The sequence below is a fragment of the Scatophagus argus genome, chromosome 4, assembly GCF_020382885.2.
Source record: "Scatophagus argus isolate fScaArg1 chromosome 4, fScaArg1.pri, whole genome shotgun sequence".
Classification (NCBI taxonomy): domain Eukaryota; kingdom Metazoa; phylum Chordata; class Actinopteri; family Scatophagidae; genus Scatophagus; species Scatophagus argus.
In genome coordinates this window covers 23,613,641-24,037,088 of record NC_058496.1, presented here as the reverse complement: position 1 = coordinate 24,037,088, position 423,448 = coordinate 23,613,641, and the positions used below count along the sequence as shown (strand labels likewise).

The 423,448-nt window shown below is 39.8% G+C and overlaps 8 protein-coding genes and 1 non-coding gene across 14 annotated transcripts; 4 read left to right on the top strand and 5 right to left on the bottom strand.

Moving 5' to 3' along the window:
• The first annotated feature begins 21,114 nt into the window (after window positions 1–21,114).
• Window positions 21,115–131,853, top strand: rasgef1ba (RasGEF domain family, member 1Ba). Of its 2 annotated transcripts, XM_046385912.1 has the most exons (16): window positions 21,115–21,597; window positions 43,264–43,305; window positions 52,466–52,519; window positions 109,057–109,239; window positions 109,635–109,757; window positions 109,932–110,069; window positions 115,583–115,798; window positions 116,618–116,692; window positions 117,630–117,725; window positions 118,029–118,131; window positions 120,921–121,000; window positions 122,874–122,969; window positions 126,152–126,247; window positions 126,843–126,966; window positions 128,129–128,201; window positions 130,234–131,853. In XM_046385912.1, exons 1-16 carry the CDS (start codon window positions 21,529–21,531, stop codon window positions 130,256–130,258), a joined length of 1,593 nt encoding a protein of 530 aa, XP_046241868.1. In that variant the 5' UTR covers window positions 21,115–21,528; the 3' UTR covers window positions 130,259–131,853. The 2 variants fall into 2 exon arrangements, with proteins under 2 accessions (XP_046241868.1, XP_046241869.1); XM_046385913.1 differs by lacking the exons at window positions 21,115–21,597; window positions 43,264–43,305; window positions 52,466–52,519 and adding an exon at window positions 101,679–102,005.
• On the top strand, window positions 94,645–97,873 carry LOC124057543. The gene is made up of 3 exons (XM_046385914.1): window positions 94,645–94,796; window positions 95,699–96,349; window positions 96,988–97,873. The coding sequence occupies exons 1-3, from the start codon at window positions 94,748–94,750 to the stop codon at window positions 97,479–97,481; spliced, it is 1,194 nt and encodes a 397-aa protein (XP_046241870.1). The 5' UTR covers window positions 94,645–94,747; the 3' UTR covers window positions 97,482–97,873.
• A 3,580-nt stretch (window positions 131,854–135,433) lies between the features above and the next one.
• On the top strand, window positions 135,434–163,642 carry prkg2 (protein kinase cGMP-dependent 2). Its single transcript, XM_046385909.1, has 19 exons — window positions 135,434–135,649; window positions 136,482–137,013; window positions 140,930–141,096; window positions 143,380–143,493; window positions 144,986–145,091; window positions 146,102–146,165; window positions 151,139–151,216; window positions 153,416–153,510; window positions 153,976–154,044; window positions 156,843–156,941; window positions 157,142–157,295; window positions 158,126–158,262; window positions 159,219–159,308; window positions 159,489–159,630; window positions 160,042–160,205; window positions 160,435–160,557; window positions 160,963–161,025; window positions 161,408–161,474; window positions 161,592–163,642. The coding sequence occupies exons 2-19, from the start codon at window positions 136,490–136,492 to the stop codon at window positions 161,685–161,687; spliced, it is 2,352 nt and encodes a 783-aa protein (XP_046241865.1). The 5' UTR covers window positions 135,434–135,649; window positions 136,482–136,489; the 3' UTR covers window positions 161,688–163,642.
• Window positions 163,643–165,007: 1,365 nt separating this feature from the next.
• bmp3 (bone morphogenetic protein 3) lies at window positions 165,008–173,004 on the bottom strand. The gene is made up of 3 exons (XM_046385910.1): window positions 172,223–173,004; window positions 170,183–171,108; window positions 165,008–168,048 (listed from the first exon to the last, which is right to left on the bottom strand). Exons 1-3 carry the CDS (start codon window positions 172,497–172,499, stop codon window positions 167,857–167,859), a joined length of 1,395 nt encoding a protein of 464 aa, XP_046241866.1. The 5' UTR covers window positions 172,500–173,004; the 3' UTR covers window positions 165,008–167,856.
• A 3,648-nt stretch (window positions 173,005–176,652) lies between these two features.
• cfap299 (cilia and flagella associated protein 299) lies at window positions 176,653–243,976 on the bottom strand. 5 transcript variants are annotated; one of them, XM_046385904.1, is made up of 8 exons: window positions 243,797–243,976; window positions 240,870–241,012; window positions 228,567–228,657; window positions 201,088–201,207; window positions 191,736–191,878; window positions 180,762–180,891; window positions 176,856–176,994; window positions 176,653–176,778 (listed from the first exon to the last, which is right to left on the bottom strand). In XM_046385904.1, the coding sequence occupies exons 1-7, from the start codon at window positions 243,965–243,967 to the stop codon at window positions 176,902–176,904; spliced, it is 891 nt and encodes a 296-aa protein (XP_046241860.1). In that variant the 5' UTR covers window positions 243,968–243,976; the 3' UTR covers window positions 176,653–176,778; window positions 176,856–176,901. The 5 variants fall into 5 exon arrangements, with proteins under 5 accessions (XP_046241860.1, XP_046241861.1, XP_046241862.1 ...); XM_046385905.1 differs by lacking the exon at window positions 180,762–180,891; XM_046385906.1 differs by lacking the exon at window positions 201,088–201,207 and having other exon boundaries at window positions 243,797–243,973.
• A 6,459-nt stretch (window positions 243,977–250,435) lies between these two features.
• Window positions 250,436–262,684, bottom strand: fgf5 (fibroblast growth factor 5). Its single transcript, XM_046386381.1, has 3 exons — window positions 262,165–262,684; window positions 259,570–259,673; window positions 250,436–251,702 (listed from the first exon to the last, which is right to left on the bottom strand). Exons 1-3 carry the CDS (start codon window positions 262,373–262,375, stop codon window positions 251,331–251,333), a joined length of 687 nt encoding a protein of 228 aa, XP_046242337.1. The 5' UTR covers window positions 262,376–262,684; the 3' UTR covers window positions 250,436–251,330.
• A 16,271-nt stretch (window positions 262,685–278,955) lies between these two features.
• prdm8b (PR domain containing 8b) lies at window positions 278,956–285,101 on the bottom strand. The gene is made up of 4 exons (XM_046385903.1): window positions 284,741–285,101; window positions 282,061–282,285; window positions 281,212–281,443; window positions 278,956–280,829 (listed from the first exon to the last, which is right to left on the bottom strand). Exons 2-4 carry the CDS (start codon window positions 282,277–282,279, stop codon window positions 279,568–279,570), a joined length of 1,713 nt encoding a protein of 570 aa, XP_046241859.1. The 5' UTR covers window positions 282,280–282,285; window positions 284,741–285,101; the 3' UTR covers window positions 278,956–279,567.
• Window positions 285,102–296,417: 11,316 nt separating this feature from the next.
• Window positions 296,418–296,488, bottom strand: trnar-acg. Its single transcript has one exon. It is a non-coding gene; the product is annotated as a tRNA-Arg (tRNA).
• Window positions 296,489–316,685: 20,197 nt separating this feature from the next.
• antxr2a (ANTXR cell adhesion molecule 2a) lies at window positions 316,686–388,169 on the top strand. The gene is made up of 17 exons (XM_046385898.1): window positions 316,686–317,240; window positions 321,074–321,145; window positions 324,545–324,616; window positions 325,736–325,817; window positions 325,932–326,036; window positions 326,277–326,345; window positions 327,887–327,967; window positions 331,255–331,315; window positions 332,086–332,181; window positions 335,073–335,142; window positions 342,979–343,057; window positions 343,555–343,650; window positions 348,759–348,809; window positions 349,754–349,843; window positions 351,690–351,863; window positions 352,591–352,671; window positions 387,657–388,169. Exons 1-17 carry the CDS (start codon window positions 317,068–317,070, stop codon window positions 387,693–387,695), a joined length of 1,491 nt encoding a protein of 496 aa, XP_046241854.1. The 5' UTR covers window positions 316,686–317,067; the 3' UTR covers window positions 387,696–388,169.
• The last annotated feature ends 35,279 nt before the right edge of the window (window positions 388,170–423,448 follow it).

Genomic DNA, 423,448 nt, shown 5'->3' with positions numbered 1-423,448 from the left:
CCTTCTAAAAGGCAGTTTTTCCTCGCCACTGTCGCCAAGTGCTTGCTCAAGGGGGAATGTTGGGCTCTGTCTATTAACAGTTTAATTAAAGGGTTTGGTCTAGACCTGCTCTAATTGGAAAGTGTCATGAGATAAGTTTTGTTGTCAGTTGGCACTATATAACTGAACTGAATTGAATTAGATGAGTTTTATTTATCCCACAGCGGGGAAATTCACTTGTCATGGCAGCTCACAAGAATAGAGTGCAGAAACCAAAAGTTATTGTCTGTTGTTGGTTGAGTAAACCGAGTGGTAGTTTTTTTTTTTTCTGCAAGACCAATTTTTTATTAGCTGCACTGTGGATGACAATGTTGGTCTATTTGTCCACTGCTTTGGATCAGACAGAAATATTTAAACGACTACAGGATGAAGAGACGCTCCTCCATTCAATCTAGTGCCATCATAGTTTGCATCTAGTTGGAAGAAAGCTGGTATTGCTGAGTTTTTATTATCATTTTTAAAAATCCTATGAAAACACAAAAACAATGAAAGCTATTAACAAATATTGCTTGTGCGAGTGCAGTAATTAATTCTTACAGCTCTTTCACTAAAGTAAAACATCTCAGTATATGTTCTACCACCGCAGACTTGAAGACCAAAGGAGGACACTGGAAACCAAAAGGAGAAAAGCTATTTCTTTGATGTAATAATGCCAACACTGTGGCAGAAGCTTTAGACCAGATCACACATGATACTGTACGTTTATATAAATGCGTTTTCCATGCTTTCAAATGTGTTCCTTTCAATGTTCAAAATATCAGGTTAGTGACATCAATGAAGACATCAAAAGCAGATCAAATCTGCTATGTGTGTTACTGTGTTAGGATGGCCATGTAGCAGATGAACTTAAAAGCAAGAGGCTTGAGGAAGAGTTTAGGTGCAGATCAACCAGGTGTTTATTTCACCCACAAAGAAGACATACCAGTAGACAACACTGGGGACCACAGGCAGCACATAATCCTGACAGCAGGCCCTCCTACTAAATACTGGCAGCCTTTTATTGTCTGCCACTGATTAATACCTCAGTCACTACCAAGCACAGGGAAATATACCCCTCCCCTAACATCAAACATTACGACAATATCCAAACAAATTAAAATACATATCCCCTATATTTGCCACCCACAGCCAGTATGCTCTCAATTTGTATTATACAGTACAATAAAGTGACAGAAACCTGGAAAGAAAACATACACTACACTTTCACCCCCTCCCCTATTAACCATATGGTATTTCCCAGAACCTTAAATAGGCATTCTGTTTTCCCAGGGACTCTTTTAGACTGAACACCCTGGAAAGGAGATAACAGGTGAGTGACATTCCACCCAATAGTGCACAATTAATTCACACATTTAAGGTATCACTGTAGAAGTAGTAATATTACTAAGACCACATGTTTAATTAGCCACAATTTGTCTTGTCTCTTATCTTTGCAAGTTAGGGATCAATTCTACCCCAACTGAGAAGCACCTACCACATTGCTAAAACAAACCTTTTTTTAGTACATACCATTGCAATAGTATATTTTATGCTTCTGTTTCCTGTTTCATTTCTTCCACATTTGGTCCAATACCACAAAATGAGAAGAAATGCTAGGAACATTAGTAATGAAGAGGACCTTCTTTACATACTGACCTGGAGACAGTATTCAAATCAGTGGCAGAGAAGCTTTTATGAACCAAATAAAATCCTGTATACTGGCAACAAGTCATCCTCAAGTTGTTCAAGTTTTAAGGAACAGAGAAGCTGATTATTCTGCAGTTTCTTTTAACGTTTAATATTTAGAGTCAAAATACCTCCATTCCCTGTGAAGTAAATATAAGGGCAATGCAGGAGAAGAATAAATGATTATAATAATAGTTGAAGAATATATGAGAGTACTGTTGGAACCCCAGAACAGAAGCTCCTTGTATCAACATTTAAATGTCACTTGAGGACCACAAATGCTTCAGTTTGTCTTTCACTGGCAACAGTTCAGCTGTGAGGTGATGAGATGAGAGGTGACACATACTAATACAGATGTATTACCCAGGGTCCTATCATCATTAGCACCATTAGTGACTGGAATGATGATGAACTGAGTTGTTACCTGGGATGTTAAAGTAACATTTCCCTTTTGGTGCCAAATACTTTCTAACAAATGCTTTCACAACAGTTCAGTTCGCCTGTGACTGAACTGCCTCACGGCTCTGTTTTCTCTTGCACTCGAGCCTTGTTTGCTTCCCACTCCCAGTGTTGGCAATGACAAAAAACAAAAATAATCTCTTCAGATATGTAACCCTGCAGAAAGAAAGAAAATAAGATTAATTACTATTTTACTATGCAATGTTTGTGTGTGTTGTGAAATAACTGTTAGACATTGCTGAAATGAAAAAAAAATGCTGAGATTATGAGCCCTCTTAGCAGCATTTTAATGCAGCAGCACATCCAATTTATTCAAAAAAGCTTTGGGATAAGTGTTAAATATTCACAATCTAACGTCCGAGAAAAGGAAACAGGCATCATTCTGAGACAGGTAAAATGGAGTCATCATCACCCAATTACATGCTGAACTGACCAACCAAGTACATGCAAACACATTTTCCCTAAAATATGACCTTGTAGCTCAAACGGTGGTTTGCTTTGTGATTATTTCTATGGAGGGGAAATCATAACTGCCACTCTTTCAAATCTTGAGTTATTAACCACTGTGGTGGGTATTGCCATCTGGTAAATTAACTTAATGTCTTACTCACAATCAAAATTCAGATCTGCAAAAGAGCTGTTTTAAATGTATGTATGAATGTACGCATGTATAAATATATTACATTTATTGTTTTCTTTAATCAAACAGAAAAAAATGTTGCTGAAAGTGTCGTGGACTGGTAAAAATATTTGCACAGCACAAAGCTGTTATAAAAGTCATTTATAAACTGTACTATAAAACTCATGAATACTCACCTCAAATAAGCCAAAATATTTTTTCTTAGATAATAAATGTTGTGCTTGCATTAGTAAACTGACATCACTGTTTTATCCATGGCTCACAATCACCACTTGTTTGGCTAATGGTTGGAAACATCCAGCCTCTGGAGTTCCCCCAGCAGAATCCTCACTGGTCCAAAGCTGAGAGCTCCTCAAAGAGCAGAGCCTCTTCTGTAACTGTCCAACCATTTACTACAAACCTCCTGACATATCTGACTGAAGTAACTAACTGTCAATAATTTATATACAATTTAGATTAAGTGAGAGAATCCGTTTCCTTTTCTCTACAACTGCTGCTAAAGCTCATTTAAGCAATTTTACCCTCATTTGCTTCAGAAAATCTTCAGCGAAAAGGACCCTTTATGCATATGATGTCCTCCTGGGGCAAAGAAAGTTTAAAAAAAAAAATCATTCAATTATGACTAATATTAAAGCGTCATTTCCCACTAAATGACACCTTTGACTGACTTCTAAATCACTGCTCTATATTTCTGCCCTGGCCTCACTTATGTTCTGGTTGCGTGTTAGTGTCCAGTAGTGATCTGAAGAGGCAGACCTTTCAGTCCTTGTTATGTCACTTTGTAATATGAAATGTCAGAGCTGTCCTGGTGTAATTATAAACCCGTCATTAATCAGAGACTGAAGGTGAGAAACAGAATGGAAGACATTGTTGCAGGAAGAATAATGACCATTCATTAATGACACCAATGAGCACAACTCAACTGAGTGTTATGATATATATAGTGTCATAAAAGTTTTATAGGATATTGTATCTGACTGAATCAACTGATCACCATGTGAGCATTAGATATCTCTGATCTTTTTGATTTCAGATAATTCTGCAAAAATGCAGGATATGAAGAAGTCCACTTTACTGATGATATGTGCTTTGCAAATCATTTTCCAGGGTACTATATGGCATTTAGTACTGCTGAGCCACATCACCACAGAATGAAAATCATCTGGCTCAGACTTGGAATTTATTTTACTGAGACATTATGATATAGTTTCTGCTCTTATTTCTGTATGGTTGTGTGGTAAAGCATGTGTAAAGTGAACCATAATGTTGTCATTTCCCAGTTATGGGACTAATAAAGGATTATCTCATTTTAACAACAGGATTATCTTATCTTATCTTAACAGTGTTTCGCTGCCCTCTCTTGTTTAAAGTTTCAACAACACAGCCAGAATTCCCAGATAGGTGTAGTTTGGTTGTTGACAGAAATGTGCTCTGTAAAGACACCCAACAGAGCTGTCATGGCGTCCTGATTTATTTATTTATTTACTATCTGCTGAGTCTACAGTCTGTGCTGCAGAGGCCCAGTGCAGTGGATATTATTGATGTGTCTATTCGCAATACGGGAGCAGATTGGCAGTGGAGGTCAATTCCATTACACCTGGCTTGTGTAGTGTCAACATGCCTCAGCCTAAGGCAGCTCTGGGAGATTGTTGTGATGTGATGTGTGTTGGGATGAGAAAGACTTGCTCTTTTCATCAGAGCTTGCTGGACAGCAGAGAAATTGAGCTTTGACTTGCATCCAGCTTGATGGAAGAATGGGCACCGCTCCGATATTAGGTTGGAATTCAGTGACACATGAGCTTGCAATACTTTATATTCACATGGCATGTAGTCCCACCTGGGTGCTGCCAGTACAATCACAGGCCCGACTATCCTTTTCTCTACAAGTGTGAGTGGAATCATTGTGTTTTACATGTATCTGATATGCATTTGATTGGCCAAACCAACTTTGAGTTGTTGCACAAAGGTGTTTTTGACATAGTTTAATATGCTAACCTCTTTCTCCTTTCTGTAGAATAAGAGCATAAAAGTTGACTTCAGCTCATCTGAGCCCACACACATCTGTGTTTCAGATTTGCCCAGAAGGCCTGCAATGTGTTTTAGCCGGTCAGAAGGAAATAGAGGAGGTAATGAGCCTTTACTTCAAACCCTATTACCCAGGAGTCTTTGCTGCGACCCAGCCCAACCACGCTTGGCTGCTGTACAGCTCGGTCAAATGGAGAATGAGATGGATGAGATATCACCCCCACCCACCCCTTCTCCTCTCTGGCTGTTTAAAACAACTTCTCTCAGAGGAAAGAAGCGATTCATTTGGCAAGAAAATAGGCTTAATGAGATAAAATTTTCACTATCCCGAGACTATTTTATGATCTGTGTAGGACAGATTTAATGATTTTGTTCTGTGATGTGTGAGTGAAAGATAGGACGGACAGAGGACAAAATGCTCTTCAATAGTATGTTGATCTGTGAGGGTAGAATAGAGTATCAGTGTACACATTAATTCTGAATACTTTTTCTGTCATGGTTGGGGTTTTTTGGTCTCTCAGCTGAGGATCTTTTGTGTGGCATTTGTAAGATGTTAGCACTGCTGCCATTCCCTGTTGTTAACTTTCAGTGCACTGGCTTATGGGCTGTTTATGTGATTGGAGCTAAAGCTTTGTGTGCCCTAGATAGTCTATGTTTATGCAGAGGTAGTCAGTGCAGAAGTCCCTCTTCATGCATTTATTCTGAATTAATGCTGCAGACACTTGAGTATTACACAGTCAGACCGTCTTTTGTTTGAGAAAGGTGAAAAATCAAGATTTCCTTGAGGCGAAAGGAGCTCATGTTATGCAAACAATCTAATTTTAATTTTCTGCTATAATAATATGAATGTATAATTCTAAAAAAATGTAAATTGTAAAAATTGTAAATCTTTGAGGTTTTGAAAATCCTCCTCAACACCAATAATTAATAACAAAGCCACATTTTCTTACCTCACAAAAATATGATACAGTAGGTTATGTTATGGTGTGATTATGTCTATTATATCTATTTTCAATATTGTGTGATATAATATGCAGGTTCTGCAGCAGTTTATATCTGAGGTTTGCCAGAGTGGCTTGCAATCGTTGAAGCATAAAATACACCTCCACAGAAATGCATTCAAAAAAAGAAAAGCTAAAAAGCTAAAGATGCAGAATAACAGTTACAACTGAAAAATGATGCTGTGTCAGCAGTGCCCATGTCCACCCTAACTCCCCTTCCCACCTCTATGCAACACATACTACTCCACAGTAACATTACTATCACTACAGGACAGTAGGTTTTCATCCTACAATGAAAGAACTACAGACCAACAAATGGGAAACGTGGGATTACAAGTTACAGACTCTACAGATACAGACCCTTCCTACATGTTATCTCATAGAGGTTTCTGAGCTAATAGAGGCTTGACCCACACAGTCCACATGCAAGGTCACACCCATTTCTATGTTTAGAACTTAACACCACCATAAAGCCATCAAAGGCGCTCCAATGACATTCACAGGCATCACTTCTCTCATCAGCATGGACTGAGTTTCATTGTTCATCAAAGGGATGAAATGATCGTGCCCGAAGGCTGTGAAAGCTTATCGGGTATATTGTGTGTGCATGCACATTTACTGTGCATCAGTTCACCACAATCAAATGGGATTTGTAGGCAAGTCAACACTGCTGCACGTCTGCTTTATAAAACAGAATGAACTACTAAAACAGTGATCAAGAATGAGAGCAATTAAGAGAGGATGAATTAGATTCAGTTAGCTTTGTATCTGGCAACTTGAGTTAATGCTTTTTGCATATCCCAGTGTTTATGAATATGCAATTTATAAAAAATACAGAGACAAGAGTAAAAAGAAAATTGGACGGGAGAAAAATAACAGAACTTGAGTTTCTAATCAGGTCTGAGTTGAGTCAGAGGCTGAAACAAAGGCTGGCACACAGCACGTGTGCCATCATTTGTGTAGTGCAAATGACGACAGCAATTTGCTTCGCTTTCAGTCTGAACATAGCTAAACTCCTGACTTATTATTATCATCACATGACAAATTTTATTTTAATGATTAAGTATTTCTCAAAGGACTGTACAGAAATCAAAATAATAATGAAAAACATTAAGCAAAATATATAAAAACTGAAACACTGAGATGAATTAGACAACCTATTTAATATTTCAAACAAAATATTTGAAATATTTAGAAACATAAAAGGTGAGTTTAAAAAAACCGCAATACAATGTATAGAAGACATAAACGCACTCCTGTACATTCATACCTAAAAAAACAGATATATACAAAAATAAATGTAAACATAAAACTAAATACTAGTGATGAATGTTTTTATTCTATGTGTACTTGTGAACCACTTCAAAGACAAGTTTAATTTCCGAAAAATTTGTTTCTGTTTCTGATTTTGACTTCCTCATTTCTTCTCTTCTTCTTGTGTCCTCTCCTATCCTCTTTCCTCTCTTCCTCTCCACATTTCCTCTTCTCTCCCAGAAGTGGGTCACCATCACATTGACTCCTCTACCAATCTATCACTAGAGTAGCTTGTAATTGCTCTTTAATCTTGACACCACTCCAGTAGCTTTTTGAAAAGTAGCTCTGTGTGTGTGTGTGTGTGTGTGTGTGTGTGTGTGTGTGTGTGTGTGTGTGTGTCTGTGTCTGTGTTGTATGTAAAGGCCAAGCCATCTGAGACAGCCACCATTAATGGAAGGTAAATCCCCCCCAATACTCAGGCCTTTCACTTTCTTCTGATGGATAAGATGCAATCATCTGGAGGGCAGGGCCAATCGGAGAACAGGCCACCGACAGGGCAGCGACAGTAGGGTAAGACAGGATCAGCGCAGAGGATGTTATCATTAAAGGGCATCAGGGTAAGGGTTTTAGTGTTGCAAAGACTGACCGTCTGCCTACATCTGATGACTGGGTTTAAGATATGATTACTGCTGCTGTGTGTGGAGAGAGGTGTGACCTTAAAAAAAAAAAGAAAACCTCAATCAGTCAGATCAGAAGTATCAGGTATGGGGATCCAGACATGAGCAAGACTAAATTTAGGACTGGCTTTATGTCATGTACAGCCTGGGTCTTGACATCCTTTTCATTACTGCAGTCCCCTCTTGTATTTGCCCATGTAGGTAGGTAAGAGCATTTCACAACTTAGTTCACTTAGTTCAAAGTTCTGATAGAGTAAGTGTCATACAGACAGGAGTGATGAGAGAACGGACAGAGAGAGCTGGGCATTCACTACAGAGTGAGCAAATCCAGCATCAAAACACTCTGAGATGAGTAAATGTAAGACCGGTGTGCAGAACCACAGATTTGCTGAGACACCAACAGATTAATTGATTAAGGATAGTAGCCTACATTCAGCCATTGTCAATTCTGTGCTACTGGGGGGAAAATCACTAAAGTAAATTAGACGTGGAGAGAGTTGTCAAGCCTGACCTGTATTTTATTTTGAATTTCTACATAAAGCCACTGATCCTGACTACATAATTGTTTCAGTTTAACTATTCCTTTAAACTTGGTATATTGGAGATATTAGACCTTTATTTCTAATTGAGTGTTGATGGTTATACTGGTCTGCGATGTGCCATGTATGCATTTATCTATTAAGTGCATATTTATTGTTTGTTTTGTGTTTTTTAATCTGAAAATGCTTTTTAATCCCATACAGTATAGAGAATCAATGCCCAAAGCTGACTTGTGCCCACAGTGTTTTATCTGTTGTGGGAAAAATCGCAGATGTGTCACGCCTCATTTCGCTGCACGGTCTAACGCTATTGACCCTCTTGCCGCTTGAAAACTCCCTTTCTTAGCAGAGGAAGGAACGAGACAAAGCCATGATGGGAAGTAATTATGTACAAGACAGCTCGCTACATCTTTGTTTACCCTTTTTAATTTGATTCTGTCTCTTTCCATTGCTCTCTCTCATTTATCTACTTCTGGGATTTTGTGTGTGTGTGCGCATATGTGTGTTAAACAGTGATTGATACCGGATGGGAAGTTGACGATAAAGAGGCTTAGAAAGAGACGAAGGGTAACAAATAGAAAGATAGAAAGAATGAAAGATTTGTGATTTTTCTTCCTCAATTACATTGTTGGCTATTTTAAATAAGGAATAATTATCCGCCATGTCCTCTCTTCTCTATACCTTCTAATACGCAACCTATAAAAGAATTAAAAACACTGTTAGAATCAATTTGACAACTTCAAAATGTTTTTGATGCATTGGTTCATTTGTACGAGCTCTAATCACTGTTACTGTTTCAAAATGTAAGCCCATTACAGTTGAGAAAAACCTTTAATTGATTTAACTGTAGACAATGTCTGTCTAAAGTGAAAGGCTTGGGAGTGAAACACCACAAGTCTGTCTATGGACTTGACCTTTTATTATTATTTCTGACCTCACTGTGTTGTATGTTACCTTAACTAGAGAATTTATGTTTTGCTCTTTTTAATTGTGAAGTTATTATTATGTTCGGAAAAGCGCATAATTAATTAATCATTAGTCTCATGGTTTCTATGTTTAGGTTGTTTTTTGGACATGTGGCCAAAGTAGGACAAGACTGAATGAATGCATGGGTGAATCTGTTTACTGCAGAAATATCAAACTAAACAATTTATAAATAACAACGACACAAACAAGACAATGCATTAAAAACAGAACTGACTGGACATCTGTTCCTACTGCCTCCTTGTTTGGCTTACAGCACAGAAAATGGATTTATTGACAGGTATTTGTTGCAGAGGTTTTCTTAGGTCTGTTCAGTAGCTTTACTTTTTCAGTATTTATCATATTTATTCACAAATGTATCAATGTATTTCTTCATTTGAAAACTTATTCTTCAGCCATCAGGAGATACAAATAACAGTGTGGTGATTTATTGACACATTTGAAGTTTGTGCTACAGTTCACTAACATGTGTAGACTGAAGGCTCAGGGATATGAAGGAAAACAAAACATTCAGTGTCTACATCTTTGTCTGACATTTTCATTTCCCATGAGATTTTCTTTTTGACATGAGATAACTGAAAACAGAAATCCCACATCAGATGTGTGTGTTGGTGGACAAACCTTGTGTGTGTGATCTCTATAATAATAGACCTCTTACATCCAGATAAACATTTGGTTTGCTCCCCCCCCCCCCCTTTTTTTATTCTTGTGTGTGTGCGTGTGTAAGCTTGCCCGTCACTCGGCACTCAGCAGGCCAGTGGGGAATAGGATGGAGTGGAGGATCCATCTGGTTTCAGTTGATGTATGGGATGAATCAAAATTCACATCATTACCTCAAAAATTGCCTGTATCGCACTTACAGGGGGGCACCCTCCCAGGATTGAATTTTTTAATCAGTGTGTGTGTGTGTGTGTGTGTGTGTGTGCGCACGCACTGGAGTGTTTGTCAGCTCAGGTGCTTGTTTGATGTTGGAATGATTTCACCTCTCGCATCTGAGGTCTCAGTCAGCCTCCGTCTTTTTTCTACTCTTTTGTCACATGCAGAAGTCAAAAGACAACTAGCTGTACACGACAAACAATATGAATGAAAGAAGATAAAATTGTAAGCGTTGCTTCCCTCTGAATTTAACAATTTTATACATTTTCAAACAGATTTAATGTCTGAGGTAAAAGATCTTTTAAAGATTGCCTCAGGCTTCACTGAAATATCTTGTAATCTTGTTTTTGGATGGTGGCAGGCTGTGAGCCTGTTCTATGGATGAAACTTTAAAGGTTTATCTGGCCCTTGATTTTGGTTTGAAGTTTTGTTTTGGGTGACCTGTTCTCGCAGAATTTTTGTATAGCAAAGTCTGATATTGTTGCATTTAAGTTACATGAAATGGAAATGCTGTGGTATTTGGCATTCTGACAGCACAACCTGAGATTGAAAGTACAGAGCAGTTAAAATACATTAAAAAAAAGTGGATGGGGCAGCTGGCGGTGTATGTACTGTTCAGACTACATTATTAATAGCGAGGAGCTTCCAGCATGCTACCTCTCTTTCCTCATAAATGATTTACCAAAGAGAAGCACTTTGCTGTAGTTGCAGAAAGAAAACAGCAACATAATAGCAGTTTAGTGCTGATGTTTGTCTTAGTTCAATTTAAAGTGTTTAATGAACTCTTGGCTTGTAGTAACTGTCAGAAACCCCAACTGCAAAGGCACATCAGAGACCTTTCATAGTTTATGAAGGTTATGTAGGTGTGTGTGTGTGCGTGTGTGCTTTGGGTTTCATGAATATATGGTGCTGTGTTCATACTCCTGCTGTGCCCAGGTGATGGCTGATGCTCCTGAACATGATGCACACATATAGGACATTAGTGTTATTTAATCATAAATGACCGCTTTGGATAAATGTGGTCACCTTTCACAAAAACAGGTATTTTTGGGTTTGTTTTCTAGGCTTCAAAAGGTAGCAAATCGGCACCTTAGGGTCAGAATTTAGTGAGTCCTGAGAAAGTCACTGCTGATGCATTATTCGACTAACATTGAATTTGTTAATGGACTTTCAGGGTTATAGATCCAAGCATGTAGGCACAGCATATTGACAAAATTATTGGGCCAATTGACCATTACAACAACATGGACTTTAATGACATCACATTCTAAACACACAGGCAGCTTTGCAGCTATAACGACTTCCACTCTTCTGGCAAGGTTTTCCACAAGATTTTGGAGTGTTTCTGTGGGAATATTTGTCCATTCATGCAGTAGAGCAATAGTGAGGTCAGACACTGATGATGAATGAAAAGGCCTGGTTTGCAACCTCCTTTCCAGTTCATCTCAAAGGTCTTGGACGGTGTTGAGGTCAGGGCTCTGTGCAGGCCAGTCAAACACCAAACCTCCACACCAAACTCATCTGTCCATGTCTTTATGGACTTTGTGCACTGGGACACAGTCATGCTGGAATAGAAAAGGACCTTCCCCAAACTGTTGCTGCAAAGTTGGAAGCATAGCATTGTCCAAAATGTCTTGGTATGTTGATGCATTAAGATTTCCCCTTACTGGAAGAAAGGAGCTGAGCTCAGCCCCTGAAGAACAGCCCATCCCAATACTTTTGTTTATATAATCTTAAGGTGCTTCCTATATTTGCAGTCCAATGAGGCAGTCAACAATTTTTGTATTGACTGTATGTGTACCAACATATTACTAAGCCCAGTGGGTATCAAGGGGAAAGGTTCAAACAAACTGCTATCTCAATATAGAAATTAGCAAGGAGGAATAAATCTGTGAATTTGTGTATTTCCCTGTCAACCTTTCCTGGTGGGACTGTTTTGTGTGGATCTGTGATAAAACCGGGACTGGAATTTTGAATCGTCTTTCTTTCTGTGGTTGTGAACTGGATTTTGGATGGACCAGTTTTCGGGTTAAGGGGAGAATAATATGGAATATTTACTAAGTGGAGTTCTATACACCGATATTGCTTTGCTTGTTTGATTTGATACACCTGCTGAAAACTTATTTGATCAATCTGTTCTGCCGTACCGGTATTTGGTGGCCTATATTTCATTGCTACCTGCTATTTCTTTTCCTGTTTTGTGGTTTGACTGAGCTGTTTTATTTTTATTGAATCTGACTGAATGCACTCTTCATTTAAAAGTGTGATACCCACTAAACAAGAGTTCTACAATGATTAATCCCATTCTTATGAGCTTTGTTACCAAGGGTAATATGAGCTTAACATGTAATAACTTACAATGAATCCCGGAGTCTTCTAATGCAACAACGCCTCTCTTTACGCTCAGGTCTATAGGGAATTAAACTACAGGCTCTGAACTGAGCCTCAGAGAGAAGGAGCTTCCTGACCAGCATTGGCAATTGGCCTTGGACTGTGAGTCAAGAACTGAAAGGTTAGAGGAAGTGTGTACTTTGCTTTCTGCGTGAATTAAGGCTCATTTGCTAATGGTGAAGCCCGGTTCTCCCTTGCAAATTCACGGATAAATCACACCCTCTGCACCCTGTGCTGCAGTGCAGATAGGGTGCAGAAGGCCGTGGCTGGTCTCCCCTCTTATTTATTGCTTCTTTTATTTGTTCTGTCTTGTACTCTCTTCTTCTCACATTCTCAGGAGCTGCGCGATAGTTTATGTTGTTTGATGATGAGGAGTGGCAGCTTGGCACATGGCACTAACTCTGTGAGGATCCATCAGATTCAGAGAGGGTGATTAAGAGAAAAAAACCCTCTCCATCACAGGCTTCGATGTTAACGGTTCTGTCTTTGATGGAACATTAGGCAGCTGCTGCAGTACAGGGAGGGAGAGTTGTGTGAGAGAGCAGAGGCAGTGTCAGTGTGTCACTTTATGTAGATCTGAGAACATGTGTGTTCGGTTATGTGATTGTTAGACCTATACTGGATTTTTTATATATTTTTTCACTTTACAATATTTTATATATTTGTAATGCATACACACACACACACAGGATCAATAAAGTATCTATCTATCTATATGTATGTATGTATATTTACAATTCATGACTAAGTGTAATATAAAAACAATTGCTCATTGTGTAGTTGTAATCATCCCCACACAAAACTCTCATAAAGATAGTACATAGATGTCTCAGATTCTCACAATACAAAATTTTTGCTTGAGTTTTCAGTTTGGTTTATGTCACTTCTGCTACTGTGGTGGGGGATTTATTGCAATTATTGATCCTTTAAACTCTAACTTTTTTTTTAATTTAATTGTTCACAAACTGGCAGTAAGGTAGGAGAGTTTTGCTGAGAGTTTATGAATTAGTTAAGTGTTTTGGATCTTATTCATTGTACATTAAAGAGTTAAGAGTTAAAACCCTGAATTCAGGCCCTTTCTTTGACTGTTTCAGATGTTGAATACTGGCACATGTATACACGTAAATGATTTTATCCATATATTCACATGAGGTTCTGGTAAAGATGAGCATGTCTTTGTTCTTATTTGCAGAGTGTGGGCACTGCAAGGCTATTAAACCATAGGCAATGCAATGTCAACACATTTCACAAAGGATAATTAGCACACGTGCATATTAAAAGACATCTCATACACATGCACCGGCTGACTCAGCAGGCTACTCCCCAGTGAAAAATACAACTCCTCAGACTGGCATGAAGGAGAATTTGTGTGGGAAAATTATCTCATTATTCATGTTGACGGATCAAACCTGATTCTGAAATACTCAGTTAGTCAACAAAGCTCATTCATGTTTTATCTCATTTTATTTAACTAAGAATATAAGAATTTATATTTAAATTAATGCTAGTTGCCCCATGAGACTGTAATGATTACAGTAATTCTGTTTCTCCACAAATCCAAACAAACCTGTGGATTTGCCCACATAGGCAAACTGAATTCATATGAGCCTTTTGTGCAGTTGAACAAATGTGCACTGCTGACCAAGTGCATGTACAGACCTTTGAAGGGATGGAGATAGCTATCATTTCACATCATGAAAATTTCTAACCATCCTCTGCCAGGATATACACTGCTCCACAAGATACAGCATGGTTTATAGGTTGAAGCAAGAATGGAAGGTACAAATGAGTTCCCTTGAATTAATTGCATTAATTATTAACTTAATAATGCAGAAACAAAATTTGCTGCAATGTGCTCTGGCAGCATCTGATTTAGCTGTACTTTGATTCAGTGCTGATTTGATTGTAGTTGGGTGCTTAAGTAAGCATGCTAACAATATCATCATGGTAATATCTAGTATGCAGAATTGTTAGCTAATGTATCTTTAGATCTTTACATCTGGTTTAGAAGAAGTGATGTGCCTTTATATATCAATGTTTTAAGCTGATTAACAAACAGAAATAAAATATTCAGGAATCTTTCAAGTTAATTACTATAGCTGGCTAATGAACACAAGAATTTTAAGCAAAGAATAAAACCATCCTCCTGAATATGTACATGTTTGCATACTGGTGCTCACTGCCAAAAATTTAAAGTGGCAAACTTTTTCCATTTTAACATTTTAAATTTATATTTGTTTTCTTGGAATCTAAACATGAATTCAACACCCAATTTGGTCTCTGAATCTGGGTGTGGTCTGAGTATGAGAGCTGCAAAGATGGATAAAGGAAAAGAAAAGATTCTTTACTACATGAAATTGTGTGAAATAAATCAATACTAGTATGAAAATGTGAGGCAGAGAAAAGAGAAACACTTTTAAGTGAATTCAGAATATATCTGTACATGTACATGCATTTTTATTTGAGCATAGAAGCACACATGAGCAAGTAAAGGAGGAAAAATCATCAAAGAAATCTCTGGGGGGCAAGTGTATTTCCAGGCTACACACACACACACACACACACGCACATGCACACACATATAAATCCATCTATCTCAGCATGGGGGCATGCTCTGAAGCTCATGCAAATCATGTAGATTCTTGCTCTCCACAGCTGTAACAACATATGGAGCTGCATTTGGCAGCTAACATGAAGCATGTCATTAAACAGCATTATTAAAATCTATTACAACAGCGGGGTGTCAGTGAGAGGCTGGTCTGGCACTGGTGGACTGCTTCATTAATTATCTTTGTTCTATCTTTGTTTTTTTTGTCAACAGTTTGTTTCATGAGAAGTGCGTGCTGTCAGTTTGGCATTTTTGTGCTAAAGGTTAGACAATGAATATAATTTGTTAATGTCAAAATAGACTAATTAGGTTTTGGGTGTTGGAGGGTGGTATGTATGTCTGTGTGTACTGTAATGTGGTACAATCGAGACAGCAGGTGGAACAGCAGGTAGTCACATCAAGTTATTTGTGTCGAACACTAATGTAAACATGCCAAACCTAATGCTGAACTGAAAAGGTTTGCTCCAGCTACATTACCTGTCCATGCTGATGTGTTCTTGAGCAAGACAAAGTACTTGTAGCTGTACACGTTATAAGGCTAAAACTGCGCTAGCAAGGAAAAAAAAAATCTTTTTTGGATAGCTTTAGCTAACTCTGCAATCTGCAGGTGGTCTAGATGAGATTCCTGGCAGTGTTACAATAGAGCGGCTTCACTCTTTGATTTTGTCAAAATGACAGATGGCCTTCAGATTTTTCCATCATGTTAAAAAAAAAAAAAATCAGTCAAAGATGGAAAATATATAATGCGACCCATGGGCCCCACTTGCAGCAACCTAAATTCAAGAATTTATCTAGACTTTACCCAGCTCATTATACATGGGTATCCTAAGGCAAAAGTAGAAGTATAGCAAAACATAACCGGATTCCTTTAGTCAACCATCAGCAGCACATGGATTGAGTTGAATTTAGCATGTAGCGGTTGACCATGTAGGTGTGGCAATTTGTTAGATCCAGGAAGTATCCAGGAACATTGAGACAATTTTTGCATAATTACTATTGCATTGAAGTATTGCATATCAGATCCCAACTCAAAGAGATCCATATGCCATGCATCCACTACAGGGTACGGCTCTGTGCAACTCGACCCAACTCGCCAGGTACTTTCCTCAGTTTCTTTTTCCACTGCAACTGGTACACTGACTGAATTGACACCAAAAATGTACCAGGGTACCAGGTGCTATGCAAAATTTTGCCACTGGAAAATGGAGGCGGTGAGTCAAGTGAAGGGCAGCACGGTGGTGCAGTGGTTAGCACTGTCGCCTCATAGCAAGAGGGTTCCAGGTTCGAATCCCGGTCTGGGCCCTTCTATGTGGAGTTTGCATGTTCTCCCTGTGCCTGCGTGGGTTTTCTCCGGGTACTCCGGCTTCCTCCCACAATACCAAAAACATGCACATTAGGTTAATTGGCTACTCTAAATTGCCCCTAGGTGTGAGTGTGAGAGTGTGTGGTTGTCTGTCTTTGTGTGTTGGCCCTGCGATTGACTGGCGACCAGTCCAGGGTGTACCCTGGACTATCCCGCAGTCAGCTGGGATAGGCTCCAGCTCCCCCGCGACCCTGACGGATAAGCGGTATAGAAAATGGATGGATGGAGTCAAGTCAAGAGTTTTCCTGGTATTAGGGCTTACTGCCCAGTTAGCTCTAAGATGCCCTATGTTATCCCTATACTAATAGCATACACTTCCCCATACTAAACTAATAAAACAAAGAAAGAACACAACTAAATGCTAAACAGACTTTTTTGTGCAGCTTTGAGACATGTTCAAAGTTCTGTTCTAACTTGCAGTTGATAGGAAGGACGCTTCCTATTCAACAATTACACCTCGTATTATAGTGTACAATCAAATCCCAGCAAAGGGGGCCAAAAACATGCACCAACCAAAAGTATTGGTTATGTTGAGGTAAAATAACAAAGGATAATATCAGTCTAGGTCCAAGCAATAAAGCTGAGATGATGATACTTCACACAACAACATTAATGGGAAAGAGGGTGGAAGTTGTAGTAAAGGCAGGAATGAAGAGGTAATTGTAGCACAAATGGCAGAGTGGGTCAACATTTAATAGTATAGCTGTTTATTTCAGTCTCTGCCTCCTGTCTGTCCTTAACACAGAGTCCCCAAGAACAGTCCACATGTGCAAGTACCAGACTGCTAGTATTTTATATCAAGGAAAATGTATTTTTACTGCAGGTTTGCTTTAGAATTTGACATGATCTCTATTTCCACTACTGGATGTTTACCAAACAGCTGTTTCTTACTATGATAAGCTTGAAGGATGAAAAAGGTAAAATGGTGCTGCTTTATGTTCCACAGTACTGAAAAGATTTATATGTTGCACAAATTAAATCAGCATGGAGTGGGTGGCAATCTGTGTTGAAATGTCTGTTGGAGTCATTTGGCTCAGTAACCACAGTAATTTAACAGGTCAAAGAGATTCCCTCTAGATAGATGTGATAGATGGAAGCCATTAGGTCTACCAATTATGGCATGGTTATGGAGATGGAAACAGTAACACAATGCAGAAGATGTTAAGAACACGTGCATGAAGTGAAACAGAAAACTCCCAATTAAATTGGAAACAGCATTTGCATTGATTGTCCTGCAATTTGTCTTGGTGACGAGGATATTTTGATAAGTAATACCCAGGTACAAGGAGAACAAGACCTCATTACACCTACAAAGACTCACTATTTTTTAATTTTTTTCCTTCTGTCTGATTCCTTTCAATCATATAAGTTCTACTTTGTTGATTCTTAACATAGCTTATGTTTTCAGTGAAATTTTTAGTAGAAAGTGTAGGTTGATGTGATTGAAAAAATAAATGTCCTCGATATAAAATGTTTAGCGTTGCTGTCTTAGGGTTTCTAATGTGGCATGTCAGAATCAGAAACAGCATCTGAAGTCTAAAGTAGGCAATCAAATTTGTGCATTTACTATGTCTTTTAATGTTACTGATATTGTCACATAACCCATTGCTGCTGCTCATGGAGCATAACATTCACATAGTTTCACATGTGAATCTACAATCCACACGGTTTTCCTTTCACTAAGAGCTTAGACCTTGTTCAAGCCCAGTATAGACAAACACGTTTCTGCCTTTCTTTCTGTCCCTCCCACTTTGCCTCTTCAGACTTCATGATCTCTCATCTACCTCCTCTGTCCCTGTCAAAGCAGTTACATCTACTGTCATTTGTGGTGCAGAGGTGTCAGTCTTTTATTCACTTAGATCTACTCAGTTTGACAACATCATGCAACCTGAGCTTTGACCTCTCTCACTCTGACAAGAAACGTGTATGAAACCCACACTGCAGATGGGAAAAACTGAAAATACTTGACAGATATGAGAAAGAGAGAAAGAGAGAGAGAGAGGGTAAAGGAAAGATGCTTGACAGAATTAGAGCATACCTGGGGAGCATTTCTGCATTTCATAGTTGTGTTGAATGCTGAAAGATCAGGACTAAATTTGAGTTTAGACAAGGTCAAATAAGCTTTATAAGCTTTATGCCCAGTTGCTGCTGGATATACTCTATTACAAATACCACCATTTTGATAAATGTAACACATATAATGCTTTTGCTCTGAAATAAGGTGAGGAATAAATGAAACTGATACAATGTCCTGTCTGGGGTTTAATTTCCCTGACAATGACACACTGTTCACTCCGTTTCAGCAGTTCACTAAGAGGAAAATAGCAAGGCATTAAATAAGATATAATATGGAACTTAAATCAAAGAAGACTGTTTCTGATTACATTTGTTTCATTCTTATACCTCAAAAACACTTCAATTACAGTAAATTTAACAATCAATTAAATTCTGAACATAAAATGTTGATAATATCATATGGAGAAATACATTTTAATTGGTCAATGCTCTTAAGGCAGCAACCCTGAGAAAGAGCAATAAGCAATGAGGAACTTGCCAGTGTTGCTTCTTGTTGCAGTTTGCAGTCTTGCTCATTAATATCTTGTACTGTACTGTGTAGATTGAAGGTCTTGTCAGGTAATCAGAATATGAGCTTAAATATATCATCATATTTGTCCTTTTTCTTAACTAAACATTGCACAACTTATTTTGAAATAAAAATCTTTGTGTGTGTCTCCCCAACAATCATCTGAAGCGGTTCTGCCATTAATCCTTGGACTTGTGAAACTATTTCAGAACGGTTCTTGTACTAAAATTTAACCAGCCTCTTTCATTCAGTGGTCTTTTCACTTGGCTGTTTATCATTTGCTCTTAACATTTTCAGTTTGCAGCCTCCTGACTTACTGCAGTGCTCTCATGCTGACTGTGACAGTTTGTAAAATTTGAACCAAATGAGTTGCAGGCTTTTAGATTAATTTTTGCAAGGATCACAGAGGCTGTAAACATTAATTCCAAAAAGGATGTTTCTACATTTCATGAATCCCAACCAAAATCACCTCTCGCATCCTGAGGCATCCTGGCCCAGAGACAAAACAGAGTCTGTAAATCAGATTAATATATATATAAACAACAAAACTACCGGTAAATTTATGAAAAATCACGGTGTAACAAGATGCAAACATGGAAGAGAATATTAACAACCCACCAGTGCTCACAGCGAAACCTCCTGATCCTGATTGAGAATCCAGCCAGGTGTCCTGTGAGCACATACATATTCAATAAATATAACCCCCAAACCTCTGGTGACAGTATAGTTTGCTCATTGTGTATGCTGGAAAAACACAGACATAAAAATTAGAATTTTAAAATTGTTTTGACTCTGTTATAGTTTGACTTTGCTGCTGCTCATAAAATAAAAAGTCTGTGAAATGTTTCCCTGCTAGATATTCCACAGCGATATTGATGAAGTGGCAGCATTTAGCAACTGAGACTGTGACTGAGGTGCATGGTGTGTAAAAGTTGCCAATGCTCTGCTGGTTCCACAGCTGAACTGTTCCCAATTTCCACAAAAACTGTGCAGCGGTAGCTTCGTGGAACGGGTTTCCATGGGCGAGCAGCTGCACGCAAGCTTCGCATCGCCATCACACAAGGCTTAGTGCCAGACTGAGTTGTGCAAAGCGTGTCACCATTGCACTCTGGAGCAGTGGAAACGTGCTTTGTGGAGTGACGACTCACGCTTCTCTGTTTGGCAGTCTGATGGGTGAGTTTTGGTTTGGTGGATACCAGGAGAACTTACTTCCCCTACTTCCAGTGAAGGGAAATGTTAATTCTTCAACATACCAAGACATTTTGAACAATGCTGTGCTTCCAACTTTGTGACAACAGTTTGTGGAAGGTCCTTTTCTATTCCAGCATGACTGTGACCCAGTGCACAAAGCAAAGTCCACGGAGACATGGCCAAACAAATCCATATTAATGTATAAGTATTTTAGAATGCAATATCATTTAAATCCCTGTTGGTGTAATGGTCAGGTGTCACAGTGCTTTTGTTCATATAGTGTATATTTATACACTCAGCAACGTGGACTCAACAAACCCACAGGCTTTGATTAGTGAAGATATCATGTCCTGCTGCAACACACAGATTTATTCAACTCAGTTAAACTTATTCATATATAGTGCCAAACCACAAGAAAAGATATCTCATGACAATTTCAAATGAGAGCAGCTCTAGACCAAACTCTTTAACTGAGTTGGAACAGAAACAAAAGCTGCAGTAATAGATCTAAAGTAATACTGGAATCAACAGTGACATTGATGTGTTACGTGTAGTTATGACTATGATTACATTTGCTAATAATTATTCCTCTTGGAACATAGCATATTTGAATTTTTTTTCAAGCCTGTTATAATTACTGCCTTGCTGAGCGCAAAATGTCTCAGCTTTTTTCAAAAGCCAATTAATACTATTAGGGTAACAAAAATATCAAAATATGTATTTATAATGGTCTATTTGGTAGTCCAACTTTAAAATATGAACTCTATAAATACAGTCTCTCAAAAGTATGAGCGATAATACCTTTGATCTATCTGAAGTGACTGCAGGTACTATTTCTGAATGAGAGGAACCCCGTCGAGAAGAACCACCTGACAGCTCGTTGGACCGCCCACTCCCCCCTCCGCCCAGCCCCACCTGCATGCGTCCACACCGCGGCTGCTTCACCGACCCTGACTGTTTCTCAGCGTTGAAGGCTATAAGCCCCACACCCTGCGGCTGCCCTGCACTGATTTAGACGTTTTTGCACGTCTCTCCCAGCGTCACATCTCCGCCTCATGTTCGGGGTTTCTTCGGACGGATCAGGGAGAATAAAGGAGGGATGCGCGCAGGGTCCTTGAACGTCACAAAGAAGTTCACGAGGCTGACAGACTGAGGGATCTCCTGTTGATTCAACGCGTCTGTTCACCCCACACGTTTCAGGAATATTTCGGGAGCACACTTCTCACCTCTATATGGCAAAGTTCCTGGCTGAATTACTGGGATGCACACTTCCAGACAAGGGCAATCCACCTTTGTTCGAGGTAAGGATGCTTTAAAATGCAGTTAATCAATGCAGTCTTATATTTCATCACTGCACGATCTCATACACAAATCTAAAACTGAGTTCTTCTTCCTGAATCAAGAACAGGACTGCCTGTTCACCCAGTGCATTCTCTATGGCAACAGGAGGCTGAGGCTTTGTTCATCAGTTTGACTGGCAGTTGCTCAGCTGTAAAGCACTTCATTAAGAGTGATCCCTGCGGGTTCAGGTCTTAAAATGCGGTTTTTGCTGTCACAGTGCTCTGCTCTGTGCACACTCACCGTTTCATGCGGTATCAAGATGTTTATCCAGCATGCTGCAGGCTGCGGATTAATGCGCATTATTTGTGTCTTTACGCTCACAGGAAATCACTGTAATGATGCTAAAATTTCAGTTTGGGGTTTATCTCTGGTGCTCATAATGAGTTTGTTGTCTCACTTGGTGATGTTTTTCTATATCCTGTCTGCTGTGATTATTTCCCCGTGATTTTTGAAGAGCAGAGCATCCTGCCAAAACATAATTTAGGATGATTATAGACAGTGATTTTTCATCTGTAAATCGAACTGCATGTGGCCAGTAAGCAGTGAGACCCGTAAGAAATGACTGAGACTCAAATGCTGTTCTTATTTGGGTCAGTGTGCCACACACACACACACACACACACACACACACACACACACACTCACTGGGTTTTACTAGAAACTGAACTTTGTTTGTCCTCTTTCAAATGGTTCTCTGTAGTGTTTCTTTGGAATTTGGTGTCACTGTTCTGAACCACCACTGAAAGAGTTGGTTAATTACTTAAAAGCACTATTGCATCAAAAATATCAGATAGGTTCGGTGTTACTCATAGTACTATAGTTAGAGTTGTAAATCAAAATTTTCAACACTATATGATCTTATATCGTATTATTGTTCTTCGGAAAGTGATATAATATTTGCTGATCTGACAAAGTCTGCCACAATCCGTTTTCGACTTAAATTCACGGTCTTGCGATCGATATGATCATCATACAGTATGCTCACTGACTGCTTTTAGCCATAAAAAACAAAACAACAACAGCAACAAAAAAACTATAACTGATTAAGTGCAGTAATAGTACATAATAATGTGCAGTAATAATATGATATAAGTGTTACCTTTAAATGAACTCCATTAACACACATAAATGGCTTAACAGCAAGAACATTTAATAGAAGCATAAAATTCAGCTCTATAATACTTCTACTTAGTTGCATTAGAAATTTAAGCCCTGTGGCATTTTACATCACATAAGTTAGCGTAGCAGCGAGCTATTAACAAATTATATGTTGTTGTTTTTTTTACTCTTTCTTGCTCACTGGTGGGTTTAAGTCACTGAATCTCCTGTCTGAACAGCTTAGTTGAATTTTAGCTTGCCAGCACATTCTTTCAGCATAAGACTGTTGAAACAGTTAGCAGACTGCGGAGTAAGATGCCTAGGAAGGTTAGTCTTGTTTTCTGAGTATTTTATCTCATGTTGAATCATTGAGGAGGAAAACATTACTATACAGCACTGGGTCTATGGTTTGGGTGAACAGCTACACATTAAAACTGTATATGCCCAATTTTAAGCACAAGAAATAACTACGCATTGAGAACACTGGTGTCTTTGTCATCGGACAAATGTTGTATAAGACAGATACACAGAAAAAGTATCCTTTAAACAGTCAAACTTATTTTCAGCTTTTATTCCTCTGGATAGAGGAGGTCTGACATGTGAGAATAAACATTGTGATGTTTTAGATAACTAACATTTCAGCAATTAATGTCAAGTCAACAAAGGCATTCACTGAATTATTTATTCATTTTATAAACGTAAAGGTCACAGTCAGAGATTGTTGTTACCAAAGAAGAAGGTAACATGCATAAATGTGGATGATGGGACACAGAAAAATAAACAGATTAGGAGTGTTGCATGGGGTTGTGTAACAATGTGACATTTAAGTCTGACTCCACTGATGAAAATATTCCAAAATGGAAATACACTTCCTCTTTGTATCTGTGACTTTGTCATTGTTTAAAATGGGACCTGTCAGGCATTGCATAACACCAGCTGTAAATGAAAAAACCTTTTAGATTTATTCTCATCACATACAGACACACACACACACACACCAGCTGTAATCCACCATCACCACAGAATAGTTAATCCATCAGACATCATCTCAATCTGCCTAACACACACTGCGTGAGTCACATATTAAAATCATCTCAGAAATGTGTCAGAGAGGATCATCATAGTAACTTCTGGGAAAATGAAATGATGACCTGCTCTGTTCAGCTTTACGGGGGACATTACATGGGAAGATTAGATCCAGAGACTGTTATATAAAACCTTATTTCCAATTCCACCTTAAAACACCAATCTGTCAAAGAGATGCCCTGCTGACTGTAGACAGGGCACAGCAGGCAGTAGAAGTAACAGAGTGTCCTTGAGACAGAGATGTTTTTGGAGACAGAATTTATATAATTACAAATAAAGAAATATGAACGTTGCAGTATTGGTGATCATTGGATATGCATAAGGTAAATTTATCTGATTAAAGGGCTGTACTCGGAGGTCTAAAATTTGCTTATTAAAACATGACATGTCTTACAAAGTCATGTTAACACATTTTAATCCCTTTTTTGTTTGATACATCAGAGTAGCGTCTCAGGTACTGTTGTGCTGTCAATGTTGTTGGTCTATAGGACATGTACCCCAAAGGGCTTGCAAATTATGTTTATTTTTTGAAGGGCTAAATCTCATAACATTTGCTTTCTCCTTTAAGTCAATGAATTTCAGGTCCACTCATCGAGGTTTCGCTAAACCATTGCTTTTTGACCTTTGAGAAACTTCGGTATAAATTAAACTCTGACTTGAGCTTTAAATGCCAGCTTACCAAGAGGAACAGGGGCTATTTCCATGAGTACGGCACTAGTTCCAGGCTGGTGGCATGGAAAGGGCCAGAGTCTGAATGTAGACTACTCAACTATAAACAGTATAAACAGTATACAGTATAAAAGTACAAACACTAGCAATTTTACTTCTTGTAATAAGATGGTTGAAGCTCAGAATAATTGTGTGAGGGAGGGAAAACAAACCTACACAGCAGTTTTGGTGACCATCCAGTGGTCCCCCTTCTGCGAACTTGCGGACATTGACTTTAGCTGTGTGTGAATAAACTTAAGATTCAGTTCTCTGGCAGACCTCAACCTGACTTGGCTCTAGCAAGTTCTATAAGAAAGAGCACATTTCTGGAAACATGGAGAGCACATTTCCAATGTGTACCTCTCACTTATTGTGACAACAGGTACAGTGGTATGAAAAAGTTTGGGCACCCCTGATCATTTTCAGGATTTTCCTTTATAAATCATTGGTTGTTCGGATCAGCAATTTCAGTTAAATATATCATATAGCAGACAAACACAGTGATATTTCAGAAGTGAAATGAAGTTTATAGGATTAACAGAAAGTGTGCAATAATTACTTAAACAACATTAGGCAGGTGCATAAATTTGGGCACCCCAACAGAAAAATGACATCAATATTTCGTAGATCCTCCTTTTGCAGAAATAACAGCCTCTAAACGCTTCCTATAGCTTCCAATGAGGGTCTGGAGTCTGGTTGAAGGTATTTTTGACCATTCTTCTTTACAAAAAATCTCCAGTTCAGTCAGGTTTGATGGTTTCCGAGCATGGACAGCCCGCTTTAAATCACACCACAGATTTTCAATAATGTTCAGGTCTGGGGACTGAGATGGCCATTCCAGAACGTTGTAGTTGTTCCTCTGCATGAATGCCTTTGTAGAGTTTGAGCAGTGTTTGGGGTCGTTGTCTTGTTGAAGTATCCAGCCCCGGCGCAACTTCAACTTTGTCACTGATTCTTGAACATTGTTGGCAAGAATCTGCTGATACTGACTGGAATCCATGCGACCATCAACTTTTACAAGATTGCCAGTACCTGCACTGGCCACACAGCCCCACAGCATGATGGAACCACCACCAAATTTTACTGTGGGTAGCAAGTGTTTGTCTTGGAATGCTGTGTTCTTCTTCCGCCATGCATACTGCCCCTTGTTATGTCCAAATAACTCAATTTTACATTCATCAGTCCACAGCACCTTATTCCAAAAGGAAGCTGGCTTGTCCAAATGTGCTTTAGCATACCTCAAGCGACTCTGTTTGTGGCATGTGCGTAGAAAAGGCTTCCGCCGCATTACTCTCCCATACAGCATCTCCTTGTGCAAAGTGCGCTGAATAGTTGAACGATGCACAGTGACACCATCTGCAGCAAGATCATGTTGTAGGTCTTTGGAGCTGGTCTGTGGGTTGAGTTTGACCGTTCTCACCATTCCTCGCCTCTGCTTATCAGAGATTTTTCTTGGCCTGCCACTCCGGGCCTTAACTAGGACTGTGCCTGTGGTCTTCCATTTCCTCACTATGTTCCTCACAGTGGAAACTGACAGCTTAAATCTCTGAGCCAGCTTTTTGTATCCTTCCCCTAAACCATGATGTTGGACAATCTTTGTTTTCAGGTCATTTGAGAGTTGTTTTGAGGCTCCCATGTTGCCACTCCTCAGAGAAGATGCAAAAGGGAGAACAACTTGCTACTGGCCACCTGAAATACCCTTTCTCATGATCGGATTCACCTGTGTATGTAGGTCAAGGGTCAATGAGCTTACCAAACAAACTTTGTGTTCCAATAATTAGTGCTAAAGGTACTCAAATCAATAAAACAACAAGGGTGCCCAAATTTATGCACCTGCCTAATGTTGTTTAAGTAATTGTTGCACACTTTCTGTTAATACTATAAACTTCATTTCACTTCTGAAATATCACTGTGTTTGTCTGCTATATGATATATTTAACTGAAATTGCTGATCCGAACAACCAATGATTTATAAAGGAAAATCCTGAAAATGATCAGGGGTGCCCAAACTTTTTCATACCACTGTAAAATAATTGCAGCAGAGTTTAAGATTCTTGTGTACAGCATCTCTTGAGTGTTAGAACACTTGAAGAAGAGGGTCTCACAGTCTGGGGGCTAAAACAACGAAGGCCTTGTCACCTTTATTGACAAGCCGGGATCCAGGTACAACCAGTTTATATAATGGGCCAAGATAATTTGATGGTTTAAAAGTTGATGATACCAGCAACAGTAACTAGACAAGAAAAGATAAACACATGTATAACCTAATGTAAATTGATCAGATCTGTGTCAGATCTTGCACCTAGACTTCTAGCAGTCAGCTTAATATTTTGAGAGAGGGAATTGAGCTTGCTGTGAGCCAGACTGGTAATGTTTGCTGACCCATCCATCCATCCATTCATTTTCTATTCCTGCTTTATCCATGCAGGGTTGTGGGGATGCTGGAGCCTATCCTAGCTGACAATCACACACTCTCACTCACACCTAGGGACAATGTACAGTAGCCAGTTAACCTAACATGCATGTTTTTGGGAGTGTGGGAGGAAGCCGGAGAGAAAATCCGTGGAGGCACAGGGAGAACATGCTAAGTGTGCAGAGAAGGGCCCGGACGTGGAACCCTCTTGCTGTGAGCCAACAGTGCTAACCACTGCAACACTATGTCGCCTAGTTAGCTGAACATATGACTAAGATAATAATCACTGGAAGTAGTTTAAGAAAATAATCTTGACAGTGTCACCAGGGTTATTTCAGATTGAACTTTTTTTCTTTAGAGAAAGCCGTTTTGAACTGTGGACATGGAGACTGAAAGAGATCTGATACATCCGACTTGTGCCTGGAAACAAATGGCCAAAGGCCATCTTTTGATGTAGTTAAATCAAACTGAATGACTACATGGTACATACACTGCCTATTTCCATAAGGTAATGTCAATCAATTAAAAATATATAATGTAAAATAAGTGATTTCATAAATATTCACCCCGTTTAAAGTGTCTTACCTGAGCAACCCGCCAGCTGTTAGTGAAATGGAGATCAACTGAGTTCAGTGAATGTGTCTCAAGTGATTGTGGTGTAAAGACATATGTGTTGGGAAGGTCCAGTCACTGCTTAATCAGCATCCCTGAGTACAGTTACTCCATGAAGGCAAAAGAACACTCCAGGCAGCTCCACGAAAAGCTGATTGAAAAGTATAAGTGAGGGGATGGATACAAAACAAGTTCCAAATCACTGAACGTCTCCAGGTTCTTTTTTTTAAATCTTGTACAGAAACAGCACAGGTGTTTTATGTAACATTTCCTTTCCTCGCCTCAAAGTCATCTCAAATTGTAAGCTTGAATTTGTGTTTATAAAAGTAAATCCCAAATTTACTTTCATTTTATATTAACTAAGAGAATCCAGTTGTAGTTGTTGCAGGATAAACATATGTTGTTTAATGGCTGACTGTGCAATTTAGCTGCTAAAATATAATTGAACTGTGCTAGCTGTGCATCAGCAAATCTGTCCCTTGGGTGGCACTTTCTGAAGTCTATGAGAAAGGAGTCGCAGTCTTTTATGGGAAGTAAAACATCAGTAACAAAGTATTTTCTTTCCACTTTATTATTTTTGAATCAAAATGTCACTTTGAGGTTGACCAAATTTTTGTTCTCATGACAACACTCAAGCAGAAGCTTTTACTTTAAAATGGATTACGCGGTGCAAAGTGGAAGCTTTAGTTTTATCAAACACAGTCTTATTTAATTCATTTTGTTTCAACCAATTTTTCCCCTGTATCTCTCTTCCTCTGCATTTATTTGTATTGTGCTCACTTTCTTCGTTGAACTTTGCCACATTTCTTCTTTCATGTTCTTTCTCTCTCAGCTGTGAACTCGTCATTCACTCGTACTGTCTGTTTCTGCTGCGAGGACTCCTCTCCCTCCCCTCTCTCTCTTTATTCTCTGCAGCCTTTAAGCAAAGCTTTATTCAACAGGTTGTTTTTTAAGCGGTATGCGGTTTTCAAAGGGCAAAGAAAAGATTAACATCACTGTACTGTCAAGTGCTGTCTGTGCATTGGAAAAGAAAAGAAAAGAAATTTCAGAAAAATCCAAAGTAGGGTTAGGGTTGGTTTTCAGGGGAGTAAGGTTTGAGAACAATACATGCATGTATTGTTGACTGTGTTGCCATGAAAAGGTTGTTGAGTCCATAACAAATATATACAGCTCTTCGATTCTTATTCATTCAGGAGAAAAAAACATAAAGTAACTTGAACAAATACCTGTTTTTGTTCACTTACTTTTGTGCAAGCATACATATATATATATGTGTGTGTATATATATATGTGTGTATATATATATATATATATAGTTCAAAATCTAAGTTAAAGTTGAATGATTAAAAATTTCATGAACAGATTGGATATACTGTAATTTAATCATCTTTCTCCACCACTTTTTCATGATGCACATTCGGAGTTGACCTTGATTGCAGCAGAAAACACACAGCTCAACTGATCTGTCATTTCAAACAACAACAAGCCGTCACAGAACACACTGACACAAAATATATCTCTGCAGCTTTACTAGACAATAAAAATTGTGTTATTGTCTGTGAAGCCACAAATATCTCACTGCAGCTAAAGTTTGTATGTCAAGGTGACACATGTCAGAGTTAGAGTCTTTTGGTGCGTCGGTTCCCCTGATGCTGCAGCTTTTTCCGTGCTTCCCATGTTCTCTAGTAGCTTGAAATGATGGCAATCTGGTATTTTAATTTTTTATTGTTGTACTGGATTTATGTGTTAAGTGTTTCCACATAATGTATGAAAAAACAAATCTGATCCATACACCACAAACTACAGAATCAAATCGAATTTTTAGAATTTTTTAGCACAAAAATTAGCATCTATATGCGGTTTTTTAAATGTGGTCAAACCTGCTAAAAATGGGATGGACTCTTTTCACATCACCAGTTTGTCTTTTTTTGGTGTGTCACATTTAGCATCATAAATGGAAAACATAGAAAACAAATGTTTGAGTTTGTGTGTATCTGCACAGTATGTGCATGATGAGATGTGAGCATACATCTGCAGTTTATACAATAACTGTGTATGTGTATCTGTGCAAGGGCTCAGACAAGTGTCAACAGCCCTTTTGTGTCAAGTGCATTTGAGAAAAAAGAAGGCTGAAACACTCTGTTATGGGCAAATGCTTACAGGCAGGCATTCAAGCTTTTGTTTGTCATTGCAAACCATTTTTTTGTGTGTGTGTGTGTTTGTGGGTGTGAACAGTGGAAAGGATAGTATTTTGTGAACAGAAAAGAAAGCCAAAGAATAAAGAGAGTCAAGGTAATCTAAAAAACAAAAATTTTAAAACCTGCCAAAAAGCTTCCACTGCTATGGCAACCACAGAAACCACTGAATAAAGCAGAGATAACTTTGAGTTGGTGTTTCCTCATCAGTAGAATGGGTTGACTTTTCACATTTTAACCGTTTAGCTGGTATATATTTAATTGGCTACCTACAATAGCCTCTTAATTTGACAAAAATTTAGAAATAATTCAATTAGTGGTAATGTCCTGGTGCAGAAATATCATTTTGACACCCAACATGCTTTTCATTTGTGCTACTTTCATTTCAGTCTGTGTTCTGTGTTGACCTTCAAAGAAAACTTTAGTAATTGGTAAATGAATTGTTTTGGAAAAGGGAATGATCCAGAGAATTTGAATTAAGTTGACTAAAAGGAGCAGAAGCTAAATATCTGTCTGACATCAGTCCAGAGCTTTCTGCAGTTGTGCTGTGTCATAATATCACATTTGCAGAAATGTCATGCTCATTTGGGTTCAGAGTGAACTTTGCCTCCTCCTGAATGTCGCTGTCTGTCAAACACAGATGTAGTAAGAGTGTCTTCATATTGAGAGGAAACTAAAGCCGTGTGAATACCTGTCGGGTTTTATAGTTTGGATCAGATCATCTTACATCAGGTGCTTCCTGGTCCAAGAAAAATCCTCAGGATCAAATGTCTTGTCATGGACACAGATCGTCTTTACATCAAGGCATGTTCAGCATACCGCTTTGAACCAACACATTAATGATTGCGAGGTGGTTATACAGTATGATTTATTTATCATGGACAGTGCACAATATTGATCATTACTGGAAATTTAGCTGAGAAGGCTATATTCTGTGTCACAGGTGAACAGATGTGATATGAAGTCACCCTAATAACATGGAAGAACAAAATGGCTATTTAATGTGAGCATGCCAAGCTAACACAGTGAAAGGTTAAAGACTAAATGTAGTGAACAAGATAACATTGCACCATATGATAATGAATTAATTAAAGCCTGCGACTCAGAGGCATAATATACTGCATATCAAACCCAGTGTATTTAAGTTTGAATCACAAGTGTATCTCAAAGAGCTTTTAACTGTGTACCAAATTCCTCATCCTCAGGTCCTCGATGTGGATGAACAGTAGTAGAAAAAAAATCACAGGATTATAGCACCAAAAACAAACAGAAATCACGTAAAGCTGTGTAAACTCAACACGGCTGAAACACAACTTCAGGGTCACAAGCTGAGTTTGTTTTATTTTCAGGTGTTGGAGCGTAAAAAGAGTTGAGCTTCTCAACTATAAATCATCAACATAGACGCTCTGATGTGAGGCACAGCTCATGTTTTACTGCATATCCTCTATGTTACTGAGAGGGAGATCATCCCAGTAAGTCAATCCATCACACTGACAGCTTCGTCTATACGAAGCTGATGCAGGGATGAAGGAGAACAGAGCGGTGTGTAGTTGCTGTCAGTCTGTCAGGTGGTAGAGGTCAAGACAGAAAGTGATTTTATCAGCAAACACTTTTGAAATTAAGTGTGAGAAAATAATTACTTCATGGTGTCCAGAATTTGTACCTGAGTCGAATAAACAAGCGTGAGTGTTGAACTTGGAATGGGCTGGAAATGTGAAAACCTCATTCTTTAAAGGATATTACTGCATAGGCTCGGGAAGACAGTGGAGGATGCATTACTGGTAGTTGCTCTTTTTCTGAAGTAACTGGCCACAGAAACTTGTGGAGAGGAACTGCTACCTGCGGATGTGGTAGGAAGAGGAGGTCTAGACAGTTGTTTGTGTCATTTGCTGTGTGTGTGTGTGTGTGAGATGTCTCCTTACCTATAGTGTATATCATAGCAGCAGCTGTCTCACCTGTCATGAAATGTGTCATAAGAAAAGAGATCTGGTCAGGAGATCTGAGTGAGGAAGAGAATCCAAAAGAACACCAAGAGGTACCGTGTAATGACAGAGGCAGGCATCCACATGCACGCCGCAGAATTAAATACGGAAACACACACATAGGCACCAGAGTTATTATCAGAAGCTGAAACTAAAATAAACCCTTCGGGAAAACTAAACAAAAATTAGCACATGTACTCTGAAAGTTACCTAAAGCTAAAGTGGAATCTAAAAGCTAAACTTAAAATAAAATAAAAACTCAGTGAAAATTCCAAACTGTTTTATTTAACTGACACGTGTCATTGCCTAATGATATTTTTTTCCCTTAATATTATGAGGGCACACATGTAGGAAACGGTGACTTGATTTTTTTTTTTTCCTGTGTCAAATCAAACCAATTAGAATAATAAACTATATTATCAGTGATAATATACCATAAACAAATTAGCTTGTGACTGTGTGGTTGCCAGTTTAAAACCACAAGCCTGGAAATATCTGGCCAGGAAATTGTCCTCACAGGAAATTGGCAGATGAGTGTCCATGAGCAACACAGCTGGACTTCACATGGCCAAACAGTAGAGCCTGGACAGGAGTTTTTCTGCAGATGTACGTGTGTAGGTGGACATGTGGTTTCCCTATATGTGAGTCTGCAAAGCGCAGAGGGGAGGGGAGTTCTTCAGCGAAAGGTCCCTTTTAAAGGGAACTGTCTGTCAAACTAAACTTCTAATCAGGGAGGTTTTTCCCTTCCTGGCAAAGGAGTGACTTTGCTGATGAAGACTGTTATCAGAGCCTGCTTTTCCCTTCATGACAAACAGCTGTGCTTCCTCTAAATGTGCCAAACACAAGAGCGACCAGCTTTCCCATTATCCACAGCTATTTGTGATCAATTATCAACCACCACGGCTGAATGGTGAAGCCCATCCGGAAGTCCCTGAAGATACATTTTCACTGAAAGCTGCTAGATACCAGCACAAGAAAGCTGTAAGGAAATCAATGAAAGCCCAACTTTCCTAGAAGAAGTAACTCTTCTTTCAAAGGGTAATTGCACTTCTTTTACTGGGAGTCCTGGAAACAATTTTGAAAATTATTGTTCCATTAAGGGGATACTGAAAGCTTAAAGAAAACTGTATTTTGGGATATGATCGCCTTGTCTGGCAGGTCTCGCAGGCTGCTGCACTGGCCAGCCTCAGCTTCAGAGAAGATTCATCATCTTACCCAGGCTTGTTTTTCTTCTGGCTGGAGAAACTGACGGAGATACTAGCATGTGTAAGGAACAAAGTTGTGACATTTCTTTGATTGACTCCAGATTGACTCTTATTTTCAGTATTATCTCGGAGTGTATTATTGCACTTGTTAATACATGTGTTCACATAGTATTAAAAAGACACCTGACACTAGTAATTAATCATAAATTAGCTTTTTTTGTGGCCAAGAGATATGAGAAAGTCATTAATACTGTATGAAAAAGCTTCTTTCAAATGTGACATACTGGTAATCTCTCATGAGAAACAAGATACTGGATCAAAATTCATGTCAGTAATTCAGGATCTTCTCATAATGTGGTCACAATAAGTCAAAATTGTGAGAAACACACACACTTGTGGTAATGGACTTCCGCATAGTCTCCGATTGTATGTTATTTATACATGGTGAGAGGTTGCTGGTGCTCGTTGTTGGTATGAATGTTCAGCTCCAGGCACTCGTTCTATTAAACGTAATGCAAGTTGGCCTCGTCAGTGTATTTACCCTGATAATTTGACCACAAGGGGGCAGTGTGCAACGTATAACCAAGTACAGCTCACGGGTAACAGATGTCAGCATGAGGTCCAGAGAGTGAGAGGATAATGGACTGATTTGTCCACTGACACAAATGGCTTAAAACTGCTAGTGTGTTAACATAATAATCCTGTAAACAATACAGGAAAAGTGCAACAAACTCTTCATATGACGACATGCAGTGAACTGTTCTCTCCTTGTTGAAGCATCAGCAGCGAGAGTATACTTTACTGTGTACACCCGCAGTATATTAGGTCTCTGTAGTCCTTTGACATTTAGCTTGTGCATTAAGTAATTATGAACCTCTTGAAACTTCACAAAATTCAAAATGACACAAAGAGTAACATCTAGGATACATGCAAGGTTCTAATACAAGGAAGTTTACCTCCCTCCACTCCTTTTTCTTTGCTTTTATCCGTACATGACATACTGCAGGTGATGCTAGCTATTTAACATGTATACATACAGGAAGTAAATCCATATGTTTGTCTTTTATTGATAAAAAGACAGGAAAAAAAAATACTTTGAACAAGGCTTACACTGGCTGTGTTTTTGATCAAAACTGTTATTTTATTTTTATGAATAATTATAGACAAAATAACCATTTGGGATGAAACAGTAGCATCACACCACCCTACAGTGTTGCAGAAATCAGCTTATAACATACTATCTTGTGTTAGAATTCTGTTTTTGATGTGGTTGTTTAGAAACTGCAGAAAGGTGTAAAAAGTGATATATATACTGCTGCAATGAGAGTATGTGGTGCTGTCAGACATTTGTTGGCTCGCCTGGCAGAACATGCACAAAAACAGCCCCCTTATCATATAGAAGAGTATATAGGAGACGAGGAAAGGAAGGGAAGGGCAGAGGAAACACCAGGAGTCGGTCCTTGCATGGCTCTCCAGGGAACAGAGCGATGAGGCTTTTCACACGGCAGTTTGAGGCGTCACCAGCTGCCAGTCATTGTGTAAGCAGTCTGTTACTGCTGCTGCTCACTCGGCAGCTGAAGGTTCAGTGCTTTGCTCAACAGCATGTGGGTTTCATTTACTTGACCATCCTGCACTGGACTTTGAAAAGTGAGGACATTTTGTCTGATTTTTTTCTTCTCCAAAGGATGGAGACTTGGTTTAGGGATTAAGATCAGTATTTCATTTAGGCATGGCCTCTTTTTGGTTATGACGTGTACCATGTAGTCGCAATGTCTCCAGTTTGATTCTGGCCAGGAACTTTTGTTTATGTCATACACAATCTAAAAACTAATATTGAAAGGTTGGGTATTTCCTGGGGGTAATGCTACAGAACACAGAAAAGGATATGTTTCAGCATTTCTTTGAATAAACTGAAAAGTTACTGGCTAATTAGCATTAGCAGCCATAGGTGCCACAGAAAAGACAACAAAAAGACATGCGCTGAAAATGTCATCATGTCTCTGTACACAATGCAATCTGCAAAGTGGTCTTCACACTAAAATATCCTCCAGAATCAAAGAAGAAAATGTATGTAAATTTATCATTATATGCTCACATGAAGCAGTTTTGACCTCGTTAGCTAAATTATCTGTCAGCAGGATCTTATCATATTTTAATAAAATCCTTGAGTTACTTTTGTTGGAGTTATTGTAAAAGACTTGGCTCCAAGACATCGGCGTAGGTTTGCAGAATCAATAAATCAACTTACAGTAACTTGACAGCAACTTTTAGGGTTTCTCTCAGAGTTGGTGGAGACTTGTGCTTTGAGTTTGCTTTGATGTTTTTAATCAGTTCTGTAGCTCGAGTTCAAAAGAGAAAAGTAAAGCTGGTGGAATGAAAAAGCCAGATGGATGATGTGCTCAGCTATATGCTAAAATGACTATGTAAAGGCGGCAGGAACGTGTTCCCATTGGTCAATAGTTACACTATAAACATTAGGCGACTTGATGGAGTGAGACATATTTCATTCAGGAGGAAACTCTGTTAGATTTCTTCTCCAGTACAACATGCATTTTAACTCTGTGCAAATATGCTTTTGGCTACTGTTTGATTCGTTCACATGAATAGCAATGAGATATTCTGGATGCGCTCTGCATTCTGGAGGAGGATACCCCCTGCCATTCATATGCACACAACACTGTGTCATATACACAGGCTCATTGGAAGTCACAGACAAACACACACACATAAACAGCATTTGGCAATACAACTACTGCTTATGTATGTACATAAACATTTGTACATGCACATAGAAACAAAGGGGGTCTGTTGTCCATATGTCCATATTAATAGCAGCTCGAGTCCCGATGCAGATGGTCAGAAGGTTCACACACAGTGGATGTTGCACGGAATAAGATTCAAGGTTAAGAGGTGTGTAAAAATAACAAAAAACACATGTTTGACACACACACTCTGCAACCAGCTATAGCAGATCGTTAATCCTCTTACCGGTGTACATGCAGGAGATTAGGTCATATTCGATTTTTGGTCTTTATTTGCCCTAACAAACACCGGCCAAACAATGCGAACTTATCCAAACGCGTCTTTCTCGTGTGCATGAGAGGGTTTTAGTTACTGGTCGGCACTGCAAGTAACTCACACAGGAAGCAGGTTACATCACAGTTATTCCATTTGTGCTGAGAAGCGGTCACTTACCTAAAGAAACCCATTTAAATAGAGACCAGATAAGAATAGGTCACAGCCGAGACGGAGAAGCTACCGTTTGTAAGAAAGAAAAACAAAGTCATGGTCAACAACGCATCTTTTTGTGACTGTAGACTGTCTTTAAATTCAGAGAAAACTATTTCTTCCAAATGACAGAAAACTTTCTGGAATAAATAAATTGTGTGAGCCTGAACTTAACCTACTCTGTAATAAAACAACCCATTAGTTTTGTTCCAGATGATTTGTTTTTCCAGACAGTATGACCTCAGCAGTGGCTACATCTGTATAAATTCACACGCACAACAACACTGTTATCCACTTTGTCTAGTTGTGGCGGTCAATCCATGTGACCAAACTGCATCAGCACTGACATTAATGCTCATAGTCAACACAGTTAAGAGGTCACTGAGTTGACCTTGACTCCCGAACAGGACCGCTGTGACCCTGCTGACACCTCATACCCCGTTAATACAGGACCATTCAGGTCCCATGTGACCTTTATACACACACACACATACATACACATGTACACACACAGACACTCACTTTCACACTCTCACACACACATTTCTGCACCTGACCTTCCACAGTGGGCGAGCACATTTCCTGATGAGTTTGTGTGACCCAGTGATCCGGTTCACCTGCAGGGGTGAGGAGGTTCAGTGGCAAGGGGTCACCAGGGACCTACTGGGACGAGTTTAGCAGATTAGATTGGGTGATTCAGTATGATGGATGTTAACTTAATTTCATCAGTTGCAGGTTCCCAGACACACTGCTGAAGTGGGTCAAATGTGTTTGTTCATTTAGTTCAAATTAATGAAAAAAGACAGAAAATTGTTAACAGTATACATCCATTTTCTATACCGCTTATCCGTCAGGGTCGCGGGGGAGCTGGAGCCTAGTTAACAGTATACAGTATATACATAATTATAAAGAGGACTCAGTTGTAAACCCAAACTCGGTGGTGGTCACACTACAAATCATGTGAGAAACCAAATTATGCAAAGTGATCTTGTTATAGATGCCACAAGGTTAAAAGTTCAAGGTTCATCTAAAACATTGCATCCATTCTAATCAACTGCTGCTCATTACCAAACAAAAATACCCATAAGATTTAAAATAGAATAATGTCATAAACTTAGACATCCATAGAATGTATTTGTCAAAGATTTAAAAGATGTGGGAAAAGGAGCCTTTAAAATAACACAAAGGTTTCCTTACATACCTCTTGTTGTTCTGTCTAATTCCCTAAAAGAAAAACAGTGGATGTTTTCACCTCTGTCAGCTGATATTTTTTTTTTGTTGTTGTTGTCTGTGACCAATCTCGAAAAACTGAGTACACATTCACGCTCCCAAGAGGAAGAAACCAATTGATTTCAGTGATGCTGTGACCTTCCCTCTATTTCTCGCTTTCGTAATGAGCGTTTCTCCTGACCTGCCTGTCAAAAATTGGTGGGCACATTCACACGGCCCTCAGGAAGAAATGCATTGGTTTTTGTGATGTTTTGTGATGACATTTCATATAGAGCCTCCATCAGGTCAAACTATATGTGTCTATCCAGACTTTGGCTACCCCGATGGTCTCATCCATGCACTGGTGATGCTGATTATTAATTTTTAAGCCTCGATGAACTTCACTCTTTTGAGGGTTTTCTTCTGTCTTCGTGTTGCCTCGACATTAGTCACATTCTCATGGGAACAAAACCACCATTTTCACAAATAAATTTGCCTTTTTATTTTGTTTATGTTGTGGTTTTATTTACGCAAAATTTAGCCATATAACTGAAAAGCAGTGCTTTGCTGGCCGCCTCTGACCCTACTTAGCATTACACAAGGATGATGTCAGAGCAAGCTATCACTTGTGAGGCTTGTTTGCTAACGGGACATTAAGATCATACAAGTTACTCAGCAGACTTTTTGTACCACTGACTCCTTTCTCAAATGTCTGCAGACCATTGCTCTGTAGCAGAGCAGGCTGGTGAAACACAGTTTATACGATAATTTCCTCAAAGGTCAACAAGTCAAAATGACTTGCTGTTTGTCAACTGGGCTAATACACTGGTGAAAGGTTATCAAAGTTTATCTAGAAAACACCCAAAAAAAATTTCCTGGATTTATTTTTCTCAGAGAACCAATCCCTTAATCACTGCATTTGCATGTGAATGGACAGATTTTACAGCCGCAACATGAAAACGATCTTGTAGATTGTGCCCTTGTGCCTGTCCCCCCTTAGTATCCAATCAGCATCAAGGATGTCTCTAGTCAACATCAAGTGTCTTTTTATAATATCATTAGGAAACACTTCCATAAGCTTTTATTTTTCTCTCAGTAACTTGCATCTCCTGTTTTTCTTTTGTCTTTTTATTGGTTTATGTCTGTGCACATGGTGATCAGACTTTGCGAGATATTTTACCTCTCATTTGACTCAAATCCTCCAAAACCGACAGCCTCAGACAGATGACAAAAATCCGAAAGATGGATGAGATGTCTGAACTGAAAATGTCAGAAAATGTCCCGCTGTGCTTGTGATCAGACGGAAAAGACACAAGGTAATTCTGTCTCTGTCTCATCCCCCAGTTCTCATTTTCCTCGCCCTGCCATCTCTTCACCTCGTCCCTCTCCTCCAATCAAAGATGCATTCAGTCATAGCCACCGTGACTCTCTCCTCTCCGCACTGTAATATTCCTCTAAAGGTCACAGCAATTGTCAGCCAGAGTAGAACAAAGAAAAAAAGGTGTCAGGCATTGAAAACCCGAGGATGCAACAGTTTTCTTTTGTTTTGAGCACAGAACAATCTGATTCTCCTACCTGAGCTATCTAGTTCATATCTGTAGCCCCTGACTGCAGACAAAATATTTCTCTCTGAGCAAAAGGCTGATCTGCTCGTTGACATAAAGTGAGTAAAGTAAAGCCGTGGAGTAGAGCTCCTGAGCGCTTTGACTGAGCTTCAGACAGCAGTAGAACTTGTGGATGATATGTTTTGAATTTCAGAAGATTAACAAGATAATTAAACATGGAGGTGAGCAGAGGGTTGACCTTCATTCCCGACATGAAGGTCAACGATTTAAACAATATACAAAGGCTGAAAACAAAGACGTAAATCTATATTTGCAGGATTCTTAAGCCATAAAAGGTCTGTTTGTCCACTACTGTATTCCCTGCTATTACATCACTTGTCACACTGACGCCAAATCTTTTTCTTTTCTCTGATCTCACTGCTGATCAAACCCTACAGCTAAGTGTGTGTGACTGTGGGAGCACTGGGTTCAGAACTTCCCAGGAAGTCCAGTTGTTGCACTTATTTCCCACCAGTTTCTCTCCTTTTTGCTTATGTTTCTGTTCATTACATCACCAGCCACGCGAGTTGTTAACACCAATTTTTTGCTCCATCTGAAACCTTTTCAGCTTGAGTAGACACATTTTTACCGTTGCAATTTGTGCTACCCAGAGCAAACTGGCATGAGTTTTACAAGATACAAGATATAAGATAGGTTTATTCGTCACACACACAATCATACACGGTACAATGTGCAGTGAAATTCCTTAATTTCGTTTATTTCAGTTATTTTGTGTGAATTTTTGTGCACATAGATATAAAAATAGTGAAGGGGGATTGTTTCCATGTTTGAGAAATATTCAGGTGCTGAGGATGTGGTTTGAGTGAATTTGAACTGTGCCTGTGCCTACATGAATAAGAATAGACTGAGGCACTGTGTGTGTGTGTGTGTGTGTGTGTGTGTGTGTGTGTGTAGACAGCACACTGCTGCTGAAAAAGATGTGGTTGACTTCCTTCACATCACAAGTGGATGAGTTTGTCTCATTATTTTTTTCTGATGTATCCCATATGAGATCACAAACGGGGGAAAGTAAGCAGCACTGAGGCCAGTTGCAATGCAATGGTGGTTAATTTTTTAATATATATGTTTTTTTTTACTTGCGCTGATTGAACGGAAACAGATGGAAAATGTTTCATAGGGAACGTTCAGAAAACATCGACTCATATCATAGCATTGCATCAGAAAACGGGTGAAAATGAACATGTCCACCTGTCTGTCATGTTTCCATCACTGCTGATTAGTCGGACCTAGGTGATAAATACTCATGACTACGGCTGAGTCCTTTGACCCAGGAATGAATGCAGATTATTGCCCTTCCCACTGAATATAAAAGCCAGATGTTAGTGTATTTTTTGTCCATAACATACACTACAAACCCCTCTGGGCAAGTCAGTATTTTATGTGTCACAATATATTTCACAGATTTTTTTGAGCCATTATTTAATGGGTTTAGTTTAACTTGCTCACATGCAAACAGAGGGTGATGCATCAAACAAATGGCATGGTTACTCATTAATTCCATCACATTTCCTTCAGTGACGGAACGATTAAGCATAATAGTGTAGCCTCTAACAGCATGTATTTAGGCAATCAATTCAAGTTAATTATTTGTAGATTAACACTTAAAAGATAATAGAAGCTTTGAATAAAACAACACCTCAACTCTCCCAAGCCTCATAGGGGCTATAGTTGCTGAATGCTTACAAAATACTCATTTGAATATCCTTGTTAAAATAAGCTGTTGATTTTTTTTTCTATTTAGTACAACTAGATAGAAAGGATATCCTTAAAAACTCTGGGAACATGAAACCACCTACAAGAAAATCCACTGAGTTCCAGACAGCCAGTAGAAAAGATGCTATGGATCTGTGTGTCAAAGGAAAATAGATTTTTTTCCCCGGTTTTGACCAGTCACCGCTGGGATAAATAAACCACCTCCAGCCAGCCATCGACCCATCGACTGAAACCTGCTGCATTTGTGTACAGCAGAAATGTTGGCAGCATATGACCACCTGCTCAACTCTCTCTCTCTCTCTCTCTCTCTCTCTCTCTCTCTCTCTCTCTCTCTCTCTCTCTCACACACACACACACACACACACACACACACACACACACACACACACACACTCACCCCACTCTCACACCTATGCTCCATCATACCTCCAAAAATCTCCAGATAGAGTAGCTCGTAAAATAAAAGCCTGCTTCCTCCAGGAGGTTTCCTGCTGCTTCCTGGTGTCTTTTTTCTGGATCAAGTAATCTTTGTTGGGATTGAACATGTCTGTGTGTGTGTGTGTGTTCGTGGTTATGTGTGTGTGCTGTGTGTGAGAAAAATCTTTAAATGATATCATCAAAGTACGAATGCGTGAGTGTGTTTTTCTCTCTCTGTGTGTGTGTGTGTAAAATCTACATCAAACACTATCTTTTGTGCACTGGAAGATGTGCTACATGTGTTTATGCGCACACATGTGGTGTTTGCATGTGTGTACTTTTAGTGTATGCCAAAATGTGTGTATGTGTGTGTGTGTGTGTGTGCTGCATGTAAAAATCTTAGAATGTCTATATCAAATAATGTCTTTGTTCAAAGTGTGTGTTAGTTAGAGTGTGTGTGTGATTCTCCCCATGTGGGAATTCATTACCATTCTGCTGAGGTTCTTTCTCTGAGCTTCATGTTGAGCCTTTGAAAGACTCATTAGGATTTGTTGTTCTGTATTCTCCTCTGAAAAACACTCAGCTTGTTCCTCCTTAAATACCACTAATGGCTCCATTCTTAAGTCTTATTGCTCGCAGTTTACGTCCATTTACATTTTGCATTTGCAGCGTTTAGGTGAAGTTAATGCAACAAAACAATTTAGAGTGACGGCAGCCTGCAGGGAATCAAGTTCAAGTATCTGTTGTTATAGTGGGGAGAATAGTCTTTATAATTTTATTTGCTTAATTTTTTCTATCCCGAATTCAAAATCATTTTTTTAGACCTCTTGTCACCATAATGAGAGCCTGGCCTCATTATGATTGAGGGCCTCCATGTGGTCACCAGCATGCATGAACAATGCAGCCAGTGTATGAAGTTGCAGTGTCACCAATGTTCACGAATTGTAAATCATAATAAAAGCTGTTACAAGAGGGTCCATCAGCACAACTGTCTGGGCCAACGTTATAAACCTTCATAGCATGTCTCTAATTAATGCAGCATAATGAGGTGTAAGATGTCCATTCTGCATCACCCAGAGAGTGAACTTTAGACATCAAGAACAAGCCTCGATCTTGTTAAGCTGCCTGCCGAGTGAGGAGCCACAGATGGCTTCACACTGTGACACTATGACCAGGCCATCGATAGGGTGGTATGTAAAGGCACATTTCAAACTAGTGTCAAAAATCTCCTTATCAAGACAAAATTCTGATCTAATTTGTGTTCTTCATCTATACAACATAGAGATGTCTTTAATTTATTTTTACAAAGATTGACTGTTACATATGCAACTAATTTATGGTTAAAGTTTCCCATTTACAGCAATAGTTTACATGTTGACAGAATTTAAAATATTTTTAAATAATTCATTTTTTGAGATTCTGAATTCTGAAAATTACCACACTTCACTTACCATGACATCAAAAAGAGATTTATTCAGCGAGAATTTGCAGTATCTGTTTAGAATCAAACATTTTGATTTGCTGTGGGTTCAGTTTTTGATCACTGAAAAATCTATCTGGATTGTTTGTGGAAGAAGGTCTTAAGATGCAGTGAGGCAAGTCTGGTGTCAGTGGAGGAAAAAGTGTTGGAGAGAAGTTTAGTGTGACAGTTTTGAAGAAAAACTCATGGTCATGGTCTTCATAATCTCTGCATAAGTGGGGCTACATTTTGGTAAAAGTTGAAACATGGCGGCAACGGCCATTGCGGCAGATTTGTTATAAATTGTAAAAGTTTAGGAAGTTTGGTGTAGGACTGGACAAAGTTTATTTTTATGGCTGCAAAAAAACAAAACAACAATAATAAATAATAATAATAATAATGATAGGCAACTCCAAGAGGGCCTGGCTGCAGAGAAACAGAAGTCCAAAGAAAAGTCTAGATAATCCATCCCCTCACTTATATTTTTATGCAGTGAAATGTTGTAAATGTATAAAATATGAATTGTTTTCGAGTTTTAAATTGTAATGGTAGTAGTTTGAAATCGTGCCGAATTATGTGGGTTTATTCTCTATACATAATCACATCTAGTTTTTTCAGTAGCATGTTGCAACTTGTTGTTCTCCATAAAAGTTTTGTCTCCCCTCTCTCCCTGCAGTGTCAGAGCCAACCCGGACTGAGGCCTTCCTCCAAACAGCGGGTGGGTAAACACTTAAAAACATAAATGACTTATTCTCTCTGTTGTGGGTCTCAGTGTCCTCAAAGCTGAAGGAACAGGACGTTCACACACAAACAACATAGAGGCATGTGGCTCACTGCATCCTGACAAACACTGCGTGCTGAGGACTTGGCTCAGAACATCACATGATAACTGTGATCGAGCATACTGGATCTCTGTGTTGCTGCAACATCAGAGAGGTGCAGCTAATGCTGTGTATTCAGATGTGGTGTAATGCTGCAGTGCACATAATTTTCACACATCTCAAGTCAGTCTGTATCCACCCACAGAGTCTAATCAGACAGCGTAAGTGAAAACACCTGTGGGCTTTAATCTGTTCATTGCCGTAAAGCGATTAAAAGAGCAACATCAAATTAATCAGCTCACTTTCCTTCATTTGATGGGTTCGTTTGACGCACGGCAAGTAGCAAAACATTAATTATTTTAGCTAACCATATATTGGTCACACTGACTTACAAATAAACTGAGAGCTATAAGCATAAAGTTATATGGACTGTCACACATCTCACTGACACTTTTAGTGGTTGGCATCCTGCATCATCAGCAACTCCACGTGGGTACATGGGGGGAAGTCAAATTCAGATGACTGGCATCAGATCATGCAGTACATTACACTACCTGATGTGTGTATCTTCTCTGATGTGACAAAGCACTCAAGAACAAATAAATTAATTGCAAACAATAGTAGATGAGACCAAGCCTACAAAGTTTATATCCAAGAGATTGATCCACAAAAATGAAGCTTTCTATACTGCATACTATATACTGCATTCTCGTAATCTACGATCATACAGTCTTTTGGTTGTCTGTATGCTTTCATACCACCAACAAACCACAACAGGGTTCATTTAAGCAGACCAAAACCCACCTTTTCAGGTGGTCTCAGCTTGGTTGTTTGGGCCCCACCAGAGTAGCTTTCACGCCAGCCTAAATGAACCAAACTAAACAAGTTTGGTATGAAAGCAGCTTTAGTAGTTTCCAACCAATTATTGGCTATGCTGCAGACTAACAAGTTAGCATAATGTGTGTTGCGTAATAGCAGAAGGGTCGGAAATTAACACCTGCCAAGCGTCAAATGCAGATTTTCCACTTGGTCAGTAGATCTTGCAAGGCCAAAACTGGCAGGTAAATGGTTGTACCAAAATAGGCATGCAGCAGAAAGCCTCTACTATCTTTTGGTGTTGCTAATGGGTACCTTCTATGTCTGAGTTTGACATACACAACTGCATTTGAATGCACCTCATAAACTCAGAAATCAATACTTGAACAACCAGGAGGATGGATGAAAATGGGAAGGATTCTATTTTGTTCTTATTTTCCATTCTTGAAACAGATAAAGCCATATATGCCATGTGACCAAACAGAAGAATGTTAGCAAAGAGATACCTGATATGTATGATAGCTCTCTACTTCAACCGAAGTGTGAATCAGAGAGAGAAAGAGAGTGTGTGTGTGAGTGTGAGGGGGGGGGGGGGACAGAACAGGCTGAACGTATTTGAAGATAGTAGAACGCATATTTACACACACGCACACACACACACACACACACACACACATTGTTTCCATTCAGAAGTGAACACTGGAGGCCATTACTTTGATCTTTTATCTGTCTTTACCCTTTCTCTATCAATGTTATCCTCATCATGTCATATAAGTACATTTAGAAAACCTTCATTAGCCCAATTATACAAATCATTTCTAAATAAAGCTGACGTAAATACATATTTACGTCAGCTTTGAGCAGATTAACCAGACTAATTACTTATGTGATTTATACAAATGCCACTTTTAGTAATATTACTGGCCACTCTAGTACATTAATGGGTTAATTCCCCCTTCGTTCTTCTTTCTATGTTTCCAAGCTGATCACAGGCTGTCTGAGAATGCAGCCAAACACATCTTTCATCTCACACTCTCCCCTAATTCCTTTTGTCAGTCTAGTGAGTATTAATCAAACCTGAATGAGTCTGTAATCCTGTGGCTTGTGTTTCAGCGAGCAGCCCTGTGAGGTCGCTGGGCATTGAGGGTTCGGAGGTGTTCACTTGCAGTTACTTCATCCAGGATCAAAGTAGAGGAAAGACACCCTGTGTTGATCATTTGAGAAGCATGAGGTCAGCATTAGGCTTGTTTATTCTCTGGCCAGGTCTGCTGAAACCCCAGGAGGGCTACTGACACAGGGAGGCAGGAGATGATTCTCTAATGCCGCTTTTTCTGTGTAAGTAAACAATCTGAATAGATGCATCTTGAACGGGCTTGTATGTAGTACCTACACTGAATTATCTTCTTATGAGATCTTATGCTATTCTTCATTTTTCTTATTGTCAGCAAACCAGTAAAATGACTGTAACCAAATATGAGCTGATCCCATTTGATTAAAAGTGACGTCAATTCCCAGCTGCTGTAGGAAATTATTTAGTCTTTCTAAGACATTAAAGCTGTCTCATGGATTTAAATTGTTACAGCATACTTACACTATACTTCATATATACAAAAGCATAAATGACAAGTCTGGCTTTCAGCACAGTTGTATGTAAAAGATTATTCTAAAACTGAAGAGTCAGTGTGACCTCAAGGTAGCAATACATAAGGCTCACCCTTTTCAGGTTTTGCTGGTTTAACAAAATTACTTGCATTTTCAAGAGAACTGGATTGATTTAAACTGATTTTCACTCAGATTTTACACAACGTGAATCCAAAAGTTGTTGAAAGTATGTTACTTAAAATAAACATGAATAAATTTCTCCATCTTGCAAGAAATTGGCTGGACAGCTACAGCAGTCAAAGACTATATGAAGGCACAGATCAAAGAAGATATCTTTTGCCTATCTGTATGCATGAAATTGACTTTGCATGGCTTTAATGTCTGCATTTGCATATATATATATGTAGGGTATGTTATTCTACAGGCCTTAGGTTAGGTTCATAAACAGTACACCTATAATTGAATTGAAATATGAACTTCAAAAGAGACAAATATGATATATATAATATAATGCAAAACTGAAAACAAATTATGTCAGGTCTCAACATGGAGACCACTTACAAATAACCAAACGGACAAATAAAAAGTAAAGACAGAGAAAGAAATAGCCCAATAAAAGTAAACAATTAAATAAACAAAATATAAATATAGATTGTTTAGATTTTCCTTATCCTCACTAATGTTACAGTAAGCTATTTTTTGACTGTCTGCTTAGATAAAATGCTTAGAAACATATATTTGTGTCTTTCCCACATGCTTACAGCAGACAACCAGATGCCTGGAATATCATCACCAGTTTGTGTGTTAGTGGGTCACAAGAGGGAAATACTTCATTTCTGGAGTTTGTGATCTAAATAAAAAACACCAGAATAGTGATCACCACACACGTAAGCCGTCAGCTGGGTACAAAGCAAAAAACAAGTGCTCGTGAGTTTCTTTGGGAAAAAGGATTACATGCAGGTTTGCCATTTCAAGCTGTTATATAATATTCAGAACTTAACATTTCCATGATAGATGAAGACATGCAAAGTGGATACAGAACTGCCTTTGTTCAACTCCAATGGCTTCATGGCTGTTAGGTACTAAGTACAAACCAGTGGGCCAGGTCAAATCGTAACAAAACCACAGACTTCAAGTCTGCAAAGAGTCTGGAAAATATTTCATGGGAAAAAGCATTTTTCACACCAGTGTCCTGGGTCAGTAACAAAAGACGTCTCCTCTCGTTCAGGCAGTGTCCATTAGAAAGGGACACATGGAATATATACTGTATTATTATAAAGACACTTAGTGTTGTTGGGATACTTTGTCTCCACAGGGACTAATTTGGCAAAAGTGTGCGAATTTGCTCACTGTTTATGTCAGTAAAGGGCAGAGTGAGAAACATTTCTCAAAAATTGATTGTACCTGCTGAGGTTTGGGCAGAAGTCAATCTACGTGACCTGCAAAATTGCAAGATTTTTCATTCACTGACGTTCAAATTTGAAAGAAGGATGAGATTTACTTGTCATTCAGACAGCTCTTGATTATTTATCTTCTGGTTGACACAATGATTCTGGTTGGCAGTGCTTTTAAGGACATTGATAGAGTGATGAAGTGACAAAGTGCTAGATATGCGCCTAATGTGTACAACCTCTCCCACCTGCATTATCATTGTAATCTTCTCAGTACCTACAGCAACCCCTCCAACTTATTCATAGACATGGATGTATACTGCAGCTCGACCAGTGCATGGAGGAAGTGATTCCAGTTGTTTTTCTTAACACAGGGCTGGTTGTCCTTGTTTTTTCCAGAGCATCTCAACTGGGCAGTAACTCCACTAAGTGACCCCTTCTCCCTTTCCACTGACAGATCTGCTTCCTACAGTCTCTCCGCAGAGGAATAATTCCATTTTAATTTCCTCTCAGCCCTACAATATGTGTGCTATCTCTGCATTAAAGCCCTCAAGATTATTTTCTAATTTAAATATTGTGTAGTCAGCTTTGTTTTCATTTTATAGCACAAGGTAAATACTTTCTGCTGTGATTGTTTCCTCTGAAAGAGCTGATCTTCAGACTGCTGCAGGTTATTTCAAGTTCCGACTGTTAAAGGGAAACCTTTATTAATTATAGATTGTAAACTAAGAGGTTTTGCACAATGGAATAGTGAGACATAATGAATTTTCTTGTTGCATTTTGATTAAATTGTGTCTCTCAATATTTCATTTAGCGCAGTTTACACTTGCATGCTTATTTTACTGCCATTTTAGCCCTCTACAATAATCGGATTAAGCACTTGGAGAACCAGCCTACATGGCAATTTAAACAAACAGTTGTCAATCCCTGACCGATATCAAAACACAACTGGCTATAAATACATGATCGCTCAGCAGTAGTGTGACCTGATTCACTCATGACCTAGTTCATGGTGAGTGACGGACCGAGTCACATGCTCCAAAAGTCTTCAGAAACTAGGGCAAGGGTGTCCAGAAATTACATAAACTTGCTGGTTTTGTAACATCATATGACCTCTCAAGGCTTGTGGTCAGCACATTGTACAGCCAGAGTGAGAGTTATTAGACATCTCAAGCTTTCATGCACAAAAGCAAAGAAAAAAATATCAATCCCAACAGGTTCAGTATGTTGACAAAAATTATATTTGGGAATTTTAAGATGGTGGGGTTTTTTTTTCCAGCGTGTGCTCTTGACCTAATCTGTCGCAGGCTGTTTCTTTTTGGTCTTGTTTAAATCTGTACTGAACTGCACGGCTTTTAAACTTTCTTCACCTGTCTTATAACGGCAGATTTTCTAGGTGTCATAAAGCTATTGAAGCAGCTTATCACAGTTCAGCTCAGGTTTAAAAATACACACAGTTGTGGCCTGATTATGTTAAATCAGAACAAACTGATTTCATGAAAATCTCACATTTCTTACACCAGGGTCTTAGTTAAGCAAGCATTAGTGAGGGGAAACAATGAAAAAAGGCTAAATAAAGTTTCTCATGCTAGCGTTGGTGAATTCAGTCAAAACACAATGGGGCTTTGGTTGGAGACCTCTAGGCTCCTGTTAAAATTGGACTGAGTTACAGTATGTTGAAATTTAAGATGGCTTATATAACCATTGTGTTAACAGAATTTTGACTAAACCTCAATATGTAGAAGGCACTACAGGGCCTCCTTGATGGAGTTGTCGGCAAAAGCTGTACAAAAGCAATTCAAAAGTCATAATTACACTACAGGATTAGTATGCTGAAGAAACACAGATTACTAACTAGTAACTAGTACTAACTAACACTTTTCTGTGTATAAAAGAATGTAGCTTAATGCTGAGCTCCATTTGGTTAATTCACTGAGAAGTTGGAGGTGTTTGGCCTCTCATCTGACAGATCACCATTGTCTTGTTTTGTAAGAACATTTTTGATGAATGATAGCAGTAAGTGCTCATCTCACTCATCACCACATTGTATTTCCTGTGATTACTTCGTGATAAAAGTCAGTGTGTTTCTCGACAGTTAAATGTGAAACCCAGTCAATATGAAGCTGCAGCAGGAGGAAATGTCTGGTCTGCAGTGGTCACTTAATATTTTATTATTTTTCGCTGCAGACACCCAGTGCAAAATACTGTAAACGCAAAGACGCTTTCATTGTGACATGACTTAATGGCATTTATTAATGAAAACCTTCAGAATTCTAACTTTAATCCTGTGCCAACTTTTTCATGCAGGCACCACTAGAGATGCATTTTATGTCAGCCAGTGGGGTTTGTGAGCGGGAATTCATACTAGAAACAGCCCTCTGTTAATACAATGTAGGGGGGTATCTATGAGACAATGAAATATGACCTAGGATGTCCAGCAGAGTAATAAATTATATTAAAAGGCTTATCAGACGCCAAAAAGCTGAAATGGTTTATAGGACTCACAGTCAAAACTTTGCAAATCTGCAAAGTTATCACAGCAGCAAATAATGTGTCTTTTATCATGACAGTCACAAGGTGGAAGTACATTAACTTTGCTAATTACTGCATGCAGTTTGATGTGATGTTCTGAATGAAAACATTGTAATTGGCACTAAAAAACTGTCTTAATGGATTTAGCACTCAAACGGTATTACTTCACATGCAGGCTTTTGGGTTTGTCCTGGCAGTAGCTGCAACAAAATAACCCTGTGACTTTTCTTGCAACAGCCATCACTGCTTCCCGCTAATAATTCCTAAAAAGCACACTGAACCGATGACCTTTACAGCAATCTGTTCTTTCTTTTCAATTAGTTTCTGCACTACCCCATAAATGATTTACAGAACTCTGCCCAAGCCTGCATTAATAACTAATAGAGATAAGTGATATTAGGGAACAGTATGTAGTATGCTGCCACAGCAGAGGGCCAAAAAGGTCTGAGATTACACTGGTCACGCCGAGACAGAATGTCCACTGCCGCAGTGGGAGGCAATCTGATCAAGACCAAAATGGACCAGTTCTGCTGGTATTCTCTAAGCAGCTTGTAAATTATATCGGTCATTATGTGCCTTTTGCTTTTGGGATTTATTCTTACCAATGTGGTCTGCTACAGTGATGTATAATGGCTGCCTTTAAAATTGAAAGAAGGCTGTGTTCAGAATTTGAGAAATATGAGTTGATCTCTTGATCCTCTGGCCAGATAATGCAAACGGCTCTCAACCTCCAGGATTTAATCGGTTAAAGCCCTCTTTTCGCTAATATGGTTTAAGAGGATTTCCTCTATACGTTATCATGGCATCAGACAAGTCATTTCCTTAGAAGAGATAATTTCCTTTTTTTATCTTGGCATCAAATGTTTGACTCTATTATTCAGTAAAAATATCTTCAACGTCTCTTTTTCTGCAGAAGCGTGATTAGACACAAACAAATACATAAAAGCATGCACACACCTACACTAAATCAAACCCACCAATTACATGCTACCTCTACCAAAAGGAGAATAAATACAGCATCTAGCATGGCTGCATCAAAGTGGCCTTTCCCATCGATTTTCTGTTTCTGTGTCACAGAGAAACAGGTTGGCTAATAGGGCTGAGTTATGCAACAGCATGCAGCTGTAGGCTTTTACCCATAAATCCTTGCCAGTGCTCAACTTGAGGAGATTAAAGTTGAGCAAATGCCCACCCTGACAGCAGCACATGGAGGTGGGCGCTGCAGGGTCATTTTCAGTTATTTTTTACTCAGCTGGAAAAGAGAGAGGAGATTTGAAACTTTACTTTTGAGTTCTGACTTTTTTATTTCTACTCAGAGAAAGCAGGTTTAGGATTTTTTTTTTAAGGTGTACAAAAAATCAGGACTAACTTCTAGAAGACACTAGCACCTTTTGCTGCAGTTTTCTCAGAGATTCATTTGTAAAACTCAAGAGTTGTGGAGGCTGATCACAACAGAGCTGAATCAAGAGTCTGTGAAATGACTTCTGTTTGCACTCCACTATTCCTCTGTGCAAACAGAAAGTAAATATTTGTGGATTGTCTTGTCTCCTTGCCTCTGAATTCCAAGAAAAATTACGTTTTATACGCTTGGTTCAGAGAGCTTGACTTGATTTTTTTTTAAATCCAGTTCTTTCTCTGCATGTGCAGACTACATGGCCGTGTGGAGGAACACCATGAGGTCTGACTCCTGTATGTTTCTTTGTTCAGTGTTGGTTCATCATCTGACTTGCAAAGGGAAGCACTTATTTCTGCTCTGTCGGCTCTTTCTGTATTTAAAACTTTAATTAGCCTGGTTGTGCTGCCCACATTCAGGTCCACATTAAATGCAGACAACTACCATTACTCGCAGCTAAGGCACCTGTCCCGCCGTAATAAATTTAGATTTTTTATTAGCGTCATTATTTTCCCCCGTGTCGTCAGTCTGTTCCGGTGCCCACAGCTCAGCAGGTTTCTGCTTTTTCACTGCTTTGTGCCAAAAGATTTGTTTTACCTTGTTGGATTGGTTGTGTCTAACATACTTTGCTGAGATGGAAGCAACTGTTGCTCAGTGGAGGTACAATAATATGGCTTTGTAGTGCTGAAGAGTCACAGCGGACCGATCATATGGTGTTCTCATTATCAATCACAGGCTCGTGTTTTTCTTAAACAAGTTCCAGGCAGCAGCAGGGACTGTAAAAACACAGAGCTTATACATTTCCACACAACCCCACTCACCAAAAACATTTGTTTTTTAGTATTTAATTTTTCCAACCTAATTTCAAGAGAAAAAAAAAAAAAGTTACTGCTGGTGCGCCAATGAGCAAGGCATTTACTCTCCACTTTCGCAGCCAAGCTGCTCTGTAACAGGTAACAAATGCTCAGTGTTTGAGTTAATATCATATTTCATATGCTGTTTTTCAGATGGCCACTTAATGGTGATTTTCAGAAATCTTGCTGTATCAGGGCTTCCTGACAGTTTAGATGTTTAAGATGCTGACCACATAATTACTACATATGTATGTCATCGTGTGTCTCATCTCTTTCCCCTAATTTCTTGTCAGGCTGTCTAGTGTCTCTAGCTAATAAGTCGTAGAGAAAATATGCACAAAATGACCACAGTATACTCGATATGTGATCTGTTGAAAGTAGTCCTTATCAATAGCAATTATTTATGATTTCTTACCCTGTTTTGGTATGTGCATGAATGTAACAGAGTCTTCTTTCTTTCTCTCTTCAGCCAACCATTTTTTTGACATTAGCCAATGAGAGCACACTGTTTGACAACAGACTGGTGAGTCACCCCAGTATTATTTTACCTGAGTGATGATGCTTGCTATGTCAGGACGTTTGGGTTTTGAGGGTGGAAAGGCTCCTACACATGATAAGTGATAAAAACGCTCCGCACTGGCCGCCCCATGGCTATAATCATATCGCATCACAAGCACAGCTATATAAATATTTGGTGATCAGAGAACATCAGCTTAGCAACAATAAATCCAATCATGCTGTTGTGCATAAATACTGATTTGTTGTGGCAGAAGAATGTAAGAAATGAAGAAGACACATACCTGTGTTGCGCTTGGCCTCTGCAACTGTCTGCACTATGTTCTGTGATCTACTCCACAATGAGTGAAGAGCAAGTTTCTTATCATGTGAAGGGAGCTTAAGGGTGAATTGGTTTTAATTGAAAAATGGCAAGTAATAATAGTCTTAATTAACCTACAATTCCTGACGATTAAAAATTCCCAAAAGCAGCAACAGATGTGTGTATTACTGTGTGTGTGTATGTTGGTGTGTGTTTTGTTTTCAGAACTTGATTTACCCAGTAAATATGGTGGAATCTGAGTTTTTGTTCATATTAACACATTTTTAAAATAATTTCCTTGTCACCATTCAAGCAATTCCCCTGCTTGACAGATGGCAAAATCTTGTCTTTTTGTTGATGATTCCATGTTTTCATGGAACACAAAGTCTTCCTTGGTCCTTGGTTGCTGTGTAATGCAAATGCCGATGGCAGACGCCACAGAAAGCCAATTAACCAGCAGCAAAGGAAATTATAAGTCGCCCGGTTGTTTGCCTGGCTGGATCTATCGAAGTAGGGGAGTCTGTCATGAGCCTGTGCCAACTGGCACATGACTTATTTAATTACTTAGCCCTGCAGCACTGAATGAATCTGGCAGATTTATGGATTTGTCCACTACCCATTTATCAGAAAACAATAAAAATGTTCCTTTATGCTCAGTCTCCAAAGCACTCTTGGGCCTCATGACCATTAAGCAGGATCTCCCTTCTCTGTCTGTAGGACTCTGCCTTTTTTCAGTCTGGTTTAAGTAATGGACTGCAGCAGGTGGATGGGCGGCCCTGTGTTGATTCACAGGTACAATATGTATTGAGAACCTTATCATGAAAGGCTGTTGAAACCCTTTGAGAGCGTGAAGAGCCAAAGCTGGTCCAAAGCCAGTCTGGATTATGGACATTTGGTAGCATTTGATGGAATGTGTCCAAGTATTTCAGCTGCTTTGAGGAATAGAGTCACTTTGAGGCACTTCAGTCTTAAGATTTTCATGGAGCGCATAATTGAAGAGTTGACATATTGTCTTGATCAGAAATTAGCATTTTATGTTTCTCAATGTAATCTAAACTGAAAAATACCTTCTGTTTTTTCTGTGTTTAGAGACATCACTGATATTAATGAGTGTATTTCAACACTCTTTGAGAGAAGCAGCTGCCACTCCAGTGTTTTGGGAATTGACCCTCAAATTGTGCATTTAACTCTACATTAAGCTGCTGTTGTACTTTCTAACCTGCAGAAACTGCACAGCAATCACTACATTTGTATTTTGAGAACCTAATCAATTTACACTCCTGGTGCACATGCATTTAAAAAATGAATCCAAATATAGACTCTAATCCCACTGCAGTAATAGTTTCTGATGCCAAATTTCAAATCTGTAATTTGTTGGTTGGTACCTATGTAGCCTATCCTGGTGATTTTGTTTGACCTTGAACAAACTGAACTTTAAGGTCATTCATTTAAGAAGGGATAGCAATTTTATGTTGTTCATAATCTTTTCAAGTATGTCCACTCTTATCATGTGAAGTTGTAAAAGAAAATACAAATGGATGTATTAAACAGAGTGGTTTACAAAGAGGCTAAAAAAATCCCTTTCACTCATCACCACACTGTACACCCATTGCTCAGACTTTTTTGGGTCCATGGGCTAAACTACCCTTGAAACCACCACATTAGATAATGCCAAGCTTTTGCTGGTTTAAGTCTTGCAGATAATCCACTCAGGGTTCATTTTCCTTTTCCTGAAGAACTGAGGTTTGGTGAGTTTTTTTCTTCTGCTCCGACTGAAATCTCCTCAGGATTTTGCACTGGGCTCAAAAGTGTGAATGCACAGGTGGAAAGGGGGGCAGGCACTGGTGGAGGATTATGCATACTGAAGAATAGCACTCCCCAGGGGACAGGCAGCTAGAGAAGACAGCCGCCATGATATCACCACAGACAGCTTAACTATCATGCATCAGGAAGCTTTGTGGGATTAATCGAATAATAAAGCCAGAGCTGTGTCTAAATCCTAATTGATTTTCTTTTTCACCTTTATGGACACCGTACTCATCATTGTATAGTGGATAAATTCAACATGCAGCTACGTCTCTGACCATGACCATCTATCAATGAACTGAGAAGTTTACATTGTAAAGTAGAACAGGAAGAAACAGCCTTAATGTCAAGATTTCCTCAGTGCATTCAGACTTAAAGGGTAACTAAACCCCTAAACCACTTTTTTCTGTTGAAAAGTTTCAGATCATAGTTTAACTTTGTGTGTTTTAGAGAGTTGTTTGATTTAGCATTAGTTAATTTTAGTATTCATTATCTAGTGGCAAGATAGGTGAACACTGTCGCTTCCTCATCTGCAATAACACCACCGGATTGCCGGATTGTGCATTGCAGTTATTTGTTGACAGCTGTGTAGTTCTTTCATTTTAATTCATGTTAAATAAGCACATACGTAAAACATCACCAACAGGTTTGTAATGGGTTTCTCATGAGTGCTAACATTTTGTCAAAAGCTGCTGCGCATTGTGTTGAAGACATTTCTAATGATGTTAGCATGCTAACCAGTGAATCTTGGCCTGTCCTGTGTCATAATACCACGTTGTATCTGTGGAGGCAGTAGTAAGATAGCCCGCACACTTTCAGCTAGGAGATCTATGTGAACAGTACTATTGTTTCTTCACTTTCTGTTGATAATGTTAGTTCATTTTTTAAATATCGTAAACTAATATTGGGGCCATACCTTACAATTTGCACCCTTAAAGAGAAATGAATTTGAGTTCTCTCATTTACAGGATTGATGATCTGATTGTGAGGCCACCTCTGTTCTCACTCAGAGTTAGTTTTAATATTTGGTCTTTTTATTCATCCTATAACTCTAACAATAACTGTAGACCATTTTGATAATTGCATGGCACATGAAGGATGTGTATTTAACTCTAAAATCCAGGGTACTTGCATAAGCCAGATATAAGGGTGCTGGTTATGTAAACATGTTTCTCAGAGAAACCAGAAGCTCGGCCAAGTGTGTTCTTGCAGAAGCCTGATCTTCCTCCAACATCAGCAGCCCACTAGTGGGAACATGGATGTGGGCCAAAACCATAGAGCTACAGTTTTCTTTGTTATTCAAATGTGAATGTACGCCTGAAACGGTGGACAGAATACAAACATTTCTTAAAACACTGCATCGTGATTTTTTTTTATAATGAAACTGCTTTCATTATCTACATGTCTCTGTTGGTCTGAAAGCTGATGAGCAGCATGTAGGAAGGCAGCTGTCAACAAAATATTAGTGACAATGAAAACTTTTGACAAGTCACTGACATTTTAGTTACATTGGACATGTAATCCCGTTAGATCCCACATGTGACAAGTGCCATTTGGAGAACAGCTTAATCCAAAGCACCATACAGTACCATAAATTGTGACATGGGGTGGCCCGAGTGAGAATTTAATTCCTGACCCAGGCTGTGTTGGTGTCAGGGCTCCACATGGCTCTGTTGAATTAATTATATTAAAGGCAGATGTTCATAAACACAGACTGATATCATCTGGTTTGGAATCTCCAGTGTGAGTAGCCACGTTATCGTTCACTCTTGTCACTTAATTCAGTATTAGAAAGAACTGTGGTACCTATAATGATGTTTCCTGCTTAGACATACACAGTCGAACATCAGCTGCATGTATGTGAAGTAAATTTTAAATCAATGTTAAAAAAAAAGACAACAAAAGACTATTCAGTCTTCTTTTAAACCAGTGCTTCAACTAATAATTTTCAATCAGCACTGTAAACTTTTACTCACCATACTCTTTTCCTTTCTCAGCTGTTTTTTTGTCTGTCTGTTGTCTGTTTTTGTCTTTTTTGTAGTGAGTTGTAGTCAGTCCCTGCATATATTGTATGAGTTGAGACAAACATGGATCTTACTTGACAGGAGTGGAGCCATTCAACTGTGAGGTGGTAATTCTTGTTTGTGTTGGGCTACAAGTCTGAGATCATGCTTTATGAAAGACTTTGTTTCTAGTTTCTGTTTTCTGACAGTCTGTCATCAATTAAGTCAAGACTAACTGCTGAGCGCTTGCACCACCACCTTCTGCTGCCTCTGAGTATGTGTATGTGTGTGTCAGTGTGTGATCTCTGGTAACCTTATGTTGGCATCAGCCCAGACAGTGTCTCACACACGCACACACACATGCCTTTTGATGTTATGTAACCTTGTCATGGCAGGCTGCTTGTCTCTTCACACGGACATAGACACATTGATGACCTCTGAGCTGCATGGATGAAATTAGCTGTCTGGCTTCCAGTGGGAATATTGTGTGGAAGTGTTTGGATGTGTTTATGTTGAACAGCAAGCTACTTGCAAGCACATCTCAGGGCCTGCTGGTCTTGTGATTCACAGTCATGGCCTGAACATTGGCCTTGGGCCCTGCTTGTGTTTGTGTGTGTGTGTGTGTGTGTGTGTGTGTGTGTGTGTGTGTGTGTGTGTGTGTGTGTGTGTGCTCCTGCTGTTCTCATTTAATACCTGGTACTCAATAACATGCGGTATTATCCTCCTCATGCTTGTGCTTTGAACTGCAGGAAGGAAGTGTCTGGCCTACCTACAACCTCACACACACACACACACACACACACACACACACACACACACACACACACACACACTCAGAGGCCCTGCTTTACATGCTGACTGTTCCCTCTATAAACAGAATGATGACCTGCTGATGCCAAAATAGTGTCAGCTCTTCCTTGAAATGTCAGCTTGTCCAGCTGAATGTGATTATGCCTCATTCAAAAGACTTTCATTATCTCTGATTTATTCCAGCTAGCTGATGACACTTATTAGCTATTAGTTCATGAGGACATATCTCAATGTCTGCCAAAATGTGTCGGTGTACTTCATAAACAGCAAACATGAACATCATTTCTGAGTTGTTTAAAAGGGGTTCACCCAAAAAAAGAAAAAAAAAAGCTTTTCCAACTTTTCCAATAAATGTCCATATTACCATAGTCCATAATTCTCCTTAGCTGGCTGTCTCACTTCATATTGCCAGTAATAAACCAGGGGCCCAACTTGTTCAAGACCTTATTTCAGATATGTGTTGTACATATTTGTGTGTTTCCAAAAAAAAAAAAAAGAAAGAAATCCCCTGGGAATATTTGTCTCATGACTTGACGACTTGTTTGCTTTGGGTGTCATTGATAGGTGTGTATATATTATATATATATATATAATATATACAGTATACACACACACACACATATATACATACATATATACAGTGTATGTAGCTACACCAGGACCAACCTCACGTCAATAATGATTCAACATTTCACATTGAAACTTTGATAACACATAGGTTTCCTCTTCAGTTTCACAGAGCGGTGATCACAGCAAAGGAGTTCCTACAGGATTCACCATAAAGGCTGAATAACACATTCAGTCAGTCATAACTTGCCTCCCCCTGTTGTTGACTTCTGTGTGACAGAGGGTCCAAATTTCTGCACTGGCTGATATTCAGTTTTGCACCTCCATGTCTCCCCCAACCCTTCTCCAAATCCAGTAATCCAAGAGGAAATGAAATTGGCTCAGCGACTTTCCGACCTGTCAGGGGACGAAACGCCACATAGGACTGCCGTGAACAGTTTTAAGCTGCTTAACCCCAATAAAGAGGGTTATCTTATTAAAGCATGACTGTTGAGGCTATATACAGGTTAGCTTCATGAATATGAGTGAATATAAGGCGTTCATTAATGAATGATACCTCAAAAAAGCCCATGAAACTTGTGTTTTCACCTTGGGCTACGTTTTTGCAATATCTAAAAAAGATTTTATGATTATTTTATTGTAGACATTTATTTATGCTGGACAGTTAAACATTTATTTACACACATTTGTTAAAAAGCCGCAACACAGTTTTAAGAAATACTGATATTTTTGAGAGTTTCGTTTTTTTTGCAAAAATCAACCTGTGTTTTAACAGATCATGAAGTGACAACAGACTCCCTACAAACTGAAATAGACTTGTTATGTTTTGCACAAATAAAATGTAGATTATTGTGGTGTTCTACATGAAATTATAAAGTGAATACTTATAGCAACAAAAGGGGTGAAATAGACTCCTGTGTGAGGGTTCTACATTCACTAGACACATCTGTCTCATGCAGCAAGATCACAAAGTTATCTCGATAAATCAAGACATCTTGGGGTGGCTATGGTTCAGGAGGTTGAGCAGGTCATCCATTAATTGGAGGGTCGGTGGTTCGATCCCTGGCTCTGACTGCATGTTGAAGTCACTTTGGATAAGACACTGAACCTTCATATACCATCACTTTGTCATACGCCCCTCAAGTCTCACCCTGACAACATGGTACCCTTTAGTATCTGGATGAACCGCAGAGGGTGGCATTTGATTCCCTAGGAATGACTTCAGGCTTCTATTCGTGATGTGTGAGTGTGTGTGTGTGTATGAATAGAAAGCGCTGCATCACTCCTTGTTGAGCAGCCAGCAGCTTGCATGTGTGTACGAATGGATGAAAGTGGCGTGTGTTGTCAAGTGCTTTGAGTAGCTACAAAAGCTCCATTTGCCATTTAGTATAAACTCGCTCAGTAAAGCACTCAACTAATTTGTCTGTTTGACCAGATTATAGTTGATTAGTGTTTTGCTCACTAACCTGAAATCAGCCTATGTGATGTTTTCTGACAATAAAATCTATGGCATGTGTTTGTAAATAGATTTAGGAATAAATACATTTAATGCTTGAATAGGGTATAAAACCCAGTATCAGTCATGGTTCATGGTATACTTCTTTTTCACCAACACATATGTAGACAAACAGAAAAATATATATCTTTATACTTTTAGGTTTGTGTCCATATGTTAGGTGTGAGCCTCTATCAGCTTCAGTCACTTCTTAGTGACCTTCTGGTATCCTAAAATGTTTTTTTTGTTTGTTTGTTTTGTTTTTTGAAGGTCCTGGTCCTGTACCTTGGACATACATCATTTGCTTCAATAGTAGACTTGTGTATTTTAATAATCACTGAAATTGATGCTGCACCAGACACTAATTATGAGCAGTCACAGCATCTCATATTAGTCAAATGTCCTTATGGGAGGAAATGGCAAGCTTAACCTCCTGGTTATGTTACTGGAATGGAAAAGCAATCAAAGCAGTGTTTTTTTTTTCTAAATCCTGGCTGTATGTGATATTACTGTAGAAGAAAATAACAGTAAACAGAATTGCAGCTTTACATGTACTTGTTTTTTTTTTTTATTATTATTATTGAATTTCCTTAGTGGGCGGCACGGTGGTGCAGTGGTTAGCACTGTCGCCTCATAGCAAGAGGGTTTCAGGTTCGAATCCCGGTCTGGGCCCTTCTGTGTGGAGTTTGCATGTTCTCCCTGTGCCTGCGTGGATTTTCTCCGGGTACTCCGGCTTCCTCCCACAATACCAAAAACATGCACATTAGGTTAATTGGCTACTCTACATTGCCCCTAGGTGTGAGTGTGAGAGTGTGTGGTTGTCTGTCTTTGTGTGTTGGCCTTGTGATTGGCTGGCGACCAGTCCAGGGTGAACCCCGCCTCTCGCCCGTAGTCAGCTGGGATAGGCTCCAGCTCCCCCGCGACCCTGACGGATAAGCGGTATAGAAAATGGATGGATGGAAGGTTGCAGTTAACATCCATTCCTGTCCTGTTCATGATTTATGTATTGACTGATAGAGAGCTTTGTCACATGGTGCAACAACAACAACCTACAGCTCAATATAATATAAAACCAATACGAGCTTGTGGTGGGCTGCAGTGCTTCAGATATGGATGTTGCCTCAAAGAAGCTACAGATTCCGAAGCATGGATGCTTCACACACATCTTCAACCTGACAGCACGGAAGTTCTAAGCAATCAGCACAGTTTAATGGTGAGCATCATTAGAACATGAACATCTTGATGAAGGACAAAATAAAATAAAATTAAAATTAAAATGTATTCAACAAAAATAAGACTAACATACGATGTACTTTATTTGGCTAAATTTGAGCTTTTTTCAAATAGTGCATCAAACCCCAATAGCCCTTTTCAGGATTTTGTGTACTGCTGTATTTATGGCAAATGATATTTAATATTAAAGGACAGTGTAGAATGTAAAAATAAAAAAAGAAATTACTGCCATCTCTTCTGGTTTGCTATCAGAATATTTTTATTTCTTTGTCCAAATCGTCCTTTAATATCAAAAGAAGTAAAAGTCTCGGACTGAATGTGACAATATGCCCGGAGTGAACAAGAGAAAAACAGCTTTTCTTATCATGTCTGAACACAAAGCCTCAGAGAACATTTATGTGTTTTTAATTTATGCATTAAAGATGCTCTAGGCTGCACTATGCATACATCAGCTATTAAACAAATGGGATTTCAGATCAAATAATGAGCAGTTTGCTGTACTGTAGGGATACACCAGTCATCATGCTGGCCTTAAAGGAGGGTATTTTCTCTCTTAATATTAAGGGGCTGGAGGGTTTGGTTCATGTTTGATTCATGATAAATCCTGGCCTGTGGCAAGCACAGGCTTTTTATTCAGTTAAGTGAGATTACATTTGTTAAGTCATTTGTTAAATTGCACAATAGAATAAGGCTGTGAAAATATCCACACACTGTCTGGCACATCTGCCATGGATGTTGACTAAACTAACATTTTAATCTGTTTGCCAAACAAAAAATGTAGCTTTTGAACACCAACACCCCTGCACACATTGTCACTGTATTGGAGTTGGTACTACAGTCATTGTGTTTCCATGACATTATGCCACTCAACCGTTTTATTTTGACATTTAAACACTAGTGTTTCTCAGCCATTTGATGTTTGATGGAATCAAAATATCTTTTACACTAGATGCACTGTATGTGCACATATCATCTGAAACTTGTAGCCTGTTTTATTTTAACTGACTATCCTAACAGGCTTTAATGATTTCACAGATACCAAATTGTTCTTATAGAGAAGAGTTTTTTCCTCGTTTTTTAAGCTGTTGCTTGTATTATTATATTTTATTTATTTATTGTTGGCAGCTCTGCAACATGCCAACTGTGGGCTCCTTTCACTGATTTCAAAAGGTTAAGTACGTAGTTGTTTTTTTCTGTTCTCTGATCCAAAGGACCACCTTGTAACGCAGCCAGATAATTAATGACTTAGTAATTAGCAGCTTTATTGTTTGTGTTCATCCATTATGTCACTGCAGGTTGACTGGTCCTTTTTCACTGTGTTTTGATTGATAGGAAATTTTACAGTGGGTGGGAGAGCATAATTTGCAAAGCAAATCTGCAAACCTAGTGTTAATGAGAAGGAGGCGCTGCAGAGGAATTTCTGCATTCATTATGGTGCAAAACACAATGTGTAATTCAAATATAAAGAAAAGAGGCCTTTATAGCATGGGTAAAACAAAAAAAAAGACATATAAGGTTTAGAGGACCTCAACAAATTGCAAAGAGATGGAATTTACCTTGATGACATGTCAAAGTTGGGCTCATTCTCGGCCTGCAGCTGTTTGGCTCACTGCGGCTGTTCTCTCTGGGGCAAAAATCAAATGTCACCTGCTGTTCAAAATGACCATAGGCCTCATTTATAAAATCTAAATTTATACTTGAAGCTAAGATAATTTCTGACAGTGTGTTTACAATGCTGAGCATAAAACAACTTGTTTAAGGTCAGTTCTAAGAATCCAGTTTCTAAGCTGTGATCTATAAGTTCCAAGTCAACTTAAAATGACGACATCTGACTGGTGATTTCCCATTATTTAATGCCAGCACAAATGATGGCCATCTTGTTTTGTAAACAAACACATTTAGTGTACTGTGGTTGCTCCACAATAAAAGCCATAGTGTTTTATCAGTTGAACGTAGGCCTGCTACTAACAGCAAGAACAACCTGATGTCACAGAATTACATATTATACGCACAGATTGTTGACACTGCATTATGTGGTACCAACACGAAAATTACGAGTGTGCACCACAGAATAAGGGCATAGTCGCACATATGATGTAATGGTCACCAAACCAACTCTACCAGAGCTAAACAAATCTCTTTTTCTACATCTACAGCTCTCAACATGATCAGATTCAATAATTCTCCTGGTTTTGTGATCAGATATTACATGTGGCGAGTTGATTAGTCATGTCGCCTAAATCAGCGATTCCCAACCGGATCTCCTCCTCCACCTGTTGAAGCAGAGCATCCTCCTCAGCTCTCAGCTGCTTTATGATGATCAGCTTCTCTGACATCCTTTCAGCCTGAGACTGAATCCCTGTCTCAAGCTGTTTCTCAAGGTTTTGCTCTTTTCTCTTTCAGCCTTTGGCTCAGTTTTGTACTTCAAGTTGATCTGCTCTGAAATTTTAAGCTGGTCGAGTTCTTGCTGAAGGGCTTTATTTTTGTTGATTTCAGCGTGGAGCTCTTTGGACAAGTTCTCTTGGATGATGATGTGAGCCACTTTGAGCTCCTCAAAGTGGAAGTGGAAGCTCTTTCTTCTTCTTTATTTCATTTCCAACCTCAGTGGCAGTCCTCAAGGTTTTCATGGTCTCTCCATCACTGAGCCTCTTCAGCCTCTCCAGTTAATTGCGAGTTTCCTTCTCTTTTTTAATGAACACTTCTTTTAGGTTGTTCTGATGAGCTAGTTGTGTTTTAGTCTCTTCTAGATCCTTGCTGAGCTGTAGCCTTATACGCTCCTGATGGGCACTTTGGTTTTCAGCACTCAACAGCCGAGCCTTTAGCTCCTCCACTTGCTTTTCAAGAGCCTTCTTTGTCTGTTCACAGTTTTTCAAATGTTGCGCTAACCTGTAGGGGGCCAGGGGCTTGCTGTTGTTCTCCATTTTTGGCAGATCCTCCAAAATTCCTTGTATAGCTGCAGTCTGTCACTGATCACACACTGGATTATCATGTTGTCAAGATATAAAGTTTCAATATCTGCTGTTATAACAAACAATAAATGGAACTCCTCTCCTGAGCCTTGCGCCGTTTTAAATGTTTGCATTCATTCCATACACTGACCAACTTTTTGGTTTTCCTGAACCTTTTCTTTTAGTTGATGTCTGTACATCTCCACACAATATAGTAAGTGTTTCAATTATGAATAAATACTTTTTTTTTTACTGCAACACCAGCACTGCATCAGCATTGGTTATTGGTGAATACTCTTGACATGCAGGTATGTTTTCATGATAAATGTGGTTGGCAGATCTCAGCAAAGTCTCAGCATCAGCAACATTTAGGATTCTTGTTTTCATTTGAGGTTGCCAGGCAACCAGTGGAGGTTCCAGGAAGTCACTCCAGCCAGTTGCTGCTCTCCAAGAAATAGTTGCAGCATTGCTCAACATTAAACTCATTGTTGTTTTTGTAGTAAGCTTTAGATGCTAAGCTAATTGCCTGCTGGTTCTAGCTCCAAACATAGCACACAGCTGTGCGAGTGGTTATCCATCCTATCATTTTTATTTAATCATGACCAAAAACTTTCCTTAATCTTTGCTAAATAGTTTTTGTTGACTAAACTAAATGCAAACCTTAACCAAAGAGCTGACAGGTTTTATTTGAGAGTTTTTTCAGTTATGTTTGGCCATTTTCATATGAATAAAGTACAGAAAATTAGGGGATTTAGTGTTTCCTCCTTAATTGTATTGTTTATTTTTAGTGGATCTTGTATATTATTTATTTGGACAGTAGTATGGACTTTGAGCACAAGCAAGCTCTGCTCTTTTATTAAGTCTCTGATAAACATCTGATGATTACGCCAACAGGGACCGAATGTGATGACATTAAAGTCCCTGTTGGTGTGACATGACTGAAGTGTTTCTGTGGGAATTTTTGCCCATTCCTGCAGTAGAGCATTTTTGAGATCAGTCACTGATGTTGGATGGGGTTGAGGTCAGGACAGTCAAGTTCTTCCACACCAAACTCATCCAACCATGTCTTTATGGTTCTATCCAGTCATGCTGGAATAGAAAAGGGCCGTCCCCAAACTGTTGCCACAAAGTTTGAAGCATAGCATTATCCAGAATGTCTTGGTATGCTAGAGAGTTAAGATTTCCCTTCACTGGAATTAAGGGGCCGAGCCCAACCCCTGAAAAACAGCCCCATAAAGAGCTCTGTCTGGATACTTTTGTCTGTGGCGTTCCTGTTTATGGTGACCCATATGTTTTCGGCATCCAGCATTTCAATATTTTTATGACCTCTAGCTGAACTCTATTTGTTAAGATATTCCAGAGCAAGTGAAAGTTATTTGTGGCTTTGGAGGGAAACTGCACATCTTCAATGACATAAAAGGCAGCTCTCCGTCTGCTAGTCGTGTGGTTCTTCTTACTGCAATTGCTCAAAAGGAGCTTAATGTTTTGGCTGACAGTTAAAAGAGTGGAAGCCACAGAGATGAAGCGAAAGTCAAACCTGTGAGAACACACTGAAGATGAAATGGTGAACTTTTGTGTGATTCCCATCTCAGTTTTGTGATCTAACAGAGTTAATCAATCAAATCTTTCATCAAAGATGTTTAAAAAAAACCCCATATGACCAGCAGCTGCAAAATATAAATAGAGACTTAAGATGGTAACACAAGTTGAATAATAACGCCTAGCTCCCCAATTAACACAAAAATTGGTACTCATGTTCAGAGAATAATATTACTAGATGAAATGTGTTTTTAGCCACATCCACGTAGAATTTTTATCTATTGGGAAAGTGAGAATACACACAGTTTTTTGAAGTACCGTAATTGATCATGTTTTGGATGGAGAGAGTTCCACTGATGATACTCATCTCTTTTAGCGGCAGCTTTTTTTTTTTTTTTTACTTTTGTAAACTTACAGTTTATTCTTATCTGTTATGTCTTGTCTTGGTGTAAATTAAACATACAAATAAAATGTAGGTATCAAAAGGGGGAGTGATAAATGAATTAATATAACATTCTCTTATAGGGACCTTTAACAGGTCTGAAATCACGCGGTTGTTCACTTATTCATAGTTTAAGAGGTTAAGGACATTTATGAATCTTCAGCATCTGTAGTATTGCAAAAACACAACAGCATCTCCCTCAGGTTTCTGGTTCACTGGGGGGTACTTTCTTGAAGTCTTCGTAGAGGCTCCATTAGTGTATTGTAAAATAATATCTTTACTCATGTGATTATAAGGGCCCCGTAATACACAAGTACAAACATAGAAATGAGTCTGACATATTTTGTTCAAGCAAATCTGTTGGTACTGGAAGAAAAAGACATCACCACCCTCACTCTGTCAGACGTGATGTTACAAAATCCTTCTGTCATGTCGCTGTGCAGAGCAGTTGGCAGCAGCTGAAGCTTACATGCCAGTGGATGCTTACATACCACCGATAATTGTACTTTGGCCTCAGGATTACATGAGCATCCTTTATGCTGTGCGCCTAGTCTGCCCTCACATGCCATCAGTGAAAGTGGAGACTTGTGATGTGCTAAGGCTATAAATACATAGAAAGCGAGTGGGCCTTTTCACAGTTGTTTTTTGATTTTTATGGAGTCTTCAAGCACACAATCAAGCACACTTTATCAAGTAAAATAGCTAAAATTAATATCCAAGGTTAAATTCACCAAAGATTATTTGCTTCTCAATGTTTGTCAGTAGGAAACAGGCCTGAGGTTACCCTCTAGACACCCTGCAGTTTCTCATTTGTGTCACATTGTGTGTGTCTTAGTCAATAATTGGCAACTAATTTGTATTAACTTGATGAAGCACCAATTTATTTGTGAGAATGAGCCTTGTAAACATGAGATAAGATGAAATAATAACAGCATATTAAATAATAATGCAGGTGTCACCTTAAGTAATCTTTAACATCTCTATACACTTAAAATGTGCAAACATTGTCACCTCAGTAGAATAATTTTGTTCTTGGACACTGAGCACCAAACAGTTAAAAAAAAACAACAACACTAGTTTCATATTTGTCACATTCTATCAAATGGATAAGAAATGTTCAAATATGAAAGGAAGTCTTGTGCAGCACATACACCAGTAATATCTTGTTGTTAATGCTCAGTGACTTAACAAAATTTGGATTGAGGAGCTGCTGATGTCTTTTAGAGGACTGAAGGTTAAACATCTGAGAAATTCCATTCAGTGAGGACATGGAGTATCGCTAAAAATATTTAGACAGTAAAGAATTTTGGATTTGATGTTTGTTTTTATTTTTTCAAGGAGGAGGTAATATCCTGAGGTCTCCTTACGGTTAGATATTAGCTTATATTCTCAGTTAACATCAGGGACAGCTGAGGAATCAGACACATTTAGAGGAATGATGGCAATGTTAAGGACCGTCGTCTGAGACTGTCCTCAATAATTTCATAAACAAAAGATAACTGAAGCACAGTTATTCAATGGAATATGTTCAGAAAATTTCTTCAATGTAGAGACTGTGTGTGTGTGTGTGACTGGCTTAGGTTGATTCATGATAACTTGACTTTATTGTGATAATTACATGAAGTACTGCATGTATTCTTTTTATTAATACACACAAGGTAGAAAGTTAGTCTTCGGATTTACTCTTTATTTCTTCTCCTGTAAAATAAGGATATTTTCTTGTCTTGACCATGACTAGAGAGAGGTAAGGAGAAAAACACAGATAGTGCAGCAAGAGATTTAGTCATTTCCCAAACCTCTAATAACTCCCTTAGGTGGACTGTGGTGAGAAAAGTGCCCTGTCTGTCTCCACAGTAGAATGAATAATTGAGGGGTTGGTATTTATGTGTGTGTGTGTAAGTTTGTGTGTCTGCAGCCCTCCACACAATAATGATAATTGACCAATTAGGTGGTATGGAGAAGCGCAAACACCTGGGGCTCATCCAGAAAGGTGAAACATTTTGGAATATTGCCAGCAGTCTCAAAATATGGACATGAATTGTTTCAGAAAGCAAAGGGGTTCATAGGAAATGTATCCCTGCTTTGACAGAAATTAACACCAAAAAAATTACGCTAGGGGTTTTGTAGTAGCATCCAGTCGTGCTTGGAATACTTACTGACTTAATTCACTGAAGCTATTGGTGAAATGCCTTGCTCAGAGGCACCAGGGCAGCAATAGTTAGTGACAGAGAATTATTCACTCTCTCGCTCCATGTTTTCAGGGATTCAAATTGGTGACCTTTCTGCCTTCGGTCCTGAGTGGCAGCCTCTCAGTGCTGTGCTGACACCACTATTGTCAGGCTGTGCTTTGATCCCACCGGACGAACAATACATTCATGAATAAAGCAAAAGCTGCCTTCCAATACCAAAATGTCTGTGGCACTTCTGCCCAAGTGTTTTCATTAATACTCTGGAGCAGGTACTGTATGTTTTCTATCTTTTCTCTGGATCGTGCTTCTTTCATTTTCATATCTTGTACTGACTTATGTTCAGCCTCACAGGTTTTTGATATTCTGTGTTTCATTCGTATATCACTTGTATGTATTTTGTTTAAGTATTCCACTATTCCAGTTGTTGGAGGCACAGCAGGATAAATCTTGGTGAGGAAAGTACCCCTCCTTCTTTACCACCACTGAGGTGCCCTTGAGCAAAGCCCTTAACCCCAACCACACCAGCATAGCTTCTCACACTCTGGGGAATGTGGGGACCTTGACAAGTTAAGACATCAAGGTTGTACTATGGAATAATAAATGGAGGAAAAATGTCCATTGTCAGTTACAAGCCAGAAAATAAATCCAAATTCCCTTTTACAGAGCCTGTTCAAGATGGGAACGTTGCACTGTTATTCCATTTTGCTGTTCTGTAAAAAATGTACAATCATGTAGAAGTATGATGATGTATTAACAGAGTGGACTCAGTGTCTGCATAGAAAGGGTGAGGGTGTCATGCCTTTTTTGCTTCATCTCAGCATATTATATATGTTTGGTTTGGTGTTTAAATAAACGAACAAACAAAAAAAACCAAAAGCATAGCTCACACTCGTGCTGCTTTTTTATTTTTTATTTTTTAACAGCATTATTGTTGAATCTCTGTTTAAAAAGGGCTCAAGACATCAGAGAAGAGCTTTGAAGAACAGACTTAAACTGAAACTGTACAGTATTTGCCTGCTAAGCTGCATGCTGTGCACTCTTCACTGTTACAGAACTAAACAATGAGACGGATATCTACCATCCATCATGCAGTGATCCACTCTGAAATGCAAACATGCCACTTAGATGTCAAGTCCTGCTTCATGACTCTGGCCTGGAAAAAGGGTTACATAAGCCGTTCTGGGTCACACTGTCCAGGTTCAAGACATTTGTTATGTAACGGGCCTTTGATGGCAACCATGGATGACCGACAGCCCGAGGCTCTTCCTCCAGAGACCTTCAGAAACTTGCTCCTCACATCTTCAGATAGTGTTTGATTCAGGATATGATGTCAAAAGAATATTACTGATAGTGAGTGCAGTCACGCGATGAGAAGAATCGGAAGAGAGCATTGAGGAGGATAAGTAAAGGTCACTATATATGAGTAAAAAAACTGTGAACAAATGTGAACAAATGTATATGCATTCTCTGTGAGTTGAAGAATGTCACCCAGATGGTGTACATACTGTGATGTCTGATGTTTTGTGAAGTAGAGGACACATAGTGTATGGTACACTAGATCCTACTGAGTGGAGACACTGACAGACCATTGTCCTACCTAATTTGCTATTTATGAGAAATAAAGGCACATGATTTAAATTGTAACACCAACAACGTGGCAACACCATGATTTCTAACATAAAAGTCATCACACAGCAATTGGAAACAATTTTATAAACTGGCTTTAGTTTGCATCTGTGTCAGCAATGAATAGTGGCAAAACAGATCTTTGCTTTTATGGCATTATCATCATTGTAATTAGGCTCAGGGGGCTGCGTGAGTGTATCTGCTTTTTTCAACATCCATCCTCACATTAAATGTTTGCTACAGCACTCAGAGCTGGAAACTGCTGAGTACACTTACCAAAGCTGCAGTAGGCCAATAGAGGATTTAGTACCTTGCTCAAGGGCAACATAACAGCCATGCTGAGGGAGAACAGAGCATTTCATAATTTTCTCTACCCAGTTAGATTTTCCTGGCCGCTCCGGCCTTCCACTCACCAGCCTGCTTCTCTAACTTAAGGCTACCATTGCACCTTCTGCCATCCTCATCCCATTTTATTTTTCCAGCTCTGGAAGTCGAGTACATTTTTATTAGAAACTCACGTCTGCATATTCATGCTTTACTGTGCGAGCTCAAAATGCCACGGTTCAGTGTGCCTGGCCTCGGATGCCCAGAGGCGACATTAGCCGTTTGATCTGCAAAGGCCACATTTGAACCTCCTGCTGTCAGTTTTAAGCACAACCATTCCATGATGCTGCTTCTGAAGGGCTGACCACAGCTGCTGCCCTGCCAGAGGATCATCCCTGCACTGTATGTGATGTTTAGTATGCATAAAATTCAGTGTGGATCAGGGATGAGGGTGGAAATATTGATCCTGCCTTTATGCTAAATGAAGGTTCCTAACTTCTAATTTAAAGGAATAAGAGTCAACAAAGGGAAACTTCATCAAAGCTAAACCTGGTTTAATAGAGTCTGATTTTCTTTAAAATTGGAAATATGCAAACCAGTTGGAGTTAGCAGTGGTTTTGGGTAGGTGAAAATGAGTAAAACCCATTTTTGGATGGGAGGAATGAGGGCAACATCAATCTTCTAGGTTTGACACTGTTTATTAATAATATTGCAGTAGTTTAAATAATATGTGCCAGGAGATCTGCTGCTGTAAATTTTTCTGATGCAAATGGTTAGGAAAATAACCCCATTCTGTCTGTCTGTCTGTTTGGAGAGATTTTTTGACTTGTAGCTGAAATATAATTGTCTGCTGTTTGATTTTTAACCTTTAGAACTTTTTCTAACTGCAAAAATGATATAAAAATGAAAAATGAAATAAACAATCTATGAGGGGAAAAAGAGAGTCTTCACAAAGATTTGTGAGCAAAAAAGTCTAAGCTCATAAACTAAAGAATTGAATGTCAAAAATAAATTGGACTTGCAGTCTTGTGCTGTGCAAGTATCACCTCAGTGCTGTTATTTTTGTTAGTTTAAAGTTGATACAAGCTTTTATTTTCCTGATTGCACAATTATATTAACACATAAAAATGGCATGCTGGCTTGACAACCATCTTTCCTCAGATATCAACCTGCACTAACTGTTTGTAAAACACACCATTGTTTACCTCTATCACTCCAGGTAATGTTGACTGATCATGTTTGCTTTTCTCAGCAACAGCATGCTTCACTTTCAGACAGGAAGTGTTCAGTCCTCCAACAAGCAGCTCCACAGGTGAAATGTGCCACTGAAGGACAACTTCACTGTGCCATACCTTAGAGTAATGATACGTCATGACGCCAAATTTTTTGATTGAAAAGATTTGTGTCACTGAGCTGAAAAAGGTGTCAAAAGACAGGGATCAGCTGGCTCCCCAAACGTGCAAACCAGTGACTCAAAGCTGTTGGAGATAAAATGATGTGGCAAACTGTGTTTGGTTTTGATTTTATTAATCTGCTTTAGGGCTGAAACTAATGACTAATCAGTTGATTATTTTGGGAAAAATGAAACCAAACATTATTTCTTCAAGTCCAACCTGCAAATGTCATGTTTTGTCAAACTAAAAATCTTAAATTCAGAGATATTCAGTTTAGTGGCAGAGCAGGAAAACTTCACAGTCGAGAAGCTGAGACTCAGTGATGTTTGGTAGTTTTGCTTGAATATGCCTGAGAATGATTGATCAGATTCATGTACTTTTGATTAATTAAGGGAACTGTGGGTGGATTGGGGTTTTTTGACCTTTCAGTTCTCAGTTGCTCTTCATGCTTCTTCTCTGCACGGCTCAACTGATTTCAAAGCTTACCAGAAACTGCAGTTTCTGTTATTCCCCACCAGAGCCTCCATTTCAGCCTCTCATGCAATAGAGAGATAGATAGATACTTTATTCATCCCCAAGAGAAATTCATGCTGTCTACACTTGACCACTGGCATTGTAGACAACATGAGGTTCCAGGTCTTCTATAGCGACAGCTTGAGTCATTGTTTCCCCTCAGAGAGTGGTGATGATGAACCTTGTGATGGTACTTCCTCAGGTGTTGTGCACAGCTCATGTGCTTTGATTTTCTGTTTTCTCAAACACCCTGACTCCTGTTCTTAAATTCTGAGAGAAGAACTGACACTTAGGTGCTCAGTAAATATTTAAATGTGATCCCATGTTGTCTTTTGAATCACACAATGTAAGTTATTCTGTTCATTGCTATATTTTAAAATAATGTTAGCAGATTTTTAAATATGCAAATACTGGATTTTTTCAAGCAGTATTTGGACTGCCAGCCCAGTCGCCTCCGACTTCCTGGCTACTTTCACATTCTTGATTACATCTAAGAATTACTGGTTTTCTTTGAGGATGGCATTGAGGAGGAAGGGAAAGTGGGACACGTTGACTTGTGACTCCCCTTTGGAGCAAAAGTTGAACTCTTCGTTATGCAGGCAAGGTAATGTGTAAGCTTTCTAGCAGAGGAGAAATGTAAGGTAGAAAGCAGCTCATTTACAAGCATTGCCACAGGCATGAGAGAGGGTATGGAGAAGACGGAGGAAGATGAGGCTAATTATTCTCCCTGCAGAGAAGCCTGTCGGGATATGATTCCCTGGTGAGCAAAGAAGAAATGCTGAGAAGATGAGGAGAGAGAGAAAGTATATGACAAATAGAAACAAGAACACAGATTCCCAATTACAGGCCTGTCACTGCATGCGCGGATACTGCTATCCAGTGTTTGTGTGTGTCATGCACCACCATGTAGGTGACAGTGAAATAAAAAATGTTTGTTATGCCTCCTATCTGATCTGAACTCTTTTCTCATTTTGTTCTGTTAATTTGACCTGTGAATTAAGTCTTCAGAGGCAGATTATTCAATTTTGTTTACATAGTCTAATAGCACACATTGCAATTTTCTGCAAGGGGCTTCCCGAGTGAGGGGGGGGGCACATCAGAAATCACAGTATGTACAAATTATGGTGACAAAAATAGAGATGTATACACTGTAAAAACTGAGTGAAGGGTATGGACCTAGGACAATATTGAGCAACTCCAGATGTCATACAAGCGAGTCTCAAGTCAGTCATTCACACATTTTCAGTCCTCAGAGTCCCTGTGGCTCTCTGTACTGCCAGTCAGCCACCGACCAGTGAGGCTGGCTTTAGTCATGTATCATCCAGACTGCTCAGTTTTAGCTGTAGAGGATTATATTTTTCTCTTTTTGATCCACTATCTAATAAGAACCAGGACTGAGAACTAGATACCAAAACATATTCTTCAATGTTCTCAGATCAGTTAGCTCTTGTTCCATTTTTAATAGTAGAAATTGTAAAATCAATGTTAAATTGTTCCACAAATTAATAATTACAAGTGCTTTGTCATTATTCAGCTACAGAGTTCAAATTTGTTGCAACAACTTTTGCTCACTTGACAGCACAGCTTGTTTATTTGATAAAATCGTACACATTTTACATAATGTCTCAACTCAGAACCATGATGTTAAGAGGAAAGAAGTCTGTACATGAAAGAAAAAGATCATAGAGGTTTATTTGCCAGACCAATACAGACGGTATGGAGAGTGATAATGAATGGGAAGCTCAAGGTTCACGTTGACAACAATGTATCATCATGTCTGAGCGGAGCTGCAGTCTGCAGCAGAGAGCACATTAAAACAGCCAGGAAGAACAACAACTTAATTGATGGGCACATCAGTCCCTCTCAGCCTGCAGAGCAGCTTCTCTTTGCTCCCTTTCATGAGAAGTTTGTTCTCTTTGAGACAACTTCAGACAGACTTTCCCCACAAGGGCCCAAGTATTGACTTGGCTTTCTTGGATGTGATAATCAGTCTGGAAGTTCACTTGGACAAACGCATTGAACCTCTGAGTTGAAGAGGATGGATGTTTTTCTTCACTGCTGTCCCACTTCTTGTTTTAGGTTCATTTTCTACATTAAAATCTTGTCTAACAGAGACACACATAGTTATACATGTGGACAGACAAACAGATTGTAGTCTCTGAGTGGGGAGTAATCCACAACGATCATCCTCTCTGGTCTTTCTTTGTGCTCCAGTTGACGATTATATAATTTACCAGAGATTAACCTACTGCAGGGAACATCTCCTCATATTTCCATCGACCTCTGTAACATTCTGTCATGCGTCACGTTCTGCACAATGTGTCTATTGCAGTGTGCCGTGATGAAAGTAGTCGATTAATGAAAAACTGGACTGAAAATGATACACAAGTAAAATCACAGTCTTGTTAAATTGTTATTGATGTCAGAAATGTACACAAAACTGTTAATGTAAGTGTAAGTGAAGCGTACAACACTGCTTCTGTTCAGTTTTATGATTTCCAGCTACAGTCTTTTTGTTTGTTTGCTTGCTTGAGGAGAACCTCATCCTCCTGAGACAGCTGATTCAATGCATGTTTATTTTGTATGAGGCGTGTGGTTGTAATAAGGCTCCTTTCACCTGTTTTTATGTGCATCTTCAAAACCTGAATTATCACCAAAAAAAGTATGCACCTGAAAACAATTTCTTGACAACAACTTAATGTTGTATTACTTCTTTCTGCTTCTTCTGTTGCAGACACAACATATACGTGTGTGTGTGTGTATGTGTGTGTGTTTATATATGTATGCATGTTGTATGTATAAGAAGAAAATGTGCTTGCATTTTGACAACTGCAAATATGTGCTCCTCCACTGGCTTTTAAAATGATGCATGCATGCAAATTTGTTTTAACTTAGCTCTTGTGTTTTGGCATTCTTGTTGATTTTTTAAAACTGGTTATCACAGCTTGCAGTTGCCTCCCACAGTCTTTTGTTGGTTGAAAATAACCATCTGTGGTGAGCCTGTTTTTAAAGTGGAACTTTTATGGCCGCGTTTGTTGCTTGGTAGGTTGGATGTGTGCCAGTGTGCAGAGTGGATACGATGAATCCAGATCTAAAGCCATGTTCAACGAGGTTTGTTTTTTTGTTGTGAGCAATAAAAATACTTAACTGCCAAATTTCAGTGTGCATTTTGGCATGAAAAAGTCTTTCCTATAAAGTGGCAAAAACAGGAGAACAGGAAAAAAAACAAACTTGTTTTGCATAAAGCACAATTACTAGATGACTGATGGTGTTTGCACGTTTTTGTGTTGTTTATTTTGTGTGTTTTTCATATATATCCAGTAGCTTAATTCACACTTGTCACATATTAAAAACCTATTGTGTGAGCGTGTGAATGTACATGTAACATAAGTGAATATAGGAAGTTATGCAGGCCAGGCTTCCTTTTCACTCCACACAGGGCAAAAAAATAACACTGACCCATGTAGGCTGGGAACACCTAAAGTACATATGCATTTACACACACACACATACTTGAAAAGGGGATAAAACAGGATGCAGAGGAAGAAGAGAAGACAGCACGTTTCAGTACAGTTGGATACATTATGCTACAGTACAGTGTGTTCTGCTGAGACAGACTACACATTCCACCTTAAAACCCCTATCAGCCCTCAGTCTCAGTGCTGGAATGTACCCTAGTTATGCTTCATCTGCAAGGAATACTACTGTAACTTAATAATTCATGGCTTATTCCATGTGGTCTACTTTCTGAACATGTTCAGCACTCTTCAGAATCCAGTACCACAGGAGGGAGTGTGATACCTTCAAGATGTGCAAATCTCAAGCACCTGCAATGGAAGAAAATAATCCTGCGATTTTACCTTTAATTTGTAAGTTATAGTCTGCAGATATAGCAGGTTTATTATATCAAATTATATTGTACTCTAATTGTATTCCCATTTTCCAAAACAAAGTTACCATTAATCCGATGACCACAAACCAAGGCTTGACCCGCCTTTGGAGGCCCAGGGACAGTTGCCTGCTTTGCTCAATTGATTATTCAGCCTTCTAGCCACTACAGTAATTACAGTAACATCATGCTTCCTTCTTTTCTGCTTGTTGAGGACAATTATTTGTCCTATCAATCGTAAGAGGTCAGAAGTCTGGAAAATTTAAACATATCAACATGTAGACAAACAATCAGCCCATTGGGGCAGCAGTGGCCTAGAGGTTGGAGAAGCAGCTTGTGATTGGAAAGTCGCTGGTTCGATTCCCCCACCGGACGGGCAGGAAAAAATTTGAGTGTGGTGGAGTGATAATGTCCCCACCCCTCCATTAGCCGGCTGATGTGCCCTTGAGCAAGGCACTTCACCCCCAATATGCTCCCCGGGCGCTTGATGCAGCCCACTGCTCCTGTGTGTGTTTCACTACATGTTGCATGTGTGTGTGTTTCAATCAGTGATGGGTTAAATGCAGAGAAGTAATTTTCCACTTTGGGATTAATAAAAAAATATTGGTATCTGAAAAAGTAATCCATCTGTCAGTTATCTTCAGTAGACAGTGGCGCTAACCTCAGGGAATAAAACTGGTTTCCAAAATGGTTGCATTGCATATGGGAATACACTCAAAATTGTGCAGAGACAAAAGATAACCTCACAAAATTGAATGAAAACTATAAGTTAAACATTGTGTTTGTGGTTGAGTTGTACTTTCCCACTCATTTTGCGGTTAGTTCTCTGCTACGTTTCAAAATCCATCCATCCATCTGTTTTCTATACCGCTTATCCATCAGGGTCGCGGGGGAGCTGGAGCCTATCCCAGCTGACTACGGGCGAGAGGCGGGGTACACCCTGGACTGGTCGCCAGTCAATCACAGGGCCAACACACAAAGGCAGACAACCATACACTCTCACACTCACACCTAGGGGCAATTTAGAGTAGCCAGTTAACCTAATGTGCATGTTTTTGGTATTGTGGGAGGAAGCCAGAGAACCCGGAGAAAACCCACGCAGGCACAGGGAGAACATGCAAACTCCACATAGAAGGGTCCAGAGCGGGATTCGAACCTGGAACCCTCTTGCTATGAGGCGACAGTGCTAACCACTTCACCACCGTGCTGCCCACGTTTCAAAATCAGAATCAGAAATACTTTATTGATCCCTGGGGGAAAATTGGGTATTTTTCAGCTTTTCATGGTAAAGAAACACTGTCTAATCCAGAGAGTCACCCTTTGCTGCTGTCGGTATAGGCGTTCAGTTGTAATTATACCAGTGAGATAATGTGAGTCTGCACTGGTGATGCCAATTGCTAGGGAATGGATTATGTAAGAATAGAATAAGCTGTGCAATATTTTTCCCCACAGGGATTGTGAAGTAATGTGTGAATGGTCATTGGGGAGCAGTGGGTTTCCCTTCTCAAATGAATGGAGCAAAGTTACCTTTAAAAAACAGAGCTATTTTTCAGAGGTTGCACAACACCAGATGTCAACACGGGAAAAACGTCCCTCAGAGTGATTCTGTTCAGAGGTACTCTGACGAAAGACAAGCCAATATTTTGTGTTCCCTGCTGTTATCGTTTGGAATTCCTGCTGAAAATCATAATATCCTCAGATTTCATGTTGCCCTCGACACATGCTGAAAAGGTCGTCAGAGGTTAAGTTCAGGGCTGTGAAATATTTGGGGTTTTCCTGTGGGCTTTAATTTTAAGGACACCTGACTCGTGTTAGACTTCTCTTGTCAGAAATGTGGCTTACTCAGGACTAATTTCCTGCAGGAGAAAACAGGGTTTTTTTTTAGCAGATTGAAAGCCTCTATCCCCTGGCTGCTGCCTTGAAGGCTGATCTGCAAAATAGTCACTCACAGCCTCACAGGACTATTATATTTTATCATAAGCGTGGGACGAACTTGCTTTCATTTTCTCAAAGGAGTAATTTTTCCTCTCACACTCTTTAAATGCTGCTGGTTTCCTCAGATTGAACTACAGTTATCAGAGGTCTTATCTGGGTGCAATAGAAATTAATCTTATAAACATGTGAGTGAGTGATACTGTTTCTGGGAGCTGAAGTTAATTTGACAGAACAATTTCCTTATATGATTGTTTTTGTTTTTTACACATAAAGCTATTTTTGTACTGGTCACCTCATGATACTAGAGAAAAATGGTGTTTACCAGTTAAGCAGTCCTAATGTGGGATGTAAAATTATGCAGTCCGGGTTCCTACAATTACTGTTTTTAGTTCTGTTACATTCACAGCTGACCCTTCCTCTCCAACCTTTCTGATTATGGGCCATGCTAACTTTGCACTGGCCACCTCTTGTACAGAATCCTGACAAAGTGGCTAGTTTGGTTAGCAAGTTGTCCCAGATGTATGTAAATGCAGCTGCAGCAGCTAGCTCAGGAGGCACCTGTATTTTGGTTGGAATTACTAACCAAACAATCCTTGAATCCTTGAATCAGAAATATGTGTTTGACATGTTATGTCTTCTATGAGTTTATTGGGGCAGCATTGCAAACTTCCTGTGTTTTTTCAACCGAATTTCAATTTGACATCCATGTAACTCAATGTCACTGAAACTGAAATTCAGCTCCTGAGTTAGCAAATATAGCTAGCTGCATACTTCTTGAACAACTTGCCAATCTCTGCATCGAAGGTAGTGAGTGCAAAGTTAGCATGACCTTTATTCAGAATAGCCACAGTGAGGATGAGTTTTAAAAATGCAGACACTTGATTTTAATTGCTGCTGTATCATGCTGTATCTATTGTTGGTGTCCTCTCTGTGTGAATGATTTATCAGATATCATAAATAATTCTCATGTCTATTAGGAGTGAGTCAGATAATGTTCAGGTCCCTTTTACGTTTGGTCTTTTGTTCTTTTTTGAATTTGATATATATAAATGTCAAATTTGAGTAGGTTTTCTACAGGTCTGTTTCAATCTAAAGTTTTGGAAACCATTCGTCTTCATCAATGACATCTGCAAACACCTCTGACCCAGATGATATTGCGCTTCTTGCAAGATATATTTGTTAATGAAGATTAGTAATACCTATATAAATGAATGTTTGGTGAAGATAGGATTGAAAACACAATTCTAACATTAGTCTCTGTAAATTTCAGATTTAGATCTTCAGGTACTCAACAAGAAAGAACAAGAAGAGAGAAAAACAAAAACTTGAAAAGAATAAATAAAGTAAAAAAGTTAGTGTCTTTATCAGTAACATCACCACAATTCTTGCCTCTTGTTTTGCATTTATGCTGTCTGATATATTTCCTTTACATGGATTCAGTGGAATCAGATAATTGTGCATCAGGCATCATTTTTGTGATTCAGTCCTGAAGCTCAGAGGTTGGTTTCCATTGAGAGGTGCAGCTGGTGGATTTCTTTTAGAGTAAAACATGAAAAGTGGCAGACAGAAGCTAGCTTGAGTTTTATTTTTTTTATCTTGTTTTGTTTTTCACACCCACTTTTCCTGCACATCTCTCTTTCTTTTTAAACTTTTCTCACATTGTAGGCAGACTATTGTCTCTCTGCCTTATGCCTCACTGTTTTCCTGTTATTTCTTTACTACTCTTTCTTATTGTTTATCTGCCATCTATTCACAGACAAAAATAAAACTGAAAGCCTGAGTCCATCTGGACCTGTTGTGGCATGCCATTTGGTGCCCTGAACGCCAGCCAGCCCTGGGCAGCCATCTGTGCCATTCTTTGTCATAGAGGTACTGCTCTGGGGCATTGCCATGGGGCACACAACCATCCATCTATCCATCCTTTCATCCGTCTTCTCGTGAAAGGAAATAGCGAGACAGCCAGAAAGAGAAGAGAGCCCTAAAAAGGCCTGTTCCAACTGACTGACTCGCCCTTGCTGTTACATAAAGCCTCCCAAATTATGTAATCTTGGACATCTTGTCCAAACTTACATTTTCTGTGTGTGGGTGGTTTCATCTCTCCGGGCTGGATGGTGGGATGAAAGGAGGTGTGGAGCATGTGTATCTGTCCAGCATGGACTGAGGCAGATTAGTGGGCACTTGTTCCTCAGACAGTAGTGTTCCTCTGCAGCTGTAGCTGACAATGGCAGCCTCAAGTCTCAGTGTGGCACTTGCTGAAGAGCCTTGACCACAGGCTCTCCTACAGATCCGTGAATGAGTGCCAGTGGGTGATGCAGTGGCAGGGATGAATGCGTATGTGTGTGTAAGAGAAAATTCACGCATGGAAGTTTGTGTGTTTGTTGGAACGTGTGCTGGAATTGCAGCCCGCTGGGCCTGAGACTCATTAGTTGCAATGCTGATACTTACTAGGACTGAACACACACACACACACACACACACACACACACGCTCAGACTGGAGACGTAACCATGCTGAGAATCCCGGGTTCTCACTGTTTACCCATTGTTTCCTTCTGTGCATCACCAGATTAGTGATTCAAAGAGGAGGGAGGCTCCACCCAGGAGGCCTCTGAGAACTCTAGATGTGTTTTGCAGTTTACATCATGACATTTATCAGTCTGGTAGAGTACAGTAGAGGGGAAGGGGTTTGTTTTTCTCACTTTTTTTCCATTAATTCCCCTAAAGTATGTATGTAAAGAATGCAAAACACCTGAATCACATTTGACCAGCAATAAATACTCATTGAACTTTGTGTCCACCTTGACCACAATGCCATTTTTCAAGGGGTACTCTAAAGATTTAGTACTGCAGCCACAGAGCCTCAACTTTGGAAAAGAATTGTTTAAAATCAATGTTGCAGGGGCAAAAATGTATATAGTTTCCTGGTAAATGATAATAAAGTCAACACATTTTGACTTGTGCTTCAAGTCACTGTTGGCGTTTTAAAAGACCACATTATTAAACCAACTTACACCACAGACAACAGCTTATAGTAGCTTATAGCATCACGTCACTTGGTTCACATTAGTCGCTGCCCCTGAAAAAGTAGTCAGGATACAGTAGCAGTGTTGTATGTTTTTAAGTTCATCAGTTAATTCATGTTTTGATGCATGTCACATATTGTTGATATGTGTACTTTACTCAGCAGCATCTTTCATTTGACACTCCCTGCCTAGTAAATACCTAAGTCTTTCAAACTCCATGCCCTCAATTTATAAAGCAGCCTTTCTGTCACATAACTCTCCATACTCTCCAAGCCCAGAGTTGGCCTGATCACATCATCAAGGAAAGCTCCTCCGGGGATTATTAATCCAAAGTGAAAATGTAAACATCTGTTCATAAATACAAATATTGTTAGATTGTTAGATTTTATTGGTCTGCGTGTTAAAACTGTCGTTTCACACTGAGGTCAGAGAGCAGGGTCAGCTTCATGATGGAGCCTTTGTGCCATTCATTCCATCTCCGAGAAAAATGCAGCCTTCAAAAACTGTCTCTCTGATAAACTGGATGACTTCAGATTCATTTAAGAAGAAAATTGAAAAAGCCATTCTTCTAATACCTCGATTGACCTTCAGTCAGCACTGACCGAATGTCTGGGTAATGGAACCGAAGCACTGCCATCATCTGTCATTCTGTTCTAAAAACATATTTTTCTCAAAATAACTGCAACTGGATCACCTTTAAGTGTTCCTCCAATACTCTGCTTTCTATTTTCTTTCTTTGTGTTTTGCTTTGTCACCACTTCTTTCTTCGATGATCACTTCAGTGTCATAAGACTGGAGTCAGGTCACTGTGAAACTGACTCTGGAGCTACGTGACCTGTTACTTCTAAGTTAGCCAACATGGCTTGGTCCAAACAGTCCCCCAAATCACAGCAGGTTAGCACACATTAATGCCAAACCCATAATGAATGCTATGCCTGAACCAACTCAAGCACTGCTGGCTAATGGTTGATTATTAGGCCTCAAAATCTACCACATCTGGCAGACATACTGGCCAGCCAGAGTTGGCTGAAATTTTGTCTTCCAGTGCCAGAACACAGCACAGTGTGCCAGTACTCACCGGGGATTGACCTAACTCTCCTGGCGACCCATTCATAATCCTGGAAGCCTGAGAAGGTATTGTAACGTTTCTTATGTGCCCAGAATTGCTTAGCCTAACAACTACCTAAATCCAACACACCTGGTTACCAGATTTATACAAGACTGTAGTTAAAGCATGCTGGTCCACTTGTGGATGCTGATGTTGGCCTGAGTAATGCTAACATTTGATTATGAGCCTGAAGTAGTCCACTCCCAAATTCAAACCAAAACCCAAAACAAATCTGGCCATATGGGCCATCCAGATTCAGCTCACATTTTATCCCCTGGTGCAAGAACACAAGAAAGGTGTGCCAGATGATGAGGTGAGCCAGAAATTAAGCCACCCCTGATCTGGCTCGCAACTTTTGGTTGCTTGTTATGTTGGTTACTAGCAAACAGTTTTTTTTCTGAGCTTTTTTTTCCTCAAAAATGTCAAGTTGATGTATCGTTATGTAAACTGTTGACAGGTTGAGGGGTCAAACAGTGGGTGACTTAACATTTCTAATAACTGAACAGCTGCTAGTGAACACAGATTTCACATTAGTCACGTTGTCGCGATGCTTTGGAACATGTTCTTCCCATGTTCTTCTTATGACCTCCCAAAGTCCTTTTGTGCATGCACACATACTGTGAGGTTTTTGGTTTTTTTTATTGATCCAGGGTGGGACATGCTCTTTCTCATGCTGTTGTTGTCAAGGAGGAGGGCAGTAGGGAAGTAAAGGAAAAGGGGGGAGGTGGGTTCATGTTGGGTGGGGCGGTTTGCTTTGGTGGTGGCTCATTGTTTCCCTGGTTTCCTCTAGTCACTTCCCCCATAATGCAAACATATGAAATAAACAGAGAGAGATACACAGACAGAGACAGAATAGGAGTCAGATATTCTTTAACGTCTTCATGAATGTCAGTTCAAAATATTTGTACTGTTGCCTAGATTACATAGAAGCTGATATTTCAAGACTGAAGCTGCTCACAGGCTGTAGTTTTTTTTTTTTGTTCAAATCTGGCTTTTCAAATCTGGCATTTTACATTTAATGTTTCTTGGTTTTGACTCTTACAGGATGTAAATAAAGAAAAACTCTATTTAAGTGGTAACCCTTTACATCTATGGTGTGCTAGAAACAACTGCTTAAGAAATAACATGCACAGTGACATTAGGATTTTAATTTCTGTATCCACTTTGGCTTATTTTTCTGGCTGGGGAGATTTGTTGATCCAACCAAAACTGACTGAAACTGACTCGCTGATAATCACAATAGTAATTTTGAAAAAATGTTTGAGTAGATATCTAAACAATATTGTTTTGTAAATAACAAAAGCCTTTAGTGAATAATTCATTTGAGACCCTCTGTTCTGACATCATATAGTATCTGTTTGTCAAACTAATGAAGTCATTGCTGAATTAAACTGAACTCAAATGAGTTAAAATGACATAAAGGGAGACGGCACACATACATATGAGTGCACACCCTCCTCAGCCTCCCAGCTGCTCAGGATAATTATAATCGCTCCCAGACCAGTAACCCCCGTCCCTCCAGCCGAGCCCCTGTGTGTTTTTATGCATTTAATGATATTATTGTTTGGCGACGCTGCTGGGTCTTCACCGCTCGTCCTAATGCCACTGCACCTGCTTCCTCTAACAATGCTGACGGTAGGTCAAAAAATTAGTCTGGCAATCATTTATTGTTGTCAGAGCAATTGGAAACTGGGCTGAATGTATCTTATTCCTGTCCAGACAATGAGAGGCAGGAGGTGTTTTACTAAAGGAAACTGCAAATGCTTCATCCTTTACAAACGAACCACATGTGACAATCACAAAATACCAAAATGCTCAGACACCTCATGTGGCTTTGCACGAATTTAACACATGTAACAAAAAAACAAGTGTAGATATACTGTATATCTTTGCAAAGTGTGTCACTAGAATTTTAAATGAAGTTCTGTGCATCTGAACATTGATTATTTGGCCAGCATCAGAACCATTACATTCATATTCAGTTATTCTGGAGTACCAATTCACATTTAGCACAGGTTGTCTTGGGATGACACACCACTATATACATTTTAAAATTTTCATTACTTAAATGTGATTACATTCTCTTTCTGATGGTGACCACCTGGTTTTTGTGGCACTAACCTTAATCACAACTTTAGCATATGTTAGTCATCAGCTGTAGACGTTGTAGAAATAGCAAAAAAAAAAACAAACAAACATAAATTTGTATAGCACAGACATTTGTTGAAGGCAAACCTACTAAATTAAAGACAAACTAAAGACAAAGACATGTACAGTAATCCTAACTAAACCCCAAGCAGCTGTAGCCAAAGTATTAACTAACAGTACTCCAGTTTTAAAAAATATACAAAATTAATAGTCTGATCCTCTCAGTTTGACTAAGAGTGTAGCTTTGAGGCCTGATTTCCCCATTGCTAACTAACTCAAAGATAATTCACACAGAGCAGATTTGGAGCAGAACTAAAAGTGTTTACTCTTAACTTAAAGAGTGTTTAGTCTTCACTTTGTCTAGACAGCTGAGAACAATGTCATTCAATGTTCCTGACTCAGTCTGAGGCTGATCTGTACAACTGAGTGCTTGTGTGTGTGTGTGGGGGGGGGGGGATAGACATTGTTTATAACACTTCAGATGGACAGTCTGTGAGTCCAGATGGGAGTGAGGGCACCTGGAGAAACACCAAAAGAGAGCCTGGAAACAGATTTTGGTTTACAGACTCTCTCACTCATTTTTTAAATCAACTTGTAATTCTCACTTTGTACTACTAGAGACAAAATAGTGTGCTCCCTGTGATCTCATTAACCATAAAAACACAAGACTGTTGCACAAGGAGACAGAAAAATAACAACAATATTTTGAGAATTTAAATGCAGATGTGATTTTTCAGGCATATTTAAAGAAGTACATTTTAGAAACTCTGAGCTTACAGGGCTCACTGAGAGACATCAAACTCAAAACACTTTGATAACGGACAATTTGCTCAATTAAGGGTTCCTATAGGTTTGGTACAAGTCAAGCTGTCATAATGACAGCCACACGGGCCACACTCCATGTATGTGTTGGCTCTAGCTAAAGCCAGCTATAGCAGTTTGTAATGAATAAGCGTTAACTGTAAAAACATTCCAGCTTTCAGAATTACACACACTGAAGAAGCTGTTCAGATTTTTGCCACTAGAGGAACAACAATGTAAAAACTTTCTCTGAGAGTGGCACCAATCAGCTAAATCAAAAAGATGTGTCTTCTGCAGCTATTGATCATTGTTATAGGGCACATCACATTTTTACGTTGAATGTTTCAGTGATCACTTGGGAGCCCAGCAATTAAAATGTTTGCTGTGACTGTTATTTAACTAAACACCCTGACAAATTACAGATAAAGTTACATTCTTTTGTAGATCCTCCCTGATCTGATCTAAGATAACGCTGCTGGAAAAATGTGGAAACATCGGGGGAGTGATCAGTTTTAAGCCAATGAGCCAGAAAGATAAAGCCAATTTGAATAGCAGTTTATGCTGATTACCACCAAACCACCAAAATTGTGTGTCACATTTTATTTCACAGTATGCCCTGTTTGCAGGGACTGCTGACTGATATTTAAAAATAACTGAGCAGTGAAGAAAGCTTTGATCCTTATATTACAGAAATACATACAGTCTGGTGCACCTGTGTGCTTGGCAAGTGAGCTATTGAGCCCCATTATCAAACAGATTCTTTAATAAATTACATTGTGTATTGAGGGTCACTTTCGGCATCACAGAATCAGTATCAGCTTCTTCATTCTCATATAAGACTAGATCCAACATTTCATCTCATATTATTCAAAATATATATTTCTTCTTCCAGATTGTTTTCACATCCTCCTCATCCCATTTTTCAGCTCAGCTACAGTGTTATGTGACACATTCAAACAGTCTAATTTTGTGCATCGCTGAAATTGTGTTGCAGGGAGGTCAGGGGTCAATCAAGGGGGCCATGATCGTATTCAGATGGGTTTTAAGATGACTTATTGTTAAAATTGAAATATGCTGACATGTTATCTTATTTTTTAAATCTCTGAATAAATACTTTATCTTGTACAAATTAAACATTTTTTTGCATGTAGGCCTCCTCCATGGAATGTTCAAATAAAGCTGGCTCTAAGAGGAACACCTATATGATTAGAAATAGTTTATCATTCGGCGTGTTAACGTTGGCAGGATTTTCAAGGGATTGCACATTGCAAGAGTTGAGCGCTGTTGCTCTGGTTTTACTTAGAGCTTCATATTACTTGATGCTTTCAGTTAACTTTTGCCCTCGTCTCTTGGTCTTTGATCTGTACAACTGTCTGCTTCTGCTATGTTCAAAGCCATAGGAATAGCACTCCCACAGCCATGGAAATTGCCCAGTTTTTACTGTTATATAAGCACATTCTTGGCTCAATTGAAACCAGAGGTTCCTCCACGTGGTTTCGATCAGCTGTGCTTGGAGTATTAGGTGTTGATTGACAGTAGTGGGGGCTTGGATGTGGGAGAGGCGGCTGTACTGGGAGGTGGGGAGGAGAGGGGCTCCTCTTGTGTGGCCAGGATCAGTTTACCAGAAGAAATGTGGACGCTTGTTTGCACTGTGAAAACAGTCCGAGCAGTGAAATGCCAGGCATTCCTCGGCCACCAAAAGGGGGTCACCTCGGTGACTTAGGTGGGACACATTCCTCGCAATCCCAGGGATCCAAAAGCAGGGGGGATGGGGGTATGAATGGCTGAATTCAAGGACTTTGAGGTTCCCGCAATAGAATATCTGGATCTGGATATCAGAACATCAAATGATGTGTTATTTGATTAAAACTGAGCCAAAAGTAATTGAAGTTTTGTAGGTATCAGTTATTTTAATTGCATATATTTGTTTGGCAGATGCTTGCAAAATGACTTGCACCATAATTTTACTGTCCGCATCTGTTTTGCCACAAGGGTCTGTGAGGGTCCAAGTGACAGAAATGTAGTTATGTGGCCCTCTTCACAAGGTGTGGACAGGAGGAGCCACGGATTGAGCCACCAACCCCAACTGACTGTAATTCGGTGTGAAGCAGTTCTTATCTACGTAAATGTCCAGATTTTGAAAAATCTTTTCCATTGGATTAAGTATTCAGGTGTTTTAAGAATCAGTGGGCCTGCCACAATATTTAAATAAGATTCCAATAAAGATTTCAATAAAGGCAATAATAATTCTTAATTTCTTTATCAGCAATATGAATTTTCAGAGTGTTATAATATTATGTTTTATTTTGCAGGTGTAATTTTACCAATGCGCCGCTATGTCAGTATTTTAATGTTGTAACTAGTGGACCTAATTTTAACTACTTCATATGCTTTCAGGTAATTTGACCTGTAACAATGCATCACATTTTACAACATGATCATAGGTTTTGTATGGAAAATATTGATCTGTAAATGAACTAGTTCTATCAGATAAATGTCATGCAGTGGAGTAGAGGTATAAACATGCATTAATAGGAAACGTAAACATAGATGCTGTACTTATACACAGATACAGTATTTGGGAAAATGTTACAATACCACTGCTAGATACAGATATCTAAGACAGTGTACTCTTTCAAACTTAGTCTTGCAGCCAGTGACCGAGAGTCTATTGTGAAATGCAGGTCACAGTTCTTGATTAAGGACACTTCAAATATCATTAACCACAGTGGATGTTCTCTATCCGCTGCAGATAACCATGGCGGATTGACAGTGTGGATGCATGACAGGAGAATCATTCACTCAGCTGTTTACATGTCCAGTCCTTTAGTCTTCCTCATCTACATGATCACTCTGACCCTGTGATGTAACCAGCACATTCTCACTCTCAGGCTTATGGACAGACATTGTGCAGCTCCTCATAGCACTGACTGACGTTTTCCATTTATATCAGCTGGCACAGTGTTCCCTTACATAAAAATTTCCTACCCTTTGTCATAAAAAACAACTTTGAGGAATGTGACTGTCTACAAATACAAATATGTGTGAGGTATTTTTGGAGTCTTTTAATTGTTTGTTCCACTTTTTGCTCTTCACTTCCTGTTTGAAGCTGCTGCCCATGCAAACAAAAGAAGAAGGAGTTCAAGGTGGAAATGCCCGTAGAGTTACACAGATTTGTGACTCACGTACGACGTATGGGAAGTGTGCTGTGTGACAGAAGATAATTTTAGATTGGACAGGCTGATAAACAGAAAAGCGAACTGATGCCTGTGTCCTGTATGTGGTTGAACTGGATCTTAACAGTGTAGTTCTGAAGAACTCTATGTTCACAGTAAGTTTAAGCCAAACCTCTACCACACACTTCCCCAGATGGTCTCTTGCACTTCATCTCATATTGATCTGTGTTGTTGAATACATTAGAGTAGATGTGATGTTTTTTTTTTCATATGCGCATCTGGTGCTCATATGAAATGTTTTGAAGCACAGATGCTCTGCCATAAGTTCAGTGTTGGTCAAAGTGGCCTCTGCAAATTGGTGGCTACTATAAAAATGCAAGCAAATTAGAGGGCATCCAGGCAAGGGACCAAGAGCTCTGTAATTCATTTGAGAGACTGGAGTGAGGCTTTGAAAAGAGAGGGGCTCCCAGCTCCACATCACAACAGCTCTGAAGCCCACTTTTATGGCTGATAAATGACCTTCCATGGTTCTTCCATGTGTATTTTGATATTCTGTGGTTCAGCATCCCACCATGGTGCAGAGGCATGTGCTTTGCAGCTGCAAATCACAGCTATAAGGGAATATTTTCTGCATGGATTGCTGTAATATCAACAGGTGAGGATGCGCTTATGATTGCCATCCAAACACATGACATTTCCTCTCTTGTGTAGAAAATATCTGCAACTGAGAGCACACATATAGCTGTCAGTATGGACTGCACTGAACACCAAAGGCCTTTTTCTGTTTTGTCTCTGCAGGGTTGGAAATGAACCTTATGATTTTTCACCAGAAGGGCCTTGAGTAGAGTCTTAGTCTATCTAACTGAGCCAAAGCAGAGGCTAAATTAAAATTAATGAGGATGACGCTAATGCTTGTATAAAAATAATACATATCCAAATGATTCTGCACAGACAGTATCAGTATTTATGTGTTGCATTTGTGGCAGACTCAAACAGTTTGTAACTTCTGTTTAATAAGCCGTTTATACATAACTTTCAGTGATTTTGGCTTTACAGCTTTTTTATGTCTAGTTTACTGGCACTTTTATACCTACTGACAAGTAGGCGACATCGTCTGAAGTTCTTGATACCTCCAAATATAAATTACACCTTCTTGGCTCCTTAAAGGACCTTCTTTCCTCTTCTAAGTTGACATTTTTCTCACCAAATATGATGCAAAAAAGTCCAAAAAATATTCTCTTACAAAATCTACCTGAAAAGCTGGTGTGGATGGAAGATGATTTCATGTCTAAAGTGTTTTCATATTTACCCACCTACAAGAAACTTAGGGACCTTCAAGAAGTGTCATGAATGCAACTCAACAAAACACAGATCAAACTGTAGGACTGTTCTATTTTCAATCACAAATAACTACAACAGTCAAAATCATTGAACTTACAAGGTATAAGTTTGTTTTTTCATGGGGCTCAGTCAGAGTACTTGCAACAACAGTTCCAGCTGACATCACTCTGATTCTCAGAGGGTCACAAGCTTGGAAAAAATGCAGAGGTTCCACAAACTGCTGCTCCCTTGTTGAGTCTTTTGTGTCTGGTGTGAAAGTTTGCGAGCCACTGATCTAAACAACACGGCTGCCGCTGGTTGTCAGGAGACATGAAAAGGGGGAAAATGGAGCCACGCCAAAGAGCAGCATGCAGGCAGGGACGCTGAGCTTCCACAGTGGGATGCTTCAGTTCCCTTCCAGCCTCAGCTGACGTAACCATCTCCAGCGTGTGAGCCGTCTGTACCTCGTCTTACCTCGCTGTGTGCTCACTGACCTGGTTTTCTGCACTACAAATCACACTGGGACAAAATCTACAGCCTGTCTCTCCCTTTCAAGGATGGGAAGGAAGGCAATCCAGAAGAGGAGATCGTGCATGCTCTGCAGTTATTCATTGTGACCATATATTAAAAGCTTGCGTCTTTCTAAATGGGCTCTTTGGCAAATTGTGGATAGACTAGTAATTAGAGCTTCCCTCGTATCAGACAGGTCACAGTTTTGAACCTTGTGGCACCAAAATCCTCCTGCAAATCTGATATGTCGATATGTCCGCCAGGAATCCTCCCTTTATTCTTTTCCTGTTTAGACTTTGAAGGTTGCTAAGGGGCCAACTAATGTTTTAATTAGTAAAAATTTGCAAACATCCCAGACGTAATTCCCAATCAGAACGTCCCATATGTCTGTCTATAAACAAGTATTAATGAGTAATAGCAAGGCATTACTGTAATTAGGAAAGATGGATCAAACTCTTGACCATGAGTGTCCAGGTGTGCATCCAGAGTATTTTAAAAAGGATTTGCAAGTTTTTGTTTGTCTGTGAGAGAACAGTGTGTGTGTGATGTTCCTCAGCAGGCCAGCAGGGGAAAGCATGAGTAATGAGATGAATGTCCAGTCAACTGTCTCTGCTCCCCTCTTCCTCTGTAATTACCTTTCCTGTGGTGGGCCCATCATTTGTATGTGTTAGTGTGTGTGTTCTACCAACCAGTAAGAGCTGTGAGTTCTTCTGTGAAGAGCAACCTTTATGTCAGCCTGCAGTTCCAGGGCCTGTAGCGATTTCCAAGATTCAGACTACAAAATGAGGCTTTGTCCAGGCCTGTTAAACAAATTCAAATTTGCCCAACTGACATTTATCTTACTATTGGGAATTTTCTAACCACAAATAGTCCCAAGATCTCAGGAGCTGCAGGAACTACTAAAAGTCCCTTTGGTGGATTCATATTTTGTTTCCATTGTAACTGAATTAGCTGTGAACATGAGAACAACATTGTCATTTTATTGTTCCTTGTAATTTCCTAGAAATGAAACATACAGAGATAGAAAGGTAGACTGAAAAAAACAAAAAAAAAAGTCCAAACCTTGTGCTGGTTATTTTTGTGGTTTTGTACGTAACATTTTTCTTTGTCGCTCGGTTTTTCACTTCTCTCTTTCTAGCTTACTCTGCAGATGGGAAGTTGGTTGATGGTGTTTTAATGGGTCAGTGTGAATGAAAGTAATCCCTTTCCCCAGACCTAATACCCGACTCCAGTGACAAATGATACAACATCCACTCCACCCTAATAGTTCCTGGGACAGTACAGACTTTCTGAGAGCACGAACTGTGTCTCTAGAAACAAAACTAAATCTTGGGTCCTGTGGTTGACAGTTCCTGGTCGAAGTTCCTGTCTTCCAAAGGGTTCCTGGAAAAGTTCCTGAGGTGGAATGATTGGTTGGTGGAATGAACTTTCTACTCTACACTGGACCTCCCCCCATCTTCTATTAAAACAGGACTTTTTCTCTTAAATTCCCCTCTTCCTCTAGGTAAAATACTTTGTAGTACTGCTTCAGGCTAAAAAAATCCCAGTTGTCTTTTCATTCAAGCTCTTAATTCCTCATTGCCTGATCATACGGGAATACTGAACTTGTTAATTCAGAGTTTTGGTTTTGTTATAGCAATATATATATATATCTGACATTTTATATTTTATTTTATATTTGACTTTATTTTATATTTTTTTCTATTTTGTTACTATCTTTCATTTTCATTTTCTTGGTCGGGAAAATCGCAAATTGCAATGTAAGTAAAACGATTTTCCCCTCGATGATAAGTAAAGGAATTCTGATTCTGATAAATCTCAGATCAACTTAAATTAACAACGTCTGCCTTGTGATTTCCTCTTATATAATGCTAGCACAGAGGCAGAGGAGGACAGGTCATGTTTTTACCATCCCGGGAAAAAAAAAATATCTAGTGTTCCATCTACTTCTGAGCTGAAGTTTTGATTCTTCATCAGTTTGACCGGCCTTCTCACTGGTTGAATGCAGTCTCATCTTTTTGAAGAGAAAATTATGCAAAATGTGTACTCTTCAAAGCAAACTATTAGTGAGCAGTTCATAATGGCCCTAAAACTTCTACAAACTTATAGCAGTTGTTTGTTTGTTTTCTCATACCACCTTGTGATTCACTTCTCTTACAAATGCACACTCAGAATTTCCTGCTTTCTTGTTGGGTGCTGTCAATTACGATATGCACTCTTCTCATTAGCTGGACACATTTATCCAGTAGCACAGTGATAGACCTACATTGTTAACTTATCACCTTGCTGCAGTCTTTTTTTAAGATGATTCTCTCTCTCTACCTTTAATATGTTTAGGGTGCTGTCATGCACACCCTCTACCTCCCCTTTAGCACCCAGTCTTTGCAGGTTCATCAGCCTGATCAGTTATTAGCCACTACCAGTGTCTGGAATCTAGAGGATTTTTCTTGCAGGTGTTCAGGGCAGACGCCCCTCTATCACACAATCTCCCTGTAGAGTATAAGCACAACACTTTCTGACAAGACTGAATTATCACATTCTAATAAACAATCATTCATTGTAATTTCCCAGTTATGGGACTAATAAAGGATTATCTTATTTTTCCCTTCATTTAGTCGTCTCTCCTGATTGAAAACAAATTCATGTTGTGAATATCAGCAGTATCTCAAGTATCTTCTATTAAAAATTCACTGGACATAGTAGCTATACTGAATATCACATTACCACGCAGGGACTTATTTGGCTATTCTGCTAAAGTTTAAGCACACTGCGCTTTCATCAGCTTTATACATTCTAAAAAATGCGAACAAATAAGTCAACTGACTCAAAAAATTGTAAATCACTACAAACTGACACAGGGTGCAAACCCCTTTCTGCCAAATGAAAGTTTTACTCCCACTAAGTGATTTTTTTTATACTATCTCATCACCTGTCTTTTTTCTGTCTCTGTGTTGTCATAAACAGCTTGGGTAAAGACTTAGTGCTATTACAAACACATAACATACAGAACATAATTTGCATGTAGACATCCATTAACAACATGTTTTTATATTAAACATATTAAGGACACATATTATTTTTTATGGAAAAAGAAAATGAATGCATGTTCTTTTTCGTGTCACTGTCCACTGTTTGCTGGGTGCTAACACGGTCACTGCAGGAATGACACTGCAATGCAACTGATGTTAACATTTTAAGTGTAAATGGATGACTCATTTGCTTGTGTCATAGCATCATCTGTAAGAGGTCTAGGAATGGGCAATTACAATTCAAATCCTGTTTCTCATTAAACCACATAAATAAATCAACTTTTAACTGTAAATGTTTAGTCTAGTCCAAATGTCTACAAATAGATAACCTGTTAAATTATGACATTTTAACAGACCTTGAACAAAGACTTATAACACTTTGCAAATAGTTATGTTTTAACTGCATTGCTGCAATGTCATTATATAGAGTACAGAAAACGTCATGCAGAGGACATTGACCACACGTTGTAAAGTACTGCAGAATACCTGATGAGTTGTAACCTCTCAACAGTGTAGCAGCAATGTAACTGGTGGCAATTTTGGAAGTGTAATATTGTACTTCATTGCTGGCACTTTAAGTACTGTGTTGCAACACAATAAGGGGATGCAGACAGAAGAAAATGGACTTTAACTGTAAATGACACCAGCCTTTTCTGTTAAGATTGCTGTTTAGTTCATTCCAAGTCACTGTATATTAGAACAAAGGCTGAAAGCTCAAAATGCAAATGTAACTGCAGGAGAGCAGACTGGATCTGCATTAGCAACCCTTTTGGACTCCCCCCTGCTAATTGCTGTGTTTGTGGATGAAAGACTGAGGAGGTGAACCAGTGAAATAGAAGGAGGGACGCCAGAGATCTTAATGCTCTCCACAGACACGCAGAGAATGCACAAGACGACCCATTAGCACCTCACAGCCTCTCTAGGAGCAGTTTCCTCTGGATGGTTGCCTCTTGTTATTCAAAGCTGAGATTAATTTGTGGTCTCAGGAGACACGTTCACACTTACCAGTTGAAATGTGTCTTGGGTGATATGATCTTCTTGTGGAAAGCTGTAAATACTGGTGTGACTTAGACCAAAAAAGCATGTTCTGTGGTTGTCATGGGCATGTGATCAATGGCTACTTATTTAATGTAATAGAGACTGCATAGACAAGTTGTTGTGGTTCTACTCTATTATTTGTTTTATTCAGTATGTATCAGGGTGTATGGTGTTCATTTTCTCAATTAAGGTTTTCTTTTATTTTAAAGCCATTCTGGTGCCACTTGTGAACTGCAGTGTGTCTCAGCTTTACAACACTGCATTGTTTGCTTGAGGCTTCTCGCATTGACATGCTGACAACCAACCGCTGTCTCACTGAAATGAATGGGTTGGCTCCATTTATTCTCGCAGAGCTGTTTGTCGGTCTGAACACAGCCTTACTAGTATGCCATATATGACATTCGTATACCTTAACATCAACTCACAAACCCAGCACCCCCACCCCTGCCCAATGCTGTGTATGTCATTCTCAAGTTCCATTTTTTCTTGTATCATCTTCCAGTCTAGAGATTCTCTATGTATTATGCTGATGCTCAGCTCATCATGTGTCAACACCTGATCATAAGCCATTGGAGAAATAAATAAGATAGCAGGAAACTTAAAACCACATGAAAGTAGCATACCACAGCTTGGTCAAAGGTTGCACAATGTTAACAAAAACTCGTGGTGCTCCCGGTTAGATGGATATTGTACAACATATTAAAACATAATCCGTAAAAATACATCTGTACTGATAAAATATAGGGTAGCCTATATGGAAACATTTCAGATTGGGACAATATATAAGAATCTGGAATACATTTTTAGTACGTGAATGAGTATTGCCTGCAGGATTAATTGCGTATGCAAAATAATATTAGAAGGGTTTACAGAGATAAACAAAAATAGTGCAGAATATAATAAATACACAATTTAGTTATTGTTCCTAGTTGTCATCGATTGTTTTCATTTTCCGTATCCATTGTTTAATATCGTAAGATGACGTTGTACGTGACACCACGCGCTGACCTAGACGTCACCCGGAAGAGGAGTGTGTGAGGAGTGTTTACAATACCTGCAGACCGTTAAAATGAATCCTCCGATGATCAACTCGACCAACTCCGTGTCAACGACCAAAAGTAAGAATCATTTAAACACCCCGCATGTTTTATATGTTGGCAGCAGAGTGTCCGGATGAGAGAAGCAGCCCTGTAGCTAGGTCAGCTAACTGTTAGCCGCTAACCTTAGCTGTATTTGTTGAATGGTTTCTAGTTTGATTTCACACATATATTAAGCTGTTGAATCATTCGGTGCTGTTCGTCATGTATGCACGACGACACCAGTGAGCCATTTGAATGTCGGACAGTGTTGTTAGGCTACTCATTTTCAGTATGCATCTGAATTAGCTTCTCGGCTAAATTTAAACTTTTACGTGGTAGCTGCCATGTAACATCTAGAGACAACTAATCGATTTCTAATCTGGTTAATAATCTGGAGTATTTCGCCTCTGATACATATGGACAAGACTGTGCGACAGTAATAGCACAGTCCATGACTGCAACAAGGTTATTGAAGTCAGTTGATGAGTTTGTTAGTGCTGCAAGACACACGCAGTACTCCTAAAACCAAGATTCTAAAAACTGATTCATTGCTGGACTGCTTGGTTTGGTTAAAGCTGTGAGTGTAGTTTTGTGCTAACAATAAAGGAACACCTGCTCAGTTACAATTTTTCAAAACTGATTAACAGACCTCATTTAATCCTGAATGGATTAAATTTGTGGATTGAAGTCAGTGTATAGGTGTTACTTTTCATTGATGTTGTTCTCCAATATCACTTATAATGTGCACTGAATTATAGTTTTGTCGTAGTTCTGTACGACAAAACTGTAAAGTTTTCTGTAGTTTTGTGCAAATCAGATCAAGGATCCATGGTCTGGCACATGTCCATTTGATGTCACTTATCATAAAAATGTTTATAAACCATAACTCTATGGTTGTCCACCAGCATTCACTGGATTCATCTGTGTTTCTGTATGTGCAGGAAAACGAGAAGCTGAGCGCTCCGTTAACTGGACAGTAGAAGAAACTCAGGTGCTGCTGTGCGCCTGGAGTGACGAGCGTGTCCAGAAGAGTTTGGCAGAAAACCTACGCAACCGCCATGTCTTCAAGCACCTCTCGGCCCGTATGAGTGAAATGGGTTTCTCTCGGAGTCCACACCAGTGCCGGCTTCGGGTCAAAACCCTGAAGGCTAATTATGTGAGAGCCAAACTGCAGAGGAGTGTCGACAGTTTGCAGCCTTGCACTTTTAAATACTTTACAGAAATGGATGCTGTGTTGGGCCGGAGATCATCGAGAGGGGAAGGAGAACCCTGTTTCGTTTCTCCGGAACAGATGTTCGAGCAGCATCTTGACTCCATAGACAGTATAGGAAATAGGCTACCAGATTTAAATTCTAATACAGAGATTAGTGGACACCATCTCAGTTCTTTGGGGAAGACAGGAAGACAACATCTGAGCTCCTTAGAGGAGATAGAAGGCCGTCAATCTTGGAAGCTGGACTCTGAAGTCAAGCTGGAGGATGGAGAAGATACAACAGGGAAGTTTGATGTCAGGAATACAGAATTCCCACGGTGTCCGAGAGACAGACGTTATGAAGTTAATCAGGAATCATCCATTCATCGAGAAATTAATGGTATTTACTTTAATTATTTAATGAGATTTGACACACTGTCACCTGCTACATGACAGGTGACAGTGCTTGCTTTGCTTTGTTGCTATTTATGATTAATTACAAGCTTCCTTCAAATGCATAGTACTTATTTCTTTACACCAAACAGCATTAAACACCTGCAAAGTGACATGTTTGTCAAGTATAAACAAATTTGTTACTGACTTTCACTAAATGTTTTCATGACGGATGTTCATATTCTCTCTTAGCTTAGCTCATCTTAGCTTCATAAATTCTTTGTTTGTAGGTAAAATATCTTTAGAATTAGGAACTCTACAAATCACCAGAGACAAATTTTAGCATATGATTTTTAAATTACAGATCTGATATTTTGAATCATTTTTATCACTTGTGCAGTGTGTCACGTTTGGCGTGTATATGACCTCTGTTTATCAGCTTAAATTCCATTGTAACTTTTTATGCTCGCTGGTTTGGTCTAGATGTTCAGTTTACTATCACATAAGATAAAGTAAAGCAGCAAGTACTCCCATTTTAGTAACTGGAACCAGAGAATGTTTGGCATTTTTCCTTTTCAGCTAGTCAGGTAATTGACTGATCGTTTCAGCTCCAAAGACTGTACTGTTTTATATCCTGTGTCACAGGTACATTTGTGGAAAACAGCTTGAGCACTCCATCCCCACATGTAGTACCAACTCCACCTGCTCCTTCTCCGCCCCCTTTTACCCAGCCCACTGCCTCTCCTCTCCCTGAGCCACCAGATCCAAGACCCAACACCCTTCCGCCCTTTGGCCACCACCACCCTGAGTCCACCTGCCTGGAACCCATCCTCAAACGCCTGTCAGAACGCTTCCAGCAGCTGGTTTCGGAGACCCGGGGCCTTCTGGTGCAGCTTGAGAGTCAGCGGCAGGAACAGGCCCGCTGGCATCAGGAGCTCTTAGCAGAGTGGCTGCAGAGAGAGGAGCGTCGGCAGAGGGAGACGGCAGAGAGGGAGGAGAGGAGGGAGAAAGCCCGCATGGAGCATGAAATCAGAGTCCTGGAACTCCTCATCAGTTTAGCCAGAGAACACGGGTGTAAATGTGGAGGCAGTCAGACAGTAGCAGAGGCACCAGCTGGTCCAAATCAGGCTATGAACTAAGAAATTAGGGTGCAGTCACACCAAGGACTTTAACAGTTGTTAACTCAGTGTGCAATTGTATTCAAGCTCAGATGGAACCAAATAATGGCACTGATAATGAAAGCAATCACATTCAGGGGGAGCTTGGGTTTTTTGGCCTTAACCCTGAGTGATATGGAGTGGAATTTTAATTGAACCAAATGCAAGAAAAGACCCTCAAAATCTGAAAGTTTGTGAGTATAAGAAGATGACTTCTGATTGCAGTCATGCTTAGAAAACTCGCAAGAAAATATACAGTAGTTGATGTGTCGATCTTTGAGGGGACTTTTTAGTTGTCAGTTAATTGTACCAAATGTAATTAAATTGTTTGATGCTCTTTTATATAAATTAATAAATAGATATTTTCAACACTATTTCTCTTTTCCACTGGAATCTGTTTGCCAACACGCTGGCTCTGAGGGGAAAGTCTTCTGTACAGTCTGTGCTGATGGTTGGCAGTATTAGCAAGCTGCTAAAGTCTCATCCACACTAGTCCCTTTTAGTTTGCATCCGAAACATGTTGTTATGTTTGGGCTTCTTGTCCAAACTACTTCTGCGTTTTCAAGTCCCTCGGAAACTTTTTGGATTTGATGACGTAAAAACCGATGGTCCCTTCCTGATTGGACCTTGTCAGTCTGATTTTGCCTTCCCTGATTGGTTGTGCTCTTGTCACGTGATAACGACAGAGTGAATGGCCGTGTGATCTGCATATCGGTCTAGTGTGGACGCAGAACGTTTTGGTTCCGCAATTAAAAATGTGTGTCTGGAAGGAGATTGTATCTGTTCTAAAACGCTGTATTAAAACGAAAACATATTAGTGGGGATGTAGCCTCATTATCCCATGACTTCATCACTGCTGCTGGAGTGTCACTGCAAGCTAACTGTAAGGGACAGTTCCTATGGGGACGCAGTGATGTCCGAGGAACAAAAGCTACATTTAACTTGAAGAGGAATGAATATCTTTGAATATATTGGAGGACTCATTATTTGAATGTCATTTGTTTTTGCAGTGGTGTTTTTCCACAGTGCCTTACAACTGTCACTACATTGGTTCTACATAGGACAAATGTATTTGTGTTGCATAAAGACGTATGGACACATGAAATATAAGCACAATGTAAAAAAAAAAACAAAAAAAAAAAAAACGATACAAGTATTAATGTAGTGTGCATGATGTTTGATCAACGTGTCCATGAGTGAGACATGAGCTGTGACCTGGCTGCTGCAGTGGTGGCACAAATGGCAGTCAACATCTTACTGTAAATCCCTCCTGTCTGTCTTCACTGCTCGGTGTTGGAGCTATATGGGGAATGTAGCACAAACAGAAAGTTGGTGTTTATTTATTTCCCTGCAGGAACATCTAAATCCACCATATCAGACTGGATGCCTCGCTTGCATAACAGACCTTTAGCACAGTTCCGATATGACAGTCAGGATCTTTGTCCATGAGGATAAACATCAGATGTCTTGAGTCATACAGCATGTTAATGAAGCAGTAGACACATTATAACCTTCCACGGGACGGTATGTCTTAACTGTTAAAGGTGCCACCCTGAGTGCTATAAGATTTATCAAATTAGCTGCACAACAACATGTCTTTTCTGTAACAGGATTTCTTTTTCCCCTCGAAGCGCCCTGCTTTGCATTCAGACTTAACAGGAATCTTATTTATTAAACCTTCAGGCTGTAGTTGCCCCAATCTGATTGTTACCTGAATAGAGGGACTGGAAATCTTTCACTCATTCATTCACCAAGCTGCCCTGAAGGGACAGAGTGTGAACAAGCTCAATTAGAAGAGCCCCACTTCCTTAACCTTTAGAAATGCTGAAACCAGACTGTAATCAATACTGGTCAAGCTGGTATTCTATATCACTGACATGTTTGAAACCAGACACAGGAGTACCGGTACCTAATGGCTGGAGATATTCTGTTTTCTTATCAACAACAAATCCCACAAAAAACCAACTCCACCAATAAAGCCTGTTATCTCTTATTCCTCTGTGCCATCTGATTACTTGACAAGTATTTATATAGAATAGAGAATAACAGGCCTTTTCTTGCTTTTGCTTTTCTTAATGTGTTTGCTTTTCATGGGAATTTGTGGATTAAAAGAGGAGAGGAGGCTCTCTCACATTCAGTGTCTGAAGCCAAAAATGAGGGTGACCACAAAGACCCATAAGGAAAATAACAAAGATATTTGTTTCAAGGCCTTGATAACTCTTTCCAAACATACATAATTATACTGTTTATTATTAAAATTTACCCTTGAAATGACCATTGTTTAGAGTGTTTGACAACATATATGATGTTTGTGTCCCATCATGTCCAACATAATGACTGCTGTGCTGATCTTTGTGGTTAAACTCCGTGCAGTCATTTAGGCGAAAGAAAAGCTGGATTAGTGCATATACGTAAATCTGTGCTAATACCAGATTACGTAATACCTCTGAATGTTGATAAGATTTGGGGTGATTTGCTGTTATTTTACCGTGGCTTATTACTCTGCTCAGAAATGGGGAGAAAGTCAGCTGAGCACTGAGGATTCTACGGCCGAACAAACATCCAGGATGCAGTCTTTCATATTTCATATTTCATATTTCATGTTTTTTTACTACTTAGAGTAACTGGACTACAGTGAAGTTTGGCTTTAAAGAAGAGTTATTGAAAGATAAACTGAATAGTTATTGTACACAAATTAAAAACAGACTTTTGAGATAGAATCAGGTGTTTTTTGCAGATATGAAAGAATAAAAGAACAATTTTGAGTTTTTTCTGTCTTGTAAACCCATTTTCTCCTCTTTCCAGGTTGTCATTGTAGATAGGAATTCATTCTTAATTGACGTGCCTTTTTAGATAAAAGCTAAATAAATAAAAATTACTGAACTAATAAAAACATAATGGACCTCTATAACTCTGCAGACTAAGATGAGGGTTTGACATTTAAATGTGATTCTCATTTGCATGTTTATTTCATTTAATCTGTGCACATTTATCATTTCCAGTGATTCAGCCCCGTTCTACACTTTTCATTTAATTTGAGTCAACAAAGGGCAGCCAGAGACAGTTATCATCTTGTATGATTTGGACAATGAACATCATTGCTGGCTTGAAGGACAAAACAAGGCTTTTGTTGTGTTGGGGACATAGAAAGAGACTGAGCTGTTCAGTTTTCATTTTGTTCAACAGGTTTTATTTATTTATTTTAAAAGAATACAATTACAGTTAGCTTCTCTTGTTGGTTGTGAAACTTCTACTTGTATGACCTGAGCTTAGAATGAGGCTGACAGACAGAGAAGAGAGAAAGGGTGGGGGGAGGGATGGAGATGAAGAGAGGAGAGAGAAACAGAATAGCCTTGTCATAGCTTAGAGTTTCCCTCTGTAGTTCCTTAACAGATCACAATATACAACACGAAATACACAGGACAGGAAACACACAGCCTGTCCTGATCTTAGTGATTATTGTATGATCATTTCTGTAGTTATTAATGTCATGTGATTTGACTGGATAAGTAGTTGCTCTGGACCCTGATGGTCAGTCTGTTGGTCCAGACTGAATCAACTATCGGAGGCGTTGCCATAAATATTTGACATTGATGGTCCCCACAGGAAGAATCCCACTGACTTGATTCTCCTGTGATTCTTCCTCTTATGCCACCATGAGGATGACTGTTTTGTTTTCAGAACTATGGAATGAACTGCTATTATATTCATGTCCCCCTCAGGATGAATTTAATAACATCCAGGCAATTTCTAGGTCATGCAAGTCACTTTTGTTTATATTGCACATTTTATGATTACTATCACTTAGTGTGCTTTGCATTAAAATGAATACATGAAATACAAATTAAAATATAAAAAGAAGCCCATATATATAGAGACATGATACATTTACGCATACACTGACACAGAAACTAATCTTACACCTGATCCAAGTCTTCACACTTCCTCTGGCATTCCTGCGGTCTAAATAAAGTAAATTGAGGGGAGAAACGCAAGAGGAAGGGCTGGAAAAATACTGATGGAAAAAACGTCAGAGTTTAAGGGAAAGAGAGCGTATAGATAGAGAAGAAGAAATGAAATTGAAATTGTGTGTGTCTGTGTGTGTGCGCGGGGGTGGGGGTGTTCTGTCCTCTGATTGGCTGCTGCCTCTCCCTCACATTAAAGTCTTGAGGCTGGTCTCGACTCAGGCGCTCACATACAAGAGGAGGCGGCGGCGGAGCGCGGAGCGACACAGCCGGAGCTGTCATTCATTCATACGGATTCTTCTTCTCTGAACAGACTCGCTGCTACTGCTCTAAAAACGAGCGTACATACATATTTACTTTCCTGCATTTACAACTGAATAATGCTGCGTTGACTGGCCGGAGCAGGGAGGGACTGCTGGGTTTCACCGCCTCGCTTTATTCACATGTAAAAGGAGGGGAAAGTCTCGGCTGCTGAAACGCTGCTTCGCACATTTTGTGAAAGGATACGAGAGAGTTCACACCTGGATTACTGCTTGTTGAGGTGAGCTATGGAGATTAGTTGTTGGAATATTTATTGAAGGTTGTGTTGTTTGTGCGGCTCGGAGACAGGGTTGTCCAAAATGCGCGCAGGTGCTGGAAAGAGCGCACTTCGTTTGTAAATGAACCGAACACTGACTTAATGCTCTGTGACTCTTCCCTTCTCCCTGCTCTATGCTTGACTGAATATATTAAGATTAAGATTGAGATTGTGATGTTTAAATTGAACCATTGCTGCTGTTCTGGCAGCGCGCCTTTATTGACTTTATCCAAATCCCTTTCCTCCAGAGTCACAGCCAAATTAGATGGTTCTAGCAAGTAGCTGTTTGTTTTCATTTTCCACCAGAAGTGACCTCTAAAATGTAACCCAATAATGGGATTTTTGAAATCGGTGTCAATGGCGGACTATTCTTAACTGCCACTACCTTCTGGCTAAGAGGATTCCACTCTTCTCCGTCTTTCCTCCCCTGAAAGACAGTGAGGGATCAGTGAAGTTAATCCCACATCTTCTCTGAATAACTGGCCTGTTCTCCTCGGCTTTCCGTGCCACTGCTCTGTATTACAAGCATGCATTTGGGTTTTCCTTAATGTGCTGACAAGTTAAATCCGTTTACTGGTAATTTGGCAGGTCTCTGACAATGCGAGGCTGCCTCCTCTGGAAACACTTGAATGAGTTATTGTTGCTGTGGATTACATGCTTGCTACTGTACTCTGGTGATGTGTAGTTGTGGTTGTGGCTGTCTTTGTCTTTACAAAGGCAGACAAATAGAGAGACTCTGAGAAGTTTGTGGCATGATAAATGGGTTTTTGAAGCGACGGGAGCTTGATATTTGGTGCAAATGGCGATGTAGGTAAATGGTTTTGTAAATGCACCTGAATGTTTATACCTGTCGCTTAAGCTTGGGCCAGCACTCATTGATCTGCAGGTCAGAAACATCAAAGCACTAAATACTGGGCTGAATTTGACAAAATCATGTCTCCACAATGTTTTGGTGACTTCTGTCATGTCACATAGTGTAGTCTGTTCTAAATTTGATCGAAAACAACGTTTCCTTCCACCACCTTTCAACTAAATTTAGGTCAGTTTCAGCATAGATACCCTGATGTCTTCTGACATGTACATTGTCAGATCGGTGCTCACAGAAGAGCCTTTGAGGTCAGGCATTTCCCAGTCAAGACGCAACTTGAATTAAGCCTCAGCACTCAAAATGAAAGTATCCCACCTCAATACACAGGTTGAAATTGTTTTCGTATTTTGACTTGTTGTGGAGTCTTTGCTTGCTGTCTGCGGGGGGAGGGGGGTTCATGTGGTTATCAGGGACTGATGATGCCAGGTGACAGAATCCTATATGAGAGCTGTGATTTTTACCACTCAGTGCAACAGCTGCAAACATTGTCCTGAGTCAGAACACTGATGGCAACTCTCATTACTGGTGTGGATGTAGTCGTGAAGGGTGGATGAGGTGCAAGTGGCTACACTTCCTCCTGCTGGATGGTGCATTGCAATGAGAAGGTGCTTGGAAAAAGGTCTTCTGTTTTCACCGGTCAAAAGGTGTAAAGTTTCAGAATAGTGTTTGTTCCTTCATTTCAGTCCGCCACGTTTTACAGAAAATTTGGTAGACTGGATGCAACAGAGGTGATGATGAGTGTTTTTTTTCTGTCCGATTGCTACCATTGCATGTGCCAAAGCTCACAGAGCCACCAGAGGCTCTTGCTCCGCTGGCTCTGTGAGTTTGCACTGGCTCATCTACTGGCAGGTCAGAGTGTTTGGAATAAAGGTTAAAAGGTTGAGAGAGAATTATTTTTCTTACCTCTTCCCTTTCTGTGCATGTTTTTGCTGCCATTTGAGTTCATTTCCCCGCTCTGCTGTAATATGTCACGTCTTTAATGTTAGAGCTGTATTTAGTTAATAGGCTGGCTAGGAGGATATTGTGGTGTTTTTTCATGTCCCAGACCCACTTAGACAGGTGTATTTTTACTCAGTACCTCTCAGCCTAGTTTAGTACCACTGACCACACACCAGCTTCAAACAACACAAGTAACCAGCCTCCTTTATTTAGACTACTTCCACTATTCCGCTGTGGTCTCTTTGCCCTCTTGTGCAGCCACTCGGCTATCTCTCACCCTCATTTCCTCAAGCCATGGATGAGTGAGATTCCTCATGCCTTTCAGTGTTTATGCAGGGGTGTGTGTGTGTGTTGGGGGGAGGGCGGCGGGGAGTGCTGGTGATTTACAACTGGTCCCTCAAAGAGTCTCACAGCATTCCCCCACTGCTGTAGCCTCCATCTCCAGCCCCAATAAAGCAAAAACAAAACGCTGTTCTACTTTTTCTCACCAGCTTTCATTTCTGTGGGTACCACTCTCATGCACACTGCTGTTCAGGCTGCAGAGGATGCTTTATTGTGTCACAAATCTTAGAGCTTTACTGCTTTGACCTGTGTGCTCCTCTGTGGTTGCAGGAAGATCTTAGAAATGTCACAGTAAAACGGCATCGGGGAAGTGCTTGAACAGTAAGTGTGAGTGTCTGGCTGCTCTGGAACGTTTTGTGGACCACGGGAATGGTTTCTCTCTGTGTTTGGACTTTTTTCTTTACAGCCTCTGAACTGCTGATGGGTGCTCATCACAGGCGGCCGTTAAACTGCTGGCGGGGCGGGAAGAGCCTCTGTCGGCTCTTTGATAGCTTGTATTTTGAGCAAGCGAGAGACCAGGCTCCATCTTTCTCCCTGTGGGGAGGCAGCCCCACCCATACGTTTAGAGAAAAAATTACCTGCAAGCTTGTGGCACTGATGGCTTTGCAGCCTGAAGGTAATTTCACGTAAACGACAGGGTTTTTACTCCTAATATGACATTTGCCTGGGGATGTTTGGTGCTTGTAAGCTGCTGCTCTTCTGTTTCAAAATGTCCCTACAGGGCAAAAAGGGGAAATATTTTGACATTTCGATAACCTTTCAGCAAATCATGGCCTGAAACTAAAAATTCCCTTTATCCATTCCCTTCGTGTCAACCATTCACTTTCAAATGCTATAACACATGATTAGCGTAACATTAATCTCTTTCAGTTTCATTTCAAGTAGCCTGAGTACTATTGTTTCCAGTTTAAATACTAGAAGGATGGAAGAACAGCCCCTCCAGACTACCACGAGACATGCCTGAGTCAGCTCTTGAGATAGGCAGTCTTCTGAGAGATTCACTGCCATGTGATAATCAGCGGTTAAGTCTTTAGCCAATAAAAAAAGTGAGCCGTGTCTGTAAAACAGATTTGAGTCTGAATATTTATAATATATTTGGATTTAAAGGTGAATTGTTTCCATTTGATTTTGATATCACCCAAAAAAAGTCCTTCAGCAACAATTTGTATGTCAGTTTCCATCTTGATGCTTTTTGACTGAGTACAAAAACATGTTTTCATGAATGAACAGAAACACACAGAAATTTGAATATCCTCTCTTTTTACATCCAATTTAAGTCTAAACTAGACTCCTTTTCTTCTTTTTACACACTGAAGCAGATGGCTACACACACGCACACACACACACACACACACACACACACACACACACTACCACTAACGCTATAATTAAAACAATCCATTCAATGTAAACACCCCCCCCCCCAAACAGGCCAGCTCTGGCATTTTGTTTGTTTACCTTCAGCTGCCACCCAGCAAGCAGCCACGCTAAACCAATAGCACCGCACTAAGAGTTGGCTTTTGTCAGACCTGAAGACTTAACCCCCACCACCACACACACACACACACACACACATCCTTAACCACAACTACTACTGCTACTATGCAGACACCTGGACACCATATGTAAATCAGCGTGTCTCAGTTGTTACTGCTTGTAAGCATGCTGCACTTTGTTTTTAGGATTATGGTGAAGGCTACAGCTGGCATGTGTGGAGCAAAGCAGATGAGAATAGATGTTCTTGGTTTCAGTGCAGCAATAGTGGTGGTGTTGGTGTTGATGATGGTGGTATCTTGTTGCTTTAGCATTTTAGGCCTGACTATCTCTTCTTCTTTTTTTTTTTTTTAATGAAATTTACTGACCATGCCATGTGTGCCATGAAATTAAATTGCATGTAAAAAAAGTTTTAAAAGGCCTTAAATTAATAAGAACAAGAAGCGTGTGTCTTAAACACCATAAAAATACAAATGCATCCTAAGGTTAGGCTAAAAACACTGAATACAGACCTGCGTATGCTTGTGAGCAAAAAGGCTGCTCTGATACAAGAGACAGAGAGGACAAAGTGCAACATCTGATCTCATGGTGTCCTCTGTCTAAGGATTTTTTTTGGTATTCGAGACACAGCGTCTATCTTCAAAGAGGCCCACCTGCCCCTGGCAGGATGAGATTAATCCAAATTATTCACCCGTTCAGAGACATCAGAGAGGGAGAGTGATGTCACAGTACTGAAGATTCAGTACAACTGCAGTATTAGATTTTCTAAACTTCATTTGTTCTCTGATCTGAAGTGCATGTCAGTTTCATATGTATGTATGTGTGTGTGTGTGTGTGTTTGTGTGGATCTAGGTGAGGGTTGTACAGCCTAAACAATTCTCCTCATGTTAAATTCGCTAATATATCTGGGTAAATAAATCAATATACCACGCATTAGAATTGCTGTTGTCTAATTTTTTGGTTGCTTGACTAATCGCTAGAGCTCTACATCCAACCAAAACAAACTCCCCCTTTGTAGTAAGACAAGCAAGCATGGGATCAGGGAGTTTGTGGTTTGGATCCCAGCTGGGAAAAGTGAAAGAGACATGTTCTCAGTCCTCGATCACCTGCTGCTGTTGTGATCCTCATGTTAACCCTGGTGGTGTGTTTAGAGCTGCTCTGTGCACGGTAGATGGCTGTGGTTGTACATGGATGTCAGAAACTGACATGAGTGTGTAACTAAGTGAGTCTGTGGTACAGTAGCTACTGCAAAGAAAACAGCGTTTAAGTTCAGCTCAAACCTTCAGTGAAGTAAACAAAGATTGCAAAACAGTTGACTTTTATCAGGGTGTCCCCCCCTCTCCCTCCATCACACTCGTGATCTCCCTGTCTCCCTCTCTGTGGGCAAGCCACATGGTGCAGCAGATGCTCAGGCTGCTGTTCTCTGACTCCTCACACTTGCCTTTCTCATGGAAATGGCCATGTTGTCTGGCTGAATAATAGCGATGGTCTGTGTGTGCACGTGTGCATTATGGAGCGGCATGCGTGTGAAAGTGGAAGGGTGGATGGTTTGCCTCATGAGGGTGGAGGCTTTGGGTTAACATATGAATAAATGGGGTTTGTTTTTGTATCTATACTGAGCTGTGCATTCCTGCAAACTCAAACAGAACCATATCTCTTAGATCATTCAATTTTGTTAAATAATATCTGTTAATTCTCTCTATGGTCTAATGTTTGTATCTGTGATTTTCTTTTTTTTTAAGCCTCCTTTGCAGACCAAAATTACATCACAGGGCAATGAAACCCCACCTTTATTTGAACTTCTTGTGCCAGTGTGTGGGCAGGTGCACTTTATACCTACTGGCATCCTCTTATGCGTCCCTGGCAGCACTGCAGTGAATCAGCCTTAAATGCTTCCTGACTCGGCAGGCAGCATATTGTCAAAGAGGTGGGGGTGTGGAGGGTTGTGACGGTGTGTTTGGGGGCGGGGTTGTTGCACCCTGGGTAGACCCCCCTAGAGTGAAAAGGCCCTTTGTTTCCCCCAGCCATAAGTCTGCCTGGCATGGGATTGAGCCAGAGTGCCAGGATCAGAGGTCAGGAGGCTGGCAGAGGAAAGTCTGTGTGAGCTTGTTCTATATTTATGAGGCAGCTTGAGTTTTAGACCTGAGAACAAGTATTTTGTGATGGTCCACTGTTCTTTAAAGGGATGGTTGAGACTATTATATCTTGTATTTAAACTGCATCAAGGGATCGTCCAATATGTTTTTCATTTTAGGACTGATTATTAGTTATTAAAGAGACAGATAACCGGTATTTGGAGCAGATATACATTTGAAGTAATCCTCATAGCTTTGAAATCCTGGATCTGACAAAGCCATGGTTGTTTGGAACATGTGGATCAGTAAGAAGTGCATTATGTGGCAGGAGTAGTTTGGAAAGACATTGTTTTAATAAATGTTAGTTGTAGCGCTTAGCACGCGACTGCACACTTGTTCTTCCGCTTCCACTCATATTCTATCCTGCATCATGATCTGTCCTGACACACACACTTTTCCTCACTTTGCTTCATGCACACACGGCAACAAAGGAAATAAACAGGCAATGTGATCGAACAGTGTGCTTTCTGAGTAAAGCACACCCCGCAGCGCTACAGTTTGGCCGAGAAAGTCTCACAAGTTCTTACATGTTTTTCTACTTTCATTTTGATGTCTGCATGTTTAAACACAGAACTTTGTGTTATTAGTCATTAAATACCGCTTTAGTGAATGAACTGACCTGTTGAATATTTACGGGAAAGTAGCAAATTTGAAAACTGAAACCTTCAACAGTTTTGTTTTCGGAGAATTGTTGCTTTCAACAGTTGTTGCTTAAGAGATGATACACACTATTAGCCTGCTAAAGGTGTGTATTAGCTATAATTTGGCCATGTTGTAGAGCTGTCTGTAGAGCAAGGCATCAGTACTGCTTGGGTCAAGGGTTCAATTCCCTGTGAAGCTCAGTGGGGCCAAAACTGGAAAAACCATCTGTGAGATGTCTATTCTAGAGTTTTTCATTGTAGTGCAGATGACTCATGAACCTCCTGCTTTTCTTTTCTCTTTTCTTGTGTCTCAACCATAGTTTTCTTTTCACAGCTTTTCAACTTTTCCAGTCAACCATTTGTAGATCAAAATAAACTAAACCCAAACCCAGAAGCTTAAAATGGACAACAGGGATCTAGGAGGAAGGGAGTTGACCACGTCCAAACCATTTCCCAAACAAACCTTCGCTGTCTGTGTTTGTGTCTGAGAGCTATTTTGGATTTGTTTGGCCACCCTGCATCAGCATCTGCATGAAATATCTATCAGAGAAGACGTTGACTGACCTTTCACTTGTTTGTCTTCTTTCTCTTTGCAGGACAACATGCCTCAGACACCACCATTCACGGGGCAGCTGAACACTAGCAGCTACAACAAGAACCTGTACCAGACCAAGGAAGAAAGCTACCCGGGCCTCTTTTATCATGACAACAACCTGGTGTCCGGGTCACTGGAGGCCCTCATTCACCACTTGGTCCCAACTGTAGACTATTATCCAGATGTGAGTAGTGGTTCTTTTGTACTTTCCCTTTTAGTTACCACTTGTGGTTTCTTTTCCTTTACTGTTTCTTTAAGTATGGAGGAACAGCGTTTTTTTTCTTTTTGCGCTGTCTCGGAAGCTTGGATGCTTTGAGACCTTGTTAAGTGCCAAAGTCACTTTCATTTTCCTTTCCCCATCTTTCTGTCTCCCTTTTCCTGCATATCTCCTTTTCTTTCTGTACACAAGGGATTAAAAGTTTCATCTCCATCTATTTGCTGTTTATATATTGTGTTGTTAAGGTCTCCCTTTTGTCACTTTTGATTTCATGTGGTTTTAAGGCCCATTTTCGATCTTAAATGATCAATTTGTCATCATGATTTGCTTTCTGTAGTAAATTTTTTCTTTTTCCTTCACAGAGGACATACATCTTCACCTTCTTGCTCAGCTCTCGTCTTTTTATCCACCCATACGAACTCATGTCAAAGGTATGTCACCTGTGCATGGAGCAACAACGACTTGGCGATCCCCAAGCTGACAAGGTAGGCACAGGTTTTTTAAATCTGATTTCTAGTTCCCCTTCATGGATTTAGAGTATTGTGTTGTAACAGAGCTCTTAGATGTTAACCTGCTACAAAATCTGGACATTAACACATCCTAGTTTCGGTTCTCAATATGGTTTACTGAGTACTTCTGTGTTTATCCTGCATTTTCAGTTGCGAGTCAGGAAAATTGCTCCCAAGGTTCTCCAGCTGCTGACAGAGTGGACGGAAACCTTCCCATACGACTTCAGGGACGAGAGGATGATGCGCAACCTGAAGGAGCTGACCCACCGACTGGCCAGTGGAGACGAGGTCAGTGCTTACCATTTTATTTGTTTCATGCTACTCATCATACACGTACAACAAAAAAGTTACTCATACTAAACAAGTGAGGTAACAAAAACTCCTGCAGTTTGGATAATATGTTTAGTTCAGGTGTTATCGTGAGCAGTGGAGTACCATTTTGGAGATGGCACATGCAGCAAAGCTACAGGCTGATTTTTGCTGATAGTAGTGGAGGGAGTGTCTCTGGCAACAAAGCAGTTTTTGAGGCTGGCTGAGTTGAGAGAAAAGGCCCATTGTTCATGGCCTAGGTGGCTTTTTTGTCATCTCTGCGGCGCTGCTTCCTAGGCAGCATTTGAATTGTTCCACCGCTACAGAGCTGAATGTCACCGGTTTAGCACATCATTAGTCTGCACTGGGCTGTTTGGATGACTGTTTTCTTAGTGGAGTAAAACTGTTTTTGTCCCATACCCTGTCAGCTTTTTTTGCTTATGCAGAACCTCCACTGTGAGACATTCAGATATAGAAAAGTAGCATGTCCTCTCATGCAGAAATGGCAGGATTTAGTATAACAAAATGGTGACTTAAAAAATATATACAGTTAAACATTTTGGTAAAATTTGATTTTTTTTTCTGTTTTTTGTTTTTGCTGACTGATAAGATCATCATCGCTCTTATGAAGCTCTTCGAGTTCTTCCAGTGCATGTCCTGACGGATTTACATGTTCGGTGTGTGTTGCTTAGAAAGGTTGTGTGTTCAGGTTAGTGTGTGTATTTTTAGGGAATTGATGATAACAGTAAGGCACCATGGTTGTGTTAGGATCAGACAATGATGGAGGACACAAACATCCTGCCCTGTCTGTCTGGATAGAAGATATCCCACCTTCACCAATCCTGACAAGGAAAACAGGCCACCCACCCCTGATATTTTTAATGCAGGTTTCACATGACTCATCAATAGCAAAAGCACAAGTATTGATCCTAATTTAATCTGGCAATCAATAAGTTTCTCACAACACATTTACAGCTCTGATATGCTCTCTTTGTGCAACCCCAGCACATAAAACACCTCTTCACTGACCACCAGTAATAGACTTTCTCAGTCTTTTGATGGTCACACACACACATCTTTTGATTTCACAGTAGATTAGCTACAGTCAACATTAAGAACCCCCTCTCTCCATAGGTAGATATTTTTGATGGCTGAAATCAGTTGACGTTGAAGCAACAGAAAGCCATTTAGCACAAGATTCCCTGGTACTTTCCCTTGGGGTGATATAATGATTGGTACATTTAAGAGAATGAGATAACACGTGACTCTTTTTTAACTGTATCCAAATAATTGAATTGAAGTGATTTTTTTGTGGTTTAAAGTGGTTTAAAACAAGACAAGGAAAATCAGCTCGCAGACATTTCAGCTACAGCTATCATACGAATAATGGTAAAAAGCAACATAAAGTGTCTTAATAAGGGGCCACTGAAGGTGATCGCTCAGAATAATGAATTCATTTGCAGTAGCCCATACGTCTATGTGGACAAAACCGTGTCAGGAAAGGTTTAGTTTTTATTTTGTCTCCTGTTTGTTTATTATCTAATCCTCTTATTTGGAGGTGAAATTGATAGCACCTAAAGAGCTTCTTACAATCAGTTTCAGTTATGTTCACCATGGTAGGTGAAAGATCAACAAGACAGTTGCTCTAACAGGCATATTGTGTAAGAATTTTAACAATTACTTTCTCTTTCAGTTAAGTGTTTTTTTAATAATAGACTGTCTAATATGTGACTGCTTGAGTTTCTCCGCTGTTGGACTCCTCATAACTGATGGTAATGGTGACTTCTTAACAGTACCATGAGTTTTCCTTATAAGCTATGTAGGAAACCTAACTGAACAAGACACTAGCTGTATATGAACTGTGTTGACAAAGCAACTTTTAACAGCACTCTGAAGATGTGCTGTGATATCATGTAAGCTGCGGACACGTGATCTCATGAGTACCACAGTGTGACCAAGAATGGTTTTTCAAACGAATGGTTCTTAGGGAAGCTATTTTGCCTTGGGTTTACAAATTGCCACAAGCATATGTTGAGGAAGTTAAGTTGTGATATTGTTTATTCATGTATCTGTAGATAATAACCCATGATATGAAAGAAACTAATGTGAATCCAGCAGGACATTTCTCAGAAAACGTCTAGCTGTGTGAGTTTCGGGAAGCAGTCCAATGACAACAGCAGGGGTGTGATTGGGGCTAATTTGCATTTATGTTTCTCACAGATTCTTCAAATCATGCTTTGAAAACAAATCACAAATATCTAACTGTAAGCAGTTCTTGACTGCAGAGTTAGATACTGGTGCTTCAGAGCGTCGACCACAGCACTCTGGGAAAGGGTTTGAGTCCAGAATAGATGTCCCGAACATCTGGTCAAAGTCTTGTCCAGACCACACTCCTTCCACGACCTTGATCTCTGTAGTAAGACTGTCATTATGCATGTGGTTGGATATATAGGGAAGCAGCAGCTGAGAAGAAAACAAGCGCTGTGATCTTGATCTGACCTCATTTGGTGGTATCGACGTCTTGTCTTTCCTCAAAAAGTGCCGTTTTCATTTTTCACTTTTTTTTTTTGCTTATTATGATAAGTGAGGTTGAATGAAAACAGTCCACCAGATATATCCAGTTTGGATGCCTGGTACACTTGACATAAGCCAGACTTTTGGACAAACTTTGCTGTTTTTGTTCTAAACGCTGCATGCACAGTACCCTTTGACAGGTGCCACGGTGCTGTATGTTTCAAGTTGCTCTTGCAAGTTTAATATCTGCACAGCAGCCACCCCTGATGGAAATCACGCCTAAATGTTGAAAAATATGAATTTAATAACTTTTTGCTTCATAGCAAACGGATGGAGGGGGTATGATGATGTGTACACTTTTCTCAAAATGGAATACTTTTTTGCTCCTGCTGAGAGAAGAAAAAGATACAATGCAATTTTATTTTTCACCAGGGTGGAAACATATCTTTAGCTTGCCAAGAACAGACATGGATAAGGGAGTTTCTGGCATCATCACAGTGCCATTTTGCCTGGGCTCTGCAAAATATAAAACAATAGAGCTAAAAACTTAAATCATACACTATACTATAAAAGCAGTTGTTACAGGTCAGTTCAGTTTTTAGAGATATGCAAGACACACGGACTCCTTTCTCCTTTTCTCAGTTCGGTTGTTGGGATGAATTTGTAGATAAAACAGTCCTACACAACACACCTTTTACCATCTGTTCATTAGTGACACCACTCAGCTGAAAATAAACAGGATTTCTAGTGATACCATGGCATAAACTGAGTCATGGTGGTGGTGACTTGTACTGAGCAGCCTTCTGCCAGGGTTGATGGTTTTGGGAACAGTGTACTCCTACTAGGCCCTCTCAATCGTAATGCCAATGGTTTTGATGAGCAAATGTGACCCCCCTCTGCTTATAAATGTCAGGCATGCTGTTGTCTTCAAGATCTGTGACTATAATTGTCTGACCCTGGCTCGTCCTCTGTTTGTAGTGAGGACAGAAGCTATGGCAGATGGCTGACTTTGAAGTGGCAACTGGAGCGATTTTCACTGGTGGCGTGTCCCACTGTTGTCCCACTGTGTGGGACTGTGGTCCATCATGAGTGTATACAGTGTTTACACTGATATTACTGTCTGAATGATATTTATGTAGTTGTGTAAGTGTAATGGTCTATCAATCTCCCAGTGTTTTTTGGATCAGTCTCTTAATAGTAAAAAGCAGTCCCAAGAACCAAAGATATTCAGTTTACAATGATATGAAAGGGAAAAAAAGCAGAAAATCCTAACATTTGAGAAGCTGTAACCAGAGGATGTTTGGTCTTTTTCCTTGATTAATGACTTAAAATGGGAAAAAAGTTGATTTGTTTATGTTTTAATCATTAGTTTCAGTTAGCTACAATGAGATAAATGAACAAGTGTTTTGAATATCAGTTGATCAAGTCATTTTTCAAGCATAAATATTCTGGTTTCACCATCTTCAGTCCAGGAGCAGAGTAAAAATGAAATCTTCTCCCAGACCTCTCGTCCATCCAGACCTTCGCTACTACTTGAATCCTAATTTTTTTCCTACAACTTCATTTTTCTGTCCTACGCTCTGGCAATCACCTCTTTCCAAAACTGCAATATCCAGAGCTGGAGTTGATTGGCTGACATGCGAATGTGTCTGTTCATGTGCCATCACACCTATCACAGCCACATCGCCGGTGGACAGATCCATTAGTCACGCCATGGGAAGTGATTTTCAGAAAAAGACCCGTCCTGGCTGTTTCCAACAGAGTGATGAAAATCTGCTCATTTTTCCCCAAGTACCTCAGCACCTCAACAACTCCTTACACTTGATTGCTGTCAAGGTACTGGGCTCTACATTCATTATAAGGCTAGCAGTGTGTCTTCCCACCCTGTTGAACTGGAGTCCTGTTTGGAGAACCCAGATTCTGGAGGCTGAGTTGGCAGAAAGCTCAAGGAGGGATGTGGTCGTGAGAAAAGAGGCCTTGTCACCCCAAATTTCCTTGGGCAGCTCATGCTTGTGGTATGGAAAGAGGCCACATACAGGATCCTCTGTGTTTATACAATAACATACAGTCTCCAGATACACAAAATCAAATACACATATTCTCTTACGCAACTTCTGTATTAAACTGTGTCAGTGAGGGGACAATTATCTAAGCATGGTCTGTTTTGAGTCCAGGGGAATGTTCAAAGCAGGACAGCCTCTGAGGCCTGGGTGTCATGAGTCTCCGTCCTCTGCCCCTGTTGAGCTGCGAGGCCTTAATGAGCCCGGCAGGAAGAGGCTTGCGTAACATTGTGAGTGACCCTCACAGTGCGTGACCAAAAGGATCCTTCGCGGCAAAAAAAACGGAAAAAACCTACTTGAGACTTCACATTTTGAGGGTCGTTCTGTGGTTCAGGCTGAGGGCTGGCATCACTTTGCAGTCAGTTCTGCTGACATGTAGTCAACATGTGTGTTGTAAATTCCACTCTGCCACAGAGGAGTGGTTGGGTCTAACCTAAAACATCTATAGCTGAGCTAAACAAAGTGGCTGTACACATTCATCTGGATATCGCACTCTGCTCTCTTGTTCTTGTAATCGCTGTCATAGTGTTTGTTGCGCTCTCAGTCACGAAACCTACTGAAAAAATAATGTAACCGTGTCTAACAGCAGTGTTTCTGTCATGTTTCCAACCTGTACAAAACTGAAGAACAGGAAAACAAAGCATTGGCTCATGGTAAAGAGTTGGGGGTTGTCTAAGGTTCCTTAGTAGTCCAAAGAGAGTTTGTCAGAGGAGCCTTCATATGCTGAAGCTTTTTGTAAATATCATCAATCCTTCCTGAAGTCATTCATTAAAGATTATGTTGGAGGTTGCTGAAGGTTATGTTTTCATTGCTGAATAAAATAAAACTGTTTTTAAGCTCCTAAACAATGAGTTTTGCCTAACCGATTGCCTTCTTTCATTTCTCCATTGCTCTGTCCTCCTCTCATCCATCTTACAGGTTTACAGGAAGGCAGTGGGCCAGATGAGCCAGGGTCTGATCAGAAGGTTGACTGTGCTCAGCCAGTATGAGGAGGCACTGGTCAAGATCAACGCCACGGCGGCAGAGCGATTGACGGCTCTTAAGGCAAAGCCCCAGGCGTCCATTCAGAGAGACATGCTGTCCATCTGCAACGACCCATTTACTGTCGCCCAACAGCTCACACACATAGAACTGGTGAGGGCAATCCAGACGTTGTAGTTACGTATTTTGTTTTCCAGTTAGATCATTATTATTCCCTTTTTGTCAAGGACAGTGCAAAGTGATCTACAGAACGCTTTAATTGAGCCAGGCTTGGCTCAACTGTCTCATTCATCTTAGAAATCAGTTCAGTCGTTAAGTCATATCAATCATTTCTTGTTACATGTCAACCACATTAAGATGTAAATGTTATTCACCAGAGAACAATCAGATATCCTGCCAGTGACTCACATGAGCCAAAGAGAGTAAGACCAAATCGATATGGAGAGGAGAACATGTGAGAGAGGGGAGAACAGACACGTATGATGGATTAGAAATCAGTGTGGTGGTCGAGGCGAACCGAACACCACAGCTCACACATCCGACCTGCCACAGCATTGACTTTAAACAGAGGTGTTTGACCTCGGCTTTACATTCAATACATGTCAGGTTGTTATTGAAAAACAAATCATTCAATCTGAAAAAAAGAGAGGCTGATCAAAGCTTTGTTTCAGTTTTCAAAAGGTATTCAATGTGAATATTTTTAAGTTCATTTTTAGTTAGTTTGCAGTAACAAAAAATTAATTCAAACTACAGAAATTTGGACAAAAGATAAGATACAGTAAAGGCTTTTGGAAACTAATTTTTTCACTTATGACTCATCACCCAGAATTACTTGTGCTTCATTCATTAATGATTCTGCAAATGCACATGCTGATATTGAAGATGGTGCATACTCATGTAGAACATACATCAGCTTCCACCAAACTAAAGGCTGACACAGGGAGTCGATCTTCCCTTTTGCTTTCTTCTCAGGAGCGACTGAGTTACATTGGACCTGAAGAATTTGTCCAGGCTTTCGTCCAGAAAGACCCTCTGGACAACGATAAGGTAACGTCTACATTCCTTTTTATGATTAACTCTCCAGATAAGAGAAGCATATACAGTGACCATGCTGTTTTTTGGCTTTAATCCTATGTACAGACATGAGTAGTCTCTGTGTGGCATTGGGTTATACAGCCTAGTTTCTCCTCCAGACGGATGTCAAGTTTACACAACACAGAGACTGGCTGCTGCACAGGTCAGAGTGAGGGCAGGTGATTTCTAGACTGTACCAAATAATCCCTCACAGAATCTCACACACACATACAGAAACATACTCTCAGACACACCTCACAGACAATTTCCTCAAATCATCCCAGTGTCTGAATGGGATGGGCATGCATGCACCTCATCTCCTAGCAACCACTGCTGCCAAGGGTTTGTTTTGGGAAGGTTTGTGTGAGTGTGAGATTGAGAGTGTGTGTGTGTCTGGTGCTGGGTCTCTTGTCTGGCGTTTGGTTGCTAGGCAACAGCCCCTTTTTTGGATGCGAGGTTATGTGAGGGTTAAGGCTGCCTTTGTGCCTCGGGCTAGCCTGCCTCGTACCCCCAACGAGCCACTTTGAAAAGACGTGAATAACTCTGTGTGTGTTTGTGTGAGAGTGTGTGTTTGCATGTTAAAATGCGATGGCGGGAAATACTACATGGGGGTAAGTGGCGTAAGGCCAAAGGAATGTGTGGAATTAGATCAAGAGGAATCCACACAAAGGACCAGCATGGATGATGTGAATAACACTGGCTACTATTGTAATTAAAGAAGCAAAGTGAAGTTGAGCGTGATACAGCGGTCCGCTTAGCCAGGAGTGTATTATTATGCTCAATAATGCACTGACTGAGGGAAGGAAAAACAGCAAATATCTGTTTTATTTTTCTAGTTCAACAATATTTTTTGCTTTGCAATTAGCATAAATGCTAATTGGATTGGATTGGATTTTTTTTTTTTTTGCAGAGTTGCTTCAGTGATCGCAAAAAGGCCAGCAATCTGGAAGCTTATGTTGAATGGTTCAACAGGCTCAGTTATCTGGTGGCTACAGAAATCTGCATGGTGAGTAATGAACATGAGGCCAAGATTGCTCTCCAATAAAAGGAAAGGTGACAAATCAGAAAATGCTTTATTTGTCTGATAACAAAGAAAGTCTAAAACTTGCTGTTGAGCCACCTCCAAGATCATTCTTGTTAACAAAAATCTGTCATACTTCACCCAAAAAGACCCCAAATGTTCCATAAAGTACAAGAAAAGTTTTGTTCTTTCTGCATAGTACTGATAAAACACTGATAAAAGACTTAAACCAGACGGTGCAGACAGTCCCGAGGGATTTTTTTTTAATGTTCTCTATTTTGTTAACAGCCTGTGAAAAAGAAGCACCGAGCTCGAGTCATCGAGTTCTTCATCGACGTGGCACGGGAATGCTTCAACATCGGCAACTTCAACTCCCTCATGGCCATCATATGTGAGTTGGTGTTCTTTTTCCTTCTCTCTAAGATAACATTTGAAAGGATTCCTTCCAGGACTTTTAGTTTTTGTAGGAAAAAGCAATCGCAGAAAGTCTCAGTTTCTCATGAACTCAAAATGTTTAAGTCTTCTAAAATGTCACTGATTCATAAGTAAATGGTTTAAGATAATATTCAACAGCCTCGAAATGATTTGCACCCGTGGATGACCTTTTCATTTGGACTTCACACTTTTTCCAGTCTGTCTTCCTGCACACAGCTTTATCTTTTGGTAATAAATAAATTGAATCAGCGTAACAAATGCAATTTGTTGTTCAGTGAGAATTTCGTGCTGGGATGTAATCTCCCCTCACAACAGTAACCTCTTGTGACTTTTCCCAGTTCATTTTCAACTTGTGTAATTTACTTCAGTCTAATGATACCAGTGAGACTTGGCAGCAGAGGGAATGAAGCAGAAGTGCAGCACAAGTCTTTCTCTTGGATGTCTGGTGTTAACATTTGACTGCTTGTATATGCAGAAACACACACTCATACAGCAGCTGCAGTGTATCATAGGTATTGCTGAAACCCTGATTCCTTAAACCATACAAATAAGTGCACCTTAATGCACTCTCTGTTTTGCTTGTTATCAGAAATGCTGTCATAGGAGACACCTATCAGTCCAACCAGTTGTGGAAGAACACAGAGTTTACACTCTTCTCTCCCTACATTACCTGAATTGTGAGAGAAAATAAACTTATTTTTGATTTTGACCCACAGACTAAACCCTAAGTGACCAAAAGATTGCTGCCTCTGCTGAGCCCAATCTAGTTCCATTATTCCTGAGTTTAGTTGGATAACCATCGACAGTGGTGCTCCACTGCTTAGACAAGTAGACTTGTGGCCGGGAGGTTTCTGGTCCAGGAAAGTCCAGGAAAACTAAAAAGAAGTTCTTCCCCCTTAGCCACTTAACCCCAGACTTCGCCAGTGGAGTTGCCCAGCAGCACGTTAGACTGTAGTCGTTCTGAGCATTTTCCAGGAGTGAATATAGTCTTTAAAAGATTACATTAGTCAAAGCAGAACTACCCAGTTTATATAAACAAACATAACCACACAGACAGTTTATACATTCCGCTGGAGATTCAGCCATTGGTGCTCCACAGACCCTAGAGATGTGGCAGTGTAAAGAGGAGAGGGCATCTGGTCATCCTCACAGGCCTGAGTGGTGGGGTGTCCAGAGTAGAGAGGGCGGGGGGCAGCTGGAAGAGGACACAGGACAAACCATCCAGGCAGATGGTCTGTACTGACCGGAGAGAGCATGCACACAAGGGGGGGGGGGGTGTTGAGCAGAGCGGAGTGAGAGGACATTGGAGTGCCAGCTGTTCTCTGTCTTTCTTCCCTGAGAGAGAGGGAGAGGGAACGCCACAGGCAAATCCCTTCTCCACCAGCCTCGTCTCCAGGGAACCACCAAGCTTAGACAGTGTTACTGAAGTAATTAAAGGGTCAGTTCAGCCCAAATTACAAAAAACACATTTTCTAATTGACATTTAAGCTGTATCTAGCTGGGCAGATTGTTCTAATTTTTTCTTTTTTTCTTTTTCTCCTGTTCTAAAATCAAATCTGAACCAACTGAGAGCCAAGGACAGTAAGAAATGATTGAAAAATAGAAAAGATGATTCCTCACTTCAGGACTGTGTCACCAAAACAGTTTGTAACACAGACTGCAAATGGTGGCAGCATCAGGTTTGGTAAATTTGAGCTAAATTTGCATCAGCACAGACCCTGTGGAGAGAGATTAGTGACTAAAAGGTAGGTGAGAGAAAATGATCTGATGCTGGAAATTGCAACTCAGCATGTTGCACATTTGCATATTAAATTGGACCCAAAATTCATAGTTCACACCTTCACTCCCTGTGTTAAAAAAACACTCTTTTTTTCAATGTGCAATTATTTATGACACCCTACATGATAAGACTTAATATTGATCCAGGCCTAAATTAGAGAGAATGTAATTTGGACTGTGTTCTGACCATATCTTTACCATACCATTAGAAGTAGTGGAATGACCCTTTAAAGATGAAAACTACTTGCTCTGCCAGTGTCTATTTTGCTCCTGCAACCTTGTGTCAGAGCTGAAAAGGAGAGGACAATATATTAATGTTCTTCCAAAGGAGAGTGTGTGTCCCAGTGGAGCCACGGCCAACACCTGGCCTCACGCACAGATACGCATGCTGGTGTTTTTGTGAGTGGATGGAAGTGTTTTTTATGCGAGACATGTTCTGACACATGCTGTCACATGCTGCGATGGTCAGATTTTCATTCATTTTGGCCCCGCGACGCTGAAGTCATGTTAAACCGTCTCCTGGGAAGTGGAGTGAGTTCAGGAAGAAAATGAGGTTCAGGCAGGTTAGAGTTTTATATTTCTGTCCGTGCAGTTTTTTTTGTTTACTTAAGGGTTGTCGTGCTGCTCTGACGGTGACCCTGGGTGGGTGCCTGAACCTGCATCAGGCGCACACGCACACACAAACAGAGGATTACCATATGGGAAGCAGAGCTCTGGGAGGGGAAACGAGGCATGCGTTAACTCCATTGTTCCTGCAGTTTTTTTCCTCGCTGCATCAGAAGAGACAACAGCAGAAAGAAAGAAAAGGATCGGGGGGTGGAGGGGCGGGTGACTGTTGTGGGAAGAGGGTGGGGGGGTGTCTGTCTGGCTGGGAAGCAGTCATGTGTTAATGCAGTCACCTCTGGGCGTTTTCTTGAATGTGTAGTATTTCTCTCTCATTATCTTCTTCTCGTTTCCATCTTGCAGCTGGGATGAACATGAGTCCAGTATCTCGGCTCAAGAAGACCTGGAGTAAAGTGAAAACAGCCAAGTTTGACATCTTGGAAGTAAGTTTGAAAAAATGAAAAGGTGGAGTCACATGTGGTTGTGAAACTTAGCAAGTGTAAAAGCAGTGTTTTGCTCTGCCTCACTTACAACACTCGAGATGAAAAATTTGATTCTTAAATATTAAGGGTGGAAGGGGGGGACTTCAGTCAGTGAATTGTTGGGCCAAGTGTAATGGCAACGACAGAAAACAAAGTGGTGCTAAACCAGCTGCTGCTGAGTGGGAAAGCAAATACTCACACAAGTGGAGTACACCATTGGAATCAATGTTTCCCCTTCTTTAGGACAGCATATTCGAACATATAAAACACTGATATTGTGGATGAAATTTCTACTAATAAAAAATTTAAAAAATTGGGTTATACTGATGTGTTGTATTTTACAGGAAATATGAGAAACAGCTTTAGTTCCAGCCCAAAAAAGCACTGCTTACTCCCAGTTTTATGTTTGCTTGTAAAAAATCACATTATAGCAGTCTTAAGTTGGTGTCTAACCCCAACCCTCATATGTAATGAAAAAGTCCAAAAAAGCTTTTTACTACCACCATCCTCTAAGCCTAAAGTGAAGGGGGAAAAAATTAGAAACATCCGTTCATTTGTAAAGTTTTAGATTTAAATTCCTGCCGTAAAACACATACTTCTTGCACAAAATATCATTTTTTTTTCTGCAAATTTAGTAGTTAAAAAACTACAAGTGAACAAAACCAAATAGCAGTAATCTAAAGAGACTTGTTCAAGTCCAGAATAAGACATCTAAAATGGCAACAAGCAAGCAAATGTTACACCCAGCGTGTTGGAGTGATGAATCCACAGGGATGAGGGCAGGTGGAGGGAGAAGGAGTCCAGCAGGCAGGAAACCCCAGATGTTGATGTGTAACAGGGGTACAAATCAAACACATCCCACCCCTCCTCCCTCCCTGTGGTGCCTGAGGAAACTCCAGATACTGCAGGGAAGACACTCTTTGAGCACATCAGGCCTTCATTTGGCCCTTTGAAAGAGGAGATCTGAGGTGGAGACGAGTCAGGCTGGGACCCTCTGTGGGATGTGAAATGTTTCAGTTCTTTAGATTCCCTTCATGTCTCACTGGAGTTCGTCTCCATCTTTCTCTTTGTCGTCCTTGCTGTCAGTCACACACCTCCTCTGCTTTTGATGGTTTCCTTTTACCCTCCTGCTCTGTCCCTGTGAGCCTTATTTGAGGTGAATCCCGAGCTGTCTGGATGGAGAGTCATTATTTGGTGTGGGAAGCTAATGTGCTCCCCAGTTTGTTCGAGGTCACAGACTTGACAACATCATCTATCTGCTGATCCCCCATCACATGACATTACAGGCTTATTTCACAACACGGGCAGTTTGAGTTACTAAACTGTGGTGTCAGTTTGTGTACAGGATGGAGGTGTTTAATTTGAGGAAATAACGAATTTTCTTCTTTTTTTCTTTCGCTACAGTTTCAAATCATAATTGATTCAGATACATTTTCAGAGGCCAACCGCCAAAGTATACATTTTACAGTAGCCTGAAACAGGAAAGACCATCATGTTGTAGAAAATAAATCCAGTAAATATTTGTCATTTTTGATCAAAAAAATAACTTTTTACAATAAGGAAATGAAAATGTATCAGTCAAAGTTATTTGTCTGTCAGTTAATAGACTGGCTAATTGAGTGTTTTTAAAATGTAGAATTTAAAACATCACCATCATAACCACCACGATCTGTATCGTTTTCCTTTCATTGAATTATGACAGGAACTGGTACATTCATTATGATTAGGTATATCTAGTTAATTGTTTAGCTGCTCTTCTCATTTGTGTTTGTTTGTGAGCTTTGGATTCAGGGATCATGTTGTGCTCAAGCAGACACTCGTTTTCTCTCTGCAGCACCAGATGGATCCTTCCAGCAATTTCTATAACTACAGAACAGCGCTGAGAGGAGCCACACAGAGGTCGATCACCGCCAACAGCAGCCGAGAGAAGGTGAGGCCTCAGCACAGCAGCACACATGTATGATAAAGTGCTTAGTGATGGGGCTGTGCCTCATTTCAGAGTATGTCTTCATAGAAGATGATCTCTTCTTAATCTCAAATATAGTTCTACAGCTTCAGTTGGTTTGCTGGTAGTTCATCTCCTGTCTGAGTGCTCTGTGCCGGGCAGGACTGAGGAGTGCAAATTAAATTTACATGCTGCTATCCAAAGTGCAGCTTGTTATGTAAAGGTTGAAATTTTTCTGAGTCATCCAGTGGTCAGTATATACATATAAACCCCACAGGTTTGAACATCTGCACTCCAGATGTTTGTTTACATTATATACATTTGGCTGAAATTAACATCCACAGCCACTTACACCGAATAATCTGGTGCCTTGCCAAAGACCGCGTGACTGCTGCCGAACCAAAAGTGACATCTTACTTTCAGAGTAAACACTGTGACCACTGGAACGCCCTGGACATAAGTGTTGGTGGCACATGTGGCAGCAGTGCAGCCTTTGAGCTGATTACAGTTACGTAAAAAGTTGAGATGGTTATCACACTCCATTACAACATCGAACTTGAAGGGAGAGGAAGGCAAGGCATGAAAAACAAAGCCATAGCGCTGTTTCTCGTTGTGCCTTGTTATCGTCTGGGAGCTACGTTCCCATCGTGTTTACAGCATTAGCAGCAGCCACTTGGACGAGGCACAAAGGTTGCATAACAGTGCAGCCTGGAGGGAACACAGAGGTCGAGTTATAAGTGGGTCAAGATTATGAGGAGGGTCTTGGCTTCCTGCTCATCAAACATGTTGCCTTCTCCTCAGTGAGGAGGCAGTAAAAGAAAACACGGTTGCCTGCCAGATCACATAGTGTTCTCTGCTGCTCCTTGAGTTGCCCGCCCTGACCAAATATGAACCAGCACAGGGCTCGTGGGCTGCCAGACGTTAGTGGTTAGTTTCTCCACATACATCACATTTTGAATAACGTGTGTTTTTTCGTGGAGAGAGAGTGTACTGATGATATGTATCAGACTCCCTGAGGTTTGTGAGGGATGTTTTTTTTAGAGCTCAAAAATGCAAACATACTCGGACAAGAGGTCGGGGTCATGAAACGGAAAGTTCCCAGGAAGTCTGGTATGTTCTTGCCCTTGTGTCCACTCCTTATAGGGAGGGGTGGTGGGTTGTTTATGAGCTCCTCCAGGCATCCACAGTGCTGTTGACCTTGTCAGAGAATTAACAAAGCCAGCATTTATGCTTTAGTTCAATCTATTGTTTTGTCCTTTACTGGGAGAGAACTGATGAACTGATCTGACAGCTGTCGCTGTGTGGATTCATTTGCTTTAAGTAACATTTAACAAAATGCCAAACACTTGATCTAAGGCAGGCATGGTGCATCACGTGTTTGATTATGCAGCAACAGCTCACAAAGATATTCTACAAAGAAGGAATGTAGAAGTTTCATTTCAATTGTCATTTTAATCAAAGTGCTGCTAACTAGGATGATGAATTGAGGATCTCAGAAGGAGGAGCTCTCTAAATGTCACTTGTGTGGCACTCGCTAAAACCTGCAAGATTATGATCATCAAAGATAAATCTAAGAAAAGGAACTAAAAAATTATTAGGAATACAAATATAATTATTGAGAATTAGGACCTCAGCCAGTAAATATATTCATTGATTAATCAAGTCAACTTTATTTATCTTTATCTTATCTTAATCTTGGTTAGTTTTGTTGAAAAATGCTCATCACAAGGTCACCAGAGCCAACCACACAGTCCCAAAGATATTCAGTTTACTGTGATATGAAGTGGTAAAAAAACAAAAAAAGTAGAAAATCCTTGCATTTGAGAGGCTGGAACCAGTGATTATTTTTTATTTATTGCATTTTGCATAATTGACCAAAATTGATGCTCAACAAACAGACATACTAATGAACACAATTCAACAGTTTTTAAAAGAGACATTCTCTTTAGGCGATCTAATTTTGTCACAAATCCAGACCTGGCGCCCTTCTGGCTCCAGAGCCTCAATGTGTCCAGCTGTGAAAACAACTTCCTCTCTGCTCCTGTTGGACACTTTTCCTCTAAAGGTACAACATGTGTGCATACAGGACAACAGTCCTCACATCATGCATGCCCTCGTAAACACCCGGCCCCTCCAGACCTCTCAGACTGGGCTGTGCAGGCTGTCTGACTTTACTGACACCAAGTTAATTGGATGTCAGCTGTGACCAAATTGTGTAGCATGGTGTTTTCACACAAACACACTTACAGCGCAAGTCAGCCAAGAACAGAGTGAAAGAGAAACACATGAGATGGATTCACTGGTTTGTCAAAACAACTTTTTTGTTGTAAGAATTAATAAAGAAAGGTTGTGTGCACTTTATTAAAGTGCAGCCTCTGACACATTCAGAATGACTTTGGCTAAATACTACACTGAGCATTTAATAAATTGCTCAGTCTGCTGCTTTCCTTGTGATGTTTCATCTTTTAAAAGCTCCACCATCATGAAAGTTTAATAATCTTGGGTGGGGATGTGTTGGGACTGTCAGGAAAGAATTTTTTATTTATTTTTTTTGTGGGTCACTGTGCCAGTTTGCAGCAGTCTCTCGCACCAGAGGTGGTGTTTATTTATCAGTTGTAGCAACTGATAAAAGTCAGATTTAACCAGGCTGATTGTGTGACAGAGAAGACAGAAAATTCCACCGGTGTCAAATGTGCTTCTTATCCGTGTCGTGCTTCTTACTCACCTTGCTTTTCATCAACATTTGTTAGTGCCCAGACACACAGTGACCTGAATCAGTGTTTAATGGTAGATATGAATAATTTACGGTGCTTTAAAGGGGAATTCTCCTCTGGAAATTCATCTCTGGTTTCGTTTCTCCATTTTTGGTCAGAGAAATATATCCTGGGTATTTGTTTAGGTTATTAAATGTTATATTAATTAATGCTGCTACAGGTCTGTAAGAAGGGAAAATGAGTGGGCTTCTTTTGATGAAATTGTGTTTACGAGCAGAAAAGAAGAGACTGTTTTTCCCAGGAAATGAACATTATGAAATCCTCTTTGTCTATTGTAATCCTTTTCCTTTTACTCGATGTTTATAAAGACCACACACCTGTGAGTCATGTGGAAATCCCCCTGTGCATCTTCTCAGTGAAATCAAATCCCTTTCTCTTTCTGTTGTCTTGCAGATTGTCATCCCTTTCTTCAGCCTGCTCATAAAAGACATCTACTTCCTCAACGAGGGATGTGCCAACAGGCTGCAGAACGGGCACATCAACTTTGAGGTAAACTGAATTTTAAATTCCCCAGAGGGAGTTTCCCCCGGCAGCAGATTATACCAGATTTTCCCTTTTTTACCCACAGCTGACGTCTCTGTGTCAGAAACCTTTACTACACATGGCAACGGATTTGGTGCATTTCATTTCTACTTCCCTAAAAAGTGTTACGGAATACAGAAGTCAGATTTGAGTGTGTAAAGTTGTGCTGTGTTTCCATGGAGCAAACACACTGACCAGAGTTTCATAAGTATTTCCACTGATCTGTGGTCAGTTACGCTGAATCAGACACTATTTTAAGGACATTTTCTATCCTGAGAAACTCAGCTGATGACTTTTTTCTGACCTGCCCTGTTATGACTGTACAAAACATTTGAACACATTAGCTCTTCAGAGCAGCTGCTGTGATCACACTGTAATATGTCACAGGGCTGTCCAGTAGCGCTGCTCAAAGTTATGTAGTTTATAGTTGAAAACTGTTGCCATCTGGCTGGTTATTTGAAGCATGGAGTAACGACTTAATAGTACTATACTATGGAGCATTAAAACATGTTGATTACTTCTGAATATGAACTTGTATTGTCTATTTTTGGTTTTATTTCAGAAATTCTGGGAACTTGCCAAACAAGTGAGTGAGTTCATGACCTGGAAGAAAGTAGAGTGTCCGTTTGAGAAGGATCGCAAGATTCTGCAGTACCTGCTGACTGCTCCAGCTTTCACTGAAGATGGTGTGTTTATCATTTAATTAATTATGATCACAATCCAAGACTATTAAAACGTAAATCGGCTTTGTTCAGTTAGTTGTTCAGATTGTATTCTAAATACCATAAAGACACCAGTGTAGCGATTAGTTTATCTTCTCAGGAAGACTCACGCAGTTAGCGTGAATCTCTGCAAAGTTTTAAGGTATCCCTGTTGGCACCAATGAAGTGCACTAATTCACATGTTGCATTTTGTTTGAAATGTGACGTGACAAGTTGGACAGAGTTGGCAAAGTCTTTTTTCCCATGCTTCCAGTCTGTATGATTAGCTTGACCAATAGGCAGATGGCGATAGCTTCATGTTTGCTTGGCAAGAAAGCAAATAATCATTTTTCCCAAAAAAGTTGAAGTGTTCCTTTAAGGCTAAAGCTTCAGTGATAGATATGAAATGAGAGATGAAATACAAAACTACAACACTTGGATTTCTTGTCAGTTGAATGGTTCAAGTCAAATTGGGTTGCACTTTTTCAGCCTGCATGTCAGACATCTTTTGCAGTAGCCTGAATCATCAATTACAACAAAAGCAACACAGACTCCGTAACAAAGAAACCAGCTTTTGCTTTATACAAAATTAGAATGAACATAGCTGATTACTGTCAGGAGGTGTGTACTGAAACAGGGCTTTGGATATCAATAAATAGGAAACACAGTGATGTTCTCTGTTTGATTCTCCTTGATTTAATATAGTGGACCACAGACAACAGAATGACTACTCAGCCTCAAACCCCAACACACCTTGTTATCACCTGTCATACGTGAGCAGTGCTGATAGGTTCGCTCTCCTTTAATCCCCATCAAAGTCATGTGTCAGTGGCTCTGGCTCTTATCATGGTCTTATCAGAGAGAGACCAGCAGGTCTGTGAAATCCTCCTGACACTGAAGCGAACCAGCCAAACTGACCACTCGGCTCTTCTGCAGCCAACACTGTCATCCATTGGTGACGGTGAACATCGTCCTGTCAACCAATTGCATATGGACATAGAATCATAGTGTGTAAAGGGAAGCAGGCTGAAAAAGAAACTTTTAAAACAACTAAAGTAAATATTACAGGAGCTTAAGATAAATTAAGGATCAGAGCCATTTGGACTAATTAGATTTACTTTACCAATGTTTCTTTTCCTCATTGCAGCGTTGTATCTGGCGTCATATGAGAGCGAAGGCCCTGAGAACAACATGGAGAAGGACAGATGGAAGTCTCTGAGGTGTGTATGAGCCCCCCCGTCTCCCTCTTCGCAAACAAACACACACTCACCCTCAGGGGTTTGGAGTCTTTCAATCATGGCTGTCACCCCACATCCCCTCCTGCCTCCCCGCTGGCCAGGCAGACCCAGAGGGATGTAGGTCACACGCTGATGCTGACCCACACGCTATTCAATAAATGCATTAAGCACACACAACACACACACACAGGTGCTCATCATTCTTCTTTGTCACACCATCACTTCTGTAGACACCGACAAAGGACATCAGTCATTTTCACACAGTTACATCCGTGGATGCACACACACACACACACACCCTATAATACCCCCATATCACACAGCACTGTGGATGAGTGTATGTGAGAAGATGGATGAGAGGGAATAGTCTTTGTTCAGTCGGCTCTAAGTCATTGAAGAAAGCCCCAGAGAGCTGACAGGGAGATATTTCCTCTTGGTTCAGCATCACATGCTCATGTTTAATTGACACAAACGGAGTCGGAGGACATTTAGTTTTTCCACAGTGACAAAACGGATCGTCCAGCAGTCATGAGATTTTTATGGTGCATCACTTCCATGAAAGGTTCTTAATTCGATGGAAAAAAGCATATTTTTAAAGCTAATGCAAATGCAAACAGCAAGCATGTGAAGAACTGGGTGACATGAAATGATACGTTTGCGATTAATGATTTTATTTGGATAGAATAGAAGAAGTAGTTGAGCTGGCTAGCAGTAGCTGTTATTACTGAACGAACCACAAAGTTGCCACCTGCTGAAACTTGTATATATTATATTATACTGTATATGTTGAAAATCCAGCAGAAAAGGAGTCATTTGGTGATGGATAGCAAAATACTTTCATGTCAGAAAAGTCTGTCATCGAAACTGCCTCTAACTGTTTTAAACTCAGTCCACTTTCCCTACAGTTTTACTTACAGAACAGATTTTCTACACATTTTTTAGAAAGACATAATTATTAAAAATAAGGTAAAAAGAACCACAAAACATGAAACATGGAAACTAGAATGTGGAACTTAAGCCAGTATTCATAGACAGTGATTCAAAGCTGATAGTCTTACTGCAGGTTGCCAAAAACTGACCCCACACACACCCAACCACCCACATGCAAACGTATGAATCATATCTGCTGGCGGGGGTCAGAGGTGATAGCAGGTTTTGGGCCCAGAGCCCTGTGAGTGTTGGGATAAACCCAGCCAGGGTGAATCCATTCTGGTGTGTGTGTGTGTGTGTGTGTGTGTGTGTGTGTGGTCACGTTTCCTGATCGCCTGCCAACCTGCTCTGCATCCCGCTGAGCTTTGCCTCCGCTGCGACACGATCTGTCACTTTATTCTGGCTGAGCTGTGTCAGCAGAACGTGCTGCTCAACTCTGTAGGCAGTTTCTCTACACACAGATATCACCCCCAGAAATCCACTGAATACAGACTGCTGCTGCCACTCACATTCTCCTTTTTAAAATCACAGTTTATAAGTGTAACACTTCAACCAAATGTAAATTTTTAACATAATGACTAGAGACAACTCGTAATTCTAAAGGCAACTTACTAAATTTGAAGTTTCAAATTCAATTTCAAAAGCACTTTTAAGGAAAAAGCTCCATAAAACATGTTGATGGTGACATACATTAAACAAACAGTACATTGTCGAGTACATTGTTTACCAGGTTTGTCAGCTTTTGAGCTGCCATTTGCAATATTAAATTAACAAATGGTTTGATACCAAACATACATTCTTTTTTAGTTTTTGCAGCACAAATTTTAGAGTTTTGTAATCTGAACACTATCCACTGAAAGATTTTATTTGAATTAGTGACCATGAATTTTCAAATTTGCTCAACTCTTGCTCAACTCTTTTTATTATTTTCAAATATTTTTGCAATCACGAATAAATGCAGATTCATATTAGAAAAATTCAAAAAATTACATGGAGTTTGGTGCATCCATGGAGGAAGTATGCGCTCTGTTAGTCTGAGGCTTATCTTGTGATGTTAATAGGTGTTTCTTGCTTGTCTCCACAGATCCACTCTGCTAAGCAGGGTCTGAAACTTCTGACCTGAAGAAACTAGAACGATGACAAACCTGACAAGCGAGCTGTGCCCTGTAGATGCCGCTGTTGTCCAAACAAAGTATCCCTGTGTTGGAGGGGAAACGACAATCTCTACTTTGGCTGGCGAAGATCTCTTGCGTTCCCACCAGCTTCAGATTTCTATTGAGCTCTGCTTCCCCCTCTTGCTCTTTGTGCTGTATATTTCAGGACAGCTGTTTTTTCAACTGTTTGTATGACTTTGTAGTCCTTTTTTTTTAAAAAAAAGAAAAGAAAAAGAAAAGAAATGCAGCAAACCCTGATTAACCTTCTGTGAACTGTGAACTTCAAGTTGTTGGGGCTGTTTGTTCCCCCCTGCCACTTTTCAAAAAGTTGTTTTTTTTCCCACTGAAGCTACAGAGTTAGCTGCTGGTTGGCTAACTCTGTAGAAAAGCTACTCTCGCTGGTTCCATAAGCCAACATTCTTTATATGAGGAACTCAACTTTCCCGCAACACTGTTACCATTAATCTAGCCATTATTTGTAGTTTTGTCTTGCCTCTCCCCTTTTGTACAATACATGAGTACTTCATGTTTCTGAGGGTTTTGTTAATTATGTAAAGAAAAAAATGCACTGGCTGCAATTTTAAGATCCAACAGAATGTCTGTTTGTGTTGTATAAAGTTTTGTGATTCTCTTCAGCAGGAAGCAACACTGCCTTTTCGTTTATCTTTGAGACACTCGAGACCTGGGTACGCCTTGCACAAATTAAGGTGTCAGTGAGATTTAACCAAAGCGTTTCTCATGTGGTTGAACAGTATCTGAAGCCCCTTCCACCCTACACCTCTCAGACATAGAAACTGGGCTTAAAGATGCTGTTAGGTGCTCTGACGGCATTTCATGTGAAGCATAGTGAGGCCTTTGGCAGTGAGCTTAAACGGTAGGTGTGATGATAGTGTGTTTCCTGTTGTTCCTGATAATCAGTGTTAAAATAGCCCTCTGCTGCTGAGATAAGCTCTGCTATGGGCTACTATTCATACTTTCTCCTTTTGTTCCTGCCCTAATGTAAAACATGAGTGTGGTTGTGCTGCCCCCTGGTGGCTCAGTTAGAAAAGTGATTGGATTTTGTGTGGTTGAATTACTGAGTTCTGTTTAAATTTTACATGTATTAAGTAATATCCTTTTGTTCTTATTTTTCATATTATTAAAAAGTTTCCTTCATGTTTTATTTATAAATCTGTTTGTGTAGCCCCGTTATGTCCTTAAGCCAATATGTACTATTATTTTATTGTTATTTAATTTTGTACTAGGTACATAACATGCTTAAGTAGTCATCAGACTTAAATATTTTTTTTATATAAGTTTGTATGAGACACTTATATTCCAAAGGTACTTGCTCAGACTATGAAGTTAAATATTTTTGACTGATGTGTGCTTTGCCTTGGTTGCTCCTCCCTCAACACTGAGTGCTGTTGTGCTTTGTTGTGTACATACTGTATTTCATTTTTCCTCCTTGTGTTCATTTGTATTTGGACTGTTAAAATGGAATAGAGGAACTGTTTATAAATGAATTAGTAGTGTTTAAAAGAGAGTTAATAAAATAATGTTTCAAAATATAGAGTGACTGATTTTAAGTAAATTTGCGTAAACTGGCTTTGAAGTTGTCACATATGTTATTTGTATAGGGTTGTTGATGTTGCTTTTCTTTATATTAATTTTGCATTAATTAGGGCAGCAGGGGCGTGGGACAGAGGGAGGGAGGGAGCCACAACCTAAAGAAAAACTAAAGAAAAGAAAAGGCTTAATGAGCAATGATGAAACATTGCTGTCCAGGAGAAAACTCTGGAATGAAAGCTAAAAATATTCAGTCATTTTATTTTGAACGGCTTTGTCACTCAAAAATTCAAATGCATATCTTTTCTGACTCATGTCAACGTTACATGTCAACAAATACTGAAGTTATCTCAGCAATAATTCAGCAGTTGCAGCACTTGGAACATGAAAAATGATTTCAAGCTTTAAAAACACTTCTTCTCTTTGACATTTGTTGCAGCTCCAGCTGTCCCAATTGAAACGCCATTCATGTCAAATCACGCAAGACTGCTAACGTTATTGTTTAACACAGTGTGGACTGTGAAACTGTCTAAATTCCCAGTGATCCTGCAATTCTCTACATATTGCTTATATTTAGAAAGTGGAGACTTCCTCTCAGTTGGGATTTTTGCTGCAAATTGGACCAGCTGAGAATAAAATCAAGGTTTAAAAACGCAGCAGCAATCAGCATATATGCCCTTAATATGATGATTGCCCAAGCGTGTGCAACAAGACCAGTCAGGTGTGCTGGAATTTAGGTGTTCGCAATTCTCTTTTCTAGTTGCTTTTAATTGAGCCTTTTCTGGTATTCAAGGCTTGATGAAACAAGACTTAAAATACAGAATCAGAAAAATGAGCTCCATAAATAATATAACATGCACCTTGAGTCCAGTCAGATAACATTTACCACTAAATGACTTCCATTGTTGATCTGCTCCCCCTAAAGATCTCCTATCCCAGTTTTGTCATAAAACATATCACATCAGGAACAGACCGCATGGAAATTAAAAATACATATTTGGCTCCACCAAGTGAACAAATAAGGTTAGTACAAACTGACAGGGTTTGCTGCTGAATTACACTTTTGACACTCACTACATCTTGAGGTGAAGTGAGATGATACAATGATGCAAGATACATCACATTTGAAACACATATGAAAAGGTAATAATACCACATATTGTAAATATGTCTATTGGTTTAAACAGTGATACAACTGTATATCACTAAAATGATTAACAAAGTTATCCAAAACTGATCAAATACAATACAGTACACAATCATGCTGTGGTGTTCTAACTGTACAATCAACATATTAGACCACAGTACGCAAATATATCACATTTGGCATAATACACATTGTGTTTTACAGTTATATGGACATAAAATCCACAAAATGACAACGATACATTGGGATATATGCATTGTGATGCATCATCATCATCATCATTTCCACGATCCTGAAGACTATTGGTCAAAGTACATCCTCATGTGACACATGAAAGAAGCAGCCAACAAACATCCTGCTCGATCATGACATTTAAGAACTCTCAAATTGAGTCCTGGCAATCCAGATATGTTTTTATACTATAAGATAACACACTGCAATGTAGTTAACATTGAGAAAACACTAGATCATAACAACTTTAAAGACACCCACAAATGTGTCAGTGAAAAATGTGACACTTTGTGATCTTGACCAAATACAAAAACTGTAGCTACAACATAGTGCCACATGTCCTCATGGTTGCTGGTGACACACTACCCTGCTGCCCTCCTCATTAAAATCTTACCATAAAAAAAGACTGAGTGGACTGATGTTGGGTCTAGATGTCATCTTGCAACATTTATGCAAATGTCCTATCAGCTAGTCAGTACTGTAAGATACTGTAGATCCAGAGGGAACACATGTAAACATCAGGAGAAAATGCTAACTACAAAGAGAAAGTCAGCTGGCAGGTTTAACCCCTGACCTTCTGGATGTGGGTTGGCAGGGTCAGAAACTGAGCCACCGAGCAGCCCAGACAGTCGATTCTTCCAACCTAACGATGGATTCTGCCCTACTGAAGCTCCATGGAGGCATGGATTACAGAGTCAGCTAAATGCCTTCAGTGCAAACATGTTCATTCATTCAAAATATGTCCTCAGATCGTCTGCCAGTCTCTCAGATTCCTCTCAGGCTCAGGTTGGGAGTCAGTGACCTGGATTCTTTTGCTGTGGTCTGAGTACTGTTGATGAATCAGCTTTGGCTACCTGCCATTATTGTTCTGTGCCTGCCAATAAAATGTCCTGCAGGCCAGTCTGCTCAGGCTGGCGTCACAGACAAACACACTGAGAAAACCAATTAATCATCTCTGGATGTGAAAGCCTGTAGCTTTGAGTATAGACTTTAGCTTGTCAAAAAAAACATAAAATGCATAATATGACCACTTTGAGACCAGGAAAATTTCGATCAGTTAAAGGACATATTGAGCATTGCAGATTTTTAACCACCTTGTACAATCTCTCTGATATCTTTCACTGAATCTCTTTTCTTTTTTGAGCAAACAGACTCTGAACCACAAACACAACTCCAAATAGCCGTTAATGTTGCTCTGTGTCTGCTGTATATACCCCTGTTTAATTTATGATAGGTCTGATGTTGTTCAATTTCTTCCACTGCCCCCAAGTGGCCAAAAATATTTAATGCAGATTTAAAGTGAGCCTGCAAACATTTTGAGAAACAGCAACAACAATGACCGCATGTTCATTTCAGGATAATGTTATAGGCTAAAACAGACTGCAGTAACAGCATAAGTGCAGGTGAAGTCAGTGAACAGAGTCAGTAATGTCAGTTACAGAGCAATGTCGACACAGAAGCTATTTATTCAATAAATTAGCCAACATTGCTTGCTACTGGTCACATCAGACCAAAAAAAGCATTTATTTAGATACTTCTTTTGACAAACTAATAAACTCCCAGCCTGAGGCATGATTCATAGCCAAGTGAGGCTGTTTACGCCATCTCAAACATCACCTTTTCGCTACAACAACCTACATGTTTGAATGTGTGAACAGATATGATTTTTGCTAGCAGGACTCTTTATTAATAACTGCTCCTGCTGGGCAAAAGAGCTTCCATGCCTGCTTCTTCTGCATGCAACAGTCTGCAGTATAACATAGCTCACTGCTGCAGAAATGTGTTGGAAATCGTATCAGACCCATGCACACATGTCATGTCACCCATCATCTTGCATCTTTATTGACATTTTAATGCAACGCTTGTCCCATTGTATGTATGTAATGTCAGCTGTGTTTTGTTTTAAAACAAAAGTCATATTTATGTCATTTTTTATGGCTTTTGACAGCTCTTAGATTAATTTATTCTGCTTTTCCCAGTTAAATAAAGGTTTACAACAATCAAAACAACAACAATAATAACAATGGTAATATGGTATGGTAATAATAAATCAAAAAAATGGAATTTCAAATGATGGTCAACACGTTATAAATGTATCCAGATCAGTAGCTTAAAATGCACTTATTTTAGCCTCGATTACAATCGTCTTGAGCTGGCTTTAGTCTGATACATAAACGTATAATCCTTCTCATCAAAAAGCGGGTATACGTCACTCACACCTCGCCTGCCAATCATCCTGCTTGTAGCGCACGCGAGAGCGCGCACAGCCGAGAAGGAAAGAGAGCGCGAGAGAGGCAGGGAAGGAGGAGAGGATGCGACCGGGGTTGTAGATAGACTGTTTCTCTACTGATGCTCGAATGTGCAAACACGTCATTTCTTCTTTCAAATCATCTTCCAGGAGGCTCTGAAAACTTAATCAGGTGAGTACCGAGATTTACTCCTCACTAAACACGTGTTTGTCCATCAGTCACATCTCTGGAGAAGAATGACGAGGCAGCGCAGGTGCACGATCCTCTTATAGGAGATGTTTTAAACCTGCGAACTTCAATTACCGTTTAATTATTCTAACTTAAAAAGAGCTAGGAGATATTCTGACATCTGTTGCTGAAATCTTTAATGTGGCACAGAACTGAAGTTTTTACAACAAGGAAAAAAATAAGGAAATATATGGTACTTTATGAGTAATTTAGATGAACAATAAAGCTTGAAAACAGTCTGAAGTGACATCCACTCACTGTAGGCCATCAGAGCAGGAATGTCATGAATGAAGTCTACTGTATGTGTGAGTGGGCGACAGGCCCGAACAACAAAAACCGGATTGTTCTCAGACATTTTCCCCTCATACACACTCTTACTATGTAGAAAGAAACGTGCTTTAAAGTTCAATTTGAGTGAAATTTTATCATTAAGTTGTTATCGTGTTTTCATTTTGACACGTTTTTGTAAGCTTGCTGAGCAACACTTCCTTCACTGCTAGCAGATAGGGAGTGACTGCTGATGTAATGTAATACTTCCTGCCTTCTAAATAATAAATGGAGAGGGCACATTCATTGACCATAAATACTGATTTGCTCTCGCTCCGTCTTTCTCCAGTTTTCTCTCCTCACAGTGTCAGCTCTATTGTCTGAAACCTCACTCCCGGCTTCCTCGAACAGACCTTTTCGTGCTAAATGTCACTGTACTGTTGGAAAAGCTCGCTTCTCTTTGATGACTTCAGCAAATATTGACTTTGAATCTCTCCTGTGTCCTCAGGTGATAAGATGGGGAATGGTTCGATGAAATCAAAGCGCTACAAACACACAGATGGTTCTGCTGCTGCCTCCAACAGCCGAGGCCACAAAGATAATGGTGGCGGGTTCAAAAATTCGTCCCTGGAGTCCCTGAGGGCCCGAGTGGACGAGCTGGAGCGAGAGGGCAAGAGGAGGGATGAGGAGCTTTGTGCCAAAGATCACCAGATCAAAAGTCTCCAGGAGCAGCTGGCCAAACAGACCCGAGCTCTGGCTGAGCTGAGCGAGGAGCTGCAGAATAAGTGCATCCAGCTCAACAAGCTGCAGGATGTGATGAAGAGCCAGAGCGGAGCCCCGGCCGGTCTGGCATCGAGGCCCCCTTCCATCAAAACGAGCGGCAAGAGCAGCCCCAACCTCAGTGTCCGCATCAAGGAAACCCTCAATAGAAGGAAGGGCGCCAAAGCTGGGGTGTCAGCAGAACCCACATCCAGGACCTACGACTCCAGCAGCCTGCCAAAGTTCTCCTTTGAGAAGGCCCGGGTAGCAAAAGATGCAAGGTGAGAAGTTTGTTCCCAGGGAGGTGGTGAGAAAATGAAGGCAGACAGAAGGAAGTTAAAGGCTCATGAGACCCTCAGGCTCAGTCCATTTCAGCCTAGTGCAAGAGAGCAACACAAGGAAATTTTATTGATTTCAGTGTGAAGACATGAAAAGTAAAAGCACAATGCTTGCTATATAATTAGCTTTATGTCCAGAAAGAATCTATTCCTTCATAAGGTCTTTATTTAAATAATTCACTGCCTCAAAAAAGCGACATATAATTAATGGCCAAATCCAAAAGGAAAATCTTATTATGATAGTATACAGTAATATGTTTGACTCTATCCTGGTCATTTAGTGCAGGACTTCTGCTCTCATCAAACAGAAAATATCTTTAGCTTTATTTATGACTAATGTCAAAAATTTACACAATCAAATTTGCTGTCATTATTACCAAAAAATGTATTATCTTTCCAACAGGTATAAAATGTCTTTCCAGTAAACAGGAGCTCCACTCTTCCCATGAAAAACAGTTACCTTTCTCCCACCTGTTATCTCAGTGATTTACACTGACCGTCTGTGTCTGTATATCCCACCCTGACAGGAAGTATATCAAATTAAGGAAGTAAGCTGATCTCAAAATGCTGCCTAGCAGGGACATTAAGGCTTCCAGCCTCAAAAATGGACATTAAGGCTCATTTTGGTTGAAAAAAGATGCTTAATTGTAACAACCAATAGAAGGAAAGAATAGAAGGAAACATTTCAAAGTATCAGATCACTGTGCCCCAGAAAAACTGAGACGTTAATAAATATTAAGATTGTGTAGGCTATGAATAAGCTGCCCAGTGGCTGTGAGCAGGCACAGAAATGCTGAACTACTGTGTGGTGGCTAGTCTAAAAAACACTCTCTAGTGTAAATTTTGACAGTCTTGTCTTCATTTCAGTTTTTCTTGTTAATTTTGCATTTTATAGAAAAATGTCATGAAAAAGATGACGATAAAGTTGTTTTGTATATCTGTTATATATGGCGATTTTTGATTGCTTGAATTGATGTAATTAAAAAGAACTGCAGATATTTTTTTGATGAAAGGAAGATATAGTGGAAAGTTGAAAAGCTAGAGAACACTCTAAAACCCTGACACAATCAAGGACATTGGACAATATATTTTGAGGCACACTGTACTTGATACCACTTCATACCTGTCCATTTCCAGTTGTCAGGCAACCGAATGCTATTCCAGGAAGTTACTGTTAATGACCGAGAAATAGTCCGCCACAGAAGCCCACCATGAAAGAGTGAACTGTAATTTTTACACTTTAATTTTTGTGTGGATAAAATAAATTACACATAAGATGCTAATTGGAAAGCTTAAGAAGTGATGATAATTTGTTACTGCTGGACAGTCGGGCTAATTGTTTCCCCCTTTCTGGTTTTTGAGCTAAGCTAAGCCAACTCTCTACTGGCTAAATCTTCTCATTTAATACTCTGCCAGAATGCAGAAAAGCTTCTTTTCCAAAATATGAAGAAGAAGAAGAAGAATCAGCTTTATTGACAGTATATATATTTTTACATACACACACTGAATTCGTCTTCTGCATTTGACCCATCCTTAGTTGAACACACACATGCAACACCCAGCAAATTACATGCATTGAAACACACACAGGAGCAGTGGGCAGCATCAAGCGCCTGGGGTGCAAATTGGGGGTTAAGTGCCTTGCTCTTGCCCTGGTGGGGGAATCGAACCGGTGACCCTCCAATCACAAGCCGCTTCTCCAACCTATAGGCCACGGCTGCCAAAAAGCTCAATGTAAATTCTTCTTATCTAGATGCCCTTCTATTAAGTGTTTAAAAACATGCAACATGGAGTTAGCTAGCTGGAGTCAAATATTTTCAGACCCTTTGCAAGCTTGTGGAGCTTTCAAGTGTTAGCATGTGACCTCAGGGGGAAACTTCTGTCATGTTACCACAAGCAGCCATATGTTGTATGTCCAGAGGTCTGAGCAAATCCAGGACAAAGACAACTGGACTTGCTGTTTGGGACTGAAAATATTTGAAGAGGTTTCAGTCCAAGAAGATTTACTACCTCTAAAAAAGCTCTCTTTGACTGTTTTTACAAGTCAAGTCAATTTTATTGATGCAGCCTCAAAAGGCTGTCTGACCTGTACAGCATATGTCTCCCTTTATCTTTGCACCCTCAGCCTAACAACAGAGCTGTCACAGACAAGGTTTGGAAATCTATGAGAAAAGGTGTGTGAAAAATATAGGCAGAAGGACACAAACATCATTGTTGCTCTTTAATTTACCTTTAACACTGCAGAGCAGTCAACACATGCTGCCCACATCTCTCCCAATACTCTCTCCTCTGATTGGGCATTTAGCCACTTTTGTTCTTTTACAGCTTAGATGAGTGTGAACACAATAAGCGCTGAGCTTCTTTGTCATGTTAACACTAGCTGGCAAAGAATGAGAGTCATATTTAACATTAGTTTTGGCTATATGACAAGGTGTAGACAGATCCATTACGATCGAATCCAAATGTGTGACCCTCCTGTCATTTACTGTGCACACAACAAGCTCAGCGAGACTAGAAACAACACAAAGGGTTATTTAATGAGAGCAGTAAGTCCTGTTACATTTTCCAACATGAAAGCCAAACTGCCTTTTGTCATAGTGAGTGTTCTTCATATTGTAGGGCATGAATACGGTGAATAAATGTGAACAGGCAGAGTGTCCCTCTCTCAACCTGATCCTCATGTTTAAAACATATGCTGCTAATAAGCCCAGCATGTATTATATAAACCAAACTAATGTAAATGAGGCAGGCTGGTACCCTCACGCAGATCGGCCCTTTGAAACACAATACTCACGTTCTGTGAATGACAGTGTAACATGTTGCAGACTTGGGCAGAGTAATGACACATCTAGGTGGGAGGAGGGGATGTGGGTTGAAAAACAAAAGAGTAGATGTCATCTGCTCTCATTTTATGAAGCCCAAAGTGAAAATTTATTACTCATGATAAGGTGGATAAACAGACCACCCACCACCTGCACCACTTGCCTCTCTGAGCAGCGACCGGGTCTCATGATCTATAGTTTGCATTCAACTGTGACTCTTAACTTTTTCGTTTTACAACTCCCCAAAGGAAGCAATGTCTTCTTCTTACGGCCCTTTGCTGCAGCTGTTAAAATGTACAAGGGTGAACTTTGACAGCTCATGATGATTTTATGTTTTCGCTGTTTCACTTGATTCATCGTCGGAATGAGCCCAGAGGCTGCAAATAGTCATCTTTTCGCAGGAGACAAAATATTTATCATACAGGCTAAAAATGTGGTGAGTAATGTGGACGTGGGTGTTCTGGTGGCTCAGTGGGCTCAGGAACGTACCACATAGCTGCAATCAATCAGTATCAAATGATCTTATACTAAAAAGTAAAACTGCAATGGTAACACACCGGACTAATACACTGAAGTTTACTGAAGTACCTGAGTAAACATAAGCATGTACCATGAGGAAAACAGTCTGGTACAAATTCTAAATCAAAGCAGTAATAAAAAAGGTCTGAAAAGAAAGAAGGAAAGAAATTGATAGAGAGGTAAGGAGGAAGGAAAGTAGTAAAAAATAGTAAAACAAATGAGAAAGAATCAAAGGAAGGAAGGAGAGGAAAATGGAAAAAGGCAAAGTCTGAAAGAAATAAATAAAAAGAAAGGAAAGGTTAAAGAACAGAATGCAAGTAGGAAAGATGAAAATAAAAGGTGCAAGAAGTAAAGAAAGCTTTATTTCCTTCTTCTGTTTCTCTCTTTTGTTTGTCTGTCCTCATTAATAAAAAAATATTATATTGTATGACCTTACAATAGCTAACATGTCCAGCAAAAGAACACTTATTTTCATGGCAGAAGTAACTTCCTCTGTTCCTGTGTTGTTCTGGGAACAGTGTAAAGAAGCTGCTGACAGACGCCCTGAACAAGAACCAGTACCTGAAGAGACTGGAGCTGCAGCAGATCAAAGACATGGTGGAGTGTATGTATGAGCGCACCTACCAGCAGGGAGAGTGCGTCATTAAACAGGGAGAGCCTGGGAACCATCTGTTTGTCCTGGCAGGTAGGTCCATTCCTGTTTGATCATCTTCTTAGTCTGGAAATAAATTAGGAAATGAGCTTTTTAAACAACACAACAGTGGTGCCAAGAGATGCTGCAATTTCAAATTTCAATCGAAATGTGTTTCAGTTCATTTATTTGGGAAAACATGGACGCCCGTCACAAACTGTACATACATTGTTTCAACAGCTGGTTTAACAGATAAACACATTTTAAAAGAGACGGGAGGAATAGGCTGGTATCACATGCTTGCAACAACCTTTATTAGCACACATCAACAGAACTGAAGCTGTTACCGCATGGGTGGGTGTGTGGAAATGTAAAGTGGAGAAGTGTTTGAAGGCACAAGTTGTTCAGTGGTATTAGTACATTGTCATAAATGGTCTCTCCAGAAGTATGATTTGTGTGTGTGAGTGTGTGTGTGTGTGTGTGTGTGTGTGTGTGTATGTTTTTTGGAAAATTTACAAACCCAAAGCTCATGTCCAGGTCACGTCCTGAGGTCATGAATTTAGTCTGCGATGGCATCTCTACACAGAGGTTGCATTACTGGTATTGTTGTTGTTGTTGTTTTTTGTTTGTTTGTTTGTTTTTTTGCATAGCCCATTTTTACAAGCAGTTTCAAAGGGCTTTACATAACATCATAGCAACATTCTCTGCCCTTCAACCCTCACATCGACTAAGGGAAAACCTTTAACATGGAAAAAAAAAGGGAGAAACCTCAGGGTGAGCAACAGAGGAGGGATCCCTCACCCAGGACAGGCAGACGTGCAATGGATGTTGTACAGGCAGGAAAGTGTGGTTGGAAAGCTTTGACCTTATGTAAATGATAAGCCAGACATCAACAGACAGCCTGAATTACTGAATTACTACTATTATTCATTTTTTTTGTATCACTTCTATATGATTGCACATTTAAAGCTGTGAATCAACCTGAGGATTTATTTTTTGTCTCTGATCCTTCCCAGTTTGTGTATTATCTTACATCTGACTAGATTTTAACTGACCATTTACTGAATTAAAATAGTGCAGACTGCATGGTTAGGGGGTCTGAAATTAAAAGAAAAGCTGCTGCTTCTAACATTGCAAGCTAACATTTTCCTGTATAGTAATACTATGGTATGTCCCAAACATCATTGGTAACTCTCTCAAAGTAACCACACAACTAAGTTTTTGTTTTTTAAATGTCCCAATGGCCTCTAAACAAAGTTTGGTCATCGACCAGTGTGGTTGGTAGTGTAGTCAGCCATTCACAGACAAAATGTCCTTGTGTTGTCTTCTGCTGTCTGGTGATGTCTAGACAGCAACTTCTCACCCTGGACAGGAAAATGCAGTAGTACTGCAAACCTTCCCACAGAGTTACTGTAACAAATGTAGTTCTGACACACTCAGATATGTCCAAATATGACTAAACCTAATCATATTAAAATGACCACATTTTTTAAGACAAGCAAGAAAACTTGACTAACAGCAATAATAATCTGAAAAGGAACAATGAATCTGTTATGTCTGAATCCAATACAACACTTCCTTCAGCCATGTGAATAGTTTCTAAGGCATTAACATTGTTAATGATTAAAAATGATTCACCAATGAAAGCCCTTGAAAAAATCAAACAGCATCAGAGGTTAGTGATTATAATCTCATAATGAGGTGTTTAATTTGAGCCATCAACTGAGCAGCAAATTATTTAATTTCATTGTCACATACAGTCCAAGTGCCCAAAAGCTCAGGTAATGTCTTAGGTTGTGCTAACAGTGGGTACACACAGTAGGAGAAAGGTAAGGACAAAGGGACAGCCGCATTTCATGTTTCCTTGTCTTATGTAAAGGCTTTAGAAACTTAGTGAAGATACTAGGTACTAGGTACTGTTTTTCCTCAGCATACATCTCAACAGGGTTGGCCATAGGAGAAATTATTATCACTATCATATGTTATACAATCCAGAATTAATGTTGCAAAGAGGCTCTTAAAATTGTAAGTTTACAGCAAGTACAGGAAATGAAAAGTGCAGGTCTGCCTGTACTTACTTCTACTGAGGCTCTTTAACAGAGACCATATACCTGCGTGTGTGTAGGTATTTTATATCATGAAAAGCACAAGAACATTTTTTGTGATGTTGTAGCCAAAGGAACCTCATAAGCAACCTGATAGGACCCTTGTCCTGTGTCATATGAACTGACTATAACTCAAATGTCATTCATGTCTTTGTCTCCTGTGTCTTTTCATCTGTGCCCTAAATGTGGCCTTAAAAAAAAACTATTGATTGTCCTTGTTTCATATTTGCAGATGGGAAGCTGGATGTGTTTCAACATAACAAACTGCTCACATCGATAACAGTGTGGACCACGTTTGGAGAATTAGCCATTCTGTACAACTGCACACGGACTGCATCAGTCAGAGGTTAAAATTTTTACATTTATACAGAAGAAAACTGCTCCTAATCAGATTGTGCCTCTACATTTTCTGCATCAGGCTAAAGCGATTCTTCATACTGTCCTAGTGCGACCGAACAGGCCGCCGGTGTGTCCACATTTGACATTGTGGTATATGTGCTCAGACGTCACATAACAAAAGTTTAATGCTGTGTGTCATTACTACCTGTTGTTGTCACCTTAACTGTCCATTCATATGAAGCGTAGTGGTGTCCCAGTACAGCACTTCATGAAGTTAGACTCTCCACACTTCATCAGTAGTATGAGCTGTTGCTTTTACGGTCAGTAATGAAGTGTAAAATCCGAAGTTCGGGGCCATCGCTCAGTCCATAAGAGTTCCTAATTCCTAGAGAAATAACAGAATCAACAACTTGCAATACTAAATGAAAACAAAAAAATTGCAATGATTTTATGACAGAGAGGAGCAAATTGCATATTCATCATGTGAATGTTGTGGATTATTTTAATTATCTTCACAAGGTTAATTAACAGCAGACAGCACAACCACTCACAAAATTGTCACTATGGCTGTGGCTAAAAGATGGTAACCACGATTGCTGTGATCCCAGCCATGATGTACAGTGGAAATTAGTTCCCCATCCTGTCCAGCAGCCTTAAACATCATATTGTCTTTTATCCCCCCAACACACCCATAAATATAACCTGTAACTTCTATGGCCTTCATCTAGGGTGTAGTGCCTTCTAAAGCCGAGAATCACCTGACAGTGAGAGCAGGAGAATCAGATAGGTCATTTGACCGAAGTAAACAAGCCTTTGCATGGATGTGTTGACAAAGGCTTTATAAGATATCCACAGCTTTGCATTCTGATTGGTTTTAACCTTCTTGGCATTTGGAAAGCACATACCATGTACTATGTGAGTGCTCTTTGTCCGGGTTTGTATATTTAACCAAGTAATTGACTGGTGGCCATTCAGGAAGGGACACGGTGTTGACCTCAATATTCAGGGTGAACTGGGAAAATCGTGACAGTTTAACAAGACTCTGAGAGGATTTTACATGATAACAGATGAAGTGGATAAAGGGGAACTCTGTTTTTCCTATCACGTTAAACTTTCACAGCTACTTCTTTCTTCTCCCAACTAACGCTTGTTTCAGAGTTTCTGTAGCATTTATTTGACTCACCACAAAGATAGAGGACAGATTATAGTGTTTTTCCCACCTCCTTTGTCCATCTGACAAAAACAAAACAATATATCATTTGTGGTGATGCACGGGTTTAATTAAATTAGAAAATGGAAAAGAGATATGTGGAGAGAAAAGAAAATGTTCTTTTTTGTTTCACACTATTCCATCATGGTTATCAGTCTACAAGTCTTCCTCTGCTGCTGATAACAGCAGTGGCTCTTTTTAGATTTAATAATCAGGTTAACAAGTTTATTGAAAGATCAGAAGCCGGAGCATGTTTCACTTACTGATGGATGTAATATTGCTTTTACAGCGGTGAACAAAGTGAGGACGTGGGCTTTGGACCGCGAAGTGTTTCAGAACATCATGAGGAGGACGGCTGAGATGCGTCACGAGCAGTACCGCAACTTCCTCCGAAGGTTAGCCTCAAGCTGTAGCCATCACCTTATTGTTAAAATTCTTGTAAGTGATATAGAACAAATAATTCCTCCCCTGATAAAAATGTAATGGCAAAAACAGAGGTGAGGAATGACTGATTTGATGCATGATATATGATTTTAACAGATTCCCACTAGCCAAATAGAAAGCACATTCTAGAAAATGTGGTAGAAATATTGACAATGAGCACCCACATCAGTTAAATAGTTAAATAACCTAATAGTACAGGAATTCCCCAAAAACAAAAAACAGACAAAGTAAATGGGATAAAGGGATGCTGCTGGGCAGACTAACACAATTAAAGAGTGCCCTTAAAGGCTACTTAATTTTGGACAAATTTAAATCAATACGTTTTGTAGGGGCAGGAACACTCTGAAACAAAGTCATTGTAACAGGTCCTCGATACACCATTGGGGGCCTAATTTATTAGCAGTCTGTCGGACTCTTACACATGTAGCAGATACAGGGCAACATGGGATGCCATTAGAATTTCTTAATGACCAGCTGATATGTCCAACATTTAATCTACATTTGTGCTCTGAATTAGTCTGGCTCGGACGGTCACCACCACCTCCTGCAGAAAATTTTAAGAGAGAATCTGCTTTTAATTCATCTGTCTGCTGTTCAGTGAGTAGGTAGCATACTAACACAACGTCTAAACTATGAGCATGATGGCTAAGAACAAAAACAAGAGACTAAAGAGGCAAAAAGCTGCAAAGAATTAGAGTTGAGCAGCAGATTTGGGATTGAGAAAACAGTCCAAAAGCATTGTAATATATGAATTTTCATACAAAATTTAACTTTAGAAATAGATGACATCAAGTCTAGATCATGTAGTTGTGGTTAGTTACATTGTCCTGGTGTTTTATTTGATTAGTGGTGATATAGGAATTCTAGTTTTACATGAAAAATCCCTTTTGTATATTAATTTGTATTATCATGTACATGCAGAAACTGATGGTCGTCATATGTGTTTTGTCTTTCCTGTCAGTGTGTCACTCTTGGCTAATCTACCAGAAGACAAGCTAAGCAAAATAGTGGACTGCCTTGAGGTGGTAAGTTATTCTGTCTGTCTATCTACATTTCTACAGGAGGGACAATTAGACTTTTCACTGTATTGCCTCAGTATTTCACAATCCTCTGGCAGCTCATGGGAGCTCCAGCATTGCAGATAGCTGCTGTCAAAATATCATTACCATTTGGCCATATACCATTACTGCATGTCAGCATATTCTTTCTACCTCCAGTCAGCAAGAACTCACAAATTACCTTGTTGATGAACAGAGCCGATATTATTCCTGTCATCACCGGGCCCTGTATATTGTTACCATAATTATTTGACCAAGGCCCCAGAAAGTGTTTATTCAAATGGGGGACGAGTGATTTCTTAAAGATGTGCGAGTGACAGCCTTTTGGTGTAAGAACAAGTGTGTGAAAGTGGATGTGTGCATAAGTGTGTGTGTTGAAAGATGCCAGAGAACGGCTAACTCCAGCTCCTCCATAAGCAGTATGCCGGTATTCCGGTAAGGAGGAAACGGAGCAGAGCTTGACAGCTTCAGGTCAAAAACAGCCTCCCTCAGCGTCTTTTCACAATGATAACTTCAAGGACGTTCTTTGCTGTCGCTGGTTGTCCTACTGCTTTCCACTACAAGAGAATTTCCTTATTCACTCATTTCTGATGTAGCTGATTTTGTTGCCTCTCTGGGGGGCAGCAGTAACTTAATAGTGGTGCAGATGTTCGTTGAGAATCTGCCAGATAATATTGAAGCTTCTTGTCAAACAGTGGGGGAATGGAATTTGGTGTGTTCTTGTGTGTGTGTGTTTTTGACCATGTATAGTATGACAGTGTGTGTGTGTGTGTGTGTGTGTGTGTCAGGTTCTCAGTCTGATCTGCAGATTGGAACTTAAACTGGAAAGCTTCAGTGGCAAAGAAGGTGCTCTGCTGAAAGTAAAAACATGAAATAGAAATAAAAACAACAAAAACATCACTCAAGGTCCTGACATGAGTAATTTTAAAAATGTTGTGACCCCTTTACTAAACCTGCAATTTCAATCTACCAATTTCCTGAAGGCAAAAAATACACAAAAAACTATTATTGTTTCAAAAGGGGGGAAAGCTTGAGATTAATGACATTTGAATCCCACTAAAGAGGAAAAAACATAGACACGTCTTAAGTATATCATATTTACTGTTTGCTAAAAAGAAAGATGCTCATGCTAAAATAAACACTGGTTGTGAGAGCTATATGATGCTATATGTTCTAGTGTGTGGCAGCATGACAGATGATAAGCCTGAATAACAACATTACATGCTCATTCAGATAGTGAGCAGTTCCTGCCTGCTGCATCTATTTCATATAATTAACGCTAAATGGACCAGTGCATACATGCAATCCTCTTGTAAAATGGCAAATTGTTGTTATACTTTGTCTGGTTTTTGTCCAGATTAAACAAATCAAGGTGTGAGGTGTTAGATTGTAAGCCTCACAGGTGTTGGAGGGTGGACTTTGTATTAAGTGTTTTTTGAGTGTTTCTGATTTGCCTCTTGCCCATGGTTGAGGTCTACTTTGGTTCAATAAACTAAAACTACTATTTCCTTAAGTTTAGGGAAAGATTTTCTTTTGTGCACCCAGTTGCTGGCAAAATAATATTAAAGTTCCATCCATCCATCCATTTTCTATACCGTTTATTCGTTGTGTGGATGCTGGCGTCTATCCCTGACTACGGACAAGAAGTGGGGCACACCCTGAACTGGTCATCAGTCAGTAACAGGGCTGACACACAAAGACAGACAACCACACACTCTCACACTCACACCTAGGGGCAATTTAGAGTAGCCAATTAACCTAATGTGCATGTTTTTGGTATTGTGGGAGGAAGCCGGAGTACCCGGAGAAAACCCACGCAGGCACAGGGAGAACATGCAAACTCCACATAGAAGGGCCCAGACCGGGATTTGAACCTGGAACCCACACGTCATTTTAAACCTGGAATGTGGGACTTTTTTCATATTAATGAACATGTGTTACATTCAAGTCTGTGTCAAACAGGTTCACACAATGCTGATTGAGCCTATCGCTGCTAGACAAATCTCTTTGTATTTTCCAGTCTAACTGATTTTTTAAATCTGATGTCTGTAATGAATTTCCCATACTAGTGCACTAGTAGAGACACTTTTTAAGAAGGATTGGATTGCCAAAGCAGAAGTTTTGAACAACTGCAATAACGGAGTAACGGAGTAGGCCACAGGAAATAGCAGCACAGCTGACGCCGGTTGTGTAATTACTTTCACTGCCAGAAGAGGGAAACAAATTTCCACACTGCATGTTTACAGCGAAAGTTTCACATGGTATTCTTATTTTTTTATTTTTTTTACTAGCAGAAAGTTAGGAATTAATGAAGAGATCAGCACCATTTTCACCTATTTAATATATGGCCAGCTGGCTAGCTTAGCTTAGCACGGAGACTAGAATCAGGTGGAAACAGCTAGCCTGCCAGCACCTCTAAAACTCACCAGTGAACACATTTAATCTTTCTTGTTTCATATGTACAAAAATCGAGGTGTACACACTCCACAGACTCCAGAATGTTGCAAATATTTTGCCAAACCAGTTCTTCAAGAACGTTTACAAACAATTAGTACTGTTATTTTTCTGTCCACAAATGCAGACCATGATTTGACACTCAGCTGCATGCACTACAATTGGAAAAGGGACCGTATAAAATAGGATGATACGACATACAGTATATGAACATCCTAGTATACTGTAATTAAAAATGTAAAAAATCTTTTTCAAAAAAGCATTTGGCATATTGTCCATAAATACCATTTCTCTGCAAAATGGGAAAGACTGAAAGTAACAGCTGTCATATTTTACCCCTTTTTACATCACTCATGCATGCTCGTGACATGACTGATATTTCAGCAGCTCCTTGGAGGCAGGGTGATGCTTTCAAAGGAGCTGCACAAGACAGCTGGTCCACCTGGGATCTGCTGATGACTGGGCTGGTCTTAAAAATAAGTTTGTTCCTTCCTCTTGCTTTTGTATCTCTGTCACTGGAAGCAGAATGAGATGTGCAGCTGAATATGTGCTGTGACTGGTCGATTGAACAGTCACAGCACAAATAGGACGACAGCATCCAAACTCAGCTCACACCCAGCAGAGCATTATTGGCTTTATCCAGCACTGACATGAGCAAACCAAATTAGAGCAAGTTGATGGTAGAGATAAGACAGAGAGGAATGTATGTGATTGTTGGGGGTCGGAGTACTTGAGTACCTTAAAGCTTTTTTATTAAAATATCCTCTTGCTTTCCTAAAAAGGTCAATGTTTGGCTCAAGCTCAGGATTCAGCCTCGAAAGCGTGGCATAACAAACCCGAGACACAATTCAAAAGCTGTTGCTCCCCTCCACAGTCACTGTATCATCCAGACAGTCTTTATAAACAAAACCATGGCATGTTGTCTCTGCTGTCATGGACGGGCGTTAAACTAGGCTCTCCTGAAGCGTAAACGGGACGTAAACAACCTTGGACGCTCAAGGAAAATGCCACTTGTGTCAAGAGTTTTGACAGTAAACACCAGGGAATGTTTACGCATGGTTGCTCTGATTTGTTTGTTCACTTTTCGCCAAAATCCTCTATAGTCAAATGGATTACAGCCGCTGTCTCAGCCGCGGGAATTTGGCACATGTCCCAGAGAGCATTTCATCGTGATCACCTTCTTCCTTTGCACTACCCCTTCTTCACCTAAAAGCGTTAAAATGAAAGGTGATCTGGCATGTCGCTGACTCAGCTGTGGTCCGGATGGTTTGGTACAGAGAGAGTGACTGACAGCGTGAAGCGAAGGGATCTGTCTCTGACGCAGAGTTGAGTGGACTGAGAGAATATACTGCACATCAGTGCTCAGTGGGTGTCATTCAGTTTTATGATGCTTGTAAAACTCAACTAAACACTGAAACAAAATTTCTCAGTCAGGTGCGATCTTCTGCACATAACACTCTTCTGTGTCGTGTAAATGATCGACCTTCCTACCGAGTCTGGGTCTTGGAGTTTCTGCAATTGATAGAATAAAGTATTTGTTTCTGATCAGCTAACAGGTGTCAATTCAAGACTCCTAAATAATTACAAGTTTCTTGTAATTATTTAGAGAATGTGAAAAGTGAGAATCCTTGATGAAAACTGGCTAGCTTTCATTTCTAGTACTGGAAGAGTGTAACAGAACATGTTCGAAGCAGGTGTTTGATTGTTAATGTGCCAAAGACAGGCAGAGGCAGAGAGAGAGGGAAAGCTTCTGTGAGTTTATGTAACTGAAAGAGAGAGGTGAATATCTCTGAGAGATAGCACAAGGTGATATGTATCTCTGCTGGAAAGATTGTATTCATTTTGAGAAGAGATTATCTGTGATATTTCTCTTCATATGCCCAGGTTAAGTCGAGTCAAGTCAAGCAAATTATCACAATCAGTCGATTTCCGGATGGACAGACATGCATAGACCAATACAGTGAAATTACAATCAGAGTGACGTTATCATAAGCAGACAAAAACAACAACAATAACAACAAAAAGACAAAAGACAACCTGAAATATATTCTCATCTCAAGTCAGTTTAAATTGAATTGTTTGGGAACCGAAATGTGTTATTTCAAACTGTGTCGCTGAAATTATATGGCAAATCTTGACATTATTAATGCATACACACCATGAATACACATCACTGTCACATTCCTATTATAATCCTATTACCATACTCATTAAAAGGCCCACCTGACAGATATTAAAAGCTTCATAACCTATACTTCACGTTTCATCACTCCCATGAGCAACCAAAAATCCCTTCCTGATGAGGAGGTTGAGAAGCTCTGAATGACAGAGCATCATTGATGACTGAACCCGAGCTCTCATCCCGCAGGGGACCGGCTACCCGGAATCAGACCAGCCAGGTCGATGGTTAAATCAATGTAATGTTTCAGTTTTGACTGTTGTTGTCCTTCCCCTCCTCACCCTCTTCTCTCCCCCCGTCCCATTAGGAATACTATGATAAAGGAGAGTACATCATCCGGGAGGGAGAGGAGGGCAGCACCTTCTACATCATTGCACAGGGAAAGGTAACGTGTCTTATACACTGTAAGAGGTGACATGAACAAGCACACAAACAAGTCGTTTAGCTTAGGACTTACGTATGTCAGGACGCTCAAACTGCAACTCTTGAAGAAGAATAAAGTAAAATATTGTTATTGTGAGTGCAAACCTTCATCTTTCTCTCAAAAAGATAAAAAAAAAATACCCTGGTTGGGGGAGAGAGTTATTTTCCATCGGTTCTAACACATTTATTCCCACATTTAGTTGTATGTTTCCGTAAGTGCAGTTTTGGCATTACTCGACTAGTAGTTAATATCAATAGAGATGGTGATATATCACTACCTTTGCACACACACAACAAATAAATGAATGAGAATAAATACTGTAAGCATTATACAGACATGCTGGGGGCAGCATACTGCCGGATATGGGTCTATAATACTAATTGTTAACGTTGGCACACTAATGACATGCTCAAAATGACAATGCTAACATTCTGATGTTAAGTAGGTATAATGCCATCCATGTTCCCATCTTAATTTAGTATGTTAGCATGTATGTATTTATTAGCATCAATAAGCACAAATTGCACTTTGTAGCTGAGACTGAAGGGAATTTCGTTAATTTTACTCATCCATAAACCAAAACCAGAGTGTTTCCAATTCATCCTGAGGCAGACATGAATGTGAATGAATGAACTATCCAACAGCTGTTAAAATATTCCTCGAGACCACAAATGTGAACCTTGTGGTGATGTGAGATGATAAAGTCAGGGGATCACTAAAGTCACTCGGATGCAAAGTGTGAGAACCAATAAAGTCCATTGTTGAAGATATTCAGTGTCAAAGTGGTGGACTGACATTTTATCTCATGGCTAAAAAAAAAAACAATGATTGTACAATTACGTGAATAAAAATGACTGTAGTTGGAGAGTCAACAACATAAAGTGCAAACATCCCATACTTACAGAAAAAGTCAACTCTTTTAAAATAGGTCTTTTTAAAATTATTTCCCTTGGTTAAGATAACATGTTATTTATAGGCTGCACTGCAGAGATTTCTGAGCCTTTTCTAGACACTGAAACAATGACACTCATTAGGGCCAGAGACACAGGCCTTAATCCTGTCCTGACAATGATAAAATAAATTCTTCAGTACTTTGGTGAGACAGTACCACCTAATGTCTGTATTATACTGATCAGGATACTGACTGAGCCTTTCTTCTGCTTTCATTCTTCTTCTTTCCACGTCCATGTGGTTTTCATTTGAGTGTAAACAGAAAATGGACATTGTTTTACATCTCACCCCATGTCTGAAATCATGCTTGTATCATAATCATATTCAACAACACACCAGCTCAATAGTCCATAAAACAAAATGCTGGTCAGACTGTATATGAATCTGGGACGTGTTGGGCTGTGACTCACCCGTCTGTCTGTCTGATAAGTCAGAAACCTGACACTGGAGCATGAGGAGAGATGGAAAGGGGCCAGTGCTGTCCATAGGGGACTCACAGAATGCCATTATGAGTCAATGTGAGACAGCAGCTCCTCAGCACTAAGCTAACCAATCCAGAGAGAGACACATGTTGTTTGGGAGGAAGGGTACTAATACAGGAAATGGCTTTACCACCCCCTCCACACCTTCGCACCCCCTGACCAGGGAGGGAATAAACTCTGAGAGTGCCTTCCACCAGGAAAAACAGGGGAAGTGAAGGTCACTGAGGTCAAATGGGACACTTAGCTAAATCACACCCCAGCCGTTACGGCTGTGATGTCATTGCGGCATTTCTTCGGCAGGATGGTGCCACGAGTGGGATGTTTGACCTCGACTGGGGTGGGCCACTGGTTTTTAAAGCCTCACAAATTAAGAGGAAGTTTCACAACATCCAGGCTGCAAAGCTGCTCCTCTATTGGCAGCAGTCTGAAGAACGGCAACCAGAACAAACATTAAAGCCGTCTTCCAATCAGTGAGTCTATTTTGACAGCATGTCAAGAAAATACAGTGCATCAGCGCCACTTAATAACTCATAGCCCATCATGTTCCAATTACTGTAATTGAATATGTCAATTATTTCAATTTCTTAGAATTTTAACTTTTTTACAATGCTCGTAAAAATATTTGGAGAAAATTGAAAGCACCTGTAAAAGCTACATCAGTGAACTGGAGACAGCAGTATGAGGAAGTGAAATACACTTTAAAGATCCAGCTAACTGTGCTGTGCAGGTGAAGGTGACCCAAACCACGGAGGCCCACAAGTTGCCACAGATCATCAACACATTGCAAAAAGGAGACTACTTTGGAGAGAAAGCACTTATAAGGTAAAAACATCACAAACCAACACATAATGTCCTTTTATTCCTGCCTCAGGATTTTCTGCTTGAAAGAAACACCGTCTTAGTAGCCTGTCCTACTTAGTAACTTGCACTTATACTGACAGCAGGACCGACAAAATCTTCTGGTGAACATGTTCAAAACTGAACTGTTCAAAAAGAAAATAAGAAAATGTGCAAGTTAAGTTTAATTGTATCAACATGCATGTACAGTCCATTAGTATTCTTCTTTAATCTGCTGCCTCATTACTGTTGATTTCTATTTTAATGCAGGTTTTTGAAACTGTCTCTTCATCATCTTGATTACCGTGTTAACAACTGTATTGAAAATATTTTAGGCTTACAAAATGTTCCATATGTCGATTCTTCTGGAACAATGAAATCAATAAACACATTGTCAGAGTCATAAATGTGTTTTATGAGTGATGTACATCTCTCTGGTGTCTCTTCCAGTGACGATGTCAGGTCAGCTAACATCATTGCTGAGGAGAATGGGGTGGAGTGCCTTGTCATTGACAGAGAGTGAGTATACTTTCATTTGAAGTGTAGTTTTCCGATCTGATGGACAAAATATTGTTCCCTTTGTAATAGAAGGTTATCAAGTAGCGCTTTGGACTTAAATTTATTATTCCAACCAGAGCATTTGGCTTGTTTTTTTTTTTTATATCCTTACTGTGAACACCTATTTCATGATATTACTAAAGTACAATGGAGGTTTCTACAGACAAAAGCACGGATGTGCCATGGGTTCACCTGTGTCACCCATTGTGGCCAACCTCTACACGGAGGAGTCTGAAAGCAAAGCACCGAGCTCCTTCAGAGGAACATAACGTAGTCATTGGTTTAGGTATGTCAGACCCCTACTTCAAAACCCCAGAAGGCTTTCACTGAATACATCAACTTAGTCAGTTACATTAAATTCACCAGGGGTGAAATAAATTACCATTCCTGGATTGTATGGTGCTCGTTGAGGATGATGGAAACTTGAACACTGAGGTCTATCGGAAACCCACACACAGAACAGAACCTACTTTTTGACTCCCACCACCCATTGAAACACAAACTTGGAGTCATCAGGACCCTACACCACTGGGCTGAGAGTGTTCCTTCCAAGGAAGAGTGAAGAGAGATGGAATGCATACATATCAGGGAAGTGTTAAAAATGTGTTGCTGTCCAGACTGGGCTTTTGCCAAATCAACTAGGAAACACAGAAAACAACACCAAACTTCAACTACTGATGAACAGAATAGATGGAAAAATGTTGTCCGCTATGTGGCGGGGTTGTCTGAGAAACTCAGAGGGATTTTCTCAAAGCACAACATCTTGACACACTTCAAATCCAGCAATACCCTCAGGAAAAGAACGGCCCATCCTAAAGACAAAACACCTACAGACAAACTAAACAACGCGGTATATGTGGTAAAATGCAGTGAGGAGTGCTCAGATCTTTGCATTGGCGGAACCAAACAGCCACTTCACAGACACATGGCACAGCACAGGAGAGTCAGCTCATCTGGACAAGACTCGGCTGTAAATCTGCATCTCAAGGATAAGGGACACACCTCTGAGGACTCTAATGTTCACATTTTGGACAGAGAAGATTGATGGTTTGAGAGAGGTGTGAAAGAGGCCATCTATGTCCAGGTAGAACATCCATCATTGAACAGAGGTGGTGGTTTACAACATCAACTTTCAGCCACCTATAGTGCAGCTTTGAGATCCCTCCCCAGATGGTTTAACCCCCATTTGTACCATCCCTCCTGTGGCCCTAACAGCTCACATGATGGAGTGGGACAATGACTCGCTAATGAGTCACACCTTGGCTCATGTGACCATAATGACCCACATGATGGCACGAAGACCATGACAAGACCACCTCCAAGGTGACAACCCCACTAGATAAGATAAGATAAGATCAACTTTATTCATCCCACAGCGGGGAAATTCACTTGTCGTGGCAGTTAACAAGAACAGAAAAGAGTACAAAAAGCAAAAAGTGTGAAAATCAGTTTCAAAAAATATAAAGAGTTAGTAAAATAAAAGTTTTCAACTAAACACTGTACAATATACAGCTATATGCAAGTCTGCATAAGGGAGGAAATGAGGACTAGACCATAGAATTATACAGTCTAACAGCAGTGGGAATGAAGGACTTGCGGTAGCGCTCCTTCCTACACTGAGGGTGTAGCAGTCTGCCGCTGAAGGAGCTGCTCAACTGTCTGATGCAGAGGGTGAGAGGTGTTGTCCATGATGGATGTCAGCTTGGCTAATGTCCTCCTCTCACCCACCTCCTCCACAGAGTCTAATGGGCAGCCCAGAACAGAGCTGTCCTTCCTGACCAGCTTGTTCAGTCTCTTCCTGTCCCGGTCCGTGCTGCCCGGTCCCCAACAGACCACAGCACAGTGAACAGCAGAGGCTACCACAGAGTCATAAAATGTCTGTAGCAGGGGCCTGCACACTCCAAAGGACCTCAGTCTCCTCAGAAGGTGGAGGTCACTTTGGCCCTTCTTGCTATGTGACCAATCCAATTTATGGTTGAGGTAGACATCCAGATACTTAAAACTGTCCACCGAGCCCTGGATGTTCACCGGTGTATGTGGTAGTGTGGTCCTTCTCCAGAAGTCAATCACCTTCTCCTTCATTTTAAAGGTTTAAGCACAGGTAGTTGCGCTCACACCAGTCCACAAAGTCCATGATGACTGACCTGTACTCTGTCTCATTCCCCTCAGACACACAGCCAATAATGGCTGAGTCGTTGGAGAACTTCTGGAGGTGATTTCTGCTGGTGTTGTAGGTGAAGTCCGAAGTGTGGTTAAATAGCTGGATTTTCCCCTTCAATCTCAGAACTGAAGAAGCCTTTCAGATGAGAGGTGAACCGTCTTCAACAACCTAAAGATATCCAGTTGCCTTTGCTTCTAGCACTTCAACTACCATGACCCAGATGACTGAGAACCTACATCGAGACATTACTAAAGACAGTTATGAAGGAAAAACTGAGAAGAAATGCATGGTGACCTGCTAGAGAAGGGAATTAACACTGAGTGAGATTTATTCCACAATATGTTCTGACAAATGTTTGAATTCTGGCTGAAAATGACAGTTCCACTGTATCCTCCTATTAACACAACAAAATGGGATCTTCTTTAGCAAACATACAATGGGGTAATTTTGATATTTATCAGTTGCTGCTCAACACTGTGTGCAAAACTTTTCTCTTGTCCTGATTGCCCCTTGTGATGATGCCCCTCAGTTGAATCAAAGCAGTCTCAGGCAACATTCCAGTGGTTGCACTGTTGATGTGTGGTTGTTGTTATTCTAGGACATTTGATCAGACAGTGGGCACCTTCAATGAGCTGCAGAGATACCTCCAAGGCTACGTGGCAACACTTGATCGAGATGACAAGAAGAGACATGCCAGGTAGGTGCAAGTGATCTCAGGTCAGAACAGTGAACGAAAAGGTATGTTAATTTTTTTGTTTCACTTTTGTAACATAATAAACTTTTCATTTTTCTGAAAATAAAAATATAAACATATTGGAGTTTCTCATACTTTAAAAATCCATACTTATTATTAGTTGGTTAGAATGAAGCCTTCTCTCTGTTTGTGTCTTTATCCAGGAAGAAGTCCGTGTCGCGTCACCAGAGTCAGCCGCTGTCGCCAGACGTCATCCAGCTGAAGGACATGGTGTCAGCGTTCCCTTCATCCAAGCCCTTTGACCACCTTGAGGTCATTGCTACTCTTGGTGTTGGTGGATTTGGACGAGTTGAACTGGTGAGACCTGAATATAACACTGGTCCTATGTTTGTGTTGTATTCACACCGTGCAAAGTTATTCAAAATACAAGACAGGAAAAAGCAGTAACTTAGAACTGCAAATATTTTTCTTAAATGTCTGATATATGCAGCTTTCCAAGTGTTTCAACCATCCATCCACCTCAACCTCCGGCCTATATGAGAATCTTGTGGCTCTTTATACGTTGTTCATCATTTCCTTACTGGAACTCATGTACTCATGTGTATACATAAGTTGCGCATTGTTTTGACATTATTAACTATTTGACCAAGGCCATGGTTTTATCCTAAATCTAACAGTTTTGGTAGATAAACCTAACCAACCTGGACTGTTTCACACTGTTAGCTTACATCACGCACTTGAGGACATTGTCTGCTTTCAGATCCCATGTGAAATAAAATAAACATAGCAACCACAATGCACAAAAGGTGCACCAGTGAGCAAGCTCCTTTCTTAACATTTTCTTGGGGACCATGTTCTTGTCAGAGATGAGACATGCCTCGACTTGTCATAGTAGGACAACACAGCTGTTATCACTGACAGTAATGATGGCTGAATTCCATTCAAGTCACCATGCATAATCCCATGGCCCTGGAAGACTTAAATGGAATCCATCAGGTTTTGCTAGCACATATGGCTTGCAAGAGCTGTTTTAATGTCCATGTGGAAATACAACTATGGTTTTAAGATGCACCTGAAAAACTGAGAACCTATCTTTCCATATCATGAATTACAGCTGTACTTTTCCTGTTTTGACAAGTGAAAAAAGTCTGTCTTGTGACACACAAACCTGTTATTTCCATCCACAGGTGAAGGTGCGGGACAAGGACATCACCTTTGCACTAAAGGTCATCAAGAAGAAGCATGTTGTGGACAACAGGCAGGAGGAGCACATCCACTCGGAGAGGAAGATCCTCGCTGAGGCTCGTACGCCTTTTGTTGTCAAGTGAGTGCTCAGCCTCCAAACCATTTCCATTTTTTATCCTACATGATGAAGCTTTCCTCTGTTAGTCTGGGAAAACAGTGCGGTGATTATTAGTAATTTTATGAGATCACAGTAAAGGCCTCGAGGAGACCCATCTTTTCAAAGGGATGGAGTGGCAGGGGATATTGAGATGTCTGCTATGAAAATGTAGTTATTTATTATGAAATATTGGAGCAGTAGCTTTTCTGTGCCTTTCGAGATTACGATGATCCAATTTCACTGTATGCAGTGGAACAGACTCAGATATTAAAGCCATTCTTCACCTTCTGAAATGCTCCTCTTGCTGACATCCTCTTCATACAGTATATGTATTTATTTGACCTTTTTCAGATGTTTTAACTATTACCTCTCTGTATTTTTAATCTTCTTTTGAAGACCAATGGAAGATGAGATAAGATTTAGTGTGATATTGAACCTGTACATGCTCCTGGGTTGATATTCGCTGTTTACTCTCAAAACATTACCACAAGGATCAATTAAAATCACATTAGCTCAAAAACAGAGCTACAATTTGCACAATAATGTCTTTAAACATATTACAGTCCACTGCAGTACATAGCAATAATTACCACTGGGGCAACATTAATCCATTTAATCATTGTGCTTATTGTTTATGATCTGTTTAGCATCATTAATTCTCTGCCTGATTTTTATATGTAGTTCACCAGTTCAGTATTTAATAGCAGGGAATTAAGTTTGAGTAATGTTGTAGTTTAACAAATGAAAGCTAATGTGGACTACTTGGGCCAGTGATTATTAAATGTGAGTGCACCCCACTAACTTACCAGTGATATATAAATTCAAGCCTGGAAAATAATAGTACAAATATATAATTAAAACAGCACAATGCAAATCCTAAATGACAGAACAAGATTGTTACTTTGAAGGTTATCACGTCTCTGCTTCTCTTACTCCAGACTATATCGCACATTTAAAGATGACAAATATGTGTACATGCTGCTGGAGGCCTGTCTGGGAGGAGAGATTTGGAGCCTACTCAGAGACAGGTAGGAGAGACCACCTACTGACTGATGCCACAGATGCTGTTATGTTCTTGAAAACTTGCTGGATTGTTCCATAAAATGATCACTGTTGGGTTCCCACTTATGCCTCTCTGCTTCTTGAACAACATGGGATCTGACCTTGCTTGTCAGCAAAAAGTTTAAATTTGTTTCTCTTGTCTTTAGGGGGAGTTTTGATGAGCCCACTGCCAAATTCTGTGTTGGCTGTGTCACTGAAGCTTTTGATTACCTCCATCGCAAGGGTGTCCTCTACAGAGACCTGAAGCCTGAGAATCTCATGCTGGATACTGAGGGATATATCAAATTGGTGAGTGTGCTGTCAGTGATTGAAGATATTCTGTTTTTAAAACATGAAATAACTGCAGCCACAATTGGCAGGATGGTCTTGTTAGTTGTAATATTGTGGTCTTGTAGTCAAGTCTGGACAGAATTTTACATTGTATGATTGGTTGACAATTCAAGAAATCTTTGGCTTCAACACATGCAAGCCTCAAAAGTTCTCTTTCAAGCTTTTATGTACATTGACTTGCTTTTTAAACACTTACAGTGACTGTAGCATTTGTATTGTGCTTATAAAATAGGGATAAATCTATTCACCCATGAAGGGGTTTTTGCAAGATCTCAAGATAGCCAAGGAGAATCTGAGGTGTTTTTTGGAGAAGTACTAAAAATTCCACAAATGCCTTTTTCATGTTAAGTGATCAACTGGTTGACACAGGTTGACTTTGGTTTTGCCAAGAAGATCAAATGTGGCCAAAAGACTTGGACCTTCTGTGGGACACCAGAGTATGTGGCCCCTGAGATCATCCTCAACAAAGGCCACAACTTCAGTGTGGACTTCTGGTCTCTGGGCATCCTGGTGTTTGAGCTACTTACTGGCAGGTCAGTGCCTGTGGTAATCTGTGCTTCTAGTGCTTCCATTTTCTCTGTAGCAAGACTTTCTTGAAATAGATCACACTGTAATCATCTGTCATCTAGTTATCACTTCGATCTCCTACCACTCATTTGCTGTAATTATTGTATGCTGTCTTGAGTACTCGTGAAAAGCTTCACTCCAACAAACCTCAGCTAAAGGAATTACATCTCTGTCTTTGTTTCCTCCACTGCACAGTCCTCCATTCTCAGGGAGTGACCAGATGATGACATACACTTTCATCTTGAAAGGCATTGAGAAGATGGACTTCCCCAAGAAGATCACCAAGAGATCTGAAGACCTCATACGCAAGCTATGCAGGTAACAGCTCACACTTGCAGATCAACATTCACATCTGAAGCCACCAATCCATCACGTCATTCAGCTACCAAATATGTAAGAGCAAAACTTGATAAATTCTGAATAAGAGAAGACAAATTTGGGATAGTAATCCAATCTAGGTAGTTTGAGGTGGGTCTCATGTAATCAAGTCAAAATTTGCTGAGCCTTTGAGTGTTAAGGTCAACCGAAACCCAGATGTGCAACTAAATTGAGTGGAGACAGTGTCTTCACATGTCTAAGCTCTGGAATTAACCTGAACAACGAATTGGCACCAATCACAAATATTAATATCCAGTATTTGAATAAACCAAGACTACTGTAAAAAATAAACCCCAAGTTTATTTGGGTCTAAATAGCCATTTTCCACCCTGATCTACTTTACAGGCGGAATCCTTCAGAGCGACTGGGCAACCTCAAAAATGGAATAACAGATATCAAGAAGCACAGGTGAGAAGGAAATGGCTCACTTTGTTTCTCATCTCAGTGGGAAGATTAGCCACAGAAATTATCACTGAATATTATGAATGTGGGCCAGCAGCCTATGACTGCAGCAATTAGACAATCACTGAACAAACTGTACAAGAACAAAAACTTATCACGTTATTGGACTTAATATACTCTTCATACTTGACATTCTTTCAGCCAAACATATTCCCAGGATTAGGTGTCAAGTTCTGTATATCTGAGGATCAGTTTGGTCAGAGAAAGCACTATTATCAAGCTTTAATTTGAAACATTTGTGTCATGTTTCTGCTGTTACACACATGAAGAAAGAAATATAGACTTACTTATGGATATGTTTTACGTGCTCTCCATAATGGTTCTGCAGGTGGTTTAATGGCTTCAACTGGGAGGGACTGAAGGCGAGGAGTTTACTTTCTCCACTGAAAAGAGAAGTAAGTATACTTTCGATACTTATCCACACTTGTAAAAATAAGAATCTTTAAAGTTCCAACACAAAGAAAAATACTATGACCATCTTTCCTCCTTCCTTGCCTTCTCTTCCACAACAGCTTACAGGACCGACAGATCACAGCTATTTTGACAGCTACCCTCCAGATGAGGACAGTCCTCCTGATGAGCTGTCTGGTTGGGACATGGACTTCTGAGACTTTCTGCTCAATTTTTCCACTATTTCCCTCCATTGCACACCTTTAGAACAAAAACCTAGTGGGCAAAGTGTTTTCAGGTGGCCTAAAATCACTTCGGGCAGCCATTGTGGAGGTCCTCAGGTTCTGGGCAACGGTAGTTGAATTTAACTAGCTACTTACTGAACACAAATGAACAGATATAGGAGGTATTCTCTTTTGAGTTTGACTGTCAACAGGTGTTAAACTGGTGTTAAAGACCTTCACTGTCATTTTGATAAATATATCCGACTGACCTCTGAGCTAATCAAGTACAGTGTAGTGCCAATAATGGTACAATAATAGTGGCATCCAGCATTTAAGTTAAAAATAAGTATTATTTTAATACCAGATTCCCAAAGTTAACTTTTTCACTAAGCCTAATTCCACATTTCCAGTTATTCATGTGTTAAAACTCATGTAGTGTTTACAATATGGTGGACAGGAGCTACCATTCAAAGAAGAAGCATTGAAAACAAGTCAGATGGCCAAAGGCTGTCCATTTTAGTCACCTGAAAGAGAGAGTGATATGTTAATGACATTTTCACCACACACCAGCAGCAGAGGGAAGCGACTTCAAAAATATCCTCAATTTTAATTCTGGATAATTACTGATTACAGTTTTAGCCTGCAGGACAGTTACTAAGAAATAATAAGAAACTGTGTGTCCTGGATAACTAAGCGAACCTCCTCAAGCTTCATTTCAAAGTATTTTGGAAGGAGTAAGTCTTGAATCAGTGTTTTGTGTCACTGTATTTGTAATGTTTTGACATTCCTTAATCAGTCTACGCCCATATAATAATCTTTTACAAATACCTCTAAAATGTTGTTTTCAGACTTTTCTCTGGGCCCTCAAGATGTGATAGTTAGGGAACAGTGTAATGCAGCTGCAAAGTTCTTATTTCTTACAGCTGAGGGAATTTGTGATTACATCTGCAGTTTATGGTTGTAGAGGAACGGAGGTGTGTTGGTAGACGATAAATGTGGAGATGACATTGCAGAAAGAAGAAGGAGAAGACATTCTGCATAACTGCTGAGACGGCATCTAACCACGATGCACTGCTATCCCATATATTAAGCATTTGTGCTAGGAAGCATCAAGAGTGTCTGTTTCTGTGCCAATAGTGTTATCCCCACAGTCCCTCCACTGCCTAAAATATTCATGCACAAAAACATGAACACCTTCTTCACTTGTTACAGAGTGTGAGCATCCTGCGGCGGGGTGCCTGACCTGAAGAAATATTTACCTTTTTGAAGCAGAGTCAACTTTGCAATTTCCAGCTTCTTAAGGAGAAAGGAAGCAATGCTTGGTCTGGGGCTTTGATGTGAGGAGGAACAGGGTCAATTTATTGAAACCATTTACGCAGTCAATTTATTTAAACCATTTGGGTTTACTATAAATTGGCTGCATACATGTATCTATGTATATACTGTGTACTGTAAAGCACAAGCAGCAAAAAGACAAAATTTATATGATACAAGCTAGTTCTTCTTTTATGTATACCTTAAAAACTGGGTCAGTTTGTAAATATAACATCTGTACACATTGACTGGTGAATGTGTGTGTACATTATGTACAGTATGTGATAATGACTGTGTATGGAAACACTCCAAATTCTTAGAGAAGCTGTGGCCTTAAAATAATAACTACTGATTTCAGGGTACAGCTGTGTTTAATATTTCAGATAGAGTTTCTTGGTTTTTTTTTTTTTTTAAAAAAAGACTTTTTGCAGTTCATCTTGTTTTAGATTCGTCAGCTTCATTTTTGTTTGATGCCACAATAGTTTATTAGTATGTGTTTTATTTTCTTCCCATCATGTGCAGACCACTCATTGTGAACATTTGATTTGTCAAGCACTGGGGCAATGTAATAACAATGTTAATAGATGCATTTCATTTAGTTCAGCGTCATGTCTGAACCTAACCTGATAATCAAGGTAAATCAAGGTACTCCGGCTTCCTCTCACAATCCCAAAGACATGCACGTCAGGTTAATTGGCTAATCTATATTGCCCCAATGCCCCTAGGTGTGTGATTGTGTGGTTGTCTGTCTTTGTGTGTTGGCCCTGCGACTGACTGGCGTCCAGTCCAGGGTTTACCCCGCCTCTCGCCCGCAATTAGATGGGATAGGCTCCAGCTTCCCGCAACCCTGACAGAAAAATGATATAAAAATATATGGATTTTTCTCTCACTTGTAGCGCTGTTTATCCATCTAGACTGTTTTGTGTGTTGCTGAGTTTTGCAGACTATTTTCTTTCTACGGAACACCACTCTATCAAAGTGCAGAAGAAGTAGCTAGCTTAGTCAGCTATCCGCTCATACATGAGTAGCTACACACTCCCTTCTATGTGATTAAAACAGATCCTACCTGAAACTGTTCACAACAAGTTCTGTGGATTATGGCGAGTAACCGGGTCATGAGTTCTGGAAAGACATAGTTGTTCTTGTATGGTAGGCGGTTCCATAATACTTCAATGCATCTCTACGGCAATTTATCTCCAGAATTCAGCAACTCACGCCAAAACAAAAGGAGACAACTGCATTTTGAATTTTGGGTGAACTGTCCCTTTAAACTTGCCTCCAAAGCACTGATTGACTGATTGTCTCTCCAACCAGTTAAACACTGAGCCAGTGAGCAAACACCCATCCTATTTGGACTGACGAGGAAATCTGGGATTTGGGCTGAAATTCAGAGGAAAGCCACAACCCTGTTATTGAGCATGTTGGCTTACAGGACACCTACATAAAGCATCCATCACCATCATTACACTTGCTTTACTGCAATGACAAATCAAAATGTCTGCCACCAGATTAATTTGTGTGGATTCATGACTGAGCTGTACCTCAAAATAAAGTTTTACAAAAACAAAAATGTAACCAAACTATGCAGACCTCTTGTCCTCTGAACATTGCTATCAAAGATATCAAATGTCCCTCTCAGCGTATATTTAGCACTGGGGTGCAGTGCATCCTATAATTTTATGCACACATTTTAAGCTGTTACAAGACACATACTGTGCTTTCTACAACTGCCTCTGTTGAGTGCAATCACACAAAATACATATATACTGTTTATAAAATGTAAATAACTACGTTTTTGGGGCAGTAAGTGGAAGCTGTGGACCAACAGTTATAACTTAGGGGTATTCAGTTTTGCTGTTGGATTTTGGAAATACTTTATGCTATACTTTATATCAAGGACAGTATAAAAGAAATACATTTTGAGTATTTTGCTTTGTTTGTGTGCTGTTTTGTGCCACTCTCCTTCAAAACCTCCAGGTTTAGAAACCAAGAGACCTTCATAGATAGAAGTCTTGCATACTTTTATTAATTTCTTTGAATGCTTTGTAAGGATGATCGGAGCTCAGAGGGGGGAGACCTTTAAATAGTTCACCACACCTTCACATCAGTAGTGACAAATGTCCATCACAGATATAAAGACCATCGACATGTCAGAGCTTTGATCCCCCTTTCCCAGACCACACCTCTACAAGATATGCAACAATCAGAAAATAAATAGATGCATGTTAAAGGTCATTTCCATATACAAATATATTTTATGAAGCTTATGGTACAAGCATTTCTTTTTTACCTACAGCATAACATTTACATGTTTGAACAGTGAAGTAGAATAAGCCTTAATAATCTGCTGACACACTGCTTAGTTGATGCTTGGACTTCAAAAGACATTAGCGAAGTTCAGAAGGGGGTTGGCTCTCAAATGCAGCAAAAGCAAAAGCTCCAAAAATGACTTGTATGCAGTCATCATGTCAGCAGTGTTGTATTGGCAACCAGTGGGAGCCACTCCATTCTATAGCATGACTTATTTAAATCCGTACTGGTGGAGGAGGCACAAACTGGAAAAGTATCAGTACAAAATATATAAAGTTCTGCTCATAGCTATTGACACAAAATAAATGTCTCTGAAATTTCAAAATAGTGAATTATTTGAAATACATTCTGAATTAAGTTTCACTGGTGGTCATATTTATCAAAAGAAAAAGCAAATGTTCACTCACTGTAGACTATTTTGTACCATTAAAACACTATTCTCAGCTGCTTGCTTTAACTTCAGTTTCTTTGCAAATTGAGCTCAGTTCTCTGAAGGACTGAACTCTTCTGAACAGGAGACGAATTAAAACAGTTTTTGAAAAGCATAATACATCTGTTCAAAAGGCACTTCTATCTCAGGGAGACATTAGAATGTCATCAGCATATAGTGAGTTATATACAAAAACATGTACAAATCTATGAAAACAAAAAAAACATTTGCTGCTATATTTCAGTCTATTTGCTTTGAATAAATATTTGGTCTTATGAACTGTGACAATAATGTCAATGCTGACCTAACACAAAGTACATGTAATCAAATAACACACACCCCTAATGATTTATGCAAAACCAACTCTGTACAGTAATATTAAAGGCTTATGCAACACAGGAAAACAGATTGGCTCTCCTGGATCGTTTAATATATTATATGAATTGCTCATCATTGTTTGGTTCTTATTTTTTAAAAAATGGTAAATTAAATGAAAAGATAAAGGTGAAAGCTGGGTATTACAATTGAAACCAGCAGCATATTTTAGGGGACTCATAATACACATCTCATTTTGTTTTCTTTGTATTTTTCTCTTCATCACTTCATTTGTCACTATCATTAGCAAAAACATTTCATGAGCTGTCCTTGTCATCAGAGGACTAGGATATTTTAAATGAAAATTTGGAAAAAAGAAAATAAAATTTGGAAAAAAGAAAATAAAATTTGGACAAAAGAAAAAAAAAAGCCTTTAGGAAATGTAAAGCAAAACCGAATCCAGACCAGTAGTGCAAATTGACTTTAGACCTACTTTCTTGATATCTCAGTTGATAAAAACAGATTTCTAGAAGATTATGGCAGTTTATAATAGTCTCTTAATTATTTAATGTAGTTCTATGCTGTAAATGTGACAAATCCATTTAAACATTATGTAATGGAAACATGTTCTGAACTTTAACAATGAATAAAACAGATAAGTTCAGCCTGATATCAGACTTATTGAAACCACTGGTATTAATTGGTGTTAATACCATCCATCCATCCATTTTCTATACCGCTTATCCGTCAGGGTCGCGAGGTGTTAATACCACTGGTATTTAATTTCTGAACTTATCAGGTTCAACAAAATTTCTCTTATAGCTGTTGTGCAGCACAATAGTTTCTCTTTTTGACATGCTTTATCCCTTTGTCTTTCCAAATTAAATCTGCAGTTTATTTGAATGTTTTGTTGGCGAAGCAATGGCATAATGGATTTCCTAAAATATTCCCCATTCCAAATGTTAACGAAAACCACAAAAGAGAAGTAGCTTACACTTCCACATGTCATAAACTCTTAAAATGTCTGTTCTGTACAATGATGGAGCAGTGATCTAACACAAATATGTACTGCTATCTACTGTACTGCCTACATCATAATTCTGGCTTTGGAATCTAATATATCTCTCTATAGCAGCCAAGCCAATAATTACACAATAACTTCTCATATAGTGAATAACACAGTGATAGTACAGACATAAATACATACACATTGTAACAAAAACCATGCAAGTGCGAGTCTGACTTTGTGGTAATGACCAAAGACAACTTCAAGCTATGAAGGAGAGAAAGATGAGAATGACCTCCCTCAGAGGCATCAGGTCAAAATGAGGTCATTCTTCCTGGAAAGTGATTTTTCCTTCGGTTTTTGTTTCTCTTATGCCACATTGGTATTTCTATGTCTTGATAGTGAGTTTATGATTGTATTCACCCTGCTCTCGCCCACTGGATAACTGAGCAGATATGATGAAGACATAAAGATGGACAGTGGTGCCTATGGTGAAATTGGAGCATAGAGATTTGACTTTCCATTTCAGTTATCTTCCACAAGGATAGCGCACATGATCCATTCCTTCCGATGAACACACCAGTCTCCTCTTCACCTGGAACAACAGGAAGTACTCTCCTCCAGTGCAAAAGGTACGGTAAATTGCATTTGATGGGTGTTTGTAAGAGAATGAGAGTATAATTTAAGAAACAGGAGGAGAAAAAGTTGTTCTGGCTGCATGTGTTGACTTTTTTTTTCTTTTCTGTATGACATGAGTTTTATGAGAACAGGCGTTGAAGGAAACAAAACTATCTACAGGCACAAGAATCTACAGTCATGTTGGGGTAGACTTTTAGCACCACATTCTTGTCCTCATCAAAGAAGAGGATGCTGAGGGATGACATCTTCTCTGGGACACAACATGGCTCAGGGATGCCTGGGACGACGCCCACTGCCCGCACTATGCTCTGGATGGTAGCATGGTTAGAGGGCTTCAGAGCCTAAAGCAAAAGAACAAAAAAAGGTTTTTTTTAGAAGCAAAAGATCTCCCTTGCTTGTTGTCAGCAACACATTCCTGGTCACTGTAGAAGAATGTGATTGTTATTTATGTTGTTATATAACTTTCTGCACTTCTTGTCTCATCCAGATGCAGAAGGTACCCTTGTGCGTCTGGATGAGACGCACCAGCCTTTGATTTACCTTCACTGCCAGATGATCAGGGTCAGAGCAAATGCACAATGTTACATAGTTCACAAAGTGGGAAAGTCCAAAAAGATGTGGAGGTCTGGGCTAAGTGGTGGGTCACATGACTTTCACACACAAGATCGGAGTTTACATCCCATATGAAAGGAAACACGTCACAATCCTTTCCTAAACCTAACCACGTAGTTTTAGTGCTTTACGTACTAAACTTAACCAATTTGGTTTCTAATGTCAAACACATGTTAAGACTTGTATGTCTGGATGAGATGCTAAAGGGCATGACAAAGTGTGTGTGACGAGATGTGATGAGAACTTGTTGGCAATACTTGGGAAGTTAACTGCAAAAGGCACAGAAAGCTGTTGCTGCTGTTGTTGGATCACAGAAAATCTGAGGGTCTTAGAGCTAGCTCTAGTAATAGTGGTTCCCACACCTGATCAGCTGATCCAATAGGTGACAGGGCTTTTCCCATACATCATAATAAACAAGACAGAGCACCTTTTAATAGTAGCCATTTAGCAGCTTCTAAACCTTTAGAAGCTGCATCATCATAGGATCACGAGTATGTCTGATTGAGTAGAAGACCTGCAGGAGAGGGAGGGGGCTTCCTTACGCCCCAGGCCCTACTTCTGGAACTAATTACATCCGACTACAAAGGCGGGCGACTCCGAGGTAATGAATTAAGTGGATGGAACTCATGCATTCCGGCCATGTTTAAAATACCTGTGATGTTATCTTGTCAGTAGGATCACAGGCTACGATGGGAGCTGATGTTTAAGATCGTATGAAGCACAAGTTTCTTTGTTTCTCTCACTTCTTTGTATGTTCTTGTGTTTAAAACTGTACCTTATGTTGTCTGCAACGGAAGAAAAACTTTCAAGATTGACATGTATTATGCAAGTGGCTTCCTTCTAGGTCCTTGCTCATTTTGAATATGTTTTTTGTTTTGTTTATTGTTAAGGCCAGACTTCCAGAAAATTGTATGAGGACATTTTTCATTTTCTGTTGCAAAGACATTTAGATTACAACATCTGCAGTTTGACCATTTTTATATTTATTTGACCATTGTTTTTAAATTTTATTTTTAGATCTAATGCATATATTTAAAGATCTTAATTCTTAAGATATACTGTAAAGCAGAAAAGCATGAAAGAGAACTTCTGGCAGTGCTAACACTGTAACTATTATATCGAAGCAGTTGGAGATTAAACCAGATGGCATGAATTCAAGTGAGTTTCTTCAGTATTATTGTCTATAATATAAGACAGGGAGGCTTCAGGGACTTCTGATGTTAATGTTATCTCGGTGAACATGCTACACAGTACTAACAGCAAACGGAGGACCGAGAGCTTAATGGCTAGATATACTGAAAGTTCAACATACCCTGTTTTATTAATGTAATACATACCATGTGCATATGGTATGAATAAATGTTAAAAAGTTTGAAAATGAAAAGTTTGAATGCGTGTTCTTCTATACTGTATGTTATGGTTCTGTATTGTGCGCATTGTATGCATCAGTTAATATGTATCTGAACAAGAACATCTAAAGCACATCTATATAAATTAATGTAAATATACTTGGTGACACAACAGATTAAGATGCTGGCAAAAATAACACTAAAATCTGGACCACAAGATGGTGCTGAGGTTCAAATTACAAAAAGAAGAAAACAGGTCTTTTCAAGTGTTGGTGACCACTGATTAACTGCGTTTTGTGAACCATCAGATTCTGTTACCCATCAGGATTTTCAGGGTTAGGACTGGGAGTTGAGATACAACGTGTTGGAAATATAACCAAGTAGCGCACTTGCACCTTTTGACTTGTCACCAAAGCAACGAAAAGGTTAAATGATACAGTAATCTACAACTTCCATTGCTGACACGTAGCTTGGAAACCATTGCAGAAATGCACTACAAGACTCTGAGTCTCACCTTTGGCATGGGGAACTGGCAGGACCCTGAGCAGTAGTAGGCATCAAACGACTTAGGTGATATAATCCATTCACTCCAACCGATGTCAGCAAAGTCCACTTTGAGGTATCTCCGAGCACAGTTCCTGGGCTCATTCCACTGCTTCTTTCGTGCCTTTTTAATCGTCTGCTCATCGAATTGCAGGAGGGGCATCTTGTGCCGCTGATTCTTGCGTGACTTTTTACGTGGCCTACGGGCCTGCTTGTTTTCAAAAGGTTCATATGGACTTGTCTCATCCCACCCGGCTGTCTCATATGGATACTCGGGCCCTGGAAGTTCATTGTTTTGTAATGGGAGCAGAACGTTCACCGAGCGCTTTTGCCTGGGCTGTGGCTGTTCTTGTTCGGTGTTGTTTTGTTCATGCAGTCCCAGTTTATGGAAGCCGTGTGACAGCGCGCCCTCCCCCCCTACTGGGTGATGTCTCTGGAGAGTGGCTACCACACTTTCAGGTTCTGAAATGGCAGAGTCATTGGCGTAGACCAAGATGTAGGGTGAGCGGTCTGACAGGAGCTTCTTCCAAGGCTGGGGCCCTTGTGAAGTCACATCAATCCCAATGAGCAGCTCATCATGGTTTTTGGCCTGGTTGACCACACGAGTTATGTCCTTCCACTGCCAAGATATGAAGTCCCTGTAGAGGGTGGAAACATTGATCCGAAAATGGCCCAGAGTCCTCATCTTGTTATCCACAGAGGCAAAACTCCAGATGACCATGTGGATGTGGCTGTGTCTCCGGGGGCCATGGCGGCCACAGCTTTTGGACCTGGAGCAGCCCTGGGTGCTGTTCTGAAGGTCTCCAATGTAATAATGAAGAGTGGCTGACAGAATGTCTTCTGTCTTCGTGAGGGAGGTGAGGTTGAAAATCTGCAGTTGTTTCTTGTTGAGCATACCTGTGTGTATAATAAGTAATATTATTTATAAAATGTAACACAGTGCCGGATTTCAAAAACTAACTTCAGCATTTTCTCCAATGGTATTTGAATTATGATAGTAAAATCATTCAAAGATTATGTTTAAACTTCCCCATTACTTTGGATAATCCACAAAACACAGTTTCAAAAGGCACTCATTATTCAAAGACACAGTCATACAGGTCTGTGAGTTAACCAGAAAAGGGTTTAAAACCTGGGCAGGTAAAATCAAAACTATTTGCATGGTTAAATACCTCTGAGGGTTTGAGAAAATGTGTTTGTAATCTGGTTGAACTGACCCTTTATATACTATGACATACAGCTACCAGACGATAGGAGGCAGTATAATCTAACAAACTCTGGCTGTATATGGAAACTAGTTGTCTTAAATAGTACCCACATCCAAGTGATAATGATACAGCGTCCCCTGCGTGCAATGAGCCCAATAAAATTAAAGTTACCATAAAAGTTCTTGGAGAAAAGTAACAAAAGCACCTTACATGCAGAAGCTCACTGGAGTGAAAACTCTTCAATTCTGCCGCCATACAGACAAGCTGGGCAGCTGGCAGATGTTGGCTCGAGGGGAAATCTATCTCGACTATCAGTCACTAACATCTCAAGGTGTGAAAACATTTGTATCGGCAAACGATTTTGAGTTGCATGCAGAGATCTGATGCGGAATCTCTGTTCCTGGCACAGGAAAAGGGTAACAGGTTGATCACATTTCCATGACTGGATCGACAGGTGTATTTCAGTTTCAGCTCAGTAAACGAACACGTGAATGGCACAATTTTTCACGAGTTTATTCTCGTTTGTTTCAGTTTTAAGACCTAAAACGGGAATAAACATTTCTTTTCTTCTGCATTGTGTGAGTGTTTGTGTGTGTGTTTAGTTTCCTAAACTGCGCACACATTCTGTGGCCAAACAGTTCGGTGCACTTGTATGTGTGGATAGTCCAAACTGGACAAGGAAGGAGACGTTATCAGATCTAGTTTACATTTACCAAAATTCAAATAACAAGACACGAAACTATACCCTTTCTAGGCTGGCAGAACTCAGTGTTGTTAACATGCGTAAAAGTCTGGATACCTACCCCAGTGCGCTTTGAAACTGCGGATAGTGTTGCCGTCCTTGAAAGGAAATCCAGCCCGATTGTACTTCGCGTAAAGCATCTGCATGTGTTCTGTCATTGTATCCTGTAAAAGCAGATCCTGGTCGTCTTTCATTGGGTGCATTTTATCCACCGAATGCGTAAAATCCACCTTTCGTCTCTCGGGAATATTGTCTGTTTTCAGCATCGCGCAGTATCCAACGCACAGATAAGTCCATCCGTAAAGCAGCACGACCACAAGCCGAGAGTAGAAAGCCATGCTTGAGCCAAAGCGAACGTAATAGCAGAAAAAACAATAGTTGTGAAAAACCTAGCACGTTTCCAAAAGTACTCCCTATCTCCAACAAGACATACCATCACCTGAGGAATCCTGTGTTAGAAAATGATACCACAACCTTTGGCACCAGTCACAGCAAGAGAGGAAGGTGGGCAGGAAAAAAGAAAGCGTTATCCAAGCTGCCTCTCTGCTTGTGATAAGTTGCAGGCCTAAATACCTACAGTCAGTAAATGGTAAAAGTTCCGGCGCACAGCACAAGGTGTAGTGGGACACAGAGAGCAGCGACGCTTCTAGTTTTGTATCCGAGCTCTGAGCTGATTTCAGGACCAGCAGTCAACCGTCCCCCGTCTCAGCTTTCATTGAAGGTAAAGCATGTTGTGCTTGGTATTATAGGGCTTGTGGGACCAGCTGGGTATTCCTCACACACACACATACACACACACTCTGAGGGACAGAGAGCCAGAGATAGATAGAGAGAGAGAGAGAGAGAGAGAGAGAGAGAGAGAGAGAGAGAGAGAGAGAGAGAGAGAGAGAGAGAGAGCGTTTCCTGTTCAAGATACTTTTACGCACATTCAGCCTGGGGACAAATTATCTCACGTTATCAGGAGCAGAGGGAGGCTTTTTGTCAGTTGATTCGAATAAAACTACATTAATAAAAGGACTTTCCGCCGATTTACTGAAGTGACTTCAACATCTAAACTGCTGCCACAGAACAGCCCTTCTGTGCGTAATTTCTACTCCGCAGAGCTGTGCGTCTGGGCCGCTCTGCTGAATAAAGCGGCTTATTGTCAGCATTAAAGGCTCTCTCCCCTATTTAGTTTAGTTCAATAGAGTTAAGCACACACATCCTGTACCATCACGGTCCGATCCGGATGCTGTACCGTGCCCTTCCCCCTCCCCACCGTCCCCCAGAACACCCCATCCAGCCGCCCTCCACCCCCCGCCACTGGGCTTCTCTTTCAGGGGCACTCGGGAGGAAATGATTAGGGCATTTCCCCGCCCTTGGACATCTGATGGCAATAATATTAGCATGCCATGTCTTTCATAGCAGTCAACACACTGAACAGGTTTAACCCTTTCAGCATGGAGGAGATGGGCAGGAGAGAATCGACAGCAAATCAGAGGCTGAGTGAAGTCAGCTGACAGCAAAGACCTGACTGGATAAACTCAGAATGATCATTTAAAAAATCCATCAGTGCACATAGGAGCTAAAAGATAAACAAAAACAAAAGTTTTAAATGCTTTGATAGTCCTAATGTATAACGATGTATTCTTAATATCTAAAATGTAATGAGGACCTTAGACCTTGTAAAATATAATGATTCAAAAGGTTGCAAACATATTTAAAGAATAAAGAAAGATATGACTAAATAAAAACATCGCTATAAGTTACATTTGTTTAGGCCAAATAATGGACCAGTTCATAGAAGAAAAAGTGAAATGGTAAATGTGTTTTCATGAATCTCAGTGTGCCATGAATGTTATCTCATGTGCCCAAAACCATAACTTTGTTACCTACTTAATTTGACTAACTTTGACTGCTGAAGCCTCTTAATAGCTTCAAATAAAACTTTGTAGCGAAAATTTACGCAGAACAAAGACTGCAGATGTTGTTTCTTATTGCTTAAATTGAAACAGAATAGAAGGTTGCCCAAAGGCAATGAAGTATTAAACACATACAAACACAACAGAGTTTTTTTTTTTTTTTTTTTTTAAAAAAAAAGAGGTAAAATACATCAATTTAAGGTGAAACAGGGTTTGTCACAGGGTGAAGGCTAAATAGTGCCTCTACTATCTAACGCCCAGTTTAGTCTGAATCCACTTCTTTACCTCATGTTGTGTATATTAAAGGCAAGTCAGGTCTCAAACTAATAAAACCATGCTTCAGTTAAAACCCCAACAGCTTAAGAGCCCAATAAAAAAAATGAAGAGAGATATGACCATTAAAATTAGACTTTATTGTGAAATCATTACTATTTACAGACACATGATCTGTCTGAGTGAGTTCCAGCAACTTTTTTTTTAGGTTTGGTCTTCCACAGAGGTAAGGCTCATAAACAGCAACCTGTGCATGAGTCCATGAGTACTGCTTGTTTGTCAATCCATCAACATTTTAAATTTGCCTGTTTTCCATGTGCACACCTGCTGTAGGTATTTGGAATGACTGATGCCACTTTCACGGAGGGTGGAGCAGAGCGGCACTGTTCTGTCATCATCAGTGGGCCACAGTAATGTGCTGTGGCTTGTAAACCCAAACAGCTGTGAATGAGGGTGAAATGTTCATTTGCCACCCAGTTCAGTTTGAGTTCTTACTACTGCATTAAAAACAGAGAAGGAAGATAGAAGAGAAGAAGATGGGCAGATAGTAGGATAGTCAGGTGGACACTTTGTTAATTGTGACAACCTGCGCCCCAAGGTTAAATCTGGCTGTTTAAGGAAATGACATTCTGAGAAAAATCCTTCTGCCACATTTTAATGTGCTTCTCATCCTTGTTAGTCCAGTTAGATTTGCTGAGACAATAGCAAAGACAAACCAGTTTTTTCAGCGACTTTTGAACAGAAACAGCTTTGTTTTATCATCACCCCAAAACAGGCTCTAAAATCACATCCTTTTAAAAAACCCCCAAAAACATTGACTAAGAAAACCTAAAACCAGAGCCCCATTTCCCAAACCCCTGCTTTTACAGAGCCAGATCCCACTTTTCTATGTCACCACACTTATTGTTTCAGTGTGGCCAACAGGGTCCAATTCAGTCAAAACAGACAAACAGATGCAGCCAATGGAAGGCTGCTCTGGCATCAAGGCAGTTGAGGGACATTAGAGGTGTGCGTTAGAATGAACTCATTTGTTTAGACCTCGTAACTTTCAGAGATAAATTTTGACTGAATGGATGAAGGGGAAATGAAAACAAGGGCAACTTAAATATGGTTGCCACTTAGTCGTTTAAAAGGAGTAGTTCAACATGTTGGGAAATACACTTTTTTACTTTCTTACGAAGAGTTAGAAGTGAAAATAAAAAAAACAAACAAAAAAAACCCAATACCACTCTCATGCCTGTGCATTAAATATTAATCTAGCCAGGAGACAGTTAGCTTAGTGGAAAAACAGTTAACCTTGGTAGTTAAAAAAACATAGAAAGAAATGGCCAAGAAATGGTTATCACTGTTTGGATTAAAGAAAGTGTTAGCTATAAAGCTGCTGGTAAGCAGTTTTTGTTACCTTTGAAGAGGCTCGCTGTTTCTCCATATCTCCATTCTTTATGCTAAGAGAAGCTAACAGGTTGTTAGCAAGTCTCAGAAATAAATAAGCATATAAGCACATTTCCTAAAAATGTCAACTACTTTATGAAAGAAAATGATTTTTCAAGAGAAATATGATTTTGTGATGAGAAACATACATTTGTGAAAGTACCTCGATTCAGGACTGCGTTGAATACCTTATTTCACATTTTCATTCAACAGCACTTTGGGTGAGCAATTAAAACAATAAGGGGAAGTCAAAAGTTCACATATTTATAAAAGTGGGTGCAAGACTGTAATTTGTGAGCTTATAGTCATAGAAAATGCATCTGATTTCTACCATGTGTTTCAAATGCAAACCAATGCAGAAATATAAATCCTGAAATTAAAGGGAGCAAGTTACTGAAAGTCTAACATACTTCCTAAATAATTCCTAAAGCGGGTTATTTGTAGAGTTGTCTTCCATTAAAAATGCCATAGTGAATGACTAATATGTAAATGATAGAGCACTTTGATGTCCTGTAAAGTGTGCCTTGCATCTGGGAACATGCGGAATGCTTTAAGCCCATTACCCATTCTTCCAGTCCAATTGGAGCTACCGCAGCCTGGGGGAGGACATAAAAGCAACCCCCATCATCTTTCAAAGCTCTTACGCCTTTAATTTGTTTAGACAAACAGTCCAAAACATGCCAGGCCGAAAGATGGGACAAGCCTGGGGTCCCCGAGCAGGTTCCTGCCCCCAACTCAGACTGTTGCTCAGGGAATGGAAACTGAGCCAAACTAAATGGAACACATAACAGTACAGCATTTAAAGTGAAAAAAACCCCAAAAATTCGAAAATACAATTATTTTGCAGATTCATAGGTTGTAGATTATCATAAAATGCGAGGAAACATTTGGAATCACAGGTTATTTAATAGGACACTTTCAAGCTGCTACACTAGTCCGTCCACTTCTTCCTCTGGGACTCCTCAGTTTAAAGCCATTTTTTCACTGCAGCACCTCCACCCAGATGACATGCCTGATATGAGGGGAACAGTTTGCAAATGATGGTGCAACTAAAGCAACTCAGCCAAATTAGAGACTTCCAGCGCTCACCAATATGTGCCATATGTATGAACGTGTTGGCAGCAGCCTCTGAAGCTTAGACTGTCCTGATGTTGTGGTCGTAGATGACGACATGGATGTAGAGGTCCGACTGTAGGAACGTCCTTTTGGAGTCCTCACCAGGCCCAGACTGGAACACACCACAGATTTACAGAAGTTAGTCAGGCTTGTTTGGACTGTGTTAGCTACATGCAGTGAAGATGCATCGAAACTTAAAGTGTAGAGTGGATTTCCACCATGTTTTGTTCATGTAAATCAGTGTTTTTGCCGTTTGCATTAATTCACCAATATCTGCCTGAAGATGCATGTTTTTTTATTGCTCAAGCTATCATTTTAGACTGTGTGAATGCACCAATTCACTGCACCACTTGTGCCTTTCCACTGACACTGTATGCATTTGCACTACCAACAACATTTGTTTCATTTTCAGTGATATTTAAAGCGGTATTAAGCGGCATAAACTAAAAATTAATGTTGACCACTAGGGGGCAGATAGTCTCTGAAGCAGCTACAACACACTCCTAACACACCACTAGTTTTTCAAGTTGTTCTACAAGTTAGCAAGTTAGGCACAGAATCAACCAATGAGCTTGCTGGATGCACAGGTCCCTATGTTTAACAACAACACCCTTCTTTATATACAGGCTTTAGACAAGATAAGCATCCATCCTTAGCTACAAGCTGCTACCATTTTATAAGCAAATTAGTTGCTAACTTGCCATAGTGCTCAGCATACATACATACAATTGGCATACACTGAGGGGCCAGGCGTGTCCTGAGTGATATCTGTGCCGCCCAACTGCATTTTCCTACCATGTATGAGTGGTCCAGACTCTTACATAAGGGCATATGTTACATATGGAAAAGTCACAAAATGCTACTAAATGAAGCCATGTAAATACTGTAGGTCAATCTGTAAGTATCTTGTTTTTGTGCAACAGGAACATACATTACATACAGTATTTATACAGTATTTATTTATGTTTTTTCAGCAGAAAATCTTATTTTTCCCATTTGAAAGAATGTTGGTTACCACTGTTGTTTTGCTACTCATGCTCTCTCAGTGGGGGTTTAGGTGTTATTGAGCCAGTTCATGCAAAGAAAGTCTGGCTACGTCAAAACTTGATTCATAGTGTACAGTATGCTCACGGTCTATGCAGGTGCATAGTTGTGAAAGTGGAAACAGACAACTTAGCATTTCCAAGTGGTATTATTGTTGGCGTCGCTGTCACAAAGACAACCTGATCACTTTCCATTTTCCAAGAGTAGCAACCTACCAACAACACAGAACAAAAATGTGAGTTTATTCATTCATTTAGTCTATAATGGCGACACAAAAGCAGATAGGAATGGTACCAGGCTGCCAGCCTGACTGGGTTGCCAGTAAGCCTTTGTTTTCCCAAACGATTTTGCACAAGTTGGCAGAAAAAATGTCATAACAAAAGCATGGTTTAATTCCCACCAGCATTTCCACATCCATCCATCCGTTTTCTATACCGCTTATCCGTCAGGGTCGCGGGGGAGCTGGAGCCTATCCCAGCTGACTACGGGCGAGAGGCGGGGTACACCCTGGACTGGTCGCCAGTCAATCGCAAAGACAAACAACCACACACTCTCACACTCACACCTAGGGGCAATGTAGAGTAGCCAGTTAACCTAATGTGCATGTTTTTGGTATTGTGGGAGGAAGCCGGAGTACCCGGAGAAAACCCACGCAGGCACAGGGAGAACATGCAAACTCCACATAGAAGGGCCCAGACCGGGATTCGAACCTGGAACCCTCTTGCTATGAGGCGACAGGGCTAACCACTGCACCACCGTGCCGCCCGCATTGCCACATACTACCCATTATACTCAATGTGATCATTTAGGAATAAGTGTCATCTTAAGAAAGACTAAACAACCTAAAAATCTTAGAAATGTTACTTCACCAGTTCTTTCTTTTATTTTTATGACAGTTATGCTGTATACCTGTAAGGCTATAGGCTACATGCAGCATATATAGCAGGCCTACATTTGATGGTGGATGCCTCCTCCCAAAAATCTAATGCCGAACTTTCCAATAATCCAGCCACTGTACAGTGCATTTTTATGAATTTGCTTACTAAAAACATCTGCCTATGGCCTTTTAGGGTTTGCTATGAGACTCAACCATACCAGCAAATGTTTAATTGGGGAACCAACACTATGAACTGAAAGAAGCTAAAAACAGCATAGAATTTCAGAGTTGTTGTTGATATTCGAACGACACCTTAGTCATGATAAAGAATCATTAGACTCAGTGTTAATGTAAGAAATATCTATTAATTCAGATTTCAAATGTGATCACTGCCATAGATAAAGTATGTTAGCAATTAAATAATCCAGAACTCTTTATAATAACAACTATATTCAAAGGGTGACTAGAACTGTTTATTTTCCAAGATGTCTTTTGCTACTTTCCACTGTCAGATCTCATGTCACTCCAGTACTAAGATGTGAAGCCACTGTCAACTAGGAACCTTTATTTATGGTCAAAAGCTTCGAGTGGGAGTGGATCCATAGCCAACCATTACACTCAATTTACACTTTTACCTCAAACACTCTTGTGGGTGTCCTCAAGTGAGGAGGTCTTCCTTTGGAAGTTCAAAAGAGTCTAAATAAAAAAAGACCAATAAAAAATGACTTCATAGAGACATTAAGAGAAAATGGGAAATGCTGGGTGCACTAAATGATAAGCATCCATTTTTATAGAAACCAAAATGTGGCATTAACACTCACGTCATCTAAATAAATAAATAAATAAATAAAAATAAAAAAATCACTTGGACTGAATCAAGTTATTGTCATAATATGACATCCCTATCCCCAACCCACTTCCTTGTAGGGACAGAAAAGTGGTCATGGCATGACAAAGGCAGAAAAACAAACAACCCATCCAAAATGAGTTGATGTGAGCCTTGATTTTGGAAGATTCCGCTGTGGATCTGCGGCCACATGAGCAGCTAGTGAGCTCATGGTGGGTTAAAAGGCGGATGGTCCTGTGCTTGTCTGTGCCGAACCAATCTCAGCTGAACTGAGGGCTCTGGGCACACGGGTGGTTTGCTGTGTCTGACTTCCTGTGCCTTCTCTTGTGTTTTTAATAGACAGCCTGGTCGGGGCGGTGCTCAACCGCAACTAGAACACTGTGCTGCCATTTTGGCGCTTGGCCTCAAAAACGCACTCCCCACAGCTCTGTCTGCAATTTCAAAATAGTTCAGCCCCACCAACTACTTCCCTACCCCCCAGCAAAGAGGGAAACTGGAGAGAAAAAAACACTGCCTGTCAGTCGTTATTCTTCCAGGGCCCCTGTCGAACTGTGAGCGTGGAGGAAACACCTGTCTCGACCCCTTGATCCTCAATTCTTTGTGCAGGTGGAAAGCAAATATCTTTCCCTCCCACTGATTTCTTTCTCTCTCTGTCTCTCAAACTACTTCTAGTGTAGGCTCCCTATGAAAATTAAAGTCAGATATCTGTGTTTAATTAAGACTCGCTAAAACGATGCAATTAGTAAAGTTGGCAGAGAGGTGAAAAATGACCTAAAAGTTTCAACATCTCTGTATTTGATGGTTAAAAGCGAAGTCATTATAAAAGAAAGCAAAGGAATGGAATGCAAAAAAGGTAACAGACCATATGAAACAAGCAGGATGCTGTGGATACGTGGCAAGTTAACTTCCTGAAAAAAAATTGTTTTTAAGACGTCCCTGGTGCAGCAAAAAGGATTTGAAAAGAGTTTTTTTTTTCCCACCCCATAGGCTTGTTGCTTCCCGGGGATATTTTTACTGCTGTGAAACAGGTGAACTGATCTAATTAGCAGTGCCATTTGTCTCCCTGGGGCTTAAATGCAAAACAGGACGACAACAATAACAAAAAACCTACCATGGGATCCACATTCAGGATCTTTTTGTCCCTCTTGTTCATAAAAAGAAGGCCGTTAGGATCGTCATAAATCACCTCAAAGTTAGGACTTGAGTTGGAGGTGGACACCTGTGTCTTCCAGTTGTAGTAGCTGTAAGTAAAAACAGTTAAAACAGGTCAGTTTTGTGATGAGATTTTATATGACATACTATGCAAACTAGGAAAAGAGGAAAACCTGTCTGTATTGTCACTAACATTACATTCTGTCAATTCTCTTGTCAAGAGCCTCCTTGTGTTTTCAATTTGGGTTGGGTTTCAGAGTCTAAACAGGCAGGGCCTCTTATATGCAGTGTGAATGTAGGATGAATGAAATAGAAAATAACCCTACTTGCAGATATTTGGGGCTGAAAGGCTCTTAAATGCAAAACCAAAATGAACAGCCAATGAATTTCACTTGAATTTCATAAGCATCAAGAGTTTTGTTTTAGGTTGGGGTGTGACAGGTTAGCCTGGCCATAAGGAATATATGTTCCTATGTTCCATTTTCCAGTTGCAAGCAACAGGCATAGTAAAAGAGGCTTTGCAAGGCAAGCTTTTTTTTTTTTTGTTTTTGTTTTTTTTTTTGAATTTCAAAACTGTTGATGTTTTTTCACACAAATTGCATGACTTTGTAAGATCTTGTAAGAAAGAAAAGACTGACACTCAGTGGCAGCAGTGTGTGCTACCTGGCCATTTGGCATTCTGCTTTATTTTCCCTTTAAATGCTCCCACAGCAGGAGACTTGAAAATAACACATGAGCATCATGTTGAGGTCATGACTTAGCATCTTTCATGGAGGAAAGAAAACTTCATGGATTACAGAGCGTTACTAAGCCATTGTTATCATATCAGTATTCAACAGCAGGTTATAAAAGAATGTTGCTTTGCAGGAAAGGAAGGAAAAGTAATCTGTAGATTAAAGTATCTTGTGTGAGAGAGGCAGAAGGTAAAAACCTGTTTCCAATTTGATTGTGAGGGCGCTGTGTTGCAGTTCGCCAAGCCAGGCATTAAAGTAAAGCTGTGGCTAATAAGCAACTGAAACCAAAGAAAGGGTTGAATTCCAAAATAAATGACCGATTAATTTACAGCATCCGACTGGATCCTGCTCTGCTTTTAGATTTTCTTTTATTTTTGATACAGCAGAGCAACACTTTGTGACAGAGTCAAGGGGACAAAAATGTTCAGATTGAATTAATACATCCAAGATTTTAGGATGTGATTCATTAACATGCAATGCATTAAGGAGATAGTGCTTATCCCTGTCAAATGATGTATCAACTATAGACTGCTCATGCAGTTTGCTGAAGGCAATGTGTTTGTTGAAGAAACATTCACAGCAGGTTGACATTTGCTATCATCAAATTTGGCAGATCCTCGCTCTAACTGTTGATGTGAAATATGAGGTGGGTTGGGAGTTGAAAACATCTCATTAAGGTAGCACTGAATACTGCATTGTTCCCATGTTAAGTTTAGATCCGGCACAACCATTCAGTCAAGAGGAGGCAGACATGGAAATGAGAAAACCAATTCTCAAAAATATAGACAATGAATATACAAAATACAATAAACAAGGCCAGATTGAGCTTTAGTGTCCCAGTCCATTTTCAATTAATCAGAATAACTTTTCTTTGTATATTTCAAATAGTTATGTTGATTTTATTGCTTTGGAATTTGTTCCTTTTTTAAGCACTATGATGCATTGTGATGAAAAATGTACAATTATTATTTTAATAATTATTATTATATTTATCAGTATGACATGTTTAAAACCTTCATCTTAATTGATTTTCAATTTGTAAAAATATTTTAACATGCAAATGGCAAAAAACAACAACAAATGTCCTATTTAGACAACTGTGTTAACAGGTCTAAATGTTGCTATACCAAGTGATCAATAATAATCACTACTCTCCAGGCTGTCATCACCATTTTCAGTGGTTCTCATCATAGTCTGTTCATTTCACTAGTAACACAACTCCACATGTCACATTGAAGGATGCTCCAGTGGGGCCTCGGCCAGCAGCAATGAAGGAGGCTCAAGGTAAATCTTGGACAAGGTGAGTTATGTTTGGGGCGGGGGCTGAGTGGGCTGAAACGGTGGCAACAACTTGTAAATATAGTACCATAATATAATGGAGAAGTGCCAACATGTTGCAGGTTATATTTCACTTGCTGTGGTGCTCTACTGAAGCCAAAACATGATGAACAGCTGGTATAAAGTATTATATGTAAAATAGAAAACGTTTGGACTCACTTTGTAAGACTTCCACCACCTTTGAAATATTTGGCTTTTTGGCTGGTGTCAAAATGTTTTCTGCAGTATCTGTTTCAGAGGTAATCTCTAGTGGCACATAAAACCTGTTTGCAAATACCCATTTGCATTTGAGGAATAAAAATATTTTCTGACTACAGCATATCGAGCATGTTTGCTGCAATTTACAAGCAAACATATAATATAAGCAATATAAAAACCTACCCATGTGGCCTTTCCAAAAGCCACAGACCCCCACCATGCAATTTTGGGAAATGTAAATACATATTTCTTGCAGAATGGTCTGTTGTTGAATAGCTATGAAAAGGGCCAGGTATTCCAGCCAATAACGAGAATGACTGACTTCACTGCTGGTATTCTGGCAACATGGTTTTCCTGGATTGGACATTTGTCATATTCCCAAAGACAGTTATTCAGAATAGGTGGATTGATCTGCTTGACAGCCTCTAGAAGCTCACACCAAGACACTTGACAAATCTTGGCACAGAGGCCCAGACCCACATCCTGTGAAAAAAAAAAAAAAAAGTGTAGTGTATTTGTAGTCCATATTTAAAGACAAAAAATGTTGACCAAAGTGCTGAACCGAAACACTAAAACTACAATTAGATATTATATAAACAAATAAAAATAAATGTAATGGAAAATATTATTTTTTTTACAAGTATGGTTTAAAAACACACAGTCTTAAGCATCTGACCTAAAAGACTTAAAGACTTCTAAGTTAACTAATAATATGCTTAACCTATAAGGACTTAGAACCCGACTTGGACATCAAGCACTGCCCTGACAGATTGATTGTCTTGACTGATTTTGACTAGAGCCTTGATTTGGACTTGTCTTGATGGACTTTAACTTGATGCATGACTTGAGGCCCAAACACTTGAAAGGCATAACTGAAACATGCAATTTGATGGTCCTATGGTGCACTGTAGGCATCAGTTTTCAAATACCAACACCACAGAACCAGCAGTATATTAGGAAAACATTGCTATCTAGGCAAAATATTTGTGATTGCAGACACCCCACACTGATTTTCTATACATTTCTGTTTGAGTAATGTCATATGAAATGCCAACACCACAGAACCAGCAGTATTTTGGGCTAATGTCGCTATATGTAGTACTCCATAGGGACACAGAAGACCGCAGTTGCGCACAAGGGCCCTCAACATGTGCACACACAAGACTCACTCCAGATCTGATGCTGGTTTGCTCTAACCTCTCCTCCTGTCACTACAGCTGCGACAGAACTCAGAGTTCTCAGAATTCATGAACTTTGCCTTTACTGATGAAAGATTTCATTGCAGCGTGTCCTCACAGCATGCAGTGTGGGCTCAGCTACGCTGATCTAATGATAGTGTTGTTGAGGAACACATAAACTGTGTCGTCCTCTTCAAGTAGGCTCTTCTAAAGTGGAAGTGGACAGAACATGTGATACTGGATACCATCTGATGTCTCAAATATCTTTCAACTGTCTACTGTCTGCTTTCACAGCAGACTACCTCTCCAGGAAACACATGCACTGGACACCTCTGAACAGTCCAAACTGTGTGGGGAAATACACTGATGCATAAAATTATAAGGTATGATAGGACTAGAGGTCTGGCATTTTTTTTTTTTTACGTTGCCAACAGAGCTGAGTGAAGCAGGTTCAGAATAGACTGCTGCAATGCCCCAATTATGAAATACAAATCAAGGTTTTTCCCTTAAAACTCAGAGGAAAATTATATTGTGTGAGACTTGCTTTCAGACATATGCATACGTCTTCTCTTTGTAAATTAGATCTGACAGTGTTTCAGTGACTATTTATACCAAAATGCCATACAACAATTAACATTTTTTTGGTCGACCACTTTTATTCCATGGTGAACCGCTTACTTTTGCTAGAGAAATGGGACAGATGTGAGATATTTTAACACTGAACACGAAAAAGTCTGATGAAAGTGTGAAAAAACAGTTTTGAAGCAGTGCCGGGAATTTTGTTCATACGTTACTTGGATGTATTTATTGGACCCACCTCCCTCAATGTCCCATATGAACTGTCACCAGGGCAACTAACTGCATGCGCGGTGCACATTTGGTCACAAAGAAAGCTCAAGCAGCTGGATGGCACCACACCCAGACACATGGACCAGTAAAAGTGTGAGAATCTGGATTTGGTGGAAACAATGACGGTGCTCCTAGCACCGGTTGCTGGTTCCCTATGCATTTACCATGGCTGTTTGATACGTGCACTGGCTCCTTTCACTTTCCATAGTTGCTGTGCTTAGCTCTATTGTTATCTCCAGGCAGTCATTTTCCAGGGTAATGTCAACAGTCTCATTATAGGGCTCAGAGGAGCTGGACTTTCTGCACTGGACGATATATATCATAAAAGAGCAAATACTTAGCATGTGTATTTGTTCAGCAGTTTTTTCTCTAACGGCTGAAGAATACAAGTCCAGTAACTGTTTCTGAAGTTAATGTTTCCAGCGTAAATCAGAAAGGGCCTCTTCAGCGTCAAGAGGCAGAGTGCAATGGGTTGAATTTACTGTTAAGGCTTCTGGGGGTGTCACAGGTCTGATTCAACAACAAATCACAGATGGACCACGACAAGTTGACAATCCCATTAACAAACCCATATCTAACCACTCACCTACACAAATCTTTAATTTCCTTTATTTATATACAATCATACTATAAAAATAACAATTCCATTGCAAATACAAGTGTATATCTTTGTGTTATTGTTATTTTTACTTTTTAACGTGTTTTCACATTATTTCTGATTACTGCAAGCATTTTCTGAGCTGTCACTGTCACTGTTTCACTGGTTACCTCTGGATTATACGCTGTGGCTCCGACAAAAGAAGACACATAAAATGTCATCTTGGCCCCTTGGGACTTGACGCACATTTTTCTCGATCCACAAGACTTTTCATAGAGTACCAGGCAACTAAAACAACAACATTTGAATCAACAAGAGCAATAATATCTAATTAAAGTCTTAGAAGAGGAGCTTGTTTACTGTAAACCGCAGTAGTCAGTGGCAGAAAACATAACATTGCTGCACACACTGACATAAAAATTGAAAATGTGATTAACTTGATTTTCTGCTTTACAAACAAGACATCTTTCAGTGAAAATGAGTTAAAAAATATAAGACATAATGTAGATGCTCACTCTACTTAACCACCATTGATATTCATATTATTATACGTTACAACCATTTTTTTTTTTCTGTTAACAATCCCAAAACATACATCATTTTAATGTGATAAAATTTTGCATATTTACAGATGATTCAGTTTGCCATCAGGTTTAGATCTATGCAGGCACACAGACACACACACAGACGAGAGCCATTACATAATGTAGTGACACATCTGGGTGTTATCACATATTCCATTGTACTGGAGCTCAAGAGGCTAATAGGGCCTTGACTGAGGGAGGTCAGGGGTCAAGTTCTGCTTGTAAAAAAAGGACTTAAAAAATACAGGCGAACAGCCCAGTATCTTCACTTTTGTTCAAAGAATTCGTTCTAATCAGTGAGCATTCGGTCTGACATGATAACACTAACTTGATGAAAAAGATTTACGGTCATTGATAAGAGTTTATGTCATTTTTACATGGACAGAATAGCACATCAAACTTGGCAGGAGTTCTCCGATGATCATACCGCTGGTGGAACACTGAGTTAATCTATCAAGCACAGTCCAAACACTATCAGCACTGAGAACAAACAGTCCAATTGGATTTAACCCTGAGGATCTAGCCAGTGAAGTATGGGTGCGCCATGTGTGAAGATCAACACACATGACATGGAATGTTCTGGCTTACCAGCAAATATTAATCAAGCTGGCAAACTCTACTGTGATAGAATATCCCACTGCCCCCCATGAAAGCTCGACACAATGCTTCAGGCCGAGCCACCAAATCACCTTCGGAGCTGGAACAGTTTCTCTTTTGTATTAAAAGTTAATAAAACAGGACAGCAGTACAAATATTTTTACAGCAGAAAATGAAGCCAGACTCACAGGTGCATTGCAGAGGCTGAGCGTGGAGGCAATATGATTTTGGCTTCGAAGGAGGCATGCGCTGTGTTTCAACCGAGCAGATCCTTCAAGTTCAATTTTCAGTCTGTTGTCAAATGCATGCAGGGTAGAGCAAGTGTGCAGGAAAGTTTTGAATGATCCAGCTTTCCAAAAAGTCGACTGCATTACAAAGATTCATTGAAGTTAAGATGATAGTGAAAAGCACCTTGATGCAAAACACACTCTAACACATTAAAAAAGAAAAAACTCAATTAGTACCATGTATGTCAAATACTGCCCAGCCTCTTGAAAATCTTTACTAAACAAAGAGGCTGAAGAAGGAGAGAGATAGAGAGAGGAAAGAAAGGAACAGCCAGAGTGCATAAACAGATGGTCACTTTGCTGGGGAACATTAAATAGACATCAGAGATGCTGTAGGCACATCTGGAGTGGCAGGAAGCTGGGTGCACAGAGCTGCAGATCTGTGGGATAATTAGATGAGGGTCAGGACTTTAGTGTGTGTATATTTAAGTGTGAGTGTGTGTGTGCATATTTGTGTTGGAAGCTCACAATAAGAAGTGTAGTGGAGATTTAGCCTTTCAACGCATAATGTATTTTTCAAATAATTATGTTCCTTAGATGTGCAGTTTCAGTGTCACATTTTAGTTAAATTGCCCTGAGGTAAAAGGAACTGTAACAGATCAGTTTCACATGTGTTATATGAAAGTTATTGTCTCTCAGAGTCAGTTATACAGTCTAATAAACTGATAGCCATTCATATATTTGTGATTCTAGCTAATTCTTGCCAGTTATCATGACTTAATTTCAACATTTCCAAAATTTGTCAAGAAACGGAAATTCTTATTAATATTATTGCTTCTATTATTATGTGGTTCTGTATCATTAGTAGATGTAAGCTCTCTAAAGACGCAAGCAAATGCTGCGCTTGATTTACTTTACCCAGGTTTTCCAGAAAGTTGAAGGCTTCGACATATGCCTTTACAAATGATGTTTATATGACCCACCCACCCAGTCTGCTTGCTAAAATAAATCAAGTGCAGTGTTCAACTGATGTTTGCTCCTTGCTACTCTTATAGTTAATGCAAACCCAAAGATCTGGGAGGTGACCGAGAATGTATTGTGAATGAAAAAAACAACAACAAAAAAACAAAAATTGTACTTTACTTTTTATGTACCGTAAAACATAAGAGATTCAACCTGACTAACATCTCTATGTGCCATGTTTTAATTTTGTTGTATAGCAGATGACAAAACAGAAGGATGCACTAATGACAAAATAAACTCGTCATGTTTCGACATAGTTTTACTTCTATAATTACATGTATTTGAACTCAAGGCTCATGTGGAAAATAGTGGAGGAAAGACTTCAAAAGTGTTTTAAAAAGCCCTCTGCACATAATCCTGTGCTGTTACAGATGTTGCAACTTAAATGGAATGAGCTGAAAGGAGAGAAGCTTGGTGGATTTTGAGCATCTAGTTTGTGTGTTGTCACACGTTCATTTTTCATCTTCTCCATCTTTTAAATCCTCATACTTGTTGCAGGGAGATACTGTGCTACTGCTCTTTTTTTTCCCTCAAGACATTTCAGACTGTGTACGTGAACCTATCCACCCTTCCTTGCTGGAGGTGGGAGGTGGAGGCCAGAGCTGGCGCTGGTGTCGCTGCTCTGTGTTCTTTGTGGCTGTGGAGGAGGAGCAGGGACAGGATTCAGAGTCCTGCGGTGGGAGGTTTAGTGCACTGAGTGGGCAGCAGCTCCAGCATCTGCTCCCTCTTAGCGGCAACCACACTGGGTGTTATTGTTCCCGACAGAGATGAAAAAAAAGAGGGGGTTGGAGGGTGGGGGGCAGGGGTGGAGGACATAGTAGGGGATAGGAGGGGAGAGGTAGCAAAACTTGGAACGCAAGGCTTGAAAAGTTGAAAATAAAGACACAGAGATGTGTAAGTCTGATGAAGTAAAGGTTTGGTGGGTGAAAAAACAGGGCGTGTAGTCAGATGTCACATGGAGGGAGGGCAGAGAGACCCGTGCAGGGGGGAAGCCTCATAAAAGCATCATTAGGGAATAGGCTGTACCTTCAGGCATGCTCGCCCAATGACTCACACCTACAGCTTGTTAGGGCTTCCACTCGCCAGTGAGGAGGCCGAGTTCAAGGCCACGAGTGGGGTTGTGTGTCAGAACACATGGTGAGAAATGGATAAATAAAACAACAAAGTTTCGTATGTCTGACACTTTGGTTTCAACGAAAGGGAAAACCACTTCTAAAAATAAAACACAGACTGTCATTCTTGTTGTCCTTTAACTGCTGTAGCAGAAACACTTTGCACTTCTACAAATCAAATGTATCACACTTGTAATATTGACACGGATATTAAACACGCTGTAACGTTGCAAACACTGTGGCTGAAAAGAAATGATAATAATGTGTGATATTTACAAAAAATTTGTAACAGGATCACAATATCTGGAAAGGAGAGAAGGCAGAAATCTCTGCAGCCAGACAGCCAGAACTCAGCAACTCAATACAGAAAATCTTTACTCAATATCCACTTCATCACCTTTTGTAGTCCTTGAGTTAAGTTTGTTGTTGAATCTTAAGAAAATGTCTATTTTTGTTTATCTTACAACCTCAGTCTTAGTTTTCCAAGTATGGAAAAGTAGACTGACAGTTAGCGGTTTTCAGAGCTTCTAGTGTGCTACTGTGCTTCTTGGTTCAGCTTTGACCTAACTGCACTTGCTGTAGCTACACCGGCAAGCAGTTTTACAATGCCATGAAAAATGATAATGGTCACTTCAGGTGTGCTCTGTACCATTTTAATTTCCAAACACTTAGACAATATGGTCAAACTGGAGATTTGTTTACAATCTCTGTGATAGTAATGTTCACCCTAATGGCCTCTGTTACAAAGTGTGACTCGTGATTGGGCCCTGAGTTGAGCTGGAAAGTAAAAGCTTTAGCCAACAGGATTGGGGGGTTGTAACTGAGAAAATAAGATCCGAATCATGGAAAAAATGCATAATTTACTTTTAGAATCTGTCCACATTGAGACATTCGGGACCATATTCCGCCCAGTGTCACTGAGGTCATATGGGGGGCATGTCATCTGGCTGAACTCTGAAAATATAATACACACTCTCTTCCCCTGCCTTGTCTAGTTGTGTTTGTCCTCAAGAGATTTCTCGCACCTATCTGAAATGTTGGTAATATGTTACTATGCATGAGCATGTGGAATGTGGGAATGGTTTTGGCTCGGGTAATTTGCTGACAGCTCTCTATGTACACAGCTCTTCTGATAGACAACCAATTACCAAAATGTTACCTGCCCCACTGAGGGATAAACACTAGACTTTAGCTTACCCCTGTAAGGTCAGACGTTCACTTGTGGCTTGGCCTGGAATTGTGAGACTGGCACTGATGAATGTAGTTGTCACTGTGTGACTGGTCTTCACACTTGAAGCAGCTGTGTAAAAGTGCCAGTGTCTTTTTGGATATATTTATATTCAAATACACCAGAGTACACTGCCATCCCAGAATCAAACTGAAGACAAAGTTAACAGCTAGCTGGTGAACATAGTGGAATGGGCCTGCACTCAACACCAAACTGACACCAGTTAATCTGAAGATAGCTGGCGGCCATCTGTTCATTCATCTGTCAGAAAATATTTTTCTTACCGCATATCAAGAAGTCTTTCGCCATGTGTTTATCGTGCATGTTCGTATCATGATGAAAATACATATTATCGGTTGGCAGTAACGAGAGCATTTAGAAACCAAAGCATCAGATAATCACTCTGGGATATTTCCCTCAACATTGGGTATGAATTATTTCATCAGAAGTGATAATGGCATTTCAGGCAAACCACCCAACAAGTGTCATTCTAACTCTGCATGGAAACACCTGATTATTATTATAACTAACAAGTATTTTTTGTCATTAATTAATCTGAATTTCCTGGAGTCCCTGGTGACATTTTAAGTGCTTGTTTTGTTCAAAAGCCCAGAAATTGAAGTGATAAAAAACATAACCAATTTTCACAAGAATCCCTCTTCAAGGCCCACTTCAAATGAACAAAAAGATAATAGACAAAAACATAAGGTCAGAATTCCCTAATGTGAAATCCCTAGCACAACACATAATAGTGTGTTTGTACAGGATCACTACATCAGAAGCTAGTTACGTAAATACATTTGCAGGGAATGTACGAGTAATCAACCAATTAGTTGATCTATCAATGTATTAAGAAATCTCTAATCTCAAGGCCTCCCACAGCCAGAAAATCTATTAGATTTACCTGTGATGACAAATTTACTTCAGGTTAAAAGAACATCAAGATCTGAGGGTTTAAGTCCGCTTTAATAGTGACTGTCTTGTCCAGACAGGTTCAGCACTTTGGCAGCTTGACTCAGGTTCACTGCAGAAGCGCAGACTTATTTCACATAAGTCTGCACCTTTGTGGGGTCAGCATAGATGCTATGCATACTAGCTATACTAGCTAGTTACACAACTCCTTTCAAGCCTATATTGGTCTCTCACGCCAACCTGTGTCTTTAATCCTGGATAATAAGATTTCCTTACCCTTCACATCTTGTCAAATCCCACTTTAGTCAAAACCTCCTCAACCAATGTGGACATGTTAGAATGGAAGGGGACTTACCATAAATCCGAGCGTCCTGGCATGAGCCTCTTCTTTCCGCTGAAATATGCTTCAAAATCGTGGGTCTTGAGTCTGTGGGTGTAGTCTATATAGCCAGATACTTCCTGTCCAAGAGTATTATGATCCCTTATGAAAATGACCGACTGTAAAAAAAAAAAAGAGAGAAAAAGAAGGAAACTCTCTGCGTAAATAATCATGGCCATCAAGCCTATCCTAAGTAAAAGCCAGAAAGACCAATGTCACTTGTTAAAAATGGACAGACGGTATCCATTACAAATCCTCCCACTTTGAAATATAAAGGCTAATGTTATACTTTGAATCAGATTCAAATCAGAAACGACTCCAACTAATGTTGTCTTGCGATGGCCCAAGCTCATCGTTGTGGCCTGTCTACAGAATATCCTGCTCAGATAAGTGCGTGGGACTCGTGGGACTGAGTCCTTCGACTTACAGTAACTAGAGTCTTAGTTCCGTTCCAACACACCTACAGTCCAGGCAAGAATGTAGCTTGAAATGACATGAGATGCGGAGTCCTGGGCTTAAACTTAATACTGCAAATTGTTAAGGTAGAAAACAAGGACCAAAAGGGGTCCTTAAAAAGGTGATAAAACTAAAAACCTTGCATATTCAAAAGATTTAGAATATAGTTATAGATGCATCTACTTTTAGGGCATCGCTTTGACAATTTCAGCCTAAATGTAACAAGCATCTACTTTCAAATTATCTTAACTATAGCACTACAACATAGCTGTGTTCAATAGTTCATTGTAAAGCTCATTACTGAGTCAGGCATCTTACTCTGCCATTCTGCTACTGCTTCTTCTGTATACAAAACCTATACTGCACGTCTGTCCATTCTTGCAGAGAGATTCCTCCCTTTGTTGACATCTTTGTCTCTTTTGTTTTCATTTAGGAGTATTTTTGGTGAAATGTGTTGACTATATGTTTTTCCATGTTTGGGTTGAAGCTGTAGGAATAGAGGGTGATTTTTCCCAATGTAAATAAAACAGTCAGTCAGAAAATCTTGTAAGACATATCGATGTTTATCTAACTTTTCATCACTTGCCATAACTCAGTAAGTTTGATATTTTTGATTTGCTTCAATAAGCATCTCAGCATTTCCCACAAGCCTACTATCTCTCTTCACCAGTTTGACAGACCAGTCAACCACCCTGGTTTAGCTGCAACAACAACACACTCACTTCTCTTTTAATCACATGAAAAACCACATGAAAATGAGAAACCACTGCTCTGATGTGGAGGCCTTCGGACAAGATCTCAGATGGACCCACATCCAAACCCTACATGTGAGATCAATGAAAAGACCCATTCCAAAAGGGACCAGCAGACAATCAGCTTGGTCTTCACTAAACCAAGGGATAATTTGCCCAAAATAAGGTCAGCTTGAACAGAAAGAACACAATCACTTGCACCAACATGATGCTTTCATTTTTCCCACAAATGGCAGTTCACACTTTAAAACACAATTATAAAAACATTTTTTTATTCTGCACTGACTACGATGTAACATATGATTCAACCTGATAATGAGCTATTCAACTATTGACACAGAACCAAGATACAGGGTATTTTACTCACAAAAAAGGCTCAGAATATGAACACAACGGCCAAACATTAATTTAGAGTTTAAAACACTAGGCATGACTTGCAACATCCTGTTTGAAACAGGCTAGGGGCCTTTGTTGCATTTCTCGAATTTCCTGTCATCTTTCTACCATTCCTGTCTAATGAAAACATTTAGGAAAAATAAGATAAAGACCTACTGGGTGTGAGGGCGACACATTGGGTCTCCATAACCCAAACACAGTTTTTGGATTTGAATGCAATAAGTAAGAACAAAAAAGGCTCTGATTCTCCAATGCAAACAAAACACATAATCTAAAGGCAGTTTTCCGGCTGCTCATCAAAGCCCAGGTCTTTGATGAGCAGCCAGAAAACTTTGATGTGCGCTCAAACCAGACATAACCAGAAGAAAAAACGATGACAAATGCATTTGTCAATGAATTCAGACAACACAAATGAAAGGCAAATTGTCCAAATTCCCTCAGGGGCCAGCAAGACATAAAATGATCTTTTCATGTCAGTTTGATGGTTTAGATAACATGATGACAATGGATGGGAAGAACTCCAAACAGAGGACACACTCAGGTGTGAAGAGGTTGTTTTGTCTGCCAAAGATAAAGAGCTTCATTCTTTTTCCTCTTGTCTTGAGGAAAGGAGAACTCTTTTTATGTGTGATTTCTCTTGTTTACTCTGAGCATGAATGAGTCCCACTTGTCGGCCTACAGTAATGCAGTAAGTGGATCCAAGCGGACTACCTCAGCTAGTGATATCACATTTGTACTGTATAACTGCCTGGACATGGGCCATCTGTGGATCCCTTTACTATAAAGGTGCGAGATAACTAGCGCTCCAGAGCTCAGAAGAAAAGAGGGCTCCTTTCTCTTTGCCTCCTCTCAAACGTTTAAAACAGATGCTATCAGGTTCATAGCTGGCTAGAGACCTGGACCAGATACCCTATCTACTGGCTTCTGTCCCCCGGCAGCCAGCCTTGAAAAGTCATCATGAGGTGGACCGGGCAAGGCAAAAGAGGTGAGTAAAATTTGGGTATGGGCCATATAGATGATCAATAGGTCTGTCTGCTAAATGAGAAATGAGCCAGTACCCAATATTGCAGTATTCTAGATAATTTTAGCAAACATTACCCTGCTAAGTTACATAATGATTCAGGCCAAATGCTGACAGTACTTTTTGTAGGGCTTGGGGGCATTAAGGAAGAAAGTTACGATAAATTCCTGACAGTTGATCAGATAGTATCACAAATTGTTGATAGGAAGTGAGTGTTTCTGTGTAAACATTCCTTGGTGTGTGTTGTGTTTTTATTACTGGCACTGAGGGCGGGCCTGTTGTTGGTAGTGGCAGCTGATGTGGTGCAGACGTAGGTGTCAAAATCGACATCATTACTAAAGTCTAATTCAAAGGTCCTCTTGGGCTTCCTTTTACGTCTCAAATGGTCAGGCAAATGGTCTAACTTGTGCACTGGCCTGAACTGCCACCAGCCATGTCCAGCCCATGTGGCCATTGTCCTTCTGCTAAAGTATGAATACATCCTAGGCTCAGAGGACAGCTGCAGACACTTGGTGGCAATGTCTCGAAAAGGATGTTGAGCTAGTGAAGGTTAATGACATGTCAGATATCATCATCAGGGCCACTGTGGAGAAATGAATGATCGGATGTTGTATGGAGAATCACTGTTACTCTTTCATGCCATTCTATACTTACTAATCTCTTTACTTTGGATACACTTGTAACACTGTTCATGTTTACTCTTTGACAATTGTTTTTAATTGTTTTGATGTTTTTACTAATTTTGTAAACACTGTTTATAGGAACTGGTCAAAAGTACAACTGGTCTTTATTCCTTGGAGGGCGTTGCTTTTATTCTGTAGAATTGATGCTTATCCTGTGTGTAGATGATTTGTGTTCAAGTGTTCAACTACTCCGCAGAAAAAATGCATATTGTCAAAAGAAATAAAGTCTTTTCTCAAACAAAAAAGAGGGAGGGAGAGAGAAAGAGAAAATATGTAATTTTGATGCACAGAAGCGAGATTTTAGGGGTTTAATCACTGGGGGGAGAGGTTAAATTAAGCAATTAATTAATTTTGTTTCACTAACTCACCCTAGCCAAAGTTCATTCCATTCTCACACTCATTTATTTGCTGCAAACAACCAACGTGACTTTGGGGGGAGCTGGGGGACCTCCACCTTACACCATGGAAAACAAGTGGAGGCCTTACGTCACCTGCCAGCAATTACCAAGAACAGGTGCTGTGACCTCACAGGGCAGCAAGTGAGAGGCCCCGCTTTATGGCAAACATCAGGGTGGTTAGTGCCTGAGAAGCTGAGCAGTGCACAAGTCTCAGGTAGAGATTCTGGCTCTTTGTGATACTCAATATTCAGTTAGCTCCTCTTTGAAACTCTTGTTTTGTGTGCTAACAGTTGAAATTTCAGCTGGTTGGAAGGAAAACACCAGTGACCTTAAGATGAAGGTTACATAAACCAGTAAAGAACAGTAGACCAGGAGTTCTCTTTAAATCCATGATCCTTGCAGTTAATAAACAGAACAAAGCATCTGAAATCCTTGTGGGTATCCCGCCCTCAAAAAATCCACCATGAACATCTTTACGTGCTCAGAAACAAACTGTGAAACTTGAACAGTGTTGACAATCATAATTATTGTGGTCTGTGAAAACTGTGGAGGGATAACCTGCCTCTTGACAATAAGTAAAACCTACACAGATGTGAATTACTGCACAGACCTTTGGCTAATCTTTCAAAGCCCCACAGCTGAAAGAGAGGGATTTACAAATTCAAGTCAAACAGAAGCTGACAGCAGGCTGACACGTACTGTGCTCCTCCTTTGTGCTTTGACAATGTCCTACAGGTGGGGAAACAATGGCTAGACCACCTGACATCCTGTGCCACAAGAAGGGTCTGAATGTGTGTGTGACCGTAGGTGTTTGTTTGTGTGGTGTGTATGATACAGAAAGAAACGGCCACCACAGCTGGGTACTGAACCTCTACTCTGTTTTCAAGAAAAAAATGTCCTTGACACCAAGCAAAATGTTATCAAATTATCAAAAACTGGGATGAAGACAGGATAAGACAGAGACAAGACAAGATAATTCATAAGTCCCACAGTGGGGAAATTCAGCAAAATGAAATGTCTGGCCTGATTCATAGCCTTGCAAATATTTCTTAATCCAGTGTTCCTGTTTCACATTTTAGACTATTTTAAGTACTTGTAAGGTTAGACAATAATACTCTGAAAAGTCTGGTGTCTTTTGTTCTGAACGAATTTTGCAAAAATTATATTTGCTGTATTTTTCTAAAATGAAGATATATTTTTTTTAGAAAGTATTGTTTTGGCACTAGTACTAATAATGCAGTATCTTTTTGACCCTTGTGTCAAATGATGCTCTCACCCTACAACCCACTATTTCTAAGTTGGCTTTACTCATATTGTACTAACCTCTCTTAATTTTAATTTGATTAACATCCACATCTTGTTAATACCCAATAAATGATGTAATGTTGTCCAGCATAAATTGACAGCAACACAAATATATAATCCTCACGTTGGTAAAAGTGTGGGAACAGCAAATGTTTAGCATTTTTACTCAATAAATGACTAAAATACATTTGTCACATCTGTTGATTAATTTTCTGCCAATTGAATCATTTGATATATTGTTGAGTCATAGTATTATTTTATTATGTGTAGGTTTCATTGTTACTGGCAACTACAGACAACCTTTAAGCAACTTTTGGTATAATACAGCGAATGGAAATGTTTAGGTTATATATAGTAATATATACTACATATGGCCAGTCACAAATTGTCCGCCCATCATATATTACAGAGTGAGAACGTGAAGCAGAACCTGGAGGAAAGGCTGGCCGACTGCCTTATGTGGATAGATTTAGCTACACAAAGCTAGTCTGAGGAACATTTTAATCACCCCCTCACCTCCCATGACAACTAACATGTCTGCCGGCCCCCATGACCCCCTCTTCCCCCGATTCCCCAGCCCACCTCTGCCCACACTAGCCCTCCCGGTCCCTGGGAACAATCCTGCAGTGTCAGGGAGCTGTGCAGGTGTCTTGCGGTGTCAGCTGCCATACTGTTTATTATTGGTGGGCTCTGCTTCAGGAGGAATCCCGGGCCATCACTAACAACTGTGTAAATTTGTTGGGGTAAGGAAAACATGGCCTGTACTACAGGAATGTTTTTAGGTGGGAGCCCTTTTTCTGGCAGGCTTTACCCTTGTCCCCTTTCTGGATATCCCTTGAGGTGTGTGTGTGTGCGCGTGCTTATTCAGATCACCATTTGCCAAGTATAGCAACAACACTAGTTGCTTCTCCTTCAGTACTTCAAGCAAACAAACATGACACATAATATCTGACATCCATAAGACTAATGAGAAAGACTGAGACAAAACAACACAATAATTCAGAATCAAAAACAGCGTAACATCATTATATCACGTCGTAGAGACACCTACTTAAGTTCTTCTTTACCCTTTTTACATACAGAATTTCCCAATAGCGACATTTTTTCCTTTACCAATGTTTACAGCTTTGACACAGTGTGTATTGATGTGTGTTTCTGCGTGTGTGTGTTTTTCAGAGAGTTTGGGGAGGGGTTCAGGAGTAGGAAGAGGATGATTGCTTATTTGACTTGGAAGTGACTTCACACAGCCAGCTTGTGTAATAGGTACAACGGTAGAAAACATATGTGCTGAGGTGTGTTGCATCCTTGGGGATCTACCCGAATTACACATCCTGCAGGATATGTGATCCAGAGCCAGAGCTTACTCACTTAAGAGCTTGTAGGCAACAAACCAGGTTATCGCAGTCACTAACCTACATTAGCCAGCGCTAGCTGCTCTGACTTCACAGTGAATGTGAACACTGTCAAATGTAACACACTTTATCACCACAAACCATGAGAGAATAAATGTGTAATCCAGCACTCGTGCACATGTTCATGCAACCATCAGCACAAGATTTCAGGTTTCAAAAAATTCATTGATAATATATTGACCAAATTCATTTTACATACAAAATTCAACTTTTCAGTGGTCTTTGGTGAACAAACTATTGTTTTTCCAACTACCAATTGATATAATGGTCCATCTTAATGAGCAACGGCATTACTTCCAACCAGCCCTTTCAGAAAATTTAATGCTGCTGCTGATCAGTGCACACATTTTAAAAAGGCCCACATTGTAGTAATTCTGGAAATCAGCACCTGAATTCAGTTCATATCAGGCATGTACATTAAGTCATGGGCTGCACAGATACCACACATAAAAACACCTATTGTGTGCACTCACTCTTTGTAAAATATGTTGGAGTGTGTCTTTTGGATGCAGGGTTGTAAGTTGTTTGTACAGTGCTGTGAGTCACCATAATCTGTTTGCGCATACCCTCTCATCACAACCCTCCACATGGGCTGCTGATAGACTGCAGCCACTCTTCCCAGATGTCCCTACACTCTCTCCTGGAAAGTTCTGCTGCTTTTCCATTCGCTAAAAAGTCTAAATCCAAGTTTAATTTTAAAACAAGTCTATATCTTTGAAAATAAATAAAGAGTAAGGCGTTGATTGTTTCCAGCCTGGAAAGAGATGAACAAATTTCAGCTGTGCCCCACAGATTCAGTGGTCACTCTGACTTAAAATATTTGAGTGTTTACAGTGCAAACAGGATATTTTAAACCTTGTTGTTTCTGTCACTAAAACCAGCATGTCACTGAGATATCTCATCATCATGTCAAAGAAAAGAATTTCTTGAGCTTTGATCGTCATTGTCTTAACAGGCCTTATTGTGTGTGCATGCAATAAGGATGGAAATAATCAAAAGACATTTCTTTTCCTTTCGTTTATAATTACAGGGTGTGTCACTACACAGATGTCTTGGCACTGGATTCAAAAATGCACAAGTTAACTGTTCAAAAGGACTTCTTGCCCTACGCTGTGGTTTAATGTTATATCTGTATTCTGTTAAAGCCTGGCACAAAGGCTGGCCAGGCCACACAAAACGGTGCAAAGAAACTTTTTTCTTTATTTTAAGCAATGCTTTATTGCATTAGAATATCTACTTTTTTTGTTAAATTATTTATCCTTTGTAGCTCCCTTCTGTTGCAAATGTTGTTTCCCGTCTTGCTTGAGACCTGGATTGTAACAGTATGTATGAGTGTGTGTGGAAGAGTGTGTTATTGCATGCACTATGTAAGAGTTTGTTTTTTCTTTTTCTTTCCCATTTGTTTGTCATTTTCGGTCCTTGAAACCTTAAGAATTTCCTGATTTGTAAAATTCTGGAAGTTTAAGCATGCAAAGGACAGAATCTCAAATGTTGCTTGGAGGATATGTGACCTAAAGCCCACATTAGGTAACACTGAGTGCATTAGGTAATAATGCAACACTCAGTATATAGTATGTTTGGCTAAATTGCTAAATAATGGGTGACGCACGGCAAAAAAGTTACTAGTATATACTTAGTTCTTACTTAGATGTCACGTAAGCAAAAAAGGAGATTTGCGCATTTGTTTACCCCAAGTGCTCTCCATCTGCATCCATAAACAGACTGTATGGGTGTTTGTGCAAGAGATGGAATAAATAAATCCTGAAGCAGGTGTCCTCCTATTGGGCTTTCTAAACACCCAATGGTGGACAGCTACGCCCAGTGAGGTTAGCCATGAGGGCAGAACAACTGGGGCCAGATACCAAAGGGGAAGCGGCTTGGTCAATCAGTAAGGAAGGCAAGGCAGCTAGCTCAACCCTCGGCTGTGTTGGACTCTGTCTTTTTGGAGATCTCGCCAGTAAAGCCATCACCACAAAATAAGTGGCTTGAACCCACACACTTCAAATTACAGGGCACTTGGAAACAGAAAATGCTATCCTGCTTTTCGCAATTGGTGTTTTAGAAATTCTATTAAAACCTCCTTAGCTTGGCCCACGATGCAGGTTCGCTGTTTTTCTCTGACTGCATCAGCTCACGTTGGCTGAAGTGTGAATTGTGTTTTGTTTGGAGAATTTTCATTGTCCTCAAATTGATGCATTGCAAAAACAGGCCAATGTATTGTAGAGCAGTCATGACTTTATGAAATCATTGTAGTTTGACAGAAAAAGCACCAGTATGGTTTCTAATCTGGAAGTTGTGATTGTCTTTGGAAGACATGTTGGACTAGCCTATTAAGCTCTAGAACTCACTGCTCACTGGGAAAGACTAACACAGTCACACTATGCTCTTACTGTACCACTGCCAAAGCAACTTCCTGTTACAAAAAAAAAAAAAAAAAAAAACGCTGATAGGAACATGAAAACATGACCTGCACTGGTTTCCTAAAATCAACACTTCAAGTGGCTTAACAGCAACTCATTCTAAGCAAAACCAACTTAAATTTAGATTTTTCACAAAGAGTCGTTCAGATAATTTGTAATTCTACTTTTTTGTCATCTATACTAAAATATTACCCAAAACTCAAGCCTAAAAGACAGAAAAGCAGCAGGAGCAATAAATGTAGACCATTGATGACAGAACCAGCAGAGCGCTTTTGCAAGATTTGCATTGGAAGACCATCTGCTGAGCAGCTCAACAAGCCATGAATGAGTAAATCTTTTAAAAAGGCACCTTTTCTAGACCTGTTTGCTTTTACAACCAAAACAACTAACTTACAATGTCGTAACTCACTGCTTTGTGCTCAGTAAACTAATGGAATCACTCTAAAGTATGCAACCTGTTAAACAGAGTTAAAGGTTTGAAATACTTGGCAGGTGGCAGACATTTTCCTGGTCCTCACAACTGCAACTGATAAAGGCCTTCCACATATGGAGAATGAGCTGTCAGCCTGACAGGTGGCATCACTTACAGTGCTTAGTGCAGAGTCCTGTAACAGAAAAGGGGTAAAGTTTCTGCTCCTTGGAAGAGAAAAAAATCCTGGCCCTACAGTAAATTAGTCGCATGCCTGAATTCAGCAAGGAATTACGGGTTGAGAATAGAAGGCGAGTCCGGCACATGTGGTCAAAACACAAATCAGTCAAACGCCATCTCAGCTACGGATTTCAGACACCAAAGTGACCAAGCAAGGCATATCTTTTCCCTCCCCTCCACTCCTACAATCATTTTCTGCATTCCACTGGCTTTAAAATTACCAGTGGGAAGAAGAATACAAGTTTAGCCTGAAATATATGTGAAAGCTGTGCAACACAGTTGCTTGTCCATTGGTGAGTTTGTGAAAGCTTGTCTAAAAAAATGAAAAACCAGGATTGTGGTGTCAATAACTTTGTGGGCACTTTAATCCTTTCGGCTACATTTCCTGTCCTGTTTAGGGACCATGTCTTTTATTTTAATGCTTAAGCCTGAGGACCGGTGTATTGCAGCAATTGTCCACATGCACAAGCTCTTCGGGAAAATCACTAAGATTTACTTGTGTTAAAGATGACATTCTGTGATGAAGATATGAAGAAACTTTTTTCAGGTTTCCAAGCTCAAAATAACATACATCAGATTGATGAGTTATGTCTGGCATCTATGTGACACTAGTGTATTACAATGTGGAATATGACAGCTTATTTCAGGAAAAAAAAAAAACTCTGTTTACTTATATGATTACTTTGAAAAGATACGGGACTACGATTTGCTTCCCATTGACTCAATGATATGCTGAGTTTGATATCTTTAGAGTGCAGATGGGAGGCACAAAACTACAATAAGACCTGAAGTATAACATTAGTTGAGGGTGACCTTATTTATCATCTTGAACTGCAGCAACAAGGCTTACTTGATGGTTCTATTTATACTTTAAAGCCATTGCAACTTCATGACGATAGAAAGCTTCAATCTTGGCTGCCAATGTCAATCGACATTGAGAAACCTTTTGAAGAAATCATCTTCTAATCGTGACCTTGTTTCTGGGTTATCTTCCTCCATGGGTGGGAGGGCACCTAGATAAACAAGAAAACCTCAAGACCTTAATGTCAGGCACTTATGGATATCTAATGTGTCTTATCCAGCAGAAATGCTAACTGTGAACCCTTCAAACTGTTTCTTAATCCATGTAAAAAATTGCATATATAGTCCTATTTTATTTATTTTAATCATAGTTTATTCTGAATTTAACTGATGGTGTATATATATGTGTAGCATGAAGGGTAATGTAAACTTTAAATCTGTTGTGCAACCCAGTGTTGTAGGACAAGAAATAAATACCTTGATCCTCAATGTTCTTTATCTTTAATCAGTTATTCCAAATGATCTCTTGTCCTCTTTAAGAGTATAACAGGACAAGTGGAGCTGCGGGAATATCATGCACTTTCTTGAACAGAAATGTTTTCATCTTCCAAAGTACAAAGGATGAACACATAACTAAACATTAAAGTGCTTACACATAGAGATCTGCTTGTGCAGGTGTGTGGAACTGGTAACAGTTTGTGTGATTTGTAAAGCAAGCATTTATTAAGATCTGAGTCCCTGAGAATATGTTCGTGAATGCCTGACATAAAAGTCTTGAGGTTTTCGTGTCTTTGTTTTTCAGTGGGGAGCCGCTCAGAATCTAAGCTACTGTGTTTTCTTGGGGGAACAAAGGCGAGTCCTTGAGGTAATCGTAGCTGTGTTAGGGATTTTTATTTCTCATACATCTGCGTGAAAAGGGGGCACGCAAACAATGTTACCATCTGTGGTAGATGCCATATCATCTGTGACAACTGATCCAACACTGTTGAAGAACGAGGTTGTTTTTACTGAAAATGCTACAAAAGTAACACAGTGAAGTTAAGACTGTCAATCATCACTTCAGTGGGTCGTCTGAAGAAACAATTTCCTATACAGGTCTAGTTCCTAAATATTTATGTACAATGGAATATCAAAAGATCAGGATTTAAAATTCAAACTATGGTTGACCTTTTGTACTTAGTATGTAAGAAAATACTGTAAATACACCTGTTTCTAATAATATGGAACGATATAAGAGTGTATCAAACTACAATTTTGGAACGCCACCGTCTTTTAAACAAAGAAAGCAAACTGTTTTTACAAAATGTGATAGTTTTTTGAAATGATTGTTTTCATTATTATTTTAGTTCCTGGAGCTAGGTCAAATGTTTACTTTAATATTTTAAATCTTTGCAGGAATGATTTGCTTCCCACTTTCTTTGTACAATACATATAGGGGTGTCAAGCATCAAACGGATTTAGTATGTATTTTTCAGTGTGAACACTATCAACTCAAAATCAGGTCTGAATTAGTTTATTACTTTATTTTGAAAGTGGGTCATCTTCAGTGGCTGCATCTATACAACTGATGTAACGCAGCATCATGTCTGATGCTAAACTGCACATCACAGACATCCTGCAAGTCACTTGCCTGGAAACAGAAAGAAATTCATCTTGGTGGGTCTGAATACTTGTCATTGTCACCCTGGAGACAAATCATTATAATGTGGTTCAAATTATCATACGGAGTTACCCACAGTACAGCTATGCAAAAATTACACAGTACCAATCATTCTAAAGTGGGCACGAACAAGGCTGCCACAAACAACTTTATTTTTGAGTGCACTCCCTTCCTGTTATTTGAGGCGGATGTTTTAACAGATTTTTGAGTGGAGGCAAATACATGTTACATTGGTCAGCTGCAGCTGCAGCTCCTGCAGCTCAACAGATACAGCAGTGCCCCGAGCTCACAAAGTTCCAACTTTAGGCACAGACGTTGGCTACAAAAACCGCATGACGATGAGCCTGCAGTAGTAAACACATTCATTCCGACACTTACTGGAATTTAAAGAGCGACCAGCACCTTCAGAATCAGAATCAGGATTCCTTTATTTATCCCTGAGGGGAAATTTTTTCTCCATAGGGATGCCTGGAATCTGAGGAGCTGCAGCTTACAGATTTCTTGTCAATGTGGGTGCTACATACAGTGTGCTGACATGAGCTCAATACAACAGAAAAACTGGACATTTTTGTAAAAGGTATTCTCAAATCCACTCATAACACACGCAAATGCATAAATCAGTAGTCTTCAAGGAGACATAGGATTAAGAAGAATTCCTGAATAGTGGAGAGGAAGCAGCTGTGTTTTTCACTTGTTATACTGCTGTGCATGTGAAACTAGATTGAGTTAGCCAATAGCACAGCGTTTCTTTGAAAAACATGGAAAAATGAAAACTCTTGTAATGAATGTGTTTAAAAAATAATTTTTGCAGTCAATCTAGACTGTAGAAAGTGAAAACTCAATTAACCCAGTCAAACCATTTCACTGCATGCAGAATGCGTGTCATAGATAGATAGATAATACACAATAATAACACGTACAGATATTACCCTTGTCCATATGTCCAGTGTGCTTTTTCTGGTCCTTCTGCAACTCTGTACTGCAACTGTAGTCAATGCGCCCTGTGCTGTATGTTCTGAGTATAGGTACATTTGGGTTAAAACATAACTGACATTGTAAGTGTGAAACAAGCATAAAAGAAATGCCCATGGATTCTTTATCATCAACAAAATGCAGTGTGTTAATTTCTGCCACACTTTGTGCCCTTTTGTCCAAACATGTGCAGGATGTTGAAAGGCCACATTACTAAAGGCCATGACCAACCACATAAAGCTGTAAAAATGACTGGATCTCAAAGTCATTTCCTCAACATCTTTCATCCCCTGATACAGGAAGCCACACAGTAAATGCTTAGAAAGGTTCATCTTGATACTGTTCACCACAATCCAAACACCATGTTTTAATTCAGAATCTCAGAATCACATGTGAGGCACCGATTTTGTGGGAAAACCCAATATCTGAAGGAAAAAATGTACGTGGGTTTCAGAGGACACATGACTGTCTATACTTTCTGCAGGTGAAGAGAGAGAAAGCGAGAGTCAGCAGCAACATGCACCAGGAGAACTGGTCTTACCAAACAGAGAGAGAGAACTCAATACTATACACTGTGTAATAGATTTTGTGCTAAAAGTTACAATTCACATCATTAGATCAATGATATGAATTGTTCTAACGATTCTAATGTATGAGTTTTAACTTTAGTTGTTTCTAATATTATAAAACATTAAACTGAACTTGCCTACTTGTACTCTAAATTTTATAACCTTGCAAGCAATTAAAGAAGCTTTTAAAATATTTATTGAAAATACTTATTCTTCTTTCCACTTTATTTTTTTTATGTTAGACATCTTGGAAGGAAATGAAGCAGTTAAGAGTTCAACTGAAACCCTAAACATATGATTTCACTTTGTCTAAAAATGCAAAAGAAATACATTTTCTCCTTTACTTGGGATATACAAGGAAAAGGAGTAAGAAACAAACTCAACAAAATAAATGATGACTTTACGTTAATTTAGATTTAGATGTAGATTTGAGTTCCTTGTACAAGTACTGTCTCTCTGTGCTGTATTTACTGTGTATAACGGGTTTGGTGGTAGAAGTAGACTATGTGCAGTACGTGCTGTACCCACAGTTTTTGTACATTAATATGCACCGACAGCATATTGGACGTAACAAAATATTGTGTGACTTTAAAATGATTATGAATACACATCGGATGAAACAGATGAGTTAGACATTTTTGCTCCAGCATACAAATTCTCCCCCCATGAACTCCATTTACTCCTTGTTCCCACTTTTCATGTTTTAGCCTAAACTGTCAATCCTCTGACAAAAAACAGACTTCAAAGTCACTGGGTGGGGCACAATTTCCTCCTAAAATGTTTGGAGATTAGTCTGATCTTAGCAAGTCTACCAAAACGTAATTTGCAGACATAAAACAATTACCTTCCTGTTCAAAGCAAGTATGCCATGTATTATTACAAAATGTCTTCTGAGACATTTGAACATTTTACGTCTCCAGGATCCCCATTTGAAATGTTAACATTTGCGGTGTGTGTCTGTCACAGCAGGCCTCTCTTTGAGGATTTGAAGTGAACAAGCACTTTTCTAATTGTCAGCTCTTGCTCCCACTGCACATTAATCTGGGCAGCGCAGCCAGGGATTAGCTCTGAACAGAGGGGAAGCCCCTGCCCTTCGATCTCACATGGATCACAAATACACACACATGCACGTGCACACACACACGCACACAGGCACACAACTGCATGTGTACAAGAGAGTACAAACACACATTCACATACATACACACACCATATTGACTCCAGTCCATGAGCTAATGAGAACCAGCTTTTCTTACCACACACTGCATGTGACATGATGGAGTTCCACTATATTAAGTCTGTTAACATTTAAGAATATAACAAAGTCAAGCCAGGAACCACCGGCATGCTTAAGGCAGCATGGTGGCCTCATGGTTACAGCAACCACCTTGTAACTAAAAAGGTCACAGGCGTGATCCCTGCAAGGGCCCATATGTCCATCAAATTCAATTGAAGCCAAACCCTGTCATTCACTGTAACAGGCTCTACATGTCAGCTGAACGCTAAATGTGAAAATGATATGCTTCAGGATTGGGACAGGGCCTTTGTAATAAAAATAAAGCTTTAAAATTCATTGATCAGCACTTCTGTTCTTCACTTAAGTTCATATGAAATTGATTGTGAGTCAAGCTAGCTTTACTTTATAGCTATCCCTTTTACATGTCTGCAACACAGAACTGAACACATTTTGGATGGTAAGGTTGTGTTTTGGCACCATTTTGGGTTTTAAGGCTGTTATATTTTTAAATTTATGGCAGATCACTTGACTACTTGCATGTGAATGGACTGCTCATAGAGATGAACCCAGAGAGAATTTTCACCTGACTCTGAACTGCTCTGTTTCCCTCAGCTCAATGGATCCTAATGGTGTCATTCAACCACCCAGCAAAAAGTCATTTATTGACATATTGGTTAACATAGTGGACTAAGCAGCTAAAGAGTCAGATATTTCCCTCAGGAATTGGTGGCAAGCAAAACAATGGTTCACATTCATCAGGTAGACAGAAACATGACTCCAAATAATGCCTATGTTGTTTAGTAACTGCTGGATGCATAAACAGGGTAACTACAAAGGTGATAATATCTCAGTGTTTCATTTGCAGATAGTCTCTGTGGCCAAAAAATAGCGATTGCCAATTAATCAATATTTAACTGATACACTAATTATTTTATGTTACCTATTGGCTTTTAACCTTGCTTGAAGCGAAATATTGACTTCATTTTCAGACTCTGGTCAGAATGAATGAGGCTGGGTTAGGCTTATCTTGGATTTAACTGAGCTAGGCTGGGCTGCTGCATAGTTAGATCAAATAATTCCAAGACTTAGATTTAGTAAATGAATTAAGAATAGAAATAATTATGACTGACAGGGATGGAGTTAGTGGCTCTGAGTGCTAACTAGGTGGACATTACTTTAATATGACATCAGCAAACAACATCTCACTCTTATACCTCGATTTCAAGGGGCAAGGAAAATAAAAGATCTTACACTGCTTGCTTTGTCAGGACGCTCTCAGATGTTCAAAGGTTTTTTTTTTATTTTCCTCATAAATTTTAATTTATCTGTGGATAACCAACACCAGATGTAAATGTAGGAAACAGGTTGAATCTATTGTATCGGTTAGCGAGAAGGAGGTTTGAGCTATGATTCAGCATGAAAACACAGGTGTATTTTCACATAAAAACGCACTGAAGGTTGATTGTGACCACATTGTCTGAACTTTGCTCTTGGCCCCTCTTTATACAAGATCAGTATAATTTTTGTCTGTTTTGAAAACCATAAGAAGGCTTTTCACCACTACACTCATTAATATAAAAAACTTGCCTAGTCCAACTTCAAATAGAGCTTTTGCAGCTGTATAAAGAATTATATGCCTATGAACTGAAACTAACACACATAACCGCTGTAATAGCCCCTGCTTATGGCATAATGATGAGTTGTTCTGTGATTGCTGTTTACCCTGCTTAAAATAACTTATTAAACAGGTGCAGCGTTATCAGAGCCTTGTATTTGTGAACACACTCCCAGGCAGACAAAGCCACAGGTGGAAGGCTTTGAAAGAGAAAGTGTACATAGCACAATCAGTCCTTTAGACGGACAAATGACTGCTGGGGCATGGGCTGGGCAGAGCTTAAGCTAAATGTTTACACTAAATTCAATTACTTTTGTTCATGGAATCAGTATTGAAAGTGTTTGTTAAAGGCAGATTCCAATAGAACATTAATAAGTTGACGATGAGAACAATGCACAACATGATTCAGTCTGGAACTGAGCGACTGGGTCGGTTTTCTAATGGCTCACATACATCAAAATCTGCAATCTTCAAATATCAAGATTTGCAGACAAACCTTGTAATTAAGTGTTCTCTCATTTTGGAAAAATTATTACAAAGGGAGTGACAGTGTGACCAAACTTGGTACAGGCATTAATATGGTCTTATATTACCACTTTCTGTCGGCAGGATGGTGGAGATAACTCAGTCTCCTAATTATATCTGCATCCATCTTTCCTCTAAAAAATGTGGTAAGATTTTATTGGTGGCTAAATGCAGATAATAATTTAGGTGGTCAAACACTAACAAATGAAAGACCTGTGAGAGATTGATATTCCCCTTGGAAATTAAAGGTTGGGCAGACAGAAATAAACACAGCAGCAGAAGGTTATGATTAGGCCTTTGAAGATACAGATAGGTTTAGGATAACGAAAACTATGTTTAGAAAACTACATGTGCCAATGTAAGAGATTTGCCTATAGAAAACTGCAGTACTGTACTTCAGTTCAATTTGAGTGACTGAGCTACACACAGTCCTCTCAAGTGCTGTAAATGCTTAAGAATGTTCAGATTATACATCAGCATGGCTGATGACCAAAGATCAAATGGTTCACCTACAGCAAGTCCTCTAAAATAAATGATAGAAAGCATTGTTTTTGACTGCCCTCCAAAGTGTTTTCTGATCAAAATCACTGCAAATAACCATTAGAAATATGATTAATGTGGCAGCTAACTGATCTGCCATGTGGTTAGGGTATGGTTATATTTAGGGAAAAAATGATTAAGGTTGAAGAAATATCATAGTTTACTTTGTTAAGGACTTGGTTAATAGGGAATCATTTTTGTGATTAAAAGAACATCATCTCGATAACAGATAGGAAGAGAACCCTGTCATGGTTAAAAGAAGCTGATATTAATAAGAGATGTAATGGGAATGCTAGTTTTCCACATCACTTTGTTGAACCATCTATCCACCCCAAGTTCTCCAGAACTTTTATGGTTTCGCACACTGTGCTTTATTTATTCATTTTAAACTTTGCTGGGTTGATTTTTAATGTCATTTAGTTTTACTATTTGTCATTTGTTTTTCCTGATACCTGGTGTCTTTCTAATGAAAGACACCAGCATTGGCTGTAATCATTACATTCTTGATTATGTTTTTTTAATAACATTCTTGTCTTAGTAGCAAAGGCAGAAGTAGTGTGACACTCTTTTACTGGGACAAAACATATGACAAAGCCTGCACACATTTACAGCTGAAATGTACTATAGACTGCAAGTCAATGCATGAATCATCACTGAGTGCTGGCTCATGTTAGCCTTGCAAAGCAAAGCTAATTTGACTTGCGTTGCTGCTTGCAGAGACTTTGCCCAAATTTTAGTGGTGTTCCACTGGCAGTCGGCTGAAATCTGGCTAATTATTACCACTATGGAAACAAAATAATGTGTTGTTTTTGAAATTCAGGTAAGGTTTTCTGTTGTACATCTTAAACACACCAATGTGTACTGTGTCTGCACAGTGTGACAGATGTCTGCACTTGGGATTAGGAAGTAAACTCTCACAATCTTCACTCAATGTACTTACTAACTTTGTTGTTTATGTCCATTTTCTCAGAATCAAAAATCATCATACATAATAAATCATACATAATACAGAAGCATTCCAGTGGCCTGTTCCTTTAAAAAAACGTTAAGCCACAGAGTAACATCAGTAAGTGTAATCAATGCAATCGTGTCCTGGTAGTAAAGCCACAATAACGCAAAGCCTCAGTTTCAGCTAATCTGAAAGTATGCTGAGTGTCCTTATGTGAGGAACAATGAGGGTGTGTGGTGGGAAGAGGAGGAAATCTTACACATACCAAGCAGGCCGTGCAAAATTAACTGAAGTGTGTTTTTAAGAGTGGGAGGGACCCAAAATAAATCTTGAAAGACCTGACTATCATGCTCCTTGTCTGACTCTTATCCAAGTTTAGCCACGCACACAACTAGAGGTTAATTCTTTTGACCTGAGACAAACTCTCTCCACGTTATTAGGCATTTCTACCGTTGACAGAAGCTTTCAAAGCCTGTTCGTTACAGACCAAACATGTCAGAGAGAGTACCAAGAATGCCAACCATCTCAATGAGGTAGCAGCGTCCTGTTTGGTGGTCGAGATGAGTGAAATGTTCACAGGACTTTGAGTAACAATGAGAGGCAATGGCTCATTTTCTGCTAATGTACGTCTTATGAAGCCACAATGACCCAATCATAATGCAAAAATTCTAAAACTTAATATATATCCAGAGTCGTTTTTTGTATATTTACATTAAAATTTAACAGACATTTTCCAAAGCAAGTACTGATATGTTTTTTTTCTCTCACAGTTAACAAGGAAATATATATTGTATGTAATAATTTGACCAAACATATATAACAAAATGGATATTTAGTATATCCAGCAAGTCAAATACATAATATTTGTTTGGATAGTCAAGCAAATCAGATGTAGCAAAACTATGGAAATCAGTTTTAATGTGTGCATTTCAGAAACTTTATTTCCATTGTGTTATTTGAGTGTGTTGAAATTGAGCAATTTAAACACAGGTTCTGACTGCTGTATCTGAATTTGTGAACACCAATGCGGATATATAGTTAAAATAAAGTCTGAAATTTTGCCATTTAAGGCATTTAGACCACATAAGTTCACAGAAAACCATTTCAGTGCCTTTAATTCAGTTGTATTCAAGTGTTCTGTTACAATAACCTTTCACACTTCACACAGGTATTCAGATGCTTAGATTCACATCTCTGACATCTGTAACACAATGTGAATTCTAACTTTCAATGGTTGAAAAAATATTGACAGTTGTTTTCTATGAAAATAATCTGTATGTTGTCTCAAATAGTTTTAATATTTGGTTTGTGCTTTCAAAATGTATATATATCAAGATATAAACTTTTTTTTTTTTTTTTGCAAACCCACCTGGCTACCTATGTTAGCCAAAAACAAGCTGTGGAAACACCAGTAACATAATATTTTGGGTGTGTCAAATGGTACTTTTGGAAAAGCTTTACAAAAAAAAAAAATCAGACAAAAATCTTTTCACCTTCATGAAGCACAAACAATACATTACACCAATGAAATACAATATGATTATTACATAATGTGAAAAAACTACATCCAGCATGCTACAGCTCAAACTCTTGTCCATTCAGTTCTATTCTTTCTTGAAATTGCCTGCAGTCAGCCACTGAAAGCTGCCCAGTACAAACCAGTCTTCTACCACTTGACACTGGGATGTACTGGAGCAGCTGGATTTATAGGTACCTTGCTCAAGGGCACCTTGGTACTAATTAAAAGGTGCCCTTGAGTCGTAGCCATTCACTTCGGCCACATAGATCGTTTTCAGCCTTTTGCAGGATTTAATACTGCTGATCTCATGGTCACAAGTACGCAGCTAAGCTACTGCTGTAGTTATTCCTCAGCACCTTTTTATGCAAGGGTCTGTGTTTATTCAGACAGGTGGTTATTAGTTATGTTTACTCTGAGCTAAGGTTAAAACGTTACATGCCTGGATTAACTCTCTTAACACAGGCTTAAGTTCCAGAGAAATTGTTAGGACCTCAGAACCTAAATCAATCAGTGCTTAGAAATTAAGATGACTTGTTTATCCTGTGAATGGTAAAGACTGAGGTGAAAGCTGTAAATTTAAACATTCAAAGCACATGATACCTACAGCTGAAATTTTATGGTTGAAAATGTTCACAAATATGTTTCAATTTTAATAGAAGCATAGTTTCAAAGCATAATCTCCACATTTCTTTGACCATAATTCACCATAATTCCAGCATTTTCTTCAGATTTAATGCGATGCGATTACTGATGCTCCACCAATTTATTAAACAATGGGTTATAGGCAAGGGGTACGTTTTTAGCTACTGTGGCATAAGTAGAGCACTTAAGAGTACATTGTTCACAAATGTGCCGTTTCAAACACTCATGAGACCAAATGTAGGCTGTTACGTATCTGATCTTACATTTAAAGATATAAATTCCAAGCAAATGTGTCTGTGTTTGCCCTAAAAGGTATCATACACTTTTTTCATTTTTTTTTTCAAATTCATACAAAATGTTCATTACAAAGCACAGTTTTGGGGTCCACCAACTCCTGAGAGAATAGGAAGTAATTGGTGCCAGCCAGATAGCTCTTGTAATATTCGTGTGTCTACTGAATGAAAGAAGTTAAGAAGCAATTACAGGTGATTTTTTTTTTTTTTTACATCTTATTAACAAATTACAACAAACAGCAGTCAAATAATTTAGATTTTGTCAGGTGTGTTGAACTGACATAGCTAATGTTCAGAGACAATAGGGTCAAGTGCCACAGAGCTCCTTACCCCAACAGCTGTGCAGCTTAAAAGATGGCTGTACTGCAGTGACCACAACACTGACACAAAACAGAGCACCTCCTCCTCCTCCTCCCTGTAATTTGAAAGTTATTTTACAAACCATTATCGTAAATTTCTCTTGGCAAGCTCTTTCTTTAGTATCAGTTTATGATCCGTCAGTCGGCCCTAAGGGGGAAGGAAAAGGAGGTGGGTGAACTTACTCTATGTGGATTAAGTGGCAGCTCAATGTGTCATGGGAAAGAAAACATGCCCCCTGCGGTCGGCCTGTTTAAGGTATCCTTTCAAAAGGCTATCGTCTCTCTTTAATGCCAACATCACAGGCTGGTCTGGCCCTTAGCTAGTCGCCAACAGGAAGTCTCTGCTAATCCTGGTCTTCCCTAATGACGGAGAGGAATTCTCCATATTCCCATTGTCTTCTAGGCTGCACTTCCTCTAAGTCTTCAATTGCATTGTTTGGGCTATGATTTTCTTCAATAACTATGAACCGGAACAATTAGGATTTCTTAAATATGTACTCATTGCAAAGGGTGATGACTCTAAATATGAAGCTGAAATGATAAATTCATTTAGTTTTGCCACTTGCTCTGGTTTTTGACTAAAATGTGGCAATTTCTATGGTGTTCTTTCACTTTAGTAAAAGCTGTACTTGTAATCAAATAGGTGTGCTCATCCCCATGTTGCAGTTTTCTGTGGATTTTTCACAATTTAAGTCTTATTTTTCATGCACACTGGGATTTTTTCAGCTGTTCAGCCCTTGTGGTTTTAGCTGCTCATGCTAAGTCACCAGTTTTTCAGTTTATTCCAAACAAACCTCTTCTGCTGTCACTACAAGATCATTTCCAGTATACGAAAGTTTGTTTGCTTTTTTATCTTCAGAGAAGCAAGTGTAAGCTTTCCAAAGATTGGTGTTGCTTGAATCTCCATTGTTTTAAACAATCAGTCTTTGACTCTTGATTGAAATTTAACTGTATGATAACTTAAATCTGTGCAGAAGAAGAGTTGTACCACTGCCTGTTGTGCTCTGAATGCTGATCCACAGATTAAAGCCAAGCCTGTCATGGGTATAGTCCAGTCCAGCTCAGCTCCTATCAGCATTATTCCAAAGCACTCAGGCATGGCATCTGCCAAGAGGCCTGCAGCAGGGTTTGGCCTCATCACCAGGAACACATCCAAGTCAAATATTGTTGCCCTCGCACATTGTGGGGCAGCACCCTGTCACAGCTCCTCTTTAACCAGGAGGTGATGTTTGTGACTGCATACCGAAAATTAATGGCACCATTTCCGTACAGGATGAAAAAAAAAAAGACGTGGGAGGTACAGCATACCACACACATTCATGCATTTGGATGTAGTAGTGAGCAGGGGAAGGTGGGGTCAGGGTTCTCCGCTTTTTTCTTTTTCTACATCACAACTTGACCAGTGTGTTATCAGCAGCAGAGGTACGTCCGACACCATGCTTCAGAAAAGTAGGATCAAAGTGGATGACATAAGCCAGCAGAGCCTTCAGAGGAACAAGATAAATGTACAGGGCAGAGTCTTTATCAAAGGCTCGCCTGTTTTAAGATCCTGATTAAAGCTTGCAGAGCTCCCCCTCCCCCCCTTCCCAGTGGAAATAGGTGTTCAAACATGATTCTGTTTTAGTTGGCCTTCAGCTCTACTAAGAAGCTCCCCCTTTGGGCTTGCCATGAGACTCCTGCAATCGCTGGCTGTCACACTGCAGCACAAGGAATTCACAGTGTTTTTACTGTGTTTCTCAAACCATGAAATGCACTTCAGTTCAGCCCTGCAAGAGGAAAGGAATAATAGAGAGTGTGATTTTGTTTGATCTCTGCTCTCTGTGGCTCGGAAATAACTAAAAAGGGGGCTTGTGGTTTAAGATAACTCTAACACTGTCCAAAGCAATAAGAGCCACGTTACATGTCTGGTAGTTTAAACATGTTCCATCATCCTTTTCTCCCCTTTCCTGGTCTCTGTTGGCTGATATCAGACCATTAAAGCAAGATGAGCTGATAATTTTTTCTTTACATTTATTTATTTATTTTTGTCATTGAGGATGAGATAAATGGGGGGGGGAGTTACATATTACTACATGGGACATACTATCAGCTGAGCCAGATGGTGGCTGGAAACGTGCAGCTGATAAATAAAGTCGAGCTGGAAGTACTGCAAGGGCACACAACTGAAAACGACTAAGAGGGCAGGATGGAAAGTAAAAACCAGCCCTCAGCTAAATACTGGGCAATTCCGTCTGTGGTTTGGAGGTTTATCTACAGTACCAGCCACTTTGGTAAGTAACTAAAGAAAATAGTTAAAGCAACAGGTGAGTTCTGGGCAGCCACTGTGGTATCTGTGGCCAAATGTTAGTCTGGATACATGTGTGTGTGATTTGGAATGGAGACAGAAAATGTGCTGTAGTAAGGTCCTGTAATAAACATTAATTTAGTAATTTTTGAGACCAGTGGTTTCTGTCCTGGACTTAAAAGAGATTTCAAAATCAAAGGCGAGCAGTGGTGGATACATTCTTTCTAGGATTTTCTTATGACACGTGGGTTTTTTAAAGTCATTTTTTTTTTTTGTGGTTCAGTCTAAGTACTGATGCTAATATCCAAGTTTTTTTTTTCTCTATTTACTTCAACTAAATTGATGTTACGACAACTAGAAAATGTAGCACTTCCTGTTTGAGGAAGTTTTCCATGTTTAGAACAACTTGTAAACAAAACATAAAAGCATCTGGCCATGTGTTATTAATACAGTTTACCAAAATAATGGAGAGCAAAGTGGAGAGAAATTAGACAACAGCTTTCTGTCCTGAGTGCCACACAGACACAAATGTAGTTACCATTGAATTCAGCCTGGTATTGCCAAGTTTGAGATCTGACCCAAGGCTTTTATTTTTCAGTCCATCTAATAAATTTTCAACTTGTCATGTTCCCTCTTCCATTTTGACACTACATCTGCTTTCAAAAGAGAGAGAAGAAGAAATTTCTTAATAAATTACATTTGAAAACAACCAAACCTGGCTATTCTGGTAGGCTCATATGAAAAACACAATTACAGAATAACAAAAATTGGATTAAATGAAAAGCAAAAAACGACTGATGTCTGACTATCAGTGCTCTAAGAGTCTGCATGAAAATATTGCAACCTTGATGAGCAGCTCAGCAAATGTACACATTTCAAATCTTTGGAGCTAACTGTCTGACACAAGATAAACACTTTACATACTGTTCTTCTGAAAAATATGGGAGTGCACATTTTCACTTTTGTTTGTCTTCTAACAAAGCACATTAAGGCAAAATCAGCTTCAACACCTAGTATTACACCTAGTATGTGATATATGGTAGAGTTAGATATTCTTGACATGACACATGGGCTTTGTATCATTTTACATAAGCTGCAGACAAATAGTGCTTATTCTTTCTCATTTTATCATGTCTTTGGAAAAGCCGCTGCATAATAAATGTGTATGGCTTTTAGTTGATTTTCTTTTTCCTCATTACACTAATAAAAACTAGATGAAAGATGAAAGTGACATATTTTGTCATTGGAGGGAACTCACTCCAACGAAATTCGTGCTCTGCATTTAACCCACCCAAGTGACGTGCACACACACACAGCAAACCCGGGGCAGCGGGCGACCGCATGCAGCGCCCGGGGAGCAGTGGGGGTTAGGTACCTTGCTCAAGGGTACCTCAGCCATGGACACCGGTACGGGGAATCGAACCAGCGATCCACCGGTTACGGGTCCGACACCCTAACCGCTGATCCATGACTGCCCCAGAATATCCTCCAAAAAGCTGGTATTAACCAAATGCCACTGGAAGGCAAATGAGATACCACCAAAAGGAGGCGACCGCTGTCTTAGCCAAAAGGCCGAGAAGCGATTATGTCCTGTTTTCTTTTCTTATTTGTTTTTCTTTTTGTGCGCTCTTTTTTCTTTACATGCCTAATTTTGGTTCCCTTTAAGTGTATGTTTTATATGAGTAGGTACAGTATTTGCATGACATATAAGAACAAGTTAACTTAATCTTTTTCCTACCTTAACAGCAGGTAGATCTAAATCCAAATCCTTTGTATTTGTTAATATACTTCAAGAAAACATCTGTATTTCTCACTCGCAAGAACCTCATACATGTGCTAATATGCATTACAATGACATGGAAATATGCTGAGAATTCAGCCCGTCTAGATTTTAGAAGCTTGAAAGTTAAACCATGAGCTCAGATCTTAGGCATGTCAGTGGGACTGCGTGTAGGAAACAGAGAGACATACTGACACTGACCTGATGAGAAACTGTCCATCAACAACAGCTGGTCTCTCAGGATACTAATCAAAAACACAAACTCCTGGACTTGGTCTTAGATGGCAGGGAGGGATGAGATTGTTATTGGGCCAAAGACAAGGTGAGAAGGTATGCCTCTGGAAGACATGTGCACTGCTCTAAGTAGGAGAGATGCCGTCCAGTATTTACTCAGGTGGAATAATACACAGCCAAAGCAGTGCAGTGTGTAGTGATAAAACAAAGAAGATTCTGAGGAATGTGCTCCATATGTTCCTAAGAGCAGTGAAGCATTACCTGAATTCCCAGATTGGGTATCAGTGTTTAGACCATAAATTGATTCCTTCATCATGCATGGGACTACCTTATTAGCCAAAATGATAACTTAGTGAACTTTGATAGTGCTTAAAGAATATACCAAAGCCACTGCATACCTAAGGTCAAGGAGTTTGCACGCCATGACTAAAATTTTCATCCTTGAGGAGAAAGGGAACCAAAGGAAACATTTCACAGGCTGACAACTGGAGAGCCAGAACAGCTTCAAGAACAACTGTAGGAGGCTGGTAAGACAGTTAGATATATACCTACAGACTGGAAGCCCACATTACTTTGATCCAGCTGATCCTGTGCAGCACCCGACAAACATGAAATCATCATCTTTAAAATGGTGTTGTAAAACAGACCTTTCTTTTTTGAATAGATTTAAATTAATCCCATTTAGGACTCCAGATCAGTTGATCAATTGTCTTCTTTCCTCCTTTAGATCAGTTATATATATATATATATATATACATATATATCCTCTTTGTTAAAATTCATACAGTAGTTACAGATTGCTTAAAAGATAAGTCTCACAGACACTGCACCTGTAGCCTCAGATGAGTTTCACAAGTTAGGTTCAGACTGTGAGCAACCCTTGGCTTCCCTCCCTGATAGCAGGCCAACAAGAAGATGTGTCCAGACACAAACTGGAACAGTCTAATCACTGTTTTGGAGGAAAATTCAAAAGGATGATGTAAGAAAGATGGGCCGCAGAAGAAATGTAAACAAAGGCAGCAATGTGCAACTGCATTTACTGCATCAATAAAAAGATATTATTTCTTATTTAGGTTGTGGACCTATGAATGAATCTGAAGAATAAATTTATAGACTGAGGGCATCCATATATAACAGAGGTTTGTGCATTTACATCCATTACTGTTGATTTAAGGGTATTTTAGTGCCTATGTTTCAGGGTGTAGCATGTTTATTACAGGATCTGCTACAAAAGTGTTGATTTTGAGCCTATAACACCCCCTGTACATGGCAGGTGCACATTCCTCCAGGGACAAGCCAGAAACCTTTAGGTAGTATTTAACACAGATGTTCGATCCTCCCTAACATATAACAAGCACATGCACCCTGTGTCTTCCTAATACATGCATGGGAGTTGGAGTAAAAACACTCAAAGGTTCATGAGACCATGAAAAGTGCAAATGAAAGGAATGCAAAAGATAATATGGCTGTAAATAACGATGGATTACAGCAACGGATGATTTCAACCTCACACTGTTGAATATCTCAAAGTGAAGCCTGTGACCTTGATACGTCAAAGGAAAATATTCAGGCCAAACCGAACTCTGCAAAGTAGTTTTGACAAGGGATTGCATATTACAGGCTTTCTCCTACATTCAAGTTTTTAAAATCACTAAACATGTATTAGCAGCCCTGTTCAGATGAAAGTCATGTCTATACTGATTAAAATGTCTTTGTATGACTGTGACAAAACTCTCCCCTGCAAATAGTGTGTGTTGGATGATTTATGAATGTCACATAAAGCCTGCTTATCTTTGAGCTATTTCTTGTACTAAAGAGCCGCCTCCCATGATTTGGCAACTCTTATGTCCTCTAACAAGTCCTGTATTAAGATTCCCTCTTTGACTGTAGATTTGTGAACTTGTGTCAAATAGGACACACTTTTAAAATAACTTGTAGGATGCCTTTGAAGGGCTTTCTTCACATTTGGGGATGGAGTCCAGCAAATAAACTTCAGCACTGCTTTAGAGTTGGAGTAAATGCATGTTCAAAGTACTTTTGGGAGTGTCCTGGAACGGTGTCAGTCATGACTGGTCAAGTAATTAAATCCTTGCATCACAACAAGAACAAATACAACAAGAATAATTATATTACGCTTCTGCATCTGTATGGGCATTGCACCTGTGGGTGTTGCAGGTGTCTCAGGAACTCAAGAAACTGAGTTCCTCATACACGAAAACCTACTGGTCAAATTAGATTGATTGATCCATTCAATCATAGGCATTTGACCAACCCACCGGACCAGTAAAGAGTAAACAGCTGATACAGTAAAGTTATGCTTGGGCATGTGAGAAACAGGGTGGCTGTCACTCACTGCAGATCAGCGGTAAGAAACAGCTTTTTATATAGTTAGTAATGCTGAATTTTCTTTTGCAACTTTGTGTTGATATGTGATGGGTCGGCTAACATCAGTCACTTACCTAAAATGAAGTAGGCTATCTCAGCAAGCTGCTAATAAGTAAACTGGTAAGTAAAATGGCAGACCATTGTTGGCAGGTGTGACTGTATCATAAGTTAGTGATAGTTTACACTTGGTTTGACATTGTTTGACATTGTTATTACTCTTTTTGTAATGCAAGACATGAGGAAATGCACAAATGGAAAAGCAGAAAAAGATCGACTCCTTTTTCAAGTCAGGTAGTCATGTAAGTGGAGTTACAGTGACGTGAGGTATTTGCTTTGGAGGTAAACAGAAAACTAGCTTGTAATCTATGATTGCGAACACTCAGTTTTACAGAAGTACATTAATTAGATTATTGAGTTAATGTAAGTGTTCCTTTATGTCAGTTAAAGTTATTTAATTGAGCTTAAAACCTATTTTAAAAAAAGAAAAAAATCCATTTTCTTTCACTGTTACTGTTGTATTTTGCTCATTTTGTATGGACAATCACATTAGAGTTTGTGTCAACCCCTTTAACGCTGCACTTTTAAAATCACTTCTCCACCCCCGTGCATCAACTATTGTAACCAACAATTAAAGATGTTCAGACTGTCATTACTATCAGCGGTAAGTTGAATCAGGGTGCGAGAAAAAAAAAATTCTGGCTAAATAATTCACAACTGGGATGTAAAGCTGTGTTCACCTGAAAGTGAGTAAGTAAGCAAGCAAGCAAGTAAGATGGAAAGTAAATCTGTAACAAAATTAGATCCACTTCCTACATTGTTGTCTGACCCAAAACCACTTGGTTTAATCGCCTACCAAACACTGCATAAAAATGACATATAATCAGTACAAAGTTTGACTTTATAGTAGTGTACATTCAAAAATTCCTTTGAAAATTCAAAAGGTCTGTTCTGTAACCCGTGTTTCTTCAAAAATAGGCATCGGGGGAGCCCATCACTTACAAGTAGTGTGTGAAAAACGACTACATGGATATAAGTTCTTGTGTATAGTTGGTCATGTTTGCCTGTAATTTAGGGGATATTAATCCAAAACAAAGCACAAGCGTCTGGTTCACAGCTCAAATATGTTCCCACTAAAAATAAAAAAATAATAAATAAATAAATAATAATAATAATAATAAAAAAACACTAAATGTATTGAGTCAAAAAAAAAAAAAAGAATCCAGAGAGATTAGATTAAGTGTATCCATTTTCATTTGCTCTGAAAATTGTCCAGGGGCCACATTTTTGGGGTGATGTCTCTGGACAATAGCAGCTGTTCACAGAAGGGAGGGAAGCAGAAGAAATCATTACAGTGAGGCTCATCCAGGCTTTCAGTGGCAAAACAGTGAGGCAAGTGGAGCCACTTGCATTCTGGGATACATCTGGTTTATTATGTGATGTTTGATTTCATGGGTAAACAAACCTTTCATCCGCCCTGAAACAGCTTCCAAATGGCCCACAGCATGTTCTCACTGGATTTGGCTTTTGCAACTTTAACTCCAGCTAATTATGCTTTCATTCAAGAAAATATTGCATGTCAAAACTCTGCTATTGATATCAGCTGCATCTCCCAAAGGAAACCCTGCCTCAATAATACAAATATATATGATTCAGATTAATCTCGGTTTCTTGTTACCTTTCAATTTCAAATTATTAAAAGTGCTAAAAGACAATATAACGATAATGAGAGAAGTTTTATTTTTCTTTTCCTCATTCCTTTCCAAATCCCTCAGTGGCAGATATGGTGCACATGGGGCACAGCTGCCATGTTGGCTGCATGGAGTAATTTAACACGTGATGCTTTGGCTATCCATTTTCTTTTTATAGACTAAAAAACGAGCCATGAAATCCACATCTTGTAATTGGCCAAAAGTATATTTCACACTTAAACATTATGCATCTGCAACTGTGAGAAAGTGTAGCCCAAGTAATACAGTGCGAAGTTTAGAAGGAAAGTGGTTATATGCATCAAGAGCCAAAGTACAAGTCAGAACACCAGGTTTGGTTTTATGTCATAAGGTATAATCATGTAGGTCTTCTGTGTCTGTATCAGGCAAAATCAAGTCTGAGAGACTTAAAAAGAAAATGCTGATCAGGTGTTTCTCAAATATCACAATGGTCTCTTCTCTAAACAAAAAGTCCTTTTTGTCCACTTGATAGATGGTTGCAAACTGTTGGGGCCTTATCCCCACCTCTCCACAACTCTGTGACACCATTCAAGTCAAGGTCATATGATAGCCCTGCAGGACTCTTTCCTTTCTAAAGGCTGTCCACCTTGGTCCTGCTGCTTTGAAATCAAACTTGCCATTGTTATTTTTACTGCCCATGACAAGGACAAAGGGACTGGGCAGCAGGGACACACACACAGCTTGTAATGCAATAGGGCTGGGAATTCCTCTTTAATTTCAATGCTATACTTGATCTCTGGGCTGCATGACTGACCACCTTATTATCTATAGCGACAGGAGCTTATCAATACAGAACTCGCTGGGTCCACAGACCAAAGACAAACACTTCCTTTATACAGGATGTCCCCTCTGGGCATGAGACACGCAGCACAGGCCAACCATCTAAATTCCACAGCTGAAAGGGTGGGAGACTGAAAATCATTTCTAAGCAGTTAGTCTGCAAAAATAGTAAAATTAATGGAGGAAAAACTTCTTCTAGAATGCTTTCCTCTGTGTCTTTTTGTTCATTCTGAACAAAATGACATTAAGTTGACTATTTACTATAAGTGATGAAAATGACAATGATAACAAAAATCTGTTGCTGTAAACAATACAAGAATAATATATCAGTTACATTTAAAATTTGTCCACATTGGTCTACCATTGTCCCTTGGTGAACTTCGAAAGTGATCAAATATTAATTCTTGGCCAGGCTGACTACTGCCTGTCAACAATCAAAACTACTAAGCCTGTCCCTACATGTTATTGTAGAATACATTTCAAATAGCGTGCATACGTGTAGTACAGTGAGTGAAAACTGCACACAGAGTGAATCAGACATTAAGTAGTGAGACATATTCAGCAGCACTGGAAAGCAGATAAGATACAATAATTATCCCCAAGAAATGTGGTAACTTGTCATGTCTTTGTGACCTCAGATAACATTTATTTTACTTAAAATTGAAAAACAGGTCAGAGACAGTCTCTTTTGCAGGAGGCCATGTATCTCCAATACTACAAAATTAGTCATTCATAAACTGGAATAGGTTAAATATATTCATAACCTAATGTTACAACCATTGTACATCGCTCACAGCCCTACAGTACAGCACTGCTGTGTTGTCGATTAAGCTGAGAGATTTAGATATAAGAAAGCTCCCAGCTCCTGTTCTCAGTAGTATGACGCAATATCTTGTAATAACACCCTCACAAACAGCAGAGAAATACATTTTAATCCACTTGCATGTTTAGCAAATTTCACCAGCAACCTGTTAGTTGGTAATATGTGGCACTTTCATGAAAACTATAAAAAGTTACAGATTAGACACAGCTTGGTCATTTTAGTAAGAAAAGCTCCATCAAATATGCAAGGATGTGAAAGCCTGGATGTGAAAGTCAAATACAGTTTTAGTGGAAGAATTCTGATTAGAAAATAAACCAATGGACCACCATAGAAACCATGTAAAAGTGAAAATACTGAAGTGACTCCATGCAGTGTGCACAAGCTTACATTATGCAGCTAGGAGTACTGGCCCTACTTTCCTCCAGGCAAAGCATATATGTTTTTTAACATACATTTTACTTTTGTTGTTTCAAGTTTTGATGATTCCTAATGTACATTTTCATCATTTTAAGATTAATTTCCTCACATTATATATGACACAACAAGTTTAATCGTTCTTTGGATACAGATTTTATTTTTCTTGTTGCAAAAGTTCAACAGGCTGAATGCAACTCTCCTTGAATTGTTCTTTACTGACACAACAAACTGACTTCTGTGATAGCCCTGCAGCTTTGGACTGCGCCGAGAGCAAACATACTCATTCACTCTTTACAGCAAGGCACTTTGTCAGGTGCATTGTTTTAATGAAGCTCCCTCTTGATACTGAGTGAGTGATGGCTTTACCAGTAAAATAAGACACATATTTATTAGCCTCATAAGAGCACTGAATATTTACTTTCAGGGTTTATAGTGTTCTTTAGTCATCTAAAAAAATCTTTGTCTCTAAATAAAAGTTATTCAACATTTGATGAAGGTGAAATATATTATTGTCATCAATCACTATATGTATCATGTCATTTCTTAACAAACACGTGTTATTCACTTGACATTAACCTATACCATCTAACACCATAAGTCTAGTAATTCATTAAATTTCTTAAAGGAATTTGGTTTGGACAGGAAACATTTTTGTTAAAATAATCACCATGAAAAATTATTTTTTATTAAATTACTTTAATGGTTAATGCACTATATGTTGTGCCTACCAATATCCAAGTCTCCAAGCTCAGCACAGTGAAACAGTCCACTAACATGTAAAGTAAAAGCATGTAATAAGTTGTACAGAACCTATACTTTTCTATAAAGAATGGGCTGAGTAATTTTATGCAAAAAAAACCCAAACAAAAAAAAAAACATTAAAACTGATTAAACTAAATTTGATTATGAAATTCTTCAGTAATGTTCATTTATGTTGAGGTATGTACAATGCATTTCTGAACATTTCTACTCTTTTCCCAAAAGTCTAAATCTGGCACGTGTATTCCACGATAATGTTTCAGCATCAGTATTGTAATGCAGATCTGAATCCAAGTGCAGATACATTTTTTATTACATTTTATTTATTTATTTATTTTTCATTCTATGGCAACGGCACAAACTTTGTGTGTATATCACTTTTGGCTAAAGAACCTGATAAGTTCCAGTAAATTAGTTTTATGTATAACTGCTCTTATCTGTGGCCATTCATTAGTTTAACATTACTTTAATGTGTTGCAATTTCACACTGATACCATCAGAACCTCTCAACAAACATCTGAAAACAAATAGGGAGCAGGGTGGGTGGTGGCAGCACACCTTCAGTTTCAGATGTGAACCTCTCAACAATGGACACCCTCAGGCATCCTGTGCAGGTGTGACCTGGATTTGATAAAAAACTTAACTTCTTACCCAGTGCAAATAAAGCCAAAGCTGCCCAGGTGCAGCTTTTGTTTGTGTGTGACTTTTGGCAGTGAAGCAGCTTTCGCAACAGGGCCAGGGAAGTAAAGCAACAATGAAGGCAAGGCACCGAAAGCTTGACAAGTTCAGCTGATCAGAAAGATAGTGGCGGGCTCCTTCTACAGACCAAAAACAGAGTGCTGATGAGAGAAATTTAAAATGTACAGAAGTCTAAAAATGCATTTAGTTAAAATGTATTAAAGAAGACTTCACTTTCCAATATTCCTTTCCTTTTGGAGAGGGGGGTTGCTGCTCTCAAAGGGAAGATGAGCTGTGTTCATCAAGAGTCATGCCTACTGTCAGTCTTTTGTAAGGCCATTTTGGCCAGAACAGAATAACCTGACATATGTATTAACTGACAGGTGTAATTTCAACCTGACTTGAAAGACTGAGCATGACATGAAAGGAGAACAATAGTGCAACCCCCTGATGAAGGAGATGGAAGATGACAATGAAAATGTCATCCATTTAAAGGAAAGCAAATAACTCAGCTTTAAGTATTTAAGTATACTTTTCCTCATCCATTGTGCCCCTGAAATGGATGATGCTCTGTGTCCTAACAGTCCACAACAATGAGGAAACCTTTTATAATAAATTAAGTAGGTGATACTTGAGACAATGTCAGCAAAAACTGGCAGTTTAAAATGAAGACAGTAAAAAAATAAAACACATTAGGTAATTTGTGCTTAAATTAGATTTTAAGTAAGTTAAAAGAGCCACTTATCATGTAGACTTGACTCTGATGGAAGCCAGACTAAAGTTTTTTAACAAACCTGGTGGGTTTGTTAAAGTATGAACAATAGAATGACTTAAATGCCAAAAATAACAATAATGTGCATACATAAAAAATAATGAAAAGGAGTGTAAAACACATGTAAGACAAGGACTGCTTTGCATTAGAGTGCAGTTAGAAGGTGCAGATATGAGGAACGGAATGTGCTAGTGGGACTGATCCTCAGGTTTGAGAAGCATGGGAGATAGAGCTTTGAGTCATATGTTTCAAAAGGCCCTTAGAAAGCCTACAGAGAACAGTGTGAAAGATACCTTAAGCTGCTGGGTGGTCTTATTATTGAACCTTATCAAAGTTTAACATGGGTAATTTGAAACTTTCACAAAGAGGAGTTTAGGTGCAACAGAAAGCAGAGGGAGGAAACTCAAACCTCATCTTCATTCTGTGTAATTGTTAGCAATTTTTAGCAGATGTCAGTATGCAAATAGAGCATGTGTAACATGTAATACCATGTGAATCAATGCATACCAGCAAATTAAATTAAATTAAAACATTAAAAAACATACATACAGTACAGGATGAATTTAAAGTATGTGTGAAACAAGGTACAACACACATTGTATTGTATGTCCACACATGTGCAAATGTTGTCTGGAATGCATCTGTGTAATGAAAATAAACCAATGAGGTCAAGCCTTGTCAGACTGTATTTAGATTATCTGTTAGTTAAACAGTTTCAAAGACCATGGGTATTAAGTGCACAAATGTGGGTTCAATTTTAAACAGAGCAGGGCTCGAAGAAAAATACACATCCTCCCCAACCGATTTTTGAGTAAAGGAAGCTCTTAAGACATGAAAAATAAGAGGTGAGAAAATATAATGTCAGCAAAACAATGTTGGAAATACATAGCATGATATTTTCCTTGTTTTTATTTTGGCTCTCCTTTCTATATACAGAAGATATATTTTAGGTCATTGAATTTTTCACTGTAAAATATCTCTCAAACTGCTGAGGTTATGTAGGCTGAAAGAAAAGTAGTGTCTTTTGAATGGAACTGTTTACACAGCGAACATCCAGTGGGAAAACTTCTGGTGTTACTACCTCCACTCCCTTCCATGCACTTCATGTGATCTTATAATTGCAAAGCCCACAGGGGCAGATAAATGGAGGTCAAACAAAGCTCATTTTAGTCTCAGTCTATCAACACTACAGCACTCCCTGCTGAACAATGCCACATATGCTCAGTACAAATCCACAAATGGTACCCACTGTATCCATCATATATACTGCAAGTGGTGACAGAAAATTGTCTAAAAAGTAATGTTGGTAGAAAATATAATCAGCTTCATGGTCAGGAGTTAAAATGCATTTAAGTTAAAGAATGCAGGCTTTGTCCATGAATCATGAGCACCTCACAGTAGGGCTCATTCAACAGCCTTGCTTAACATCTGACAGGACAGATGTGTAAACAAGTTGGACACGTCCAGAACATCCTGATGAGATGCCCAAACCACCTTAGTGAAGGAGCATTAGCTCTACTCCAAGGCCCCACCAGATGTCTGAGCTCCCCTCTCAGTACATCTTAAGAAGAATATGATTTTGGCTGTTTGTATTGTATCTTATTGCTTTAGTCATAACCATACTTAAGGTTTGGAGCATACATAGTTAGAACAATATGATGCTCCAGTCACTGCCAATGCTTCAACAATACTTCTTGTGATCTTGTGCTCCACCCAACAATCAGTCTTGAACTAGATCTAAAAATAAATGAATTACTTCACTTGGAGCAGCAATTCTTTCTCAAACCGAACAAGGCCTTTTCTGACCATTTCTGACCATTTTCTGACCATTTCCTAGCAGAGTACTTGAGATTTAAGGAGGTGGTAAAGGAGGGACTTCCATTCCAACTGCTTCACACTCCACTGCAACCTGCCCAAGTGCATGCTGGAGGTCACAGTCTGATGAAGCCAACTAGGCTCTCTCTACTCATCAGCTGCACCTGGACATTACATCTGTGAAAATCACAAACAGAATCTGTGACGAGGCCTCAACTGCAACTGCTCAGATGTAGGGAATACGGACACAGATCTCAGTGCAGATAAACAAAAAACAGGGAGGTAGTAATGGATGTAGCACCAATGGACAGGACACCCAGGAAAAGCTGATACTTCACATCCCAATTTTTGTAGCCAAAGGTGAGTTTACTAAGGCTCCAACTTTCGGCTGCCGTTCAACTGACAGTACATCAGACCCTTACTCCTTACAAGTTACGAGTATAAATTTTCAGTTCTGTCAAGGCAGACAGGTACTGCATACAGTCCTCCTGGGCCTTAAAAGACAATGAGAAATTGTGACCTTTTGCCCTATTGATGTAGAAACTATAAATTGGCTTAATCACTCTCTTCATTTAGGTATATGGCATATATGTAATATTTATTATACACATATATATATATATATATATATATATATATATATATATATATATATATATATATATATATATATTATATATATATATATATATATTATGTCAATCAAATACTTATTTAGTATTGATACCATTTACATCTTGGGTTACGAGGTTCTAAAAACTAACAAATACAAGTCCTTTGAGAATAAGGCTGATACTGATACCAGGCCTAAACACAGAGTTTATGTTCACATAATTCCAAGTGTTGCTGTGCAAGGTAAAATACATAGAAATAAAGGGAATACTGAGTCACACATAAATGCCACAGTCCTAAAGCCCATGTCCTCACATGCCCCTTTAGAAATTATCTTGGTGGTTCAATCTTAAAAGCACACCTAGAACAAGATAGAGTTTGGTAAAATTGGTTTTATCGATGGGAGAAGGGCAGGCAGCTGGCTGTCATGGTATTTGGAGAGGGATGGGAGGGCATTTCAAGTAAAACTGACACAGTATGGATTTTGTTCCCATCCTAATGGAATAGCAGAAATATTTTAGGGGAATCCCATTACGTAGCAATTGAAGTGCTGTAATAATGTACTCACAGTCATTTTCCCACTGCGGTTGGCCTCCTCTCGCTCTGCCAGGGCTTTCAGGAAGTTATCTTTGAGTTCTTTTCCTGCACTTGCCAGTGTCCTGGAAAAGACAACCCAAACGGTTTGAAATGTTTCTCTTAACCTAAAAAAAAGTCACATGAAGCCTTAAAGGTTCTTTATAGCTTTTCAAACTTGACCCTACTGTAGATTTAGGGTACTCTGGTCTATCTCTGCTCTGGCATTTAAATAATATTGGTAATATCATTTGTTGAAATGGACTGAGTAAAATCTTTTCAATTATTTCATCTGCTTTGAAATTTTTAAAGAGGGGTACTGTGCCCAATATCTTTACATGACTTTTGTAAGCACAGTATGACGAGAAGTCAGTTAAGATGCATTAATGTAAAATATTCAGAAACTTTTTTTAATTAATTAAGGAATATGTAAAATGAGCATGATATGTAATCAAAGTCATGAACCCAAATATTTAGGATCTCAGTACACAGCGTTACACCAAAGCTGCCAAGCCCCCACGGCAATCCCAGGTACTCCAAATAGCAATTCCTGACATAAATTCCATTAAATATTGTTGATAAGTCAGTGTCTTTATCCAAAAACGACAAAATTAAAGAATAATGTCAAAATGTCACGGATCCAGATCCAGTTCAGCATGCAGAGCAACATTAAACACATCAGCATTTAATGGCTTTATATGACACTGTGGCAGTTTTCTACACTATAGCTGGCCTGTTTCCATGGAAACATGGTTTTGGCGCACACTAATGTATCCACACCTGAAACAACATTGGCACTAACATTTGAACAGTTAACACTGCAGTACAAGCAACAGAACTTTGGCATGCATCCAGAACTGACTGTGCAAAACATTCATCAGATCGACACCAAGTTAACATCTTAAAGGCAGTAAACAGGTCATTGGTAAACTCTCAGTTGTGGTTAAGAATGCAGATGGTAGAAAAAAAAAAATAAATCAACGTTACTATACAGTGGAAAATACATACAGCACCACTTTTATTTTTTATTGATTTTAGGAAACCGGAAATGATGATCTGCATTTAATATCCTTTATTTTAAGTTTTTAATGCGTCTTGTGCCCATAACTCAGGGATGAGCTGTGACTTCAGATTCCACTTGAAATTCAGTTAGTTTCATCCTTATACCTTGTAATTTGTAGTTATGTCGCAAGCCCTAATTAGCATTACATGCCTTGGTCTAGAACACTTTAGCTAACAAATCAGTGATCAAGTAATGCTGGGTATCACCTGCAATTCTTCAGTATGAATGTAACTATGGCTTCTTTTCAGTTTCAGTACCAGAACCAAAACAAAGCTCATTTCAATACCTTACTTTCAAAAACATGTTCTACAAAACACCCAAATGTAACAAAAGAAGGTGAAATTCTGTACAAGAAATCAGTTTAAAAAATATATATCTAAATTAAATACAAAAATGTGAGATTATGATTTGAATCAGGAAATATCTGATTAAAGAAAAGGTAAACAGAATTATGAATCTGATAAGGAATGTCTGCTTTGGACTTGCTTGCTCTGCACCAAAATATTGCTGGGGTTCAATGCTTTCTTCACAGGAGGCGTGAGAGGAAGTAATGATCCCAAACTTCCCCACAAACACCTGTGTTTGAAGCAGCAATCCTCAAGTCATAAATCTGTTTCTTTCATCTTTGTGTTGGTGCAGAATTTTCAAAACTGCTGAATAAAGTTCTGTCGCCCAAAGAGAAGACAGGTTCAGTTATATTCTACATTAATGGCTCCTCAAATCCACTTTCCATTTCCAAAGCAATTTAAAAAGCCACAACAAGCACAGAAAAATGCCAAAGCCAATCTCTGCTCTTAGCCCAGCTTAGCATTACAGTTAAAGAGAACAGGAACTGAATGTTTAAATTGACCAGAATTTGGAAAAAGATCGTAATTTATACTAGTCGTTTGGCCCGTGCCCCATAATGAAAGTCTTAGAGGAATCACACAGTGGTAAAAGTGCACAGACAGCACATATTTGGAGGCTGGAACCTCACTTCATCTTCTGAGTGAGTGAAGGATTGCTGCTGGGTCATGGAGGCTGAGGCCCCAAAGTAAACACAGGTGTTGAGGAGGTAAGTGACTGGGGTTACCCCATCCAGTAGCTAAAGCAACACACACAGTCACGGAGAGTGAATAATACTTGAGCAAAACATATGGACCACTGCAAGTTTGAGTTTCCCGTCAATTAACAAATTTCTTATCAAGCCTCATTTATGAGGGATAACAAGAATTTCACTATTAAATGACTGTTATTAGTGGCTAATGACTAGGTATTAAGCTAACTGTGATCTAGATGTGTGTTTTAACTGTCTTGTTTTTGGATTGTGGTCAAGGCAGGTGTGCATTGAAATTAGTACAAAAGAAGTGATCTGACTTATTGAAAAAAGACATCTGTCTAAGAGCATCTGTCCAACAGACATGAAAATAGTTCTGGGCCAGTTAAAAAGTGGACACACTGAAAAAACAACATAAGTCTAATTCTAGAAGCTCCCTAAGTGTCAACATATCTGCTTCTCAGACATTTGCTTTCCTAACTCTGAATTTAAAGGTCTAGAGCTGGACTGAAACAATACAAATGAATGAGTGGACAGTGTGTTTTTCATTCAAGTCTTAAAGTCTAACAGAGCAGGTTAGCATGGATAGGCAATCAAATTATGTGACTTTGCAACCACAATTCACATGAAGTTTCTAGATAACAATGTTGGCCTCGTTTACTTTTTAAATCACACTCATTTCCCAAGATAAATAAAACCTTTAAAATCATCAATTTCACATCAGAAAATGCTAAAGCTATTTTTTGCCACTTAAGAAGTGATAAGGTATTAAAAAATCAATGTCATCAATAAGCTGTAGAAAAAGATACTCACAGACAATACCTTGTTACTCTAGCAGCTAACAGTAACTCAAAAAAACAGCCTCCAGTCAAGTTCAGTATGAGCCGCAACACCTGACGTCAACTTAGCACAACTTAGTGTTTCCAGTCAGTCTCAGTAATTATTTCATAAATTACAAAACTATGGCATGAAATTTTCACACATCTAGAAACTGAATTGAAAATCAATTAATGTACCTCTTGTTTGCAAAGAAATTCCTGCTCACTGTGATATAAACTAGTTTATGTAATGCTTTGTCCACCGTGGTTGGGGGTGAACAGCTGTTACTGCACAGCAACTATCCTCCAAGTGTGTTTACACATGTATAAACATAACATGTCAGTGAAATATACTCAGTCATACCAAAACCCAGGGGCCTTCTTCCTGAACCTCCTAAACTGATCTGTTAAACTATTTATTCTCAGTAACATCTTCATTATATAACCCCGTGAGACATGCTCTAGATTTCGTGTTCTCACGTTTCTATTATCTTTTTCCCGATTGAATAATTTTAGGTATATAAAAATAAGCACAGACCTTACAGCTCCTGGCTGACGAACAAGATGATGTGACGAACTGTAGATTATTCTGTGAGTCACTGCAACACTTGGATTTGTAAAAATGAGACCTTAAAGAATCACAACCTGTCAATTCAACAAGCCACTGGTTTTAAAAAATATATGTTTTCTCTCCTTCATTTGAGATTTACTATTGATCAATTATTGATTATTGAGGTTAGTAGGGGATCAAAACAATTATCTCATCTGCTACTTTTGTTATTAGGGATGAGCAAGCACACCATAATCTGTATCTGTCCACTAAATTATCTGTACTTGTATCCATGCCAAGTGGTGGGACTTGAACCCTGGGGTGGGTGTGGTTTAAATCAGAGGCAGGTGGGGCTAACTGAAAGATGTTAATTTAAGGCTGAAATTGATATGGGTTGGTCAGCAGGTGCTATATTTATTATTTATTAGAATATTATAAGAGTAAGTTAAGTAATGCAAAACCATTTTTTTTGTTTGTTGTTGGTTTTTTGTTGTTTTTTTTTTTTTTTTTACAAATTTCATGAATAAACAAAAGACAGCTAACCAATTTTCCTTCAATTAATTTTGTAAAAAAATAAAAAATAAAAATTGGGTGCTGAGAGGCAGAATAATACTTATGGTTAAGAAATTCAACATACTGCAGCATATTGCCCCGAGCCCCATCTTTTATGCAATGTCATCACCCTTGCCCAATTATTTGATGAGTATGAGGTTGGCACCTCTTTCACGCGTGCAAAAATTTGCAACAGCAAATAATTCCCAACATAATTAATGGACTGTCATTAAAATGTTATTTGAGTAATGGGGGGGCAACATTCCTTCTTAATTTGTAGTCTTCGTTTTGCAAATAAATATACATAATATACTGGACAATTTCACAATAGCTAATGGTGTTGTTCTATGAACTAATTTTTTCTTTTATTCTCGAGACAGATTAACAGATTGAATCTTTCATTAGCCTGTAACTTTTGACAGAATGGCAGATGGGAATTTCCAATAATAATGTGATTTCTTTAAGAAGCAACACATACTGCACCAGAATATTTTTCCTCAGAGTGCTTGGGAAAATGAATCTTATGGAAAATATTATTTTGGGCTGGTGGACGTCAAGGGAAATTCCACACAGCATGACAATTTACTTTATTTTGGGCTTTTTCTAAAATCCTCTGTCACCTCTGATTACAATGAGCCGAATGTATCAGTTACACATGTGCTACGCATGATATTCTACCTGAGCTTTCTTTGTGTATTGTGGCCACCTTGGCTTTTGGGGGTTGGTGAGGTTGCATATTGTGCAATGACTGCACGCTTTTGAATGTGGATCAAAGGAATCATTGTGATCTTTTTCAGTCATATTGAAGCAAAACTGTATGTATTCCATTTTGGGGAACATGCAGTACAACTCTGTATTCAGCGACCAACACTGTCACTGAATACAGTAGTCCAAATACAGAGAGAAAAGATGTCTGTCTTGCATGTGTTAACAATGTGTTTTTTTTTTTTTTTTTTGCCTAATCAGTTTATTAGCTCAAATTGCAATGCGGAACAACACATATGAAATCATTTGTAAGTGTTTTGCAACTAATTTCAACTTCTGATTAGTGAAAAATGGCTTTAGCAATAGAATTGTTACATATCTATTACTTATTTCTGATTATATACTGTTGGAACTTCCTTGACCACAAACTATACAGTCATGCTTACACTCCTTAGTAAAAACAAGCTGGCAATAATTAAACTACATACTGGAGGCCTACAGATCGTGCCTCAAGGAAAGCCTTGCAGGCCACATAATCTATCATACACATCCTCCATCTACAGCACTTAGAAGTACAAAGAAGAAGATGACAGTTCGGCCTGCAAGCCTGATGGAAGAATGATATGAAGTGGAAACCACTTCCTCCCCTTCATCAGAAGCACTAAACTACAGTGCAATGAGTGCCAGTAAAAGCAAGGTGCTTTCTATCACATATGATCGAACCTACCAAGTCTGTGTGTGCAGGATGTGAGGGGTAAAACTGAAACCATCCTCAGTAATTTTTGTGGAGGGTCAGGCAGTCACTAGGTAAAGAAGAGGAAATTACTCCAGAACCATCTGGAACTAAAGATGACAGGGTGGCCAGAATCAACATTATATACAGTACATCACATTCCTGAGTGTATAAATCATTTGGGCCTCCCTTAGCTCTTGTTGAACAACGTAAGAGAAATGGGAAGTAAACTGGTTATTTGTGATTGACCTGCTGTGGCAGTGAGTCTAAACAAGATGAAAGCTCCAGAAATACTGACAAGTAGACACTGAGTTAGGATTATTTCGTCAAAACAAGTCATATATTTTTTTTGGTGTCTTAAATGTTGCTTGTGAGTGAGGGCCGATGGTTCATTAATCAAGTCATTAATATGAAATATGGAATGACTTTCTAAAATGTGCAAACATCCGGGTCAAATGACAGCTTGTTATTTATTATCTGCTGCCCCAGCTGGTCTTAAACTGGTGTGCATGTTGATCTATGTCCTACGTGGTGGGATGTGGTGGCGAGCTTAAGCCTGGCAGGATGTGTGTCTCTGGACAGAGCTTGCGGGGGAGAGCTCCAAAGTTACACACCCGTCCAAAATCACAACATGCAAGGAAGGCAATTGGCTTGACAGCCCATGTAATAGAGACTGCAAAACCTCGTCGCCTGAGGGCCCTCTCCGTTCATGGAGAGTGGCGGGGGTTTGGCTGGCTAAAAATGAGTCTGGGATCAGCTTTGTGAGGCTCCTCATGTCAGTCACATCCACAATCTTATTTTTGCTAAGCATCTGGAGGCTGGATCCACAGTGAAATGTACTCACTGTGCGTGTGCGTGGCACTGGTTTTACTTGGCACAGAAAGTGATAGCTCACTTTTAATATAGAGTGGAGAGTTAGAGAGCAGAGAATTCTTGAGGCAGACTGTAAAAACGCAGCAGCACAATGGACAATGAGCATGGCTGTGGTTTGGACTGTGGGGAGATCGCGGGGAGTCTGATGGAAACCTTGCAGGGCTGCCGTGAGCACGCGAGGTCAGGACATATGCTGACATGGACTTCTGGGACTGAGCCAGAGCCGGAGCAGAGAGGAAACGGAGGCCTCACGTCTGCTCAGCAGTGCTTCCCTGCTCTTCTTGTTTGTCTCTGACTTTATATCAAATATTATTCTTGTCCGAGATAAAATGTGAGACAAGCAAGACTTCTAATATGAGTATTTTTGTTTTGTTTTTTTGTTTCACATTGAACAGAATACAATTTTCATCATGTGAGAGGCTGACAAGTGCAAATGGTTTGGAATATGTTATCTAATAAAAGAACAAGACATTTATGTGAAGTCCATGAAACATTTGTGATAAGTTTAAGAAAGTTAAAAAATAGACTGATAAGCAACTAGGCCTACATATGTACTGGTTAGACAACAGCTGCCAGATTGTTTTCATTAACTTTGCTGTAAATTGAAGATTAAGATTGGATAAGATTTTGCTTAACAGATGCTGGTATTTTACCAACTTGAAATCAGATCCATAATTTCAACCGGCTGTCAGAACCCAACCATGTTCTTTTGCACCTATTTGTTGATTCTGACTTCCCACTCGACTTCCCCCTAACCAAACAACCACACAACTCACTAAGCATCCCATTCATTCAAGTTTCTTTTTTCAATCACGCATTGAATTTCACTTACGTCTGATGAGAGCACTATTTCTTTTGTTTGGTCTTTTTGTGAAGCCCCCTCCCTTTCACAGCCAAGCTGTCAGAAGGAGCATGTTGTTCTCAAAAATGAGACAGGGCAACAACAGGGCAACATCTGATTAGCATTCACAGCACTATCTCCATTCCCTTGGTATTTTATTACCACAGGTGCAGGGGTATTCATTGATCAGATGCACGCTACAGGCGAGGTTAGCCCTTAATTGAAAACAGCTCTATTTATACACCTGCAGGCACTAAAGGTCTCCAAGAGAGCACGGGGAGGTTGAAAAGAGGAGAAAGGAAGGGGAAAAAAACACAGACCAGTGACAGAACAGTGAAAAAAGACATGCCTGGGAGACATAGGCTGAGGCCTACTGGGAAGGCATTCCCAAAACAGCATGGCTACCCAGTGCCATGAGAGGATAAGTATGCAGGTGCAAAGGTCTTCAGGGAAGTACATGTGCTTGAAACAAAGATTTTCAGTTATTGAAAAGACACATAAATAAACGTAAATTGAAATGCTTGGTTAGACTGAACACCACTTTTTTTATTCTTTGCTAGTCAAAGAACAATTATATTTAGTTTGTTTACTGTACAGCTGCCAGTTTCTGGGGCCACACTCGTTTTTCACAATACTGAACGGGTTGTGCTCAGCCACTTTGCAGGTGGTACATTGCATCCTGGGGCTGGTGTTTTCACAATGTGACCAAAACAGAAGGTCAGGGGGTTAGTTTGGTGGAAGTCCAATCAGAAAACCACAGAAGGAAGAGAAATCTGCATTTAGTCTAAGAGACAGCTCAAGTTTGCCACTTTTGATAGAAAACGTCTGCAAGATGTCAAAGTTCCAAGTGTGTAAAAGCAATGAAAGCCGTTCATTAGTTTAAAACTCACAGGTTCAAACAAAATATGTCTGCATATAGTCACGCACAGGTCGCTGGCATTAAATCCAAACAGCAGATGAAATGTACTAAAATTCTTTACCAACACTTCACTTAGGTCACATGATCACTGACAAAAGCATGAGAAAATCCCAAAGACAGCAGATGTACAATGTATGAGATGATTATTTAAAGGTTAATATGACAAACTTACATGAATCTGCTATAAGATATCATTTGCCTAGAACTGGATCACATTCAGAATTAGGTGTTTCCGTTTTGAAATAACATAACCCTGCTGGTTAATTACCTTGGAGAGGATTCAAAGATTATAGCTCAAAAGAAAAGACTGTAAAACTGCTATTAGTGATGTCTCTCCCAGCAATGTCCAATTATTAACAGAGCATTTTCATCTGTCTACTGCAGATGAAAAACTAGGTACTATATAATAGATAATGGCAAACATTACATAGCAGAGTGAGCCAGGAGGAGCTATTTTAAGGCTATATTGTATATTTGAACCAAGTATTTCACTCAGTCTGTCTTTAGTTTCTTGAGCAGGTGTTTCAGTATTCAAAACAAACTTCATTGAAATGACCTGGGCAGATGGAAAGCAACCAGTGTTTTAAACCTGGCAGAAAGCATCTCTTTTCACTGTTTCAAAGTTTTTTGTAAATGGTTTCTGTCAAATTCAATATAAAACAACCAGAGGGAAACAACTCTGCTCCTTTATTACACTTGTGGTGTCGACACTTATTAAACACAAGTGCCTGGTTAACATAAAATCACACTGGTATTGCGCTTTTACGTCAAACTGTGGCTTTTTAATTTAAAGCAATCCCCAGCTGAATAAGTATTTTTAAAATTACAAATATTAATCTTGATCGACCTCAAAAATGTATTTCACTTTTAAAGAAAAAAACTCACACTTTCTCTATTTGCAGCCTTTTAACTATGAGGATCTGCTGATGTTTTGTCTTCTGTGCACTAGAAGTAAAAAACAAATCCAAAAAATGATCAAATCTTTAATAGAAACTACTTTGTTCTTTTATTTAAAGCTGCTATGGGGTTTTTCACGTAAACAAATGTTCATGAACATTCAAGCCAAACAAGTTCACACAACACTCTCTAAGCCTATCACTTTCAGTGTACTGGAGTTTTTCAATCTGGAGACTTACTGGTAGCAACGAGTTTTATGTCAACTAGCAAAGACTGGTTTGCCAGAGCTGATTGATTGGGTGTCTTTAGCCTCATTGCCAAAAAAGGGAGACAAAAGTTAGGAGACAAAGGTTACACATTACATGTTTAACAACAGAAGCCAATGTTTTCTTTTGTAAAATGTTATCTGATCTAAAGCAGTAATACAAGACAAAGCATTTAAAAAACAGTGTGGACCTTTATTTTTCTCTGAATCTCACAGCTGAAATTGATTTGGAATTGCAAGTGTTGTGAATCCAAACTGACCACCTGAGGTCCACCACACAAAAGGAACCTACAAACTTTTCAGAGCCACCTTTCAAATCACAGTGCATTTCACAATGCACTTAAATTAAAGCATCTACTGTCTCCAAGTTAGGTGGTGAGTATAGTCATAAGGTATTATTTCCGTGAAGTATTCCTTTAAAATTGATCCGACTGGATGCAGACAATTTGAACTTTCTTATAGTGTATTCCTTACAAACATATTTGAGGATCACAGCCTTTGAAGCAGTCCCTGCATTGATGTAGCTCTTGGAGATGGCACAAACTACTGTGTATATAACATCCCAGTGTTCCCATACAACATTTCCCTGGATCCTGTTGGGACAAGATGAAAGGCTCTGTGGCCTAATATCACTGTAACTGCAGGTGTGGAGGCTCCCATTTCACCAGTGTCACTGATGTTCACAGACATTTGGAGAAGGAGGGGGGGACAACAGTGAGACATCTGCACGTTTGGATAAACATCTGAGGATTCAATCAAATTCAACACCTAGCACGTAAATGTTTGGATACCTCCAAAACCATGTGTGTTTGTGTGTGTCTGTGTATGGGGGTGGTGGGGTTGGGGGGTGGGGGTCTGTTCTGGCTTGTCATCAAAGGAGCTACTACATCCACATGGCTTTATCAAGACTGAGAACAATATCTGAGTGTGTGATCACTTTCCTCAGGAGGGGCAGTGTATACAGGACTCCAGTTTATAGTTTTGTCATGCAGCTTGTTTATGTTAACCTTTTTGAATTTGAATTTAGACAGATAGGCAGCTTTTGTCCAAATAAAAGCGTTCTTCGTGGACATGATGAATTACTCCCATTTACTTCATCTTTTGTACAACACAATAATAAAGAATTGTATAAGCTGCTCTAACTGCTGCCACACTGGATGCAACTATAAAGGATTCAGATTTTATGACCTCTCAGGCTTTGATTAGCAGAGCAAAACTTCAGCTGAAAATGCATTATACATTTTCATCTACACTGCTGCTGCTCCCAGCAGAAAGAAATCCTGTCTCAAAAACACACTTAGTGAGCTAGTTTACTATGTTGTTTAGAGTCATAAAAGTGCTGACAGTCAGAGCTATTGTGGGACTTGGAACAGTAATTGGTCAGTGACTAGTCAGTTAATCAGTTAATTGAATCAGCTTTTCTGATTTTCAATTCAGCATTTTAGTCATTTTTCATGCAAAACTATTCTATATTCTGGGCTTCTCAGATGTGAAGATATGCTGTTTTCTTTGTCAAGTCAATATATTAAATATTTTTAACCTCTGGTCTGTTGGCTAACAAAACAAGCAAACTGAAGGCATCATAATGGGTTCTTAGAAATTATGTATATCATTTTTTCATAGATTTCATAGATTAAACAATAACTAAAGAAACTCAAGTCAAGAAAATAATCAGTTCATTAATCAATAAATGAAAATAATCGATACAAACATTAGCCGTAAGCTTGCAAATTAGTAATTGTGTTTAGTTCAGCCTCTGACTGAGCTCAAAACTAACCAGAAACGCCAGCCCTTTCCATAATCAAGCATATTTTTTGCTCAATTTGATATATTTTGAACTTGCATGGCTGTCTGCACCACCTTGAATCTGCGTCTAATCGAGTCTCGCCATTGAGTTTGCATACAATCGTATGTATTACATTACGTTCACTTTAATGAGACCACTGCACTGGCAGAAGAAGTATAAACATAGTGTTATGGGTTGAATGACCAAACTGCTGAACCTTAACCTTAATCTTAACCTTTGCAACAACAACACCTCGCAGTAACGTTGGGTAAAACACTGCACTGGCCAATCAAACACATGCAAATACACAAACCTGGTAGAATACCTAATAATAGTAATACTACAATTCCACTGTTAACCCCACAATTGTCAAAACAGGCGATATGATGAGATGAGATAACTTCACCAGCATCTGAAGCAACACACCAGCTCAGCCACTTTACAAAATATACTATTTTCCAGACATTTTTTCTGTCCAGTGTCAGAACACAGTACTATTTTCTGTACAAAGCCCAGCAATAACCCAATACTTAACCAGACTCCACAGGGCAGGTTTCTCTTGCCCATTTACACAGGGAGGTCAGAGGTCAAAGGTCAGGATCAGTTTGAAGCTGCTAGCCAGTGTTTTACTCAACAACAGTCTAACGGGAGATCAAAGCGTACCTCTGCGAACTTTTTCGATATCTTGCAAATTTGAAATCACACAAATCACCTTGACAGAAAAAAAACATGAATAATTACATTACAAACATTACACATTACAAAATTTATAAGTTATGTCAAGGCCACATTTTAGTCATAAGTATGACTGAAAATATTAATATTAAGAGAGTTAAGTCAGTGATCTAACTGAAACTGGCTGAGGCATTACAGCACTAGTGAAGAAACTGATGCACAAGGACCTCCCAAGCTTCCACCACAACAAACAAATTCTAGGGGGAAGACTGTGGATCACTCATCTAAATATTATTCTTTCTTACTGAATGAGAAGTCAGTACAGAGAACCACATCACACTAACATATAAAGGCAGGGACCAGGAGAGTAACTGCTCTTCTCCAATGCACACTGACTGATAGATTCCAAAATCCACTGACCACATTCAGACTTTCAAACAGAACTGTTTGATGTTCATATTATAACGCAGCCTCCTGAATTTCTAGCATTTGACTGGTTGTTGAATTTGTGTGAATTTGTTTCTCATGTTAGTCATGCAGAGGACATCCCAATAAGCACGGTGGGTTGGTGAGAATTTAACTCACTGTGGCCGGGTCCTGTTGTAGAAAGTGTTGCTTTTCACAGCCTCTGCAGCCTGCGCAGCTGCCTTCTTCTCCTCAAATTCCTCCCTGCTCAGGACCGTGCCCTTGTGGCCGTGCTCCACCAGCTTACGGGCAAACTCCCTGTTCTGTGAGAGAAAAAAAGAAGAGAGGAGTCAGTGGAGGAGAAGGAACACGGCCTACAGACAGGGTTGAAGACTGTGAGATGTTATCAGTTTTGAATATTGGCAAGGTAAGCTGTCAATCCTGTGATTTATTTTTTCACTGCTCTTCTTGGAGACCACTTAAGGAGTACAGCTAGTGTTTTTATTATTGTTAAACGTCAAAAAGTGCAAAACATAAAAGATATTGAATTTAACATGATATAGAACAGAAACCAGCAGCATATTCTGACATGTGAGAAGCTGGAATCAGAGAATATAAACTTTTCTGTCAATGCACTTACTGATGAATAAGTGGCTATCTTACACAAAGTCCACATATCTAGATTCTGCAACTTGATTCTGGATCTCAGCAATTAGATAGACAGATAAGATATCTATCTCTCTATCTAGAGAGATAGATATACTTTAATTGCCACTGCAAAATAAAATTTTAAATTTGGTCAGCCATTAGGATTTAGAATTTACTCACCACTCTGGGTTTATAGTTTAAAATTGTTATTTCACACCCTTCCTCAAAGTATGGAAGCACTAGTTGGCTCTGCAACACCACAACCTTCAGATACAGTTTCATTCTGTGGGTTTACTGTGATTTCATATCTACACACAGGCCTATTCATTTTCCAAGTTTGTGTGTGTGTGTGCGTGTGTGTGTGTGTGTGTGTGTGTGTGTGTGTGTGTGTGTGTGTGTGTGCACGCACTTCCATGGGTCAGTGCTTCTGCAGAGATTCTGCAGGGATACATTATTCCAATCACAGTTCACAGACCTGTCTTCATTAAAGCCAAACCATAAAGTCATCATCTGAAAACCAAATCTTGCCGTCAAATCCTGTGGCTTGTCAGATCAAAGCTTCGGCCACATGTCCTCCTACCCAAAATCCCAGCAGCCGGGCCTGCGTCTGCACCCGAGAGGAAAAGTTATATTTTCCTTCAACTTTGATGTGGTTCACCCGAAATGAGTCTCAGACATTTGCTGGTCCTAAAATTGGCCTGAAAGTCATTGTCTTCATTTTCAAGGCTCATTGAATAAGCCTATTTCAATGCGGTGGTTCTTACTGTGGACACAGCAAGAAGACCTATAATTAATACCCTACACATCTAACCTGGCAAGAGCAATACTGACTTTGTAATGAAACCACTTTAACTACTTTACTTTGAGTTTACAGTCATAGTTTGTGACAAATCCTAAACATCTTCATCCAGGAAAAATAGGTTTATAATTAGCTGATTTATCAGAGCGTAGGCCATATTAGCAGGACAACACAGGTTAGATGACCTGTGCTGACTGTGTTCTGTCACAACACAGGGGTGATTGAGTTTCATAGTGATTGACTGCAGCTGATTATCAAGTTAGATATGAGTATCTTCAGTGTGTGGACACAGGTGTTCAAACAAAGTGGCCACTACAGCAGCTATGTGAAAGATTAACAAATGTGCCATCTGCTGGGCAAAAACACAATTACCTATTTCTGATGAGCATGTTAAAATTCCAAATTCTAAATTCCAAATTCACAATGTGTGTGTGTACAGTGTGTGTGTGTGTTCATTTCTTTCAATGTTTATTTATTAGATGAATCGTCCTTAATAAATCTGTGTTGTTAGGGATAAAATGAGGCCAACATTGTTTGGCTGTACTGGTGAATTTTGGTGAATTAGTGAATTTCAGGAACAACAGCATTTGCAAAAATGGTACTTAGATCTTTTGAATCTCTGAAAAGTCAAAAAAACAAACTTTTAAGGCTTTTTAGGACTGGTAATTTCAAAGTTTTACGGTACCACACATTTGGATTTCAATTGTAACAGCTAATGGTCAATCTAGAGTAAGGGGTGAAGACCATATTGTCAAAGTATGCTTAACCGGGACTTGTCAGCAGTATCATCTGTATGTGACCAAGCATTCAGATAGACTTCTTGGTGTCTTTTTTAATTGTCCCTGCTGCTTTGGAATTCTACGACTGAGTGAGAATTTATAGAAATGTTAAGTTATATACCTTCTCTCATTAAGCAAACTTAAAATGAATGTACTGATTGTACCGTAGCTGCTAAGTAAACCCATAGTTTAAGCCCCTATTGCCAAACTTGTGTGTGACTGCCATCTAGCGTGCTACCACATGAGCTGCACCAAAAAAGGTTTCCTCATGGCAAAGTCAGCATATCTACATTGCTAAAAGGCAGAACATGTTAATGAAAACTGTTCAGAAAATGAAAAACAGTGACAATATGAAGAAAAGCACGTCGTGTTCTTCGAAATGACCACGGCTAAGCCACACAAAGTGGCCACTGAATACATGACTTCGAATACAAAGAAGACGACAAAGTTTCTCAACTGCAACACACGCATAATTCGTGAATCGTCAATGAATTCAGTTTTATGATGCAAAGCTCAACACTTAACCAAGTCAAAGGCAAATACATTATTAAAAGGACAACGTGTCAAATCGTGTTTCTTGTTCCACAATCTTTTTTTTAAGCAAAACAAAGTCAGCTAACTGCTGCAGCGGTCTTAGAAGCAACGGATATGAACCCAGGGAGTTGTAAGATGTAGCATGTGCCGAATTGAAGAAGTGTTTTAGGTGATTTTGAAAAATAAAACGTTATGAGTACCAGTGCACTGTAGCAGACGCACAAACATAACCGTAAAGTGACATCTCAGTGAAAGCGGCACCTACCGACGTGTTGTACAGACCTTACCCCGTAAGGAAAGACAGCTAACACGAATCAAAGTCAATAGTTTGTGCCAGAGTGACTCACTTTCAAGTAAAAGATATCCATTGGCGTTACTTTGGAGTCAAGATAATCTTCGTACACTTTAAACTGTGTTGTACATTCATGGAAACGTGAAGCTATGCTGGACTCCATCTTCTCGCCGTCTGTGTTGTAAAACGCTGCTATGGCAACAGACTTGCATGTTTGGCGGCACATCACAGGAAGCGGAAGTCACGCACCTAGAATGCACCAAGAGTACGGCTTCATAAGGATGATATAGGGGGGGAAAAAACATTAAAACATTATTTAAATGGTAAAGAACTGTTGTTCATTCAGTAGCACAAATATACTCAAACTTAATCTTTCATAATCTACAGATTTATTTGTCCTTTTTTTTTTTTCTTTTTTTTTTTTTTTACAAACTTATGAAGGAGAAACTGAAAAGAAGCAAATGGTTCACTTCAGTTTAGGGCACTTGAAATTCTGGTGTCAAAAGTATCCAAATTTGACGTAAACATTTGAAATGTCCCAGAAAAGAAGAGAAGATTTCCATTAACTGATTTGGAGTGAAGGAATTAAGTTATGCAAAGTGCAGTTTTGTCAGAAGTTGGCCTACCTTTTGCATGTAACAAAAAGAGTAGAATAGGTTGTGAATTGTAAACAAAACTGAAGGTACAAAAAACCCCTCAAGCAATAGTAGAAACTTTTCTTTTTGGTGAAAACTGAAGAAGGTTTTTTTTTTCTAAATTTTGCCATTGTCTTCTTGAATGCAAAATTTAAAAATGCACATAAAAATGCATTAATCGCAACAGCATTTAGTTTTTCTTGAAATCTGTTTATTTTCCTACAGGTACCAAAGCCCCCCCCCATACATCGCATGAATTAGTCACAGATCAAGTGAAGCTGATGGCCTGAGGGGAACTCTGAAACCAAACTTTAGCCTAGACATTAGCCTGAAAAAAAGAAAAAAGTCCTACACTAAAAAACCTAGACTAAAGGTCTTCACAGCTCCTTTCTGCTCCTCATCAAAATTATATCCAGTTTTGGGTAGAATCCCATTCTACCTCTAAAACCTGAGAGATCAGAAAATGAATGAGGACTTTTACTCTCAGTTTGGGACAAAGAGAGGCCTACTTTGCAGAGACAAAGCCTTTGAGGTCTATGTCAAATCCTATAATATTGTGTGTAACAGTGTTTACAATTTTTTTTTTCTTTGTCTTGTCTTTAAGTACACTATATAGACAAACTAATTGGGACACCTGACCTTGACAACCAAAGAGACTTTAATGACATCACATTCTAAATACAAAAATATTGATTTAGAGTTTGTTCCCCCTTTACAGTCATAACAGCTCCAACTCATCTCAGAAGATTTTGGGGTTGAGGTCAGGACTCTGTGCCGCGCCACTCAACATCTTCCACACCAAACTCATCCAACCATGTCTTTATGGACCTTGCTTTGAGCACTGGGACACAGTCATGCTAGAATAGAAAAGAGCCTTCCCAAAACTGCTGCCACAAAATTGGAAATATAGCATTGTCCAAAGTGTACCCTTAAGATTTCCTTCGTTGAAAGTGACAGATCCACGGGCTGGAGCCCCTACCTGCTGATAACGGGTTAGAGGCAGGATACACAGAGTCACACACAAGGGCAATGTAGAGTAACCTAACCAATTAACCTAACTGTTTTTGGGACTGTGGGAGAAAGCCAGAGAAAACCCGCAGAAAACCCACACAGGCACAGGGAGAACATGCAAACGCTGCACAGAAGGGCCCAGACATGGACTTGCACCCAGAACCCTCTTGCCATGAAGCGACAGTGCTAACGACCGCCCCACCATCCCATCATTGAATTCAGCTCATTTAAGTTAAAGATAACACAGCTGCAAAAGTACTGTGTGTCCTCTGTAATACCGTATGTCTTTGTATGCGTGATAAATTTCACTGAACTTAATTTACACTTCATAATGGGCCTAAATTTGGTGTAATGGATGATGACAAATGACTCGTCCCATGATGCTGGTCCCTACTTCCTGGCAAATGTACACATTCTGACATATTTATTGAGGATAAAGTACAGAATAAAATGTTCAGTGGTAATTTTCTCTGCTTAATTTATAGAAATACTGTGACTCTTGGCTGTGATTATTGTCTTTTATTATCATTTTGTTTAAATTTTCTCACTCAGCATGACTTTTAATGGTTCTGCAGTGATGTCCATGGAAAATGAGGTCATGATTAAATATGCTGTTGCATGAATGTGCTGTTGTGCAACAGCCATGGAACTTTTGGGCAACATGAGCATATGCAGACAAATAAGACAAGAGGAGGTGGAGGCAGATGGCAGGCCTGGCTGGCGAGTAGAGATGTAAAGATGTAAGTTGGTGTAATGAGAGAACCTACTCCTTCAAGATCAACTCTAAATAAAGACCATCATGCAAGCGTTGTTCCCTTTTTCCTGGTCACAAAGTGTTTTCTTACCTAGAATTAAAGACCTGCTACATTATTTAACATTATTTATGAATAATAAATGACAAACTCCTGTTGTTCTTATTCTGTGATGAAAAATCTCTTTCATGGTGAGGCTCTTTCTGTCTTTTCTCTTCTGACTTATCCATCCATCCATTCTCTATACCGCTTATCCGTCAGGGTCGCAGGGGAGCTGGAGCCTATCCCAGGTGACTACGGGTGAGAGGCGGGGTTCACCCTGGACTGGTCGCCAGTCAATCGCAGGGCCAACACACAAAGACAGACAACCACACACTCTCACACTCACACCTAGGGGCAATTTAGAGTAGCCAATTAACCTAATGTGCATGTTTTTGGTATTGTGGGAGGAAGCCGGAGTACCCGGAGAAAACCCACGCAGGCACAGGGAGAACATGCAAACTCCACATAGAAGGGCCCAGACCGGGATTCAAACCTGGAACCCTCTTGCTATGAGGCAACAGTGCTAACCACTGCACCACCGTGCCGTCTTTTGGCTTATGTTACCTGATTTTATAATGAGTGTTTACAGGGTAAAAAAAAAAGTTCAGTACAGTCAAAGTCAACAGTTCAGTCATGTTGTTAGGATCAGACAGCACTGGGCAGCATTTGGCACTTGTACACAGAACAACTTCTGCTCCTGCTATGCTATTTTTGTCTTAATTCAAGAGAGCCTAACAAATGAACAGCCCGTCCAGGAGTAAACAGGAGGATAAAAAAAATATGTATATCTGCTAGAATTTTGCCTAGCTCTTACTGCTAATTTCTTAAAGAACATATAACATGGCTGAAATTTATTAAACAGCTTTTACTGTCAGTCGTGACTTACTGAGACATCTGAAAAGAACAGAGCAATTATCAATGTTATTGGTAATACCTGTGCTTTTCCTTCAAATATTTTAGATTTTTGTCATAACAGTGTTTCATAATGCTTTTCTCACAAAAACATGACCAAATTTTAACTCAGTAGTGTCTGACTTTAAAATGTCGTGGAAAATACTTTCATCATTTCAACACATGGTTACTGTTACAAATTAAAAAACAGAATTCATAAACAATAATAAAAAAGACTTTCTCAATTCAGTACAATCAGGGGTTTTGCCAGTGCGTCCAAGTTTGGTCAGTAGCTTAATGGCTAATGACTAATGTTAGCTAATGTTACCAAACTGCTGAATTTCTGACTCTTTTTTTCCCTTAATCTGGGAAAAGAACTTAACAATATTTTTTTAACACTTCACTGATAAACATTTCAACGGTTTAACGGTTTATTTTTTTTGTTTAACAAAGGTTAAACAAGAAATAAACATGCTGTACCTCAGCCATGGCACGTGTTTTGTGAGGTCTTGAAATTTTGTCAAAATTATTACTGAAGAATTGTTTCCTTGACACATTATATGTGTTTCAAAGTTTGTGCTAAACCCATGTGAGACTCTGTTCCTCCTCATATCAAAATCCTTTGACTAGCATGTTTGCAATAGGCTAAGTAATACAGTATACAAAGCAAACGTTGATGGAGAATGTTGGTCAGTGATCAGCCCCCAGGCCTTTTTTAGACTAAAGTAAAAATTATCGTTACATCAGAATATGGAGATCAGCACACACAGCATACACACTCCACTTCCCTAATCCTAACATATTACATATGACTTCTCAATCATATATTTGTTATTTAATAGTCATATTACATAAAAACTCTTCTTCATACATAAGTTCTTATAAAAAAAATTTGGTACAAAAAATATTTCTTTGGGATGAGTACAAGATCCACAACATGATGACAACACATAAGATCAGTAAAAAACAAACAGCATCAAGATATCTACAGTTCATAAGGGCCCCAGAACATGTAGCTTTTAACTTTACTTGGACAAAGACAAAAACACTAAGTAAATATATACTCTTCCACTATATTAACCTGCGGATTAACTTCAGAGTAGTGGTTTACTTATTTTAGTGGTCTTTTTATGTAATCTATGTTTTTTAATGCCATTTGTAATTTATGAAATCTTCATAAAAAAAAAAAATTATGTTTTTAAACTGTTTATTAAATTGCGGGGCATTTCCCCAGCTCAAGTTCAATAAAATACTCTAAAGTAGACTATTGGAACTGGGGATTCAGGTTTGGCATTTGGTATTGTTATATTATATTATTAGGGAGGAAGTTGCAGTCTCCCATGATTGGTAGATTTTTTTTCACTATTTCCCAATTTTCTTATGAACTAGCCCTTGTGGTCATGATTGTCTGTCATTTCGTGTATTGTTTTAGCAGATGCGGGTCAAAATGCAGATTAACAGTTTTTCATCATAGCAATAACACACGGATATTAGAAAGATTGAGCCATGTTCTCCACCCTTCAGATCGAACCCTGAGGCTATATTTTTGCCTTTTCATCCAATACTGGAAGTTAACTTGCCACATTAATGTTGTGCAGTGAATATCCTCCTCTTACCAAAGAGCACTGCATATCTAGTTGCAACACACAGCACACATGAGACCAGATTATTAGCACAGTACAAAAGAGACAGACAGAAACATGACAAAACCTAAATCCAGTTCAAGCATGTAGCTTTACCCAACAGTACAGCCTCAACCTGACTAAAAACCCAGTAATTTATTGCCACCCGTTTGGTTTGGGGAACGTAACACAATTCTAGCTCTGAGTGCTTTCTGGATTTAAACGAATTTTACATACAAATGTATGGATATATGTTTTACACTTTGCTTATTAGAAATCAGCAAGATATTTGAGATTTCCAGCTGTCAAACTTCAAACATTTTCCTCTAAGTTAATACACAGGTTGTGACAGCAGAATATGATCAAAGTAGTCGTAGTGTGACACATAGTCCATTTGAATTTCTTTAAATACTCCTGCAAAATGCACCCCAAACTCAAGTAATTCAAAGAATTAAATTAAAAGACATCATTTAATATATAGTTCAGGCTCTTGGGGAGGGTCGGCTTTAAACAGCCAAACCCTGCCTTCCTCCCCAGAGATATCTGCATGTTCCTGAATGGTCATTCCACGGCTGTCTGCCATCTGATACACCTAAAGCTTCAACCTTCCCCAAAACAAATGACAGCTCTTTCTCGGCATCTTTATCCCTGCCGTGACAGCGGTGAGTGCTCCTCCTGAGAGGAATGCCTTGAGGTCATGACTCTGGATTTTTTCAGGGGACAGCCGGTGGCTAAAATGATAGTTTTGATGGACAGTTTTCTCCTTGATCCCTCACAGCTGTCCAGAAGATGGGGGGAGTCTCCAGCGATCCTGTCTGCGTATTCATGTTGATTATCACAAATCTGACATTAGAAAAGGGAACAGTTGATCTCTGTGTAGGTTGTACTAGGAGACATGTTTGAAGCACTTTTCAAGCCAGGTTTGAGAGGAATTTTCATCCCTTGAAGTGGCTAAAAATACGGCTTAGAGCCACATTTGTCTCTAAGCCATATTTGTGATAGAATTATTTTTCAGTGTTTAAAGCTGAAATCCATAACCTGTTTTTTAACAATCATAATTTTTGTCATTTGCACAGTGGAGTGTCTTTCTGAATGCCAATAAAATTGTGCAAGTTTAGAATTACAATTTGTACATCCTGCCTCATTTTAGTTGTATTTTAAAATTGTTGCTATTATTTAAATTGTCTCTTTTTTTTTAATTGAAATGATGAGCATTGTGAATTGATTTCAGATGGTACTGCAGTCTCTTCAATCCAGAGCCATCACACATGATGTAACTATAAACTCTAAAATAATTTTCATTTTACAAAATCAGTGTCCTCAGCTGATCATATGATGTGCTCCATTATTTGTTAGTAGGTAAGGGACTGGACCATTTTCTATACTGCTTATCCGTCAGGGTCGCGGGGGAGCTGGAGCCTATCCCAGCTGACTACGGGCGAGAGGCGGGGTTCACCCTGGACTGGTCGCCAGTCAATCACAGGGCCAACACACAAAGACAGACAACCACACACTCTCACACTCACATCAAGGGGCAATTTAGAGTAGCCAATTAACCTAATGTGCATGTTTTTGGTATTGTGGGAGGAAGCCGGAGTACCCGGAGAAAACCCACGCAGGCACAGGGAGAACATGCAAACTCCACATAGAAGGGCCCAGACCGGGATTCGAACCTGGAACCCTCTTCCTATGAGGCGACAGTGCTATGTATAATTATATCACTTGAATTTAAATTTTTTTTTTTAATTGTTTTGCATAAAAGTATCAAAAGTAATATTAATATTTTCTTTTGACTCTCTCCTTGATAACTCTGTTGACATCTATTTTAAGGCTATACCGATAATAATAATAATAATAATAAAAAAATCCATATTATTCTGTTTTCAAAACTAACATATCGGTTCTGTGCTAGCTACTACTTTACTATGAGAAAATACATCCTTGTACAGTGGCATGGTTGTTTTCTTCTGCCATATGACAAAACATTATTTTATTACTATTTGTTATTTTAATCTTTTCTAAAATAAATATGTTTAGAAAAGATCAAATCATATTTTGAAAATGAATCAGAAATCTGGGATGAGAATAAACTTCTCTTCCCTGCTATTCAATAAGATTCAGACAACTCTCACAAAGAAAACAGGCCTTTCCGTTCCTGTTTTCTAGTCCACACTTACTCCATAATAATCTTTGTACAGTCCCTTACCTACTAACAAATAATGGAGCACATCATATGATCAGCTGAGGACATTTTCAGTCAGCTGGTAAGGCAGACCAAAGTGGATGACTTTTGAATTATAATTCAAAAAACCTTTCAGATATGTCTCACCTCAAGAATATACCTCAAGTTATGGATTTCAGCCTTACTAGTTATGAACACTAAAGATAACATAAATAGGACATAGCATCATCAACTCAAGTGGAAACACAAATCCCAACTATGATCATATCTTTAGCAAAGACAAGCTCAGCAGTTGTTCCTGGCAGCCCTTTGAGGTTTTCCCACACTTCTTAGATACCTGGAATGCTTTCAATGTAATAAATGACCATTGTCAGTTTACTGGGCATGCACATCACTTATATATGTGTCCAATGCCTATGAATCTTGTATCCTTCAGACAGAAACCTTGTGACATCTATCCAAACCGATACTTGGGCCAGTACTTGACTTGTGTACGTCTTGGGGCTGTTCCTGCGTGGACATTAGCTTTCGTTTGAGGAGGTTTGGGCGGTGGTGGTGTCAGGGCTTTCCTCCTCTCTTTGTTCCTGTCTGTGATGGTGAAGCCCCGCTCGCTCTTGTCATGCAAACTGACCCTGGGTAAGAAGTGGGTGGAAACATGCTGGGATTTGACCCGAGGACTGGAGCCCATTTTAGCTTTCCCTCTCTTATTGAGGGCCACATACCACTCGCGACCAGTCTTGTGGTTCCTGTGGATTACTGAGGCGTAAGTGTTGTAGCTGTTCTCCTGGAAACGTTCCCTAAACTTACAGTCATCTGTGAACCATTCCTACAAAAGAAACAAAATATAAGGAATTAGCATGTGTAACCTCTTGCCTTTTTCACTTGGCTTTCATCTAATTAAACTTGAAAAATAGTTCATTGGTTTAGATCAGCCAGTGAGCCTTTTTGAGATAACTTTTAATTAGCAAACCTTTAAATCTGGTGGTTTTCTAAACTGTTCCTCATGAGCTCATGAAACTGGATCTGTCCACATGTAAAAAATGATCTGTTGTGGAACATATGGGAACTCTGTTTGCATGACACCATGTAACCTCGTCCTGTATCCCTCTTGTTAACTGCTGCTGAGATAATTGTCTCTAATCTGAGGAAAGAAAAAGTGATGCTTCCTATTCCCTTACAAGAAGGCTGTCACCAACAAGAATCTGGGACTGACCTCTGCCAGATTCTCCCTGCAGATGAAATTTTATTTTCTTGTTAATACTGATCTGAGACAAGGTTCACACTCACGATCATATACTGTTACTAGAGAAGATTTTTTTTTTAACCCTCTAGGAAAACTATCCTCACTCTGAGATGTGTTTACTAAAATACTAAAATATATATATAAAAAACTGAACAGGAAACACACTTTGTCATCAGCATGTCTTTAAAATCTGATGGTGTACAAAGGTACAAGCCATTTTTTCAGTGTTAACAGGTTTTTGCGGGTAGTTTTTCTTCCCTTTAATCAAGGCTCTAAAGATGGAGAGTGTTGTTCTCTGTACAGGTTGTAAAGCCCACCGAAGCACTGGGAAAAACAAGGGAAAACCATGTCCAAAAATTCTTGAATTCCTAATCATACAGCACTGGATCACTATTGTAATAGCACGTTCAGATTGAAAAAATACTTGTCATCTCAACCTGCCATTACATACTGCACGGCCTCATTTCTGTTCAACATAAACATGATATCGACTGTGATCTGATTGGGTGTAGGTGCTCCAAAAATAACAAAGGGTTTTGCTTTCCTCTTGGGGGTGGGTTTCGAAGTCATCTAAATGACTTTCCTTATCACAGAGATACTTTGACTGACAGCAGCAGAGCCTCCGTTGTACTCATCAAATGCTCATGGTCTGTGTATTAACTTCACCTAAGAAGATCTTCTATATGAAGATACAAGTTGTTTTTCTGATAATGTTGTTTGTTGCAGTAGCAATGGACTGATCAACAGGATTATTGCATTTCACAGTGTTCAATGGCTCTGTAAAGTGGCTTCAATTCATTGAATATGAATTGAATATTTATTGAATATATTTATTGAATATTAAATATTTGACGTTTGACCATTGTAGTTTTTGACTTTGAACAATGTTGACACAAAATTTTTCATTTGACCTACTGCACCTCGTGTTGCTATAATTTACAGTGAAATCTGAAAGACCTCAAATGGGATGACGTGTGAGGCTCTGCCTTCTCATTTGCATGGGCAGTACAGATGATATTAGCAATATAGGCTGATCTACAGAAGGTGATTAAAATTATACAATAGATTAATGTAGCAGCAATAATAATCTAAAGGATCCAAATGCTGCCCATACCATAACCATCATACTTCAGCTTGCAGACATTTGAAATGATGTTCTAAATGTATGCTCCACAATTAGGTTGAGCTTGAACCAAATTGGAGGCTGAACCAAACCTACCCAACTGAAATAAATTGTGTACCAATCCAAACATGCTCTATTAAAATGTTTGGGACAATGGAACCAGCACAATATGGTATTCCGTATATTTAGTGAAAATGTAAAGACAGCACTGATGTGCCATATTTCAGAAACAAAGATGCAGATATTCATTGAATGTTCCCATTTTGTGCCTAAAAATACCTCGGGTGGGAAACTCTGACATGTACCCAGGGATGCTTGCTTTCTTGCTGCAGTATGACTTCCTTGTATAACCTCCTGCCATTCTGAAATAAAACAAACTGTTCTGCTTTGCTGAAGAGTGAAGCATAGCAGAAAATGATGCCATTACAGCGTTTGGTAAACATGCCAGTCACAAGAGAGTGCGCTGCGGCCGAAGCAGAAAAGTACAGAGGCTTAAGTTATTCAAAGTGACCGACTGTTCCTTTTGGCTGTTGTTTTTAAAAATGATTAGAAAACTGTACAGACCTCCCGAGTCACTGCTATGTGTAGATTGCAATCATTTAACAGAATGCTACATATGAGCAACATACCAGCAGTCAGGGAATTACACATTTAGAAACAAATCCACTGGAGCATGTATGACTGTACTTGCGCACACAATCATATATGCACACACACACACATACACACACACAAGCGTGCATACCAGGACAGAGCTTTGGCCCCTGCTGTGTTACACAGGATTTAATGGCTGCAGCCAGATTCCAGAGATCTTATTGTTAAAATCATAATGCTTGTACAGCTGTTTAACCTGGCTTTTGCCCTGCTGGATTGGTCACACTCTGTTAAAGAGACCTTTCCCATGATCCTCGGGGGCAAGCTATATTGAGGGCAGAGGTGGAAAATTACTGATGGCTAACCTTTTTCTTTACAAATGTGTTCATTTTATTCTTACACTACAACAGACAGATGATAGAGTATTTATTAGAAATTATAATTCCACTAGCTTCTGAAACTTAATTTTAAAAATGCCAGTGGATGATTTTACATTTGTTTCTTCATGTTGACATATGAAAAAACACAACAGTAAACCAAGAGTCTACATCCATGCGAGGGGCTCTGTGAGGCTGTATTGAGCCACAGCTTTTCTTTGGAACAAATGACATTATGGCAGCGTGCAAACATGCTAATCTTAAGATAATTTTCACCATGCTCAATGTTAGCTGAGCATGTTAACTTCTGTCAAGGACCCCTAAACTGACACAAATTAGTCCACAGACCACCATTTAATAAGATTTCGACCTGGGATCCTCTAGGTCTATTGGAAGTATGCAGAGATCCTGTGTGTGCGTGTGTTTTTTGTTTTTAATATTATCATTATTATTTTACTAATTTTATTGATTTGGGGATGTTTCTGGGCATCAGCTTTAGGGTAGTGGGCTTGTAACCACTGTGCTTTTATTCAAGGCTAAAAACATGGCGACCAGGTTACATCACAGTTTCCACTTCTCTCCTCTGATCTGACTGTGTCAAGAATGTTGAAAGAGCTGCAGGTCTGTTGTCTAAGGAACGTGGCACCTTACTGCAGGGCTGTACAGAGGTGTGGGTGTGTTTATTTGTGCTTTGTAATAAATAAATGTAAAACAATCAAAAGAAATGAGGTGGAGCCCTACACTGCTTTGTGTCCAGTCATGTAGAGGGATGGATTAACCCTCTCTTTCAGTAGCACTAGTTATACCAAATGAGGTCACTTAGTTTGATTTTCAACTTAAGGAACTGGGCTTGTAATGAACTGGTTAGGAAAAGGAAACACTTAATTATTTGACATAAACAATGTCTTATGTATAAATGCAAAAGAAAGTGTAGCCGAGAAGCATCGCAAACAAATGACAGAAATCACAAAGACCATCATTCTCCAGTGAAATCCTCAGTGTTATATTAGCATTCTCAGAGGCTACATCATTTCATTCTAGTCATGTAGCTCTGACTTTTTCTGTCTTCTCCCTCTCCATCTCTCTCACTGTTTGTTCAACAAATGCACATGACCCTTTCACCTTTCAAAAGATTATGTTTGTGGTGTCTTGCTGAGTAGGTCATGCAGAGCAACGTGCAAGTCTCCTCACCCATTATTCAGCCAATAAATTTCTACTGTGAAAACATCTAAATATTAAATATGACAGACGATGCAAGATAAGCTTCAGGGTGTCACCTGACACCCCAGCGTGAGGCCCGAGCCTGTCTGTGGCCCCCAAGGTTTACATCCGTCCCAAATCATCAAGGCAGTTAAATAGCACAGTGCAGCTGTAGCCACAGATTGGAGTTTTAGTTATACAAATATTTCTCTGAGGCAGAGCTGCTCCGGAGGCAAAAATAAGCCCCAACTGCAAAGTTTGGTGCCAGAGAACAGTCTCACAGGGAGTATCAACAAAAAGTATCAACAGCAAGTAGTGGGGCTGTACGGCAAAAAAAGGAAACTGAGATTAAAATATTATACGTAAATTTGCTACATATAAAACTCTATATTAAAGAGTCTATAGGTCTTTTATCATCTGCTATGTGTTGTATGTAGCAACTAAGATGCTGACTTTTCTTTTTTTAGCAAAGAATTTGAGCTACCTGTCCACTTACAAACTTAATGTCAAACTTTCAACCAGTCTTCCTAAGTAAATGGAGTTAGTTGTCATGGAGCAAACTCCATCCACTGATAACACCCATGAGATGCAATTTAGCATTCCACAAAAATCTAATAAGCAAGTCAACCCAGCAAGTTTTTTGTAGTAGTTTGACCTTTCAGCATGCTATTAGCCAAGGTAAGGAATTAACTATCAGGTCCAACACACATACAGTTTTGTTATACTTGCATTTACCGTAATGGGGCATATCATGAGGAAGTTATGGTCAAGATAGTGCTAGAAAGGTGACAGTGTGTCTAAAATGAAAGGGGTTCATCCCATGTTGTCCACATATGTGCTCAGTAACTTCTGGCTGGTTAATGCAGCACTATTAGTTCAAACTGACATGACTATAGTCATAAGAATGAAGTCTTACTGTATTTAGATTTGTTTGTTTTGTGCCGAGTCTAATGTTAGCAAGACAAAATTACCTTTAGGCTACGTTCACTCACATTTAACTCAGATAATGAGATTATTACTGCCTCTAAGACTATACTGGCACTGTGGGCAACCTCAAACCAAACATAATCCAACACAGAAGACTCCCCATGTGAGGTGCTGTTGAGCAAGGCAACAAAAGTAGAGTTGATCTGTAAGTAAACCTGCTCTTTGGATTCCTCCTGTCCCTTCATATTGAAACCTGCTAAAATGCTCTGCTTTCAGGACTTCAGTCTGATTGTGCTGGAGTCATGCAGACACAACAAAACCAGCCACAAACAGATGATCGACCTTTGAGTCGGTGCAGAAGGAGTGGATGCGGAAAGTTGGACTTTCATTTGTGACATTTCAGCAGTTTGGAACAGGAGATGAAGGGGCAGATGAGACTACAGTGCACACATGCTGGACCACAAGCAAAAATATCCCACTGAGTCAGACTGTGGCCATGCATGACAAACTTCCAGCAGAAGCAACAAAAACCAAGATCAGGTTTTAGTATGAGGAAATACCCTGCAGCGCGCTGTTTGGCTTTGTCACATTGTTTTCTCTCATTATTCACATCTTGCCAGTTTTGTATCTAAATCTTGTTTGGGAAGTGCTTTGAAAATGGGAAAGTTTGTAATGTTCCTGTGCACTTATATAAGTTGCAATGACAACTCAGTGTGTATCTACTGGTGTTCAGCTCAGTAGATTTCAAGCGCACTGTGGCTGAGGATGCATTTTGAGGAAAGATGTCACATAACTCCCCACTGACAAGGCTTCATGAAACAATACCAGGAGCTGAGGGGGCATAAATCGCTGTCGCACATTCACACCCACAGCAGCTCACAGACTCTCCAGCTCTCCGACTGTTGCCTGCCTGGCTGATTGTTTACTCAACATATTGATCTCCACTTTGTGGCTCCCTCCACTCCATATTATCATTCGTCCCAGACGGGAGTTAATCTGCTCTTCCCATTAACACATGCTAATAGGGAGCTTGGTCTGTCTATATGCATGCCAAGGCTCCCACAGATGAGTCATCAGTGCGACTGGTTGATGGCTGGCTGTCCGGCCTACTTATGGCACTGAGGCCAAGCTGCTGTGGGCAGATTTGGGCTTACTGTGTGTTTGGGGGGATTTGAAAGTCGTCAAAACTATGGCTAAAGATTACAGCAGTATGCCATGACATGCTGATGTCAGATTTGGGGATTTTGTTATGCAGCACAGATGCAAAGCTGCACAAACTAATAAGCAAAACAAACATGGATGCACTCTGCAAGGTTGTGTACTGGAGAAGTACACCAACCTCATGAGTTGAAAGAAATTGGTCTGCAACAGGGACATCACATTAGCAGCAAATGAGATGCAGATTGGCAGTACTTGGCTAAATTCAATTTTAATGCCAGGTATCTGCACTGGCAGGAAGTCTACCCAGAAACCCCCCCCAAAATTTGATCATAATTAGAAATAATTATTACTAGCCCTTGACAGCTGCTAAACAAATAGCATGATATGTAAAACTATGAAATTTCAGGACCTCCCCACACAAAATGATTGCTGCCAGTTCTCTAACACGGCCATCACATTTTAAAAAGAGGCTTTGACCTTAACTTCATTTAAATACTCAAGACCAATAATGTTTTCAAAGAAGAAGATGCTTTTGAACAGCTTTTCAGTTGCCAGTTTGCTTCTACATAATTTTACTGCTGTTTTCAATATAAGTAAAACTGATACAGACCCCCATGGTGTACTGATTGCGTACACATTCGTAGCAGCCCTGGTGTCTCTTTTAGCCAATGAGACATGAAATCAGCATTATCCATCAGTCAATACACATAATGCTGAGATTAAATTGCAATATACTGTAATAAATTTGTGTATATACTTGATGGTCTGAAGATTTGTTGCTAGTCGCTTTTTAGAGGTAAAACTCATAGGCTAAAGATGTAAACACATCTCTGGAATAGTTCCAGTTCTGGACTGGCTTTTGCAGTGTATGGGAGGCTGAAACAAGCAATAAATCCACAGTACTTGCAAAGGTGCACACAGTAAAGATCGTCAGTGATGATGCACTGTATTTGTATACTGATATTTGTAGACCTCAACTCCTAAATCCCATAATCACCACTCTCTCTTTTACCTTTGGATCTACATTGATTTTATTTCCTGTCTGGATTCCAATAGAAGACATCGGTCAGAACTGTAATCTGAAAAACTGAAATGAAATGTAAATCCTGGAGGATTTGGACAGTTTTGTCAAAAAAAAACTTGTTTAATTTACCAATACGGTTTGAACTTTTCTTCAAGTTTTTTTCATTCTTAACACGACTGTCGCTTTTCATAAGTACAACCAACTGCGACACCATGAATGTTCGAGAAGAGTTCACCTCTATGCCCATTTGTATGTGCCTTCTACTGCACAATGGGAAAAAGACAGTTCAGATATGTGAGTACTCAGAGATGTAAGAACAATACTCAATACTTTTGAACACGTTTGAACAATATGACCCAGTTCAGCAGCTCTGTGGAGCTTTTTGCCTCTTTTAGCTCATTGTTTTGTTGTAAAGAATATCTAGTACCTCTGTGCTCTCATCAGCAGGCAGTAGTTTTCAGCAAACAGGCTCTGATAAACCCACTATACACTACCTGCTTGGCACCAAACAGCATACAAAGCTAATGACTAGCAGACAGTGGTGGAGGAAATATTTTATTTGAGTAAAAGTAGCAATACCACAGTCCAGAAGTCCTGCATTCATAATTAAAACTGCTGAGAATTAGCATATGCAGTATTTGCATAATCCATTTCAGAATAATCCATATTATACTACTGGATTATATTGATTGATGCATTAATGTGCACACCACTTTATGTTGCAGCTGGTTAGGGTCACTTCATATGCTGCTGGGTATCTTTTTAATATCTTGCTGAGTGAACTTACATTAATCACGAGGACACAAACATGATGTTGTTCTGTCTCTGACCTTCACTTTATAATAACTTTATAAAGTGAAATATGTCAGAATGTGTGCGTGATAGACTTTTTATGGAGTTCTTCTGCCCCAAAATGTCCGAACATTCATCCTTAAATGAATCTTCAGCATTAACTTAACGGTGAGACATTCAAGTACGTACGTGCTGTGAGTAAATAAGAGTGTGAGCTGACAAACAGAAGATGAAGCGTGTGTGAATACTTACAGTGGCATGGAGTCGTCCTCTTTTATTCATGGCCAGGAATCTGTTACTGTAGACCCCTTTGATGCCGATGACCCCCTGAGAAACCGCAAAGAGCTCCAGGACACCTGGGTGGACAAACCACATGCTCTGATGATTGACAGTTGATGTAAGTGTATTTTTACCTCTCTTGTCATTTTCTGGAAATAGTCGCTCATCTGTAGTCTGGTGAAAACAGTGGACATGACTACATTTGCTGCTCTGTCTGCACAGTTTTGCAGTTCAGCTACACCTCTGGCTTTATCTTGATCACTATATTCTTTTGGACTACTCGTATCTGGTGAGTACAAATTAACCAGTTTATTAACCAGTAAATTAATCACAACCAAAGTAATACATTGGTTGAATTGAATATAATTTTGGTCATCATGTTTCATCACTTTGATGACATATAAAAACTTTACAAACTCTTGCAAGTGCAACAGAACTGTGCAGCGGTGATGAATGCACTGAGGGACGCTGAGTGTGGCTATTACCCTTTGGCTTAAAACACAGGAAATACTGGGACAGTCTTCACTGCGCACAAAGACTTTTACATGCTTTTGCGAGCTGTTGAGGTTGTCCACATGCACAAAGATGTCAGTGGTTAACTTGACACTGCTTGTCAGAATCAGAATTCCTTTATTTATCCCTGAAGGGAAAGGGACAAACAGTAGCAGCCTGAAGTTCACAGAGTCAGCCCCTGTGGGTCACCAGACCAAGCCACAGACAAGATGGTTTAGTCAAATAACAGGTGAATCCCCATCCCTTGGTATCTACTGCCAGCGTGCCCTTTAGCAAGGCCCCTCAAATCCAAGATTCTTCAGGGAGACTGTTCAGTGGCCAAACATGGTAAAACTAACTGCCTAAGTATTTTAGTTGCTTAAAGCACACACTGGAAGGGAACAAACATTGAAGGTTATTGACAGAGAGCATTTTGCTGGTTCTATAGACAGCATCTTGTATATCGCTAAAAATATAATGTGGTCATGGAAAACGTTGCATTTGTTCAAAGGACAAACTCATCGTGACCATAACATTTAATAAAATGCTGATATCAACATAATATTGTCAAAACAACATTTCCATCTGACTGCTGTACAACACCAATGTCAGCCAAAAAGTCAAAATAAAAGGGAACTTGAATAGAAGCGTTACTCCTCAGGTATTCTGTTAAGCAGTGATACGAAAGCAGTGTGATGGTGAAAGAATGTTCACATTACAAATCTAATATGCCCAGTCTCCTGTTTGTCTCCAGCGCTGTCATGCATGATTCAAAACCACGGGGCTGTCATGTTCAAATCCATGTAACCCGACAACTCTTCTAAAGGGGACCATGAAATGGAGGCACAAGTGCACTTTCACGGTCAGTTTGGCTGCTTCGTCAGTGGATGAGCAATAAGAGATCTGGTGGCATAGTAAAAACCGAAAACCTGATTTATGACATCAGTATTCTGGCCTAAGTAACCCAGAACAATCTGCACGCAAACAACGGCAACTGAAAACTGTTGAATTTTGATTTTTTCATAAGTGTTTCAAGTCAAAACTCATACTAATACAATACATACAGCTGCCTTTTTTTGAGACATTCTTGCTTGTAAAAAAAAAAAAAAAATCTCATAGCAGACTTATTGGATGATTTTTTTTGCTCCACTCACTTGTTTAGTCTCTTTCCTATTTGTTGAATTGTCTCAACCTTTTCTTTGAGTAGAAGTAGACTCATAAATTAGCTGATAAATCTTATCGATATGCCTGGATTCCTGTTTTAAAAAGTTTGTTTCTATTGTGTCTTTGCATAAGACATAAACGTAAATTTGATTTGTGAAAGTTTTGATTATCAATATTGGTGTCAATCTAAAAAAAAATCCAGTATCCGGTGCTTCTTCTATGACTGGACCCTGAAGAAACACATCAAATCAATCTGGACACTCTAACCAGGTGGTTTAATAATAAACCTTATTACCCTTAAAACTGAAAGGTATTTCCACAGAGCACAATAATGCGCTTAAATATCAGCTTGTTAGTGGTCTTTATTTCTTTACTTGTGGCTTATTTGATCTGAAAAGTTCAATCATTTGCATAAACGAGCAATATTCGTTTATACGGAAAACGATAACAGTCTCATTTTTAAGGTGGTTATTTATTTATTTATTTGCAGTGTATGGAGTAGCGTTGTTGTGATGACAGTCGTGCTGATTGACAATCCAACACATCCTGGTATCTCACTGCTGCACCTGTTACTTCCACAAATAGTCTACCTGCCAACATCCCGGAGAGACACAAACAAGGCTCGTCAACCAGATGGCCGCTGTTCAGTTATTTCACAGGGTCAGGCAGCCTAAGTTTAGGCGCGCCGTCCTTACACACTTCCTGTGAAAATCATTATTGTTAGAACTTCCGCGGATGACATTTGAAATAGATACAAGTAGCAAACAGAGGGGAATCAATTAGAGCAAATGCTGGAATGAAGATCTGAAGGCGCATTCTCAGCGGGACGCACTAGATTCATCTGCGCGTCAGACGTTATAATTTAGTAGTTAGGCTGCTCCGTGCACCGTGGAACCGGAGTGAATGACTTACTCAGCTGGTTGGACTCATGGCTGCCGTTGACTCTGCCGTCGGGATGAATCTGCAGATGGAAGCCGATGCCAACCCTACAGTAGAGCCTGCAAGTCCTGCGTCCCGAGCTGATCTCGTCTTTCAGAAGTTGGCGCTTCAAAGAGGTGTGTTGTGCTCCGGCGGCGGCGCAGATCAAGTGAGCGATGGTCAGAAGGTAAAGAGGAACATTCATTCTTCCAAAAGCAACCCACTCGCTAGGCCACTTCTTGCATTTTGGTGTCGTTTCTGAGGTCTGGGCACCAGAAACCGTGCGCACACACGCGTGCAGCGCTCCTGGACATTACCCCGGCTGCAGTAGCTGGAGCTGTTCTGCTGGCACGGGGATATTTATAACGCCAATGATCTCACTACTCAATGCATGCCTGAGCTCTAAAGGACGCTCTTTCATCCAGATTTTGTCGCCGAGATGCCACTCCTGCTCAGCACCGATCCAGAACAGCGGGGCGTGAAGGAAGCGCGACTGACATCGCACATTTTCCAAGCAATCGTCCGCGCCAGGACGCACTAAGCGCGGCATTTTACGCACAGGGTGACATCGCTTTAATAGACGGAAGACGCGTTTAATTCATAGATAAAAAGACACAAAATGTCTGTATAGTGATGGCGCTTCTTCCCGTGTAAGAAGCGCTGAATCGAAATAATGACACGTTAAACACAGGCGGGAGGACGGTGGGGTTCAGACAGTAGAGATCATCGGGTGGTGCAGCACTTGTAACTCTGGCTCACCGGGAGACTCAGGGAGCCGTATTTATAGGCTTTAGTCCACCTTATCATCTGATCCGTCCACACACGTACAGGAGACGCATCTGTTAAGCTTCGTAATGTATTCTGCGCAGCGTGCAGCGGCAGGGGGCACATTGTAACTATCAGATTATAGATCATTGCTAAAAATGATTGTGTAGAAAGAACACTAAGTTAAACACACAATTCCTCCGTTTTTTCCACGCTCGTTTCAGTTGTTTTATTTTCTGAAATGATACTTTATCGAATAAGGCACATCTACCGGATGAGTTATATATTCTCAAAACCATCTAAACTATTCAGGATAATAGTTTCTGCTGTGCGTGTCGAGCAAACGGTTGTATGACCCGTGAAAGAGTCTTCAAGCAAAACAGTGAATGTCCTAGATAAATATTTCACTTAAATCAGCAAACCTGTTCAATTGTGTTCAGGTGACAAATTAAGTGATTGATCCAGTCGTCTCCTCTGATTCATGTCATGCCATTATCATGTCATATAGACCTGTATTGTATGTGAAGTATCAACTCCGGATTGGTAATGATGCCGAACACACACATCACACAGATAGAAAGTGTCTAAATAAAAAAATTAGTGGCTAAAAAGGTGTTTCACAACAGCTGAATGGAGAAAATACTGAGACAAAATCTAACATTTTCTATTAAAGGTGATGATCTTGTTTCCAAGGCAGGGAAAAAGTACAGACATCATCACACGAGCAAGACACACGCACCCAAAACTGCTCATTCATTGTCTGTTGGTCTAAAATGGTCGAAAAACGTAAATCATCCAGTTAGCACCTGTTGTTACTGATTGTCATTTTAGGAATTAACACTTACAATATCAAATCTAACCCAACATGCAGAGAAACAACATAAATGGTGCCCTGCAGGTCAACGCTCTCTGAACGCCCTAAAGTTTAGCATTTAAAAGGCCTTTTATAAACATAAGACATTTTGACATGTCACAGAGGGAAAAGCACAGGTATAAATAATGACGTTAACAGTGGCTGAATTCCATTTAGCTGCCTCAGTCTCAGGGTCGTGGCACTGACTCAGAGTCATAGCTTAATGGAACAGAGCCTCTGTTAATGTTATTATTAGCACCTATGCTTTTCCTGACAAGTCAAAATGATACCATCTAAAACTTAAAAGTGATGTTATCCCTGTTCATACATACATACTGTGACAGAACTTTTTCCGTTCAAGTTTTCTTCAATTTTTAGGATCAAATTTTTCAAGTCTAACATAATACCCACATATGTGCAAGAGTTATCATTCCTCCTGTCCTACTGCAGATATGTATAAGATGGGGAATGAAAGAGGCCCCTCTCTCCGGATTTAAGTTCAGCCTGTGAGCCTTCAGCAGTCCGTTAGACAGGTCACATGTGTGTCTTGCAAAGTTGGTTAGTGTCTTTTGCTGCTGAGCTGCAGTGTACAGACATTTAATGCCGCACGAAGGATTATGTCTCTCCCCTCACACCTTTCAAACATCCGTCCGCTCCAACTTCCCGAAACAGACAATCCAACAGTTAGGACCATGTGTACATCTAATCGCAACATGAATTTCTTTGAGCAGACTGTCTGATAATCTGCCCTCATATGGCAGCTTATGTTCATGCCACCCTTGATTGTGGTCATTTGGAACAGGTATAAACATTTCTGCCTTTAGACAATGCCCCACAGCAAGTCAAACAAACACATTTTGTTCGAGCTTACTGAACCCTTAACACAAGAGAGAAACTACAAACAAACACTTAATTTTGTCTAACTCATGATGCTGAAACTCAAATAAACTTCAGCTTTTGGAATGCATTAAGACTGTGGATTTTGTCCTCCATCACTCACAGTAGAGTTGCACTAGAAAGGGGTCTCTTCATGGCCGGTATGGGCAGGAGGAATGCTCCTATTGTTTTAGATAGACTTGAGAAATACGACCTTGTCTTTCAATGTTCGTTTTTGTTCCTTCTCTGTAAAAAACAACAAAAAAAGAATCAGTTTTTAATTTCCCAGTTTGATAACAGCTTACCTTTTTTTCCCACTATGAGGTGGCATTCACCTCCAGAAATGAGTGTCCACCAATGACCTCAACTTTCGAAGTTTTAAAGAACAGTTAAACAAGCCATCACAGACTTAAGATCTTTGTTGAAGCACGCTGCTTTAGTAAAGTCAGCTGATATGCCTGCACAGCAATTTGTACAACAAAGAAGTTTACTGCTCTAGTACACATGCGTAATCAGAACAAAGTCTAAAATTAAAAATAAGATATAATTAAATAACTGGCATTCTTTATCTGCGGTATTTCAATTCAGTTACTTCTTGATCATTTTAAAACAGCCCTTTAATGCTGTATACTTTGAGGCTGGGCCACTGTAGCACGTGCTTAATGTTAAGCTTATTATTTCTCTATTATATTTCTATCTTCAAATGCATTCTCTGTAATCCTAACCCTCATTGTTTTCGGGGGCCCAGCTATGTTTGAATTTGATTACCTCATGCTCGGCAGTGGATTATGGCCTGTTTGGGGGCCTAATTGTCTCTGGCACACAGAGCCAAGGCCGAGCCCACATTACCTTCTATGTAAACAGCAGGGCAGTGTTTAGTCCCACTGTCCTAATGGCCAGTCATTCTTGTGAGGCCATTCCAGTAACAGTGAGGTAATCCTCCTGAGTCGTATAAACACGGATGATCCTGATTGATTCTCCCACCCGATTGATCCCAGCTTTTAGCAGCTTTTTAGTCCAAGCAAACAGCAGACAGCAGGTTCTGCTTTGGCCCTGAACTGTCTGAGCCCTGAGATATTGATCAGTTCGAGGGTCGAGGGCACTGCTTTGGAGCATCTGACCAGCCAAGGCCTCAGTCATCAACACAGTGACAAAACACCTCCAGTGTCCAGTGGTGCTTGAACTGTCTACATAGTCATCATTGCATAAATATAAAGAGTCAGACCACAGTAGTAAAAGTTATTTTCAAGTCCCAAGTCCCCCTTCTTGAGGTTTCTGGGCAGATTGGAGACTTAAACACAGAGACAGACAGAGAACACAAGGCAAAGTTCAAACGCAGAAAGTCTGATATATATCTGATAAACCAGGCATACAAAGGAAGTCAGTCTGACACAATCAAACAAATCCAGGCAGAGAGTAGGCAAGAACCCAAAAAACATACAAAAAAGTTAGTCAAAAACTATGCAGAATAACACTAAGAAGAATGCTGACATGAGGATGAACAAAAGACGAACACAATAAGCACAGATCAGTGAGATGTTGTTGTTGGGATGATGAAGTTCTTCCCCCTTTACAGATGTACTGCAGATGTTCCAGGTTTGGTTTGTTTGGCACTAGTAAAAGGCCCTGATAACAGATTGGTTCAGAATGTTCACAGTCTCTCCTCCAGCCAGTATGCCCACTGGTCACCCAGGTATTGGTGACAACTACCCCTAAGTCAGGCCTCCAACATATACTTAACCCCCTTGACTGGCTCACCATCGATGACCTGGGGAGGTGGATGGTGTCTGAAGGAGGGAATCGGTGCAATGGTCTTGGTTTGACCATCATTTGACCATTAGCCTGGAAGGGAAAAGAGAAGGATTTAGCCAATGGTGTCAATAAGTCTGCAGAATTCCCTCATTCCAATATGTGACAGCATAACCTCTGCTGGAGACAAAATCCAAGAAAATGTGGGACCAAGGCCACAGGGAGAGGATATAGCAATCCAGAAGGAAGCTGATAGGAGGCCTTGTTCTAGGCCTGACAGGACAGGTGACAAAAAACTTCACAGTGTTCTTCTCCCTAGAAGGCCAACAGAAATGCTGTCTGACGAAACTGACAATATGTTGCACCTTTGGATGGCAATTCAGAATGGAGGTGTGTTCCCACTGCGGGATCCACAAGCACAGAGCGGCCAGGATGAAAAGGTGATTTGGCCATCGGCCATCCTAAGCCTTCATCCACTCCACACTCGCACATTCACACTCTCAATACCCCATGTCACAACTTTATTAACACAGGTAGGAGGCAGATTGGAGGAAGTCTCGTAGGTGTCAATCAGCTCAAACTGATGGGAGAGGAAATCCAGCTTGATGTTGGTAGTTCCTGGGTGATGTAACAAGGTAAAGTTAAAATAAATAATAATGAAAAACTTATCATTGTTCTTCTCAGCATGAGTTTCAATTTCCTGAAAAAGAAAGTTGTTGTCTTTAGGGGAGCACTGAAACAAGACCATCCTGACCTCAAAGCACTAAACCTTAACAAAGAAAGAGCTTGGGGCCTGCCAAGGTGAGATCTGGTGAACATGTGAACCAGTGTTAAAGAGTCTGAAAAGCCCAGCTATGACTTTGGGATCTCACTGAAATAGTAGTACTTCCTTGTAAGATCACCTATTGTCCTGAGGCTGCTTCTTTGCCTGGAGTACTATGTTCAAAAATCGCTTCTCCCACTCAGCTGTCGTCCACTGTTATGGTCTTCCTGTGAGGCTGGTAATCATAAAAGCCCCCTTTGATTGTTCAGTGCGACAGGACAGGAGCTGCTCAGTCGTATGATCAGTCAGACAAAAAAATTACATTATGTTGGTGCCAATCAATAATCACTATAGTTTCATAGAAAAAAGTAAAGAAATCAATAAGGATTCTTTCTGTCTGCTTTCATCAAAATGGACGAACTTGACATACAGCTAACCTACTGAATCTTCAGCTTATCTTCTGAATCTTCTTCTTATCTGTCACATATCAATGTGACGAGGTAATCTGAAGCAGCTGAAACCATCTAAGTGGTGGTTTTATTGGCTTGGTTAGTGTCCAAACAGAAAAACAAAACAAAACAGCTTTACAAATACTATTTGCCTTCAGAAAGTTGGACACTGCTCCTTTTTGTTTCGATCCACAGGCAGCTGTAAGGTCATAAATGGAAGAGGCGTCTTGAGAAAACCTTCACATAAGGGCTCCCTAATGCTCATGTTTGACAGTATGCAGGTTTTCCAGTTTCATACTTGCACTGATGTAGACAAATGAATTAGTTTCAGCATTTGCTTGTTCTGCATGTATGGGTCAGAATTAATGAGCTGTGCCTCAGATTGTTGTATATTATTTTGCTCTCTGAGCCCTTTCATGGGAGTCGAATTACTCGAGCACACTTAGTTTGTGTGTACATATTCTTTGGCCACCCAATATTTTAAGATGGTTCATCAGGATTTTCTGTGGTGGCTTGGCTGAGTCATCTGCGATGGTTACAGAGGTCAGCCAAGTTCCCTTCATATTCATCAGCACCCTTCATATATGATTTACAATGTTTATACTAATACTTTGTACAAGAATGAAGACATGCCCTGCAGTGTGAAGAGGCCATTTTCATCTACACACACAAACAAATTACTGCCAGTGTATTGTATTAACTTCAAGGACCGTTACATCAAAAGTGTCACTGAATCCACAAACACATGGTGGGACGTCCCCGTCAGCACGTCCCACCATCAGCAGCCCCTCTTGAGCTTTGCTGACCTGTTGTCTGCAGCATCCACTCCACTGATGACCTCTTTTAGTTACAACTTTTCATCAAAACTGCTTCTTTCAAAGTTCAAGACCCATTTTGAAAGACTGCAGCTCTGTGAAATGAGAGGACAATGTTTAGGAGAAAGGAGAGTCGCAGTGGGAAATGACAAATGCATTTCAAAGTCTGGGCTCAGGCAGAGATGACCAACATAGCGTCTCTCAGTAATCAGAAGGGACGACAAGAGATGCTGCTGTTTGTTTGTTGTTGTTGTTGTTTTTTTTGTTTGCTACATACAAACATGCCACCTGGCAACACCTGTGTGTGTGTGTGTGTGTGTGTTTGGGGTCTGAACCACTCCTATTAAGTACTGTTGTGTATAGAATATCTTGAAAGAAAATGTACCTTTTCCTAAGACTGAATTTCATTTGTCAAGTCAACATGAATTCATTTGCAGAGAAAATGTGGCTTTGGATGTATGTGGCTTGAAAATAAAGAGATCGCAGAAATGTGAAAAATAAAAAGGAGACATTCGACAAGTGAAATAAGGCCCGGGTGTGATATGTGTATTAACTTTCACTTATAGTTGTATATAAAATTCAAACCAATGCAAAAAACCTGCAGCTTTCAAAATCACTTCTTTATCTGTCATATATCCATGTGACAGGAATTTAAGCAATCTAAAAATGTGACAGCCTTTGTACATGTTCTGGTTTGCAACAGGAAAAGAGTTGAGGTGAAACAAAACAAGGACGACAGCTTGAGGCTGCAGCTTAGTTTGCTGTGCTGTTGTCTTAATTCATACAGTGCAAATTAGTCCTGTGTACTACAATAACCAGGTTTGTGAAAAACATCAAAATATGATTGTCGTGACGGGGCATTTTTGTTCTTTGCGCCGTTTTTACCGGCCATTCCTCATGCCCTCTGCAGTTGCCTTCAGCATGTTTGGCCCAATGCCAGTCACCAGATGCTCTTACCTATCAGCACACCTGTTCCCCATTTCCTCATTACCCTCCCCCTCCAAAATTCAGAGTACCTGTTTTTGTTCCTGTTTGTTGAGGGCCTATTCCAGACCACAGTCAGTTTCCAGGTTTTGCCTTCGCTGACTGATGCTGAATTCTACTTTGAACTCTTAAGAAGCAAAGAACTGATTGCTTTCAACCTCTCTGTCTTCATATCCTGCTTTTGAGTCTACATCTCTGTGTTTATAAGTGTTATGCAGACAGATCAAAGCAAGAGTCTGTCATGTTGAAACCAGCACTGCAACTTCACTGCAGACCAAGAATAGAACACAGTGCATTACTCCACAAAACAGTACTCTGTGTGCTCACATAAGCAAGGTGCACAAGTAAACACAAGAACATTGTTCTGTAACAGATTCTGATTCCTTGAGAGTTTGGGTTCAGTCCCTGAGGGCATGGTGGAGAAATTTGTGCTGGTTGGATTTCAGGTGATGAAATGTGCCCTGTGCAGGCTTTATTGGAGGCCGTCAGCTCCTGGTGAAAACAGCTGAGAGCAGCTGATTGCAAACCTAAACTTGGAGCTCATCCAGCACAAAGGAGAGAGGCTGAAACATGTTTGTCTGGTTCTGCGGGAATTTGTGCTTGAAGTACCCAAAATACCATTATTTGATGGAGGAAAAAAAAAGCTTATAAAATGTTAATTAGCCCACAGTTTTGATCCAAAAGTTTCACTTACTGTGAATGTGAATTGTGAATGTACCAGCACACATACAAAAATTCAAACCAATACAAAAGAAACGTGCAGCTTTCAACATTATGTGAGGAAGAACTAACTTCTTTATCTGTCACATATCAATGTGACGAGAATTTAAGCAATCTAAAAATGTAACTGCCTTTTAAAACTCATCAAAAACGTTTACCTGTCTCATCGTCATGTCTAAATCCCAAATCTTTCATTTGGAAGTGTTTTAGTCAATGCAAACAAGGAATCAAAGAGATAAGTCATTATTGCACAGTTTTTCAACTTACTGGCCAGATAAGACTGTTCTCTGTTAACAGAGTAAATATCCTGTATTGCCTTTAAAATAAGCTTAAAAAGCTTTTTCAAAAAGGAAATCCTATAGAATATCCACTGTGGCAGTGAAAGTCTAATGTTTTGCCCTGCATGGAGAACCGAGACTGCTCGCATACCCTCAGTACTCACTTTAATCTTTCCGAGTTTTTAAGAAAGATTTGGAAAGTTTTTGCACGCAGTGTCACCTTCAGATTTTAGACATCTCACTGGATAAACAACAAGATGCATAACTGTTAGAAATAAAGGCCAGACTTTATAAATTTTGAAATAAATAACTATGAGAATCTAAATTTTCTTACATTTCAGAAAAATGCTGCAGACCAGTGACAAATAGGTTTTTGGGAACTAAGATGTAGATACAGGTGTCCAGAAAAAAAAGGAGAAAATATATTTTGTCAGGAGTTGATATGAGCTTTTTTTCCCCCCAGCACTTCCACAGATTGTTTCACAAGAACAAAATGAAAATCTGCTTTGCTGCAACTGAGCATGCATTTACAAACAGATTAGCATATCCTGAAACAAGGCTGCAGTGTGTCTGAGCCAACTGCGTTCCAGACCATTCCCAATGCCTATAAAATGTTTTGAGATGGATTACTTCTCCAGACTATAACCATAGTGCGACAGGAGTTCTACAAGGTTGTGAGAAAACAAAAGGCATTTTGATCTTTTTCGTCCTAAAACTTAAACAGATCTGCAGGTTGCAGGTTTATAAAGATTCTTCCTCTCTTCGTTCTGTACTGCTTGACTCATGATAACGCATTCATTTTTTTCCTCTCAGGTCCCAAATCCCTTGTGAAGATATTTACACATCAGAGTTAGATCTTCTTCCTTTAAGTGGTCCCTGGGTGGCCATGGGATGGAGGACAGAAGATAAATCTGGTCTGTTTTTCCTCACAGGAAACGGCCAGACTGAACAATACTGATCTTCACTAATCCGTTACCCACCCCTGCATCTGGCCCACCCCTGGGCCACCATACGTCTTCATTTGGACCTTTCACCGGGCCTGATCACACACTTGAACTCCCTAGCATGTTTGCAACTAACACAGTGACACAAAAGAAGGTCTGACTTTTCTTTTATGCTAATTAATTAATCGATTTACTCTTTTGTTACATGCATATATAAAAACAGCTTTTCAACATATTCCTGCTTCATGTTCACATCACATCAGCATCTGCAGTTTAGTTCAGTGTTGTTGGCCCTGAGTTTTCAAGAGGGAAGAATTTAACTGAGCTAACATGTGATCTGTTCATATTTTTGGAATATTTGGAATCAATTTTTTACTAGTTAGTCGCGCTTCTTAGAAAACCTCAGTCTCCAATGGAGTACAAGGCATGGCCTGCTGAAACATTTCTGGTAGTTTGAATTTCAAATGAAAAATGTGACAGCCGTAACAGAGAGCATGTGTTTTGATATCAACTTCATTTGATATCTTTAGCTGCTCTTCCACCAGCTTCTGTAACTCAGTGCTGTCTCTGTTTGAGGGCTGCTTGCATCTGTCTTTAGAAAAAGTAGATCGAGTTCCTGGGGTTTACTCATTCAGATTCTAATATGAATGTGTATATGATTCAATAATGGATATCAGAATTTGAGATTTTGCAATTTCAACAAAGTAGGCTAATTATTAACAAATACCATCCAGCTCCTGTGAAATATATATTTCCAGCATTTTTCAAGCACTGCTTTATTATACTTCTTCATACTATGGTATAAAGTGTATGCACACACATAGACACACACACAAACACACACTATGGCCCATAATTTGCTCATGAATATGTATGTCCAATCCATAACTGTTAAATTTGACACGCTTCCTTTATGTGACTTCATGTCCAATGTTGTTGTGGTGTATTTTTTGCAAAATTCAGCTTGGGGACAAAAAATTAAAAGTTGCTCTTTTTGTACAGTTTTCTGGTATTCAGTATTTCCATTTTGTGCGACACTTTGCCTCTACTTCATTCCATTTCAAAAGAAATATTGTGCCTTATACTACTGTGTGTGTGCATGTGTGCATGTGTGTGTGTGTGTGTGTGTGTGTGTGTGTGTGCAGAAAGCCAACTCTCAACCTGAACCCTGCCTTGCGCTCCGGTCATTACTGCGACTGATAAAGTTGGGTAGACTTTCATGACACGGGGTGTGGGTGGGCGGTGGCTGTTATGGAGAAGTACTTCAAAAGCGCCAGTGGAATGTGTAACAAAGTAATACGACCATATTCAGAGTCATCAGCTCCTGCTGCGTGAAGCACAGTCACTACATCATGGATGTCAAACAGCAGCCGGCCTGCTACTGATCAAGACTGAGATAGTCAACATGTGGACTTTACAAAAACAGGCAAATCATAAAACTGGAAATTCAATTTCAAAATTATTGAAACATATTGTATTTTGGAATTTTAATAGATTTAATGTTCTCTATATGGTATAAATAAAATGGCAAAATACAAAGTAATTGCACTGACAGACTTTCTGTTTTATCACTAAAATAACTTTTCAAAATGACATATCACTTGACAATTTATTTAAATTTTATATCAGGACTGATGTGTGATTTTTGTTATCACCCGGCTGGTTTCTCTGTTATTAATGTTAACATGTGCAGTTACTGTAAATCTTCAGTCTTCTGAAAAATGAAGTTTAAATTTGTCACAAAGCACTGCTTAAATATTTCAAAGTCTGATATTATTGTCTGTTTTTGTTAAATTTGTTGCCACAATTCTTAATTTGAAAACTTTCATGCAAATGCGTGAGGGACATGAGCCCATTTTGGAAGCTGTAATTTTATAATTCTATTCTTATCTTTTTTTAATTGCGCTGTAAATGCATTGAGATAGTCATACCTCAGAAGACCTCTAGTGAATCTGGCGACAGAAGCCGAATGACACTAAACCTGATCCTGAAACAAAAAAGCACATGAGTGACGAGCCGAAAGGCAGAGCGAGAAAAGCAACTAAATGATTAGACTTTCATTTATTCACTGAACATTAACACATTCATCCTTTTAGAAAAGTTTTCAGTGAGCAGTACTCAATCTGTACCGCGGCCACGCTCTTCTGTACGAGGCAGCAAAGTTTTGGAGGCTGCCAAACAGGTGTAACCTAAATATCTAACCTCCAGAGTCTTCACCATCTCCACGATGTGAAGAATCCAAGACTCACATGTGCGCTGAAGACAGGTAGAGTCCCAGAGGGAGAGACACTAGGTCACAGGCATGTGAACGCACAGGGATCATCTGAGAGTGGACATGATGTGTAAATTTGTCCCTGTCAGCGGACCTGTAGATTGAGTGCATTGTGGGTCAGAAATAGTGTAAGTGCACAGAGGGCGATGCTGTTTGTGTATATTTAGACCTTCAAAAAGTAATGACGTGACAGCAATATCCTAATCAGACAGCAGCAGGGAGAGCTGGCCTTGTGTAAACCCTGGATTATGACTTTCAAACAGATTGTGGTGTGTGTGAGAACAGCCCCGTGGGCCAGGACTCCTGCACGGTGTGAAATCGATACTTTTGATCTGGACTTTTCTTTCACAGCCTTGTTAGCTTGCTGTCTGACCCCTGTGTGCGCAGGGGAGCAGCTCTGTTTGGAAATTGCAATTAAAAAACAAGGTTGGTGGCTCCTGTTACTTTGTTACTGTTGAAAACTCATATGCAGCCATGCTTTACTAACAATGAAATTCCACTTGGCGCTTAGCTCAGCATTAAACAGATGCTGCATGTGATGGAGGGCAACGTTTGCAGTGAGCAGGAGGTTTACAGTTTAAATGGTCTTGCTAGCTAGCTGCTTTTCTTGCTTTACATGCTCTGTAGCTGCCGTACTCGTTGCACTCTTGAGGCAACACTGTCAGCTAATTAGTTTTGAGGGAAATGCAGCGCTGGTCAGGTTATGTGTTTTAGGGAGTGTTGTTAATTAATGTATCTTGTAGGCCACAGAATGTTTATGTTGAATGTATTAGTAAATGTATTTTAGCACCAACACCATCCAATCTTGCAACACAGTATTTGCTTATGTGACTGCAATGTTATCAAACATGTTTTATGGTCACGTAGTTAAAGTTAGGGACAGCTCATGATCTTGGCTCAAGACAAAATCAATTAATTAACATTAAACCAAAACCACAGAGTTCGAATGAGTGGTGTCCAAGTCCTGATTACATTTGTTGATGTGTTAAGCTCACACAAAACTGTCTCCCAGAAATCATGTTTGTATAATAATATGTAACAGTAAACATGTTTGTAAGGGAAACATAATCTGCCTGAATTACCATAAGAGATAATGTTTATTTAGCCAAATGAAACACCACATTTATGTGATGCACTAGAATCACATGGAGGTGGATGTGAGGATGGATGGCAGCCATACAAAGTGGTCTGTGGTCTGGTGTAGGCAACTTAGTGTTAGTGTTATGGAAACATCATTTAATCTGTTATATGTTTCGAAAAACAAATGAAGTATGTTGTCACTGAAATTTTCACTGATATGCTCTGTATCAACATTTTCTGTTAACAGAACAAATGTATGTAGAAAAAAAGTATAAACACCATTTTGAAGATACAGGGCTGGTCCACACACAGCAACTTCCTGGTGCACATCACTGCATGATGACACGACTCCACTTATCTGGATATGCCACCATACTGTTTCTCAGCTCTACCACAAGCAGCAGTTTTTGTTTTAATCTTGCTCTCTGAACTGGCACCTCCTGCTTACTGCACCTTAACTGAACGTGTGCTATGGGTGTCAGTTGACTCACTTGGTCACAACGGTCATAGTGTTGTGGAACCAGGGCCTCAGAGTTTGAACGTCTCTCTCCAGCTAACTTTTTCATTCTTCACACAGACACTTCTGTCACCTTTTGTGTGAAATCATTAGGTGTATGTATCTCACAATGCAATGTGAAGAGGACATGCAAAAACTATTTGAAAGAGGAGTAAGACCACTCCTCAAACAAGTTTCTGAATATTACATCATTAGCACCTTAGCTACATAGCAGTTTGATTGATGCTCTCTGGCACATGTCTTGTATCACTTCCTGCCTTGCGTATACTACCAGTATATATTAATAGTATATAGTGTCTATTCCGGACAGAGCTCAGGTATCAAAGATGGTGTAACAATTCTTGAGCCTGTACCATAACCAAAAAAGGTTAAAGGTTTGAATCCAGCGACCACCATGAATCCTGTCAAAGCTTCGTCAAGAAAGACACAGAACCTTGCCGAGGCTTCTCTACCTGCTTACTCACCTCCCTGTTTGCCTGCTGCAGATGACAGCGTCAGCTAAATGCCTGAGATGTAAAAATGTAGTGTGACCGGTGCAGTGGGCCAAATGGAAGTGCCAGCTTAGCAGAGATATAAACTGTCCCATGCCGCTCTGCGCTGAGTGATGCAGTGACAAATGTGTTGGGGGGGGGTACAAAAGGGACGATGACACAAGCAGCAAAGCATGAGGACACAAAATATCACTGGAGTGTGTGTGTGTGTGTGTGTGTGTGTGTGTGTGTGTGTGTGTTAGAAATGCCTCCCTCTCCTCGTCGATCACATGCCTCAGTGGTGAGATTGACCTGTTTGGATTGCTGACATGGGAGGTGTTTGTTGATGTGAGATGAGGTGTAACATGCAGACATGTGCACCAGTGCTGTAATTTATCATCATGTGAGCGTCACTACGCTGTGCTGTGTCCACTTCTCTCAACCTCGACCTCGTCTCACTACATCCTTACTGGTGCTCAGTGTGTCCCTGTTGTGATATTTTTACTGTCCTGTGTGAGATCAGATTTTAAAAATCCAAAAACCACATATTTCACCCGCTTATTGTGGGATCTAGATATATAATTTGTTTTAGTTGTGTTTTCCTCACTGTAAATTTCCATTTTAAGGTTTTTTTTGTTTTGCTTTTTTAGAAATGGTGGCTTCAGTATGCCTCAACATTTGTCACATTAACACCCAAATTTTTCCTGCCCTTCCAGTGGGGGAATCAAACCAGTGACCTTCCAATCATCAAGCCGCTTCTCCAACCTCTAGGCCACGGCTGATAAGGGGCAGTTGCAGAAGAAGCCATCCAAGGGGCAAATCAAAGCTGTGGCATGTTCAGAAAATATCCTAAATCATCAAAATCAAAAGTCTCAGAATCTGAAAGTGAGGCTGGAACTTGTAGTTTCAGTTTGCTGTTAGCAGAGAGCTCAACAAATTTTTAAACTAGGTGACTGGGTGAGTGCTTGATTCAGATCAAGCTTCAGGTCGCTTCAGTCAGGTGCTACATAATCTGAATGACATACACCAAAACCCTTAAGGGAACAGTCCAAAATATGTATCTTTGAAATTTGGCTGAACTAGCCCTTTAAAAGTTTACTTCAGCAAATGAAACACATTGTTAAATTCAAGGTGTATATAGTTTTTCTCTTGTATTTGGATTTTCATGTGAGGATCCTTTTTAGGGTTGTGGATTGTTCAGAATTCTTAGGATTTGCACAAAACAATCGCATTTACCATCTTTTTTGGAGATTTCAGTGTGGATTATGTTGTTAATCCAGAGATCATATTACAGCTGAATCTCAGACTTAATCAGCAGATGGAGTTTGCACAGTTGTCATGGAGAAAGATCTGCTGACATGCAAGCTCCGAAGCTATTATGCTATTATTTCATCCATGACACTTACAGGATTTCTCCTCTTTGTGGGCAAACTCCTTCCGCTGATGGATATCGCATACTTTAAATGAAAGGTCATAGGAAGAGTTGTTTGTTTTATTAAACTAATATCAAGAATTTAAGAAATATTTCTATTTCTGTGGCTGTGGAGCTTCAAAATGAGTTAATATTATCAAATTTATTAGCCACGTGGTGATTCTGATGACTAACTATCTATCATAACTACCATCTGAAATATTAATATAAGAAATGTATTTATGTATTTATGTAGAAATAATATTTATACATTGATAACATTCCCACGTATGTAAATGTAACTTTTCATATGATGTCTTTTGTCTGTAATGTATTTTTCAGAATTAAAGGTATAAAACGATGAGAGGATGATTTCCAATTTGCTCAGATTTTCAGTTTCTGTGACTTCAAGAAGAGTGAAATTCACTTTATCACGATTAATGGTTTCACTGAGGTTTCTGATCTTTCAGCAGCTTGTATAAAAACAAATACATGTAAACCAAACATTTCTCATTAGAATGTCTCCTGTTGCAACACTTAGGCCTCAGACCGGCACACTGGGATCCCCTCTCGCGTGGTTCATATGTTGGCCACGCGGTGGCGCTGTTGAACTATTTTCCACATTTCATTTTTGTCCTGAAATATTCAGCCGTAGCATTTCTTAATCATTATATTTATTATGATCGTGTAATTATATCATCTGTACTAAGTGGTGATTATTGATTTAGATTGATTGATTTATTGATAGAATAAACTACTTTAATCCAAACACTTTACTTGTTGCTGTCTCATGCTTTCATGTGAAAGGGTTTTCAAATTAAGGTCACAGACTGTTGGTCGATTAATGGTATTTATATTTTTATTCCAGCCTCTGTACAGGTCAGGAGGTTCACTCACTGCAGGTTAAAGGAATTTTTGAACCTTAAAAAAAGAACCGGAAAGGTTAAACTATATTAAACAACTGATTTCTGAGAAACGCGTGTCTGTGAAGCCACAAACGGCCTTTTGTTTAATAATAATTTAATGACCACCGTGTTTTTATTAAGGAAAATTAATCCAAACAGGAAAAATATCCTGTAGTTCTATGTGTTTTTTTCCTGTAAATGAAATCATCAATGGAGTATCGTACGCGCTCATTGATTGGCCGACACTCATTTCTGTTTTTACACGTTTGCCACAGAAACAGAAAAGGCGAATTAGAAATCATTCTCTCATGATTTTAAACCTTGTATTATGCAGTTACTGGCCTGAATTATGTATTTAAACCACGACACTATAAAACGTTAAAGTTGCAGGTATGGGAATGTTCTTTTTTCCCCCGATACTCTAACTGAAGCGACGTCGTGGGGGGAAAGTCCAACAGCGTCGGGATTAACGCGGTTGGCGTTTGTCAATAATGACGATGATAGCAGGCGTGACATCCGGTGTTCGTGCTTTTATTTTCGTTTGAAGATCAAAACAATAGCGAACAGTAATCAGACGAACCACAAATTCACTTTATCCTCTGTTATTATTATTTTTTATTATTATTGTTGCGCTTAGACTGTATATACAACGTGGTTATTGTATTTATAGGTTGGCTTTATATGAAATGTAATTTGGTCAACAAAAAAAGGATAAATTTTGTTTAGAAAATGTTTTTTTTTGTGCTTTATGCGCATTTTATATAAACCAAAATACAATAATGTTAAATAATAAGCTATAAATGCAAAAAGAAGATCAGTTGTATAGGTGATCAAGAAATCATATTTTGGTTGCAGTTTAAAAAAAAAAAAAAATCCAGGAAGGCCACAGATGAAAATAAAGCTATTTTATTGTCAATGCATTCAACATGATTAGATAAACTATCAAGTAGTAAATTTCCGCAAAAGGAAGAAACACTGAAACTATTCCCCACTGACACAAAATATTACACTTTATATTTCAAATAAAACAAATTATTTACATTGTAATGTATAGACTGCATCTTAAATCAATATTATTTAATATTACATGCACTCTGAAATATAGTCTGACATAATATCCCCAATTTGTGTCCATATCCATTGTAGACATGAAAAAACTTGCTGCATTGTAAACCAGGACGTGTGACTACATTTGTATTTCTTTTCTATATTTGCATTTATATGATATAAAATACAACTTACTGTACATTTACACATATTTAAATCTTCCCTTATTCTCAAACTTTTCAGTGCTTCATAAATAGATTCATCTTGAAGTCGAAATGCATTTGCATACACCCAAAACATGACATTTTGTACAGGGGGGACCAAACGCAAATGAACCAAAGGAATTAAGAAGATCATAGTCCAAAGTGAGAACAAGTGCAAGGAGTGTGTGTGTATTTTTAAGTTGCTTATCTCCAGTCGGACAGCTTAAATCCACGCAGGGTCACAGTCCCTCTTTGTTAAAAAAAAACAAAGTCCCTCTCTTGTTAGTCTGTGAAAGTCAGTTATGGGAGGTCATGTGACGTGACAGGTGATGCCGCTCCCGGAAGGACTCGTTACAAATGGGGCACTTGAGTTTTTCCTCACGCCGCCGCTTGACCAGAGGCTCCATGGCATACTCCTTTTTGTGGTGGGATCGCATGTGGTAAACCAAGTCCGAGGTCATGCGGAAGGAGGCATTACACTTGGCGCACCAGTTCTGGGCCGGCAGGCACAGAGAGGTGAAGGAGGGCGGCAGGAGGGTGAGCGCAGAGGGCATCTGAAGCTGAATAGGCCCGGAATTCTTTGGCCAGAAGGTGGTGGCGTAGACGAAGGGGTTCTGCTTGGCCATACCACCCGGCACCGGACAGTTGGCGCCCAGTTCTGCGCCCTGTAGTTTAGCGGCAAGGTGGTCGGCCTGGTAGAGTCTGCTGGAGGAGATGGTGTCACCCACCGCTGGGTGGCAGTCCAGCAGCTTGGGCGGCATCACCAGCGGTGAGATCTGCGAGAAGGAGGAGCGAGATGGCTGGCTAAAGGCGCTCTTCCTCTCCCCACCATTGCTGTCACCCTGCTGACTAACGGAGGTAAAAGCGCTGCCTATGGGTGAGGATTGGGGTGGCTGGGTTTCCGACAGTACCTGCCTGATGTTGAGGTGCTTCTCTGGTGGACTGCTGCTGGGACGACCACCATCTTTGTTTTCAGAGTTGGAGCTCTGGATGTTTTTGTTGCCGCTGTGGTGTTTTAGGTTCTGGGGCGACTTCTTGACCTCAGTGAATGCACTTCGCTTGCCCTCACTGAGCTGTGTGGAGACCGGAGGGGAGAAGGCCCTGTGATTCTCCTCCAGACCGTAGACTCCTCTGTAGTTCTGTGCAGATGTTGCGAGCTCTTCTTTAGACTTGGACTGTGGATGACCATTCCCTCGACAATCCCTTTCCTCTATTTCTGAGAACTTCCTCTTTCCTGAGCTCTCGCTGCAGATTTCAGCCTCCTTGTCACTGGGCGGACTGGTGCAGTTGTTCTCCAGATCCCTGGCCAGGTTGTGAAAGTCTGTGGAGGGTTTGTTGATGTCCTGAGGGCTGCTGAAGCCCTCTGAGCGGCCCAGGTTTGGGCTGTGCCTGGCTGGGGTTGTGTTTGGTCGTTCGCTGCTGCTCTCTTTGCTGGGTTCCTCGTCAGCCCCTGTGATGCTTTGCAATCTTTTGGTGCAACGGAACCGGAGATGGGCCAAAAACGGGAAGTCAAACTGGAACCTCTGGCTGCAGTCTGGACATGAGTGGTGGGACGAACCTGCAAAGAAGAGAGATTAGTTCTGACAAACAGAGCCTATCCAAAAGCAGCCCTGCTTGAGTGTGGTCTCTTACAATAATTCATTGTACTGTATTGTGCACTAAATCTTAATATTTAGATATTATGACACATTGTCCAAAACAGCGCAAATTTGTTTTTGAATCACCATTACACTTGTGCAACAATGAAAGCAATTACAGTCTAATTTATAATATAATAATATATGCATACATACATACATAATATACATGTATTTCCTAAGAAGCCACTAAACAAAACTTTATGTGACTTACAAATAAAATAAAGTCTGCAGAGAGTAAATCTTGTCATTGTTTTCAGCTGTAGCATGACAGCACAGTTTATATGATTTTAGTTGACTCACCTTTGCTTTTGGTAGGAGCTCTGCTTGAGCTGAGCATCAGCAGGTCGATGAGGTCTTTGCCATACCAAACCAGCAGCTCCTCGTCCTTCTCGATCCGGCGGAGCGAGCGATAAAAAAGCTGACCGTTCTTCACGTAGGCCTCCAGGTTCTGTTCCTCTTTGTCCCGGGCGGACTGGACGAGCCTCAACCACATCAAACCCTCTGAGGTGCTGTTGGCTGCTGAGGTGTCCACCTGTGCAACACAAACATACCCAAAGAGTCATTACAACAACACAAATTCATTTTCAGGCAAATTTTATGCCTCAAAGACTGTTTTTCATGCAGATAAATAAAAGCACTGCAAATAAGGAAATATAATCTCATCCAACTTCTTCAGACAAATTTACTAAAAATCACATCTTAAAACAAGACAACGAGACAGTATGAATGTGGACAACAGGGCCAAAATGTTTGAAATAAACAGATTTCTTTAAATAAACAGGTTTTAACAACAACACAACAACAAATAATCTCAAAAGCACTGGCAGATTCCTTCCTTTTTGTGGAAATCGTAAATCATGACTCAGTAAAGGATTAAATGACTAGTAGGGATTTTGTTGCAGTTATTTTTTTTTTAAAATAAAACTGAAAAAATCTAATATGTCACTGCAGCAAATTTCAGCTTCTGGTTGCAATGCTGATATACACAATAGCACAATCTGTAAAATCTGTAATAATATAATTGCTGTATTTGGAGCTGCATATAGCAAGAAAAGCACAGGCTGCATTAAGTGGATTATGCAGTCCTGTTCAGATGCTAACTGATAAAAATAAAAATAAATAAATAAATAAAAATAAAGAGCTACTTACCCTGAAGATATAAGGTGCTGTGCGTTTGTCGGTGGATTTCAGGGCTATGAAAGCGATGCTGTCATACAGCGAGGTGTGGCTCAACACACAGGGCCCGAAAATGGCGTTTTCTGGGATGTCACACGTCGTGTAGACGCTTGTAAAAATATCCGTGAGACACTGCTGGACCGCTTTGGCGTCCCCATCCCACACCAACTTCTGAGAGCTGGACTCCTCCATTTCACACTGCAGAGACAGGGAAAGGCAAGACACATCAGGGATGTGGCGGCAAATAAATACTACGAAGAGCAAAGCAATTACATTCAAAAACTTAATCCGGGCTTTCCTGCACAATTCTTTATTTGCTACTTTTTCTTTTTAAATTTAAACACACAAAAAAAATAAAGAAAGAAACGTGTGTGGGCTTACACGTCACTGTCCCTGCTGATAGGAAATAAATCTCTTCCTAGACAGATTGGCTAAACCAGCTGTCAAGGGCGTCATTTGGGGCCCATTTCTCTTTTTTCCCCTTTTTTTGGCCAGGCTTTCTAATTAATTCAAACCCCGTAATAAGTTCATGACGGCATCACCTTCAGCATCTTGATGATATGGTTTCCCATTGCTGTCAGTTATATAAAAATAAGAAAATGTAGTCCAAAAATAACACTATTATTATTATTATTATTATTGCGGCGGATTGTACACATACAGTATGATGAAAATATTAAAATCTTTATTTAGTCTCTTTAGATAAATGGTTAATTACGATAGATTTTCTTGTTTGTCCTCATTATTACAATAAGCATTTGTATTCGTATTAATATTATCAATATTAGCATTAGCAGGCCTGCTCTTTTCTGTAGTTGTTTGGCGGCACTGAAAACAAAAATTATTCCTCAAGTGTCTTTGCGGTCGTCAGGAGCGATTTTATGGCCTTCTGCTATGTTTTATGGTTTAACATTATATAGATGTAACATTCCTCTAATGTTTTAGGCTTTATAAGTGTGCTGTGACGTGTTTGTTTAAAATCCTATTATAGCATCACTACAGGTTATTTATTCCTAATGAACAAAGAAGTCCAAAACGCTGTCAGGAGGAGCTGGTGAGGTCCGTGCATGTCCAATGGACAGAGCATGTCCAATGGCTTTCAAGTGGTCTGTCAAAGTCAGTGATTTCATGTCAGCCAACCTTTCTCTTCTTTCTACAAGCGGCAGCGTATGCCGCCTCATTACCATAATCCACCACGTTCCCCTCTGAGACTGTAATTAAAGCAGCAGGACCAGTTAATTATTTCTTTTCTCCCTTTTCTAACCTCTGAATGTGTGTGTTTAGACGGCTGCGGCTCGTTCACTCCCTCCCGTCCTCCCTCTGCCGTTAAATACAGCAGAAACTGTGCGCGGAAGCCTGCACCTGATACACACTTGTGCAGCTATAAATTACGCCGAATGGACACCAGAATAATATAAAAAAAAATTAAATAAAGAATAATAAAAAAAGGCTTTTAACAGAAAGCGAATAAGTAGATCTATTCTTTAAAAGGCAATGGCTAAATTGCTGAAATAATTACAGTTTGGACTGTGGGGTAGATTGTTGTGCTGAAAATGACAAAAATAATAATTCCGAACTTTTTACCTTTGTTTTAGGAACTATGGCGCCATTATTTTAGCCACTGCGCGATTTATTTTACTGTTCAATTCTCCTATTAAGAGTTTATATCATCATCACCAATCGGACAACTTCCACCAAACCTGTTAATGAGGAAAAATAAAATAAAGAAATCCGCAGCTGTACAAAAACTTTGCTTTCCTCCGCGTAAAATCCAGAAGCAAGCAGCTTCTAAGCGAACCAGTTCAGACATAAGCAGGCCGATATTAACAGCTGCACATATTAACAGCCATCGTCTGTCCATCCCCAACAACTGCTGTTGTTCAGTGACTGGACGCGCAGGAAAAGCGAAGCTCTGCTCCGATTTTGCGTCTGCGTCTGATTATCATTTCGGATTCATTAAATCAAAAAGGTGAAATGTGATTAAATAACCCGAGATGCCTTTTAAAATAAAAGTCCTTTCAATTCCCACTGATTTGGAGCATTTTATAACTTCCTGAGAGGTTCAACAGCCACAGAAAGGTTATGCGTTTTTGCTCACGGTGCAAATAGAGCTTTTCCAAAGTGGCTCTTAACGCTGCGCTGTGGGCCGAAGGAATTTGTTTCCGGTAACATACAGAACCCCTTTATGTTCAGAGGAACAGGAGTAGACCTCCAGGCGCTTCACAAGAGGGGAAAAAGCACCAAATGTTCGGAGACTGAAATATAACCTATTATTGGCCAGGCTCAAATAAGAGAAAAGAAGGTAAAGAACGGAATGTTTGCACATCTACAAACTGGAGGAAAGCAGCCACCCTCCCATCCAAACCCAGTGCGGGTGGGGTAAGGGCTGAACAGTGATGGGGGATGTTTAACCCATCTGCTAAAGCCGTGCGAGGCTGAAAACTGTCCTAAATCAGCGCCGTGACTGAATCGCAGGTTTTGTTCGCGGCGCATCTGCGTTGTTTTTTCCCCCCTTTTCTTTCTTTCTGCGCCGCTTTCAGCTTCCTGCAGGGTGTGTGGCTGCATGTGCCGCGCAAAACAAACCCAGAAATCCTTTCCTCCCCTTCTCTGAAACTATCCAAACCGCACTAAGCTTTGCGTTACACAGACCTACCTTTCCGTCGATGAGGAGGAACAATAATCCACAAACGAAGTGCGAGCGATATGCTGCAAATCAAAAAGCGTTTGCAACCTCGGGAAAAGAAAGCCCCGAAAACAAGCAGGGGGATGCGGTGGCGCTGATGGAGGTGATGGAGATGGTGATGCGCTCCCGGTCTGGTCCGTAGTGTCAGTACATTTCCCCCCCTGGTGTGGTGAAAGTGACAGTGCTGATGCTGCTGCTGCTGCTGCTGCTGCGGCAGATACTCGCCGACACTAGAAGTGACCGGGCGGGGTAGAGAGAGCTGGACGGATAAAGGGAGACGGAGAGAGAGAGAGAGAGAGAGAGGGGGGAGAGAGTGAGAGAGAGAGGCGTGCAGATGGGGCCCGATGCTCTGGCTGACTGGCACACCGACACACACTTTTTGTTTGCGGCACATAATCTACCCAATGAGGCGTGTCACTCTCCGTCTCCTCCCTTTAACTCTTCACTGGCCGACTGTCATTTGATGCGATTTATGGACGAGCAGAGGGATAAAGACCCCCCCCCCCCCCCGACCCTCCACCCCACCCCCACCTATTATTTTTTTGTAATTCTAATTACAATAGTTGGTGGCTGTAGCTACTCGGATAAAGTGTCAGTTAAAGATTTAAAGAATGGGATTTTTATATTATGCTGTTTCAGCTGGACGAGTCAATTTCCTGATTATTATTATTGTTATTATATTTGTTCGAAAAATACACTTTAACTGCCCTCAAAACAAACAAAAAAGAGAGTAGCACGCGGATGTAGCCTACTTTAATGTAAATCTATGCTTAAACTGGCTTCCTTTGTGACTTTAAGCCACATTTGAAGTGTGCCCACTGCTTGGACTTGGACTTGTCGGACACAGTGGGCTCCCTCCGGCGCCTCCCCGCCGTACCAGGCGGCTGCGCACGCGGCCAGAGAAGCTCCACATCCCGGGTAGGCTCACCGCGGACCGCCGCTGCTGCTCCAGTCTGTACTGTGGTCAGGCTCATTTAGGGGGCGCCAGTGTATAATCTGCATTGAGACAGCAGCTGATATTTTGATGGAAAGGAGACAAAAAAATCTTCAGGTCAGGTCCAGCACTAATGGCGGCAGTTTATTTTCACTCTGTAAGTGGGCATTTGTGCACATCGAAATGTAGGCCTAGTTAAGAGACGCTTTGCTTCAACCTTCATTTATTCATTTTGTGTCAGTATCCCATTTAAAAGCTGATATTAAATTGGGAGACTTTAGGCTCTCTAATCTACATGGTAAATGACCATATTTTTTTGGTCAAGTAATAATGAGAAAACCTTTGAAATCCAAAGATTTGGACCTCTTATGATCTAATACATCCATTGTTTAATAGTAAATGGTGAGATAATCTAAAAATTAAAAATCAGTGACACTATCAGCATCCTGTAACCAACTTCAAACATCTGAAAGTGTATAAGCATTAATGATTTTTTTTAAATCTTCCTGCATTAGAGCAGATTGAGCTTTTGAGGTTGGAAAAGTGTAAAATTCTGGAAATGGTCTGAAAACCAAAACACAGGATGATGTTTATCAGATATTATATTTGACTAAACTCTTGTCAACATGACTGTTCATCTGAATGAACTTGACGTGTCAGGTGTATTGGATTTAGCTAAACAAAGTGCTATTCATTATTAATCATTTCTATTTCTGCCGAATGCTGCAATTTAGAGACACTAAAAGACACTTTGTTATTTAAAAGAAAAAATGGCAGCTGGCAGAACAAGAGGAGTTTGGACTTATTTATTTTTGCTTGAAAATCTAGTTTCAAATGCTAATAGTTAATCTGGCATAAGACTTGTGATGCAATGCATGAACACTGAGGTCAAAGGTTGCAGTAATCTACAGATTTGCAACCTGCTTCAGAGCACCTCAGAAGGAAGGAAATGGAAGAAAGGGAAATGTTGTTCCAAACTGTTGCTTCTCAAATCACACTGCTGTTCTGTTTTTGCTTGATCGTGGCTGTTAAGTCACTTAGCAGCAGTAGATGACAGTGAAACTGAACTCATAAAATGATGCAGCATGAAGTGAAAGTGCTTCAAAAGGCCCTCAAACAAATCACTTCCTCCTTATCTGCTGAAAGTTAAAACATGCTGAAAGGTGAAGCTATCCAATGCACAATTAAATGCAAAACACAATAAATGAGACACAATATTTTAAATAACGTGTATATAATATATTGGCTCAGGCCCAGATGAACACATATAAGCTCTCTCTGTTGACATTTTCTTCAATTTTATTTTCTTCTCTGCTTCTTCAGTGTTACCTTTATTGTGTTACTCCAAAGTCAGACAGCAATTCTTAACCTCCCACACAGTCCCACGACAACAAATGAAAAAAAAAATTTAAAAAAATTGCAGATGGGGGGGGGGGTGAAGCATGTTAAGGCAAGTTTCAGGTGAAGTGCAGATCAGCTGAAGCATCCTGTCATAGTCTGATTGATCAATATGTGCACCAACAATTTGTGGAGAAAGAATAAATTCACACACACACACACACACACACACTCATAAGGCAAAACCATGAATGATAAAATATAGTTGTCACATCTTGTGAGAGACGTTGCTTTCTGGCTTTGCACTCTGTGTTTGTGAAGAATTGTTCACACCAACTCTTTCAGGATTTTCATCTAATTTGGTAAAATGATTTTCATTGTTAAAAAAAACCAAAACTTTATCTATAAATATGTCCATGCAAAATTATGGAAGTGATACCATGCTATGTTATACAAAATACATTAACTCCTGACTCCTTGTTGCCTGTCAAAATAGATAAAATGCAACAAATACATACAAAATTTTGTTTGTAGTTTTCTCATTTCAGAACGTTTTCCTGTTTGCTTATTGACATAATCATAGAAGTTCAATTTTACCAGTAAGAAAGATCATGTAATGGGAAACATGAAACTGTGTGCTGTAGAAATTTCCATTCAGATAAATTTCTTATTCAAGAAATCATAGTAAGTTGCAAAAACAGCATTTTTCAGGCATCCTATTTGAATACTGCTGTATTATGTGATTATGTGTCGGTTGGTTTTTCATTCTAATAGCAGTTTGCGATTCTCTCATCTTTTTTAAATTATTATTTTGTAAAGTCTAAGTTCAGTTTATGCACTGAAATCTTAAGAAAGTAACGATGAAAAATACAAGCTGTGCAGGTTTAACAAGTTAGTTAAAATATCTCATGCAAGAAATGTAGATGTGTTTGTGTGTGTGTGTGTGTGTGTGTGTGTGTGTGTGTTCACAGAGAGAGAGAGAGAGGGCGTGTGTGACGTTATGAGAGTTTGTGTATGTGTGAGTTTCACAGACAGAGATTCACAGAGGAGCAGTTTGTCTGAATCATCTGGATAGCTTGACAGCTGTAAAATGTTTCCTGAGCACCACTCCCTTCAGTTTCTTCACATTTCAGGTCCATTCCAGGCAAAGACTATGAAATCAGCACTCTCATATTTCATTACTGAAGAGCTGACTTTGTTGAGCACGCGAGAGAGACTGAGAGCTGTTCAGAGAGAAAAAGTAACATATGATCAGGCAAGGATCACAGCGATGAACTGAATTAATAAATTAAGAGTGGAAGTATGGCCTGCAATTAAAAAAGTTTGGTTTGCAGTCTAAATCAAAGTTTAATTTTGGCCATGTTAGAGTCAGCTCTACACTATCAGTCTGAGATAAACTTTCATTAATCTGAGCTGTAATCTTAGTTGTAGACTTCAGCCTTAAATGCTAATGGTAGCATGCTAGCTTTAATAATTTCAATGTTAATATACATTACTTCTATGTTACTCCTATCTTTAGGTGATTATCTAGTTGTGTTTAGAATTTTTGCAGGGTAACATTTAGTAAAGTATAGTTAGTATGGTTTATGATGCTCGATGTCAGCCTGGTTCCAGACCTCTGAGTCACTGTCCACACCTCCAATATTTTTATCAATTCAAGCGGGTCTGGTGTTCTGCTGTTTTCCTAGTTGGGAAAAGAATAAAGCCAATATGAGATTTGAAAGCAGGATCAAGAGTGTGAACATCATCACCCTGTGCTGGAGCCACAAGATAACAACAGAAAAGTTGTCAAGAAACTGGTGACAAGTTTGGTTGAGCTCAACACAGATAAAGCTGTCCAGTGTGCCTGAGATTTAGCCTGTTATTAGATGATACTGTACTTAATGTATGACTTACACCCAACTAACTCTCAGTGCCACTGCAGGTTCCCTTTATGCTGGCTATGTGAAAAGTAAGGGTCCAGGTGATGGGTATGATTTTCATGTTTTTTAAAAAACAAACCAAAACAAAACTGTAACTACAATCGTTCTTTAAGCATAACCGAGTGCTTTTGTTCCTTAAACATAACAATATCTTAACTATAGAGTGATTTATTCAAGGTTCAGTATGTAGGAATTTGCCACCTGTCGAAGGTCACTCCAAACAAATAAGGAGCAGCAAATCACCAGAGTAACCACTAACTACTGCTCTTTATACACTAAGAGCAACAGAACCAGGTTTAACAACCTCCTGGTGAACATGATCAGAACCAGGACCAAACTCAGCCACTGAGGCCACCTGAGGCCACTTCAATGACAGGGAATACAGTTGTGAGGTGATTTACAGGGTCTCTGAGCAGGACTCTGACTCTTGTCTTACATGTCCCAGCAGAGGCTACAGGGAGTTGTAACCTCTTGAGGTGCAAAGTGATTGTATCTTATTACGAGACAGAAAAGGCCAGGAATAGCTGGATAGCATATGAATTTCAATAGACATCTTTGCAACAACAAAGATTTTGTTAAAAATTTGAATGTTTTAAATTAAGATTATTACATACATGTCACTCATTGCATCTTTAACAGTTATGTATGTGACATGGCAAAAATAAACTGCTTGGAACAACTGGTACAGCTAAAAATGACTAGCTTTGTGCAAAACCAGCAGGAACAACAGCCAGGACAATTAGCATGAGGCTTCAAAAAATGAACACTGACATTATAAACAGTTGGTGACTTTTTTTCTGAGTTAACCAACTGAAGCTCCAATGAGGTCAGCTTACCTGCTGAGTAAATAGTGCATGAGGAAAGCAGGCCGATGCCCACACCATAATTAATTCACCTTTATCATGCAGTATTTTGTGGGAACAATCTTCTGTTTAGAAATGCCGTGCTATCAATTATAAAGAGGGTTTCTGACAGGATCATATTTTTATCATGGCTCAACAGGCATTCTTGAATATTTCGTTATGAAAACCTAAGCAACTAAACTAAACTTTTATCTTTAATCTTCTCCTTGTGGTGCAAAATTCTGCAGTAATGATAAGTTAATTCCCCTCCCTTTCATTCCACATATCCACAAGAACGACAACAAAAGGTTTTCCAAATGGATTTCAGCAGACACTGGCAGTGCTGCGTCCGGGATCTACTGTCAACGCGTCTCATTTAATATTAGGTGATTTGTAAAAAAAAAAAAAAAAGCAGCTCTGGAGACTAATGCATTGATCTTCGCTGGGTAAACACATCACAGGAAAAACATAGATATTCACCCAGACGTCAAAGTCCTCAGCTTTGGGCATGTTGACAGTCATTGTTTCCAACAAAGCTGTTTAATAAATCTCCCTCCTCTTTGATACGTGGAGTGGAATATGTTTTTTTTAATGGTCCAGCACAGCCATACACACACATGCGGTACACCCCTACACACTCAGAAATAAAATAGATGGAATAGAAGGCACTTTGTTCCTTTATAAAACAGCCAAAGTACTTATGTTACACTCTCCTTTGTTGCTGGTTCCAAAGCCAAGGATCCTCTGGGCCTTATTTCACCTTTCAGCAAGGCAGTGAACCCCCAGCTGATTTAGTCAAAGTGTGCAGTTGTACCCCACAGCTCGTACTGGATGTGTGTAAAGCAGACACTTTCTGATAAAGAAAAGGCATTTTTATCAAACTGTACAAAACTAAAATTGTTTATTAAAACATTCTTATTCTGTTTGCCTGCCACACAGTTCACTTAACTTTAAATAAAAGTTCAATTTGATATCAATGTTGAAGTTTGATTGTTAATATTTTACATTTACCTTCTATGGGTGGTTGGAGTAGGAAGTAGGCAAGGTTCTGTGTGGAGTGTAAAGGGGATGTTTGTTTACACACTGATGTACAAACTGGATAAAATTCAATACCAATGCATTTTTCATTTCATTTTTATTTATTTATCTGTTGTAGGCTGTCACTCTCTGTCTGGGAGGCAAATTTTGGAGCAAATTTTCAATATATGTTGTGTTAAATCTTTTATAATTTTTTCATTGATTTTTTTCACTGGACATTGTCTGTTTGTAATTTTGAAACCAAATGAATTTAGGCTTATTTTGCTTATTGTACGTTAGAAGTACAATAATTACACTGTAAATTTATTCCTGGGCTGTGTTAGAAATCATTCCTTATTTCCCATCTAGCGTACTACATTTATCAGAGTTTCTAAGCTGTGGCTGTAAAAGTTTATGCACCATAGCATCTTCAAACTTCTCGCGAAGAACGGAAAAAGTGTAGTGTCCATAGCATGGGCTCTTCTTCCTGCTAATGCAATGGATTGTCTTTGATAAATTAAATAAACAAGTGTGAGACTGCTGCTTGTACAGCTCAGTATGCTCAGTAGAAGTGGTACTTGTGTGGACAGCCGTAAGCATAAACACATCCGTGCTGTGCGGATCGTACTCTGTAGCATGGCTGCAGTACCAGGGCCAGAGTGTTCGTGTAAAGAGCCTCAAGTGAAACCTGAAGCCACGAGATCCTGTTTTACACTGGTGCAACGTTGTGGAAATGCTTGCTGTTTAATAGCAAGCTGTTAACAACAACACACTTTTACAAGTTATGGAATAGGTGACAAGTTATTGATGAAATCCCACTTTTTTGCATTTAGCTGATCTGATAAGGATGTATGTTTGGTGTCTGAATTTTAATTTCTTGGTGTGACATTGGAAAAAAATAAGACAATGTGTTTTCTACATCCACTAATTAACCAAATAGATAGATAGATAGATAGATACTTTATTGATCCAGAGGGAAATTCAATAATAATTAATTCAATATGAAAGCCATTCACGCTGTGTGATAGAGAGTGATTCCAAAAGCTTGAGGAAAGGGGATGCACCCACAACATCACAAGATGATTTGCAAAATAAGAAGCTTTGTTACACAAATTGTGTCCGTTTTGCTTATTGCTTATTGTTTTTAAGAAATTGTATATATTTTTTTTTAACTGTCTCTCAAAATAATAATAATCTGAAAAAGAAAGAAGAATGTGAGAGCTGTATGCTTGTCCTGCTCGCAGCTCACAACCTTTGACGATGAGGGGTCACTAGACTTCATAAACTAGACTGGGAATGCACTGACTACTGACTGTTTGTTAGTCAAAGAGTGATTAAAAGAGTGATTTTGGACCCGTCTATTAGTGACATCATGATTGTTTGAATGACTGAACAGGAAGACTCTGGCTCCAAGTGGAGTTGTTGTAAACACAGTCCAAACGGCAGAGTTGGAGAAGACAAACTGATGTGATAATGGACGAACACTGAGACAAGACTGTGGAGTCAGCGTAGACCTTCCAGTCTCTTTCCAATGGAGGGCAGAAGAGGAGAGGGAAGAGAAAGGCAGCAACTCTGAGGCAAAAGCAAAGAGGAAGTGTGGGATGTTTGTGTGCGAGTGGCAAAGAAAGAAAGAGAGACGCACACAAGGAGACGGAGACATAGTGGAAGAAGAATGTGAGAGCTGTTCATGTGAGACAGAGGAGGAAGCACAGGCAGCAGCACAAAGACATTTTGTGTCATTTCATCATAAGTTTATATAAATAAATGTCAGGCGTGCTACTCACTCTCAGTGATATAACACAACAGTGACTCAACCTTCAGCCCGTTCAGGATAGCTCTTAAATGAGCTGTTTAAATCCTCTTCTGTCACACAGAAAATGATGTGGTTTTTGCATGTTGGCACATGTGGAATGCTGAGTGGTTAAGTAAGAGCCAAATTTATCAATATATAAATAAAGGAACAATTTTAACGTTCCTTTGTCAGTTTTAAAGTTCAGATTTTATGGAGACGGTTTTTTTCTGTTTCTCAACAAATCCCACGAAAAAGACAACGATGAATGTATCCTAATGAGTGCTGTGTGTGTATCCGGTGCCTGATATATCCTCTGTATGAAGCTCCATTGTTGTACAAAAACTATTAAAAACACATAAGTGAGGCACAGTGTTGCACTGGGTGATTCCTTCAGTACCATGAACGCACACATTGTAGTTTATTTTGAACCAGTCCCACAAATAATGCACTGCTGCCAAAGATACTCAACAGAGCATCATTGTATTAATCCGCTGCTGAAAATAATTCCCAAATGCAGTACTGAGTCCTGTTTGAATAATGTTTCCTACAAAATACAACACCCAAGTATTTCAAGAAATTACTGAGCCGTTTAAACTATAGTAATGAGCTCTTATCACAGATTTAAGCCTTCAGCAGGAATCAATTTGCTTGGAGCTGAGAGCCACAGACTTTATAAAGAAATAAAAAAGTAGTGAGAGAACATTTTTGGTTTTGGTATTTTCATTAGACAATAGAAGACAATAGAAGAACACGAGTTCCAGTCCTTTAAAAGATGCTACGTGTTGACTCAATCTGTAAATTCCATCAAGAAAAAAATGTAAAGTAACTTTTCAGCCATCGAATGTGATCAGCATTGGGTTTGTTACAATAAACCAATGAACCAAGTTCTGATGCAAGGCATTTAAAACCTAATTTGTGCTATAGTAGTTTTGAATACAAACAAGATACATGCATGAAGACGGACTTCGGCACTAGCAGTAATCCCTACATTTAGCTTTGAATTAACCAAATGCTTTAATCCCCACACTGCACATTAAATTAACTTGTCTTTGCCGTCCTCATAGACATCAAATGGATCTGAAAAAATGAAGGAAAATGAGAAAAAAAGAGAAAAGAACACAGAGGGGAAATGAAAAGGAAAAAAAAAACTGGGAAGGAATGAATTAATAATGAGGCACTTTTATACCGGATCCAGCGATTATACAAATGGGGGAAACGGCCAAAAAATATTCTGTATGGCATATGGCACTTCAGCTGCCATATGTGCCAGTTTTCACAAAAATTGGCAATGACGTTCATGATGGTCAGTAGTAACTGCCAAAAACACAGCAAGGCCTGAACAGAGGGAGAGAAGGAGAGACAGAGAGAGAAAGAGAGGGTTGGAGAGAGAGAGAGAGAGTGAGGGAGGGGAGGAGGGGGAGAAATGCTCAATAGCTTTGTTGGCTGGCTTGGACTCTTCTCTCCACAGCTTCTGGTGCTCCAACTACAAAGAGAAAGATAGAAAGAGAGACAGAGAGAGAGAGAGAGAGAAGAGGAGAGATGGGAAGAAAGAGGGAGAGAGAAACAAACCGACAGTAACACTGCGTTCAGATCACCTAACATTTTCTACCTCTGTTGGGTTTGTTTGGTCGAGTGTGAACAATGCGTCACCCTTCCACAGGCTCCAGTCCTCCCAGCGAGCGGGCTGGTGTACTTGTGTGATTGACGGCTGAGCCGGCAGGGGCAGCGAGCCATGATTGTCCCTTTTCGACCAAATAGTTGTAGGTACCAAAGAGCCACACAAACTTAACTCAGGAACTACGTCAGGAACTCTATATTCACGCATTTTCCTTTGGTGTCCCTCCACATCTGGAGAACAGTAAAAATTCTAATAAAAAGTCTGATAGTGGTTATATTAAACAGATTTGTAGAGACAATGTGGACACTGAGACTGAGAAATCTTTAGATAGATGGATAGATAGATACTTTATTCATCCCAAAGGGAAATGCACAATGGCACATTTTGGAAGATTACAGTAAATATCCACCTTATAATACTGGAAGAGAGCTGAATGGGTTGTGGTTTCCTGTCCATTTCCATTAGACGCAAAACATCACATGGTGTTGATGTCAGCTTGAAATGAGTCAAATAAGTGCAGCCGCTAAATATAATATCACATGTGTCAACAGCGTTGCCAACAATACCAACTAATACTCACATATTACATTCATTGCATGCTGTGGCTTAATCAAAATGAAAATGGTACAGCACTATTGTTTACATTCATAAGGTATAAAAAGAATAAAGCTTACCAAAGTATCCCCCTACCACACTTTGATTACTGGTGATAGAGATTCCAGCATCAAACCAGCAGCTTCATATGGCATCTGCACTTCATTTAAGTTCAGTTAAGTTTCCCTGCTCCTGTCTCACATGCCGGCACAGTCAAGTTCAGAAACCAGATTTCCAAAGTGCTTAACAATCATTAAAAACAAAATCAACAAATTGTACACTGAACACTGACAACAAAATCCTGGTCACCTGTTAGCTTTTAACCTCTATATCTACACCTGAAAAGTTTTTGGGACCCAGAACCATGACTGAGGAAGTAAATTGAAACCCTGGTTCCTTGGGTCAAACCAGAGGTAAGGCTCCTGAGCTCTTAACATGGTTCCTGGGTCTGTAAGCACTGACATTGGTGGATAATGATTGTATCTTGACATTCACCAGTACTTTTTTCATACGCTGCAGCTGCTTACCTAACTAGCTTTCCAGCCTGCAAACATTTTTGCTTATTTTCCAAGCCAAGGACCAACAAGACATGTCTCCATGTATGCAAATAAGAAGGAAACATTGGCTAGATAGTTGGTCAGTGTCTCTGGGCACCAATGGTTGAACAGGGACCATCTAACTGTGTGGAATAACATGTTACTAAAGCTCTATCTGGTCTCTATACAAATTTGTTCTCAAGCTCTGGTTCGCTAGTGAGAACCTAAACGAATCAAATAACAAAGTCAATTCTTCCAGGAAAATAAAGTGTAGGTGTGATGGCTCTCAAACGGCGTTTTCACAATCCGCCTGACTGAACTTGAGGCTGAGAGAATTTAGAACAATTGTTTGAGTGTGAAAGCTGCTGTCACAGCTGGGTGGGGTCCAGAAGAATGGTCCTGGGTCTGTCACAGTTTTCACACTTGGTCCAGGAATTTGAATCCGTACCCAGGATCTTCAACTTCATGTGAAGTGGGTGTGTTTGTGCTTGTGACTGTTTCATTATCTTACTAATGATTGCCTTAGGGGGCAGAGCCTACACAAAGCTGAAATTACAAATATTAGTTGCATACTATAACTCTAGATTCTCTGAGTATAGGTGCAGCCCTTTGAGCTGTGGGTCCATTGGTTCTTTAAATGTCTGAATAAAAAGTTTTTTTGCAGCTTATAGTCTTAACTGATCTCAACTTCCCACATGGTGCAACTGTAGTGGGGCCCACATAGTATGGACAGAGATTAAAAGTCTTCAGTCTTCTCTGAGAGAGTGGGGAGTGAGAGATGAACCCACTAAAAGGAAAGGAAAAGGAAAGTGACATATCTTGTCATTGGAGGGAACTCACTCCAACGAAATTTGTTCTCTGCATTTAACCCACCCAAGTGACGTGCACACACACACAGCAAACCCGGGGCAGTGGGCGACCGCGTGCAGCGCCCGGGGAGCAGTGGGGGTTAGGTACCTTGCTCAAGGGTACCTCAGCCATGGACACCGGGACGGGGAATCGAACCAGCGATCCACCGGTTACGGGTCCGACACCCTAACCGCTGATCCACGACTGCCCCAGCCAGGAGTCGAACCTAGAATCTTCTGATCCGTAGTCAGACGCGTTATCCATTGCGCCACTGGCCCGCAAAGGCAGACTTATGGGGCTTTTCCATATACATGTGCTAGCTTGGCTTTACTCATTTTTACTCTATAACACGGTTTGAATTTCTATTACAACAAGGCTACCCACATGACTGTGTGTCTTTAACTGATGACATGGTGCAGCTCCCCATCTAAAATCTCTCTCTAGCTGTGGGTACTCTTCCTCCCTGTAGTATGATTGAAGAAGACACTAAAAAGCTCTGCTAATTCAGTGTTTAACACATTTAATTCCCTGTTACTTGTTCATATTAAAGCCCCCCATTATTTCTTCATCTAAAGCCTTTCCGTTGTCTATGGAAACACAAATTATAGGTCTGTACTTACATAACCATGACAGCACCTTAAGGAAGGCTGAGACATGAAGACTTGTTTGCCACTTAGCTGAGCAGAAATGATGAAGGTGGAAATAATAAAGCTAGACATCAGTGTCCTCAGATCTGACCCTCCTGTGAAAGACAAAGTGGTGATTCTTGGGAGATACAACTTTTCAGAAGCTTTAAAAATGACTTTGCCAATGGAGGTTTCTGTCTCCCTACCTTTACTGATGTGGTAACCCAACTGATCTCTCAAACAGTTCTAGTTTGTACTGGGGCACACAAACACAGCACTGACCTCAATTTCTTTTCATGACTTTCTGTGATGGAAATCCTTTTTGTTTGTTGTTCTTCAGCTCAGTTCCCAGGACCTGACAACAACCTGGCATTTGTTCCGACACTGCTTATTCGGGGGACGTTTCAAAAGGGACAGTGACACATTTTCTGTCTGCACCGTAAAGACTTTCCTGCCACTAAACACGACCTGGTAATTCGCGGCCCTCTTTCAAAATGTTTTAATTCATGCTGCTGTCTGGATGAACATGGTCAACTGAAGGCCACATAGGCCAACTTTCCCTTCTGTGGCGTTTGGGATTCCACAATAAAGCGACATAAACACTTCCACCAACCTGGACATGGACTAGGCTTGTGTGTCTAAGAAGAGTGAAAAGGAGCGAGCTGAGAGGCCTTTTCCAAACCTGTGCCACCCCTACTGCCACCTCTACCCCAGGCAAACTGCCAGAGAAGCTCAAGGCTCAGAGCTGTTCTGAGCCGCCATGGCAAGGCTTAATGTTCCAGGTTCCTCTGTCCTCAGGACATACTCTCATACACAACCCAACAAACAAAAATACACTTTGGGAAGAGATCTGCATGTCTGACTCTGTCGGGGGAGGGCCATGTCCTCCTCTCTCTTAAAATGCTTCATTTGACTTTCCCTTTCTCACATAACAGGGAAAATTCAAACAGACTGAATTCTCCAATAAAAAAAGTTTTTTTTTTTTTTTTGAAAGTTTCAAAATAAGTAAATTCATCCTTGTCAGTTGTGATGAGAGAGTAAAATCAAAAATACAAAAATACTACCCCTAGTAAATAGAAACAATGAAATCTGTAGATCTACAAATAAACATGCATTTAACAAATAGAAAAGTATAATGTGCAGTGAGGTTATACTTTTGTAGTTACTTTTATCACATATGAATATAGTGATTTGCACAACAGACAACAAGGAAAATACACACACTGGATTTCATTCCTAATTCTCATATTCTGTACAAGATATTATAAACGGCTTCCTCTGGTGTCAAATGATTGTAGTAATGCACAGTTGTCGATCTGTTTGTCAATTAAACACTTTTGGTACAGTTTTTTCTTCCGTATTCCGGTGCCATCAGCTGTGATTATTGAACGGTTTACTGAGCTGTGTGAATAATTCTTTGTGAGCGCAAAATAAAAAAATTGAAATGAATTTTTGAGAGTGAAATTAGAAAAGATTTTTGATTACGATGTGGTCATCATCCTCCAACAATGTTTAGAATAAACGTGGATTGTGTACGCTATTTCATTTAGGAGTATATAAGTATAAATCAAAATCTGTCAAAATGTGAAATATTCTGGGGTACAGATAATTATAAATGGCTGTGTTTTGAGATGTATTAAACTCTGTTTCAGTTTTGAGTTCACCTGAGATTACATAATGCTGACTTTATTCTCAGAATTATTAGAAAGTAACCTCTTGACTGAAATATTTCACACATGGCCCCAGCACTGTTGCATATATTGTGTACACGTGTCACAGAGTTTGTAGGATCATGCATGAATAGCGCAAGGTCATCATAGTCATGTGTGAATTGAAGCTCATGTCACCAATTTTAACGTTAAACCTCGGTTTGAAATATTTGGGGGTTGGGGAGGGTCATGGATGTATTGATGATATTGATGCGCAGACAGCAACATGAAGAAAAACAAGTGAGATGAAGATGACAAATGATGTGGAATGCCTTGAGGAAGGGCTGTCTTCCTCAAGGCACCCCCCCCCCCCCCCCCCAACCACAAATCACCCCATCTCCACCCCTCCAAACCTACAGTGGCCCGGGACAACTGCAGGACTGCAGTACAAAACAACAAATCAAAGCCTGCAGCAGCAAACACACAGCCCAATCCCAACGGGCGTTGGCAGGAGGATGCTGGCAGCGAGCAGAGCAGAGCAGTACAGGGTGTGTGTGTATGTGTGTGTGTGGAGGGGGGGTTTCCTTTAAAGCAAACAGTAGGACACAGCTGTAGAGTGGAGGGCATTTGAGGTGTGTGTAGATTTGTGTGTGTTTGGGAGTGTGTGGCCGCTCTCAGACTCCCTGCACAGGGACAGCTCTATGTTCCATAAGTGCATCAAAGTTTCATCTCAAAGAGCCAGAAACACACAGAAACAGAAAAGAGAATGAGAATTTGGGGACTTTGGGTTGGGGATGGAGGAGGTGTGGGGGCAGGGTTTTGAGAGACTAAAAAACAACAAAAAGTGAAAGCCCATGCAGACTCTGAAGACATTTACTCAGGATGGTGAAGGTTTTTCAGAACCTGTCCGATGAGAAATATTCAAAAGGTAGATCCAAAAAGTGATTGTTTCTGAGAGCTAATGAGCTGTTTTGACAGTGACATTAAAGGTACTTCAGCGAGTGGGACCTCCACTGTGGAGTTTTATGAGCCGCAAATGCAAAGCTGTCAAAGAAAATACACGTGGCTACAGAGATGTGCAGAACAGATGCAGCTGTGGTAGAAGCGACACATTTTCACCACATTGCTGCTTTGGCTGTCATCCTAACAGGGATTCATGCAGGAATTCTTGTGATTTAGGAAAAAAATAATACTTGCCTGTATTAAAGACTTACTTGCCTGAAGGATGAAATGCAATTTTCCTATTTTTTATAAATTATTTTTAACATTTAAAAAACTTCAAATAAAAGCAGCTGCAAAAAACTGTGACATGAGTAATGATTTTTAGTTTTCTGACTGTGCCATGTTTGATCACACTAAATGTTTTTATTGCTATATATGAGCACAATATTTTATATATATATAAAATATATAATAAGTAAGTAAGTAAGTAGTGAGTATTTTCCATGTCTGGAACATCTGAAGGGTCCTTAACATTAGGGTCAGAGCCAGAATAAAAACCCACATCACGTTCTTCCATATTGTTTTAGTGCCATATGGCTTGCAGGATTTGAGTGGTGGCATTAATGAAAGAAAGAAAATAAATCCCTCTGGATTTCCAGTGATGCCTCACCACTAGCTGAAGGGGGAGAGGGGTACACCATCCTGGGACATGCCAGCAGTCACCAGGGATCCTTTAACTTCTGACCCTGGTTGACATGGATAACCATGTCTGACCATAATCACTTTGAAGCTCCTCTCTCCTTCAAGACATTTAAGCCGAGGGAAGACTCCCATCCTTAATGAGTGACCCCTAGTTGTAACGAAGGGCCGCATCACCCCGGGCTCCTTATTCCCTGGACTTACCCTGGGGTCATGCACCCAATGTACATCGACCTCATTCTTGTCACGTCAGGGCTAAGCAGACGGTGTTGTCCTCTGCGCTCTCTACACGGGGAGATTTCACAGCAGATTTACCTCATAACCACCGTCATCCTCCCCTCTGCTCTCTGGGGAATCCCCTAATTCCCACTGTGATCTCCTTTGTCTTTGTTGTTGCACGTCTGAGCCTGGCACGCACCCCAAGCCACCAGTCCTCGTTTGTCTTATGTGGTTTTGGGAAACGGGGTGGAGAGCATGAGGCTTACTGGAGCAAAGAATGTGCAACGTGTTACCAGGACGCCTGCCAGGAGAGAGGATGGACCCCAGTTTTAATTGGTCTCATATTCTTGGCCTCAACCATGCAGAGACTGAAAGAGAGTGTGTGAAAGAAAAAAAAAGGCATCACAGTGTGCAAGGAGATGTGACACCACTCCTTCTTTTCCTTTCCTGATTGTTTTATAAGAGAAAATTGCTTGGCATGAAGAATTTAAAATTAAACCCAACAGATTATCAGATAAAACAATTACACAATGCTGACAAATATTACATTCAGACAGGGGGTCCATCGCTCAATACTGGGCAAAAATGAATAAAAATTCTACTGCAAAATTTTTTTTTTTTTTTTGCACAGGCACAAGAGACTTCCTAATTTCAGGTACAAATTAAACAATCTGCTATAATTGCAGCAGGGATCAATGGTTCCCTTTTTATTTGACTGCAGAGTTAAGAAAACCAAAGCTGCACTCAGGCGTACCCACACAAAGTGCCTGAGGAAGTTGGAGCAGCAAATGTTTCATTGCTAAGCCAAGTATGTGATCCATTGAAATGTTTGGCCTTGGTTTGATTCTAAGCTTCTAGCGGAGTGTCTCACATACACACACGTACACACACCTCCCTACCCCCTTGTGCTTGAGTGGCGTTTGGTGTTAAGTTAACACGACTTGGGGCTCAGGCACTGCAGCTCAATGTCCAGCTAAATATTGCTGAGATTGGCCTGGGTTTACTAGTATTGTAACTGCGCCCATTTAATCCAGCAGCCTCGGACCACACATCCGTAGCGCTCATTACTGTCACAGCACTTTAATATTAAATTAGTGACTCTTTGGAGATTAGAGCTTGACCAGAGAATGAGGCTGGAGTGATTGCCAGGAGGGATGTGCAGGGTTATGTGCCCACCATCCATCCAGACCTCTTATGTTCGCTTTGGGAAAACGGACGCCGTGGCCTGCACTCATGTCATCCTATGTGGCCGGTAATCGCATTAAAAGTTCACACGGCAGTCGGAGATGAAAACACGCTGCTGTGCTGTGGCTGTCCTCAAAGGGATCCCATCTGAAGGGAGATGATGATGTGGCTCTCTCATGTATGTTACAGAGAGATGAATCCAGGCTGAGATGGAGCTTGTTAGCTGATGGTCCTATGGACAGTCACAGAGAAATGTAAAGATACTGAGGGGACTTTAACAGCAGATACTGCTGCCTGCTGAACTGAAAATTTATCTGACGGTGGCAAACTTTGAAAATGATTTCATACCAGAGATGTTGACAAGTCATTCTTTGCAGGTCCAAGTCAAGACTTTGGTCACGTTGACAGGCAAAAGGAATATAGAAAAATGGGAGATTCTGCATAGAAAAGTGTTTCTCTGGTCTGTAGAATGCTGATAAATAGAAATATGACTGTTTTAATACTGGTAAGAATACACAATAAAATATGCTTATTTACTTTATTGCTGGTCCACAGGGCAAGGAGGAGAATATCCTCCTTTTGGAGACCCCTAATAGTTGATTTTGCACCACTGCCTGGTCAAAATTTTGACCTGACTCTTTTAATTTTGGATTTTGAATTTGGATTTTACTGATGGTCCCCAAATTTGTAACTGTAATGTCTTTGCAACCACCTTACTATTCTTCAGTTGTCATTGTCAGGTCAACATGAAATATGTTACACTTCCGGACACTGAACAAACAACACACATTTAATTATTTGATAGAGAACTACCACAACAGGAACATTATTTACCAGAGCACAATCAAATGGAAACTTGATCCCTAGCGGTTTCTTGTATCTTGAATATAGACAAGTCAAGGTGAATTCCTGTGGGGAATAACACTTTCATGCCACTGTACCTAAAATAACAGAACAACGTTCCCTGAAGAAACAATCAAGGTGATTCCCGCCATGCTAAAGATTCATGTTCTCTGTTTGTTTTGCTGGATTCTAGGTTACAAGAGTTGATGCTGGATGAATTTTTGTCTTCTCTGTCCTCCAAACAATGAGTTTCCTAAACAACGGAGGCTGAATTCACTTATGTGGTCAGGCCCAGCATGATTATTCATGATTGCTCTGATACTTCTACAATACCTAACATGTGTTTTCTTTCACTTGGGCTTCGTGAGGAGGGAATGTGCTGAGGTTTTTGGTTACACTTCAGCTGGAAACTGCAGGGAGCACAGATACACTTGTGTCTCAGCCAGTGTATCTTAGCTCATATGAGTAGGAACTCTCCTAATCAATATTCTCTCTTTGTCACAGGAGGGGAATTTTCTGTCAGATTTCTCCCAGTATTACAATAAATCTTGGCTTAGTCTTTTTGAGTCTCAGGAAATGGAGGGCTAAATAAATATCTCATTTCAAAACTATAAGTTTCCAGCACATTTATCAATTTGACACATTACATCACTCTTGATCCATGTGTAGTTCCTGTGCAGTTCAGGTGCAGCCTTTTGTATATAATATATAATACATAGTATACAGCTAATTTAAGCCCATATATAATATATAAAATCAAAAATGCAAATATTTAAATAATTTAAAAAAGATAAAAAAGCAATCCATAGATGCTTGTCTTCTTAGTAAGACTCCACTATTGATTCTTACTGGCTAGTTTTTCTGTTACTACAGCTTACACTATTAAACAACCCTAGAGTCTACAGGCATGCCCTTGAGGCTAGTTAGATGAGCAGGTACAATGTTAACCTGTTCACCATTTTAGTGTATTAGCATGCTAACATTTGCTAATTAGTACTTCACACAAAGTACAGTTTAAGTTGATGGGAAGGTTATTTTTCAGGTGAGCTAGTGAGACTCACTCCCGCAGACACTGTCTGTCCGTTGCTATCTGTCTTACAGCTTATGTAGAGTTGACACATTGGCTGTTTGGTGTAAATCAGCAATGTTCTGTCTGTTCTCGTCAATACAGTGCTAGGCAAATTGTAAATTTGAACATCTACAACTCCATGACAACTGCACAAACTCCTCCTAAGGAATGATGCATGACACAACCAAAAGCTCCAGAAGAGCTAGAAAAAGCTTCCAGGGAGCTTCCAACCTGTGTTAAAGGAACTGTGTTCATTTAAGCTTAATGAAAAAGCCATTGGTTTGAAATTGAGGAAGGATGCTAGTCTCATCATAATTTAGCCCTGAAATTTCATACAAATTCATATTACAGCTTTTGTAGAATCTAGATATATATATCTAGATTTGGCTGTTACGAACAGGTAGTGTGGTTCTTTTGTCTGCCACACTAGTTTTGTAGTCTTGGGTCCAGCTATCATTAGCAGCATCCATTCGCACCAGGCAGATTATCCTCTCCATCTCAGCCTTATTTCTAGCTCTGCACAAAGTTCAGGATGTTTTTCATGTCAGTTTTCTGTCTTCTCCAGCTATCACTCAGGGTCGGGTGGAGGCCTGCTGGCCCTCAAGCCTATGTTGCTAATATCTGGCGACAGTCCGGCAACTCCCTCCGCTGTCTCCAGTCTGCACTCTGGAAACCTGAGCAGGAAAAGGCGGCGAGAAAAGCAAAGTTGATGGGGACTTGGCAGTCGGCTGGCTACAAGGGCAAAGCACGGTACTGAAAATGGCAGCTGTCAAGAGATGTGACGCTAAGGGGAAGTAGGCGAGGTCCGACCCCCTCCCCACCGCCGCCCTGGTCTGTCTGAGGACTTTGTCACATGCGTTAGATACTCCTGTTCGTCAGAGTAAATGCGGACCGGCAAGCTTGTCAAGTTGAGTGAGGAGGTATGTCCGTGCATGAAGTCAAGTGTGCTACCGCTTAGGTAAATCCATTAAAGTGCTAAGACCAGGGGAGAAATTCTTCACCGATTCAGCCAACACCAGGGGAGCAGATGATATGAATATCTTGTCATACATCACATTGCATCTAAGAATTTGAAGATTTCTAATAAATATGTAATAGTAAACTCTAAAATGGCAGACTTGACATGAGTTGCACTTTTCAAACAACTTCAATTTGAAAGATGAGGAAACGTGTTGTATGAATCTGTCACAGAATCTTCAAGCAACATCAAAAACTGAATTTTGGAAACTACAAAAGATCATACAGTTCTAGCTCAACAACAGTGGAAAAGACAAACACAACACGATTAGAAGAATATGCAACTGTTTGCCAATAAAGGTTGATAAAGGTTCTACATTACTTACATTTCTGTCAGTTTAATTCTTTTTCCTGTGACCTCATTATACTGATTTGTTTTACGATGTTGTTTCTCATCACTTAAAGAAGCAAAGCCTAGAAATACACAGTATTACACAGTATTTATTTACGTATCTGACACCAATACTAACTATTTCTCACCACATGAACCTGGAAATAGAGGAACTTAAAAGTTCAGGACCCCCAAAACTGAGGAACTACAAATTTTGCTTGAGTGTATTTTGTACTTATTTTCCCACTTGACTATTAGGCCACATGGGAGGAAGTGCAACCATTATCGTCATTGTGGTCTTTATTATTGTTTAATAATCTTTTGTGTTTTTGAAATATTATGGTCTGGACCTACCGACTGCAAAATGCTTAACCAGGCATGTTCAGCACTGTTAACTCCACTTGTTCATATGTACTTCTTTGATCACAAAGTACTACATTTGAAATTTCCATTTTCAGAGTGTCTTGATCATGGCATGCCAAATGCCTGGAGTTCTATTTGCTTAAATTTCATTTGAAAACAGAATATCCCTGCTGAATGGAAAATCTGGTGATTACCACCCTAGATCAGCATCAACAATGAAGCAAAAAAAAGAAGAAGAAGGAGAAGATACATTAAGCAATGTTTTAAACCCAATTATGGTGAGTCTGTCATGAGAATTAAGTTCAAGAAACTCAGATCAGCACCCAAATTGGGTGACTTGGCAGTCTGAAATTTAGTGAAATTTAACAAAAATCTGTTATTTGCTGTCAAACAAACAAAGAGACTGAAAATATAATCTCTTCGTAAAGAGGGATAAATGGATGTTAATCTTTGATTTATGATGTAGCAACAACGCAAGAATTATGGTTATCAGATGGCACAATCCTGAAAAAAGAAAGACCAGTAGGAAACCTAAAGAGGTGGAGATAATTCAGTGCCCTTAGAGGTTAAAGCAGGAGGTTATGCATGATCAGAAGGCCTACAGTGTATCCATGCTTCAGCCATGCATGTGATCCTTACCGTACATGTGTTGAACTAATGTTAAAATTTAATGGCAGCCACTCATACAGCATGTTGTGCTGCAATACATTCTTCAAACCACCTGTCCTCCTGTGAGGTCATGCGAGGTCAAACACTCTCCTGAGCCACAATGAAACAACAACGTGCCAGCAAGTTTTCTTCTAACGCTGGGAAAAGTGCAAATACTCCCATGACAGGCTGGAAAAAACATCGGCAAGATGAACTGTGAACACAGCAATTGTTCTGCGCTGTCTTGCTCCAAGTGCCCAGGGCATTTTGAACCGGGGCTGGTGGAAAAGGGGGGGGGAGGATTGTGGTTTGCACTGGAGGTGACGAGGTTGGACGGATTATTTGCTGCCAACTTAAGCAACGGCAAGGCTCATGGACTTCCTTCTTCTTTAAAAAGTGTTTTTCCCCCCGAGGGACAGGATGTTGTGGGACAATCATTAAGATGTAAAGAGATGGCCCTTACCAATCAGGCCCCGTCAGTGTTCAGCAGTGCTGCAGTCTGACATGTAAAGCAACAACTAATCGAAAGCCTCGTCCACTTTGTTTTCACATCAGCGACTGCGCTCTTGCTGTTCGTTCACATTGTCTTTCTTTGTTCCACTCACTGTTTCTCTGTTTCAGTCAAACACAGACGTAACCCTAATTTCCCATTGACTACTTTTTCTAAACTCACACAGCAAAATTTGAACCCTAAACAGCAAATTTCTACCATGAAAATTCAATTCAATCATAGGTGTGACTTTAAGTACAAACGCGACGAGACAGCAGCAAACACACCTGTATGGGGACTTTAGCTCAACATGTGATTTGATTTCAGGCTTTGAATATTGATTTTTCACTCTCCTTTGGAGCAAAAATAAAACTTTGAAGATCCTACCAATGGAGGCATTACAAGTCTTGTATCAGGTGTCTCTGGGTTGATGCAATTGTTTGCTAATAGAGGTTAATAAAGGTTGCTATTACTTAATGCTGCTTTAAGTCATTTTCCTGTGACCTCATTGTGCTGATTTATATCAGATGTTGTTTCTCATCATTTGAAGAAGCAAAGCCTAGAAATACACACTAATACACAGACATCGTCTACGTAGCTGGGACCAATATGAGCCACTTCTCACCACATGCATTTGGAAATAGAGGAAAGTAGGAACCTCTTTTTTTATGACAGCATGGACGTACTGACTGCAAAATGTCAGTCAGGGATCTTCAGCTCTGCTGACTCCACTTGTTCATACCGCACTGAACGTACTACTTCGAACAAACAGACTTCTTTTGGAGCAGGAATGGGGTAAAATTCCTGAGTTCTTATGTTTTAGATGACAAACTGAATATGGGTGTGACACAGCACAAGACAACGTGCCTGAGGGAATGTGAGGAGAGCATGTGTCCACACATACAGTACGTGTTTCTGTGCAACATCCTCATACATTGTGTCAACATTCTTACTACGGAAAATAAAAGCAGTCTTTCTCCTTTCTTTTTCTCTGATTAATGTGAAAAAATCAAATATAATTTGAACTCTAACGTTTTTGCTATACATCCTGAAATGAGACTTTTAAGGAATGCTAAAATGTATCACAAACAACCTTCTTTAAAATTACTTACATTCATTTGTTCAAGTGTCCATCCATTGCCTGCAACAAAACCTAATGCAAACACACTTTTCTGATGCAACTGACCATAGCAAATACTTAACCAGGTTGAATCAATGAGTGAACATGATTATTGGATATTGTTACTTGCACTTAAGTCACTTATAAAGTCACTTAAATTCCACTATCAAAATGTAACTCATATACTAATGGCTTAAAGAAATATAGTCAGGCACTGTCCTCTGGTTATGTTTTCTGTGTCCCATATGTTAAGAGAATTCTGATTTCAGAGAGCATCTTGTACCTGGAAGTGCACAGGATTATCTCTGCAATAATAAGGAATGTGTCAATCAAGAGTCCTACATTACAAAATGTCCTTGAGCAAGACCCTGAATTCCCACTTTACACAAAATACTCCTCCAAAAATGCAGCAAATGTAATGCAATGGTGAAATTCAGTGACTTGTCCAGAGACGAACATGCCTCAGGATGCAGAGCTGACCTGATGTTTACACAGGCAGCTCGTCAACCTAGAAGACATTTCATCAGACTGGAGGAAAAAAAAAAACACAGAAAAGGTGATGAGAGCAAAAACACTGCTGACAATCATCTGTAACACCCTGGACAGGAAGGTGAGCAAACAATCACCAGGAGCAGGTGCCTTTTGATGGACAAAGCTGCCAGCGTGAAGGCTGCATGTCAGTCAGTAAATAAAACACAGAAAAGGGAGGAGGAGGGAGAGCAGGAAGAGGGAGGCCGGTGGGAGTGTGAGACAGAGGAACAAGATGGATGCACACTGTGTCTGAACTGAGAGAGGAAATAGGTACTCATTGTTCAGGTACGGTTTTTTGGGGGGGGGAATCATGTTTGAAACCAAGGTGTTCTGGGTAATATTGGTTTTCTATAAAAATGAAATCATAAGAACATGTATTTCAGTGCCAAAGAGCTATTTATGTTCTGTTTCCAGGTGATTCTCTACGACAGATATATGCTAGGCTAACAGAGCAGAGCAAAGTGGATCCCAAAGTATTTCTTCACAGAGGACGGCACGTCTTGGATTTACACTACACGTTATGCAAACCTGTTTCATTGTTTTTCTCTGTAGTTTTAACTGCAAAGATTTCATTTGTAACTGGAGTGGTTAGTTGCTTACAGCTTGCTTTTGGTGGCTAGCTGTTAAAATAGCACACTAAACATGTGGATATAAAGAAGAAGATTATTTTTATTTTGCGAGAGTGATTTGAGAACTTGTCATTTTGAAATGTTTAGAGTTTATTTTATTTTATTTTATTTGCCATGACTTTTTTGCCATGTCATTAGTGTAACAGCTGTGTATCCAAGATGGCTGCATCCATGGGTAAGCCATTAACACAAATTTTCCATACTCAAAACAAAAGAGTATGTTTACAGGGACACTAGCATTCCTGGTTTTTTCATTACATGGTGTTGGTGCCAAGTTAGCAGTTCTGTCTGGCGTTACTCAAGCGTGACAGAGCTTTGAGCTAAATGCTATCATCAGCATGATAACATACTGTACATTGACAATGTTAATATGCTCATCAGGTTTAATGTTTATCATGGTTACTCTCTTATTTTAGGGTTTTAGCATGCTGATATTAACATTAAACACTATGTATGTTGTTGGGCAACAGACCAGAAACTGCTTGAGTTTACCCCCAAAATAGCAGTAACATTTAGCTCAACTGTTAGTGAGATGTCTGGTGGATAGATTTGGGTTACAAAAGACACTAGCAAAGAAATACAGTACAATACACAGTTTCACATCGATCCGTAATGCAAATGAACTAGCAGTATATTCAGAGGTGCCTGTTTTATAAGTACAGCCTCTCAGTGATTCCGTCTTTAAAATATCACATGCCTTTGTACTGCCCCATCCCCCCTTCTAAACATCAGGAAACAGCTGAATGTTCCTACTGTGACATTAATCTATTTAGGACAGTGTTCCCAGAAATTAATCATACGCTCTCACACAGGCTTTCACTTCCTCCCATGATACGAGACGCCAAAGAAATCTTTGACGTCTCAACAGCGCAGTGAAAGAAGTTGAAAGCATAATTCTGAAACGACTTCATCACCTGTTTTCCCCCCTCATCCGGTCCTCCCTGATGCCCCGTCTGAGAGTGTATTTATCCCGATTTCCCTCTAATCCAATTAAACATGGGAGCAGAGGTGCTGTCACTGCCAAACATGTTTCCGCAGAAGCCATCTGAAAAAAAGCCTCTAGACAGATTAAGGCAAAGAAGATCCTTAATTTGTTAATCACTGAACTCTGCTGTCACTGATAGGGGAAACGAGCACGTCTTCATATACGGGCCCTGATATGAGTGGGGAGTCAAGCGTGAAACACAAAGGGGGAATCAAGAACAATTACAGGGAAACGATGAGAGGATCAAACGTGGATTCATTTCATTATCTGGACGACTCCTTGCTGCCCGCCCTTCTCTAAATGCTAACGTCTGTCTCTGAGGAGCATAGAGTGAGGGCAAAAGTGTGCTTTGACTGAGATCTGATGTGGAAAAATGTAGTGGTTAGTGAGCCTACAAGAGGTCAGTTAAAACATACATGTTTATTATGTGAATTTAATTATCAAAGTACTGTTCACTATGTGATGACTGGTCTTTAAAGACGAATAATCACAATCAAAGCTGCTTCTGGCAGTGTTTTCAAATAAAATTGTAGGTGGTATTTTGAGATTTGCTGTGTACCTGTGGAGTTCTTTTATTCATTTTTTTGTATACTTGTTTTACACTTACTGTCACAAAGATACAACAGAGACACAGATAGACTTGAGGATGTGAGTCATGTGAGATTTGAAAGCAACAATACCTAAGTCTCATTTTTTGACTCGAAATTGCATTTTGTCCTCCATCTCAGTTACAGTATAAAGACAGCACAAAGGGATTATTTCATGGCCAGTATAAACAGGAAGGGTGGTTACAATGCCCATTAGCTCTTTCAACGTACGTACAGCACCTGTCCTTTATTGGTCAGCATTTAAACAAGGTCTTGAAGCTTGGACTTGAACTTTAACAAACTTATTGTCACATATAAGATATCTGTCCTCAGCCTCCAGACAAAAGACTTCTAATTGTTCATAATGGATTTTGTTAACTTTACAATGCACCAGTCACTGATGAAGCTGGTGTTGCTGTGTGATGAAAAATGACTTGGTTAGAAAAACAAACGATGGTCACAGTGTCTGTTACCATTCATACTCATCAGGCAGGTGTAAGAACAAAAAAAAAACAACAAACAAACAAACAAACACACTCACACACACTACTCTCATTACACACACCCACACACTTTTGGCTTATGTGTGTTGTGACACTTGGCCTCAAGTCATGATTGATAGATGCTGTTTACTTCTGGGCAAGGCACTCAATTTCAACTTAAGATGCCATTAGTGACAAACAGTGCTTTCTCAAAGGAGGAAAAACAGGCTAAAATAACAGTTATTACAGTAATGATGAGTTATAGGGGCTATTATGGCTCACTGGATCTTTGTTATTGTGACTAATCCTTCTTTAGTAGGTTATCTTGAGGTGCCTTGATTTGCTGACGCCTCTCCGATTAAAGAAAGCAAGTTTTTCTCTCTCTTGATGAAGTATCAGTATCATGCAGCAGTTCTGAACTTCAAGAACTTTAAAAGAACAAAGCAGCATAATCGTTACAGTTAAGTAACTGCACGCTAAAGCCACTTAGTCACAGATAACAGGAAACTGATTCATTAGCCCTCTGGAGTCATGTATAATTGTCAGTTTTTGACTATTTTTGATTCTACCTTTATATTTCAGCTTAGAAATTGACCTTGCCATGTTTGGTATCATTTTTTTCAGCACAACCTTACAAGTGTGACTTTACTGTTATCTTTTTCATTTTGACATACTGTATTAACACGCTGGACCTAAAATCACACAAAAAATATAAAATCCGAGTGGGAAAAATGCGCTGAAGTGCGCTGAATGAAGTGCGCTCAGTGCGCTGGTGTTTACTGCGTCGTCTTGCATAAAACGCGCACCAAACGCGCAACAAACGTCAATGTTCAGGAAAAAAACATCACGTATATTGTTTATCATAACTCGGGTTTTACTTGACATGTTAACAAAATTTAAAAACTTGTATATAGTTTCGACCCAAATCAAAAGAGACTCAGCGAGGCTGCGTCTTGCAGCTACGTCGTCTTAAATTGGTCATGTGATAAGGACGCTCCGGCGCGTCTGGTTGAAACCTTTGACATACTTGAAATGCACTCAGAAGAGTTGGACCATAGCAGTTTTTGCTCTCTGTCAGTTAGAGTGAAGGTATCTTCTTGTCTCTTTTTCCCCTCTCTGTATTTCTTTCTAATTGTGTGAATGGTGTGCATGAGTTTTGCCTCTTGTGAGTCTGTGTAGTCTGTTCTTCTTCCAGGTGTCAGTGGTGTGTGACTCAGGTCCGTTAGGCAACACCTGAAGTTGCTCAACATCCTCTCAGATCCATATTTTTCATGTATATAATATTAATGATTTTGTTATCCTGATTATCCACCTTAAATTTTACTATGTAGGTCTATTCTATTCACAAAATCGATGACATGCACAGCAGGTTGTCAAATACTCACAAAATCTGATCTATAGAATTTGTGTTCATGCACAAAGAACTCACCACAACTATCTTAATGAAACACTGCATTAGGCTGGAGTCACAGCTATGTGATCAGGATGGATGGTGGACATAAAACATCTAGGATTAGCATCGTGTTTGTGCTTTATAGTCTAAAAAGATATCCGCGGTTTGGGAAACAGTCACAACATTTGGTCTGTAGGATTCGCTTTAGTTAAGGTTACAAAACGTACCCTGATTTCGGGTACGTTTTAAAAAAAATCAGATTGTGAAATAGCATCAACATTCAGTATTTAAGGTTCTTCGACTTGGACACGTACTTTCCACGTACGTATCCTGCTGTCATGAAAAACTGGACAATCTGTGCCCATGTACACAAATTTCATCAACTACATTTTGTCACTATTTCATTTCTTCCATTTTTTCCCTGTTTAAGGGTTTTTTGTTTTTCCCTATCTGAAACGAGGGTCCATGGATAGAGGGAGTCGGATTCTGTATAGATCATAAGGCTCCTTCAAAATGAGGATAGAAAACCCAACTGGCAAAGAGAAGAGATGTAAGAAAGGGGGATCCTTAGCATCCTTAGCCTTGTTTCCATCAGCATACTGTATTGTTAGTCCTATTGCATTATAAAAGATTAGTGTTCCTTTAAACTTTAGTAGAAAACATTCAGGTCATGAACTACAGCATTAAACACTCAAGCAATGAACAGGCCATGCAGTCATAACTTCATGTTAGGCTGTATTTGATGGCAGTTCAGAGATCTGCAGTCATTTGCGATCATTTGTTATGCCTGTTTTCACATTGTAGTGCCAATAGATTTGCTCATTTGCAGGGAGAAGTACCATTTTAATGAGTCATTCCTTCTGTGTTTGTGCAGTATGAAGTCATTTTCTCTTAAGATATATAAATAAGAAAATATTTTTAAACACAAGAAACCAGATTCAGATCAAAGGCTTACTGCCGTTCTCTTTGATCCATTATGTTTGAGAATAGATTGCTGACAGAAATATTATCATACTCTTCAAAAATATTTCTTTGTTCTAACACTTTTGCATTTTGTCATGGATTTATCTCTTGATTAGCATCAACACTTCACTGCTTCCATAAATTAGTGTTTTTCTTTTAACTGTCACTTTTTATTTCTCCTCCAGCTCAAAAGCCCCATGACAAATTCATGCACCACAACAATTTTCTCAAGCCACTGGATTCTCATAAAGGTGTACATTTGCAAAATAATGGGAAATACATGCTTATTGTTTATTATATATTTATATATTTATTTTTGTTCTTGTTGTTTTATGCAGCCTTGCTCAAAGTTGGGTAGCATATACAGAAACCAAATGGCGTGCGAAAGAATTAACATTCTAATTAAAATCTAATTAGACTTTGATTTGCCAGATAATTATACTCGTGTGTCACTGTTCTGTGGACTATTCAGATTTGATGAGGTGTGTTAGTGGTAATTACCTCACTGATATGGAGTTGTGTGACAGCACAGTTTTAACACTGAGGCAAAACTAAGGAAAATAGATTTAGTTCATCGTCAGATCCATGTTTTTGTTGAAAGTGGTTCCTCTACTTCATAAGGTGAGAGTACTTGTAAATGCAGATGTGGACATCAGTGTTTTTGTGTTAATGTTGTCTATAGCCAGTTATCAATATTCAAACTTACATATTTGGATTTTCATGAAAGAAAAGTACACCACTCCCAGTAAATGTTTCTACGACATCCCAGAATCATGCTGAGGCCATCTTGGCTACATCTGTCTACTATATTGTAATAGCGGTGACATGTAGAAGGAGGTGAGGATAGCAAGCTAAAATGTAGACTTTGATCACATGATTTTACCCGCTTTAAGCTTGACAAAAATAAAAACCCTGACTATTTAAAAAATTATGATGACACTTTGGTGAAGGGGAAACATGACTTGTACTGACTTGGTACTAAACTTAAGACTCCACAGTCAAGGCTTGACAGTATAAAAAATGATTTTGTCCCACTTCTGCAACTACAGGGACAATTAAAGTCAAAACAGTAAGCAATATGTTCAACAGGAAAATAGCTGTTGATTTCCTCAACAATTCAGGTATTTACAAATGAATATGGACCGCACACATCTATTTTACTGCTAGATTTAAAAGGATTTCAAAGCTGGTTTCAGCTGTTGTCTCACCATTTCATGGGTAGACAGTGAATTATGTCGTAAAACCAGCAAACAAATGTGCCTACATGAATTACAGAAATTACGATATAAAACCCTTTAACCCTCCCTTTATTGAGAACTTGTGTTACAGCAGGTGCAGTTGAACCAGGTAGAGCTCAACAGCTGCTGTGTTTTTATTTTTTCTTTTACTCTGAGTGCCTGCCAGTGTTTTGACCTAATTCCATAGCCTGAAGTCACATCCTCTAGCACCTTTACACACCTTGTTCAAACAAGTGATCAGATAAGAGCAAACCTGGAATTTCCTGTATGTCCTGAAGAATACCATCTGAAGAAAGGTACCAATAGCGTTTACTGTGACCTGAGGTGGTGGTAGTCAGACACACAGGAGTTACAAAATGTAATTACTCATCTAGAGTCAACATATACAACTGTGAGAACATTTGCATCATCCACCTTGGCACTCCTTTGAAGACTTTTGGTGTTAGGATGGCCACATGTTCATATTGCATTTGGTTAAATGGTGCTGTGGAGCTCAGTTGGGTGTAGCATGGCAGCAATAAGATGAAGAAGGCTTCAGTTTTATGCATACAGCTCTGTGGTACATTGCCAACTTTAGAGGTTCAGCTCTCTGTGTAGATCAATGAGTGGAGAAAAGCACTAAGTCTGCCAGATTTGGGGATTTACATCTTCACAAAAAGACATCAATACTGAAGATGGAGGCACCTGCAGTTTCCATGGTGTGCTTGGAATAAAACAGCAAACTTAACTGAATGTTTAACAGCTCAAAATGACTGTAAGAGGCAGGTAACCATATCCACAATATAGCTGCATAATACTTTGCTTTTTACCTTTAAAGGAACATTTTCTCTACAGTTTTACTTTGTTCTGTGCTCCATTTCTGTTGTGTGTTATTGAAGGAGCACAAGCCAGAGTTGTTGTTGGGTACAATTGGGTGTGGTCACCTATTTCACACATGTGAGTTATAACAAACTAAAAAACTAAAAAAGAATCAGTGAAGAGACATAAACCAAGTGAGAAAAGAAACAGAGGGTCTAACAAAAAACATGTCACAACCACTAAGAAATATTTATCCAGAATTTATTTTTATGCTGAATGTCAGAATTTGTCCTTATGCAACTTCTTTTTTCTGAAACATCTTTGATTTCACAGACCTCACATCTGCAGCCTCTTCCTGTTCTCATTTTGGCACCATAATTTTCTGTTTCCTTCAGAGTGACTGTTCTCTCTGTGTTGGGAAAAGAGTTTTGGATGCCTGCTTTGTTTGCCAAGTGTGTTCATACTTTCTCAAATGAAGTGTGTTGAGCCAATCTCTCAGCCTGAACGTCAAAAAAAAGTCTTGGGGAAACTTTGAAATTCTAGGAAAAGAAAGAAACTTCATATACAGAAAACATTTACATCAAAGAGCCTTTTTCTATGTTACTTTGCAGGCCAAAAGTGAATAAGAACATTATGGTTCTTTTCAGTGTATCACAAATTCAATTTCTCTTTCACATAGGGGCAAAATTGAAACAAACAAACCTGCAAGTGGCACTGCCTTGTTCTTAAACTACACAAATCCCTTTTAAATCTGTGCAGTAAGCAGAAAACTATCTGCGTTGTCTCAGCTCTGACTTGTGCGAAGTCGAACCTCGGGCATGCGCACTGGATTCGAAACCGACGAGGCCTTTAAGTGTTGTCGGAAAGATTGAATTGTAGCTTAACTTTCCGATGCAAACAATTTATGGACGCTGTGTGTCGGCTTTGGTGAGACATTTACGGACCTGTGCTGTATTTGTTGGCCGATCCTGTGTTATGACAACTGGTCCCTTTGAGGATTATATATCAGACCCTCTAGATAATTTTAAGTTCAGTATGTTTTGACTTTGTAGGTGCTGCACCTATGTTGCACTTATCTACTTTATGCTGTACCAATAGTGTATAAATGTGTTCTCTTCTCTTTACTGCACTGCATTTATCTCAGATCTGCTTCAGAAAATATCACCCATTGCTTCAGATGAATTTATCTTGAATTGTATAAAATACTGTGACTAGACTAAGCCTAAGCGTTAGCCAGTCAGGAATTTGACACTGAAAATGACTGTACTTCACAATAAGTAGTATTTCTAATGTTGATACATAAGTATTTTTATTGTATTACAGGTCTATACTGGTATATATATATATATGTTTGTTTATTCAGTAAAAAATGGAGTAGGTCTACCAATGCTGAGTGCTCAAACTTTACTACCAAACTACAATTACAAATGTAGCTTTATCAGTTTTCCAACACCGAATATACGTTTATAATCTGTCTAAATAATCTGCTGGGCATTAGCGTTGAGCCCCTGTGTCAGTGCTTTTATAAAACAAAACATAAACCGTGAAAGTGTTAAAGCTCACATGAATATTGCAATCATTTTATAGTCTAATCATTACTTTGGGCTGTCACGCCGGCTGCACTCAGAAGTACGAGCTTTGGAGGAGCACTTTAAGGCAGCTTAACTTTTCTTGTAGTATGTACTTTAGCACGGTGAACTTTGCCGTTAGCATTGAGTTAGGTTATCTCCTAAACAGGATTTCTTTGGGTGTGAATGCAGGAGCCAGGTTGGTTTTATTAAGGATGTGAGTGAGTGAACAGTGAGTCAAGAAGATGAGGAAATTGCCCAGCTGTTGACGTCGGAGGGGTGATTTCCTTTATTTCGCAGGTCAGGCAGTTATCTTGATTGTTTTTGGAGGAACTTGACATGTTGGAGCACTCACTGAGGGATGTGCACGTCGTAGACAGCTGCGCTCTGTGAAGCTGCCTAAAGGTTATTTATTGTTGGTTTTCAACACGAAACCTAACTCTTCACGAGTTTGTTTTTTTGGAGGGGGGGGGGGACAAAATGTTGGAAAGGTGGTCACGTTATTTCACCGCGGAGGGTGAACTTTTTCACGGAAAGAGTCGGTATACTTCGGCAGCGGTTGCTGTCGTCCTCCTGGGTTTGTTTGCTTCGTCTTGCTGGGCAGAGGAGGCGTCCTGCCACGGAGCCTACGACCTCTACTTTGTTTTAGACAAGTAAGTAAAAGTTTGTCAGCTTTTGTTTCTGTCCGCTCTTATCGAAGCTAACCTGTGAAACGCATAGTGTCGCTGCACTCTGCAATACTTCCAGGCCTGTTTTTCTGATAAACTGTTAATGTGGAGGGAGAAGAGGAAGGATGTGAGGTGGGAGTGACACTGGTTTCTGTGACCAGGACGTTTTGCCACTCTAAGAGTTTTTCCATGGTCACGTACTGCTTCATGGTAGCTGCCAGTAGAAATGGTGACACCATAGTATGAGGTTGGGTAACTAATATGGCCAAAAGGAGAGGAGTGTTGACATATTTTTAGCAAAGGGAAGTTTGATTGCTACAGTATGACCAGTGGCAATGATGTGGGGAAGGCCTTCTTCTGTTTCATCGTGACACTGTACACAAATGCCCATAAAGGAATGGTTTTCAGAGTTTAGTGCGTGACAACTTGATTAATCTGTACAGAACCCAGACTTCAGGCCCATCCAGCATGAACTGAAGTGTCGACTGTAAACCCGACCTTATCAAAAATCTTCAGTGTTGAACCTCGGTGATGCTTTTGAGGCTGAAGGAGAGCAAGTCCTTGCAGCCAGGTCATGAAATCTGGTGGAAAGCCTGAAACTAGAAGAGTGGAAGACATGTCATGTCCGTATTGTATCATGATGTGTATGGAACCCTGACGTCTCACTGATCAATATTTGTTCTACCCATCAGTCCTTTGTTCCGTAGCTGCCCTTCTTGCCTCACAGATTGCAGTATAACATCAGCTACAGCTACAGCAACATTAAATAAAAAGGCAATGTGATGTGATGGAATATCAAACTCAGTTAGTAGTGTGAGCACTATAATATGAAAAAAACCTCCAAAAACGTATGTCTAAGTTGAACAAAGGTGTGCATGTTATTGTCTTCCTCAGTGCTTTAGTACTTGTCTGAAACTGGTTAGGATGAGCCTCAGTAAATCTGGTCCAGACTCCAGGCTTATGACTTGAGAGATAAGTAAGGCCTGTCTTTGATTGGCTGAAGTTGTGTGATGCTCAGTGGTCACATTGGAGAAAGAAACTATTCAGACAAACCTCAGGGAACCACACAGACCCAGCCATAACCACATGTTCTGTAACACTAACCTAGTGGTTTTATCCACCAAGGGTCAACCAAGCCCTAAGCAAACTGTCTTAAAGAGCACATGCTGTCATGAGGTTTGTGCATCTGTTGTTACCGTTACATGATACATGCTGCCAGTGTGGTGAAGTGGCCATGAAAAAGGAAGAATGTCATTGCTTCCTTCATCACAATAACAAAGAAAAAGCTTAAGTCTTTAAGGAATTAATATGTTTTGCCACATTTTGTGAAGGTTGCATCGCTGCACCATTTTAAAACCAAGTAGAAGACCTTAACCATCTTGGAGAGGTCCTCAGATGTTGCGCATATATCATGCAAACTAGCAAGCATATACTACTTCCTGTGTCTTTCATGCACTGGAAGTGCTGCCTCAGACATCAAAGTCACAGATCCAGTGCTGCCCGATTCAGTCGGTTCAGCAAAACTTTGCAGGGCTGCAGTAGAGTTCACAGCTTTGACAACAAGTGTTTTTAATCCTGTCGTCCCCCGGCTTGGAAACGTTCCATCACTCAGGGATGTTGAGTTGAAACACTGCTCTTCTGACCTATTTTCAAATGACCCTACCGTTTTCGAAATTGCGTAATTACAGGATGATGACTGAGATTATTGGCACAAATTTGACCAAGTGAATAGATAGTAGTTTACTCTGCATTTTACATTTAAAACTTTGGGGTCTATATGATTTGCATGTGCATCATCATCTTGGGGAAAGATACTGTACATATACACATAATGTGCAGTGATTGCTGGGCGTCAAATAGTTGCATGTCTCTTTGCCGGAAGTTTACTTTGTCCCTTCAGATAAAACACTCCGCTTTCAGATTTCCTGATTGGGTGTGATAAGACAGAAGCCTTAATGTCAGCAAACTGTGCACCAGAATTTGTTGAAGCAGAATTTTGCAATGTTCCTACACAAAAAAGCATTCCTTTTGGTGGTCTCAGGTCTCATTCTGGTGCCAGTTCATGAAAACGTTTCTCTTTTATTTCCTGAGCACTCAGTAAACTCTTTCCAAGGAAATGTGAGGTCATGTGAGGTGATGCTTTAGATGTTACTAAGTGTTTTTAGTATCAAGAGTTTAGTTTACAGCCAAGCTCTGTGGTTGGAAACTGTGGTTCTGTAAATTCTAGTTGACCACCAAATCTATATCTTGAAAACTGATATAGCTGAAAACAGCTGCAATGCATCAGTGCACAGGGTAACAGTGCTTTGGGTAAAGATAGATGAAAACCTAGAGTGATGACCTGACAGAGCTGACTGACTTATGTGGTAATGTGGCCCTAACCTCCTGGAAAAGGTAACATTAAATGTGTATTTTGAAATCATTATGTTACATGTTACTGTACTGTATGTAACTTACATTGATTTATTGCCCCTCTATAAAGGCTGGTGAATTTGTAATGCACAGATAAACATCTGGAATCTCGTTGTGAGCAGTGATAGTCACCGTTGCACAACACAGTGAGATCGTGGTGAGATGGACAGTTATGGAAATACACAGAAGTTGAAAAGCCAGAAAGGCTGAAATGCCTCTGTTGATCACTCGCACCATCAACATGTTTCGGATGTGTTCTGGAGCAGTCAAGGTTAAATGCCTCTACAAAATTTAACCGCTGTTAACAGCTGCTGATTACTCGCTGACACTCCAGCATTGTCAAAGTGCAGTGGAACTTTCCTTTACAGTTGCGTCTTCCCTGTGATGTGTGACCTTGTCTTTGGGCAGCGGGGAGGAGAGAGACAGAGGTGGTGTGAAAGATGAGCCTCCTAATGGTCAAACTCTTCTGTTTTTTGTTCTCTGCACATATATCGAATTGTAATTATTGGTTAAATTATTTCATTGTCATTACATCAAGGACACATTTTACACACTATGTTCATTGTGGTCAGACTGACTTTTCGAGGGGTGATGAGGGCCAAAGGCTACAGGTTGAACATAACATTGGTTTTTCCTTAGCCACGGTGAGAAATTCATGCGTTGTTTTCAACAATTACCAAGTCTTAATTGGTTTTAATAAAACAAAAGTCCACAGTGATTTTTAGTCTGATGAAGATGAACCTGCTATTTCCAACTTCATACTAGCAGAAGAAAGCAAAGAAAGAAGGGCTGAAGGAAGAACTCATGGAAGGAAAAAAAATGCTTAATAAAAAGGGACAAATGACAGTTGCAACGATCTTTTGTTATTTCCTTTTCCTGGCCAATGCTGCACATCTGGATGTCCTTCTGAACTTTTGCTCTGATTTGTGCCTTTTTTTCTTGTCTTCTTAAAAATTTCAGCAGGACGGCTAATGTTGACCGTCAAGACCTCTGAGATGTTGCATGTTTTTACTAAACTGAACAAATGAATTGAATTGACTTGAATTTCTTAAAACTGCACTAGAAGTTCTGTACTTAGTTATGTCCACCTCTGTGTAATGGCTGTTCATTAGACGTAGTAACTGGGGTGATTTTTCTACCTTTTATTTTGGGAAATCAAGTCTAACTCCACCAGCCAACTAGATTTGTAGAAAGGCAAAGCTCCTGTGAAAATTTGAGGGTTGTAACAGCTGAAGTGGCTGCTATAGAACACAGACTTATCAACACAATTATCCAGCATGTGGCTGGTGTTAATGTCCAACTGTGGTTGTGGTACAAAGCACAAATACTGTACAGTATTTTACTCCCCAGCACACAATCTGCTGCCACTGACGAGCTGCAAACTCACTGTTGTTTTCTTGTTTCAGGTCTGGAAGCGTCTCTAATGACTGGTTCGAGATTTACTCATTTGTGAAGAACCTTACAGACAGATTTGTGAGGTGAGCACAAAGTCACCACTGTAAGTGTCATGCAGTTTCTTTGGAAACTGAAAAAAAAGTTCAAGTGTTCGATAATGTGCATATTTTGAAATAAGAAAAAAAAAAAACTTGAAGTGAAATTAATCTGCCCAGACTTAGACAGAGAAATACCGCACGGAGGGAGGGCAAGCCATGTTTTAACAACGGTAGCAGCATGGAGCTATATCAAAATACATTCAGCAATAATAACAGTACATTTAACAAGCATATTCTTCCAGAGAAGATATTCAGCATTTGCAGGATTTTGACAGAATACTTTCATTTCACCTTTAGTTGTTTTAATAGATAAATGTATGTAATTAAAGAACATGCAATGTTAGCTACAGCCTGTTGCGTAGATTTAATGCACTTCCCACCCGTTTTACAAACTATCAAAATCGCAAAATCAATGGCACCCTTTTTGCACATAATTCATTAAAAGGACCAAACCAGAGAAACCGGATTGAAACGTTCAGCTTGCATAACGTTTGAGTCAAATGGCGCCTGCCAGCACAGTACAGACGGTAGCGACCCAGCCAGAATGAAGTGGTTGGTTGAAGAAAATAGCAAAGGCACCAGGTGGGAGTGGGTGGCAGAGAGGAGCAGTCTTCTGGGCTGTGAGAATGGCCATTTGCACCGGGGGGGTCCGGCTCCACACTTATCCCCTGCTTCCACCACAGAACGGCTGACAGGCAGACAATGTACAGTAAAGCAAAAGAACACTGGAAGGCAACGAGGACAATCTGCTAAACAATGCTCGCTCACCAAGAGCTCTTCTGTTCCGCCATGTGGAGCAAACTGGACCACCCCTCCCCACCACCCCATCCATCCCTCTAAAGAAAAAAAATTCCACCACCACCACCCTCTGATATGTCCTTGGCATCGCTGCCGCTTTATCCGTAGTCTTTCTTTGAAACAGAAAATATCTCAACACTGCTTCAGAGGTAACATATACGATCATAAGCTCCACTGAATACCTAAAGTTCGACGTTAAGTCACCACCCACGATTTATCATCTGTGACTTGAGCGTGGTTAGTTTTTAGTCCACATATGACTCTGAAACTTGCAGACAGGATGTGGACGTATACGGCTGCTACTGCTCGCTGCCAAATCTGGCCGTGTGGCTTAAAGATTGTGCTATGTTTGCGGGGGAGGATCGCGACTGGGCCATGTGTCACGTGGGTGAGAAATATCAGCACCTCTCCTTATGCTCCGAAGGCTTCGCATCTCTGAAGGAAACACTTGTGTGCTTAATTATCTGAAGTTTAACTCGCTCTGTGGGATGGCATCCGTGAGCTTTGTGTTTGTAACAGAGATGGGAAGTAACATTCACTCGAGTCCTGTACTTCTGTGCTTTAGTACTTTATTTGATGCTTTGCTTGAGTACTTCCATGTTGGAAGACTATGTTTTCATGTGTGTATTTCAGAAAGTATTGTAGTATTTTCTCGCTTACATTTGACTGATTTGATGGCTGGAGTTACTGCTCACGCGTAGCATTAAGGATTTTAAAAAGAGATGCTCAGTTAGTACTTTCGGCCGTTCTTTTCAGTGTATCCACTGTTCATCACTGTGCAGAAATGATTGGCTTTGTGAAAGCTTAAACAAAGCTCTAACAGTGGATCATATTGACACACAGGTGCAGATGCTCATACAGTGGCATTTACTGTTTAGGCTTGTGCAGATGTGAATCATATCGTTGCAGGAGTTTTATCAAATTGAATTGTTATCTTTTTATTAACAACAGTGACTTAGAAAGTTAGAATATTTAATGTGTATTGGTCACATCAGTCTGCTGCGACTTAATCTGTTTTAGGTCAGTATCAACGGCAGTTTCTAATTGTATATTCAGTATTAGATAAGCTGATTAAAATATGTCTATCAGCAATTTTTTCAGGAATTTTAACTAAAAAAAAAATAGCAGCTTTGTTTCAGTTCCTGTTCCTGTTTTATGCTGATTACACAGTGAATTTTAAAGTTATCCGAAGAAAATGTAATTGATCTGGAGAGGAGATTCTCCTCCTTTAGTTCATCTTGCAAGAATAAAAATACTCAGAATTAAGTCAAACACATTTTACATTCATATATACAAAAACATTTTGAAGGATTGACCGACATGACATATTTTTTATATTTTAGACTGAAATGACAAAAGCAGAATAATAAAGGGGAAACAGGGTTAAAATATTAATTAGATATAATGTAAACAATTGAAGAGTGAAAGAAAATCAAACTAGTGCTGGGTTACAAACTTCACTGTTGAGTAGTGATTGAAATGTGTCACTTGCACACGATATTGAAAACGACCATGGACTGAAAGCTGGCACTGAGTGCTTGTTCAAAGGCAGAGTTGTTGTGCAATAGCTTTGTATTAAGAACCACTTAAAGGCCCCCATTTGAGATGTTAGAATTGTTTAGTTAAGTAACAAGGCCTTTGTTGAAAAACATGTTAATATTGTTCAAACTACAGTAGCGGAAAACATATGTTCAAATGTTGAAAACAAACCTCAGGTATTCTGTTCTTGTAAAATGGGAAAAGGCATGAAAACCTTTGCTGTGTGTGGATTGCCAATATAATTTTTGCGTTTTGTATACTTGAATTGGACTGTTTCTCCTCAGTAGAACGATGCCTTTGGCGGTGAAATTTTCAAGTCCGTTTTTACTGTGGGTGTTGTGCATATTCCTCACCTCTGTGCTGATTTAGTTTTGACAAATTTCAGCAGGATATGTACTCAGAAATCAGCTGTGTTTGCAAAAAAAATCTGTTGATATTGATGACACTGAGTGTGCTGTAACATGGCAGAGGGACACTGAATGTAAACAGTACAGGTTGTGCAGAGGAGACTCAGTCTCATGCCACACTCTGTGGTCGGAGACACATCACAGTGTCCAGTGTCAGTTCGCACCCTTTTAAAGTCACAGGTACAAAGTATATATTTGTGTGTGTGTTTATGTGTGACTCATCGCCACAACATGTTTCCTGTCTGTGAATTTATTAATCACTTCCGTCAGCCCCACAGAAGCTGATTTAAGTCGCATTAGTTGACATTAAAAGAGCCTCTTGTGTTTGGCTAATTATTTATGCTTCTTTCATTCTCCTTAACTAAACTGAGCTCATGTAAAAGCTTTATATAACGCTGTCAGTCACACTGACTCATTTATAGCCATTCTGAGTATTTTATATGGCATGCTGTGTGTGTGGGTGATAAAGAGGATTAAGGACGGAAGTGATGATTTCATGGAGTGTGGAAGGAGAAAACCCGAAAAATAATATAACACTGTAGTATGTTGTCTTAGCTCAGTGCTGTTCTGTTTTTGGAATTAGATATTTTGAAAGAAAGCTAATATTTCTCCTATTTTTTGATTTTTGTTTTGTCTTTAGCCCCAGAATGAGAGTGTCATTCATCGTTTTCTCGGCCAAAGCAACAGTCCTGCTGCCCCTGACTGGAGACAGGTACTGAACTCTGAAATAAACTCTGTGAAACGGCTTCACGACACTGCTGTGTGACTCTGTCTGTATGAGTACCTCTGTTGTATCAAACCAGCAACAGTTTTAGTGCAGGATAAATGTGTTGGCTGTCACAGTGAAAACTGTTGTAGCTTGTTCCTTTTTAATGTATCTGGGTGTATTTGGTCAGCGTGGGAGACTTCAGACTGTTACATGATTTTTGTATCATTGCGATGAAGTAGCTTGGTGTGTCAGGTAGTTAATTTGCTAGATTGATCAAAAACAAATCTTCTCGTCTAGCTGCTTTAGCAGCTTTTCAACTAATTTTCAACAACACCTGAACAGTATGTTAAGTTATTGCAAGATGAAATAACTTTAATTGTTTTCCGTATTGTTCAGTCCTGCCGTTCATTTGTGAAATAGTTTAGACTCGCTGATTTTATTCATCTAATGACAGACTGTCCAGGTAGACTGGATAAGGAGACGACACTGCGGCTCTTTGTCTTCCTTTCTTGGTGAATATGATAACAAAACAAACAGGTCTGACAGCAGTTAATACTTAATAAAGCAGTTTTAAGGAATACAAAAGCAGTAAACTAATGGGATAAATAAACTAATGGGAAGATTCCAGTTTAGATTTGCCTGATCTGTTGGTTTGCCACGGACAGTGCACAGAATTTTTCCCTGGACGGACGTTACAAAATCACCCTGATAACATACCATATAAATTGCTATGAGTGATAGTGTGATAATAAAAATAAAACAATTATGTGCTTATGTGCACCTTCATCCAAACGTTCGGTATGTAAATGAGGTGCAACCAAAATTTGACTTAATTACCGTAGTCCAAAGCAGTGTCATACAAACAGTATCATACAAAAAACCAAATTGTGAATGTCACATTTTGGAAATTGTGGTTATCTGCATGAGCATAACCACAAATATCCACCACTTGATGCAACTACAATGCAGTGGTTCTACAAATTATTAACTATGAGGCGATGATAGAGAAACTTTCACACACACAGGGTAAAAAAATTAAGCATGGGATTCTGAAGTGATTTCGGCACAGTAAAAGTACATTAGAGACAAAATGTTAACCATTTATTTTCTGTCTGTTTTAAGATACAAGATAGAAGAGGGTCTAAAGGCCCTGCGGGCCGTGGTACCGGCAGGTGAAACATATATGCATGAGGGAATAAAAGAGGTCAGTTTACGCTCTCACATACATCCGTTGACAGCACAGAAGCTTTTCACAAACAGTCACATTATCATGAGACTCAGATTGGTGAAATGTTTGTTATTCGTTTTGAACCTGAAGGCTTCAGTTCAGATACAGACGCAATCGACCAAATCCTCCAGCATCATCCTGGCTCTGACGGATGGGAAGCTTGCAGTTTACGTTCATGAGCTCACAGTGAAAGAGGTGAGATTGGTATCATCAAAATGATGAAATTCTTCCGTCAAAACAGGTTTCATGCTGGGACCCACAAAGCTGATCATTGAACAGTTGTATTACTCCAGCTCAGTTTGCAGATATAAGTGTTTTCCTTTAATTGCTTAATTGGTGAAATATTTATTCTTTTTTCTTGAATGTGTTTTGGAGCCTTTTTCTGCTCTCTACACTCGACCTGTTGCACATCATGCACACTTGTTTAATCTGCAGGCTGAAGAGGCAAGGAAGTATGGCGCTCGTGTTTACTGTGTGGGTATTAAGGACTTTGACGAGCAGCAGGTAAGGGAGCTTTACTTATCTGAATGTGTGCTTAGCGATTACATTTTTAATAAGAGGCACCATACTGGAAAGGTGTCGAGAAAGGTAAACACATGTAATGAGAGTGCCATTACCTGTATAGAAAATCCGTGTCTTTAAGTGATATTCCAAACCTTGTGGGCTTAAAGGATGTCCAACAAAGTTTGTACTTTATAAGAGACAACAGAAGCTTTGGCCAGGTTTGATTCATGTTAGCTACACTGGATTTAAATGGCAAACTCTTAGGGAAAAAACTAATCAATATCAAACACCTCCATAATATTCCACTTTTCAAATGTTCCCGTGTATGCTAAGTATGCTCTACATAGTCACTGTTTTGCCAAAATAAGGAGAAAAGTCCGCTTCCTGCTTCCAAGACAGCAACATCTGTATTTTTGGATACATTTCTAGTTTAATCTTTACTAAGGTGTGATAGGGTGTGTTCACCCAGAAAGCTGAGCAAAGCATCAGTACTGAATTGAGACGTTTTCGTAAGCAGTGAAAAACCTCTTGTAGCTGCTTTAATTACATTGCACATACAACTACCAAATAAAGTGAATGAAAATTAAACTGAGGGAGTTCCCATTCAGACAGTACATCAGCATACAAAAAATATTAATCTGTGATGTAGCTCTGCTTTTATGTGCTTTTGCATATACATTAGTATGATGAGTGAACTCTCTGACATTGTTAGATTTGTTCCATTTTGTGGAAGCTCCATAAATGACTTTTTGATGTTTTTGAGCCTCTGCGCTCTTAGTAAGACGCTAAATGAGTGAGGATTGTTGATCGAAGTGTAAACATATCTTCAATCAGACAATTCTTCACACATTTCCTGATAAAAATCACAATATTGCAGTGCCTCCAGCACACACAGAGTGTATTTTTTGTGTTGGATATTATTCACAATTGGAAAGGGTCACATGACTAAAAATCTGTTAAACACTGATGTGCAGGGTAGTGCGTCAATTAAAGGTTACTACGAATATTTACATTACTAGTGTTTTATGTGGGAATTGTAGATTAAAGACGTCATTTAAATCAGTTATCGACTCACCACAGGGTTTGCACTGTTTATCAATAAATATGATTGACTGCAGAAAAATCTGTTCACCACTTTCTCACCATCAGATAATCTTCCTCCCGGGCTTAGTTCGGTCTGAGCTGCACTGAAGTGACAATCTGTCCTTCTTATGTCAGTGATGTCTGTAGTTTTACTGTCTCTCCTCCAAAGTGGTGGCCTGTCCCTTGTAACTATTGGTAACCACGTTGTGATGAGCTCTTATTAAGTCAAAAACAAAAGGCAATATTGAGTCCCAGTTTGTGCTGCAATGATTTTTTTTTTTTTTTTTTATGGTTGAGCAAAGTGTTTGCCACAGTCATGCCATCTGCTATGTCTCCTCCTGCCCATGATATGAAAGGAAAGACAGTGCTCAGTCATAAGGAGCAAAACAGAAAAAGAAGAAAGCAGCATTAAATCAGCAGTACCTCTTGTTTACTCAACTCCTTCATGATGCCAACAGCTTGCTGATATTGCGGACACCAAGGACCAAGTGTTTCCTGTCAAAGATGGCTTCCACGCACTCAAAGGCATTGTCAATTCTGTAAGTTTTCCTGCTTTGTGTTGGGGTGTCTGTGTGTGTGTGTGTGAGTGTGTATGTGTGTGTTTGTGTATGTTGGACTAATTGATATTTACGATTAATGGGTGGAATTTACGTTAATCCCCAGCCAGACTCTTGGCCATAAAACTGGTAGTCATATAAAGGTCATTTGACTTATTTTAGAGATAATTGAAGGTGGTAACATAGTGCAGATTGTGGGTAAATTTGGTAATCCGGTGGATAAAATTGTTTCCTGCCTTGGCTTCATTGAAGTTTGTCACAAATTAAAGCAAAACCTCTGCGAACTTCCTGCTAAGCTGCATGGAAAATGTCTGTGGAAAGAGCTGCTCATTGTGTCCTCCGTTTGTAGACGGAGAAGGAAATGTCTAAAGCACTCTGAAGCAAATTAGACACTGTAATGGGAGCAGCTTGACAGTTAGTCACTGTCCATATGACATCCTCTTCACAGTCTTTTCATTGTGTTGAGTGACAAAACTCTCAGTGCAGAAGCACCCCTCTGGTACAATTAATGGCTTTATTTTTTATTTTTGATGAGAAATTTGGAACAAAAGGCAGCGAAACGCATCAAAACCCATCTTGTCAGTGTAATGCTGGAATCAGTGAATGACTGTCAGAGTATAAGAGTCCCTTAAACAGTATTTATATGAAGTTTCCAATGCAGCCTCGTCGTCCGCTGCCAGCCAATTAGTGATACTTTCCATTTGCTGCAGCTTTTAGCCTAAATGCTGTCAGCCAAGGCGGGGGTTTGTATGGCAACATTTTTACATGAATCTGAGCCCGGAGCCCTGCGGAGCTCGCTGACCTGAGCCGGACTTACATCTGTGTCGGAGTAGACAAGGCCAGCAGTGTTTAGGGAAAGAGCAGAACCAGACTGAGCTGTCAGATGTGCAGCTGGAAGGACGCAAAAGCCAATGGGTGTGTCTTGTTTCTGTGGTGTGAAGTACAACAACTATGAGTGATTCTGTTGTTTTTAATATGACTGTCAATTAAATGAAGATCCGTTGTTTCACAAAATGTAGGAAGTGGAACAATGTATGGGTGCAGACAGTATTGTGCAGAATATCTTGGGTGCCAAATGCACCTTTTAAATCCCTTCGCTTCATATTTATCTCATATAATTGAAACAAATGATGATTAGACCATTAGTTAAAATTTATGTGTGACAAATATGTTTTGTGTGACACCCCAAACGTCATCTAGGGTGCTCTGAATTGAGTCCAGGTGATGCATTTTGCAACAAAATGATAAAAAGCGATTGAAAAAAATGTGGCCATGATTCATTTGAAACAGGCGTAATAGTTGTTGGATTGTCATAAAGTGTGAGTAATCGTGACTAGCACTATGAAAAATGAAAAAGAGAAAGTCATACATTAGTTTAAAGCTAGAATATTGTCTTCTCTAGTGAGCATGTGAACACAGCTTGTCATACTTAGCATTGAAATGTGGTTAAAGCCTCTGAAAGGGTGAATTTGATTATTGACAATTAGAAGAAAATATGCTTCTAATCTGATTGTGTTGAGCAACAAATTTTTTTCACCCAGAGAAGAGCATTAATACATCCTTATGCACGAGGACGTCCTCCACATTGCACTCGTGTATATTTTTACACAGCACTTTCCAAAATTTTTCAAAGCCTGCACAAGAATGTTCAGCACAACAACAAAAAGCTCATCCCCTCAGTCCTCGGAGGCGCTGAGCACAGTGACGCTTCTAGCATCCAAATGAAACGCGGAGCATTCTTCTCTGATTAGTAATACTGGATTCCTGACTAGTTGGCCTCCTCGCTCCTCTGTTGGATTTCGAGGATTTGAGATCATCTGTGCAGCCTTTTGCTGCAGGATCCACGCTGCCTCTGTGACCAGCATGACAAAACTCGCAGAAAGAAGCTCGGCAAAGTTGTGTTTGTGCACCCTGTTAGGCCATTTTTCTTTTTCTTTTTGTTGTTTTTTTCTTTCTTTCTACACTTGACCTTTGTTGTCTGAGCTGCTGGCCTTTTGGGAAAACCCCAAATTGCAATGAAACCACATTGTTATTGTTAACTTCCTTTAATTTACTGAACACATTCAGCTGAGTTTCGCTACCAGTACACCAGTAGTACCAGTACAGTATCGCAGACTTCAGAATTTTCTGCATTATATGACGTGCTCCTGTTGATTGACAGAAATGCTGTCCTGAACTTTTTCACCCAATTTTTTCCACAAAATGATTAGATCAGCCTCATCCTTGCAGAAACCTCACCACTTACAACACTGGCTGAGATATTTGGATGACTTCGGATATTTGGACGACTGCCTCCTTTTCCCCTTGCAGCCTGTAAATAATGTTTGTCAAAAGATCCCAGAGAAATGAATAGCTGCTGTTTGAGTTCAGGCCTCAGCATTCAGAGCTTATATTTTAATATCTGAAAACCACCAAGGATCTAGTTTGTAGATCTTTCTACGCGAACAAATGACTTCATTTACCCACATTTCTTGATTAAATACCATATTTTGATCTCTTCAAGTGCTTTTTTTTCCAAAGGGCACTTTAGAGCAAAAATGTTCATACTGAATGGGAAAACAATGACACTTATCGGGTCCCTTCATCATTTTAAGCAATCAGTTTTGTTTTATTTTCTTTTTTGCCTCCTTTTTTCTCTGGCTCTGCCAAGGAAGTAATTAGACGGGGAAAATAGTGGCACAGAGGAACAGCAGCAGATCTTTTTCCTCCCAGCTGTCATCTACAACCCTCTCCCCTTTTAACAATTCCATATCAAACCATCATATTTAATAAGGCCGCCGTACACACTTCCCTCTTCCATTCCTCAGATTGAAGTTTCACCCAACATCAAATGAAAGGTTCAAGTGTCCTATATTGCAGTTAATATGCTTCTTTTTACCGACTGTGTACTGGGATTTGCATAGTTTGTCCTTTGTTGATTTACTGAATCATAGCGGATAGTGCAGTTCCATGACAGTGGGCTCACACAGGCCTCTTTATATGGTAATGCGGGATCCCGGAGGTTTTTAATAGAACTGAGAAATGTAATAGTCTTGCATAATTTTCCCATAAAGACTAACACAGCTGCCATTTCTGCTCGCCGTGGATGTTCGGCGCTCTCCTTTAGCCGCCAGGCCTCGATCAGGAGTGAGACATTTCTCAGGTGTTGCACCCTAATCTGTTTTCTAAACTTGACAGAGCCGATAACAACCAGGACTTGATGTATTTATTCTTGGCCCTCAAGTGATAATGTACCCATTTTACTTTTTTCCTCCCCTCTCATCCTCCAGATATTAAAGCGATCGTGTACAGAGATCCTTAGTGTGGAGCCCTCCAGTGTCTGTGTGAATGGTGAGTGGATCCTCCTGCTGCAGTCAGTCCCTGGAGCTCTATGCACATTCATTCCATCCTTTTACTGCTTACTCGCTGAACTCACGACATGTTTCCAAGAGGCACTGAAAAGATGTCTCGTTTTTCAACGGTGGTGAGGCAAATCTGCTTGCACCATTGAAAGCAAACTCCCCAGAGAACCTAAAAAAATGCTAATTATTTCAGACTTTGGTTGGTTGGTTTTCAAGTTTTTTTCTTGTGCCCCTTCAACATTTACCCTGCATCACTGTTTAACTTCCCTCTTTGAATATGCATAACTCACATTTTGCGTATTCAAAGAGGGAAGTAGCCCTTTGAATACTGTTTGATCTGCAGGTCTCTTAGAGGCTCTGTGAAATAAACATAATATACAGAATTCAGAACTCGGAGCTCAAACATTTTGCTTTTTTATTCTTGTTTTTGTAGAAATATAATTTTCAAAGGAGTATATTTGCTGCTGATCCTGCCCCCCATCTGATGGGATACTACATGGATACTCCTGCACCATCATGTTAACTCAAGTTTCATATCTCTGCACCAAAGAGAGTCTAATCTCTAATCTCTGATACATAAATGCACTGTTGCTCACATGCATGAAACTCTTCACACTTGGTGGTAGACGGTTAATGCAGCGAGGCTCACTGGAACTTTGTATGCAGATATCCTGTGATTTTGGGCAACTTCTTGAAACTCTGCAGTTATATGTTCGTTCTTCCTTCCAGTCTTATCTCTCATTTGTTTACATTCCACAGAGTCCTTCGACATCGTCCTCAGAGGAAACGGCTTCACTCTGGGCCGCAGCAATGAAGGCGTCGTCTGCAGCTTCATAGTGGACAAGCAAACCTTCAGTGAGTGGTAGAAATCATGAGAGACTATAGTACATGTTGAATTCAGTTTGTTGTATTTACAGCACTGCCTCTTAAGCACAATGCTCGAAATGCAGTTTAAAATGTTCACTCAGCCCTGATATTTTCTGTCGGGTAATAATTTCTGTCTGGCCCTCACTGATGCATCCTCTGATTCTAAATCTTGAAGCTTGCATCCAGTATCACAAATTAAAACAGTCAAGCTGGAATTTGTGGCTGTTGTTTTGACAATAAATAAATCATAAATCTTAGATCAGACAAGGCCAGTATTAGCATGGAGAACAATAAAGCAGCAAAATAAAAATACCGTATTTTTCGGACTATACGTCGCTCCGGAGTGTAAGTCGCACCAGCCAAAAAATGCATAATGAAGAAGAAAAAAACATATATAAGTTGCACTGGACTATAAGTTGCATTTTTGTGGGGAAATTTATCAGAGACCAAGAACAGATATTTCATCTTGAACGATAAATTATAGTAATAACAATAGATTAGAGAACAACGGGCTGAATGGGTGTCTGGTATGTTAATGTAACACAATAACAGATATTCAGATAACTATAACATAAACAACATAAGTTTACCAAACCCTGTTCCTCTAGCTGTGGCCACCTAGCTTTTAGCCCACGATTAGCTTTTTTGGTTTTCTTCATTGCAGTTAGAGTATCCTCCGCTTTTCGCCAGTCCCTCACAAGTTTCTCGCTAACTACAAACTTTCTCTCAGCTGCTCGATTACCGTTTTCGGCTGCATATTTCACTACTTGCTGCTTGTAATCTGCAGGGTCTGATTTTCTTTTTGGGGCAGTTGTGTTCAGTCTTTCTCAGTTGTCTTTATAAGTTTTAATTTTTCGGTGGTACAGGAGTAATGGGCGTAGCAGATACTGGCACACCAGCCTAGAGCGCCCCCTCGGGGCTGTCAGTGTGAACGTGTGAAATTGCCGTATATATTTTAATATATAAGTCGCACCAGAGTATAAGTCGCAGGACCAGCCAAACAATGACAAAAAGTGCGACTTATAGTCCGAAAAATACGGTAGACAAAATGTGGGTATAGATTGTAGATGCCTGAATTTAATCAAAGCTCCCAAAGGTGTTTTTGAAAGCAAGACTCATTTGCATTGTATGCAATGTATTTATTTAAACGGATCAATAAGCTGCTCGGTGTGAGCTGAGTTCAGCGTTTATATTGAAAACTTTTGTTTCTGTCAACTTACATGTTGTCCACAATTAGTTACACAGAGCCTGCAGTTTGCCTGCAGCCATGAAGACAATGCACAATTGATTCCATAGTGTCCCATTCTTAAATAGAAAGCATAGGGGAAGTTCACATACACACAGCAGCACTTTGTGCCTATGAAGTCATCCTCATGCTCTCTGACTAATTGTTCTTACATCCAGGACTTATTTAAGTTGATTTGGCTCAAATATGAAAATATGAGCTATTTTTAATATGGAAGAAGATGACAAAAATACTTTTAATGTATTAACATATTTTTTTTGTATCCATTTCTTATTATCTGTAAATCTGCAGAGCAGCAACAGAAAACATAGAATAAAACACACACTTGAACTCAACACATCCTCTGATCCAAGAGGAAGGACGTGACAAAACAAACCCCTGTCCCGACGTATCTGTTATCTCATAGCAGCTCCCTATCTATATGATCTAAATTCAACAGAAGAAAGGAGGGTATGTAGGTCACTGTGCTCCTTATTTTGAGCTTGCAGTCTGTTCTGTTGAGAAATCCTTTTTCAGGAAGCAAACGGGATTTGGCACCTAAAGCCAATCTTTTCAAGCTCTGATTTGGCCGTGGGATCTGTGGGATCGACGACTGCCAATGACAACACTTCACTCCTTGACAAGTTATTTTTGATTTTGAACGTTTCAACTCGACTAAAACACTCAAGCATATTTTTTTTCTTTTAAAAAAGGACTTCATCTGAATCAGGAAGTGGCCATTAGCAGATGTCTTCCTGTTAGTCCTTTCTCAGTTTAGACTGTCTCACATTCGCCCACTTGGGGCTATTTATTCCCTTATTGACTTTTGCATGTGTTCAGCCCAGACCTTTTTAACAGTGGGGCAACTTATAATTATGGACAGGCATCATGGCAACTATGCAACACACACCACATATGTGGAACAGATGCTACAGTCTTCTCCATCACCAAACCATTCAGAGCACTGAGCAGACGAGCAGAAAAGAAATATCAATAATCCGAACGACCTCCGTGGCTGACAATTGTTCATGCCTCTGTTAAATAGACACACACACACACACACACGCACGGGGGGATCACAGGCAGATCATTATCTAGTGTCTAGTATCTGGTGTCTTGTCTTTTTTCTTTTCTCTGGCAATTCCCAGCGAGTGCTGAAATGTCTGAAAACATATGACACAATATATGGTACATACCTGGATGCAGATCAGAGAAATTAAGTTTTCATTACATCTGATAATTTGAAAAGAAATTCATATGAACCATGTAATGCAGAGGGTCAGTGAGGTTGGAGAGAGTTCATGTGAGGATTCTTGGACAATTGTGTAAGATCTTCGGACTTTAAATATTTCAAAATAAATGACATCTTAACTTTTTGACATTGAAGACCCGTGATGGCCAGTATCGTAATCTCAAATCTTTTTTTTTGTTTGTTAATGAAAATAAAGCTAGATAGTTTTTGCAGTATTGTTTTTGTAAGCAGGGATTTAATGCTGAAGTTATTCACATGTGGCCTTTGTCTGGTGCAGTGCTTATTGATAGCGCTATTGATACACTCTTACTGCAACAAGAGTAAATGCAATCTGTATTATTGACTGTGTTCTACATTCCAAGGAGTTAACTACTATTTTGTCCTCATTTCTGAATTTTACAGATCATAAGCCGAGCACCGTCCGTAATGATTATCTTCTGTGTCCTGCCCCGAAGCTCTATGAAGTCGGACAGTAAGTAGCTTGTGGGATTTCTGTTGGAGGGAGTTGCTGGCGGAGCATGTTAGTGTTGGATTTGGTGCAAAGTTGACTTTTTATTCAATATCAGTACGTCGCTATCAGATGCTGGCCAGTCATGTAGTCTACTGCTGACATGGCACAGGTTTTGCTGGTACCACACCCACAGAAAAAACTGTTTTATTTTCTTATCAGATTTCATTTATTCTTTATTCTGCTATAATCCAATATTACTTCTTTTGGCTCCAACATGTCAACCTTTTATTTAAACGCAGTCACACATTGCAGAGTTTCTCCATCACTGAATCTTTTTATCACGCTGCATTTTAAATTCTCACTTGAGTGTTCGCCATGGAAGTGGAAAGAAGTGGTGGGTTGAGAACCAGAATAAAGAAGATATCAAAATTGTTATACAGCAATAATACATCAACTGGCACAATTAAATAATTAACAAGTAGTGTAAATCATAAATTGTAATAATGGTTGGGTGTAGAACTTCATTGAAACAAAAGGCTTTCTTTGTTTTCCCAAACTCATCACCGGATTTTATGCCAAATTAGACCAGTGATAGTGACAGTAAGGGTTTGCTTATTATGCAATCACACATAAAAGTGGGAGTAAAGATGTGTGTATTTTTCAAGTGAAAATATTTCGGTAAAGACCCCAGTGTGTAATTTTACTATTTTTTTTTAACCTTAAATCAAAGAGTGTTGTTGCTGGGTGTGCATAAACAACAGTTAAAATGTATTCAAATAAATCTAACACGAATGAATGTGGGTCTGTAAATATTCAAAGTAGAAAATATAGCAATATTCTTGGGTTTTCCAAAATAACTCATATGGAGCTCACATAAGGGCAGTGTGTTTGTAGATGTATTTACATTTTGATCTTGGCAAGTGGACAGCAGGAAATGTGTGACGTTTTAACGAGAGGCTCCTCTCTGTGAACTCTCCTGTAAATCTGCAATTTGTAAACTGGACCATCTCAATAGTTGGAATATATTATCTAAAAGCAAGATGTTGCTCATATCTTAGTGTTTGATTGTCGGCTGCGTGTGGAGATCAACAAGCTTATTGGCATGTTATGTCTTCCTTTGTAAAACCGCACAGATACTTCCTTTCTCCGCTATGAGTATCATTTCCCCTTCTCCAGGCATTTTGTCATTTTTGTGCTGCTCTCCTTTGTGTTCAGTTATAGAGTTGTTTTTTGTTTTTTTGTTTTTTTTTTTTAATATAACTCAACCGTTTCTCGCTTATTTTTAGTTGTTTCAGTAGTCTCTCTTGGTTTAACATGCACAGTCTTGATTTTTTTTCTGGTCCTTTTTTATGCTTCTTTTTGTGCAAATAAACAACTCCTAAATCTATAAATCATCTGTATGTTAAAACAGTGGATGAAAGGATGAAGAGTTTGGCGTAGTGTAAAGACGCAGTAAACATTGTACACAGAGCCTGACAGAAAAACACCCCATACATACAACCCAAAGATTTAAGTGAAATCAGTGTAAATATAAACTTATTGCCGGCTGCGTAGCTATTGTTTGATTTTAACGTCATCTCTTATAATCCCAAACCACAACAGATGATCGCTAAGGCATTCTAGATGGAACAACAGCTTTTAATGTCCTGGATGACTGCAATCCAATCAAAAATGTATGATTATGAGTGCGGCTGGCTCCTGAAGGTCTTTCAGCTTTAAAACAGATTATGTATCATATGATGACGGTGATGCTGTAACTACTCCAAATCAACTTGAACCTCACCTCAGATAATCCGCTCATGGTCACATCCAAACTGCTCATGATAACATGTTTTTCTGCCACAAGCTGACAGACGGGGCGGAAACAGGACTGGGAGCTTTTGAGGGAACATGAAATATGAGGTGTGACGTGTAATCATACGTTCATATACAAACTTCACCTACACGTTTTTTGCATGTGTACTTTTAAAGGAACTTTTAAAAATATTACATGAACTGGCATTTTTGAAAACATTTTTAAGATTATTTCTTTTTTAACTTTGACAGTACACTCATTAAAAGATGCAGGCTGGGGTTAGCATCAATGTCCATCAGTCCATCAAATTGATCACTGAGAGAAAGAACTGTATTTTGCAAAAAATATTCTAAAAAGATTATACTATTGTTTTGTGTACCTGTCGCGGATTGCACTGCAAGTAACATGTTGAATGCATCGTAAATAAGGAATCCGTTGAAATGATAAAACATGGTGTGAGGAGACATTTTTCTTTTTAATGACTTGTGAAATAAGCAACATAAAACAACAACTGTAAAACTGTACAGTCTTGACGGAAGTTTATGCTCTCACAGTTTTTCTTTTTTTCTGTTTCAAAGCAAGTCACAGCTTCTTATGCCTCGGCTGCTAGAAAAAACATATTTAAAGTCTTTTTTTTTCTGCCAGTGTCTCTTTCAATTATACAGGAAATTCACACAGTGAAGTGGTTGATTTTCCTCACTTATCAGTGTGAAGAAAATTTAAAGTACTACTGCTCTTACTGAAGCAGTTGCTGTAGAAATCCTATCCAGATTTGAGATCTTTTTAAAAGAGATCAGGACTGTAAAGCTGAGTCTGATATTCGCCAATGAGCCAGTAAAAAGATTAACTTGAGCGACTACATGTGTAAACCACAGGCCGACGGCGCCTGCTGTGACCTGGACGTTAGATGATGCTGATACTACGTGAACGCCATTTGCAAAAGGTCTGCTTAATTAACTCCTGGCTGCCAATGGTGACCCATTAAGTAGTTAGCTGGTACGGGCCGTGAGTAAACACATCTGCTGGAGGGGCTTTAAAAGGATGTGCGACAGATGCAGCCATTCCCTTTTCCACGCTCCCTATTTAAATAATTCACCATGCGCTGACAATCCCTGCACCCAGGACCACCTGCATGGAACGGCGGAGCTCGGAAACTTCCGTCTCCGTCCATCTGTCTGCTTCTGCTCCATCACGGCTCCCGGCGCACAGGGCGCTCCGATAACACGGCTCTACTCAGCCGAAGAAGAATCACCTTTCGTTGTACATCCCCCCCCCCCTCTTCAAACATGTTTTGTTACACGTGAGGCCTGCTCTTCAGTGAACGATGCTTGGATTGCCAGGGAACATATTTCAGATGCAGCAGTCACCCGAGTTGAGATGCTCAGCTGCAGGTTCCTGTCCCACCGGGAACTCGGAGCAAGCGGCTCCACATCCAGCTTCGGTGTCCAGGAATCACAGTGTCCTCAGTTGATCATCGAGCTGTGTAGGAGCACTCACGGTGGAGGCATCATCTGCGCTGACAGCTGCGGCATCAGGCTTGAAACATTGGCATCTGCTGAAGCCCTCCTCACCCTCTCTCCCCCATCCTCCTCCTCCTCCTCCACCCCTTTTGTATATCCCCAGACCCAGCACACCCTGCTGGGCTGCTGATGGAGAGGTTAAGTGGCTCTGCTCTTGCAGCAGCATGTCCTCACCTGGTGTTTTCACAGTAATGGTGGAGGACAAAAAATAACTGAGGAGGGAGTCAACACCTGCTTTACAATGCAGGTACAGTAGCTAATGCTAATGCTCGTCAATAATTAAATCAGGCTGTCCCAGGGCTGCTGCTAGCAGCACATCACTCCATCTGTTTCAGTGGGGACATGAATATGTTTATGATAGAACTGTCCTGTTGTTTGATTATCCTCCGTATTGTGGCACAGACATGTCGGATGTGCATTGATGAGCTTTCACATGATGAAACTGGATGGTGGCTCTCTGTGAATGAAGGACCTAAGGAGTAACGTCTCCTGTCTCTTCTTTACACTGGAAAACAAAAGTAAACAATATACTGAAATGTTTAATTTAGGAAATTTTCAGTTTTTTCGAAGAATTAGTTTTAGTATCATAACCTGACACTCACTTTGTGAAATTTATCAAATGAAAACAGTTCTGTCTGTGTAACTGCTGTTGGTGGTTTTTCTTGTTTTAGCTTGTAGACATCCATGTCAGTAGTTTCTGGCATTTTTGATGTAGCTGGCAAGTGATGTAGCTGAAAAGGTATTTGCACTTTGTTTAGTTGTGTTGCTTTTGGCATAGTACATAGAATCTAATAATGTAACTTTTACCATTGCATTGCCATTTTTTACTGCATTATCACATACCAATGTAACATAAAACAGTTAAGACCGACTTTGTTGAGTGTAATGGACCACACAATTCACGAAAGCAAGCGGGTTAACTGAGAAATGACTAGTTAAATAGATAAGAGAAATAGATCCAAAAATCAACGGCTATGTTGGAAAAGTTGGAAAAGGTATTGATTTGTTGCTTCTGTTTTGCTTTATGTCGTTTACCTTAGTTACATGTGACTAAAGTGTTTCTTTTTTTTTTTTTTTTTGAAGAATTCATGGAACTCATTGTTACAGTCTTATACATTAGAAAGTTCTATACCAGAAAGTCACTTTTGTAGCATCAGTCAGTTTTTTGGAGTGCACGTCACTCTTTCCAAATGGTAGATGTCTCACGTTGGAACACAAGCTCTCATCTGTTCCCCAGGCTTCGTGAGGCGATCCCTCCCATCCGTTGAGTTTCCTCCCCTCTGTCAGAACTTCTGCCGCACAAACTCGTACAGAGTGATGGTTCCTGGATGCCGAGTGACAGGCGTCGCATATGTTGTGCTGTGAATTATTCAGCCTCCTCAATTTTCAAATCTTTAAGGGAAGTTTGAAAGCCATTAGCGTCACCATTGTCAGCCACTCCAGCTGTATCGTTTCACCAAAGCTTAGTGTCACAGCGGGCTTACTTTCTGACAGATTACAGTGGGCCAAGGGACAAGGTTTTTCCAGCATAGAGGCAGAGATCTGGAGCAGGAAGAATCCTTCTGCCATTCAACTGGTGTCCCTGGGAGCCTGAGTCGCTTTCTACCCAAAATTTGAGTGATCCCCCGGCCCCGTGACAATCTGCCCTCTCATCTCCCATTTATTCAAACATAACCATCGACCCACCAAGCAGCTGCAGGTCTCTCCTCACTGTCACTCACTGGCTTTCACCATGGATAAGTTAAATGACAGCAAGCGTTGTTTTCAATTATTCATCTGACTCTTTTTTTTTAAAGTCACTCGCTTGCCCTTTTTTTTTTTTTTTAACCCTTTTTGTCTCCTCTTTATTTCACGGTTTGCTTGGTGTTTCCTTGTGTATCATTCAGTGACCATCAGACCATCAATACTTTTATGCATCATGGCCAGATATGCAACTAAAACTGACAATTTTGCATTATCGACTTATCTTTCTGGGGATCATTATCAGATAAGCAATTAATCATTTTGTCTATAAATGAGTTAATGAAAAACACCCATCATCCATTCTCTTGTTATGTCTGACCGACAGCCCTGTGATGTAAAACAGAAAGTCCTCACATTTTAGATGCTGGAAACATCAAAATTTTTTTTCTTACTTACTTTCTCATTTAAACAATTAGTTGATTAACAAAATAGTCCTAAATTAGTTCTACGTCAGACATTTAATTGACTGTTCATTTTGGCACTAATTGTAAAACAGAATAACCACTTTAATAGATGTTATCACCAGCTTACTAATCATTCTTATGTTAATATTCCTGCAAATAAAAAGGGTGAAAAAGAGATGAGCTTATATGACTTATGCCTCCGTACTGGAGCAGATTCTGCCTACTCAACAGTAACTCTGTAAATTAGCAGTCAGTGTTTCCATGAGGAAGAAAAAAAGGCCTCTTTGACTATGGTTGGGTTGCAGTGCATTAAGGATGTCCAGCGATGTCAGGTGAGGGAGGGGGTGGGCGTTCGTCACTGTATCTCGCTTGGGAGCTTTCCTCCTTCGCACGGCGGGGTCCATACCTCCAACTTGATTAACAACCTGCCCACCATTATCACCAATTGAGGGTGTCAGCTAAATTAGCCTCTCCCCTCACCCATTCAGCACAAGCACTTAGTTAAAATGCAAGAACCTGGAACGGCTTGGAGGCGTACAGCATCTCACCCATTCACTCTGGACACAAAGGGACGTTTTCTGATACAAGCAAACTGGTTCACTCTCAAAATCAGGACTTGTCATGATTAAGAAGAGTAGGAGTGCAGGAGCCTGGCTTCTTTAGTGCTCCTGCCCCGTGACTGTCACAATCCAACCTCCTTTAAAGGTTTACACAAACCAAACGCCTGCTGTAGAGATAGGGCAAATAGAGTCGATCAAAGGAAAGTGTGTGGAATTTTCTGTTTCTGAAGGCTGTTTGTCTGAACTCTAGAACTTTTTATGCCTGTTATGTCTTTTATGTCCATACTTGATCATTATTACATCATTTAAACTAATACAGTTTAATACAGTTCATTAAGTGTGACTTTTAATGGCAAATGTATTTCTTATAACTTTCTTCTATATTGCAAAATTAGGTTGGTTTTTATTATTGTCAAAGAGAGATGATAAACATCTGTTAAATATTTGAACCTCCTCTGTCAGCTGTTGTCAGATTCTGATGTTTTTGGTTCTTTTAATGCTTCAGGCCAGAATTGACGTGCTCATGAAGTAATTTGCAATGTTACCCTTCCATTCTCCCTTTAAAATAAGGATTGAATGGCATAAAAGTTCTTTGAGATCCTGCATAAGCATGGATGCTCAGCATGAAATGTCAAATGAGAAAAGAATGAACAAATATAAAGAGGAAAAAAAGCTAATTGGAGACATCAACAAGTTGAGTGAAGTGTCAAAGTGCATCTGGTTTTAAAGTTCCATGAATTGTATTTTAAATATTTAGCGTGGCTAAATTAGAAAAGGTGCAAAGGAGTCAGTTTAGAATATTTAGAATACACTGCATAGTAATGGACACATGGTCTGGTTGCTCATCTGTTCTGAACCACAGGAGAATTGGTGGCCCAAGGCACTGCCTCAGGCAAGATCCAAAGCAAAGCAAAGAGCGCTCTTGTTATTATTCCGCAGCACCAGTTTTTATGCAGGCCTCCCCTGTACGCTACCACACACTCGCAGCTGGCCCCTCACACACACACACACACACACACACACACACCCACCCCAATACCACTCCGCGTACTTCTTCTTCTCTCCCCTTTTTTGTGTTAGAGGGAGGATTTCAGGCGTTTCACTCGTTCCATATTCTGAGTTCTCATTAAACTTGTGGTAATTGGATTGGGCATAATAGACATATGGAAATTGCGGTGCCGTTCATCATTAGGGTTTTAATTGCGCCCATTTTGGCTTTGCATTTCTCCCTCTAAATAAGTCATAGGAGTTCACGAGTCTTGTTACTGCTAGTCAGGTTACTTCATCCACACACGCTGACAGATTTGATAATGAGAGGATTTCCTCCCTCGGTGTGACCATTTACTTTGCACCCATTGTGTCTGTTCCTTAGCTTTGTGCTATTGTGTGCGGCGGGCTTGTTACTCATCTTTTAACAGGATTTGCTCATGAAATAATACAATGCGATAATACTTAATTCTATTACTGGAAACTGTGAGAGATGTTTTGTAAAACTCTTCCTTTGGAGAAAATACTGACATTGACATTTGTAAATCTAATTGCACTATTCTTTTTTCTAACACTCGCAGTATTACTTTTTTTACTCATAAACATCTTTCGGTAATTAATCCTGGTCAATTAAAAAATGTGAGAAAATATTTTCTTAAGACAAATTCTGGACATTGTTTTTTCTTTACAAGTATTAGATAAAATCACTCAAAACTGCAAAAAGTCAACATGAGGGCTCTCTAACAGTGTTTTTTTCCCCCTCTGGTGTCTTTGTAATTCACTTTGTATGTATCTGATATGGTTAATTTAACATATTACTGTGACACTAACTAAAGTCTTCTTTACAGGACCATGGATGTTCTCATCAGCCTGAACAACGGCAAGTCCTTTATCTCCAGTGCCTACACCATCACTGCCTCCACATGTGTGAGTCTGTCCTACCTTCATATTTGAAACAAAATTAAAGCATCTGATCTTCTATCCTCATAACCTGAGCCTGATTTCCTCAGTTAACGTTTCAGTTCATGTTGCTCATGTTATGTTTTGATTACGTGATAGCCACTCCCTCTTCCTGTTCAGTTAGTCCATAGGCTCTCCTTCTGTGGTTTTATTGCCAGGCACACAATATGCAAGTAATGAAAATGTTTTTACCTGATCTAAAGGCATATGATTGAGGGTGTTTAGTTGTCACAATGAAGGATCATAAGCATCCCTGTTCATCTGGCTCTGAACTACATCTTAAATTCTTATTGTCTGCCGGCTACTTACCATACTTTTTGTTTACTATCCAGTAGCAAAAATCAGATTTATGTCTCATTTCAATGTTTTTTTCTATTGATTTAACGTCAAAATCCATTTTTAGGATTACAAAAAAAAAAAACCAAAAAAAAAAAAACTAATTCCTGATTCATTTCCTCCTGTAGTCAAATGGCTTGGTGGTGGCTATAGTCTTCCTGGTGCTGCTGATCCTCTTAGCTCTGGCCCTCATGTGGTGGTTCTGGCCTCTTTGCTGCACAGTGGTGAGTGTTGCTGCACTGCTCATAACAACCTCTGAACGTACTCAACTTTGGGCAGCCAGAGCTGGTGATTCATTCACTCTGGGCTTGCGTGGAGAAAACAGCAGCAGGTTCTGTGCTGGCAAAACATGCCAGACAACACATATGTTGCCTGTTATGTCTGCAATCAAAAATAATAAAAATAATGCTCACTGCTACCTTCAGTAGATCTGCTGACGATAACAGGACTTTGAATGTCTAATTTGAATACAATTAGTTTCACTGAGAGCAAAAGTCTGCAGTCACAGCAAACATCCTGTTGTTGCAAATACACCCAATCAAATTGCAGTTGGGAACGTGGTCCAGAGCGTGTGAAGTTTATGCACAATTAGAAATCCCAAAATTGTAAATGTAAACCAGCGATAATTAGCAGGCATGACATCGTTCACCAACTGGCTCTGAAGGTAAGTGGTGTCGAACATCTGTTCAACCCCATCACCTCCAGTTTACCTTTTGCCTCCGCTGCAGCTTAGCAACACCAGCGAGGAGGAACCTTAAATAGGAAGTGAAGAGCCCACATCCTGCAGATCAGTGGCGTGACTGCGTGTGAGCACACACACATTCTAAGAAGAGATGAAGTCGCTTTACATGAGCAAACTAGGTTAAAAACAAAACAAGAGATTAGCAAGAGAATAATATAAGTGACAGATTGTGTGAAAGTTAACAAAATCTCTGTTTGCCTAGGACTAAAATTAGGCCTACCTAGGGATTGAAGTGATTAATAATAATCACAGAGATTGTTTATGGTTTAATCACACATTTCCATGCTGCAGCTTAAAATACTTATTTTGTTTTGATAAACACAGAGTTCTTCTTTTACTAATCCTGTCAGCCAGTGTATTTCATTTCAGCAACACTTTGTTTTTGCCCTTGATTGTTTTTTCTCTTACTCCTCCAGTAATGATAATAATAATAATAATAATAATAATTTTATCAAGAATCAAACTGACAGGCACATCTTTGACCCGGGAGGATCACCCCAATCAGAGGTTAGCAGCAACACCTTCTGGCATCTATACAAATGAAGGCAGATGAGCTCCTCCAATTGTAAACACAGTACAATTGTTCCTATTACAATGAATGTATAAATGCTAAAAATGATCCGAATAGGCCAGGTGACAAAACAACTCACCAACTGTCCTAACTCTTTTATCTGTATATTTTGAACTTCTGGTTGGTCATATAGAGGCACATGACATCATGTTTTTCCGTTGAAGGTCTGCTCACACCACTTCACACCAGTGAGAAAAGTACAAAGGAGAACATCTGTGGATGTCTTCTAACTTAGAAAATATTGTGTTCTTATATGATCCCATCACTCAGTGTAAGAAGCTAATTGGGAAAATGAACTTTAACACTGATTGAGGACAGTCAGAGCTGCTGTAAGTAGTTAAACATTTTTCATTTGTTAATTTAACCTTTAACCCCTTTTTTGTTATGTTAGCCTTCTGCTTATGATGCATAAATTAGAGTTGCGTTAGTTTGTCATGGTTTGCATTCTGTTCACTGTAGTTGTAGTCACAGTTAAAGTGCGCTGCAGTGGGCTAATTGAGCCCTTATGTGCCAAATTATAATTTTATGTGCACCAGTATTGCTGAGTAGTATCAATACCATAAAGAACTATCAAAATGGGTATTGGTAAAATCTTGATGACATCCATCCATTCATTACAGGTCCTAAAATGAGTATTTGCTAAGTCGAGTACACAAGTAAATCACAGTGTGTGGGCTCTGGTGATTAAAGGAAAATTCAAGGAAATTTCATTAGCAAGTGCAAATGTGTTTCTCTAAACATAGAGGTTAGAGGGTTATTCATTAATTCCACAGATTGCCACATGTTACTGGTCCCATGTGAGCAAGGTTTGTTAAGATGGAACTTAGTCTTGAATCTGCCGTTCAATTCTGAGCTGTCCTTTATTGTTTCCCTTTCAACAACTTGATTGTACTTGATGAAAGGTATTTTTTTCCCCTTAATCCATTGTTTAAACTTTTGTTTGTCTTGGATATTCATGAAAACTAATATAGTAAACTCCTCCTGCCCTCATCCCCTTTGGAAAAATAGTCTCACCCACTTAACCATTTACAAAAATCCACAACAGATTATCGTTTGGGGCTATGAGAGAGGGGCCACAGATGGTGCACCCTGGTCTTTTTTCTGTTTCTCTGTGTTTTTTTTTTCTACTGAGATGTGATAAAGGCAAATTTACCGTCCACTGCTGCCAACCACCCCTCTCACCCTCTCCCTACCGCACCTCTGTTCCCACTCACCCGCACCGCCCCTTAAATGATAGACGTCACCTGGCTTTGTGGACCTGAAGGGAGCCCATCCAGGATGAGATGGAAGCATATTTTGGAAAACCAACAAAGGCATTAAAATGTAAACCCCCTGCAGCATGTCTGGCTGTGGACGTGTTTGTCTTGGTGGAGAGAGCTGCTGTTGCCTTCCATCGAGGGACGCGGCAGAAGAGGAGGGCCATGTGTGGCTTGTTAATATTTAAACCTCCAGTCTGCCAGGTTTCAGCAGTCGGGATGAGCCCCCCCGCATCCGCATCCACAAACACACACACACACACACACACGCGCCCAACCTCTTTCCCACAATCCTTCTCTCTCTCTCTCTCTCTCTCTCTCTCTCTGTCTCTCTGTCTGTCTCTCTCCCACATGGATTGATGCCAGGAGAGAGGTCATACAAGCTGTGGAGTGGTAATTTCTTTGTTTATGATTTGTTTGGAAATTAAACTCAGAATGGCATAGCCTTTAGTTCAAATCAAAGGATTCAGGATTTGAGATGCAATTTCGAATTACACTGCCAGTTCATTGACATTACAATTGATTCAAAGCTAAATTGTATCCACTTAATAATAATAATCTCTGGTCATTTCATTTTAGTTACCAGCGATACTCTCTCACAGTACCTTTATTGTTTCTTGTTTCTCTTTCCATCTGAACCATATTTTCCATAATCTAAAGTATAAAGCATTTTTAAATTTCCAAATATGCTACCTGCCACTGATCCATTTCCATAAGCTTCCTAAAACAGCTTGACACAACGCGGTTTGAGCTTGAGTTTGGGAATGAACGGATTATCAAGTCAAGTTGGACAGTCATAAACACAGCCATATGGGGATGATGCCCCGAATGCCTCTGATTGGTCCAATTCCCTCACCCCCTGGTGTGGTGGTTGCAGTGAGTAGGCGCTAGGGCTGATGTCAGGTGGCTAAGTATGTTGTGGTTTGGTTTTTAATTATGTTGCTGAGCGCACCTCTTCACATCTGTCCATCAGGTAGCTGGGAAAGAGCAGCAGAGCCCCGTCATTTGGATAATGCTTTATTTATCCCACAATATGTCCAGGAAATCTGCTGCATAATTACTTAATAAAAAGAGATAATCCTGTCAGCGTAAGGTGTGGCTGAAATTATGTTAATCATTGATGGAGAAGCTACCAGTGGGCCTTTACTGGATTTGCTTACAGCCAGTTGTGTGTCAAAGAGCAATTAATTAACCCTAATTGATTATTTTTCATTATTCTAGCAGTAAGTGGATAGTGTGATGGTATCCTTGAGCTTAACAGTGAATGAAACAGCTGTTAGGATCTATGATATGCTATAATTACATTGTTCTTTTTTCCCTCCAAACCAATTTCGCAAATGCATAACCAGTGATGACAGTGAAGTATCTGTCTTTGATGACTAATGGACAAAGGTCTGCTTTCCACTTTGCTGCACACCTCAAGTTGAGCTATGTCCTCACTGTAATTATATGTACAGTATTTATAGGCTGACTGTACTGTGCTCTGTGTGTAGTGCTGTTGGACAGTAAAATGATGCCTTTTCTCTCACCAACACTGCGAAAATCTGGTTGAAATAGTGTACTGGAAACACTTGTTCTTTCTTATCAACCTCTTCTGATGAGTCTTTGAGCCTTTGAAAATAAAATCTTATTTTCATTAACACGTAAACAACACTAAACATTGTCTGTAAATGTGATAAAAACCCAAAATGCAAATATAATCAGTTTACAACAGTATCAGAAAAGAAAGTCCTTAGATTTGTCAATGTTTTTATCCTCTGATTTTGGTTAATTGATTGACTAGTAATTGCTGCATGGGTCTCCTCCATACCATAGGGGTATATGCATCTATGATCATTTAAATCCCACAATTATCAGAAAACAGAGACAGGAAAAGATAAGACATCTGTGTCTTGGGAGCTGCAGCGCTGCTCTCCTTAGCGACTGTCTGTGATCCTTCTCACAGACAGAGTGAGTGTCTTCAGCAATCTTGCTGTAAAAAGTCTGACATCAGTTTGTGAGATGTCTGACTGACACCTGACAAATGTCAATGTCAGGCTGCTCTTTGCTTTGCGATGCACATCTGAAAAACCCAGTAGAGGCATCTTGTCTTTGAGTGGAATCACATTGTGGACAACCTGCTCCTCAGGTGCCATGTCATCCGGTGTTGTCGTAAACAGTGCCACCAGGATGGTCACTGTGCTGTGGAGGAGGTCTGTTGTCGTTATGTGCGTGTTTTTGTTTTTCATTTTTGGTCTTCTGTGTGTGTGTGTGTGTGTGTATGCCGTCACTCATCTTCGACGCAGACGGAGTTTGGAGCTGAGCCCGAGCCTTCTCCTCTGTATCTCATTGGAGCTAATTAACTCCTTAGGACTTTATGATTGGGGGGATTGCTTGGGAGCACTGAACCCCATCCAATTAATTAAGAACTAAGCGGGCAGCGGCGCTTGCCCCAAAGACTCCCCTGTCAACAAGTTGATTTTCAGCTTTTCTTTATTTTGCACGGGGGGCCCCTGATGTTGGTTTACAAGCAGAATCCTTGTAATCAGTAGTCAGCGGGGCGATGGGGTGCCAGTTGCAGTTACAAAGCAGCCTGGCAACGGCGGCATCTCTGCTGTGTGACGAGCTGAGGGACGTCTCTGTTTGACTCAGTCACCTGTCACGGATCACCTCCGTCAGCCTCGTCTGTGCTTGTCTTGACAAGAGTGTGTTTGTGTGTGTCTGTATGCATCCCCTGATGGACTTTGTGCTGACGATCTTTTGTTTTTTTTTGTGTTTATCCAGGTCATCAAAGACCCGCCACCGCCTCCTCCTCCTTCCCGTCCTCCGCCACCTGTGAGTACATGACTACAGCATTGTCACAACATCAGAATGTTTAAATGGATGCCGCTGAAAGTCACAGACAAAAATACTGCACTTCATTATGCCACAAAATAACTTAAACAGAATATCATCAACAAAAAATGAGTTTTGACATGTTGCTTAAAGAAATATGGAAGACAAGAAGAGAAGAATATGATGATTGATACCATTCTCATGTCTTTGTGTTCAGTATGAAGCTTGAGCAAGGAGGTGTACAGAACATACTAACAACATGTTATGTATCAATTATTGAGTTTTCCAAGCTCCGTACTTATTGCACAGCCTTGAAAGTTCTAGAGATCTTTTCTTCTCACTCTCTGAAAGACAGTGAATACTACGTAATGTGAATATTTCCCAAATTGTTGAACTATTTGCTTAGAAAGCTGTTTAGTTGCTGCTAGTATTACACTGAGAAATTGTTCTTTACAGCTTAAGAATTTTTATTATGGACAATTATATCATCATATTGTAGAAATCTGATTCATGTCTCTGTCATCACAGTATGCACAAATAGATAGCGGTTTTTAACATGAACTAGATTTTAAACCTCCCTGTGCAAGACTCCGCAGATTATTAAAAATACTGAAGGAAATAATTTGAGGAAACCACCTTAGTTGATGAAATCCATGAAACACATTGAACCATGTAGAAAAAACTGATGACTGCAGCAGAAGTAAGGACAGACGTATCCCTTCCTTCCTGGCCTAATGATCTAATTCAGTCTTTCCTGTAAGGAGGAAATGTATTCACATTTTGATGAAAGGGATTGAAACATAATAACCAGAACAATAGCAAGTTCAGTCCTGCACTACCTTCCGTTGGACTACATGTTAGACATGCTAGTGTCCACATATGGCTCCAACTTCAAACACTTACTTACTGTAAATGAGTGTGAGTCTGCTAATTTGTCTTTTTAGGAGCCAGAGCCTCTGCCCAAGAAAAAGTGGCCAACTGTGGACGCCTCCTACTACGGAGGAAGAGGAGCTGGAGGAATCAAACGCATGGAGGTCAGAGTCTGACTGTCATTCTCCAACATGTTGCTTTCAGGAGAATCGTGAAATGCTTTTGTCACAATCACAAAGTCACGTCGGTCGCATTATGTTTGACACATGAATCTTCTTGAAGATGTCTCAGTGTGAAATGATTTGAACAGCAGATTTTAGAACATTAGAGTCGTCTTTTTTATCTAGTCAATAAAAGAAGACCTGAATTGCTACAAAGATTAAATCCCAGACAGCAGGAAGTGACACATTTGTGACAGCTGTTATCCTGTAAACTGGCATCAGGTTGAGAGAAAACTGCTGATTTTCAGTCTTTTCTCTGAAGCTACAAGTTTGTTGAGTAACACATGCAGGGGGAGGAGGAAGGGAGGGAGGGACTGACTGACTGACTGGTGGACTGACTGACTGTCCGACCGGGCCGCTGTCCTCGTCAGTCCACTGATGCCTCCGACATGACAGGCCCTGCCATCTCGTCCTTGGCCGTCCAGGCCTGATTGGATCAAGTCATTGCCAGAATGAAGGATTGAGTGCTGCTGTCAACTTGACATACCCACCTAACCCACCTCTTCTCTCCACTTCCCCCTTCTCAACTCCCAAACCTTGGCAGCCCCTTTGTTGTCCGCCTCCTCTATAGGGAATCCAGGTTTAAAAGTGAGCTCTCCTCCTCCTCCCTCTTTTCCCCTCGCTATTGTGCCCCCTACTGCTTCTCAGCCCCGAGGAAGTTAGTGGCATTACGGGTATTTCCCAGCATCCTCAGGGAGCCCCTACCTCTTGACTTTTTCCCCATGAGTGTTGCCGAGCTGCAAGCCAGGCCGTCCCGCCGCTCTCTTCTTCCTGTAGCTGGTTGATTCCCACCGACAGGCCCATCTCCACTTCTGAAGCTTCCCCCCTGCGGATGGAGAATGAGGTGCTTGTTAAGATCAACCTGCCCTTTCCTCTGCATCTACATATAAGATGCCATGCTGAGAAAACCACCTCCACCTCCACCGCTTTGCCTCTGCCAATATTTCAAACGCGTATTGAGCAGGCTGAGGTGAGAACGTATCTTTTATTCATCGCAGCCCTCTCTTTTCTTGATGCGGCAGGCCAGGGATGTATCCCAGAGATGATTCTGAAAAGCTGTTCTATATTGTCACGGCTTAACCTACAGCTTGAAAACTGTGTCGCTAATTAATCACCTCTCCCCATTCATGTGACGGTGGATTTTTTATCTCCTCCTTGCAACAGATGTGATGAATTCAATTAAAAATGCAGGACAGCTTAACTAACACACAGGCCTCCATTCACACGCTCACACCCAATAACACATTATCCCACATGTAAATGCGCTTATTAATAAAAGCAAAAACAGGTTTTCAGGTCATTTCTTATGGATATATAGTGATAGCAGTCGCCCAACTCCCTTCTTATTATCATCATGTTTTCTCATGTTTGAAAGCACCTTTTTAATCGCTGCTATGGGTGGTATTTTGAACTTTCTGAATATTTTGGACTGATATTTAACTAAGGGCTGTGGATTGTTATTGGTTTCATGATCAATTTAATATAGGAGCCCAAGCGACTACTACTGAGCAAGTGACTCTGAAGGACGTTTGTCAGGTCTGAGAAATATACCTCCATGATGTCATAGTGATGTCATCAGGACTACAGATTTCTAACAGAAATCCTAGCAGAAGTCTGCATTGTAAACTGTGGGTTGTGATGGTTGAAAACATGACCATTGACCAAGAAGTGGGAATATAATGAAACTTCATTGTTGCGTTGCATTATGGGAAGTGTAGGATGCTATGTTCCTCGGGTTTTATGTGCTGCAAGACAATACTTGAGTTGAGACCGATCAATTACTCTCTAGGTGCGCTGGGGTGAGAAAGGCTCGACAGAGGAGGGGGCCAGGCTGGAGAAAGCCAAGAATGCTGTAGTCTCAATACCAGAGGAGGACCCAGAAGAGCCAATGATCAAACGTCCCCCCTCGAAGCCTGCCCCCACCTACCATCAAAATGAGAACAAATGGTACACTCCCATCAAGGTGAGTGCATTAGTCATGTACCTCTTACTGATGTGACTGATACATTTGTCTTTTTGTCTTGTCAGTTCTTTCTAATACAGAATCACAATCATAAGAACAAAACAATGTGCACCAAAGCACTGAGGCAGCCATTCGCAACGCCATCTTCATTGATGATGTTTGTCATGTATTAAGGTCAAAGGTCCACTTCCTACCTATTTAAAGCTTTTAAGATACAAGATACAAGATAGGTTTATTTGTCACACACACAATCATACACGGTACAATGTGCAGTGAAATTCTTTATGTCCCTGCTACCAAAAAATAGGTAAATAAAAAATTTAAATATTGCAAAAGAGAACGGTTGTAAAAAAAATAACAGTATTAAAATTAAAAAAGTGAAAATTTAACAGTCTTTTGCCGTCTTTGCCAATATTTAATAAAGATCTCAGGCCCAGAGATCATCCAGAAATTGAGACGGAAGTTATGGAATGGAGGTTCTGTGATGATGTCGGAGCCAGCTTAATTAAACATTAACAACCATAAAAAGATCCTTAGATGCTCCTAAAAACTAGTAAATGGTCCTTCCAGCTTTTATTATTTTGTTACAAAGTTCAAAAATAACTTGCAGTACCTAAAATTTCCTTTTTGTTTTCTTGTGTCTTTTCTTTCCACATATTCAACATTTCTGCAAATAAAGTCAATGAACAAGTTGCCGAATCAAAACTTAATTTATCTGTTTTGTCAGGGTCGTCTCGATGCTTTGTGGGCTCTGCTCAGGCGACAGTATGACCGAGTTTCCCTCATGCGACCCACATCTGCAGACAAAGTAAGTCATTGAAAAGGACCTTAATGTTTTCCAGCTCTTGACACTTCTCTTCCTGGTGAAAAGGTCTAAAATACAAAAGCTACTTGTGTTAAAGAAAATATGCTGAAGCTTGCAGGCTTGTGTGTGTTTGTAGAGTGTGTATGGGATACAGTTTATTAGATTCAGAATGTTGTGTTTAGCTTTTATTTGCACAAACTCACAGCCTAAAGGGTCAGTCAGCAGTGTGGAAGGTCTTCTTTTTGACTGTTATGAAAGCCGTAATCCTCAGAATGACTTCATTTGGGAATTTTTCTTATCCTCCCGACTCAATAGTTACAGTTAAGGACTCCTTGTTTTGTTGTGGCATTTGCGTAGCATAATCTGTGTACTAAATCTTAGCAGAGGAAGCTTCTAGCACAAGTTCAGCATTGTGTTGTTGTTACCTAAATGAGTCAATGTGAGCTGCAGCTGCAAAGGCTCACTGAAGGAAGCATGACAGGGACAACCTAATATGGTCACACTCTGAACTTTTCTCAGTCTCCGTCAGAGAAGATATTGGCTCCGCAAACTGAAACTCTGTAGGCGGTTAGGGGAGCACGCTGCTCACAAACCGCCACCAAGTCAGTTAACCAGATGTTATGATATGCTACAGCCACAACAGTTGCTGTTGACAAGAGATATATATGCCTAATCTCTAAATGAATAGCATATTTTAAAATATGATGCACTGGTGTAGAGTGATGGAGCATTTTGATTTTATTTTTTTGCCCAGATTTCAGGCCCAGAAAGAGGTTTTTATAGGCCTTTTCTTCTGAAGCACATTAACAAACTCTGATGAAGTGGTTGTCAGACTTTCCACCACTGTCCCACATCAATGTGTGTACATCTCCTTTTTTTTGTTGGTTACAAGGTGGAGTAATATTAGCTCATTTGCATTTAGACACAACATTTAAAGCTGAAACAAGGCCAACAACTAACTCCTCCAAACATTCCCCTTTGTGAATGAAGTGAAATATCAAAGACAGCTTTATCCACTGTGGTGGATTCTTCTGATCTTCTTCCTCTTCACAGCACTCCGAGAGCAGGAACTTTTTTTTAAAATGCTTCACAGAATGATGTCAGATTGCAAATGTCTCAAGTGGAATAACATTTGCTGCTCTGAAGAACATGGAGAAAAAAACACGGGCCGGTGTGCCAGCTGTTAGCCTGCCAGTTGCTACTCATGGCGTCACAGTGCTGTTTAGCAGAGTTCAGAATGCCAGAAGATTTTCCATAAAAATTAAACAGCAACTATTTTTGACCTGATCTTATTCTTTTGACAAATCATCAGTGCCGTGACAAAATTGTTAATAATTTGTTTTAAAAAGGCTGCTGCTGTTTTTGTTTTTTTTAAGGATGAGGCCAGGGCATATTTTATTATAGTACACTTGTTGGAAGGGCTGTCGTTTTCGTGTTGAAATGCCCGGTATTCATCCAGTTGTTTGGCAGAATGACTGCAGCTCCCAGTGTGTAGAAGCTGATAGATGTTACTGCACAAGAGGTCACCTAAGTTGCTCTGAGCAAACAGCTTGGAAGCATAGAAAACAGAGAGGTAAGCCCACCGGTGAGTAAAGCGGTTGTGTCAAAGCTGGTAGGATAGAAGAGGACATGGAAGAAAAGCTGCCAGTGGAGTCCCTGGCACCGCTGGCTTACTTCATTCACATGCCGATCACTGCGCCAAACTCCACTTTCAAGTCTTTGATCAAGACTGTACACAGTGGACACTGGAAAGAATGAAACAGGAGGCCACGAGGGCTGTGTGTGTGTTTGAAGGACCAGTAGTCGCCAGTGAATGGAAACCGAATATTGGTGAAAACAGAAATCATTAATTTTTAAATGAGTTATTTTCATTTCTCATATAGGCTTCTGGGTGAATTCCAACCATCAAAATGAGCAATACTACTGCTTTTTATGACAAGTGAAACATTTCAGTTATGATTTAATTCAACTTTTGACTCTTTGTGCAAGAATGAAATGCACTGTAACACTGAGTTGATTCAGTTTGATTGCATTAATCTGTACTTTAAAAAAGTACAACTCCACAAACACAGACTATAAAATGTAGAAAATAAAAACTAAACCAGAGTTTGTAACTTAAGAAAACAGTCTCACCTCAGTGTCACCTGTCATTTATCCGCTGTTGGAGCATTCAGTCATGTCGCATGATATTCAGCTGCACATGGAGTTTGCAGGTTATCCTTGAATTGTACATATATAGTCAAAAATAACATAACTTAAAGGTGAAGATTGCATGTGCTTAAAATATAGATAGAAAACTTAGCGTAAGACATAACAAATGATAGAAATGAAAAGCATGAACATACATAAGATAGAACTGTCTGATGATATATCATTACATTTGCTGAAACATTTAAGACAGATACTAGCCTGTTTCTTCTTTTTAGTGGCCAGCATACATGATATGCACTCACGTAGGCTTTTGCCGGACACATTTCTTTGGGGTAGTTTTTAGCAGAACCTTTCCTTGAGTGCAGATTTTACTCAACTTTCAAATATTGTATTTACATTAGCATCCCACTGTCAGATTCTTGCAGCTTTCCAGCAAAGCTAATTGTTTATTATTCCTTGTCTTCTTGTGGAGCCTATTTTGAGTCAGTTACTGCTGCTGATGTCGGCCCTCTCCTGGCTGGCCCTCAATGAGACGTGCGTGTGATATTGGGCTGACACATAATTTGACTTTATCAAAGCGAGAGGAGTCTGAACTGACCACGGTGAGGTTAGGTGTAGATGGCAGAGCGGGCAGCGGTGGCGTGGACAAGAGAAAGTGGAGAGGCGCAGACAAGGGAGGGGAAGCAACGAGGGAGAAAGGGAGGAGGGCATCAGTCTTTGATGGCGGACAGGAAACCTCCAGGGTCATGAATTTTTCAGTGGGCTGCATCCGTGGGGTTACAAGGATTCGTACAGGTGTAAGGAAGCAGGTTGTCACAGACATCTGTTCAGCACAGGGACCCTGGTGTCCGTGCCTCCCCCTTCCCCTCCCCCATCCCTCCCCTTGCTGAGTTTCCATCCTCAATCCCCTTCCCTCTGTCAGCAGTCCCCTTTTCCTCACCCGCCCTCCCTTGGTGCTGCTGCCCGGAGCCAGACTGCTGGATTGTCAGCAGATGCAGAAGAGAGACAGAGAGACAGAAAATGAGAGTGAAACAGGTTTTTCTTTTTCTTTTTTTTTTTCTTTTTTTTTTCTCATGGTCTCACATTTAGCGCCGGCGGGCCTTCAACACCAAAGGTAGAGCGGGGGTGGACACAGCTGCAGTGCCGAACTTGCCCCAGGCACAAATAAAGAGATCTAATGTGGTTTGACTGTGTTGTCGGTGAGACAGGGGAGCCGGGGAGGCACTTCAGAGCCAACTTAGCACAGCAACATCTGCCGCCAAGTTTTGCCGGGGATCGACTGGGGACAGCAGGTAGAGAAAGGTGGCAGAGAGAAAGAGGGAGGGAGGGAGGTTGGCCTTATTCTGGTGCTCACTTGGGCTCTTTTTGAAGAGGTGGTGGTGTGCATGCATGTGCATTTTTTTTTTCAGAAATCTTTTTTTTTCTCTCATTCAGTGCCCTCCCCCAACCTTCACTGGTATTGTTCTCTAAAAGCAGCTGTCCACAAAATGTCCAAACAAGGTGTGCAATGAATGATACATCACTGTACATTAAACCCTCTGTGTCCTCCTACAGAAAAAGACACGAGAGTAGCCCGGCCAAAAACAGAAAACAGGAATTACAGTTCTTGTTAGTCTGTGTGGATTTCCAGTTGGATTTCCATTTGTTCCTCTTGCTCTCATCTGTTCCTCACCAGGGGGATGTGTGTGCTGAGTATGCTGGTGTGTGTAGAGGTTAATGGGATTATCTGATGGACCTCTATCGGACTGTTAAGGCATAGTTTATAAAATCCGTTTTGTGGAGGAGCTCCAGCTCCTTCTTGAATCTTGATATTTTAGTTAAAATGTAGTAATGAGGTGAAACTTAGTGATCCTTCTGGGTAAAAGTAGAAGAAAAATAGAAGCATGTGTGTCCTCCCACAAGCATCTTGGATATTGCTCAAGATCTCAAACATCGTGTTAGCACAACCCCTGCAAGCATTTAGCCAAATCGAAAAAGGAAATCCTTCCACCTCTCTGTAACTCTCATTTCTCATGTCCTAGCATGCCTCTATCGTGTGACATCACACTATTTGTTCTTTTAGATGAAAGAACTAACTAGGAAAAATATTAAAGTTTATCATGGACATATTTACATGTACATAATCTTCTAATAAATGGATTTAGGAGTAAGACAGAGGAGATTCCTCCCCCTAAAATGCTTCTAATAAACTGTAGGGATAAAGAGCACATGTGAGTCGTAGAGGCAACCTCCCACTGTCTGTATATCTTCTTCCTCCTCCCTTGCCTCTGCTGGTTTATCTTTCCTTCGCCCTGCCAGTGCTCGGTGCCCTGGCTGCGACAGCATCTTGATTTAACAGCCGTCGGTCACGTTGTCGACGGTGCTGTGGGAGCGTTTAATTAAGCGACTGAGCAGAGAGACTCCACGGACCTGCTCTGGAAGAGTCCTGTCAGATGGATGGAGTAGAGAGAGGGGAAGGGATAGATGTTAAAGGGAGGTGTTAAAAAAAAAAAAAAAAAAAAAACGAGGACAAGGCTGGCATAAGCCGAGGGCCACCGAGGGTAGAGGTGACAGCCTGCTTGCCTGGCATTGCCTGGCATTGCCTGGCATGGCACGGCACGGCACGGCATGGCAGAGTTGCCCTTGGAGGTCACAGCAATACATGCTTGGGTTCATTTTCTGCTTCCTCAGCAGCTCAGTGTTGTGCCTGCCGGTTTCTCAGGGCTCAATTAGGATGCTGCGAGGTGCTGCGAGGTGACTGTTTGCATGGAAATAGAGCCAAGTGAAACATTACACTGGAAATTGGATGAAGATATTTGTGTTTCAGTTTCAATGTTTGACTGGCGTGGAGGTGCTACATGTAGCATTTTAACGTGAGTAAGTCATCAGTAGTTACCAAAATCATTTTGAGACATGAGAATAATTACTGTAAACAAACAAGACCGTGTCTGAGAGGATTGGCTGCCTCTTCCTGGCCTCTACACTGCATTTTTACATTGCGAGCCACTGGGTCATATTTTGTGGGAAATGTTCATCCAGCGCAAATGGAGCTCAAGTGTCTCTGAGTTTTTCTGAATAGCAGATTGAGATGAGGGGAAAATATGGTTATCATCATCAGAAAGGCGACAGAAAAAAGCTTTGATCAAAACATCATCTTTGTAACAAGACCTGATGAGGATTACGGGAGATGTAGTCTTTTAGGAGGAGTTTTATTACATTGCTGTCTAGGTGCATTACTGAATAGTTGCAAGTGAGACAAAAACAAAAACGAGACAAAAATAAAGTAAAAATAATAATAGCAATAAATTAGAGAGATCTGGACATTTATTTATGTTTTGACTACATGTATTTCTGTACAAGCTTTAACTAAAATCAGTTTAGATTATTCTAAAATGTAAAAATGCCTTTGAAAATCAGCAGTATTAATATTAAGTATGCTCTGTTTGTATTTATTGTCTACTGAATGTACTGAACGTGCAACACTACTGGTGTTTGCTTTGGAGAAATGCTCATAATACAGTGGAAGTAGTACAATAATATAATAAATAATAATAAATGTAATTATAAAAAATAAAATAATAATATAATTATATTATACATGATGTCATCTGTAAATGGAACTTTGGCAAGAATTTAAAATGGCAGCGATATAATGGGTTTTAACCCATCCCAGGTGTTCAGAATGAATGGGCTAAAGGTAACAGAATGCACAAAATACTCTCTAATTACTCTATGGGCAAAACCTATGCCATTAAAGAAATAACTAAAAATGAAAACTTATGCATTTATGAGTTTTAGGAAAGCAACATACTGGCCATGTAAAAATCCATGGGGTGGGATTTGGTGGAAATTTACTGGTGAGGTTGCCGATTGCAACCAATTGAACAACCCTCTCCTCACCCAACCTCTCTTGGAGAACCTTGGTTTGCTGCCAAAAACGTAAAAAAAGAAGAAACATGAAATGATCTCCAGTGTTTGGTCTGTGGGTTCTGGGCATAGCCGTGCAACATGGTGGGCTCTGTAGAAGAGATATAGATATAGATGTAGATATCTGTAGATATAAAAGGCTCATTCTAAAGTAATTAGCACAATAATTTTTAGTATTCGGGTGATCATGCACTTGACCATAATTATGAGTATTATTTTCCATTTCTGCCAATAGATCCCCGTCGTACATGGTGGACCTTTAAAAAGCAAACTGTCACTGATCTGTTGACATAGAAACATGCTGGAGGAGTCATTACAGTCACGACATGATAAACTCAACTCATTATACCACTGAACCAGCTATAAATACAGATTTAAATACTGGACTGAAGCCATGTCATGGGATCAGCAGTAAACTGGCTACCATACTGGTTTTACTGGTGTATCAGTATGTACTCAGGCAGGCTGGTCACATGGAAATGATCCAAGAGAGGAAGTGGCAGCCTCTCAGGAAATCAGGCCGGCTGCTTATGGCCTGAGAGATACACAATGACCCATTTAGATATAATACAAGAGGTGTGACAGCTACAAAATCCTAAAAGACACTGACAATAGATGATATTGGACGTTTTACACCAAGCTCAACAGTGAAATTCATTCAACAGACTGTTTATTCAGTCTTATACATAAAGGATGTATTTAGCAGCTTCTTTCCTTGCATCTTCTGTCACTTGATCTCAGCATGTAAAGCAAAGCAAACATTTGGTTGGTATTGTTAAAAAAAAAAATGTAAACAGATGCACACATACTCATCCTTTCACGCTTTCCGTTTGTTGCTTTTATCTTGTTGCGTTACAATGCCACGCTGAATATGGTGAGAACATCTTTCTTGAAGCTAATAAAGGCAGTCAAACTGTATTGTTCGGTGTTAAAATAAATGCCTGAGAAGAGCCAAAAGATGACACATCCTTGAAGGCTTTCGACATTGCAGAAGGCCCACATCTTGCTCTCCCTGCAGCCGTTGAAGGGAATAATTTGGTACCTAAACATCTGATGAGACAATATGCTAATGTGGTACTAAAGAAAGAGTTGACATCAGCACTAATGCAGAATAAACAGAGTAGTGCATTCTGCATGTTGACATGGGTCAGGATGTTTACCATCACACAGATAAACACCTCGCTTAAACAAATGTAACACTTAATTTCACAATAAAAGGCTTTAATCAAAAGTAAACAACCTGGCAAATGACATTAAGTTGAAATGAACTCCTAGATCAGAGAGCATGAGATTTCCTAATTAACAGGGTAATTGGAATTAAACCAGACCGTCACAAATAATGAAGCGTTGGGAGGAGAGAAGAGGCTTCACTGGAAAAGGCTGGAGTTTACTATGAAAAACAAACCTCAAAATAACAGATGAGATCAGACGTTACTCATGCTTGACACTTAACCCCCAGCCACCATCATCACATTTATCTCTCCATGCTCACGGGAGGAGAAATTTATTTGCTGTTTCTTAGCTTCTTTGTTGCAGTATGTATGTGTTGTGTGGATTTTACTCGAGAGAGAGATGAACAAACAGATGGATGTCGCTGTCAAATGCAACCATTGTGGGAAGCCTGCTGGGGTTGACCAGTCTTTTGCAAGAGGAGAAGGCTTTGCTATTGCTAATAACATAACATAAAGAGTAGAAATAATAAAAAATAAAACAACGTGCAATATTCTTGGTAGTAATTAAAATGCAGCGATATTGTTGTTTCAAGATACTAAAGGCTTTTAACGAAAATTCAAGTAATCTGTGCTGGGAACAAGTCAAGATATTTGTCTTTTCAGCATGAGCCTAAAATATTTCAGACTGATGTTTTTAGTGTTTTGGTGCTTTTGTTTTTTTGTTTGTTCATAATAATTAACATTGATCTTTGTTCTTCCTCGTACCTTGGAGTTCTTTTTTACTTTACGTAGCTCAATACAGCAGCAGCAGCGGTGGTGGTGGTGGTGGTGGTGGAGGCGGCAGTGGTGGGCTGTGTGGGGTAGCTTCGAGCCCTGAGCCTCATTAGTCCTATCAGTGGACGGCCTTGTTAGCCCTAACAAGTAGCCAGCTGACAGCTCCATTCAGCCGCCGCTCCCCCGCAAGAGAAGTGACAGCTTTAACTATGGCGGAGAGCACTGCTGATTTATGAGCCGCACCCGTGCTCTCTTAACCAGATTAGTTCTTTTTACATTAACCAAGGAAAAGTAGGGCAGATGTCTGTATGACTGGTTGTAAATTTGATAATGACCGTCATGTTAATCCCTCCCCTCCTCATCCATGCCCCACACAGCAAGTCCAGGCAGGGACCTGGCTGGTAACAGGATTACCAACGAGGGGACCCTCCCTGTGTGTGTCTGTGTGTTCCATGGACCAGGAAAAAGGAAGCTAATTGTTGATTGGTGGCGGCTGGTTGGAGCAGTAAAGTGAAAAGTAGCCTAATGTGGGAAAAAGTGAGAAACAACGAGAAAATGATTAGTGAGGCAACAGGACTAAATCCCCTCTGGTTCTTCCCAAATTTCTCAAAATCTCAAGAGTCTGGGATTTGTGGCGTCGGAGGTCTTTTTCACTTAAAAACAGTTCTGTAAAGACCATTTAAAACACCTTCACTTTAGAATGCAATCGGATTCGGTTTTATACTCTAGTGTTAAAAAATAATTTTAAAGAGCAAGCTACAGTTTAATTAAAGTCACATTGAGTCTGTTTTTGAACCATTTTTTGACACGTACTGTCTGTTATTCAGAGATTTTCCAACTTGTATTTGATTACACTGAACATACACACACATTACAGACATATTTTCTACAGCTACATCTTTGTGACGTCACTAATGTCTGTCCACGTGTTTACAGTCTTGTTATTTTTTTTATTTTTTACAATTATTGCTGGAGATGTAGATGGACAACAACAATAACAAAAAAAACAACAACAACACAGCAAAACAGTTTCTCAAGTAACATATAACAAAAACAGAGAAAAAAATAAACTCCCGCAAGCTGTTTGTCAGATATTTTAATATCCTTCCAGATTTAATGTTATTAATCTGCATGTGAAGATCCTGACTCTGATCTCCTCGTGGTCAATTTTGGATTAGCTCTTGTTTTCCTCTTCCCTTTAAACCTCATTCTGTGGTGAAATCCACTTTCAGGACAGCTTTATACACTCAGCTACGAAAGTATTTTGTGATTCAATCAAGTATTTTTCGGTGTTGTTGTCCTTGATGTTGTTTTTGGGACTGTCTAGCCCCCCCCCTCCCCCTCCTGTTCAAAGTCTCCCCTTTTCCTCTCCATTAGCTGATCGGTGTTGTTGTATTTGGGTGGCCAGGGCTGGTACCTGCACCCACTACCCTCCCTCCCCCAGCACCCTCTGCCTGATACGATCTAAACTGATGTCCTGCCGGTGCCTTTTTTCCCGGAACCCCTCAGACTGGTTGGAGCGGTGGCGGTGTTGCCGTGTGCCGAGCCTTTTCTTCATCACCTATTAAAATCAAAGCCCCGTCGTTTGGCAAGGACCGCTGGGATCTTGGCTTTAATTAAATTACATTATTGTTAACGTCAGCTTTGCCGAGGCCGGCTCTGTCGCGTGCACTTTGCCCTCCTCCTCCTCCTCCTCCTCCTCCTCGGCTCACCTCCTGACAGACATGTAGAGGAGGGAGGGGAGGAGGGGGAGAGGATCACACATACATGCAGTAATGTATTCTAATGCTCCCCTCTTCTCCTCCCATCCATTTGAATTTTTAAAAAGATGGTAGCAGGGAGTAATGTTATGTAGGGAATATGTTCACAGTGAATATTCAATTAGCCTACTCGTATTTTGTATACATAAATGTAACGGTGTGATGGTGCCGGCTAATATGTAGTGAAGGGCCCTCGTATGAAGCCATGTTGAACCATGATCTGAAATGTTTGCATTTGATAGCAGACGTACGTTATGAATAAACATGTAAACATCATGTGAACCTCAAGTGGTAATTCTCCTTCTGAATGTACAGCAGGACAATTTTGAAGTATTTATGTAATAGTGCAGCACTGATAATTCTGTATCAGTTTAGGTAGTTTCTATTATTCGTTTTTTATTCATATTCTATTATTCTATTATGTCATTATTCTATTATTATTTTTTCCCTCCTAACATGGAATTATATTTTCTTGTCAAAATTTTACATCGTGTCATTCATGAAAATGTATGAAAATGATATATTTTTGATCTGTTGTGGTAAATAAGCTGAAAGGCCTCCTAAAGGCACCCTCAACATCTCCCCTCCTATCCCCCCACTGAATAGGGCAGCCAAGTGTCACTAATGCGGCTCTATTCAGTGGTTTGCAGGCCTGAGTGTGGTCTTCATGATTATCTCACCACACAGCTCCTCCTCCTCCACTCCCCACTCCTCTTTGCTCCTCTGTATCTCCCCCTCTCTCTCTTCTAATGTCCTGTTGCTCCACTAAAGCTGGTAGAGGATAAAACTCCTACAGGTGACTGTAAGGCGACTCTGTCTTTGAATAACCACAGTTTCAGATTGCAGAAGGCCCTCTCCGTGTGGCTGACTTCTGCACTGCAGTGATCACATTGATTCGTTACTGTGCAGCAAATGAATGTCAAATACAGCATACAGTAATCCGCTTAATGCAACCAGTGGTGCAGGTCTCCACTGTTATGCTTTTTGTCAGACAAAACTCGAAATATACGATATGTAAAATAAAAAGACTGTGGAACTGTTATCCAGGCCGAGATGGACCTAGATGCACCCACGTGGGAACCTTTACAGGTACCACAGTCAAAGCACACGGCCCAGACACACGATTTCACAAACTCTAAAGGGCCATGAACCACTAACTTACATATTTAAATGTTGGCCAGTATCAGGTAATCACAGATTTCCATGTATTTGTGTTTGCTTCAGTTCAGTTATGGCACAAATGTGAGAAGAGCTCTAATCTTTCAAATCATTTGTGGAAAAGATGTGATGTATTAATTTAATTATTCATTCATTCATTCATTTATTTTGCAGTAAGTACATTCTTAAAAGTTTTCCTGTTAGATGTACATGTAGTACAAGGTCACATAGAGATGTTGGACAGAAAACATCTCTGAACTGATTGATGTCTCACTCACCCCAAGAGTTATTTTATCAACAGTAAGTCAGCCCAAGATGCTCGTTGTCTCTGTTTGGATCGGCCTCCAGTGACCATTTAAGTGAATTAGCCGTGTCCCTGTCACCGCCTGTGAAAGGGTCACTCCACGTCCAATTACTGGCTTCACCTCGTTAACTCCTTCAATGCCAGGCCTTTGCCATTTTTTAACCATGAGCTTAATTATGCTAATGAGCTTGAGCATGCAAATGAACCATGTTCTCTCATCCTAAACTGTAGACTTGACACCTATTTGAAGGTGTTTTAATTTGTTTTTGACTCTGGTTAATTTTTTACTTGTGTTGTTGAGTGTCCTGAGACGTCAGGGATTTCCTTGCTTTAAGCCTGTTTTTTGTTTTGTTTTGTTTTTGTTTTGAGGGGGATTTCGTCTCACATGATTTTCAGAAGTGTGAATGTCATTTTATTTGGAGTTACATGCTAAACCTTTGGAAAAGAAAAAATCCACCAAGGTATTTCATCTTAATGTCCTGTGGATAAAAAGACTCAAAATGTCTGTTATTTGTGCAGTTGTTGAATATTCAGCAGTCTTCACTGTATGTCCTGTGATTTAAACAGATGTCTTCTTTGAGGACGCTGCTGAAAGCTTTTTTGGGTTTTTTTGGTTTTTTATTTCTATCAGTCCAGGGGTGAAATTTGTTATATATTCTCACAACTGGAGCCTGAGTATCCCATGAATAAATTACAGTGTTTCATAATTGATTGAGAGAAAAGATGCAGATGTGACAATAGTTGGCAAAACGGCACAGCGGCTAATTGAAAGCATCCTTGAAGGGGTTCCAGATGTAGTTGTCGCTTCCTTTTTTCCTACAGAGAAGTAGAGAATTAAGAATTCATCTCGATAAGACTTTGATTCGCTCGTCTCTCTGACTCGTTTGTCTCACCTTGTCCATGCCACGGCACACCTTCTTGGAGGAAGATGTCAATTTTACCTCCTGTTTTATCAATATGTCATTTTTCATTATAATAGATGTATCTGATGTTAATGATGATGGTTTATAAAACAGCTTATTAACCTTAATGACAGTGTGATCTTTTACAATTCATAGGTTGTCTAACCTTCAGTTATACTGAGTAATGATGATATAGATTTAATTAATGCTAAAGTGCTCTAATGGCTCTTTTTCATGGCTGCACAGCAACTCACCAGAGCTGCTTCAATGAGGGGTTCTTTTACTGTTTATTGTTTTTCTATATTACTGTTTTTCAAGATTGCAACAGCAGATATTCGTCAGGGGCCGTCAAGAAGCCAGGCTTAATTCTAGATATACAGAGCACGAATAAGAAATGTGCAACTAAAATGTGAATTAAAACAAAAAAAGCCTAAATATGGAAAAACTATGTTAGGTGAATTAAACCAGAGCATACTGTGATGATCTACTTTCATGAAATCTTTAATTCTTCTTGAATCTGTGTTTTCTTATGAACTTCCAAAGGAGATAAAGCCATCATAGAAGTGCAGTAAAAAAAAAAAAAAACCCAAAAAAACAAAAGAATCTGTGTTCCTGAGTCGTCCCTTTGCTTTTCTACAGTCCGTCTGTCTCTGTATCTGCAACTGAGTGAATGCGTCGACTGCAGCGTTCAGTCCCACTGTTCGAGAGCACAGATGCACATTCAGTCCTGTGTTCTCTGCAGTCTTAATAGTGTTAACCCGTCAGCTGTCCCCAAACTGAGGACACAAGCGTCTCCAGTGTTTTCGCCGCTAAGCCGGATTTTCGCTCTTTCTCGCTGAGCAAGTAGCCAACACAAGTTCCACAGAAAACCATCCTCCTCTTTCTTTTCTGTCTCCATGCTGTTCTCCTGCTGACTGCTGCTGTCTTAGACAAAGCCCACATGAAAATATTTTTTTATTTCTCCAGATGAGAATCTCTTTCTTTGTGCCTTATTTAAAAAAAGAAACCTTTTTCAGACACTCTTTGTCAGAGCAAAGAGAAACATTATATCCAAAGCCTTTATTTTGTTGGGCATAAAGCTTTGAAAGACCCGCTGGTTTCAGCATCAACTTTTTGAACTGCAGGAGCACCTTAAGGTTTCTGGACTGCATTTGAAACTGAATGATCTACTACCCCGTCTGCTTTTTTTTTTGTGTGTGTGTGTGTTTTAGGGAGTTTAATTGTTTTGGATACATGTTTTTTCACTATTTTGCAACTTATAAAAGATGGTTGGATATTAAATCTCAATAGTTTGTTAACTAAAATGTGTCCGTTGTAACCAAAGTGAAAATAGTCAAGTTTCTGATCAGAGTTTTGATCAATAGTCCCTGAAAATTCTTCCACTTTAAGTCAAAATCACAAACTTCTCGCGGGGCTGCTTGTCTTTAGACGACATTAATCATTTAAAAACTTCTTTTGTTAAATGAAAAAAAAAAGGTTCTGGTAGAAAGACACATATGGTGTACAAAAATATTGTACTGTACTGTAATTGAAGTACTGTATTAGCACAAGTACCAAAACATTTCAAATGATTCTCGCCTTATGAATTCGTACATGTAGGAATGATTTTTATTTTCACATGACTGTTATTGTCCGTTGTTGTCTGCATCAGAAGATAATGGAAACTTCTTTCTTTAATCACAGCAGCCTGAGCATTTTCATGTGTTTTGCGTGATGAAACTTTGCTTCTCACAAAATCCTTTAGCTACTTCGTCTTGTCTCATTTATCTCACGCTATCACAGCTCCTATCCTCGTCTCTTCGCTCTCTAAACCTCCCTCCTTTTCCCTGCCTGCCCCTCTCTCCTCCACTGTACATCTTTTTCTTCCCTCTCTCTCGCCGCCTTTGTCTGCTGCCTTCGTATCTGACTTTGTCCTCCTCTGCGTCTTTCACACTCCCTCTCCGTCTCCATCCCTCTCTGTCCGTTCACATTGGGACGAGGGGCGCTGGGCGCCTCTGACAGTGCTCCTAATTAAGACGTAAAACTGTGGGCAGCAGGTTTCTGAAGGTTACACTGTCTATACCGCAGGAAGTGATAAAGAATGGAGTCACTGATGACATGTGACGTTTTCACCGGGGATGATGCAAACCACTGCTAATGAAGCCAAGGCTATGGAGGAGAAAACGAAGGGGACAGGGGGCCTCTGTGTGTGTGTGTGTGTGTGTGTGTGTGTGTGTGTGTGTGGGTAGGTTTTGCTTCAGAGGCCTTTGGGATATCAGGGCAGAATATCTGACTCAATTAGACAGATTGACTACGTGAGAGATTCTCCCCTTCACATAGACTGTAGGTCCATTCTGTCGTTATAGCTGATGCTCATATTAAAGATCATATCTTTTTGGCTAGGTGGTAAATCAGTATTGTTCTTTATTGACTTTCTGTGGAATCATGATGATGTGATCATATATTAGACAGTTGAAATTCATAATTCCAATTAAATTTGTCTGAAAGTGAAAAAAGTTATCAAAGTGCATGTGTCAAGACTTTAGTGTGCATCACTGCATTATATGGGCTTATATTGGGATAATATTTCTATATATTGATATTACTGTTATTGCTATTACTGATATTACTGCCAAAAGTGGCCTGTGAATGTTTTGTGAGAATTTTAAGCTTGTACACCTTTTCTTTCACCTGATATTTACTCAAAATGAAACTTTTCTGTCTAATTTTTGGATACATTTTGGCAGGTTTCTTTATTTAACACTGGTGCATTTGAAGAATTTGGTACATTTTGTTAAATGACAAAACATACTTCAACCTGACGACGAGCCGACTGGGATGGAAACATTTAATCATTTACATTTGTCATTGTGACATTGTTGCATCTAAAATGTAGAAACGCAACCATGTTTATATTCCCTAAACTAAAATATCATACAAGCAGCATCAAATATTATTTAAAATGTGTGAAACTGCCACAGGCACTTTCCAAAATAAAATAAGAGAAAGTTGGTAAAGTTATTCGGGAAATATATCATTCAGAAAAATATAAAGGAGACCTGACAGAACATTTAAGCTTTCTGTGCTTGATTTATTGATACTTTGTATTACTGGCACAATTTGTGTAATAAGTATTGAGCTTCCAGCCCAACTAGTTTTAAGAAAATTCATCATTGGTACTGGAACAAGAGTATTTGTATCATCTGTTAAAAATTTAAGTTCTACTTTGAGCTTAAGCAGCTCAACCTGGCCCGATATTAGACTAAACTATAAGTTTAGCCATAAGTACAAATATAAGCATTCACCTGGGCACTTTAGTAATAAGTTCTCTGCCAGTGATTCAGTTTCCTTTTGCAGACAGCAAGCAAACATTTGGATTTAAGATACACCTGTTGTCATTCTGTATTCTGTCCCAGTATTGTTTTCAAAGTGTTTAAGGCATTTGTTGAATTATTAATTAACCCAGAAAATAATTTGTGCTTTACCTAGTCAGAAAAAAATGAATTCTTGAGTCCTAATTGTTTCAGCTTGTCAAAATAAAATGAAACTGTGTCCCAACATGCTCCAGTCTCAACACTACATGGGTGTCATAGTCTGTCACCGCTGTATGGAGTCTAGTCTGCTGGCATGCGATCAAGGCCTAAGCATCTGCAGTGAATGTTTGAAACCTGTGCAATATAATATATGAAAACTGAAGTACAAGTCAAGCTGCATTTTCCAGCAGCAACGTGAAAGTGGAATTGAACTGAAAAGGAAATGCATAAAACATGACAGCTGGCGTTTTCTTTCAGACGAAATAATTTTGACAAGCTGTGTTGAAAAGCGCATAATAAAAGACTAGAGGACGAGGCGTTGCTGATTAACATGCATGTCAACCTAACAGTACAGCTTGACTCCCCAAAAAAACTTGGAAACTTGCAGCGGAATGCTCTCGGCCGGTTAATGTAACATCATATGTGGGTCCTCCTGGTGAAATATCCTTTGAGACTTGCAGTATGCACATAGTAATGAATTGCATGGCCACCAACCTCGCCTTTAGGAAAGCAGCAGTTATATTAGCCTTTTTAATGCCGGGAATTGAGCTGCTCCACACTGGTGAATAATTACACATAATACTGAGCGCTTCAGATGAGGCTTCGGGCAACTGTGACTGTCTGTAGTTCCCAACATATGCAAATAAATTGACATAATGCAGATCGCAGTCAGATGTATGCTCATGGCAGCAGCAAAACTTGAAACAAGTGCTGAGCCACTGCACAGCTTGAAAACCTGCTTCATAAACAGTGCAATCAGTCTTACTGCAGGGATTTAAATCATGAAAAGAGCAGTGACAGAAACGTCTTTTTCACACGTGGAAGTTGACATTCAGAGATTTTGAGTTGCAAACTAGAGATGACTGATTTATCAGATGAGGATTATTACCCCTTCAGGATTATTACCTCTGCCGACATGTTATGATTTGGTTCAAATTTGTTTCTCCGTTCTGCAACAGGGTTACAGAAGAGTGTCTTGATTTTTTTTTGTAGAAAAATGATGACTCAGTTATTGCAGTGTACTTTCAGAGGTACTTGTAATCCCATTGCCGACATTAGTAGTTACTCAAACTACAAATGTCGAAAGCAGTTGTTATGAAACGTTCTAAGACAGCGGTTTTAATAGGGAAGCTGCAAAATTGCAAAATCACCTCAATTGCAGTTTTTTGAGGATAAAAGAGTTGTTACATGGAAAATTAACCACACACACATCATGTCATATTGAATACACTCATCTGCATCCAAATCTGACTTATCTGTAATAAACTCTTCCAGCAACATTAAGGAAACATTTTCTAACTTAACTTGAAGCTTCAAAAGAACAAGCAAAAATATTATTAAAACCGTAAGTGAAGCTTGAAGGGAGGAAGTTGACTCCTAAATTAATTATTTACTATTATTTGTCACTCTAATCCAGGCTCCACTGAAAGTTTGTGGGAAATTATATAAATTTATACCACACCATGTATCACAGTAGTACTATAATACTATAGCTGCATCCCAAGCGTTGATTTTTTCTGCTGTGCTAAAACACACATCCGGAATGCAGTCATTTGCTTTGAGTGTTTTTCTGCCGATTAAACATTTTTAAAGAGAAAAAAGAAAATCAGACACGTCAGAAAGTGTGAACAGAATCATTTGAGTGTATTCGAAACGAGAAAGTCAAGGTGAGAAATCCCCCATCACCTGAGAAATCACATATTGGGTAGTTGAGGCGTTAAGTTGACACTGATCTGGAAAGGATCCGAGCTTGATTATTGACAGACAGGAATACAACTTCCCTCATCCAGGATCACTGTGAGTGATGCAAAAAAAATATGAGCGAAGTGTGACTTGTCGAAGCTTCACACAGAGAGATATAAACAAAAAGGTTTTGTGCTATTCACAAGAAATTTACATTTATGCTTGTTTTTGGACATTAAAAATCTCAGATATCCTGTCAGGTGCTGTAATTTATACAGTTCACTGGATAACTGTTCACAGTTCCTACAGCCCTTCCTCTCCTCCCTTTTAAACCATGCTGATTCTGTAAAAATGTGCTCAGAAAATGTATATATCTTGCATTCATCCTGCATAAGTACTTAAGTGTTACAGAATAGCTGAGCTGCTGAACATACACACTGCCTGCAGTACTAAGGATAAGATGGAAGATAAATGCATCCAGTTGGACTTGTGGATGTCAGTGTACATGAAGTTCAGTTTTCTACCCATTGCTTCTAAGCTGGTAAATCTCACCCTCAAACACGACCGCAGTGTTGCAGCTCGACAATCCTCGCAAGTTCATTGGTGTGAGCATCTGAGCCCAATGTGAACTCTAGCCCAAATGTGACACACTGGCTCTGGCCATATGCAAGCTTTTCACCCCTCCTCCCTCTGCTCATACTGGTGTTGTGAGTACACGAGTCATGACTGTTGGCTGTGGCAACACTCTGACTCACATAACCCCTCATAAAAGATCGGGCCAAGCTCCTTCAGCCCAGGCCAAGCCAGGCCATCTCTGCGTAAGGCTCTAATTGATTTGATGGACTTGTGCGCCATTCACACCCCTTTCCCAAACAAACAGTCCGCCCAAGATTTGTCTCCATTGAGACAAAGAGGCAGTGCCCGCCTTCCTCTTGCAAAAGCAACACTCGGCGACCGCCTGAGAGGGCAGCGCCGGCCTGCCAAACTAGTTAATTTCACTGCTGGGCCTCGGGGGATGTTTGAGCGTGCTGTGTGACGACTCATCATACTGCAAATCAAGGCTCCCACACCCTTTCTTCTACCGAGTCCCAGGTCAACCGGAGTTGACTTAAGTTCACAGTCATTTGTTTCACGATCGTAGCCAAGAATGTTAAGTACAGTCGTGAGAACTGCAGTGCAGCTTAAGAGGGCGGTCCTGTGAAAATAGCAGATGTACCGCAGAGTCACAAAACAGTTGTTTTTATCTGGATTGATTGCGGTGTTATACACCCCAAGACCTCCGCTAAGTGTGTGGCACCCTGTGGGTTCCTTAAAGATGCACTCTCTGAATTTGCACTGTGCATAACTCAACATGGTTTTGTCTTAAAACATCAAGAGTGAGCTGGAACAGAAATAAAGGATTTATCTGGGCTCTTGGGTATTGAAACAACAGGGAATGTGGTGAAGCTTTTTGACCAAACAAGCTCAGAAACTAAACCAAACTGAGAAACTGATCCAGCAACTTGGAGTCCATTTTCAAACACATGAGACTAACTTTAGGAATGAGGCAAATAAAAACATTAACAGATTAAAAATCTTCATTTTAGATGCAAGGTTTGCAGGCATGTTTCACTAAGAAACCAAAAACTAGAAGTACTGTCCTAATGTCAAAATGCAGGTAAGTTTCTGAGTTGCTACAAAGAAAACTTCCTGTACACATACACATGACCAACCCAATGTGTATTGTTGACATCTGCCTGTCATTCCTCTATGTACCGACTGGGCGGGGTGGTTCTCCCTACGGGCCGAAATCGAACTGATATGATAGTGATTCTCAACATCACATAAAAAAAGAATACATGAATGTTACAGCAGTTCATTATAATTTTCATTACTATAATTTTCTTATAACTTGTGAAATGTTAAAATCATATTGAGGTGGTAGCAAAAGTGAAACTAAACAGTTGAGATTTTGTTTTGCTTATCTTTTTAGTAATGTCATTTCTCATGTTGTTAATTGCTTTCCTGCCTGTACAACATCCATTGCACGTCTGCCCGTCCTGGGTGGAGGATCCCTCCTCTGTTGCTCACCCTGAGGTTTCTTCCATTTTTTCCTGTTAAAGGTTTTTCTGGGAGTTTTTCCTTAGTCGATGTGAGGGTCGAAGGGCAGAGGATGTTGCTGATGTTATGTTAAGCCCTTTGAGACAAACTGCTTGTAAAAATGGGCTATACAAATAAAGTTGACTTGGCTTGACTTGACTGTATTAGAAAAAGGTCATGGAAAGTCTCTTTAGTACATCCATTTGCCTTTACACTGCATTTCAACAACTTTAATCATTAAGCAAACTGAATAGAGGTTGTCAAAGAGTTGTTGGAAAGGAGAAATGCAGTAATGGAAAGTCAGATTGCAGGTAAAGTTGGCAAACCCTAATAGGGTTCCTGCACTCAGAAAGGGAGAACTCGGCCACGTGGGGGAATGATGGAACTTAAAATTAGAAGCTTCAAGGTTTATTGCAAAAAAAAAAAAAAAAAAAAAAGTGTTACAACAAACAAACCGTTGTCTGCACGTATAGGACATGATGACACTGAAATGTAACACCTGTGTGCCTTAACTCTTATTGTGCATTTATGAGAAGCTTTTAAAAAGCTCACAGGGACTGACAATTCTTCCTAAGGAGTATTTACTTGCCGTATTCGATTTGTTGGTTTGTTTTAATCAAAGCTAAAGAGCTCCAGTCTGTTCCTTTGTTTTCTGTTCTTTCAATTCTGCGATTCTTTGTGTTATTTCCTCTTTAGTGAGACTTTAGGAAAGCTGAGAGGAAGATGGCATGATGGAAACACACTGGAGTTGGAAAAGTTTTTAATGCAGGATTGACTGCGATGCCAGCAGTCCCATGTGCGGTTAAAGAAACAGAGATCAGGCCTTATTCAGCTCCCCTGATAATTAGTAAAAATGGCTCATGGTGTCAAACACACAAAGAATTAACATTAATCAGCAGCTCGACGCAGTGTTTAACCACTTTTGCCTACTTCTTATGTCACTGCAGCTGCACATGGACTGTATGGTTAAGCCCTTCATGCGCTCACCAAGCATTGAACAGCAGACAAAGTTAGCAACTAGCTGGTGAAGATAGAGGCTGGTATTTTTCTGTTGGCTGGAAGTAGAGTGAATAATGGATGCCGGAAATCGGCGGTGGTTGACCAACATGTTAAGCCATAATAGTTAATAAGTCATTATAATGCAGCTTAAATTAGCTGCATTATAATCAGCTGGAATTAAAGAAAAGGTAGAAGTGGTCAGTGTTAAAAATATTGTGCATATGGTTGTCTTATGCATTGTGTACATATGGGTGAGTAGTCGTACCAGGATGAAGTTGTGGGGCATAGCCGTTATTTAATCAAGGAAACATGCAAAGAGAAGACAAACATAGTTCAGTCACATCTATGATTAAACCACATGCACAAATGGCAAGAAAAAACAAACTTACCACTTACCTATTCTACTTGCATGGTGCAAAATTCTAAAAGGCAGTTACAATTTTTGAGGGCATTTTTCAAGATCAACATATGTGACAGATATCTGCAAACACAGAATTATCAAATTAAAATGTGTTTCACTGTCATGCATTAATTACCAAATTCCTTGCATTTTTAAAACTAAAAAATGTTTTATTTTTGTTTTTTTGCCTTTCAGTCATTAATTTTGACGATGTAAATTCACTAAATGGTCGTCTTGCAAAATCTTAGCATCTGCTGAAAGATAATAAACAACAATGTTGAATTATTGCGAAGTCCAAACATGCATATGTTCTTGAATTCAAATCAGCTTGTACAAATGACAGTGGAAGTACATTTGCATATTTGTGCATTTTTGCTTAATTTATAGCTTCACTTTCACCTGAAAGCACCACAGACCTCCTGTAAAAAGGAAGAGACTTAAAAGTCTGTTTCTGCTTTGTTTTGTGCTTTCATTTATCATGTTACATTGATTTCTATTCATGTATCCTGCCTTTCTGCAGCTGTGTGGTTTTTTGAGTTCTGTGTATGTGTGTGTGTGTGTGTGTGTGTGTTTGGTAAAATGCCTGTTGACGGTCCACCCAGTGTGTGTTGCTGCTAATGTCTTCACTGCTCAGGTCACATTAACCCAGTTCTCACAGTTTGTAGCCCATGTTTTAAAAACCACACACACAACACCTCCCCGTAGTCAGCGTGGCTTCAGGCTCCTTCACGCTGTTATATTTCCAGCATCGCTGGCCGATGATCACATTATTTACTGCTTGTATTAACATGCGGCTTGATAAGCATATTTTCCTCAGTCGAGCTAACAAGATGCTTTATCACCGAGCCTTTCCACCCGGCGTAGCAGGCCGCTGCCGCCGCTCGCTTGTATTTCCACCCTGTTAGTTTACAGCCTCGTAAATAACAACTTTTCTCCTGTTGAGATTTAAAGCTGGAGTTTTTGCTGTAAAATCAGATTTAACTTTGAACAAGAAGACATGTTTTGGCTGTGAATTATGAACCGAGAACCTTTTGGTGTAAATCATCTGTGAGCTCTGCTAAATAAGCAGAACAACCTTGGAGAATACAGTACAGCACAACAACACAAAGTTAATATTCAGAATGCTTAAAAAAATCATGGACAAATATCTGTCAAATATATACGTAGTTAAGTCATTAAAATTGGGTGTTGCTCTTTAAACGTTGTGCTTCTTTTAACTTTGAATTAATTTTTTCAGACAAGATACAAAGCTATGATCTTTTTAAATGACGAAATCTCATTTTTCAGTCAAATCACTTGATATATTAGTAAGGAATTATCGAAATTGTAAGCTGATCTTTTTTCAGAGATACATGCAATTTTCAAGATTGTTCACACCCATTAAGATGATATGTTAGATGATAATACTAGTAGATGTTAAAACCTTACTTCAAATCTTCAAAATATTGTATTTCTGGTTGAAAAATGAAAAGAAACATTAGCTTATTGTGAAACAAATATAAAGAGGAGGAGTTATCAAAAAAGACAAAATACCTGATATGATGCAGGCCAATTGATTAAATCATTTAAAAATGACTCCACATGTTTGAGATGTAACTTTTCTGTCTGTCAGAGCCAAACACTAATAAGGCAGCTACAGATGTTCATGTACTGGCAAACATAAAATGCACCAAAAATTGTCAGAGAAACTAATAATGACTAATTCATCAACCCACAATGTAATTATCTCTTTTGTGTCTTTGATTAGACAAAAATTTTCCATTAATTCTTTTGTTTTACCTTTTAATTGTAGTTAATCATGTCAACTGCAGGAAATCGTTGCATGTTTTTAGCAGTTCATTTTGGCACGTTATAAGCTGTAAATCTGCATCTTTAATTTGTTGATTAAAGGAGAAATGAGGATTGTGATCTCTCTCTCTCTATTTGCATCTGAAGGATCAATGATTCAGTAATGGTACAAATATGAGAAGTTGCTTTTTTAGATTTGGGGAACAGAACATTGTTTTTGTTTGTTTGTTTTAAAGAATCACTCGGTAATAATATGAATATTCATGGAAAATCAAATTCAGAGAACTGATTAAAAGAACTTAACAATTCAGAATTACACACATGAAAAGGAACACACACAAATTGTCTCCCTCTACAGCCTTGGCCAGTTTTTTCTCTCCCCTGCTCCAGATTCATTTCAGGTCATGGTTGACCCAGACCAGCCTTCCTTTTCACCTCTCAACCGGGCGCAACGCCAAACCCATTTCCTCCTGCATTAGTCTCATCAGGGACTTTAATATGTGCCACCCTGTAGGAGGGGAGCCTCCCTGGCACGTGCACAACACACACACACACACACACACAAACACACCGCCCCGTCTTGACAGCTTACTCCAATTACTGGCCCTCCCTGTCGCATGGCCTGCATCTCCGCTAAGAGCAGATCACATGTGACCCCGTCCAGCATGCCGCTGGTGGAGGGGGAAGAGGGGGAACCATGCAGAGAACAGGAGTCATAACGTCGTAACACACACCCACTCACACATTTACACACATTAAAGGGACACTTTCCAAAAACTGAGGCCAATCAAAGAGTTTCAGTCCAAAATGAGATCTTCAGCACTTGAAAATATATCTGCCTGCTACTTCTGGCATCGAAGTAAAGCACATTGCTGGTAATGAGTCATCTTAAAACCTTTGTTTACAAATAGGTTTTTGAAGATTGAATCATCTGTGGTTTTGAAATATTGACAGATGAATTTTAGGCAACAAAGTTTAGACCAAATGGATATTCAGCATATTTATTTTTTGGAAAAAAGTGTTTGTTTTTTTTTCTTTGTCCTTTTAAGAATTAAAATAGAAATGTAGTATTAATATTAAAGTCTATCTGACAGAAAATGCAGACAGTAAAGCCTGCTGCTGTTGAAGGGCCTGTATTAAAAATAGTGTACAGTACTAACAGGTCAGACATTAAATTGAAAATAGTTTCACTAAACATAACAGTGATGCAGTCGTGATTGAAAGCCAAAGCAGCAGCTCCATTTTAAAAATTATAATACTGATTAAAAGTAAAACCAAAAACATATGTTTTGCTGCTGCTCCCATCCGCAGTACATTGCTTAGCTTCTGAGGCGGTACTGCCGTCTGCTTCTCCAAACAGAGGACGCACTGACCGCTATCTGCAGAAATTCATACACTGACTATAAATAAGTACCTCACACAACCCCCACTTCAAGAAATCTGAACTATTCCTTTAACTGCTTTCATCAGGGTGTGAGCCTTAGTGTGATTTGCTGTCCAAATTGCCACTGCAGCAGTCCATCAATTATTCAATTATTGTTGTTGCTCTTTTTTAGACAGTTTTCTAAGATGTAGCACCTGATCAGAAAGGAAGCTGTTGAACATTTTCTAATTATGCACATGTGAGGGCATCTCTTTTAATATCAACAAAAATGAAATTATTGCTATATTTCTTTTGTTATTCTAATGTGTTATTGTAAACTTTAATCTTACTCATTCTTAATTGTGCGTTCTTCATTTTATATAATGATTTTGCAATTAATAAATTGACAAATACTGCTTTGTCCTCCTGAGCTAGACACTGAAATTACGAATGCTATTAATACATATTTTATCATCAGTGGTGTTGTGTACAATATGTATGTAAAAAAGCAGCAGCGAGGTTTATTCCATTTAGCACAAAGCAGCCAAATTTTATGGTGAAGTAATAACAGGCAAATGTTACACGGGCTCTGTTTGGCCAAATCCAGGAGCCGTTTGTTGATTACGGTCATGGCCCGGAGACGTGATGTGAACTTATGTTTTGAATGCAGTTCTGAGTGTTTGTGGCGTCTCTTCTGGCCTCTCTCGGAGGACAGTTGTAGCAATGACACGTAATTTAAAAGTACAGATGAGCCCACCGGCTCTCTGCGGACGCTGATACACTGTGGCACTCAGAAGAAAAATTAACAAATGGCCCCCCTCTTTATTTTTAATTTGGAGTTGTTGTTCAGAAGGGTTGCACATCTTGTCTGAGCATGTTGTACGACTGATCTGAGCTTTTGGGACACTGAACAGCTGTGTGTCCACTGCCAAACTGGCTTCTTTCTCTTTTTTGTTTGGTGCTGTTGGAATTGTATGTTTCCATCCAAAGCGTGCTATATCTTAGGGTCTTTTTTGTGTCATCTTTTATGGTTTGGAGGCTTTATACTGTATTTGCTATTGCCAACTACAGTCTGAAAAACTTTTATCTACATAGTGCTGTTTTAGTGGTTTGCACAATTTAAAAATGTCACGCTACACTTTTTCCAATCTGCCCACCTATCTGCTTTTCCTCTCAGCTCTGAAGGCCGCTTGCATTTTTAGAAACCACACAGTTGGCTGAAAAAGGCTCAGACTTAAGGTACCCTGACCCTTCAGAAGTATTTAAACTTTTTTCAAAAGAACACAGAGCTCCAAACAGGTTTTCAGTGGCCTCTTAGCACCACTTAAAGCTGTGACTAGTTCTTCCTACAAGCATCTGCTTAGCACTACTAACTAAAAAAGAGACTGGTGCACACAGGAACGTTTTTTGTCAATGCTTTACACAACAAATGTTGAGATCTGCAGCATGTGGGTATCACGTGGGAAATGGAGGGAAAGATATGGGCGACAAAAAAAGTCTAAATGTAAGTCTGTCGCCTCACAGGTCGTAAAACAGCCATCAGATGGCTCACACGTTGTATGAAAGTACCATTGTAGCACAAGAAGGTGCACTCTATAAACCAGCTCTTCCTTGACAGACAGGATGCCTCAGTCAGTCCATTAGCTGTAAACCCAGTTGTCTGGCTGAAATGGGTTGACTTGGACAAGGTCTGTCTAACTCACTTCAGCACATATCAGCCCAAGAACAATCTCTCCTCTGTCTGATCCTCCTGGCATCACTCCACAACGATCCTCCCACAGTCTCCCTCGCTTATGATTATTTTATCATTTTAAATTCTTTATGCTGCATTGCCGTGGCATCATCCCCGCTAGAGCAGAGCGGCGCGTTGGCCATACAGTACATTCACACTACAGTTATTTGGACGGCGCTCCGGTGTGGCTCTGTCCCGGTCCCTCGGTTGGATTCTGCTCGTCCATTAGTGCCATCTGTGCCTTCCTGCGCCGTCTGTGAGGGCCCCGTCGACGCCAAAACGATTGGCATTTCTCTGGAACAACCAGAGGGACGGTGCCCAGAGCTTTTAGCTGCCAATGATGTGCACTTACTCTGACAAAACCAGAGAGGGTGGGGAGGGGTTGGAAGCACGCAGGAGGCCCCGGCAGGAAACAGCTGCACCTACAGTACTGCGTCGTCCATGTTAAGGCTTTAGGAGATACCACTTATCCCTACAACAATAGACAGCTGATACAAAGTCAAGAGCTGTTCCTTTTTAGACATTTAGCTGCCGGTATTGTTTACAATGACTGGGTGTGTGAGTGAACAAGTACAGGTTAACAGGAAACAGAATAGAACCTTTGTAAATAATACAGTGCAACAGACGGGCCTTGTCTTCCTTCGGAGGTTGTGATGTTGTAAGCATGTTTGCAAGCATGTGTCCACTGAAATGTCTTTGAGAAACACTTTGATGCCCTCAAAACTCTGTTTGTGTGTAGCTGAACCTGACCTTTGAGGAGCAAACTGAATGCAAACTTGCACACCAAAGCAGTGCTTATCTCTGAGCAGTGTACCTGTTTGTACTTGCACTTTGTGAAAGTGACAAATAAAGACAAAGTCTTGTTACTCAGCGCCATGTTGCTCAGGGGTGTTTGTTCCTTGTTCCTTGTCTTCACCAATAATATACTGCCAATGTGACTTGACCTTTTGGCTAACCCTTTGACTTGTGGTAACCTGCACTTTCTGAACAAAACTAGGATACACGATGGACAGTCACATCAGCTTTTATATCTTTTTTTAGGTTTAGATTTTAGGCTTTTGTCTGATGCTGTTTTGCAGTTCAGTTCACGGAAAATGTATTGGCACAAGGAGGACTGATGCGAGCAAACAAGAGAGCAAATTACACCAAAGATGCCGAAATGCTAATACTTACATTATGGCTCAGACCAAAGATCCTGATCTTTTTCTTCACCACCAGTTTGTCTTTTCTCCACACAGTAAAATGTTCTCATGCTTTCAGAAAATGGGAGCCAGCAATGTTCTGACATTGTGCAGACCATATGCTGCTGCACGCTAGTATAACTTTTTACTGCAAGCTGTCACTCACTTCCTCTCTGCTCCCTGGGTCAGTCAAGTAGCCATCAGAGCCTGATTGCGTATCAACCAACACTTTATTCACACTGAAACTATTGGAGACAGTGGCGCTGTTTGAAAGGCAGAAAGATGATGATGATTACACTGACAGGATAGAAATTTGTTTTTCTCGCTCCACCAATCAATCAAGGTTTAGTTAGGCGTCGTGTGTTCACTAGTTTAGTCAAGATTTGTCAAGGTTAAACCACATGTAGGGCTGCGCATCAAACCTTACAATTATGTCTGTGTCAATTTAAATCCAGTGACTGAAAGTAGCCACTGCTTACTTGTTCAGTCTCTTCATCTTGCTTAAATTAGAATGCTTGATTTGAACGATGGTATACTGGTATCTGGCTGCATTTGAACCAGAGTTGTTCTCGTAGTGTTATGTGCTTCTTACACGACTAGAACATTAAGGTGTTCCAAGAAATGTGTTAGAGCCTTGGAACCTCCATCTCACTGTTGATCTGGAGCAGTGTTTCTTGGTTTGGACTGGGCCTCTTACTCTCAGTCAAGGGAAATGTTTAGCATGCAATGATATTTTAGACAATAGTTGTATTCCAACTTTGTGCCTGCAGTTAGTGTTTGTCCGTTTCCTATTTCAACTTGACAACGTTGTGCGCAAAGCCAGGACCATAAAGACATGGTTTTCCAAGTTTGTTGTGGAAGAACGTCACTGGTCTGCACAAAACTGGATGAACAGGAACACTGACTGTGAGCCAGACCTTATCACTGAACATCAGTGTTGGCCCTCACTGATGCTCTTGTGTCTGAATGGGAGCAAATCCCTGCAGCCAGTCAAAATCTGGTGGAAAGCCTGAAAGTTGAAGAGTGGAGGCTGTTGTGGCAGCAAATGAGTGCCCAAACAAAACATTTTGAATTATCACAAATTAATGTAATGCTGTTGATGGGTGCCCATATGCTTTTGACCATGTAGTATACAGTATCAAAGTTTGTAAAAATAACAAGTCTTACGCATATGTTATATCTTTACACTGGTGGGTACATAAAAAGATGGAAACATTTATAACATGGAAAGTAAGTAGGGGAAATAAATGGAAGCTCTTTCCTGTTTTGGAAAATGAACAGAAACTCATCCTTTCTGCCTTCTCTTGCAGGATATCTGCTAAAGTTCACAGTAGAGAAAGGAGTAACTATTTTTTAAATGTTGTCCTCCCATGTACCTTATGTGCTTGTATAATCTTTATTCATCTCTTTACAATGAGAAGAAATGCCCGAGTTGTCAGCAAGCATCATGTATTTGGCCGAGTCTCAGGTGGCTCTGATTTCCCAGCAGGCCAGATGGCAGCGCTGTGTGGGCAGTGTGTGTGTGTGTGTGTGTGTGTGTGTGTGTGTGTGGACGAGGGGCTGTGAGAAGAGGGCCAGCAGCCTCGTGGAGGGAGGATTGCTCACACCCTGGCTCTCTCCTCTGTCCCTGTGCAGCTGTGCTTCTCCCTCCAACTTGAACTTTTAATTTGTTCAATATGTGGCAGAGGACACAGAGTAAAACAGAACACATGTCTGGTGGCTGAGGCTTGACAGGCAGGCACAAACCATTGATGGTCTTGTCCTTAAGATGGACTGTATTAGGACAGATCAGTTTAATGATTGATTGATTAATTCAAACCTTGGATGAGTGAAGTTTAAGAGTTTAAAGTTCAAGTTAAAACCGCCATAACTGTCATATAATCCAGGATGAATGAGCTCCAGATGGAAATGATGGTTACCAAAGACAGTTTTGGACTCTTGTTTATAACTACACCTAACAGAAGTCATGACGAACCAGAAAGTCTTGGAATCCCAGTGGTTTTGGTGCATTGCTGTATATGCACCCTAACCTGAGATGTTTGTTACAGATCATATCCCTCTCTCTCCCCCGTTTCCTGCCTGCCTCTGCTGTCCAGTAAGACTGATTTAATATTTTTGGTTTGCTTTTAGGGCAGTTTTGCCTTTAATTGACATTGTGGAGAGGCAGACTGGATATATGGGATGATATGTAACACGGTTCTTTTGATTCTTAGTCTCTTAAGCCACTGTGACGCCCTGGGAAGACATTCTTTAAAAGAGAGGGCTGAACAAAACAGCCATGAAGAAGCATGTCTCTGACTGGTACGGAGACAGAATGTTTGCTAGCAGCTGTTCTGTTTGCCTTCAATTTTGAGAGCTCACAGGTGAAGTTGTTAAGTTTAAAGTTAAACGGAGATCAGAGTGAAAAGTGATATTTCATGGCTTGGAGCAACTTGGTGCAACACATCCTGAATAACTTAAATTTGGCCACAAGAAATGAAATGTAGTTTTCTTTTAATATTTTGTACTTTATTTAACGGTCATAGAAGCCACTGAAAGATTTCAGGTCTCAGTAGTGATGTGATGAAGTAACGTGATGAAAGAAAGAAAAGAAAAGAGAGCAGAGCTGGGCAATATACCGATTTTCTATCAATTTGAGACTGAATATCATCTTAGGTTTTGGATAATAGCGTGAGTGTTGTCCTGGTTATAAATGCTGCATTACAGTGAAGTGATGTCATTTTCTGAACTTAACAGTCAGTTCTAGCTGTTGTAATGTTTACCTTTACACTCTTAGTAATTATATCCACATTAGTGATGATTATTTATTAAAAATCTCATTATGTTAATATTTTGTGAAAGCGCTAATAGGCATCAGTGAAATGCTGTTGCAATATCCAAGTATTTGGTCATAAATATTGCCCTACCTGAAGTAGGGCTTTGTGATATGTCACCATTGAATTATTTCTACAGTAGTGATGCACCAACTGGATCCACCAGACAGCTTGTCATTGGGTCAGTGGGTATCATTTCCTTAGCTACGGTTGACTCGACTCGACCTTATGCACAGAATACTGGTTCAGAACACGCGTGTCACTGTGTGATCCGAGAAGCCAAAATTTTTCCCAAACCTTTTCAGGTTTCAGTGCATACTGCAGGGTAGTTGATTCGGTAAACAGCTATGAGAGGACTTTACAGCATGAATTTGCTCTTCAGCTCATTAACATTTTGTCAGAACAACAGACGAGTGTTGGAATAATGTGATGAGTGTTGCAGTCGTCCTCTTGCTGTTGGATTAAGTAAGCCCTAGATTAACTAAGCTACTGTATAGGCTGCAAAGCTCTAATGTGGGGGAAAAAAAGTCTCTGTTCTGGTAATAAAATCTTTCAAAGCCTGTAGCTTATCACTGCAAAATAAGCATCTTGCAACTGGATTACAACTCTCATGCTTGCAAGTGTTTTCACGCTACAGTCCAGATGGGAGATTCGTTCTGTAACCTAAATGGATGCCTTCTTTTGTGCATCTTTTTTGTCTTTGATGTTGTAAATGTGACAAAATATGCAATCAATTAATATGACAATCCAATACAAACATTTGGAATGGAGCTAACTCGCCATCAGCTGTGTTTATTTCCTGTTATTTGTCTCCCAAAAATTGTTGTGGAGACTCATATAGAACTGGTTCAGAGCAGACATAATGAAGAAGCAAACACATGGCAACTTATTTTTCCAGTTGTACTTTTGTTTAATAGATAGATTATTCAAGATGTCTAGATTATTTTCTAAATTATTGTAGGAAAGGAAATGAAGAACACTTCCAGGGCCTGACTCACACTCTGGATCCAATCCTACAGAACCTGCAAGCTTTAGAAATGTGTTGATGTTAGGGGTTAAGGTGACCTGACAGTTTGGACACCATCCATCACTGTGCTGGCACACAATGAATGGATTCATAAAAGAATATGACTAATGTTCACTTTCCATTTCTTTGGTGTGTTGGAGACGTGTCCAACAGCAACTTACAGCGGTGCCATCTCACTAAAAGCATTTCAGGCACTCTGGGGATGACATTGTTCATGTGAAGTCATGCCCTGATGGATAAGCGGTATAGAAAATGGATGGATGGATGTTAAGTCATGTCTTGGTAAACTAAATGATCGGTTGCATATTGTAAAAACTATTAAGATAGCGAGCATTTCCTGTTGTTGTATGACATCTTGTGAGAAGTTTACCCAAACTTCCTGCCTTTGTTGACTCAAATCATCTTTTCAAGGACATCAGACCTCCAAAATGTTATAAAAATAAAGAATTATAATTGTCTCTAATGAAGCCAAAGAGCCAAATAGTAACCAGTTGTTTCATTTATCTTGTTACAATCTTTGCATTGTTATGCATGTTTGTCTCATATCGTCAACTACAAGAAACAAAAATATTCTTCAGTGCCATTGTGAAATGTACACAAACTATGTTATAAAGAGCATGACAGTTATTAAATACAGTATTCATGCTCATATTCACATAAAATGCTACCATTTGGTGTGCGCTCTAAGTTGCTGCTGTGTGTTGGGTGTCATGCAGCAGAGCTCGTCAGAGAGTTGCAGCTCTCGGGGACTCAAGCTGCTCTGGGTGCGAAACACTGCGAGAGATGAGAATCAAAATCATGCAGTCACACTCTCTCCACTTCACTTCTGGAGCTCTGCCTCACGTTACAAGCCAGCAGTCCAAGAGACAAACATGTTGTCTGAGGACTGGGCAAATGTGGACCTCTGCAGCTCCTGTCAACACGCAGCAAGGGCGCCCTTACAAGACTTCAGTGTAGGTGGCTAAAACTCTGGTTGGATAGTCAAATGTTCAACATGCCGAGCTGGGACTGGAGCTTGGAAGGATTATTTCAGATGCTGAGGTTACTGACAGCAGAATTTGAAATAACCAGTGCAGTTCATGGCCGCATTGTAGGTCTTTGTTATACTAAAAATGGTTCAACAAGTGGTGCTATGTTTAGCTAATTAATTGATTGGAACACAAATCCACAGCTTTAATAATTAACTAATCCTTTTAGTTCATCAAACTAAATGTCAAATATTTGTACAACGCGTTCCAGCTTCTTTAGTGTGGCAGCTTTTGTCCGCCACATATTGTATACCGAGTTCTTATAGACGTATTTGATAAACAACTGGGAGATCACACTTTGACGTTACAGTGAGTATTACTTTGTTTTCTGATTATTTTGGACTAAATTAATAAAATGTCAAAATCAAAGTCAGTAGATTGTTCATAATCATTAGTCTAAGCAATAATTTTCATACTTTTGTTCAAAGTATGAAAAGTAGGAATATTCCTGCTGGGTGTTGTTATAATCAGTTTAGTTTGATGTCACCATTCAGTGTATTCTCATTAATTTCAATCCAAAGTCAGTAGAGTGTCTGTAATGAACCTTATTAATCACAGTCTTCATTTGGAAGTCGATTCCTCTCCCTGACCCCTCTGCCTCACACCCTCCTCTTGTCTCTTCACCTCTTCATCTCTCCACCTGACTCATCCACCCGTCTATCTGAAGTCACGCTCCCGTCCGTCTGATGAGATTTCACTGACATTTCATGCTGACATATTCAGACTATTGTTCTGCCGCTCCGGGTGGCACAGGTGGGCTTCCATCTCTCCAACATGGCCCAGTTACAAGGCGGCGCTCCCTGCCAAGTCAGGCCCCGCTCATGCGGGAACAGGGGAGCTGGAATGGGCTTGACCGTATTGTGCTGCACCTGCTTCGCCCTCGCACCAGATCCCCTTGCTTCGCCTGCCATTCTGCCGCCACAGAGAGGAGTTCTTCCATCACCGAGCCCCCGCACCGTAAAACCCGTAAAATCCACTGAACTTAGCCGCTCTGATGGCCGCGGCCAAAACAGCATCTGATGTGCCTTATTTGTTGACTGTGTGAGATTAGTTGCAGAGGGTACACGTCGAGGGGCTTACCATGCAGAGATGGAGCGAAGCCCCCACCCCTCCACCAAACACCCACCAGCCCTGCCAAATAATGAGAAATGGAAGATTCTCCAGCTTGTCTAAAGCCCTCGTCACAGTCAGTCCATGCACACGTCTGCAAAGGAGCCAGACTGTAGTGCAGATACTGTAAGAGCTCCCGCACTGCAGGAGTTGCTGCTTACTTCAACGCTTTGGTCATTTCTGTCTATAGCAGACCAATGGAAGCTTCTACCCAGACTGTGTGAGGCCTGTATATGTACTTTTTAATGTAAATTCAGTTCGGCAAATGGTCAGGCCATAGATCAAATTCTGTGCTAATTCAAAGCTTTTTAATAACACATTTTCTGGCCACACCTCCGAAATTGGAAGCAAACTTGAAACCAAAATTTTATTCTTTGGCCCATCAACACTCATGCAGCATGAGATGTGATCATTCGGAGACCTTTTCAGCTGGGGTGCCCTGGTAGCTCACCTCGTAGAGCGTTCGCCCATCCCTTGGCGGATGTGCCTTCTTACCACAGAGATTCCAGCAGACGGCACTTTGATGCATGTTGGTCTCTCTCTCTCTTCCACTTCCTGTCACTCTTGGTTTTTCCTTTCAAGTAATACCAAGAAATGATTTAAAGAAAAGACATTTTCAGTCAACTGATAATCAAAGAATTTTTACTACAGATGAGCTTAGGGGCATTTATGGTGCTGTTCTTGCTGGATTGAAACGAGTAGAGAGGCAGCACGAGAGGGTAGAACGAGAGGCAGAGGAGACCTAAAAAATCGAGAATCAGGGAGAATTCCGAAAACATATTTACATCTGATGTCCAACTTTTAATTTTAACTTCATTTTAAAGCAATTTTAAGCAATTGTCCCAGAAAGAAGAGTTCCCAGTGAGGTCTGTGGACGAGCCGACAGAACAGAAACCTTGTTTGTGTTGCATGTTGCTGTTGAGTCGTGCTCTGAGCAGCACAAACAGAGTTCCATTCACCCTCATGCTGCTGGTCGTCTGCATGAAGAGGTATTACGAGAAGCAAATGAGAAAATGTTTTATATTTATTATTATTATTTTCTATTGAACCGACCCTTCAGGAACACTGCTGCTGTTGCTGTTGAAGAGGGCAGTGTCCTCAGGAATGGAGGTGATCCTTGTTTGCTGCTCCTATGCTGCTCAGTAAATATTTAGAGTTAGTCAAAATATGCAGAGGACACATTTCCCATCACGGATTAATTAGTGAAGTATGGCTATCTCCCTTCATAGCACTGTAATGAAGTTACAGTAAGCACATGGAACCTCAGTGACAGGGCCAGGGAGCGTTGAAGAGGCACAGAGAGTCCGAGTTGTGTGTGAATGTGTGGTTGGAGGCCTGCTGGCTGCTGGGGATTCGCTGTGCGAGAGCTCCCTCTTGGTGCCAGTCGGCCTACTGTTGGTGAACAAGCTGCTGCTGCTGCTGCTGCTGCTGCTGCTGCTGCCGCCGCCGCTGCACTGAGAGGCTCAGACAGCTGCCTGGACGCACACACACACGCACACACACGGAATACACATGTTGGGTGAGACCACGCACAGGGCTACAGTGAGATGTCTTTTTTGTGTACAGACTCAGAAAAGTGGTGAGGGAACACGAACACTAATGTCCGCTGCTGGCTCACCAGTTTTTGCTTTGTTTGATTGTATTTATTTAAAATGGAACGATGCTGTTGTGAGTGTAATCTGTGTTCTCTGTATGTTGTGTATAAGCCACTTCTGTATCAGCAATATTACTACACTGCTTTTATTGATTTATTGATTATATTTATTGTGTTTAATGCCTCCTTTGGTTTATTTTCTTGGTTTGTTTGATCATTTGTTGGCTTGTATTGGAAGACACATTCAATGCATAAACACAAATATATTTTTATATTTATTATTATGAATTCCTGATTATTATCATTTTCTTATTTTGATTGAAGTATGTGTAAGCAGAGTTGGTTATCAAATTGTGGTGACTAAATTTTTTAATGCAAATTCAAAAACAAGGAGAGAATAAGATATAATTAGAGCTGCTAAACAGAAATATGTCAAAAGAGAAAAGCTCTTATATAGCTCTCTCTTATTACTGTACTTGAAAAACTACAGTGAAGTGTGTTTCTTCATTCTGAAAGTTGTGATATTCTTGTCTTTCTCTTTGTGCTTTTCAGGGTCGGTGTATGAATTTCAGCCGTGTGCAGCATCAGTAAGACAACTTAAGTGAAAACCATCATGTGCTCATCGCTGTGGACAACAGAAGACTTTCTTTCCTTTTGTTTTTGTGAAGACTTGTAATCCTGTAGCAAAAACCACTATCTGTTCACTACGCCCTTCTTTGTGCACAAAGTTTCTCATCAGATTCTCTGCTTTCACACCAGTAGAAGCACACAAGGTGAAATGTTAATATTAACTTTTATTCATTAAGTTATTTACAGCCTCTCTCCACGATCATTTTTGTAAAGAAAAGAAAAGAAAAAAAAATAAATAAAAAAGTCGAGCAGAAGCACTAGACGCCCCAGAACTTAGCACTCAGAGTCGGTTAGCTTTTCATGCGCACCAAAGGCTTAACATATTCTGACCATATTGTGCCTTCTGTGGAAAACCTAATTTCATGGACACAGACGGAAGCTATCTCAAAAAAAAAAAAAAGAGAAAGAGAGGGGCTGTTTGCCTTTGGCGTAGAAGTCGGAATAATCCCAGTGGGCCTCACAAGTGCAGGAGTCCGTTGCCTTTTGGCAATGTCTCATCACAAATCCTCTCCAACTTCAGCAGTGCGGGATGCCCGGCGGCTGCCCTTTGACTGGCTTATCTTGTCATTTTAACACTGAGAAGTGCACACGCATGACAAATTGTAGACAGGATGCCCCAAGGTATTGGAAGGCACCAAGACTTTGCCTGTAGTTTTTTCTTTTTTTTTTTTTTAAAAGACACCTTCCTTTCATTATGCACTCGGGACAAGAAAATTAATAGAGCGTTATTCGACCGCAGGACAGCCTCCTGACCAGGATGAGGGATTGATGCCTTCAAGACCTTGACATGGCGCTTGGTGTTTTTTGCCCCTGTTTTCAACGCAGTCTGCTCTCTGCTCAGCAAGGCGTAGCACATCACAGCCCATAAACAGGCCTATCAGTTAAGACTTTTAAGATATAGATACAGCTGCCTCGACACTCCTCTGCCCACCGTCTCAATCCTCCGAGGGCTGCGTCACAACTCACTAGTTCTCTCTGCGCCCGAATATCAAAGTTTAATTAAAATAATTAAAGGCAACAGCAAGCAGCAGCCTGTGAAGACTTGGCTGTCTCTTTTTTATGCCTTTTGACATTGAATGACCTATTACTGCGTTATTCACAGGAAAAAAAGAGGACACCGCGCCACGGTGATGGTGCACCACATCTAAAACACAAACCCAAAGCAACGGATGCGATGGACGGATAAGTATTGTTCATTTCCAGAAATTATGTCCCCCCTCCACCCCCAACTCCTTCACCCCAAAAAGCAGGGGATATATAGTTATATATATGGTGGATTTCTCAAGCGCGCTGTCATGACGCCAATCCCAAATGATGTTAGTGTGAGCGGAAACACTGTGGGGGAGGAAAGGGGGCAGCAGCTGAAGAAAAAGGCTCGAATGATCCAGTCACTTTGGATGCCGTACTTCAGATGCAAAATGGATATTCGAGTCGAAACCTGACAAAGCACGCCGGCTTTGACGGGAAGCGGTATAGACAATGACCAGTGGCTGGGTCAGTGGGATGTCTCTGTGCAAGCAGGGAAGCTTATCAAATGACACTAAAAATAAGTTCAACAACCATCAAGTTTGAGGGAAAATGGGTGAACATCTCACATTCGGTGGGCACGAGAGCGCGCGAGGCGGGCACGGCAGTCTAATTATTCCTTTGTTTTCCCTTCTTCCCGATCGGAGGGACATAAATAATTCCAAATCAAATCCTCAGGGTGTACTGGTATTTATGTCCAACCTAAACGCTTTTAGACTCTTGCATAATTTTGCAGGCTGACATTTAATAGGCTCATCAGCCTTTTTCTGGACGGACGGTGGACGTGCAAATTTTAGCACTTAGATCTTGTCTTTTTTATGTTACAACCAAGAGCACAGGAATGTTATTAACCCGAACTAATGAGACATTTACATAGCAGTCACAGCACGAGTCTCCCCTGCTCGCAACGCGTCACACGTCCCCTCTGCGTCCTCTCCACACATCATCACACGCTGTGGTATTCATCTGTCACCTATCGCTGAAAAACAAAAAAAAGTGAAAAAAATTCTTGAATTTCTTTGAGCCTTCTTGTAAATTAATGCTTTTGATGAAAAAGTATTTTTGTATTTCTGCACGTCATTTAAACATCAAAATTAAAAAAAAATAAAGTGTGCTTTTTTTTAAATTTTATTTTGAAATTGTTCACTCCAGCCAAATTTTTCAGCTTCGTCACTTTAAGATACAACTAAAGCTTAAAAAAAAATAATAGGTCATCACAATTGTGGATGTATCTTCATTTCATTTTCATCAACATTTCTTTCGAATTTTGGATTTAATTTGATTTGCATGAACTACCTTCTCCTTGGTACAGTATTATCAGCTCATTTAAGATGTAATAATTATAATTTATCATTCAATTTATATCTTAAATATTGTACAGTTTTTGTCTTTCATGCTGCCTTTTTATATTCATGTAGCACCTTTCTGTAAAGGTTCAAGTCACACAAGCTGCACATATGTGTGTGAATTGTAACCGACATACCAAAAACATCTTTTTCTGCAGTTTTTTTAAATGTGTTTTACACTGTTTCTATTTTTACTCAAACAGTTCCTGTCACTGTTTTACACTGTAGTCTGTTGTGTTATATATACATTGAAAGAAAATCAAACAGTGTTTCTGTGTTTCTCTCTCTTTAACACGAGTGTGAGCTGGTAGGGGTGGACATGCTGAAGGCGATCTTTAATTGGGCCCTTGCAGATTTATAGGGCCCGACAGGGAACGTGATTGTATAGAGTGTGTGTGGACAGAGGAGTGGACAGTGTGCAGCCTCTCCCCCTGCGAAATCAGTCACCGGAGGCACCACACTCACACACACACACACACACTCACTCAAATACCTTCAAGGTCCACAACGCCCCAAAAATGAGGTCTTGCATTTAGTAAAAATATGCACTCGTACACCTTCTGCTTTATCCACATTTGCATGCTGTGACAAGATGCCAACTGAGGGTTGTATGTCTGTGTGTGTGTGTGTGTGTGTGTGTGTGTGTGTGTGCACACGCCCGCAGTAACCTCTCCTCTGTTTTAGAAGTGAGACAGGGAAAGCGATCCCTCCTTGTTTGAGGTTTAGGTGTAGGTTAAATTTCTCTCTCCGGGAGACACTAATAAAATCAAGTTTCACCTCATTTTTGCCAACAAAAGTCTCAAGAAATCAGCTTGTGTCACCCAGACGCACAGTTGTGATTTAATTTATCATTATGTAAAGCTTTTACTGTGAGGAATAAACTGTCTGAGCAGCAGTAACAGACAGTTCTGTAGACACAGACTTGAAAGCATAACTTCTACACTGGCAATGATCAAACCTGCCTGAGTCTTGTAAGCCAGAATCATTTGCTGAACACGATCACATGATTCTATTAAAACCAGTTCTTCTGCAACTTAAGAGAAACACAGAAGCAAAGTGTTCAGTCAGTGTCACACATGGTAAAAACTGAGCCAATCAAAGTGCTCCTGGTTGTGAAAAAGTGATCCCAGGAAAGTTCTCGATGTATTTAGAAATGCTGTTGTTAACACCAACAAATTTGACCTGACAGGTTCCTCATCAGTGGTGGAAGAAGCATTTCACGTTCTGAAGCAATACTGCTCTAAAAACACTCCTGTTTTCAAAATCATAGTATTATCACAAAGTGTATGTAAAAATATACATAGTAGTCTATGTAGTAGTCTACATAGAATGGCCTGGCACTACAGCATTGGTTCAGTTTTTTTATGCAGTTAATTAACTTTTTAGCTCAGCTTTTTTTAATGTTGTAGCTTTACAAGCTGAAGGTCATTTCAGCTACTTTATATGAAATAAGGCAGTTTAATTTGTAACAATATATCATAGTTTGTAGGCTTTTGGTAGAAAAACTAAAATGAAAACGCTAATAAGTAATAACGCATGCCTTTAGTGATTAAATCTACTTAGTTATGTTCCACTCTTGGTCTTCATCCAGACAATCCACATAACTGACCAGGATGTTTGTATTCATTTATTCCCAGATATACTAATACAATACACAGACAACACATCCAGCTGTGAACTGTCTGCAATAAACTTCACCAGAGGTATTAAGGAAAAATGTTTGCACGACACTATGAGAAAAAGTAAATGTATTTACAGCGACCTTCAATACAATAGTGCTCTGTGAGTGCCCCTCTAGGTGGAAACTGAATCTAGTTTGACCTTTAAGATGACAAAACAGTGAGAAACAGTAGGAATCTGAGCCATTTTAACTGTTGTGCAACTGTCACACAAGAAAGGCAGTTTGAAGACAACAACTCTGGAAACAAAACAACTATATAATTTAGATAACATTATTACTTGCAGCCCCACTTCACATACATGTGCAGACTTTGTATTAGCTGTACTGATGAGCAGTAAAGCAATGGAGGGGTTTACTGACTGTTTACTGAAGTCCTGATCACAAATATTTCACTTGAAACCGCAAAAATCCTTAAAATAAAACCAGTCACTCACTATTCATTCAAGGTATCCTAGGCTTTAGCTGCTGATTCTGTAGAAGCTGGACTAAATACATCCTCCTCCGTGTGTCTCTCTGATCCACAGACAGTATGACTCCGCACTAACTGAATCATCACCGTAAGCTGATTACTGCTCTCAGCTGACCAGTTCACACAGCTGTTAGAACACCAAAAGCAGACATCGGAGACATTAGGGACCAAGTGTTTCAAATGACAGTTTTATAAATTGCTTGATCAAAATATCTGCTTATCTGCTCAGGATTAGCAGCAGCAGGCTGTGTTGCTTTAACCACAGGTCTATGAGATAAAAAAACATTCTGTTCTACTTTAGTCAGATCTTCTTCCTCTCCCTTTTTCACTGCTACACGCTGAGCAAGAACAGGACAATGTGGGGTCAAGATGGATGAATTAACGCTGGAGGGACCAACAGAAGTCAGCTGAAACAAAAGACATACACAGAGGCAACAGTGTGTGAAAACTTAAAGAAGGTGAAAGGAAACAAAATACTCACCCTCAAACAAATACTCAGTGAACCTGAAAAGTATACCAAACCTTCAAAGCCAGCAACAAAGACTTTTACAAACCCTGTTTGTGACAAATTTGTTCTTTAATGAAGTGCCGTTATTTCACACATATACCATGCTGCCATTCGAGCTTATACATCATGTGATATGTAAACGGGCTCAGTGCGCAGTAACACGCTGCCATACTTGAACAAACAAAATAGTTTGGAGATGAAAAGACATCTGAAAGGATGACGAAGTAGCTGAATTACCCAAAAGATGTCATGTGTTTAAAGAAGCTTAGACGCTGCAAATATTCTTTATTTCAGCAGGAAGGAAACTCACAAATGTGATACAAAAGAGACACACCAACACAAGAAGAGAAATTCATTTTGAAGATGATTTTTATGACTTAAGTTGATGAAATTCACATCTCCTCACACGTCAGGCATCACTGCAGCAATTTGTGGGCTTTAACAAGAATTTTCACAATTTTTGAGAAGAAAATAATTCACCATTGTATTCGGCTGAGTCTAACATACTGATTGGAATAAAAGTGGCACATGAGGACAGCAGCATCAGAAGGTCTTTGCATTCTTCTATTTTTATATTAACACTCACAGCCAAGAAAACACAGAGCAAACTCCTAAATCCATCCTGAGCTGTGCCACAAGGTTCTGTTTTCGCAATTTGATGGAGGGGGCTTAGCTGCCATAAAATTTCAACCTCCACTTCCCCTGATAAAGTTTCTCTGGCAGGCAGTGAGCAGACTTAAGCAGCTGTTGCCCTCCGAAAGCCCGTCTGGCTTCCCAGGTTATCCCGATTTGCACAGTTGTCTCTGAAATTTGGGTAACTCTGGGATCAAATGCTGCAACTCTGTACGGCCCCTAACCTTTCAAAGCCTGAGCCCAGACCCTGTCGGATCCACAGGGCAGCCCATCCGCCCTAAGAACAGCTTGTTAGAGTTGACACTTGATTTTATGCATTGTATTTCTGAGAGCATTACAACTAAATCCCCTTCTCAGGCGATATGGAGGGCTGCTGTTCAACGACGGCTGTGGAAAATGCAGGTGGGGGGATTAGGAGAGCTTGACGATTCGGGATTTCAGAGCTTTACGTTGATGCTCTTTTCTGTGAGCTCCCTGCGAATTTTAAAGCTCAATATACTATATGTGCTGATCAAGATTTAGGACGCCTGTAAGATGATTAGACTGTATGTCAATGATGGTGTACAGTTCAGTTATTTGAAGAGAGCAGCAAGGAAGCAGAAACCCACACATGTATATGTAATATAAGTCCAATCATCACCATTTGGATAGTTGTGTGCACTGCAGTAAAAATGTGATCACAATGAACCGTGGGACAAATGTCTCTCCACAAGCTTTAAACCCACTTCGAATGAGATTTCTGCTGCTTCTGCTTGAGAAGTTTTAAAATTTTTTTATTCAAGAAGTACAACACTTCTTGAATATTTCCATTTTGTCGCTACAAAACCGGAAAAGAATACCTCTCAAATTTAGATTCAACATACTGAACATGTCATCAGCTCTTAAAGTATGATGCATTATTATAGGTTAAACTACCCAACAATAGTGAGTACCAAACGCTACTGACAGTCGCCATCAACTGTGTCGTTATGACTGCTCTGAGTAAGCACAAGTATCAAAAATTTTAAAACAATCCACAACCATAATCAGTTGCTTATTTAAAATTGGCTCCTTGAGCTGTTTACATATCAATGCATTAGCAGGCCAATAATAATTAAACAATATAATGTATATAATACAACAGTGTGAAAGGTTCCACACTGCATGATGTATGCTTTTATCCTTGATAAAGTGCCACTGACTAAATTACATTATGCTTTTAATACTTTATCGTACATGTACTTTCAGTATATACAGGACCTTTACTACTTAAATGACTAATTTAACTCAGAAGTACACTGTGGTAATGTTACTTTTACTAAGTAGCAAGGAGACAAAACATTATTTGTATGGCACATTTAATTTCACAGTAGCTCCAGCGTGTTTGACAGAGAAGTAAGAACGTTACTACTTTGACACGTGCATAATGGCGTGACATGTCGCAACATCTAACACAAAATAAATTAATAAAACAGTCAGAAGCAAAAATTAAATGTGCAGGAAAAAACAATTTCTTAGCTGGTTTAGGAACAGTGCTGAAATTCAAATCTGACAAAGCGCTGTCACCACTTCACCATCTTTTACTTTGTCTGCTGGAACAAGCAAAAGAGGACCTAGCAAGTCATATTTCAGAAGTAGTTCATATTTGATTAGCAGGTCAGAGAGGTACCACATATGAGAACTTCTCCCACCAGAAAAGAGCACGGTTTTTAAGTAAAAATAATGTGTACAAAAATACTTGAATGTTTGAAATATTTTCTGAAAGCTCTCAGATGAACAGATGGTCAGGACGTGCAAAAGGCTGCAGATGTCATTTTTGCACTTCATTCCCTTCTCCCACCTATTGCTACGCACATACACACTGAAACAGCAACCTGCTTTTGCACCTAAATCTGGGCTGCTCTCAGAGATGCTCCTGCTAGGTATGAAATAATGATGGCACAATATGTGTGCTGAAGCTCTGTGGGGGCATATGTTGAGTCAGACGGCCAAGTGAGATCACCTGTCCGGCCGGAGGGGTCTGTGGGCCGTCTGGAGCCTGCTAATGATAAACCTCCAACATACTGACTGTCAGCCGTGGTCACTTCTGCTCCTCGTCTGAACCCAAATTGACCCGGCACGGTGGCTGATGGAAGGCCCTCTGAGCCAATCGCGTGAGGGCCTCGTGAGCCCGTGCCGGCCCGGTGGGGGGGTGGAGCCACGGTCGAGTCACCTTGCCCGCAGCACTCTGTGCCACGCTTTAATGAAGGCAGAGGGAAACTTTGGCTGGAGGTGTTTGTATGCAATCATGTCACATTTCCAAAGAGGCACGGGCAGAGGAGGCAGCAGATCGCTTCTGACTTCTCCAGCAGATGTTTGGAAATGGTGCTAATGTTGTGGATTATGTCTGCGGGTGAACTAGCAGCAAGAAACTCTGATACTAATGACAGCTGAGTTAACTTGAGTAAAATGTGCTTTCAACAGAAATGCATGCATAAAATATTTCTCATAGTCAGTTTTATAGATATGTTGCTGCGCTCTAATTAGCTTTTTCAGTGACGCATTATATTTGATTTAAGTTCAATTACACATACTTGCCAAGTATACATTTCCAAATGAGTTATACTGAAGCATATCAAATTATTTGGCCTTGGCTTTGGGTGTCAGAACATGCAACTGTATGGAAAGCAGAGGTAAGGTATAAAGTGACCAAGGAGGCTGAATGTTAATGGGAATACTCTTGTTTGGTCTTACAGAAAGTCATTTAAAGATAAGAATATTAATGTGAAATCAAAGTGATATCCAGATTAGAAACATCTGACAACAGCAGCCAACTGTTAAGGGAACACATAAGGAAGCTGAAGCAGAAAACACGAGCACACAGCCCTGATGTGCACTTAAATCTGAGGAAATGCACATCAGTTCTGTCACTCCCACAGCTGCCTCAGTCATGTGGATGAAGTCAGTCTGTTGACGCAGACATAAAACTTATTCATCTTTCTCACACCAGGGCCAAAATGTCCACATTGCTAATGAAACACTGGCGTTTGAGGTCTGGGGCCTGTTGTCCTCCATCTTCTCCTCCCTCTGGAGATTCTTCTTGGAGCATCCACTCACTAATCCAGCCCGGACTGCGGGAGGGACAACAGATCCAAAACGCTGTTTACAACCTCAGCTGCTTCGCTCGCTGGGCCGAACAAACACAGCCCTCCCACATGCCTGGTGCCACCTCTTCCCATGGCTGGCATCGTTTAACATTACGATATTTTCCTGGTGTTTGCCCACGGATGACGAGGCTCTCATTGCTATGCCTGTGCCAGATGAATCATAAACCTATACCATATGCCATCGCAATTTGCTGATGGGCCCAAGCTGTTTTGGTGGATATAAAATCCAGGGATTATGGAGGCTTGATCCTCAGTGAATGAAGGGAGAGAAGGACAGGGAGACAGAGAAAGGGAAGCGGGGGGAAAGGTGGAGGGTGATGCTCCCTCTCTGCTCTTCTATTGGTCCACAGGTCAGTGACAGTGGAAAGGTAGAAGGCAGGGCTTCTGACTAACACCTCCCTAACTGTCTAATCTACCGAAGGCTGTGAGGTATTAGCTCAACCTGTTGGATTGTGAAAGTAGACAAACAATTTCATTTGCACATAGACAACAACATGTTTGTCACCTTGTCCCCAGTGCCGTATAGTGGTAATTGAAGTAGCTGTCAAAAACAAAAGGGACAAAAGCCTTCAGGGAATTACTGTTGTTGTTATTCTCTGCTCTGAAATCGAGAGTATTACATATGGACCAATCATCATTGTTGTTAGTGCTGAAGCTCTTACTTCAGATAAAACATGTTTATTGACAAAAGGTGAGGTATTCCTCAGTGCAGGGAGATCATTTTGATTGTTAACCAAAAACAGGAATTAAAAGCTTAGCCAGCATCCGTGAGAGTGAATGCTTTTGTTTTTCATCACAGAATACCTGAAATCTGTCTCAGAAATATCTGCTCTCAGCCAGAGGCAGACGCTGCTATGACATTTTTTGTTGTACAAAGTTCATACAATGTACACAATACGCAGCAGGTATTCAGTGAGGCTGCAGCACAGGCAGGACAACTTAGTGAGGCAGTGTGGCATATCTCAATCATCAACATTAATCTTTGTAATTTCATCACTGTTTCATTCAGTAGTGATGGTGTTTGGGAAACAATAATGAATACATAGATTTTACAAATTCAAACCCAGGATAGTGTACCAGACGAATATTTGTGTTGTATCTGTGTTGTATTGTTTCAAGTTGGCGAATCATTTAATCATCAAATGCAAACAACAGCTCAAACTGAACCAAATTACCAGATTTTAACAGGAGATAATTGATTTATAATAAACTTTTAATGTTAGGTTGAAAATCAAAGGAAACAGGTGAAATAATAGACTTAACCTTGGCTTGATTTTTTTGGATTGTTTCATTCTTTTTTGAATACCCATTTTCAATGAAATGTTTGAAGAGTTTATCCTAAAGGTTATCATCATCATCATCATCATCATCATCATCATCACATCACTTTTTTTTAAAAAAAGGTGGGTTACTCCTATTTTTGTTTTGTAGTGTATATTCTATATACTGCATAATAGAAGCTTGACTGAAAAAGGTGGAAAGAGGACTTTGATTTTTTGTTTCTTCACCAAACATTTTAATGATATGATGGAACTTTGACAACATTAGAAAATATTAATAATTCACATTTAGTTGTGTTATGTTAACCCGTCTGTTAGCAGGCCTGCAAGTCAAATCTGACAGCAAGTTGATTTTGTTTTGTCTCTTCTATTTCAGTGAGAAGGTCAGGTGTTGGGTGACAGGGTTATTTCGTTTACATATAGATTAAAGATTGTCCTTTAAATTAAGTTTTACTGTGACTGTTAAAATTGAACATTCATATCCTCAGAATTCATGTGGCGCAGATCAAACATTCAGGTCTCAAGGAGGCCTGAAGGAAACAATAAACCTACTGTTTACATAAAAAATGTATTTTAGTGTGAAAGGTCAAAAAAAATCAATAAACAAGTAAAGAGGCTTAATTCATTTTCAGATTTTGATTAATATCAGTATTTAGCTTATGGACTAAGAATTCATGTCACGCTACTGACGGTGAGGGGAGGCTTAAGGATTATGTGTCTCAGCAGCATCTGACCAGTTTTAATACTAAACCCTCCCAGTTCGACTTTCTATTTAACTTTACTGCACTTTCTAAAGGTCACCCAAACTTAAACATTTGATACTTTTTAAAGGTTTTATGTATAATTTCTTAAGTAATTGCATAATGGACTTAGGAGCACCGGTGACAAGAGACTGTGCTAACCACCATAACTCAAACTAACAGCATGTATAAGCGATTACCTCGTACTTTTTAATTGAGTGGGTTCAGATAAGCTCTAACTTCCAAGTTTTATGAGTCTGGGGTCTTTTAACTGCTCGGCCACAGTAATTCGATAATCATTTTCATTTGGTAGAATGCTGGCGATCAATCTGATGAATGACTTCATCAATCCTTATAACACGGCTGTATAGGCCACAGAGTCTAAGTGTGAGTCGAGAGGCCATGAATCGTCCCTTTATGAATCACATTCCAACTAAAACTTGATTAGTGAGCTATTGCAGGAGGGAAATACAGCCGCACTTGATATTCATTAAGATAAGGTGTTACTGCCAGCGTTACACGGTTTGTGACAATAAATTTCACATTTGCATGAAAATGGGCTCCGAAACTTAAATGGCAAAAATACAGTCTAGCTCATTGTAGCACAGTTTGGCAGTGAGGAGTGAAATAATTTATTCATGAGGCTGGCAGGATGTTGGGTGCTACCATCTGAAGTGTGTGGTGAAGAGTGCTGATACTGAATTTCACGCTGTTTTGCAGTATGTATTGTTTCTTTAGCATGTGTAGATGAATCAATTTAATTTCATCTTTGAACCAGCATAGCACTGATCCTAAAATCCGCAGAAAGTACCTTAAATCAAACATGTCAAGGTCAATTTCCCAGATCAACGACCTAACAGTCAACCAATGGAGTGCTAGGTTCAGAGTCAAAAATGCCCAAACAAATCACACTGTTGATCCCAGATTGATCACGTACAACACATACATGATAATTCCCTGGCTGCCTCCTCCTCTAACCCTGCTGGCCTGCCTTTGTTTTGCTTCAGCTCTGTCGTGTGTTCAAACAAGCGATCAGTAAATCATATTTGTACCATCCTATTAATAATTGAGATTATCCTCATGATTATCCTGTTTTGCAGACCAGCTTCCCAGACCAGCAGATTATGAGGAAATAGTTACAGAGGACTAAGGTATGCTTGTAAATATAGGTAAATATTTTAAAAAGGGGATTTTGGAATGAAAATAAAAATCAAATCCTTCAGAACTGAACAAGCATGCATTTATAAATTGAAACATAGATGTATATTAAGAAGAATAATGAAGACACACTATTCCCCTTCAGCATGTAATTCATCCACCCACGCTGTCCCACCTACTCCACTTCTTCTGCTCTTGCCCTGTCGAAAATCATTTAAAAACGTAACCTGACAGTTATGTTTACTTTCGTTCTTTCTACTTCTTATTTTGGAGAATCAGATTAGTTGTTTCCACATGCTTGCATCTAAAATAGACTAACCTTTCTGACTTTAGCTTTCTATGTAACACACAGACAATAGACTGGTCATAATTTTTATAAAAGAAAGAAAGCAAATCTGTGTATTTACCCAAATATATTCTTTCATAATGAGCAAAATTTTGAAAAGATTAATTTTTGTTTGACACGATGTTTGTATATTACAGTATATATTAATTCCCCACTGACTTGCTCTTCTGTCAAATCTCATTTGGACAACTGGCTGGGACAGCCTCTATCATCTCATCTCCCTGGATGGATGAAAGAGAATGACATTAAGATAAAGTGAGAGTGGCCCCCAGGGGACTTTGTGGCTCTGCAGTGAAGAAATCCATCTCCAGGACTAAATTCCCTTGACACCTTCTCACCTGAGGAAGCCCCCGGGCAAAGGTTGAAATCATCCACAAACCACCAGTCGTTTCCAGTCACTGATATGAAGCCCAGTGCCCTTTAGTCCAGTGTAAAGATCTGAATCACTATGTCCCATCTATTTGCTGTGAAGAAGTTAACTGTCATCAAAAGTGAAAAAACAAACAAACAAACAAAGAGAATAGAAATGATTGGGGTTTTTTTTTTCCAATTTTGCACATTAGAATTGGCAGCCATCAAGTAATGTAACATTTCAAAATCATAACATTAAGTTTTAAGCTTTGGTCCAAAAATTAAGAAAAAGATGATCACCTACCTACAGTGCCATTCTCCATGTTGCATTTCATCTCATTTGTAATTCTTGTTAACCTGCTTTACGAGATTTTTTACTTGACTAACTATCTCTCTGTGGTACTGAGCCACCAATCCAAGTACTTTGACTCACTATTAGTCCGAAGTTGCTGGTCACAGTGGTGGTCCACAGCCATGCAGTCCACGTGGCTTAAAGACAAACAGTGGGTGTTTTACTGAGGCTCACTCTCATAAAATAACTGACTTACTGGTACTTGTGAATCAAGCTCAAACATGCAACAATTTACTCAGTTGCCCAAACATTAGGATTAGCTGTAAAGCCCCATCACACCAGAGAGATAACATCATTTCATTCTTTGTTATAAAATTTTAAAATGAAAGTTTGAGATTGCGAGGAGCAGTGCATTGCATTGTAATTATAGTTCTGTAAAGAAATATGTGCAGCAATCTTTAGATAAATGTAGAGGCTTGCAGAGGACACTTTCACATTTTGTTATGTGGTTCAGCATGTCACACAGGATGAATGTGTGATATAACTTGGAGGCTTGTTTAAAACAGCTTCACAAATGTCTCCTGTACATATTTGCTTCCAAACGTGTGCATTCTATTAGCCTGTAGCCACTGGGACCTGGACCCACATAAAACAGATGGATGTCTGGTTTCTTCGCATTTTCACGACTGTATATTTCAAACACAGTCCATTCCACTTTGGTTCCATGGGATCAGAGAGAAATCCAAGGCCTTGACTACATTAAGAAACTATCTGCCCCTTAGAGAGTTCAGCCAGGGCTGTGTAGAGATCAGAGGTATTATTATCAAAAATAACATGCAGCATGTACTGAGAACACATATGCATTTTCATTTGTAGTATATGTGCTCCTTAATCCTATAGTTTATTTGTCTGGAGACGTTGCTGTAATCTCCAATAGGGTGACCAAACTTATGTGACCTCCAAACTTACACTGGAGGATCAGTGGCAATCAGGTTGCTGATGTTGTCATTAGGCCCAAATGGAAATCTGTTGGGGAATATGTTGACATATTACACAGCTTAACACTGCACTTCTTAAGGCGGGGAGTGATGATCGGAAGTCACGCGAGGGCAGCTCTGCAGCTTATCCTGTTTCTAGTATATTCTTAATACTGTAATGCCTAGGAAACATACATGAAATGATTTCCTCTGTTGAACAGCAGATGAGATTAAAATGTGTAGAACATGTCTTTTCTATATGAAATTGGAGAAGAGCAGCTCGTTAGTTGCAGATGCATGCTGCTTTTGTAAATATGTGAATGTTTATTTGCTCATTAGTTCTTCATTGAAATAATTAGTTTTGTTATAGTTCTTGATAATTAGTAGAAATTGGTATAGCTCAGTGCATTTCAACAGTACGATGGATTATGTCCTTCAAAATGCTAAATAATTAATTTTTTCCTCAAAACAAACAAAAACTGAACATTATGACATGAACAAAGGTAGCAGCTTGGTAGCAGCTGTACTGAACACATTTTAGACCCGGTAACTGTGTAGATATACAATAACATACAGTGCACAACATATATTTGGTAGCGTTTTTCAAAAGTCAAAGTCAAAAAGCTAAAAATCAAGATGTTCTTAGCTTAAAAAATAAGGCTGGTGATGTTTTGTATTATTGTTTTTGTCAGTAAATGTCATTAATACGCCCGAGCCAACAACGCAAAAGTCTCTAAACAGCATGCCATAGCCCTGTCTGTGGCAGCCAGAGGTCCACTGCTTTCAAGAATCTTTAAAAACTTATACCTTTATTAAAGATAAATAAATAAATGAATACAGTTTACAGGAATATCATAATGCATTTTTGGGGACTAATTTCAGTTGTGGATTAATACACATTTGGTTCTCTGGTGAGCTTTTGGGACAGCAGAAAGGTGTGTCATTTGGGACTGAGTTAAAATAAACTACAGTTTGAGTGAAAAAGTAATCGCCAGTTTATCAATTTAATTTAATTTATCAATTTAATTATTGCACAAAATTACCCGCAATAATGTTATATAGATGCTGTTGGCTAAAACATGTAATAAAATAATGGGCAATAAAATCATGTCTTAATGTCAGTGTATCAGACATCTCTCGTACACACAATTATAGGAAGCCTCAGGGAGAGAAAAGATTAAACTTTTTAATTTATACAAAACAATCATTCATCAATACCAATGAATTATGTGTAGTACTTGTCAGTACTAACAAAATCTTTGTGCATGTTCTGTATGTATGCATATAAACTAGTGCATGTAGATAATTAGGTGCATAAATATGAAATGAAATGTGTAACTGAAACACCTGAAGCTCTTGTCAGATGATTCCTCAGTCATCTTATGTCTTCAAGGCAGTGCAGATTAATTACAAACAGAGACTCTGTAACACACCCAGTATTAACACAGCATGTCATTAATAAGGAAGGGAGAGTGACATGTGAAGGTCTCACATTGTGACTAATTGAAAAGGCATCAATCATCGGGGGCCATTTTACTTGCCTCAGCACCTGCCAGTGTATGGAGGAGGTCACACTTTGAAAAGGATCAAGACAACTTAATCTAGATAAATTAACACTGCAGACTGTGCCAGGAGGATGCCTACCATGTCCCTGATCTCATCCTGTGCTTTCATACAAAGTTTTATCTTGTGGGATCGGGTCCATGTCCATGTTTTGTTCCTCCAGGAATCTTTTATAATAGTGTAGACTAGTTTCCTTATTCTTCCTTCTTGTTTCAGTCAAAGGAAATTATCCAATTACACACTTGTTCCCAAAACGGGGGAATTATATGTTTACACAGCATCAGTAAAATGATAATCCTCACCTTAGAGAAATCTTATTTGCTTCTGTAAGTGTTATGCATTATCATTTAATGCAATGATGGTCAATAAAGTGGTGAAGTGGACACAGTTTTTAGAAGTCAGAATGTCCTGATCATTTGCCAGCAATGGCGCTGTTTGACTGGCTGTTTAAGGCCTTTTGAACTGTATCACACGCATGAAACTCTAAAGTTCAAATCATCCCTGTTAGTAATTAGCAGCTGCTCACTGAAAAGAATCTGTCTCAAGAAAAACAAAATCTAAATAGTTAGTGCAGGAATCATGCAATCACCAAGCTTAAAACCTCGTTAGGATGCCAATGATTAGGACAGCAAAATATGGAGACGCTGGACAAATCATGCACAAAGTAGTCTCAGTCTTCTGTCTGTCCACTTAGAGCAGCTCAGGATACATAACAGCTGTGTAAAATCGAAGACTTTGATAACAGAGACCAGTGTTTAATGGTCCCACACATGCTTTTGTTTAGGCAACAAAGGCACTTCAGGTTGAGGTCAAGGAAAAATTGTGCCTTTGTTTAACTGTTAACCAAAGGTGCAGAAAAAATTATAGGAACCAGCAGCTTCTTTTATTTCTTAAATGTCTTTCTTTGAAGTCTAAATTCTGTCTTCCACCTTTTTTTTGTTTTTTTGCCTTACCTCAGCTCAAATGACTGGAAAATAAGGATTGTAATAATGTGTCATTATTATTATTATTAGTATTAGTATTATATGTTTACACAGCATGAGTATATATTCAAAGCACAATAGATCAGCGACCTTGTGTGCAACCTCTTTAAGTGTAATCAGAAATGTTTGTGAAATCCTCTGACTCTGGAGAAGTTGTGGGAAACAAAATAAGAAAGATAGCAGTTCCAGAGACAGGATGGAGGATCATCAATTACCCACCGCCCTGAACTCACTTGTGTGTTTTCTTTTCTTTTTTTCTTTTCGTCATGTATATTTCATCCTCGCGTCCCAGCAGCTCGGGCGAGGTCACTGCAGAGCAGCGCTCCACAGAGGCTGTGGATAAACAGATGTTTGGAATGGCAGATGAACACAACTTAGGCCTCACATATGCTGCACAATCAAGAGTTGAGAGTGATTTATTCATACCAGTGAATAATGTAAACACACTTTTTTAGTGAGCGGGATCTGGTTTGGTGTGTGTGACGCATGACAAACTGATGTTCGTGTCACAGGAAATATCAGTCATGCTTCACTATGAGGTTAACTATGGATGACTGTACAGATGCACACAACAGCAGTCTGTTTTCAGCCAGTGAAGTTTATCTTTTTTCACTGCATGCTTTCTAATTAAAACGTTGAGTTCATCCTAGCAAAAACAGGGTTGAGATCCAGTTGAGACCGACGCCAAGTGGATTTTGAGTTCAAGTCAAGACGGAACTTTTTTTTAAAAGGATGCCCATTCACTGTTATTCACACATACATATACAGTTACTGCTGTACCTAGAGATACCCACTCTGAAGGACCCACACTGGACACTTTATTAGGTAGGACTTAACAGTTTATTCAAATGCAGCATAACCGATCTGCCACAAATTTCATTCAACTGTGTAGTAACGGTCTTTGCATGTAGAAAAGTCTGAACAGGAGTCAACATAAATTGGCCTGATTTGCTAAATGAGTGATTTGATCTGAGAAAAAAATATAAAAATAATATTATGAATAGCAGCCCTTGCAGGCTCCTGAAAGAGCAGCCAGTAACACAGGATGGCCAGGAAAGGCCAAAAAAGAAAAACAACAAAAAAACCCTACAATATGCAAAATCAAACCATCTACATAATGTAACAAATAAACTCCATGTGTACATTTTGCATATGGTAAATGGCTGCATTTACAAGCACTTTTATTCAAAGCACTTTACAATTTGCCTCTCATCCATCTGTTTCCACATACACAATCACACATCAGTAACAAAGAGCTACCACGCAAGGTGCTGCACTGACCATCAAGAACAGTTTGATATTTAGTGTCCAAGGTGTCCAAGGACACGTGGACAGGGGGACAGGAGGAGCTCTGAACCACAGCAGCTTACGAAGTCCTTTTGTCTGTTCCTAAAATTGTTACCTTACATAAAGTAAAGAAATCTCACAATTACATTTTCAATCTATTATTTTACTTTATTTTACATATTTGTCAACCAGTTAAATTAAAATGACAGGTTGTATATGAAAACAAATGAATAACTTTATCATCTGCATATATTCTAAAGGAAAAAAAATGTTACTTTAAATAGTATTGTTTGTGAGGCTAAGGTTAACAGTCCTTTAGGAAGATTACCATAATTATAAATTGCTTGGTTGAAACTCCATGTTTCACATATGCCCATTTACTGGTATGGTACAATTCAGTACAGAATGAGTTAATTTTCTGCCCCCTGTCTAGTTAAGAAGACAGTGATGGTGAATGGTGAATTAGATATCCAAAACGACCAGTGTGATTGTAATGACAGCTCTCTGTAAGAATCATTTCATCTGCCTACATTACTTTGGAAGACGTGATTAATGAAGCGCAGCGTCCTTCACATTTCTCCTCCGATCTCCCTCTCATTCCCAGATATACTGATCTGCTGACATTTACTTAAGTTTGGGCTAATGTATTAATTCCAAAGATAATTATTCAATATACTTTTGTCACTGTTGATATAGCTCAGCGTCACCCTGTAAGCTCTGTTCTGAGAGCCTCTATATGACTTTGCCAGATGGCAAACTGGCTCCAACAGAGACCTCGTTCTTTGAAGACAGACATATGTGAGAAGTAGCATGGAGGGACGTGAGACAAATCGTTCTCTAGGACACAGACGTTCATTGCTTCACTGATGCATCTCTTACAAACCATGCAGTCTACTGTACATGCATAATAAGTGTGTGTATGTTTTAATGAATAACATACCACAGTTGCTGAAATACTGCAGTTCTGATTGCTTTGCACTTGCCGACTGATTGATTTTTATTAGAAAGTACAACCAGGTCATGTTTATCTCCCATCAATTAAGTGTGCCAGTGATAAACCAATGCTTTGGTGGTTTATTTGAAGAGCTGAGTTCATTAAGTCATGATACAGGACTTATATGTCATCCTATTTATAACAATACATAAGACTGAAAAAAAGAATAGTGCAACACACACCACATCACAACAGCTCTTATTGTCAGCAACAGCCTTCCCCCAGCCAGACAATGTACCCCATCACATCTCGAAAATAGCTTAGAAACATCTCAAGGACCACGACAATGGACCGCAGACCCCCCAGACTCTAATCTGATCAAGAGTCTGTGGGATGCACCAGCATGAGCAAAATCCACTCTCCCACCAAGTGGAGCTTCCAGGTGGGAAGCTCGTCCTGACTTGTCAAGGGAAGGGACACAGGTATATTACACTAAGGTATATTTACACCAGCAGTATCTTTGCATGCAATCTTTGCACTGAAAAAGAATAAAAGCGATGCAGGAAATAATGGTTTGGTGTAAATACATGACTGGCACCGCTTTAAACCAGTTTTCTCAAACCAGAAAGCTGTGAGAGGAGCTTTTATGCATGGAATAGCAAATTAGGATACATTTTTCAGAGACCATTGAAGTTGCTGGCCTGTGTGGACTGTGGGGTCATCTGTCAAATAATACACTCCACCTTTCAGCATGTTGGATTGACAAAACATCTGGTCGAGCTCCAGACCAACTCCAGAGCTGCTCCAATAGGATCCATACGCCTTTGACCTTTCTTTACATTCTTTTTTTTATGTCGTGCATTTGTCAGCGATATGGCACATCCCCCAAGGAGCTGTAATGCAACAGGTGCAGGGCTGTATGGGCCATCTATGAGAAATAACTTGGCAGAGGTCTCTGTTTCCCTTCAAAGAGTGATGAGATGGTATTGTGAAAGCTGAAAGACTTCAGCAACCTAAAACTCCCACTGAGAATTAGACAGCTGATGAGGTGAAAAGAATACCTCAAGTGTTTCCTGAAGAAATATCATCTTTTTTATATCTACGATATGGTGTAAGGGAGCATAAATCATCAACTGACAGTAACCAGATGTTTGGTGATTTATTGTTGTGTGTATCTTATTCTTAGTCCTCTGGGGTCATAATTCTATCAGCCAGATAAGCAGGCTATCATTAAAGACACCAGACGATTCCCTGTAATCAAATAGTGTTTTGTTTATATTCGGTGTGGTTCACCAAATCATATTGAGTTGAGGCATGTTCAGTGAGATTCCTTTCCTTTCCATTTCTTCTTTTTTAATGCAGAATACATTTTACGTTGCTTAATGCCACAAATTGTGAAATTGAGGAAAGTCACACTGATGCATAGTAAATTCTTATGGCATCTGGTCTTGTTAGGGTTCTTGAAGATGTTTCACCTCTCATCCATTCTTGGACCAGATGCCCTACTCAGACCATGACCTGGATGACTGAGAACCTTCACCAACAAGTCACACTGATGTTTTCCTCTCTTCATTTGACAGACACAAATGGACTATGAGTTAAACATGTTTCAGATGATTTGATACACTCATAAACATAACCTAAATGCATTCATATTGATATACCAAACTATTATTACCTAAATTAGCTATATTATGAAAATAAATTAGACATTTTATGAGTAAAATGTGCAGCAAAAAACGTGCTACTACTACTGATAGAAGGTTTGATACAGACAATACAGGATCAACCAGACATAGCTTTACAAATATTAAATTTTCAGCTTTGGACCTGACAATATCGTTGTGACTTTGAGAAATTCATGCAAGCTAACCTAAAAGCTAAGGTAAAAGTAGCTTTTGTAAGTGTACAGAGGTTAACATCTGGTTCTTCTTTCAGCATTTATTTTGGATATATGCAGAAAATGTGCTTATATTTTTTCCATTTCATTCCTGTTTTCTAAATCTCATGACTTCCTGGGTGTCCACATCATGGCAGACAGATGTAAAATCAGACAGTGGATTCGGCTGTTTGTGACATTCTTAGTTCGGTCACTACAATTATTTCTGTGCATCCATTTTGTACCTTAAGATGGACACCATTTGTGTCAGAACTTGTCTTTGACCATCTGCTTTTTGCTGCACACTGTGTGGTCAAGATGAGCTCCAAGGATTTTAAAGGCCCACATTTAGACTCAAGATGTAAACACACATGAAGTGCAGTGACATCTCCATGAGGTCTAGTAGAGTACCATCAGAGGTAGTAACAATCATGCAAGCCGAAGCAGAGAGGATAAGGACGGGAACCTGTGTGACCTTCAAAAAGGTCTGGACTGTCCCCGAACCTGACAAAGATGCAGCATCTGAAGACCCTCTTCGTGCTTCAAACAAAGACTCTGAACATTATTTCCTGTTTGTGTGTCAGTCTCTCACCATGCAGCACAAAATGAAAACAGCATGAGCTAGAGGAATCCCAGAGTGGGACACATCACAGTGGCGCACTTGTCATCCACCCAGCAAAGGCGACATCACAGCAGTGCACACATCAGTGGGGTTGTGTGTCCGAGGCCATCTTGCAGATGTCTTTGTTGTGTCCTCTCTCTCTCCGGGCTGAGACGGCCACTGTGTGTGTGTGTGTGTGTGTGTGTGTGATGGATACTAGGAGACACGGGGAGGCCGCCTGTGATATTTCAGCAGCTGTTTCCTTTATGCAGCTGCACCACCACAGATAGGACACTTCAAATCATGCTCATCGCTGCCACCACTGTGTGTGTGTGGCAGTCCAAAGGGATCTAGCGCCCGACATCGCAGTGAAACACTACAGAGGGTCGAGGGGCACCCTACATCTATCACTATAGATATTATCAGCACAGAGAAATCACAGGTTTACTGCACCTGTCATGTGTACATGACACGGATGTGTTGACATGGATATGGTTATTCCAAACATATCCAGAATAAAAGACATACTTCATGAAACAGAGGGACTATCATGACCCATTCAGGCATACATTTCATTCTGTATGACAGAGATGGTGTAAAAATGTAAGAATCAAATCAAAGATCGAAGTTTGTCTTTGTCTTTTGCCTTTGTTCTACTTTCACCTTTTAGATGGTTTACGCTTCTTTGCAAACTGGCCCTCCTGAGTTAAATGATAATCTGTTATTCATGAGAGGTTATGAATCTTGCATTTTAGGTAGTGTTAGTGCAGCTAATAGCTATAGATTTAACTTGCTTCTGCTCTTTTGTATTACTTTTTAGTGTAAAACAGTGAATCCATATGGTGCCCGGTATTTTTGTCCATTTTATGAAAAATATTGCCCAGGGTGGAGGGCAGGATTTTATATTTTGCACGTCAGAGCCATTGTCTCCACTGACTGAAGCAACTTAAAAGATTGCCTTCAGCAGGGAAACAACAGCATCAGTCTTTTGTTCAAAAAGCCTAAAATGACTTGTGTTTGAATTAGGTGTTTGATAAAACCAACTCAAGGTCCACGTACTAGATTCTTTACACTTTTGTCTACTGTTTAAAGTAGTATGAAATACTTCAAGTTTAAAATATAACAGCTCCCAAGCTTTCATGCCAAGAGATTCAGTTAATCTAAAGGGGAAAAATTTGGCTTCTATATGAAACATTACTATCAGTGACAGCCTTCAGAAACACATCCTTGTCAAATCCCACTGTCAACACAGTTCTCCTGGCTACAACCAGACAACCGTCTTTTATTTCCTCATTTATTTTTCATTTAAACCCGAAACCACATCAGTGTGCCCATGGAAAATACAGATTTCACCCTTGTCCAGTTGGGGGAAAAAGATCCAATGAGGCAGAAAGACACATCAACAGTGAGGAGAGGGCAAAAGAGGAGAGAGGGGAAAAAATCACACAGTGTGTCCTTTGAGTCGGTGTCACCCTGCTGGGTGGAGTTTGACATTCAGACCATGCGACAAGGCTCAACCCAGGGTGGACGGCCCCCCTGCAATATTAACTCTCATTTGGAGAGCAGCTGTGGCTATGAGCATGAAACATTGAAGGAAACAGCTGCCATGGATCCAGTGCCATCGCACCACCTCTCGCACTGTCTATTAAAGCACCCTCCCCACTGTTCCCTTAAGCCTGCATGGAGAAAAACACACAAACTGGCTCTTATTCCTCTTGTAATTTCCCTTCTGACTGCAGTCTCTGGGCAACTTAGCCTGTCTGTGTGAGGCTCGAATGGCCTGGGAGATGTCACCAACATCTGGACAAGGAAAAGTGCTTTCAAGGCCTCTCTGTCTTGTTTTTTAGTATTTTTCTGAGTTCGAATGCTATCAAGGAAATGACACAGAAAGCGTTGTTTACAAATGCACAAAAACAGGTCAAAAGGGTACAGATAGTAGTGTGTTTTGTAAGATACTGCAGAGAGTTTAAACAGTAAAATGGTAGGGAGAGAAGAAGCAAAATTACACTGTTTGTTGTTAAGATTTTCCTGCAAGATGAAAGATGAGCATTATTTTTAACTTGTAATGAAAGGACCAAAACCAGCAATTTATATATCTGACTAACAGGAGTTGGCTATCCAGTCATTAGATTTCTTTATGTTAAATATAAATTTCTAAATCACACAAAAAAAATCAAACAGTGGCATGTTCTTGCTTGGGGTGGTCAGTGATATCCGCCTGATGGTATGAAAACAGTTGTTTAAAGATAAGCTATGATAGACTTCTCCAGCATACTGACGAAATATGTCACCACATGCAATTAAGTGCTTATGGATGCCAGGAGCAAATCAACAGGGCGCTATGACATGAGTCTGTGGCTATCAACATACTTCTTCACAACTAAAAACTTTTCACTCACAAAAAAAAAAATAAAAAGTTAAAATAAAGGCTTTAAAATTCAAGTTGAAACTGCCTTTACTTTCATTGTCAGCAAAAGAGCAACCAGAAAGATAAGCAACACAATCAGTGGGCAACCATGATAAACTCTACTCTTAGTACTAAACTACCCAGATTATCCCAGAGGAGGGGTTCACCCTCGACTGGTTGCCAGTCAATCACAGGGCCTACACACAAAGACAGACAATCACACACGCTCACACCTTAACCTAATGTGCATGTTATTGGTATTGTGGGAGGAAGCCGGAGTACCCGGAGAAAACCCATGCAGGCACAGGGAGAACATGCAAAGTCCACACAGAAGAGCCCAGACCGGGATTTGAATCCAGTACTAATCACCTCACCGCCGTGCCAAACTATACCCAGTTCGTCTGTTTATTCCAAGCAAACTTGACATGTAGTAGCACTGTCTTTCAGACCTATCAGGTACTGATAGTAAAAATAAAAAGTCTTCCTGAATTGTGTTTTATACAAATTAGATTTGTATTTATTTAAATCTAGAATGAAGATGGCTTTTGTACTCATATACATATGTTGAACTCAGTTGCGATCTAGTGATTGTGAAGTCCACAGCATGAGTCACATCACTGCCATATCCATCAAACCATTCAGTGAGCTGCCATGTATGACGGCATCTGCATTTATTATGTTTCGCCCCTCATTTGTTCAGGTTTTCCCTTTCATTCATCACCTGTTTGTGTGGTGATATTCAGTATGCGGCACCATAAATACTGAATCTCATTGGTGTTGCATTCAGGTACCTCCCTCCCCTAACCTGTTGTTATCCTCCATTCTGCAGAGTTGTAGCCATCACTCCCAGTTTGCCTGTTCTTCCTGAATCACTCTGAACGCTACAGCGACTCTACTTCCATTTTACAATCACATCGGGGGGGCACTAAAGGTTGTCTGTGACTCCTAGTGACAGACTGAAAGTAAGTGTGCAGGCGTCTGAACCTGAAGCTCCACTGGGCCCAGGACCCCCTGGTGCTCTCCTAGTAGCTGTACAAGCTCCTGCTGTCCATGCAGCATGTCAGTAACTGAAAAATGGATTTGAATAATTGATCACTTAGGTCACTGTGGAACACCCTCTGATTTCCGTCTGTATGTTTAGCCGTAATGAAAAGCAACATCCCAAAAAGTAAGAACATCATGCACAAGAGTACGAATAAAGAATCCTCCTGCGGAGCTCAGGCTGCCATCGTCGATGCAAATGAGGCACTGACTCTTCGCCAGCAACGCGGACAATTAAGCTGTTATTAATTATTCAAGAGTGGAAATAATTGATCAGCAAGGTTGAAGTGGCTGTGGAATGTAATAGCATGGGCAGTGCCACTTTCACAGGGGACAATTAGCAACAGGGGTAATTGCACTTACAGCCAATTTGTAATACCAGCATCTCTAACTGCACGCTGACACCAGCGTACACAGCTGTTCACAGATCTGTTTGGCCCAGCAGATTTCTTTTTTCCAGGTTAAAGAGAGGGGCAATGCTCGTTATTTAAAAAACACACAATTATCTCAGCTATTCATGGCAGGAGAATTTAGTTGTGTTCTATTTGAGAGAAGCTGACACTACCATGTTTGTGTGTCCTGCAGAGCTATTTAGTGAGCGGGTTGAGCGTTAATGCAAACCAGACACAATCATTTCTCTCCACCGCCTGCTGTCATTGTCTGACCCATCAGTTTTATTTCCATATTGATTGGTCACCTTGTTTAAATATCTCAGAAATTACCAAATTAGTAGCTCATTTCCACTTGCCACAATGATAACATCAAATGATGAGGTGAATCAGAAGAATCTCCAAATGTGTCACAGCTTAGAAGGTGATTAATGAAAATGCATGGCCTGATCAGAAAGTCATTATGTAGTCAGAAAAAAAACTGAAATATAGCGTTTTTACAATTCCTACACTGATTGTACTTTCAGGATAAAATCTTTATAAAAATACTTGTGGGCTCAGAAATTGCAAAATAGAGCACAAAAATCAGGACTCTACAGGAGAAGCTTGTGTGATCTTCTGTCCAAAGTCCTCGGCTGTTTGCCACTATGACATTTACAACTGAATGTAAACAACCAATTAATTTGTTCTCTGAACCTACATGAATAATTCATTGTCTTTGATTTGAATCAGGCATTACTGAGAAATGTACAAAGCTATAGATACACAAAAACATATAATTATCCATGTGTTTCTTTGTTTGCAGAGAGCAGAGAAAAGAGTTGAGTGTGGTCGTGTTTCTGGTTGTTAAACTTAGTGTGAGGAATAAACTTTCATTCTTCAAAATCTTAAACACGTCTCTGACATGCAATGTTGCAAAGACATTTAACGTTAGTAATGTTATGCCATATGCGACAGTATTAACTCCAGAGTTCATTCCAGTCCACTGCGTACCATTTGTCCAATCAGTGTTTTTCCAGATTTGTGCACACACCTCAGCTGGAAAAGCTCTTCTTCAGTGATGCACTTTATTTTCAGATAATGTTACATGAGACACAATGCATCAGTAATTAAGTAACCTACTGCACAGTGCATGCAGTTGAACGTAAAACCTTTCAAGAAATCACAAATGAAAGAGAGGAAACTGACAAAAATGCCTCCAAATAAACACTACAGAGCTGGTTAACTTAAAGTGAAACCACAACGAGTCCTTTTCCTGCTCACTTTGCTGTCACTGTCTAATGTACACTCTTTCTCTCTCTCTCATTTCTCTCATGATTCATTTCCAATGTGCCCTTTGCAATTAAACCTGAGGGTTCCTCACTTAAGACAGACAGGCCAGGGGAGGCGGGTGTCAGCCGAGACCATCAGTCATGCGTGGATGCTGTACTGTGGCTCTATGGATGTGATAAAAAACCAAAGCACTGCACTGCAAACAATCGCTAGCTGCACCACACGCACACGCACGTACACACACACACACACACACACACACACACACACACACACACACACATACACAAACAGTCAATTATCAATGTAATGGCACAACACCCTTTTTCTTCTCTATGCTGTTTCCCTTTAAACTCCTTCCTTCTAACATGGCATTCCTGGCTCTCTCGTCACTGTCTTTTCCAGTCCCCCTCCTCTCTCTCTCTCTCTCTCTCTCTCTGACGTTTTAGCACATTAATTGACTCATTATTCCGATTCATACTCAGGGAGGGGGAAGGGGCCGTTGATTAAGGAAGGCAGATGCCCAGTCTCTGTAGAGGAGCCCTGGATCACTGTTGTTTGTCCCATACATTTACATGACTTATTAGAAGAGCTAGAGACTGCTGACTGGAAGGAAGGGGAATATAACAATGCCTTCATAGTCGAAAGATTGAAATAATTATTGATCAGTACATTTGTTTACCATCTACACTTCTGATAATGCATTTGTTGAGTCATTTTATCAATCAAATGTGTGTGTGTGTGTGTGTGTGTGTGTGTGTGGAGGGTAGCGTATTAACAAATGATTTATAATGCAACAGACTTTGCTGATAAGAAAGTCACTTATTGAAATTCTGGTTTAACAAACATCTGGCAGGTGTGTAAAGTCTTGTAAAGAATAACACAATGTGTTTCACAGACTAATTAGTCATAATATCTGTATCAAAGACACTTATTTTAAGTAATTTTGAACGACAGAGTTTTCCAAATGAATTAATTCATTCTAATGGAACGAATACTTGTATTTTCTACATGCTTGGTTGCAGGGTTTATGGGTGTTTTGCTTAATAAGCGTGCCGGCTTGTTACGCAGCTAAAAAAGCCACAGGAGATACAGCTGTTTGCCAGCTGTTATCAGAATAATCTCTTTCATACAACGTGGTATACCAACAAGCTTTTCATCCAGCCATTTGTTTTTGTTATTGTTGTGAGGCACATTAGCCATTTTTAGCAAAAGTCCACGAGTTCTCCATTAGCTTGGTCCCTCTGAATGATGAGATGAGGCCGCCCACGCCTCTGATTTCTTCAGTGAGTGTGCTCAACCAAGCAGAAAAAAGAAATTGTTATAAAAATGGTAACTCAATACGAAAACTCAAAAATAAAGAAATGTGCTCTGATTATCAGGCATTTTTTTTTATGTTTAAACAATAGTTAACAAAGCCATTAAGTGTGCCTCTCACCTTATAAAAGCAAAAACTGAAACACAGGAATTCTCTGCATGACTCATGGTCCCTGCTCCCACCCTTATCTTCCACTCTCTCGTCATGTCTCTCTCTTTGTGATGATAGCATAAGATTTTCAGGCCATATCTTTAACCCCATTGTTCCAAGGTGACAGCTCAACATTTAGCCACCCTGACATCTCCAGTTAGCTACAAGCCCAAAGTTTACCTGACACAGGGTGGCCTACTTACTGTCTCTCGCCTCTTCTTTTTCTACAACCCCACCCATCGAATCCACCACCATCATCGCCACTCAGTCTCCTCAGTCCCCCATTCCTCCGCCTCCACCCTCCTCATCCTATTTGAAAGAATTAGGAGGGAATCAATCATTTGTCTTGGCCTACATGTTGTTACAGCCGGCCTTGCTTCACGGCCAGGGCAACTATCTTCTATCTCCAGGCGGACAGGATGGGGTGGAGGCGACAGTTTGGGAAGGGGAGGGGGTATCATGTGGCAAGACCAGGAATTCAAAGTGACGCAGGTTGGAGCTCTGGTGGCCGTTGAGTTTCTCTGACAAACTGACTGTAACACCCCCAGGCTCTTTTTCCCTCTCCCTTCCTCTCTAGCTGTCCGTCTCACTTCTCTGACGTCCCCTTCGCCACCGCCACACTGTTCTGTCATTCAGTGAGATGGGAAGCCGCCGCCATCATGGCAGCCAGTGGGAGGCTCGGGGAAAATACAGCGGCCTGTTTGTCTCCTCAATCTGCTCTTTAATTGTCTAAGGTTGCGTCGAGATGCTCAGGAAAGCATAACCTGCTCTATGGACACGAGTGCTGTGTAATCACTGTGTGATTCAATCTGAATCAAAAAAAGTATGCTTTAAAGGAAAAAAGGTGCAATTACAGTAAAGGCTGAGATGGGACAAGCAGAAGGAGGTGGATACGTTGGCATTACGAGCATCTTGAGAGTTATGAGCTTTAACATAGACTATACCCCTGGATCTGCCCAGAATTCATTCATAACTGCTGCATAAAGTCCCACCAGTAGGGCTAACTTCAGTGGATCCAACAAACTGACCTGCGGTATTTTAGGTGTCTTTTCGTTTGTTGTTTCGGCTTACTGGTCTGAGACTTTACAGTTTCAGTTCACTATTGTGAACTTTCATCAGCATCACTATCAGACACAGCAGGCAGCTCTTCCCAGTAAAAATGAAGGTCTAAAAACAGACTGTAAAATACATTCCTATCGGAATTTTAGTCAACTGAGAGCAAAATAGCATCAAAAGGAGAGTGGCTATTTGATTTACATTCACCAGGTGCACCCAAATACAATTTGAAACGAGTGCCAATGTTGCTCCATGTCTGCTATGTTGGATAATGAGTACACCGTGCCCCCAATTAGCCAAAAAATCAGGTAGTGCAGGTTTAATGACGGAACTAAAACACAGAGATAACAAATGTATATTACTGCTTGTGAATAAATAAATATCAAAGGGAGAGAAAAATCTAATAATAAGCAATGAGTGGCTTGGTGGCTAAACTTTTCACAAAATGTCTCTTTCACAGAAAATGAAAGAATACTTGTCATATTTAAATACTGTGATTTGACACAGCATGCTGTCTGTTGTATAGCAAATTCCACTTGATGGCTGTTTTTATCCCAGGTGCCTTACAACTTCTTTTCCTTCTCTTTCACCTGCTGTTTTTCTGTTGTTAACCTCGTGACCAGGTTAATGGGTGTTGACACATCACAAGTGAGTCACGTAGTATGACTGACGTAACCTAACAAGAACTCACACAGTAGATGAGTTGCACTGCATGACAATCAACACATAAACACACTGTGGGCATGATACACAGGTAAAATATCCAACTACAAAAATAATGAGTCAAATGAAAATGAAAACGTGTCCAGTCGCACCAGAGGGAGCTGAAAGCGCCTGTAAATCTGTGTTTGTAATGACGTCATTAGCTCTCAGCTGTTTAAATAGTTGATTAAGGCCCGTGCAGCTTGCACACCGACCCCTGACACCCACAACATCTGTTTTGTTTGTGTGGGCTGAAAAGCAGTTGCTCTCACACTGTGCAATATGTGCCTTCATAGCAAGGTGACATTAGCTCTGAGAACAACATACCCACTCCGATTAGCTGCACACTGAAGCGACTGCAGAGGTCTGACTTTTTAATGCAGCTTTGCTCAACTGCTGCTGCACCACGACTCCATGCCCGAGGGATATAGTTTTGGAGCAAATACACCTATTTCAGTTTAGTTGATGCATTTTGTGCCTATGGCAGAATATTCAGGGTTGAACAGTAATTCACAATAGATGAACTGTGAATGTGTGGACAGGGAGACAGAATAATTATTTACACCCAGGTTTTTACAGGTTTTTTTGTTTGTTTGTTTGTTTGTTTTTCAGGTCTGAAAGGCAATAAGAAAAAAATTGACACCTAATCTTAATCTTACTTGTCAGTAGCTTTAAAGGGTCAGTACACAAATTTTACACATGGACATCAGTTTAGTCAACATGGAGAGTTCCATTCAGCCTTTGTTCAATGCCTAATTTAGCTCAGAGGGAGCTTTATTAAGCCTAACAAAATGACTTTAAAAAAAAATTAAGCAACCTTTATTTATATAGCACCTTTTGTGCACAAGTGCAATAGAAGATCCTTAACAATACGATGAATATAGAACAATGCAGTAAAAATAAACAGCAATAATAGTAGCATAGAAAAGACAAGACAGAACAAAGAGAGCAGGGTAGCTTAGTAGAAGAGGTTAGATTTAAAATAAAATGATTTTCTAGTCTCCAAAACATATGATATACTGTTATATGTGCAGGATAAATGGTCAAAAAGACCTCCTGCAACAGTTGCTGTTGTCTCTGAAAAATCAGTTGAAGGACATATGTTAGATTTCAGCTTGTCTACTAACAAGCTAACATTAGCATGTGCTAATATGTTTGTTTGCTTTGGAGCATAATCTTCCACAGAGTCAAACCCCCCCCCCCTGCTTTATCTAGACTTGCAGATGGTGACCCGCTCTAATAATAGTCACTTAAATAGGACATGACTTTCCAAAGCACACATATGTTTGGTTCCTGGTCTCTCTCTATCCCTTTCTCTCTTTCACCCTCTTTGTATTGGGCCCATTTGTTTTGTATCCCACTTCATGCGTTGCAGATCTGGCTGCTCAAGTATCTTCCTCGCTTGTCGTACACTCTGACGAACGACCCCGCTCATGCAGAGCAGCCCTGGTTCTGATGCCGGACATGAAATGGAACATTCTCTTGATCAACTTGGCATGTCAACAGGGAGGAGGAGGAGGAGGAGAGCGAGAGAGAGAGAGAGAGAGAGAGAGAGAGAGAGATATCAACACAAGGTTAACTGGTCAGAGAGGTCACTTCACAATGCATATCCACACAGAAATGCACACAGGCTTCTATGTGTGTGTAAATACTGCAACACACACACACATGCTCACACAACTGCTCTAACCTTATGTTGTGCTGACTGATAATGAAGCTTCTCTTTGCGGATACTAAGGGAGGATTTTATATAAACAGATTATTATCAGGATCAAAGCTTCGTCTCTCAACTTCAATAAATTCACTGGAATTCCTTCCAAAATATTGATTAAATAATGTAAACTATAAAATTTCAACTAAAAGACATTAGTTGATCCAAAGTAACTATTGCGTTCAGAGATGCCTTGAGGTTGCATTTGTTATGTTGTTGAAAACAAATGATATAGGATTAAAGACTGCATGCGCTTTCATATTTCAGCAGGATGATGCTGCTCCAGATGCCAGTTTATATTAGCTGGGAACTAATTAGAATATACTAGGATGAAAAAATAACGCCAACATCAAATTAGTGGAATGGGTGATCGGCAAGAAACAACCTACAGTTTTATCTCATTCTAAATAATTCCTCAAATGTAGATATATAGATATAGATAGAGATAGAGATAGAGATAGAGATATGTTTGAGCCTCCTTTCCATGAGTTCCTTTCCATGCGTTTAACTTGATACTTTATAAGTATGGTACCAAAAGAGACAAAGAACAGGACAAGAATCTCCTAAAATAAAAAGCTCATGGGCCTAAATCAAGATTAAGCAATTTATTTTAAATAAGCTGCAATTTGAGCAGCTTTTTCAATTTCCTTGATGTCCTTTTACTTTCTAGGGTTGTAATGTAGGGTTGTAATGCAATACTATAGATCTGGCTCAACAGGGAAATTGCAAAACAACTGCTCCTTCTTGGCCTCAACCTAATAATTGCTCTATTTTTGTCAGTAGTGGCTGCTGCTACAGACTGTTAAAAGCAGCTTATAGGTGTGAGAAGCTTCCTATTCATCCTCTTTAAGTTTTTTAGCTTATGGAAAAAAAAAGACATGACACGGAACTTACATATGCCAGGGATTATAATATATGCTGGCCTGACAGCACGCATGGCCATGCCAGAACTGGGTGGAATGATCCCTCTGTTGTGACAGAGCCCTTTTCATTTCACTGACGAGATTTGACTGTGGTGATCTAGTCATGGTGTAATACTGACTCCAACCAAAAGAGGGCTCTCTCAACCTCCAGAGGCCCTTGGGGGTGTTGCAACTGCAGAGATGGGGCATGAGAACGAGTGAGAGGGTGATTTCTGAGAGGGTTTATGGTTTGGAAAATTTGAGTGGATGGATCAAATATTACTGAAAGTTGAAGAAATATTGTAGGAGAGAAGGTGATGCAGAGAGGGAGAGGACATGCATCTCTGCACAAACCATGCTTAGCATATTGGTTAGTAGTGATGCTTCCCGTGAGCACAGCACATAACTGCTATAATGGAGTGACTCAGTGGCTCATGATATGCAGCTCCCAAGTGTGATGTGTTTAACTGTGCTGGACGAGCATGTTGCTTTCTCTGAATAAGTAAAACTGAAGAAAAGTTATTTCTGCGTGCTGTCATACTGCAAGACTTTCTGCCTCAGCAACCACAAAAGTCACCTGTCAGTAAAACCTGGCACTATGTGTGTGTGCAAAAGTAGTTGAAATCAAATCTCCACACTAGCCATTTGTGATAAATTGACCATTCGTTGGACACTATCTCAGAGGTCAGTGGCTGCCACCGTGAGCACAGTCTGGGTGTTATAACAGCTCCACTGTGGACGACACCCATCTGACACACCTCACATCCCTCTCTATTGGAATAACGTGGGGGTGGTGTGACAGAACATGTTTTCCCCCACTGATATCTTGTTCCCCTGTCTGCACTGTCCGACAGTCGTAGTTGCTGCTCCGGGGAGAGCATGGCTTTATAATTGTAACCACATCCAATTAAATTTCCAATTCAGCCCTCCTATTAATCAGGCCAGTGATCAGAGAGGCAGACGCTGCAGAGCATTTCCTGCAGAGTCCTATGAAGAGAGCTGCATCAGATTCACGACAAGACGATCATTTCTGAGGGGAATGTTTTTCTGCCCCTCAACGTTCAAGGTTTAACTACGCGAGGCCTGTTAGTTCTATGCAACAAAAGGTAACCAATCATTATTGTATGGTTATATTTCATCTAAAAAACACCTTTTGGCGCTCAGTTGGGAAAAGATTATGTCTTTCTCCTCTTTCCTCTATTTACCTAAATCAGATTGTGCAGGAGTATTTGTTGTCCAGAGGCTTTCGTTGTATTTTGTACCATTAAAATTTTGCTTAAATGTTTTTAAAAATAAATTACATTTGTTTTCAAATATGGCAACTTACCAGCCACTCTGGCCATCAACATTAAATTCTGTTTTCATTTTTGTTAGTCTCCAATCCCAAGCCAAGATAACCCTAATGACACCTTTAGGAGTTATTATTTCAGATTTCAAAAAACTCCATCCAAAGAGACAGAGGACATCATACATTCTTTTCATGGAGTATAATCCAAAGGATGAGTAAATTGACCTTAACGTGTGAGATTGGTGAGCAATCCTCTATTTTTGTGTCCTTCTTTTAGGGCATGATAAAAAAAAAGTGTATCAGTGTCTCAGAATGCAGTAAAACTGTGAGATGTCTAGACTGGCCACATCTGTCCTAGACGTTATATCAGTGAAATTCTGTCTGCACATTACATAAATCACACACCTATATGTAACTCGAAGTATTGGGGTGTGACAACTGAAATGATATTGGGACACGGTAATAATCGTAATCCATCTAATGGATCAGGCAGATATAATCCACACATAGTTAGAGTTGAGCTGGGGGCTGCTAAATCCACATGCAGCTGCCTGACAAACAATAACAGAAATTGAAGTTGTTGTTGTGAGCTACCTTTTTTGAAATCCCCATGATGAGTTCATATGTGAGAGAAAGAGCATTTTGTTGTGGGACAGAGCACATGCTACATGACAGTGGGGGTTGTTACAAGTCAGTTACCATCACCCTGTCATCTCTAAGAAAATCTGAACCAGCTTTAAGAGGTTTTATTTTCACCCCAACACATTTTCATCACATTTAGATGCTGATCAAATCACTGAAGTTTCAATGAATATCAGGATTTAGTTCCAATTAAGAAAACACCACACAGTATCTATCTATCTATCTATCTATATGTGTGTGTGTGTGTGTGTGTGTGTGTGTGTGTGTGTGTGTGTCAGTTAAAGTCAGCTGTCAGTGCAGGATGAGGCATCAGCAGAAGGTGTGGGTGTATTAAACCAGCTTTAGCTGCCATTGAAAAGAACCTGGTCACTGAGGCCCACAGGGCTGACTCATAAGTCTATTGTCACTCACCATGTGAAACATGGATAAGCCCTCGGCCTGAACAATGGACTGGGCCCCCTGTAAAGGCATCTGACATGCTTTAGCTCAGCTTACTGTGTAAAATATAGGTTATCCTCTGATTTAGGTGACAAATGCACTTGGTAGAAATGTGATGGCGATTTGACTAAGTGCCAGTGTTTGAAAGCCTCTATAACAATGCAGTCTAATGCTGTTTGTTTGTTTGTTTTGTGAACAATATGCAAATAGCTGTGATATGTGAGATAGGGTGAGTCCAAATGTTATAAACCACATTTGTTTTTAAATGAACCATGATGAAGCCATAAAAATGCACTGCAAAACATTAACACTTTTTATATTAGTAGTGGGGAGGTCAAAGCTCAGAGCAATAGAAAATTCTATTGGCTCAATCTTAAGCTGAATTGCTCAAACAGTAACATTTTAGAATAACTTGAATAGAAAATTGTTCTAAGTGAGTAGGAACAGGATGGATTAAAGACCAATCAGTGGATACAATAATATAAAATAAAGTAAGTGGGCACAAAAATTTATTTAAGCCATTAATTGCTCAGTAACTGTACATATAATATTAGGCAGGGGCAGAAGCTCTATTGTTTTACTACCCGTTGCTTTTAATTCACACATTTGCATTTGTGATAGGGAGTAATTAGGATCTATTTATTATTCACACAATCCCTCATAAAAGGCTAATGAGCATTTGTTTTGACGACAGTAAAAATGCAAGAGAAAACGATTTATATTTGTTAGCACTCAGGTCATTATACTGTAGCCATTTGTCAGGGGCGTAACATCCCCTGCTTGATCTGAGCTGAGAAGAGAGCTCACTCATTTGCTCCTCCTCTCAGGATGGACTGATCTGCCCAACAATGTGTCTTCCCACCGGGGGTCCATCTGTAATTCTAAGAGGCCTTGGGTTTATTAGTTGTTGTATTTTTTTTGTTTATTTGTTTGTTTTTTACTATTGTATTATTTCACACCTCACTTCCAGCTCAGCAGTGAGGTTTCATCTCCTCATTATTCTCTTTGTTGTTTCTTGGACAGTTGTTTTTGTTTTTTTTTTATTGGAAATTTTTCTTTCTTTTCATATGTCTAATTGTGTTTTTCCATTGCAACTGTGACTTTCAGGGACTTTGAGTGATTGATTGATTGATTGATTGGACCCTCTGTAAGACTAGGGACCACTTTTGGAAACTAAAAGGAATCCAAACAAAGAACAAACATTAATCATTTTGGAACC

Coding starts and splice junctions, on each gene's coding strand:
- fgf5 (XM_046386381.1), bottom strand. CDS start 262,375: ATGAATGTTCCTCTTTACCTTCTGACCATCGCTCACTTGATCTGCGCC. Junction 259,674..262,164: donor CCATGAGTCCAACCAGCTGA/GTAAGTCATTCA, acceptor TTGTCCACCCAG/GTGTCCTGGAGCTCTTTGCG. Junction 251,703..259,569: donor GAGGACGACTCCATGCCACT/GTAAGTATTCAC, acceptor TTTCTTTTGTAG/GAATGGTTCACAGATGACTG.
- antxr2a (XM_046385898.1), top strand. CDS start 317,068: ATGTTGGAAAGGTGGTCACGTTATTTCACCGCGGAGGGTGAACTTTTT. Junction 327,968..331,254: donor TCAAAGGCATTGTCAATTCT/GTAAGTTTTCCT, acceptor CTCATCCTCCAG/ATATTAAAGCGATCGTGTAC. Junction 349,844..351,689: donor GAGGAATCAAACGCATGGAG/GTCAGAGTCTGA, acceptor ATTACTCTCTAG/GTGCGCTGGGGTGAGAAAGG.
- cfap299 (XM_046385904.1), bottom strand. CDS start 243,967: ATGTGCCGCCAAACATGCAAGTCTGTTGCCATAGCAGCGTTTTACAAC. Junction 228,658..240,869: donor TACAACAGGACCCGGCCACA/GTGAGTTAAATT, acceptor TGTCTTTTCCAG/GACACTGGCAAGTGCAGGAA. Junction 191,879..201,087: donor AAATGTCTGCCACCTGCCAA/GTATTTCAAACC, acceptor TTTTTTTTACAG/TCGGTCATTTTCATAAGGGA.
- rasgef1ba (XM_046385912.1), top strand. CDS start 21,529: ATGGCAAAGTTCCTGGCTGAATTACTGGGATGCACACTTCCAGACAAG. Junction 21,598..43,263: donor GCAATCCACCTTTGTTCGAG/GTAAGGATGCTT, acceptor CTCTCCCTGCAG/TGTCAGAGCCAACCCGGACT. Junction 109,758..109,931: donor GCGATCCCCAAGCTGACAAG/GTAGGCACAGGT, acceptor CTGCATTTTCAG/TTGCGAGTCAGGAAAATTGC.
- prkg2 (XM_046385909.1), top strand. CDS start 136,490: ATGGGGAATGGTTCGATGAAATCAAAGCGCTACAAACACACAGATGGT. Junction 156,942..157,141: donor GACAAGAAGAGACATGCCAG/GTAGGTGCAAGT, acceptor GTCTTTATCCAG/GAAGAAGTCCGTGTCGCGTC. Junction 161,026..161,407: donor ACAGATATCAAGAAGCACAG/GTGAGAAGGAAA, acceptor ATGGTTCTGCAG/GTGGTTTAATGGCTTCAACT.
- prdm8b (XM_046385903.1), bottom strand. CDS start 282,279: ATGGAGGAGTCCAGCTCTCAGAAGTTGGTGTGGGATGGGGACGCCAAA. Junction 281,444..282,060: donor CAGCACCTTATATCTTCAGG/GTAAGTAGCTCT, acceptor TGTGTTGCACAG/GTGGACACCTCAGCAGCCAA. Junction 280,830..281,211: donor AGCTCCTACCAAAAGCAAAG/GTGAGTCAACTA, acceptor TCTTCTTTGCAG/GTTCGTCCCACCACTCATGT.
- LOC124057543 (XM_046385914.1), top strand. CDS start 94,748: ATGAATCCTCCGATGATCAACTCGACCAACTCCGTGTCAACGACCAAA. Junction 94,797..95,698: donor CTCCGTGTCAACGACCAAAA/GTAAGAATCATT, acceptor CTGTATGTGCAG/GAAAACGAGAAGCTGAGCGC. Junction 96,350..96,987: donor CATTCATCGAGAAATTAATG/GTATTTACTTTA, acceptor CCTGTGTCACAG/GTACATTTGTGGAAAACAGC.
- bmp3 (XM_046385910.1), bottom strand. CDS start 172,499: ATGGCTTTCTACTCTCGGCTTGTGGTCGTGCTGCTTTACGGATGGACT. Junction 171,109..172,222: donor CAGTTTCAAAGCGCACTGGG/GTAGGTATCCAG, acceptor TTATACACACAG/GTATGCTCAACAAGAAACAA. Junction 168,049..170,182: donor GCCAGTTCCCCATGCCAAAG/GTGAGACTCAGA, acceptor CTTTTGCTTTAG/GCTCTGAAGCCCTCTAACCA.